At 46.2% G+C, this 553,323-nt stretch overlaps 8 protein-coding genes, 5 long non-coding RNA genes, 2 other non-coding genes and 3 pseudogenes across 71 annotated transcripts, besides 55 other annotated features; 6 read left to right on the plus strand and 12 right to left on the minus strand.

Annotated features, from left to right (window-relative positions):
• Positions 7,676 to 8,177: an enhancer, noted in NCBI's record as "H3K4me1 hESC enhancer chr14:65169421-65169922 (GRCh37/hg19 assembly coordinates)". NCBI's record gives its function as "activates a minimal SCP1, AML or CMV promoter by ChIP-STARR-seq in naive H9 embryonic stem cells {active_cell/tissue: H9 hESC(naive)}" and the evidence as "EXISTENCE:reporter gene assay evidence [ECO:0000049][PMID:30033119]".
• PLEKHG3 (pleckstrin homology and RhoGEF domain containing G3) lies at positions 9,397 to 55,222 on the plus strand. Its single transcript, NM_001308147.2, has 17 exons — positions 9,397 to 9,677; positions 32,566 to 32,955; positions 33,969 to 34,066; positions 35,216 to 35,285; positions 35,615 to 35,661; positions 35,772 to 35,922; positions 36,011 to 36,142; positions 36,334 to 36,516; positions 36,687 to 36,779; positions 37,068 to 37,154; positions 37,400 to 37,433; positions 37,776 to 37,874; positions 41,826 to 41,864; positions 42,329 to 42,348; positions 43,715 to 43,828; positions 46,009 to 47,428; positions 47,955 to 55,222. Exons 2-17 carry the CDS (start codon positions 32,605 to 32,607, stop codon positions 48,674 to 48,676), a joined length of 3,660 nt encoding a protein of 1,219 aa, NP_001295076.1. The 5' UTR covers positions 9,397 to 9,677; positions 32,566 to 32,604; the 3' UTR covers positions 48,677 to 55,222.
• Positions 13,411 to 13,912: an enhancer, noted in NCBI's record as "NANOG hESC enhancer chr14:65175156-65175657 (GRCh37/hg19 assembly coordinates)". NCBI's record gives its function as "activates a minimal SCP1, AML or CMV promoter by ChIP-STARR-seq in primed H9 embryonic stem cells {active_cell/tissue: H9 hESC(primed)}" and the evidence as "EXISTENCE:reporter gene assay evidence [ECO:0000049][PMID:30033119]".
• Positions 20,250 to 21,169: an enhancer, noted in NCBI's record as "OCT4-NANOG-H3K27ac-H3K4me1 hESC enhancer chr14:65181995-65182914 (GRCh37/hg19 assembly coordinates)". NCBI's record gives its function as "activates a minimal SCP1, AML or CMV promoter by ChIP-STARR-seq in naive and primed H9 embryonic stem cells {active_cell/tissue: H9 hESC(naive and primed)}" and the evidence as "EXISTENCE:reporter gene assay evidence [ECO:0000049][PMID:30033119]".
• Positions 21,170 to 22,087: an enhancer, noted in NCBI's record as "H3K27ac-H3K4me1 hESC enhancer chr14:65182915-65183832 (GRCh37/hg19 assembly coordinates)". NCBI's record gives its function as "activates a minimal SCP1, AML or CMV promoter by ChIP-STARR-seq in naive and primed H9 embryonic stem cells {active_cell/tissue: H9 hESC(naive and primed)}" and the evidence as "EXISTENCE:reporter gene assay evidence [ECO:0000049][PMID:30033119]".
• Positions 23,007 to 23,924: an enhancer, noted in NCBI's record as "H3K4me1 hESC enhancer chr14:65184752-65185669 (GRCh37/hg19 assembly coordinates)". NCBI's record gives its function as "activates a minimal SCP1, AML or CMV promoter by ChIP-STARR-seq in primed H9 embryonic stem cells {active_cell/tissue: H9 hESC(primed)}" and the evidence as "EXISTENCE:reporter gene assay evidence [ECO:0000049][PMID:30033119]".
• Positions 32,906 to 33,557: an enhancer, noted in NCBI's record as "H3K4me1 hESC enhancer chr14:65194651-65195302 (GRCh37/hg19 assembly coordinates)". NCBI's record gives its function as "activates a minimal SCP1, AML or CMV promoter by ChIP-STARR-seq in naive H9 embryonic stem cells {active_cell/tissue: H9 hESC(naive)}" and the evidence as "EXISTENCE:reporter gene assay evidence [ECO:0000049][PMID:30033119]".
• Positions 34,211 to 34,862: an enhancer, noted in NCBI's record as "H3K27ac-H3K4me1 hESC enhancer chr14:65195956-65196607 (GRCh37/hg19 assembly coordinates)". NCBI's record gives its function as "activates a minimal SCP1, AML or CMV promoter by ChIP-STARR-seq in naive H9 embryonic stem cells {active_cell/tissue: H9 hESC(naive)}" and the evidence as "EXISTENCE:reporter gene assay evidence [ECO:0000049][PMID:30033119]".
• Positions 41,068 to 41,990: an enhancer, noted in NCBI's record as "H3K27ac-H3K4me1 hESC enhancer chr14:65202813-65203735 (GRCh37/hg19 assembly coordinates)". NCBI's record gives its function as "activates a minimal SCP1, AML or CMV promoter by ChIP-STARR-seq in primed H9 embryonic stem cells {active_cell/tissue: H9 hESC(primed)}" and the evidence as "EXISTENCE:reporter gene assay evidence [ECO:0000049][PMID:30033119]".
• Positions 41,604 to 41,898: an enhancer, noted in NCBI's record as "tiled region #3043; HepG2 Activating DNase matched - State 8:EnhW". NCBI's record gives its function as "activates a minimal TATA promoter and a strong SV40 promoter by Sharpr-MPRA in HepG2 cells {active_cell/tissue: HepG2}" and the evidence as "EXISTENCE:reporter gene assay evidence [ECO:0000049][PMID:27701403]".
• Positions 41,991 to 42,912: an enhancer, noted in NCBI's record as "H3K27ac-H3K4me1 hESC enhancer chr14:65203736-65204657 (GRCh37/hg19 assembly coordinates)". NCBI's record gives its function as "activates a minimal SCP1, AML or CMV promoter by ChIP-STARR-seq in primed H9 embryonic stem cells {active_cell/tissue: H9 hESC(primed)}" and the evidence as "EXISTENCE:reporter gene assay evidence [ECO:0000049][PMID:30033119]".
• Positions 51,256 to 184,880, minus strand: SPTB (spectrin beta, erythrocytic). Of its 8 annotated transcripts, none has more exons than XM_017021612.3 (37): positions 184,765 to 184,880; positions 177,295 to 177,411; positions 127,920 to 128,118; positions 109,912 to 110,063; positions 108,580 to 108,753; positions 107,199 to 107,290; positions 106,727 to 106,807; positions 106,258 to 106,373; positions 105,729 to 105,841; positions 104,720 to 104,907; positions 102,702 to 102,819; positions 101,530 to 101,688; positions 100,310 to 100,612; positions 99,440 to 99,590; positions 97,970 to 98,840; positions 96,692 to 96,829; positions 91,377 to 92,133; positions 90,722 to 90,924; positions 90,510 to 90,600; positions 89,220 to 89,366; positions 87,263 to 87,526; positions 84,698 to 84,904; positions 84,130 to 84,219; positions 80,098 to 80,376; positions 79,370 to 79,500; positions 78,193 to 78,397; positions 77,553 to 77,927; positions 75,858 to 76,102; positions 74,563 to 74,701; positions 74,007 to 74,091; positions 72,636 to 72,832; positions 72,276 to 72,325; positions 71,699 to 71,774; positions 58,510 to 58,766; positions 54,954 to 55,127; positions 54,627 to 54,669; positions 51,256 to 54,446 (listed from the first exon to the last, which is right to left on the minus strand). In XM_017021612.3, exons 3-37 carry the CDS (start codon positions 128,065 to 128,067, stop codon positions 54,279 to 54,281), a joined length of 6,987 nt encoding a protein of 2,328 aa, XP_016877101.1. In that variant the 5' UTR covers positions 128,068 to 128,118; positions 177,295 to 177,411; positions 184,765 to 184,880; the 3' UTR covers positions 51,256 to 54,278. The 8 variants fall into 8 exon arrangements, with proteins under 8 accessions (XP_016877101.1, XP_047287680.1, NP_001342365.1 ...); XM_047431724.1 differs by lacking the exon at positions 177,295 to 177,411 and adding an exon at positions 184,252 to 184,420; NM_001355436.2 differs by lacking the exon at positions 177,295 to 177,411.
• Positions 65,246 to 65,345: a silencer, noted in NCBI's record as "silent region_5840". NCBI's record gives its function as "represses an Ori minimal core promoter by ATAC-STARR-seq in GM12878 lymphoblastoid cells {active_cell/tissue: GM12878}" and the evidence as "EXISTENCE:reporter gene assay evidence [ECO:0000049][PMID:35858748]".
• Positions 65,366 to 65,415: a silencer, noted in NCBI's record as "silent region_5841". NCBI's record gives its function as "represses an Ori minimal core promoter by ATAC-STARR-seq in GM12878 lymphoblastoid cells {active_cell/tissue: GM12878}" and the evidence as "EXISTENCE:reporter gene assay evidence [ECO:0000049][PMID:35858748]".
• Positions 71,340 to 72,258: an enhancer, noted in NCBI's record as "H3K27ac-H3K4me1 hESC enhancer chr14:65233085-65234003 (GRCh37/hg19 assembly coordinates)". NCBI's record gives its function as "activates a minimal SCP1, AML or CMV promoter by ChIP-STARR-seq in primed H9 embryonic stem cells {active_cell/tissue: H9 hESC(primed)}" and the evidence as "EXISTENCE:reporter gene assay evidence [ECO:0000049][PMID:30033119]".
• Positions 79,800 to 80,301: an enhancer, noted in NCBI's record as "H3K4me1 hESC enhancer chr14:65241545-65242046 (GRCh37/hg19 assembly coordinates)". NCBI's record gives its function as "activates a minimal SCP1, AML or CMV promoter by ChIP-STARR-seq in naive H9 embryonic stem cells {active_cell/tissue: H9 hESC(naive)}" and the evidence as "EXISTENCE:reporter gene assay evidence [ECO:0000049][PMID:30033119]".
• Positions 80,302 to 80,801: an enhancer, noted in NCBI's record as "H3K4me1 hESC enhancer chr14:65242047-65242546 (GRCh37/hg19 assembly coordinates)". NCBI's record gives its function as "activates a minimal SCP1, AML or CMV promoter by ChIP-STARR-seq in naive H9 embryonic stem cells {active_cell/tissue: H9 hESC(naive)}" and the evidence as "EXISTENCE:reporter gene assay evidence [ECO:0000049][PMID:30033119]".
• Positions 90,599 to 90,659, minus strand: MIR7855 (microRNA 7855). The gene has a single exon (NR_107009.1). It is a non-coding gene; the product is annotated as a microRNA 7855 (primary transcript).
• Positions 136,352 to 136,851: an enhancer, noted in NCBI's record as "H3K4me1 hESC enhancer chr14:65298097-65298596 (GRCh37/hg19 assembly coordinates)". NCBI's record gives its function as "activates a minimal SCP1, AML or CMV promoter by ChIP-STARR-seq in primed H9 embryonic stem cells {active_cell/tissue: H9 hESC(primed)}" and the evidence as "EXISTENCE:reporter gene assay evidence [ECO:0000049][PMID:30033119]".
• Positions 161,006 to 161,573: an enhancer, noted in NCBI's record as "H3K4me1 hESC enhancer chr14:65322751-65323318 (GRCh37/hg19 assembly coordinates)". NCBI's record gives its function as "activates a minimal SCP1, AML or CMV promoter by ChIP-STARR-seq in naive H9 embryonic stem cells {active_cell/tissue: H9 hESC(naive)}" and the evidence as "EXISTENCE:reporter gene assay evidence [ECO:0000049][PMID:30033119]".
• Positions 184,991 to 185,160: a silencer, noted in NCBI's record as "silent region_5842". NCBI's record gives its function as "represses an Ori minimal core promoter by ATAC-STARR-seq in GM12878 lymphoblastoid cells {active_cell/tissue: GM12878}" and the evidence as "EXISTENCE:reporter gene assay evidence [ECO:0000049][PMID:35858748]".
• Positions 185,211 to 185,350: a silencer, noted in NCBI's record as "silent region_5843". NCBI's record gives its function as "represses an Ori minimal core promoter by ATAC-STARR-seq in GM12878 lymphoblastoid cells {active_cell/tissue: GM12878}" and the evidence as "EXISTENCE:reporter gene assay evidence [ECO:0000049][PMID:35858748]".
• Positions 185,421 to 185,500: a silencer, noted in NCBI's record as "silent region_5844". NCBI's record gives its function as "represses an Ori minimal core promoter by ATAC-STARR-seq in GM12878 lymphoblastoid cells {active_cell/tissue: GM12878}" and the evidence as "EXISTENCE:reporter gene assay evidence [ECO:0000049][PMID:35858748]".
• Positions 185,854 to 207,101, minus strand: LOC105370534 (uncharacterized). Its single transcript, XR_943942.3, has 3 exons — positions 207,045 to 207,101; positions 190,896 to 190,963; positions 185,854 to 186,361 (listed from the first exon to the last, which is right to left on the minus strand). It is a non-coding gene; the product is annotated as an uncharacterized LOC105370534 (long non-coding RNA).
• On the minus strand, positions 214,461 to 214,753 carry RPPH1-2P (ribonuclease P RNA component H1, 2 pseudogene; annotated as a pseudogene).
• Positions 219,228 to 219,277: an enhancer, noted in NCBI's record as "active region_8537". NCBI's record gives its function as "activates an Ori minimal core promoter by ATAC-STARR-seq in GM12878 lymphoblastoid cells {active_cell/tissue: GM12878}" and the evidence as "EXISTENCE:reporter gene assay evidence [ECO:0000049][PMID:35858748]".
• Positions 219,334 to 367,628, plus strand: CHURC1-FNTB (CHURC1-FNTB readthrough). 2 transcript variants are annotated; one of them, NM_001202559.1, is made up of 14 exons: positions 219,334 to 219,507; positions 228,964 to 229,099; positions 230,983 to 231,053; positions 309,222 to 309,286; positions 317,290 to 317,362; positions 320,598 to 320,689; positions 332,426 to 332,572; positions 332,671 to 332,754; positions 337,583 to 337,669; positions 345,763 to 345,892; positions 349,284 to 349,416; positions 358,211 to 358,322; positions 359,548 to 359,662; positions 366,154 to 367,628. In NM_001202559.1, exons 1-14 carry the CDS (start codon positions 219,388 to 219,390, stop codon positions 366,283 to 366,285), a joined length of 1,497 nt encoding a protein of 498 aa, NP_001189488.1. In that variant the 5' UTR covers positions 219,334 to 219,387; the 3' UTR covers positions 366,286 to 367,628. The 2 variants fall into 2 exon arrangements, with proteins under 2 accessions (NP_001189488.1, NP_001189487.1); NM_001202558.2 differs by lacking the exon at positions 230,983 to 231,053 and having other exon boundaries at positions 219,428 to 219,507; positions 366,154 to 367,623.
• Positions 219,428 to 219,697: an enhancer, noted in NCBI's record as "active region_8538". NCBI's record gives its function as "activates an Ori minimal core promoter by ATAC-STARR-seq in GM12878 lymphoblastoid cells {active_cell/tissue: GM12878}" and the evidence as "EXISTENCE:reporter gene assay evidence [ECO:0000049][PMID:35858748]".
• CHURC1 (churchill domain containing 1) lies at positions 219,428 to 240,341 on the plus strand. Of its 3 annotated transcripts, none has more exons than NM_145165.4 (4): positions 219,428 to 219,507; positions 228,964 to 229,099; positions 230,980 to 231,053; positions 237,111 to 240,341. In NM_145165.4, the coding sequence occupies exons 1-4, from the start codon at positions 219,469 to 219,471 to the stop codon at positions 237,201 to 237,203; spliced, it is 342 nt and encodes a 113-aa protein (NP_660148.4). In that variant the 5' UTR covers positions 219,428 to 219,468; the 3' UTR covers positions 237,204 to 240,341. The 3 variants fall into 3 exon arrangements, with proteins under 3 accessions (NP_660148.4, NP_001373857.1, NP_001190993.2); NM_001386928.1 differs by having other exon boundaries at positions 230,983 to 231,053; NM_001204064.2 differs by lacking the exon at positions 230,980 to 231,053.
• Positions 231,451 to 231,651: a silencer, noted in NCBI's record as "peak2167 fragment used in MPRA reporter construct". NCBI's record gives its function as "represses an SCP1 promoter by STARR-seq MPRAs in K562 erythroleukemia cells {active_cell/tissue: K562}" and the evidence as "EXISTENCE:reporter gene assay evidence [ECO:0000049][PMID:32103011]".
• Positions 233,978 to 234,047: an enhancer, noted in NCBI's record as "active region_8539". NCBI's record gives its function as "activates an Ori minimal core promoter by ATAC-STARR-seq in GM12878 lymphoblastoid cells {active_cell/tissue: GM12878}" and the evidence as "EXISTENCE:reporter gene assay evidence [ECO:0000049][PMID:35858748]".
• GPX2 (glutathione peroxidase 2) lies at positions 244,131 to 247,718 on the minus strand. Of its 4 annotated transcripts, none has more exons than NR_046320.2 (3): positions 247,478 to 247,718; positions 244,966 to 245,171; positions 244,131 to 244,811 (listed from the first exon to the last, which is right to left on the minus strand). NR_046320.2 is itself a non-coding variant. In NM_002083.4 (2 exons), exons 1-2 carry the CDS (start codon positions 247,697 to 247,699, stop codon positions 244,461 to 244,463), a joined length of 573 nt encoding a protein of 190 aa, NP_002074.2. In that variant the 5' UTR covers positions 247,700 to 247,718; the 3' UTR covers positions 244,131 to 244,460. The 4 variants fall into 4 exon arrangements, 1 of the variants encoding a protein (NP_002074.2); NR_046321.2 differs by lacking the exon at positions 244,966 to 245,171 and adding an exon at positions 246,290 to 246,494; NR_138078.2 differs by lacking the exon at positions 244,966 to 245,171 and adding an exon at positions 246,290 to 246,499.
• Positions 250,789 to 277,309, minus strand: RAB15 (RAB15, member RAS oncogene family). Of its 4 annotated transcripts, NM_001330182.2 has the most exons (8): positions 276,926 to 277,309; positions 262,913 to 263,132; positions 257,484 to 257,544; positions 256,576 to 256,636; positions 256,047 to 256,124; positions 255,298 to 255,387; positions 253,641 to 253,706; positions 250,789 to 253,485 (listed from the first exon to the last, which is right to left on the minus strand). In NM_001330182.2, the coding sequence occupies exons 3-8, from the start codon at positions 257,528 to 257,530 to the stop codon at positions 253,327 to 253,329; spliced, it is 501 nt and encodes a 166-aa protein (NP_001317111.1). In that variant the 5' UTR covers positions 257,531 to 257,544; positions 262,913 to 263,132; positions 276,926 to 277,309; the 3' UTR covers positions 250,789 to 253,326. The 4 variants fall into 4 exon arrangements, with proteins under 4 accessions (NP_001317111.1, NP_001295083.1, NP_941959.1 ...); NM_001308154.2 differs by lacking the exon at positions 262,913 to 263,132; NM_198686.3 differs by lacking the exon at positions 262,913 to 263,132 and having other exon boundaries at positions 255,916 to 256,124.
• Positions 259,866 to 260,743: an enhancer, noted in NCBI's record as "H3K4me1 hESC enhancer chr14:65421611-65422488 (GRCh37/hg19 assembly coordinates)". NCBI's record gives its function as "activates a minimal SCP1, AML or CMV promoter by ChIP-STARR-seq in naive H9 embryonic stem cells {active_cell/tissue: H9 hESC(naive)}" and the evidence as "EXISTENCE:reporter gene assay evidence [ECO:0000049][PMID:30033119]".
• Positions 265,084 to 265,602: an enhancer, noted in NCBI's record as "H3K27ac-H3K4me1 hESC enhancer chr14:65426829-65427347 (GRCh37/hg19 assembly coordinates)". NCBI's record gives its function as "activates a minimal SCP1, AML or CMV promoter by ChIP-STARR-seq in naive H9 embryonic stem cells {active_cell/tissue: H9 hESC(naive)}" and the evidence as "EXISTENCE:reporter gene assay evidence [ECO:0000049][PMID:30033119]".
• Positions 277,102 to 277,471: a silencer, noted in NCBI's record as "silent region_5845". NCBI's record gives its function as "represses an Ori minimal core promoter by ATAC-STARR-seq in GM12878 lymphoblastoid cells {active_cell/tissue: GM12878}" and the evidence as "EXISTENCE:reporter gene assay evidence [ECO:0000049][PMID:35858748]".
• Positions 279,646 to 280,423: an enhancer, noted in NCBI's record as "OCT4-NANOG-H3K27ac-H3K4me1 hESC enhancer chr14:65441391-65442168 (GRCh37/hg19 assembly coordinates)". NCBI's record gives its function as "activates a minimal SCP1, AML or CMV promoter by ChIP-STARR-seq in naive H9 embryonic stem cells {active_cell/tissue: H9 hESC(naive)}" and the evidence as "EXISTENCE:reporter gene assay evidence [ECO:0000049][PMID:30033119]".
• Positions 286,496 to 286,997: an enhancer, noted in NCBI's record as "H3K4me1 hESC enhancer chr14:65448241-65448742 (GRCh37/hg19 assembly coordinates)". NCBI's record gives its function as "activates a minimal SCP1, AML or CMV promoter by ChIP-STARR-seq in primed H9 embryonic stem cells {active_cell/tissue: H9 hESC(primed)}" and the evidence as "EXISTENCE:reporter gene assay evidence [ECO:0000049][PMID:30033119]".
• On the minus strand, positions 290,512 to 292,086 carry LOC107984655 (uncharacterized). The gene is made up of 2 exons (XR_001750792.2): positions 291,653 to 292,086; positions 290,512 to 291,572 (listed from the first exon to the last, which is right to left on the minus strand). It is a non-coding gene; the product is annotated as an uncharacterized LOC107984655 (long non-coding RNA).
• Positions 291,868 to 367,623, plus strand: FNTB (farnesyltransferase, CAAX box, subunit beta). The gene is made up of 12 exons (NM_002028.4): positions 291,868 to 292,070; positions 309,222 to 309,286; positions 317,290 to 317,362; positions 320,598 to 320,689; positions 332,426 to 332,572; positions 332,671 to 332,754; positions 337,583 to 337,669; positions 345,763 to 345,892; positions 349,284 to 349,416; positions 358,211 to 358,322; positions 359,548 to 359,662; positions 366,154 to 367,623. The coding sequence occupies exons 1-12, from the start codon at positions 291,927 to 291,929 to the stop codon at positions 366,283 to 366,285; spliced, it is 1,314 nt and encodes a 437-aa protein (NP_002019.1). The 5' UTR covers positions 291,868 to 291,926; the 3' UTR covers positions 366,286 to 367,623.
• Positions 295,501 to 295,620: an enhancer, noted in NCBI's record as "active region_8540". NCBI's record gives its function as "activates an Ori minimal core promoter by ATAC-STARR-seq in GM12878 lymphoblastoid cells {active_cell/tissue: GM12878}" and the evidence as "EXISTENCE:reporter gene assay evidence [ECO:0000049][PMID:35858748]".
• Positions 310,066 to 311,265: an enhancer, noted in NCBI's record as "MED14-independent group 3 enhancer chr14:65471811-65473010 (GRCh37/hg19 assembly coordinates)". NCBI's record gives its function as "activates an origin of replication core promoter dependent on BRD2, BRD4, P300/CBP and CDK7 cofactors, and independent of MED14, by STARR-seq in HCT116 cells {active_cell/tissue: HCT116}" and the evidence as "EXISTENCE:reporter gene assay evidence [ECO:0000049][PMID:35650434]".
• On the minus strand, positions 311,074 to 407,668 carry MAX (MYC associated factor X). Of its 41 annotated transcripts, none has more exons than NR_176281.1 (7): positions 407,079 to 407,256; positions 406,519 to 406,545; positions 398,681 to 398,788; positions 382,886 to 383,009; positions 382,536 to 382,616; positions 382,301 to 382,401; positions 380,100 to 381,636 (listed from the first exon to the last, which is right to left on the minus strand). NR_176281.1 is itself a non-coding variant. In NM_001407102.1 (7 exons), the coding sequence occupies exons 2-6, from the start codon at positions 407,310 to 407,312 to the stop codon at positions 382,385 to 382,387; spliced, it is 366 nt and encodes a 121-aa protein (NP_001394031.1). In that variant the 5' UTR covers positions 407,313 to 407,336; positions 407,482 to 407,490; the 3' UTR covers positions 380,100 to 381,636; positions 382,317 to 382,384. The 41 variants fall into 41 exon arrangements, 30 of the variants coding, with proteins under 30 accessions (NP_932061.1, NP_001257998.1, NP_001394031.1 ...); NM_001407102.1 differs by lacking the exons at positions 406,519 to 406,545; positions 407,079 to 407,256 and adding exons at positions 407,277 to 407,336; positions 407,482 to 407,490 and having other exon boundaries at positions 382,317 to 382,401; NM_001407101.1 differs by lacking the exons at positions 406,519 to 406,545; positions 407,079 to 407,256 and adding exons at positions 407,277 to 407,336; positions 407,482 to 407,490.
• Positions 324,994 to 325,043: a silencer, noted in NCBI's record as "silent region_5846". NCBI's record gives its function as "represses an Ori minimal core promoter by ATAC-STARR-seq in GM12878 lymphoblastoid cells {active_cell/tissue: GM12878}" and the evidence as "EXISTENCE:reporter gene assay evidence [ECO:0000049][PMID:35858748]".
• MIR4706 (microRNA 4706) lies at positions 349,661 to 349,742 on the plus strand. The gene has a single exon (NR_039855.1). It is a non-coding gene; the product is annotated as a microRNA 4706 (primary transcript).
• Positions 382,376 to 383,351: an enhancer, noted in NCBI's record as "H3K27ac-H3K4me1 hESC enhancer chr14:65544121-65545096 (GRCh37/hg19 assembly coordinates)". NCBI's record gives its function as "activates a minimal SCP1, AML or CMV promoter by ChIP-STARR-seq in naive H9 embryonic stem cells {active_cell/tissue: H9 hESC(naive)}" and the evidence as "EXISTENCE:reporter gene assay evidence [ECO:0000049][PMID:30033119]".
• On the plus strand, positions 394,891 to 399,284 carry MAX-AS1 (MAX antisense RNA 1). Its single transcript, NR_045122.1, has 3 exons — positions 394,891 to 394,992; positions 395,508 to 395,620; positions 398,605 to 399,284. It is a non-coding gene; the product is annotated as an MAX antisense RNA 1 (long non-coding RNA).
• Positions 406,561 to 407,061: an enhancer, noted in NCBI's record as "H3K27ac hESC enhancer chr14:65568306-65568806 (GRCh37/hg19 assembly coordinates)". NCBI's record gives its function as "activates a minimal SCP1, AML or CMV promoter by ChIP-STARR-seq in primed H9 embryonic stem cells {active_cell/tissue: H9 hESC(primed)}" and the evidence as "EXISTENCE:reporter gene assay evidence [ECO:0000049][PMID:30033119]".
• Positions 407,075 to 407,424: a silencer, noted in NCBI's record as "silent region_5847". NCBI's record gives its function as "represses an Ori minimal core promoter by ATAC-STARR-seq in GM12878 lymphoblastoid cells {active_cell/tissue: GM12878}" and the evidence as "EXISTENCE:reporter gene assay evidence [ECO:0000049][PMID:35858748]".
• Positions 407,755 to 407,904: an enhancer, noted in NCBI's record as "active region_8541". NCBI's record gives its function as "activates an Ori minimal core promoter by ATAC-STARR-seq in GM12878 lymphoblastoid cells {active_cell/tissue: GM12878}" and the evidence as "EXISTENCE:reporter gene assay evidence [ECO:0000049][PMID:35858748]".
• Positions 429,328 to 429,515, minus strand: RNU2-14P (RNA, U2 small nuclear 14, pseudogene; annotated as a pseudogene).
• Positions 456,432 to 463,530, minus strand: LOC124903329 (uncharacterized). Its single transcript, XR_007064206.1, has 2 exons — positions 463,448 to 463,530; positions 456,432 to 458,453 (listed from the first exon to the last, which is right to left on the minus strand). It is a non-coding gene; the product is annotated as an uncharacterized LOC124903329 (long non-coding RNA).
• Positions 474,220 to 474,319: an enhancer, noted in NCBI's record as "active region_8542". NCBI's record gives its function as "activates an Ori minimal core promoter by ATAC-STARR-seq in GM12878 lymphoblastoid cells {active_cell/tissue: GM12878}" and the evidence as "EXISTENCE:reporter gene assay evidence [ECO:0000049][PMID:35858748]".
• Positions 475,883 to 475,942: an enhancer, noted in NCBI's record as "active region_8543". NCBI's record gives its function as "activates an Ori minimal core promoter by ATAC-STARR-seq in GM12878 lymphoblastoid cells {active_cell/tissue: GM12878}" and the evidence as "EXISTENCE:reporter gene assay evidence [ECO:0000049][PMID:35858748]".
• Positions 475,963 to 476,132: an enhancer, noted in NCBI's record as "active region_8544". NCBI's record gives its function as "activates an Ori minimal core promoter by ATAC-STARR-seq in GM12878 lymphoblastoid cells {active_cell/tissue: GM12878}" and the evidence as "EXISTENCE:reporter gene assay evidence [ECO:0000049][PMID:35858748]".
• Positions 479,344 to 479,638: a silencer, noted in NCBI's record as "tiled region #433; HepG2 Repressive DNase unmatched - State 4:PromP". NCBI's record gives its function as "represses a minimal TATA promoter and a strong SV40 promoter by Sharpr-MPRA in HepG2 cells {active_cell/tissue: HepG2}" and the evidence as "EXISTENCE:reporter gene assay evidence [ECO:0000049][PMID:27701403]".
• Positions 484,752 to 484,951: an enhancer, noted in NCBI's record as "active region_8545". NCBI's record gives its function as "activates an Ori minimal core promoter by ATAC-STARR-seq in GM12878 lymphoblastoid cells {active_cell/tissue: GM12878}" and the evidence as "EXISTENCE:reporter gene assay evidence [ECO:0000049][PMID:35858748]".
• Positions 485,022 to 485,111: an enhancer, noted in NCBI's record as "active region_8546". NCBI's record gives its function as "activates an Ori minimal core promoter by ATAC-STARR-seq in GM12878 lymphoblastoid cells {active_cell/tissue: GM12878}" and the evidence as "EXISTENCE:reporter gene assay evidence [ECO:0000049][PMID:35858748]".
• Positions 492,183 to 492,885: an enhancer, noted in NCBI's record as "OCT4-NANOG-H3K4me1 hESC enhancer chr14:65653928-65654630 (GRCh37/hg19 assembly coordinates)". NCBI's record gives its function as "activates a minimal SCP1, AML or CMV promoter by ChIP-STARR-seq in naive H9 embryonic stem cells {active_cell/tissue: H9 hESC(naive)}" and the evidence as "EXISTENCE:reporter gene assay evidence [ECO:0000049][PMID:30033119]".
• Positions 492,886 to 493,587: an enhancer, noted in NCBI's record as "H3K4me1 hESC enhancer chr14:65654631-65655332 (GRCh37/hg19 assembly coordinates)". NCBI's record gives its function as "activates a minimal SCP1, AML or CMV promoter by ChIP-STARR-seq in primed H9 embryonic stem cells {active_cell/tissue: H9 hESC(primed)}" and the evidence as "EXISTENCE:reporter gene assay evidence [ECO:0000049][PMID:30033119]".
• Positions 500,433 to 500,492: an enhancer, noted in NCBI's record as "active region_8547". NCBI's record gives its function as "activates an Ori minimal core promoter by ATAC-STARR-seq in GM12878 lymphoblastoid cells {active_cell/tissue: GM12878}" and the evidence as "EXISTENCE:reporter gene assay evidence [ECO:0000049][PMID:35858748]".
• Positions 510,005 to 510,114: an enhancer, noted in NCBI's record as "active region_8548". NCBI's record gives its function as "activates an Ori minimal core promoter by ATAC-STARR-seq in GM12878 lymphoblastoid cells {active_cell/tissue: GM12878}" and the evidence as "EXISTENCE:reporter gene assay evidence [ECO:0000049][PMID:35858748]".
• Positions 513,378 to 513,467: an enhancer, noted in NCBI's record as "active region_8549". NCBI's record gives its function as "activates an Ori minimal core promoter by ATAC-STARR-seq in GM12878 lymphoblastoid cells {active_cell/tissue: GM12878}" and the evidence as "EXISTENCE:reporter gene assay evidence [ECO:0000049][PMID:35858748]".
• LINC02324 (long intergenic non-protein coding RNA 2324) lies at positions 517,866 to 527,320 on the minus strand. The gene is made up of 4 exons (NR_103769.1): positions 527,192 to 527,320; positions 523,480 to 523,668; positions 522,674 to 522,763; positions 517,866 to 518,899 (listed from the first exon to the last, which is right to left on the minus strand). It is a non-coding gene; the product is annotated as a long intergenic non-protein coding RNA 2324 (long non-coding RNA).
• Positions 518,211 to 518,761: an enhancer, noted in NCBI's record as "OCT4-NANOG-H3K27ac hESC enhancer chr14:65679956-65680506 (GRCh37/hg19 assembly coordinates)". NCBI's record gives its function as "activates a minimal SCP1, AML or CMV promoter by ChIP-STARR-seq in naive H9 embryonic stem cells {active_cell/tissue: H9 hESC(naive)}" and the evidence as "EXISTENCE:reporter gene assay evidence [ECO:0000049][PMID:30033119]".
• Positions 527,653 to 527,792: an enhancer, noted in NCBI's record as "active region_8550". NCBI's record gives its function as "activates an Ori minimal core promoter by ATAC-STARR-seq in GM12878 lymphoblastoid cells {active_cell/tissue: GM12878}" and the evidence as "EXISTENCE:reporter gene assay evidence [ECO:0000049][PMID:35858748]".
• Positions 529,817 to 530,697: an enhancer, noted in NCBI's record as "OCT4-NANOG-H3K4me1 hESC enhancer chr14:65691562-65692442 (GRCh37/hg19 assembly coordinates)". NCBI's record gives its function as "activates a minimal SCP1, AML or CMV promoter by ChIP-STARR-seq in primed H9 embryonic stem cells {active_cell/tissue: H9 hESC(primed)}" and the evidence as "EXISTENCE:reporter gene assay evidence [ECO:0000049][PMID:30033119]".
• Positions 529,817 to 531,577: a biological region, named in NCBI's record as "OCT4-NANOG-H3K4me1 hESC enhancers GRCh37_chr14:65691562-65692442 and GRCh37_chr14:65692443-65693322".
• Positions 530,424 to 530,718: a silencer, noted in NCBI's record as "tiled region #1051; HepG2 Repressive non-DNase unmatched - State 6:EnhF". NCBI's record gives its function as "represses a minimal TATA promoter and a strong SV40 promoter by Sharpr-MPRA in HepG2 cells {active_cell/tissue: HepG2}" and the evidence as "EXISTENCE:reporter gene assay evidence [ECO:0000049][PMID:27701403]".
• Positions 530,698 to 531,577: an enhancer, noted in NCBI's record as "OCT4-NANOG-H3K4me1 hESC enhancer chr14:65692443-65693322 (GRCh37/hg19 assembly coordinates)". NCBI's record gives its function as "activates a minimal SCP1, AML or CMV promoter by ChIP-STARR-seq in primed H9 embryonic stem cells {active_cell/tissue: H9 hESC(primed)}" and the evidence as "EXISTENCE:reporter gene assay evidence [ECO:0000049][PMID:30033119]".
• Positions 533,936 to 533,985: a silencer, noted in NCBI's record as "silent region_5848". NCBI's record gives its function as "represses an Ori minimal core promoter by ATAC-STARR-seq in GM12878 lymphoblastoid cells {active_cell/tissue: GM12878}" and the evidence as "EXISTENCE:reporter gene assay evidence [ECO:0000049][PMID:35858748]".
• On the minus strand, positions 539,488 to 540,074 carry LOC100420096 (IGF like family receptor 1 pseudogene; annotated as a pseudogene).
• Positions 543,024 to 543,592: an enhancer, noted in NCBI's record as "H3K27ac-H3K4me1 hESC enhancer chr14:65704769-65705337 (GRCh37/hg19 assembly coordinates)". NCBI's record gives its function as "activates a minimal SCP1, AML or CMV promoter by ChIP-STARR-seq in primed H9 embryonic stem cells {active_cell/tissue: H9 hESC(primed)}" and the evidence as "EXISTENCE:reporter gene assay evidence [ECO:0000049][PMID:30033119]".

Consider the following 553,323-nt stretch of genomic DNA (forward strand, 5'->3'; position numbering starts at 1 on the left):
GGAGCCAGCATAATGTCTGGCATATAACAGACCTCATTGAATGTTTGGGGATTAGAAAATTAGTGGAAACATGATTTTAAGGTAGAAAACAGCTGGGATCTCATCATGTGAGAGCTATTGCAATGTGTATACAGCTCTTTTTAGTTGAGAGATAAGCACTCAACTTAAGCGCCCAGAATGACAGTGGGTTGCATTCCTCTATTAAGGCTATCTGGTCTCTTACCAGAGAACTCTTTCATATCAGGGAGTGGGGCTGGAGGAAGGGGAAGAGTAGGGACAGGGGGAGGGTAGGAGTGGCTCTGAATCAGCTCCTCTTTGGAGCTCCAGAATTGCCTCAGGAGCCACACTGGAGAAACTGGAATACTCATTCCACTGTCACTCTTCATTCTGGATCCAGTTTAAACAGCTGGAGATGACATTTCCACCAGACGTGGGTCTGAATGGCATTCTGCTATTTCCCATACATCCTGCCCCAACATTAAGCAGTCCAGGATTTGCCAGCATTGAAGCCATTAAAAATAATTTAAATAACTTTTGAGTGACAAGAAGATCCTTGAGATAAGCCTATATCCTCGTTCTTTGAAAACAATACTATTTGAGTATATGGATTCTGGGTCATCATTAAAAAGGGAGAGAATCTCTCTCCTCCTTTCAAGTGTGATAATAGTCACACCTGAAAATGCGGCACCGTTAGGCCCTAAACTATTCTCTAATTGTTTTCTGGCTCTTCTCTTTTTGATTTGGTTATAAATTTCCCTCCTGGGGAAATATCATGTCTTATACTAAGTGTACATCTCCCAGCAACCAGGATGCTCAATAAGTGACTATTGGATGAATGCATATTTACCTAGACAAACAAACAACAAAACCCCCTAACATTTATTAAGCACTTACTATATCCAAGGCACATACTAAGTACTTTACTGCTATTATTTCATTCTTAGAGATGTATATGTGTGAAAATCACAAAGGGAAAAAATAATTATATTAGGGTGACTTCTAGGGCTTCTTTCAGCTATAAGATGCCCTGACTTGATGTGGCATTAAGGAAACTAAGATATTGAGGTGGGGCTTGGGAACCTAACACTTATCAGCAGAACTATAAATAATATTATTAGCGACCTCTTTCTGTGAGCTAGGAACTATGCCAAGTATCTTAAAAATATTTTCTCATTTATTCCCAAACAGCAACACTATATGATAGGCACTACTGCTAACCCCATTTTTAGAAGGGGAGAGTGAGGCACGAGGAGATTAAGTGGCTAGTCTAAGAAGCAGTGCTAGCACCCAGGGCTATGGTGTCTTAACCACCATGCTCCTGAAGAGACACCAAAGCCCTCCATACCTGAGAAGGTGTATTTCCACTGGGCCACAGGGATGCAGGGGAGGGGGAGGAGGGAACGTTGCCATAGAAACAGCAGGATCCTCTCTCAGGAGGGTTGGCACATAGGGCAGCTGGGGCTGAGGAAGGCTCTGGAGATAATTCCGGGGCATCCAGCCTCTTTAGATCTGCAAGAGTCTGTGAGCCCAGTAGGAAGCCAACTCCCCACTCCACTCAGCAGCACTTGGTAAACCTCAGCTTTGCTCCCCAGAAGGGTAGGACAGGATGTTCTTTGAGTTATAGCAGCAGGACTATTAGGCAGCAGAGCTGTGATTAGGGCATAAAAGTCTGTGGTTGCCAGGCACAAACCGTGCTTCACCTTTTATAGCCAGCTAGCTTGAGATGTCAAAAGTATTTAGAGACTTTTGCTTTTTTTCTCTACTCATCAACTTTATGACCCTAAACGCATTCTTCCTTCTCTTTCTGTCACACATTTACCAGTCCCTGAACCGAGTTTGTAACTCACTTGTGAGTCTAGAAGGCTTTCTGAAGAGCTTTAAGTTATTTCAAATCAGATTGGTTGGGCAGAGTAGAGAGTGGGGGCATTTCTTTCTTTCCTTCTTTTTTTTTTTTTTTTTTTTTTTGAGACAGAGTCTTGCTCTGTCGCCCAGGCTGGAGTGCAGTGGCGCGATCTCGGCTCACTGCAAACTTCGCCTCCCTGGTTCAAGCAATTCTCTGCCTCAGCCTCCCGGGATTCCAGGCACCCGGCACCACACCCAGGTAATTTTTGTATTTTTAGTAGAGACAGGGTTTCACCTTCTTGGCCAGGCTGGTCTCGAACTCCTGACCTTGTGATCCACCCACCTCAGCCTCCAAAGTGCTGAGATTACAGGTGTGAGCCATTATGCCAGGTAGGGGCATTTCTTTTTTGGGTTTATTTTGCTTCAGTTACTCCCAGCTTCTCTGCTCTGGCCTAGTGGCTGGCTCCTTGGGAGCTGGGGTGGGGTATTTTGGTGGTAGAATGGTGGCTAAGAGCATAGGTTTAGGCTGCAGAGGGTCCTGGGTCATGTCCTGACTCTACCATTAAGGACCACATGACTTGGGACCTGTGACTTAACCTCTCTGAGTCTCAATGTTCTCATCTGTAAAATGAGAGAGAATGATCACCTGCCTCAAATGATTGTTTTGAAGATGGGGTGAGAATACTTATGAAGCCCTTAGCCCTGTTCCTGTCACCATTCTATCCCCTAATTTTCTCAGCAGACCTAAGACAGCCACAGGCCTGGGATGAGGGTATCTGAAGGAGGGTTTATGAAGCCAGGTTTTTCTCCCTAGATAAACTTGGAGGTCAAGGATAAAGACAGCTTGTTGTAGCAGAAAGATCCAGTTTGAGGTTTCTTAAGCTGGTAGAATCCAAGACTCGCAGGATTAGAAGAGATCCTGGAAATCCTGTAAGACTGAGAAGATGGCAGCTTTGTTGCAGGAAGGTGGAAAAGATAGTGAACCAGGATGACCTCCACAAAGTACCACTCATGAAGGCAATTGAGGTTTTGATGGGAGTGCCTGGAGGCCAAGAGTAGGATGGGGCCATGTGGGGTCTTTGAGCTCAGTCACTGTTCGAGTGAAAGCACAAAGTTACTTTATCCTCCCTTGGACCAATTCCTCATTTTTCCAGGAGGAGTTGCTGGTGACTTAGGAAACCTGATGGAATAGGTCCCAGTTGCCCTAATCGGGTTATAACCAACCCATGTTTCCCGTATGGCCTGGCACAGAAACCAAAAGAAGGTTGTGCAGATCTGGGGGTCACAGCTGTCCTGTCCTCTTTGAACAAACTAGAGAAGGCTAAGAGGAAAACATCAACAACCAAAATTACAGTCAGGAAGAAGTGCCTCCATCTGCAAGTAACTGGGCAATTACCTGCTAATTAAGCTCTCAGTTTGTTTTCTGAGGCTTAAAGTGTAGTACTTGGTAGATGTGCCCTGCCCTGCTTGTCACCAAGGTGTTGAAGATGAAGCATTTCACATGAATCAAGATGGAACTCTTCCATCTGATTAAATATAATAGCTTGATTTATTTCAACATCATGAGGTCTTAAAAGCAATGCCCTTTTATAGTTGGAGCACTGGGAGGGATTGCAGGGTTTTGAGTCCTCTGTATCTGCGGGTGGCGGTGGGGGAAGAGAACGCACCAAGAAGGGAATAGACACGCAGAATACACACCAGTGTTTGTCAAAGTATGGACTGTGGATTTATCTCTTTTGCATCTGAATCACCTGCCCATTATGAATACAGATTCCTGGGTCCACATCGGTCCCAAGTCAGACATTTTCCACATGATTCTTCAGAACATCCAGGTCTGAAAATCTCAGGTAGGGGTGGAAAGTCTTCTGGGGATATTAACATTGATCTATGAAGTCCACAGACCAATCAAAACACCATTTCAGCCAATAGTGTCTACACATACCCCAGGAAATCTTTTGCTTTAGCATTAAACAGATGATGGTTCCATGTTTATACCTCATCTCCCTATAGGTGGAGATGCAAATAGAAAAGCAGCCCAGCATCCCGAAGCCAGCGAAGAAACAGCACGCCTGTGTAAAAATTAACCCCCAGATCATCAAAGGCAGGCGTCTGCGTGCCAACTCCCTAGTCTCAGGTGTTGTAAATGCTGACTACTGCCAGTTTATCTACTGATAACGAAGGTGAACATAAGCAATCTCCAGAAATCGTTCACATGGGGCTCCCAGGTTCTTGAAAAACCACAAGAGATTGACAAATGCTTCTATTGTAGACACAAATGCAAACAAACAGCTCATTTCCTCAAGAGCTCCCCACTGCAGTGGCTGTAAACAGTATAGGGAAGGAGGGGAGAAGTCTTCTTTTCCCTTCCCCCACAGCTTCTTCCCCTTTCTGATGTCAGATTTTTCTGACACTAAGAAGTCCAGACTAGGGGAAAGAAGCTATTAATACAGAACTTCAGGAAGGGGATCCCCTTCCCCCAGAGGCCGCAGTTCTTTCAAAGTTTGTTACAAACCCTCCTTTTTTCTAGTTTCAGAGAGTCTGGGGCCCTAAAGCTTTGAATCCCTGAGTCTTCTGAGACATTGTGTTACAGTGCTTCTCAAACTTCATTCAGTGTGCTCTGGTGAAACACAGAGCTGGGTCCTGCCCACCAAAGATTCCAGCAGATTGTAATAGATTGTGATTATAGGCAGCCCCCAATACTCAGGAACAGGGGGTAGTAGCTCACATTAAATTAAAAAAATGCGGCCGGGTGCTGTGGCTCACGCCTGTAATCCCAGCACTTTGGGAGACCAAGGCGGGAGGATCACCTGAGGTCAGGAGTTCAAGACCTGCCTGGCCAACATGGTGAAACCCCACCTCTAGAAAAAATACAAAAATTAGCCGGGCATGATGGCGGTGCCTATAATCCCAGCTACTTGGGAGGATGAGGTGGAAGAATCGCTTGAACCCGGGAAGTGGAGGTTGCAGTGAGCCAAGATCGTGCCATTGCACTCCAGCCTGGGCGACAAGAGCGAAACTCCTTCTCAAAAAAAAAAAATGTTTTATTGAGATATATTTCACATACCATACGATCCTCCCATTTAAAGGTTTTTTTTTTTTTTTTTTTTTTTTTTTTTTTGGAGACGAGGGAGTCTCGCTCTGTCACCCAGGCTGGAGTGCAATGGCACGATCTTGGCTCACTGCAACCTCCACCTCCTGGGTTCAAGCAATTCTCCTGCCTCAGCCTCCTGAGTAGCTGGGAATAAAGGTGCATTCCACCACACCCGGCTACTTTTTGTATTTTTAGTAGAGACGGGGTTTCACTATATTGGTCATTTAAAGTTTTTTAGTATATTCAGAGTAGTGCAACCATCAGAATATTTTACAAGATTTGTATCACTCCTAAAAAGAACCCTGAACCCGTCAGCAGTCTCTCCCTATTTCTTCTAACTTTCCTCAATCCCAGCCCCAGCCCCAGGAAACCAGGAATCTACTTTCTCTCCGTATGGATTTGCCTATTCTGGAGAGTTCATATAAACGGAAGTATACAGCATTTGACCTTTTGTGACTGGCTTCTTTCACTTACTATAATGTTTTCAGTGTTCATCTATGCATCAATACTTCATTCCTTTTTATGGCTGAATAATATTCCACTGTACAGATACACCACATTTTGTTTATTCATTCATCAGCTGATGAACATTTAGGTTGTTTTTCTTTTTTTTGAGACAGAGTCTTGCCTTGTCATCCATGCTAGAGTGCAGTGGCATGATCATAGCTCACTGCAGCACTGACCTGGGCTCAAGCTATCCTGCTGCCTCAGCCTCCCAAGTAACTGAGACTGCAGGAAAGCACCACAACACCCAGCTAATTAAAAAAAATTTTTTTTTTGTAGAGGTGGGGTGGGGTCTTGTTATGTTGACTAGGCTGGTCCTGAACTCCTGGGCTCAAGTGATCCTCCCACCTTGGCTTCCCAAAGTGCTGGGAATGCAGATGTGAGCCACCACTCCTGGCCTGGTTGTTTCTACTTTTTGGTTTTTATGTATTAGCCATGAATTAATGCTGCCATGAACAGTTGTGTACAACTTTTTGTATGAACAGGTGTTTTCGTTTCTCCTAGGTATATAGCTAGCAGTGAAATTGTGGAGTCAAGTAGTAAATCTATGTTTAACCTGTTGAATTGCGCCACTGCACTCCAGTCTGAGTGACACAGTGAGGTCCTGTCTCAAAAAAACAAAACCAAGAAACACCTTTTGAGAAACTGCCAGACTGTTTTCCAAAGCAGCTGCACCACTTTACATTTCTGCCAGCAGTGCAAGAGGGTTTCAATTTCTCCACATCCTGGCCAACATTTATTATTACCTGCCTTTGATTATCGGCATCCCAGTGGGTATGAAATGGTATTTCACTATGTTTTTAATTTGCATTTTCCTGATGGCGAACACTATTGGGCATCTTTTCTCATGCTTATTGGCCATTTGTATGTTTTCTTTGGAGAAATGTATATTCGGATCCTTTGTCCATTTTTAAACTGGGTTATTTGCCTTTATTAAATTGTAGGAGTTCTTTATGTATTTCCGTAAGTTTCTTATCAGATATATGAATTGCAAAAATTTCCCCCCATTTTTTGGGTTGTCTTTTCACTTGATGTCCTTTGATGCATAAAAGTTTTAAATTTTGGTGAAGTCCAATTTATCTTTTTCTTTCCTTTGTTGCATGTGGCTCACATTTTTGAGAAATGTTGCTAAAATGCAACTTGGAACTCTGGAAGCTTTGAGATCTCAGAGCTTGGTGGGGCTTTTCAGGTCACTTTTGAGGGGGATTTTCTCCATGTTTGAGGTTTCATTCCTCCATCCCAGCCAGGCATGGCTCCTCTGAGCCAGGAGCACAGAGCCCCAGGGAACCTTTACTAGGCTTACGTTCCCTCCCTCTCCTGAGGTCTGCCACAATAGAGCAGCTGAAATGACAGTCTGGAAATGTCCTTTATTGTGAAAACTCAATGGCTTTTGTCTCTGGGATTTGAAATTTTCATGCAAGTATTGGCAGCCAAGAATTAGGAAGGAGGAGGGGAAGAGATGGGGGAGTAAACCCTGCCACTAATTTCCATAGTGAATCATCTCAATTCTCTGTTGTCTTGGTTTTCTCATCCAAACAGTTGGGAAAATACCTCCATCTCCTCATCTCAGCTGGGGTACTGTGAAAGTGAGTTCACCTGTATTTGTTAGAACACCTTGAGATCTTGGATTAAAGGCATTGCTGAGACACAAGGTATTATAATAATAATAAATGATTTAATAGCAGGGTGAGGCCATTGCAACAAGAACTGGTAGGAAGAGGCTCCGAGCTGTGGAGGGGCTGCAGCCTGGAGCCCCTGGCCCTTGACACAGGGTTTTATTATCGGAGGAGAGACTGTGCGATTTCTCACAAACTCTTTAGATTGTTTCAGTTGAATTCAGCATTGTTTTACTGAGTGCTTCCTATATGACTTCTACCACAGGGAGATTACAATCTTTTTAGGAAGTAGGTGATATAAATTAAAACAATTATTAATAGAAACAATATATTATAATCAAGTGAATTGGGCATAACAAGTGTCAGAAAGAAACTGGAAGCAGTGATGGTGAAGGGCAGAATTCCCTGTTATGACTTCCAGGTCTACCACCCACTAGCTGTGTGACTTTGCCTCAGTTTCCTTTTCTGTTACTGCAATTGTTTTTGTAAAGTACTTAGAAGAATGGCTAATACATAGTAAGCACACTCATAGTAAGCACACACCCATCTAGGCACTTGCCCGACACTGCTTTTGCTGGTTGTGTAATCTTTGCCAAGTTGCTCCTTGCCCCTAAGCCTCAGTGTTCTGTCTGCAAGATGGGGATTAGGATATCTCCTACCTCGCAAGGTGGCTGTGAGGATCCAGGGACACAGTTTGTTAAGAGTGTAGCACAGGCCCTCTGCATGGTAAGCATTCACTAAAGGACAGTTATGACTGCCACTAACACTGTAACGTGTCCTGGCTAAGGAGTGAAGGGTCGCTCACAAGTGGCTAAGTCAGGGGGCTTCTTTGGAAGCTGGAATTTGAAGCGGACCGGAAGGCATTCGTAAGATTCAGGTGATCAGATAAGAAAGCATAAACAAAAAAAGGTGAAAGCCTGAGGTTGGAAGGGGTGACCACAAGTCCTGGAAGGCCAGAAGGGGGACTTGTCACTTCTCCCCTGGCCGGCGGGGTCTAGCGGAGCCCCAACTAAGTTGATCTATTTCCGAGCCCCTCTTCTGCAATCTCTGCTCTCACCTTCACGGTCCGCGAGTCTGGGGCTCTGCAAGCCTCCAACACACCCTCCCTCCCTAAGGAATGTGGGCCCCGCTTTCTGGGCCTGCCAGACCGAGCGCCTACCGCTTCCTCCGCAGGCAGGAGCCGGGACGCTGCCTTCACCCCACCCTCCGCCAGGATCCAGTTTCAAAGTCACCTGAAAGCCATTTCCTTCCGCGCCTGCCCCGCCTCTCCCCTCCCAGTAGATCACCTGGAGCTTGCATTTGCCCAGAGCAGCATTTTGGGGCGGGCGCTTGTTTTGTTTTAAATGATACCTCTAGAAATCGTTTGCTGTACACCTGGATAACAAATATACCCCGTGGTTCTAATATCAGCGTCCTATTCCTCCTCCCAAGGAACTAGTGATAGCGCCTAACCAGTGGGCGTTGTTCCTCTTCCGGAGCCCCACTCTGGGCTTCCCTCCTCCGGGCTTGTTGTTCTTCAGGATCTTTACTGATGAATTATTATGGGTTTTTGGATTTATGCTCTTGCTCAAAATGTATTGAATGTCTCTGTCCCCCATCCTCACCCCTTGCCCCCCAGTTTCCAGGTGTGTACCTTTCCATGCATACACGGTCATATACAGAGACATAAAGACAAACGGTTCTCTTTGTTTTATAAAAACGGGTCCTCTATCATCCAGGTTTCTGTGTTTTATTTTTCCTATTTAACAGTTCCTTGTGGAGTTGCCTTCACGTTGTCTCCTTTATCTCTTTCCCGTCAGCTTCTCAGAGGTCTGCATTTACCACTGTAAAGCGTCACAGGGACCGAGTTATGGTGAGGAATTCAAGACATGCCTTTCTGACTTGGAAAAGCGGACACGGCCGGCTCTGGTAGGATTAGGATCCCCAGATCGATCCCGGCTGGTCACTCACTTGGGAAAGCCCTCAGCCCCCTTCGCAGGGCCCGGTGTTCCCTGTCCATACAAGGGGTACGTTCTGGCAGTCCATGCTGTCTCGGGAGGCGGTGATAGCAGGTCTGTGACACCAGGGTGACCCCACCACGTGCGTCTTGGTATCCTAGAGCATCTAGGCTGCCCGGGGGTGCGCGCTCATCACCCTGCGGGCGTTAATCGTTAACCGCGCCCAGGCCTCGCCGCCGCCGCAGCCTTACCCCGGCTCTGGCTCGCCGCGCCGCGAAGGTTGCCCCGGCCCCCGCAGAGCCGCCAATTGCTGGACTGCAGCCGCGAGCTGGAGTCTCCACCCACAGGAAAAATTCCTGGCCCGCCCCTCCCTCGCTCCCTCGCTCCCTCGCTCCCTCGCTCCCTCGCTCCCTCGCTCCCTCGCTCCCTCCTGCCCTCCCGCTGCAGCTCCGGCTCCGCTCGACTTCCTGCCGGGCGCTGGCAAGCCGCGCGCTGCCTGGGGTCTCCGGGGGCCGCGCTTGCAGCTGGCCGAGTCCGGGCCAGCTGAGGGGCTGGCGGTGGGCGGGAGCGGTCGGCGGCCTCAGCCCCTTCAGAGAGCGACTTTCAAACTCGCGCCCGCGTCGCGGCAGCACCTGGGCAGCCCCGCACGCCGTGCGCGTCCCGAGCCCGCGGGGCAGCTACCGCTCGGTGAGTGTCCCCTGATTCTCCTCTCTCCCCTCTTATCTCCCTGCATTAGGCTGAGCGGCGGTGCCGGCAGTCACGCTGGGGCCCCAGTCCCTTCGCGGCCCCCGTGCCAGCCCCCTGCGGGGTGAGGACCGGGGCGACCGAGGAGGGCCTGGAACTGTGTTGGCTGCTTCCCGGGCCACCCTGCCGCAGAGTGCGCGAGCGCAGGAGGGTCGTATGGGGAGACTTTTTCTGTCTTTTTTTCCCTCCACTCCGGAAACAAAAGGGGCAAATGCGCCGGGCGGCTCCAGAGAGGCTCAGTTTGAAATCCAGGAAGCCCGCGAGGCCGCGCGCGCCCGAGGGCTGGTGTTTGGCTGGAGCTGTGGGCCTGGCGGGTGGACCCTTCTGCGCGAGGACCCGAGCCTCGGCTCCTGCCAGCCCCGGAGGCGCCTGCAGCCTGTTCCGGGTTGGCGCCGCACGGTGCTCGCTGTTGGGAATCTCGGCTACCTGTCCGGCAGGGAGGAGAGTGGGGGCCAGAAGCGGGGAGCGGAAAGCCCGGCCACCAGCTGCCTCGACCTCGTCCACTCCTGAAGTCGGTTTGGTTCTTCGCACCCCTACACCCAGCCCTTTGGTTTGGAAAGCCAGTATAAGGCGTGCAAGCTTAAATTTTTAAGGCGTTAAATAGCTACTTTGACTCTTCGGGGCGCCTTTGGAACACAAAAGGAAGAACGGAGGGGAGAATGGAATGGTTGGAGGCTGGAGAGGTGTGGCTTTTGGGGAGGGTGTTGTTAGAGGCCGCGAAAGAGTTTGATCCTCGAGGTCACTCGCTAATCTGTTGGCATATGTAGGTGCCTGTCCCCTGCTCTGGGGGCCCCAGCAGGAGACCCACACTGCGTTCACCTTACGGGGAACCCTGGAGTGGGGGTTCCCAGAGTCTCCCCAGCCGTGCCTCTGCACGCAGCCCAGTCACATGGCCCTTGCTCAAGAAATAATAAGCAGGGAGGGCAATGACAGTCCGGAGCGGGGGAGGGCCTCCCCGTTGAGCACATCGGCCACCTCGCCTTCAGCAGTGTGGTTTTCCGGGCCATCCTTTGTTGGACAAGGATGGGATCCTGAGTGATTAAACCCCAGCTGTTCCCCAGGAGGAAACTAGGGAGTGAGAACCAAAAGTGTACATTTATCTCTCTGTTATACATCTCTCCCCTGTGGTTCCGGGCTGGCCCCCTGGATGCAATGGCCTCACTTCTCCTTTCGACACCTGCTGTCCTCCACTCCCTTCCTGGAAGATAGGACAACCCATTAGCTCCCTGGGTAACTTGCCCTGGGGATGGGGCAGGAAGTTGGGGGAAGAGGTACCCAGAGGCCAAGTCCTAGCTGCTGAGGGAGTGATTTGTTGAAGAGCTGCTTTGGGGGCTTTTCTACTGCCTTTTATTAGAAGTGGCATGGCAGGGGAAGTGGAAAGAGCACTGGCCTGATAGTCCAGCACGGGTTTATGCCTGAGTTTTAGACCTGGCTCTTCTGCATAGCATGGAAGATTGGTAGAGTTGAAGAGTGCGAGTCACTTGGGCTGGGGGGCCCCTTGGATTAGCCTACTTCATTTACTCGTGAAGGCAGCAGAGCCCAGAGGGGTGAGGTGATTTCAGCCTTAGACCCTATTGGCCAAGTAGAAACCAGAGGTCAGATGTCCTCATTGTCTGATCTGTGTTTTCTCCAACATGATCTGGCCAATTCACTTATCTTTTCTGACTCAGTTTCCACATAAATAAAGTGGGATTACTTGCCTGCTCTTCCTCATAGGAGCTGTGGTGAGGATCAAAGGAAGCCTCATTTGTGGAAAGTGCTCCATAAACTCCTGTTAAAACTAAAGGGCTCACAGTGGCTCGGGAGGGAGTCTCCCAAGGGTTTTACAATTTGCTGGCTATGTCCCACGTGTGTGCCACAAGGAGACGTTAGATACCAGGAGCCATTGTTGGATGTTTAAAACACCCTGGTCTTAATATCTCAGCCCCAGAGTAAACATTTGCCTTACCAAATCCGCAGCTATCCCACGGTCACTGTTTACGCTGGAAGAGGCCAAAGGCCACGGCCTGCGGGATGACCAGGGCTGGAGGGGGAAGGCTCCTCTGTTGCAGAGGTATGCCTTGCCCGTTCTCTTCTCCCAGCTCCCAGAACCTTGTGAAGGCTCCAGCTGTAAGCCAGGGGTGCTGCCACAAGCCCAGGCCGCCCTGGCCTTGGAGGGTTAAAAGTGAAGCCCTCTGGCTATTCTCTGTTGTGTTGGGGGTTGCAGGGACTCTGGGAGGGTGTTGCTTTTGCAGCTGCACTGAGGGCTGTCTTCAGCTCCTCATCTGTGCCCCCTCCCCCATCTCAGGCCGCCCCTCTGGCCCAGGCCACTGCTCTGTCCCGCCTCTCTGGCCAGCTGCAAGTCCACAGGCCTTTGTTCCGTGGCTGCAAACCCGCCCTACTCCATCCTCCCTCCTCAGCAGAAGCCCTCCAGCGGGGGCCCTGGCAGCTGGAAATCACAACTGCCAGGAGGAAGGGGCTACTGGAGCCCCCAGCGGACCTGGCAGATCCTCATTTCCTCTTGTCAAGCTCATCTGGGCCCCACAACTCACCTCTGGCCAGATTCCCACACCGTCTTTTCTCATCTCTCCTTTCTTCTGCTGAATGGACGGATCACCTTTTCCTCCCAGTACTCATGCCCCTTAGTTCTATTTTAAAGTACTCTATTCATTCATTTAATAGTTAAGGAGTTAGCACCTACTATGTATGAATGCCAGATGCAGAAGACACAGCAGTGAAGAAAATATACAATAATTATTGACCCAGTGGAGCTGACTTTAGCAGAAGTGACAATAAACAAGATTGAAATAGCAAGTGTGTTAGTGATAAACAGAAATAAAAAATATGATAGGGAAGGTAGGTGTGAATTGTCATGGAAGGGGTGAGGTGACAGTTTAGATAGGGTGGCCAGGGAGGCTTCCAGGAGGAAGGTACTTTTGAGGTGATGCCTGAAGGCGGTATTTTTCTTCATCGCTGCCTTTTCTAACTTGAAGCCCAGTTCATCCCACTGTGGCATCGAGGAACAGAGTTTGGAGTTGGACACACCTTGGTTTCAAATCCCTGGCTTGACAGCTCACTAGCCCTGTGGACTTTGATGTGGTGCTAAATTCCTTTGAGCTGTGTTTCTTACCCAACGTGGAGTTAGTCATCATACTTACCACATGCGGCATCATGGCAATGTACAGTGAGATAACGTATGTTGAATGCTTAGCAAAGACTATAGAGAGGTTCGATAAACTATTTCTCCAACCAAATTCTGCAGGGGTAGCATGAGATATTTAATGTCATTGCTAAGGACTGTAGGTGCAAAGCTTTTCATTTTAGATATTGGGCAGGAGTGGGGAATTAGAGGGAGGGGAAAATAGAAAACCTTGGCAAAAACTTTCTGGTTAGGGAGGCTTTCCTGCCCTACCCTAGATTGCAGATGGCTGAGGACGTGGGACTCCCAGGTATGTCCTATGCCCACCCCCATCCTACAGATAGGATGACAGGGGCAGCCCTGACCACCCCCCTCTTGCTCTGGAATTCCCCCTGCTTCCAGCCAGACTCAATGAATCACACCTTCTCCCTGACCTCCCGACTCTGCCTCACAGCTGGGAAGGCTGTCCACCCCTCCCCCAGCCTCCGGCAGGTAAATTATGCCTGGAGGTCGGAAGCGGAGTGGGGCGGGGACAAGGGGTAGGGAAAGTGAGGGAGGGGGCAGATGGTGGGTGGAGCTGTCCTAGGAAAGCCCAGAAGGGTGGCAGGAGGATTCTGGTGGAGGCTTCGAGATGGCTCGGAAGACTTTGAATAAGGGTTCGCCAGGGACCAGAATTTAAAGTAACAGAGTGACAGACACAATGAGAACTCAGGGTCGGCTGCCTAACTCCTAGCCGCTTCTACCCAGCTGATCTGCTGAGTCTCCGACCCTCTCTGCTGGAACCACGGGCCTACAAAGGGAGGGGTTTAATCTAAAGTACCGCTGTCAAAGTTTGTGGTGAGTGGCTTCCTGGAGACCCTGCCCTAGTTCAGGAAGTGAGAGATGGGCAGTGGAGGATGAGGCCTAGGGAAGTGGTCATGGCCAGTTCCACCCCCCCGCCCCACCCCCCAAGTATGTCGCTGCACACTCGGCAGCCAGGCAGGCCCTGTGATGAAGGAACTTCCTGGGACTGCCAGTTGGTGCCTGGAGACGGGTAAAAGCTAGATGATCTGATATTAGAGGAAGTTGCAAAGAGGGCCCTGAACAGCCCCAAGCATGTTAGTGTTGGGTGACCTGAAGTCAGGAGAAAGAAAACTGGACAACGTGGACTAAACTGATCAGCAGGGGGCCCATCTAGAGCTGCTGGTAGCCCCTCTGTCTGTCAGCTGCCTGGGGATAAAGGTTGGCCATGCTAACTGGGTTGCTATCTGGGGACAGGAATGGTGCTGGACTCATCTTTGTGCCCAGACAGCATTGAGAATGGTACAAAGTGTGATCAACAGGGAGTGATGGGCTTCAGCCGTGGTCCCACCCTTAGAGTAATCTGGGCTTGTGGTCTCATTTGCTACAGCTTTTGTTCCATGGGATTAGGGAGAAGAAGGTAGTGTTAGGGTCGAGTCCAGCCCTAGGTGGGCTGTTGCCATCTGGGAATGCAAGCACTAGGGAGAAGAGGGCTTTATACAGTTCTGGCGGCTGGCCTTTGGGGAGGGAGCCCTACGTAAGCTCAAGGAATGGATTTTTAAGGACTTGCACTCTCTTTCATGCTGAGCAGACTTGGGCTGAACACAACCCAAATAGGGTTCTCGTGGGCACAGTGGTAGCTGTGCATGCAGCCTTTTGTGAAACACAGTTTGAGGGTCCTAGAAGTTGATCTGATTATTGCCAGAATCGGAGCTGGGACTGGAAGGGAAAGATGCAGGAGGAATGAAGTCGATTTTACCTTGGGAACAGGGTCCCAAAAGGAGAGATGGTTTCTACAGGTGCCGGAAGCTCTTAAAAACTCACATCCTTTACTTCCTAGGCTGTGAGACTGTGTGTGTGTGTGTGTGTGTGTGTGTGTGTGTGTGTAGTATTAGAAAGGAACCAGTATTCTCATATAGCTTCTATTCCTTCAGTTCATTGCTACATCCCCAGTGCCTGTTGTACAGTAGGATTCCAATAAGTATTTGTTGAATAAGTAAGTAAAACCCTACTGTGTGACGAGACCTTAGGAATTAAGGAAATGCTCACACTATGAATGTTCTGTTCCTGACAGAGAATGTCCATAAGATTCTAAGAAGTTAACCTGTAGTCAGCTGTTCTGACAGTGGGACAGGAAGCCCTGTATTCCTGCAGCATGTAAGAAGGAGACCTACAGTCATTGGGACCTGTCTTCCAAAGCTTGCTACACATTTTGCTCCCATGCAAGTTGGCCCCAAAGTGGACAGCAGGGTGTATTTATAGCGTTGGATATAGTTCTTCCCATAATGTGTTCCATAATATCCAATAACACCTCTCCTACCCTAAACTCTTATTTGGAACTCAGCCACCCAGCACCCTTGCTTATTTGCATGTAGCCAAGAAGGTCGAGGACTCAAGGTCCTACATTTTTCTTCATGCCAGTCTTCTCAGACCCTGTTTAACTTCTACATATAAGCTATGTCATGCTATGTTCAAGCTGGGAAGAAGCAGCAAATGAAAGAGGATAAAGGCCGGGCGCAGTGGCTCATGCCTGTAATCTCAACACTTTGAGAGGCTGATGCCGGTGGATCACCTGAGGTCGGGAGTTTGAGACCAGCTTGGCCAACATGGTGAAACCCCGTCTCTATTAAAGATAACAAAAATTAGCTGGGCATGGTGGCGGGCACCCGTAATCCCAGCTACTCGGGAGGCTGAGGCAGGAGAATCACTTGAACTCAGGATGTGGAGGTTGCAGTGGGCCGAGATTGCGCCATTGCACTCCAGCCTGGGCGACAAGAGCAGAACTCTGTCTCAAAAGAAATTAAAAAAATAAAATGAAAGAGGATAAAGAAACAAGCATAGAGGGGGAAAAATGACTACAGTGCAGAGTTGGCAGTGAGAGCAGACTGAGATAAAAACTCCAGGAAAAGCAAGTGCTAGCAGAAGTGCCGGGGATCTTTTTTTTTTTGGAGGGAGGGGGTGTGGAGGGAATGACTTGGCACACCTTGGGTGTCTGGGGATCATCAGTTTGATAATTTATGCTTTGCTGGTAATTGTGACCCAGAGTCATCAAGAAAAGGTTAAATTATGTTCCCTTGACTCTGTTTAGGAAGGCAGGGAAGTGTGTAACGGATTTTTAAAAGATTCCCAGTCAGGTTGGCTAAAATTTTAAGTGTTGATACTTAGGTAATAATATCACTAATCCTTTAAATAAGACCAAGTAGGTGGTTTACCCACTTCACCCACCCCAGATGAGGAAACCAAGTCCCCACGAGTTGGGTAACTTGCTCAGGATCGCTCAGCTAATACTTGGCAGGGATGGGGTTTGAACTTTTGGAGCCCGCTCTTAGCCCTACCCCACACTGTTTTGAAACTCTGCATGCTCTTGCAAATGCTGCTTTTTGGATGCCCTCTCTCTACAGAGGTTCCAGCTGGCCAAAGTTTGACTGTGTTACAGTAGAGCCTGGATGAGTCCAATCTTAATTCGGCTCCACCCAAGCAGATTGCCAGTTATCCCAAAGGGTGTTTGCCTCAGTTGAAACAAGAATGCTTTTTTTTTGTTTTTTTTTTTTTGAGACGGAGTCTCACTCTGTTGCCCAGGCTGGAGTGCAGTGGCATGATCTCGGCTCACTGCAAGCTCCGTCTCCCGTGTTCATGCCATTCTCCTGCCTCAGCCTCCCGAGTAGCTGGGACTACAGGCACCCACCACCACGTCTGGCTAATTTTTGTATTTTTAGTACAGACAGGGTTTCACCTTGTTAGCCAGGATGGTCTCGATCTCCTGACCTTGTGATGCGCCTGCCTTGGCCTCCCAAAGTGCTGGAATTACAGGTGTGAGCCATTGCGCCCGGCCAAGAGTTCTTTATATATTCTGGATACAAGTTCATTGTCAAGTATACGATTTACAGATATTTTTTCCCATTCTGTGATTTGTCTTTTCACTTTCTTGGTAGTGTGCTGTGAAACACAAAAGTTTAAAATTTTGATGATGAAGTACAATTTATTTTTTCTTTAGTTGCTAGTGCTTTTGGTGTTACACCTAAGAAACCATTGCTCACTCAGGTTCATAAAGATTTACTCCTATCTTTTCTTCTAAGAGTTTGATAGTTTTAGCTCTTACATTTAGGTCTGTGACCCATTTTGACTTTTTTGTATATGGTTTGAAATAGGTGTCCAGATTCATTCTTTTGCATGTGAAGATCTAGCACCTTTTGTTGAAAAGACTATTCTTTCTCTATTGAATTGTCTTGGCACCCTTGTTGAAAATCAGTTGCCAATAAATATGTTGTTTTATTTCTGTAATCTCAATTCTCTTTCATTGATCTATATGTCTGCCCTTACACCGGTACCATATAGTCTTGATAACTATAGCTTTGTAGTAAGTTTTGAAATCAGGTTGTATCAGCCCCCCAACTTGGTTCTTTTTCAAGGTTGTTTTGGGTATTCTGGGTCCCTTGCTTTTCCATATGAATTTTAGGATCAGCTTGTCAATATCTGCAAAAAAAAAATCAGCTATATTTTGATAGAGATTGTATTGCATCTTTAGATTGGTTTGTTGAGTATTGCCATATTAACAATGTTAAATGTTCCATTCCATGAACAAGGAATGTCTTTTAGGTCTTCTTTAATTTCTTTCAACAGTGTTTTGTGGTTTTCAGCATACAAGTCTTACACTTCTTTCGTTAAATATATTCCTAAGTATTTTATTCTTTTTGCTGCTATTATAAATGGGAGTCTTAATTCCATTTTATGATTGCTCATTGCTAGTGTACAGGAATAAAATAGATTTTTGTGTGTTGATCTTGTATTCTGGTACATTGCTGAACACTTTTATTGGTTCTAATAGTTTTGTGGTAGATTACTTAGGATTTTCCATATACAAGTTCATGTTATCTATGAATAGAGATTGTTTTATTTCTTCCTTTTCAACCCAGATCTCTTCTATTTCTTTTTCTTGTCTAATTGCCCTGGCTGGAACTCCAGTATCGAATATAGTGGCAAGACTGGATATCCTTGTCTTCTTACTAATCTTAGTGAAAAAGCATTGTCTTTCTCCATTGATTATGATGTACCTGTGGGTTTTTCATGGATGTTCTGTGTAAGGTTGGGGATATTCTCTTCTCTTCCTAGATTGTTGAGCGTTTTTATCATAGAAGAGTGTTGGATTTTGTCAAAATTTTTTTCTGGGTGTATTGAAGTGATCAGGTGATTTTTACACTTTATCCTATTATCAACCTGAATTATTTTAATTAATTTTTAGATGTTAACCTAATCTTGCATCTCTGGGATAAATCCCACTTGGTCATAATGTATGGTTGTGGTTGCTAGATTCAATTTGTTAGTATTTTGTTGAGGATTTTTGTGTCTATATTCATAAGGAATGTGGGATTGTAGGTTTCTTTTTTCTGATATCTTGTCTGGTCCTGATGGCAGGGTAATACTGGCCTCATAGAATGAGTTGGGAAGTATTTCCTGCTGTTTTTTTGTGGGGTGAGAGTTTGTGAAGAGTTGATATGAATTATTCTTTAAATGTTTGGTAGACTTCACCAGGGAAGCCGTCTAGTCCTGGGCTTTTCTTCATTGGAAGTTTTAAAGTTACTAATTTAATCTCTTGTTTAGACTTTTTCTTTCTAAATCTGTCAGTGGTTTGTGCCCTTCTAGAAATTTGGCTGTTTCAACAAAGTTATCCAATTCATTGGCATATAGTTCATGACATTTCCTTATCATCCTTTAAGATATTTTTTGTCTTTGGTGTTCTGCATATATACTATATACAGTATGTCTGAATGTGGGCTTATTTGAAGTTTAGCTTGGTGTGTGCCTTCAATCTGAGGACTAAAGTCTATCCTTAGTTCTAGAAAGTTCATATACATTATCTCTTTGAAATTTGCACCTTCCCCCATTTCCTTTTTTTTTCTCTGTGGACCTCTAAGTCTATTAATGTTTATATTTCCTATCTTATTTGTTTGAATTAAATTCAGGATGATTTCTTCAGTTTATCTTTCACTTAACTAATTCTCTCTTTAGCTGTGTTTAATTTTCTATTTAACTATTGGGTTTTATATTTCAATATTGAATATTTTATTTTCATGTATTGCTTTTTCTAATTGGCCTGTTCCTTACCCCCTATACTACCATCTTCTTTTATTAAGATTTTTATCTCTTTTATATTTCCAATCATTTAAACTATTCATCTTTAAACATCTTTTGTAGACCTATTCTTTAATTTCTAGTTCTTTGAGTGCCAGTTTGTTCAATTTTCTGACTTCCTTATGATGGTTTGTTTCCTTGTGTGGTTTGAAATTTCTGTATCAGGTTCCTCTTCAGTGGTTACAGAGGATGGGATACTTCAAAGCAAGGTTTTGGAAGCGTGCACTTATTGGTGATGATGAGGTCTGGGGCATATGAGACATGTGAGTGGATGGCTATGGTGGGGTAGAGGAAAAGACTGTTGGAAGGCTCATCCCCCAAAGCTTCACATGTTTGGCTGCTTCTTACAATACAGGTCTCTCTGCTCTAGAGTCACCTCTTTAATGCCTTCCCAGGCCTCCTTAGCTAGTGGAAATTCCCATCTCTCAGAGTATTCTGTTTTCCCTCCTCTATCTTTTTCATAGCACTTACACTTTCCAAAAATGTGTTAGTTATTTGTCTACCTTTTTGTGGCCGTCTTGCTTACTGGAATGTAAGCTCCATGAGAATGAGGATGTGTCTTATTCACTGCTGTGTCCCTAGCACGTGGCACATGGTTTATACTGTCAATACATGTGAGTGAATTTGAGTAGTCTTCTTTTCACACAGGAAGTCATCCCAGCCATGATTCTGAAGCTTTCTTCTGGGCTGGGTATGACCAGGCAGCGGAGAGGAGGTGAACAGCTTGGCCTTCCCTTCCCAAACTTAATATCTGTGCTCCCACTGGGGATGCCTTTTTCTCCCAGCACAGCGGCCCCCAAAATACCATCCATGCTGTGTGCTTCCACCTTCTGGCATGTTTTTACACAGTGGCCAAAATGAGAAGTAGGGATTTGAGTGCCAGAGGACCTGGGGGGAAAAAAGCACAAAACACTGGAAGACCTGGTTCTTACCTCTAGGAGGTTGTTACTGAGTTGAGGCAATAGAACACTCAGAGAAAACAGCTTGGGATACTTGCTACTCACTGAGACCCCGTGCAGGTTGGTACCCCCACTGCAAGAGTGTGTGGGTGGAGAAGGAAGGCCTGTGTCTTGGGGTTGTCTACTGCTGGTTACGTACTGTTTTTGGAGGCATCTACAGGTGAGTTATGAATTCCCAGGTGACTCTATTTGGCTCCTTTCTGAGGTTGCCCCATACTCTAGGAACTTGTGAGCAAAAAGTGTTACTTGTAAAAAAAGCAAAAAGTGCATGAGAGCATTCCTATGAGGTAGGGTGAGAGATGGCCTTCTTGGCTTCGTCTCTCGGGCCATGTGGGAGGTTGTGGAGAGAATGGTGAAAGGCACAGGGAGTGTGGATTCCAGCAAACCCTGGCTCCTCTACTTCCCTGACTGTATGGCCCTGGGTACCAGAGTGTTGTGAGGAGATTATATAGAGAATGTGTTTTGCCTTATGTCTGGTATACTCGAATAAATGCTAGCTGAGGTTATTTCAGCCAGGCATTTGGAGAGCCACTTGTGCCTCAGTTTCCTGACCTGTAAAATAGGGATGGCCACCTGCCTTTCCTCTCTGCCCCCACTATTGTGAGGGCAGAAGGGTTAATTATCCTTCAGCCTCGAGGGCCTGGGGTGGGGGAGGTGCTGCATAAACAGAGCATTGTTGTGCTGGTGAATGATCTGGCTTTGTTCTGAAGTCTTCAGTATTTGATTCCTGCAGTTAGTATCCCCTGTGCTTAATTGCTGGAGGTTTGTGCAGGTCCTCAGCCCTGTGGCGCTCACCTCCCAGGGCTGTGGCCTGGGTCCCTACCCAGCGGGGACCTGCAGAATTGTGTCGGGAAGTTGCATTTCCTGGGCTAGGGCCCCCCAGCAATCAGGAATGAGAGAAATGCAGAAAGTATGACCCACACGCAGAACTGGTTCTGAATAGAACATTTATTGACGAAGTTTTGCAGGAGGCGGCGGGCGCTTTAATTCCCGAGGCTGTTGGTGGCAGCTCGCTGCTCACCCCAAGCCTGTTAACTGCTAGGTTGCCGGTGCTGGGGACAATGCGGCTGCCCGGCCCCTCGCCACCCTCGTGGTGCCCGGATGGGAGCTCTCCTGAGGAAAGCGGTAGGTACCCGGCTGGGGCCAGGCCAGGGGATGGGAATGGGGTGGGATGGGGACTCTTTCAACTCCGGGCCTCTAAGCCTTGCCGGACTTCCCCCAGGAAACCCAGCCAATCACAGGCTTTAGGGTAAAAGGCAGGTTTTTCCCTTGTGGGTTAGACACTGAGGACCATAAAGGGAGCAGGCATAGGTGAGCTGCTCTTCTTAGTGGACTGTCATGTGTCTGGGTGACACAGCAAGACAGCCCTTTTGGAGGCAACTGTAAATGGTTCTGCCGGGGACTTCAGGGGGACTTCATGTCGTGAACATTTGGAGTTGAGTGGTTAGAGAAGGTCATGTAGGGCCCTACACACACACACACACACACACACACACACAACACACACACACACAACACACACACACACAACACACACACACACACACACACACACACACACACACACACACACACACACACACAAAGCAGAGTTAATCTCCCACTTCTTCCTGATGTTTCCTTTTCCCAGAATCCACAGAGGGTGGTTGTTTTGGATCAAACCAAGCGTCAGCTGGTAGAGCAGTTGAAAGGAGGTTATTCCCCTGCCCTGTCTCCTCCCTGGTGGGCAGCGGACCCCGACCCTGGCACCCACCACTTCATAGTTCAGAGCAGCAGGAGTGTGGAGGTCGGGGCAGATCGACTGCAAATCAAGGCCTCACTTTTCAAGGAGTAGACGCTGCTTCCTCGGCCGTGTCTCTACACGTGTGCACCCCAGAATTGGGATTGGGTAATACTGCCCCACCGGTCTGAATTCTGGTCCATGTACGCTCCCAGCTGAGGCAGGAAGTGCCCCTCCTCTACCCAGGAACTGGTTGGATGAGTTTCTTAGGCGTCTCTGGTGAGGCCCCTTAGTAGGGGAAGCGGGGAACATGGGGGATGGGGGAAGGAGCTATGGGTAGAGAGGGGCCCCCTGGGCCCTGTAGGATAGGGGAAGTGTGTGTGGCCCTGCTGGCTGAAGGGCTGGCCGCCTTTGGGAATTTACACGTGTGTGTGTGTGTGTGTGTGTGTGTGTGTGTGTGTGAGTCCATAAGGTCTGCTTTGGAAAATCCACTTTCCTAACTTCTCTGGGTCAGGCACCAAGCCCAAGGTCAGAGCCCAGGGCAAAGAAAGGGGATGTGTTGGAGCTCTTCTCTTGCTGTATCACCTTCGAAGAAGAGGCGAGGCCTGAGGGAGGGGGAAGGCCAGGGTTGTCTACATAACTTTCTGGGTTTGGATGCTCATGCTTGGAATTGGGAAGGGAGTTGTGTTTTAGGGAATTGCCCTGGCAGCCTTGCCTCCAAGCCACCATTCTGATGGGCTTGGGAAGGGAAAGTGAGAACTGGGGGAAGGAAAAAACCCTTGGGTAGTAAGATGCACACAAACTCCTCCCCCAGCCCAGTTGAGAGCTGCTGGCCTGAAATTCCTCTGAGAGATTTCTTCCATTTAAGAACTGGCATCTCAGTTTTCTAGGGTAGGTGTTCTCTTCCTGCTCCTAGAGGCAGTTAATTTAAATGTAGTTTCATCTCTTGACGTTCATATTGGGTCTCATTTCTTCCCCCTTTGCAAGGGTTGGAATGGGTCTCATTCTTTCTAGCTAATGTTCCCTCGATCTCTCGCTCCTCCTCGAAGCTGTCTCTGAATAGCCAGCACCTTCCTGGGCTTCTGCATTCTTCTTGAACACTCCCTGGCTCTAGGGACACCTGCAGCCACAGCCCATATCATGGTTTGGACCTTTTTAGGGCACATTCTGACACCTCGTCTCATGGAGCCCCATTTCCACGTGTCTTGGTAGTTGTTCTTCCAGACCTGGCTTGGATCTGTCCTTTCCCACAAAGCCACGTGGATTCCTTCCATCTGTCCTTGGCCTGCCTTGCAGCCTGGCCTCTTGTTGCCAGTTGCCCGGGGCGTGGGGGTGGTCTGGGTCCTCTCGGGACTCAGCTGCTCTCTTGGCAGCAAATGCACTCAGATCTCTTCACCTGGCAAAGCTTACTCGTCATTTATGACTCAGCTAAGATGTCACCTTCTCCTAGAAAGCTTCCTGGTCCCCTAAGTAGCACTAGCTACTCCTTCTGTTAGCACAGTTTATTTATTCATGCTTTTGTACTAGGACTCAAGGCATTGTTTTGTGAATACTCTGTTTATATGGCCATTTTTCCTTCTGAAGTTCAAGTTCTTCAAAGACAGGGACAATGTCTTTTTCATGTCATATCCCCAGGCCCTGGCATTCATGTTCAGGAGTGTTGAATGAATTCCCAAACTGGAGGCAGTCTTGAACTCCCATACTGCTCATGCCTGGATTCTCTCCCTCCTTTTCTTACAGATGCCTTGTCTTGTTTTGCCTTATAGCATATAAGCTCTGAAGAGTGGAGTCTGTGTGTGACTTGTCCTAACTGCAGGGCTGCCATGATGTCTTTGTGCACAGTAGGTGCTTGGTAAACAGCTTAGGTTGGAAGATTACTAGGGTTATCTTCAAATCAGAGAGAGATTGAGGCACAAAGAGCCCGCTGACTTGCTCCTGATCATACAGTGGCTAGGCAGAGCCAGGGTAGTTTGGAGGAGTGCTGGCTGTAGTCCCTGGGCTCTTTCATACACATTCTTCTGCTTTTCCTTTTTTTGATATTCCTCGTGACTTAGGAATGGGTCCGCACTAGAGCCTTTCCCAGTACCTTGCTGTTTTGTCTTATGCCCTGGCCCTCCCAGATGTCTACCCTGCAGATGGGTTTAAAACCCACGGACCAGTGTCAAGGATGGTTTTTGTTAATCACTTGTGCTTTTGCTCTCTCAAGTTGCCTTAACTTCTGCTCTTGCTCAGGCCTGCGGTGCCCCCTGGCCCTGTTTCTCTCCAGCTCCCAGTAGTACATGCCGTCTCTCCGTGTGGATCCCAGAGGAATGCGCCTCTGGGATCTGCTATAGCTGCGGGATTCGGACTCACTTAATACTTCATTTCTTGGCTTGACCTCCTGTTGGGTATGGGTGTCAGACTACTTTTCCTTTCCAGCTGAACTGCTGTGTGTCTGCCCTTAGAAGATCATGGTCTATATGGATGTTGAGATCATAGAAGATGGATAAACACACGGGTGGTGGGGGAAGGTTAGGTCATGCTGGTTCACCAAGTTTAACTTGTATCATTATTATTAATTTGAGATGTGGGTCAAACATGGTAGGTACAAGGCAGAAAAATCTCATTGTCTTGATGCTTGCAGAACAAATAAGTGATTTATCCGTTATCATCATCACCACCACCACCATTCTCGGTGGGCTTACTGTGTGTCAGATGTACGGGTTACTTACTTGTGTCATCTCAACCTTGGAGACAACCCAGTCAGGTTGGCAGTATTACTGTGCCTATTTTCCTCATGAGGAACTTGATGCTTGGTGAGGTGAAGTGACTTGCCCAAGGCCACATACAGCCAGGAAAAGTGGAGGGCCTGGAAGTCAAATGGGGTCTGCCTGACTCCACAGCCTGTGGATGAGTTTACTGCATTTGACCTCTGTGGGCTCTACTGCATCTGTGCATATTCTCTTTTCTGCCGAGGAAGCAGAGGGACCCAGTGGGGGCCCCTCCACACCCACTTGGTTCCCACCGAGATTCTCCAGTGCCTTTGAACCTGAGGCAGTAGTAAAATGCAGCTTCCTCCTACCCACCCACCCCGCTCCAGCCTAGAGGCCTCAAAACAAGCAGCCCCTGAAATGGGGATGAGGCCGGAAAGATGGCGAATTTGCAGGGCTGGGTTCTTGAACTTTGCTGGTAAGTAGCAGCGGTCCTGTGAACCTTTTTGACCTCAAGATGAGAGAGGTGGGGCCTCTGGGAACTTTGGATCTGTCTGTGATTTCCAGGGGGTAATTTCTAGTAACACCTTTTAGGGCTTTCTTTGGCTCTTCCGGTTTTGGGGCACATTGCATAGTGACAAGTTGTGCTGGCAGCCAAGTTACCTCTACACTGGCTGTGAACAAGAGCAATTTATAATAAACAATACTTGCCCCCATTTGGCTTTAGCATATGTTTACATGAAACTTCCTGGCAGATTGCTTTTCCTGGGACATTTGCAGGGAGACCAGATCATCACAGCCCCTTTTCTAAACTTGGCTACTTTCCCCTTCCTCCCAGTCTCTTGTGGCTGGTCACCTAGTATGTAGCCCAGCGGGGCAGCTATGCCGTGCTCTAGCTCCCTGTCTGGGGCCAAGTAGGATGGGACTACCGGGGTGAATGAGCAGTCATCAATCCTGGCGCTTCTTGGTTGATCGGAAACTTGCTGGCAGTGACTAATGTGGAGACTCATTAGGCTAGGAGGAACTGGCTTTGGTCTTGACCTCACCCACTGTTTACCTTTCTCTTGACTGTGTGAGTGGTGAGCTCATCCCGGCGCCATCTCAGAGTCCTTCCAGCAGGCATTTATTGAACACCTAATGTGCCTTGCTCTCTGGGGCTGAAGGGAAGGTATGGGAAAGAAGGCCCAGCCCACTGGGTTTTACTGTATTGTCCAGAAGAGATGCATGTACATATCAAGCCCCAAGACCAATGCTTTAAGTGATAGGGTGTTTCGAGTTCAGAGGAGTATATTACTTCCCTATTGCCACTGTAACAAATTCTGCAATCTTAGTGGCTTAAATCAACACACATTTGTTGTCTTAAAGTTCTGGAGGTAAGAAGTCAGACTGGGTTTGCATGGCTGGGTTCCTTCTGCAGGATCCAGGGCAGAATTTGTTTCCTTGCTCTTCCTAGCTTCCCAGGCTGCCTGTATCCTTGGCTTGTGGCCCCTTCCTCCATCTTCAAAGCCAGCAGTGTAGCATCTTCCAGTTCCCTTCTCTCTGTCCCTCTGCTTTTATTGTCAAACTTCTGTCTGACTCTGACTCCTGCCGGATTCCTCTTACGAGGAGCCTTATGATCACATCAGGCCCACCGGGCTAATCCAGGATAATCTTCCATCTTAAAATCCTTGATTTGATCACATCTGCCTTCTATGTGTCCCTTTTGCCATATAAGGTGACATTCATAGGTTGAGGGTCAGGCTGTAGATATCCTTGGGTGGGGGCATTATTCAGCTTACACTAGTGTGTATGTTGGGAAATGGTTGAGGAGGCCTTTCTCTGAAGGAGATGATTGCTAAATGTGTATAGGCAGAGGGTCTGGGGACACATTCCAGGTTTGGGAGACAACATGGGCACATGTTGGGTAGGTGGGGACAGGGGGGTGTAGATGAACAGCCCTCCCTCTGAGCTAGGTGCCTGGCTTTCCTTTCCTTCCAAGGTCAGGCCGAGGGAACTTTCTGGACTTCAGTTGCAGGCCCAGGCTTTCTCCTGGAGTCCATGTGGGAGGGCTCCCCTGGCAACACAATCCTTTTCCTTCCTGGCAGCTGTGGTCCTGCTGCAAGGGACCCAGCCAGACTACATGGGCCCTGCTGCTCTTAGGTGGTGGGAAAATGCATTCCTGAGGGAAAATGAATTTGAACCAGCTGGGCTGGGTTTGGGTGGCCCAGAAACCTTGGTCACACTGTTGGCACAGCCTCTGCAGGCAGTCACGTTGCTCACATGCACACAAAGTCACTCCCCGGGGAGCCTTCTCTCGCGCTTTATTACGGTGCTCAGGGCTGCTGAATCTCCAGGAGGGATGGGAGGGGTCAGAGTGAGGAAACTGCTGGGAAAGGGGGCAAGGGTCCCCTAGGAGGGGGTCCTCCCCTCCCCCAGGAGAGCCCCTAGGGTGCAGGGAGCAGTGGGAACACACAGGCAAGAGCTGGGCCTCTGGGGACAGTTTGGGAGCCGGGTGGCCCAGAGTGGTGCCGAGCTGTGGGTAAGAGCACAGCCGAGGGATTTCACCATCTTAGTTGAGATCTTAGTTGAGAGAGATCTCTCTCTGGAAGTTCACATTGCTCCCACACTGTTTTTTCTGGAAAAGTTATAGCTTTTCTCTATTGCTTCCTTCTGGCACCCTTTTTGAAGGGATTCCGAAAGTGCCGTCTTGGGGATTGTTTGGGGGAAGGACAAAAGCCGCTGGGCCACCCTGGCTTTGAGAGCCCTTGGAATGTTTAGCAGATGATGTAGTTGAGGGATGAAGGCCACACAGGAGGGCTGCGCCATCGCCGTTCCTGAGTGAGGACTTTCTTTCTTCCTTTCTTTTTTTGTTTTTGAGATGGAGTTTCGCTCTCATTGCCTAGGCTGGAGTGCAGTGGTGCGATCTCAGCTCACTGCAACCTCCTGGGTTCAAGCAATTCTCCTGCCTCAGCCTCGCGAGTAGCTGGGATTACAGGTGCATGCCACCACACCCGGCTAATTTTTGTATTTTTAGTAGAGATGGGGTTTCCTCATATTGGTCAGGCTGGTCTCAAACTCCTCTCAAACTCCTGACCAAAGGTGATCCGCCCACCTCGGCCTCCCAAAGTGCTGGGATTACAGGCGTGAGCCACTGCGCCTGGCCACGAGGACTTTCCCTGTGTGCAGGTGCCGTGTGGATTCCTCCCCAGCTGGGGCCTTTGGAGCAGCTGCCCCATGGGGACCCTCCTTGCTCGTTTTCTGCCTGGCTCCAAAGCAGCTGTGGTGCGGTGTGGCTTCTCATTCTTGAGTGTGGGGTGAAGGGCAGTGGATGAAATGACGACATCAGCCTCTGAACCAGAATGTTTTCTGGGGAGTCTGGTGTGCCCACCAGAGGGTTCACCCCCAAGTGTCCTCTTCCCCTCTCCTGCCTTGTCCTCAACTCACTGGCCTGGGAGGGAGAGCCAGTGGGAGTGGGCTGACTCCTGGGCATTCCCCAAGACCAGAGACACAGAGTTCCAGAAGGCTCCCCGTAATCCTGTGGGATAGGGGAGGAGCAGGGTCCCATTGCCTCAGTGACAGGAGACCTGAGGACAGAACACTGAGGCTGTTGTGGGTTATGAGGGTGTGCCTTTTTTCTTTCCTGTTGGGTCAGAATGGGGCATGGTGCTGAGGCGTAGTGGGGAGGGGAAGGATGTGGCCCCAGTCTGCTGTGCTCGGAATCCAGGGGCCTGCTGTAGCCTGCCTGCCTCTGCACCTGCAATATTCAGGGAAGCTCCTCCAGAGGGTAGGTGTGGGTGGAGGAAGGGTGTGGTGTGGTTTAGGCTTAAATTTAAAGAAAAAGAAAAGAAACCTCCCTCTCTCCCCCTCTTCTGCCCCTGGATCCTTAAAGGTGTATGTCTGAGCTGCTGCTTAGGCCCATCAAAAAGAAAGCCTGGCTGGGTGTGGTGGCTCACACCTGTTAATCCCAGCACTTTAGGAGGCTGAGGCAGGAGGATCGCTTGAGGTCGAGGCTGCAATGAGCTGTGATTGCACCACTGCACTCCAGCCTGGGTGACAGAGGGAGACCCTGCCTCAAAAAAAGAGAAAAGTCTTTGGGGACCTGCTCAAAGAAGGTTTCACAAGTATAGGACTTGAGAAAGAGTTTTCTTTTTTCTTTTTTTTTGAGATGGAGTCTCATGCTGTCACCCAGGCTGGAGTACAGTGGCGCGATCTCAGCTCACTGAAACATCTGCCTTCCAGGTTCAAGCGATTCTTCTGCCTCAGCCCCCCGAGTAGCTGGGATTACAGGCACCTGCCACTATGCCCAGCTAATTTTTGTATTTTTAGTAGAGATGGGGTTTCACCATGTTGGCCTGGCCAGTCTCAAACTCCTGACCTCAAGTGATCTGCCCCCCTCTGCCTCCCACAGTGCTGGGATTACAGGCGTGAGCCATCATGCCTGGCCGAGAAAGCGAGTTTTCTAGAAGACTGATTCACTGATTGATGACTGACTGGATTGATTCATGTTGCAAGATGGAAGAGGTCATGGCTGGGGCATACTTAAGAGAACTGGAGACCCGTATGTGGTAGGATGGGGTAGGCGTGGGTACCTGGTTTGAGGGTTTGGTTGCTGCCTGCCTCATCACCTCCTTCTCTGGCCTCCTACTTCCCTAGCAGACAGGGTCTTCCGAGATGTGTTTGAAGACCTGAGTTCTCATCCTGGCTTGGGGGAATCTTATAGTATGGAGTGGTGCTCTTCAGGTAGGAAGGAAAGGCTGACCCCGCCCGGGGAGCACCAGGGGAGGCACTTTAACTGTCTCTGTGGGAGTCTGAGCTACACACACATAATGGTTCCAATCCGGTGTCTTAGGGCCAGAATGCACTCCAGCTGAGTGCAGTGCACTCAGAATGCACTCTGAGAGCGATGCCTCTTATCCGTCACCATCAAACGGTGCCTCCTGACAGTCTGCACTAGTGTCCTGCTTTGTACTCAGTGCCTCATTTGTTCTTCAGCCCTCCCTTTCTTGGGCTCTTGGCTCTTTTCCAGCAAGTCCTCCTGCCCAAGAGAGAGAGAGCCTTGTGATCGTGGGTCTCCTGGTCACTACAGGGCTTCTCTCGTCATCCAAGAAGTTTATAGTCCAATCCTGGTGACCTCATACTTTCTCCCTCTTCCTTTCTGCTTACCCATGACCTGTGATCCTTTGACCGGGAATCTGTATTTTACCATATTGTTCCAGCCAGAGAATGAATGGCCAAAGGTCACATAGTAGCAGGCCCAAAAACTGCCCTAAGGAATCTTGACTCAGTCCTTCCGAGTGTCATGTCATAAGCCCCAATCCTTCAGGTCTTCATATGTCCCCTGCAGCTTATGCTGAAGCAAAGCCATGGCAGCCAGGGCTGTGACCAATCCTTTGCTTGTGGCCCTGTCTGGTGTGTAGTCCATTAGGGAGGCAGTGGGCAGGAGAGCATGAACTCTGGAGCCTCAGTGCCTGAGTTCAAGTCCAGGCTCTACCACTTACTACTTCTGTGGCCTCAGTACCTGCATGTATAAAATGAGGGTAGTAATAGAACCTACCTTCTGGAGTTGTTGCAAGGGGTTAGGCACTTTAATATATACAGAGCGCTCAGAGCATTTCAGCAGTTGGCTGTTATGCTTTGTTTTAGCCTTAGGAGATAGGAGCTTAGTTTGCAGACAGGTAGCCTATGATCAATCAGAGAGAAAACTTCTGTAAGTAGAAAAGACATATTAGTTTCTGGGTTTGAAGTGTGCTTATGTTGCTATCCTCTTACAGTGGGATCCCCAGAGAGGGACCCTCAAAAGGTCCCTTTTAGAGACAAATCTCCCTAATGGTGTGTGTGTTGGGGTAGGGGTGGGGCTGTGAGTAATCTTTTGCTTTAAGACTGTGAACTGGCTGGCTGTGAAATCCATTTGGGAGTGGGGCCGTTTCCATTTAGCTTCCCCAGAGAAGCTGACTGACCCCAGATGTGATCTGGGAAAGGTCTTAGGCTGTAAATCCCTGCCCCTTTGTTCCCTGCTGGGATGGTGGTGGTGGGTGGGTGGGGTGCCTGACTGCAGTGCACTTTGAAGGACATCAGAGTGCCACAGGGCTGGGGGTTAAGGGCTGGGGTGGAGCTTGGGTTTTTATCTGTCAGTGCTGGAATGACATGGTGTTGCCCTGCCTGCTGGTTCTGTAAAAGGCATAGCTGATTAATTGTAAAGGCCCTTTTGAGGAGGGAGGAAAAAGCAACAGCCCTACAATTCCCAGGGGGCTCTCTTCTGAGCAGCTCAAAGAGCTTTACCAAAATGATCCTGCTAATTAGCCCTCTGGGCATTGCACTGGGCTGCGGAGGGGAGCACTGGGCTGCCACTGAGTCCCCATCTGCAAGTTGAGAGGCTCATACAGAGCTCCTTGGAGGTGACCCCCTCCAGTGAGACACAGTGACAAAGTGCTGTGCTCCAGAGCATCCCGGCCAGGTTAGCGGCAGGTGGTAAGTAGGTCTTGAGGCGCTTGATCTGTACCTCAGTAAAAGCATCAGTTTGTTCACCATTGTTGTTCATTTGTTAAATTGGCCCTTAAGACCCCTGCTTTTTAGTAACTAATGGTGTAGGGCAGAGGGTCTCAAACTAGTCACACTGTCTCAGGCCAGTGCTACAGTAGGAGAAACCTGGGAGGTAGTAAGAGAACACAGAAAGAGTTCCCCAGGTTTGGGGGATATTGGAAGGTTCCTGGAGGGGGCGATGTCTAATTGGAGACCTAAAGATTGGATGTAAATTACATAGGTTGGGGGATGGTACTGTATGGGGTGGATGGGGACGAGATAACGCCAAGGCAGAGAGAACATTTGCAAAAGCCGGAGACCCAGGGGTGTTGGTTTCCAGGTTGAGGCATAGGCACAGAAAACCAGGGGTCAGTGTCAAGGGTTCCCAGAGTAATGGCAGCTTCTAGATTCTTCTCCTTGTAGCTCAAGTCTCTGCCCTTTAGTCATGTCTGGGGTCTAGTCACTTCTGAGCCCTAGAGCTAGGGGTAGAAGACTCGGGTCAGTAGGGGTGAGAGGGATGCCCAGGAACTTACTGTTTTCCTGTGAAATAGCAATGAAATGTGTACTCTGCAAAGTGGCATTGGTGAGCTCTAAGGGGTGGGCATGGGTGTTGCATGGGTGTCCCTGTCCTTCCCAAAGGCTGCAGCCTGAAGTAGTCTGGCCACTCCACCCTTCCATCCCCCGGCTGCTCCAGGTGGGCCTGCCTGTGAGCCACACCATCTGCTTTGGGAATAAAGTCCACCTGAGGCTCTGTTTGCCTCACCTGGGTGCAGTTTACTGCTTTCTCTGCTGCCCCCGCCCAGCTGTGCCAAGGGGAGCTTACAGAGACTCACTGATGGCTTAGCCCTGGGGAATTTCCTGGGGCCTGGGATGAGTCAGAGGCAGCCTGTACCAGGTGCTGGGGTGGGGCTGCGGAGTCGGGGGATAATGCTGGCTCAGCCAGTCAGTATCCAGAAAGTTTCAGGTTTGTGGTGAAGCCGCCGGTGCCCCTGAGGTTTTGCAGTCTTAGGGAGAATATTACCCCTGTTATGTGTCTTGTCTTAACATTGTAAGAACCAGATCTTTGCCCATCCCTGTACAGTGACCCCAGCACAGGCCACAGACAGGGGGGCACTTGGGAAGTTCTTCTTCACAACTGCCATTATTATCACCATATTGATGGTGTATGGAGCACGTACCCTATGCCAGGCATCATGCTCAGAGCTTTACGAACAGCAGGTGGCTTCATCTGGGAGGACACAGCCATGGGGTAGGCTGTATCCATCCTCATTTTACAGGTGAGGAGCTGAGGCTCTGAGGGACTAAGTACTGTGCCCCAGCAGTGGGGCTGGGCTGTGAATTCCTTAGAGGGTACCTGGACCACTGTGCTGGCAGGTGGACTTGGGCACCCTCATCAGTGCTCATAGAGTCTGAGAACAGGGCCCTTCTTGGGATTCAGTTTTGTTTTGTTAATTGTGTTAAATGTAAATACACATAACATAAAATTTACCATCTTCACCATTTTAAGTGTACAGTTCAGTGACAGTAGGTACATTCATATCATTGTGCAATGTCATCACTGTCTATCCACAGAACCTTTTCATCTTCTAAAACTGAACTCTGGATGCACTAAATAATACCTTCCCACCCCACCTGCCCCCACCCCTGGCAACCGTCCCTCTGTTCTGTTTCTGTGGGCATTCAGAGGTTGACCCTTCATCTGTCTGTCTTGTTGCAGAATCTCCCTGGGGTGCCCTCCCCAGGCAGCAATGCCAGGATGCCTGTGTCCACCTCCCTCCACCAGGATGGCAGCCAGGAGCGGCCGGTGAGCCTGACCTCTACCACCTCCTCGTCGGGCTCCTCCTGTGACAGTCGCAGTGCCATGGAGGAGCCCAGCAGCTCCGAGGCTCCCGCCAAGAATGGGGCAGGCTCCCTGAGAAGCCGGCATCTGCCCAACAGCAACAACAACTCCAGCAGCTGGTTGAACGTGAAGGGGCCCCTCTCCCCGTTCAACAGCCGGGCAGCGGCAGGGCCTGCACACCACAAGCTCAGCTACCTGGGCCGAGTGGTGCGGGAGATCGTGGAGACAGAGCGCATGTACGTACAGGACCTGCGCAGCATCGTGGAGGTGCGTGTCGGAGGCCTTGCGGCACAGTATTCTAGCAGAAGCCTGTTTCACCCTGGGAGGGAAGCTCTCAAAAGACCTGCTTCCCATAAAGTAGTTGGAGAACTGGGGTCTCCCACCCTCGCTGACTGCACTGTGAAAGCTGTTGACCCCTGAGGCTTCCCTAGGACCTTGGGCCAGATCAGTAGCTTGGGCCGACAGGAGTGAGCATCGTTGATAGGGTGGATCCCCAGCCTGCCTGGGAAGATGGCTCTAGAGAGCCTGTGCCACAGAGACTGAATGGAGTGAAGACATGGGCTCTGGGCCTGGCCCCATGCATCCCCTGCCCTGTTGTTTCCTGGCTGTGCGGAGCCTCAGGTTCCTCCTCTGTAAGAGGAAGCGACACCTACCTTGTAGGTGAAGGGCACGGAAGGGCAGCTGTGTGGCTGCCACTGAGGAAGCCCTCTGCCCCACTGGCTCAGGGCGTGGATTAGTTTCCTAGGGCTGCCTTAACAAATGACCACACACTGGGTGGCTTAAAACAGCAAATGTGTTCTCACTCAGTTCAGGAGGCCAGAAGTCCAAAAATCAATGTGTTGGCTGGGTTGGCTCCCTTCAGAGCCTCTGAGGGAGTAGGCATTCTATGCCTGTCATCCAGCTTCTGGGGTCCTGGCAGTCTTTGACATTGTTGGCCTGGAGATGCGGCCCAGCACCTTCCCATCACCTTTTTCTTTGTGTCTCTCTGTGTCCTCCTTCTCCTCTTATAAGGACAGCAGCCACTGGATTTGGGGCCCACCCTAAATCCTATCTGAAGTCATCTTGAGATCCTTAACTAATGGCATCCACAAAGACCTTATTTCCAAATAAAGTCACATTCTGGGGTTCCAAGTGGACATGAATTTTGGGGTGGACACTGTCTCACAGTAGGCAATGTCCGTGAAGTGGTGTTACAGCAGGGCCGAAACGAGGTGTGGCTAGGGAAGGTAGTGGGCAGGGTTGTGCCGGGGGCTAGGTTCTGACCACCTCCCTCCACGCAGGACTACCTCTTGAAGATCATTGACACACCCGGGCTGCTGAAGCCAGAACAGGTCAGCGCCCTCTTTGGGAACATAGAAAATATCTACGCGCTGAACAGGTGTGTGAATGGGCCTGACACTCACCATGTTCTGCCTGCGAGGCCCACCTCAGGGCCTAGGGAGGAACCCTGGATGTCCCTGGTCTCATGGGCCTGTGACATGTGGGCCTGGGGCCTGATCTCTGAGGACAGGGAAGGGTTGTCCATCTCTGTGCCCTGGGCTGATCTGCTTTCTCTCAAGGGCAGACGGGGAGGTAATTTGAGGTTGTGTGCATGTTGGGTCCATCCTGAGCCGGTGCCCCCTCAAGGGGCTGCTGGGCCCTACCTTGCACACTGGTTCTCTTCCCTGTGGAAGAGAACCTTCCCTGTCCTTCTCATCTTCATTTTCCATTTGCACATCTGTTAATTTCTTATCCTCCTTTCCACTGACCCCAAGGGCTCCCTGGAGATGATCTGACCTATTAGTGGATTGCACAACCCAGGCAAGACACATGTGGGAAGCCAAACAAGGCCTGACCAGGGGCTGTGTCAGGGCAAAAGGCATGGGTCTCCTGCCTGGGACCACAGACTCCCCCGGGAAAGTGCACTGCTCTGGAGGGGCAGGGCTTGAGGGAACAGCGGTGCTAGGACAGGAAGAATCGTATCCCAGGCCCCTTAAGATGGGCAGAGGGAGCTCTGGCTGTGTAAGCTGGAGAAGTCTGGGAGGGCAGGGTGCAGGGAGGACTTAGGCCAATGGTGAGGGGTTGGGAAAAGAGGAGGAGCACAGAGGGAGGAGGCAGGGAGCAGTGTTTCTAGGGGTGCCAGGACTCACCTGTCTCTCCCCATGTCCCACATCCTGGGCGCCCTGGCTCCTTTGCTAGTCCCCATTCTCTCTCCTTCACCCTTTAATCCTCTGCTTTTGTGTGTTTGACTCCTTCTGCCTGCAGAGGAGCTGTGTCCCCTCCCGAGGTGGGTATGGGGGTCCCCTCTTCATCTCCCTCTTGTTGAGCCTGTAGGTCTCCCTGACTTCCTGCTTTGTGGCTGCTTTGTGTTGGATACTTTCTGTGGTTGCTGCCTGGGGCAGGACTCCCTCTGAGGCTAGAAGCCCCAGTTCTTTAGCAAAGCAATAGGGCTGGCTGTCAGTCAGGGTTTGGGAGGTTGGGGAGGGGGCAGTGAGGGGCATTGTCCTCTGACTGCAGAGGGTACAGTGGCTGCTCTCCCCTCACCCAGCCAGCTCCTCAGAGACCTGGACAGCTGCAATAGTGACCCCGTGGCTGTGGCCAGCTGCTTTGTGGAAAGGGTAAGAAGGGCTGGGTCCTTGCCTCTGTCCTACCTTGCTGAGAGCTCAGAGAGACAAGAACTGCCAGCATAAGAGGACATCTGAGTCCTGGGGATTCCTTTCCAGGGAAAGTCCTGGGTGCTCTATCTTGAATGAGAAGGGTGTTCTGAGGGGAGCCAGGGCTGCTGGGTGGATGGGATGTCCTTGACAAATAGGTATAAAGATGGCTCTGTAGGCATTTGGGAACAGGGGACAGAGGGTGCTCTGGGGGCCAGGGGCCTATCTGCTACCACCATCTTTACTGTCAAATGAGAATCTCCCTGAAATCACTATTTTTGATCTCTTCTTAGAGCCAAGAGTTTGATATCTACACTCAGTATTGCAACAATTACCCCAAGTGAGTAATTGGGGTGAGAGGGAAGGCAGAGCCATTTGGTGAGTCCAGAGCCCCCCACTTCCTCATCCAGGCCTTCCCCAGGTGGTGACTGGCCCTTCTCCCACTCCCAGCTCCGTGGCCGCCCTGACGGAATGCATGCGGGACAAGCAGCAGGCCAAGTTCTTTCGGGACCGGCAGGAGCTGCTACAGCACTCGCTGCCCTTGGGCTCCTACCTGCTGAAGCCAGTCCAGCGCATCCTCAAGTACCACCTGCTGCTCCAGGTAGCCCCTCGGTCCTCCCAAGCACCTAGGGCCTGGGGAGGGCAGGGCCTTCGGGTCAGGGGCACCTAAGCGTCTATCTTCTGCGCAGGAAATTGCCAAGCATTTTGATGAAGAAGAGGATGGCTTTGAGGTGGTGGAGGATGCCATTGACACCATGACCTGTGTGGCCTGGTACATCAACGACATGAAGAGGAGGCATGAGCACGCGGTCCGGCTCCAGGTGCTCTGGGGCTGGGACGCTGGGGGAGGGGCAGGGCTGGGTGGGCCAGGCTTCCGCTGGGAAGAGGGACTGTGGCCACCCTGCTGGGATGAGCTGGGCAGTGGCATTGGGGGAGCCTTTGTGGCAGGGTTTGCAGAGCCTCCTAAGGCCCCAGTGGCCTGACTCTAGGGATTGGGGCCCCTCTGCTGCAGGAGATTCAGTCACTCCTCATCAACTGGAAGGGGCCCGACCTGACCACCTACGGGGAGCTTGTCCTGGAGGGCACATTCCGCGTGCATCGCGTGCGCAATGAAAGGACCTTTTTCCTCTTTGACAAAACACTGCTTATCACCAAGAAGCGGGGCGATCACTTTGTCTACAAGGGCAACATCCCGGTAACCAGGCCCTGCCCCATCTCCTCTGCCATCTTCTCTCCTTCCCAAAGGATCTGGGCTCCCCTTCTTGTCTGCTTCTTGGGGCTCCAGCACCACCCTTCTGAGATCACCCTCCCTGCTTCCCCAGGCTGTCAACCTTGTGCTTGACTGTCCTTTCCCTCTGCCCCTAGTGCTCCTCCCTGATGCTGATCGAAAGCACCAGAGACTCCCTGTGCTTCACTGTCACCCACTACAAGCACAGCAAGCAGCAGTACAGCATCCAGGTGAGGGGAAGGTGGGGCTCAGGGGCTAGGGAACAAGATGCCCAGGGGACACCTGCGTGGGACTCCTGGCTCCTCTGCTCACCTAGCTGCCCCAAGCCCCAGTGTCTCCATCTGTGAGGCAAGGATCATTGCAGGCACCTCTCAGGGTCAAAGTGAGGAGTCAGGTTAACCTCACAGAGGCCCCAGCATGGCCCCACTTTTTCTCCCTGGGTGGAAGCACTGTCCATGCTAGACAGCTTCAGGCCTGTAATGATAACCACTGGGTCCCTTTCCCTTGGGTCCTCCCAGGCCAAGACAGTGGAGGAGAAACGGAACTGGACTCACCACATCAAGAGGCTCATCCTAGAGAACCACCATGCCACCATTCCCCAGAAGGTGAGTTCCCCCAGCTCCTGACTGTGTGCAAGGAGAATGTGCTCCTCTGAGCCAGCTCTGCAAGGTCCATTGGGGGCTCACCTTCTGGATTTGGGCTCCAGTGGACAGTGAGTGTCAGTACAGCAGATGCCCCGGGCCTTGGTGCAGCACTGTGGGGTGTCCTCGTACAGCAACAGTGGGTCCTATGGGCAGGGAAGGCCGGCACATGGTAAGGTAATAACCAGGTGTGTTTCCTTCCCCTTCAGGCCAAGGAAGCCATCTTGGAAATGGATTCCTATTGTAAGTGTACCCTTTTCTGCCTGTTTTGTCCCTAATCGTGCACATTGCTAGGTCAGGCTGCATCCTGGGGAAGCTTTACCTGATAATTTTATTCCAGGAGCAGGGAGGGCGGGGGTCTCCTGTTAAGGGCTGGGGGGTGAACTACATGATTAAGGATGCTCTCCTGCTGAGCGGTGGGACTCTCAGTGCCTGAAGCTCCCAGCTGGAAGATGGAGGGAGCTCTGGAGGCTCCTGGCCCTGGAGCTGGGTGGGTATAGAGGTCTGGCTGGTTATGGACAGGGTCTAGGGTAGGCCAAGGCCAATTGGGAATCAAAAGCTTGATCGTCTCTCTCCTGGGTGCAGATCCCAATCGGTACCGCTGCAGCCCAGAGCGGCTGAAGAAGGCTTGGTCCTCCCAGGATGAGGTGTCCACCAATGTGCGCCAGGGGCGCCGGCAATCTGGTAAGAGAAGGGCTGTGGAGGCAGGAGGCCTCTCCCTCACACCCTTGCCCAGACTGGGGACCGTCTGCGGCAGTGTCCAGGGCTGTGGCTCTCACCTCTGCGGAAACCCTGGGAAAGGCTAGAGCGGGGCTGGACACACACCTGGGGCTCATCCTCTCCCTGTGCTGGTGCTCCCCACACCAGGTACCCCTGGGCCCTCGTTGCCTACCAGGTCTGGAGCCCACCTTTTTCTTACTTTTTTCTTTTCTTTTCTTTTCTTTTTCTTTTTTTTTTTTTTTTGAGAGATGGAGTCTTGCTCTGTTGCCCAGGCTGGAGTGCAGTGGCTCGATCTCGGCTCACTGCAACCTCTGCCTCCTGGGTTCAAGCGATTCTCCTGCCTCAGCTTGCCAAGTAGCTGGGACTACAAGCGTGCACCACCACACCCAACTAATTTTTGTATTTTTTAGTAGAGATGGGATTTCACTATATGTTGGCCAGGCTAGTTTCGAACTCCTGGCCTCAGGTGATCCGCCCGTCTCGGACTCCCAAAGTACTGGGATTATAGGTGTGAGCCACTGTACCCGTCCAGCCCACCTTTTTCAAGGCCCTAGGAATACTTGCTCGCTCCGGCCTTGGCACCCCTTCTTAGCCCCCTCCCTCCTTTGCCTCTCTGGAATACCAACACCAAGTCATTCAGGAGTGACACTTGGACATGGCGGATGGGCCCAGCCCAGTCCTGGAACAACCGAGCAGAAGCAGGACCCGGGGAAAACGAGTTCAGTGGCACCAAACCCAGACAGGAAATATTTATTTTGGGTCTCAGGAAAAGGTTCCATTTTCCTCCCTTGAGTTTTCTTCCATTCCTGGACTTGCTAGGGTGTTCTTGGATTATTGGAATGAATCGTCTATTTGAAAAGAGAAAACCTTGCTTTTATTCTAAACTCCGTGGTGATGGGTGTGTGTGTTTTCAAAATTGGTTTTTTCGTTGCTATTTAGTGCAAGGCCCAAGGACAGGTCTGGCTTAAGCCAGGTGTCTGCCAAACATATACCCAAGGTGGGAGTTGGGGTGAGAATTGTCTTTAAGACCCTGGGAGAGAAGGATTCTAAAGTGACTGAGAGTGGTGTCCTGGCTTGGGTCCCACAGATGTGTTGGGTTTTGATTGGTGATGACCTGTGGGTCCCCTGAATGTGTGTGTGGATTGACATGTGGGTGTTAGCCTTCGAGAAGGTGGAGCAGTGGCTTATAGAAGGCTTTTGTGGTTTTATGTTGTTGGTATTGCTCTGGGTGGATCTTGAGCCCTAGGCCACCTTGCTATGGTTGCAAAAGTTTTATGGTTTTTATAGTTAAAAGCTCCAAATAGGGGTGTTGCTTTCTTCTCTCTAGCCCTCTTTCTTTTCTCTTCTCTTCTCTTTTCTTTTCTTCTCCTGTAATTCTCTTCTTGTCCTCCTCAACTTGCCATACCTTAAAATTTGAAGCTTCTAGCACACTGATGTGTTCAGCAAGTGATAACGTTGGTGGTAGTGATAGTAGCTCTATCCTAGTGTTAGCATCGAAACTTTAGCTATGGATGTACAACTCTTTGAATATACTTAAAGCCGTTGAATTGTACACTCTAAATAGGTGAATTGTATTTGAATTATATTTCAATAAAGCTGTTACAAAAAGCCCCCAAACTTTAGGTGTCCAAGGCACTCAGGAAATGAGCCATTTTAAAGAGCTGAAGTTTCCACATGGCTGAGATTTTTAGCCTGTAAATACTAAGAGTTGGATTTTTTCAAAAAATATTTAAAAAATGTTTTAACAGTTATGAAATTCCCTCCCTCCCTCCCTCCCTTCCTTCCTTCCTTCTTTCCTTCCTTCCTTCCTTCCTTGTCTGTCACCCAGGCTGGAGTGCAGTGGCACCATCTCTACTCACTGCAACCTCTGCCTCCCGGGTTCAAGTGATTCTCCTGCCTCAGCCGCCCGAGTAGCTGGGATTACAGGCACGCGTCACCACGCCCAGCTAGTTTTTTTTTTGTATTTTTAGTAGAAACAGGGTTTCACCATGTTGGTCAGGCTGGTCTCGAACTCCTGACCTCAGGTGATCCACCCGCCTCGGCCTCACAGAGTGCTGGGATTACAGGCATGAGCCATCCCGCCTAGCTGAAATAGACATCTTTCTAAAGCATGTTTTGTACTCTTGAGCCTTTTAAAACAGAAGGTGCTGGCCACCGTTGAACCTTTCCTTTTCTGGAGTTAATGCTACAGCATCACTTAGGGTGTGTGAACTGCCAGATGCTTGAGGGGCCCCAGAGGCTGTGGGTTGCCATAGAGACAGCCTGTGTTTGGTGTGTCGTGCCCCTCTTCACGGTTCTTCTGTAACACTGAAGTATTTGTTTTCATTGGTCTAAGTATGCTTGTCTGTAGTAGCCCTTCTTCCCCTCCTGTCTGTTAGAAAGCGATCGTTCAGGCCAGGTGTGGTGGCTCACTCCTGTAATCCTAGCACCTTGGGAGGCTGAGGTGGGAGGATCACTTGAGTCCAGGAGTTCAAGACCAGCCTGGACAACACAGTGAGGCCTCATCTCTACAAAATTAAAAAGTTAGCTAGGCATGGTGGTGTGCACCTATAGTCCTAGCTACTCTGGAGGCTGAGGTGGGAGGATCACTTGAGCCTGGAAGGCAGAGGTTGCAGTGAATGGATATCGTGCCCCTGCACCCACCCAGCCTGGCTGACAGATGAGACCTTGTTGCAAAAAAACAAAACAAAACAAAACAAAAAAAGAAATCAATCTGTTGAACTTGTGGGAACTGTAGACCACAAAAAGATCAGGAAAGTCACTAGGGAGGGACTTGGGCCACATGCAGGCACTTTACTGCCTGGGCTCAGCCATCTACTCTGACTTCCTTGAGGTTTTTTCTGCTTCTGCTTCCCACTCAGAGAGCTGAGATGAGCTGACAAGTGTATTCTATTGATAATTAAGTTCTATTGTTTAATTTAAATTATGTCTCACTTATTAAATATTCTTGATAAGTTTTAAAATGAAAGAATAGAACATTTTCTACTTTTCACTTTAAAAACAATTAGGCATTTACTTACATTGATACAGATAGTGTATGTATGTTGTGTGTGTCAGCAGAAAAGAGGTTCTTCAACAGGCCTGCCTGCTGAGGAACAGCAAGATACCTTGGTAGACTTTCCTTCTGACTCCAGGTGTGTAGCAAATCATGGCGATCCCTGGGCCTCCCACTTACCGCCAGCTGGGCAAGGATATGGATAGGCGAAGGCCGAGGCTCTGTAGAACTGGACCTTGAGACAAGGTCCTCTTATTCCTGCCCTCCAGTCTCAGGTGTATCCTCAAAAAGGCTGGGGTACACGGTGATGACACCATTGGCCTAATGGATGTGTTTTGTATCCTGTCCCCAGAGCCTGGTCACTCTCCGTACAGCCGGGCAACTCTCCCCAGCGGTCAGCGAGGCTTCGTGATGCCCAGCCTTAAGGGCCGTAGAAAGTCGGGTGCGACCTCTGCTTTCCAGCTGGGATGCTGTGAGGGGCTTGGCAGTGGGTGTAGCTGATGCGCTGATATGCTCATTGCCAGGGAGGCAAGGGGCTTGAGGTGGAGCCAGGGACCTCCGGAGATGTTGCTAGTTGGTCTGAAGGGGGTAGCATGGAACTGAGTCCCCTCCCTATGGCTCCTGCGCGAGGGCCCTGGGCCAGGTGCCCTAATGCATTGCATCATGGGTGGTACTGCTCCGGCAGGGCTGGTAGTCACAGCGGGGGTCCTGGAGATGGATGGGCCCGCCTCCCTGTCCGTAGGTGCAAGGGGGCTCGCCGACACTGTGGAAGGCAGCTTCCCTGGGGCCTATGACTGCAGGGGGCCAAGCCAGAGTGGACTTTGAGCTGGTGATGGGCTGGTGGCGCTGTGAGCTTGGGACCCAGCCAGGCACAGCAGTTTCCTGGCCCGCGCTGACTCTGCTCATGCTTTCCTCCTCAGAGCCAACCAAACACCTGCTCAGGCAACTCAACGAGAAAGGTGAGTGTGTGAGGTGGCCAGCCATTCCCAGTGAGCGGGGGAGGAGGAGGGAGGAGGGGAAGCAGCCGACAACCTGGGGTGTGACCTGAGGGTGGAGGATTGTCAGAATAGTGTAGAGGGAACTCTGCCTCCATTCCCCCCAGAAGAGGGCCTCGCCCCTGGCTGGCTGAGGAGAGGGGCTGGAGCTCTCCCCCATGCACAGGCCTCATGCCCTTTCCTCCGGAAACAATGAGAGCCGAGCAACAGGCACAGACCTGCGCTGCTCTGTGGCCCCTGGGCCCCTGCTCTGTCAGTCATTCTTTTGAAAGCCCAGGAGACTAGGTGAGGGTTCTGGGAGCAGGAGCCCCCAGTGAGGACTTCCCCAGGGAGCTGTCCAGAGGTCTTTTTCCTGCTTACTGATCTCTTCCCCTCCCCTCCCCTGCCCCTCGCCCGTGTGCTGGGGGACCCGGTGGTGATGTCTGCAGCCCGAGCAGCAGGAATGAAGGTAAAGGCCAGTGGGAGGAGGGGACTGGCTGACAGAGGAGGGTGGGACTGCCCAGGTCAGCCCCCGGCCCCTTCAGCCCTCATTGTCTTCATTCATTCAACAAATGCCTACTAAGCACCCACTGTGTACCAGGCTGTGTGGCTTAGGGCCACAGAGATGAATAAGACATGGGCCTTGCCCTGGGGGCCCTTCTGCACCCTCTGCCTAGAACAGCACCCTGCTGGGGGCCTGCCCAGTGTGGACCTACTCAGATTTCCCTCTCCCTAGGGTAGACAAGTAGGCAGGCCTGTTTGGGTTCTGAAGTTTTGACCAGGTCCCAGCCTTTCCACCATGAGAATGCCCACCCCTCCCTGGACCCCAGTGGCAACCTGAGTTGGGCATCTAGGTGTGGCTTTCTGTGTGAAGGCTCCCCCCCCGCAGCTGCCTGCAGGAGGACGGGAGGTTGCCCAAGAGGCTGGTCACGAGGGGGTCTTGTGCTCTGAACAGCATGCAGGCAGTGCTGGAACCCTCCTGGACTTTGGGCAGCCCTCCCGTACTCGGGGCCTGCAGCCAGAGGCTGAAGGGGCTACCCAGGAGGAGGAAGAGGAAGAGGAGGAGGTGGTGGAGGAGGAGGAGGAGGAGGAGGAGGAAGAGCAGGCCTTTCAGGTCTCTCTGGAGGACCTGACAGGGCATGAAGGCAACGAGAAGGGGGCTGGGCCGGAGCCCCCAGGCTCAGAGGAGGAGGAGGAGGAGCAGGAGGAGAGCCTGGCGGTGGCGGAGCAGGTAGCCGACTTTGCCAGCTCCCTGCTGGCCGCCCTCCACTGCTGGCACTATCGGGCCAACGCTTTACTTTTCTCCCGGGGCGCTATGGTGAGGTGTCTCTTCGATCTCCCCTCCTCCTTGCATGCTCCCTGGGATGTGCATGCCCACCCGAGGGCCCCCTCTGCTGCCCTCCTCACCCCACCCTGCCCTGGTTTTACTCCTCCCCTCAGCACTTAACACCATCGCTCGCTGTCACACCCTGGTGAGCCCCTGGCATGCTCTGTTCCAGTACTGGGCACTAATCAATATAACGCCCAACAAGCATGACAAGTGGGGTGGGGTGGTGGGGGCAGGGAGAAGCTAGCACACAGTGGGGCTGGAAAGGTCAAGTCCACTTTGGAGGGACAGAAAGGTGGGCTGAGGTTTTTTGAAGCTGCATGCCTGACAAGGCTTTCCGCAGCCCCAGGCCTGGCAGTTCAGGTTGGCTCTGGAATGGCTCAGGTCCAAGACTGGCTCTCAGCTCAGCCCAGCCCCTTGGGGCGTGGGAGGCACTGCCCGTGTTGGGATGCAGAAGGGATCAGCTTCCAGTTGTCTTGGAGTTGATGACTGACCTCTACCTCTGCAGGGAAAGGGGCGCAGGGAGTCTGAAAGCTCCAGGAGCAGCAGAAGGCCCAGTGGCCGGTCTCCAACCAGTACTGAGAAGCGCATGAGCTTCGAGTCCATTTCTTCCCTGCCAGAGGTGAGCGACCAGCAGGTGGGATGGGGATAGTAGGAAGAACTTGGAGTCCAGATTTTCAAGTCTGCAAATAGGGCTTTCAGGCACAGGCTCTCCCACTGGGCCCATGGGAACAGAGATTCCCCACCTCCCAGGACTCTCAGCCCTGCATGAAGCCTGTTTGGCCTAGAGTATATGGTTTGGTGAGCAGACCACCCCTTTCTATGAAGTAGAGAAAGGCTCCCCTTTGGGCAGATGCAGTCCCATGTCAAGGGCACGCAGCTAGTGGAAATGAACCAGGTATTAGGCTCCTTTCGTTAGGCCACCTTGTATGGGTTATAAGGCCCTGTCCCTGCCAGCATGCCAGACATTGAAATCACACCTGTGGTCACCTGGGCAAAGGGTAGAGAACTGATATCTGTTGGACACCTCCTCTGTAACTGATGTGTTATTTCTTCCTACTCTTCCCCACAATGGCTCTAGAAGGAAAAGGGCACTGAGTGGTTGATGGCGTGCCTAACACTGAGCAGCTTCTGAGGCGCGGGGCTGAGATCAGACCTGGGGCTGGGACTCAGAGGCCCACTCTCCTCCTCCTGCTGCCCTATGCTGTCTGTGGGTTGTAGGAAGCAGCATCCTTTACTTTCCCAAAGTTATAAGGGAAAGATCGTGAGCTACAGCCTGGACCCCATGTTGGACCCCACAGCCAGGACTGAGAAGCCTGGATGATACTGGACAGGAATGTAGCATGATGTCTTAGCTTGAGCTGCTGTAACAAAATCCCTTACTGCTACGTGGGTAGCTTAGTTATTGCTCACAGTTTTGGAGGCTGGAAATTCTAAGGTCAAGATGCCAGCAGACCCTGGGGAGGGCTTGCCCTCTGCTTCGTAGATGGTGGCTTCTTGCTGTGTCCTCACATGGCAAAGGGGCAAGGAAGCTCCCTTGATCCTCATTTGTAAGGGATCTGACCCCACTCATGAGGATGGAGCCCTTGTGACCTAATTTCCCAAAGGCCCCCCCTCTCATTCCCATCACACTGGGTGTTAGCCTCCACATGGCAATTTTAGAGATACACAGACATTCAGAGCAGAGCAAATTGGGGTGTCAAATAATAATACAATGAGAACCACCCATTACAAAGTTTAAAAGAAGCAGATGAAATTAATTTTAGTAGTATATTTTATTTAACCCAATGTATACAGAGTATTATTCTAACATGTAATCAACATAAAAAGTTACTGATATGTTTTATCCCTTTTTTTATACAGAGTCTTTGCAATCTGGTGTGTATTTTATCCCAAGAGCAGGTTTCCATCTGGCCTAACCCCATTTCGGGTGCTCAGAAAGCCACAGTGGCTGGTGGCTCCCATGTTGAACAGTGCAAGTCTAGATCATGGGTCTTGCTCTGCAGATTCTGAACTAGAACAGAAGGAATTATGTCCGATCTTATAATTAGTGTTTGCTCTTATCTCCTTAAAGACTGCTCTGGAAAGCCGCGTATGTCATCAGTTCTGTGGTTCAAATTACTTTCAAGGTGGTCAAGAGGGAATTCTCAAGTTTGCTTTCTTCCTTGCCCATTTCCTGGGCATATGCAGTTGTGCTGGGCCCACAGGTACTGGGAGGAGCCACATTCCTGGTCCTCATCCTCTGACGAGATTCCAGCATGTGGCTGTGTTGCTCTCTAGACCCTAATCCACATGGGAGGCCCTGTCCCCTGAGGAAAATGAAATGGCCTCTCATGTTGTGCAGGTCTGGGTTTGAACCCTAGAACCTCCAAGTGAGGAGCCTCTAGGGCTTTGGGGAGCTGCCTCACCATCAGCCATGCTGGTTCCATGACACTGTGAGAACCAGCCCCTGGGAACCTGGGGCCATGCCCAACCCACTGTTGTGTGTTCCCACCTTGTCCCTGTAGCTCCTAGGCTGGCTGCCATCAAGGTGTTGCCATCCTGACCCATCTGCATTCTTACTGTTTTCCTTGGTTTTGAGGACATGGGCCCAGCACCCCCACTGTACGGTGACTAAAGGACACAGTCATGTTCCTCTAAGGACCCATCACCTACTCCTAAGTCGTGCTCATTCTGATTGCCTTGAGTCCTAAACTACAGGTCCCTGTCATTGGGCCTTGAGCAGGCCATGCTGTCCCCTTGTTCCCCGGATCCCATGAAGGAGGCTTTTTACTCATGTGAGCCTTTTCTGCTATGTTTCAGGTTGAGCCGGACCCTGAGGCTGGGAGTGAGCAAGAGGTATTTTCTGCTGTGGAAGGGCCCAGTGCCGAGGAGACGCCTTCAGACACAGAATCTCCAGAAGTCCTGGAGACACAGCTTGATGCCCACCAGGGCCTTCTGGGGATGGACCCCCCAGGTGACATGGTGGACTTCGTGGCAGCTGAGAGCACTGAGGACCTTAAGGCCCTGAGCAGCGAGGAGGAAGAAGAAATGGGAGGTGCCGCCCAGGAGCCTGAGAGCCTTCTGCCACCCTCTGTGCTGGACCAGGCCAGCGTCATTGCGGAGCGATTTGTCAGCAGCTTCTCTCGGCGGAGCAGCGTGGCACAGGAGGACAGCAAGTCCAGTGGCTTTGGGAGCCCGCGGCTGGTCAGCCGGAGCAGCAGCGTGCTCAGCCTGGAGGGCAGCGAGAAGGGCCTGGCCCGGCATGGCAGTGCCACAGACTCCCTCAGCTGTCAGCTCTCCCCAGAAGTGGACATCAGTGTGGGGGTGGCCACAGAGGACAGCCCTTCTGTCAATGGGATGGAGCCCCCAAGCCCAGGCTGCCCAGTGGAGCCTGACCGGTCTTCCTGCAAGAAGAAGGAATCAGCACTCTCCACCCGAGACCGGCTGTTGCTAGACAAGATTAAGAGCTATTATGAAAATGCAGAACACCATGATGCAGGCTTCAGCGTCCGTCGCCGGGAGAGCCTCTCCTACATCCCCAAAGGACTGGTAAGAAACTCCATCTCCAGGTTCAACAGCCTTCCCCGGCCAGACCCAGAGCCAGTACCTCCAGTGGGGAGCAAGAGACAGGTGGGCTCCCGGCCGACTTCGTGGGCCCTGTTTGAGCTCCCAGGACCAAGCCAGGCAGTCAAAGGGGACCCACCTCCCATCTCAGATGCTGAGTTCCGCCCATCTTCAGAAATTGTGAAGATCTGGGAGGGAATGGAGTCTTCCGGAGGGAGCCCTGGGAAGGGGCCAGGCCAGGGCCAGGCCAATGGCTTTGACCTGCATGAGCCACTCTTCATCCTGGAGGAGCATGAGCTGGGAGCCATCACAGAGGAGTCGGCCACTGCCTCCCCGGAAAGCTCCTCTCCCACTGAGGGGCGCAGCCCGGCCCACCTGGCCCGGGAGCTGAAAGAGCTGGTGAAGGAGCTGAGCAGCAGTACCCAGGGGGAGCTGGTGGCCCCACTGCACCCCCGCATCGTGCAGCTCTCCCACGTAATGGACAGCCACGTGAGCGAGCGCGTCAAGAACAAGGTCTACCAGCTGGCCCGCCAGTACAGCCTCCGGATCAAGAGCAACAAGCCAGTGATGGCCAGGCCACCACTGCAGTGGGAAAAGGTGGCCCCTGAGAGGGATGGGAAGAGCCCCACTGTGCCCTGTCTACAGGAAGAGGCTGGAGAGCCATTAGGTGGCAAAGGTATGACAGAAGCGGCAAGTGGGCCCTTCCCCAAGTCTAGGGACTGAAGAGTCAATAAGGAGCCACTTGGCTCCTCGGGGAAAGTGACCTCTAAGGAGGCTCTACCAAAGGGAGAAGCTGGACCCTGGGCACTAAGGGCACAGGGTGAGCCCTGGCAGCCAGTCCAGTGCTCTGAGGCCAAGCTTGCTCTCTTGGTTAAGCCCTTTTGATGCCCTCTGCTCTGGCCCTTCCCATCCAGCAGAGGCTTCTGGAGGAAGCATGGCCCCAGGCCCCTCCTTTAGCAGGATGGGAGCAGAAGCTCTCCCCCTCTGCCTTTGACTCCTGACCCCTTTCCACTGCCTTTTCTTCATTCTTCCTATGGCCCTTCATGAAAGAGGCTGTGGATGGTAAGTGAGATTTCTCCCATCACACCCAAAACCCCAACAACCAGCCTTGCCTGGAAAGTGAGTTGGGGCCTGCTCAGAGCACCCCCTTGCAGCTCTGCCCTCCCGCCCCATGCTTCAGGCAGCTTGCTCTCTCCTCATAGGTAAGAGGAAGCCGGTGCTGTCTCTATTTGACTATGAGCAGCTGATGGCCCAGGAGCACAGCCCTCCCAAGCCCTCCTCGGCTGGGGAGATGTCACCACAGCGTTTCTTCTTCAACCCGTCTGCTGTCAGCCAGAGGACCACCTCGCCTGGGGGCCGGCCCTCCGCCCGGAGCCCCCTCAGCCCCACAGAGACCTTCAGCTGGCCCGACGTCCGTGAGCTCTGCTCCAAGTATGCCTCCCGCGATGAGGCACGCCGAGCAGGGGGCGGCCGGCCCCGCGGCCCACCCGTCAACAGGAGCCACTCGGTGCCGGAGAACATGGTAGAGCCACCTCTGTCGGGCAGGGTGGGCCGCTGCCGCAGCCTGAGCACCAAGAGGGGCCGGGGAGGCGGAGAGGCTGCCCAATCCCCTGGGCCTCTGCCCCAGAGCAAGCCGGATGGAGGCGAGACCCTGTATGTCACTGCAGACCTCACCCTGGAGGACAACCGGCGGGTGATTGTCATGGAGAAGGGACCCCTTCCCAGCCCCACTGCAGGGCTGGAGGAGAGCAGTGGCCAGGGACCAAGCTCACCGGTGGCCCTGCTGGGGCAGGTTCAGGACTTCCAGCAGTCTGCAGAGTGCCAGCCGAAGGAAGAGGGTTCCAGGGACCCGGCAGACCCGAGCCAGCAGGGCAGAGTGAGAAACCTTAGAGAGAAGTTCCAGGCCTTGAACTCTGTCGGTTGATGCTGACTCCTGGGGGAGGGAGGAGTCATGTTGGAGGTTGGGGAAGAACCTGGGCATCCTTCCCCTCAAGCCTGGGCTCATGGAGCCCCTGCCCAGGGCCCTCAGGTGGGCGGAAAGTCCATCCCCTCCGCCCTTCAGGAAGGATGCTCCCGTGTGCAGGGGTCTCCTGCCTGTGCCATCCACTGGGGCTCGAGACAATTTCCCACTCACCTGTGAGGCCGGTGTGGCTGCTTCCCTTGTAAATAGTTGTTCTCTGGTAAGAAGCCAAATATTTAAGCTCACTTCTTCCCAGAGAGAGGAAGCTCTGCTCAGGCCTCCAGCGTTGGCTGGCCATGGCCACAGCCAGATGGAGGAGCCCATCCCCAGGAGACTCAGGCAGTGGCCTGGAGAGGCTTTGTTCTGTAACGGTGCCTTTTCTTAGGGTCCAGGCAGGAATGAAGCCAATAATTTATTGCTTTCCATTCTGTGGTATGATGTGCGTGTGCGTGAGTGTGTGGCCCCTGTTTATTCCCCTCCTGTCAAGAATGAAGTGGATTCAGTTCAGGTACTTTTGAGGGTTGTTGTGCTGACCCTGTGGTTGTCGCTGATGTACACACATTTCATTATTTGCCAATGGTGCAATAACCACTGCTGACCAACCCACTATGTGTGAACTCCTTCCTAGGCTTGGCTGGGGTAGGGAAGGTTATTCATGGGCCAGGGATGTCTTAGGGAGATGGAGACATGGAGGTTGTTCCTTCCACACTCAATTGTCACTTGGGCTTATGAAACATAAGGCACCCGGGTACTGGTGGGGGAGGTGGGGCAGGAGGATGTGAGGGCGGGCTTTTTCTTTCTGCTGCCTAGACTCCCATGGGCTTCTCTGTCTAGCAGCAGCCTGCTGTCCTGTCTAGGGTAGGGGGTCCCGCATGCCAGCCTTTTGCTCTTTTCCCCAAGGGCCAGAGTTGGACCAAGAAAAAGGGAGGTGGTGAGGTGGATAGACTGTTTTTCTCATAAGCAGATGCTCCCAGTATCTGGTGCCTTTTGCGTTTCTCTCCGGTCCCCAGGAAACATCCTAGAAGACAAGGATTTTTTTTTTTTTTTTTTTTGAGACAGAGTCTTATTCTGTCACCCAGGCTGGAGTGCAATGGCGTGATCTTGGCTTACTGCAACCTCCGCCTCCCAGGTTCAAGCAATTCTCGTTGTCTCAGCCTCCCAGGTCGCTGGGACTACAGGCATGAGCCACCACACCCAGCTAATTTTTTGTATTTTTAGTAGAGACGGGGTTTCGCCGTGTTGACCAGGCTGGTCTCGAACTTCTGACCTCAGGTGATCCACCCACCTCGGCCTCCCAAAGTGCTGGGATTACAGGGGTGAGCCACTGCATGCGGCTGAAGGTAAGGATTCTAAACTCGGAGACTAGAAATGTCCTAAAGGTGTCTGCAACATTGGATGAGGAGTACAAGTGCATTTTTCTGGGATGATTCCTCCCTTTTTATCACATTCTCAGAAGTATCTTTGATTCAGAAGAGTTAGGAATGCCTCCCTATTTCAGTTGGGTTTTCTGCCCTTTCTCCACAGAGGTCCAGACTCATTTTGCTTAATTTTTTTTCTAGCTGGGGCCTGGGAGGTAGAGGCTTCAGGGCCTGGGTGGTAGAGCTGCCTGACAAGTGTTCAGCAGGGCTGCTGGGTCAGGGCCCTGTGGGCCTTCTGACCCAACCTGAAGATGGGTCTGCTAAGTCTAACAAGGTCAAGGGAAGATCAGAGGGACCCAGATTCTTTTTTATCCCCCACTTGAAACGGAGTCTTGCTCTGTCGCCCAGGCTGGAGCGCAGTGGTGCAATCTTGGCTCACTGCAACCTCCGCCTCCCTGACCCTCACACTGTCCAGTGCCCTTGTGGTTACTCAGCATCATATCTTGAGACTGGCCTGGCAGGAGCCAGTGACTGTGGAATGACCACAGAAGATTCAGGGCAGCTGCCAGACCAGGGGCTATCTCTGCCCTGCGCTGCTTCTGCTCAAGAGAGGTTGTCACTAGCCTCTGATCTTCCCTTGAAGAACCCGACTGGGGCTCTTCAGAGGGTGGGGCCCAGGAAGTTGTAGTTAACCCCTTCCCCAGGCAGTCCTTACACGGCCATCTAGGTATGCCTGGGAACCTTGCACCAGGTCGGTGGTTCTCACTGGCTGCCCATTGGAATTATCTGGGGAGCCTTCTGGAAACGCAGTGCTTACATTCCATCTCCCTAGACCAACAGAAACTGCCCTCTGGAGGTGAATCCCAGGCTTAGAGATTCTGATGATTCTGCGGTCCAGTGAGTGCTGAGATCTGTCCTGAGCTCTGTGGGGAGGGGCCTGGACTGATCACTGCTTGGAAATGATTTTGCCCTACAGTAGGCCTTCAAGTTGATCAAATGCATGAATGAGCAAGCTTTTCTTGGAGTTTGTGATGAAGCCCAGGAACCGGGTGCTTGCAGTCGTCCCATAAGGCTCCCAGGGACAAGCTAGAGAATCTGGCTGTCCCTCTGTCTCCATGGTGCCAGCCCTCTTAGGCTCAGTTCAAAGGGAGAGGAGGCTAGTTAAATAAGAAACTGAGAGAAACATGGAGCATTATTGATTTATTAGAAAAACTAGTAAATGGGTTTCCTCTGGTTGGTGGAAGCACGGTTGAGCAGGTGGAGGACAGGACCCAGCTGGCCCCAGGGCCAGCCCCAGATTGCATGGTCTGTGCCCAACAGGGTTGCATTCCTCTGCAGCCGCCGCCTCCTCATTTCCTCCCTGAGCTTGTTTGTCCAAGCCACCAAGCCATGTGGTCCCGCTGGCTTCATCCTCCTCTGGATTCCTGCCCCCCTCCCATGAAGGGAGGAAGAGGATTCAGGGTCAGCCTAGGGGACCCTGGCTCCCTCCGATAGGCAGGAAGGAGGAGGGATGCGGAGGAGAGGCTGAGCCTTCCACGGGCCTCCTGTTAGGGGTGTTGGTGGAGGCCAGGTTGGGGAGGGAAGCCTAAGGACCCTCCACACCTCCCACAGCCAGAGTCAGTTGAGGCTGGGACAAAGGGGAAGGAGAGAGGGAAGGAGGACCGCCTGACCTTGCCCAGAAGGAGCTTCCTCTAAACTGCCCTGGGAAGGAAGCCTGGTATGCTGGTGTGGACTGGAGCTGTGTCAACCTCGTTTGGGAATACTGTCAAAAGACTGTAGAGTAGAATAAGGAGAGAAAAAAAAAAAAAGACCTTGCTAGGGCACTGGGAGAGCTTAGCCCTGGTGTGGCACACACAGGGTCTCCCAAAGCTGGATGCCTGCATTTTCAGTCTAGTTGGTCGAATGTCTTGGAGCCTGGGTGACAGGAGGGATGTGTGGGGAGCTGGCAACAGAATGGTCACATGCAGCTGGCTGCCCTGGACCAGGCCAGGGGACCTGGGGTGGTGAGATGCTAGCTCTTCCACTAGAGCCCTTCCTTTCTCGGGTCTGTGGAGTTGCTTGCTGGAAATGCCTCACTTCAGGTGCTGATTTGGCACACGTGGAAGGGGGAGGGTGGGCCCTTGTCCCTAGGCTCCCTAAAGACTGGCCCAGGGAAACAGTTGAGGGAGATGTTTGCCACCATCTGCCCTTCAGCAAGGAACCTGCTCTCTGCCCCAGAGGAGGACATGCCTGCAAGTGCACCAAAGGCCTACTTTATTGCTAGGTGAGTGCAGTCACCTCACTGCCTTGGTTTCCCCAGATACAGAAAGAGGCTGGTGAGTGATACACACTAGGTTCCCTGTATAGGGTCATATGTACCAAAGCCAAATGAAGACCTTGCTCACCAGGGCGGGAACCTGGGGATGTCAGGCTCCATCGGATGACGTCTTCCTTCCTGTGGCTCCTGCCTGCTGCAGTTGGTGTCACCCTGACATATAGTGTCAGGGCCACAGGGTGGAACTGATTTCTGCCGGCACTGGTCAGCACTCAGGGTTCCTCAGGGGGCCTCATTCTGGATGCCTGCCCCTGTGGCTTCTACCTGAACCTCACCCACTTCATCTCCATGGAACTAAGGTCCTTCTCACGGGGAAGGTGATAGAAACTTGACTGCAGGCCCTGGGGACTTTCATGGTTTCCTTGGGGGAAAATGCCTGCTGCCCTCCGCCCTCCCCCCCACCCCCGACCCGCTTGACTGCTCTCTTGGACCTAACCCTAGTTTGATACTGGGCCAGAACTGTGTTGCTTTCGGAGTAGAGTGGTGGGGAAAATATGGAATGAGCTTTCTCTTCCTCCAGAAGTATGACCTGAGCAGCAAGGGGAAGGCCATTCCTGGGGACGTTGGTTGCAGAGCTTCTGGTGCTCAGGGCTGGAGGGTGGTAGATATTTGACCTCTGTACTCATGTGACCCCCTCCCCGCCAAGACCTGGGGCCAGGACGTGGAGAAGCTGATCAAGGGGTACCACACCTTCATGGCTCTGGCCCTGACATTTGTCCCAGTTGTGCAGGAGTAGCTGTCACATGGGTGGTGATACCAAGACATGGCTGCGTCTGCCACCCCGAGAAAACAGATGATCAACTTTACTGTCTGCCCAGCCATTACCCTCCAAAGTCCCAGCTGCAGACAGGATGCAATTGAGCATTTGGCTTTGGGATGCTTTACTGCAGGTGCGGGGGGTATCCATCTTATATCTGGGGGCCCACACTGTCCCGTAGGGGGCCTATGTCTGTTGGATATTGCTGGTTTGGCTGCCACTGGGAGTGGGGCGAGGGTCCCAGCATTGAGAGGGAGAGCCTTAGGCAGTGTTGTGACGCACCTGTCACTCCTTCAGATCAGAGCCCTGTGCCCTAGCCACGGTTTTCAATGAGGAATGGTCTGACCTTGCTGCCCTTCCTGGGACCGCCTGTGGTGGCACAAAGGGTGCTAGAGGCACTCAGCCAGGCCCTGCCAACCGTGGGAGGGTACCCTTTGATCTGGGGGGAGAAGCAGAGAGGAGGGATGTGGTGGCCCCTGAAGTGAGAGTCCCAGTTCTGCGGAAGCCCAGTGGGAAGGAGGCTGGCAGCTCCCAAGGCCCTGCACCCAGTCTGGTCCCCTCAGCCCCCCAGAGCCCCTGGCCCAGAGCTAGGGCTTTGTGGGCCACCTGAAGGCTCCTTCCTCATGCCCCTAGGGGGCTGGCCATGCATTTCCAGTGTCTTCTTCCTTTCCCCTTTCCCTGGCTGCCACCAGGTGGGAGGTGACCCGAAGCAAGACTTGCTTTAGGAACGGGCAGCGTTTGAAGAACCCCATCAGCCTTCTCCAGCTCTTTTTTTTTTTTTTTTTTGGTTGGGGGTAAGGGGCCTGTGCCCCCTCGGCTCAGGAGGAGGGTGGGAGAGGAGGGCGTGTGCCTCAGAGAACCGTTTCCTGCCCCCAGGCCTGGAGGCCCCAAAGGCGCCAGAGGAGCTGGGAGCCCCTGTCCCTGGAGCGGAGCCAGCGCGGGCGAGGGCATGGAGGGGGCGTCGGCCCAGGACACGCGGGCGAAGGCAGCTTTTGCAGTGCAGCGTGGGGCCCGGGGGCCCGGCCCGCGACTCGACTCATCTCGATTCGACCGGCGGGCGGCGGCGAGAGGAGGCCAAGGCCTGGGCTGCCCGGTCTCTGCGCGTCCCGACTCCGCCGCGCCCGCCAGCCCCACCTGCTACTTCTTTTTGGGGAAGAAGCTGAATCTCTTCTCCTTGTCTTTCTTGCCGAGGCTGGCGTCGGGGCCGGAGAGGGAAGGCAGGGGCAGGCTCTGCGCCTTGACGCGGATGCTCTGGGACTCGTTGATGGCGGTGCTCACGCCCTGCAGCCAGGACAGCATCTCCTCCTGCGGGGCGGAGGGTCACGGTGGAGTCTGGAGGCCCACAGCCCCCCACCTCCCGGGCCAGGCAACAATGGTGGGGGCTCTTGGGACTGCCCCTTCTGAGGGGGCCTCCAGGGCAAGCGGCCTGGGGTCCTCCACCTACCCCCTTCTTAGCCAGGTCTGGGCTAGGCTGCCCGCGCTTACCTCATCCTTGCCATGGAAGAGCCACTCGCTGCCATTACTCAGCCTAGGAGGACAAAGGGTTTCCTGTCATGGAGACACCTCTGGAGGGGGCGCTGGGCAGAGGGCTGGCTCTGATCCCACAATACCCTGAGCCGAACATCCAGACCCCTCTCAGGCAGCCCAGCACTTTCTGAGAGGTCAAAGTCTGGACCATCAGCCTCTTTGATTTGAAAAACCCCTGAGGAGCAGCTCAGGCCTGGCACTGGTCCCCTACAGAGGGCCTCTGCCCTGCCACTAATGCCAAATCAAGCCATCAACCCGAGCTTTCAAAGGCCAGGAAGGCCTCACCTCAGCTTAAAGACGTGCTTCTTCTTCTTGTAGTTGGCAGCAATCTCACAGATGGCATGTCTCAGGGCCAGGGGTTCCTCCCCATGGTAGGGCATCCCCAGGGCCAGGTTCTTGGCATCCTTGTAGAAGGTTAGCTCACTGTTCCTGAGCACACAGTACAGGTTGTTCCAGGACCTGCAAAGATGCAGACAGGCAGGTCACCCACATCCTGATATGGTATCTCTAGAGTCAATTCCTATAGCTTCACCATTAAAAAAAATTACACCATGTTTGTTCTGATACATAGTAACATGTTTTATTGTTAAAAAATCATCTGCATGTAATTTCATTACAAAAAATTAGCTATTATTAACATTTTATGTATTCCTTCTAGTCTTCACATTTTCGCATTTTTTTTTTTACTAGTCACAGATAGCTAAAACTGGGTTATGGATATATTCAATTTTATATCGTGTTTCTAAGCATAACACTAAATCATGAGTATTTCTCCATATCCTCAAATATTTCTTTTTTTGCCAGGCAAGATGGCTAACACTTGTAATCCCAGCACTTTGGGAGGCCGAGGCGGGCGGACCGCCTGAGGTCAGGAGTTCAAGACCAGCCTGGCAAACGTGGTAAAACCCCATCTCTACTAAAAATACAAAAATTAGCCGGGCTTGGTGGCGCATGCCTGCAGTCTCAGCTACTCAGGAGGCTGAGACAGGAGAATCGCTTGAACCCGGGAGGCGAAGCTTGTAGTGAGCCGAGATTGAGCCACTGCACTTCAGCCTGGGTGACAGAGACGAGACTTAGTCTCAAAAAAAAAGTATATATGTAATATATATTTATATATACTTTTATTATATAATTTATATAATATTTACATATTTATTATATAACATATATACCTATTATGTATAATATATATTTATATGAAATATATAAATATATAAAATATGTATATTACATTATATATCATATACTATATAATACATATTTTATACATCATATAATGTATATTTTATACATTATATATAATACATTATATATTATACATTATGTTATATATTATATATGTAGCAATTATATATTATATAATATATAACATTTATAGTATATAACATTTATATATTATACATAATATATATAATATATAATATTTATATATAATATACATATTTTTAGACAGAGCCTCTGTCACTCAGGCTAGAATGCAGTGGTGCAGTCTCAGCTCACTGCAACCTCCGCCTCCCAGGTTCAAGCGATTTTCTTGCCTCAGCCTCCCGAGTAGCTGGGACTACAGGCGCAAGCCACCACACCCAGCTAATTTTTGTATTTTTAGTAGGGACAGGGTTTCACCACGTTGGCCAGGCTGGTCTCAAACTCCTGACCTCAGGCGATCCACCCACCTCAGCCTCCCAAGGTGCTGGGATTACAGTCCTGAGCCACCACGCCCGGCCCCTATCCTCAAATATTTCTTAAAATAATTTTGAATAGCTATGTGGAAGACTTTCACAATCCCTTTATTGATGAACCTTATAATACTGGAAAATGTGCCCATAATTTAAATAGCAATGTGATGAACATTCTTACACATAAATCTGTGCCTATAATTCTGATCTTACCTTGAAGTACACTTATAGAACTATTACGTCTTAAGACCAACAGTAAAAAATTAACTTTTTACAATATTTCTACATCCATCAGTGTATTTGATTCTCACTAAAGAACTGTGAAGGAATGAACAGGGTTTTGTTTCAGTGATTGTTTTCTGTTTTGATGAGATGTGCCAAGTATACTAAACTTTTTAAAGGAACAAATTTTACAAATAGGGCTCATGTCGGCCGGGCGTGGTGGCTCACACCTGTAATCCCAGCACTTTGGGAGGCTGAGGCAGGCGGATCATGCGGTCAGGAGTTCGAGACCAGCCTGACCAACAAGGTGAAACCCCATTTCTACTAAAAATGCAAAAAAAAAAAAAAAAATTAGCCAGGCGTGGTGGCACGTGCCTGTAATCCCAGCTACTCAGGAGGCTGAGGCAGGAGAATCACTTGAATCTGGGAGGCGGAGGTTGCAGTGAGCCAAAATTGAGCCAGTTCACTCCAGCCGGGGTGACAGAGTGAGACTCTGTCTAAACAAAACAAAACAAAACAAAACACAAAAAAAGACAAATAGGGCTCATGTCAACTGGCATGTTTGGTGAGGGAATCAAACTGATAACAGGTGGGCTAGCCCGAGCCGCTTCACTCACACGTGGGAAGCATGTTGCTGCATTTCTACAGCAACAGACTCTGTTTCCTCCTCCTCTTCATCCTCCTCTTCTGTCTCCCTCCTCTCCTCTCCCTCTTCTCCCTTACTTTTGAGGGCAGGAAGGTGGAGAAACTAGTAGGGCACATAGGGAGGAAGTTCTGGAAGGTCAGAGAGAGAAACTGACCCATACAAAGCTGGCTGCAAAGCCATTTTACGAAGCCCCATTTCTGACTCCGCGCTCAGGGATCTTTCCTCTGGCAGAAAGGCAGTTACTAAGAAGGAGCTGGGTCTTTGGAGAAAGAGCTTGCCTTGAACAAATGACTTAACCTTTCCGAGACTCTGTTATCCCCTTGGAAAATAGAAACATCAATGTCACAGGATTGTTGGGAAGATTTTATCAGTCCTAATATAATGCCTGGCACATAGTAGATGCTCAGTAAATGTTAGTTTCCCCTTTCTGGGTAGACTCTCCATTTAAGCAATAAATAAACCTCTTCAGGGCAATTGGGCCCCCAAATGGTTCCTTTTTGGAATTTGGAATCCCTTTCGTGAGTCCCCCAGACACATCCTGCATGCTCATGCTGCCAGCTGTCCCTGGGAATATGGCTGGCTTCAACCTCCTGGTGCTGCCCTATTTTCTTGGGACCCTGGACTGCTGCTAGAAAGAGGAGGCCCCTGGGGGCCCCAGGCAGAGACAGCCCTAGATAGACCAAACCCAAGGACATGACTGTTTCAGGGTCAGGAAAGGACGCAGCCTTTGAGTCAGTTCTCGGGGTCATAGAGTCACCAGATGACAGCATTAGAAGGGACCTCTGGGGGGCAACTAGGCCATGCCCCATCCCCATCACTCCCATTTTACAGCTGAGGACACCGAGGCCTAGACTGGTAAAAAGCGGGGCTCGAACAAGGATGTTGTTAGTGCCAAGACCTACCTAACCTTTAGAGCTACCTATCCCTAGCCCTGGGATAATAGGATAATAACAGCTAGTGTTCACCAAGTGCCTACTGTGTGCCAGGAACAGTATCTGTAGTGAAAAGACATACTGTTCTCATCCTCTCCTTCCAAATGGGGAAACCGATTTAAAGAGGTTGAGTAACTTGCATGAAGACACAGGATTTGAATTCAGGACCAGAACTGGAGATAGGCTTTCCCATCATGCCAAGTAGCCCTCGGGGCTGGCCCAGAGGGGTGTCTAGGAGCTCTCACAGGCCAAGGCAGAAGGCACCCCTCCCCCAGCACATGCCCATGTCACCAAGGCTCTGCTAGCAGAGAGATCCCTGAGAGCTGCCCAACCTACCCTCAGCCAGCAGCCTCTCCCGCACTCACCTGTTGGAAGCCTTCTTGTTGGGCCCCTCCAGGTCATGCTTGCGGCCCAGGTAGCCTTCCATCTGCACACTCTGCCCATGGTCCCGCGGGGCCGGCAGCGTTGCGGGCTCATCACCCTCGCTCAGAGGCGTATCTAGGACCTTAAAGAGGGGCTCCGTGGTGGGCCTCTCATCCCCAGTGGATTTCTGCCCATCCTTGTGCTGACCCGGCGGTGGTGGCTGCTGCAGGTTCTGAGGCCACGTTCCCTCTTCTTCCCCCTGCTCAGGGCATAGGGAGGAGCACACCTTTCTGGGTACTCTGGCTTAGAGATGGCTGTTCTCAGCAAAATTGGGAGGTCAGCAGCCACCCTCTCCACACCCCCAAGCCTACTTCCTTTCTACTCCCACCTCCTGGCCCACCCTGGCTCTCCCACAACCTGCTATGGGTGCCCCCTTGCTTCTCTACTCTGCCTGTGCTTCTGGCTCCATTTCCACCCCATTCTCCCTTCAGAGAGCTGCAGGGTGGCCCCCTCTCTCCAATGTAACATAGCAACGGAAGGTTCTCAGAGTGAGCCAAAGGGGCCTGAGTGATTATTTCATTAAAGGGGTGTGAGGGGGGGCAGGTTCCAATGCTGCTGGCAAAGCTCTGGCCCCTCCCCTTGCTGCAGCCAGACACTCGTATGAGGAAAGTTCTGCTGCTAAGACAAGTTCGGCAACCACTTATAGTAGAATGTTGAATGGGAACTCTTCTGGTACTTTCAAATTGTGCCTAAAGCCCTAAAACTAAGGGTACCAGGTCCTAAGTCTGCCCGCCCCTGCCACCTTACAAAGGGAGAACCCAGACCCTCCCTGGCCATCAGCAGGTCTAACAGGTCCTTTCTCCATCATTTGATGGGAACTTTTTGGACAGGGCAGTGGTTCCTAACCCTGGCTGCCTTCCGCAATCACCTCAGGTGCTTTCAAAAGAAACATTCTCAGGCTCCATCTCAAGATGCTGAGTTAACTGGCCCCGGGGGTCGGCACATTGGTATCTCTTACTGAGCATTTCATGGGATCTAATGTTCAGCAGGAGTTGAGAATCCCCCTCGTAAGGAGGCACAGCCTTGGGGAACTGCTGTGGTCTTTACCTCCCTGCACCTCCCTGTGGAGACCTGGGGATGCCTGGCCCCTGCCCAAGTCAAGGGAGGGGCCTCCAATGGTGCCACTCACTGTATGACATACAGGTGCCCACGAGAAGGGGAAGCTGACCTGCCATTCCCTGGCTGGGCATCTCCTTATGCTAGACCTTGCTGATCTGCCCTTTTGCCTGTTGGGGCAGAAGAAAGAGAGGGCAGGACAGATTGGGGCAGCAGCGGGCGGCCTCCCATTGCCAGGTGGGGCAAGAATGGGTGGGTCTCCTCCGTGCCAAGTGAGCACCAAGGAAGGCAGCCTCACTGGAGCCATCTGGCCAGGACCCGGTCCCAAAGACCTGACTGCTAAACACCTTTCAGCAAGAGGTAGGAAGGCCCCCAAGCAGCTGGATGCCTGAAGCACCAAGGACATCTTCAGCCAGGAGGTCAGAAAAGGTTCTTTTTCTGCTCCCTCCTCCCTGCCCCAACAGCTGAAGACAGAGGTCCAGAAGAGTGCTGGGGAGGAGAGGGAAGGAGCCAGGAGAGAGCAGACCATGTTCTCCTCCCTGGTCTGAATCCTTTAGACTATGGGGCAAACCCGAAACAGAGGATGGAGGATGGGAGGATGTGGGCCCCATGTTGGACATCAGATCGAAGCTTTAAACTGAAACAACTGGGCAGACTTTTTATCCACTGAAAGTGACCAGGGTCTGCCTGAGGTGGCCTTAGGAATGGGAAGGGGGGCTCAATGGAGACGTTGGAAGGCAGTGGTTGCAAGAAAGATAAAACTGGTCATGTTTGTATCTCATCAAATTAGGACTGTTCAGTAAACAGGTTACATGGTAGGGATCCAGTAAGATTTCATTTAAAGAAAGGGTTATGTGGCTGGGAAAGTTTGGAAACCACTGACTTAGTCTAATGCTTTCGATCTATAATGAGAAAACCAGTGCTCAGAGAGGTCAAGTGACTTGCCCAAGGTTATACTGTCGGAGTAGGCAGATAAATATGAGCAGGTGGGAAAGCCTCTGAGAAAGGGAGGTCTGGAAAGTCTCACACCCCAGAGACCATCCAAAACATTCACCCTAGATATGAGCAGAGAGGAGGGGAAATATCTATGCAGGAAGGAACACCCCAAGACACCCCTTAAGATGCCCAGTCATCACTCTGCAGTTAACCTGTGGGAATGTAGCCAGCTGCATGCTAAGGAGGGAAAGAAAGCAAAGGAGAAATTCCTACGAGATATGCACGTGCAATAAATACCAATATACACCCTTCCTGGAGTGGCAGTAATTAGCAACATCACCATTCGATAGGATTCATATCCGACACCCGCCCCTGCAGGTTCATCAGCTGACAGTAAGGGAGAGTCCCACAAACCTGGGGCGGGAACTAGGTGGGGCGAAAAGATGGAGACATAAGATAGAGGCAGGAAATTAGACAAAGGTGGAGACTTGAGACAGAGGCAGGAACCTAAATAGAGTGTGACCTAATAAAAACCGCAAGGCAGAACTCTCTAGTTGCTGGCTCATCTTTCGAGCAGCCTGCTCTGCCTCATCTTTCAGAGTGTATTGTCTCTGCTGCTACCTCACTCTTGCTGTGAATACTGCTGCTTCCCAGGCGGACCTGCTGGCTCCTCTCTTGGAGTCTACTTCAATAAACTCCCAGGCCGGGCATGGTAGCTCACGCCTGTAATCCCAACACTTTGGGAGGCCGAGGCAGGTGGATCACGAGATCAGGAGATTGAGACCATCCTGGCTAACACAGTGAAACCCCGTCTCTACTAAAAATACAAAAAATTAGCTGGGCGTGGTGGCACGTGCCTGTAGTCCCAGCTACTTGGGAGGCTGAGGCAGGAGAATCGCTTGAACCCGGGAGGTGGAGGTTGCAGTGAGCCGAGATCACACCACTGCACTCCAGCCTAGGAGACAGAGTGAGACTCTGTCACAAAATAAATAAATAAATACAATCCCTGCTCTTTATTTTCCTTCAGTAAACCTTTTGCTTACATTACTACTTGGTCTCTTGGCCGAATTCTCCCAAGACAGACTAAGAATTGAGGACTCTGCATTTCCTGGTGACAACAAAGCTAATAGGTATAGGAGGCAGTTCGGAATATGCACTCCCAAAATGGACAGACCTGAGCTTTTATCCCATCTTTATGGTGTTCATCTTTTCCCACCTTAGCGCCCCTGAGGGTTGTGGCCAGGCCACTCCTCTCTATGCATCTGGCAGCCTTTGGACCCTAGAGTGTCTGCAATGAGCCAGCATTGGCCACAAGGATCTGGAGGCCCCAAAGCCCTGCCTGGATCACCGTAGCAGGGAGGAAGAGCAGGAGAGGCAGGGATGGGACTGGAAGCCTGGGCTTGGGGTCTTTCTGTGGATCCTGCGCTCTGACTTGGGTATACATCTGGGGAGGCCCTGCTTTTCCTCCAAGAGGGGCGGGAGTAGGTTCCAGAGGAGGGGACATGGGCTGCACTGCTGCTCCTGCTACCATCAGTGCTCTCCCTGCCCTTGGGTCTCAGAGAAGCAGCCATGGCAGATATAGGGAGGGAAGCTTGCCAGACCCTCTCAGCCATGTTTGCCCCTCTTACCCAGCCTCTGCTCTCCTGGGATTGGTTTTACTAGAGACCTCCATGTCTACATTTTCTTCCTATACTTCCATTCCATTTTCCTTCCTTTAGAAAACTGTCCTCTGAAAATAGAGATGGATTTTGCCAGGACTGACTCCCAACTTAATCCCACCTTTCTTCTGTTTCCTCTTAATGGGTGCCTGGCCCACATTCCTTGGCAGGGACATTCAGAGGCTATGCCAGTGCGATCAAAAATTATGTGGCCAGGTCACAGGTTGGCTTTGGAAAATGGGGGTTTTCCAATGTATGCAAAGATTTCTTTGGCGTTCCTGACTGCTCCTGTAGAGACAATTTAAAATGCATCTTGTACTCTCCACCCTGAAGGCCAAGGCCAAGAATGAGGGTGAGAGATGAAGGAACTGGGCTTTGGCAGGGCTTCCCTTCCTCTCTGGGAGGGGGGAGCGGACACAGGTGAGAAAGGTGAGGTGTAATGAAGGTGGGTACAGGAGAGGGGGAAGGGGCTTTGGGGACAATCCTTTCTTCCCCTCCTCAGCTCCCAGGAGGCTGGCCAACTCCCTGGAGGGGGACAAGGAGGAAGAACCAAGAGGCACTGGGGTGAGGGAGTAAGGAGGACAGGGATTTCTAGAAGGCCCTGTGAGCAGAGACACCGATGAGCTCTCAGACGGAGCTGGCCCCTTCCCTCAGCCCTCTTCCTGCTCTCCCATCCAGGACCAACAGCAGAGGGCCTCCTGAGAAGCCCACCCCTTCCCAGGTGTTGGGTCAGACAGGCCTGGAGTGAGAGTCCCTGGAATTCCATCTGGGGGAAGGGAGAGAACCTTCCTGACTCAGTTAGTGGGAGTGAGCCCATGACCTACTTCACAGGTGGTTTGCAGCCTTTTAAAGTGAGATCATGTCTGTAAATGTTGGCTTTCTTATGATCCTTCACCCCTCCCTATCCACCCCTGCCTCCCTGGGGCTTTGCCGAGCAATTATTGTGGCCAGTGTCCTGTGGGGCTGGTGTAAGGATCTCAAAAACCCTCTTGTTCCTGGAGTAGCAGATGCTCAGGACTGAGAAATGGGGAATGGGAATCTCAGCCACTGGCAGGCAAGGCCTCAGCCCCTCCTTTCTCGGCCAGTTTCAGTTGGAACATTCTGAGGCTTGAGACAGGAAGGGAGAAGCCATGTGAACAGGTAAGCAGTGCAGGAGGGCCTGAGGCCCCACCCCTTTAGGGTAGTGCAGAAGTGGCCTGAGGCCCTGCCTCAAGGCTTGGAGTGGGGCACTGAGGTGGAGGGGCCCCAGAAGCCAAAGGCAGAGGCCCCAGGTCCGGCCAAAGACAACGGCGTGCTGCTGAGTGGAGGGCTCTGGTAATTCACAAGTGGATTTTACAAACAGCTCACAACTTTGTCAAGAAAAGACTTCGAGGAAGATTGTGTCTAGATATATATCCAAGAGGTCAAATCCTTTTCTGAAGCAGAACCATTTTTTAAATAGTTACTCTTGGGGTTCCCATCTGCCCAGGGAAAGTGCACAAACAGCAGAGAGCAAGCTGGAGGGATGGCCAGATGCTGCTGGCAGGCTCCTTGCTCACGGGGGAGGAGGGGTGTGGGAGCCTGACACAGCCCTGCAAGTATGTGAGTGTGTATGTGTATGTAAAGATCTTTTGCAATTCATAAGAGATAAGGAATTTCTCTGGGGCCTTTTATTTCTAGCCATGCCTCTGGGAGGGGTATGTAGGTAGAATCAACAATGGGGGCCTTATCAGGGAAGGGGGTGGGGGAGGCTGGAGATGGGGTAGATGAAGCTGATGTGAGAAAAGAGATTCTCAGAATTCTAGAGCTGGAAAGAGGCCTTGGGGTCATGGGACTCAGCCTCTCCTATCTCAGATGAGAAAACTGGGTTCCGGAAAAGCTCAGTGACGGGCTGAGATTAGAGCACACAGCAAGTCAGTAGCAGAGCTGAGGCAAGAATCCATGGCCCTGCTTCCTATCCACACAATGCCTCTGAAATCGGAAAGGGCACCACAGGTGGTGTGGGAAGGCAGGGAGCCAAGTAGCTAGGCAGGGAGCCAAGTAGCTGGGCAGGGACCCACCCATGACCCCCTGGCTGCGAACCTGCAGTGGGAGGCCTGTGGCCCTGTTGGATCAGTCCTGCCTCTTTCTAGGCCAGATCCATCAAGGACCTCCCAGCTCACCAGCTGAACCATCCACCCATGCCAACCGTGGGCCCTGGGTCAGGCTAGCAGCATGGTTTGGCAGGAGGACCCACCTCCCCTGAGCCTCAAGGCTAATAAGAGGGGATGAGGGGAGGCTGCCCCCCTGTAAGCAGGCCATGGTCTGAGGTGGGGACTGCCTTACCCGACAGGAGGCGAGATCTATGGACAGAGAGCACCAGGAGGGGCGATGCTGGCTACTCATGTGGCTGAGATGTGACTAAGGGACCGGCAGGTTCTGCCCAAAGGCAGCATATGGAGGAGCTGATCTGAGGTTCCCTTCCACCTTTGTGCTGTAAGGCAGGGGCTGCTGCTGGAGTCCTCAGGTCATCAGGAAGATGCAGATTCCACCTGTACCACTGAGGGCTGCCACCCACCGGAGCAGGGGACACTCTGAAGGAAGAGAGTCCCGCTGCTTGGAAGAAATTCTGGGTGTCCAGTTGCGGGCAGCAAGGGAGTCTAGACCATAAATGGAGGTGAAGGAGAATTGCAGAGTGGGCTGAATAAGGGAAGGCACTGCCTTTAGTCCTCTGGTTTGGGGAAGAGGCAGGGGGAGGTGTCTGAGGAGCTGTGTGTACTGGCTGTGGGATCATGACATCAGAGGAGGGCAGGGGACAAGCAGCATTGGTTGCTGGTTGACAGGGATCAGTGGAGAAGAGGGCACAGCCCTTTTGGGGTCTCACAGGATTGTAGTCAAACCAACAGGGAGAGGCCACAGGCTCCCAATGGGTGCGGGATGGCCATCTCTGGGTCTTTGCAGTCTTGCAAAGTCAAGCAGGAGTCTGTGTAAGCTTGACTTTTTAGGGTCCTGCCTTGCTAGGAAACTGGCTTGGGTGGGGGAGGCAGGGGTTGGGGTCTTCACAGAGGATGTGCACAACAGGCCAGGGACATGGCCAGGTGGGTAAATGTCTTCTCCGGGCCAAAGGAGGTGAAGGTGTATGTCCAGGCTCAACCAGCAGGTGGCGCGGGGGACTGCACACAGACAACAAACTCCTCAGGCTCCCAGGAGAAACACAACCTGGCTCCGGACCACAGGGTGTTTCAGAGGTTCTGAAGATGCTCAGAGAACCCGGATGCATTTACAAGCAAAGAACACAGGCGACAAGGTCTTCTCTCTAAAGGTAACACCAGTGAGAACCAGGGCCTGAGGATGCACCCCAGAAACAGGCTGACTGCAGCAACGGGATGCATCGTGCCACAACTGAATTCATGTTAGAATTCACATGGAGGATGCTACTTTTAAGAGATGAAGGACTGAGGTGGGGGATGGAGAAAAATGAAGGGACTTAAATGATCACCTACTCAGTGCCAGCTGCTCTACCTACATTGTCTCTTCCAATCCTCCCAGCCTCTCTGTAAGGCAGGTACTGTTATTACACCTGTGTTACAAATGAGGGAAACTGGGGGTCGTACAGAATGAGTGACCTGTCCATAGTCACACATTAGTGAGGAATGTTGAGGTCGCAGGTCTGTCTGGCACCAAACTCTGTGTTCTTACTAATTCTCCTGCAAGAGAGGAGACCTGTATCCTCACTCCAGAGGAAAGCACCTGCCCGATGGGGTTCACAGTCTAAATGAGATGATCCTGGCTTATGCAAAACACATGGCTGATTGACAGAGGCAGCATAATCATGCCAGAGCTGGAAGACGGGCTTGGGGCCAAACAAGACCCCCTGCTAGATGCCTTAGGCAACCAAAGAGTGCTGGTGACTGTGGGATGTGGGGAGCCAGCAGCCAAGAAGTGACTCTGGCCGCCAAGAAGTGTTGCCCTCGCCCGGTGTCTGATATCTCAGCTCTTGTCCTTTGGGTGAGAAGGGCTGTCACTGGGTGGGTTGGAAAGGCTGTTCAGAAGACAGTTGTTTGCAAGAGAAGAAAAAGAAATGGTTTGTTGAGCTGAGGGCAGCCAAAGAGATGAAGAGATGGCAACTTAAGGTGGGCAGAGACAGACGCCTTAAAGGAGAAAGCAGAAGCTGTTGCTGAACAGGGGGAAAGAGCCAGGGCGGGGAGCTGAGGCTGGGATACATGGTGAGGAGTCCCCTGGATTGCAGGCCAAGGGATGGGGAAAGGCTCTTATGAGAAGTGGGTTAGGGGAGCAGTCCAGTGCAACACTGCACCCCAGAGTCCAGATGTCTGTCTGAGATGGCAACTGGGGGGCCTGGCCAAGATGACAGGTAGGGATGCAGGGCAGAAGGGCACCTGGTAAAGTGAATGGAGGGGAAGGGGAATGGCAGTGTGCAGGGGAGGAGAAACCTGGTCCACTGTCACCAGGGCGTGAGAAGAGAATGAGGCTTCCTCGGGAGCTGTCTTCACCATGCCCACCACCTGTGTGGCCTCTTCAGGTCCCTGCCCTGAAGGAGCTGCTGGCTGCTTAGTCGCTCAGTGGCCCTGAGCCAGCCACTCAGCATTTGAAAGATTAGAGAGAGTTAGAAGACACTGACTCCCCCATCCAGATCTGCCACCCAGTGGTCACATCGTCCACTTCAAACCCATTTCTGAGATGCCTCCAATGTTAACTGAGTCTCATCCTGAGGCCATCAGTATCTAGGATGTTCTGAAACACAGCTGGAAAGGAAGAACTTAGGAAGAGTCGTCAGAACAGAGGGGCCAGGAATATTAAATCTGACCACAGCAAGGAGAAAGGGACATGCCCAGCAGCGGGCAGGTGTCCAGAAAGAGCCTACGGCAGGTTTCTCCAGGGAGCCAGGCGCAGTGCCAGAGTATAGGCAGACACACCCCTGCCACACTGACTCAGGCATACTGGGTAGACAGGAACATGCCCAGGTTTTGGGGAAAACTGATGTTGTTTCCAGCTGGGTCTGCCTATTACCAACAAACATAGGATTTGCATTCACTGCAAAATGTCTGAAAGAGTAGCAGGAGGAGAAGGAAAGACTGGGAGAGCTTGTTCAGGCGAGAAGAAACACAGCTGCTGTCTCCACACCCACATCTCTTCCATCCAAGGACGTCAGAGCCCCACCACTGGCTGCTGATTAAAGCTCCTGGCTGCCTGCCAGGGAGGCTGCTGCTGGGGGAGGTGCTCAGGTTGCCAAGGGGCAGCAGCAGCTGGAGCCAGCCAGACACCGGCCAAGAGGTGGTCTTGGCTACAAGTCCAGTGCCTGCTCAGCGCCTCACGTTCGTAAGTGCTGGTTACTTCCCTGAAGCCACATAAACCTTTAATCCTATGGGAATGGAGACGCAAGGGACCTAGGAGTCTCAGCTCCTACGTTCAGCCCTAGCGAGATACTCAGTCCCTTTCTCCAGGGCTGCTGGCTGCACAGGCAGTGCTGGAAGGCCACGCGGAAGAATGGCATCTGTGAGCTGCCCTTGGGGAAGAGAGCTTTCCCTGACTTCCTGACGAGAAGGCTGATAACGAGGGGGCACCCAGCAGCTGCTTTCTGGAGTGACCTGGCATCCCAGGGTCCCGTCTGCACTACAGCCTGGATCTAGCCTTGGGGCTTGGAGGCAGGCAGGGTATGTTTATCCCACACAGTGAGCCCTAGCAAAGGTGATTAGGAGCACCAATCCCTTTCAGGGACGTCACACATGGCATCACCGCAGCCCTGCTGAGGGAGTTCTCAGAGCAGTTCACACTTCACTTCCCAAAACCAGAATCAGGCACAGTGGACAGGAAGATGCGCAGGGCTGTGCACTAGGGACCTTTAGCCTGGGGGGACTTGCAGCATCATCAACACCATTTCTTCTCCATGCAATCCACCTCCTTCTCTCCCAGGAGAAAACAGCCTCTCACCACACATTACACTGGGGCTTCTGAGGCACCCAGAGCCTGGGAGGTGGGGGATGCTCAGCAGGACCCCCAAGTGCTTCCCAGGGCCACAGCCCCAGGTGAAGGGGAGATGCTTAGTCTGGAGCAGGTCTGCCTGCCCACTGCCGAGGGCTCCCTCGCAGACCTGGGCCTCCTTCAGGGCACTGTCCTTACCGTAGCAGAGGTGCAGCCCCACCTCTAGTCCCCCACAGGGACGAAGGCAAACACCCCAGCCCTTTACTACTTCTTTCCCATCTCCCGTCTCACACCAGTGGGTACCTGAGACCAGCCAGGTACCACAGCACTAAGCACCAGGCAAGAGGAAAGTGGTGAAAACCACCTCTCCCAGCCCCTCCCTGTAATTTGCTAAATTGCTGACATACAGAAATGTTCCAGACTTTCCGTAATTCTCCAGAGAAGGCTTTATAAGAGCGCGGAGACTCAGGGGATTAGGTGGTTTTTATCTCAAATCACGCAGGAAGTTACCAACAGAATTAAGGACTAGAACCCAGATGTCCTGACTTCCCCTCCAGCAGTTTTGTCTTTCGTGAGTGAGGTCTTGTTTCTTCTGCCTGGCCTCCCATGCACTTACCTGTATGAACGGATTGGCCTTTACCAGAACGTGCTCTAATGTAAAAAGGCAAGAGGTGAGGGAAGGCGGTGGGACCGTGCAGTGATGTGCTTGAGAAAGAGGCTGATGTGTGGGATGGCAGCTTCAGTCACCACGTGCACACACACGTGGGGAAGGGGAGGACTGGGGTGGGGTGCCACCCTGTGGTGTGCAGCTGTCCAGACAGGAGCAGGGGTGCCTGGTCCACTCCCATCAGTTCCCCCCAGCAGGAAGCCGACATGCACAGTGAGGGATTGTACATGAAGCAACACCGCATGGATCTATTCTGTAGGGCACCGACACCAGACCACACACAGAGGACCAGCAGGAGAGCCACCATCCCCCAGGACTATCCCCAAGGGGAGGCGCAGCCATTGGCCATCCCTTCCTGGGAGAGGCCTGCGGTTCTGTGAAGGGGTAGTTCCAGGCAGGCTGGAAGGACCAGCCACTGGGCTTGCAAGGAGCCTTCTAGAGCCAGGTTGGGCTTTCCCGACAGGCTCTGTCCTCCTCTTTCTTGCATCGAAGGTGGATGGGGTATTAGGCCCTCCCTCTGAGGTTCGTGGATCCCCATGAGAACTTAACAAAAGGCTCAGAAGGGAGCAGCAGCAGGAAATCTGTGCGTGAGGCCTTGGGTCTGTGTTCGTTTGAGTCACCATCTGGTTTCTTTCCGGTACCGGGCACAAGCCAGTCTTCCCATCTGCTGGAGTGGCTGGCTCTCCGGAAAGGGTCTCAAATGTGGGCTCACTTCTTCCCCCAAAGAGATCATCAGGTCCAAACAGGTTTTATTCCCCCCAACCCAGTGACATTCAGGTGTTGGCTGGAGGCGGCTCTGATGCACAAGTAATTACATTTGCACAGACACAGATGACACAGACAGTGGATGGAGTCGCTCTGGTGCTCACAGAGGAGCCCGCACACCAGGACACCGCCACATGCAGACACACAGGGACGCATGGCAGAAGCAGGCGGGGGCAGGGTGCAGGGCCCTAGCCCGTGTCCGCAGTCTGTGCCGGCCCCCCAGAGTTCGCTCTCCTTCCGGCAGGGGCTGTTGCTGGGAAAAAGGGGCTGGGACACAGTCCACCACAGACAGGGAGGCGACCCCACATGCGATGACGGGAGCTTCGGAGGGAACTTCTGGGAGAGACCCTTCAGCAGGAGCCCAGCAGTGCCCTCTGCTGGGCATGGTGGGCTGGTGCAGCTAGGAAAGGGAGGCCTCTGGCCAGGCTGGAGGCCACAGAGGAGTGTGTGCGTGTGTGTGTGTGTGTGCGCGCGCGCGCGCGGGTGGTGGATGGGGGTGGGTGGGGAGGGCATCTGTCTCTCTCAGAGGGTGAGAAGGGCTGAAAAAGGGAGGCCTCACTATCTGTATATGTTTCTGGGTGTGACTGGTGTACCAGAAACTTCCATGTGGAATGCCAGTCTTCCTAACCTCACCCCCAGGTTCAGGCGGGCTCACGGGACACCTGGAGAGGTGGGCTGCAGGAAGGATCTGTGGCTCCCTTGGCCCCCAGTGCAGCCTGCCACAGCGGGGACATGCAGGGGGAAGCCGTGCAAGCCGTGTGCTGAATTCTTGCTTTCTTCTCGGTCAGCTGCTCCCCAGAGCAGCTCCCTAAGCCTGGGTGACAGCCTCCCAGGCTCCCTGCACAGACCCCATGGAGTCCTAAGGGGCCTGCTCCAGGTAAGGTCCTGAGGCGCATGCCCTAGGCCTCTGGCAGCTGCTGTCTTGGGCTCTCCCTGTCCCTTGAGCCAGGCCTCTGGCTCATCCTCCTTTCCGACAAGTTGGGGGGCTGACCTCTGTTACTCAAAGCCCTGGGATTCTCCTCAATTTTGCAGGCTTCCTTCAAGTCTGTTCTTGCCCCAGAACCAGCTCCATATCCAGACTCACTGACCCACAGGCCTCAGGCCAGATCGGTGGAAAGAGGAGAGGGCTCTGCATAGGGGGAAAGAATCGCCTACAAGGATGGGCACCCCCACTTCACCACTGAAGATGCCTGTGGTGGGGCAGGTGGGATGGGACAGCTGAGTGATTGGGGTGTGTGTGTGTGTGAGTGTGTGTGTGTGTGGGGGTGTGGTGTGTGCACATGTATGTGTGTGTGTGTGTGGAGGTTGCGGTGTGTGCATGTGTGTGTGTGTGGGGGTGTGGTGTGTATGAGTGTGTATGTGTGTGGGTGTGAGTGTGTGGATGTGTGTGTATGGGGTGTGGTGTGTGCATGTGGATGGGTGTGGTGTGTGCATATTTGTGTGTGCATATGTGTGTATGTGGGTGTGTGGGTGTGCGTGAGGTGTGTATGGGGGGTGTGGTCTGTATGAGTATGCGTGTGTGGGTGTGTGTGGATGTGTGTATGGGGATGTGGTGTGGGTGCATGTGGGTGGGTGTGGTGTGTTTGTGTGTATGTGTATGTGTGTGTGTATGTGTATGTGGGTGTGTGGTTGTGCGTGAGGTGTCTGTATATATGGGGGTGTGTGGTGTGTGTGCATGTGGGTGTGTATTTGTGTGTGCATGCATGTGTGTGTGGGCATGTGCCTGTGTGTAGGTGTGGGTGCAGGGGGTGAGTACTGCCTAGAGGAAGGAGTTGGAAAATGGGGAAAAGGACGGTGTACAGAAATGCACTAATCATCTCTGGCTAGTGTTTCCCCTCATGTAAATGGTGATATATTTATACAATAAAATTTATTACATTAGGTAAAACAAAACTAATAACGTCATGTCACTGGGCTGGCCTGTTTCCTCTGCGCTGTGGGGAGGAGTGGAGGAGGCTAGTACTCTCATGAAGAACACCTCAGTGAGGACGTAGCCTGCTCTGCTGGGAGGTGGCTGCAGGGATGTGGGGAGGATGGAGGGCGGGGCTGCGCCAGCTCATCTCGCCTCCACCTGGGCTGAGCCTAGTAGGGGTGAGAGGGCTCTGGCTGCAGTGACTCCCAGGAACTAGACAAACGAGACCAGAGACTGACCGGGGACGTTCTCTCGGTGGCCGCATGGTGGGAAACTGGAGCCTCCCCTGCTGTCTCGCCTTCCTCCTCTTGAGGCCTAAGGAAGACACAGTCTCTCTTTAGAAACAAGCACCCCTCTGAGGCCAGTGCCTCCTGCGAGGCCTGGCTTTTCACCTGCGCCCACAGGGAGGAGCACCAAATAGCTCCCCCTCCAGTCAGCCGGCAGCCTGGATGGTGCTTGGCAAGGAGCCGCCCAGCGACTTCTTCGGAAAAGCCAAGGCAGATTCTTCAGAAGGGAGCCAGGTTCCAGGCAGAACGGCCTGTGGGGCCCCGTGTTCAGGTGGCTCCGAGGTGGGGCCTCGCCTGGCAGCCACTGCTCCCAGCCCCCTCCTCCCGCACCAGGCCTTCAGCCCGCCTGTGACTGGGGAAGCAAAAGGTCCTCTGCGCTCATGCTCAGGCACTCTGGGCCTTCCTGACGAGGGTGCCCAGTGTGAGAAGTCAAATGCAACTGGTCCCAATGTCAGGTTTCTGATGAAAGGCACCCCCTACTCCCACTTGGCAGAGCATTCAGCTCCCTGGACACACGGCCACCACTCACCCAGTCTCCTCTGCGGGTCTCTCTGCAATCTGGCGTTCTTTCAGCTCAAGCTAGAGGAGGAGAAGGCCCAGGGGTCAGAGCAGCCACAGAGGCGAGTTGTGTTCTCAGACGATCTCCCTCTGGATGCGGCCCTGCACCCCCACATGCCCTGACACTTGTTCCTTCTAGAGTCAGCCCCTTCTGTCCTTTGCATTCGGAGGTCAGTACTTCCTGCCACTTGTCTTTCCTTCCCATTGTCGCTGCTGGCCAAGCCTGTCACACCATTCTAAGTACCTAACAACTGGCCTGGAGTCCTTACATGAGACCCCTGGGGGCACAGTTGCCACCCTCCTGAGCCTCCCAGCACTGTTCCCTGCTCACCGTGGTGGGCTTCTCCAGGGCAGCAAAGCGCTCTGCCCAGCTGGCCGTGGACTTCTCAAAAGCCTCATGCCTCTTGATGAGCTTCTCCACACTGTCCACTGTGTGTCCAAAGTCCCCGCTGGCCAGGTAGGGCTCCTGGGCAATCAGCCACGCCTCAGCCACAGAGGCATCCCTCGAGAACTGGCACACCTCCAGCACTGCCAGGGGGAACAGGACACAGACCCCCCACAAGGCCCAGGGCCTGTTAGCACCCAATCGTTCACTCCTGATTGGGGCCAGTGGTCAGGCAGGTGGCCTGAATAGGTGTCCCTAAACCACATGGATACGCTTGCTGCCTGCAGCCACCCCATTCCACACTGGGCCCCTAACCGATCTTCACAATAGTTATATTTTTTTAGAGGGAGGGCTTCAATCTGTCACCCAGGCTGGAGTGCAGTGATGTGATTATGGCTCATGGCAGCCTCAGCCTCCTGGGTTCAAGTGATCCTCCCATCTCAGCCTACCAAGTGGCTGGGACTATAGGTGTGCACCACCATGCCCAGCTAATTTTTTCTGTCGTTGTAGATAGGATCTCCCTATGTTGCCCAGGCTGGTCTCAAACTCTTGAGCTCAAGCAATCCTCCTGCCTTGGCCTCCCAAAGTGCTGGGATTATAGATGTTACCCACCATGCCTGGCCCAATAGTTATATTTTTTAAGCTATATTTTTCACTAATTAGAACTCTATTTTGAAAACAAAATGTATTTTAGATGTCTCTGAAAAGGAGTCTTCTGTGTTGAACATTCTTCCCAGCCCTTGGCTGTCTCACATGATGCTGGATGAGTGGCCAGGGGCACCAGTTGGCCCTTCTTGGCTCACAGCTCCTCCCTGAATGGTGGCTTTTCCCCACCTCTCATCAGCACCCAGCTGAAGGACGAAGAGCCGGTTCTGTGCTTGACATTCCTCATGAGGAATGTCTGGGATTCCTCAGAGCCTTACCCCAACCCCTCTCCCAGACCCCCAACTCCTCCCCCGGACCCTCAACCCCTCCCCCAGGCCCCCAGCCCCTCCCCCGGGCCCCCAACTCCTCCCCCAGGCCATAGCTCTGCAGGCATACCAGCCCGGGCATGAGGCTGGGGACAAGTGCGGCAGAGGATGGGCAGGGAGTGGGGGCACGCTGGCTAGTTAGAGTGAGGCTTCCAGCAGCGTGTCTACTCTGGCCTTCTGCCTGGACCGCTGAGGCCCCTGGCCCCAGAGCTTTGCTGAAGAGCAGTGCTGTGGGGGGCTCCTCTCTAGGCAGTAGTGAAAATCCACCCATTGTGGCACCTCCCCATTCCCCTACTCCTGCGGGGGTACTCCTGCCCCTGGGCCCTGGCTCCAGGGCTGTACTCACACATGCGGAGCCGCTCCCAGCGGGCTTCCCACTTCTCATTCATCTCTTTCCTCCTGGACATCACCTGCTGCAGTTTCTCGCGGATCTATGGGGAGGAAAGGGAGAAAAGCTCAGGCTTGGCTCACCCTTCACCATCTGAGGCAGTGCGCAGATGGGTCCTGCAAAGAATGCCAGGTTTGGTCCTACAGCCCTGGCTTCAAGTCTTGGCCCAGCTGCTTGCCAGCTGTGTGGCCTGGGGCAAGTTATTTAACCTCTCTGAGGCCCATGCGCCTCTCCTATTAAAGGAGGTCACCAGCTCCAAAGTGTGTGCACCTGTGGGTGTTAGGCCGGTTATGAGGCTGCTCTCCGTTACTGAGTGGCCAGCTCCTTAAGGCAGGGAGTGCGCTTGCTGGGGCTCCAATCCCCGGGCCTGTGTGTAGCCCCGATCTCCATGAGTGAGAGCAAGACAAGCTCCTCAGAAAAGCTGCAGCTCTCATCTCCCTCCCAGGAGGCTGCCTGGCTGGCACAGTGGGGACGGAGACGGAGGAGCTCGCCTCCATCCTTGCAGTCCCCTCACCTCCTCTGAGGCCTGGTGCTGCCGCTGCAGCAGGGACTCGCCAAGCTCCAGGCAGGCACTGAAGTTCTTGCTCCGGGTTTCAATCTCTGCATTGATGCCCTGGTGATACTTCATGAGCAGTTCCACAGAGGAGACATCCCTGGGGGACAGGAGGACAAGGGAAGAAGGGAACTCTGGGTCACTCTGGCCTGCCTCTGTGTCCCAACCAGAGGGGCCCACCTCCCCCTGCCTGTGGGAGTGTGACCGTGCTCCCTCCTCTCTCTCTGGCCAGCCAGGGGGTCCTCCGCCAGCCCAGCCCCAGCAGGAACACAGATGCCCTGGTATCTTCCATTGCTCAGTGGCCAGAGCATGGGCAGTGGGTACAGAAATCCCCAAAGAAGCCTGGGATTATTAGTGGGCAATAAAAAGGAATGGAGTACTGATTGATGCTACAACAGGGATGCATCTTGAAAACATTATACTAAGGGAAAGAAGCCAGTCACAAAAGACCACATATTGTATGATTCCATTTATATGAAATGTCCAGAACAGGCAAATCTAGAGAGACAGAAAGTTGAGTAGTGGTTTCCAGGGACTAGGAAGAGAGGGGAATGGGGAGTGACTGCTAATAGGGGCGGAGTGATGAAAATCTTCTAACCTTAGATTGTGGGGATAGTTGTGTAACAGCGAATATATTAAAAACCACTGAATGATACACACTAAATGGATGAAGTGTGGTATGTGAATTATATCTCCATAAGGATGTTAAAAGTAAGACCATCAGGACAGACACCTTAGGGGCAATAGGATGGAGATGGATCAGCAATAACTGATGAAGTGACACAGACTGGGCAGAGTGGTCTGATCTCTGCAGGGGCTCTCACTGCCCACATGCCTGACTCCTCCTCTCATGGACGATGAGCTTCTTCCTGAGTTTTGGGGGAAGGGCCCCCTCACATCCCAGGGCTGGGAGAAGAATGCGCAGTCTTAGACCTGCCCAGCTTTGGATATGTGAGTTGCTTATTTTCACTGACAACCATGGTCACTGTTCCCATTAGAGAACCTGAATGACAGATGTCTCTCTCTCTACACTCAGGACTCTCCTGACTCTGGAGCGATTGGTCCTCCCAGTGGAAGCTGACCCAGGCCATTTCTGCCTCGATCCAGCCTCAGGCCTCAAGTGTCCCCCAGGGATTTTCATGGAACGATAGTCCAGGACTGTCCCTTCACGGAGGAGCCACAGTGCAGCACCCTGGTTGGCCGGGCTCCTCTGGCCTGGAGAGGAGCTGCCTCTGCCTCAAGGACACTCCCCTCACCTGGGCCTCTCCTGGGTCTCGATCTGCCGGATGATGCTCTCCATCCAGGAGAGGAGGTCACGGGCCATGCTGAAGAAGCGGAATTTATCCGCCGTGTCCACTAGCTGGGTCCGGCGCCCGGCACAGGCATCGAGCAGCGCCTGCCACGCGGCAGACACCTCCTGCTCCTTGTTCTGGATGGCCTCTGCCTTCTCCCCAGCATATGCTGTCTGCAGACGGGTGGCCACGTCCTGGAACTGCTGCACCTGTGGTCAGGCAAAATCAGACATTGTTCCCTGGACATTGCTCCCTAGGTGCTGTGGGCCTAGGACTGGAAGGGCAGCTACCTCCTCCTGGCCTCCCTGCCCAGGGCACTGCTGGAAGGTAGGATCTTCAGCCTCCACCCAGTGGGTGCTGTAGGAGAAGACTCCTTGCTTTAACACCTCTGCCTACCCAAGATACCTCTTGAACTTTGTGAAGGTTTGGGAGTGAGAGGAAATCCTGCCCTTTGATCTCCTCAACAATACACTAATGAGAGGAACTACATATCAGGCACTGTTCTAAACACTTTCTACTGATGAACTCTCTTCGTCTTTCCAACAAACCCAGGAAGGAGGTACTATTACTATTGCTGTTTCTGAGATGGGGAAAACGAGGCACAAGGAAGCTAAGTAACTGGTCCAGGGTCCTTCACACTAGTAAAGGGGTACAGCTGGGATTTGCACCGTGCTCCTGAGTCCCCGTTCTTAACCATTCTGTGTGCTGCCTCTCCAAGGAAGTGGTTGCACCAGATCCCCTGATTGAGGCTGGCCCTGGGGACAGTGAAACCTCACTCCTAAGACCTCAGTGGGGCTACACCTATCTCAGGGGCCCTGGCATCCCCAAATGCAACAGCCACACACCAGGCCCTCCACTCCAGCTGGAGGACACTTCCCTAAGAGGTCCCCTTTTGGATGAACCAGGGGCCCAGCCAACCCTGGTGTTCTGTCCCCAAGCCCTGCAGGGCTGGCCTGGGATTGCGCAGCCAGCCTACCTCTCCCTGCTGCACTGGAAGCTGGGGGAGCCCTCAGCAACAGGGGCCCCCTTGCATTTGCCCTTTCTATCACACCAAGCTCTGGGGCACCCTACGGATCTGCGGAGGGCACTCCAGTGATGGGGCAGGGGTCTGAACAGTAGAACTTGGGGGCTCTCCAGCTCCCATGTGGAAAGGCTGAAGTGCCCGGTGGCTAAGTATGTGGGGTCTATAGCTAGACTGCCAGGGTCTGAGCCCTGGCTCCACTTCGTACCTACATGTTCCTGGGAAACTTATGGGTCTTCTACCTCTCCCTTTTCTCATCTACAAAGTGCAGGGAATATTAGTAGCTGCCTCAGAGGACTGCCATGAGGGTCCAGCGGCTACATACATTGCTCAGAAGAGCACCTGGTGCTAGAAAAGTGCTGTGCGTGTGTCCACTAATAGTACTGCACAACTGGAGAAACTGCAACCGTATAGTATTGTATGCATTGGCCTTTTGTGAGGATTCAGTTTAAAGAATGACTTCTGAAGCTAAGGAACATCTGAAAGCCACTGCTCCCAGCCCTGAGCTCCTGGCTGTCTAAGGAGGCAAAACCTCCTGGCACTTATCCTAGAGGTTTTCCTGCTGACAGCCAGGTGGGGACTGACACCCAGGGCTCCTGGAAATTGGTAGCAGGTGGGCGGCAGGGGGCTGAAGGTACCTGGACACCCAGCAGGTGGAGCTCCCGCTCGAAGGCTGTGTGCACCCGGTGGAAGGACTCGGCCGTGCTGGCGTCCAGCCCCACGTCCTCGGGCAGCTCGCGGTGCTTCTCGTCGATGAGGCCCAGGATCTCGGCACCCGTGTAGAAGTAGCGGTGCAGGTCATAGGAGGCGGCCAGCAGCTGCATGCGCGTGTCAATGAGCTCCAGGAGGTCTGCCCACATCTCGTTCAGCCCGTCCTTCCACTCGGCGATGGTGGCCGCCTCGCTGTGGCCCGCGTCGATGAGTCGCTCGATGAAGGCATTCACATTGTCCACCCGCTCCTGCCCAATCGCCCCGGTCTCCCGGGCAAAGTCCCGGAACTTGTCCCGCAGAAGCTAGGCATGGGGCAGACAGAAATGTGGTTATGGGGGGCACAGGGGTTACAGGTGTCACCAGCTTAGCCAAAGACTTTCCCAGGCAGCAACTGCAGCTCCGGGAGCTGCGCTGTCACACCTTCCCCAGGGCAGGCCTGCATCGGCTGGTCCCGCCTCACACTGGGGAGGTTACGTCCTATGCAGCACTCTGTGTGTCTTGAGTGACGGCTGGCTGCGTCTACCGCATTAGAGAAAGACAAAAACAGCAGGAGTTGTGGCTACTCACAGTCACGTGGTCAAAGTCTTGCCCCATTTCCGGGGAAGAGGCCACTAGCTCCTTTTCTGAAATCCACTGCTCCAGGTCGTCGGTCTCCCGCTTGAGCTGGAACAGGTGGTACATGTTCTCCAGCTTGCGCTTGCGCTCTTCCGCCACGTCCTTCAGCCCTGCGTAGTGCTTGTCCACTTGCCCCTGAAGTCTGATGATCTGTTCCCTGGAATTCAAAACCAAAAAGGCCCTCAGAGACGGCAGCCACGAACCCAGAGCCGTGGCTCCAGGGAGCCAACATATGCCAACCACAGCCCCCTGGCAGGGATAGGTAGGGAGTGAAGCTCTGGAGAAATGACAGGGGCTTTGCCGGGGAAGAGCTGGGGAGAGAAGGGGCCACACCCTAGCCTCAGGGGATGACACACTGTGTCCTGGAATTCTGTCCTGGAGGGGTGCTTCCCATGGTGCCCCTCACTCTGGCAAGCTTACAGGGACAAGTGCAAATGGGGAACGCCTCCATTGTTCTTCCAGAGAGGCTGGGGGAGCAGCACTACCTGAGTGGGGCTCCCGCAGCAACAGCTCTGCTCAGCCCTCCAGGGAGGGAAAAGACATACTAGGGGCCCAGACAATGTGGCTCCCAGGGAAACCTCTGGGGTGGCTGCTGAGGACCCACAGTGGTGGGCACCCTAATGGCAGCTGAGGACAGGGCCATGGCTGGGGGCAGTGTGTGGTCTGTGGCCCAGTGGGCTTCCATTTATGCAGGATCCACAAAACCTCGCAGCCCATGTGGGCACAGGTTTCCACCTGCACTCCTACATCATGGTTCTGTCTGGACTGTGAAGTCCTGGAGACCTTCTGGACCATAAAAATAAAAGCTAAAGTAGTCTTCAGTGTCCCTTAGCATATTGTAACCCTTCGGAAAATTGGTGCTCTCAGGTCACCAAGAGGGTAGTTTTGCTAACCCCTTCTCTGATCATTTCGAAAACCAGGGCCTCGATGGCCCAGCTGGAAGTGATTCACACAAAACCAAGGCATAAAATGAAATTGGATCCATCACCAGTCCCGCAGCAATTTTCTCCAGCCCTATTTGATGGGAAAACTCTTTCCATTTTCCTTTTAAATCTGAAGGGACGTTGGCTGGTGGGCCCCTGGCTCAATCCCCATCTCCTGACCGAGTCACCACAGGGGGCGCACGCACCCCTCAGGGTGGCCTGCAGACAGCAGGCCCTGGGCCCGGCTGGCCAGCTGCTTGATGTTCCGGCCGTAGTCCTCCACCGCACGCTGCTGCCGCAAATGTCGCTTCAGCATCACAATGGCGCCCTCTTCATCCTAGGAGGCAGCAGACGGTCAGCGCCAGAGCTCAGTCTGGCCATGATCCCTCCCTTGGCAAGTTGTGCCCCCACTCCTGGAGGTGCCCGAGGGAGGAGGGGAGTAGGCTTGTGGGACACCCGCAGGAGAGCCACACATGCTTCCTTCCTGCCCTTCTGATTTCCCAGCAATGCCCGTGCCCTACCTTCCTCTCTGGACTCCCCTGATTCGTATCCGACATATACCCTTCCTTTTGTGCTCTAACCCCTGTCCCCATGAAAACATCCTATATCATTCCAGCTTTGAGAGACCCCCACCTGTCACCTCTCACCCCATCTCTTTCATAGCGTACAGAATCCAGGGTAAAGAAAAGTAGAGAACCCTTGGGTTAGAGCAAACCTAAGTGGGTAAACAGGAGGCACCTGGCTTCAGTGTGTGCCCTGCAGGGGTGTGTTCAAGGAGGCACCAAGGGAGGGCAGGGAGTCTGTGGGTTCCTTGTGCCCCTCCCCTGGCCTCACTCCTCACACAGTTGGACTCACAAGGCTCCCTACCGACAGCCAACCTCAACTCTTCCTCTCTGCCTGGGCACCCTGGCTGGTATCCCCTGCCCGAACAGACCTTGGGGATCTCATCGGAGATGACGTAGAGCTCCTGCTCGCCAATCCAGGCCTCAGCCTCGTCTGCATCCAGGTAGTACTGCTGTGCCTCGTTGGCGTCCCTCAGTCGCTGCAGCCTCCCGGCCGCTGCCTCCCGCAGCCTGTCCCAGGAGCTCTGCAGGTGCCCCAGGCGCTCCTCAAGGTCCTGGCAGTCGATCTCCGCCGCCTCCACCAGCTGCTGCCCTCTCTGCAGCACATCCTCAACCCGCGGCGTATGGCCCAGAATCTCATTCTGCAGTGTCTGCGGCCAGAAGGAAGGGCTCGGGGCAGGGCCTTCCCACCATGCGGGGGAGGCTGCTTCAGCAGTGGCAGCACAGCTCTGACACCCTTGGTCCCTCTCACCCCCGTTGCTAGAGCAGAGCAGGTGATGGCGATAAGAACTACCAATGACCTCTTGCGGGCTGCTAAGCACCTCATGTGCACCATTCTTGCACCCTCAGGTGGCCTGCTGAGATAAGCATGTGGAGACCAGCATGCAGCAGTGAAGTCACTCAGTGGCAGAGCCGGAGTTGAACACAGCTCCACCTGACCTGGCAGCCTGTGCTCTTGACTGTCCCCTATCTTCCTGTGCTTCAGCAGAGCTTGATTCCTTAGGTGTATGTGTTGGAAGGAAAAGAAAAATGGCCTTTTTGATACCTTATTCTAACAGCTTTTGCAGGATTTATGCAGGATCATTTACGCAGGATACGCCCAACCCAGCAGCTCAGGTGGGCACAGTTTTTGCCTTCCATCTAAAAGAACAGGTGACAGCAGCCCCTTGCTTACAGTCTCAGCTTTTGTTTTTCCCTACTTCTATTTCTCATATTTTTGTGAGCTTTGCATTAGTCCCTGTTTGAGCCTTTGGTCATGAACACAGCCTCTTCCTCCCACCCTGGTGGCTGGTCACCTTTTTCTTCAGGAGGCCCTGACACGTGTTACTTGTTTTCTGGGTCCTAAAGACTGGGCTAGCTGCTGCTGGTGTGTGGGCTCCTGAGCTCCATATACCTCACTACCTGTTTCTTCCCTCTCTATATAATTTTCCTGTGGCCTTTAAAATTGGAAGGCAGGGGCAAGAGCAGCCCACATGAGCAGCACAGTGATGGCCAGCATTTAAAATATGCACAAAATAACCACATCTACAAGTCACATAACCTGCTGAAATGCATTTTTACACTTTATGCTCAGAACCTCAATTTTTACAATTTCCTATAGTCTCTGCAGTTGCATTCAAACAACCCATGTTTTCAGCTCCATTTGCTTGTTTACTCTGAGATCTTATGACCTCTGCATGGTGCCCTAAAAATTAATTTCTTTTTTTTAAGATAGGGTCTCACTCTAGTCACCCAGGCTGGAGTGCAGTGGCACAATCAGCTCACTGAGCCTCAACTTCCCAGGCTCAGATGATTCTCCCACCTCAGCCTCCCAAGTAGCTTGGACTACAGGTATGTACCACCACATCTGGCTAATTTTTTGTATTTTTTGTAGAGATGGGCTTTTGCCATGTTGCCCAGGCTGGTCTCAAACTCCTGGGCTCAGGCGATCCACCCGCTTCGGCCTCCCAAAGTGCTGGGATTACGGGTGTGAACCACTGCGCCCGGCCTAAAAGGGTATTTCTTCCTTTTTAACCAATTACTTTCTAGTATCTGTGCAGGGTACTTACATTTAAAGTCTTCTTCCCTGTCTTCATTCATTCAACAACTATGTATTAAGTTCTTTTCTATGTACCAGACCCTGGTCTAGGTAATAGGGACAATATAGAAACAAGAGAAATGAAAATCCCTGCACTTTAAAGCTTACAACCTGGTAGAGGAAATAGAAGGTAAACATGCAAATAAATGAATAAACAAAGGCTGGGCCTTCCTCCCTGGGGGCTACGAGGAAAAGACAACAGTGGGATGGAGAATGTCTGCTGCGATGTGGCAGGAGCCACTTTAGCTAAGGGAGTCAGGGAGGGCCTCTCTGAGGATACGAAACTTGACCATGACATGAATGACGGGAGGGAGGCAACCACACAGAGATCTGGGGTTGAGTGTTCCTGGCAAGAGGACTGAACAAGTGCAAAGGCTCTGGGGTGGACATGAGCTGGGACCGTCTGAGGCCACAGAGAGGGCCAGAAGAGCTGGAATACTGTGAAGGAGGGCAAAGTGAGAAGAGCTGAGTTTCAGAAGCAGGCAGGGGTCAGGTCAGGCAAGAGTGGTTCTTAATCCTGATTGCCCACTGAATAATCCAGGGAAACAGATGCAGCTAGGGGCCTACCCCCAGAGATCCTAATTGATCTGAGGTGAGACCTGGGCATTCATCTGTCTAAAAGTTCCCTAGGTGATGTGAGTGTACAGCCAGGGGTGAGAGCCCTTCATGTACTACCTTGTGGAATTTGTTCTAATTGCAATGAATAGCCCTGGGAACAGTGGTCCCCAAAGTGCAGTCCTGAACCAGCAGCATCGGCATCACCTAGGATCTTGTTGGAAATGCAAATTATTAGGCTCTACCCCCAGAGCTTGATGCAGTAGGGATCTGGGGGTGGCACCTGGTTAAGTCGTGTAAACTCACCCAGAAGGCTTGTTAAAGGAGTTGCATATTGGAGTTTGACAACCATTGCAACAGAGGGTTTTAGGTGAGGAAATGATAAAATTGGATTTATGGTTTAGCCAGGTGAGCCTAAAATAGTCTTCATTAGGGCAGTCACGCTGTCCCAAGAGGCTGCCTTTCCCTTCTTGGTTAGGGGAACCCCATCCGTATTTGTCTTGCCCTTTTCCCGAAATAGCAACTGCCAGCCAGGGGAGTTAAAAACCTTTGAACAATAACACTTACAGAGGCTGCATAGAATCAAAAATCCTAGTGTTGGAAAGACTAGAGTTGGCTCATTTTACAATTAAGGAAACTGAGGTCCCAAGGATACCATGTCCTACCAGCCTTCCACCTTTAGCTGAAGGTTGTGGCATTAACTGAGGCTAGATTTCTATCATCTTCTAGCCCAGGTCCCTGCGTGTGGCTGCTGGAGCCTCTGCGACTAGATCATGTCAACCAGAAGCAAAGGGCCTAAGGCAGCTTTGAAGAAACTTCTCTGAATATAATCTAGGCCTCTGCACTGCTGCTGGGCTCACATGGTCCTGTGAGCAGATGTCAGCTGCTGCCAAGCTGGGGGAAGGGAGTGCTGTCTGCCATGACCTTCCTTCCTCAAGGAGCTGCAATACTAACCGGGCACTCTGGGACATGTCACTTTTATCTGGGATCTAAGTTCCTGGGCTCTCCTTGCTGACCCAGAGAGCATGCAGAGGGAGGGTCTCTCTGTCCAAGAAGGGTCTGTGGCCATTCCCCTGGCCGCTGCGACCCCACACAGCCAGCTTCCTTACATGATTCAGGCTCCCACTGCAGCCCTGACCCAAGAGGGAGTGCTTGGCATCTGCTCACATCCAGGATCCTGACCAGGGCCACAGGAGTTCCCAATCAGGGCTAAGCGAGTGCCAAAAAGCAGAGGGATGTTTGCTCCAAGGGCTCAGAGTCCAAAGTTAGTGGCTTCCTAATGGAATTTGAGCCCCACAAGTATCCTCATATGTCGAGAGAAATGGGGCCTACTTACCCCAAGGACACCACACATGCCAAGCTCAGCCCTGGAAGAGGGGCAAGGCAGTGTTGTGGGAGAGAGATCAGGAGTTACTGCCCTCCTCTCAGGCAGACCACTGGATACACCGAATACACAGCTACTGAAGCACATCAACCTCCAGGCCAGGCCCCCGAGATCCTGCATTCACCTGTGCCTGATGGAGGCTGAATGGCCCTGAATCCCCAACTACCTCCCCTCCTCTGTGATCCTCCCAGAATTTGCTCTGTAATCACAAAAACCTGCTCTTTCTGCTATAAGATTACCAATACGGTTTGGAGACCCCAAAGCTACCAACAAGAACAATAATCTGCTGTTGCTAGCCTTCTGCAGGTCAGGGCTGGGCCTACCCCCGTGGGGCCAGGTGGGGGTGAGGAGGGGTGGGTGGGGCTGGTGAGGTGACGCAGGACTCACCTGGTTCTTCTTCATGAACAGTTGCACAGTTTGCAGATTAGTGCCATAGTCGGCTGACTGGGCCAGAGGCAGCCTCTCCTCCACCCAAAGCTGCAGAGACCAGGAGGCAGGAGAGAGCTGATGACAATCACGGCCAACCTTTCCTGAGTGCTCACCATGGGCGGCGCAGAGCTTTGCTGGCAGTGTCTCCCCAGTTCCTCCCAACACCCCATCAGGGTTTTGCCCCCATTTTATAGGTTAGAATATTTGGGGATTTTGAACTGAGGTTCCAAATAACTTGCTCCTAGTCAGACAGTGGGAAGGTAATGTAGCTGGATCTCGAACCCAAGTCTGTCTGACCCAAGTCCATGCTCTTCACCGAGCAATACTAGCAAGTGAACAGTGCATTCCCAACAAAAGCACTGGCTTGAGCTTTCCATTTAATGTAATCCTCACAAGAACCCTATGAGATAAGGGGTGAGGTGACCAGTCATCTACTGCCAAAAATTGCTCTGGGTGGCAGCCAGCTACTCTGATGGCAGCTGGTGGCTCAGCCTCAGGAGGTAGGGAGAAGCTGTGGCCCACGCACCGTCTCATCCTCTAAGTCCCGGCTGATCTGCAGCTTGGCTCTGGATGATTCCAGCTGCTTCTTCCTCCTTCCTAGGGGTTCCAGGAGGTCCAGGAACCGCTTCTCGATGCTCAAGTCTGCATCTCCTCCCTCCTCTCCCATTGAAGGCACCTGGGCAAACAGCTCCCCCAGCTCCTCTTTTCGCACATTCACTTGGTCCTCCACTCGCTGAGACACAAGGGGACGGTGTCAGCACCAGCCTTGGCACCTGCACAGCCCCTCCATCTTCTTCATTCATCTGCATCCCACCCATCCTTTAAGGCCCAATTTGAGCTCAACTTCCTCCAAGGAGTCTCCTTGGATGCTCCCAGTCATCTTTCCCTCTTCTGAGTGCCTGTTTTGTTTCTCATGCATCATTTTGGGTCTCTGTCCTACCCACTGCAAAAGGGGTTGGAGATGGATTAGAAACCAGGAGACATTTTTGCATGATAAAAGCAAGTCCAGTTAAGAGGAAGAGTAGGACTGCTTAAAGTTTCAGACTGTGCTCAAAGAAATCAGAGAAGACACAAACAAATGGAAAAACATCTCATGCTCATGTGATAGGAGGAATTAATATCATTAAAATGGCTATACTGCTCAAAGCAATTTACAGATTCAATGCTATTCCTATCAAACTACTAATGACATTCTTCAAAGAACTAGAAAAATTATTATTATTATTATTTTTGAGATGGAGTTTTGCTCTTGTTGCCCAGGCTGGAGTGCAATGGTGCAATCTTGGCTCACTGCAACCTCCGCCTGCTGGGTTCAAGTGATTCTCCTGCCTCAGCCTCCAGAGTAGCTGGGATCATAGGCGTGTGCCACCACACTCAGCTAGTTTTGTATTTTTAGTAGAGACAAGGTTTCTCCATGTTGGTCAGGCTGGTCTCGAACTCCTGACCTCAGGTGATCTGCCCACCTTGGCCTCCCAAAGTGCTGGGATTACAGGCATGAGCCACCATGCCTGGCCTAGAAAAATTATTTAAAAATTTACATGAAACCAAAAAAGAGCCTGAATGGCCAAGGCAATCCTAAGCAAAAAGAACAAAGCTGGAGGAATCACATTACCTGAATTCAGATTATACTACAAGGCTACAGTGACAAAAACAGCATGGTATTGGTACAAAAACCGGCATATCAACCAATGGAACAGAGTAGAGAGTCCAGAAATAAGGCCACACACCTACCACCATCTGATCTTTGACAAAGCTGACAAAAACAAACAATGAGGAAAAGACTCCTTATTCAATAAATGGTGCTGGGAGAACTGGCTAGCCATATGCAGAACATTGAAGCTGGGCCCTTTCATTAGACATATAAAAAAATAAACTCAAGATGGATTACAGACTTCAATGTAAAACCCAAAACTATAAAAGGCCTGGAAGACAACCTAGGCAATATCATCCTGGACATAGGAATGGGCAAAGATTTCATGACAAAGACACTAAAAGAAATTGAAACAAAAGCAAAAATTGGCAAATGAGATCTAATTAAACTTAAGAGCTTCTGCACAGCAAAAGAAACTATCAACAGAGTAAACAGACAGCCTGCAAAATGAGAAAATATTTGCAAACTATGAATCTGACAAGGGTCTAATATCCTGCATCTATAAGAAACTTAAATTTATAAGAGGAAAACAAACAATGCCATTAAAAAGTGGGCAAAGGACATGAACAGACACTTCGCAAAAGACACACATGCAGGCAACAATATATGAAAAAAAGCTTAATATCACTGATCATTAGAGAAATGCAAATCACAACCACAGTGAGATACCATCTCACATCAGTCAGAATGGCTATTATTAAAAAGTCAAAAAATAACAGACGCTGGCAAGGTTGCAGAGAAAAGGGAACCCTTATACACCGTTGGTGGGAGTGTAAATTAGTTCAACCATTGTTGAAAGTGGTATGGCAATTCCTCAAAGAGCTAAAAGCAGAACTACTATTTGACCCAGCAATCCCATTACTGGGTATACCCAGAGGAATATAAAACATTCTACCATAAATACACATGTACACTTATGTTCACTGCAGCACTGTTCACAATACCAAAGACATGGACTCAACCTAAATGCCCATCAATGACAGACTGGATAAAGAAAATATGATACATATACACCATGGAATATTTCACAGCCATAAAAAAAGAACGAGATCATGTCTTTTGTGGGAACATGGATGGAGCTGGAGGCCATTATCCTTAGCAAACTGATGCAGAAACAGAAAACCAAATACCACATGTTCTCACTTATAAGTGGGAGCTAAGTGAGAAGAACTTATGAACACAAGGAAACAACAGACACTGGGGTGTACTTGATGGGGGAGGGTAGGAGAAGGGAGAGGAGCAGAAAAGATAACTATTGGGTATTGAGCTTAAAACCTGGGTGATGTAATAATATGTGCAATAAACCCCCATGACATGTGTTTATCTATGTGACAAACCTTCACATGTACCCCCAAACCTAAAATTAAAAATAAAGGTGTCAGACTGGCTTCCACTATCCCTTCTATCCTAACACTCTGAGTCTACAACCCACTCACGTGCCTTCAGCTTAGCCAACATCCGATTGACACTGGTCAGGTCCTTGCCCGGGTCGTCTGACCGCAGCTGGTCCTCCATGGCGCTGATCCACTTGTTGAGGTCAGCATGGGTCTGCAAGCGCAGGTCGGAGCTCCTGGCAGCCGAGAGGTGCTGGGTCTTCTCCTTTGTGGTGGCCTGCAGCTCGTCCCAGAGCCGGTGCAGGGCTTCCAGCTTTTGGGACACCAGGGCTGTAAACTGGGGCTTCTCATCCATCAGCTGCTTTCCTTCCTAGGGGCAAGAAGGAGGAGAGCTCACATTCTGGGCTGACTGGGCCTTGGATCAGCCCTGCTCCTGATGGTTGCAAGAGGCTACCCAAGAGGAGGTCAGTAAGGCAAAGAATCTTCATAGAACATGGGTAAGACTCAACTGAAATGAACTCTGAATCCCCAGCATTAGCAGGGGTGTCCAAACTTTTGGCTTCCCTGGGACACTTTGGAAGAAGAATTGTCTTGAGACACACATAAAATACATTAACACAATAGTTGATGAGTTAAAAAAAAAAAAAAAAAGCCTGTGCATAATTTTCATGATATGCACCACCACAGATAAGGAAAAGGTCCTCATATTCAAAGGGTTAGACATGGCTGGTAGGGGAAGCTGGGCAGGGAGAGCAGTGCTGGGGGCAATGACTCAGGGAGACCGCAGCATGGGAGTTGCAGACAAGGGTCAGCTGCTGTGAGAAAAAGGATTCCAGACCCATCCAGGTACAGTCAGTGCAGAAACTGCCCCGTGAGTTCCTGAGGTTGTGCACTAACCTTCGCTGACCTCCTTCGGTTACTGAGGTTGCCTTACCTGGTTTTCATCTGCATAGATGTATCATTTTTGGGTGGGCACAGTGTGATATAAATTGGACTTAGGAATCTATATCACTAATAATAGTTAATTTTTTTTTTTTTGAGACAGCGTCTCTCTCTGTTGCCCAAGCTGGAATGTAGTGGCACAATCTTGGCTCACTGCAACCTCCGCCCCCCAGTTTAAGCCCTTTTGTGTCTCAGTCTCCTGAGTAGCTGGGATTACAGGCGTATGCCACCATGCCCAGATAATTTTTGTATTTTTAGTAGAGATGGGATTTCGCCATGTTGGCTAGGCTGGTCTCGAACTCCAGACCTCAGGTGATCCGCCCACCTCAGCCTCCCAAAGTGCTGGGATTACAGCTGTGAGCCACCGTGCCTGGCCTAATAGTTAATATTTATTGAGTGTCTCATAATTGCCAAGTACTATGCTAAATGTTTCATTTGTCTTTAAGCATTTAGTGCTCACAACTCCACTGGGAAGGTCCTATTATTACTCTCATTTCATAGAGGGAGAAACTGAGGCACAGGGAGGTTAAGAAGTCAGTCTGATCCTAGGGCTGCTTTTTCATGGACAGCCATGGTAGAGATGAGCAAAGGTAGTGATTTCCACATCTAATTCCAGCCACATTTGGACTTGTCCACTGGGCAAACTCACTACAGAGGGGTCCCTTGGTTCGCCATCTATAAGGAGTGGAAACGACCACTCCCCAGTGGTTCTGTCCATCCAAATGATGAGGATTAATGGCTCCCCTGGACCACTGTGATCATCTTGCCTATTCCTCCAGCCCTGTGCAGGACAGTGCTGGAGCCCTGGTGAAGGCAATGGAAAGCAAACATTAATAACTGCTGTCCTGGCACTGGACACTGAAGCTCTAACTAGATGTCCTCAGTGTCCTGGGCTGTCCCCAGATTCAGGTGACCCAGAAGAGGCACTGATTCTGACCAGGTGTACTAAGACTGACTACATCAGGAGCTCTGAAGGTTTAGCTACTATTTAGAAAAGTTGTTCGCTGCCACGTTCTGTACTGTCAGCAAGCTTTAGGACAGGGTCCACACCCTGGGTGAAGCCCATCCAGGCAAGCCTATCTGAGCAGAGCACCCACCCGCCGCCCAATCACTTTACTTACCGCATCGATGTTCTCTAGCCACCCTTCATGGGAAGCCAGCTCTGCCACAAACGCCTGGTGCTTTAGCCATTTATTGTGAAGGTTTCGTGCTTCATCATAGGAGACATCCTGAGATGTCAGCAGCTTGTCGTTGATCCAGAGAGTGAGCTGTGTGCATAAAGAGTGGGCTGACTATCCCTGAGTATATTTCTTTGGCAGAGCAGAACCTGCTGCCCATCCCTGGCTGCAGAAGGAGAAGGCCATGGGGAGGAAGTGCAAGCACAGAAGAGAACCCATCTGCAGTTCTGGATCCCTCTGTACCAGCACAGGCAACTTTACCCATGACAGGCCAGGGCTAAAATGTGGGCACAGGTGCATCTTCCCCACTGGAGTGTGTGTGGTGTAGACCAGGGATACTTTACGCTCCTCTCCATATTTTGAGGACCTAGGACAGGGCCTAGCATATTCTAGGAACCCAACGAGTGTTTACTGGATAGGTGGATAAATCCGTCCTTTGGCCGTAGGGTGAGAGATCCTTGATAAACACAGGAAAAAATGTTATTTGAGGAAGAAGCCAAGGACAGAGGTCAATGAAAACAAAGTTGTCTGGGCTGAGAGAAAAGGAGTATGACAAGAAAGAAGTCAGGGAAAACCCCATTCCATGTAGAAAGTACTGTCAATGGAGGGACCTGGGAAGGCGGATTAAAGACCTTCCTTGTACAGCTGGTCCCAGGTTGAGCAAGGACCTTCTGAGCTAGCAGTTTTCCAACTGGCAGGTTTGTTTAAAATGTTCTTTCTCTGTCTCACCCCGTAAAGTTCTGATTCATCTGGCCTGAGTGGGACCCAGGGGTCTGCTTTAACTAGGACCAGGACTGGCTCCATAATTTGCAGGGCCCAGTACAAAATGGAGTTGTTCAAAAGCATGAAGAATTTCAAGATGGCAAGAGTAGAGCATTAACCTGAGCCCAGGGCCCTTCTAAGCAAAGCACAGGGTGTGACACAGGTCACACATCCTCAAAGCTGGCCCAGACTGGGTCCTAGGTGATTCTAAAATAGACTGTCCCTAGACTACTCTTAAGAAACTCTGGCCTAGACTTGACAGGTTAAGGATGACTTTTCAGATTTGAAAAAAAAAAAACAGTGCAACTGAAGATTCCAGAGAATGACCCAATTAAGTACCCAGAGGTCCCCGCTCATGGAATCCCACAGCTCTTGAGCTAGAAAGGATCCCTGTGGACTTCCTGCCTTGAGGGAACTCTGCTTCTAGAAAGGAATCTCCAGGAAAGCAGCCACTCCTTGCTGGAGCCTCACCTCCTGGCAGTTCTGGAGGAAGTTCTGTAGCTCCAGGTTGTCTCTCAGTAGGACAGAGGCCTCCTGGGCCTTCTCGTTGTTCTTCCTGTGCCTGGAAAGGAAGCCAAAAGCACAGTCACAATAGTGCCGAGCTTGGGGTCCTCACCAAGCTTGGGGTCCTCACTACCCCCGTGTGGCTCTGGGGGCCTCGTGGCCCTGGGGCCCGGGAGTACCTGTCCTCAATCAGCTGCACCTTCTCCTTGATCTTGTCTGAGTATAGGTTTCCCTCAGCTACCAGCTTGTTTCCAGAGTCCACAGGACTCAAGACCTTATCCCGGTTGTTCTCCATAGACCCCAAGAAATCCTCAAACTTCCGGATCCCAGCCTCTGCAGCTTCCAGGGAGTCTGGGGGCTCCAAGTGAGCCAGAGTGTATTCCTGTTGGAACAAGTTTCCAGACAAGGCATGAAGACACACGGAGGAGGTGATGAGCACACCTCCCAAGTGGGAGCACCACGTGCAGCCACACAGGCCACGGTATGAATGAGCCCCCTAGAGTAGTACAGGGAGGAGGCACTACTCCCCAGGCCTTGCCCCCACCCCTACCCCAGGGGCACACAATAAACAGTGTGCCTAAAGCCACATGGAAGGCTAACCACCCAGGGCAAAATGCGCTTCTCTAGCCTCTGATAGACCCAAGAACAAGGCGTAGTTTGGGACACAAGGCTGGAAAAGGCCCCTAATGAGAAACAAAGATTTCCCCCATGAGTGAATACAGAGTACAAGACAAGAGTAATGTGGTCCCTGAGTCTTACAGCACATTTGTGGACTCACCACAAGAGCTACTGCCCTGAGAGACCCGCCTGTCCCAGCCCTGAATGCCTCTCTACCTGGTTGCTGAGGATGGCTTCAGCCTGCTTGGCATCTTTCTGGAACTCCTGGAAGCCAAGGCACTGAGCGAGGGTGTGGCTGCGGCTCTCCCACATCCTGCCCAGGGCATTCCAGCCAGTATCCAGGCCCTCCAGCCGCTGGCCCAGAAGCAGATACTCTGGGTCCGTCTGGCCTTGGATCACTTTCTCCCCAGACTCCTTAACACGCTGGTAGCTGTCTTGGTGCCCGTCAATCTCATCCTTGATACCTGCATGCTGCTGCAGGAGCTGCTCAGCCTCTGGGAGGGATTCGGGCATGTCCTCAGAGGCCACAGCCTTCTGGGTGATGGAGAGCCAGGCCTGGAAGTCATCCAGATCCTGCAGGAAGGCCTGCAGCTGGCTGACTTCCCCCAGCAAGTCCTCCTGGCCCTGCAGGGATTGCTGCAGGCCCTGCCACAGCTCCTCCAAGTGTTTTTGCCGCTGACCAATATCCTCCTTCTGCTCAGGGTGCGAGTCCATCAGCTGCTGGGACTCACGCTCCAGGGCATCCACACGGGCCTGGATGGCGGCCACGTCACGCTCCAGCCCTGACAACTTCCTCTGGATGGCGATGATACCTGCCAGGTCCCGCCCCAGGTCTTTTGTGGACTCCACTACCTTTGTCTTGTCCGTGATCCACTTGCTGGTCTCCTCGCAATCTACGCAGTAGTTGTGCACTCGGAGGGCTGAGTCCACAGCCTCCCGCCGCTCCGACACCAGGGTCTGAAATGCCTGCCACCTGCCGGATGGGGACACAGCCCGGAGGAGAGAGACACCTTCTCCCTTAGCTCTTCTTCCCATAGGAGACCCTGACCCCTTCCCACATTTCCCACAAGTCTCCCCCCACAGACTTTGTATGATAAAAAGAAAAAAAAAAATCTACCTAACGAAGTGTAGGTGAGCAAAATTCACTTCTCCAATTTTACTCAAGACATATATAACTGTCAATCAGATCTTTTGATCAGCAGGGGGCAATTAATTATGTGACTCCAACCATAAGTAAAGGAACATGAAAGCAAAGTCTATGCATGTAGTTGGAGTTCAGGCAAATATACAATTTCCCCAGAGTTTATGAAATATCAAAATAATTAAAAGGCTCACATTAACTTCAAGAATGCTTCAGGACATAGGGTCCCCAGCTGCCCTAGAGGAACCAAGTAAATGCCCAAGGCCACATGCAACGTCTCCTAGGGCCTGAAAGAGATCACCTTGGATCTAAGAGAAAAGATGCCCTGGTGAAAAAGAAGAGGAAGAAGAGGACAGGGAAGAAGAGAATGGGGAGGAATAAGTTGTGATGATAATTTAAGTGACTAGCATAATCTTAACCTTCGAGTGCAGTGTTGCTATGAAATACGGAAATGTGCTAAGGTCTGGCGGATGCCTGGGGGCCTGGGGTCAGTCTGCAGTACACGATAAGCCTCTTTCAAAGAGCTGCCCATCAGCCAGGCCAGACCACTAGGGACACTGCCCTTGGGCCTAGGTTCACTCATTCTGCATCACTGTAATATGCAGGCTGAATGCTCATTCTCTAATCGAACCCATCTTTCTCGAACACCCACAGGGGTATAAGCCATTTTATTGGCCTTTGGGAGAATATAGACATAACCAGACCATGCCCTGTGGGGTGTATGATTTAGAGAAATATTCAGACAAGCTCACAAATAACATAGCATAAAGTTTCATGTGCACAGCACCTAACAGGCAGAGAGGAGGATTAAGGCAGCTGGAAGGAGCAATGGGGTGACAGTTGCTCACGTGACCTCCACACAACCCATCACTGGACACAAAGCCCCAGTCAGTGAACACACCCCCAGTGCCTCCACTGGAGTGACCAATTAAAGGATGGGACCAAGTGTCTCATTCATCTTTGTACCCTGCCTCAGGGGATGGAGGCTGAGGGACTAGGAGATGGACTGGACAGAGAGCGCTGTTGTGCATTCCCAAGGTGTGACAACAGCAGCCAGTATGATTTGAAAGGTCTGCAGAGAGATATAAGAGACAGGCTGGGAGAGACCAGGGATACGAGAGAGGAGAGAGAGCCTGCAGATTTCTCGGCTCCCATCCTAGACCATGAAGACCCCGTGCTCTGGGAATTCCGTGCCTGTCTGGCACACAGATGGTGCTCTGAGGCTAGGAAATCAAGGGGTTTTCTCCAAGTTTGTTTGAAAGCCCTGGAATCGACAGGGAAGTGTTCCTGGGAGAGGGTCTGGCTGTGTCCCCAGGCAAGAGGCCCCATAGTGATTTTCCAGGCCTTTCCTGGAGTGGCCTCACTGTAGCCATTGGGTGGAGGCCACACCAAGATGCACTGGAGCTTGGGTCTAGTCTGCTTCCCAAACCTACACTTGCCCCCTCCACTGCACTGTCTTTGAGATGGAGGAGGTTGATAGAGCCACTCTAGTTATCACTGGTCAGGCAACATCAAGAGTCTAGGTTTGGTCCTGGGCCAGGTTTTTCTTCAACTGGAAAGCATACGGTGAAAGATGATCACACATTCATCAAGTGTTTGAATGACTCACACATAAGCTTGGCAGAAAAACCTTAGTTTTTTCCCAGTTCACTCATGTACTAAGCATTTATCAAGCAACTCTCAGTTGCCTTGTGGCAGACACTGACCTAGGCACTAGGGATATGACAAAGAACTATGCAGGCTGGGCTCAGTGGCTCACACCTGTAAATCACAGCAATTTGGGAGGCTGAGGCCGGAGGATCTCTTGAGCCCAGGAGTTCAAGACCAGCCTGAGAAACATAGTGAGACCTCATCTCTACAAAAAAAACAAAAAATTAGCTGGGTATAGTAGTGTGCATCTGTAGCATTAGCTACACAGGAGACTGAGATGGGAGAATCACTTGAGCCTGGGAGGCTGAGGCTGCAGTGAGCCAAAATTGTACCACTGCACTCCAGCCTGGGTAATGGAGTGAGATTCTGTCTCTATAAAAAATTAATTAATTAATTAATAAAGAGTAATGCAAAGTCCTTGCTTTCATTCAAGTGGATAGAGACATAAACAAGTCTATAATCCATCAAGTGGTGATAAGCGCAAAGAAAAAATAAAAGAAGGTAACAATATAGAGGCCAAGTGGGTCAGTGAGAGGAAGGATGTGCTGCTTTCCATGGGGCGGTCAGCGGGGGCCATGCCAGTAAGCTGACATTTGAGCTGAGACCTGAATAAAAAGAGTAAGCCAAGGGCATAGCTAGGAAAATAATACTCTAAACAGCAGGAACCCCAAAAATGTATTAGGTGTGCAAAGCCCTTGGGCAATATAAATAGATACAGGTCTTCATTTGTTTACATAGTCTAGCAGGAAAGTCCTTGGGGACAAAAATAATTAGAATGTAAGATAGGATATGAAGCTCAAAACCAGTACAAAGGAGGAAAAGATTGCTTTTCATCTGGAAAACTGGAAAGCAAGCGACTTGGACTGGCTCATGCAGAGACAGGATTTGGAATATGTAGAGGGAGGGAGAATGCACCCTGAGGGAAAGAACCGCAGAGGCATGAGGCGACACTGGGGGTGGAGGTATAGAATGAGCATTGTTCTGAAAAATAATTGAAGAGCTATACACGGAAGAGGAACCAGGGTAAGTGTGATATCTCTCAAGGGCAGAGCCAGAATCAATATGTACGCATTTCAAGGAGGCAGATTTCCACTCAATGGAAGAGCAAACTTTTTAACCAAAAAGAATTGCCCAAAAATGAGATAGGCTGCCGGGTGAGGGAGTGAGTTCCCCATCACTGGCTAGACTGGGTGACTTCTCAGGTTCCTTTCAACTCTCAAATTTAATTTCATGCCTCGGGTTTTTTTCTCACTTAAGGATGGCAGGTACCTTGATATTTTTCTCTTGGGGATGGGGCCTGTTTTAGGGGTCTGTAAAGATCAACATTCTCAGACTATAGTTTATTGTTGAGCTGATGAGTTCTTCCTCTCAGGAAGTTTCTCTGGTTTAGACCTGCTCTAGTTTCCTCAATTATGCAGCAATTGCAATAATCTCTACCACCTCCTGCCCACCAACACACACAAACTCATTACCTACAAGGCGAAAGAAGAGGGAAGAGGTATTCTCTTCCTTTGTAAAACATCAGATTGACAAAGGAATCTCCTAAACCGCACTCTGCAGCTTGGGCTGCTAAGACAATCATCCCATTCTAGTGGCTCTAAAGAATTCTGGTCATCGCTGCCTCCCCTTAGCCCCCCAGTGAACTCTCCACTGTGCCGATCCCTTTCTTTACAATGGAGTCTTCCCTAGGCCCACCTCCCAGATTGCCTCAGGCAGAGCAACGCTCAGGCACAGGTGTGGGGAAGGGGCTGGGGTAATGGGGAGGTGGTGAACATGTGGCATTGCATGTGCAGGGCCCACGGTAAAGACAGGGAATGCAGGCATTTGCGGTGTCCTCAAAGATCCTCCAGGAACTCATGGGCAATTTCACCCCACACTGAAAGCACCCCCTCTCTAAAGGCTCCTTGGGGCCTATTTTTTGTTCTGGCCACAAAGCTTGCTTAAGGCTCCCTGCTAATTCTCCTCTTCCTTCAAGCCAGCCTCATTATCGATACTGCATTTGGCAGAGGCAGGAGCATTATTTTATGGACAGTACTTAAGAGCTCTCAGAAAGCAATTTTCTCTGCCCAAGAATGTCCAGGGAAATATAGCATGAGAAGCATATGGCCTGATTCTAAGTTTGGGCACACTTGGGATGTGCCCTCCATCACACATACACACCCACCCTCCCCAGGCACAGCATTCGAGCCTCCCAGGACTCGTCTCTCTCCCTCCCTGGGCTGTTCACCACCTCAATCATTCCTCCTTGCTGCTATAGTTCCAGTACTACTGGGAAGGGGACTGTGGCTGAGACAGACAGGAATGTCGGTGGGGGCGCGGTGGCTTATGCCTGTAATCCCAGCACTTTGGGAGGCCGAGGTGGGCAGATCGCTTGAGGCCAGGAATGAGACCAGCCTGGCCAACGTGGTGAAACCACATCTCTACTAAAAATACAAAAACTAGCCAGGCATTGTATCGCACGCCTGTAATCCCAGCTACTTGGGAGGCTGAGGAACAAGAATAGCTTGAACCCAGGAGGTGGAAGTTGCAGTGAGCCGAGATCGCACCACTGCACTCCAGCCTGGGTAAAAGAGTGAGGTTCTGTGTCAAAAAAAAAAAAAAAAAAAAAAAAAAGACAGGAATGTTGAGGGTATAGAAGTGTTGGTGCATACTAGGTGGACTAAATTTTGGGCCCGGCCCCCAGCAGTGTGTCAGATGTTGAGAGACAATGCCCCCGCCCCATGCCCTACCCACACCCCACCTGGTGTTCAGATGGTCCTGGTACTGCTTCACCTCCCTGCTGCGTGGGTGGCCACTCTCTACCAAGCTGTTGGCAGCGAGGTTCACACCATCAATCTGAGTCATCAAGGTCTTCATCTCCTGGTCCAGGATGTCGAACCTGATATGGGCAAAGGAAAATATGAGGATGGGTGAGGCGGCAGCAGACATTTCCTTGCCAGTGGCACCCCCAGTCTCCAGAACATGTAGCTCTTGCTTTCTCCTTCCACTGCCTAAACCATTTGCCCAGGTGAGGCAGGAGGAAGAAAACAGATATGCTGGCCCTCCTTTCTGGTTCATGGGTTTGATTTCATGAGTTAGCATTGCCTGGAACAGGCCGGGAGAGAGCCAGTTACTTCCTACACGGGCTTCTGGCTCAAGAGAGACATATGAAGGGGAGGGAGGGCTGAAGAGAGGTTACTGTGTATTTGTGTGGGGGATGTCAATTGTCACAAGGGCCACCTTCCAGGCCTCTGCTTTTCCGGCTGTTGCTTTTGGACTCTGAGTCCAATGCCTTGACATCTTAACCCAAAAGATACCCTTTCCAGCCAGGTGCTCCATTCCTGGGTAAGATAAGGAAAAGCTGCTGGGGCGGTGGTCGGGGGGAATTTGTGGTTCTGAAGGCCGATCCTTCTAGGGTAAGAGCCCAGGACTCTCCAGCATCAGTGCAGCACCACCTTGGCACTGTTCCAGAGAGCGGCCTCTCCTTCTCCTGACTGCCTGAATTCTGTGCTTCAGCTGCTGAGATGCTGCACAGACTGGGGCATGCCTCATCATCTGGGGTGCTGACAAAATCAGAACACCAGGGGTGAGAGTGGCCTTGCAGACAGGGGGTTTGCAAATTCTCTCTGTGGCCCCTCAGAGTCTCCTGGCTTAAGGACTGCCACAGAAAGCTAGAGCTGGCAGGGTCCTGGCCTCTCAACCTCCTTCTCCAGAGTAGCTCCATTTTTCCTCTGTGTGACCTGGGGGTTCCATACACAATTCATCTGAGCAAAGACTGCTATTGCTGAAAAGTAATTGAATAACTGGACTAGATAAATTCCCTTTGTTTGAGGAACACAAGGCCCCAAAGGGTGAAGTACCCCAGGCCACAGAGCCAGAATAGAACTTATGACTCCTAATGCCAGGACTTTGCAACAAAGGACATCCCAGGGCCTCTCAAAGAGACCTTTGCTGATCCAGAGACTATTACCAAACTAGGTGGGAGATGGTGCCCAGGCCTGGGTACAGGGACGTGAGGAAAAGATGAGTTAACTCTGACCTGTGCTGCACGACCTCCAGGTCCTCCAGGGTGTCTGGCATTTCCATCTCGGCCAGCCACTTCTCCTTCTCTCCCATCCACAGCTCACAGGCGTCTGTCTCCCCGAACACCGTGTACAGGTCCAGGGCTTCCTGCAGCCTCTGCTGACGCAGGTCCGCCTGGGCCACCACCTGTTGGTAGAGCTCCCGCAGGGCCTGCAGCCGATGGGTCACATCTGGGGAATCCCGAAACTCTTCGGGGAATCCCTGGGCCTGCTGCTCCAGGTGCTCCATCACCCCACGGCTCTCCTCCAGCTCCTCCAGGAAGTCCTTGTGCTTTTTCCCCAGGGCCCGCGTGGCCCCTTCGTCCTGCCCCACATCTTCACCAGAGAGCAGCCGGTGGGCGTCTTGCAGCCAAGCCTTCAGGTCATCCGCATCGCCCTGGAACTGGAAAAAGTTCTCAGCATCCTGGAGGTTCTTCTTGCAGAAGGCAGCCAGGTCCTTCAGCTGGTCCCACTGTGCCGACACCTCCTTTATGCGGGCCTCGATCTGCGGGTGCCCAAACTGCTTGCGCGCAACCATGCCATGAGCCTCCTGGAAGATCTGCTCCAGGTGAGCATCCAGCCCACGGAGCTCATCCTCAAAGGCCTTGTGCTTGCGCTGTAAGATGAGCACACTGGTCAGGTCTTTGCCATAGTCCAGGGAAGAATAGATCTGCTCCTTCTCCTTGATCCAGCTCTCAGCCTCATCCATCTCCCAGAAGAACTTCCAGAGTCGTTTGGACTGCTCCAGTTGGGCCTTCCGCCCAGCTGCCATGTTGCTCAGCTCCTCAAAGCACTGCTCCAAGTGGCTGATGCGGTCCTGGATGACCTGGGGGTCACAAGGCTGGTACCCTGGAAGAAATAGGGGGAAGGAGGACAAAGTGGGGGATGGGCTTCATTTATGGGCACGCTTCAGATAAGCTGCTAGGTTGGAACTACACAACCCTGAAGCTGCCATGTCACTGGGGCTTTGGGGTTGGATGCAGGGGGGTCCCAGTTGCTCAGAGGGTGGACAGATTCTTTATAATTATTTCCCACTGAACTTCAGGGTTAAGGAAGATAAAAAGTGGGGTTAGTTCTTAATAGAAATGTACAACATAAAATTATTTTTAAATTAATTAAAAAAATTTCAAGGTCATTCTTGAAAGATGCAGTGAGGTCTCTTATTTAAAACAAGAATCTGGAAACCTAAATTGTCTCAGCCATAACTTGAACTAGCAAGGAGAATGAAGGACAGAGGGTGCCTCCTTGGTGATTATAGGTTACCGAAGCAGTTGCCTGCTCTCTAGAGAATTTGGCTGGTCCCTCAAGCTTCTTTCTTGGACCATTACTTGATGAAAGTAACAGAACTTTAAAGTTGGTTCCAGGAGATTTATCCAAGTTGGGTTGTTAGGCCAGAGGTGAGGCTCTGGCATTGGAAGCCTCAAAAGGGGAGACAGACTTGGTCTCACCTTTCCCCTCGGTGAACTTCAGGGTGGCTGCGGTGATGGCCTTCACTTTGTCCCCTTGGATGGCGATGTCAGCTTCCATCAACTTGTGCTTCTGTAGCAGGTCTTCAACCTCCAACAAGTGCTTCCCAAACTCGGCAGACAAGAGGTGAGCCTGGCAAAGAGAACAGCAGAAAGGAAATGAGGAGAAGTGAAGAGACCTACACATTAGGAGAAGAGACCCCTGCAAAGGGCATGTCTCTAGTAATCTGAGCAAGGGTGAGCCAAATGCAGCCAGAAAAGGGCTGCTGCTGAGGATGGAAGAAGCTCCAGAGGGAGAGTGCCTACTGGGGGTGCCCATCAGCATCATCCATAGAACATCTTACAGATGCTCAAGCCCCACACTCATCTACTGCATCGGTCTCAGGGTTGGGGCCTGGCCATGTGTATTTTCACAAAGCTCCAGGGGCAGTCTGATGTGTGTCCTCAGCTGAGACCCACTGCGGCAGAGAGAGAGGAGAGGTTGCCCTCATGCTGGGAGGTCTGGATTCTAACCAGAGTCAAATTGTAATTACTAAGAGCTTGATTCTCCAGGTTCCTGATTAATGTCTGTCTCTTCAAGGCCCTGAAGGTTGGCACCGGTGCTGCCACAAACCCAAGATTTCTCGGTCACCAGGGTACCATGGACCTGGGCTGGTATCACCTGCTGGAGCAGAGTGGACCAAGAGGCAGAGAGGCAGGTGCAGCTAGACACTTTGCTGCCTCAGTTTCTCTATTTTGACTCAGAGATATGACTGGCTGGGAGGTGTCTAAGGAAGCCTATGCTAACTGCAGGGCCACTGAGACCCAAGGTGAGCACTGCAGGGCATGGCGGGGGCGGCCCCCAGGGCCCACCTTGATCTCATCCATCCAGTCGATGCTGTGCAGCATGTCCTGGAAGAGCTTCTGCAGTGCCAGGGTGGTCTCGAGCCTCTGGCGCCGGGACTGCAGCAGCTCCTGCAGGTAGCTCCATAGGCGCAGTATATTGTCCTTGCGGGCCGTGATGCGCTTCTGGTCATGGTAGTTCTCTTTCTCCAGCTCCTGAGCCAGGTCCTCCAGGGCTCTCACCCGCTCCTCGTAGGCAGCCGTGTCGGTCTCGATGGCCTCATGCTTCTTCTTGGCGGCCTCCACAGCTGCCAGGTCATACCCAAAGTTATCCTGCCCCACCGGGAGAAAAACAGGCAGCTCAGTCAGACACCCAGGGGCTCATCCCCAAACTCAGGGACAGGGCAGCTCCCTTCAGAACCAGTGCTAGATGGGAAAGCACATTCCCAAGAAGCAGCTAGTTCTGCCTTACTTTTGCAGCCTGTCTTATCAGACCCAAGTTCCAAAAATTAATGTCTCACAAGAGACTCTAAGAGAAGTTCATGATTTTACTCCCCGTGCCACCCGCGTGGGAGATGCAGCCTGCGTGTTACTAATGGAGCCCCTTGGCAGCCTGCTGGCACTCCCCACATGCCTCGAGTGGACCTGTTGGATTTGGGGCAGGAAGGGGCTGCTTCTCACTCGGAAACCCATGCACCAGCAAACAGATGGTTTATTCACATGCTATCTGGGGTGCGCATACACTCTCCAGTGCTCTCAGAATACTTGTTGCCCCCTTTCTGGACAGAATCTAATTTGATTCCAAGCTTTAAGTGAGAGGGAACAGATGCTCTGATGAAGAATCAGCCCTGGGGTCAATTCTTAGCTAGAATTATGTCACAGCACCAGAGACCAGAGTCCAAAAGGCATGCCTGACACAGACAAGGTGCAGTCTGTGATTTTACCATATCCCCCAAGAACCACAATTTAACATCAACTGAAACCCCAGCTGTAGTTGACACTACAGGCCCACATAAGACAACTTCAGCGGCCAGTTCTAGACTCCAAGGCTCTTTCCTAAAAATGAGATTTAATAAATCCTGGAGAGCTCCTCCCCAGATGCAAATCTTGATCCACTGGATCACGGGGGAGCTGTGCTGCAAGGCACGAGGAGAGGCTGTGAGAAGCCAGCTTGGACTCCAGCCCAGCCAAGAGCTGGGGGCTCTGAAGAATGTCCCCTCTCCTGTCACCCAAAGCATGTCCCTCATTACCTGGGCCACGAGGCGCTGGTTTTCACTGAGCCAGGTCTCTCTCATTGCGGCCTTCCGGTCAAAGCGCCGGGCCAGTTGCTCTAGCTTCTCCTGCCGAATGAGCTCATTTCTCAGGGCCAGCTCCCGCCGATACTCAGCTTCCTCCAGGCTTTCCCAGGCCTGCACAAAGGATGGAATGAGAATTCTTGGGGCACAGGAGAAATGCCTCACTTTGGGGGCTCCACCCCTTTCACCCAACACTGAGTGATTTCTGGAATCAAGGTACAGCCTGATGCTCTTGGGTGACGTGGTAGCAGATTAAAGATCAATAAAAGCCTTTGGCTTTCATGTCTGGGCCCATCAAAGATTCAGAGGGCACTGCTCATGAGTCTCACTTCCCTCTTCCCCTAAACCTGCCTCAGACTCTTGGCCCAAAATAATGTTTTTCACCTCTCTGGATGCTCAGTAAGTTCTTATTGACTAATGGCTACCTCCGTTCAATATGAACTGCCAGGTGGTGGTAAGCCTCCAAGCCTCTGAAATGTCATAGGCATTTCCCTTTGGTTATAAGTAGTTAATATTCCATCTTCAAAGACAAACTCAAGGTTCTACAGAGGATAGGCTACAAAACTGGCTCCAAAAAAATGGACTCGGAGGCTGGGTGTGATGGCTCACACGTGTAATCTCAGCACTTTGGGAGGCCAAGGTGGGAGGATTGTTTGAGCCCAGTACAAAACCAGCCTAGGCAACATTGCCAGACTCTGTCTCTATAAAAAATGTAACATTTAGCCAGGTGTGGTGGTGCATGCCTGTAGTCCCAGCTACTGAGACTGAGGTGGGAGGATCACTTGAGCCCAGGAGGACGAGGCTGCAGTGAGCTGTGATTGTGCCAATGCACTACCACCTGGGTGACAGAGTGAGACCCTGTCTCCAAAAAAAAAAAAAAAAAAAAAAAAAAAAAAAAAAAGGACTCAGGGATGCAGGGCATCTGAACAGGGGGATTGAAGGAGGGTGGGGGAGTAGAGTCTGACCCCTCAGAACCAGGTTCGATAACTCCCCCAAATAGTCAACATGTGGATTAATAACATCAAAGAAAGTGGCTTGGTTTAATCTGGTCCAATGACCATTCACTGTGTCCTTATCGGGAATTCAATCAATCTACTGTCAATGCATAACGGAAAATGCTGTGGTACCCTGTTGATGTCAGACACTAGTTTCCCATCGTGGGGTGTGTACACTTTCTGATTGTTGGCTCTCATCCGGGACTGGATGGTAAAAAGTAGAACTTCCAGATTCCCCTTCTCTTGAAACCTGTCAAGAAAACAGAAGTAGGAAGACTGATGTTAAGATCTCATGGCCAAATTTTTTTGCTAAAGTCAACACGGAACTGTGGCATCTTGAAGCGTAGATAGCAAAGCATATTTCCCTTAAAAACACAGAAAAACTAAAGAGAATCTGTAGGTCTGCTTACCTGTTAAAACATCTATCCTTTTCACCAACTGAGATCTATTAGGGGTTTGGGTCTTTACAATATAAACCAGAGAAAACACAATGGCCACCACAGCATTTATCATTTGCCTCTACATGGGAAGCTGAGGTATTCTGGTAATTCCTGTAAATATCAAGTTGTACGGATCAATACAAAAAAAATTTTAAAAAACCTTCTCTGTGCTGCAAGTGATGAGGGCTTCTTACTAGCTCTCTGGTCAGTTCCTTATTAAGTGAGTCAATAAAACCCCAGAAGCAGCATATTCCGTGGGAGAGCATCCTGCACTGAAAACAGCTTTCACCCAGGTCCTAATGAGCCAGATCTCCTGACAAGTCCTACAGGCCAGATGCTTCCCAGAAGGCAGGAAAGGCTGGGCTCTGAGAGGCTTGTAGGTGTAGGAGACAAGAATTGTCAGCAGGATCGGTGTCTAGCATATGGGGTACAGGCTCCAGGTATCAGGTACTTCCACATTTCTGCATGTACCTAAGTGTCCACCCATTTCTGCATCCTTGACCTGGCAGTCAAGGATCAGCTATATGCAAGGTCCCCACCCTGAGCCCAGCCTAATGGATCTCAGTGCTCACAGGCACTTAAGAGAACTGTGACCGTGAAGCACTGTCTACACAGCCAAGAGATAACACCTCTGTGTGCAGTGACTGGTAGACTCATAGAGGATGCTAACTGTATTGGATTTAGGGCTTCAGAAATGGGTTACTGTCAGACTAGAAACCAGATACTTGTTTATAGTATATCCTAGACTCAGCATTTCACCTTTCCCCATTTGAAAGTCATGAATGCAGAGTGTGGGAGATGGGGGGAAGAGCAGAGCAGAAGGTACCATCAATGAGCTAGAAGCCTATTTCAGAGGATCTGGACAAGCTAATGGCAGATAAGCTGGAATGCCCCGTGTGTATGTGTGTATGTGTGCATGTTTGTGTGTGCATGTGCACATGCATGGTTGTATATATGTATGTGCATTTGTACATGTGGTTGTATGTGCATATATATGTGCATGGGTGCATAGTTATGTGTGCACACATAAATGCATGTATAGTTAGGTGTATGTGTATGAGTGCACGGTTGTGTGTGTATGTTTGTGTGTGCATGCATGTTCATGGGTGCACAGTTGTGTGTATGCATGGTTATGTGTATGCAGGTATGCATGTGTGTGCACGGTTGTTTGCATGCACATGTGTGTAAGCATATGCACACAGGCTCTGCACACACTAGGGTGGGGCAGAGGTCCTGAGAAGCAGGCTAAGTGGTCTGTTGCTGAGCAGTGACAGATGGGAGAGAAAAAGAAGGATGAACTTGACAATCCATAAGGCCCCATGCAGAGAGCTCAGGGGCTGAGAGCACAGAGGTCATCAGAAAACAAGCCCACAGCTCAGTGGCAGACCAGAGAGGAGCTTTCCAGCCTGGGTTCTTCAAAGAGACTCAGAAGCCTATGATTTCCCTCCTGTTCCTCCTCAGGGATATCTGGGAGAAGCCACTGTCTTTGGTCGTGAGTCGAGGTTTCTCATCAATGCTGGTTTCTCTAAGCTGATGGCTTGGGAGAAGAGTGGTGAAGAGGGGCACAAGGCAGGTGACACACATACAGCTCTCTAATCTTGAGGGTGTGCCTTGTGGACACACTTCATAAGGCCCAGAACCTGGCTCTACCTTTTGGTGGTCAGTTTCCCAGCCACTGAGGACCACCCTCCCATGTGCCAGGGCCCTTACTTGGGCGGCTTCTCCACGGTGCGGTAGGTGCTGAAGGCCTGCAGCTGCTGCTGGACGCCCGTCAGCGAGTTGGCAAACTTGCGGCTGTTCAGGACAGTGATGGTCTGCTCGATCCAGGTGAGCAGGTCCGAGGCTAGCCCGCTGTACTTTTCAATCATCTTCTCAGTCTCAATGGCATGGTCAATAACCTAAGGAATCATCTTCTTACTTATTCTCATCAGAAGGGCAATGCCACCACTGAGGATATCAATGAGGACCACAATCAAGGTGCCACGAAATGGGGCTCCCACCTCCTAAGCCCTGGAGTGCTCTAGGCTGGGTTTGTTCCCTGAGCCCAAGTGTGCTGGTAGGGCAGAAGGAGTAGACTGGAATTGGGTGAGGCCCTCCTCTTGCCAATCGGCAGCGAGCTGGCCTGTTAAGGGTTGGGTGCAGTTCCCCTCCCCAGTGCTAGAGAAGATTGGTAAGCTTGCTGTGCCAGGATGCCAGCCACTAGGGGGCCAGGGTTTTGTTTATTTTTAAATGTTCATGAGGAGTCAAAGGCTGCCAGCCATTGTCTTTACTAAACATGAGGCACAGAGATGAATGAGAAATGGTACCTATACTCTAAGAGCTAAGGATCTAGCAGAGGGAAGGAATCTGGCATGAGGGTCTATACCAATGGGTGAGTTTCTGGTACACTGTGGGTGCCTAAGAGGTCTGCAATCACAATAAACAAACCACATAAAAGCCTGGAGGGTTCCTGTGGGGATGTCCATGAGACATGGGTCTCAGGTGGACCAGGTGTTCGCCAGGTACAGAGCAGCCAGCTGTGGTACCTTTCAGGACAGACCATCAACCTGCTTTGGAATTCAGCTCAGGAGCCATCAATGTTGCCAAGGTCAGCTTTAGAGGAAGTTGGGGGGTGGGTGAGCTGTACTCTTCACCCTTTCTTTGGTTGGAAAGAGGGCCACTCTGTCTGGACCTGACAAACAGGGGAAGAGTGACACTTTGGTTCCAAAACAGCTTGTACCTTGCCGACACGCTTGCCCTCCACTGCCAGCACCTTCATCTTGGAGAAGTAGTGGTAAAAGGCCACCACATAGGTGATGATGGATTTCTCATCAGGGTTTTCCGTAAAGACATCTGTTAGGGAAAAGGGTGTACTCTCAGGACCAAACTGGAAGTCGGGAAAGTCAGGCTCAGAGGGTTTATTCCCCATTCCTCCAGCATCAAGTTCAACTACAGGCAGCAAGTGACAACCAACAGAGCAAGAATGGAAGAGTGTGATGAAATCCATTTTAGAACCACACATTACAAAAGAAGAAAAGAAGAAGGATCCAAAGTCCATCTCCAAACAGACCAGGCAGGCATGGGAACCAGCATGGAGCAGAGAAGCAGGCCCAGATCAGAGCCTGGCCTGGCCACTGCCCCTCACTGTGCCCACAGCTTGCCCAGCACCTGGGCCGGCCTCCAGAAGTCCTGGCGGCTGAGCTCCTCTAGCACAGCGAGTGCATCCCCCACTGCTGCAGCAAAGGCTGGCAGGGGTGGGTGTGGCTCACCTTCGGGGTCGAGGAGCGGGATGATGCCCAGCTGGCGCTCAGCCACATTGAATGCGTGCTCCAGGTTGTGCCGGGCATTGGAGTCCTTCAGCTTATCAAAGTCGATCAGGTCGGGCCTGGGGACAAAACTGGACTGTGAAAAGGGAGTAGCCACAGCATCCCCACCAGGAGGGCAGCCCTAGCATGAAGCAGACATTGTACAGAGGCAGGGAGGTGGTCAGGCAGGAGGAGTGAAAGGAGGAGATGGGAGCAGAGGAGAGGGGGCAGGTGTGAGCCTTGGCATATGAGGGAAGTGGGCGGCAGGCATGCTGGGATTTAAGGAAAGTGAAGGTGCTATGGGCTGCTGAAGGGGAGAGGAGAAGGAACAGCAGAGGTCACATTTCTGTGACTCCATGTTAAGTGCAATGTGTCCAAATATTCCCAGGGAGGCTGTCTCAGTCAGTCCCCACGGCTGTCCCCTCCCTCTTACCGGTGCTTGTGTATCAGGGCATTAAAGGCCAAGCCATCCTTCCAGCTGGAGGTAAAGTTGGTGACATTAACATGAGGGTAGCTGCATCCAAGAGAAACAGTAAGAGCTAAGAATTAGATTTTTTGTAGTCCCAAACAAGTGTACAAATTGAGGGCCAATATACCAGGAGAGAAATGGAACTGTCCTTTCTTGAGCCAGGTCACCAAGAGGGGGCAGCAGCTAACCACACACAGAGGCTCCCCCATCAGATGTGAACACCACACAGACCCCCCAGTCTGCCTGCAGGCAACTTTGGAAAAGAATCCTGTATTCCAGGCCTCAAAGAATCAGGTCAGGACAGACTTTGCATCAATTACAGGGAGGCAGCTGTAGTTCTGGGTGATGATGTCTAATGTCCCTCTGGAGATGGCAGTGCTTGTGCGGAGCAAGGGGCTGGTGGTGGATGTGCTAACAGCTGGTTCCCAGGGCATACCCTGCCGTCTTCATCTGACACCACAACAGCAACGCATCCTTGGCTGAGCGTGTTTCACGACCTTCCTGAGTTTGGACCACAATGTCCTGAATCTGAGGGTAGCAGAACAAGAGAGATTTGAAGAGGATGTGCATCTGGATCTGTGCTTTCCTGCCGTCCCTGGGAGGCTCCCTCCCTCATCCCCCCTTCACTTAACACTAATTCATCCTTTAAGAGCCAGTATAAATGGCGCTTGGGTTGGGTCTCCCTTCATGTGCCCTGCTCCCTGCATTTACATTTCCTTCTCTCTCCTAGATGCTCCCTGAGCCCAGGGAAATCTGTCTTGGTCACTTGTCTGTCTCCAGGGCCTGGAGCCTGGTGCACCATCAGTACTCCATAGCTGTATTGTGGCTGTCTGTACAAACATTGATTCTGTTCCTATTATGTGGCAGCGCTGTGCTAGGCCTGAGGACACACAGAGGTAAAACAAATTTCTTGCCCTCAAGGAGTAGCCGCCAGCCCCGCAGCAACACCACATCCTGAGGCCCTGTGCCCCAGCAGCCTGCTTCCCTGCCTCAGTCAGCCAAAATGGCACAGGGATGAGACAGCTGTAATTGGATAACTCTAATAGAATGCAGAGAATCAGTGACAAGATGCCCTGATTCCTCCTCTGGAGGTGCAATGCCCCTTGAGGCTGTGGAACAACATGAATGCTGATGAGTACTATACTTTCATTAGCAGCTCCTCTTGCCTTTCCATTCTCCCCAACTCTGCTGCTATTGTTGTTCAATGTTATGCACCCATGGAGAGTGAGATCGGACATGCGGGGCCACTTGGTTGAGGTCTTTAGTCCGCGAGTTGTATGCTCTCTTCTTTCTCCTGCCCTCACCTCCTTGGGCAAGGTTCTTTCTGTCCCCAAACCAGCAGGTGCAAGACCCTGTTTTCCTCCCCTTCCCCTTTCTAAATTTCCTTACAAATAATCTGGACTTTGAATTTCAGGGTGAGAAGAGAAAAGTTTCTGATTGGAAAATATACACACAGATCTTCTACACAATTTTTGCAATTTTCTGTATCTATTTCAAAAACCAAGAAGTTACATGTATAGGGGGAGGAGGCTAAAAAGCTAATCTTCCAGCCAGATATCAACCCAGCTACCAATTAATTTCTATCTTCTCCCTGAAAAGACCATACTACTGAGTGAGCAGCTCCCCCTGAGCTTCAGTGACTTGGGGTGATACAGAAGATGGTTACTCCTTCCTACAAGCACTGTCCCATGTGGCAGATTTACAGCCTTCCCAGAATGTGCACTAACACCCACACTCTGTTCAGCATTTTATAAGATTCTAAGGCCCTGGGCAGCCTTGAGGGCTCCCTCGACTTCCTCTACCCCCCAGGAACCCACCTGGAAGCGGAGGATGATGGTCCAGATGAGGCCCAGGACCAGGCGGTGGTTGCCATCTACAATGTCGTGGGAGCCCATGTTCTCCAGGTGTACACGCTGCTCCTTGAGGAACTGGAGAGCCTTGTCCACATTCTCCAGGCAGTGGATGCGCATCTTCCCCTTGGTGGGCTTTGGCTGGGGGACAGCAGTGGCCCCCGTGGGCATGGAGGGACTGCACAGTCATCCCAGAGGCTGCAGCGTGGACCAGCTCCTGTCATAAGCACCCACCCTCCACCCTCTTGGCCAAACACCAAGTCCCATGGTCATTCATTGACACTATTCAATGCTTTCCTTTTAGCAAAGCTCAGAGGTTCCCTCCAACAAGCACCCAGAGATCGGTAACCAGGCTGCATCGGTGCCCTTCTGGGGCTGAACAAAGCCCTCTGAGTGGGCAATAAACGGCATTTGCTTACGGTAACATAACATATGGTTAATTGATCCCTTACCATGTGCCAGGCACAGTTCTAAGAACTGTTTACTGCCAGCCAGTGTTAAGAGTAATTTTTAGCTTGGTGATTGATAATGGGTTCATCCCTGCCAATCAACCTTCTCCTCTCCCCCAGTGATAACTGCATCATCTGATGGGTTCCCCATGGGTAACTCTCTCTAGTGGAATTTCAATGCAGGGTGAGAGGCAGAACTTCAGCATGGAGTTGAAAAGGCAATATTTCATTCAAGCCTTTTCATTCAAACTCTGAGGATCTCAGAATAACTTCATCAGGTACAGGTATCATTGCCCTCATTTTACACATGGGGGAAATGGAGGAAAAGAGGGTCCTGCCTGATAGGCCCAAGGACACAAAGCTTACTCTGGGCTGAGCAAAACATAAACCTTCATCTACTTCTTCTTTGGGGTCAACAGTATTGCCGGTGGGTTACAACTGAGACAGCCTCTAATAAATTTCCACTTGCAAGGGTGGTAAAACACACAGTAAAATGGCTTCCACACTTTCCTCTTGGTTCCAAGAGGGATGCATCTTAGCCCGATGGGGAGATGAGGGCCAGGCCATCACAGGCCAGCTACAGATGCCCAGAGCCCAAAGTCAGGAGCTCTGCATGGCTTCTGGGAGAAGCATGAAGGGGTGGGAGTGGTCAGAGGAGGCAAGAAGTTCTGGGAGGAATTCAGAGAGACCAGTCAGCCACACGGATGCTTCCCATTCTAAGTATTAGAGCCTCCCAAAGGAGCAGAGAGAAAACTGGGAAGGCCAGGAGAACTTGAGATGCCCCCAAACCATGCCTTTGCTGAAGAGGGGCCGATGGCAGCAGCCCCGGGGCCCACAGAAGGGACTTTACCAGCATCTCTCCAGAGAGCACCTCCAGCAGCTTGATGAGCATGCGCCCATCCCGCAGGTCCTTGTAGAGATCGGTGATGCGGCAGGACACTCGAGCCAGGTGCGAGTTCACCCATTTCGTGAAGGTCTTTTTCTGAACAACTTCCCGCTCATCTAGGTGGAGAGAAGAACCTTGGTGAGGTGCCTGAGGTTGGCAGGGTCAGTGTGACATGGGGCCAAGGGGTTTTACCTTAAGCCCAGGGTACCCCCATGCTTGGCAGAGGAAGTCGATGTATTCATTCCACTCCCTTCCTTGGAGCATTTGCCATCAAGGTGTAGCAATACCGGTCCACATGCCACCAGAACAGAGGCAATAAGGAGATCACTCGCACTGCCACCATATTCTATGCACAGTATCAGGACACCTCTAATTCAGCATCTGTTTCCCTGTATCAGTCAGACTACTCTGTACTGTTGTGCCATTGAATTCAGATTTCAGTGCCAGGCTTACCCATCAACCCATCAAATATTCGCTCTGCCTAGAATGCTGTCTCTCAACCCCTCCACTCTACCCCACCTCCTTCACTTAACACTAATTCATCCTTTAAGAGCCAGTATAAATGGCGCTTGGGTTGGGTCTCCCTTCATGTGCCCTGCTCCCTGCATTTACGTTTCCTTCTCTCTCCTAGATGCTCCCTGAGCCCAGGGAAATCTGTCTTGGTCACTTCTCTGTCTCCAGGGCCTGGAGCCTGGTGCACCATCAGTACTCCATAGCTGTATTGTGGCTGTCTGTACAAACATTGATTCTGTTCCTATTATGTGGCAGCGCTGTGCTAGGCCTGAGGACACACAGAGGTAAAACAAATTTCCTGCCCTCAAGGAGTTCCTGATAGGGGGAGGAAAATGATGAGCAAGGGAACAGGATATGTAGAATGTATGACTCATGTGGGGGTAAGGATAATGAAGGTTTGGGCTGAGGGCTGTCTGCGGCTTTACGCTATCTTTCTCAGCCCTGGGAAGGTGACATGACACCCCTATCCTAAATCAGCATCAGCCCAGTCCAAGCCCCTGGCCCATGCTGTACCAGTTCAGGTGGGGTACTTCTTACTGCCTCTGTACAAATAATGCTGGTGGTCTGTCCAAGTTAGGCACCAGCATTACCTGGGGAAGCTCAGACAAGATGCTGGAGAGAGGACAGAAGACTGGGATGGCACAAAAAAAAGAGAGAGAAAAGGATAGAGGAGGGGAGAAGGAGAAAAAAAGAAAAGTAGCAGAAAAGAAGAAAAACAAATAAGATAGAATTGAAGGTGAGAAGAGAGGAGTGAGCCCTCTCTGGATTTATGAACAGTTTGGTGGCAATTAGCTTCTGGGCACTTAGGTTTGAAGATTCAGGGAAGGAGGTGACTTGGCAGTGAGGCTGGGCCTGAGGGTTGTGGAGGATCCCTGGGGAGGGTACATGGCAGTGGAGGGGGAGATCACAGCCAGGACATACCTGGAGTGGCCTAGCCAGGAGCGGGGTCTGCCCGGTCGGAGCAGGCTGTGTGCTCGACTGAGCCTCAACCGTGAAAGGGCTGGCTTTTTAAATTATTAAATATCTTGATTCAACAATAACAAAAAGAGGAGCTTAGCCAGTTCTGCCTCAAGGGTAGAATCCTGGCAGTTCCTGAGGCTTGCTGCATCAGATGCCTTCCGGCTTCATGGCTATTTTGGTATTAGGAACTCAGACCCTTGATTCTTCTGTGCACTCATTGAGCAAATATTTACCGTACAACCGTCAGGTGCCAGGCCCTGGGTGGTGGTGGGGAACTCAAGGACAAGACTGATGGTCCCTATCCTTGAGGCAGACAGACTCTATTATAAATATGACGAGGGCTTGAGTCATACATGAAGAATGAAGAATTCTACAGCAGCCATCTAAATAAGACTTCCAAGAAGAGGAAAAGTACTACTACTGACTGTGAATCCTAAATACATGTAAAATTTAAACGGCATTCATTTATTCTGGGCCTCTGTGCAAAGTTTCAGCGAGAAAACTCCCCTTACCCTTTTGTCAACAGCAAATTAAACCACTTTCCTGATTTCAAATGCTGCTTCAGCGAAATGTAACTAAAGGGAGTTTGATGCCATACTGGACGGAAAGCAATTGCACTTATTTTGGGGCATTTTTAGATTCAACAGAGCCAGCCACAGTCCCACAGTTTTTTCCCTAGAAACCAGATCTATTCTTTAAGTAGCTAACCCTTCAGGTCAGGTGTGGAGCCTCTGACTAAGGGGGGTGAAAGTTTTAGCCCCTTTAGAGGTAGGTGTCCCCCAAAGTGAAAGTATTTCTTCCTCCTTTTCCTGTCTTTAAGAATGCAAACATTTCATTACGTGGGTGCTGAGAACTATTTATCTGTGCTTGGCAAAGGGTAAGGGAGTGATTCTAGCTGGGAACATGGATTAATTCTAGGCCACTGGGCTGGTGCATTTATTGGTGCAGAAATATCAGAAAGCACCCTTAGATCTCCCCAGTTTTTACCACATGAATGATGCCCCCTGGACCCTCAAACGTGGGAGCCACAGGTTTTGAGCACAGGCAGGTGGCCTCCTAGCTGCCTTTTATTTGAAGGCTGGAGTGAAATCACCCAGAATCCCCAGAGCCCCAAAACGCTTTGCAATGTTGAGACACAGAAAGATTTCGAGAGGCTAATGATGATTGGAAGGGGAGAAAAGGCCCCAAGGTGAGAGGCATTTCCATGAGCTGGCTGGCTCCAGCCGCCTGGCATTGGCATGCTCAGCACATTCACTCCCGCACAGCCCAGATGCTCATCCCAAGCCTTCCAAGGGCAGGAGAGGCGGTGGCCTGGAGCCAGCTAGGCTGGGAACCCTGGTAGTGTGGACAGGAAGAGAGGTGGCTGTACACTGGGCCTGCTGTCCCCAGGGGACCCAGGCCATCCTACTGGGACCCACCATGGGAAGGAGGCCTCAGCACAGCCCTGCCAGGAGCCAGGCCTTATTTCCAGAGCCCTAACCCTGCCAGTGCAGGAAGGGGGTGAGTCCACCAGCATGGACTGGCTGACAGCCTCTGCTGCCATCAAACCCCGGCATCTCATTCCTCTCTGTTCCTCTTTTCTTTTCAACGGAGTCTCGCTCTGTTGCCAGGCTGGAGTGCAGCGGCGCAATCTTGGCTCACTGCAACCTCCGCCTTCTGGGTTCAAGCAATTCTCTTGCCTCAGCCTCCTGAGTAGCTGGGACTACAGGTGTGTGCCACCACGCCTGGATATTTTTTGTATTTTTTAGTACAGACGGGGTTTCACCATGTTGGTCAGGATGGTCTTGATCTCTTGACCTCATGATCCACCTGTCTTGACCTCTCAAAGTGCTGGGATTATAGGCATGAGCCACCGTGCATGGCCCTCTCTGTTCCTTTCTTTCCCTTTCCTTCCCGGGTTGTGGCCATCCTCATTCCCTGCTATGTGTTAGGTCTTTGCCTAGAAAACTCATCTTCCTCCCTGATCAGCTCTGACCCAGAATTATTGTCTGAATATTGGGACTGGGTGACCTGAAACCCTTCAAAGGTTTAGTTTCAGGTCAAATACACCCATGACACTAAAACCCTCAAATATATCCAGTAATAAGTGAGTTTGTACATGGAACGGGCTGGCACAGAGAAAGCTTGCCATCATGTGAACTCTCATTGTTATCGTCATTACTACTGCTGCTATTACTAGTGGGCCCTGTCCTAGGTGCTGCAGGGGCGTTGGGCAGCTCACTCTCCCCAAGGCCTTAAGATACAGTTAAGGAAACAATACTCAAACCCACCAATTAACTTTTGCAAGCACATAATAAATAAGTGGCAGTTCACTTTAATAACACAAAAGCCATCACAGGGTAATACTGAATTCCATATCAGGTACATGACACATATGGTCAATGCTCGAGGGTTCCAGGAAGAGAGAGGTCATTTCCAATTGGAGTGGTTGAGGGGGCACCTGGTGAAGAAAGCCGCTTTGGATTGTGAAGGGGAGGGGAGCCAGGGAGACAGAATGAGTCCAAGCAGACAGGCATAAAAGGCCAAAGCTAGGCCGGGCATGGTGGCTCACGCCTGTAATCCCAGCACTTTGGGAAGCTGAGGCAGGTGGATTACCTGAGCTCAGAAGTTTGAGACCAGCTTGGCCAACATGGTGAAACCTCATCTCTATTAAAAATACAAAAAATTAGCCAGGCATGGTGGCAAGAACCTGTAATCCCAGCTATTCAGGAGGCTGAGGCAGGAGAATTGTTTGAACTCAGGAGGCAGAGGTTGCAGTGAGCCGAGATCCCACCATTGTACTCCAGCCTGGGCAACAACAGCGAAACTTTGTATCAAAAAAAAAAAAAAAAAAAAAGGCCAAAGCTTATTCAGGGGCTAGGGAATAGCTACAGGTTAGAGAAAAGCAGGTTTTTGGTTTATTTATTTGTTTATTTTGAGATGGAGTCTCGCTCTGTTGCCTAGGCTGGAGTGCAGTGGTGTGATCTCGGCTCACTGCAACCTCCGCCTCCCGAGTTCAAGCGATTCTCTTGCCTCAGCCTCCCAAGTAGCTGGGACTACAGGCGTGCACCACCATACCCAGCTAATTTTTTATATTTTTATTAGAGATGGGGTTTCGCCATATTGGCCAGGCTGGTCTTGAACTCCTGACCTCGTGATCCACCCACCTTGGCCTCCCAAAGTGCTAGGATTACAGGGGAAAGCAGGTTTTAAACAGGATGTGGAAAGCTTTGAATGAGAGGCTAAGAAGTTTAGATTTAATCCTAGAGGCAAAAGGAAGCACTGAAGGTGTGGCAGGGTCATTTCCTGAAATATGAATTTGTAAGGCCCCCAATGTTAATAAAGACACAAAATGTTTCAGATTACATCTCAAAGGAAGTATGCAAAATGCATACGAAGAAAACCTTAAAAGGCTCCTGAGGCAGGCACAAGAAAATCTGGACAAATGGAAAGGCATGCTGAGGTCTTGAATAAAAAACTCAACATCATCAAGATATCAATTTACCCTAAATCAATATATATTTAATAGTGTTTTAAATATATTTAAATTATACAATTTGAATTTGTGGGAAAAAAGACAAATGATTAAAAACTTCATTGAAAAAACATGCAACCACAAATAGGAATATTCCAAAAAATAAGAGTAATAAAGGGCTACCAACCTTTCCAGATGTTTTGTCTATCAAAGAATAGTGTAAACTTATAGTAAAACTGTGTTGTACTAGCATATGAAAAGATGGATATACCAATGGGACAGAAATAGTCCCAGTACATACAGGCATTTAATGGCTGATACAGGTGGCATTTCTAATAGGAAGGGGAAAGATGAATTACTCAATAAGGAGTATTGGCAAAACTGGATGGCCAAGCAGGAAAAGTTAGTTACATTCATACCTCATACTCCAGGATAAATTTCATGTGGGTCAAAAATTGAAATGTAAAAAATGAAACTATAAAAATACCAAAATCAGGCTGGGCGTGGTGGCTCACGCCTGTAATTCCAGCACTTTTGGGATGCTAAAGCAGGTGGATCACTTTGGGTCAGGAGTTCGAGATCAGCCTGGCCAATATGATGAAACGCCGTCTCTACTAAAAATATAAAAATTAGCCGGGCATGGTGTTGCGCGCCTGTAATCCCAGCTACTCAAGAGACTGAGGCATGAGAATCGCTTGAACTTGGGAGTTGAAGGTTGCAGTGAGCCGAGATCCCACCACTGTGCTCCAGCCTGGGTGACAGAATGAGACCCTGTCTCAAAACAACAATAACAACAACAACAACAAATCAATCATGGTAAATGCTTTCTACAATGTTAGTGTAGGGAAGGGCTTTCAAAATATGACACAAAATCCAAAAGCTATAAAATAAAAAATTGAAAGTTCAACTACATTAAAATAATGTTTGTGTTGGACCAGGCATTGTGGCTCACACCTATAATCCCAGAGCTTTGGGAGGCCAAGGTAGGAGGATCACTTGAGGCCAGGAGTTTGAGACTAGCCTGGCAATATAACAAGGTTGCATCTCTACAAAAAAATTTAAAAATTAGAGGGGTGTGGTGGCATGCACCTGTAATCCTAGCTATTCAGGAGGCTGAGGTAGGAGGATCACTTGAGCTCAGTTTGAGGCTGTCGTGAGCTATGATTGTGCCACCGCACTCCAGCCTGGGTGAAAGATTGAGACCCACCTCGAAAAAAAAAAGTTTATATTGGATAAAACACCATAAGCAAAGTCAAACAAATGAGCAAAAATATATCTAACATACATTATAAAGGGCTAATTTACTTAATATACAAAAAGCACCTACATATTAACAAGGAAAAAGACCAGTAATGTGAACAAAGAGTTAACAGAAAAAATTATAAGCATCTCTTAAATGTATAAAAAATTGTACAAGTCACTCATAATAGAAGTCCAAATTAAAAGCCCACGTGCATGCACACACGCACATGCAAACACACAATCTAATAATGGTCCTTAATTTGTTTGAACAAACTAATCATAAAGACATTTTTAAGACAACTTGGAAAATCTGAATATCAAGTGTATATTAGGTTATATTTTTAGGGAATTACTGTTAATTTTATTAGGTGTAATAATGGTATCATGGTTAGGTGGAAAATGTTCATGTTTTTCAGAGATACATACTAGAGTAATTAGGGGGAAAGTATGATGATCTTTAATTTACTTTAACAATGCTTCAACCCCCAACATAGATCAGCAAATATAACAAAATATCAACAATTGTTAAATTTAGGTGATAATGTAATGACCCTATTATACTTTTGTCTCTACTTTTTTACCAGTTTGTAATTTTCCATAATAAAAGCCAAAAAGTAAAATGAAAGTACACAAACATACTATGTTTCACTTATCAGTTGGGCAAAGATCAAGAAGTCTGATAAAATGCTTGTGTTGGCAAGGATGTGGGGAAAAAACATTCATGTATTGCTGGAAAGGGTATAACTGGCTCAACCTCTACGAAAGGCAATTTGGCAAGACCCATCAGAATTACAAATGCACATGCTTTTGGACCCAGTAATTCCACTTCTAGGAATTTATCCTACAGATCTATTCATACACTGGTAAAAAAAAATCATTGCATTTTTAAATTTTAAAATCTTTTGATTATTTTTTAATTAAAAAAAATTTGAGTAGCTGGGATTACAGGCATGTGCCAACACACCCAGCTAATTTTTGTATTTTTAGTAGAGACAGTGTTTCACAATGTTGGCCAGGCTGGTCTCAAACTCCTCACCTCAGGTGATCTGCCTGCCTCGGCCTCCCAAGGTGCTGGGATTACAGGCGTGAGCCAACGCGCCCAGCCTAAAGAAAATATTAACATGTTTTTATTTTCTTCCTTTTTCCAAGATAGCCTAATTCCTTTCATGTGCTTTCCTGCCTTAGGGATTTTTCACCAGGCCAAAATCATAAGCATCTTTAACCACCTGAGCCCATAAGAGAAGTGAAAAGGAGAGAGCAAGGCTGATGGCAGGAGCATTGGCCCCTGGATGCAAAAGGGGAGTGAGGTCTGTAAGGAGCAAGGAACGCTCTACCTCCTCGACACCCACACAGCTACTTCTGAGGTTCTGCCCTCTGAATACTCCCTATGGGGGTTTAAAGCATAAATGCCTCCCCACAGGGTCACGGCGCAGTCTCTTTCTTGTGTTACTCCTTCTCCAGGCTTCTCCGTGGCTCCTCCCTCCTCCCTTCTCGGTGAGCAGCACACCAGCTGCCAGCCCCACCCACTGCAGCACCTGCTTCACCTCCTGACGTCACGGGCATCTGGGAAGTTCACCATCAAAAGTCCCTAGTGGGGCTGTTTTAAAAATAGGAGCTGTCCTTAAACCAAACTGTAAAGTTGAAGTATCTTATCTTTGGAAGCTTCATCTCCCATTTCTGGGTCCACCTATTTATTGCTTCCATGGCTTTCTATTACATTCCTTGAGGGCTTTGTGCCTCTCCCTCCTTTTCTGTTAAAAAAATTTGCTTTCAACAATAGAAAATAGCAACTTAAATAATCAAAAACAAGGGATGATTTAATATTTTGGTATATTAATGAGGATACTATTAAGGTTGTTGAATAAATTTCAATGACAGGAAAGGATATTGTAATGCATTTTGGGGGAAAATTCAGATTTTCAAACCTATATCCTAATGCTGGGTGTTGTTATAGCTGGATGGTAAGATTGTGGGTAATTTTTTCTTCTTTTTTGCTTTTCTCTGTTTTCTAAAATATTTGCAGTGGGCATATATTGGTTTTATAATATGAAACAACAGATGTCATAAAGAAAAATAGGATATGAAGTTCATAAACCCTGGGGACTAATAGATGAAAAGTCAAAAAAGTTTCTTTCTTGAGGAAGTCTGCATTTTCAGTCGCTCACAGCCTTAAGCTACAGGTAAAACTAGGAGGTCAGAAAGATAAGTAGGAGCCAAGGCACCATGGGAGGCCCATGGACCATGAGCCTTCTGAAAACAATCATTTCATGGTGAGCTCTTTGCAGGTTCACAATTTGGGATTTCTCTCCTTCTCATGCCAGGAAGCCAAGAGCTTGGGGAACCAGAGTGAGCCATGCTTTGTTTTGTTGTTGTTGTTTTCTGTTTGTTTGTTTTTCGAGATGGAGTCTCCCTCTGTCGCCCAGACCGGAGTGCAGTGGTGCGATCTTGGCTCACTGCAACCTCTGCCTCCTGGGTTCAAGCAATTCTCCTGCCTCAGCCTCCCCAGGTAGCTGGGACTACAGGCAAGCGCCACCACGCCCAGCTAAATTTTTTTGTATTTTTAGTAGAGATGAGGTTTCACCATGTTGGCCAGGCTGGCCTCAAACTCTTGACCTCAGGTGCTCCACCTGCCTTGGCCTCCAAAAGTGCCTGGATTATAGGCGTGAGCCACCATGCCTGGCCAAGTGAGCCATACTTTAACTGCCATGAACTTGTGATGAACCTCAATGACACAGATGCCAATCCATAATAAAGCCTAGCATGGGGCAGACTCTCAGGGACACATCATAAATGATGATGGCACAAATTCTACGGTTTCTGTTTAACCAGTTAGGGAAGGAATTTTCCTTTCAGCCAACTTTCATCACACTGGTTTTGTGAACAGCGATTTCCCCAACCCTTAAGGATTTGCGATATAGCTAGGGGTGATTCTAAGATGGAACTTTAGGATGCTTACTACATACCTTAAAATGCAAATGCAAGAATAAAACCCATAAGACTGATTTTAAAGTGGTCAGAAGCCGGGCATGGTAGTGCATGCCTATAGTCCCAGCTACTTGGGAGGCTGAGCTTGGGGTATAGTAATTCAAAGGGAGACAATATAGCCATTAAAATAATTTGCATGTTTGCTGACATGAAAAGATATTCATAGCATATTGTTACATGAAAGAGGGTCTAAGATTATATTATAGATAACACTTAATATATACACAGACCTATACAGTCATACATCTATAGACATTAAAGTGTCTATATGAGACTTTAACAAAATCTCTGGTTTCCTTTATCTGTTTTTCTCATATTTTCTATATTAAATATATATTCTTGTTAATAAAATGTTAAAAAGATATCAAAGTAATTATCTTATTGCTTATTTATTTATTTATTTTTGAGGCAGAGTCTCCCACTGTCGCTCAGGCTGGAGTGCAGTTGTGTGATCTCAGCTCACTGTAACCTTTGCCTCCTGGGTTCAAGCAAATCTTGTGCCTCAGCCTCCCGAGTAGCTGGGATCACAGGCATGTGCCACCACACCCAGCTAATTTTTTGTATTTTTAGTAGAGAAAGGGTTTCGCCATGTTGGCCAGGCTGGTCTCGAGCTCCTGGCCTCCCCGCTCAGCCTCCCAAAGTGCTGGGATTACAGGCATGAGCCACTGCGTCCAGCTCCTATTGCATTTTTAGATAAAATAGGATCTTTATATATTATTGCAAAAGAAAACAAGTTATTGTAGACCAGTTTAAATCAAAAAGTTTTTTTTTATTTTTGAAGAAGGCTAGTTTTCATCTGGAGTTTGAAGATGATAATGGTTTTAGAATGGCAGGGAAGAAAAAGGAGGTCATATTCACAGCCCCTCAGGTGGCAACTGGCAAGGTGTGTATGTGTGTGTGTGCATGTAAGCAGGTTTTGGGAGTGGGGGTGAGAAGCAGTGAATTTATCCAGAGCAAGGCAGCTGCAGGACAGTCTAGGGAATGTGAACATTATAGTCCAGGTACAGAACAGCCCGGAGGTTCTTAAGTAAAGCAGCACCTCCCAAAAGTGTGCTGGAAGACAAAGATCCTAAGGGGACAGGGGAGAGGCAGGAGCCAAGAGGCTCAAAGGCTGGTGTTGGAAGAAAAATGGGAAGGGGCATCTCCCATGAAGCGGGCATCTCCCATGAAGCGCGAAGGAGCATGTGAGGTAAGAATGAAGAACATTCAATAGGGGCCCGAGGGCTGCAGCCCAAGCAGCGCTGTGATGACTTTAAAACCCCGGGATCCTAGTCCTGTCTTGGCCACTTCCTGGTATTCTGACCTTCCTCATCTCTAGGGAGATGACAACAGCTATAAGCTGCCCACTTCACAGAGTGGGTGAAGGGTCATGGAGATGATCTGAACAAAAGCACCTAGAACACGAAGCAGCTGCACCAATATCAGGCATTGTTGTCTTGCATGCAGGTGGTGGCTGCATAGAGAGATTACACTCACTGAGAACATGGGGCTGCAAAAGTCAAGATGGTCCAGGACTTGGCCTCAGCCTAGGTGATGCCTTTAGTGAACAGAGAGAGTTTCTGGAGAAGCGCCGATTTGCTGAAAAGGATCAGTTCCCTTCCCCAAGCCAGGAACCAAAGCTACATGGTTCAGGGTAAAGAGGCACATTGTCAACACCACTCCATAGGTGGCTTCTGCTCAAACTGTCAGAGCTAGAAGGGCTTTGGGCGTCATCTAGTTCAAGCCCCTGGTGTTACAGGTGAGGATAAAGAGGCCCCAAGGAGCAGAAGAGTGACTTGATCGAGGTCCCCTAACGATAGCGGCAGGATGACGGAAGAGTGATATTGCCAGGTAGACCATTTTCTCCTCACCTATGGGTAACAAGCTAGCTCAAACAGCGTCTTCTCTTTACCGGACTTCTGCACAGCCTCTCCACAACCTGTTCTCCCTACAGAGGGTGATCCTTAGTAGTCAGAGCGAGCCCTAAAAACCCAAATCTAACCGTGTCATTTCCCTGCTGAAAGTACTTTGATGGGCTGGCAGCAGCTCCTGCCCTCCACCCTCTACTGAAGGCTCAGCTCCTGTCCTGCAGCCCACAGCTAATGCTCCCTCTCTCGGACCCTTCAACCCTGCCACTGTATGGAAAGGCACGCTGAGGTCTTGAATAAAAAACTCAACATCATCAAGATATCAATTTACCCTAAATCAATATATATTCCCTCCTTAAACTCCACAGCCACCCCTTTTGAGTTTTTCTCTGCTTCCTGCCCAGGACCTTGGCAACACCGGTGGCCTATCAGGCCTGTGAAGTGGCCCCTGCCTGCCCTCCTATCACCACCACCAACCCTGCACTCTGACTCAAACATGCTTATCCCCTGAACTGAGAGCTGCAGTTTATGTTACAAACTTTATAGTTCCCAGCAAATCTTCATAGCAAATTTGTCATAATTTGCTATGCACGTGTGTCTATGCACATAGACACGTGTGGGATTATTTGATCTACCTCTGTCTCACTAGACTGTAAGATTCTCTGGTTGATCTACTTTCCCAAGTCTGAAGGCCAAAGGGTTTGGAGGCAAAATGCTCCCAGAGACTCGGCTGCTACTAGCCTCCTTGTCACTCTGTCTCAGTGACATGTTATAAAGGGAAAATGGAAAATTGCTACAGATGCTCTGAAAACACCACCCTTGGCACCTCCTCAGCCAAGAAGCATGTGGGGGACACATGGGGCAGGGAGAATGGGTGCTGGCTTTTCCTGAGAGCCATAAACACAGACAAGGCCTGGGGTCAGAGCTTGCCCTTGGGAACAAATCCCACAGAAATGTCCCAAAGATGGAGGAGGCTATTAACGTGGTTCACTCAGACTGCACTGCCCGGGGAGAGAACAGAGTCTTATTATTAACCTCAGTGTATTAATATTTGATAAAGCATCTTCACAATGATAGATAGCAGTCACCCATAGAAGGGAAGCAGCCTTGGTTCTGTAAAGAGTTCTGAGAGAGGAAGAATAGCTTTTATCAAGAGTGGTAAGGGGACAATGGAAGGCATTATGTCCTGGGCAGGGGAAACCTGCCCCGGGCCACACAGTGCAGGGGCATGCTGACATCTCTTGCAGGTTTATCTGCACAGGTAGCTGGCAGGTTTATCTACACTGTGTCCTGCCTGGGGGCAGGGGGACAATCTCACCATGGCTGACCTCCCAGAGAAAGCTGCTGATCCAATTTTTTTCCCTCTGACATTAAAATGGTTGCTGACAATGATAGATATTTCTGTGGATAGTATATTTTCCCAATATGTAGTCTCTAAATAAAACCCCATTTTATGTTTTGAAATCTGAGAAGCAAAAACATTACAAACCTCCCATTAATGACACCACCATCTTTGTTGGTTACGGGTACCTGGAGACAGACATGGGGGGAACATGGACAACTGGTGCCTTGTTCTCCAGCAGCTGCACCTGAATCTGTCAACTTAACAAAGAAGCTACTGATGCCCGTCCACGGGGGTGAGGCCCTGCTCCCTGAGAAATCACTTGCCCTCTGGACACAAAGCCCTCCTAGGCAACTGGGGCACCTGAGATCAGCATCCTCCTGTACATAAGGGAAAAGGGGCCTGAGGGAGAGGCCAAACATGTCCTGAGGACACTCTCAGGGCCCTTCAGCAGCAGAGTCAGGAAGAGGTCTGTACCACCCTCCCTGGGGAGTTCCTGGCAGCCAAGGAGGTGGGCGGGGAGCAGCAGCATCCGAGGAATGTCTGCCAGCCACAGAACTTAACCTCGGGACCTGCATGCAGTGGGTCCTGAAGACAGTTAAGGCTCAGAGTGGCAGCAACTATGTGCTTCAGAGTGCAGGGACACAGGCTGTAGTGCACCTGCTGTCCCACAGCAGTCTTGGAATTGTCCTCAACCAACCTCACCCCTCAGCCTCATCTCACTTCCAGAAAGAAGGCTACAAAGAGACAATGCAGGAAGGAAGGTCATCTCTAGCTTGCAGCACCACTTGGATTTGAATGCAAAGGCAAAACCTGAGTGGGCAACACAATTCTGTGCACCTGGTTTTAAAATGAGAGGCCCTATTTAGTCTATCCTTTGGTGATTGCTCCACAGGCCAAAGAACAGGAGGAAGACTGAGAAAGAACGTGAAGGCCATCTCTTTCCCACAGGCCCTTCGCAGGAGGCTCCGGACTGCTCCCTGCACTGCGAGATGCCTCTGTGAGCCGAGGAGCTGTAAAACACGCAGCGGGCGGCACATGGGATGCCGGATGCCAAGCTGTGTGCATGGGTAAGGCAGGGGAGTGGAAGGAGGGAGGGGAGGGAAGAGAGAAAGGGGAATGAGGCTCATGCACAGGGCTTCTCTTTTTGGGGCATCTTTCTGTGGGGTTCCTCCACTCCCTGCTCTCCCTTCTGGGCCACATCTACCCTGAGGCAGCATCCTCACTGGAGTCACTGGAGTCTGTACCCAGGTGCAGGGAAGGGGAGGAGTGTGCAGGCAGGCAGATGCCTCCTCTGGGGTGAGGAGAGGGAGACAGAGGATGGGCATTCTGACTGGTAAGTTCCCTGCAGCCTGCAGTGTTTCATTCTTCATCCAGACGGCCACAAATGCTCATCTGGCAGCTCCCAGTATGAAAAGGGGAAGGAGAAGAAATGGGGCTGTGTGACAATTAGGGGGACTCTAGGAGATGGGGGGAGCCTTTCTATTGAAACATGAAGGCTGGAACCTTTTGGAAGGATAGGAACTTGGGCTTTTCAGCTGCTGCTCTTCCTGTAATCCCTGAAAACAGGTCCAGAAAGTAGGAAGGTGCCAGAGGCAGTCATCAAAAGAGAGAAGCATGGTCTCCAGTCCAGGAAGAAGCCTCAGGGCTACCTGCTACTTAACCTCATGACAGGCGGCCAGCTTAGAGACTGATGTTAAAACGCTAAAATCTGCTCAGGGATCTACAGGGCAAATATTCCTGCTGGGATCCCAGCCCTCCCCTTGGCATTGCCAAGGTCAAATCCACCCCCTTACAGGAGCCTTCTGCAACATTTTCCTACCCTTCTTCCTTTTCACTTTAGTTAGGCTGACTCCCAGTTTCATAAAGAAAGTCATTCATTCTGGAGAGAGGTCAGGTTTTTATGTACTAGGACAGATGAGCCAGATGGCTTGTTTCTTTAGGTCCAGGAAGGAAGACCTGGGAGTGGTATGAAAGGCAGAACAGGGAGTATTTCCTTTGGAGTTGAGAGGAATTTTACTTAAGAAGCAGAAAAGATCACATCCAGTCACCCCAATTCAGGTCTTCCAACCATAGGTCATTAAATGGAGATGGACCTAGAGAAACTGTCTCATCTGGAAAAGCATTTGACAAGACCCATCATCCTTACGTTTCTTGGGCCTCCCATGTCACCCAGCCAGATGGCGGAGACACAGCCAGGGTCGTGGACTGGATAGTCTTATGGAGAGAGAGAGACCTGCATGGCATGGGGCTTCATCTCATGGGCATCAGGTCTGGGGGAAGGGGAAAGAGCCCAGAGCTCCAAGCACAAACATTAGCCTGGTTTCCTTGGTCCCTGGCTTTTCCTTCCAACTCAGAACTTCCAAGGCAAAGGAGGGTGGGGGTTAAGAAGGAAGAAACAGGTCCTGGAACAGGCCAAGGTACAACAGGCAAGGAAAAAGACCAAGCTCATGATCTTGAATGTCTGAAGTTGGGAAAAGAGAAAGGACAGAAAACACCGATGGGAAATTTTCTTAGTACTAACATTATCTAACATTCACCTAGCATTTTATTATAAATAAAAACTTCCGTAAACTTTATCTTATTTGCTCTTCACAACAACCTTGAGAAAATACTATCATCCCCATTTTATAAAAATGGAAAAGGAGTCAGTGATCCTCCACTGCGGTGGCATTAGAGGCAGAATCAGGACTTGAATCTGGATCTTGTGACATGTTCCTCCTCACCCCAGGACCTTCAGTTTCAGAAGAAGACGCCAGGCCAGTCTCCCCAACCTTGCCACATATACCTATGAAGTAGATCACTGCTATCTTATAAGCAACTCAGGGCTGAATCCCCTCCTTGCCTTAATATTCCTGTGAGTGGGAGAGTGGCTGAGAGCTCCTTCTCCCTAATGTTTCTTTTGAAAGACACCCCTGCCTAGGCTGCTAAGGTGGCCCCAACAACAGTACTGAAGGGAAAAAAAGTCAAGACGTTGAGACTAGGAAGGCTGACATGCTCCCTTTCTCCATTCTGCCTACCCAGCAGAATGGGCACATCTGGCCACCCTATTTAGACCTTTCCAAAGCTTTAGCTCAAGCCCAGGTCACTTAGAGTGGACTCTCAGGAGAAGGAAGCCAGTAAACCACTTAGGTTGTTTGTTCTTGAAAATCTTGAAAGGACCTCAAACTTGCATATTTACTTGTTGGCCAGATGTTCTGAATAGTTAAGGCCCAGGCATACAATTCTATGCTCTGTGGCTTTTCCTCTCCCTGGGGGGCATTCAGATTCTCTGGTAAGTCAGATGCATGCTCCTGGTGAGGAGGAGGCTCAACTAGGCACAGCCAAGGTCAGCAAAGGCTCTTTCCTGATCAACCTAGGACTGACCACTAAACACAGAGTCTTGCTCTGTCACCCAGGTTGGAGTGCAGTGGCGTGATCTTGGGTCACTGCAACCTCCGCCTCCCGGGTTCAAGCAATTCTCGTGCCTCAGCTTCTTGAGTAGCTGGGATTACAGGCATGCACCACCACGCCCAGCTATTTCTTTTTTTTTTGGATTTTAGTAGAGATGGAGTTTCGCCCTCTTGGCCAGGCTGGTCTTGAACTCCTGGTCTCAAGCCATACACTTACCTCAGGATCCCAAAGTGCTGGGATTATAGGCATGAGCTACCACGCCCGGCTTTGTGCTCGGCTCATTAACCTGTCTCCACCAACTTCCCAAGCAGCTCATCAGACGTGGTGACAACACACACAGGCCAACTGGAGAAACCCGGGGCCCTTCTGCCTGCCAGAATCACACACACCCTTCAATTCCCAGCTCAAAGGCTGCCTCCTCCATGAACTGTTCCCCGATTTTCCTTGCATCTCTTCCTTGGCTCTCTCATTGCTGTTTAATTTATGTGCCCATCCTACAGTTCTTCTCTAATTCCACTCATGCTAATTAATTGTGAACATAGTTCATTTTTCCCTAATAGATTTTGAACTCCTGAGAGACAGACACTATACTGAATTCATCTCTGTGGTTCCCCTCTCCCCTTTCATGGTTGGCCAGGGGTTTAGCTTTAAACATAGTAGGAGTACAACAAGCAACTGTTAAAATAGAATTTACCTTGGTTTCTTAAAAAAGATAAAAGAATCTCTGCACAAAGGCCAGTCCCCACTCTTACCTTGCTTTGGCAAATCTTACGGAATATGGTACCCCTCTCCCTCCACCTGGATCGCCAGGGTCATTGCAGCTAGATCCAGCCAGCACAGAGATATAAGAAGGTAAAACCAGACTGACGACAAAGCCAATGGTTCCAAGTTTGGTTGGCTTAAATTAACATACACAAAAGCAATGGGTCACCGTTATGGTCCGTCCCCAAGGGAAACCAAGGGAGAATTTTGTGGGGTCAAGGAGGGTGAGAAGGAGATAAAGAAAGAAGAAAGAGAGTTTCCTGTAAAGAGCAAGGACACCAGGGGTAATGACTGAGACCCAAGTGGATTCCTTGTCATGACAAGGGAGATGAGACACCGCAGCATTCCTTTCCCGGCATGAGAAGCCCAGACACTCCCAAGATGTGAGGTCATTATGGTCCCAGAGGGGTCCAGGGCCCTGCTCAGGCTTCAAGGTCTGCCAGGGACTGTGGTATCTGGGAGCTGAGTACAGGGAGGGAGTGGGGAAGAGGATTACTACAACCTTCAATTTGGGCCATAAGGTATGGGGGCAGCGGGAGAATCACTCCAGAAAGTGTTTATGGGGAAGGTTGTACTCTTCTTAGGAGGTGGAAGACGGCAACAGTCAATGATAGGGAAACAGGTCCAGTGTGGGCTGCTGACTGGTGGATCAGGTGAAGGAACCCACCTTCCACACATACACACACAACCCCATGTAACTCAAACTTTCTTATTGGCCGAAGACTTAAGGTCGGAATATACTTACCCTGGGTCAAGTTCAGGGAGGCAATAGTCACAGGAGTTGGGGAAAAAAAAAAAATCCCAAGAATCAGATATCAGCCAACAGGGGGAGGAGAAGTCATTTCTACTAGAGATTTAAGATATTCTCCACCCCCACCTTCTCTCTCTCTCTCTCTCTCTCTCACACACACACACACACACACACACACAGAGAGATCTATTATGAACCTGCTAAGCAAAAATCTAATTCCAGTTTAAGGATGAAAGGTTTCATCAAGAAAATCCTTCCTGAGGCAGTGGGGAGGATGTTATCTGTTCTCGATTTCCTATCCAATCACTCCTTTTGGGACTACAGAGAGGACTATGGTAATTCCTCTCTCTAGGCCCAGGCAGGAAATCGGGGTTAACCAGGAGGCCCTGTGAACCTGCGCCCGGCTGTCCAGCCCTCAGACACTGCTTTGCCCAGACTCTCGTACTTCTCACTTGGCCGCAGGTCACTCAGGACAGAGGCAGAGGGCAGGCCCCACCTGGTCCCAGCTCCAGCACCTCCTTGCTTCTCAGAGGCCTTGGGGGCAGAGGCTGCCTGAGCTCCCTCCCAAGGGGACCCCCACCTCCCTGAGCCCGACAAACACGTCTCCATCACTGCCATGCCAGGGCTCACCCAACACACACAGAGGATTCACACTAGGTGGGGAGGGCTGTGAACCTTGTGACTGTGAGAATGCCCTCCAACCCTTGTGGCCCCAAACAGTACCTGCCAAGGCCTTTATCCGGGACCTCTCAAAGAGCCTGGCTGAGCTGTTGTCATTATCCAGCTCGTCGTCTGGGGCGTCCCAGCGGGCATTGATCCTGCTGTAAGGTGGCTGGTTGCCCACATTTTCAAACTCTGTGGCCGATGTCATGTCAGCAGGCTCTTAGCAGCTCCGCCTGCCTCAGTCTTCATGGAAGGATCCCTGGGGGACAGCAACACAGTCAGAGGGTTATCTCTCTACCCCCTCGGACTTTTTCTCCGGGGAAACTTATTCGGAGCATCCAACGTGAGTAGATCCTGACAGAAGCAGAACGCCATGTCATCTGCCTGGGCGTGCTTCCTACCAGGGTCTCTGGGTCGTTTGTTATAAAATATTGCAGCAGCAGCAGCAGCAACAGTACCGGCAGCAGTGGCAGGGATGGAGAGCTGCACGTAGCAAGGGTCAGGACGGCCAGCAGGTGGAGACGTCAGTCGCAGCCAGCTGCTTCCTCCAGACCAGCCGCCCCGCCGCGGGGAGCACCCCGGGAGAGAGGAAGCTCTCCTGGGAGCCAGAGGCAGCAGGGCACAAGCTGGGGAAAGCAACCCTCACCCTGAGGACTAGGCCAGGACCTAACCTGGTGGGGGAGATGGGGACAGGCCAGGGGAAGGGAGAGGCTGGAAACAGGCTGAGTCTGACCCATATGGGAACCATGGGGAGAGATGGATGAGAGAGTTAAGCCGCCACTGACGCCACCAGCCCGGGGCAGCTGCACTGGGGGGACTTCACTCCTCCCGGAGGCTTTCTGAGAGCCCTCTGAGTTCCTTCCCAGCAGTTGGTATTCAGAAAGCTGACCTCGCATTTTAGGGCTTCTTTGGAGCATGACCAGGTGCTCAGATGAGGTCTCCTGTTGAATTCCAGGACAGACTGAGCAACCCAAAGGAGCCTGCTGTCCCATCAAGCACGTGGCAGTCGGGGCATCCCATGGACAATGGAACCGTGCATTGTGAGTCCATGTGATGAACCAGCGCATCAGGAGCACTGGGTCCTCCCTCACCCGTCATCAGTCATTCCTACTCACTCATTCATTCATTTACAGTTAATTCAAATATGTACCAAGCTCCAACTAGGTGGCAGGCACTGTACTAGGCAGGGGCAAGTAAGACAGGAAAGTCATGTCCTCACAGAGCTTGGAATCTGGTGGCAGAGACACACAATTAAACAAGCAACTACAAGAAGGTGTGATGTGTGTCATGGCTGGCTTAGGTGGGGACTCGGCGGGGACTGGTATCAGGGAGGGGAAGTTGAAGCTTATTCCTAAAGGAAGCTTGGAGGTACCCATGAAGGGACAGGTGGGAAAGGACAAGAGTCCAAGCAAAGGGAATAAAGAGTAGGTGTAAAGTCCTGAAGGTAAGAAAGAACACAGAAAGCTTTGAGAACTTTAAGAAGTAACGGGAAGGCAGGGGTGGAGTCAGGGGAGAAAAGTGAGGAGGGGGCCAGGGGAGCCAGGCTTGGTCTTCAATGCCCTGGACCCTAGGAAAACTATTAGCTTTCTTCATCTGTACCTGACATTTGGTCCTCTTTCTAGGGATCTTAAGGGACTCCAAGATCAAGTCTGTAAGAGAATAGGGGACCCAGAGCCTTCACAACCAAGAGAGCAAAGCGGGAGGCAGGGAGGCTGTGAGGCAGACCTGTGATGGGGGTTGACAGCCAGTGAGCTGTGAGGGAGACCACTCCCTCTGTGGGTGTGTGCACCCACGGCACACACACAGGCTCATATCTGACACACTGACACACACCAGCACACACATGCACATCCACCAGGCACATGATCACGGAGGCACTGAAGCACATTCACCAGCCCAAGTGTGAGATGGCAGCAGGGCTACAGCCTTATTTTTCAGATACAGACTCACTTCAGACTGCATTTTCCCCAACCTGATGAATCCATCCCACCACATCCTTGTGAGGTAAGATAGGAGCCAGGATTACCCACCCTAATTGCCTTGGGAGAAAAACCAAGGCCTGCTGCAGGAGGAGGCCTCCCCAGGGTCATCCGGTGGAATGACTGCGGCTGGGACCAAAGGCCAAACTGGAGCGCAGTTTATCCCCCTTGACCAGACGGGTTTCAGGAGGGCAGGTGGGGAAAGGACTGGAGCACAGTTTATCCCCCTTGATCGGACAGGTTTCAGGAGGGCAGCTGGGGAAAGGACTGGAGCACAGTTTGTTCCCCTCAATCAGAAGGGTTTCAGGAGGGCAGGTGGGGAAAGGACATGGTGCATGGGGACAGAGGGCATTTCCCAGCCAGGGCTTAGCAAAAGTGTTTGCCACTCAAGAGAAGGGAAGGTGCAAGGTGGGAAAACCAGTCATCATCCCGAACACAGGATGCCCCATGATGCCAGACCTGTGCCCAAGACCACCCTTGTGCCTTTGAACAGCCTGTCCTCTTCTGCAGATGGACTTGCTGCTTCCAGGACTGAGATTTCGCACCCAACTGGCTGGGCAACGATAGCCGGGAAAGATACCCCCCACCCCCGGCCCCACACCTTTCTCTATTTCCCTTAAGGGAAACTACCACTGACTTGGTCTCTGAGCCAGAGAGGGACTGACAGGCTGACCACCTCCTGCAGGGCCACAAGCCTGTCCAGCAGCCCCTGAGAAGGGCTGAGCTGCCAGACGCAGGAGGTGAGGTGAGATCAGACCCTGAGTGCAGGAAGTAACCGGACCCTGGCTCTCCTGATTCGTCCTGGGCTATTTTTAAGAGTGGCTGAGAGAGGCCTGGGCCGTGGGGCTGGAGAGTGAGATTACCTTTGCCATGGCTCCGTAAATAAGTCTGCCCCAGAAAGATGAGCCTGAGCAGGCCGACCAGCAGGCCCAGCGTTCAAGACAAGATTGATGGCCCCGGGTGCAGAAGAGCAGCGGCTCGACAGCAATTCATCCTGCTTAAAAATGCCATCCCTCCTGTGGCCATGGCTCAGAGAAGGCAGCAGCCGGGCAGCAGCTCTGCCAGGAATGGGAAGAGATGTATATGTGTGTCTAAATATACAGCTGGAGGGTTTTTGTTTTTGTTTTTGTTTTGGAAAGAGTCAGGTCCCTGAAAACAAACACCAAGGAAAGATGATTCAGAAATGAAAGTGAGGCCCCTTTCCTTGTGCCCTCTTCCCCTGCCATGCCCACCCCAGGCCCTGCCCAGATGGCATTCCATCAGAGTCAAGGGGGTCATGGGATGGGCCAGTGCATGCAGGAAGGGAAGCTCTCGGAGAATCAGGTGTAAGAGGCAGGAAGGAAATAAATAAGAGAACAGGAAAGCTACAGATAGTTAACAAAAAGCAAACACGAAGATATGCCTGTCCAAAACCAGATTTAACCCATTCTCGGCGTCACCATGTCTCTTTCCATACTGTTACAACGGCCCTTCAAAGGCCTGGCTATAAAGAGATGACCATGACTGAAAAAAACAGCATATGTTGGGGCTCATGGTGGGGACACCTAATTGAATGGGGAGTCATGGAAATGACATTTAAGTTGCTACCTGGGAGGAACTTAGAGATGAGATGATCTGGTCTCATTTTCAAAGATATAAGTCATCTGCACATCTAGAGTGGCCTTCCATGAGTCACGGAGGACCGCAAATACATGGCTAAAATTAGATCTTAAATTGCACTTCAGGCCCATCAGTAAACCCAGGAAAAAAGGCATAAGTACTTCCTTGTCCATTCATTCCCTGGCTTACCCACAAGTCCCCCAAAATTCCTTCTCTGAACCCACCTGACCCTCGTCAAAGTGTAGGTGGGTCTTCTCTGGTCTCCGTGACTCTGTGCCCAGAGAGGTCCACCTGCCCCATCCATCCATCCACCTGCCCGTCTAGCAGCTCTAAATGCACAGTCCAGAGTCATCCTTACCTGCCTTCTGCCACCACCGACCCCAGGCTATATTTTGAGTAGGATGGGACCTGAGAAGGCTTGCCCACAGCTCAGCACTGAAAACCTCATGGGATCACACAGAGGACTCAGCTCACAGAAGGAACATGTACTTATTAATGCATTTCACAATACCACTGATGCAACCCACAGCTCCAACCTTCACATCCGCCTTTGAGGTCCGATGCTAGGCTCAGAGCCTCAACCTCATGTGCTATGTCCAGTTACTCCCTGGGTTGGTTAAGAACTGAGAAAGCAGTGGTAGCAGCTCCTCTCCCAGCCTGCAGGGTGCTGACGGAGCCCAAGCTAGGACCCATGTCAGCCCTCGCCGAAGCCCCGAGCAGAAGAGGCAGCTGTTCTCTTTTCTCCATCCTCTAGTCCCCCAACAAAGTAAACAGCATCCTCTCCTCTTCCCTGGGTCATACAAAAGTGAGAAGCAACAAAGCACAAAGATCTACTTCCGAAGTGGGAAACCGGGGGAATACAGGGCAACGCAGGGCTGAGGAGCAGGCTGTTGAAATAGCAAGGACACTGTCTTTCTTAAACAGTATTGCTCCTTCCACTGTATTGTTATCTTCTCTCTAGCTGTAAGGTTTGACCCCCTCACCTGTTTTCTAGTTTGTCCTGCCCCTTTATGCTACCTCAAACCTGCTTTTAACAATTTGGTATTGTGGCAACCCGGTCAGGAGATTAAATCCTGAAGTTTCTCTGGTAATTTTTCTGTCAATCCATCACCAAAAAAGGAACATCCTTCCTCTCCCTCTGATCATAATCGCATTGCACATTCACAGGTACCTTAAAGAATAGTCAAATACACAAAAACACATGTGCACACACTCACTAGAATGAGAAGCAATAAGACGTGCAGTGCAGAATACTTACTCTAAATCTATCTGCAGCCCTAACCTCCTCCCTACTCTCAAGCTCTAGTCTGGCACCTCCATCTGCCTACCAGACATTTCCACCTAGAAATTACAGCTCAGTCTCAATATGGCTAAGACTGAGCATGGGGCTACCAGGACAGCAGAACCAGGGAGTTTCAGTACCATGGGGTAACGATGTGGCCCAGATAAGCATGCCACCTATGGGTGACCTTTCCAGTCGATGGACACCACCAGCAGTTCCTGGACAAGCCACTTCCCCTCCCCAGAGCACATTCTGCTTTTTCACACTACAGCTCCCATCCCAACCAAGTCTGGCTATTAGTGCATCACTGATGGACTATGGTTTGGGGTGCTTAAAGTCCCAAGATTACTACCCATGGTTGCTACTTAGGGATCTCCATGCATCTGCAATATCCTGGTCATTCTGGTCGACTGCTGTTTGGTGAGGCCTTTACCAGACACTTCTACTCCAGTTTCTGTCACCCGGCAGGGGCTTTACATGCCGCAACTTGTCCACTCTCATCATGGAAAAATCTCCTACCAAGAACTGGCTCCAGTTATGCTGCAGCTGCTGGAATAGGGGTGGGGGTGGATGGGATCATAGCTCCAATAGTTCTTACAGGATTTGGTTGGGGAACAGGTGCTACTCAGCTCTGATGTAGGGACTGGCCCATCAGCCTTCTATCATAACAACAGTATCTATCAGCACTTCACATCCTGCACAGAGGCAAATGTCCACTGGGAACCATTAAAGGAGAGGGGAGAGATGATACTCATATACATATCAGGTTGGTACAAAAGTAATTGTGGGTTTTGCCATTACTTTTAATGGTAAAAACCACAATTACTTTTGTAGCAACCTAATAGTTTTCAAATATTATCCTCTATTGGGATTCTTGGGCTTAATATCTACATTTACAGAAACTTGTGACCCAGTCCTACCTCCTCTTATCTCTCTCAACTCACTTCTTTCAAGATAGCCACTGGCCTCTCTCAGAATAAGTAACATTTTATGGCAGTTGAGTTGAAAAGCTGGATGCCCAATTTCCCTTATTCCATGAGGACTTTTGTAGAATATCTATAGTAACTTCTCACTTCTTTGATGAAAACTGCAGGAGGTAGGTAGAGGTCTCAACATTGTAGTGAGGTCTCAACATTGAAAATAGTCAAGAATAGACTGGAATAATTTATTTGACATCATCACTGAAGTGATATTTATAATGTAATAACTGATTCAGAAAAGATTTTAAAAACCCATCAGATAATGGGTTGATGGGTGAACTTTACAATGGAGGGATCAAGTTTTCAACAACTGAACTCACTGATCAATCTTAGTATCACCAAGAACAGGACAATTAGACACATGTGTCTCCTGACATGGTGCAACATGAAGGACATCATGACCTATGACGTTCTTGCCAAAAAAGTTGAACCTGAATTTATTAATAATTAAGCTTTAGAGCTAATTTCCCATTTATAGGAATTACAGGAAATCAAGATAAATAACAACTTGAGGAAGCAAAGAAACAAACCCAGAATGTAGGGCATTCTGCAGACAACTGACTCAGCTTCTTCAACAAGTTAGAGGCTTTAAAACAGACAAAAAAGAGGCAGAGAGTGAGGACTGCTGTAAATCAAGAGAGACTCAGGAGATGTAATAATCAAATATAATGCACCTTGTTTGGATCTTGAATTTAAAAAACCACATTTTTGAGGCAATCAGGGGTATCTGAATTACAGACTCAATATTGATTGGTACCTAGGAATTAGTCAATTGTGTTAGATGTGATCATGGCATTATGGTTATGTAAGAAAATGAATTTTTGTTTTGCAATGCTCAAAAAGGTAGTGGGGGACAAGACATGATGTCTGGGATTTGCTTAAATGTGCTTCAGCAAAATAAGAAGCAGCTTATTGACTTGGAGTGATCTACTTATGGGGGTTCTTGATTCTATTCTACTTTTATACACGCTTGAAATTTTGTATAATAAAAACTTTGATAAAATTGGCAATTAATAATAAATTAAACTTGTAAAATACAGTCATATGCCTTAGGCACAACTGGAACCTAGAATAAAAGTCAACCCCTTCCCATGGTCCTAAGGCCCTTCCCATTTTCTCCAAGATCATCTCCCCACACCCCCTATAGGTAACCTGCCAGCCTTCTTTCAGTTCTTCAAACTTGAAATGTCCTCCCCAGCTCAGGGGTCTTGTGCATGCCATGCCCTCTGCCCCAGACACTTCCTGGAGCATCTCTGCATGTCTGGCTCCTTCTCATTCCTCAGATCTCTTCTCAGATGTCGCTTCCTTGTGGAAGTCCTCCCTGGTCACCCTCTCTAAGGTAGCTCCCCGCTCTGTTAGCCTCAGTCTTTTTGACACTCTGCTTAACTCTATAGAACTTATCATAATTGTAATTATTCATGTATCTGTCTGTTTCCTCTTTTTTTTTTCTTTTCCTCTCAGTGCCTAGACCACAGGCTCCTTATAGGCATCAGCCATGTCTGCCTTTTTCATTATTGTACTCCAGTGCCTAGTACTGGGCCTGGGACTTAGTAGGTACTCAATAAATATTATCCTGTTCCTACAGACCTGATCTCAAACTCTGGAGTCTTATTATTATTATTATTATTATTATTATTATTATTATTATTATTATTTTATTTTATTTTTTGAGATGGAATTTCACTCTTGTTGCTCATGCTGGAGTGCAGTGGCACGATCTTGGCTCACTGCAACCTCTGCCTTCTGGAGCCTTTTTAAAGCCCTCTATCCCACCATATTCCCTGACCCACGCACTCAGTTATCCCATGTACATGTATTGAGTGTTTATTCAATATTTATTCATCACCAAGGTCAGTCATTAAGCCTCTGAAAGGGTCTTTTGTTCGTCATTTCTTTATGTTTTAAAGCTCTACTTCACTCAGGCCCTCATCTCTTCCCACTTGGTCCATCTCTGTCCGTGCTCAGCCCCTTCACAGTCCCTCCTGCACGGCCCCTCATGCTGACACACCCCTACCCTGTAAGCTTTCAGCAGTACAGTCCAATTCTAAGCCCTGCACCATTTGGTGCTGAGCTCACACTCTCTTTTATGTGAACTCTGCTCTAGTCAGGAGGGTTCACATGGCCCCTGTCCCCACCATGGTGTCATGTGCCTTGACAACTTTATTTATGTCACATCCCATACCCTGATATTTTAGCTACCTCTCCCATCCCCTTAAAATTTAAAACAAATACAATTTTCAAATATTTAGAAACACATGTATAACATGTTCTCAGAATCTGAGTGAGGTTGCCTTTTCCCTCCTATCCAACCCCATAGATCCCCCACTGCTTCTTTTCCCCCTCAAGTGGAGGGGGCAGGCAAGATGGGCTCAGGGAAAGCTGGTGGTGACCCATGCACCAACTCCCCCTCCTCAGTCTCACTTCCTCTCCACCAACCTCACTGCCACTTCCTCCCCACCAACCTCACTGTCACTGCCAAGGGAGGTCAGATCTTTGCATTCCTTCCTGCTGCCCATTCCTCAAATCCTGGGAGAAACATGAATCTCTAGCTTTTTCTCTTTTCCGCCTTCACTTTAACATGCACAAGTCTTTCCTATCTTCAGCAAAACTCCTTCTTACCATCTTCTCTCTCCTTTCTTTCAGAGCCAAAATTATTGACAAAGTTGCCAAGGACATGAACGGGTAATTCATAGTAGTGAAAACCTAAAAAGCTAAAACCCTAAGAAGAGATACTCAAGCCCATGAGTAACCTGAGAAATGCAGATTAAAACAAGGAGACCCCACAGGCAAACATTAGCAAGCTGGGTCATGCTGAATATAGATGCTGATGTGGAAAGGGGCTGCCCTGTGCACTACTGGTGGGAGTGTGGACTGGCCCAGCCATTCTGGCGGGCTGTCTGCCAGGACTCAGGCAGGCTAAGTGTGGCTCTGCTCACACGGGCCTAGAAGGGGACATATGCAAGAATGTTTACTGAGGCATTGATTGTGGTGGCGGGGAGGTGGAAATAACCTGTGCGTCCACCACTGGGGCAGGGACAGGTAAAATGCAGTGAATGAACACGTGGAGGGCACATGGCAATGCTGGAGGATCATAGAAACAGTGCTGAACAAAATACACAGGAAACAGAATGAGATCTATAACATCATTTACATAATTAAAAAATATATGCATGTAAGCCAATACCCATACAAGGACATATGCAAATTAAAGGAAAACTCTTAAACACATAAAAATGGTTGTTTTTAGGTGGAGTGAAGGGAATAGAAAAGGAAAATGGAAATAAAAGGAAATCAATCCATCAACCAACCACAGAGAAGGGCCTTGGCTGGAAAATGATGATGAACTGAGAAGTATGATGACCTCAGCCCTCCTCTCCAGAGATAAACATAGATACAGTGTACTTATCTATATTCATGGTAGCTTCTAGCTTCTTCATCCCATCCTCAAGTCACTCAACTCACTGAAATCTGGCTTCCGCCCTCACTCCATGAAGCTATTCTTGCCAAAAGTCACTGATACCTCCCTTCCTTGTTACTTAAAGCAGGAGATGCTTTTCAGGTCTTATCTTACTTAGCATCATTAGGCTCTGTTGGCCATTCCAAAATTTTCTGAAATCATTTCCTTTGTCTTCCAAGACACGCTCCTTGTTCCCTTCTTAACTTTGTGGCCCTTCCTCCTTTGCCTGCTCTGTGGGCTACTCTTCCTTGGCCTGTCTCTTAAATAGTGATGCTCCCAAGTTATCTCCTGGGCCCCTCCACTTCTTCCTCTGTCTACACACTGTTCCTAGGCTATTTTCTTCACTCCCATGACTTGAATTACCATCTTATGCTAATGACTTTCAAATCTTCTGAACCCATCGTGTCCAACTGCCTTCAGAACATCCACCTAAGAAGGCCCACAAGCCCCTCATGTTCACCCTAACCCCCAGTGGAATCTATCCTCATCCTTTTCCCATTTTTCCTGCCATGCTTCCTATCTGTCAACATCCCAGCGGCCCAAACCAAAACCTCAGATCATGCTCCATGCCCTTCTTCCCTCTCATCACACCAGCCCCTTTGCTATCTCTCCAATCTCTGTTCTTCTCTATCTCCACCGCTCCCCACACTTCTGGCCACTGCCTTCTCAAGTCTAGTGGTTTCTGCTGGTCTTTGTATCTATATTTGCTCTTTGGCCTACTAAACTAGCCCATTTTCTACACTGAGGCCAGACAGGCCATCCTAGAATACAAAGACGACATCACTTACGTACTTTAACAGCTCTTCTCTATCTCAGAAGGAAGTTTAAAACCCATAATAAATCACAGACAAAGCCCTTTGTGATCTAGTCCCTCCCTGATTACTATTTCCATCCAATCCTTCCCCCCAGCTTCTCCAATACTACATCTAGCCATAGGAACTCCATTCAGGTCCCCGGCTCTCTCTGGACATGTTCTTTGCACATGCTGTTTCCTAAGCCCGAAAAATCCTCGCTCCTTTACAGAATAACTTCTTCTCTGTCAGAACTCAGCCCAGCCTCATTTCCTTCAAGAAACCTCCCACCTCTGCTGGGCGCGGTGGCTCACGCCCATAATCCGAGCACTTTGGGAGTCCGAAGCGGGTGGATCACCTGAGGTTGGCAGTTCGAGACCAGGCTGGCCAACATGGTGAAACAGAGGCTCTACTAAAAATACAAAAATTAGCTGGGCATGGTGGCGCACACCTGTAGTCCCAGCTACTCAGGAAGGCAGAGGTGGGAGAATTACTTGAACCTGGGAGGCAGAGGTTGCAGTGAGCCAAGATTGGGCCTTTGTACCCAGCCTGGGTGACAGAGCAAGAGTCCATCTCAAAAAAAAAAAAAAGAAAAGAAACCTCCCACGTCTACCACCATCCCCTGCAGTAGGTGGAGGTGGGGTGTTTCTTTTGTGTTCCCATCACTCTCATGCTCATCTTCATCAATGCACTTGCCATACTGTAGCATCATAATCTAGTTCTCTGTCTCTCCCAGACTGTAAGCTACCTGAGGTCAGGGACCATCCATATTCATTCTTCTTATCCCAACAGCCCAGCATAATGCCAGGTACATGAAATAAGCTAAAGATCGTTTGTTGAATAAATGGATGAGAACTGAGAAATGCAGAGTGCTGCTCCTTAAGAGGATAAAAGCAGTTCCCACCGAGGACACACCATGTGGAGGCCCATTTGGAGGTCAAGGTGGTGAGAAGGTTGGAAGCATAGCATGTTGCAGTAGCACCGTGAATTCATCATCAATGCCCTGACATTGTCCCTGTCACTCCTTCTGCCTCAACCACACATTGTTTTTTGTTTTTTGTTTCTTTTTTAAAACGGAGTCTCACTCTGTCACCCAGGCTGGAGTGCAGTGGCGCTATCTCGGCTCACTGCAACCTCCGCCTTCCAGGTTCAAGTGATTCTCTTGTCTCAGCCTCCCAAGTAGCTGGGACTACAGGTGGATGCCACCATTCCTGGCTAATTTTTCTATTTTTAGTAGAGATGGGGTTTCACCATATTGGTCAGGCTGGTCTCAAACTCCTGACCTCAGATGATCCACCTGCCTCAGCCTCCCAAAGTGCTGGGATTACAGTTGTGAGCCACCGTGCCACGCTCAACCACACATTGTTAACCACCTCTTCCTCTCCTGCTAGACTGTGTGGCAAAAGGGATGGGCAGTGGCAACAGGGCCCAAACTCCTACCAACTCTACAAATCTTTTTTTTTTTTTTTAGACATCGTTTCAATCCTGTTGTCCGGGCTGGAGTGCAGTGGCATGATCTCTACTCACTGCAATCCCTGCCTCCCAGGCTAAAACAGTTCTCCCACCTCAGCCTCCCAAGCGTCTGGGACTATAGGTACATGCCACTACACTTGGCTAATTTTTGTATGTTTTGTAGAGGCGGTGTTTCACCATGTTGGCCAGGCTGGTCTGGAATTCCTGACTTAAGCAATCCACCCACCTTGGTCTCCCAAAGTGCTGGGATTACAGGCATGAGCCACCGTGCCTGGCCCGAATCTCTACAAATCTTGAAATCCTTTAGAACAGCTTTGACTCAACCCATGCCTCAATTTCCTCACCCAAAAAAATTGATAAAAGCAGCAGCTTCACATGCAGAACTCTTCCAGACAGGGAAGCCCTACCTTACTTAGTTGAGAAGTCTTTTATAGTTTCTTTCTCGTGTCACAGAAATGTCAGTCTTAGAATGGTTTCCATCCATACATATTTGCCTCACAAACAAAAAGAGCTATTTTAAAAGTCTAACCTATAAATAATATATAAGTTATGGGTGCCAATTTATTTATTCATCCATGTTAGAGCTTTCAAAAGAATTAAGTGAAAATTCATCTTTTAAAAGTTGCTTGGGCCCACAAGGACTCCTGAGGGAACAGGTGCTGGCTAGAGGTTTTCTCATCCCTGGCCGGCATGCCTAGCCTGACTCAGTGGGGCTGTCCTCTGGGAACATTTGGGAACGTGCCTGCAAGAGGCAGCTTTGGTATTGAGCAAAATTAAGTCCAGCTTCTTCAGGCCCTGTAGAGTCCATTCTCTTTTTTTGAGACAGAGTCTTGCCCTGTCTTCCAGGCTGGAGTTCAGTGGTGCAATCTCTGCTCACTGAAACCTCCGCCTCTTGGGTTCAAACAATTCTGCCTCAGCCTCCTGAGTAGCTGGGATTACAGGCACTCGCCACCTTGTCCGGCTAGTTTTTGTATTTTTAATAGAGACGGGGTTTCACTATGTTGGTCAGGCTGGTCTCGAACTCCTGACCTCAGATGATCTGCCCACCTCGGCCTCCCAAAGTGCTGGGAATACAGGAGTGAGCCACCTCACCCAGCCCAGAGTCAGTTCTTGGTATGCACAATCTCCCAGGTCTGCAGGGAGAGCAGCACTCTACCACTAGAGTCGATTCAGCCCTGTGCTGGGCTCTGCTGACAGGCAGCCACTAGTTACCAGCTCCTGCTGTCGCTCTGCTGCTCAGGAGGGATATTTGGCTCTTTATAGGATTGTGTGGCAGAGCTCAGAGCTAGAAAGGGAATCTGGAACATACTAAGGCCTTTATGTATATTGTTCCATTGAATACCCACCCACACTCACAAACTGTTAGATATTATTGTTATTACTGCCATTATTATTCCCATTCTATCTAAGCAGAAGACCTAAGTTGAAATCCTGTCCTACTTAGCAGTGATGTGTTCTTCTATAGTTCACTTAATGACTCTGTATCTCAGTTTCCCTACCTGTAAAAGGAGGGGAACATCCCGTGCTACTGTGGGAGAGACTGGTGGGGTCTACCAGTATCAATATTCTGCTTTCTGCACACACAGCTTGGAGACATCTTCCAGTTGCCTTTGTGGTTAGGTGAGGCTGTGAGGTCGAATGAGCAGAAATGATGTGCACCACTTCAAGGCCTTAGCCATAAAATCTTCCCCATAATTCTTACTCTTTGCTCTAAATTCCTAGGACCTAGAGGATGGGGCCATAAGGTGGAAGGAACCAAATGTCCTGGATGACTGTTGGGAGCGTAGCCTCCCCCTCTATTTACACTGATTTACTAACCTATGATTTGGGCAAAAAATAAAATTTCATTTTGGAGTTCTTTACTGGAGCAGTTAGGGTGCCCTAATTAATACACTCGCCACCTAACACATAAAGCTGCTGCACAGATTAAATGAAGTTATATGAAAATAATGTATAAACTGTATAGTACCAGATTGCCCCAGGGTATTATTTACAAATAACATGCAGTGTCTCTCGGTACTGAGTTTGTGGGTCTGCTCAATACGCTGTCAAGGCAAAACAAAAAAAAGGGTACGGTCGGTGGGGTTTATTGTCATTTCCCCATTGCCCCTTCTGTGACCCTCTTTCTCCTTTGTCCCTGCCTCAAGCATCCCTGCACTCCTAACCTCCAAGTTGAATGACCCAAGCAGTGCTCCTTCAGACCTAGCGGCCATCCTACTTCGAAACAAACTTGACTTTGACAACCTAATTTCCTTTCGTTGTAAACTCCTTGAAGGGAAGGATGCCATTCTCACCCTGGAGGTCTTAAAAGTGCCTTGCACATGGTAGGTACTCAATTAGTACATGTTAATTGGATGGAACAGATGTAACTATCCACCTTCCTAAGGAGCCAGAGTATCCCTCTCAGGGAACACATCTGAATAAAGGCCTATGGAAATATAATACATTACTCAAAGGAGGTATGTCTTTTGAGAGAGGAAATTTAGGAGCCAAACCAGGCCAATGGGTGAGAAACGGCTGGTCAGACAGGCTATTCAGCACCTTCAAATCATGCAAGAAAGGCAACTGTCTATTGCAGCTACAGAGATAATGAGCTCTGCCCAGAGAATCCCTGAAAGATGCAAACTTCTCAATGTACAACTTGTGCTAAGAGGCAGACCCTTGGCAGGGAGAAGAAGCTGTCCAAGGTTAAAGAAAGTGGTGGGGAGGGTGTCAGAATGAAGCCCAGATTTCCTGTCTCTTGGAGGCTCAGACCTCTTAGTCTCATTGCTGGCCTCTTCATAACCAAGAGATTTGATAAATTTTCCAACCCTATTCTAGCATCTTGTATTTAATTATGGAATCAAGACAAGTACTCACAAGTAGGTTGACACTTTTATCTATTCATGAATTCAACTATTTACTCAACAACAGCACCCTACAGCCTATTACATCCTTACCTATAAATATAAGACAATATGGGCAAGATCTAAAAACATTAAAGAAAGAAACCAAAGATCTAAATAAATAGGGAAATATACCATGCCTAGGGATTGGAAGAATCAATATTGTTAAGATGTCACTTCTCTCTAAACTGATCTATAAATTCAAAGCAATGCCAGTCAAAATCCCAGGAGAACTTTTTTTGAGAAATCAACAAGCTGATTTATTTTATTTTATTTTTACTTTTTTAAGACAGAGTTTTGCTCTTGTTGCCCAGGCTGGAGTGCAGTGGTGCGATCTCAGCTCACTGCAACCTCTGCCTCCCAGGTTCAAGCGATTCTCCTGCCTCAGGCTCCCAAGTAGCAGAATTACAGGTGTCTGTCACCACGCCCGGCTAATTTTTGTATTTTTAGTAGAGACAGAGTTTCACCATGTTGGCCAGGCAGGTCTCAAACTCCTGACCTCTGGATCACCTCTGGTGATCCACCCACCTTGGCCTCCCAAAGTGCTGGGATTACAGGTGTGAGCCACCGCGCGTGGCCAACAAGCTGATTTTTAAAATTTCTATGGAAAGGCAAAGAAAATAGAATAGACAAAGCCATTTTGAAAGAAGAACAAAACTGGAGGACTTACATTACCTGATTTCAAGACTTACCACAAAGCTACAGTCATCAAGATAGAATAGTATGGCAAGAAGATAGACATATATATCAACGGAATAGAGTCCAGAGATAGATTGACATATATGGCCAATTATTTCCAACAGAGGTACAAAAACAACTTGATGGAGAAAGGATAGTCTTTTTAACAAATTCCGCTGGAACAACTGGACATCCATATGCAAAAAAAGTGAACCTTGACCCATACCACATACCATATACAGAAATTAATTCAAAATGGATTATTGATCTAAATATAAAACCTACAGCCATAAAATTTCCAGAAAAAAAATCAGAAGAAAATCTTTGTGGCATTCGGTTAAGCAAAATATTTTAAACACTAAAAGTATAATCCATAAAAGATCAGGTATCATAAAAGAAAGATTTGATCAATTTGACCATCAAAATTAAAAATGTATGAAAATACAAGCCACGGACTAGCTGGAATGTTTGCAAAACATGTATCTGATAAAGTAGTTGTATTCAGAATATATAAAAAACTCAAAACTCATCAATAAGAAAAATCTCAATTTAAAATGAGCAAAAGATTTGTACAGACGCTTTACCAAAAAAAGAAATATAATAGCAAATAAGCACATGAAAGTGTGCTCAAATTCATTCGTCATTAGGAAAATGTAAATTAAAACCACAATTAGACACCACTCTATACCTATCAGAACGGCTTTAAAAAAAAAACAATTCTGCAGTTTCTTATAAAATTAAACATACCATATTTACCATATGACTCAGCAATTGCATTGACAGGTATTACCTGAGAGAAATGAAAACATGTTCACATAAAAGCCTCTATGCAAACATTTAGGGCTGGGTGTGGTGACTCACATCTGTAATCTCAGCACCTGGGAGGCCGACGCAGGTGGATCACCTGAGGTAAGAAGTTTGAGACCAGCCTGACCAAAATGGTGGAACCCCATCTCTACCAAAAATACAAAAATTAGCCTGGGGTAGTGGCGGGTGCCTGTAATCCTAGCTACTGGGGAGGCTGAGGCGGAGAATTGCTTGAACCCGGGAGGCAGAGGTTGCAGTGAGCCGAGATCGCACCATTGCACTCCAGCCTGGGCGACACGAGTGAAACTCTGTCAAAAAATAAAAGCCTCTATGCAAATATTTATAGTGGCTTTATTTATTCTGACTAAAAATTGGAAACAATAGATAAACCGATTGTGGTACACTTACAAAACGGACTACTACTCAGTGGTAAAAAGGCAAGAATTGATATATGCACAACATGAATGTATCACAGATGCATTCTGCTAAGCAAAAGAAGCTGGACTCAACAGGCTGCTCACTGTCTGATTAAATGCATACGCTGTCCTAGAAAAGGCAAAACTATAGGGACAGGAAATAAATCAGTGGTTGCCAGGGGTTAGGATTGTAGGGTTGGGGAAACGAGTTGACAGAAAGGAGCATGAGGGAATTTTGGAGGCTGATTTTGATGATGGTGATACAAGTATATATATTTGTCAAAACCTATAGAAATTTACACTAAAAATAGTGAATTTTACTGTATGTAAATTATGCTTTGATAGACCTAAAAGCAACATATTAAAACTAAAATTATAAATAAACATAAATGAAAAGATTAAAAGCAAATAATTATGAAGCACCTGGCAGTCCCATTGCCATAAACTGCTCTGATGAGAAAAATGTAGAATTATTATAATTTATTTTTAAGTAATGCAAGAGTTTTCTTGAGCAAGGTTCTATAATGGAATTTTATGAATTCTTTCCTGAGGTAGCCTAACACGTGGTACAAATAATGATACAACAAGATAGAGCTATGCAAGTGTCAAGAGAGAGGCATAAATAAGTGCCATAGAATTTCAGAGGCAGAGAGAATACTTTAAGCTACAGAAATTAAAGAAGCCTTCATGGAAGAGATGGCATCTGAGTTGGGTGCTGATAAAAGGGAATGATGATCTTTATTGTCTATGTAAACAATGTCTATCAGAAAGTTATCTCCTGCAATTTCTCCCTGATCCTCTTATGACCCTGTGAGACAGGTGGGAAAGGTACTATTAATTTCAGTTTCAGTTAAACAAACTAAGACTTAGAGATCAAGTTCCTTTCTTGGCAGAACCAACGCTTGAACTCATGTCTTCTGAGAGTTTGTTATATACTCTGCTCCATGATGTACCCATTCAGAGGAAAAGCTGTGCCTTTTCAGAAGATGGGGAAAGACTGCCAATGGTCCATTTCCACCTTAGGATCCCTCCAAGTGAATCAGCTACTTCTCACCTTTCTCCTGGCCATTGAGAATACTCCACGAGGCTAACATCCTTATTTGAGCCTTTCCTGCTTATGAAAGCAAAAGCCAAGAGAGCAAAGACTTTTTGTGACATTCGTTTAGATTCACGCTTTAAAGGTCTCAAAGCATCTTTTATAAATACTAAAAAAGCAAAAGTCTTGAAAGTTACAAGGACTGCCGCAAATGCATGGTTAAATACGTAATCCAGAAATCATGTAAGATGCAACCTCAGAACTTGTGGAGTGAATTATTAAAGCTGCACTCATTCTTGCAGTGGACCAGTTCCCAGAAAGAACTATGAGGCTATTCTAAGAAGCCTCTTGCTACCTGAAGGAGCGAACCTATTCACACACCTCACCTGGCTGAGCTGTGACCCACAGAGCCCTTTCTTCACCATCCCTTCACCATCCCCACACACTTACTGAGCTCCTTACTTCTGGAGTCTGTCAATGTGATCAACACTGGGCTACACAGAAGGGAGATCAGCAATAGAGCAGAGTCCTCAAGGGAGGAGACCACAGGACAGAGAGGTGGATAGGGCCTGTACGACTTGCTGCTATTGCCATACAAGACAGTACCATTATAAACATCAATTTAATTAACCAAATATTTCCCAAAGGGATGTTATATATGTGTTCCTTAGCCTCAAGGAGCTTATAGTCAGGAAGGTAATTTAAACATTTCTTATCGGCACAGCTGGAAAAACTGCTTTTCTCTGTGCTCCAGTTTCCTCACCCAGTTAAAAGTAAATTTCTCCAGCTATGAAGCTATTGTCATTGTGTATTTATTGAGAGTTTACCTTGTGCCTGGCATTGGATTTTGTAAACCCCATTACATTGACTCCTCAGAACAACGCTGAGTACAAGCCACTCTCCTTATCCCCATTTTATGGGTCAGGAAACTGAGGCTTAGAGGGTTCAGTGACTTGCCCCAGTACATCAGCCTGTAAATGACAGAGCCAGGATTCAAACGCAGGCAGTCTGAGTCAGAGCCCCTGCCCTTACCTCCTGTGATCACTGCCCTGTCAACCCAGCCAGACCCAAGCCCTCTGCAGGAAGGAATGTGGAGATCAAAGGAGTGGGAAGGTTATAAACAGTTTTTAAATCATCTGAGACGAATTCTTCCACATCTAGCTCAACACCAGGCAACAAGAGCATCAAGAAAGGCAACAGGAAAGAAAGATGATCTGCACTGGAGGCCCAGGAGGCTCTTCAGGGTCACAGCTAATCCACGCCCTGAGATTTCAAAACACAGAATGCACTGGGTCTCTAGCCTGCGTCAGATCCACATTTCTTGTGAGGATTGCCAAGCACTTTTTCCCCCAAATCGACACAGACATGGAGAAGATAGGAAAGCATTGTGGGTAACGTTCCCAGGACAGACCAGTGGCAGAGTCAGAGGGAAATGTCTACGTCTAATCTCCCAGCTGCCCTCTGACATCCCATATATATATATATATTTTTTAAGGGTCTTTCTTTAACACAGCACACATTTACCTATTTGCAAAAGAAGGGAAACCCCCGCGTATGGAACCAGAAGAGGGTTTCTTGCAGAAGGTGCCCCAAGGTGTTGCAGTTTGATAACGCTCTCCTCATATCTGTTAAAGAGCGCGGCAAATGTTATCTGGAAGCAGCCGGGACAAGAGCACCCCCAGTTCTGAGCACAGTAACTGGGCTACTCAGAAGTTCCACTGAACGGCATGTCAGTGCCTTACCAATAGTCACACTGAGCTGCTTGCAAAGTAACTGCCACCACATTCCTTTCTTAAAGTGGCCTGATTCCAAAGAGCTTGCCTAGAGCAAGGGGCAGAAGAGCTGCCAAGTGCCTGCCATTTCCAGGAAGGCGCGTGTGCGGGGCCATGGTGGTGGACACATAAGCCAGCATAGGTCATTTGAAAGGTGCAGAGAAGTGAGTGGTCATTGCTAAAATAGTCTGCAAGCAACTCTAAAATGCTCGCCACATCTCGTTTCCTAGTACATGGTAGCAGTACTCCTTCGTTCAGCAAGGGCTGGAGCCAGTTTCCAGAAAGAGCCAGAGGGTAGCAGGCAGGGGATTTCATGGCAGAAATAGTAGACTAAGGTAACTTTGATCCGGGGACGTGAACCAGGCAGTAGGGGGTAGTGGTTAGGTATATCTGGAGTTAGAATGCCTGGGGATGTCTCTGGACTTAGCCACTTAGTAGCTGGGAGCCCTAGGCCATTTACTTATAGTCCGTAAGCCTCTATTTCTTCATCTGTAAGATGAAGTTAGTAATAGTCATCACCTCACAGCACTGCTGTTTGGATCAAATGAGATAATGTATTTAAAGTCCTTAATAGCGTGTCAGACACGGAGTATACAGGCTCTGAATCTGTGTGGTCTACAAACATTGCTCTAAGGTTGCTGCTGTTTCCACAGCTCAGAAGAACAAATTGTTAGCCCCTTTTGTGCCTCAGTTTCTCCAATTATAAAATAGCAACTACACCCCCCTCTACTTGTGGCACTTAAAAATGGGGACATATAGGCTGGATGCAGTGGCTCCCAACACTTTGGGAGGCTAAAGCAGGAGGACCACTTGAACCCAGGAGTTTGAGACCAGCCTGGGAAACAGAGAGACCCTGTCTCTATAAAAAATAAAAAATTAGCCAGGCATGGTGGCACACACCTATAGTCTCAGCTATTTGAGAGGCTGGGGTGGGAGGATCACTTGAGCCTGGGGCTGAGGCTGCAGTGAGCTGTGATCACACCACTGCACTCCAGCCTGGGTGACAGAATGAGACCCTGTCTCAAAAAAAAAGGGGGAGGGAAGACATATAGAAGTAGAAACTTTTTATCATCAGACATAGGCTATCCAGCGTTTACATGGGTACTGGCCATCTTGCCCTTTTTGGGCATCTGTGTAGATTCTGTAAATCCTGGATGACAGGTTTCTGATGAAAACAAATAGCCTATATTTTGTGCTTCTCAAGGCTTTTACAGGGCCAGGAGAAGACACGCAGAGGCAACCACATCTCTTCTGTGATGCCTGAGACACGTCTACAGAAGAGATGCTTGGGGCAGGATGCAGAGCAGTCACGCAGTTACTACTCAAGGTCTGTCATGTTGTTGCCCCCTCATTTCCCTCCATAAAAAGGGGAAAAGATGTTTTTATACTTCACTGGGGAAAAAAAAACCCAAACCAATGTTTGAATGTTTGCCACCATTCTTCACAACAAGCAAAGCAGTAAATTCCTTACTCTCTCATTTTCACTTGGTCACAGCCCCATCGCAGCTCCCTTGTTTCCATCACAACCCTTAGTCTCCGGTAGTAGGAAAAAAGGCATGAGTGTGACATTTTGTCAAGGGTTAGGACAGGCTTTAGTCTTGCTCTGGCGGCTGCTTTCTTTGAATAAAGGCCATCGCTGTCAAGCCAACCTGAGGACCACGACTGGGAGAGAAGAGTGGGTGTGAACAGACGGGAATGCTGCCTGCTCACCTTGGCAACACCCCTTGCCAGGCTTGGAGCATAGCAATAGTCACCGCCTGCTCTAAGCATTAGCCCATGTGCCTTGCCCTGAACCATTCTGTGCTCAATGCAGAATTTACCCATTCTCCTGACTGGACTCTCTAAGCACCATCACCACCACCAGCCTCCCATCCCAGCACAGAGCTGTGCATTAGCCTATGTTCACACAGGACCATTGTTAATTTGGGATATTTCCTTTCAGCCACCCTAATGTGTTTTATCAAATTGTTTTTAATTATAAAAGTGACATATGCCAGGTCTTTAGCAAATCCCAACAAAAAAAGGCTACAGTTGAGATCCAACAAGAGTGGACCTACCCATCCTCAAAATGGTACACCCAGGCTGGGTAGAGAATCTTCACGAAGAATGTGATGGCCATGATCTCCAAGAGTGCTTAGCAGGAGTCATGGAGAAAAAAAAAATGAGAGCTAGAAAGCCCAGCCTGTCTTTATTATTATAGTTACCCTTGACTGCCAGCAAATGCACGTCCTCAGTTGTGAATTATCCACCTATGTGTGAAGGGACCAGGTCCCAACACACAATAGGAATTTATATCCCCAACAACAGACATTTGTAGAATACCATCACCCCCAACAACGAAACAACCATGTTTAGTGAGTACTTAGAACATGTGAGGCACCATGCTAAGTGCCTGACATACATACCTCCTTTCATCATCAGTGCTCTCCTGTGAGTGATTTTCACTTCTCCATTTTATAAATGAAGAAACTGAAGCTCACAGAAGTTAAGCTACTTGCCCAAAGTCACACAACTGTGAGAAGCCTGATGCCGGTCTGACAGCAGAACTTTAGGATGAATTGTCTCTAATGATAAATTTCAGCTTTGTTAATAACAGTCCAGCAATTCACATTAACATTTAGCAGGGCTTTAATTGAAAAGTAACATGAAGAAGAGGCTATGACTTCCCAAAAACACCTACTCTTTGCAAGTCAGATTTACTATTCTCCCCAACTCCCTATCCCATTTCTACTAAAAATAGCCCAACATTTCCAAAATACATCCAAATCACATTCCAGAGATTCCACCTGATCTCAGTGTTTGGAAAGATGTCTGCCTCCCATTCCCTTTGTGATCGCAGCATGCAACTTTGGAGATGGAGAAGAAGATGATCTTCCTAAAACTTCTGAGCATTTCATATTGTTAACCTGACCAGAAATAAGACCCAGAATCTCAAGTCTTTGAGCTCTTGCTCTCACTGCATACAATACTTCCTTGTTAAAGAGAGAGATGGACATGGAAAATAAGCAAAGCACTGAGAAATGAAAGATCCAAAGTAATCCATAACCAAACCAGGCTAGACCGGCTATACAGAATCAGCTCCTCCTATCCTCACTATCTGGGCATGGCAGAACTAGCCTGCTCCCTGTCATTATCTCTTTTATGCCCTACACAGTTTGCTACACCCACTGCATGTGGACATCCTTATCAGAAAATAGCCACTTAGCAAGTTTTTTCCTTTGAACAGAAGTAGCCGCTTAGCCCGCCAAAAGATTGGTAGTTCTGTGTGTGCCCATTGGTACAAACATTATAAACACAGATGTAAAGCTCATGAATACAGAACAGATACTGGCTGTGTGGCACAAGTGGCTGTGTGCCTTTGGAAACTATAAGCCTATTTACAAGTTATAATCTTAGCCCTTTGATGAAAATACCTGCCAGTCTCCTCATCTCCATCAATTAGAAAAAGAGAACCAAACTGGAATATGAGTGATGAATTCATCCCACAAATATCTTCTGAGCACTGCGTTGAACTCTCAAACTTAAAGTTTTACCAGACTATAGGACTGTAGAGATGAAAAGCAAAAGGTTGTGACACCAGTATCAGGAGACAGCAGGATCACCCAACTTACAAAGCTGCCAAGCTATTCCAGCCTTTGACAATAGGAAATTATCATGTTTTAGGGATTAGAAGTTTCCCTGTGTGTTTCCCCAACTTTGTGAAATGAGTTCTGCCATGGGCTCGCCTAGTCTCTTCATTGTTGAGTCAAATTATTTTCGACTCTTTTAAAATGTTATCATTTTAATTTTTAATGTGTGTGTGTGTTATTTATGAAACACATTTCATGGTCAGGCATTTTGGGCCAATATTGACTTTCCAAAAAAAACCCGCTCTACATTTTATGCATAAAGTAGGTAGAGTATGGAGTTCAGATGAAATTTGTAATGACTTCATGGTCCTTAAAAAACTGAAAATCACCAGTGTGAAGCACTGTTGCAACCACAGCCTAATGCACCCAGTGAAACACTAGAAGCTACATTCCTGTATCACCCCTGTGATCAGGATGAAAGCAGAGAACTGCTACTCCCGACTTGCGGTGAGTAACTTGATTATAACGCATCAGGATGACTGGAATTCCCTTCTCCCTACACACAGAAGCCCGATCTCAACAACAGAACAAAGACTACACGGTAATTAAAAACTCTGCCCCAGAAGTAGAGTGGACTCATTCACCTTAAACCCTCTGAAAGGGTCAGAAAACATCAGGAGGGGTAGGAGGGGCAGGGGGGATTGTAAAGACCCCAAAGCTGGGTTATATATTATATAGGCTGCATATACAAGGCTAATAGGGCCTCATACTTTGCAGAATGTGCTCAGCTAAAGGGGCCAAGACAGCACACAGCTGCAGAAAGCCTGCACAGATATAGAGAGAGAGCACCTAGGTGCCTGAAAGGGCAGCAGAACGCATAGGTCGTCAGTATTTGTACCTGGATGACAGCATGAGGCAGATAAATGTACGCACCTGTGTTGTGGCAGCTGATTAATTCAATTAATATTTATTGAGCACCTGCAGGACTCATGGCAGCATACTGTGGGCAAGAAAGACAGTGTCTCCCGCCTTCAAGGAACTCATGATCTCATTACAGTAAGACAATGAGTTACTGTCACTGGGAGATGATATAACTGAGTATATTCAGGTACTGTCTGGATCATATACATTCATGTCTTGTTTAAATTGGGTCTAAATATATGTCAGAAAGGGCCTTTGTCCCACTGATCCTTCACATTCTTGGATGCTAACAGTAGAAGTCAACTGAACTATCAGATTCCAATCTGCTCTACAGTTTAGCTGTTAAGGTGAGAGAGAACATCAGGAGCTCCTTCCACGGCCTCAGAGCAGAGGAGTGGTTCATGTGGGAAGGGAAGGTACCAGCAACACGGCATCAAGCTTGACAGTGGTCCACAGCCAGCCCACTAAGCTATCAGAAGCCAGTCGCCCACCCATACTGCCTCCATCCTCATGTTTCTCAACAGTCATAAAAGCCCCTTGTCTATGTGTAGCTCCACCTCGGGGTGTGATTTCCTCAGTTGTTCACTGGCATAGAAGCCTCAAGCCCAGTCGGCTCTTGGTCCAGGACCTAATCTTCAAAGCTCCAGAAAATTAAAACAGAATTTCACTAGGAAACAGTGACCCCAAAGGCCAGCGAAGACAGCCCAACTTGGCTGTGGTCTTCTTTCCTAAAACACATCAAAGGCCAAAATCCTGGCCATGTGAGAACACGTGCTCCATCCACATGAAAAAGAATGGGCGGAACAAATCAGACAGCCCTCTTCCAAGTGTCGTATCATGTCTCAGGCTAAGAGGACCCCGATGTGGGCATCTAGGGGAGAATTTTCCAACCTGTGTCCAGTGGGAATTGGAGGAGGGGGTAGACGTGTAGGGAAAAGCCTATTTATCTATCCTTCAGGTACCTTCCCAGGTTGGTGCTAGCTCCTTTCAAGCTACATTGGCTTTGGATCAGAACGTCAACTCAGAAGAAGAAATCCAGGGCCTGGGAGCAACCACCACACTCCTAAGCCAGAACAGTGAGCAGGACTCCAGAAAGTCTGAGATGAGAGCACTGACTACCATGAGACACCAGCCAGCTGGTGGGAAGTGCTGACCTGTTATATTCCCTTCCTTTTCCAGCCAGATTCTAAATAAACCACTTGAAACTCATTGCAGAGTTCATGCCTAACACAGCATGCCACCCTTTGCTGTCGTGTCAGCCAGCACAGAGCAGCTCTTGGGAAGCATGCCTTATTTCCTCAATGCTCCATGTGCCCCCCACCGCAAACCCCATCCGGAGTGAGACAAAGGGAGGCACTCCACACCTCCGCTTCCTCCACTGTCCGTGGCCAGGTGATCGCATGCATCCTTCACCTGTGAATGCCTTCATCCCTCTCATCTGTATCCTCATATTTATGCTGATCAATCATACAAAGCTGCTTTTCACTGTCTCCTGAGAATAGGGGAGTCCATGGCCCTCTTTGATTATCTCTTCCAGCGACTCACCATCTTCACATTTAGAAGTTTTATGTTTCACTTTCATTCCTTCCCTGCCATTTAAATCTACTTTTTAAGAAACACCACCACATGATGGCTCCTCCCATTTTACCTTCCACAAAGGTAGAAATCTGTTTAGAGGCATACACTTAGGGAGGACACTCCTACTCTTTTTGCTTTCTGGTGTCATGATCCAAATCTCTTTTGCTTTTTATTGTGGAGACCATTTTAAAAAATCACATTAATTTTCTTTGTTCTCGTTAACACCCACTCCAAATTCTCCTCATTTGTCTCTAATAGGAGCTCCTAAATGAGACTCAAGCCTGTGTAGAGAGCTGGCCAGATGTTCTGAGAGGATGACCTCATCGTTTCTCTCTTGCTGATGGTACCATTTTCAATATTGCTATTACATCACTTAGTCATTTTCAGCTCATGGTTGAAATAAGTAGTTGGTACTGAGGCACAATAAACCTCTGATATTCAATTTTCATCAATATTGTTGATAAGTTAATTATTGTGCATATTACATCGCTGAATTACAAAACTGCAAGATAGCTCCACAAGTTAACTAATTTATCACTCATTCACCCACTAACACACAGAGAGTCCAATAGCTTTTACCTTATTTACTACTTTCCAATTTATGCTCCATCAAGGTAGCTTTTGGTTTAATTATAGCTTATAGGGGAATTCCAACATTTTCAAAAATACTTTATGAAATTAGAAAAATAGAAAGATAAATAAGGGCTAGTTGTTTAATAGCCACATAATACTCTTGACTTATGTAATCATATTTATATTAATAAAAATCAATTGACTTTTAATGAGCACCTATGTGCATGTCCTACACTAAGCATTAAGGAGGATACATCCCCTACACTCACAGAGCTTTGAGTCTAAGTTCAGAGACATCATATGGATCATAATCCCTTATTTGCAACTATTCTCCCCAAAAGCTCTGAAAGAAGATTTTTTTAAATAATTAATTTGGCAGTAAAATATGCCCTGAATAGGTTAAGTAGGTTAAGTTATAGCCTTTATTTATCCTCCTTTGTGTAAATATTCATTAGTTTTGCTGCAAAAATAATAACATGTTTGATTATGGGATGCTGTCCCAAACACCATATAATGTTTCCAAATTTAAAACGTTCTGAATTTGAAAACACATATCCTCAATTGGCTTCAAACAAGAAACCACGGACCTGAAAATGAGATGAAAAGGGAAATGGCACAAGCCAAAGTTTCCCCACTGCCTGAGTGGGGGACTAGACGAGAGGTGGGTTAGCCCTGTTACTCTATTAGTTCTCAACACTATGTCTAAAAAACTACTTTATAGGTAGCAAATGTGTCACAGCAATGTTTATATTAACCTAGTCCCTTCAAGAAAAGATAGGGACAATGGCAAAAATATAATTGGATATTCTGGCCCTGTTTTACTAAACCTTGGACACTTCATCCTAACTCAACTCAGACAAAACAATATTTGTGCATCTCCTCTTTTAGAGCAAAATTTTACATTTTCACCTGCTGAATAGAATCTTCCTCATTTCAGGTCATTTCTCCAACTCCAATGTCAGGGATTCCCATCTCACTCACTGAGATGAGGGCCATTCCTAGTATGAAGTCACCTTCAGAGTAAAGTAAGGACATTTTTTGTTTTAATCCACCAAAAGTCACCTTTGTTGTCACTATAATCAGGAGGCTGTAAGAGGGGCTATGTGGCTACTAACACTCTACTCAACTTAACTACAGCAAGGAGTACCTGAGTGCTCTCATCTGCAGACCCTTGGTCTAGAGTATTAACCCATCTTATGCCGCATGGGCTGTACTCTTCAAAGACAAAGTTCAACATATCCTGGGGCCTTTGGAGCACTCATTCCACCTGTGGCAGAGCTTAAAGCTGCAGGATTATTACTATAGACCAGGAGGGGTCAAAGGATAGCCCCCAGTATGTTTTGCACGGCTACGATCCACATTTTTAAGGACTGTAAAACAAACTAGAATATGTGACAGAGACTATCATATGCAGCCACAAAGCTGAAAATAGAAACTGCCTAGCCCTTTATAGAAAAAGCTTTCTGACTTCTGCTTTTTACCTGTGAAGAGGACAAGAAGGACTGACTGTTCATATGCCTACTAAGCATCGGATGCCTTACTCAGTGCATCACCATTGGGACACAGGACAGGGGACGTCAGGTGGGTGAATGAGTGGCCTCCAAAGGAGTGGTAGGATAAGGGCCTCCCCAGAGGCTGTCCACACACACCTGTGGATGGCTTCTTCAGAATCCCACCATGGGACTCTCCAGAAGGATTTCAGAACCACTGTAGTTGATTCAACCTCAGACTTGATTTTTCAAAAAGCCCACGTTTTCTGATAGTTCCTCCCATTACATCCAGACAGACATATTGGCCAACATCCTCAAGTTTCCAGCCCCTCACAAGGGCCCCCTCACAAACCCTGGCTTCTTTCAGAGCCCAGACCTGTGCTGTCATCATGGCCTGGGCTAAGGCACGAGTCCCCTGCCTCTTGTCCGCCCAACAATGAAGAGTTCAATTCTTGGGAGAAGTGAAATAAGTAGAATGCCAACAATTCCTATTTTCTTCCCATGATTTGGGTTACTTGTCATCGTGAAAATGGTGCAGTAAGTGATGTGATTTATGGTGACTCCAGCCTTCCTTTCTTCGTGATCTCCATTCCCAATGATTCCACAATTCTTCCTCTCTCTTCCCCTTCCTTTTCATTCTGTCAAACTCTGTTCTTCTGAAGTATAGTGACAGCCAGAGTTTGATGTACTCCCATTCTCATTCAACAGGGTGACAACTGAAGGACCAGCTCATTGCATGCAGTCTTTCAGACATTAGAGAAATAGAAGGACTAAGCTGGCCCCAATCCAGGTCTTCTTTCTGTCTATGTACATGTCACATTCTTTATGAACCTGACACAACTTCCCAGGTAACAGCCCAGATTATACAGAAATGTCCAGAGAGACCCACTGCTTGCCCTGTTAGCCACTTTTAGATTCTTTTTACTTTCCAAGGACAGAGAACACTACAGACCCAGTGAGCAACACAAAGAAAAAAACAGATTCATAGTTTTAAAATGTTCAATTATGTTATTTCCGCTAGTGGAAACGCAGTACAAGGATTAAGAGGCAGGGCTATGAGCAGATTTCCTGTGTCATGGGTTCAAATTCCAGCTCTGCCACTTACTGGCTGTGTAATCTTGGACAAAATAGCCTCTCTGTGCCTTTATTTCTTCACCTATAAAACAAGGATACTAACATTATCTACTTTATGGAGTTGTTGTGAATATTAAAGACTTCATATATGGAAAATACCCAGAACAATGCCTAGCACCCAGAAAGAGTTAATATCAGTAGCAGTAGCAGTAGCAGTAGTAGTAGTAGTAGTAGCAGTAGCAGCAGCAGCAGCAGTAGTAGTAGTAGCAGCAGTACGAGTTTGTCCTTCAATCCCATTATTTGGGCTCATTCACTCTTTCCCTTAAAAGGCATGTTGTGTGCCAGGCCCTTTGCTAGGCATGAGGGTTACGAAGATGATATAAACCTGCTGGATAAAGAAAATGTGGTACATATACACCATGGAATACTATGCAGCCATAAAAAGGAATGAGATCATGTCCTTTGCAGGGACATAGATGGAGCTGGAGCCACTATCCTCAGCAAACTAACGCAGGAATAGAAAACCAAACACCGCATGTTAGCACTTGTAAGTGGGAGCTGAACAATGAGAATATATGGACACAAGGAAGGGAACAACACGCACTAGGGCCTGTTGTGGGGGGTGGAGGGGGGAGGGAGAGCTAAAGGAAAAATAGCTAATGCGTGCTGGGTTTAATACCTAGGTGATGGGTTGATTGATATGTGCAGAAAACCACCAGGGCACACACTTACCTATGTAACAAACCTACACATCTGGCACATGTACCCCGGAACTTAAAATAAAAATATTTAAAAAGCCCCCAGTAGCTTGCAGTTGAGTATTTGAAAAGTTGTAAAAACAGGCTAGGTGACAACGAGGAAAGGGAAGTACCTGGGGTTTCATGGGAGCAGAGTAGACACACAGAAGGCCTTCTGCAAGGGTGGACGATGAGTGGGGATCAGAGCTGAGCCTTTGGGAGGAACAGGAGTTATCCAGGCACACTTGGGGGTGATGGAGAAGTGGAGCCAGGCACAACAGGGAAGTAAGAGGAAAGCATATGTGGAGGCATGGAAGGATGGAAGAAACAGCCTGGAGATCCTGGGAAACTGCTACCAGTTCAGAGAGGGGTGAGAGATAAGGCTGGGGGCCAGACAAGGGGAACCTGAGCAGTGGGGAGTCAGTGAAGGGTGCTAAATGGAACAGCATGGCTAGGCTTGCCTTCTAGAAAGATCCCTTTGGCAGGCATATGGAGTGATGGATTCAAAGGGGAAGGGACAAGATTACAGGCAGGGAACTGATTAGGATGTCACTGCAGTAACTGAGACAAGAGACGGTGTGGGCAAGACTCAGGACTTTGGTAGCCAAGATGGTGGGGAGCAATCAGCTTACAAAACTATGTAGGATACTGGTAGGTGAGTGGAAATAGCAAGTGAGAGAAAGGGAAGAGCCAAGAATGATTTCTCAAGTGGATGATGGTCCTATCAACCAAGGTAGTGATTACAAGACAAGGAGGAAGTTTAGCGGGGATAAAGGATGAGTTCAATGGGTCAGAATTTCATAGCAAGCCCTTACCCTGTGCTCACCATAATGTTAGGTGTTGGGATGCAATAATGAAGCAAAATAGACAGGCTTTCTGCTCTCGTGGTACTTTCAGTCCAGCAAGGAAGACAAATAGCCAGTGAATTATTACAAATAATTATAATTTACACATTGCAGAGTGCTGCCGAGGAGACGTATAGGTACTAGGCAAGCATTAACAGGGAGGTTTTCACTAGCTTGGGGGATGTGGGGAGGCTTCCCTGAGGAAGTAGCCTTTAAATGGATACCTATGGGACAAATAAGAGACAGGCAATGGGACAAATAAGAGACAGGCAAAGAATGGGGAAAGAGCATGTGCAAAGCCAACAGTAAAAGTCCTGGACATCCCATGGGATATCTGGGTGGAAATGCTTAACCTGAGGCTGGGTACCCAAGTCCTGAACCTGTGGAAATGAATGGCTGGAGACCAGAGAAATTTAGAGTCATTATCAGTAAATAGGTGGTAGCAGGAACACCAAAAGGGGCCAAGATTGTCCCCAAAGAGGGTTTAGGCTGCCCAGAATAGGAGCTGAGGGTGAACCCTGGAGAACCTCTTCCTCAGGATATGCCCAGGAAGCCATCAAAGAACAAAGCAATTTAGGAGATAACCATATCAGGAAGCCTCAGGGGAGGAAATTTCCAGAAGCAAGGAGCAAACAACACTGTCCCATATCCCAGAGAGCCTTAGTGATTCACAGCTGGTGACCACAGGGAGAACAGTTTCAGTAGGGCACGGGGACAAGAACCCATGGCAGCAGGGAGTGGAATAAATCAGAGTACAACGAAGAATGTAGCCCATTCCTTCAAAATGTTTGATGGGAGAGGGTATGGGGCTTTGAGGGGGAGCAGACAGGCATGCAGGGCCAAGGGACAGTTGTATTCAATGGGAAAGACCTGAACTTATCTATAGGCAAGAGTGAAACAGCAAGAGAGAGGGAAGGATTGAAGATGCAGATGTTCTGTGCAGCCCTGAAGTGTTTGGGAACATTTCTTGTGTCTACTGGCCTAGGATCTCACACATATCAGGAGCTTAGTAAAATTTAACACTTATCATTGGTATGACTCAAGAGACATTTATTAAAAATTTTTTTAGATACTTATCACTGGCCAGCCGCGGTGGCTCACGCCTGTAATCCCAGTACTTTGGGAGACCGAGGCAGGTAGATCACCTGAGGTCAGGAGTTCAAGAACAGCCTGGCCAAAATGGCAAAACCCCGGCTCTATTAAAAATACAAAAATTAGCTGGGCATGGTGGCAGGTGACTGTAATCCCAGCTACTTAGGAGGCTGAGGCAGAAGAATCACTTGAACCCAGGAGGCAGAAGTTGCAGTGAGCCAAGATCGTGCCACTGCACTCCAGCCTGGGCGACAGAGTGAGACTCCGCCTCAAAACAAAACAAAACAAAACAAACAAACAAACAAACAAAAAACCTTATCACCGGGCAAAAACAGTCAATAGTTTTCCAAACTCTTTTTTTTTTTTTTTTTTTTTTGAGATGGAGTCTCACTCTGTTGTCCAGGCTGGAGTGCAGTGGTGCGATCTTGGCTCACTGCAACCTCCGCCTCCCAGGTTCATGCCATTCTCCTGCCTCAGCCTCCCGAGTAGCTGAGACTACAGGCACCCGCCACCACGCCCCACTAATTTTTTGTATTTTTAGTAGAGATGGGGTTTCACCGTGTTAGCCAGGATGGTCTCGATCTCCTGACCTCATGATCCGCCCGCCTCCGCCTCCCAAAGTGCTGGGATTACAGGTGTGAGCCACCGCGCCCGGCCAGTTTTCCGGAATCTTGATTGGAGACAGCTCTGTCTCCACTAGATGGTCCAAATCTGGACTCTCTATATTAGTTCTGCCTCAGCTAGTCGTGTAGGATTTCCATTTGCTGGGCCAAGCTGGGCCCAGAAAACCACATGGGTGAGGGGAAGGCTCCTCGGATTACACCCCATCCCATCCTCCAGGATGCCGGCAGGCCAAGGCCTCCAAGGCCTTGCCCTTCATTGAGGGGAAAACTGAGAAACTTGGTATTATTTCCTGGTGAACAAAGTAGTAGTGCTACCTCACCCCAGAAACTCCCCTACAAATGAGTTCTCTGTGCACAGAGAGGCTGGCTGGGAAGGGCTGCTGATGCCCCTCCAATGGGCCAGGCTCCATGATCACCCCTTTCAGGAAGTGGCGCCTGAATGAGATCATCCTTGGGGCCCTTGCCCTTAATTTACGGCAACTCGCCGGAAAACAAGTGCCTTTCACAACCACTCTGTGGTCAAATGACAGCAGAGACACCTGGAACCACTTGGCTCTCTGGAAGAGAAGGGTGCCCAATGCGCCAGTTACCAGGCAAAGGGCCTCCCAACCAGTGAGGAGTGACAGACAAAATAAAAAAGCAGCAAAGCTAAGAAAAGCAAAAACAGAACGAAAGGGAAGGAAAGACAGTCAACAAGGTGTCCATGTGAAGACAAAATGTCTAGCAAGAACTATTCCTCTCGCAACAGGGTGGATCAACAGAGGACACCAGCCTAGAGATCTATTCCCAGAGTAGAATGCACTCAAAACACCATTCTTTATGAAATAGGAAAATGACACTCTAAGAAGTTATTCTTTATGGCTTGGGGAAATGAAAAAAGAGAAACCGTATTAGATAAAATATTTCCATCACAAGACACCAAATATTCATCATCCCTTGTGTTCTAACATGACTTAATTTTTTTATTATTATTATTATTTTTAAATCTTTTCATATACGTTGACCAGGCTGGTCTCGAACTCCTAGGCTCAAGCAAACCTCCCACCTTGGCCTCCTGAAAAACACAATGTAATTCCTGAGAGAAATGTGGATCTTCTTTTTAAGTGCTTCCGGATTTGGATTTTCCACTCAATTCCTCTTGTTGATATTGGAACCACAAAATTCATGAAAAATAAATATACAGCAGAGAAAGAAACTGGAGGGCTGGGGCCAGAGTGCCTGAGAGCACCAGCAGGGGAGGTGTTCCAGGCATGTGGTCTGCCTCTTCTCCACCAGATTGCCTTAGAGGAGCCTCTCTCGAGCCTCCACCCCTTCCTGTAGGGCTGGAGCAGGAGGCTGGCATCACAGCACCAGGCACTCTGGTAGGACACCTGCTCAGTGCCACTGAGAGGCTCACAGGGCTGGGCTGCAGTGCAGAGCTGCGGAAGCACTGGCTGAAGCCCAGGCTCCGGCCCGAGGAGTGAGGCCTGGCAGATGGCAAGGACACACACAGCCCAGCTGGCCCCAAGCCTCCTTGCCTGGTTCAGGGGAGGGAAGAAATGGGAGGAAAAGAGGTTAAGAAAAAGTGGAGGTTTCAGAAAAGAAAGCAATGTGCTAATGCTGGGTTCTGTAGCTCCTGCTGGCTTAAGCAGACAAAGCACAGTAAGGCCCAGAAGGCTGTCTCTCCAGGAATCTCGCTTCAGTTTTACAAGGCAGCTCACTTCCTGAGAAAGGAGCTTCCCAACGCTCATGTTAAAGGCCAAGAGTCCTTCCCAAACCTCCCTCACCAGGACTCTTCACAGCTGCCACCTGAGAGGGAGGATCCTTCTGTAGGGAGAGAGGAGCTCACTGCTAAGTTCCTCTTCTTCCATGAGACTATCCACATTCTCAGAACAGCTGAGCTGCCCCTGAGCCATCAGCATCATGCCCCTAAGATGCTTAGCCAAGTTCAGCAAGGAAGCAAGAGTTTCAAGGTTTGGAAGGGAAAATTCAGTCCTGCTAACTTTGGGATGCTCTGGGCAAGTCATCTTCCTCACCAAGCCTTCTTCCATTTGAAAAGGAAGAGATGATACTACCCAACTTGCCTGCAAATGGATTAGCCAGGGCAAACTTTGCAAATCAAATGCCTTTGCATTCATTAACGCCTCCCAGGCAGAACGTACCCTCCCTAGGGCAATGAAATGTTCCCAAGGTTTACGGAGCTCAGAAACTCTCAAGGGAGAAGGGCGGGAGTCCTCAAGAATTTGTTTCTTGTTTGGTCTCAGAGGAGGGCAACTAAGCCCCAAGTGTGGGAGAGCTGCTGTTACAGGCCACAAGGAAGGATGGCTCCAGAGAAAACACAAGTGACAGCTGCTGCTGACATGTTTGAGACCTTGGACAAGTTCACTGCCTCTGTGGGAAGGGAACAAAGTTCTTGATTTTCCTCTGAGACTCAAAGAAAATTTGAGTCCATGCTTTAATTTCCTTATCATTTGTTCATATGGTCCTGTGAAACCCTTTGAGGGATTAGCACCAGAAACCAGTAAAGACTGGACTCCAAACCAAGTAACCCCAGAATGCTGCGTATGAAACCCCAAAATGCAGCATGTGACCGCAATACACAAATTTGATAGTGAGGGTACCAGAGAACTATTGCCATATTAATCTATAGCAAACCCTCAAATGAACTGCTGAAGTCTTGGATTAGAAAGCCTTTGGTGCATATTTGTGGCAATAATGAAACCACAAAGAGCATCATCCAGCACAACTGCTGGATCTAGGAGAGAAAAAACAATCCCGGGCCGGACACAGTGGCCCACGCTTATAATCCTGACACTTTGGGAGGCCGAGGCGGGAATATCACTTGAGCCTAGGAGTTTGAGACCAGCCTGGGCAATATGGTGAGACCCCATCTTTATAAACATTTAAAAATTAGCCATGCATGGTGGTATGCATGTATAGTCCCAGCTACTTGGCTGAAGTGGGAGGATCACTTGAGCCCATGAAGTTGAGGCTGCAGTGAGCCATAATCACACCACTGCACTCCAGCCTGGGCGACAGAGCAAGACACTGCCTCAAAAAAAAAAAAAAAAAAAAAAAAAAAATCCTGATTCTGGAAATCATTTGGGGTGAATGGGAACAGCTATTCTCTGAAAAATATAAATTATTTCTAGCACAAGGGACTTCAAGAAAATATCTAAGTTCTTGTTCTAAATTGTTGTTTTATTAATTACTCTATTTACTATTGCTAGAAAGATGGGAACTGCTGGCAAAGATATTTATGTTCAAAATTGTAAATCATTATGGGATCCATTTCTAATAGGACCTTGGATACATCAATTCTTTGATCCCTTATAACACATAATGAGATCTGCTAAAAAGCAACAAATTTGCAAAAGAGAAACTGAGCTATAATGACAACAGTAGCTAGCATTTTTGTTCACCCGTCATGTGCCAGGCATCTGACACACATTTTTATCCACAGCATAGCACAATCCTATCTGCAAGGTGGGTATTATTTATTCTTCCCATTTTACTGAGGAGGAAAATGAAGATCAGAAAGATTAAATTACCTGCTGTGGCCACACAGCTAGCAAGTGTTAGAACCTGGATTTGAAGCCAGGTCAGACCGTAGCCAAAGCATGTAGTCTCTGCCACACCACACAGCAGGAGTTTCTACTACAAATGAAGTCACCTCACGAGGAACGGAAATTTACTACTCACGGTGCAGTAAACAGAGGGTGCAGGTAAGAGCTAGGTAACATGGAGTAAAGAGGCTGCTGCAGCAGCGGTGTTAAACTTGATTCTTATTTAGATCCTTTAAAGGGTAGGGCAAGTACTTGGGAAAGCAGTAGATTTAATACATTTTGCAGAGATGATAGGTGAAGGCAGCAGATACTAAGAAAGGCACCATCTAGAGAAACTAGAAATTCGAGCAGGTATGAAATGAGAACACAGTCAGGAGCAGTAGGAGGCCCTGCTGTGGGGAAGGGAAGCGAGCAGAGCCTGGACAACCACAGGTGACTGGAAGAAGAGAGGAGAGAGACAGCGGAAGCTGCAACTGGACACCAAGTGAGTAGGAGAAAGCAGGGAGAGAAGGAAGGAAAAGAAGACAGGAAAGGAGGGAAGAAGGGGGAAACGCCAAACAAATGACAGTGGCATTTGGTCTAAGTACGCATCCCAGTAAAAGGCTGGTGCCTGGACCCTGCCTGGGAGAAGGGGAAGGTGACGTCCTGGGCTACAGGAAAGGTCTGTCTGCCTGTTAGAAGAGGATGTCAGGAGAGCATCAGGGGAATCTTGGGGCTCAGCCTTCCCTTTCCTCAGTAAAAATGGCCTCATTTTACCAGCTGCCTTAGCTTAAACAGACTATGCACCTCTAGCAGTTTAGAAATAGCTCTGTATTACTGGTTAGAGCAAAAGCCAAATAAAAAAACAGAAACAACCTAATCAGGCATCATTTTAAAATTGGTTAAATAGGCCAGGTGCAATGGCTTACACCTGTAATCCCAGCACTTTGGGAGGTTGAGGCAGGTGGAGCACTTGAGGTCAGGAGTTCAAAACCAGCCTGGTCAACATGGCAAAACCCCATCTCTACACAAAAAAATTAGCCAGACGTGGTGGCACGTGCCTATAGTCCCAGCTACTCCAGAGGCTGAGGCACGAGAATCGCTTGAACCCAGGAGACGGAGGTTGCAGTGAGCCAAGATCGCACCACTACACTCTAGTCTGGGCGACAGAGCGAGACTCCGTCTCAGAAGAAAAAATAAATAAATAAAATAAAACTGGTTAAATAAAGTATGGTTCTTCCCTATCATGAAATATAGTGGAACAATTTTGAATGAGGTAAGTCTATAGGTATGCATATGCGGAAAGATGATCTTTATATATTGCTAAGTTAAACAACGTAAGCTGTTAAATAGTATTAAACTATAGAACATTTTCAGTAAAAATAAATAGCAATTGGCCAGCCGTGGTGGCTCATGCCTGTAATCCCAGCACTTTGGGAGACTGAGGCAGGCAGATTGCTTGAGCTGAGGAGTTTGAGACCAGTCTGGACAACATAAGAAAACCCATCTCTACTAAAAATTCAAAAATTAGCCAGCTGTGGTAGTGCATACCTGTGGTCCTAGTTATTTGGGAGGCTGAGGTGGGTGGATCACTTGAGCCCAGGGAGACTCTGTCTCTCTCTCTCTGTCTCTCTCTCTCTCTCTCTCTCTCTCTATATATATATATATATGCATATAATTAGTATATGTATAAAAGAATATGGAGGAATATGCATCAAATTATGGTCCATGATTATCTGAGGGCTAAGAAAGGTGGATGATGAAGAACTTTCATTTTCTATGGTCTGTATTTCTGTAATATTTTACATTAGTAAAACTTTGTATTACATTTGTGATCAGAAAAAAAAAAATTAAGTGTTTCTGAAAAGACTGTGAATAAAAAGTTAAATCTCCCACCACATCTCAATGAGAAAAGGTAAAATTGCCTAAAACTTGAAGTCAGGTGCTTCCAACTGAATAAAATACTTTTCCCCCCTAGAATCTAAGAGAATTGCAGCAAATATGGCCTGATCCTTGAGCTTCTGACCTTCCCAAAAATAGTTTGGGATGGCAGGAGCTGGACTTCTTAGCAAAGAGTCCTCCTATTCACTGGGCAAGAAGGCAATCCCCCAGTGACATGAACCAAGCAAAGAAAGTATATTCACACCCAGAGAACTTTCAGGAAACAAGATCCTCTTATCACCATCAACCGGGAGTCTCATCTTTCACCCACTCATTGAATGAGCCCTTTTGTTTCCCCTAAAGGATCGTCATATATTCTTTCCCTGCTTCTACAGAACATCCTGGTGCCCCAGAATGGGGCACTGAGAGGCACAGGAGGAGTCCCAGTAAAAACTCAGTTGTCCACATTTCCAAGAGAAACAGGACCTGAGAGGGCAGGGCTCTGAGAAAAGGGAAGGAACACCCAGGTAGGCGCACATGTGTGGAAGCCAGGTCTGTGTTTTTTTTTTTATAACTATGCTTCAAAACTTACATGTGTGTGACTTATATTCTCATCCATATATCATATATCCCACAGTAGGACACTAAAAAAGAAAAAAGGATCGAGCCTGCCTCAGAACATTGTAGGACAGGTGCAATAAGTTCATCAGTCTGTCAACAAACACATCCTCAGTGCCAGGCACTGCTCTATCCACAAATAATAAGCACTGAACAAAAAGTCCCTGCCCTAAAGAAATAGGAATGCTTTTACGATGTTGGTGGGAATGTAAATTAGTTCAACCATTGTGGAAGACAGTGTGGCGATTCCTAAAGGATCTAGAACCAGAAATACCATTTGATCCAGCAATCTCATTACTGGGTATATACCTATAGGAATATAAATCATTCCTCTATAAAGACACATGCACATGTATGTTTATTGCAGCACTATTTACAATACCAAAGACATGGAACCAACCCAAATGCCTGTGAAAATGTGGTACATATACACCATGGAATACTATGCTGCTATAAAAAGGAATGAGATCATGTCTTTTGCAGGGACTTGGATGAAGCTGGAAGCCATTATCCTCAGCAAACTAACACAGGAGCAAAAAACCAAACACCGCATGTTCTCACTCATAAGTAGGAATTGAACATTGAGAACGCATGGACACAGAGAGGGGAACAACACACACCAGGGCCTATCGGGGGTTGGGGGTGAGGGGAGGGAACTTAGAGGACAGGTCAATAGGTGCAGCAAACCACCATGGCACATGTATACCTATGTAACAAACCTGCACGTTCTGTGCATGTATCCCATTTTTTTTAGAAGAAGAAATAAAGGAGAAAATAAAAGTGTCCCTGCCCTTGACAGCATACACTCAAGCCTCATATAAGTGGGGAATGCCACAGGGCCACCTATCATGGTTCTTTGTATGTGACAGGGCTCGGCAAGTGTTCTCGAAATGATACTGTGCATCTACAGCAGGGCACACACGTGGCTGCACTGACCGGCTCCCCCACCCACTTGATGCTTTCCAGCCTCCCAGAGATTTCCAGCATCTACCAACCCTTTCTCCATCCCTAGCTACCTCAGCATCCCCACTTTCTTTCCAAGGAATCTCCATCCTCTTGGCCTAAAAATCATGTTATTCACTGCACAAAACTTCCCTTGACCTCTCTCTCAAACCATCAAGTTCTCAGAAAAGCAATCTGCATTCATTGTCTTCTGCTCCTCGCCACGGCTTTCCTCTGTAGTTCCTGATCATCGAGTTTCATGCCTCCACGAAAATTGCTTTCTTGAGGGTCACTTGAGCCTCTTCCAAGGCTAACAGCCTTCACGTACTCCTTTCCGACGTTAGACACGATTAACCATCCTTTTCTCAAAGCTGAATTTCCACGGCCTTGGATTCTCCTGGCTCTTCATCCTCATTGTGCTGTGATATCACAATCACATTTACTAGATTCTCTTCCTACACCCACCCCTTCAATGTTGGCATTACCCAAAGTTAAGGCCTCTCTTCTCTCATGTGATCCTTTCCCCTTTCTGTGCTGAGAGCTGTCAAATCGACACCCCCAGCCCAGCCCCTCCTGGGCTCAACTTGCTACAGCAGCTCCACAGAACACGCTGCAGCTGCTTCCCACTTAACACAGTTAACACTGAATTCTTTCTTTGTACCTCCTCCCTACTCCCAGGGTGCCTCTTTCTTTTAAGACTTTAATCTCAGTAAATTAGCAACAGCAACCTCCTAGATACCTGAGCTAGAAAACTCCAGCCACTCTCAGCGGCTCTCTCCCTCCCCTCAAGTGCCAGTGGGCACCACACACCTACAAGTTTTTTAAGAACCTGCAAAAATGCTTTAAGACTTGAAAAATACTATAAATACAAAATTAAGATCATATAATCAAAATTAAGAATAATTCTAAAATGCTTTCAAATATTTCCGAGAACAAAAATGTTTTATTAGCCTGGGTAACGCAGTGAGACCCCATCTCTGTAAAAACATTTTTGTTCTTGGAAATATTTGAAAGGATTTTAGAATTATTCTTAATTTTGATTATATGATCTTAATTTTGTGTCCACTGGCACTTAAGGTGGTGGCCTGGGCGCGGTGCCTCACAACTGTAATCCCAGCACTTTGGGAGGCCGAGGTGGGCAGATAACCTGAGGTCAGGAGTTCAAGACCAGCCTGGCCAACATGGTGAAACCCCGTCTCTACTAAAAATACGAAAAATTAGCTGGGCGTGGTGTTGGGCGCCTGTAATCCCAGCTACTAGAGAGGCTGAGGCAGGAGAATCACCTGAATGCAGGAGGCGGAGGTTGCAGTGAGACTCTGTCACAAAACAAACAAAAAGCTAAAACAAATAAACAACAATAACAACAAAAAAAAACCACACCCCATGATATTTAATATGGGATATTGGCAAATTTGAATATCTTTGGTCCTTTATGTGGTAGGGCCTGAAAATACTGACGCTGGATCCTACCTCACATAGAAAGTACAGATACCAGATACTCTGACTTCTCAGAAGCTCTTGAATTCACCACCTCCCTTCCATTCCTACTGCCCTGGTTTAGACCCTCTTGAGTCCTTTGTTATATTTCTGCAGGGTGTCCTAAAACATAGCTGGTTGTATGTCACTCCCCTGTTAGAAAGTTTTGATGGTGCCCCAAGATCTGGGTCCCTGGTCAAAACCAATCTTGGCTTCCTGTAGACCAGGGGTGTCCAATCTTTTGGCTTTCCTGGGCTGGACTGGAATAATTGTCTTGGGCTACACATAAAATACACTAACACTAATGATAGCTGATGAGCGAAAAAAAAAATTGCAAAAGATTCTCATAACGTTTTTTAAAAGTTTATGAATTTATGTTGGGCCACATTCAAAGTTGCCCTGGGCCACATGCAGCCCACAGGCCATGGGTTAAACAAGCTTGTGTAGACCCTGGAGCATTCTGCAGCCAGCCCCACAATGGCACCTACCTGGCTCCACTTTGTGTCATGCTACAAACCTCTCAAGAGCAGAGAACTGTGCCTTAGCCAATGACCTCTTTGTTTTCCACGCAGCCTAGCATATAACAGGCAATAACATGTCCTGAGGAGCAGCTGCTTCTTGTCCCCACCTCCCTGCATCATTTCTGTCTCTGCTCCACCGCTACTTGGTCCTCCATGTCATTGCTGTGCACATAGTAGATTCTAGGTCTTAACTAGCCAAACTTGAAAGCCATTAAAAAATGCTTGGTTTCAATTCACCATAACCATTCTCCCTAGTGTCCTAGATTTCAGACAGTGAGAATAGCATCGGCTTTTGGGTCAAGTAGATCTGGCTATAAATCTGAAGTCAGGCACTTAATTGACTGTGTGAATCAAAGCAAACTTCGCTTGACTAGCCTTAGCCTCCTCATCAGTAAAATGGCAATTACAATATCACACTGAATGGACTATTGTGAGAATTAAATGAGTGAAGGTATTTGAAGCCCTAGCATGGCAGCTGGCATATGACAGGGGCCCATAAGTACATAGCATCAGCAAATAGAAGCAGAGTCTCAGATTTCTCATATTATTACTTTGGCATCATGAATTCAGGACTCAAATTCCATGGTGCTGCTTATAATTCTGAAACTCATCATGAAGAGATAGAAGGAGCATAAGATATTACACAGCTGATAAGAATGAAATAGGTCAGGCCAGGCATGGTAGCTCATGCCTGTAATCCCAACACTTTGGGAGGCCAAGGTGGGAGGATCACTTGAGCCCAGGAGTTCAAGACAAGCCTGGGCAACATAATGAGACTTCATCTCTTAAAAAAAAAGGCCAGGTGTGGTGGTGCATGCCTGTAGTCCTAGCTACATAAGAGGCTGAGGCAGAAAAATCACTTGAGCCCAGGAGTTCAGGGATGCAGTGAGCTATGATTGCATCACTGTGCTTCAGCCTGGGCAACAGAGCAAGACCCCATCTCAAAAACAGAAAAATGAAAGAGGTAAACCTCTATGTCCTAATATGGAAAGACGTCCAAGGTGTTTCATCATTAAGCCAAAAGGACAAGTTACAATGTAGTATGAAAAAATAAATGACCACAGCATACACATAGATACATATATATACCTACACAAACACATATCTGTATCTATGTGTATATGTCTACATGTGCCTGGAAAATCTCTAGAGAATAGACAAGAAATTGTTAATAGTTGTTACCTGTGCCTCTTCGCAGTAATAAGTCTAGGAGTGCCATTTATACTCTTTGGTACTGTCTGAATTATTTTTACCCTGGGTAAAAATAACATGTTCGTGTTATAATTTCTAAAAACTGGTTTTTAAAAAGTTATAGAAGATGAAGAAGGAGAGGGAAGGAGAGATACAGGCAGGAAAGAAGGTCTGGACCATGGATCAGGAGACCAGGGTTTCACTCAAGAGTCCTGCACTGACTATGCAAGCTCATGCCAATAACTCCCCTCTGGATCTCCTTTATTGGTAAAATAAGGGAGCTGAACAAGATGCTCTTCAGGGACAATTTCCATTAGATAATGTTTGCAAGATGCTTGGAGTAGATTTTATCTATATAACATCTCTCTTTGATGAGTCTTGATGCTTTAAGCATCAGGTCTTAGAGAAAGGACAATGTATACACGATTTCATTTTGACCCCCTTCACATTTCAGTGAGAAAGCATTCCCACCGTCTTACAGACAGAGAAACCAAGTATAGACTGTAATGATCACTTGCCAACAAAATACACTGCTCACCAGACTCTGCTGCTCACAAAGAATTACGACTGCCAGGAGTTTTATAGCTCCCAATTCATTCTGTGCCTCTTCTGCAGAGGAGGCACACAGCTTATGCAAAACAAGCAGAAGGCACTCTACGCTGGTAGAAGCAGGGTGAGATGTAAAGTGACTTCCTCTGGGTCAGAGCATAAACAAAGCTCACTCCCAGCATATTTAGAAGTATTGAACCCTTGGGATCAACTCCGCATCCCTCCCCCACCTGGACTGAAAGCTTCACCTTGAAGATGCGTTTCACTGCAGTCATTTTCTGAGCGTTTTCTGGGTCAGATGCGGTGAGAGCAGCTAAACCAAGGCTGCCATTGGAGTTGCTACATTGAGGACACTGTACTGAGTACCAACTCTACCATGCACCCACTGGGCTCACCAGCGACCATGGTAAGAAGGGCCTGGCTAGCCTAGATCCATGGAGTGCTCTTTCAGTCTCCTGGGCAAAGTGACTTCGCACAGCTTTGAAACACAAATGACCCAGTTTGCCCTCACGGGTATAGGTCTCTGCCTTGCAGAGGATACTGGCTTCCTCTCCCAGAGCAGCTGCTTTGATTCTACCATCTTACTTCACTCCCCGTACCTGCAAACACCTTCATTCCTCCCATCACTTCACACCGTAAAGAACCCTCCTGCGTCAAGTTTAGGTTGAACATTTGGGCATCAAGATTTCCCAACAGTTCCAGAAAGCGGTTACAGAATGTAAACACCCACCTTGCAGAGAAAGGCAGAGCCTGCTCTACTGACTCTATAAGCAGCAACCTGGATTTTAAATGAGAAAAACAGAGACCATGGTGTGGCTAAAATACCACAAAGTAAAACATCTATGAAATGAATAAGACTGTTCACTCAAAGAGCATGCAGTGAGGCCACTAACTAGTAGTCAGCCTACTGGTGACCTTCACTATGGCACCTAGTAATCCTCGAGATGGGGTGATGATCACTAGCATTCATGACATTCCAGAGCTTCTAGAAGCTGCTAGTTGTTTATCCTACCCTCACTGTCAGCTCTCCATCGAGTTTGCTGACTGTTGTCTGCTTATCGCTGGCCTCAGGACACCCGTAAGAGCTCAATGGGGTCTTCAGTTGTCTTGGCCAAGCCCGTTCCTCTGTCTCGCTGCCCTCAGGTCCCTCTCACAAGGCCTAACTTTGTCCCCTGCCCTTCTTTATCCCAGGCACATCTTGCCAAGGCCTTTGAGGGCCTTCCGCTTATCAGTTCATCTCAGACCCCACCACATACTCAGAGGCCTCGTAGCTCCACTCACCGCCTCTGGAAGTTAAATACCAGCTCCTATCAGTCACTGGGTGCAGGACGAGGCAGGAGAAGAGAGCGGCTGGATTGCAGTGGGAGTGCATCCATGACAGAGAGTTTTGTTGAAAGGAACAAAACATGCTCAGAGGCCTGAGCAAGCAGAATTCGGGTGAGTCCAGCCGTTGGTGAGGCTCACTTTTTGTCCGGGTAAGGCAGAAATGAGGGCAGAACAAGCCAACCAAAAAATACTGTAATATATTACAAGGTAGTTCCTACTTTGACATGCCTTAAGGACAAACAATAAACAGATTAACTGTACCCAGAAAAATAAAACCTCTATACAGGAATTTTCAGTCTTTTTTTTCTGAAGTGCTTTTCTTAACTCTTTATTGTTATGAAACAAATCTTGTGTCCGTGGATCTGAAACGCCCACTCAAAGAGCCTTTCATAGCTGCATTCTGAGGGTCAGCTTCAAACATTCACTGAAAAATGAGGTGGGAGTGACTGTATTCTGGATGAATAAATTTTTCTAGCAATAGACATATCTGACGATGTAAGTTAAAATCAGCCGTTACTTGTTCCTCCGATAAATGGGAAACGGTGGAGAATATAGAGGTGGAAGACAGCCTCCACTCAAGTCTAAAGCAATCCTCTTCCCTCCTCACCTCCGTCCCATCCATAGTGTCTTCCATTAGCCCCTCTTCATAATCTTCTATAGGTCATTAATTTCTGGATTATTTACAGTGCCTAATATTCTTGAAACCTCCCTCTATCACCCAATTCAACTTGTTTCTTGAGCACTGCACATAAGCCAGGCCCTGAGTTGGGCACGAGTGTCCCCAAGGACATCAGACACTGTCTCTTCCTCAAGGAACTCATAATCTAGAGGTGAGTCAGGTCTGTCCATGACCAGCCAGGCTACAGCGTGGACAGCAAAAGAGGAAGGAATGTGTGTCTTCTGGGGTCACAGAAGAGGGAAAGAAGTTTCAGGAGAGCTTCAAATAGGGGTTATAGCTGATGGGGGTCTTAAGGCATATATGTGTAAGAGTTCATGGCTGTGCTGGGTGCGGAGGCTTATGCCTGTAATCCCAGCACTTTGGGAGACCGAGGCGGGCACATCACCTGAGGTCAGGAGTTCGAGACCAGCCTGGCCAACATGGCGAAACCCCGTCTCTACTAAAAATACAAAAATTACCCGGGCATGGTGGCGGGCACCTGTAATCCCAGCCACTCGGGAGGCTGAGGCAGGAGAATCACTTGAACCCGGAAGGTGGAGGCTGTAGTGAGCCGAGATCATGCCACTGTACTCCAGCCCTCTGGCCTGGGCAACAGGGTGACTCTGTCTCAAAAAAAAAAAAAAAAAAAAAAAAAAAGAGTTCATGGCTGAGGAAAGAGAAGAAAGATTCTAGGCATAGAAAAAGTGGCAGCAAAGTCATGGAGGCAGGAAAATGAGCCTGAAGTTGAGCAAGTCCCAAGCATCCAAGGCAAGATAATGGAGAAGGAATAAAGCTAGGAAGAGAGGTCGGAACAGATTGTGGAGGCCCGTGCCTGCCCCTTTACACTTCATTTTGGGGCAATGGGGAACCATTGAGGGTTTTAAAGCAGTAGAATGACTCAGTCAGACTTAGGTTTTTAAAAATAATTCTGAGGTCAGGGTGTGGGATGGGTTAGAAAGGTAGAGACTGAAGGCCTAAAGGCCAATTATTATTCAAACATAAGAATAGTGACAGTGGAAATTAAAAGAAAGAAACTAATTTGAAAATTTTAGAGGAAAAACAAGCAGCCAAGTAGATGTGGAAGTATGGGGGGGAAAAGAAAGACCAAAAATGGTGTGAGATTCTTACTTGGGGGGATGGTGACAACATGAACCTAGCTATAAAAAAAAACAAGGCAGAAAAGCAGATTTGGAGTGAAGAAGGGAGGCAAGAAGTCCCAGGATGACATGGTGAGCTTGAGACATCTCTACAGAAGCAAATAAGGACAGCAGCAGACTGCTGTGAAGCTGATCTGGGACTGAGGAGGAGGTCAGACTAGAGATAAAGATTCAGACCTATTGGCAATCCCAACAAGTAAAAGCTGGCAGAGAGGAAGGAACAGCAGCAAATGCAGCAGCAGTGGTAAACAAGCTAGGAGGGAAAAAAGGAGGGCCCAGGTCACAGAAGCCCAGAGAGGGCAGAGGTTCAATGGGAGACTGGTCAAATGTTGTGGAGAAGTTGGAAACCTCGGGTATGGAAGGAGGCTATTGCATTTGACAATAATTCCGACCTTTTCTAAAGCGGTTTTGGTACAGCTGCCTTATGAGAGTGGGTATATTGTGCAGTACTAATTAGCATCTCCATCCTTAGATGTCAAATAACTACATTGGAAGTAGGATTCAGAACATTAATTATTTATTAAAAGCTAATAAGGGGATTCAAGTCTATTAGGTTTAGTCATTGCAAATATAAAGCAATATATAAAGGTATGCAACTAATTACCTCTGTAATTTCAAATCATTAAAGATGCAGGATTAAAAAAAAAAAAAAGAAACGCTGAGAATTAAGAGTCATGTAGTGTTGGCTTCCACCCCAATATGAGCAGGCACAGTGGTTCAAAGCAAGCACTCTAGAATAAACACACATGGGTTCAAGTCCAGCTATTACCTTACTTGGTGGGTATTCATGGGTAAGTTAACTTTTCCAAGTCTGATTGTAAATAATAAATACACATGAAAACTCTCAGCATAGTGCTTACCACATAACTTTCTCAATAAATGTTGACTTACTGTTATAATAAACTTATTAGCATAACAATGCCTTGTATCCAAGTTAAAATTATATGAACTTAGTTACGTGTAATTTCAAACATTCATTCTTTAATTTTTTATGAGCTCCACACTCTAACCAACTGAGCTAACTGGCCACATGATTCTTTATTCTTTTTTAAATTTTTAATTAATATATTTATTTTGAGATGGGGTCTCACTTTGTAGTCCAGGCTGGAGTTCAGTGGCATGATCGTAGCTCACTGCAGCCTTGAACTCCTGGGCTCAAGCAATCCTCTGGCCTCAGCCTCCTAAACAGCTGGGACTACAGGTGTGAGCCACTGTGCTTGGTCAGATTTTTTAAATTTTTTTTTTTTTTTTTTGAGACAGGGTCTCAATCTGTCACCCAGGCTGGAATGTAGTGGCACAATCATGGCTCACTGCAGCCTCAACTTTCCTGGGCTCACGTGATTCTCCCACCTTAGCCTCCTGAGTAGCTGGAACTACAGGCACGTGCCACGATGCCCTGCTTTTTTTTTTTTCTTTTTAATTTTTGTAGAGACAGGTCTTGCTATGTTGTCCAGGCTGGTCTCAAACTCCTGGGCTCAAGCGATCTGCCCACCTCAGCCTCCTAAAGTGCTGGGATTATAGGCATGAGCTGATGTTTCCAGCCTAATTTTTTAATCAACAAATATTTCTGAGCCACTCCCCTCCATGTATAAAACATGGCTCTAGGTGCAGAGGTTTTGTTTTGTTTTGTTTTTAAGCATGAGACTCAGTTCCCCATTGCAAGAAGCTTGAACTAACAGTGTAGAAGGCAAGTTGACAATTACAAAACAAGATGATCCACCTGTAAGAAAGGAGTGAAAAGGGTACTGTAAAAATACAAAGGAGGAAGCAATCAGCGCTACCCCAGGACCTGGTAAGGAAGAGGGGCTGTCAGGCAAGGTTACAAAGAGAAGGCAACATGTAAGTTTTACAGAGGAATCCACAAGGAAAATTTTAAGGATAATAATAAATGTTAAGGCACCATCACAATCACACACACAAAAAGCCCTGAAAAAAAAAAAGTCAGAGAAAGAGGAAGTTCTTCACCCAAGGGCAAACAGCAAGAGGAAAGGAGCTGGAAGCAACCCAGACTCTTGTCATCCAGCTCAAGGAGATTTTTTAGCTGAAATAAAACATCGCATAATATTTACACCCTTCCCCACCTGAGCTTGGGCTACATGCTCTACAAAGCAAATTAAACATCACCTGCCTGTCCTCTAAAAGTCTACAATCTAAAAACAGGCACACTAATAAATGAACAAATTCAAGAACTTTGATGACGAACTATCACCCAAAGACAGTGTTCTGAAACAAACACTTCTCAAGTTCAGTTTGGCCCCCAAAATGAGGATAATAAATTTTTGCCCTTCCCTTTGGAGATGTTAAATACCAAGGGGAAATATTAAAATTGCATGGACGGGTTCCTTAAAAGATTATAAATAGAATTACTATGTGATCCAGCAATTTCACATCTAGGTATATGTCCAAAAGAAGTGAAAGCAAGGTCTCAAGGAGATATCTGCCCACCCATGTTCACAGCAGCATTATTCACAATAGGCAAGAGTAGAAGCAACCCAAGTGTCCATAGACAGATGGAGGGAGAGGGAATGGAGAGTTAGTGTTTAGTGGACACAGTGCTTGTGTTTTGGAAGATGAAAAACGTCCATCTTTTTCATGATGATGGGGAGGGATGATGGTGATGGCTGCACAGCAATGTGAATGTGCTTATGCCACTGAACTGTATGTACACTTAAAAATGGTTAAAATGGTAAAATTTATGTCACATATATTTGAGCAAATAATACACATATACAAAGAAAGTTAATAAAAGAATTTGTGATTATGTTCAAATAGGGTGCATGTATCTAGCCCTAATTTAGCAAGTTTGAAGAAGGGAGAGATTACTGTGGAGTGGAGTGTTCCAGGACGAAGACACAGCCTCGAACCCAAGTTCTGATGGAAAACACTCCAAATCTGGGAGAAATGGTCAGGACTCAGTAAGCAGAAGTGGACAAACTTAGTTTAAGTAGAGGGTTTGTGATGGAAAGTGGTAAAAGAGTAGAAAAAAAGAGACTGGTGCCAGAATAGAATGGCTCCTTAAAAGCCAACTTTATGAGTTTGGATTTCTACCTCTACCCAGAGAAGAACCACTGGTGGCTTTTGAGAAGGGGTGTTATATGATGAACACAGTGGTTCAGTGTGGGATGGTTTGGAGAGGGAGATCCTTAGTTGATAGAAAGTGGACTCCAGGTCGCTTAACTTGAGGGCTACCAAGGTGACTACAAAGTCTACTAAATCTGAAACCTAACACGTGGTGCTGCTAGCTTAAAGCTATGACTTTAAAATGTATCAGGCCAAATGCTTGCACATGAATGGAATTCTTCTCAAAGCATACACAGAAACTGTTGACAGTGGTACCTTCTTAGAAATAGGGCTGAAGTTAGGAGAAGACTTTTACTCTTCATTGTATACCCTTGTATAATATGGATATATGTTTTAACCACGTACATGAGTTTATTTTATAATTTAAAAAGTTTTTTAAATATGACAACCAGGAAGCATCAAAAAATATTTGGGCTTTAACCAGCCAATTCAAAACATTTCTAAAAATAAAGTGAAATATATTTCAATCTTGTTTCTCCCATATCTTAATCTCCATCACATAGTATAAACGTTGTGGGACTGATCTAAAAGTAACAGTACAAAGTACACAGCACATCTAAAGCTTCGCTTCAAACAGATGTCATGAATCATCCCAAAATAAAAACATCTCCTTTTTGGTGTATTTAAATGAAAAGTCTGCCAAGACTATTCCAAGTCAACACCTCGACAAAAACAGAAATTAAAAAAAAATAGCCCATGGTACATTTGATAAAATACATCACCATCTCAGTAAACGACCTTTTTGTTCATCCAGTTGTTCAGGCCAAAAACAATGGAATCATCTTATTCTTTTTCTCTCATCCTCTATATCCAAATCTCATAATCTCTATACTCAGAACCCAACTGCATCTCACCAGGACTATCATCCTGATCCATCCTCTCGTCCTGAACCACCGCAGTAGCTTTCATGGGACTCCTTGCCTCCACTCTTGTGCCCCACAATCAATCCTCCTTAGGGCCGCCAGAAAGATCTGCTTGAGACACAAATCCCAACAAGTCACTCCCCTGCCCACAACTTCCAGTGGCTTCCTATGACACTTGGACTAAAACTCAAAGGTCACAAAGCCTGCACCATCAAGACCCGCTTTTCTCTCCAGCACTGTGGTTAGCTCTCCCCATGACACCCTGCACTCAGGCCACACTGGCCTCTTTGCTATTGCTTGGACACAGCAGTGGCCCCACGTTGGGGGCTTCCCATTTGGTATGGTTTGTCTGTGTCCCCACCCAAATCTCATCTTGAATTGCGGCTCCCATAATCCCTGCATGTCGTGGGAGGGACCCGGTGGGAGGTAACTGAATCACGGGGGTGGGTTTTCCTGTGCTGTTCTCGTGATAGTGAAGAAGTCTCATGAGATTTGATGGTTTTATAAAGGGCAGTTCCCCTGAACATGCGCCTGCCACCATGTATGACATGCCTTTGCTCCTCCTTTGCCTTCTGCCATGATTGTGAGTCATCCCCAGCCATGCTGAACTGTGATTCAATTAAACCTCTTTCCTTTATAAATTACTCAGTCTCTGGTATGTCTTTATTAGGAGTGTGAGAACAGACTACCACTCAACCTGAATCTCTTCTCCCAAACATCCCATGCCTCTCTCCCCACTTCATTTGAGTCTCAGCCCAAATGAAGCCCCATCAGATAGTGTTTTCCCAACCACCCTACCTGAAATAGTAGAACCACCCTTCTTTCCCTTCATATTGCTTTATTTTTCTTTTTAGCACTTGAAATTACAATATATATTTTTGTCTGTTGCTTGTCATTTAGTTCCTCTCTCCCCCAACTACAATGTGCACTCTACGACTTCAGACATTTTTGCCACATTCACTGTTACATTCCCTGGGCCTACAGCATGTCTGGCAAATTAAATGAGAACTCAGTAAATATTTGTTGAAGACTGACATACAAATCAAGGCCCTCAAGATCACTGGACAAAAAGAGGCTGCTGAAGTCCAAAATGAAGCATAAGCACAATAATGCCCAGTAAATTTGGGGTAAAGGAATGAAAAACCCAAAACATCAATTAACGGGCAGATGAACCCTTCATTTATCTATGGCATGCTACTGAGAATCCATTAATTCATGCTTTGGAACAGCATCTGTGCATACTCTGGAGGGCCATTCTTGAGGTTCTGTGGCTATGGTAAAGGGTAATACCATTAACAAGTGTCTTCTCTCCAGAACCAATGAACTTATGTGGAATATTCTGCTGAAGAAAAAAAGCAACCGCGGTCTCAACCAGAAGGCCCAGAATATTCAATTACTCCACTGAGAAGACCTGGAAACAGCCCCAGCCTCAGAACTAGGCAACTGGGTCAAAGTCAGGTTTTGGAATAAACTACTAGAGGGACATTGAGTATATAAATGTACATTTCTAATCCTGTTTTGTAACTGGAAACCAGGAATAATCAGATCTTCCCTTCACATGCTCATCATAAGATAAAATAAGATGATGTGTAGACAAAGGCATGCTGAAAATTGAGTGGACTATAGTTATCTGTGATCATCATCTTGTACTGGCTGGGATCTAATTCACTTTCTCTTCACTGCCACTGGTGAGCTTTGTCAACAAAGATTTCATCACACCCCTTTATGACTTAAAAACTTCCAGTGGCTCAAACTTCTTCACAGGCTGAACCCCAACCACCTTTCTGGTCACACTTCTGCCATGTGGAACTACACTTCATCCCCTAACCTAATCATGCTTTATTGTCTGTGCTGGGCAATTTCCTAAAGCCCCACTCGCAGGCCCCCTCATCCTCCCTTCTTCCATTATAGAAATCCTAGGCACTTTCAAAGGTCTTCTCATTCCCCAACCTGAATGAGATGTTTCCTCCTGTACACCCTCTCTCTCAGGCATCCTGTTGAATCACTGCTTGTTTGCAAGGCCATTTTCGCACCAGATCAGTGATTCTCCATCTGATCTCTTTGTGTGTCTTCAGCACATAACAGTGTAAGACACGTGGTAGACACCCAATGTCTGCTCTTTTTGAATACACCTCAATTCTCTCTCGGGCCTTTCTACCTCTAACTCTCTATGACTTATGACTCGAAGTCAGTATTATGAAAGGCCTTTTCTTGCTTTTCCACCCTTCTGGAAATATACTGGAAGATGAAGCTAATTGACCACTCCTAGGGTTCTTCTAGAAACAGGCTGGGACTCAAAAGAGGGACAGAATAAGGTTACAGACTTCTTTCTGGTCCACATAATTTATGCCTTTAAAGTATGCTTTGTTTTATTTGAATTGCTATACATTCTCAAGTGAGACACGCCCATATTTAAGTCTGGTACAAATGGAAAATATTTTCAAAGTATTCATTTTCGGAATTATTCAAGTTTCTTCTCCTTTTCACAATGGTGGAAACTCCTAAATTGACTATAATTCGAAGCAATTATTGTTCTTTAGCTATCAAGGTGCCGTTAGTCTCTTCATAAATATCCTGGATGATCTGAGCCTGGTTCAATGCAAAGCCTATTTTTTTTTCAGCCCTGTGCCTTTTCACTTGCTAAATTTATAACATTCAAATGAAAGAAAGGAAGCCCACTTTTGCCCCCACTGCTCACATGATATATGCTGAGTTTTAATTGCCCTTGTAATTCTACCCTCAGCCAGGTCTGCACAGGTATGATGTGGAAATAAAACATTATGGCAAAGCCTGAGAAGGGCTTGCTGAGGTAGGAAGAAGAGGGCTTTGTAATATTTCCTGCAACCAGGAAAAGGAAAGAGAAAAATGAAAGGTGGTCTGGGAATTTGATAAGCTAGCCAGACAATTCATTAAGGAAGCATTTTCTGTCTATGACCACCTCTAAGACTACGTGAGCTATAAAGGCTAGGGATCCCCTGATGGTTTGATATTCAGCTGAGGCTGGCTGAAAATGGAAGAATGTGGATCACTTGGCTGTGAATTAAGAAATACACGCAGCAACAGAGGGAAACACACTATGGCATTTTCTAAATATTTACCAAGGGGAGTTGGCAATCCGTGAGCAGAGCCAGATCTGACAGTTAATTCTCCTGACTGCCTCCTACGCTCTTCCTCAATCACTATCTCCATCTCCAAAACAGGTGACCTTCCCCTAATGGGGTGAAGAAGGAAGCATCTCTGTGATAAACCCAGCAAATGCCACATGATGATTCTGGCACACAGACCACTGCATCTACTCTTCTTCCTCAGATTTCTTATCTAAAACAGAGGAGTAACCTACGATCTGTCTGTTAAAATCAACTGAGTCAATACAAGCTGCTTCAAAGATAAAATTCTTCTTTCCACAGTCATTTTTGGCTTGTGATATCCATATGGTTTCAGAACCCAGTATCCATGAACTTCCTTGCCAGTCCTCATTATATAATCAAATTTCTCATCAGCCCACATAGCACAGTTATTTTCACTCTTGATCTTCCCAAGTTCATTGATAAATGTTAATCTGTAGGTCTCAGGTTATTTTTTTAAATTCTATAATTTTAAAATTCCATAACAAAGAAACATATTTTAAATCACTTTTTAATTAATTCATGAATTAGAGATGGCACCTCATTCTGTTGTCCAGGCTGGAGTACAGTGGCACAATCATAGTTCAGCCTCTCTAACTCCCTGGCTCAAGCAATCCTCCTCCCTTAGCCTCCGAAGTAACTGGGATTATAGGCATAAGCCACTATACCTGGCTTTTTTATATCAATTTTTTGTTTGTTTGTTTGAGACACAATCTCACTTTATTGTCCAGGCTGGAGTGCAGTGGCGCGATGTCGGTTCACTGCAACCTCTACCGCCCAGGTTCGAGCAATTTTCCTGTCTCAGCCTCCCGAGTAGCTGGGATTACAGGTGCCCACCACCACACCTGGCTAATTTTTGTATTTTTAGTAGAGATAGGTTTGGCCAGGCTGGTCTCGAACTCCTGAGACCAGCCTGACCAGCATGGTGAAACCCCATCTCTACTTTAAATCTCCCACTGGTCATGTTTCCTACCTTTTCAGGTCTTGAGCAGACAGTAAAATTTTGTGTTTGATTTTGAAATTAAAGTGCTGCTCTTCAAGAACAATTTGGTGATTGGGTTTAGGTTAAAACACGTATCTGACGGTCTCAACAGTTCTCTAAAGTCCTTCCCCATGCCCCCCAAAAATGGACATAATTACTTAAGATTTCTTGTCTCTAGATCGTAATGTGTATAACTATTGTTTTAAAATGTATACATGTGTACACCTTACAAGCAATGGGGGAGATTATAGAACAGTTTAGAGTTTAAAGCCTGAGACTGCCTTCTCTCCTGCTTATCCTCAGTACCTTTTCTTTAAGATTGCACTAAAATGAAAGGACTAGATATTAAAAACACATCCTCTCATAATCTCCTCCAAAGGAAATAAAATCTCAGTAGTTTGGTTAGGCAGAACTTCAGGAAGTAAACCATATTGGCCTTGAGAGTGAGACAGGAAAGAAATGAACTCGAGTAATAAGAAGTGTGGGTGCCATAGCTACACATCAATGATCAGGTACATTCAGTTAGGTCTTGCCTTTAAGCCAGTAAGTATGCACATGGAAGGCTGGGTTCAGTGACCTCCAGAATCCCTTCCCTCTCCAATAGTGTTTGCCTCATGAATTTTTTATAGCCATCCTCTGTCCTATCACACTGTCCCTATGTATCATCAAGCCCTCCTGGCCACTTCCAGGACTGAAAGGAAAATCTGTTCTTTAAAAAAAAAAAAAAAAATCCATGCTTTGACTCCTGCCAAAATTATAGTTCTGTCCTTGAAACAATGACCTGAAAATAATGGGTAAGGCTAAGAACCTCTGAGCAAATAAATGCCCAATATTATCTTCAGATAATATTTTTTAAGCTCCTCTGATATAAGCAGAACTATTACCTGAGGTCCTGGGAATGAAGATTATGAAGCTAGAAGACAAACAGTCAAATCTTCCCAACTTGTACTTTATATTCCCTGCTGAGTGTCTAACCTTAAAAAGAAGGTAGAACCAAACAAACTGAGTTTGAATCCTGGACCCATCTCTCATTAGCTGGGTAATATGAGGCAAGTTATTTAATCTTCCTGAACCTGTTTCCTTACTTGTAAAATGTTGATATGAGCTACCTTATAGAGTTACCATGACAATTAAATTGGATAATATAGAGAAAACGCTGAGCATTCATTTGTTGGTTTCCTCATTCATTCAACAAAGGTTAACTGAGGTTCCACTACCATCCAGGTACTGGGTACAACAACATAAAAGACAGAATAAAAGCTATTATTATTTACCAAAAACAGTTTGTTTCCAGAGCTGCAGCAGACCTGTCAAATTTTGACTTTAGTTCAAAACTGTCATTCACACCTAGCTTGCCTAAAATACTCATTTTTATTTTGCCAAATGTGATCCCAGGTAGGAGTCTTGCTCCTGTCATACCTTCACCCCCAAAACTAGTCATCTAGCAGGCGTTCTGCTATAGGACACCTTCAGAACACTTGGAAGAAGCATTGATCAGAGCCAAAGGTGGTATCCCAACTCTCTTCTGGGCAAGCCGCTCAGGAGAACTTGATACGCCTGTGCTACAAGGCCCATCCTGGATGCCTGGGAGTCCTTGGGTGCTTACAATTCCATGAGTGGACTCTGAGTCTTCCCAGAACTCAAGATCAATAGGACTGGCTCATCCCCATCATTGCCACTGGGGCACTGATAAAGCTAAGAGCAACAGCTAAGGGGTCTGAAAGCCACATTTTCATGAGCGTTTATGTCTTTCAATGGTGCTTTACTCTAGAGTTTTTGATAAAATTCTTTATAAATGACCCACCTCTGGAGTTAGTGGGTTTCAAGGCTGGTGGGCTCTTCTTCAATGTAAGTTTAACATTCCCTTTCCTGGCTAGCCTGCAAGCCTCCAGGCAAGCACAGGCCTAGCTGTGTCAGGTGCTGGACATTCAGCATACATTAACAATCATTTTGCACTTAGAAAAAAAAAGGTGTTTTCAATTGCATTTTGGAACCTGGGACTCAGAGCAAAAGAATAAAAGCTGAATCCTAAAATAAGAAATGACCTGCCTTGGGTTATAGTGGGGGAAGGGGTGGGCGAAGAGGGAATTCTAGAATAAAATTCAGAGCCATCTGTGAAGCTAAGGATAGGACAGTGGACAGTTGAGCTGTGCCTAAAAATCTTTGATTTGCAGACTCCTCTCATTAGGGAGCCGCCTGAATCTCTTCCCTTAGAAACTAAAATACGGATCGTGACTACCTCCAGGCAGGGGTTTTGCATGACTGCCTCCTACCTGGAGGTGACAGCCTAGTCTCTCCCCACAGAAATTCTCAGTACAAAAAGGCTGTCACTATATCCCCCCACCCCACCCCCCAATCTGATGCATCTAAAATTTAGATGTACAAAAAACAGTGGCTTCTTTTCATTTTCCTTACTCCTGGCTGGCGCCTCTAATTGCTCACTGAAAACAGTGGTTTGGATATTAATAGGCTGTAACTCAAGGCCCTACCTGAAGCTCGTTGTCAGGGAAACAGCACTCCAGCCCCGCAGCTGCTTCCCCAGCCTGGGAAGTACGGATGAGTTGGTGGGAGTTGGGGATTGTTTTACAGCTTCTGTTATTTCTCCCACTTTCTGCTATTTCTCAAGACCAAGTTAGAGGAAGAGGGGAAACTGGAGAGGAGGGTGAGGGTAGAGTAGCCCGGAGAAGCTTAGAGGAAGAGAGGAACTCTTTGGGAGAGGAAGACTAGGGGTCCTTGAAGTATGGCTTGGGGCACTAGGATCTTTCCTCCCTCGGTCTACACGGGGTCACTCTCTGGGTGGCTCCCAGCACCCGGAGGCCCGGCCCCCTCTGCTGCCCTCACCTGTCCCTCCTGCCTGGGCGCTGGGTGGCCCGAGGAGAGCGCAGCCAAGTTCCCCAGAAGAGGGATATGAGCGGCCACAAGGCTGAGAAGCCGGACAAAAAAAGGCAGAGAGCAGCGCTGCGGTCGGACGGGCTAGAGGCGCAATCCCCTTCGCTCCCAGGCCGGGGTCCTGGAGAAGGCGGACGAGAACACGCACCCCCGTCACCCTCTCCCTGCGCCCCGGGGTGACGGACTCTCCGGGATCCCGCTCTCCAAAGCTAGCACCAAGTGCCTCGGACGCCCGCGCGCGTTCCCGCGTCCCGGGATGATCTTTGCCGCAGCTGCCGGGCTTCCCGGGCCCCGCACCCCTCCCACCCCACGCCCGACAACCGGGGCTGGACTCCCACCCGGTCCTCTGGGCCCTGCGCGTCAGGCGCCCCCTGGGCCCAGCGCTCCTTTGAGCTGGCGCCGCGCGTCCCAGCCTTGCGCACCCGCACCCAGCTCCCTTGGCCGCCGGGCCCTCCTGGGACTCACCTGCCCTGGGACTGAAGCGGGGGCCACCCCGAGCCCGGGGGTGGCGGCGGCGGCGGCGCAGGGGGAGGAGGGCAGCGCGGGGCTCCTGGCACAGCGGCCGCCGGGCGCCTGGTGCTGCCGAGCCGCGGACCCGCCCAGAGATATAAATAACATTATCTGAGGAGGGACATTCCTGCCGGGGGACATCGCTGCTGCCGGGACCAGATAGTCCCGCGGCGGGGGCGGGGAGGCGGGGCCGCAGCCTCCCGCAGCGCCAAGCCCAGCCCCCGCCTTCCCCACCCACTCACGCACCTGCCAATCAGCCTCCGCGCCTGGGGGCACCTGCCGGGCCTCAGCCCGGCTCCTGGAACCCGCCTCTGCCTCCCCGCCCGCCGCTGAGCCTGGGGCGCCTCCATCGTCGTTCATTGCCCCTAACCCCGCGCCACCCCGAGCCCCCTGAGGCGGGAAGGGGGTTGGACTCTAGCTCGGGCCTAATTCGTGCGCCCGGAGAGGCAAGCCTGGTGGCGAAAATGAGCCCTCCAGCCTTTCCCGCCCTGCATCCCCACTGCACACAGTTCAGTTTTTAAAATATATGAAAAGACATTTAGGCCATAGGGTGGGCGCGGCGGGTACCCGGGAGGTGAACCCCCGCCGTGGCGGGTTTGGGAGGGACAGATTGTTCCCGGGGGCTGGTGCATTAGAAAGCGCGCTCCCGGGCGGGCTTCTCTCGGCTGGCGGTGGGAGGGCAGGGGGCGGGCACTGGGCCCGAGGGCCCCACCCCCAGCCCGAGCTCAGTGTCGCTGTTTCTGCCCGAAAACCTAGTGTAATCAGGACGAACCAGGCAAAGCTGGCGGCGCGCAGCCTGCAGTCCCAAGGAGCTCGCACATTGTAGGGACTGTAATCAACAGGCAGGCTGCCACACCTGCCCACTGGCACCTCCTGGCCGGCCCGGGTCTCCGGGCGAGTGGGGGTGCCTCACTACAAGCCTGGATGAGGCGCGGCGCAGCAGGCCAGAGGAAATACTAGAACCGATGGTGCCAAAAAGGCATCTCCGAGTTGCCCCCGGAGAGAAACTCAATAGAACACCGGCAGCTTGCAAGGCAGTACATTTTCTTGACTTTCTAACGATCAAGGTCATTGTTCAGTAAGGTTTACGTGTACGCCTTGAGGTAGCTTTCATCTCTTTTCTCCACCTGCGGTGCCTGGGATGATTTCTCACCAGCTATCAACGCAGGTAATCTCAGGTATTATGGAAATGGCCGTGGAGATTAAAAGCGCATAGATGCAGAAGAAGTTTTAACTTTTACTGATGCTGCCTGGTGTTCTTAACAAGGGAACAGTCTTACTCCTGAGTTATTTGCTTGGGATTATAATTGTGCTGTTTTCCAGAATTCACCCAGGAAAGGGGTGTTTGCCAGATGTTCGAGTTTAGTTTATATATTGAACATATGCAAAGATACTTCACTTCCTGCTGCAGTCCCACTTCTTGAGGGTGGGTATTTAGACACTGAGATGTGCTGAGTGGGACAAACGCCCCAGGTATTACAGAGCCACAGAATTCTTCACTCCACCCTCCTCTTGGCTGGATCCTTATTACAGCTCAATTTTCCAAGAGACACTAGTAATATGGGAAAGAGGATACAAAAACATTCATGGTCATCGATAGATTCGCAGTGATCCCCTCCTCCCCTTTGTTGACAACATTTAAGAATGCATTTTTCTATTACTGAGTTAAAAAGAGAAAGTTCTGTTTTGTGAAAAAAAATGTTTAAAAGTCAAATTCTGGCAAGGAAAGCTCAAGAAAAACAGGCCAACTTCAAAAGCTGAGACTATTATATATCTCAAGAAGAAATCCTTCATCTATTTTTGTTAGAAAAAAATGGAGGGAAATTATGTATTTATGGTTTTTTAAAAGCTTGTATGAATAAACTTATTAGATAAATTCATGGTTCTCTAGAATGGTGGTTCTGCAGCTACGTAATTATATACTATGCAAGCCAGATAATTCCTTAGCTATAGGTCTGTGGCACTGAACTGAATAGTTGCATACATATTTTTCTTTGTAGCCTTAAAATTTATAATTTTCAACCATAAGAAAAAATTAATATGATAAAACTCCAAATCAGCAGACAGATTACCCCAACATTTTACAAACCAGCTCAGCTGCTTTAGTTATCTCCACTTTAGCTGAAAGCTAAATAATTCAATACAACCTCATTTGCTACAGAGCATGTTATCCTGACAGCATCCCCAAATGCTTTACAGCTAATAGAGTTACAGTGAAATGATAAATCAGAACTGAGGAAGAGAGGAAATTTAGGCTTGCAGTGAGGAAAGGGCATTGTCAAATAATAGGGAAAGGGGAACAGATCTCTGTGGCCAGGAATGAGAAATTGGGAGAATAAAAGAAGGGAGAAAGGTTGGGCATGGTGACTCACACCTGTAATCCCAGTACTTTGGGAGGCCGAGGCAGGCGGATCACTTGAGGTCAGGAGTTCAAGACAAGCCTGGCCAACATGGCAAAACCCTATCTCTACTAAAAACACAAAAATTAGCTGGGTGTGGTGGTGCGCACCTGTAATCCCAGCTACTTGGGAAGCTGAGGCAGGAGAATCACTTGAACCTGGGAGGCATAGGCTGCAGTGAGCCAAGATCACGCCACTGCACTCCCACCTGGGTGACAAAGCAAGACTCTGTTTCAAAAAAAAAAAAAAAAAAAGAAGGGAGAAGGAAACACATACATATGTTCGTTATCAAGGTCATCATTGTGGGCAATAGGGATCACGTCTGGAGGGACCTCCTCAGAAGAGTATAGAATACCTCTTGGAATTGTCTATGTGAAGGATAGGAGATTAACCCTCATCCTGGTTGGACAAAGGACTGCCCCCACTGGTCTCCCACCCATGTTGAAAACCTACACTTCCGAGCTACCCAGCAAGCTCCACATAGGCAGTCTGCAGATTTGGAAGAGTTCTGGGGCCAGAAGAGAAGGTGTGCATTTGAGAATAGATGTTGACAGCCAGAGAGTGGGGGGTAAACCTTCACAGAACTGTCTACTCAGGTCTAGCTGAAACCAACAGGTGAGGCCAAGAAGATATAAGTTGAGACTTATGTTAGAATCATCTAACATAAGAGGGAACTTTCACTTTCCATTTCTGTAGTCTTTGAGTTTTTCACAATAAGCTTGTATTGTTTAATAATAAGTAGAGATGATAAATAAATTAAAAAGTAAAGATTGGATGGAGATGGTGGATTGAATACACGCATTTAGCTTCTCTTCTACCCCAAATTTCATTAGAAGATATGTCTGAAACAGGCATCTAAAAGCACAGGAAAATAAGGAAAAGGGGATCAGTGTTCCAACAATGTTCAAGAAATCCAGAGATACAGAAAAGATGCAAGATCTGATTCACAGAGAAACAAAATCAGAGGAAACCAAAACAGATTCAGGAGGAGCAATAGTTTAGGGAAGTTGCAAGCAATAGTTAAAGGATACAAGAGGAGGAGGGGCCCTGAGACAGAATAATTCACTTAGGAGCCTCCTCTGTCCTGCTCACATTAAATATCAGGTGTTTGCCTGCAGGACTTAAAAAAAAAGTTAATGGGGATCCTGGGACCCAAGGGGCAGAGCTCAGGGATCTAGTGACCCCAAGAAATGACAGAAACCATTCACTCTCTTGGGATAGCATGTCCTGACCCTTCTTCACAGCCCCTGAAGATAGGCTATGATAAGCAGAAAGAGGAGACAAGCCCATTCCCACATTAAGGGATGATAGGACAACCACCAAATATCTTATGGGGAGAGGGGAACCAATACCATGAAAGAGAAGCACCAAACCCAACTAATAGAAGGAAATAATATCAGAGGAAACTAAGTTAATAAAAGGAACAAGATAAATGTTAAATAATTTAATTTTAATCAGCAAGTCTTGAAAGGATATTGCATCCACAACAAATAATCAGTGAGAAACCTTAGAAATTTAAAAAGTCATTTCTGATATTGAAAATTCATTAGTTGAGAAGCAGAACAGACCTACTTGAAGGGCAAATTAGTGGAAACAGAAGCCAAAGAAATTTTCCCCAAACACCGGGCAAAAGACAAAGGAGATGGAAAGTATGTGAAAATGGTTGAAAGCCATGTAGGCAAAATCCCCCAAGGTCCAGTATTTGCTTAATGGAAGTTACAAAAGGAAAGAAAAGAGAGTAGAAGAAGGTAATAATGGGAAAGTAGAATAGAAATTCTCAGAGTTGAAGAAAAGCATAAATTTTCAGATTATAAAAACCAACTGAGTTGCCAGCCAGATGATTTTTAAATATAGTTCACAGTTTTATGAACAGTTTTAAAGTTTATGATTTTATTTATAAAACCCAAGACATTGAATAAAAATAAGTCATAAACCAAAAACTATAATAAGCTACACCAACTTGCTTGGCCTTGAATTAAATTGATCCTAAAAATATTTTGAGCTGGATGCGATGGCTCATGCCTGTAATCCCAGCACTTTGGGAGGCTGAGGTGGGAGGATCACCTGAGCCTAGGAGTTCGAAGCAGCAGTGAGCTATGATCACGCCACTGTACTCCAGCTTGGGTGACAGAGCAAGACCCTATCTAAAACAAAAATAAAAACAAAAACAAAAAACTGAATCACATAACCAAAGTTATTTGTGTGAAATAAATGAACCACTTGAATTCAGAAATGAATATATATGTAGGAAAGCTACGGAAAAACGTAAATACCAAACCAAACAAACCTGAAGTTCCACTCAACTCAAACTCAAATCCCCGCCAACAACAATGGAGGTATCAAGAACTCATGATAATGTTCAGAAATCATCAGAATACTGCCCATAGCTCAAAAATCATTATTTCCCTTCTTTACCCTTTTGCAAAGACATGCATTTCATAAAATTAAGGTGAAATTTCCATTTCATTTTTGGAAACATCTAGAGGCATCACATTCTCCACAACTTTCAAAGACAAAGCAGCAGCAGGACCAATTGGAAAAGCCTGCCATTTACAATATGGAGGAATCAAGGATTAGGGACCAAACTTGCCCTTCAGATGCCTCAAACAGAATGGTTGTGGAAGGAACTTGAAAGCCTGCAGCAAGTTTGCAAATACCAGATGAACCATCTTCTGAAGGGGCAGATGACACCAATTTCAAATTTCCCTCCACCAATAACAGGAAAAAGCAAAACAAGATTTGTATCCTGTCATCTGCTAGTCCATGGAAGCATTAACCAGGCTTGGAAATTAATGAGCATCTTTTCTTTTCTTTTTTTTTTTTTTGAGGTGGAGTCTTGCTCTGTTGCCCAGGCTGGAATGCAGTGGCTCACTGCAACCTCCACCTCCTGGGTTCAAGTGATTTTCCCACCTCAGCCTCCTGAGTAGCTGGGATTACAGGCATGCGCCACCATGCCCAGCTAATTTTTGTATTTTTAGTAGAGACGGGGTTTCACCATGTTGGTCAGGCTAGTCTCGAACTCCTGACCTCGTGATCCACCTGCCTTGGCCTCTCAAAGTGCTAGGATTACAGGTGTGAGCCACCATGCCTGGCTGCATCTTTTCTTATATTGCAGTTCCTGATCTTTCCTTGCCACACAGGATTAGGTTTTTTGTCACCTCACATGAGCTTGAGTAGATGTAATGGCAGACTTACACTGGGGTATCTGATGAACTGGGACCTGTAGGTGCTAATTCACCTTGTTCCCAAGGCTGTATTAATTTGCTAGGGCTCCCATGACAAAGTACCATATGCTGGGTGACTCAAACACAAAAATTAATTTTCTTACAGTACTAGGGTCTAGAAGTCCAAGATCAAGGTTTCGGCAGGGTTGATTTCTTCTGAAGCCTCTCTCCTTGGCTTGTAGAGGGCTATCTTTTCCCTCTGTCTTCACATAGTCTCCACTTTGTGTGCACCTATGTCCTACTCTCTTTTTTTTTTTTATGGACATGAGTTATATTTGGTTAGGGCCCATCCATATGACCTCAGTTTTACTTTCACTACCTCTGTAAAGCCTTATCTCCAAATACAGTCACTTTCTGAGGCATTGAGATCTAAGACTTCAACATGTGAATTTAGGGGGATACAATTAAGTCCATCACACAGCCTCATCTTTTCTCACAATGAATTGCTTCTGGAGCCTCTTACCTGTTCATCCGTTCTCCAGTTTCCCTCTCCTTCAATTCTGCTTCCACATAGTAGCCAAAGTACACTTTCTAAAAAGGAAGGTTGGTCTTGTCACTCTGCTTCTTTAAATCAGCCAGTGGCTCCCCATTGCTTTCAGGATATAGTTTTAAGATTCCTGGCACTTAGCATAGTATCTGACACAAAAGATATACTTAATAAAGGCCTAATGAGCAAATGAGTAAATAAATGAATGAACACATTATGGAAATTAAAGGAGGTTGCAATCTTGGAGATCAACCAAAGAACAGGTAATTCAAAAAGTCATTTCTATTTGGCTTAAAAATGCATATTTGTGATTTTTTTCAGGAGATTAACTTTCCTATCTATGTTCGAATAAGGTTATTTAAATGAATTCACATTCCCTGAAACATAGCTGGCAATATTTGTGCCTGAATTTCACCAGGTCCTCAGCTACCCTGATGCATCCATACCTAACTTATTGTCAATGGGTGAGAAATGGAGTGAATCGAGTAGGTTTTATGCTCACAGTTACCACTGAGCTCATCTATGGAGGCAGGGGTCTGCCATCTTCCAACGTCTTTATAACAAGGGATAGCAAACACAATAATGATGATTCGGTTAGCTTTTGTCTCTGTCTGCTCCACCCTCTCAGTGTCATTTTCAGTCCTCATCCTTGGGCAATGGCCCTGCTCCAACTCCCATACTCCAATATGCCAAAGCCTTGAGTACACAGGATTAAGAACATAGGAAGATGAATCCAAACGCATTATAAGGAGTGAGTTAATGTTGTTTTGATATTAACACTCTACCTTGAGTACTCCAGACAGTGGGTAGTCTGCAAGTAGACAACTGAGAGTAACTAACCATGAAAACTTTGTTCTCTTCCTTTATTAATATTTATCAAGCCAGAAACTCAAATCAAGGGTAGAAAATATAATTTTAAAAAATCAAATTTGTTAATATGGAATGACAGCTGGAGTTCTAACAGTTTAACCAATAAAACAATTTTGTGTTTATATGATAATTACTGCCAGCATAAATGGTCTTGTTAATTGCTTTTATTTGTTAGTGAGCAGTTTCCAAATTCACAAATATTTGTTCTTAATATTAACCAAGACCTTTGGGAAATTTTCAATAAAGTTTGGAAAGACATTGCAATAAAAGACTCCATTACTTCTGCAAATTCATCTCATTTTCTTTTCTATTGGATATTTCTACAGCTGCTCAATTTCTGTTTGGATATTTCTTCAATGATTTAAGGTCTGGTCTACAAGAAACTATGATTCAATTCAAACATATGTTTTATAGAATTCATACAGAATATAACTGGGTCTTCTCAGAAATATCATTTTCCTCATTTTTTTGGTATGAAAAATTCTATTTTTAAAAGTGCATTTATCATTTTCTCTCTTCCAAATGCCTTATGTCATTTTTATTCAATTTCATGAAGTAAATTGCTATCATTATCCTTACTGCTATATTAAGAAATTAAGAAAGAGTTTAAGTAGTTTTACAAAGATCACATAGAAATCCAAATCTCTGCTTATTAAAGCATCATTTATTCAAGGAGCAGTATCTCATGATTTTTAAATTAACAAATCCCATGATATGTAATGTAGATGATTCATACTATAACCTAATATTTTAAGTCATTAATTAAGTCAAGAATTTAGCCCCACATTATGCTAAGCATGTAGAGTAACAACTCTGTGCTGCTTGTTCTATTCCATCTCCATCTTAGTAATCAAAATGCACTTACGCACCCAGCTCTTGACCTTCCATAGCAGAAACTGAACCAAAGGAAAGCTGTAGACCCTTCTTTTGGGAGGAGTTCCAAACTGTGAGTGGGCATTTGTTTTCCATCACTGACCCCAACTGCTGCCTAACTCTATTTCTCCACCCTTACCCTTCTCCTCAAATAAATACTGCCAGGCATAAACAGGTATATGTTTATGCCTGTTTATGGCATAAACAGCCCCATATAACACCAGCCCCATATATTTCAAATACTCAGCATATCCCTATCCTGCCTTCATTCCAAAGAATGTACTGGAATCTGCTAACTTATTTCATAACTAAAAACAAATCTTTTGTTTGTTTGTTTGTTTTTGAGACAGAGTTTTGCTCTTGTCATCCAGGCTGGAGTGCAATGGTGAGATCTTGGCTCACTGCAACCTCCGCCTCCCAGATTCAAGTGATTCTCCTGCTTCAGCCTCCCAAGTAGCTGGGATTACAGGTGCCTGCCACCACGCCAGGCTAATTTTGTTGTATTTTTAGTAGAGTCGGGGTTTCACCATGTTGGCCAAGCTGGTCTCGAACTCCTGACCTCAGGTAATCCACCTGCCTAGGCCTCCCAAAGTGCTGGGATTACAGGTGTGAGCCACCACGTCCAGCCTTAAAAGCAAATCTTAAAATGCAATGACCCCGGGAGGAGTTAGCTTTTAAGGTAGGATCTTTTGGCTATTGGCATAAGAAAAAAAAGTCAGTTCCACTTAGTGACATTTTAAGAGCCAAGAATTTTTTTTTTAAGATAGTAGCAGGGTAAACCAGAAAGATCACTAGATGTAAAGGCAAAATACCTGGATTCTACTTCCTCTTAACCTCTCTATATCTCAGCTTCTCTTCTGCGAAATGATGGCATTGAACTAGCTAGTCTCTAAGGATTCTTTTAGCTTTAGCTTTCTATGTTTTACACTTATGCTAAGAACATAGTAGATGTTCATTATAATAATGAAAAATTGGAAATCACTTCAATGTTCATCAAAATGGGATTGGTTAAACCAATTATGGTGTGAACGCATGCACACACACACACACACATAAATTCTATGTAGTCATTTAAGTGATGTGGTTTTATGCTTACTGATAGGGAAAGATGTCATGGCATACTGTTGATTTTTTTTAAGTAGGCTCTAAATAATTTCTATTTGATTAAGAAATAAGACATTTCATATCAGGAAAGATACTCCAAAAAATCTAAGTGATTTCTAGATGGTGAGATTTAGAGTAATTCTTACTTCCTTCTCTATTTTGCTATAAGGTTTGGGTATTTCATAAGCATAGAATATTTTATAATAAATAATAAAGTTGTTTTCAATGTGGGGGAAAATATAGTTAAATATAAATAGCAGATATGAGATCCTTACCTGCGAACAAGCTTTGATAGAGAGGATGGTGAGAACAAGAACAAAACAGCAGTGAACTAAAGGAAAACAAGGTCTGAATATTCTCATCAATAACTCAGATAATGAAATAACCGTGCCCCAAAGGTTAGAAAAAAAAAACTATTCTTTTTATACAAAACCGGCACAGCTGATCTGTTTTGCTCATTCAGGGATCTAATCAAAACCAGCACAGCTGATCTGTTTTGCTCATTCAGGGATCCCATCGCCAGTGTGGAAGATGGAGTTGCCTGACTCATGCTCAGCCCCTTACCAGTCCACCCCATGAGCAATGGGAAGACCTGTCGAGTCATCACACTGGCCATTAGACCAACCTGAGGCTATGGAAAGAAACAATCCTTACTTCGTTTTATGCTGCTATAACAGAATACTATGGATTGGGTAATTTATAATAAACAGAATTTATTTGGCTCATGGTTCTGGAGGCTGGGAAGTCCAAGATTATGGCACCAACATGTGGCGAAGGCCTTCTTGCTGCATCATCTCGTGGTGGAAAGGTGGAAGGGCAAGAGAGCGAACAAACGTGAGGGCAAAAGGTGCTGTTCTTATCAAACCCACTCTCCTGATAATGAATGCCCTCCTAAGATAATAACATGAATGCATTTATGGGGGCAGAGCCCTCATGACCTAATAACTCCCTCAAGATCCCACCTGTCTGGACGGATTGTTTGAGCTCAGGAATTCAAAACCAGCCTTGAGAACATGGCAAAACCCAGTCTCTACAAAAAAAAATTAAAAATTAGCTGGGCATGGTTGTACATGCCTGTAGTCCCAGCTACTCAGGAGGCTGGGGTGGGAGGATCACCTGAGCCTGGGAGGCCGAGGCTGCAGCAAGCCGAGATCACACCACTGCACTCCCACCTGGGCAACAGAGTAAGACTCTGTCTCGAAAAAAAAAAAAAAAAAAACCACCTGTCAACACTGCTGCATTGGGGATTAAGTCTCCAACACATGAACTTTGGGGAACACATTCAAACCATAGCAAACCCTAACCATTTTATGACAGGATTGATCTTATAACTTTGTTTTCTTTACTATTGTGCTTTAATTATTTGAGTTTCCTAAGGTTGCCTAATTAACCTTGATAACTATATTTATTACTCAAATAAACATCAAAAAATGCAGAACAAATTATAAGATAGGTTAACTATCAAGTGGGAATTCATACAAGATAAGTCAGCAAAAGAAGAAGAATAAGCTTTTTTTTTTCTTTTCTTTTCTTGAGAGACAGAGTCTTGTTATGTTACCCAGGCTGGTTTCAAACTCTTGAGCTCAAGGAATCCTGCCATCTCAACCTCCCAAGCAGCTAGGACTACAGGTGTGAGGCACTGCACACAGCTGAGAATAAGCTTCTTACATGCAAAATGGTGGCCTGGGTGCAGTGGCTCACACCTGTAATCCTAGCACTTCAGGAAGCCAAGGTGGTAGATCACTTGAGGTCAGGAGTTCAAGACCAGCCTGGCCAACATGGTGAAACCCTGTCTCTACATCTCTACTAAAAATACAAAATAAAATACGTGGTGGTGTGTGCCTATAATCCTGGCTGAGGTGGGAGAATCACTTGAACCCAGGATGCAGAGGTTGCAGTAAGCCGAGATCGTGCCACTGCACTCCAGCCTGGGCGAAGGAGTGAGACTCTAGCTCAAAAAAAAAAAAAAAAGCAAAATAGTGAATAAGTTTTGAAGTTGAAAATTGGTAGAAAAAAAAAATCTTGTGGGAAATCATAAAGACAGGTCACTACTGTGGTTGTTATCAGTCAAAAAGTGTGTGGCGTAGTTGCAACACCCAGTATGGGGATCTGGATCTCTATGTGGGATGGGCGATCTGAGTGTCCAAACGGGATCTAAACTTCTCTACTTGAGGAATCTTCCTGTTGCTGACTTAAATGATTGTTAGTAGTATATTATTTGCTTTTTGCCATTTGTATCATACCTTTCATACTCAAATTCCTTGACTCAATTTGGGAATCAATGGCTATAGAGGTTAACTAAGGAGTTAGCGAGTGCATAGAGAAGCTATGAAAATAGAGAATAGAGAAGCTATGAGAATAGAGAAGCTATGCTCACAAGGAAGAGAATTTCTGAGGTTTAGACTCAGAGCAGCTCAGGAAGTCAACTGGTCTCTGCCTACTGGAAGTGCTGGAGGCATGCAAGGACCATGACCAGAAACTCTAAGTGGAGCCACAACAAGTCAAGAACAGCATGCACATAATTTACAGTTTATCTCTCACTAACTCATTATTTATTTTACTTGTTATATTCTGCTTACTGAAGGGATTTTTGAAGGTGTTCTTGTGATTTATTTACCAGAACAAAGTTCTGTATCAGTCTTCTCTTCCCAACTAAATTGTATAATGCTTGATACTTTAAAAAGTTTCTCTTCTATTGCCCAAGATCCCTAGTATGATACTAAACAATGATAGGTGGATAGGGCATACGCAAAAATAATGCTGAAGATTTTAATACGCATAAGTACACAGCATAAGTACATAGTTTCTACTAGTTGCTTTAATGAATAAAGCTATGTTACAGATTCTAGCTCATCTCCTGGATCCCACATAAGACATGGTGACCATATGTTCCAGTTTGCGCAAAACAGGTTTGCACCTGTTATCCTGGCATAATCGTTAATAGTGCTCCCTTGGCACTCTCAAAAATGTACTGGTTTGGACAATAAATTATACAATGACCTTATTGATCAGCTGCCCCCCAGGGGCTTCCCAGTAATTTCCAATGTACAAAAAGTAATTTTGCCTTAACAGTGAAGGAAAGCTTTATGGCAAAAGACAACCACAAAGTACAAAGTTAAAATTACATTAACTACTTACTATTTCCTATGTAAGATGGTTTATCTCTATGTAAATGTGAGCCAACTCTGCCCTCTGCTGTCTTATGACAGTATTATGACACTGTTTCAGCTTCATTGATTGAAGCTGATTGTGTTAGTCGTGCTGACTACCTTAGATTGTGGATTCTCATCTTTGCCTACTGCTATATTAGCTTTTAAAAATCCCCACTGTCTATGCTGCATCCTACACCAGTAAATCAGAATCTCTCAGGATGGGACCCAATCATGAATTTTTGTAAGCTCCCCAGTTGATTTCAATGTGCAACTAAGGTTAAGAACGGTTGCTTAGAACATCAGATTGAATAGTCTGTTGTGGTTCACTTAGCTATTTGATTTCACAGTCCAGATTAGACTATACTCCTAATTATGTCTGGGAATCCTTGGAGATTGGAAGAAAAAGATGAGTATATCAGAACAAATCTCAGCCAGGCATGGTGGCTCGCCCCTGTAATCCAAGCACTTTGGGAGGCCAAGGTGGGCAGATCACCTAAGGTCAGGAGTTTGAGACCAGCCTAGCCAACATGGTGAAACCCCGTCTCTACTAAAACTACAAAAATTGGCTGGGCGTGGTGGTGCATGTCTGTCATCCCAGCTACTCAGGAGGCTGAGGCAGGATAATCACTTGAACCCAGGAGGTGGAGGTTGCAGTGAGCTGACATTGCACCACTGCACTCCAGCCTGGGCGACAGAGTGAAACTCCATCTCAAAACAAAAACAAAACAAAACAAAACAAAACAAACAAAACAGCATTTTAAAAAGCTGTTCTAGCTGGGCGCAGTGGCTCACATCTGTAATCCCAGCACTTTGGGAAGCCAAGGCAGGTGGATCATCTCAGGTCAGGAGTTCGAGACCAGCCTGGCCAACATGGTGAAACCCTGTCTCTACTAAAAGTACAAAAAAAATCAGCCAGGTGTGGTGGCACGTGCCTGTGGTCCCAGCTACTTGGGATGCTGAGGCAGGAGAATCGCCTGAACCCGGGAGGTGGAGGTTACAGTGAGCCAAGATCAAAAGCCACTGCACTCCAGCCTGAGCAAGAGAGCTACACTCCATCTCAAAAAAAAAAAAAAAAAAAAAAAAAGCCATTCTAAGGGATGGTGTTTTCCTTGTGTATAAAAATATTTTTTTACTTATAGTGATGATAGGGACAGTACGTACTGAAAAAGCTCAGCCCTATTTCTTTGATGATGGAATTATCTGCTGATGAAGCTCCAGAACAGCCAAGAAAGTTGGATGAGAAGACAGGGGCAAATGAGGTAGAGACTATTGCATTAAACAACTGCTTCCTTTTTCTTGAATGTTCAGAGACTTGTTAATGGAGTTTATCATATGGAAAAGCACTGATGTGAAAGCTCAAGGAATCTCCTGGGTGGAAGTTGCACTAATTAGAACATTAACTAAATTAAATCACTGGGGAAGAGTGAATCCCAAAGGGAATACGATAGAAAGGAGAAAGATACAGAAAAATTATTAATAATCCATGAGAGAGAGGAAGAAGGAGAGACAGCTTTTGCAGAAAACTGACCAAGAAGCAGGTTTTTAATAGTAAGCCAGAAGTTTACTTCCCATTCCCTTTTTCTAAAGTTTATCAGGAAAAGCTAATGGATCTAGCACTTCAAATTGGCACTGTTATAAGAGATTTTATTCCTCTTAAAATAAATTCTTATCTAAAACTGTAGGATTGGCCAGAAATGTTGGCATGAGAAAGAAGGGTTCATTAAAGAATTTTCTTTTTTTTTTTTTTTTTTTTTTTTTTGATGAGCAAACTGCATTTATTTACTCTCCGATTGTTATTACTTACATAAACTCATTCTCATTGTTCAATGGATACATTTTTCTATCTGTGAGGATTATTTGAGTGTCTTGAGTTGGAAGGGAGAGCATCATAATTTATTCCCTAAAAATGTTTAAAAAAGATATGTTTTCATTTAACAGCTTTTCACTTGGGCTCGTGAAAAGTCCACAGCTCAGCAAGCATATGGCAGGCTTTCATTTTCAGGAAGAATGAAAGTTGTTAAGTGAGGGAGAGGTGCACAGGATAAAGCCATGTGCCACCTCCTCCTCTGGTTCTGAGACTCCTCTGCTATCACCAGGCAGAGCAATCTCTCCTTGTCCAGAGTTGTTACTTCCTTTGATAATCCAAGTAGGGCAAGGCCAGCTTCTTCTCACTTCGTGCTCTTTTTTTTTTTTTTTTTTTTTTTATTTTTTATTTTTATTGATCATTCTTGGGTGTTTCTCGCAGAGGGGGATTTGGCAGGGTCATAGGACAATAGTGGAGGGAAGGTCAGCAGATAAACAAGTGAACAAAGGTCTCTGGTTTTCCTAGGCAGAGGACCCTGCGGCCTTCCGCAGTGTTTGTGTCCCTGGGTACTTAAGATTAGGGAGTGGTGATGACTCTTAACGAGCATGCTGCCTTCAAGCATCTGTTTAACAAAGCACATCTTGCACCGCCCTTAATCCATTTAACCCTGAGTGGACACAGCACATGTTTCAGAGAGCACAGGGTTGGGGATAAGGTCACAGATCAACAGGATCCCAAGGCAGAAGAATTTTTCTTAGTACAGAACAAAATGAAAAGTCTCCCATGTCTACTTCTATCCACACAGACCCGGCAACCATCCGATTTCTCAATTTTTTCCCCACCCTTCCCGCCTTTCTATTCCACAAAACCGCCATTGTCATCATGGCCCATCCCCAATGAGCCGCTGGGCACACCTCCCAGACGGGGTCGTGGCCGGGCAGAGGGGCTCCTCACTTCCCAGTAGGGGCGGCCCGGCAGAAGTGCCCCTCACCTCCCAGATGGGGCGGCTGGCCGGGAGGGGGGCTGACCCCCCCACCGCCCTCCCGGACGGGGCGGCTGGCCAGGCAGAGGGGCTCCTCACTTCCCAGTAGGGGCGGCCGGGCAGAGGCGCCCCTCACCTCCTGGATAGGGCGGCTGGCCGGGCGGGGGGCTGTTCCCCCCACCTCCCTCCCGGACGGGGCGGCTGGCCGGGCAGAGGGGTCCTCACTTCCCAGTAGGGGCGGCCGGGCAGAGGCGCCCCTCACCTCCCGGACGGGGCGGCTGGCCAGGCAGGGGGCTGATCCCCCCACCTCCCTCCCGGACGGGGCGGCTGGCCGGGCGGGGGGCTGACCCCCCCCACCTCCCTCCCGGACGGGGCGGCTGGCCGGGCAGAGGGGTCCTCACTTCCCAGTAGGGGCGGCCGGGCAGAGGCGCCCCTCACCTCCCGGACGGGGCGGCTGGCCAGGCAGGGGGCTGATCCCCCCACCTCCCTCCCGGACGGGGCGGCTGGCCGGGCGGGGGGCTGACCCCCCCCACCTCCCTCCCGGACGGGGCGGCTGGCCGGGCAGGGGGCTGACCCCCCCTCCCCCCTCCCGGACGGGGCGGCTGGCCGGGCGGGGGGCTGACCCCCCCACCTCCCTCCCGGATGGGGCGGCTGGCCAGGCGGGGGGCTGACCCCCCCACCTCCCTCCTGGGCGGGGCGGCTGGCCGGGCAGAGGGGCTCCTCACTTCCCAGTAGGGGCGGCCGGGCAGAGGCGCCCCTCACCTCCCGGACGGGGCGGCTGGCCAGGCGGGGGGCTGACCCCCCACCTCCCTCCCGGACTGGGCGGCTGGCCGGGCGGGGGGTTGACCCCCCCACCTCCCTCCTGGACGGGGCGACTGGCCGGGCAGAGGGGCTCCTCACTTCCCAGTAGGGGCGGCCGGGCAGAGGAGCCCCTCACCTCCCGGCCGGGGCGGCTGGCCGACCCCCCCCCCCCGCCTCCCTCCCGGACGGGGCGGCTGGCCGGGCAGAGGGGCTCCTCACTTCCCAGTAGGGGCCGCCGGGCAGAGGAGCCCCTCACCTCCCGGACGGGGCGGCTGGCCGGGCGGGGGGCTGACCCCCCCCACCTCCCTCCCGGACGGGGTGGCTGCCGGGCGGAGACGCTCCTCACTTCCCAGACGGGGTGGTTGCCAGACGGAGGGGCTCCTCACTTCTCAGACGGGGCGGTTGCCAGGCAGAGGGTTTCCTCACTTCTCAGACGGAGCGGCCGGGCAGAGACACTCCTCACCTCCCAGACAGGGTTGCGGCCCAGCAGAGGCGCTCCTCACATCCCAGACAGGGCGGTGGGGCAGAGGTGCTCCCCACATCTCAGACGATGGGCGGCCGGGCAGAGACGCTCCTCACTTCCTAGATGGGATGGCGGCGGGGAAGAGGCGCTTCTCGCTTCCTAGATGGGATGGCGGCCGGGCAGAGACGCTCCTCACTTTCCACACTGGGCAGCCAGGCAGAGGGGCTCCTCATATCCCAGACGATGGGTGGCCAAGCAGAGACGCTCCTCACTTCCCAGATGGGGTGGCGGCCGGGCAGAGGCTGCAATCTCGGCTCTTTGGGAGGCCAAGGCAGGCGGCTGGGAGGTGGTTGTAGCGAGCCGAGATCACGCCACTGCACTCCAGCCTGGGCACCATTGAGCACTGAGTGAACGAGACTCCATCTGCAATCCCAGCACCTCGGGAGGCCGAGGCTGGCGGATCACTCGCGGTTAGGAGCTGGAGACCAGCCCGGCCAACACAGCGAAACCCCATCTCCACCAAAAAAAAACGAAAACCAGTCAGGCGTGGCGGCGCGCGCCTGCAATCGCAGGCACTCGGCAGGCTGAGGCAGGAGAATCAGGCAGGGAGGTTGCAGTGAGCCGAGATGGCAGCAGTACCGTCCAGCTTTGGCTCGGCATGAGAGGGAGAGGGAGACGGGAGAGGGAGAGGGAGACGGGAGAGGGAGAGGGAGACGGGAGAGGGAGAGGGAGACGGGAGAGGGAGAGGGAGACGGGAGAGGGAGAGGGAGACGGGAGAGGGAGAGGGAGACGGGAGAGGGAGAGGGAGACGGGAGAGGGAGAGGGACAAGAATTTTCATAGTGGGAATCTGGATAAAAATCTCCTGTGAAAATAGCAGAGGCCTCCAAAAGAAGGCGTGAAAAGGAAGATGTATGTGGCAGATGGTGAGGTCTTTGTACATCATGTGTGTGATCTCATTATTTTGTTCTTCAATTAAGCTGAAGGCAAGACTGGTAGCAAAGTGGGGACAAGGTAGAGGTTTGGAAGTAGCATCAGGAACTATCCTAAATGATTCTTTGACTGGTTCTGTTGTCTATGAAACAACTACTGGTACTTTAAAAAATTCCTTTGCAAGTAATGAGTTAGGACAAAGTAAAAACATTGCTGTAGAAGTAGTGATTCATAAGAATGGTTCTTACTCTTTCTGGGTAACAAACTCCTGTATGTAATGAAAGCTATGCACCCTCTCTACAGAGAAAAATATACATTTATACACAAATACTTAATTTTATATATAGTTCCATCCTGGTTTAAGAACACTTGATTTATAAAATAATCTTCTGTAAGTAGAGTTATGATTAAAATTATTATTTTAAAAGATTTAGTAAGAGTTTATATTTGTAAATCTTTCAATTGAGCATTCCATAAACTAGATTAAACAGTAAAAACTGCCTGTCTTCTAGCTACCTAAAATGCAACAAATAATGTTTGTATAGCCATATAAGGACATACATGTGTTACATCAAAGAAAAAAAAAAGCATGTGTCTTGATAGGAAAGGATAAGAACATCTTGAGAAATGGTAAGCAATGGCAGAGTTATTTAAGGGCAACCCACAACCTCTTTTCAATATAGTCAGGAAATTTTAGAAAAATTATTGAATGCCCCATGTGCAAGGCGGAGATCGGAGATGAGGACCATATGGTCTTTGTCCTCAGGCTGCATTCACTCTAGTGGGGTGGAGATAGGAGAAGGAAACAAATGATTCTAATATAAGGCAGCATTTGTTAAATGCCATATAAAAATTACAAAGCAAATTCTGGGGAGAGGGTTCAGACAGCAAGATCACACTTAACAGGAAATGAAAAATGAAGGCCAGGCATGGCGGCTTATGCCTGTAATCCCACTACTTTGGGAGGCTGAGGCAGAAGGATTGCTTGAGTCCAGAAGTTTGAGGCAACATATTGAAACCCTGTCTCTAAGAAACAGCAACAACAAAAAATTAGCCAGGCATGGTGGTGCATGCCTGTAGTCCCGGCTACTCAGGGGGCTGAGGTGGGAGGATCACTTAAGGCTGGAAGGTTGAGGCTGCAGTGAGCCAGGTTCATGCTACTGCATTGCAGCCTGAGTGACTGTCTCAAAAAAAAGAGACCCTGTCTCAAAAAACAAGCAAAAATGACCCTCACACCTTCTTTTTCCCGCTTTTGTGTGTAAATTACTTGTTGTTTTTTAATAGGAAAATGTCATATGGCCACTCCAAATAGAAGGACTAGGTGACACATTTTTATGCCTGTAAATCAGTTTATATATATGGAAAGTATAGAAATTAAGACAGAAGAGGTGAACCACGGCCACATTGTGGCTGGCTTTAACAGTCAGGTAGAGGAACCTGTGCCTAATTCAGTTGACAATGGTAATTCGTTGAAGGCTTTTATCAAGGCACAGATAGGATCAGTACTGTGCTTTAGGAAAATTAAGCTAGCAGCAGTATGTAGGATGGCTAGAGTGAAGAGAGATAGGAGACAGACTATTATAGTCATCAAGGGGAGAAGTAACCGGGGCCTGAACGATGGTGGCTGGGAAAGTGGAAAGCATGAGGATGTCAGGCTGGGGAATCTGTAGGCCACTGAAGGTTTTTAAACTGGGGAGTGCACTGGGGGCTTTAGAAAACTCTCGAAAAAAAACAAACAGGCTGGGTGCAGTGGCTTATCATGTCTGTAATCCCAGCACTTTGGGAGGCTAAGCCAGGAGGATTGTTTAATCCCGGAGTTTGAGGCTGCAGTGAGCTATGATGACACCACTGCACTCCAGACTGGGTGATAGAGCAAGACCCTGTCTCTAAAAACAAGCAAACAAAAAACAAGCAAGCAAAAAATCTTCTTCAGTATTTTAGAGATATCCTCTTCTAACCTAAATTTCTGCCTGAATAGAAAAGGGCCCCAGCTACATGAAGGAGATTAAGTCCATTTTAATCTTTTGATAAGTAACTATTGAATCCTTTATCAGATCTTGTCCTATCTGTATTTTCTTCTTCCCTTGATGTAGTAAACTTCTTGCATAGAATTCAGAGGAAAAAGGTACTGCGAGCAATTTGAAAAATCAGAATTTATTCTAAGCAAATAAAGGGCTATCTATAGTCCAACATGTAACATAAACTCCTTATCATATATATTTTTAAAAATCCTTCCTTGGCCAAGAGTAGTGGCTCACACTTGTAATCCCAGCACTTTGGAAGGCTGAGGCAGGAGGATCACTTGAACCCAGGAGTTTAAGACCAGCCTGAGCAACATGGCAAGACTGTCTCTAAAAAAATTTTTTTTAATTAGCTGGGCATGGTGGCACACACCTGTAGTCCCAGCTACATGGGAGGCTGAGGTTAGAGGATCGCTGGGGCCCAGGAGGTTGAGGCTGCAGTGAGCCTTGGTGGTGCCACTGCACTCCAGCCTGGGTGACAGAGCAAGACCCAGTCTCAGGAAAAGGAAAAAAAATTCTTTCTTAGTAGTGGCTATTCCTTGAACTTTCATCCCATTTTTCTCTTCTTTTACTGCCAAATTTCTCACAAAATCAGCCTTCATTCATTATCTACCTTGACTTGCCACCTACTCATCCCTCACCCTTAAAACATGGAGCACATCTATAAAACCACAATAAAATCATACCCTCTAAAGTCCACAGCGTCATCCTCACCACCAAAAACTATTAATTTTCTCAATTTTCATCTTCTTTGACCTCCTTCCGGCATTTGGCCCTGTAGACCAACCTCTCCAGCTTGAAATGTTCTTTTCCTTTTGCCGTCTTGACGTACCACACTGTCTTTTTACTTCCACCTCTGGGATCTCTTCTGCTATGTTTCCAACCTATATTCCTATCTACTCTACCAATAAAATTGCAACCCAAGTGATAATCTTGGGCTGTCTGCCACTTATGATCTTGAAGGAAAACACTTTTTCATTCAATTATTCAATGCTCCACAGAATTCCTAAATCCACATCTCTAGTCATGATCTCCTGTCTCAGCTGCAACTTAATATTTCCTACTGGATATTTCCAAATGGATGTCTGAAACTCATCTTGTCTAGAACAGAGCTTATCTTTCCCCTCAAAGTTAAGTCCTCCCTCCTCTCAACTTCTCCACATTCATCAATGATACCATCATTTTCTCAGTGACTCAGGTTTGAAATCTTGAGTCCTTCTTGACTGTTCCCTCTTCTTGCATTGTTGGCCAGTTACCAAACTCTTATCAATCCTGCCTTTGCAAATTCTCTCAAGTCTCTTTTCCTTTCCCTTTCCCACTGCCACTACTGTAGCTCAGACTCATCATTTCTCTCCTATGCATTCCCAATAGTTTTGAAACTAGTTCTTCTCCTTCGTCTTCCTTTTCCTTTTAATACATTCAACAGTTTCATTGGGAATATTATTCTTTTAAAAATATATTGTTGTAGGTATCATTTCCTTATTCAAAACTCTTCAGTTAGATTCCTATCACCTATAGGATGAAAGTTACATATCTTAACCTGGCATTTAATATCCTCCACTATCTGCTTCTTACTTCTTTTTATTCTTTAAAAAAATTTTTTTAATTGAGATGGGGACTTGCTCTGTCACCCAGGCTGGAATGCAGTAGCGTGATCTTAGCTCACTGCAGCCTCAACCTCTTGGGGTCAAGTGATCCTTCTGCCTCAGCCTCCCAAGTAGCTGGGACTACAGGCATGCACCACCACAACCAGCTAATACTTATTTCTATTCTTACCTCACACAAATCCTTTACACAAATTCTCTTCTCCAGCTAATTTTCCAATTGCTCCCAAATATGACATACCCTTAGAGCTGACACTTGCACATTCCAGAGGACACTATTCACAGAGAATATAATGTGAACAGTGTCCCCTGGAGTAGTGCAGTGACTGTACTTTATTCCCATGTTCCTTTTGGTGCCTTTGTTCTTTTTTTTTTTTTTTTTTTTTTTGAGATGGTGTCTCACTCTGTTGCCCAGGCTGGAGTGCAGTGGCGCGATCTCAGCTCACCGCAACCTCTGCCTCCTGGGTTCAAGTGATTCTCCTGCCTCAGCCTCCTGAGTAGCTGGCTAATTTTTTTTTTTTTTTTTTTTTTTTTTGGTAGAGATGGGATTTCACTATGTTGGCTAGGCTGGTCTTAAACTCCTCACCTCAGGTGATCTGCCCGCCTCAGCCTCCCAAAGTGCTGAGATTACAAGCATAAGCCACCACGCCTGGCTGGTGCTTTTGTTCTTGGTCTTCTTCGTATAGACTACTTGCCCCTTGCCTCTGCCCTAACTCTTCCTTCAAGGCCCAGCTCAAGTTCTACGAGTTCCATGAACTCACCACCCACTGCCCCAGCCATTGATAATCACCCCCTCCTCTTGATTCCTAGATTAGTGGTCTGTACGTATGGTGACCATATAATTTATCATCCAGATTGTATATTTGCTTGTTAAAAGGGTCACAATTACTCTGAAACCACAGGTATGAACTGGGACTGTCCAGGACAAGCTGGGCCATATGGTCAACCTACTTATATATTACCCTTTGGCACTTGGTATGTGTTATCTGGTAGTTTTTATTTGTTTGTTAAAATGTATGTATGTATTTAAATGCATATATCTAATCTCCTCAAGATAGTAAATCATCCGAGTATAAATTATGTATTCTCTCTGTGTGTTCTCCTGGTGCCTGGCCAGCGTCTTACACATAATATACACTAAAAGTTGTTTGTTCATCATGATGATGTCTTTACTCTGTTGTTTAGGAATGAAACATGGGTTAGGAATAAACCTTCAAATCAGAAAATTCACTACCCAATTTTCCTTCTGGCAAAAAGACAAAAACCTCTATGTCCCCAGAAACAGATAGTGACATCAAAAAATGTCCTCAAGATTTTGCTGAGGACTGGATTGAGGCCTCTGGCACAAGGCTCTGCCCTGTTGCCTTGTTGCTGAATAATGTCATTCGTCTGTATCTTGACGCATCCTCTTTGCATTGCTTTGTCACACAGCAGAAAGATAACAGCCCCAACCAGAGGACTTACAGAAATCAAATCAAAATAAAATTATTTCTAAGGAAATGCTGTGGTGGTTAACTTACCTGAAACCAAATGCTTGGAAGTCTTGACTTGCTTGACTTATTTTGCTTAATTAACACCTGGCCCCAGTTCAGCATTATCCCTGCTCAACCACCAGGAACTAAAGAAAGAGAAGGAAGAAGATCTAAAAACCAAAAGAAAGACAGCAGTCATGAGAGCGAACGCTCTGAAAATGAACTAGAACACAAACTAAAAAACGAAAGACATGTGGGTAAGAGATAATTAGGACAGAATCATCTCTCAGGAGTAAACACTTAACAAAATAATGCAACAAAAGAGTAGCAGGTCAGAATCACATGGGCGTGTGAGTCGATGTTGAAAAGCCCCAGAAGGGAACACCATTTTGTTCAAACTACTGACAGCTTGGGCCTTTTTAAAATTCCTCCTACCAAATAGGTGATGATAGTAGCATTCATTGATTTGTACATGGATGATATAAGGATGTTTCCCTTTGACTACTCCTCTAAAATTTGGTTCTCAGAGAGAGATTTCACCTGTAAATGTCTGGTCTAGCATTTTTGCTTGTATCTGCGAGAGTCTCCGAGCCCCTCATAACATCAGTAGTCTTAATACGCACAATAATCTGTCTAGAGATTCTCTAAATATTCTCAAGTTTGATAAAGAGCTTCTTAGAGTCTGAGCAACGTAATGAGAACTTGTCTCTACTAAAAACAACAACAACAACAACAACAACAACAATTAGCCAGGCAAAGTGGTGTGCACCTGTAATCCTAGCTACTCAGGAGGCTAAGGCTGGAGGATGGCTTGAGCCCGGGAGGCAGAAGTTGCAGTGTGCCGAGATCACGCCACTGCACTCCAGTTTGGGCAACAGTGAGGGAACATCACACACACACACACACACACACACACACACACACACACATACGGCTCATTAGAAAAGATAAAAGATGGCCAGGTGCGGTGGCTCACATCTGTAATCCTAGCACTTTAGGAGACTGAGGCGGGCGAATCACCTGAGGTCAGGAGTTCGAGACCAGCCTGGCCAACATGGCAAAACCCTGTCTCTACTAAAAATACAAAAATTAGCTGGGCGTGGTGGCCCACATCTATAATCCCAGCTACTTGGGAGGCTGAGGCAGGAGAATTGCTTGAACCTGGGAGGCAGAGGTTGCAATAAGCCGAGATCATGCCACTGCACTCCAGCCTGAGCAAAAGAGTGAAACTCCATCTCAAAAAAAAAAAAAAAAAAAAAAAGATAAAAGATGACTCTTAACACTTCCTTCTACTTATGATCTTTTAATACCTGGACTTCTCTGGAATTATTGGATATATTGACCTCTTGGAGTTCCCAGTTCTTCCTTTGGTTCTTTTTAACTTGAATGAAGTCATCACTTGCCTTGGAAGATTGAAGTCAGGAATAGGCAACTTAAATAGTAGATGTGCCACGAAAGTGTATTTTCTATCTCATTTGTCCTATCATTCCGCTTCCTTTTCCCTTTATCTCTCATTCCCTTCTTTCTACTTGTGATTTTCTTTCACCCTTTCCCTCTACTCCCAATCTTTCCTTGAGTATAGTTAGAGCCCTTGGTGGCAGGTAGGGTCGAACAGTGTTGATTTAAGCATTGATCTTAGATGCAAAGGAGTATATTAAGTGACTTCTTAAGACTTTTCTTAACTCTGGGATTCGGTTGCAGTTAATTACCATCCCTTGATTACTAGCCACTTGTTCTTACATCTTTATTAGGTCCATTGGAATCATCTTCATCATAGCTAACATTTATGGAATACTTAATACATATGTCAGACCGTGTGTAATGTGGATTCTCTCCTTTAATTCTCACAGCAACTCCATGAAGAAGGTGCATTCCCATTTTGCAAATGAGGGAAAGGGAACAGAGAAGTTAGTACCTTTCCCACAGTGTTTCATCACGGCTAATAAGTCACAGAGCCGGGCTGCGAGTCCACATTTGTATGTCTCCATACCACCACTTTGGTAGAAAATGTGATCCTGGTATATGGTAGGAAGAAGCTTGAGCAATTTAAAATCCATTATACAACCTTCATAAGCGCTGGGCCGAGGCATAACTATGAAGCCAATATCCCCTGACTAAAGGGTCAAAACTTTATCCTCTTCATGAAAGGATGTGACATTACTTAGATCAATGCAACCTCCCCTATGTACCACCCCTTACAAACTTGTTTCTCAGCATTTCTGCACTTTTGCACATGTTGGTCCTTGTGTCGGGGGAACACCCTGCCCAACATTCCCTAATGTCTAAGCTTAAAGAGTCTGCGGAGGGATCAACACTTCTGGAAAATCATTGCTGAGACTGTGTCCTCTCCTCTCTCTGACCTCTCCCAGGCTGCCCTTTATCTGGGCCCCAGGAGCATCCCGAAGAGCAGTTATTACACTGTATTGTGATCACTGGTTTTTCTTGCCTTGCCCCCTGACTGTGAAAGGTGGGCATGAGGCAGATACCCCAAACATTATATGAGTGAAATTGAATTCCTGAGCTTTAATATCATCATATTACTTCTTCCAGGTATATTTACATTTTGAGCACCATTCTGAATTTTGAAATGAAATGCTCTCTGATGTAGACACCTTGCCTGTGAAGGGTCACTACCTTCCTTCAGCCCAAGTTGACAAAAACCAGTATGTATGTATGTATGTATGTATGTATGTATGTATGTATGTATGTATTTAGAGGCAAGGTCTCTGTTTTCCAGGCTGGAGTGCAATGGTGCAATCAAAGCTCGCTGCAGTATCGACCTCCAAGGCTCAAGTGATCCTCCCACCTCAGCCTCCCAAGTAGCTGGGATTACAGGCACACGCCCCCACACCCACCGCCCAGTTAATTTTTGTATTTTTTGTAAAGACGGAGTCTTGCCATGTTGCCCAGGCTAGTCCTGAACTTCTGAGCTCAAGTGATCCTCCTGCCTTGGCCTCCCAAAATGCTGGGATTACAGGCATGAGCCATCACACCCAGCTGGATCCAATTATTTATAAAAGAGATACATAAAATAGTGTATAGAACCAATTGAAGGCCGGGTGTGATGGCTCACACCTGTAATCCCAACACTTTGGGAGGCTGAGGCAGGTGGATCACCTGAGGTCAGGAGTTCAAGACCAGCCTGACCACCATGGTGAAACCCCATCTCTACTAAATGTAAAAAATTAGACCGGTGTGGTGGCACATGCCTGTAATCCTAGCTACTTGGGAGGCTGAGGCAGGAGAATCGCTTGAACCTGGGAAGCAGAGGTTGCAGTGAGCCGAGATTGCGCCATTGGACTCCAGCCTGAGCAACAAGAGTGAAACTCCGTCTCAAAAAAAAAAAAAAAAAAGAACCAATTGAAGTCAGGAGGCTGTTGCTAAACTTCCAGGAATGAAGTAACAAACTGCTAAGTTTATAGGTCATTTCCTAGAGAACAAGGAGGTGTTAAATTGGATGATATTAGGGCATGTCCTTCTTGTTGAGTCATCCATGTCTTAGGCAGAATCTTTCCTCTGGTGGGCACAGAATGAAGACATGATTTAGCAATTAATTTATTGGTAATTTATTAGAACAAAAGGTATTATTCTCTAACCAAAACTCTCCTAATTTTTGTTTGTTTGTTTTCTTTCTCAAATTTCAAAACCATTGAAAGCAAAGACCTGGAGTGAACAGAGCAAAATCCAGATGAGACAGGTGGAATGGTAACTGCCTTTGGCTATGGAATTTGGAGTAAGGTGGTGGGAAGGGTGAAACTGTGTGTTCAGCTTTTGTAATCAATCAAAAAACACTTACTGAGCACTTATGTGTCAGGTATAATGCTAAATCCTGGGAAACAAGCATGATTCTCAAGTTTGCAGTCAAGAGCTGACTGCGCATACTATAATAGGGGAATTAATAAACTGTTATTGTAGGTACTTGGAAAGGGATACTAATAGGCAATCTTTATGGAGGAGGTGATGTTTGAGCCATGTCTGAGAACCTGAATATGAATTCAATAAGGAGACAAAGGGCTATTCTGGGCAGAAGGAGCAGCACACAAAAAGCTAGAAAGAGGACTTTGGTGTGGTGAGGGCCATGAGGAATTGGTGAGGTTAGAAACAGGAAATGTGGGATGACAGCAGGAAGGGAGGTAGGGAGCAGCAGGACACGGGGCTACAGAAGTAGACTGGGCCAACTTTTAAAAAGTCGTGGGTGCTGTAGGAAGGAATTTGGTCTTTATCCTGAGGGCAATAGGGAATCATGGAGCTTTTAAAGCAGTGACATACTGAGATTTATGATAATTGTTACGTTCTTGGCGCTGTCTACTGTAGTTGCTTAATAATATACCTCAGTTCTCTCAAACCTTGCTATGCACTTTCTTATTAGTTCTTTTTTTTTTGAGACGGAGCCTCGCTGTCTCGCCCAGGCTGGAGCAATGGCACAATGTCGGCTCACTGCAACTTCCACCTACCAGGTTCAAGTGATTCTCCTGCCTCAGCCTCCTGAGTAGCTGGGATTACAGGCACACGCCACCATGCCCTGCTAATTTTTTGTATTTTTAGTAGAGATAGGGTTTCACCATATTGGCCAGGCTGGTCTCGATCTCCTGACCTCAAGTGATCTGTTAGCCTTGGCCTCTCAAAGCGCTGGGATTACAGGCATGAGCCACCACTCCCAGCCCTCTCATTAGTTCTCAAAGAGGATATTGTAAAGAGAAAAAAGTACAAAGAACTAGAAGGGTTGGGAATCTGTGATTAGGTAGAAACCAAAGTAGCACTTACAAGGAAGGCTCCCTTTCTCTTTGTGCCTTGAGGTAACTTTCCAAATCCACTTCCTGGAGGAGCCTGGCCTTTCTCCTTCTCCATCTCCCGTGGTTTCCCTCCCTAACACGACCCTTTTACCACGGCATCCTCTCCAACACAACATGCTCACTCAGTTTTTCCAGTTACACACAAATCACCTTGTACAAATTTGTTAAAGTACACAGTCTCATATTATCCACTTCAGCAGACACACATTCACACATCGGGCAGTTTGAGTTATTGCCAGTCCTCTTCCTTAATTTATTATCCTCCCTTCTACCACCTCAGGCTTAAGGCCAGAGTTACTTTTCTTAAAACCCTTAAGTCATATGTAGAAACACATATACCGAAAACATTTGTGTATCATTTTATAAAGCAAGCCAATGAGGTAGGTATATTTATTATTGTCATTATTTTACAGATGAGAAAATTGAAGACCAGCCAATAAGCAACTTGTTTAGGGTCCTTGAATTATTAAGTTACAATGAGGACTAAAATCTAATGTTTTAACTGTAAATCACCATGTTATTTTCCAAATATTCCTTGCAGCTTCTATATACCCCTTCTCTATTCCAAGTCAAAACTACTCTTTTCAACACTACCCAAGTTTTTTGATTTCTATGGATTTTGTGCCTGGGTTACCTTGAAGTAAACCCTCCATCTGCTAGCCATTCTCCAGGACAAAACAGAAGTCTCTTGACTTCCCTTTCCTCACTTCCCCGGTTTCTCTAAAAATTCCAAACTCCTTTACCTCTCAGAGTCCATATAGGTGAAAGAGAATAAAAGTCTGCTCTAAGTCTTACTATGTCCTTGAGGCACACATTGCGGGGGAAAAAACCCACAATAAAATATCTGAAACCCAATTGCATTTTGATTATTAAATTCCTTCTGGCTAGTTGTGGTGACTCATGCCTGTAATCCCAACACTGTGGGAGGCTGAGGCAGGAGGGTTGCTTGAGCCCAGGAGTTCGAGACCAGCCTGGACAACACAGTGAGACTCATCTCTATATACATACATACATACATAAAATATTAAAAAATCCACCCCAATCCATGCAAGATTTGAGAGAGAATATTTCCCCAGAAGCTACCATTTAAGAGATTTCGACATACCTGGTGAAAACTTTATATGGAAATGATAATCTGTATTTGAAAAAAAGTGAGGAGAGCAAAAAAAACAGAATCAGAGGGAAATAATGGCTATTCCCTTGCTTTTAAGTGTTATATGTTTGAAAAAATGGATATGTTATTTGTAAATTTATGTTTAGTAACTAGCGGTAAACTTGAAATACTAGAATACATTATAAGTCTTAATCCTAGGTAGTCTTAAGAAAATGAATCTCTTTTAACTATCATCTTTTGAACCTATATTCACATTGGTTTTTAAGATTTTTATTTATTTATTTATTTATTTATTTTGAGACCGAAGTCTCGCACTGTCGCCCAGGCTGGAGTGCAGTGGCGTGATCTCCGCTCACTCCAGGGTCGGCCTCCCGGGTTCACGCCATTCTCCTGCCTCAGCCTCTTGAGTAGCTGGGACTACAGGCGCTCGCCACCACGCCCGGCTAAGTTTTTTTTTTTTTTTTTTTTTTAGTAGAGATGGGGTTTCACCGTGTTAGCCAGGATGGTCTCAATCTCATGACCTCGTGATCCACCCACCTTGGCGCTTCCCAAAGTGCTGGGATTACAGGCGTGAGCCACTGCACCCTGCTGGTTTTTAAGATATTTTAAGTTACATTTTTTCCTCTTTGTTTTTCAGAGCTACTTCTTATTTGGGGGCTACTTTTTAATACTGAGGTGTAATTCACAAGGGGCTGCATTTTTTGATAAGGCTTCTTATAAATATTGCTGAATGTTTTGCTCTAATCTTCTAAGCAGGGCCATTTTATTTTTTGGAGTCACTTCTAAAGTCATGTGTTCATTAACTTTGGAGACTGCTTTGGATATGAGTGCTGATACAAATTAAAACCCAAGTAGACCTCATTGTTTGTCACTCTACGAATGTTGACAACGGAAGGAACACCTTGCCCATAGTATACTGACTTCTGGACTGAAAAGCAAACGAAACAATTCCATTTTCTTTTTTGCATACATCAGAAAAACAACTACTGTGTCCAGTTCCCTGATTGACCTCAGCAGATGAAGTGAACAGATAGTGTTAATTCAGATTGGAGAAATTATATGAATCTTGGTGTGTGTAGATTTATAATCTACAGGCAATATTACCTAAATCAGATATTTACAGTTTCACATGTGTATATAGGCTCCTTCACACCCATTTCCATATCCATTGGTAACTGAACTTTCTAAATTGGCATTGAAGCATTACAATTTTTTTTTGCACCAATTTTATAAACTTAAGCAGTGCAATGCCTGTTTTTTTTCTAAGACAAACCAAAGGTAATTTTCTCAAGTTTCTGCTGCCTTCTTTAGCAGAATTTGATGGAGGGTCTTTTATACATTTGTAATAGATAAAAAATAAACCAGACTGCAAATCATTTTTAAAATCCTAAACCACGTACCAAGTTTCTTATTCAAATTGTACAGGGTAAGTTTAAACTTAAATTGCATTCTATTAGCCAATATGACTGTACTTCTGTAAGCATAGTTATGTTGAAATAAAGTTTTAAAAAGCAAAAAATAAATAAATGTGCTTGAAAGGCTTGAGTTTATCATCTGAATAGGGGAAGTAGCCTGAAGTTGGGCAGGAGAACCCTAAAGGGAAGAAAGTCTAACTCTCCCATTGAGCTAAGAAAAAAACCTGCTGACCCTGAACTTCTAGGAGTGCTTTTGTACCTGTCCTCAGCCAGGCTCACCTGTATTCACTGGGTTAACCCAGAAATGCTGCTAATTCATTCATATCAGGCAGGTGACATCAGGTGATGACAACCACAGACTCTTATTTCACACTTTCCCTGAAACAATGGAAAGAATGACCTATACCTTCACCAAGCAGATGAGCTTCCTCTACTCCATCTGTGAAATGGGTCTGAGGATACTACCATAAAGGCTGGGGCACTTATTTGCTCCTTTCAACAAAAGATGAAAATAATAGATATGATCAGCATTGTGTCATCACTTCAGACTCTTGGCTTAAGACAGCATAAGACAAAAGAAAAAATAGAAAGAAGGTGTTAAAAGGAGAGTCAAACTGCACTCTTTAGGGAAAATTTTCATCTTACCACAGGGATGTAGTTTAGCACATGTAACTGAGCCAGCAATTAGGGCCATTTTAACATTTAGATTTTCTTTAATCAATTCCTTTTACAAGAGGTGATCTCATACGTAAACTGCAACATGGTTTGTTTGATATATCTCATGGACATCACATATTTATTAGAGACCCATAGGGGCAGGGTATTTCCCCAGAGAAAATTCTATTAGAAGATAAAATTGATTTTGCAAATTTTATTTTATATAGTTACCTATAAGAGAAAATATTTTTCTGTTTATTGTTTTTCTTATGTTACATCACTACTTGTTCATTTCATTCAGGTGCTAATCTTCTGCTTTGTAGCCTCTATTTTCCTTTCTCCCATCTGTCAACCTCAGATACTTTTATATTCCCATTACCACAGTCACACTTTAATTTCTGGTCCTGGCTACCTCTTCCCCCAAGTCTCATTTCCTGCCTCTCTTCTCTGAATGTGGCTAGATTTAAATGGAGGACTTCATTGGATAGATAGCCCTGAGCTCTTGAGCTTTTGTGACCATAAATATGACAACTTTTTTTTTTTTTTTTTGAGATGGAGTCTAGCTCTGTCGCCCAGGCTGGAGTGCAATGGCACGATCTCGGCTCACTGCAACCTCTGACTCCCAGGTTCAAGCGTTGCTCCTGCCTCAGCCTCCTGAGTAGCTGGGATTACAGGCATGCGCCACCATGCCCAGCTAATTTTTGTATTTTTAGTGGAGACAGGGTTTCACCATGTTAGCCAGGAGGGTCTCGATCTCCTGACATCATGATCCACCCGCCTCAGCCTCCCAAAGTGCTGGGATTACAAGCATGAGCCACCATACCCGGCCGACCTTTTTTTTTTTTTATCTTGCTCATTTTAATAACAAGTTATGATATAACTCTGGGAAGGTAAAAAAATTTCATAAATATGTAGATTGTCTTTCATGCCTTAGAATATGAAATCAATTCATGCTAATGGGTGTACTCTTTAAGATCTATGACTTTAGTGTAATTTTTAATTAATTTATTTTTGTTGTGTATATTCTCAGTGATGAGGCAGAAAGCTATACATCTCCCCCTTGTGGTTCCTGCTAACGTCTGCCTTTGGCATGTCCATTTTTTTCCCAGTTCCAGTAAGTCCCAATAAAATGCAGCTAAAATAATCTTTTTTATTTATTTATTTTTTAGGGACAGAGTCTCACTCTGTTGCCCAGGCGGGGGTGCAAGCAGCATGATCATAGCTCATTACAGCCTCAAACTCCTAGGCTCAAGAGATCTTCCCATCTCAGCCTCCTGAGTAGCTAGGACTGCAGGTGCACACCACCACACTAGGCTAATTTAAAAATTTTTTGAGGTCATCACTATGTTGCCCAAGCTGGTCTTGAACTCCTGGCTTCAAGCTACCCTCCTGCCTTGGCGTCCCAAAAGTGCTGGGATTACAGGTGTGAGCCACCACACCCAGCCTAAAATAATTTTAAACCACAACTCTGGCAACACTCTCCTGCTCAAACCTTCAGTTGCTCCCTACCACATGCAGAATAAAATCCAAACTCCTTGGCATGGTTCACCTGAAATTTCTATACAAAACAAAACAAAACTCTGCTTTTTGAAATTCTAAACATGCTTTAAGGCCCAAATTCCTCTTTCCTAATCCTCCCCCTGGGTGTAGTCTCATCATTTTGTGTTCTTATACCCCAATCTGCCAGTAATTATTAGTATTTGTGCTCATTTTATCTCTCAGACTAAATTGTAGCTGGGGAGTAGCAAAGGATTAAAAGTCAGTATTAGGCTTTAAAAACAGAGAAACCATTTAAAAATGGATGAAGAGAAAGAATTGGGCCAGGTGCAGTGGCTCACACCTGTAATCCCAGCACTTTGGAAGGCCGAGGCAGGTGGATCACTTGAGACCAGGAGTTCGAGACCACCCTGGCCAACATGGTGAAACCTCATCTCTACTAAAACTACAAAAAATTAGCCGGTTGTGGTGGTGTGCCCCGGTAGTCCCAGCTACTTGGGAGGCTGAGGCATGAGAATCGCTTGAACCTGGGAGGCAGAGGTTGCAGTGAGCCGAGACTATGCCAGTGCACTCCAGCCGAGGTGACACAGTGAGACTGCCTTAAAAGAGAGAGAGAGAAGAAAAAAAGACTAGCCCTGTCCAATAGGAATATGAGAGCTACATGTGTAATTTTTAATTTTCTAGTAGTCACATTAAAAAAGCAGGTGAAATTAATTTAATAATACATTTTTATTTAACCCAGTACGTCAAAAATTATTTCAACGTAATCATATAAATTTATTAATGAGATTCTTATATATTTTAATACTAAATCTTCCAAATCTGGTGTGCAGAATGTACTCACAGCACAATCTCAGTTCAACTTGCCATATTTAAAGTGCTTTATAGCCATAAGTGGCTAGTGCTACTGTATTAGAAAGAAATTGAGATAAGGATAGCAACAGAGTCCTAGCCCTGGCTGACTACTGAGTAGCTTTGTTACCATAGACAAGACCTTTAACCACTCACTTCTGTGGTTTCCTTATCTGAAAAGAGGAGACATATTTTTCTTACCAACCACATAGGATTGTAATAGCATAAAATTAGAAACTGAAATGAGGACACTTTTGAAAGGTTGAAAATGTCATACAAATGGGAGGTATTATAATTATTCTAAGAATAAGGTAAACTCTGATGGCTCTAGTTCTTGCAGTGTTTCTTAGCACACCTATGATTTTTAATAACAGTTGCAGATACTTACTAGAAGTTGAAATACTAAAGGTTACAACTTCAGTGCTTCCGTGGAAAAATAATTCCCATATTAGCAAACCCATTTAAACTGGTGTGCTTTGAAATGGTTATTAATCTCTTCTTTAAGGAATCTGGATCCCAGAGTCTCCCAGGCTCCCCAATCTTTCTTCCCTGACATGACAGCAATAAAGCAGGGCTGAGGGAGGATGTTGATGTTCCCATTGGGGTAGAGGAGTGTGATAAAGACGCATTGTTCAGAAACAGAGACAAACTTCGGAGATTCGTCTGCAAGTTAATTAGGTCGTTGCGAATAAATAAGATGCTTTCAATACAGAGAGAAAGGATGAGGCGGGGCAACAAGCACAAGCATTTTGAGACCCACAGGATTGGGAAATGATGCAGGAACAACTGACCTGGCCATTTTTCTTTCTTTCTTTCTTTTCTTGGAAGCACATATGTTTATTGGTTTTTTAATCTGTGAACCAATAGGTCATTTATAAATGGATGTGCAAATCTGAAATCAAAATATCTGCAGTCAATTCAATTAGATAATTTTTGAAATCTATTTATTTTTAATATACTTTAAGTTCTAGGGTACATGTGCACAACGTGCAGATTTGTTACCTATGTATAGATATGCCATGTTGGTGTGCTGCACACATTAACTCGTCATTTACATTAAGTATATCTCCTAATGCTATCCCTCCCCCCTCCCCCCACCCCACGACAGGCCCCGGTGTGTGGTGTTCCCCACCCTGTGTCCAAGTGTTCTCATTGTTCAATTCCCACCTATGAGTGAGAACATGCGGTGTTTGGTTTTCTGTCCTTGCGATAGTTTGCTCAGAATGACGGTTTCCAGCTTCATCCGTGTCCCTACAAAGGACATGAACTCATCCTTTTTTATGGCTGCATAGTATTCCATGGTATATATGTGCCACATTTTCTTAATCCAGTCTATCATTGATGGACATTTGCATTGGTTCCAAGTCTTTGGTATTCTGAATAGTGCCACAATAAACATACATGTGCATGTGTCTTTATAGCAGCATGATTTATAATCCTTTGGGTATATACCCAGTAATGGGATGGCTGATGACCTGGCCATTTTTCTATTTACATAGTGCTTGCCCGCCACTGAGGTGCTTCTGTGACACCTGAGAGAGATAGAAATACGTTCCTCGTTGCTATGTCCTCCAGAGGACTCTGGAATGACCAATTATTACTAATATTTTAAGTGTTTTTTTAGGAGATTTTCTGCAGCACTCTGAGTGTCTCTTCCCAAACACTTCGGTTACTGTTTATTCACCTGCTGAGATCTGGTCTCTTATTCACTCTCATTGCCTTAAGAAATGGTACAGAAATGTATTCATTAACATTTCAGATTTGTATATGCGGTAGCGAGAAATAATTCCCTTTCTTGTGTGTCGTGATTTGCCTTTCTTGTCAGCCTAAGCTCAGGAAGGTGTCTGTGAGAACTTCGCTCAGCCCAAGATCCCTTTCCCTTCCCGTCACATCTGTTAGCGCACAAGATTTCTTCGTCTGTCTCCAAAGGTTTCTGAAGCCCCACCCTTTGCCCACGCACGGTGCCAAGGAGACTGTGCCCTGCCTTGACAACAGTTGCTAAGGGGCGGAGACTTCGGCTCGGTTCCCGAGACGGAATACCCAGGAGTCGAGTACTTGGGCGCATGCGGCAACCGTATCTCAGTTCTCGCGAGGTTTCGTCTTCCCGGAAGCGTTGGAGGACATTCCCTGTTGACTGCGTCGCGATGTGTGGCGACTGTGTGGAGAAGGAATATCCCAACCGGGTGAGCGACTGGGCGCTCCCTTGGCCCGCGGGCGGCCCCCGAGGTGTCTCATATCCAAGGCTGGCCTTCCCAGAGAGGCCGTACGTGGGGCGGACTCGGCCGCACTGCCGGTCCCGGTGACCCAGTAGCGGTATTTAGGCACACCAGGGATGGCCTGTGGCGGTCTGCACCTCTGGTACCCGCCCTGGCGGCTGACCTCAGTTGTAGTGGCCGTTCTCTTGAGCTCCAAGGAGCAACAGAGGAACCCCACCACCACCACAACCCCCGTCGACAACCGAGGGACTCCCCCACCCCCACTTCCGGTCTCATCCTCAAGCTCGATTTGATGAAGTACAATTTTCTTACCGAATTCTAGCGCTGGAGGGGACCTCTGTGGTCATCTGTTCTAACACTTTTGCAGATGAAGAAACCGATGCCCAGAGAGGGGAAATCACTTGCCCAAGTTCACATTCTAGTTGCATGGATGAGAGCCAGGACTAGAATTTAGGTTTCCTGCCTGTTACCGCCTTCTGAATCTCAGTTACTTTCAGGTTCAGGAGTTTGCAAAGCTTGTCTATTCTCATTCATTCAAGGCATCCTTGTTGAACATTTATATATGTGTAGTTAGATTACTTTGCTAGGCCAGAAAGGGATTATTTCTCCTCTCTTTGAGACAGGGTGCTGCTGTTGCCCAGGCTGGTCTCAAATTCCTGGGATCAAGTGATCCTCCCGCCTTGGCCTCCGAAAGTGCTGGGATTACTGGCATGAGCCACCACGTCCAGCTGGATTATTTGTTTCAGAGAAGAAATTAAAAGGCACCTTTGGTGCTGCCTAACAGCTTACAGTTTTGGGGAGTATGTGACTAACAAAAAATGAGTAGCTCAGTTCAGAAATGCTATTCAAGTTTAGGGAAAGGGGAGGGCAATAGGGGATAGTGCTGTTCTCCCCTGAGAAAAGGTGGACATCATCTAAGACTTGAAGGACAGTTGTAATTAGGGTAGAAAAGAAGGTGAGGAGCTGGAGGATGGGGGAAAATTACAGAAATGGAATTTGTGCATTGGTTGGGAAGGAGGGAGAAAGTCTCTGTAGTTCCTTATGTCTTAGTATCTTATGGGTAATACTTAGGCTTTTGAGTAGCATGTATAACAGTATGAATTCTCCTGTAGTACAACTACTTTGAAAAAGCGGGTGAGCCTTATAAAATACAGACATGACCCAGTGATTCCCATTCTAGAAAAATGCATGTGTATATGCTTCTGAAGACTTTTATAAATAAGTGTTCATAACAGCATTATTTTTGTAGTAGATTGGAAAAGTAACTGATACATTCATTAGAATGGAACACCATTAATGAATGAGGAATGGAAGTGAATGAATTAGAGCAGTAGTTCTCTACCAGGAGTGATTTTTGGCTCTTAGGAGACATTTGGCAATATCCAGAGACATTTTTTGGGTGTCAAAAGGGGAAGTACTACTGACTGCTAATGGGTGATGCAAGGGATGCCGCTAAACATCCAGCAATACATGGGACAGCCACCACAACAAAGTATCACTCCCAATGTCAATAGTGTGGAGGTAGAGAAACCCTGAATTATAGCCGTGAAACCAAACTAGAATTACACAGCAGCCTGAAAAGTCTTACAAATAGTGTTGATGAAAGAACACATAAAGTATAATTCAAAAAGAGGCAAACCAAAATATATTATTCAAGGATGTACCTGGGTGGTAAAACTGTAAGGAACGTATACAATTACTGTTAAGTCGAGATAGTGGTTACTCCTAAGGGATTAGGGTGTGATCAAGAAGGGTCACATGAGAAAAAGTCTTCCCGGGTGCAAGCAGTGTTTTATTTCTTGATTTGGGTGGTGGTTCTACAGATGTACACTTTATAATCATTTCTTGTTCGCTACATTTATGTTTCATGTACTTTACTATGTACTATTTCATTTTTTTAAAGTTTAAAAAGATTTTTATGAAACCAGTAATAAACATGAGCTATTATGAGACCATGAGGGAGGAGTTTGCAGTAGAGAATATTAAAGAGATTAGGTTGGATTCTTTTTTGTTGTTGTTTTTGTTTTTGAGATGGAGTCTTGCTCTGTCGCCCAGGTTGGAGTGCAGTGGCATGATCTCGGCTCACTGCAAGCTCCGCCTCACTGGTTCATGCCATTCTCCTGCCTCAGCCTCCCGAGTAGCTCGGACTGCAGGTGCCCACCACCATGCCCAGCTAATTTTTTTGTATTTTTAGTAGAGACAGGGTTTCGCCTTGTTAGCCAGGATGGTCTCGATCTCCTGACCTCGTGATCCACCTGCCTCGGCCTCCCAAAGTGCTAGGATTACAGGCGTGAGCCACCGCGCCGGGCCTTAGGTTGGATTCTTAAGAGTGGAGTTATTGTAAAACTTAAAAGTCATATTGAGAAGTTTAGAGTTTACATTTTAGGCATTGGGCCACCATCAAAATTTTAATAGAGAAATGATTCTGAAATCTGTTATTTAGGAAAATGAATCTTATGGCTGAATGTTGAAATGGTGGGGTAGAGGGTGTGTAAAGACAGAACTCCACAGGGCATTTGAGGAGCCATGGCAACAGTGGTGTAGGCATGAGATAATGAAGACCTTATTTCAAAGAAAGAATTAGGTTGGGCACGGTTCTCACACCTGTAATCCCAGCACTTTGGGAGGCCAAGGCAGGTGGATCACTTGAGCCCAGGAGTTTGAGACCAGTCTCAAACATGGCAAAACCCTGTCTCTACAAAAAATACAAATAGTCTGGGCACGGTGGCTCACGCCTATAATCCCAGCACTTTGGGAGGCCAAGGCTGGCAGATCACCTGAGGTCAGGAGTTCGAGACCAGCTTGGCCAACATGGCGAAACCCCGTCTCTACTAAAAATACAAAAATTAGCTGGGTGTGGTGGGAGGCGCCTGTAATCCCAGCTACTTGGGAGGCTGAGGCGGTAGAATCGCTTGAACCTGGGAGGCAGAGGTTGCAGTGAGCCGAGATCACACCACTGCTCTCCACCATGGGTGACAAGAGCAAAACTCCGTCTCAAAACAAATAAACAAACAAAAAAAAACCACCACAAATATTAGCCAAGCGTGGTGGCATGCACCTGTAGTCCTAGCTACTTGGAGGTTGAGGTGGGAGGTTGCAGTGAGCCATGATCGTGCCATTGCACTCCAGCCTGGGCAACAGAGCGAGACCCTGTTGAAAAAAAAAAGAATTAACAAGATTCAACCTGTTTAATGTAGAAGTGAATAAGGGGAGACCTATACATGATCACATGATCTCAGGATTTTCAATCTAGGCAACTGGGATGTTGGAAGTATCATTACAGAAATTGGAGGCATATGGGAAGAAAAAACAAAATTGGGGACAAATGGTCAAATTGTTATTAATATCATGCTTCACCTGAGGTTGAGAATATCCGAAGGGTCAAGTGAAGATATAAGACTGCAGTTTGGGTACAACTATGTAGATAGATGAGTCAGTCAAATACAAGTGTCAAAATAGGATTTGTTCTCTGAGGAAAAAAATGTAGAGAATCAAGGACTGAGCTCCAAAGACTAAATTAACTTCAGAAATGAAAATAAAGTATAAGGAAGAATAGTAGAAAAAGGGATCGAGGTGATTGGAAAACCAGGAGAGTGCCTTTCAAAGGCACTTTTCTCTGATTTTATTCTGTTCTAAAATAATTAAAAGACTGTCATGAAGAAGAATTAAACTTTTCTTTGGAATTTTAGAAGGCAGATTTAGAAATAATTAGTGGGTGGATGTTACGGGTCTTAGACTTTGAATCAGAATAAAGAACATTCTGACATTTCAAAATGGAATGAGTAACTCTTAAAGGAATTAAGCTCTCTTCCTATTGTTCAGTAGAGACTAACTGACCATTTGGAATGTCAAGGATCCTTCCAACTCTGGGGTTCTTTGAAGTCATGACCTATTTTTAAGTGCAGTAAGAGCAGAAGCCCACTGCTTTGCTCAGCTTTGCAGAAGCTTAGCAAAGGGAAGGGTAATAAGAAGATGGTGGGCCGGGCCTAGTGGCTCACACGTGTAATCCTAACACTTTGGGAAGCCGAGGCACAAGGATGGCTTGAACCCAGGAGTTTGAGACCAGCCTGGGCTACATAGTGAGACCCCATCCTTATTAAAAATTAAAAAACATTAGCCAGGCGTGGTGGTGTGTGCCTATAGTTCCACCTACTTGGGAAGAGGCTAAGGCAGGAGGATTCCCTCAACCCAGGAGTTCGAGGCTCCAGTGAGCTAAGATCACACCACTGCACTCCAGCCTGAGCAACAGAGCAAAACCCTGTCTACTTAAAAAAACAAACAAACAAAAAATCATTTGTTGGGAAGCTCTAAGTGTAGAATGAGTAAGTAATAGTTAATTATTTATCTTCGATTACATAAAGTTGTTTGGAGTTTTGTCATTTATTTTTACAGACTAGAAATATATAGTACTGAATTCTTAATGGGGCTCTGGCCTACTTGCTTATACTGTTAACACTGAGAATTTGAATTCAAACATGAGTCAAGTTGGAATGAACCATACTAATTTTCTGAACCCAAATGTTTTTTAACTCAATGGTGAACCACATTTTTTTTTTCCTTCAGAAAAGCATTTAGCAAACCAGTCAGAACTAGAACTCTACTACATTTTCTAAAATTACTGAACAGGCACAAAATTGTAATCAAATATTTTTCATATCAAACTGGAAATGAAACATTTCATATATTTTAATTTCAGCTTGAAATTTTGTTAGTAATGCAACAGGAATACAGAAATACATTATGAATCAGTGGGAAAAAATCAATGTTAGTGATATGTTTAAAATTACTTGTTTTGTATTTGTCATTTAAAGCTAAGCTACCAAACTTCATATATTCAAGTTGTTGCTTAGTAGATAACATTGAACCAGATTTAATTAAATGCTGAGTAATATATAATTAGCAAAACAGTTGTATGTAAGAGTGCCTTAAAATGATACTCTGCATCTTAAAATTTATAGTTATAAGTGCCTATATTTAAAAAGTATACTTTTCAATCAATTACCTAACCTTCCACTTAAGACAATGGAAAAATGGGCCAGGTATGGTGGCTCACGCCTGTAATCCCAGGACCTTCGGAGGCCGAGGCTAGCAGATCACTGGAGGTCAGGAGTTTGAGACCAGCCTGGCCAACATGGTGAAACCCTGTTTCTACCAAACAATGCAAAAATTAGCCTGGCATGGTTTTGTGTGCCTGTAGTCCCACCTACTTGGGAGGCTGAAGTGAGACAATCACTTGAACCCAGGAGGCGGAGGTTGCAGTGAGCCAAGATTGCGCCACAGCATTCCAGCCTGGGTGACAGAGTGAGACCATGTCTCAAAAAGAAAAAAAAAGAAAAAGACAATGGAAAAAAAAGAGCAAACTAAACCCAGAGCAAGCAGAAGGAAGGAAATAATAAGGATCAGAGTAGAAAATACTGAGAGAATACAGTAGAGAAAATCAATGAAACAAAAAATTGGTTCTTTAAGAAAAACCGTATTTTCCATTTTTAAACATTCCCTGGCAAAATATATACATTAGCTATTAACTTGTATCATCTGAAATAATTTGCTGGAAAAAAAATTGATCCAGTCTTTATCAGAATAATTACAGCTTTCTCGTAAGATTTTATAACATACTCTCATATTAATTATTCTTACAGTTTTCAGCCATTTCTTCTTGCACACTTGTATACCTTTACAAATCCTTAACCAGGATTTATCTGAATCAGATTTTCTAAGGGTACTAAACATGTCGACTTTTTTCCTTCTTTAAGCTGTTATGGTCTACTGTTATTATTGTGGAATTGATTTGAATTGCATTCTTTTCCACCTATTATGGGAGCCTGAAAACCTTCCCTGAATAATGTGTGCTTTAGTTTACTTTCCCAAATTTGGATGTTAATAGTCTTGCCTCATCTAATAAAAGAACTGTGCCTCACTGATGAAGGTTACTCTTGCTGCTTTCAAATGACCAGGGCTCTTAAAGAAAGTCCCATCCGCTTCTTATATACTGTACTTGTATTTTGCCATTTGAAGCATTTACTTACCAGACAACAGATACATAGATACTTCTCTTCCTTCAGTGTTTTCTTAGACTCACATTCAGCCTACTTTCATGGTCAGATTACAGAGGCTAGGCCACGTTGTGCAAGGAACCTGTGTCTGTGGATGCAGTCCAGTTCAGAGTTATATTTATTTGAAATTGGCATTTAGATCTTTTTAAAAACTGTTTTGTTTTCCTTAATTTTTTGGAGTCCTTGGCAGTCAGATTTTATAGATTCCAGGCAGTCCCAATTCAAACTCCAGTAGACTTTTTTGTAAAGTGTGTAAGCTCATGTTAAAATTTACATGAAACTGAAAAGAACCAAGAATAGCCAGATTATAGGACATAAACTACCTGATTTAAAGACTAACTATAAAAACTATAGTAATCAAGAGAGTTTGATATTAGTGGGAAGGTAGATATATGTATCAAGGGAACAGAATAGTCAAAGCAGACCCACATATATATGGTCATTGACTTTTTTCTACAAAAGCACCATTGTAATTCAGTGGGGGGAAAGACAGTTCTTCAACAAATCTTGCCAAAACAACTGGAAATCCATACGCAACTAAATAAACCTTGATCCTTACCTCATATATAAAATTATTTCAAAATGGATTATAAACCTAAATCTACAAACTAAAAGCTATAAAACTTCTAGAAAAAAATGTAAGAAACTTTGTGCAACCCTGGGGTAGGCAGAGATGTCTTAGGAGAAAAAAAGTATAAATTATAAAAGAAAAAATGTTAAATTGGACTTTATGAAAATCAAAACTTGTTTGCTCATTAGAAGAAACCATCAAAAAAGGCAAATCAATGACGGAGAAAATATATTTGGGAAAAAACTTGTATCTAAGATATATAAAGAACTCTTACAACTCAAAATAAACAACCTAACTTTTTGAAAATGGGCAAAAGACTTGAATGGACATTTCATAAAAGAAGATACATGAATAAGCACCATGAAAAGATGCTCAACATCATTAGTCATCAAGGAAACAAAAGTTAAAACTACAATGAGATACCACTTTACGTCACTGAATGGCAAAAATAAAAAGCAGTACCTAGTATTGATGTAGCTATAGAGCAACTGGAACTCACACATTGCTGGCAGGAATGTAAATTGGAAAACCATTTGGCAGTTTCTTGTAAAGTTAAATATACCATATTTTTACCATATTAGCAATTCCACTTCTACATATTTACCCAAGGGAAAGGAAGACATGTATCCATCCAAGACTTGCACATGAATCTCTATAGCTGCTTTATTCATAATAGCCCCAAATGGAAACAACCCAAATATCTACCAACAGCTGAATCCTACAGGGAATACTATTTGGCAATGAAAAGCAACAAACTACCAGTACCTAGAACAACAGTGATGATGAACATAGGCATTATATCGAGCAAGGAAAATTGGATGCGGGAGTATACTGATTCTGTTTATATAAAATTCTAGAACGTGCAAGACTGGAGATGGAAATCAGATCAGTGGGTGTCTGGGGTGGGATGGAGGTTAGAGATAGACTGAAAAGCATGAAGGAACTTTTTGGGGTGGATAGAAATGTTTTATACCTTCACTAGGGTAGTGGTTACATGGGTATATACATTGGTTAAAAGTCATTCACCTATGTATACCCTTACAGTGTGTGAATTTTATTGTATGTAAATTGTACCTCAGTAGATTTTATTAAAAAAAAAATCAAAGGCTGGGCACAGTGGCTCATTCCTGTAATCCCAGCACTTTGGGAGGCCGAGACGGGCAGATCACGAGGTCAGGAGATCGAGACCATCCTGGCTAGCATAGTGAAACCCCATCTCTACTAAAAATACGAAAAATTAGCAGGGCGTGGTGGCGGGCACCTGTAGTCCCAGCTACTTGGGAAGCTGAAGCAGGAGAATGGCATGAACCTGGGAGGTGGAGCTTGCAGTGAGCCGAGAGTGTGCCACTGCACTTCAGCCTGGGTGACAGAGCGAGACTCCGTCTCAAAAAAAAAAAAAAAAAAAAAAAATCAAAGCAAAGCATTTGTTCTTAATAACTGGAAATGTATACTTTAATCCTAAGGCCCTTTTCCCTTTTAGTAGTTAAGGCAGTACACCTATGATTTAATAACTATGTAGTAATGTCTTGATTTCTCCCACTAGAATTAATGTCTTCCTCAATACATAGAAGGGAGAGATTCCTCAATATATAGAAGGGAGAGATTAATTCTCCCACCAGAATTAATCTCTTCCTCAATACATAGAAGGGAGAGATTAATTCTGGTGCTTGGAATCCAGAAAGACTTCCTAGTGGCATTATTTATGGTGGATCTTAATTTCGCTGATGCTTCTTAAAACTCCTTGAAGGTAGCAACATGTTTGGCTCATCTTTGAATCCTCTGTTGTGCTTTGCACAATATCAGACACAGATGCACTGGAGAAACGTTGATTTGAGTGATTTTTAATCACATTATTTAAAAATACTCTTTAAGTGTGTTGCTGAGAAATGGGATTGGACTAGATTATTTATAAAGTGACTTTTAATTATTAATTATTAGCCTTTAGCAAAGACTTCCTTTGGGTCGGGGACGGTGGCTCACAACTGTAATCCCAATACTTGGGAGGCTGAGGTGGGAAGATCATTTGAGCCCAGGAGTTTGAGACCAGCCTGGGCAACATAGCAAGACCCCATCTCAATTACCAAAAAAAAAAAAAAGGCTTCCTTTGAGCCAGGAGCATAAGTTATTTAGAATTTCTTTTTTAAAAACTTTTTTTGAAAATTTGTATAGTTTCTTAGTAAAGATGTAAAACCCATTCTCTCTTAAATGCCATTGTGTCAGTCTTACGAAATGAAGAACTTAAGCTTCTCTGCCTCAATCATGTGTATCCTTAAGGACTGACATCTATAGAGCTGAGAGTTTACTTTTGTTTATTTTGTATTATGATCAAGGATCAAAACTATTTGAACAAACAACTAAACATCTATGTAAGATCATCTTTATCATTGACTCAGTTTCTATTTTGATTGAATTTAATTTTAGTTGGTAAGCCTCGTTTAATATTGTTGGTTATTAAATTTTTCTAATTTTCTATTTTCATATTTTATATTAAGGTTTCCTTAAGTTGTTTCTAAATATCTATTTTCAGTTTATCCTCCCTTTTCAACATAGTGGCAGTCCTTACAGACTTAAGGATCTAACACTGCACTTTAGTTGCTTTTTTTTTTTTTTTTTTTTTAACATGAGTAACACTTCTTTAGGAAAGCTAGTAATTTCAAAAATTATTTGGTATATGACCTAGAAGTAAATGCTGGCCATTTTTTAGTTTTGTTTTGCCTTTAGACATTTTAAGTCTGTTAATCATCTTCACTAAAGATTTTGAAATGTAAAGAAATTAAATTCCTGTTTCTGATATTTTAGGGTAATACCTGCCTGGAGAATGGATCTTTCTTACTGAACTTTACAGGCTGTGCAGTGTGCAGTAAGCGGGATTTTATGCTGATCACAAACAAATCCTTGAAAGAAGAAGATGGAGAAGAAATAGTTACCTATGATCGTAAGTAGACTTTATTTTTTAACCTGAGTGTGTTAGCAGGTGTCAGCTTTTGGAAGTCGATATGTTACACAAAATATTCTGAGGCCTATTTCAATATTGTATTGCGCACATAATTACTAGTTAGGTCTTTAAGAGGAAAATGTCATTAACACCTCATTTATCTGGGATATCAAATAGTCTATGTAAATGACTTTTGCAGATAACTAAAGCTTACGATTCAGGAACTGAATTTTTTTTGTTTATCAAATTATTTTTCACGGACATATTTTTAAAAGCTTTATGCTGCCTTAACAAGATATACTTTTTATTATTGTTATTATTGTGACCTTAGGGTCATCCATGTGAGTTTTCACTTTTCTGCTACAGTATAATACCATGATATCCTCCAACAGCTATTAAAGTGTTTAGGGCTGCTTGTCCCTATACTAAATGACTTCAGGAATGCAGTGTTTTTTTCAGTCTTGTTTCTGCTCAGAATGTCTAGCTTTTTTTTTCTTCTCCAATCTCACTGTCAGTCTGTTGTTCCTTACTTTTGCTGCTAAATAATAAGCTGCCTTCCTATCCTTCTTCTCGTCCTCAATACTGGGAAACCAAATAAACTATGTATAAAAAAATCAATTCTGAGGTTAGCACTAAGGATTTCTGTAAGTTAAGTATATGTATACTTCAGTGCCCAATATTGTGAGAAGTATTTAACTGTTCACATTCCCTTTTTGCTTGTCTCCTGGTTCTTGGGTACCTTCTAAACACATGAGGAATAAATGTACAGGTAATGGTATTTTGTCAGAGGAGTTTGAAAGACAGCAGGCCTTTAGAATGGAGTCAGATAATAATAAATGTTCTAAGCTAGAAGAATCTTTTTCTTTCTTTTTAGCATATGTTTTCTTTAAGCTGTATTTCATTCCAGGCAGTAGGGCATAGTGGTTTAAGAGCAAGGGCCCTGGAGCTAGGCTGTTTGGGTTTGAATTCTGGTTCCAATACATCCTGGCTCAGTCGTCTTGCTAGTTACTTAACTGAAGTATGCCATTGTTTCCTTATCTCTAAAAAGGTGGTGATGATACTATCTACCTCATTGGGTTTTTTAGAAGATTAAATATTTAAAATAGTAAGCACTCAATAAATCATCGTTTTTACTAGATTATTTTGTTACCATTAAATTCACTTTAATGCCCAGCTTTGGTTTTTATTTATGATTGGATATAGTAGCACAGTTTATATTATTCATGATAATGAAAGCTTTTACATAGTTAAATAGGTCCAGCTGGGATGGGTGCGGTGGCTCACGCCTATAATCCTAGGACTTTAGGAGGCCCAGGAGGGTGGATCACTTGAGCCCAGGGGTTCAAGACCAGCCTGCTCAACATAGTGAGACCTCACCTCTACAAAAATTCAAAAAAATTAGCTGAGTGTGTTGGCACATGTCTTGAGCCTCTCCTGGGCTCAAGTTATCCTCCCAGCTACTCAGGAGGCTGATTTGGGAGGATAACTTGAGACTGGGAGGTTGAAGCTGCAGTGAGGCATGTTTGTGTCACTGCACTCCAGCCTGGGCAACAGAGTAAGACCCGGCCTCAAAAAAAAAAAAAAAAAAAAAGAAATTGATCTAGCTAGTTTAAAAATACACTTAAATATGTTTTAACTGCTTCTCTTAAAGAACTTTTGGTGGCAATTAATAAAAGCTCAGACTCAGAATTATGTAACGTTGTTATGTGGCAGATTCTGAATCTTTTAAAAATCAAGGTAGATACTATAATGGGTTTCCTCCTATGTTAAATATGACAGACTTAAGATTCTCTTTAAATAATATGCTGAGAATAGAAATTTTAATAGAAGTTTTAAGAAACTCTCTAAGACTTAATTACGTAAGTCTCTCTTTGTTTTAGCAGATTTGTGTAAGAATTGTCATCATGTAATAGCCAGACATGAGTATACATTCAGTATCATGGATGAATTTCAGGTAAATATAAATATGGGTATAAATATAAATATGGGGAGGTTAGGGGAATAATAAAAGTGCTCTTGAGAATCTAAATACGGTTTTCATAAGTGAAGTGCAAAGCGTTAGCATATATTAAAGGAGACTATGCCTTTTTTTTTTTTTTTTTTTGAGATGGTGTCTTGCTATGTTGCCCAGGCTGGTATTGAACTCCTGGGCTCAAGCAGTCCTCCCACCTCGGCCTCCAAAGTGTTGGAATTACAGGCATGAGCCACTGTGCCCAGCCCCATGCCTTTCTTATATCTGTGCAAGTTGAGAGACAGACTTTAGATGTGGGTGGATTTGTGTAAACCTGTCTTCACGAGAATCACAAATCAAAATGTGTAGTTTACAAATGATATCTCAGCCCTGTCATTTTTGTTTATAAAGAATAGTAGCACATTCTAGCTTCTTATGAGATTACCATTGTGCTGCTTTTTTTCTGCCCAGTTACGTGATTGCACAGTTGTGGGCTTTTAAGTGGTGTCCTGTCAACTGCCACCATACTTGCCCAGCATGGAAACTGTGATAAGGAGGTTTTCTTTGTTTTCCCAAGTTGACATGTAGAGTTGAACAACTCTGCAGTCTCATTTGTGGTAAGACATTATAGTATTGTTAAGTAAAATTACAAGCTGTGTGTACCATGGTTGGAGGAGAAACACAGAACCACTGTGAAGCTGGAGATTAAGAGATTTATCATAAGGATTAATCCTTACACAATTGTGAGAGTATGTGAAGAATTCTCTGGAAGGTTGATATAGGCCTGTAGTTGCTGAAGATACACAGGTCTGACGGTCAGAAAGAAAAGCTGGGCAGTCGGGGAGAGCCAGGGACAAACTGAAACCTATCTCTGTCCCTCACTGCCTGTTTTCAAGCCTTCAGGTTGAGTTACTTATTTTGTGTGAACTACATATTTGTCCATAGGATATAAATATCAGGCTAGAGCTTTTAACAGCCGAGAGAATTTTTTCAATTCCCTTCACATTTGGATAGTACTTAATTAGGAAAATAATAATAATCTTCCATAGCAGAATCATAAGATAGTAAAACCCCTCTTATTCCTTATTTTAGCATGGAAGAAAGTGCTTAGTCACCTGTCAGAGTCTGGTCTGATATGTTGTGGTTAATCTAAAATAACATCTTGACTATATTTTATATTTCTTCAGCATCCAAAAATTATGCCTCAAGAAATATTTATATGATATGCGTAACTTAGGGCAAAATTGACATCTTAGTGAATGAGTAGTGGCCGCATAGGGAGATGAGCATCTCCTGGGCTTAAAGAAACAGTCCTATTCTTTTATGGGAGGAAAGGAGTGCTTATAGCTATTTTCAAGACACTCCTGAATTTCACGTGAGTTATGTACAGCTCCTGAACGGATATTGAGGTTGCCTGTTTATGTCCTAACCAAGCCATTGTAAATTAGCTAGACCAAAGTCTAGCTGATTTTTCCTTTTTGACTGAATGCAGCCGTTTTCAAAGCTGCCCTGGAAATTACTCTGGGACAGGAAGAAGGTAAAGGAAGGTGGCTTGTAGTCACGATGCAAGAAACTATGAAATGGTGGTGAAAATGATTCTTAAACTAGACTCTCTACTCCCAGTCTACTTCTCCCCCCACCCCCCCCCCCGCCGTCAATTCATACTCCATACTCTACCATCATATTAATTTTCTTAAAATAATGTTTTCAAAGCTGGGCACAGTGGTGTGTGCCTATAGTTCGAGCTACTCAGGAGACTGAGGCAGGAGAATCTCTTGAGTCCAAGTGTTTGAGTACAGTCTGGGCAACATAGTGAGACCCTGTCTCTACTAAAAAGTAAAAATAAATACTTTTGGGTGACCTCATTGGCCTTCCCATAGTGCACCTTTAGCTACAGTACAATATCCAAGCTCCTCATTTCAAGGTTCTCACTGGACTGGCCCAGCTTCCCTTCTTTTATTTCCTGCTACTCTTTCATATGTACACCATACTTAGCATTGTCCCAACTTTACTCTTCCTTCTCTCCTGTTAGAGAGAAAGATTTTTATTTACCCCTCTCTAATGCTACCCCTACTGCATTTCCTCAGGAATCTCATGTTATCGTCTTTCTTTCCAGTGTACTTTGATTCATCCTGTAATCATTTCTTCTTCCTCTTGCTTCTTTAGTTGAACAGGTTGTTTGTTTGTTGCAACAAGGTCTTACTCTGCCGCCCAAGATGGAGTGCAGTGGCCTGATCACAGCTCCCTGCAGCCTTGACCTCCCGTGCTCAGGCGATCCTTCTGCCTCAACCCCTCGAGTAGCTGAGACTACAGGCACTAGCCTCTGTGCATGGCTATTTAAAAAATTTTTTTTGTAGAGATGAGATCTCACTTGGTTGCCCAGGCTGGTCTTGAACCCCTGGGCTCAAACAGTCCTCCTGCCTCAGCCTCCCAAAGTGCTGGGATTACAGGTGTGAGCCATTACCTGGCCACTTGAATGGGTCTTTACCCTATTTTCCTTATTTTCCTATACTCCTCTTAAGTACCTACAAAGTGATTTTCATTTTCTCTGTGCTAAAACTATTCTCTCATACGTTTCCTATAATCTAACCACATCCTGTGACTGCCTTAGTTCTTTTCTCTCTTACATGGCTTCTGCATCTAGTTTTATTAACTATTGTTGTCTTTTTGAAGCATTTCTGCCCTTGAGGTCCAAAGTGCTTGACTTCTTTCCTTTTTAAATCATTTTAACTGCTCCTTTGTGTTTTCTCTTAGTTTTCTTTCCTGTTTTCTCGAAGTGATACTCCTCAGCTTTTGTTCTGTGGTCTGGAACCTTCTTTATGCTCTCTCTTGTAGTGAACACACATGTACTCAGTCTCAGTAGAGACCTATTAGATACCTTTCTCATTTCCTTCTCTAGCCTTCGTGCCTACACCCCTCATCCCCTCTTTTTTTTCTTTGTTTTGCTTGCCTTTTCTCTGACTCTGGCACCACACCTCATGTCAAGGACCATAACCATTGAAGGCTGAATTACTGCAGCATTCCCCAGACTGCAGTTCTGCACACTGCCATCAAGTTAATCTTCTTAAACATGTCATCCTCCACTCCCCTGCTGACAAACCAAATGTAGCTTCCTTTCCCTTTTACTCCGTAAGCGATGCGCATGCTCTTTTCCATATTGCTGTCCATATTCATGCCTTTTCCTTGATTTGAATATTCCCTCTCTCTACCTTCAAGCCAACTAAATCTTACCTCTTTCTGCCTGAACTCAAATTCCATCTCCTCTTTGCTCTTCAAGCCTATGCATCTTCTCCCTTTTCTGAACTTTTCTTGTACCTATGTCAGGCCCTGACTCTAGTGAATAGCCACCTGGGAACTTCTACCTCAGCCTAATGGCCACAAGAACCCTCCATTCTCAGCTGCCATTACTTACTGTCCTTGTCCCCACCCTACCCCAGCCCCTCATCCTATCCTGGCAGTAGTTCAAGTTCAAGGTGGGATTCCCAGCCACCATTGTTGTTTTATATTAAACATCTTATAGGAGATTTAAACATAGTCCAAAGTAGGCAGAATAGTGTACTAATGTACACTACCCATCTTCAAGTTGCTTTATTTATATTTCACCATTCTCATATCCCCCCATAGGATTATTTCAAAGCAAATTCCAAACGTATCACTACCTCTTTAAATACTTCATTAGTCTCTCTGAAAGATAAGTATTCTGTTTTTAAAACAACCATAATGCCATTATTAAACAAAGTAGGATTTTCTGATGGCAAGACTAGGGAGAAAGTGGAGACAGAGGGACAGAGTTTACATGGAAAATACATGATAAATTATTATAGGTATCCTTTATTTAAAAAAAAAACCCTCCTAGCAAAAGCCCCCCCCCACACACACACCAAAATTGTGTGTTTACTTCAAGAAACAAGACAGAAACTATGAGACTGCTTTCTATTCCTCTGTGGGCCAGGGAAGGAGAAGACTTGGAGTCAGAATTAACAGGGACTAATAGAGGAAGAGAGTAAAGCTAATAGAGAAAAAAGTAAAGCCCTCAGAATAAAAAAAAAAAAAAGATCTGGTCTTACTCAGAGGTAATTCCGCCCACTCTGCTCTTCCCTCCAAATATTTTCCCCTAGGCCCTGCCCAGTTGGAGCCTTTGAGAGTCCCTGTGAATGACTGGGGGAATTATTTTCTGTACTTGGCTGGTTTTGATAAAAGGTGTCCTAATCTCATCATATTCCTGGCAGCACGAGGAGATCTGTTCCTGGCATCCCAAGTTAGAATTCTAGACATATTTTCCCACAGAAGCACTTCTATATATGGTTAGATTCTATGGTGCTTGAACAATATAAATTTAAAAGACTTGTGGATTTTCCTGGGAACCTAACCGCCATGTATGACATTACTTCTGTGGGAAATTGCTTTTGAATTCCAAATAATTGACTTGCAATGAAATTTGGGTTCCAGACTGCCTATAAAGATTACAGGTGTAATCAGTCTCACTGATTTAATAGTCTTGCCAGATTATATGTTAGGTTTTTTCCCCCTCCCAAGTTAGATTGCAGATTGTATAAAGTCAGACTTTGTTCTTTCATGTCTGCCAGCACATTGCAGAGCATGTAGGCACTCAGTATAAATTTGTCAATGGCTAGATTGGTTGAAAACTCAAGTATTTGTTTAGCCTCACACATTTTCTCTTTTTGACTCTTTACTTTTTTCCTTCTTCTTTTCCTGTAAAAGGTTGCCATCCAAATAGCAATGCCTGGTGGGTTGAAGCAGTGGAAGTATTTGAGAACAGTAAAAGACCTTGAAGAGGATGTATTTTTATTTTATTTTTAATTCATAAAGCCATCTTTCCACTGCCACAACTAAGCTCCCCTCCTGAACTCACCAGTAGAAGATGGAAAAGGCAGTTGCCTGCTTCTATTTCTTTGTACCACAGTCATTGTTTACCTCTGTGGCCCTCTCTAGTGACTGTCTAAACCTAAGAAACACAAACTGCCTTGACTGATCAATTTCCAGACAGCTAGCAAACTTAGCATCAGGTGTGGAAATTCTAGAAGACTTAACATAGATGTTTGTTTTTGTACAGAGAAAAAGGCTTTTAAATGAAAGGTTTCAAAGAAATATGTCTCTGTAGTTTATGACTGTTAAATATTCTAGAAAGGGAAAGCTATAAGAATAGGACTTTGGGCTGGATGCAGTGGCTCACACCTGTAATCCTGTCACTTTGGGAGGCCAAGGTGGGAGGATCACTTGAGCATAGGAGTTTGAGGCCACCCTGGGCAACATAGTGAGACCCCATCTCTACAAAAAATTTAAAAATTAGCCAGGCGTGATGCCGAGTGCTTGTAATCTCAATTACTTGGGGGTCTGAGGTGGGATGATCACTTGAGCACAGGAGGTCAAGGCTGCAGTGAACCATCATTGCACCACTGCACTCCAATCTGGGCAACACAGTGATACCGTGTCTAAAAAAAAAAAGAAAAAGGACCTTGCCCTAAGGGTTTTTGCCTAAAACAAAATCTCCTCTATTACCAATCTGGGCATTTATTAAGCCTGGGAAACAAACTTCTTAAATGGATCAAATTCCCAGACAACTAGCCATCTGAAAATGAGGCAGGACATACTAGTGAATTTAACATAATTGTTTATTTTCCTAGGGTAGATAAAAATAGCTTTTTCAGTTTGGGAATTTTCTCCTTTCAAAAAATTGTTTCTGTTGTGTATTAGTGTTAAATATGCTAGAAAGGAACAGCTGTAAGAATAGGAATTTGTCCATAGGGACCCACACTCAAATTGCTTCATTACTTTAAATAGCACTAAGCTAAATATATGTGCTTTCTGAGAAATAGCCATGTATTTCCAAGATGACATTTATGTATCAATTTATATAAACAACAGGCTCTGGAATATACAGAATAAGCCTAAGACATTGCTGATACATGTTGAAGAAATTGATCCAATGTACAGAAAGAATATTCATGACAATTTGTAGAGAACATCTTAACTAGAGTAAGTTATAAAGCATCTTTTTCCCTGTTCCTCTAGGTAATTATGCACTTTATCTTGTTCTAGGAGTATACCATGCTGTGTCTGTTATGCGGCAAAGCCGAAGATACTATCAGTATTCTCCCTGATGACCCCCGACAAATGACTCTCTTATTCTAAGGATCCTTCTACAGATCTGTTATAACTATATTGTGTTGGTTTACAATACAGCAAGCCTGATGGTTTGTCTTATTTCATTCATACTGAAAATTCTTTGCATATTTTTTTTCTGCTTAGACTTACTTATTCTTTGAGGAAAAAAGGTAATGTAGGAGCTCATTGTTCTCTAGAGCTGAGCTCTTCTGCTAAAGTTCAAAGTTCACATCAGTGTAGCCAGAGTGAAGCATCTTTGTTAGCAGTTATGTGGTCAGAAAACAACTAGAATGGGAGCACACCTGGTGCCCAGATTTTGGTTTCCAATAAAAGGAACCAGGACTCCTTAGAAAATGAACTGATTCTAGAACTGGGATATGAACTGTACAAGATGAGCCTAGAGTATCTTGTGCCACAGAAAAATGAAGTACTGAAATTAAAAAAAAAAAATCATAGTGATTGGGAGTATGTCAGCATGATCGAACTGAAGGATCTCTGAAAGGCCACAGCTGGAGCAATTTGAGTAACAAAATAAAGTAGTATTGGGTTATAACCCAAACTATATAATAAATATTTACAAGCCCAAACTAATATAAATGATTGAATGGGAACAAATCTCTTGTGCAGAAGAATTTCAAATAATTTATGTAGATACTCCCCACTTAGTGGGCTCTGCATAGTGACTTCCTTGCAGAGTATAATATGGAAAGGGGGGAAAAGAGTAACTTTACAGTGGAGAAATCTGACAGACACCAGCTCAGCCAGGTGATTGAGGTTAACATCATCCATGATAAGCCCTTTTGATAGCATGTATCCTTGATAGCATCACATCATACAGAATGTGATAAGAATGGCACTTTACCTCTGTGGTCCTCCTCCCCAGAACTCAGAACCCAAGTCTGATCAGGAGAAAAACATCACACAAATTCCAATTGAGAAGCATTCTTTAAAATACCTAACCAGTACTTCTCAAAACTATCAAGGCCATAAAAAACAAGGAAAATCTGAGACATGGTCACAGCCAAGAGGAGCCTGAGAAGACATGACTGCTAGATGTAATGTGGTATCCTACATGGAATTATATACCACGAAAAGAAAAAAAGGTCATTTGGTAGAAACTAGGGAAATCTGAATACAGTGTGGACTTCAGTTAATATAAATGAGAAAATGGTTTCATTGGCTTTAAAGGGATTTTAGAATATCTTACTTTGCATAGTTTCATGAGCACTGGCCAGGAGGTTATAAACTGGCATTTAGGCCTCTCTGCCATTTAGTAGCAGTATAGTCATTAAGCAAAGCATTACTCTGGACTTTATTGTCCTGTTTCTATCAAATTGGACTAACAAAAATTGATATAATACATTCATCACAGTATTGTTAGGAGATTTAAATGAATTAGTGAATGTAAGATACTTTAGAAAGCATGTAAAGTACTAGAAACAATGAGGTGGCTTCAATTAGTGCTCATTCTGAGACCTAAATTTAAAGGGTCAGGCATTAGAAACAAAAGTGTTTCTTCATATCTAGGAGATTTGGAAATTCTGAACTAAGGTCTTATAAGAACAAGAAATGAGCAAAGTGTTCATTGTAGATACTAGGGAAAAGCTTTGTTGAATAACAGTAATGATGATAATATCTGAGCTTTATTAAGTACTTACTACATGCTAAGAGCTTTTTAAGCACTTATTTAATCCTCATTAACAAATTCATAAGGTAGGTGCTATTGATAGTTTAGCCATAACCAGATATGGCTTGTTATTTGTAAGTTATCATGAAAAGGTTTATATTCACTATTCTTTATTTCAGTGTAGCACTTTTAGAGCCAAAAAAACTCAGGCACAAAGAAGTTAAATAACTTGCCGGGTGCGGTGGCTCACCCCTGTAATCCCAGCACTTTGGGAGGCCAAAGCAGGCGGATCACCTGAGGTCAGGAGTTTGAGACCAGCCGGGCCAACATGGTGCAACCTCGTCTTTACTAAAAATACAAAAACAAAAATTAGCCAGGGGTGGTGGTATGCACCTGCAGTCCCAGCAACATGGGAGGCTGAACAGGAGAATCGCTTGAACCCGCGACAGGGAGGTTGTGATGAGCCAAGGTCATGCCACTGCACTCCAGCCTGGGAGACAGAGCAAGACTCCATCTCAAAAACAAAAACAAAACAAAACAACAACAAAAAAAGAAGTTAAATAACTTGTTTAAGATCACACAGCTAGTGCAGTTACCCCCTCTCAGTAATTATGTTTGGCAAATATGAAATACAAGGATCTGGCAAGGTTAGGAAGAGGTTAAGAATATCAGTGACAGTACTCTGAGGCATCTGGGCATGTCAGATGAAGATTTATTATTCAGAAAAGTTAAGTCAGCTGTTGCAGGGATCAGTTGTTTTATTCCTGGAAAATGTTTTTCATTTTGCTGCAAATCTATATCTGACCTGCTGAGGAAATCGTTTGGTGAAATGAATCCAGAAAGCAGAGAAAATGCTTCATTACTTTAAATAGCAGCATTAAGCCCATTATAGCCTCTGAATTGTCCCTTCCTTGAGTTTGCTAATGCTTCCAACTTAGTCATTTGAAGCCCAAGAGTCTAATTTTATATGCCCTGCCAATGTCCTCATCTATTGCAGAATGTATAATTATCTATTTGTTTTGGACTATATGTTACAAAAATTTAAAACATAAGATCCTCTCTCTATATTTCATTATTGGTGAACCCACATTGTGCTGTGTTTTGTGATATTTTATCATTTTCTAGATTCTTATGTGGATCTAATAACGACCACTTGAACCCAGTTTCACAGAATCCTTATTTTTCTGTTCAAATTAGGAATTAGGGACATGGATGAAATTGGAAATCTTCATTCTCAGTAAACTATCGCAAGGACAAAAAACCAAACACCACATGTTCTCACTCATAGATAGGAATTGAACAATGAGAACACATGGAGACAGGAAGGGGAACATCACACTCTAGGGACTGTTGTGGGGTGAGGGGAGGGGTGAGGGATAGCATTAGGAGATATACCTGATGCTAAATGACGAGTTAGTGGGTGCAGCACACCAGCATGGCACATGTATACGTATGTAACTAACCTGCACATCGTGCACATGTACCCTAAAACTTAAAGTATAATAATAATAAAATAAAAAAAAAGGAATTAGGCAAAACATGGCTCTTCTTTTTACTTTCCTTCCTGAGATATAAGAAGGAAGAGAAATCACCTGTGGGGATAATTGGAAACATGGGGATAATTGGAAACGTGGGCTTATCTTGGCACCTCCTTTTTCTCTAATCATTCTGTGATGTACAGGTCTGGCTAGTTAGGCTCCTGAAGTTAAAAGCTCAGCCACTATTTGTTGTTTTGTTTGATCTAGCTCTTTCTCACATGGTTTTAGGTTCTCCCAGTACTAATTTAATTGACATCAGATAGCTTGGGCACAACCAGATATGGCTTGTTATTTGTAAGTTACCATGAAGAGGTTTATGTTCACTGTCCTTTATTTCAGTGTATCAAAAGTCCTTTCGGTTTCATTCTTTCATGTTGTGAGCAGGGCTAGTTATTTGAGGCGCTCAATTTAAAAATGTATGTTTTTTTTTTACTGTAGTACAAGACTGTTGTAAGATACAGTATAGTTGGATAGAAAAGGAATTAAAAGATCTGGGTCTAGAATTAGCTTTGTCACCTGCTAATGATGGGACACTGAGCAAGTCACTTATCCTGTCTGTACCTCAGTGTCTTCAGTGGAAAACTAGAAACCATCATGCCTCCACAGAATTTTTAAATCTAATGATTTTTAAATCTAATGCTGTGTGCAGGCAGCTGTCAGTGGTCTTTATGAAGAAAAATCTGAGCTAGAAGAAAGCACTGTTGTGTTATGGTTAAGAGTAGAGGCTTTGGAGTCAGACTGACCTGGCTTTAACTTTCAGCTTTGCTGCTTCCTAAGCTGTGTGTCCTTGGCAAGTGTCTTGCCCAATTACCTTTTCTTTTAATAGAAATAACAATTTTTCATGGGATCTCTATGAGGGTTAAATAACCTAGTGTATATAAAGTACCTAGCCCAGTCTGTGCCCATAGTAAATATTAAATGAATGGTAGTTTGGATGATGGTTGTGATGGTGATTATAATAAAGTTCTAGAGTTTGACTCAGTGTTTTTGAGACAAGGTCTCATCCAGGCTGGAGTGCAGTGGTGCAATCATAGCTCACTGCAGCCTCGAACTCCCAGGCGCAAGCAATTCTCCCACCCTAGCTGCCTGAGTAGCTGAAACCATTACAGGTGTACATCACCATGCTCAGCCGATTTTTTTTTTTTTTTTTTAATTTTTTGTAGAGACGAGGTCTCACTGTGTAGCCCAGGCTACATAGTGAGCTCCTGGGCTCAGGCCATCTTCCCGCCTCAACTTCCCAAAGTGTTGGGATTATAGGCTTGAGCCACCATACTGGGCCTCAGTGTCTCATAAACTAAGGAGAGATAGCTATGGGAACATAGTCATGAAGATAATTATCGATTTCAGTGTCTTTACCCTGGCCTCCTAAAATCACTTGTTCCAAGCTCTGGTTTTTTTGTTTTGTTTTTTGTTTTTGTAAGAGCCCTCAGGTTAGTGATTCTCTCTGTCCCTCCTCTGAGTTGAATAGCATTATCTCAGCACTTCTGGGAGAGTTGTTAAGGAGACTTCCCCCTCCTTCTGGGTGCCCCTAGGGAAATCTGATTAAAAGATTTTTGTTTATCTAGAAAAGTGGGTGATATTTTAAAGCTTTGCCTTGTCTGTTTATGATCACAAGCTAATACTTCTGAGGATGATAAGGGGGACAAACAAGATGAAGAATAAAGGAAAGGAAACACTTTCTAATTTCTCTTCATTTTAACAACAGCACAACTAAATATTTGGTAAACCTAAACATCCTTTTAAAATAGAATCTTCCAGTCTTGCCTTCCCTGTTTCCTCCTGAGCTGAATAGATCAGGTTCTGTCTGAAGCAAATAGTGTTTCCCCTCCCAAGTGAAGAGCCTTCATTCTAGCTTTATGGCCTTCTCTTGACTTTCTGCAGAATAACTTATACTGTAATTCCCATTCCTTTGGGAATCCCTAAATAATTCTTTGAACTTGGGCCTCAAGGGAAAGACTGAACACATTGTACTGGTGTCTCAGGCTCTAAGTTGCCTGTGGCATGTTTCCAACACCCGAGATAGCTGGCTCTGTTACTGGATGTAACAACAGGCTATGGTACTGTCAAGGTGATGACTAGCATCCAAGAAGAATTCTCTATTTTGTCAGGAAAGCAATTTGTCTGCAGTTACTGCTCTAAAATCAGTACATGGTCCTGCCCCATAATAATTCATACCCCAGCTGTTGACTTTAAGAGCAGGAATCTGAAAGGCTTGAGGTTTCAAGAGTGAAGGTAAGGGTAGCCTTAAGTTAGCAGAAGGCCCTGCAGAAAGGTGTCAGGGGATTCCCACTGTAATACTCAGGTTACCCTTTTGAAATAAAGCACTGTTGTTGACAGGTTTAGTTGAAGGTCAGAAAGTGGGGATCCTAAACATCTATTCCACATTCACTCTCATATGATGCAAGTGCTTAGAAAATGGTTAGGGTAAGCAGAACAATTAAAGGAAAAACATTTTCCCTTCAGCATTGGGCTTCTCAAGCAGTGTGTCCAGTTTGGAAAACTGTCCCTTCAGGGTTTCAGTGAATAGAAGTGAAAATATTCCATCTAGTGGTCAAAGAAGGGAAGATGAAATGAGAAGTTTCCAGGATGAGGTCTGTGGGGCAAGGTGACAGGCAGTGGCCTCTCAGCAGGTATCTTTTCCAGAACATGATAGAACCTGACCTTGGCGGTGGTGATATGTTTTGATTATGTCTGCACTGGATGAGGAATTGGGGACACCATCCTTGCAAGGCCTCTGAGCAAAACTGTCCTCACAGTGAGGAATAATGATGTTGCAAATGGCAGATTATAAACAGCCTGACTCTGAAGGGAGGCTCTCTCCCATCCCCAACCCCTTCCTTCTTACAGAGGAAGAAATGAGTCCAGTCATTCCTGCCTCTATTTGTCTGGAGCCTGAATTTGTGAATATGTGATTTTGAGAAGAATGAGGGTGTAATGTGAACTTTATTTATTTATTTTGAGACGGAGTCTCACTCTGTCGCCCAGGCTGGAGTGTAGTGGCGCCGCCATCTTGGCTCACTGCAGCCTCCACCTCCCGGGTTCAAATGAGTCTCTCACCTCAGCCTCCTGAGTAGCTGGGATTACAGGCGTGCGCCACCACACCTGGCTAATTTTTTGTATTTTTAGTACAGACAGAGTTTCATCATGTTGGCCAGGCTGGTCTCGAACTCCTGACCTCAAGTGATCCGCCTGTCTCGGCCTCTCAAAGTGCTGGGATTATAGGTGTGAGCCACCACACCCGGGCCATGAACTTTAAAAAGGAGGGAGAATCAGTCTAGCAAAGGATCAAACACCCGAGATGTTTGATGATCAGGAAAAAGATAAAGTGCTGTTTGTGTTCTCAGTAACTACACCCTCTATGCCCTTGCTATTGGTAAACATTAACTAAGCTGACTGCCCAGGAATTTCCCAAGGCACAAGTCAGATCTAGTTGGCCCAGTACCCACAGTGCTATTGATGCTTCCTGACTGTAATCCTCCTAACAGCCTCCCAATATCCCCAACCAAAGGGCTCATTGTCTTTTCCTCCTCTACCTCCCATTATCACTTTCTCTTTTTCCCCAGTTCTGAAGAAGAGCTGTAAAGGAATAATATAATTCACATTTCCCGTAACTGCACCTGCCACTGCAGACCTTGGCCAGCGCTTGCTTTCCTGTCAGTAATTAGGGCATCCCTTGATCCGTCAGATCCTCCCCTCCCAAAGCTTTGTGTGCTAGCAGCTCCTCTATCCCACCTGCAGTTTGTAGCTTCCCTCCGCCCTCTGTCAAAGAACACACACACAGGCTGGCCGTTTCCACACCTGCCCTTTATTGGTCTCTTCTAGCAGAGTGGCTCCAGGCCCTTCACGCCTCTCAGACACCACCCATGAGGGTTTAGGAAGGTGCCATCATTCTGTGAAGGCCCAGAGCTTACCCAAGTCTTGGAGCCCAAGTTGAATCACCAACCAGAGGGTTGGGAGAGGAAAAGGAAACAGGCAGAGGGGAAAGGCAAGGCTCTGCAGTGAAGGGGACTGATATCAAGGGAATGCTGAGGTCCAGCAGTGTCTCCTGAAGGCATGCTGCATCCTAAGGCTCCTCAGGACTGGATGGAGTAGGAGATCTGTGTGTTGAGCAGTTCACATCTATATGGCAACTTTAAGGAGGCGCTTGATGTCAGGCTCAATGTTGATGGTTGGGAAGGTGCGGCTGTAGCGTCGGAAGGGCTCTCCCTCCGGCCCTATGAGGAACTTCTCAAAGTTCCAGGCCACATCTGAGCGGCGCACAGGGCTCCAAATGATGAGCTTGGGATCGGTCATGAGGGAAAATGGGTCATCATAAGGGTAGGGGAGCTTGTCCTTCAGGTAGGCGAAGACAGGATGCTCGTTCTGCCCATTCACCTCACATTTTTGGACAAGGGTGAAGGTGGGCTGGTATCCACCCCCAGGACGGACATACTTGAGACTGTTCAGGATCTCCTCATTCTGACAGTTCTCCTAGGGGAGGAAAAAGACAAAGTGCGTGGACAGTGGGTGGGGGAAGAGAAAGATCCACAACATGAAACTCTTTCACCCTCCTACACTCCCTCCCCAGGGTCATTCTTTTTCACTGTGAAAGAGAGAGAGACAAGACAGACGAGGTGTTGCTCACTGCAGCCTTGAACTTCTGGGCTCAAGCATTCCTCCTGCTTCAGCCTCTTTAGTAGCTGAGACTACAGACACAGGCCACCATGCCCGGCTAATTTTTTTTTTTTTTTGTAGAGATGGGGTCTCACTTTGTTGCCCATGCTTTGGCTGCTCTTCAAGATTTAGCACTTCTGAGCTGTTGCTTTTGTCTCCAGTCTACCCTGAGCAGTTCTTAAGGTGTTTGAAGCAGAAGAAAGAGAAAAGAGGCTTAGGTTATACTGCTTAGAACCTCCTCTTCAACTAACCTACCGACCCACCTACCCATAAATCCATACCTACACACACACCCCTTTCCTTTCCTCTGCCCTGGTTTTGCCTCGCCTGCTTTCAATTGCACGTGTGTTGAGTATAGCCTTTGCCTCTGCCTACTCAGCTCCTTGAACTGAGGGTGAAATTGAGACCCAGAGGAATGGGATTTACAGCTTCTTGCTTTCTTCTTGCCTTGTCCTAGAACTGAAGTACAAATGGGAAGAAGCTTTGATGAAGGAAGACCCCCATCCAAGAACATCTAGTTTTCAGGTGCCATAACAGCAGAGCAAGTTCAAGGCAACAATGAATGTGTACTCTAAATGGAACTACTTAGTAACCAACAGGCATGAAGTAAATAGGATACAGGATTTAGGGTTTGGCAATAGGCCAGGGGGAGGGGGAGTTGAGGAAATAAGTGCTTGATGGCTAAAGATTGTGAGTATGTAATTATCATTCTTTTCTTGAGTAGGCTGCTACCCAAAGACTGCTGCACCTCCTATCCACTCACTGCTCTCAGCTACGCATGCTTTGGCTCAAAACCTGGTCCCTGCCTTTCCCTCCCCACTGCCATCCCTGTCCTATTCCCTCTCAGCATCACCATTCATGACAATCCAAAAGGCCTATGGGAACCCTTCTTTTCCACCTCTACCTTTCCAATTTAACAGACAGATACCTTCCTCTGGGAGAAAGTTCCTGCTTCTGACCTGTGAGAACTAACTAGTTCAGTCAGTTCCAGGCCATCATGACATCATGAGCCCAGAGCTGATCTCTAGTGGACTTCTCTGTTTTTGTTTCTGTTTTTTTTCCTGAGACAGGGCCTCACTCTGTCACCTAGGCTGGGGTGCGGTGGCACAATCATAGCTCACTGCAGCCTCGACTTCCCAGGCTCAGGCGATCCTGCTACTTCAGCGTCCCAAGTAGCTGTGACTACAGGCACATGCCACCATGCCTGGCTAATTTTTGCAATTTTTTGTAGAAACAAGGTTTCACCATGTTGCTCAGGCTAATCTTGAACTCCTGAGCTCAAGCAATCTGCCTACCTTAGCCTCCCAAAGCGCTGGGATTATAGGTGTGAGCCACTGTACCCTGGCAGATTTCTATTTCTTGATACAAATGGCTGGCTGGCTCCTGGTAGGTTATAGACTCCCTCCAGCAACTTGCTAGGCTGAAGAGATGGTGTGAGGCTGGAGGTACTTCTGGGGCTGGAGGGACATCTCGAAAGAGGGTTTGCTACTTCTGTCTCTCCTGCTCTAGAAAAGGCCAGACAGAAAACTTAGGGAAGAACAGTGAGAGCAGTGAACAGTTTGGGCTCAGGTTTGTCACAGCCAGTGATGCTTCAGCCTTCCTGCTTTCCTGTCTTCCTCACCTTCATACCACTGTGAATTGAACTAAGGGGATTATAACGAGAGGGTTCGCTTGGGTTCATTCTCCCTGCTTGTACGTTAAAATCATAGGTGGAAATAGAAGAATCCCTAAAAGAGAACTCGAGGTGTGTGGGCTGAAGATCTATAACAGCTTGACCCATTAATCAGAAATAGGTGCATGTAATGCCCAGAGGCACGTGCCTTTTGAAAACCTTTCTCTTTCCTGCTTATTTTCTTTCCACTTGGCTAATTTAAACCAACAAAAATCATCCTCAATCTAAATAACAGTTTGCTTGCATTTGCATAGTACTTTATATTTTTCAAGTTACTTTTGTATATCCTGTCCCCTAAACATCATAATAATCCTATGAGCTAAGTGGTATTATCCCCAATTTACAGATGAGGAAACTAAACCGAAAAATGAAGCGCCCTTTCCGAGGGCACAGAGCCATTAAATAGCAAAACCAAGTCCAGCTAGAGCTAAGGTCTCTTGAGTCTGTCCAATTCTTGTTTGATTCCTGGCCTCTACTTTCTCCACTCATTTATTCAACAAATATTTAATGAGTGCTTTCTGTGCCCTAGGCACTGAGGACACAGTGGAGAGAAACACAGACCTGGAACCAGCCCTCATGGAGTAATATAGTAGAAAGACAGTAAACTATAAAAATCACACAGCCTCAGTGTTTAATCTTAAAAAATATATACCTTCTCTTGGTATGTCACATGCACCTAAAGACCTAGCTTAACAAAACATACCCCATTATTCCAGACACTCCAAAACATGGTCATTCAGCCTCTCCTTTTATCCCACCTGAGCTACACCAACCCAACACTTTTGGTGCATTACAAGGAGGGACCCCTCACCTGATGTCCAAATTGGTTGCAAGGGAAGCCAAGGACCACCAGGCGCCTGGGAAAGCGGCATTGCAGCTCGTTGAGCTGGGTGAAGTCCCGGGTGGTTGTGCCTCAGAGCGAAGCCACATTCTCAATCAGCACGGCCCTGCCCCGGAACGTATTGAAATCTACCTTCTCCCCATCCAGGCTGATGGCACTGAGGTCATAGAAGGACTTGGCAATGAAAGCCATGGTGAAGCGCAGAGTGAGCCCCGCAGAGAGGCCTGAGCCCACTTATGAGCCTATTAGAGGGGTGGGGAGGAAGGAGGAGCCAGGAAGGAGGACAGAAAGGATCTAACAATGGAGCTTTGAGCATCCCCAGGATGACTTAGCAAAAACAGGTCCCCACCTGTAAGTGCTGTTTGAACAAGGAGGTTGCTCCTCCTATTAACAGACTGAACAAGGCCGCCTCCCCGCCCCACCCTGCTGCAACCTGGGAAGGGCCAATTTGATATCTATGAGCAGAGGTAAATAATTCACTGCTTACAGGAAACCAGAGCCCTAAAGGTCGAATGGAGAGGAAAAAAAGGGAGGGAGGGATGCAGGATTGACTCCTACTTGCCCCATCAAGTTGTTCTCATTTGACACAGACGTTTATTGAATGCCTGCTGAGTGTCAATCTCTGAATTGTACAGTGAGAGGGCAGGGTCTGCGGAGATCTGAAAGATGAAGAAGAGAATTGAGCCTCCTATCCATGGGACTCAGATGACAACTGAAATATACATATTCCTGTTCACGTTCTTCTCTTTGTTGCTTTCCACCAGGACAAAATCAAAGGGACCCTTAGGAGGAGAGTGTGTCATTTTCTAGGGGAAAAAAGAAGTTTTCAGTGCCTCAGCTCTTGCCAGGCTGAAGAGACAAAGTTGTGTTTATCTTGAAAAGTCTTTCAGTGCGTGGTGCCACTTGTCCTGGAGAACACACCAGCCTCTGCCCCTGCACTGTACCATCTCCTATATTATATCCCCCACCTCCACCTCATCCCCCAGCCCCCAAGTCATGAGGCTCAGTCGTTGCTGGGAGAATGGTGAAGAGGAGTCACAGAACAGGTGGATAAACTTAGTGGATGAACTGCACCTACCTTCCTCTCAGACAGAGATTTGGTCCCCAAGACTTTTCAGAGCGGGTTTGTGCTGGTCACCTTCCCACAGAAGGAAGTGTGTGGAGGAAGTTGAAGCTGCTGTGGTTCCAGACGCAGGCAGGTCACCCCTGATGCTTTCAACAAGAGGCGTGCAGTGCATCGCAGGACATCTGCTAAGGGCCATCTCAGAGGCCCACCCCTGGAAGCCACAGAAACCGAAAAGACCCAAGCACCCGCCAACTCAACAAGTTACTCTTTTAAAAATGCCTTGATTTCTTCATCAGTAAAACTAGCAATGGGGCTTGACCTAGCTTTGGGATTTTAGAGTGAAATTTCAATAACAAAGCAAATGTTTACTAGGGTGTTTTCACAGGGGCACATCCATTGGGAACTGTCTCCTTGGAACAAAGAATAAGCAAGTCCGGGGAGCAGCTGGTCTTGAGAATCTGATTTGTTGAGATGAGATGAAGTAATTATCACCAGGGAGCGCCAAGCTGCCTTGCAGCTTTTCCATGGCTGTTCAAGTATACAGGGACCATGTGTCTCAGCTGGCTGCTCCCTAAAAACAAGTTTCCATTACCTAAGTGGACAGAAGGAGTGACAGGAAGTGTAGAGGGAAGTGTGTCCCCTGCTGAAGCTGGGTGGAGTTCCTAGAAGCAACCAATAAGAAAGAGTCCCCACCAAGCCACTGAGTCACAAGGACTTGGCACTGATAGTGGGCAGAACTGTAACTTGCCGGATTTATGTGCATACCTAGAGCTTCCCCCTAGTACTCTCTGGGCCTCCAGAGACACCTCTTATTCTCTGCTCTTTTGCAAGCCTTCTTCAAGAAGGCCATGGGAGTTCCCAAGATGAGGAGTGTGGGGGTTCCCTCTTCCTTAGGTACATGCCATCCCTTTTCTCCTGGTGTGACCTTGGACCCTTCAGACTCCCAGGGTTCTCACCTTTCCTAATGGAATATACTTGGTGAGGCTCTCCTAAAATATCTCTGTCTCCAAATTTACCTCAAACTGGCCTCGCTTTCCAAAAGCTTACAACTTTAAGCATACACTAAGCAGCGTATGATTCTTATGGCTTTCTGTGGGACAGTGCTTGCTCTGGACACAGCACTGGCTTAGGCAGAAAGCCTGGGTTGGTGGTTCTTAATTCTGACTGCAAATGAGAATTGTTTGTAGGAATTTTTCTAGAGATGCCAAAGCTTTGCCCTCCAGTGATTCCAATTCAGTGGTTTACAACCACAATTCTGCCACTGTTACTTCGGACCCTTAGGCAAATCTTTAAGCTCTTTTTATTGAGACAGGGTCTTTCTCTGTCACCCAGGCAGGAGTGCAATGGTGCAACTGCAGCCTTGACCTTCTGGGCTCAAGTGATCCACTGGCCTCAGCCTCACAAGCCACCACACTCAGCTAATTTTTTCTAGAGACAGTGTCTCACTATGTTGCCCAGGCTGGTCCCAAACTCTTGGGCTCAAGCAGTCCTCCTGCCTCGGCCTCCCAGAGTTGGGATTACAGGCATGAGCCACTGCACCCGGCCAAATCTTTAAGTTCTCTGATCATCTGTTTCCTTGCCTGTGGGACCTGGGTAGATAACCACCCTCCCCATCTCACACGGTGATGGTTAGGGTCAGAAGAGTTTATCTATCACTAGTGCCGGGTAAAGTGTAGTGAAAATCTTAAGACTACTGTTGTCCTGCGTTGTCCTACTCCTTTCTTCATTCAGTCCTTATCCCCAATATTCTCCACCTCCATCAATTCCATATCCCAAAGTATGAAATACCTGCAGTCCTGAGATCCCAGTCTGCCTCTGCTCCCCCGAGGTATCCAATCACAAATCTGAAAGATTATCCAGTCCCACCTCATGCCTTCAGGAAGACCCGTTCCTGACCCACACAAACAGATGAGACTCATCTTGGCTTTAAAACCTGCTCATAGATGTTCAGCATCCTCTCGATAACTGTGTTTCATCTTATTTCTGCAGTGCCAGCCCAATGCAGGGCAACGGGGCTTTGCTTTGGGCCTCCCTGCAGGTGGCACTAGGGAAGGTAGAGAAGGGAAGACAATGTTTGCCGCTTCCGTGGTCACTCTACTGCTGTTGCCTTTGCTTCTGGAGCTGCTTCTACCAGCACTGCCTCTCTCCCTCCCACATCACTGCCAGGGTCTGAGTGAGACCTACCCCCAAGGACTCATCCAGGCAGCCACACCGGTGGTTTGAAATAATCTTTATTTTGTAAACATCTGTGTTTAAAATAGATGAACCCTGCTCACAATTCATATATGGACCCGAGACACAGTACACGAAGTTCACCCGTCACAGGGAGATAGTGGAGGCTCAGGAGCAGGTGGCGTGCCTGGGGCTGGATGGAGTCTCAAGACAGCAGGTGCAGAGGTGGTGACGAGTAAACAGGCCAGCAGAGCCTGGTTAACAGTCTGGGCCTCAAGACATGCCCCAGGCCACCAAAAGTTTAGGGTGAGCGTAGCTGCACCCTAAAATCCCAATTCTCCTTCTGCTCCCATACCTTTTCCCAGTCATGGCCCTTGTGGATAGGGCCTATCAGTCTATAGAATCCTGATTCCATGTTTTCCCTTCCAGAACCCCTAGGGTACAGTACAAATATAGTCCTTCTTTCCTGAGGGGGCTAGGAGAGAAAGACAATGAATGGCACCCTGCCTGATCTTCAGGGAAAGCTGAAATACTGGTCCACAGATTGGAGCCACTGCCCAATATAACTTCTCAAGTCCCTGGCTGAAGACAGACTTGAGGGCTGGCATCACCTACTTCCCTAGCCCCAGTGTGATGTGGCATAGGTCTTGATACCCAAGGAGTCCCATCTTCAAGGAAGCAACTCCAGCCTAGTCACAGCTTCATCCTAGAGTTAGCTGTCTCCTTTTCTCATTAGCCAGTGATTTACAACTTCCTGCTCTCCTTTGCTTTCCACCATCTAAGCTATACCCTGTCCCTAAGTCCTGAGCCACCCTCTCCTGCTGTTTTCCTGGTTTGGTAAGTCAGGAGGAAAGGTTTGATGGTTCTTTCCCCACTTCTTTTTGGAGGAGTAAGGAAGTGAGGTTCTTATCCTTCACATATGAGTGCCCTGGATTTTGGTTCTTAGTTGATGAATACTCAACACCCAGTTCTTTGTTTTGGCTGCAGCCACGCAGTGCAGCTAATGTGTGGCTTAAGAATGACCCTCTTCCTAGGCCTCGCCCACCTTGGGACGGTGGGCAGGAACCCCAGTAGAACTGGTAAATTACTTGTTCCGTCTTTAAAGGGCCTCCTACGAGCTACTCTTGGGCCATATGGGGTTAAAGAAACTTCCTGAACATAGCACTCTGGAGGAAGGAGTCCTCTTCCCTCCACCTGTAGCCACAGTGTGGTTGGCAAACCCTCAAGCCTATCAGGAGGTAGAGGGCAAGATGAGCGCTTTGTCTTAAAGGCCAAAGAGAACAGCACCAAGCGTTTCTACCCAGGGCCTTCCTTCTCTCTTCCCATGAAGTCTTTGCCCTTCTCCCATAAACTTTGGGTCCCAGGAGAACCTTGGTTGCTGAAGGCTAGGCTCAGTCCTCCGCCTGGGAGTCTGAGGAAATGCTCTTCTTACCTAAGAAATGGAAGATGGGGCCTAGGAGGCCCTGCTGTTGCTACATTCCCCTCTGCTGTGCAAACTGCTGTCCCTGGCCAGCTCTCCCTTGCTCTTAACCTGATACATAGGAGCTAGTCCTTCATTTCCAAATGCTCCCCTTTGTGGAGTGCATGGTTGGCCTGACAGTGTCACTGACCCCAGGGCTCTCCTTGCCCCTGGAGTACCCACAGGCCTTGGTCCACATCTTTAAATTTGGGAGCCAGGTGGAGAGAAATTGTGTTCATGCTGCATGGGAGGTAGAGAATGGAGGTGACTTTTTATCCCTGCCACCCCTCATTTTGTTTCCTTCTCTGAAGCACCTGCCTCTGAGCTCAGTTCCCCAAAGAGGCAGGCGGGCAGCCAAGCAAGGGCAAAGCTCTGGTCGGGGAATGGGTAGAGGTAGGGCAGCCCCAGGCTCGAGGACTCCCTGGTTGCCGTTTCCCTCCTACCTCGATGCTCCACTTTCGCAGGTCACTGGGGAGGCAGGCCCATGGCACATGAGGGACAGTGGGGGTGGGGGAAGAGGAAGAAGCACCCTGTAGCCTTTGGCCCACCCACGAGGCAGGGTGGAGGGTTCTTCCTGGATCCAAGGGTGGAACCTCCCCACGAGCCTGGGTCCATCCCCTTGGATAGCTTAGGAAGGAAGGAAAGAGCGAGCTGCACACAGCAGGACACACGGGGGACGGGGTTTGAGGAGCTTTGATACGAAACGCACCGGAGGGGAGGGGTCAGAGAAAGAGAAGTGGGGGAAGAGAGAAAAAGCAGAGAAGAGACACGATGCACGGAGAAAGGAGCAGCTGAAAGTGGCCTGGACTCCAGCCCTGGCTGTTGTCTGGTGGGTGCGGGATGGTGAGACAGTGCTTGCGGCACATCGTGGGGGTCGTAGCAGGCCTGTGGCTGGGGAAACAGGCTGAAGAAGACCACTCCAGGGTGGACGGGCTGGGGACAGGGGCTGCTTGAGATGACAGCAGAGCCGCTCTCAGGGCCAGGCAGGGGGAGTAGTGGCTACTGATACTCAATAGGGTCATCACACGAGAGGACAGCAGCAGGGCAAAGCCCCGGCTCCCCTGTCTGCCCACGGGCCTCCTGAGGGAAGAGGGGTGTCGTGTGGGGTGCCCCACACAGGACTCAGCACCAGCAGGTTTTCGAAGAGTTCGCTGGGCCCTCGGGTTTGCCCTCCTCCTCCTCCAGCTCTGCCAGTGCCAACTCATTGCTGGCACGCATCCGGAGGCCTTCCAGCTCCTTCCTATGGGCCTGCAGCACCAGCTCTGTCAGACGCGTGAATGACTGGAAACCAAAGGGCACAGGTTAGTCCAGTGTCTCCTCCTCTCCCCTGGCAACCCTGCAGCGGCCTGAGGGATAAGGTCCATCTTATGGCTCCTCCTCCCACCTCTGCTGGACTCAGCCCGAGAGAGCGGGCGCCTGGTCACCAGGGCTCTCACCTCTTTAATGTTGAGGTTGGTGCAGGCACTTGTTTCATAGAAGTCCATGCCATACTCCTTCGCCAGCTGCAAGAGAAGGACATTTCTGAAAGAGAGTCAGTAAGGCAGGGGAGGGGCCCATACAACCAGGCACAGGCTTCTGCCACTGCACTCACAACCATGCTGTGTTGTGACGATTTCTCAGAGTAGATAATTTCTCAGATGGGACTGGGAGCTCCAAGAGAGGGTAGCAGAGAATGGGGGAAGATCCTCCACAAATATGCCTCTCCATTCTTCCAGCTGCCACCCCACGCCTCCCAACACACAATCATATATCAGGAGATAAAGACACCATCCATTGTGGCAGTATGGCATCCTCGTAAAAAACATGGGCTCTGGAGTCCCACAGTCCCAGACCTGAATAGCAGCACTGCCACTGATGGCTAGCTGTGTGACCTTGGACAAGTTGTACATTCTCTGTAAGCCCCAGCTTTATCTTCTGTTAAAGGAGACTGAGTGTGTCTCCCATCCATGGTTGTGGGATGATTCAGTGGGGTCGTGCACTTAAAAGCGCTTGCCTTAGCACAGTGCCACACATAGAGTGCTCAATAAATACTATCCTAGTAGGCTTTGCCTCTACTTTCAAATTGGTCAATGACCATGTCTTATATTTTATACCAAACAATCAATTTCATTTTAAGTACTAATGGAACGCTATTGACTGAAAAGGGAGAGGAAAACTCTTGAGGTCCACGGACTGAGTGGATAACTTATCTCAGAAATACCAATCTTGGCTGGGCACAGTGGCTCACGCCTGTAATCCCAGCACTTTGGGAGACTGAGGCAGGTGGATCACCTGAGGTTAGGAGTTCGAGACCGGCCTGGCCAATATGGCAAAACCCCATCTCTACTAAAAATACAAAAAAATTAGCCAGGCGTGGTGGCATGCACCTGTAATCTCAGCTACTTGGGAGGCTGAGGCAGAAGAATTGCTTGAACTCAGGAGGCAGAGGTTGCAGTGAGCCGAGATGGCGCCACTGCACTCTAGCCTGGGTGACAGAGCGAGACTCCATCTCAAAAAAAAAAAAAAAAAGAAAGAAAGAAAAAAAAAATAACCAATATTTCTTTCTGCTCTCTGGGAGGATGGTCTCCCTGCATGCTTGGACATTCCCTCAGCGTCATCCTCCTACCCTTTCTGCCCCCATGGCTTCTCCAGCTGTGGCTCTTTGTCTCCTCATTTGCCTCCCTGGCTCTTTCCTGGGTAAGAAGGACAGGAGTGGGGGAGTGTTGGGTGGGATGGGAGATCATTTCTCGACCGTAACATGGCAGCTAGGCCTGGATGCTGTCAGAGAAGAGGTTGACAACTTGAAGTCCTTCATTACTAACACGGGGATGATCTCTTAAGCAGAGGGCAATCCTGCATTTGGGGACCTGGACTTGGGAGAGTTGCTGCCTATGACGTCTTTGTTTCTGGATGGACCCCGAATCTCTGGGCTTCTGTCCTGAAACCCAGACAACAAGCCTTCCGAGGATGGCCACTCCCCCAGGGCCTTGGGGTGCTGGGGACGTGTGGGAGGACCTGCCACTGGGGAACACACCCCTAGGTCCCCACGCTCAGGACTGGCCCTGGAGGCCCAGCAGAGGACCTGGGGTGGACTTGCCTTTTCCCTCCACTTACCTGCTGCCCTTGCTCTCTTCCCACCTGCCGTTTCTGCTCCTCATCAGCCTTATTCCCAATAAGGATCTTCTGGACGCCTTCTGGTGCGTACTAGGGACAAAGGATGGGCAGAACAGCCAGTGAGTGCTGCCTGCCCCCCCAATTTTCCCTACAGAGTCTGCACTGCCTCCAGCCCACCACCAATTCCAGAGCCCTAGGGACAGGGTGGGCCGACTGGATGCAGGTGCCAGGCTCCCCCAAGTGCCATGGCTGACCTCAAGGGTATCACGGGGAGAGCTTAGGGTAGAAGACACTCTGGCTAAGACTGGTGCTTCCTTGGGTTAGACCACTGGTATCAGAGCTGGAAAGGACATTGGATGTAAGTCCAGCCCTCATTCTACAGGAACTGGGGACCCAGAGGATTCAAATGGCTTCCCAAGGCTCCACAGCTATTGTGCAGAGCCAGGACTAGATCCCAATCTTGCAACTCCACCTGGTCCCAAGATTTCAGGAAAGAAGCTGCTCACAGGGAAGACTTGGAACTAATTCATTTCCGGGAAAGACACAGCCGTGGAGGCCTGGCAGGGTATAGAGAGTGAGGGCATGGCAGCTTCGGTTTCTTCCCCATGTCTTACTCACCCAGAGGTCTTCATCCAGGGCTGTGGAAGGCAAAGCTTCCTGGAAGCATTTGCCTTCCCATCTGGCCCTCGCCTTGCCTTCCCCGGTGAGGCACCCTCTCCACACCCCGGCAGTGAGGTGGCATCTCCTACCTCATCCACGTCACTGACCCACTTCATGATGTGCTGGTAAGAGCGCTCGCTGCTAATGTCATAGACCAAAAATATCCCCTGAGAGAGAGAGAAATAGAGAGATGTGATATGCACAGAGAGAGTGCAGTCATGGGGCCAGAAGGGGCCGTGGAAACTTAAAGGTTGGGTCCCACTCTCCCATTCTCCCTGCTCAGCATCCAGAAATATCTCTTCTCTCAGACCCCACCACTGCCGCCTCCCAGGCCCATCACAGAACTCTCTACAGCAGGAAGACACCACATGCTTTGACCTGGATCTTTGACCCAGGATGGAGGGTGGAAGTCAGGGGTGAGGGCAGGGGCCTGCCTGCAGTGAGTGGGCCATGAACAATGGACGGACAAATGATCAGTGAACAGCTGAAAGACGCCCTGCGCTCCTCCAAGCAGGCGAACTGTATTTAGGGGATCCGTGGCACAGACATCTCAAATACCCAGAGCTGGGAGTGTGGGTGGCAGCTTCCCACTTTGAAACCCCCAATGTGGTGGCTTACCTGGGCCCGCCGATAGTACTGCTTTGTGATGGTCTGGTATCTCTCCTGCCCTGCAGTGTCCCTGCAGGAGAAAGCCAGTCCCTCAGAGGAGCAGGGACCATGGGAACAGACGGGGAGGGGAAGAGCAGAGCTGTCCCCTTGTAGGAAAAACTGGGGAGCTAAAGGGTGAAAAACCAGGGATGCTTGGATCCCCACAGGGATCTGCAGTCAGAGGCCTGGTCATCTGTGCTGGTGCTGACCAGGCCTGCAGGGCCTTGGCCCCTCCTGCCAACTGCCCTCCTGGCAGAAACCAGAAGCCACAGCCAGAACAGGCCTTGGACAGCTCTCTGGAATCTGGCCACTGTGGCCAGATTTGGTTGGATGGGAGTTGGCAGGGGATGCTGCTACACCCCTAGTCCCTATGGGACCTCTGAAGGCAGTGCCCATACTGCTGTGGAATTGAGAGGGAGCTCTAAACCCTGGCAAAGGCAGTGCTTCCAAGACCTCAGGCAGAGAGCCACAGCAGCACCCTCTGCTACTGTGGAAACTTCATCATGCTATCCTGAGGAACTCTCTCAGGGTCTCGCCCTAAATGATGGGGGGTGTAGCCTCCTTCCTTCCAATCTTAACATAGTGTGGCACAGCCCAAGGGCAAAGCCTAATCCTGAGATAAATTCACAATGGTTAGTGTGCCAGTTCCTTCTAATTCCTGCCCTTTGGTGCTTGTAGTCAATCCCCTAAAGTTTCTTAGAGGTTGGAGATTAAGGCTTATAGGAAGAGATGGGCTTCTGAGACTTCGCTTCCATCCATCAGAGAGGTGGCCAGTTATCCCAGGTGAAGCCTAGGAATTTTACACATGGCAGGGGCAGCTAAGGAGCAGCCAGAAGTCCTCTTCTCCTACATCTGCCTCCTCCTCCTCCCCAGCTCACCAGATCTGTATCCGCACTTTGATGCCGTCTACCTCTATGGTCTTCATCTTAAAGTCAACACCTGAAGAAAGGAAGAAAGAAAGAAAGTTAGAAAGCGTACCCACGAGAAATGAACAGGAAAGGGCCAGGCAATCACACTTGAAAGGTTTCCTTTCAGTTTAATTTGGCAAAGGGATGAAGTAATGTAAAGGCCTTCTTTAAGCAGAAACTGACCTTAAGGAAGTATCTGAAGCTTTGAAAGGGGCTTTCCTCCCTCCCTGAGCTGAAAGTTGCCACAAGTAAAGGCCCTGGGGGACCCAGAGGAGGGAGAGTGAATCTGGGGAAATCTACTTCATCACTGCCTTACTCGACAGACTTAAAACATGTCTCGTTCTAGTCATGTGTGAAGTCTTCCTATTTATACTTCTGGAGAGAACGCTGTGTTTATCCTTCCTGAAATTCTAATCTCTAGGAATAGCAACCCACATTATTTGCCTGCTTTCTTCCCTCTCTCTCTTTGCCTTGTTAATAACCAGAAGGGGTCATAGTGCCAGACTGTGGAGAGAGAGGAGGGCTCTTCCAACCCATGATTGTACCTGAAGCCTCAGCACCCAGCCAAGGCTCACCAAAAAGAAGGCCTCATGCGTCTTGGTTGCTGACTCACTCATTCACCATAGGAGGCACTGTGGTTGACTAGAAGGAGCATGGGCTTTGGTGTCAGGCCTGAGCTTATCTCCTCCCTCTGGCCACTCATAGCTCATTGCTATAACATCAGGCACCTTGCTTCACTGAGCGTCCATTTCTGCCTCAGTAAATATCTTCATCAGGGACATTACCAGTATCTCAGAGGGTTGCTGAGGAGGCCGGATGAGATACAGCACCTGGCCCAATTGACTGCAGCTGTCATGAGCTAGTGCAGGGCCGGGTACATGCGGGTGCTTATGAGTGACTGTCATAGGACCAGATGAAGAGGCAGTGGCATGGCATGGCATGTCACTGCGGGAGGGAAAGGAAGCAAAGAGTTCCCACGCTTCTTCATCCAAGGGCTGGAGGAGCTAAGCTGCCACGAGACACAAGAAACCGAAGGGATTTGGCAAATGCGTGCAGGGCAGAAACATATTGGAGAAATCTGCAGCAAGAGAAGTCAGCACCACCAGCAGCAGCCAGCTTGACTCTGAGTGACAACAGAGAGATGAGGGAGGTTGTTTTGCTGACCATGCCTCTCCCCAACTCTAACTATACCCAGGCACTATGCCCAGGGATTCAAGAGCTACGTCTGGTGGGTTAATTAAGCTTACGTCTTTGTGTACTCCCTGGAGCAAGGTCAGGAGTGGGCATGATCAGCCACAGTTTTCAGATGGGAACATGGTAGAGTTCCGAACCGTCTGCCACCAGCTGCACTGCCCGGCCCAGAAGGCCTGAAGGCACCAGCATCCCCATCACCACTGCCACTCCACCTCCGCATCAGTTATTTGCCAAATGGGAGACATCTTCCCTTATCTGTGCTGTCCCCAGCTTTCTACAAAGGCAAACAAATTAAATTCTGTCTCTTCCTTCCCACCATCAAGACCAATCATCATTTAATTACAAGGGAAAAAAGATGCAGAACGGGCAACCTGAACTAAATCGATTTGGTCAGACGTGAATCATTTCTCGCCTGCCCAAGCTGATTCATATCCATTGAGCTGTACTTTTCCAAATGGGCAATGCCTGGCAGCCATTCTTCCATGTGTGCAGAGAAAGAGTGAAGAGAAGGAGGGAGGAAGGGAGGAAGGAGAGAAGCATCAGGCCTTGGGAAGCAGGAGTATGCTTATTTCTGCCTGGATCAACGGTTATCAGGCACCTGTTTCTCCCCAGTACCTGGCATAGAAGGGAATCAAGACATTCTTGTTTCATGATACAGCACCTTCTTCCAAGAAGAACGAGAAATTTTCTCCAATTTGTAATATACCTGGTTTATCCTCACACTAGCCTAGCAAACCTGGCCAAGGACAGTGCCTTGTGCAAAGCCATCACAAGGGGGACAGGAAGAGAGAAGGTTTTATTTCCTTTATCCCACAAACATTTATGGGAACTTCCTATGTGCCCTGCACAGTGCTCAGTGCAGACAGAGCAGTGAAAAAGACATGGCCCCTGCCCTCAGAGAGCCTAGTGGAAAGGAAACAAGGGCTCAGAGAGGTCAATGGCTAGCCAGGGTCAGCACAGCACGTGCAGAGATTCCAACACAGGTCCATCTATGCTGGAACCCACGCTGCCCCTTGCGCTGGTTCTTAGGGAAGCAAGAGGAGAGTCGTGTAGTTGGCTAGGCCTGGAAGCCCTAACTCTGCTTAGTTTCCTTTTTGCCTGTGGGTGCCTGAGAAGGACTTTGCTAGGAGAGGAACTTCCAATATTAAGGTGAATTTTTCCCTGTGAGAGAAGAGGGGATGGAGGGAGAGGTGAAAGCAGGCAACTGTCCCCAGAGACAGAACTGACAAGGAGACAGGGTACTCCACCGGAAGTGAGGCTGGGCAGTGACTCCTTCTCACCTCCTCCCTCACTTCTTAGCTATGTGGCGGGGGACTAAGGCTGAGGAATTCCGGGGCTCGCAGCACTCCCCGGCCTCACACACACCCCACCATCTTGCAACCTAGGTCTCACTGGCCACCTGGGAACATGTGTTTTATTCACCTTTTGGCTATTCATATGCATTCACATATGATGGAAGAAACAGAGTAAGTCTATGTCTTCTGAAGGATTTTCCTTCCTCCCTCCCCGCCCACACAACCTCTCTTAAATTTAAAAAAGGTTAACAGCCCAAGGATCTTCAAGAGGAATCTATTGCTTCTGCGCTCTGTTCCCACACAACCTGGGCCTTCAGCTGTGTCCACCTACCAGTCAAGCCCTGGCCCCAGTAACCCGTGCCCATCGTGGCTCCTTCCCTCTCCCTGCGTGGCTGTTGGTTTTTTCCACTGCTGAGCACTGCAGGACAAAGTCAACACACTGGCCTTATTGAGGCCTCTGCAGACGGATGCTTTCTCACCTTGGCCAGCCCTCGCAGCTGCTTAGCAAACTGTTTATTCACATGTGTGTTCACCTATCACTGTCCCCCCACTGAAGACTTCAGCTCCAGGGCACCCCCTCCCCACCCCTGTGCTCTCAGCAGGATACCTTCTCCACTGTTTTATGGCCCAGATGAATGCCTTTCCTCTGAAGCCACCTCCTTTCTTCAGATTTTCCTAAGTTCTCTCTGCCTTCCCTCAGGGAAGAGTCCTCTGTCCACATCTGGCCTCTTTTCGGTCATCAGCCCCACCTGGGTGCACACCCAGAGAGTCAGCCCTTTTTGTTGCATCTTTAGTATCCGTGAGAAGAAGAGATATTCTCCATCTATCTCTGCCTCCAGTGGTTTCACATTCCGGCTCCTCTAAGGTCATATTTCTCAAACTTCCAGGTGCATGAGAATCACGCGGGGATTGAGTTAAAATGCAGATTCTGATCTGGTAGGTGTAGGGCAAGGCCTGAGATGCTGCAGGAAGCTCCCAGGTGAAGATGACGCTACTGTCCACATATCGCCTGAGTAACAAGCTGTTCTCAAAGTGTGTCCCTGGACCCACAGCATCAGCATCACCTGGGACTTGTTAGAAATGCAAATTCTGGCCGCACGCGGTGGCTCACACCAGTAATCCCAAGACCTTGGGAGGCTGAGGTGAGTGGATCACCTGAGGTCAGGAGTTTGAGACCAGCCTGGCCAACATGGTGAAACCCCCGTCTCTACTAAAAATACAAACGTTAGCTAGTCATGGTGGCGGGCACCTGTAATCCCAGCTACTCAGGAGCGGGTCTGGGGTGTGGGGAGAATCGCTTTAACCCAGGAGGCAGAGGCTGCAGTGAGCTGAGATCATGCCACTGCACTCCAGTCTGGGCGACAGGGTGAGACTTCATCTCAAAAAAAAAAAAAAAGAAAAGAAAGGAAAAGAAAACGAAATGCAAATATGCAAATTCTTGGGCCTTACCTCAGACCTATAGAATCAGGCCCTCTAGGTATGGGGTCCCGCAATCAGTTTCAATAAGCTCTCACAGTGATTCTCACACATGCGTAAGTTTGAGAACGACATTAGGACAAAAGTTTTGCACCTGAAGTGTCAAGAGAGCGAGAGCACAAGAGTTCTCTGTTTCTCAAGGTGTGCTTTGCAGAGCTTCGGCTTTAGAATCACCTGGGGTGACTTAAAACAAAGACAAAAACAATGACCTTGACGTGCCTAGACCTACTGAATCATAATTTGAGGGTGAGGCCCAGAAATCTGTATTTTTAACAGCACTGTGGGTGATATTAGATAGAAGTAGTTTCAAGAGCTATATATGTCATGGAAGAAACATCCATTGGCCTGGAGTCAGAAAGACCTGGTCCAAGTCCTGGTTCTGGCACTTACTGTGTAACTTCAGGCAAGTCTCAACTTCTCCTAGCTTCAATTTTTTTTTTTTTTTGGGATGGAGTCTCACTCTGTTGCCAGGGATGGAGTGTAGTGGAGCAATCATAGCTCACTGCAGCCTCGATCCTCCAGGACTCAAGCAATCCTCCCAGCTCAGCCTCTGGGTAGGTAGCTGGGACTGCAAGTGTGCACCACCATGCCCAGCTAATTTTTTTTTTTTTTGTAGAGATGAGGTCTCCCTGTATTGCCTAGACTAGTCTTGAACTCCTGGGCTCCAGCGATCCTCCCGCCTCAGCTTCCCACAGTGCTGGGATTATAGGCATGAGCCTCCGCACCAGGCCGATTTTCTTAAGTGTAGAAGGAGAATACTGCTTCCCTCCTAAGGGCTGTGCTGGGATAAATTAAACGATGTATGTGAAGCACTGACAGCGTAGTCCTCTCACTCCTACCTTCCCTCTGCTGAATAAAGGCTTCCTGGGGAGTCAGGAAAACCAGCCCAGAGAACCCTGAAGTGGAAGGCATTACAGAGTCCTGGCCCCTACTAACCAGGTACCCTTGCCAGCCAAGGGACTAGAGCATCAGCAGCATCAGAGGTGTGTGAGAAATGCACATTCTCAGGACTCGCCCAGCCCTACTCACTCTTCTGCACAAGAAAGTTTCAGAACCACACCCAGGTGCATAGTGCTTGTCTTTACAGCATACCCCTGAGCTATGGAATCCCTCAGCTCTTATGCGGGTCCCATGAAGTAGGCAGGAGTAGGTATTATTGTGAGCCACAGGGAAGCCAATTCTCATGTTCCCACTGACTCATGTTCCCACATCCCACAGCTGAGCTGGACTGGAAAGCTGGTGTCTTAAAACCCACCCAGGGTATGCTTCACTCGGCCAGAGGCTTCCCAACCCTGGGAGGCTGAGGAATCTTACCACCTTTTCCCACATGCCCTGGCATACCCGATGCCTTTTCCCACACACCCTGGCATACCCGATGCCTTTTCCCACACGCCCTGGCATACCCGATGCCTTTTCCCGCACACCCTGGCATACCTGATGCCTTTTCTCTTTTTTCTTGACGGAGTCTTCCTCTGTCGCCCAGGCTGGAGTGCAGTGGCACGATCTCAGGTCACTGCAACCTCTGCCTCCTGGGTTCAAGCGATTCTCCTGCCTCAGCCTCCCAAGTAGCTGGGATTACAGGCACGTGCCACCACACCCAGCTAATTTTTTGTATTTTTAGTAGAGACGGGGTTTCACTGACATTATGCGGCATCTAGAAGTGAGGCAGGGGGCACATGAGGAGAAGCCCGCTGCTGTGGTCTGAAGGTCTGTGTTCCTCCAAAATTCCCATATTGAAACTTAATCCCCAGTGCAGTGCTGGTGGGAGGTGAGGGCTTTGGGAGGTGACTCAGTCGTGATGTTAGAGCCCTCATGCATGGGACTAACGCCCTTAGAAAAGAGGTCTGAGGGAGCTTGTTCCCTCTTCTGCCATGTGAGGATGGAGCTAGAAGGTGCCACCTTTGTCACAGAGCATCAGCCTTCACCAGACACTGAATCTGCTGGCACCCTGATCTTGGACTTCCCAGCCTCCCAAACTCTGAGCAATACATTTCTCTTGCTTTAAATTACTCAGCTAAAGGCATTTTGTTACAGCAGCCAGCCCTAACTAAGACACCCACCATAGCCTATTTTCTCCTTCCTCCTTGGCATGGTTCATGATTCCAGTAAGTCCAGATTCATCACCCCGACAGTGTCCCTACAAAACAGTCTACTTCCTTTCTTGGGTACAGAAAGAAATAGGGCACAGAAGTGTTAAGAAACAAGCAAACCACTTCTACACAGCTCTGGCAGAGGTTCTCGGAGACGCTGAGAGCCCCAGGAGGAGAAAGTCAGACAGATGGGCCCTCTCCCAACCAGGTGCCCAAAGCACGGAGAGCAGCTCATTGTTTTTCCCGGCACATTAGATATGCCCATCATGGTGCCTGCCACACCCTGTGTCCCTTTCTGGCTAGAACAGCTCAGCCCCAAACCTCTGCTCAGAGAAGCAGGGCTGGGTGCAACATGTTCTTTGTGGAGAAGCAGGTTCAGACTGGACCATCAACAGGTTTGCTGGTGACCCACAGGGTGACCTGGCCAGCAGAGGCAAGGGAGCTTAGCTAAGCCAATCAAACCAGCTCACTCCAGGCAGGGCAGTGGGGACTGACCAGTTGGTAATGAGCAGGGCATGAGGCAGACAAACATGCAGAAAGAAGCGGAGAGGCCTAAGGATGATGAACATGCTGACTGCAGTTGGGGCTGGGGACGGTGGATCCTAGCACAGCCATGGGTCCAGACCAGACTCCAAGTTCAGCCCATGGGTATCCATAGAGCACATGCCCCTTTTCTTAGTGACACCTGAGAGTGCCTCAGGATTGGCCACTGCTGCCTAATGGCTCCCCCAAGCTAGTGAGCCAGATGCTTCAACAAGGGGGCTGGAAGGAAGACCTCCTAAACCATCGCTCCCTGCTCCTTACTGCCCCCTATTTTTGTCTTCTAGCCTCAACTACACAAAAAGAACCTAAGGGGCAGAGAATACATTTTGTGGTTGACAAAGCATTTGTTTTGTTTGCTCGTTTTTAAAATCTCTGCCACATAGTGCCAGCATAGTGCCAGGCATAAAGAAGCAATTCCAAAACAAATTCTAAATAAATAAAAAGGCCAAGCACAGTGGCTCACACCTGTAATCCAAACACTTTGGGAAGACGAGGTGGGAGGACTGCTTGCGCCCAGGAGTTCGAGACCAGACTGAGCAAGAAAGTGAGACCCCATCTCTAGAAAACAAAAAACAAAAAACAAAAAAACCCAGGTGTGATGGTGTCCACCTGTGGTCCCAGCTACTCGGGAGGCTGAGGCAGGAGGATCACTTGAGTCTGGGAGGTTGAGGCTGCACTCCAGCCTGAGTGACAGAGCAGGACCCTGTCTCAAAAAAAAAAAAAAAAAAAAAAAAGCAATTCCATGAGGGGGATCTCCCCCTCACCCCAGAGAGCATAAGAAGGGCTGCATGCCTGAGGCTTAAGAGCAGGGAGACGTGTCCTGCCACCTGATGCCTCAGACATTGGCAAGAAAAGCTCCTCAATCAACTGATGGTGCCATGCAGCCATGGCCTGAGGCAGCAGCCCTGGGCCCCATCCTCTTCCTGCTGTGACTCTGTCTGTATGGTGTCTGCCCCAGCAGCTGCCAGGCCACAACTGGAGCCCGAGGGTGCTGGGACAGCGCTGCTGTTGGAGAACTGGGAAGACAGGCAGGGCCCTCCTCTGGGCACCGGGGGCAGGGGCAGGATAGAGGGATGCAGCAGGCGAGACACCCAGCACTCACGTGACTCCTAAGCTAGCTCGCCTTGGGTGGGCAAACAGGGAAAAACTTGGTGCCTCCCCAGTACAGCAGTGGAGGTGCTGTGACGCTTACAGAAAGGAGCAGGCAGGGCACATCCACACTAAAGAACACCCCTTCCCATCACTGTCTGCCTCCCTAGAAAGCCCTAGAAAACATGGAGGAAGTGTGGCTCAAGACACAGAGTGTCCTGGCCATTAAGAGCACAATTGGGAGGTCAAGTTTGGTTCCAACCCTGCCTTTATCACTAATTACCTGCATGGTGTTGGGGAAGCCAGTTAGCCTATCTTTGCCTCAGTTTCCTCACCTGTAAAGTGGGGGTGACAGAGGATTCTCAGAGAATTTTTTTTTTAAGATTGTGAGATAAGGTGTAAAACCCATAACACAGGGTCTGGCACGCAGAACTTTATTAAATGTTAGCAGAAGCAGCCGTCAAGCTCCCTTAGGGAAGCATGAGATTAGCGAGCCCAGAGCTGCAGGAGGGGGAATGGAAAGAGCTCTAGGATGTAGAAGGAGGCTTATGTTGGGGAGAGGAAGGAGAGTGGGACAGAGAGATGAAGCCCAAGCCAGCACTTGGCTGGAATGTTTCAACAAAAAGAGGAAATGCCGCCCCCTGTGGGGCCCAGATGGCTCCTGGAGTCTGGCTACAACCTCAATTCTGGCACAGGTAGGGTGTGCCTACTAGCGGGCCAGCACCTCATGGGTTAAGGGCAGCTGCCAGCTTGCCTGCCTGCCAGCCAAGCTCCGCATGCTTCAGTGGAAACAGGGCTGCCTCTGGGTGCCAAATGTTATCACCAGGATCAACCACAGCCCAAAGGACCAGCAGTGCGACCTGAACTTTTCATTAGTAATGAGACTCCACAACGAGGAACAACCTAATACACCTGAAACCCAAGGCAGACACCCAATCCCCAGGGCCAGGCCAGCTCCAGTTACCAAGCACAGGTCCCAGGAGTGCCCCAGCCCCTCCCACTGCAGGAAACCAGCATGTGTGGGCCATGTGCACCTCCTGTGGGTTGTGGCAGGAGGTCACCTCTAAAGAGGTCACCCTGTGCAGCCCTCAAACACCAAAAAAGACCCCATTCACACAGGGATCCCGGGAGCTGATATGGTTTGGCTGTGTCCTCACCCAAATCTCATCTTCTTTGGTATATGCAGAGATGAGGGGTCAGTGCTTTAGACTAAGGTCCATGTTGCCTATTATTCAGGGTCAGAGCTGGTATCAGATGATGCCCATCAGCTCAGCCAGGTTGCTGGAGTGACCCTCCAGGGCCACCTCTGCAGCCAGGGCACTCTGGAGTAAGGAATCTCTAGGGCTCAAGCAGTGAGGCCATCCACTCCCTCCAGCCTCATCATCTTAACAGTCTCAAGCCCAGGCATGGTGGCTCACACCTGTAAACCCAGCACTTTGGGAAGCCAAGGTGTGAGGATCACTTGAACCCAAGGAGTTCAAGATCAGTCAGGGCAACATAGTGAGACCATGTCTCTGCAAAAAATTTAAAAATTAGCCAGGTGTGGTGGTATATACCAGTGGGCCCAGTTACTCAGAAGACTGAGGTAAGAGGATCACCTGGACCTGAGGCCAGGAGGTTGAGGCTGCAATGAGCTGAGATCACACCACTGCACTCCAGTCTGGGAGACAGTGCAAGACTCTGTCTTAAAAAAAAAAAAAAAACAGGCCGGGCGTGGTGGCTCATGCCTGTAATCCCAGCACTTTGGGAGGCAGAGGCAGGCAGGTCACCTGAGGTCAGGAGTTCAAGACCAGCCTGGCCAACATGGTGAAACCTTGTCTCTACTAAAAATACAAAAATTAGCTGGTCGTGGTGGCAGGCTCCTGGAATCCCAGCTACTCGGGAGGCTGAGGCATGAGAATCGCTTGAACCTGGGAGGCGGAAGTTGCAGTGAGCCAAGATTGTGCCACTGCACTCCAGCCTGGGGGATACAGTGAGACTCTGTCTCAAAAAACAAAACAAAACAAACAAACAAAAAACAGTCCCAAGAAACCAATACGACCTATAACTTCCCTCAGGGAAGAACAGAAGTCCTCTAGGAAAATGCATTCATTCATTCCTTCATTTGTTAATTCATTCATTCAAACTGTTATTGAATGCTTACAATGTGCCAGGAACTAAGCCAGGTACTAGAAGATAAGCTATGAACAGCACAGAAAGATCCTTGTCATCAGAGCTTAATTCTAGTGGGGAAGACAGATGTAAGTAATGAATACCTAATTTCAGAGAGCCATATGTGATAAGAAGCAACTGCGGGATAAAGTAGAGAGTGAGGAGACCCCAAGCACAAGCAACCTTAGACTGGCTGGCCAGAGAAGACATTTTAAAGGAGGTAACATTTGAGCTGAGACCTAAATGACAAGAAGGTGCCAGCAGGGAGATCCAAAGAATCAGGTAGAGGAAGCAGCAAAGATCCTGTGGCAGGACACATTTCAGTCAAACTCACAGTTCCTAGGAAGAGGGTCAACAGTACTCTCTCCTTTGTTACAAAAGGGGAACTGCAGCAAGACCCCTCCCTTCTCTCAGGTCTTGTGTGGACCCTCACATGTGCACCTGCATCTGTACTGTTTACTGCGTGTCTTCTAGCATCTGGTTTAGTTCCTGGAACATAGTCAGCATTCAATAGCACTTACACTTGTCTGGAGGCGTGAACCTGAAGAATACACCAAGAAACTTCTCAAATGCCAGCAAGGCCAACTTCAGAACTCCCTGCTCCTATGTGATGCTGAGATCTCTATACACTGAATAAATGGCATGCGTAAAGCCCACCGTCCCTGTGTAGGTAGTAGGTACATAGTAAGTATATGGAGTAGATAATCAGGATCAGTGTTCCCCTTCCCCACTTTTTTTTTTTTTTTTTTTTTTTTTTTGAGACAGGGTCTCACTCTGTCACCCAGGCTGGAGTACAGTGGTACGATCTCGGCTCACTGCAACCTCCACCTCCTGTGTTAAAGTGATTCTCCTGCCTCAGGCTCCCAAGTTAGCTGGGACTACAGGCGTGCTCTACCACACCCAGCTAATTTTTGTATTTTTAGTAGAGACGGGGTTTCACCATGTTGACCAGGCTGGGTCTTCCCCTTGCTTTTCCCACTGCCTTGTGCACAGACCTCCCTAGAGCCTTGGTGACATGTGCAGTGTGCTCCAGCCACCCCATCTCGCTCCCCATTGGCAGCCCCTGGAACTGGGTCTCGCCTCCCTAAGCCTGCTACTTAGGCCAGCGGGCACCACAGAGGCAGCCAAGACCCACCAGGCTACTGACCACTCACTCCTCCAGCCTCCTTCTCAGGCAGGGCTGTGCTGACTGGTAGCAAAAGGTTCAGGGAAGAAAAGACTAGGACATAGAAACTCAGGAGCAAACATCTTAGAAAGAAGGGGGCTTCCAGATGCACCTGCCCTCACCCAGAGCCAGCAAAGCAATCTCCTGGCAAGGGGCTTCTTGAACTTCAGCTGGTGTGACCATGGTGTGGCCACTCCAGCTGGCCCCAGCAAGGCTGAAGAGTAGCAGCCCCACTGGAGGTGTTCTCCACAGCACCTCCTACAGGGAAGAGGATGTGTGCTTCCCCCACACCCAGGGCCCCTGGAGAATCCTGCCTAGTCTTCAAGACTCCACTCAAATGTCACTTCCTCTTCAAAGCCTTCACCAGCCTCCCCGGGAGGGATTTCTCACTCCTCTGTGATTCCAAAGCATCCTGACATTTCTTTTGCATAATATTCTGCTTGTTTGGATGTCTGGTTCCCAGCTACACTGTAAGCTCCCAGAGGGCAAAGCAGCATCCTGTTCACTTCAGACTCTCACTGCCTGGCAGCAGGTAGATCACTAAATATTATTCAACAAAGTAGAGTAAATGAAAGCAAAAATGAATGAGCAAGTGAGACGAATAAATGGATGAATGAAGTCAGTACATATCTAGAGAAAAGATGGGCAAAGAGAAAATTTTAATCAGGGAAGAGCAATTAGAAAATAACCCACTTTTAGGCCGGGCGTGGTGGCTCATGCCCGTAATCCCAGCACTTTGGGAGGCCGAGGTGGGCGGATCACGAGGTCAGGAGATGGAGACCATCCTGGCCAACATGGTGAAACCCCTTCTGTACTAAAATACAAAAACTTAGCCCAGCGTGGTGGTGCGTGCCTGTAGTCCCAGCTACTCTGGAGGCTGAGGCAGGGAAATCACTTGAACCTGGGAGGCAGAGGTGGCAGTGTGCTGAGATCTCCACTGCAATCCAGCCTGGTGACAGAGCAAGACTCTGTTTCAAAAAAAAAAAAGAAAAAAAGAAAAAAGAAAGAAAAGAAAACAAACCACTTTTTTTTGTTTTTATTTTTGTTTTTGAGATGGAGTCTTGCTCTGTCGCCCAGGCTGGAGTGCAGTGGTGCGATCTCAGCTTGTGGCAACCTCCACCTCCTGGGTTCAAGCAATTCTCCTGCCTCAGCCTCCCGAGTAGCTAGGATTACAGGCACCTGCCACAACACCCGGCTAATTTTTTGTATTTTTAGTAGAGATGAGGTTTCACTATGTTGGCCGGGCTGGTCTCAAACTCCTGACCTTGTGATCTGCCCACCTTGGCCTCCCAAAGTGCTGGGATTACAGGCGTGAGCCACCGCACCCAGCCATAACCCACATTTCAAAGCCAACTGTTAGCCCTTTCTATAGTTCATGGTGCCATGGTCACAGAGTTCTCAGTAATTTTTTTTTTTTCCTGAGACAGGGTCTCACTCTGTCACCCAGGCTGGAGTACAGTGGTGTGATCACAGCTCACTGTGGCCTCCAACTCTTGGGCTCAAGCAATCCTTCCACTTCAGCCTCCTGAGTAGTTAGGACTACAGGCACATGCCACCATAATCAGTTAATTTAAAAAGTGTTTTTGTTTTGTTTTCTTTTCTTTTCTTTTTGTTTTTTTAAGAGATGGGGTCGGCCAGCCATGGTGGCTCACTCCTGTAATCCCAGCACTTTGGGAGGCCGAGGTGGGTGGATCAGCTGAGGTCAGAAGTTCGAGACCAGCCTGGCCAACATGGTGAAACCCCATCTCTACTAAAAACACAAAAAATTAGCCAGGTGTGGTGGTGCATGCTTGTAATCCCAGCTACTCAGGAGGCTGAGGCAGAAGAATCGCTTGAACCCGGGAGACAGAAGTTGCAGTGAGCCGAGATCGAGCCATTTGCACTCCAGCCTGGGCGACAGAGCTAGACTTCATCTCAAAAAAATAAAATAAAATAAAACAGGGCTGGTGATTAGCCCCTTCCTCCTCAGTGGGAGGAATTACGTGTCCAGGAAGCCCTGTGTTCCCCTTGACAAAGCTCACTGACCAGAGAGAAGAGCCAAGGAGAGGGCAGAGGCCTATACAGAAAACTGGCAGTTTCACAGGGAAACTGGTGCAAAGATTGGATTACAGAAGAAGGCACTCTGAGAAGAGCTGGCAATCAGGGTAGAAGGATAATGGCCAAATATCAGCTTTCATGTTATAAAGCTCATCACCAGCCTGTCTGGGGAGCGGGGAGAAGGAAGGAGGAGGAGGAAGGAACAGAAACCAGGGAGTGCAGGTAGGCGGGAGGAACCGGTGCTCCCAGCTGTGGGTGCATCTGCGGATCTGTGGCACAGATGCACAGCAGCGGAAACCCTCCGCGGGCTTCAGATATGTTCCTTCCCAAGGTCATGTCCTTGGGGAAGGGGTGGGAGGCCGAGTCTGTGCCTGTGTCAGGAGGAGAAACAGAGGCCTGAGGCAGAGCGACACCTAGCAGGGGCCCAAGCCTTGAGGCAAAGCCACCCCATCCTCTCCTCTCAGGTCACCCCACTGCTTCACACCTCCTCACCACCTCACTCTTCCTTCTCAGACCCTGGCACTGCCAGGGAAAGGGGGGTACTAGAGCAGAAACTGAAATGAAACACAGCTTCCTATGCACTCCCTTGGAATGTAAGCCAGCTCCTTGGTTTCTGTCTGTTTTGGTCACCACTGTGTCCCCAAATCTTAGCATGGCACCTGGCATGTAGTTGGTGTTCAGCAAATAGCGCCTGAACGACTGAGTGCACAAGTGATGGATACACAGGATGACCTCCTAGCTCACTGACAGTGTATTCATCTCTACAGCATTCTTATAGCTAGGAATAATAATAATAGCCGGGTGTGGTGGTGGGTGCCTGTAATCCCAGCTACTTAGGAGGCTGAGGCAGGAGAATCACTTAAACCCGGGAGATGGAGGTTGCAGTGAGCCGAGATTGTGCCACTGCACTCCAGCCTGGGCGACAGAGAGATACTCGGTCTCAAAAAAAAATAAATAAATAAATAAATAAAATAATAATAATGATAATATGATAGCAGCTATTATTTTATCGAGGGCTCTGCCAAGTGCTTTATATGCGCTAGGCTCTATAATCTTCACAACAACCTTTAAGAAAGACTCTGTTACCATCTTCAATTTACAGATGCAGAAACGAAGCACAAAGATGTCATCAAAGTGTCTGAAGGTCACAGGGCCAGTAAGGCCATGGGAAATGTGCATGTTAATCTGGGCTCTTTCCATTCTGCTCATTGCTTCTCACCTTCCCTTCCTTTCTAGGTACCAGGGGAACAGAGTAGGTAGAGACTGGTCTCAGGCTGCCTGAAGGCTGACACAGACCCAGCCCTGACCCTCTCACAACGTCACACTGCATTTGCCCCCAGCTCCTCTCAGTCTAGAAACCTGCAAACCCCAGGATCCTAGTGTCTAAGCACAGGCCCCAGTGTCTGTTAGGTCACCCCATTCCAGGCTTGGATCTAGCCCCACCCCCTCCCTCACCATCTCCCACCTCCTCAGTCAAAAGCAAAGTCAAGACAGGCAGCCAAGCCAGTCCCAGCAGAACTCCTTGAGAAAGGTGACATAGCAGCAGCAACCCAGCCTGAGAAAGTGCCCTGAAGCCACAGCAGCCCAACCTGTCCAACCAGATCACCCTCCTCCTCACCCAGAAGGAGTGTAGCCTGGAGGGTGGCTTTCAAAACAAAAGGTCCAGGGACTAGGTGACAGGTCTACTCAGGGAAGACTAAGGATGGGAGGGAGAAAACCAACTCCTGAGGGAGTGAGGTAGCTCACGCCTATAATCCCAGCATTTTGGAAGGCTGAGGCTGGTGGATCACGAGTCCAGGAGTTCGAGACCAGCCTGGTCAACATAGTGAAACCCCATCTCTACAAAACGTACAAACATTAGCTGAATGTGGTGGCATGCACCTGTAGTCCCAGCTACTTGAGAGGCTGAGGTGGGAGGATTGCGTTTAGGAGATCGAGGCTGCAGTGAGCCGTGATTGTGCCACCACCACACTCCAGACTGGGTGACAGAGTGAAACCTAGTCTCAAAAAAAAAAAAATAGAAAAGAAAAGAAAACCAACAACTCCTGAGCAGTCTCTTCAGTTTCCATTTGTGGTTTACATCATCTCACTCCTGGCCACCATGCAGAAAGGTCCTCAAAGGTCCCCTGAACATAGATGTCCATGTATGACATCTTCTCCCTACCTGGTCATGGCACAGGTCCCATAAGATTCTTTCAGAAGTTGCCAGGTTGATTGGCTTGAACCACTCCCCATTCTGGAGGGAAAGTAGAACAACTGACTGTGTGGAAGTTGGTGTTGGTACCACTGGGGGTGAGGGGCCATTCAGAGGTTCCTTCATGCCCAGATACTACTGCAGCCCCTGACTAGTCTCCCTGCTTCAAGTCTTAACCCCTTCTTCCAGCCAACCTCATTAGTACCCTACTCAAAACCCCTCCTACCATTGCTAAGGCTCATGTTCCACCTCCTTGGCCAGGCTCTCAATGCCCTCTGCCAACTGGTCCCTGCATTCATTCATTAATTTAACAACAGGCATTGAATCTGCCTGGCCCTGTACTAGGGACTATAAAAACAATGAGGAATAAGATTTGGTCGCACCATCAAGGCACTTATAATTTGGGAGACAGAGAGAGAAACAGAAGAATCTTCTCACTTTCCTGAAGAATCCCTTCTGTTGCATCTAAACTGCCTAGAGCCCCACGGACACCTACTCAATCCCACCTCTGTTATCTCTGCTCATGTTACTCCATCTGCTCCCTTCTGCTGCAGGAACTGACGAGCAGCCCACACTGAGGCCTAGCTTCAGCCTTCCCTGCCGGTTCTAGTCCACAGGGGCCTCTCTCTTCCCCAGCCTCCGACAGCATGGAGTCGTGGGAATAGCACTCACCCATCCCATCCATCGCCATTCTCCGGCTGCCTCATGGTACATCTTGCATCATAATTTAGCTTCTGATACCCACTGTGAGACCTTCATTAAGAGTAACTGCAATGATCATAATCCATCCTTTACATTTGAAGAGTGATTCACCAAGTTCTTTCAGATATCTCATTTTGGCACTAGCTCTTTGTTTTTTGTTTTTCCCTTTGTCTTGCCTCCCCATCTAGGTTATGGGCTTCTGTGGGCAGAAAACGTAGACTGCAATATGTCTCTAAAATGCCTGGCACAGAGCTTGGTAGTGAATGCTCAATTAATTTGTTTAAGGTAGTATTTTGGGGACCCCTTCGCACCAACCCCCAGCCAGGCCAGCACAGCTGCACAGAAAGGAAATGCCTGTGGCAGAGCCAGTGGCAGGGCCACCTGCTGGTCTGCTGGCCAGAAAGACGAAAAGGATAGGGGGAGGGACAGTCAGTGTCTCAGTCTACCAGGGAGGCCTCTCACTGCTCCCTGGCGGGTTCTTCTCTAGAAGATCGCAGGCCGTTAAAGTGGAGTACACAGTAAATCACAAAAGTACTGGCCTAGGTGATATCCACATGAGCCAAGAAGCCAAACTATCTTGGCAATAACTGGTGAATTACCTTGTTTTCTTAATTCACAAAAAAAGCCCCTGGGAAAGGTGCCTCGATCAGTGGCCAGCATGGTCATGTAATGTGTTTTAGGTAATGCACAATTTGAGAACAGTGACTGTAGGTATTATTCATCTTGGAATCTCTCGGTCTCAGTGCAGAGCCTGGCATACAGGACACGCATTTTTTAAAAATAAGCGAATGACTATGACTTGGTAGCACTCATTTCGTTGGCTCCTTGATTTGTCTCCTGGCTGCCCCTTCTACCTCCTTGAGAAACTGTCCATATCACTTAAGGAAAAAGCTTTTCTTGACCATCCAACTCTTTCCTTTAAGTTTTAGTTAATGCTGAAAAACACGCCCAAGATAAGGGAGAATCCCAAGTCCCTTAATAAGCTTTAAATAAGAAAGCATTTAAGATACCCAGTGGGGCAGATTTTAAAAGGCTGGTGTGAAGAAAGACAGGTTTCTTTCTATTCCATGGAATCCAAACTCCTAGAGTCCTCTGTGTCCTGTGGAAAGGGGGACCCTAGAGAATCCTCTGTGTCCTGTAGAAAGGGGAACCCGGGTGTCAGAAGCGGAGGAAGAAATCTGGGAGCCATCTTTAGGTTTTAGGCCAATATACCAAGGGCCTTGAGGGGAGACAGTGCTGCAGAGACACCCCTACTCAGTTCACTGATTCACCTATGTGCCCAAAGTGGTCTGCCCTGGAGGGTTTCAGGAAGTCCCTGTGACCTATTTAGTGTTCACCTATTAGCAGAAGGTGTCTAAGAAGGGAGATTACAAGGGGAAGGGACAAGGAGAAGGGTGGATGATTAGAGGTGTGAGGCAATGGACTCTCTTTAAGGAGAGCACGAGCCTCAGAGGGCCATCCTGGTATTTTAGAAAGAGGGGTGCCCTCAAAAAGGAGGGTATGTGTCTCCCAGGGGAGGCTGCCTCCCACAGCACTAAGCAGGAGTCCCAGAGCTTCTGAAATGAGGTGGTTGAATGAAGCCCTCAAAGGGAAAAGTCCATGTCACCTATAGGACTTGGAATGGGACTAGGAGAGCAGGTGCAAACAACAGCTCTTCAGGCCAAAGCCAGGGCCTCCCAGGCAGCCCACAGCTCTCTGGAGATAGCTCAGTAGTTCCAAGCACCAGGCCTCTCCCAAAAATAGCCACTCCTAGTTTCCTTAAGGGATAACCCACCGCCCTTTGTCCCTGAGCCCACAACCTGTCCTCATACACCATCTGGTTCCTCTGCCACTTCCTCCATCACGCCCATGCCTTTCTCCTGCACCTGCCTCTTCCCCAAGTCCTCCCGGCAGGCACAAAGCCTTAGTGTCTATAGGCTCCCCTTCTTTCTGCAATGTCTCTCATCCAAACCATGGCTCAGCCCAAGCTCCTGGGTTTCCTAAGAGTTGGCCTTACAGCTCCTCTGAGAAAGACGGACAAGTTCTGTTCCCTGACCCTAAGTCCTGTTGTTTCACCCTTCAAGTTGGTGAAACAAAGAGAGGAGACCCTAAAAGCTCAATGATAATGGCAATAGCAGTAAGAACAATCAGCATTTATCGAGCTTCACCATGTGTCTGGCTGTGCTAAGCACTTAACAATCGTTATCTCATTTAATCTTGACAACAACTTGGCAGGTAGGTGCAATTATTATACCCGTTCTACAGATGAGAAACTAAATAAAGCTCAGAAGTTTAGGCAATATTCAAGGTTGCTTTGCCCCACAGTGAGGTCTCAGGTCTCTTGGACAATAAAGCTGGCTTCTTAACCAGAAGGTTCTGTTCCTCCTGGCTGTATCTATCTGCTCCTACTTCTCTCTCAGCAAGGAATGTGTGTTGGGGGGAGGGGGGATGGTGTGGACATGAATCCTCAAGAGGAAGCTGAGAGCTGGTGCCCATCCCTGATGGCAGCAGGGACTTCTAGGAGAGCATTCCAAATGGATGACCAGCCAGCCAGCAGGTGTTTCCAGGGGCCTGGGCAATGCAGAGGCTACTCCAGGGCTGACCCGGGTAGCAGCTGAGGATGAAATTCCCTCTACTCAGACTTCTCAGGGAGGGGGCCCCTCACAGCCTAGAAGCGGGAGACTGACTGTCTCAGAGGGGAGGCCATGGACCCATTCCTAGAATAAGTGACCCCATCATAGTGCTGTCTGGGATGCCACCGGGTCTTGTCCCTCTAACCACAGGCTCCAGCACTGCCAGATGAGAGATGCCCTCAGGCGGGTCCTGCCTGCCTTCTGACCCCTTGGTCTGGGCAGGTATTCCTGACACTCCTCCATCCTCTTTAGCCTCCCTCAGAACAGATGTCTCCTCTTCCCAGGCGCAGGGGCTCCTCACCCTATCTGTGTCCTCCCCCAGGTGTCCCACCTTGCGGCTTACCTTCCCAACTCTGCCCTGGAAACTCGATCCCTGTGGCCCCTCCGTACGTCCTCTCTTCCCCCCCTCGCCCCCCGCCGGCTCCACCTTGGGTCACCACAGAACCAAGGGCGCCTCAGTGACTCCGGTCTCCACCCTGACCCCCTTTTCCGTAGCAGAAGCTTTACTTCCCCTCCCCCTGGGGGTGTGGGGATGTTATTCCAGCGGCTACGATTCTTGCTACCCCAGCTCGGGGTACCCAGGCCTACACCAGCTCCCCTCACCCCCGGTTTCTCGGTTTGATGGGACGGAAGGCTTCCCGGCAAGAGGCGGGAGACCCCACCCCTGGTCCGGACGGCAGGCAGCAGGGACACCCTCACCTGCCAAAACCTATGCTCACCCCGAGATTTATCCCGGACTCCGGCCTCCGGCGCCACCGCCTCCAGCCGGAGGGGCTGGCAATTCCTCCCCAGCTGGGGACGGGGGCGGCGGGGAAAGGGGCCGCGGGCGGGGAGGGAGGGGCGCCCCGGGCCACCGCCCCTTACCGATGGTGGAGATGTGCGAGGAGTGGAACTCGTTGTCGGTGAAGCGGCACAGCAGGCAGGTCTTGCCCACCCCGGAGTCCCCGATCAGCAGCAGCCGGAACAGCACATCGTACTGCTTCGCCATGACTGGGGCCAGCGGGGCCGGGAACTGCGGGCGGGCAGCGGGCTCAGCCCTGCTCCGCCGCTGCCATCGCGGCCCGCGCCCGCCCGGGGACGCTGCGGGCGGCGAGGAGGACGCCGGGCCCGGCCCCCGCGGCTGCCTCGCCCGCCCGCCTGCCCACTCGCTCGCTGGGTGCCGGGAAGCGCGGCTGCGGCGGGAGCCCGGCGCGGCGCCCGCTCGGCTCGGCTCGGCTCGGCTGGGCTGGCGCGAGGCGGTGGGAGGAGAAACCGGCGGCGGCCCCTGCCCGCCCCTTCCCCTGCGCCGCCGCCGCCGCCCCGGAGAGAGGGGGCGGGGAGCGCGCGCAGGAGAGCGGGACCCCATCGAGCAGGCGACGCTGGGGCGGGGCGCCAGCCCCCCCTCCCAACCCCTTCCTGCCCGGGGCGGGGGAACGTTTTCGTTTTTCCGCGGACGCTCCGAATGGGGGAGTTGAGGTGAGCCCCCACCCAGCCCACTTCTACCGTGCTCCGCTTTCCGGGCTCACCACTTCTCCCCATATCCCACCCCAAGTCTGGCGCCGGTAATTCCGCCCGCCGTGGCACCCTGCATCTGCAGGATCTGGCCGGGCTCCCCAGTGGCTGGTACCTCAGCTGGGCTCACCCGAGGTAGGAAGGCCTTGAGCAGGATCTGGATTCGAACACCCGTCTCCATGAGTCCCCGAGAGTGTGGGTGGAATTCCCCCTCCCTGCCATCTGGCTGCCCCTTACCTGTGTGACTGTGTCACGGCCCTCCCCCGTCCCCATTTTTTCTTTAAATGGGGAAAATGCCTATTCACGGCCTCCACCAGGGTGAAAAGATAGATGGCCATAAGAACATCTCCAAGTGCAAAATCCTTTAGAGGTGTGCGGGCAAGTCTCCGTTTTCCCTCTAAGGTGCTTAGGATAGGTGCCCAGGTGACCAATGTATTGTTTCAGACCCCTAAATTTCTCTGTGGTATAGCCAGTGGCACCAAAGAATGAATGGCCCTTGTTCAAGATCCAGTTTCCTACCACTGAATGTGTTAGCACCGGAGAGAGGCAAATGAATGCTCTCCGGAGTTGAGAAAATTGCCTATCCCTACCAACGAGTATTGAGGGAGAGCAAAGTCTAGCCTATTAGGTCTTTAAAAAGCAATGAAAGGCTAGGCGCGTTGGCTCATGCCTGTAATCCCAGTACTTTGGGAGGCTGAGGCGGGCAGATCACTTTGAGGTCAGGAGCTGGAGACCAGCCTGGCCAATGTAGTGAAACCCAGTCTCTACTAAAAATAAAAAAAAATTAGCTGGGCACGGTGGCTCGCCTGTAATCCCAGGCTTGAGAGGCTGAGGTGGGAGGATTGCTTGAACCCATTAGGGGAAGGCTGCAGTGAGCCGAGATCATGACACTGCACTCCAGCCTGCGCAACAGAGGGAGACCTTGTCTCAAAAAAAAAAAAAAAAAAGCAATGAAAAGTATATATGTACATACCTGTTTTCAGGCTGAATATTGGATGGAGAATGTATTTTTCAATAGTAGGTCAAGGAAAGTGGTAAGCCCATTTACTTCATTTGAAAAGGTATATTTCAGGTTAAGTGTCTGAATTATAATAAGAGGGGAAAAGTTCAAGACCAGCCTGGCCAACATGGTGAAACCCCATCTCTACTAAAAATATAAAAAAATTAGCTGGGCGTGGTGGCCGGTGCCTGTAATCCCAGCTACTCGGGAGGCTGAGGCAGGAGAATTGCTTGAACCTGAGAGGCGAAGGTTGCGGTGAGCCGAGATTGCGCCATTGCACTCCAGCCTGGGCAACAAGAGCAAAACTCTGTCTCAAAAAAAAAAAAAAAAAAAAGCCGGGGGGCGAAATCCCGAGCCTGCTAGCTACTCTGATTACACAGAAAGCTAAAGGAACTGATGTAGTGGATTCCATTATTTCGAGGTGCGCGTCTCCACAGTGGGCTTACATGGGGTTTCAGGTGCATGCCAAGGGCTCTGGAGTAAGGCACACTTGGGTTCCAGTCCCAGTGTCACCACTCACCAGCTGTGCAATCTTGAGCACATTACTGAACCCCCCTGTGACTCAGTTTCCTCATCTCAAAATAGGATATTTAGAGTGACTACCTTACAGGATTGCTGGAAAGATGAAATAAGATAATGCATGGAAAGGACAGGCCGTCGCGGTAGCTCACGCCTGTAATCCCAGCACTTTGGGAGGCCGAGGCGGGCGGATCACGAGGTCAGGAGACCATCCTGGCTAACATGGTGAAACCCCGTCTCTACTAAAAATACAAAAAATTAGCCCGGCGTGGTGGCGGGCGCCTGTAGTCCCAGCTACTTGGGAGGCTGAGGCAGGAGAATGGCGTGAACCCGGGAGGCGGAGCTTGCAGTAAGCCGAGATCACGCCACTGCACTCCAGCATGGGTGACAGAGCGAGACTCCGTCAGAAAAAAGAAAAAAAAAGAAAGGACAGCATAACACTTGACCCAGCACTCAATAAAGCAGAGGTGCAGAAAACACCCTGTAATGTTTCCCCTGTGCATCCCGGGTGGTAAGAATATCCCACAGATGAATATGGCCAGGGATGTTTTCTAGGAACCGAGGCCCAACCTGCTGTGATTTTCCTCCCACGACCACCAGAGTACCGAGCGCAGATCCAACCCAGCCTGACCCCCTTTGGGCACCGCAGCTGCCTTCCCATTGATCGGCACTGTAATGGTAAATAGCTCTCTGCAGGCCTCCTCACTGGGACCTTTAGTGGCTCTCTGCTTGCTTCTGTCTGAGAAAACAGGAAAGAAAATGCAAGCTGACGTGGATTCCTCACTTCATTTTGAAAGAAATGGCTTTCCCTAGGCAAGACAGGAAAGGGAATGAGGTTTGCTGAAGGAATCCAGAGAAATAAATGTTCATACTCATAAAAAATTGAGCATATGTAGTCATACTGGACTGACCTCAAATTCAGTAGCTTACATTGCTTTAGAAAAAAAAAAAAATGGCTGGGCGCGGTGGCTAACCCCTGTAATCCCAGCACTTTGGGAGGCCGAGGTGGTCAGATCACCTGAGGTCAGGAGTTCGAGACCAGCCTGGCCAACAGGGTAAAACCCCATCTCCACTAATAATGCAAAAATTAGCTGGGCATGGTGGCGCACGCCTGTAATCCCAGCTACTCCGGAGGCTGAGGCAGGAGAATCGCTTGAACCCGGGAAGCAAAGGTTGCAGTGAGCCAAGATCCTGCCATTGCACTCCAACCTGGGCGACAAGAGTGAAACTCTGTCTCAAAAAAAAAAAAAAAAAAAAAAAAAAAAAGGAGTGTATGTAGTCATACTGGACTGACCTCAAATTCAGTAGCTTACATTGCTTTAGAAAAAAAAAAAGACCAGGCGAGGTGGTTCATGCCTGTAATCCCAGCACTTTGGGAGGCCAAGGTAGATGGATCACCTGAGGTCAGGAGTTTGAGACCAGCCTGGCCAACATGGTGAAACCCCATCTCTACTGGAAATACAAAAATTAGCCAGGCCTAGTGGTGGGCGCCTGTTATCCCAGCTACTCGGGAGGCTGAGCCAGGAGAATCGCTTGAACCCAGGAAGTGGAGGTTGCAGTGAGCCGAGATCGTGCCACTGCACTCCAGCCTGGGCGACGGAGCAAGACTCTGTCTCAAAAAAAAAAGAAAAGAAAAGGCCGGGCGCGGTGGCTCACGCCTATAATCCCAGCACTTTGAAAGGCCAAGGTGGGCAGATCACAAGGTCAGGAGTTCGAGACCAGCCTGACCAACATGGAACCCTGTCTGTACTAAAAATACAAAAATTAGCTGGGCGTGGTGGCACGTGCCTGTAATCCCAGCTACTCAGGAGGCTGAGGCAGGAGACTCACTTGAACCTGGGAGGTGGAGATTGCAGTGAGCTGAGATCACACCACTGCACTCCAGCCTGGGCAACAGAGCAAGCAAGACTGTCTCAAAAAAAAAAAAAAAAAAAAAAAAAGAGATGGGGAATAGTTTAGAAACCAAAACCCAAGCTTCAAATATTCATCCTCATCCTCATCTGTGTTCAGCCACTTTCAGAGCCATCATACAGATCTCTCTGTGTGTCTATGTGTGTGTGTGTCTATATGTCTGTGTGTGTGTTTTGTGAGATGGAGGACCTAAGATTTTGGGACAATGTTAGCAAAAGAATCATATAGATGGCCAGGCGCGGTAGCTCATGCCAGCACTTTGGGAAGCCAAGGTGGGTGGCTTACCTGAGGTCAGGAGTCCAAGAACAGCCTGGCCAACATGGCAAAACTCCATCTCTACTAAAGATACAAAAATTCGCCAGCATGGTGGCGCACGCCTGTAATCCCAGCTACTCCGGAGGCTGAGGCAGGAGAATCCCTTGAACCCAGGAAGCAGAGGTTGTAGTGAGCTGAGATTGCACCACTGCACTCCAGCCTGGGCGACAGAATGAGATTCTGTCTCAAAAAAAAATAAAAAAAAAAAACATATAGACTAGTGGAGACAACAAAGTTCACTTTAACCCGGTCTTTGTAAATGAAATACCTAAATTCCATCCCCTTACCTCAGTCACTCAGTGGAACATTTTGGCATCCTCCCCATTTGTGGTCAACTTGGACTGGGGCACATTTCAGTAGAACTGGGAGACATCTGAGGAATGGTTGCTGAACATCTTTTCCACTAGAATCCTCCTAGAATCAGTCTCTCAATTATGTGATACTGATTCTTCAACCAGGGAGACAAGTGCCTGCCCCCATCCACCCCATCCCCACCCCAGCCACACTGAGCATGCACCCAAAGGCACCACTGTGGGACCTGCCATAGCAACAGCTGAACAGCTGGAGAGTTGCACCAATAGGCAGTCCATCACCAAGACTCAACGCGGCTGGACCATGGGGCTCCCCGTTAGTGAAACACCCGCCTCTTCTAGACTTACCCTGTGTTTCCTACTCTGGGGGACTGTTAGTGATGTGCCCGCGGTGCAGAAGGATTTCCTCCTTACCTCGTGATTGAAAGAAACAGGACACATCCCCTCTACCACGGTCTCAGTACTGTCCTCCATTCACATGCTTTTTCTTTGTTTTCCCCTGACTAAATAGAGAATGGAGGAAAGATACTCAAATGACAAGGAAAGAGGGGAGGAGGCAAATTATCAGAGACACGTGCATTTGAGGGCTGGGAACCACAGGAAACAATTCTGATGGTAATTGATGTTGACACAAAATGACCCACAGTACCATTTCAGGTTGTCCTTAGTGTCCTGGCCACCACCTTCATGACTGCATCAGTTTTCTAGGGATGCCATAACAAAGTACCAGAGACTGGGTGGCTTAAACAACAGGAATTTGGCTGGGCGTGGTGGCTCACGCCTGTAATCCCAGCACTTAGGGAGCCCAAGGCGGGCAGGTCATGAGGTCAAGAGTTCGAGACCAGCCTGGCCAACATGGTGAAACCCCGTCTCTACTAAAAATACAAAAATTAGCCAGGCATGGTGGCCCATGCCTGTAATCCCAGCTACTTGGAAGGATGAGACAGGAGAATCGCTTGAGCCCAGGAGGCGGAGGTTGCAGTGAGCCAAGATCACGCCATTGCACTCCAGCCTGGGCAACAGAACAAGACTCCGTCTTAAAACAAACAAACAAACAAAAACACACACAAAAACACCAGGAATTTATTTCCCACAATTGTGGCAGTCAGAAGTATGAGATGAAGGTGTCAGCAGGGTTGGTTTCTCATGAGGGATCTCCTTGGCTGTAGATGGCTGTCTTCACGTTCACATGGTGTTCCACCTGTGCCTATCAATGTCCTAATCTCTTTTTTTTTTTTTTTGAGACGGAGTCTCACTCTGTCACCCAGGCTGGAGTGCAGTGGTGCGATCTCAGCTCACTGCAAGTTCCGCCTCTCGGGTTCACACCATTCTCCTGCCTCAGCCTCCTGAGTAGCTGGAACTACAGGCGTCCGCCACCATGTCCGGCTAATTTTTTTGTATTTTTAGTAGAGACGGGGTTTCACCCTGTTAGCCAGGATGGTCTCGATCTCCTGACCTTGTGATCCGCCCGCCTCAGCCTCCCAAAGTGCTGGGATTACAGGCGTGAGCCACCGCGCCCGGCCGACATTGTTCTTTATAAGATCTGCCTTGCAGGAAGGATCAGAGAGAGTGCCTGCCAACCAAAGACAAAGAGACGCCATACCCCAGGTCTCTCACATATCAGGACTTATAGGGTCTCCTTTTTTACCTAACTATACACTTAAGACCCCTCTAAGACTGCCTTGTAGACAGCAGGGGAAGAAGGGCTCTGTCAACAGGACAGGGGAGAGTTGACCCTGTAGTTCTAAATTAGCAGACTTGAAAAAGATTGTTTGAAAGGAGTAGTAATAATATACATTGGAAAGATGTCACTAAATCTGTCCAGAAAATTATTTTGAATCTACAAAGGGATACCGTTTGTCCAGTGGAGTGAAACACTGAAAGAGACCTCTTTGTTAATTGAGGTTTTTAACTTCTAGAACATGTGGCATGACGTTCTTTTGATTATGGAGTGTAGGGGTGGGTTGCCCCTACACACCTGTGGGTGTTTCTCGTAAGGTGGGACGAGAGATTTGGAAAAGAAAAAGACACAGAGACAAAGTATAGAGAAAGAAATAAGGGGACCCGGGGAACCAGCGTTCAGCATATGGAGGATCCCGCCAGCCTCTGAGTTCCCTTAGTATTTATTGATCATCTGTGGGTGTTTCTCGAAGAGGGGGATGTGTCAGGGTCACAAGACAATTGTGGGGAGAGGGTCAGCAGACAAACACGTGAACAAAGGTCTTTGCATCATAGACAATGTAAAGGATTAAGTGCTGTGCTTTTAGATATGCATACACATAAATATCTCAATGCTTTACAAAGCAGTATTGCTGCCCGCAGGTCCCACCTCCAGCCCTAAGGCGGTTTTTCCCTATCTCAGTAGATGGAGCATACAATCGGGTTTTATACCGAGACATTCCATTGCCCAGGGACAGGCAGGAGACAGATGCCTTCCTCTTGTCTCAACTGCAAGAGGCATTCCTTCCTCTTTTACTAATCCTCCTCAGCACAGACCCTTTACGGGTGTCGGGCTGGGGGACGGTCAGGTCTTTCCCTTCCCACGAGGCCATATTTCAGACTATCACATGGGGAGAAACCTTGGACAATACCTGGCTTTCCTATGCAGAGGTCCCTGCGGCCTTCCGCAGTGTTTGTGTCCCTGGGTACTTGAGATTAGGGAGTGGTGATGACTCTTAAGGAGCATGCTGCCTTCAAGCATCTGTTTAACAAAGCACATCTTGCACCACCCTTAATCCATTTAACTCTGAGTTGACACAGCACATGTTTCAGAGAGCACGGGGTTGGGGGTAAGGTTATAGATTAACAGAATCTCAAGGCAGAAGAATTTTTCTTAGTACATAACAAAATGGAGTCTCCTATGTCTACTTATTTCTACACAGACACAGTAACAATCTGATCTCTCTTGCTTTTCCGCACAATGGAGGGCTACCCCAGGCATTGACTTTCACCTGGCAGAGAGGGGAAGCGAGCAAATAGAGGATCGCATGAAAGGTTTTAAAGGGTCAGGTCTAGGTGTAGTGGATATCACATCTTCCACTTTTTATTGGCCAGCACCCACTCACAAGCCTCTGCCTAAATGCAAAGGAGACTGCTGAGCAGCCACTTCCCAGCTGCAACTCTCCCTGTGGAAGGGGAGCCAGTCTCTGGTGGACAGCTCATGTTTCTACCACATACAAAGAAGCTTCAAAGTGGCTCCAACCCTAGCTGTGAGTCAGCATCACTTGTGGAGCTTTGACAAAATGCATGTGCCTGGGCCCCAGCCCCACAGATTCTGATTTAGTTGGTTGGGCTGGTGCCTGGGAGAATCTGGATTTTCGAAGGCTCCACCAATGATCCCAGTGCACAGCCAGGCTTGAGAGTCACTGGTATGCCTTACAGTGTACACCTCTGGCATTGCCTCTCAACAGTTTAAAAAAAACTTTTTTTTTTTTTTAGACAGACTCTTGCTCTGTCACCAGGCTGGAGTGCAGTGGTGTGATTTTGGCTCACTGCAACCTCCACCTCCCAGGTGCAAGTGATTCTCCTGCCTCAGCCTCCGGAGTAGCTGGGACTACAGGAGCACACCAACATGCCCAGCTAATTTTTGTATTTTTAGTAGAGACAGGGTTTCACCATGTTAGCCAGGATAGTCTCGATCTCTTGACCTCGTGATCCACCCGCCTCGGCCTCCCAAAGTGCTGGGATTACAGGCATGCGCCACCACACCCAGCCAAATAAAAAATCATTTCTTAGAGTTTTCAAGGTGAACAATGTTGTTTAGTTGGCTTCCATTTTGTATCTGCTGGTAAAATATTCACCATGATAAACCCAAAACAGGACTGTGAGTCAATACTTTTGCACAGGTTTTCAGTAATAGAGTATATGTAATGATTAATAATATATAATGTAATTTATTTCATATCAACATACAACACAATAAAATAATGCAGCCATGTAGTATTGATGATTTATTGATTTCTGAGAAGCTCACAGCTGTTCTTTGTGCCATGAAATCATTGTACTGCATTTAGAAAGCTATTCTTTTGTTTTTTATGATTGGAAACATTTTATATTCCATTTTGTGTAATACAGAACATTTTAAAATACATTTCACAATTTCTAAATTTCGATATAATTATTAAAAAATGATTACTTCAGACTAGTCTCTTACAAATGTTACTAAACACAAATATTATACATAAAAGGCCATCTTCATTAAATAGATTAGAATGAATTACTCCTTCAGCTACATTCCCACTGTAAGAGAATACATTCTTGGGGAATATATTCTGTGTATATGTATTATGTCTTATTTTATGTTTTTATCATTTATATATATTTTTCATTTTTAATCTTTTCTACTTAATAGATTTATTTATATTTATACTTTTATTTTATACTCATTTTTATTTACATGGTCTCTGTAGTTATTAGATAGTGAGCTCTTGAAAGATAAGGCTAGTATTATGTTCATTGTCATTATCATCTACAATTATGTTACACAAACAAGCACTCAAATGTTCATTACAATGACTGGAAATCATTTGAACCATTTAACTTATTCAGTGTCTATTATGTCAGGGAGTACAGCAATGAATAAAACAGACCAAAAAAAAAAAAAAAATCCCTGCCCCATAAAGCTTACATTTTGGTGGAGAAAGACAGATAGTAAACAAATCAATACACAAAATATAAAGTCTCTGATCTAGTGATGAGAAAAATAAAGCAGGGGAGTGAGATTAAGCTATTACCAAAGGGGGTGGCACTCCCATTTTACATGGGGAGGAAGGAAAGATCTCAAGAAAAGGGAAATTGGGGTTAGATTAAAGAATTTGGGCCAGGCATGGTGGCTCATGCCTGTAATCCCAGCACTTTGGGAGGCTGATGTGGGAGGACTGCTTGATTCTAGCAGTTCGAGACCAGCGCGGGGAACACAGGAAGACCTCATCACTATAAAAATTTTTAGAAAAAATAAATTATAAAAAAAAGAAAAAGAAAAAAAGAATTTGAGTAAAAACTATAAGAAGGGAGGGCAATCCGTGTCTATGTCTGGGGCGGAGCTCTGCAGGGAGAGGCAACACAAGCATCAGTGCTCTGAGGCTGCAGCAGGAGAGGTGTACACAGAACAGCAGGGAGGCCAGTGTCAAGGCAGTGAGCAAGCTGGAGAGTGCAAGGGAAGGGGCCAGAGAGGTGAATGGGGTTCTCTAGGCCACCTTGACTTTGAGATGAGAAGAGAGCTTTGAGTGAAGGGGTGGCTTTGCTTACATTTTTAAAAGTTCAGTCTGGCTTTTTCATTTTGTCTTGGATCTTTGAGGCTGCTAGAACAGAATCCCATACACTGGGTACCTTGTCAACAACAGAAATAAAGTCCAACATCAAGGCACCTGCAGATTCGGTGTCTGGTGAGGGCCTGCTTCCTGGCTCATAGGTGATGCCTTCTCTATGTGTCCTTATATGGCAGAAGGAGTGAGGGAGCTCTGTGGGGTCTCTTTTATAAGGACATGAATCCCATTTATGGCAGCTCGGCCCTCATGACCCAAACACCTACCAAAGGCTCCACCTTCAAACACCTTCATATTGGGGATTAGGTTTCAACATATGACTACTGGGGGCACCTAAACATTCAGTCTATAGCAAGTTTGTATTAGGGTACAGGGGGACAAGAGTGAAAAGAGGGAGAACAGTTAAGAGATTAGTGTAAGAATCCAAGTAACAGATGATGGTGGCTTGGACCAGGACACTGGCAGTGGGATTGGTAAGCAGTGATCAGATGCTAGATATATTTAGAACAGAACTTACAAGGAGTGAGAAAAAGAGAGGCAGCAAGAATGATTCCAAGGTATTTGGAGTAACTGGAAGGATGGAGTTATCATAATAGAGATCGGGGAGACTGAGTGCACAAGTTTGGAAGGGAAGACCAGCAGCTCTGTTGTGGATATGTTAAGTTTGAGATGCCTATTGGAGATCTAAGTGGAAATGCAAATAGACATTAGACATGAACTCTGGAGTTCAGGAGAGATCCAGGTTGGAGATACAAATTAGGGAGTTTTCAACCTATAAGTGTTATTTAAAACATTGAGACTGCCTGAGCTGACAGGGAAGTTAGTGCAGACAGATAAGAAGTCTGAGGACTGAATCCTGGGGTACCCCAAGCTAAGGTATCCAAGATATTAGAAAGGCAAGGAAGGAGGAAAACCAGTGTGAGGCACCACAAGGACAATGTGTTTCAAGAAGGGAAATGATCAACTGTGCAAATATTGCTGGGAAGTCAAGAAGGAAGACTTGAGATCAGGACTGAGACCTGGCCCTTGGATTTGGCGATATGGAATTTAATGGAGAGTTGATAAGAAACGATTGGAAAACCTGATTAGAATGGGCTTGAGAGAGTTGGAAGAGAGGACCTGGAGACGTTAGTAGTAGCAAATCTTTCAAGGGTCTCCGCCAATGAGTCATCGGGAGGTAGCTGGAGAAGGAGTGGAATCAAGAGGGTTAGAGATGCACCCCCCCCCACCCCCTCATAGCCAGGCGCGGTGGCTCATGCCTGTAATCCCAGGACTTTGGGAGGCCGAGGCGGGCGGATCACGAGGTCAGGAGATCGAGACCATCCTGGCTAACACGGTGAAACACCGTCTCTACTAAAAAAAAAAAAAAAAAAAAAAAAATTAGCCGGGCGTGGTGGCGGGCGCCTGTAGTCCCAGCTACTTGGGAGGCTGAGGCAGGAGAATGGCGTGAAACCGGGAGGTGGAGGTTGCAGTGAGCCGAGATCGCGCCACTGCACTCCAGCCTGGGCGACAGAGCGAGACTCTGTCTCAAAAAAAAAAAAAAAAAAAAAGCCCCTCACCCTCCACGCTGCCAAGAATGAGAAAATGGCATGCTTGAGGGAGATCTGGATGATCAAGTAGAGGAAAAATTTGGTGTTTTAGGAAAGGAAAGGGAGAATTGCGACAGTCTTTGGGGGGTGGCGCGTGAGGGGAGGGAGATGACCTGGTCCTAGGTAGGAGATGGGGCAGTCATTCCATCTAGGGGAATAGGAGGGACAGGACCGCCGAGTAGGAGGGCACAGATGATGGTGGGCAGTAAACTTGGGGAGGAAGTTAATTACCTAGCGGGATAATAGATGAGTTCTTTCCATTTTCCAAATGTTCCAATATGTATTACTACACAGTTTCACAAGATATTAAAGGAAACAATTCATTCCGACATACGGCTTGTATGAGTGAAAACAGGGAGAACGGTGAGAGCAGTTTTAAAACTTACTCCCTAAACGCACTCCAGGGTCGGAAGCGACCTCTAGGGGTTCATTTAGACCATTACTTTTTTCTTTTTCTTGCTCTTAAAAGTATAAAACAGCACGGTCCACATTTAATATTATTTTTAAAGAAACACGATCAGTTTAATTTAGAAAAGAGTATCAGGCATGTGAGTAAAATAAACATAAACCATCTGCAGTCCAAGCTGGAGTTGCTATTATCATGACTAAGAGTTTTCTCTCTAAATATATCATTCTCTATAGCACCATTAATATTTATGTTCATTCTGCTTCTTGAATGAGTGGTTTTATTAAACCAAGAGGAGGGACAACTAGTGGGCTATTTGATCCAGGTCTTCTTGATGCTTACATGGAGTACAAACCCCACATATTTTTCATTGCTGGTTTCACTTGATTTGGTGTTGTCACTGGGTTTCCTCTGCCTGGGATGTTCTCATCCCCTGGATTAATTAACTCACTTCCTCATGGGAGTCTTTCCAGACCTTCCAGGCTACCTTAGGGTCCCCCCATCATGCAAGCTCACACACTCCATGCTTCTTTCTGCCTCATCCCATTTCTCCCAACTGTCATGAAAGAGTCAATTCTGTCATTACTGTTTAATGTTTTTTCTGGTAAGTCATGAGACCCATAATGGCAGAGACTGTGTCTGGCTTGTTCACTGCTGTCTCCTTAGCACTTAGCTCAGTGCCCAGCACTTACCCTGTACTCAATAAACATTAATTGAATGAGAACACACTATCCTGCCGGAGACTCTTGCCCATGTTCCTATTCACATCTTTTGGATCCCACTGCAGAGGAGACTGAATTTCAGAGATGAATTTTTATTTCTAAAATACAGTTTGCAATTGCTTTAGGTGCATCTGTGACAGATGCAACAATTTGTCACAAAACTGTCCCAGCTATTCTTTCAATAGCACAGTCTTCAGGATTGAAGCGTTAAGTTTCCAGCTCTCCTGCAAAGAAACTCTTTGTGACAAAGGCTGAATCCTTAGATATAACCCTGACCTTATCAGACCATTTATTTCCCAAAATATAACTAAGGGAAAGACAGTAAGATGCCAATACAGGGGGCAGTATAATGAGACCATTTCACATTGTGCAGCCTTATCCATGGGTCCTAACCCATACTGTCCCCTTATTTCCAGATTTGGTAATATTCTGGTGCCTCTAGGTCTTAGTTCAGCAACAGTACCACTAAAATGGACATGGTGGTAGTATTTATCCACCTGAGGTCTTTAGGCCAGCCCAGCCTCATCTTTGAAATTTTTGTGAGTGCTTCTATTTACTACCAGAGACTGAGAACAGGGGAATGGCTGGTTGTCAAATGTCACTCTGGTCTATAATCCCTGGATCCTAGACATGTGACATGGAATGGAGTGGGAACAGAGTGAAGTGCTCTGAGCAGGAAGTAAAGCTTGTCTCCAAGTGTACCCGGAATGTCTGTTATCATACCTTCTATAATCTCCTACATACAACTCCCCCAGTTTAATCTCTTGGTATTATAATTTTTGGTGTAGTACTTTTGATGCATGCCCTAAAATAAATTCTCTTCTATTGCTTGTCCAAAGGTAGCAGCGTTTTCCTAAAAATCACAACTTTAAACTTGGTTGTTCTGGAGGCAAGTGTGATGAGTAAGTCCACTCCATAAGAATCAATAAGAATTTCTTTTATTCTAGCTGGGCGTGGTGGTGAGCATCTGTAGTTCCAGATACTCAGGAGGCTGAGGCAGGAGGGTCACTTGAGCCTATGGTTTTTGTTTGTTTTTTTGTTTTGCTTTTTTTTTTTTTTTGAAACAGGGTCTCGCTCTGCCACCCAGGCTGGAGTGCAGTGGCACAATCATAGCTCACTGCAGCCTCGACTTCTTGGGCTCAAGAGATCCTCCCACCTTAGCCTGTCGAGCAGCTGGGACTACAGGCATGCGCCACCACGCCCGGCTAATTTTTTTGATATTTAATAGAGATGAGGTCTTGCTATGTTGCCCAGGATGTTCTAACTCCTCAAGTGATCCTCCTGCCTCAGCCTCCCAAAGTGCTGGGGTTACAGGCGTGAGCCACCGTGCCCAGCACATGTCTTCTAAAAGCTGCTGTTTCTTCCTTTTTCAGGAGTTCTTTCCCATACTGTTCTTCTGGATGACTCCTCGTCATCCTTCGGATCTCAAATGAAAGGTCATTTAGAGAGGCTTGGCCTGACCATACAATTCAATTAGTTTCTTACCCCTTTAGTCTCTCTCATAGACCCTGTTATTTTCCTTCATCTCATTTATCACAAGTCTTCATATATTTATTGCGTTGGATACATTCAATTCTGTCGATTTTCTTAGAATGTAAGGTTTCCAAGGGAAGGGACTTCGTTTTGTTCACTTTTGTATTCCTAGAACCTAGCACAATGCCTGACACATAGCAGGTGTTCCATAAATATCTGCGGACTGACTGTCTATTTCACTTATCCTTGTTCCTTGTACTGCATTTCAGTTCTCGCTACTGCAGTGTAACCTCCAAGAGACAGGAGAAAATCATAATACCCCCCTCCCTCCATCACTGAGTGATACTGAGACGGCGTCCTTGCACGTTTGAGCAGCTGCTGCCTTCTCCTGGGAGGCTGTCAAGTACCCCAAGGTGCACAATAATTCTTTTAGTAATTGCCTGACTGAGGCAAATCAGTAGAGCTGTCAGAAATGCTTTCAAACTTAACATTCATTGGGTTCTTGGGCACCTGAAATTGCAAACAATTGCATTACAATTAAGTGAGAATTAGCAGAATGTTACAGTTCTTTAACAATTTGCGTAACAAACCGAGGCGTCCTACGCCATCTCGCTGAAATGAAATTCGGATGTAGACACCCTTGCGCTTCAGGACTCTACGCTCTTGCAGCAGCTCCTCTGCCCAATGGGGGGCGGCAGCATCTCAGTAACTCACTCGAAAGACGGGTAGGCGGGAGGAGACATTCGCGTTCAAAATCTTTTTGCCTCTATCCGCTCGCCGTAGCGCTTTAGCCCGCTCGAGTTTCAATGCGCGTTGTTGCTTAACGAAGCAGAGTCCTACACACTGTCTGCTGCTCTCCTGATCATGGCTTCTCCGAGTTCTTTCACCTACTATTGCCCTCCATCTTCCTCCCCCGTCTGGTCAGAGCCGCTGTACAGTCTGAGGCCCGAGCACGCGCGAGAGCGGTTGCAGGACGACTCGGTGGAAACAGTCACGTCCATAGAACAGGTGAGGTGGCAGGACTGGGCGAGGCGCCCGCGCGATGTGTTCTGGGAGCGCGAGTCCCGTTCGTAGGGCCGCCCGGGTGCGGAACTCACCGGGGAACTACGACTCCCACAGCGCACCGCGGTGCCTTTCCTCTGGGAAGCTCCGGGCGCCCAGGCTTGGGCTTCGTCGTGGAGCGTTTGCGCGGCCAGCTTGGGGAAGGGTCGTTTCAAGGTTGGGCTTGGAGGAGAGGGCAGTAGCCGAGTCCCCTCTGCCCTAAAGAACGAGAAGAATCGTGTTCTATGCCTGGAGGACAGAGGCAGCCCGTGCGGGTCGGACAGCCCACTCTGTTCTGCCAGTACTTCGGGAGGTTCTGGGGTGCATAGTGCACTTTTCCCAACCTGCCCTCAGCTTCTGGAGGCAGAGAGCAGGGCCAGGCTGCTGTCATGCCGTTTCACGATCTGTTTAATTTTTGACCTACAGTGCCAGGTTTGGGGGCCCGCCTCGTGGGTGGGCATTTTGGTAGTCATTCAGCCATTTGAGCACCAGCTACGTGTCGGACACAATATTAAACGATGGAAGTACAAGGAAATAAAACAGCTCCTGACCAGGAGCCTGGTTGGGGGACAGGCAGGAAAACAGTTTGGAAAGTGATCTAATAGAAAGAATGGATTTTGGACTACTAATCATTCCCTAAGGCCTAGAAGTAGGATCGAACCTATCATTTTGAAAAGTGTTTGGCGAATGAGTATATATTCATATGCCCAAAACCATAGTTTTGTTTTTCTTCTTATTCCCTAATTGGAATTGTTCCCAAGGTTGCTATGTGGAACTGTTTATCCATCTGTCCCTAGGAGAAGTGGTTAGGATAATTCTTAACACTAATAAATGAACATTCTGCTGCTTACTGAAATAAGATCTCTTAGTGAGATCAGTCTCCAGGCTTTACCTTGGAGAGACCTGTTTTGTATTTCCTACTTTAAGTTGGAAGCCTGTACTTTGGCAAAATTAGTAACAATAATTGTTTTATTGTACAGTTATGACTAAATAGAATTATAAATTTATAACAGAAACAAGGGCTTGATACGTGGTTATTCACAAAGTAGCAGAGAAAATATTTTAACTGGAGATTTAAACTTCATGGAATTTAGGGTAGCAAAGGAAATCCTCACCTCTCGAATCTAGCTAATTCTCCAGGTTGGTTTGCCTACCAGTGTGTCCCAGGGAAGGCTGACTGCAAAAGATTGTAAAGAAATTTCCCATTGATGAAAAACCTACAGGATCTTTGCAGAATTCCTAAATGATGGATTGCTGAGTTGATTCAGGTCAAGTGTTTTACTTATTATCTGACCTTAGACTATGGGATTGCCTTTTTTTTTTTTTTTTTTTTTGAGATGGGGTCTCGCCCTGTTGCCAGGCTGGGATGCACTGGCTTACTGCACCCTCCGCCTCCCGGGTTCACGCCATTCGCCTGCCTCAGCCTCCAGAGTAGCTGAGACTACAGGCGCCCACCACCACGCCTGGCTAATTTTTGTATTTTAGTAGAGACAGGTTTCACCATGTGGCCAGGCTGGTTTTGAACTCCTGACCTCCAGTGATCTGCCCTCCTCGGCCTCCTAGAGTGCTGGGATTACAGTCGTGAGCCACTGCTCCTGGTGCGAGTATCTTTCAAATCTAGACCCAACGGTATGGCAGACAGTAAAGAATCTTATATTTCTTTTTCATGTTGTTATTCCAGCACACATTATTAGAGTCTAGGATGAACAGTTTCAGGTAGTAGGATGATAATGTTGTATCTCATTTTTGTGGCCTTCCTCACTGTTTTAATAATCATGTTAGTGACCATTTATTGAGTCTCAGCACAGTGCTAAATGCTCTCCATATGTGGTATCATTCAATCCTTTCACTTTTTATGGATGAGAAGACTGAGGTTTAGAGACCTACCACATTGGTAGGTTAATGATACATTCATCAAAAGTAACAACCTTGTTAGGAGGAGTTGTTTACAGAGGATATACTAGTACTCTTTCAGTTTTAACTAAAGCTTCCATTTACTGATAGCTCAATTTTGTGCCATTGCCAGTAAAAACAAATTGATGGCTGACACCTGTAATCCCAGCACTTTGGGAGTTCGAGGCGGGAAGATCACCTGAGCCCAAGAGACCAACTTGGGCAACATAGCAAGACCCTGTCTCTACCAAAAAAAAAAAAAAAAAAAAAAGTAGCTGAGCGTGGTGGCATGCACCTGTAGTCCCAGCTACTTGGGAAGCTGAGGTGGGTGAATTGTTTTTGAGCTCAGAAGTTCACAGATGAGCCATGATCGAGCCACGGTACTCTAGCCTGGGCAACAGAGTAAAACCCTGTCTCTTAAAACAAAAAACGACTATACTGATTTTGGTACTGGCCTGGGCAACATAGCAAGACCCTGTGTCTATTTAAGATGAAAGCTTTTCAAATTAAAAAAAAAAACAAACAAAAAATAAATGCTTGTTACCTGCTTCCTATCTGATTATCAGAAGACTCGGTTTATTTGTTAAGCAATAATTTGGTAATAGGAGTTAAACCTATAAATAGTGGAAGGAGTCCTTAGCTGTGAGTCGTCTGTTCCATTCGTTGATTCTCATTCATTCAGCAAATACTTGAGCGCCTTCTACGTGCCAGGCACTGTTCTAGACACTCGGCATAAGTTGTTAAACAAAAGAGGCCAAGTTGATGCCTTTATGAAACTGTTTCTAGGCCAATGAGGCAGTCAATTAAAAGAGTTAATATCTATAGCTATCTCAATATAAAATGTTAATTAGAAACGCTGTGGAGAGTAACACCTTGGGATAGAGGGGATAGGGTGTGTCAGGAATGGGTGGGGTGGGAGCAGGGGAGGTCTTCATATAAGGTGTTAAGGGGAACCCTCTGGTGACAACACATGTGATCTGAGACCTGAAGTCTCAGATGAGGGAGGAAGCCATCATGGATCTGGTGCAAGAGTATTCTGGGCAGAGAAAGCAGCAAGCACAAAGGACCAAGGCAGCAGAATGCCAGGTGAGCAGGGGGCTTAGCAAACCAGAGAGTAGGAGATGGGTCGGATCATGTAGGGTCTCATTGGCCTTTGGAAGTACTTTAAAATACCCTGACTGAGATGGAGAGCCACTTGGCTGTATACCTGCCATTTACTGCCCCAGATTCACTTGGCCCTTTTCTAGCCTGCTCTGTAGATGTGCCCCAGGAGGGGGCCCTGCACTGACAGGTTGCCTTGCTTTATGGCTGCGGGCCATGGGAAGTATTGCTGGGGGTGACCGAGAAGGAGAAGAATGAGACCACTGTATTTCTTCCCTCCTGCAGGCTTGTGTGGGGTGGGGTTTCCTTAGACTTAAGGTCACATTTCCTGTCATGTGCCTTCTCTGCGGAGCTCTTTGTCTCCCTCCCTCTCCATCCTTCACACCTTCAGGTCTATGAGGAGTTCAGGTACCCCTGATTTACCAGCTCCAGATACTGCATTTTCTCTTGTGGTTTCCCTACACCTGCCCACATCTTTGTAAATAGTTCCTTTATAAACTCTCCTCAAATCACCCACTTTGTGCCATCTGTTTCCTGCCAGGACTTAGACTGATCCATGATCAGAGAGTTTTGAGCAGGGGAGTGACACAGTCTGACTAGCATTTTAACAGGCTCATTTAGGTTACTGTCAAGAGTAGATGGTGGGGAGTGAGGGTGGATACAGGGAAACCAGTTAGGAGGCTATTGCAGTATCCTGGGAGAGAGGTGACGGTGGCTTAGCTCACAGTGACGGTAGTGGAGGTAATGAGAAATGGTCAGCTCTGGATATTTTTATGAAGGTCTCTACCTTGCTAAGCTGTTTTGTTAATGCAGATGCAGGGAGGGCCTTTCATGACACTAGAGAACAAGACATGGTTGTATTGTTAGTGCCTGCCTTCCTTATTGTGCCATCTGGAATCATCCCATTGCAGACACTCTGATTCAGGCCAGTAGGTTAATACTGATAGTCTCAGAGGTAGCAGCCTTGCCAAAAACAGGTGTTTACAAAAGATACTACTGTTTTTCTTTGAGTTTGTCTTTGAACAGAGGCAAACGCGTCCTCCACTTTAAATGGCATGGTGTCATTGAACCATTGGCATGGTTCATTGTCAATGAAGTGACTTGAACTCTGAGGGGAATATAAGAGAATTATTAGTCTTGATCCCTGCCCTCAAAATTCTTTTATCTTAGAGAGATAAAAAAGAATATGCTGTAAGGCCGAGTGCGGTGGCTCACTCCTGTAATCCCAGCACTTTGGGAGGCTGAGGCTGGCGGATCACTGGAGGTCAGGAGTTTGAGACCAGCCTAGCCAACATGGTGAAACCTCATCTCTACTAAAAAAATACAAAAATTAGCTAGGCGTGGTGGTGTGCACCTGTAATACCAGCTACTCAGGACACTGAGGCAGGTGAATCTCTTTAACCTGGGAGGCGGAGGTTGCAGTGAGCCGAGATTGCACCATTGCACTCAAGCCTGGGTGACAGAGCAAGACTCCATCTCAAAAAAGAAAAAAATAAGAAGAATATGCTATAGGCAGTCACAGAGTGCTAAATTATAACTGCTTTGCACGAGGATTTTGGGGAGTTGAAAAGCCATCTGTGTGGGCTGAGGTGGTCAGGATGACTTCATGGAGAACGTGGAACTGGGTGGGCTGTAAAAAATAGAGTTTGGGGCAGCCATTCAAGGAGGGAGAGCTGTTTTGAGGGAAGACTCAGGCTTGACTGGGGGCGTTAAGATGGCTTACCAGGAACGGAGGGTGCAGGTTGGATGTGGTAGGAAATGAGGTGAGCTGGGCGGGTGGGCCCCTATCAGGGTATTAAGAGGCAGGTGATGTGCTGGCTTCAGGTTCGGGCAGTGGGCCACCACATATCCTAAGGAGGGACCAGCGGAACAGAATCCTGACCTGCTGTTGACTTATTTCAGCTTATAGGATCCAAAATATTAGTAAATGGAGGTGGAACAAATCACTAAATATGATAAAACTTCCCAACTTTTTATGCCTCTGATAGAAGGGACTGGAGCTCTGCTTGGTTAGGTGGTCAGTAGGCTAGCTTTCTGAATCCATTTTATTTTATTGAAATTCAGCATATACCATATTGCCCAAGTGTAAAGTAATCCTGCATATCAAAATTTCCCCATTAAAAAGTCCAAAAGGTTGTTTTTGGTCAAGTTGAAAATACATGTACTTTTAGGTATATAAGTGAAAAATACCTGCTTACAAAATTTACATTTAAATTTGGGTCCATATACCTACTTAAAATCACCTACTTTATAAAGTAACACTAATTTAGAAATGCTGGTTTTCCTCCTCTTCTTATTTATAAAATGTTTCTTTTCAGACTCTTCACATGCATCTTTGACTTCACTATTTTTATCATCACTGGAGCCACTTTTTGAGTCAGCCAATGTGGATTTCCGGACCACATGTTCAGTTCTTGAGATACATCGTTTTTGAATATGAATAAGGTGTTACCACTGAACAGTTTATTCCAAGTTACAAGTATCCACTTGCATAACATTAGACTTTTTTTTTAAGAAAGGGTCTCACTTTGTCGCCCAGGCTGGAGTGCGGTGATGCAATCACCACTCACTGTAGCCTTGACCTCACAGGCCTGCCTTGGCCTACCAAAGTGTTGGGATTACAGACGTGAGCCTAGAATTTTTTTTTTGCAGTGTTTCCAGTTGGTATATATTTGTGGTCACTGCAACTTAACCACTTTATTACTTTTTCAAATGATTTCTATTTTTTTTTAAAGACAGGGTCTCACTCTGTTTCCCAGGCTGGAGTGCAGTGGCATGATCATGGCTCACTGTAGCAACTTTCCAGGCTCAAGTGATCCTTCCACCTCAGCCTCTTGACTAGCTGGAACTACTGGCGTGCGCTACCATGTTCGGCTACTTTTTATATTTTTTTGTAGAGACAGGGTTTCCCTGTGTTGCCCAGGCTGGTCCCGAACTCGAGCTATCCGCCCACCTTGGACTCCCAAAGTACAGGCATGAGCCACCGCGCCCAGCTAAAATGATCTTTAAAACGTTGGTCTACTGGCCAGGCATGGTGACTGATGCCTGTAATCCTGGCACTTTGGAAGGCCAAGTGGGTGGATAGCTTGAGCCCACAAATTCGAGACAGCCTGGGCAACAGGGTGAGACTCCATCTCTAAAAAAAGTAAAAAATGAATAAACAAAATAAAAAGCTGGCCTTACAATGGCAGTTTACACATGGAAGTGTGAGTTTATATCTCCAGGGATAATTACTAAATTTGTGTTTAATTTATCTTGTTTCACTGATTACCATTAGCCAAAGCAGCCTTAACTGAGGTTGTTTTAGGGTATTGTGTCATCCCCAGCTGGTACTTTGTATTCAAAATAAGGAAATTGCAAAACTTCCTACAGCAAGAGGTACTTTGTAAGTATTTGAATATAAAGTGACTTGTATTTTCTGAGAGAGAATTTTTTTTGAAAAGTCTTGCCTTATATTTCATATATTAAATGACTCTTCTACTGCAGCTTCAATGACATGAATCTTAGGCAGCAAATCTACTTTCTGAAACATTCTGTCTCTGGGAGAGGAGGGAGATATAGGAAGCAGAGAAGTGATAGTGCCTGGTATGAAAGTTGGTGCCTCATGAGATTGGCTTTAGATAGAAGCTGTGAAAGAGAAAGTGCCAAATGCATTAGTTGTTGTTTACCACTTACTGAATGGAAACTATTCTCTGCTTTTATTGATTGGATTTCTTTTTTTTTTTCTTTTTTTATTTTTATTTTTTTTGAGACAGAGTTTCGCTCTTGTCGCCCAGGCTGGAGTGCAGTGGTGCGATCTCCACTCACCGTAACCTCCGCCTCCTGGGTTCAAGCGATTCTCCTGCCTCAGGCTCCCAAGTACCTGGGATTACAGGCATGTGCTACCACACCCGGCTAATTTTTGTATTTTAGTAGAGGTGGGGTTTTACCATGTTGACCAGGCTGGTCTCAAACTCCTGACCTCAAATGATCCACCCGCTTCCACCTCCCAAAGTGCTGGGATTACAGGCGTGAGGTACCATGCCTGGCCTAGTGATTGGATTTCTATTGATTAAATGAAAAACTCCATGAAATACCTTTTAAACAGAGCTGTCCAGAATGCAGGCATTTGGTTAGCTCTTCATTTATTTATTGCCATGGCACCTAAGTGTTGGGGACCCTAGTACAGTTACTTGATCCCTGGCCCCTAGAGTCTAACACAATCTCTCCATTACTGAACAATACAAACTAATATACATATAGTTATGTATCACTTAACAGTAGAAATACATTGTCAGTAGGAAATTTCCTTGTCATGTGAACATCATAGAGTGTACTTAACACAAATGTAGATGGCATAGCCTACTACACACCTAGGCTATATGGTATAGCTTGTTGCTCCTAGGCTACAGGCTACAAACCTACACAGTATGTTACTGTACTAAATACTGCAGGCAATTGGAACACAATGGTAAATATTTTTGTATCTAAACATATGTAAATATAGAAAAGGTAAAGTAAAAATATGTTATAAAAGATAAAAAATGATAGACCTATCTAGGGAACTTAGCATGAATGGAGCTTGTGGGCCTGGAAGTTGCTCTGGGTGAGTGAGTGAATGAGTGGTGAATGAATGTGAAGCCCTAGGATATGAGTGTACACTACTGTAGACTTTATAAACACTGTACACTTGTTACTGAGCAGACATTATGAAAAATAAAAATAAACACGGTATGCTTAAGCTACACTAAATTTATTCATACGCTTTTTTCTTTCAATAATAAATTAAACCTAGCTTACTGTAAATTATTTACTTCATGAACTTAAAAAATTTTTTTACAGCTTTTTGACCCTTTTGTAATAACAGTTTAAAACACAAGCACATTGTACTGCTGTACAAAAATATTTTCTGTATATTTTTATTCTGTAAGCTGTTTTCTACTTTAAATTTTTTAACTTTCTTTTTACCTTTTAAACTTCTTTGTTAAAAACCAAGACACAAACGCACACATTAGCCTGGACCTAGACAGGGTCAGGATCATCAGTGTCACTGCCTTCCATCTCCACATTTCATCCCACTGGAAGGCCTTCGGGGACAGTGATAGGCATGGAGCTGTCATCTCCTAGGATAACAGTGCGTTCTTCAGGAATTCCTCCTGAAGGACCTGCCTCAAGCTGTTTTATAGTTAATTTTTTAAATAAGTAGAGTTACACTCTAAAATAATAATATATAGTATAGTAAACATGTGAATTAGTAATGTAGTTGTTTATTATCATTATCAAGTGTTATGTACTGTACATAATTGTATGTGTTATACTTTTATAACACTGACAGTGCAGTAGGTTTATTTACACCAGCATCACCACAGGCATGTGAGTAATGCTTTGTGCTACAACATCATGAAAGCTGTGTTACTAGGCTGTAGGGATTTTTCAGCTCCATCATAGTCTTAACGGGACTGCCGTGGAATATGGGGTACGTTCTTGACCAAAACATCCTTATGTGGCACATTACTATATTAGTTTATATCATATATGTGTGTATAGTTTATAAGTTGATACATACTTAGTTTATATTATATATTTTAAAGATATATGTGTATATTATATATGTATATATTTTATATATATACATGTGTGCATATAAGTGTATGTATGTATATGTACGTATGTATGTATGTATGTATGTATAAAGCCTGACCAGCAAACTTGAAAACATTCTGTACACAGAAACACCTAGCCTGGGGCTGGGTGCAATGGCTCATATCTGTAATCTCTGCACTTTGGGAGGCTGAGGCACGCGAATCTCCTGAGGTTGAGACCAGCCTGGCCAACTTGGTCAAACCCTATCTCTACTAAAAATACAAAAATTAGCCAGGCCTGGTGGCAGGCACCTGTAGTCCCAGCTACTCAGGAGGCTGAGGCAGGAGAATCGCTTGAACCTGAGAGGTGGAGGTTGCAGTGAGCTGAGATCATGCTATTGCACTCCAGCCTGCATGACAAGAGCAAAACTCTGTCTCAAAAAAAAAAAAAAAAAGAAAAAAGAAAAGAAACAACCAAGCCTGGGCTGGGCACCGTGGCTCATGCCCGTGATCCCAGCACTTTGGGAGGCTGAGGCAGGAGGACTGCTTGAAGCCAGGAATTTGAGACCAGCCTGTGCAACATGGTGAGGCCCATCTCTATTATAAGAAAGAAAGAAAGACAGAGAGGGGAGAGAAAGTAAGAAAGAAAAGAAAAGAAACATCTAGCCTGTGCCCTGTCAGGAGCAGGGGTAAACTCAACTCTTGGGTTCCCTTTTTGCCATATCGTGAGTGATCAGTTGCCTCATGATTAGAGAAGGTGAGAGAGGTACTGTTAGGCTTAACATTTGTTAGGTTATACATTAAATAATGGGAGAGCTGGCCTTGGAACCTAACAGTTAGGTATAACATTGTGTTGATGGGAAAACAAATAAGGTCTAAAAACCAATGAACTTTGAGAACACAGCTTCTGCGTATGTTGTGGCCTGCCTATCTAAGTAGGTGTAGGGGATGAGGTATCACAAAACTAAGCACTTTGAAATCCTTTTCCTTTATTTTTCTAAGAAATTTATGGTTAACAAAAGTATAATAATGTAATTAAGAGCCATTTTTCTATAACTGAGAATTAACATTTGCTAACATCTTTTTTTTTTTTTTTTTTTTTGCTTCTGGTTATTTGTTTAAAGGAAAAGCAATTAGAAATATAGCCAAAGCCTCCTTTAACCCTATCCCCAGTTCAGTGTGCCTGCCACCCTTCCCAGAAGCAGCCCTTATCATAAGTTGTGTGTGCATCCTTCCACTTCACTTTTAATCCTTTTATGCATTCATAAACAACTGGATTTGTGTTTTTAAAAATTCACATAAATTGTCACACTGTCATTTTGCCTTTTTTCATTTCACAGTAAAAAAAAAAATAGAAACAGAGTCTTGCTTGATCAGTTGGAGTCTTGTCAGATTTCTCTGATGGTCGTAATTTTGGAAAGACAATCTCCCTTTAGAATTGTGAGAGGGTCCTGAATTCTGCTAAGATGTAGGTGTAAAGGATAACCAGCGATTATTCCGGAGGTCACAAGATTTAGAGCTTTCTCAATTACTCCTGTAGATAACATCCCAATTGCAGAACCTAAGATTGGCTGTTTGAGATGTCTTTTCAGATTTTTGCATTTCTGACTGGCTGACTCCACACAGACAGGTCCTGTGGCCCCACCCACAGGCTGACTCAGTGCCGGAGGACCATCTTCCTTCCACATCCCTATGATTTCATCCCCAACCAGTCAACATTCCCATTCCCTAACCCCCTGCCCACCAAACTATCCTTGAAAAACCTCCAAACCTTTGGGAAAATTGATTTGAGTAATAACTCTGTCTCCAGTGTGGTGTTGCCAGCTGCATGTCAGTTAAAGTCATTCTTTATTGCAAGGCTGTGGTCTTAGTGAATTGATTGTGTCTGTGCAGCAAGCTGGAAGAACCCGTTGGGCGGTTACAAAATGAGTAAATCTCAAAGAGGTGGCATAGACTTCAGGTTTAACTACAGTGTTCAACTGAAACAAAGAAGGATGTTGGGGAGGCCCGGAATGGGGAGGTGACCGGGAAAAGCACAGTAAACAAGGATAAGGTTTGTTATGCAGGTTTAGGCAGGTGCCTTCTCCATTGGTAAGAGTTCCTAGTGGCTTAGAGTCATCCTTGTCTCCCTGGTACAGAAAGAGAGGCAAATGGAGATTTCCTTTTATAGATGTAATTTTCCCTTACAAATGAGGTAACTTCTACTCTGTTTTCAGAGCTTTTCCTTTGTCTGCTGTTTCTCAAAATAATCAGCTCAAAGTAATCCTTATGCCAAAGAAGCCTATCGTGGGAAGACATATTCTGGTCTCCTACAGTCATGTTTTGAGGTGGCATATTCTGGTCTCCTGCACATTCAAAATGTTAGGTTATTTAGAGAATTTTTGTTTGTTAAACATTTAAAAGGTTTGTTATCTTTGTTTATCCTTTACTAGTTGAGAAGAAAAGTACGTTACTGTTTTTAAATTATGAATGAAGAAAGTACTATTTGAGGTAAAACTTTGCGCATCAACCTCTGAGCTGAAATTTAGTGACTATTGCCACTACTAAAAATCTTGTTTTATCAAACCTTCAACCTAAATTAACAGACAGAGGCTCTCTAAAAGAACATGACACTTATTTGGGAATAGTGTATTGCAGTGGGAATCTTTGTGCCACAGTAAACTATGTGCATATTCAAGGAGGTAAAGGAAGACAAAGGTTTTTCAAGGAATAATGAGGATTATATAATTCTTTTAAGATAATTATTATTGGCTACAAGGATCAGTAACAAGTGTGACCAGTCTGAGATTGGACAGGCAATTGCTGGACAGATGTCCTTGTGGAGATATTTTTTGTGTAAGGTTGTGATGACCTTTGTGCAGGATTGTGGTTTTTGCAGAGTCATTTGGGATAGTTTTTGTTAATCAGGCATTGATGCATGAGAACCCTCTCTTCATAGCTGTCCCTGGCTTTATTTGTCAGGATTTTTAAACACAAGTGACTCCATTTTGATTTTGACAGTGTTCACAAATGTTAGCATTGCATCAGAATCCACTGGAGGACTTGTTAAAAGAAGTTGGGTGGACCCCACCAGCTAAGTGAATCTATAGGTCTATACTGAGAATACCTGAGAATTTACATTTCAAACAAGTTTAGCTTAGTTTCTGGAGAACCTGTTTCTTGAGTAAGAGGAATGGTTTCTATGACTCATAGCAGCATTATTCATAATAGCCAAAAAATGGAAACAGCCAAATTGTCCACCAGCTGATAAACTGCTAAACGAAATGTGATAGATCTACACAGTGGAATATTATTTGGTGAAATAATATGAATAAAAAGAAAAGGAGTACTGGTACATGCTACAGCATAGATGAGCTTTGAAAACATTATGTTTGTGAAAGAAGCCAGCCACAAAAGACCACAGCTTTTATGATTCCATTTATATACAATTCCAAACAGGTAAATTTATAGAGATAGAAAGTAAATTAGTGGACCAGGCATGGTGGCTCATGCCTGTAATCCCAGCACTTTGGGAGGCCAAGGCTTATGGATCACTTGAGGTCAGGAGTTTGAGACTAACCTGGCCAGCATGGCGAAACCCATCTCTACTAAAAATACAAAAAATTAGCCAGGCATGGTGGTGGGTGCCTGTAATCCCAGCTACTTAGCAGGCTGAGGCAGGAGAATCGTTTGAACCTGGGAGGCAGAGGTTGCAATGAGCCAAGATCGCAGCACTGCACTCAAGCCTGGGCAACAGAGTGAGACTCCATCTCAAAAACAAAGAAAGTAAATTAGTGGTTAGCAGTGGGGAGAATGATAAACTGGATTTGATGCTTAAGAGGTGGGGGGTTACTTTTCAGGGGAGTGAAATGTTCTAAAATTGATTGTGATGGATGCACAAATCTATGAATATGCTAGAAGTCATTGATTTGTGCAGTTTAAATGAGTGAGTTGAATGGTATATGAATTATATCTCAATAAAGCTGTTAAAAAAATACACCAGTTCTTAGTTCTCCATGGGACCTGTTAAGAAAAAAAAGAGAAATATACCAGAATATACTAGTTCTTAAAAGAAAATTATTCATTGTTATGAACAGCTGACCTGTAATACACAGATAGTCATCAGAATTCATAACTTGACTTTTCAGATATGAGTTAGTTACTAACTGCATTGGAAAATCACTTGTTCATTCTGAAGAAATGATTAGGAACTCCAAAGAGAAGGACACTATGTTGGGAAAATTTTAAGCATTTTCCACCTTGTGGTATGACATATTTCCATGTTTTTGTCAGGTGTCTTAGCTTAGAAATAAACCTCCATTTTTCTTGCGTTGTACTTGGCTGCTTTCCCGCAAGAAAGCTGAAGATGGGACTTCTGATTAAGGAGTTCCTGGCTGGGAGCTTTCCTTCCTAGACATCTAAGTGCCAGAATGCCAAGGGGAAGATGGGTTCATGCATTAGCCTTTGAATATTATTAAGTCGTATGGATTTGAATAGGCTTGTACTGGGGTAAAGGAAGTGAATTTTCTTCCCACTTGATTTTGTGTCATTCAGAATTCATTAACTCACTTAGATAAAACAGTACAGTTGGTCTTCCATATCCGTGGGTTCTGCATCTGTGGATTCAGCCAACCACAGATCAAAAATATTTGGAAAAAAGATTGTGTCTGTACTGAATAAGTACAGACTTATTTTCTTGTTATTATGTCAATCTAAAAGGAAGAAGCTCAGGCAAAGTTAATGTAAGTAGAGAGTTTATTTGGGCCAAGCTTGAAGATTGCAACCCAAGAGCATAGATTCAAGTTGCCCTGAATATACACTCTAATTAGCAGCAGTTACAAGTAGGTTTTTAAAGGACAAGAATAGTTACCCAGGGCCAGGTGAGGTGGCTCACGCCCGTAATCCCAGCACTTTGGGAGGCTGAGACCGGCAGATCACGAGGTCAGGAGATCGAGACCATCCTGGCTAACATGGTGAAACCCCTTCTCTACTAAAAATAGAAAAAATTAGCTGGGAGTGGTGGCACACTCCTGTAGTCCCAGCTACTCGGGAGGCTGAGGCAGAAGAATCACTTGAACCCAGGAGGTGGAGGTTGCAGTGAGCTGAGATCGCACCACTGCCCTCCAGCCTGGCAGAGCCAGACTCCGTCTCAAAAAAAAAAAAAAAAAAAAAAAAAAGAATAGTTACCCAAAAAGCTGGCTGAAAGAAAAGCAAAAGAAAAGAAGAGGCGATTCCTAAATTGTTTACCAAGACTCTACACTAAAATTACATAAGGTATACATTATTCTTTGTATCACAAATTCCAGGAACATGAAGATAATGGATGAGGCAGCTAGGGAGGAATGAAATGCCTTTAAACAACTGCCCCCGGACATGGGTGTTGGGAGCATAAATGAAGTCCTATACTTGGTCTCTCTGGGCCTGATAAATTTTGCATACCTCACATAACTCAGACTGCTCTGAGCTATTTTTCTTTTCTCGATTGCAGTTACATTGTACTAGGAGGTATTATAAGTAATCTAGAGATGATTTAAAATACAGGCGTGCACTATATAACAATCAACAGACTACATATACCACAGTGGTCTGGAAAGATTATAGTACTGTATTTTCACTCTACCTTTTCTGTGTTTAGATACTTTTAGATATACAAAGGCTTACTATTGTGTTACATTTGCCTACAGTATTCAGTACAGTAATATGCTGTACAGGTCTGTGGCCCAGGAGCAGTAGGCCACACTATACAGCCTATGCGTGTGGTAGGCTATACCACCCAGGTTGGTGTGAGTATACTCTGATGTTCCCACCATGATGAAATCACCTAAGAAGGCGTCTCTCAGAATGTATCCCTGTAGTTAAGCTACTCGTGATTATATGGGAGGGTTGTATAGGTTTTGTGTAAATACTCCAGCATTTTATATCAAGGACTTGAGCATCCACAGATTTTGATATCCTGGGAGATCCTGGAACCAATCCCGCATGGATACTGAGGGATGATGGTATATCATAGGCAAATCTTTATTTAATGATCTTACCAATTTCTTATATATTTTTCTATCCCATTCAGCTTATACGCATGACTGAGAAATGCAGTCTGTGTTTCATTTAGGCTGGTGCTTTATTTTAGCTGCATGAGTGTCAGGAATGGAAAAAGAATTATGATTCTGGGACAACTTTCTTATTCCTCCCAAGTCGGATTCTCATGGTGACGTCAGTCTGTTTTTTGAAGTATTATAACCTTTTAAACAGATCATCCTTCAAATTCATGTTCAAAAGCAAATATCAAAGCGTATTCTAAAACCAGATGTAAATTAATTTTAGATTGGCTGCCATCGTAGATGATTCATATCACTGCTCCCCTCATCATCACAGATAATTCTTTCATGCTTCTCAAAGGGACTAGGAGCTCTACCTCAATGGGTATTTCGGAAATAAATGACTCAATTTTGAAGTTTCCCAGGGAGATTTTTATGTATCTTGAAATCTCAAAAAAAAACATGTCTCACTACAAAGATTAGGAATGCCAAGGAAGGTGAACGCCAATCCTGTTAACCAGACGCTCCCTCATTACTATACCTTGTATACAGGAGCTCTCCCATGAGACCACATTGTGTCCACAACCATTGCCTGATGCACTCAGCAAGTCAATACACCAAGGGGTTGGCTGGGCGTGGTGGCTCACGCCTGTAATCCCAGCACTTTGGGAGGCCGAGGCAGGTAGATCACCTGAGGTCAGGAGTTCGAGACCAGCCTGGCCAACATGGTGAAACCTCATCTCTACTAAAACTACAAAAATTAGCTGGGCGGGGTGGTGGGCACCTGTAATCCTAGCTACTTGGGAGGCTGAGGCAGGAGAATCACTTGAACCCAGGAGGTGGAGGTTGCGGTGAGCCGAGATCATGCCACTACACTCCAGCCTGGATGACAGAGACTCCGTCTCAAAAAAATAATAATAATAAAATAAAAAAAAAGAAAGACCGGGGTTGCAGCAGAGAAGGAGGTTTAGTCATAGGGTCACCTGATGAGGAGATGGGAAGAATCCTCAAATCCCTCCTTGAGGAATTTGGGGTTAGGGCTTTTAAGGGTTTTGGAGTGGGCTGAAGTGCGGAGTGAGGAGTTTGTTGATTGATTGAAAAGTGTAGGGTGAAGTCATTGACAGGGAGATAAGGAAGCTGTATTCTCAGGCAGATCCTGTTCCTTTGTGGGGGTTTTCAAACTGATTGCTGGACTTCAAAGTCTGAAAAACATCTTAGATGATCCTTAAACAAAAGTCTTATGATTCTAATGTCAGAGATCCTGGCTCTGTAGGAATGATGGGATACAAATGGTCAGACGTTTAGCAACCAGGAAGTGGGCTGAAGTGCAGCCTGATTCATGCTTAATTATAACTGTATTTCTGTCCAGAACCCAGCACGCAATTTTTGTCAACCATGTGGGGCGGTTTTAGCATTATGGTGTGGTCTTCAGAAGAGAAAGATCTGATTTCTTTTGTGACCTGACTTTCTGAGATCCTTCATTTTATGGGACTGTGGAGTCCTGTGTGTGACGTAGGACCAGAATTTGCTATTTGTTTTGGTGTTTCAACAATTGATGTTGTTATAAATCTCCCAGATGATTTTAATATTTTAACTGTTCAGTTTTACAATAAGAAGCATGACTGTAGGCAGAAACTAATTATGTATTTGAGAGTGGTGAGTTAATGAACATCCAAACAACTTCATAGAGCAGGAAGAATACATATTTCAAGTGGAGGGGAGAAAAAAAATCATTTTCCCTCTACCCTTCTAATTTCTGGGTTGGAACCACTATAACAAACCAACAGGGTAACAAAAGAAAAACAAGCAGAAGTTTGTTAACATGTATGCTTCATGTATACATAGGAGATACCCAGGGGAAAATGAGTAATTCTGAAAGAGGTGATCTAGAACTCCAGCTTCTAAAGCATTTTCAACTAAAAACAGAGAAGATTGTGGGCGAAGCCAGTTATGGGGAGGTGAACAGGACAAGTATGGTAAATAAGAGTAATGTTTGTTATGCAGATTTCAGTAGGTGCCTTCTCCATTGATAATAGTTTCCTCTGATTTAGTCATCCTTCTCTTTTGGTACGGAGAGGGAAACACTCTCACAAGTGGAGATTTCCTTTATAGATGTCAATTTCCCTCAAAAACTGGTATACTCTGTTTTCAGAGTTTCTCCTGTAGCTGCAGTTTCTCAAAATAATCCTTATGCTGTTGAGGCATATTTTGGGGTGGCATATGCTCTCCCACACAAGCAAGAGACATCTGTCTTCATCTGCTCCCAGAGTAACTGGTGCCAGGGAACCAAACACCAAAACTGCCATTAGTTTGGATATTATGGATTTGGTTTCTGGAAAAGTCCATTGTGATGCCAGCATGGTACAGGGGATTCCCTCTCGCCTTGTCCTAAGCCTGTCATCCTGCAGAACCCATCTTACAGTACTGTGAAGTTCCAGACCATACCAACCAACCCTCGCCAATAGGCATTTGTGGCAATAGGAAGAAAAAGCTGATGGAGGTCTCATCTGTATTTGTTTTCTCTCTCCTATCTCCTGCATCCTTACCAGGCAAAAGTAGAAGAAAAGATCCAAGAGGTCTTCAGTTCTTACAAGTTCAACCACCTTGTACCAAGGTAAGCTGTGGTTAGGAGTTTGAGGGGATCTGGGAGAACACCACCATGCAGCAGCCTTTCTTCTTTCCTCCTTGAGCGAATCTAACCACGGGGAGCATCTGCTGCAAGAATGGTGTTTCTTGTCCTTGTGGTTACCTGGATATGCTAAGACCCCCACTCCTCCCTCTGGTAGAATACTGTTTAGAGCGATTCTCCACTCGAGCTGAGCTGCCAGGTGTTACATGGGGATTCCCCTCAATGCCTCAATTCTGAGGTCTGAAGATGGAGAGAGGAATTCCAGGTTTTTGTTTAGTGGTGGCCTGCTGCTCTGGTCTTCAGATGAGAACTCTCAGGTTTTTCTTTTTCTTTCTTTTTCTTTTTTTTTTTGAGACAGCGTTTCGCTCTTGTTGCCCAGGCTGGGGTGCAGTGGCACAATCTCGGCTCTCTGGAACCTTCGCCTCATAGGTTCAAGTGATTCTCCTGCCTCAGCCTCTCAAGAAGCTGGGATTACAGGCACCCACCACCACACTCGGCTAATTTTTGTATTTTTAGTAGAGACAGGGTTTCACCGTGTTGGCCAGTCTTGTCTTAAACTCCTGACTTCAGGTGATCCACCCGCCTCAGCCTCCCAAAGTGCTGGGATTACAGGCGTGAGCCACTGTGCCCGGCCCAGATTTTTCTTTTTCATATTGTACTTTGAAACATTTAGAGTCCAGGGAGATGGCAAGGGATGGATTATTATTTGACTGGAAAAACATGGGAAGTTTGAGTTTCTCCATGCCTACTCCCTGTTGGTAATTGTGTTCCATATCCCAAGGATGAAATTTCAAACAAGAAATAGAATGCCTTTTGTTTTCCTTGGAGCTTAGCAAGTTGAAGTCTTCTAAGTCCTGTGAGGTCAGGTATTTTGAAAAGGGAATTATAGGAAAAAATTTATTATTTAATTTGAACCTTTATTTTCTCTTCCAGTGTTTTGTAATATGTCACACTAGAATTTCATAAGGTTATTTCATTCTTGTATTAGTACTTCTCATGCAGTCAGAGTCTTTTTTTGAAACCATTATTTGTTATATTTCCAGCCATCAGAATTGATCAGTAGCCTAAAACTGTGTGGTCACCATTTTATCTTAATGATGGAACACTTTCTCTTCCTTTCTTTTCTTTCTTTCTTTCTTTCTTTCTTTCTTTCTTTCTTTCTTTCTTTCTTTCTTTCTTTCTTTCTCTCTCTCTTTCTCTTTCTCTTTCTTTCTCTCCTCTCTCTTTCTCTCTCCCTCTCTCTTTCTGTCTCTGTCTTTCTCACTTTCTTTCCTTTCTGTCTGTCTTGTCTTGTCCTGTCCTGTCCGGTCCTGCCCTGCCCTGCCCTGTCTTGCCCTGTCTTGCTCTGTTGCCCAGGCTGGAGTGCAGTGCCCTGATCATAGCCCACAGCAGCCTTGAATTCCTGCGAATCCTTTCAGTGCAGCCTCCGCAGTAGCTGGGACTATGGGAACACATCACTATGCCTAGCTTATTTTATTTTTGTTTTTATTTTTTGTAGAGATGGGGGTCTCACTGTGTTGCTCAGGCTTGTCTTGAGCTCCTGGCCTCAAGCAGTCCTCCCAAAGTGCTGAGATTACAGCTGTGAGCCATGGCACCTGGCCGAGAGAACACTTTTCCTTGACATCTCTGAACAAAGTGTGGTTAGGTCACTGGCTGATTCACTCTGGCTGGGAAGTTGCAGGTCTGAAGTTCAGCCTTTCCTCCTTCATCATGTCTCTTGACTTCTTGAGATCTTCTAACAGACTAAATCCTAGCAAGTCAGTCTCTAGGTACTTCTGCTTACTGGAACATTATAAATAGGTCCAGCTTTGTTTGTTACCTTTGTGTCTTTTTTTTTTTTTTTTTGCCACCATTTCCTTAAGAAACTTTTTCTGATTAGCCATGGCAGAAAACAGTTGGAAAAGGCAAGTGTTCATAAGGAAAGACAGGTGGGAGGGTTAACTTCATCTTTGTTCCCTGGGGAAGGAAAGGAGGAAAAATATCAGCTTACTAGTATAGTCTTTCCCTTAACTGCTAAACCAAATCTCTGCATTAACCCAATGCTCTGACCTCAATAAAATGAATTATTCCTCTTGTCATGAGATACAGCTAGAGATTAGCAAATGACGCCATTTATTTAAATAGCTTGGGAGAACGAGCTCTCTTAAATGTAATGGTATCCTTGGCAGTTCGCTGCCCCTAGGCACAAGCTGGTTCAAGCTTAGCCTCCCCAGAGGGGACAAGACTTCATAATGGTGAGGGTGTGGGTGATTGCTTTTGGAGGGGCTTTGTTGTTGTGGTTGTACCCCCGATGACTCACCCGATCGGGCTGAGTCACTGTCCACTGCCTGGGCTCTGGGGACACACAGCCTCTGTTTCTCACATGAACCTTTGATTATTTGACATTCCCTTTTCACTTACCATCAGGATAGAGCCCTTGGTCTCTTTCATTCCTTTTTTAAAATTTGTTTTTCCTTAGCTCATGAGCTGAAGAAAGACTTTTATTCACACTGAGATATGAGGGAAAATGGGAGGTTATAGTCTGGGAGGAAGCAGTTGTTTTTTGAGAGTGGTGGTAGATGATATTAAAGGAGTGAAATCCCCTGATTCATAGCTGGTAGGTCAAGTATGGGTGGGAAAAAAAAAGTGTTCCTCCTGGGCTCGGATCCTTGTGGAAATAGAATATATCAGGGCTCTGGGTTAGTTTCAGGAATTTCACAATTACCCGTTTTTATCATTGTTGCCTATGAAATTGAGTGTTTTAAAGGATGCTAATTAATATTGGAGATACTATACATTTTGGCTGAATGGCTGAGTATATAATTCAACATATCAATATAAGGCTGAAGGCAAACATCACCATCATAGAATAAGCGAGGATATAAGAATAAATTAGAAAATTTATCAGAATTTTAAATCATTATCACAGTCTCAATATTTAACATATTAATAGTCAAAATTTAAAAGTCTGACACTTTAATACAGGAAGTAACCTTCACTGTTAGCTGAAGTGCATGGTTAGCTGTTAGCAGTAAATCTAGATGGCAGGGCTTGTTTGTGTGTCTGAGGTCATGATGCTGATCAAATGGGACAGACTCACACACATGCCCAGGACCACAGACCACGCACAGGTCCAGGGATGCCTGTGATGATGCTGAAGTAGGCATTTGCCTATTCAGTGTTCCAGGGCCAAAGCTGAATAGCAGACTGGGCTGAAAGTCAAGCCTGGAGCTGAATGTCAGTACATTCTATACTTAATCCCCTTCCCAGAAATGATTTTCTTCTCTAAGGTTGGGACTGTCTACCTGGAGTGAGGTAGTCAGTCCCAAGGAGCTTTTTGACCATGCTTTTCATGGTTTTGTTTATTCATGTCTGCTTTCCCATGAAAATTCATTTTTTCTTCCCTGTGGGTATTGTCACGGTTTCACACCCTTTTGAATGTACCCTTTTGCATTTATCACCTTGGCTTTAATAAGAAACCTGAAATGCATAAACTACACAGATACCTCGCTCACATGTAGTTTTTAAATTTGTTTTCTCCTGGGCAAGGAGACGGGTGCTCCTCAGAAGTGAGAAATATTGATAATGTCCCTGTGCTAATAGAGCCCTGGAGGTTAAGTGCTGACAATGGCTCTGAAGCCAGAATACTCTGAGTTAAAGTCCTCAAAGCAGGTCTCTCACAGGCACCAGCTTAGCTCCCGTGTTTTCTACTATTCCTGTATGTGATACAATTTTAGAATTTCCCAGATCCTGAGCAGGTAGAGGATGTATTCCCTTCTTACTGTTGTTCTTTCCAAGGTCTCACAAATAAGTTCACCTTTCCTCGATTGCTTTATTGCTTACATGCCAGGTGCTTATTTTTTGACTAGAGAGGCCCCTGGCTTTAGTGAGTTTAGAAAGTCCCCAGGAACCAGCAATGGACTGAATCCCCTGTCCTCTCATCTGTCACAATCAAATGCATGTTTTCCAGGATGGCCCAGGTTTGGGGGGAGGAAGTGGCTTTGCTCTCATTCCATTCTGCTGCCTTTGTGTGATCCTCTCTTTCAGCAGCAGTATCTAGAGAGTCTCCAAAGGACAGGACACTCTGCTGGGCTCAGGGAAGCCAGAGTGAGCAAGGCTAGCCCTGGGCCTGCCCCTGCTGGGCTCTTGGTCTAGTGGGGGAGGTGGACATTAAACAAATGAACACAAATATACAGTTACCGATGGGATAATTTGAGAGAGAGAATCACTGGGAGAATCTAATTTGGATTGGGAAGTTAGGGAAGGCTTCTTACAGAAAGTGACATTTAAGCTGAATCTGTAGGTGGAATAGGGGTGGCTAACTTAAAGGATGGGGAGAGTGTTCCAGGCAGAGGGAACAGCATGTGCTAAAGCCAGGAGACTGAAAGGAGCGGAGCTCAAAGAAGGCAGCATGACCAGAGCTCAGGGGCGGAGATGAGGTTGGAGAGTAGTGTGGGTGGAGGCACATTGTGAAGAGTCTGGAAGCCCAGTGGGCTCACCCCTCATAAGAAATTCTATTTAAATCATTACCCAGTACACATAGATGTGTAAGTTCCTTCTCAGACAGTGGAAACCTGACTTCCCATAGCCTTAATAGATTTACCCACTTGCTCTCCTGTCACCCTCTGCACAGTGAGACGGGGGCCCTCCTCATCCACTTGAGCTGACAGCCTGCATCCCACCCTGCACCCCCTCAAGTCCTGCACGAAACCTGTCTTATTCTGCTCCATGTAATTGAATGGTTTTGGGGCTGAATTGTTCAGGTAAAAATAGGAAGAGCTCTACCTTTTCTTTCTTAACTTCCTACACAGAAAAGATTTTTGGATAGAGGTGAGTTGAGAATGAAGGACCGGTGAGGGTATTAGTCAGCTTGGGCTGCCATAAGACGGTATCACAGATGGGGTGCATTAAACCACAGAGATTTATTTTTTCACATTTCTGGAGGCCAGAAGTCTAAGACCAAGGTGTCAGCAGGCTTGGTTTCTCCTGAGGCTGCTGACTGGCTTCACCAACATGTTATATTTCTTAATTTCACTGGCGCTTCACTAACTGCCTTATAATCCTTTTATTCGTCTCATGTAGATTCCCTAACACACCCACCACCGTGGCCACTCCACAGCTCTCCCACCATCTTGACTCCTAGTTCCTGAGAAAATCGAGGCTGACCCACCTGACTTTCCTGTTTCCTTCTTCCCACATCAGAGACCTATATTTCGCTAGCTTCGTACCCATCATTTCTCGCTCAAAGAATGCAGCATCCTTCCTTATTCCAGGCTCACCTCTCCTACTATACCCTCATCCCAGCCCTCCTCCATCCTCTTTACAGACCTTCCCTATGGATTTCCTCTGAGCTTTTGCATTTCTAATGTGGAATTTCTCTGCTTACTGCCTTGTACTTTTGATCCAGCTGAACTAAACTAACTCAAATGTGTCATGGTGTTTTCTTCATTTTGCCTGCTTAACTCATGTCTTTCCAGCCTTAAACTCAATGCTCTTCCCTTTGGGAAGAGTTTTCTGACCCTCCATCTCTTCCCGTGGCTGATCACAGCGTTTATTGGACAGGGCTCTGCTTGTCATTTTCACATGTGTGTCCACCTCTGGACTGTCGCTCTAGGGTACAGAGCAGCCTCTACCCCAGTGCTGGACAACACTCTGCCCACACAGATGGGTGCTCCCTGCGTCCTGAGTGGACTTTCCTGAAAGAGAAACTGAGTCTGGCCTTCTCTTGTTTACAATTTGCCTTCACCTCTGCTCTGAATGCTCTTGGAGGTCTCTAGCCCTTCTGTGGTTTGTTGTCTTTTCCCCTCAGTCTTGCTGCAGCATCTGCCACTGTTAAACACCTTCCTGAAATTCTCTCCTCCCTGATGGCCTGTGACATGACACTTCCTTTGCTCTTCCCTAGCATATGTAAACTCTCCTGTTTCTCTCCTTCACTGGCTCCTCCAAACCCTTAGAGATGGGTCTTCCCACAGTTTTGTTTCCAAACTTCTCTCTCTGCCCTCTCACCTTCTGTGGCTTCACCTGTCACTTGTGTGCAGACAAATGCTTCGTAGTCTGTGTGTGTAACCTGAATCCCTCTCCTGAGCCTCACGTGTGTGTCCAGCAGCCTGATTGACATCATCACCTGAATGCAGTCCCAGCATCCTAAGACCCACACATCCAAAAGTCAGCTGATCACGGGTCACACACTAGTTCGGGCCCTAAGTAGCCCCAACTGGGTCAGCTCCTCAGAGCTTCTAACCCTGTCTCCCCACCCCATCTGTCTGCCCACTGCGATATTTTCAGATACTTCAGTTTGTAAACACATACTGACTACCTACTGTTTCTCCAAAGCACAGTTCTGATCATTTCTTTCCTCATCTCAAAAACCTTCAGGACTTCCCTTTGCCTAGTAAATTGAGTAGAAATGCCTTAGTCAGCATCCCAGATCCTTGTTTTTTTGTTTGTTTGTTTGTTTTTAAACTGGGGCAGTACTCCTGCTTTCCTCCCATTCCTCTTTCATCCCTGTATTGAGGTCAGATTCTCCCACCTGTCACTCCTCTTGTACACTTGATACCTGTGCAGCATAGTAGAGTAGCCATTAGCCACCTGCAGCTATTTAAACTTGAATTAAAATTGAATTAAAATTTTCTCCTTCTGCCAGGGCCACTCATCGCACATTCCTCCTTTTTCACACAAACTTTCCTGATCATTCCTTTCTTCATGAGATATCCCCTCCCTTTTGAGCCTCAGTAGTATGTTTTTCCCTTGCAAAACCTACCCATTCTTTCCTTGTAGCCATTGATATACTTACCTCATTTCTGAATTGGAAGAGTTTTTGAGGTAAAGACTACATGAAGGGCTGGGTGCGGTGGCTCACGCCTGTAATCCCAGCATTTTGGGAGGCCAAGGCAGGGGATTACCTGAGGTCAGGAGTTCAAGACCAGCCTGGGCAACATGGTGAAACCCCCGTCTCCACTAAAAATACAAAAATTAGCTGGGTGTGGTGGCACGTGCCTGTAATCCCAGCTACTCAGGTGGCTGAGGCAGGAGAATAGCTTGAACCCAAGAGGTGGAGGTTGCAGTAAGCTGAAATCACACCACTGCACTCCAGCCTGGGTGACAGAGCGAGACTCCGTCTCAGGAAAAAAAAAAAAAAAAAAAAAGACTGCATGAAGGCTCTTACTCTGAGCCAAGTACAGTGGGAATTTGATAAACAATTGTGGAATTGACTACCTAGCAAAGGGAATGGTTCTCTTTCCTTTGTTTCTGTAATCTGCAAGCACGGGGAACATCTTGACAATCTGTGCTTTTTGTTTCCTTCCCTAGTCACACAGGCTCTTCTGCCAGACCAAGAAAGAAGTGCAGCCTCTGTGCTTTGCCCGGCCTGTGCAGGTGGCCATGGGCGGCACATTCCATCTTAAAGCCAGTATTGCTGACTTGAAAGCCAAGGACAGCGACTGGCTGCAGAACACGGTCCTCTGGCCAGGGCTGTGGGTCACACGTGGGAGGTGGAATTTCAGGGAGAGAATAATAGTTGGATAACCGAGAGGCAGGCAGGGAGTAAATTATGGGCCTTGGAGAAGTCATCCCAGACGGGGTGACTGAAATGACAGCGGCTGAGGCAGGGAAGTGGCGAGGCTCAGATTTAAATTGCTTATAGGATGGGGAGGCACAAAGATATCTGTTCTTAGATGCTGGAGGAAGTTTCTGGGTGGACTGTCATTGCCTGGCTGCGTGTGCTCATTGCGGCTTTTCCGTTAGCCCAAAGTCACTGCCTTTAGGAGACAATCGCACTCTAAATGTCAGCTGGCATGGTTTTCAGATGCTTTAGAGACATTCAGACAAGAGCTTCTTTTCTCTGGTTTAGTTGCTCTTTGGAACCAGAGAAGTTGCTGGTTATCCAGTCAGTGATTGCAGGGGGACGTCCTGAAGCTGAGTGTTTACCCGTGTGTGTGTACGTGCACATACGTGTGTATGGTGGAAGCATAAGCTATTAGAATGGGCTTATAAACTGTTTGTCTTTCCAGGCTTGTTTTGCAGAGGGAGAAGCACTTCCATTATCTGAAAAGAGGCCTTCGACAACTGACAGATGCCTATGAGGTAAACACATTACCCAGGAACTCTTGCTGTCAAATTATCCACCAAATCCTCCTCCTTTTTCTATTTAAACGTAAAAGACTGTTGGGGCTGACCTGTTGCAGAGTCACTCTTTGTTCTCTGTGGCTCTGGCAGGAGGTAGGGTGCTGTCACAGAGCTGGGACTCAGCCCTGAAAGGGCAGAACCTAGTCTCTTCCAGAGTGAGTGGAGCACCCTAGATAGGATGGGGCTTTCTTCTGTTACTAGATGATGACTAAGGGGTTCACGTGCTTTATCTAGACCTCCTTGACAGCTGGCTAAATGCCAGTTACCTGTTCACCCTTAACCCTTTGCCCTATAAGCTGATCTAATTTCTCGCTCATTTATTGAGGACTATTGTCCAAACCTGTTAAGTCTGTATCGTGATGGTTACAAATTTTCCAACTTCACCACTCCTTCTAGTAAGTACATTACTTTTCATATCTTCATTAAAGAGACAAAAAACCCTTTCTTGTAATAAGATCTAATTTCTATACTGACTAGAGGACCAGTATAGAGAGTGGTCCTTGCAATTTAACATTACTGTTTAAGAGTAGATCTTTAATATTTCCCAGAGCAACGTCAGGACTGGGTGACGGTGGAGGGGACAGATGTTGGATGGGACTGAGCGGCAGGCAAAGGGTGAATGTGAACAGGAAGTCTCCAGTCTTTCTGCCCTGCTTAACACAGAGCAGCATCTCTATTTTTAATCTGCTTTTTATTTGGGTTCCACATTTGATTATTTGTGGCAATGATTTGCCAACTCAAATGCCTGTAGGGCCCAGGCAGGCAGCATAAATCAGTGAAGTGGGCTGCATGGAGACTGAGGCTAACTGGAGACCCTGTGCCCTTAACTTCTTTCCTGCCCATTACTGCCATCTGGGAATGCAGACCCAGGGTTGCCAAATCATCTTTGTTTCCTTTTTTTTTTTTCTTCCTCCAAATGAAGCCGGAAATCACGTTTTCATGTGACTCTCCTGACAAATGTTGCAGCTACTACCAGTTAAACAATACACATCCATGGGCTAGATTTGGCCTGTGGGCTATGAATTTTCAATCCTTGACTCAAGTCCTCAATAGTTATGTTACAGTTGGTACCATATCAGCTAACAATTTATTGAACAGTGTGCTGAAAGCTTACCATGCATTCTCTCATAATTTATGAGATGGAGTCTCGCTGTATTTCCCAGGCTGGAGTGCAGTGGCATGATCGTGAGTCACTGCAACCTCCGCCTCAGGTTCAAGCGATTCTCTTGCCTCAGCCTTCTGAGTGGCCAGGATTACAGGTGTGCACCATCACGCCTGGCTAATTTTTGTATTTTTAGTAGAGACAGGGTTTCACCATATTGGCCAGGCTGGTCTCGAGCTCCTGACCTCAAGTGATCCACCTGCCTCAGCCTCCTGAGGCTCTGGGGTTACAGGCGTGAGCTACTGCGCCCAGTTGCATTCTCTTATTTAAATCTTGTAACTACATGAGGTAGATCAATCTCTTGTTTTTTGCAGATAATGAAATGGGCATAGTAAAATTAAGTCATTTGCTCAAAGGCACATAGCGAGTAAGATGAGGAGCTGGGATTCAAACTTAAGCTGCATCCCTGGCAGTGTCTTCAGTAGCTCACCAGCCTACCTTCCAGGTGGTGGGTTAGCCACAGCTTGGGATATCAGCATAGTTTTGAAGAGAGCAGCTTGGGCCAACGGAAAGAACACTGGATTGACTCTAAAAACCTAGGTTCTTGTCTCACCTCTGACATTTGCTATTTTTATAATCTGAAAAAGGTTAATCTTTGGACCTCATTTATATATTTTAATTTATAAAACTGGGGCAGTACTCCTACCTACCCTGCCTAGCCTTGAATGCTCAATAATCATTTATGGTTTAATTAGGATCAAGAGCCGTCTGCATTTTGCCTTTGGAAGCCTTTCCTAGCTCCCCAGGCAGAATTAGTCAGTCTCTTCCACGTGCTCCCTCAAAACTCTGTTTTCGTCCATTACAGCATTTCTCCAGGTATATGTACACGTGTTGGTTCCAGAAAGACATGAGGTAACTTATATGTCTGTCCAGTGCTCTCTTCCCCTACAGGTAACCACACACATTCTATATCCCAAGCATCTCAAGAACAGAAACCAGTTCAGGCATGGTGGCTAATGCCTGTAATCTCAGCACTTTGGGAGGCTCAGGCAGGTGAATTGCTTCAGCCCAGGAGTTCAAGACCAGCCTGGGCAACATAGTGGGATGCTGTCTCTATAAAAACTTAAAAAATTAGCCAGGCATAGTGGTGTGTGCCCGTAGTCCCAGCTACTTAGGAGGCTGAGGTGGGAGGATTGCTTGAGCCCGGGAGGTTGAGGCTGCAGTGAGCTGAGATCATACCACTGCACTCTAGCCTGGGTGACAGAGCGAGACCCTGTCTCAAAAAAATAAACGGTAGAAACCAAATTTTATTATCATCCCCCCAGTGTCTAATACAGTGCTTGGCACAAGTAGATACTATCAAATATTTGTTGAATCAGTGATTGAGTTAAGCTAGGAAATCTCTTCAGAGAATGTATATCTCCTTGGTTCTATACCGAGAAAATAGCAGCCCCTAACCTCCTGGCCTGTAGGAAGTCCTCTGCTCAGCCTTCCTTAGATGCCTGCCAGGGAGGGATCCACTGGGTTCAGGGTCATCTTTTTTTTAATCCTGTTGTCTTTTTTTTCTTTTCTTTCTTTTTTTTTTTTGAGACGGAGTCTTGCTCTGTCGCCTAGGCTGGAGTGCAGTGGTGCCATCTCGGCTCACTGCAACCTCTGCCTCCCGGGTTCAAGTGATTCTCCTGCTTCGGCCTCCCAAGTCGCTGGGATTACAGGCGCACATCACTATGCCCAGCTAATTTTTGTAATTTTAATAGAGACAGGGTTTCGCCATGTTGGCCAGGCTGGTCTTGAACTCCTGACCTTAAATGATCCACCCACCTTGGCCTCCCAAAGTGCTGGGATTACAGGCATGAACCACCGCGCCCAGCCTTGTTATCTTTTTTTTTTTTTTTTTTTTTTTTAACAGATGGTCATTTCAGCTCCTGGCTAAGGCCACAAAGCAAAGTGTCCTTTATTCACTGATTGTTGTTTGAGCAAGGGTGCCCTCCTCCCCCTTGCCAGGCTGCTGGGAGTGAGACAGATACAGCCTTGGCAGCAGTGTCTTGGAGTGATTGTGAATAAGGGATGTTTTCTCTCCTGTCTCTCTCCCAGTGTCTGGATGCCAGCCGCCCATGGCTCTGCTATTGGATCCTGCACAGCTTGGAACTGCTAGATGAACCCATCCCCCAGATAGTGGCTACAGAGTGAGTCTGTCTTTGGGAAATCTGGGGTGTTCTCTGAAATTGTATTTTGAGTTTGGGATTTTGTTTTGTTTCTGTTTTGTTTGTTTGGAATGGAAAAAAACAGTGCCACAAAGAAATCTTTGCTCTTCTCATGACCTCCGGCAACTTCCTGAAACTCCTCCACTTTAGAAAACTAATGTAAGCTGGTGGGTAGAACAAGACTTTGAACTTCCAAGAGAAGGATTCTGGTTTCTTCTGTGGCCTTTTCTTTTGGCTCTTGACTCTGGTCTTTGAGAAAAGTCTTAATCATCAACTCTGAGAGACAAGATTTTGCCAGAAAGTACAGTATGCATTTGAACAGCTTCTGTGGGGAAGCACGTGCCAGTCCAGTGAACAAAAATGCCTTTGCCTTTCCTACGCACCTCTATAGAAGTACCTCCCCGCTCCCGGTGCTTGGAGCGACCATGTAGCTCTTGATGGGACTGGATGTGTTACTGGTGTGGCATACAAATGCCATGACTCTCAGTTTTCCTAAACCTGATCGATGATTAGAGATCTAAGCAACTGAGCTTCTTCCCAAGATCCTTGTACAGATGGCATTCGTGATCTGGCATCTCATTCCCAGACACTCATCACCATTTATATATTAAAGAAGAAAAGACTGATCATGACTCCAGTCCTAGGGATACCTGGAATAAGAAAGGGCAGCCAGGAATTGGATCCAAGAGATCCACTGAGAGGCAGCATGGGCTCTAGGCAGCATCTCGAATTTCTCAGCTTCCTCTGGTGCTCTTGAGGTCGAAGCATCTGGGATGAGAGACTTCTGAGCCAGGTTTGTTTCTCCACAGCACAAGGAGGCAGCTGTGCTGGGACACACAGAGGCCTAGCCGGGGCCCCTCTCTGGTCACAGAGCCCCTGCCTCAGTCACATTGTCAGGTCAGAGGAACAGAACTGCACATTGTCTCATTCATTCTGTCTTAACAATAACCTCTCATTCTTGCCTTCCTGGGCAGGGTGTCTTGTGATGAATGTGGATGGGGAAGATAATAAAGAATTAGGCCATTAACCCTTGTGGTACGTAGGATGCTTTCTGAGGGAGAGGCAAGTGCATTGTTTTGATCATCGGGATGCCACTGCAAGCCTGGCTGCTTCCAGCACTGGAAGGAGAGTTGGACACAGTTTCTGCAGTAACAGGAATTTAATTGTCAAAGAAAGGCCCACGTGGTTTTTTTTTTTTTTTTTTTTGAGACAGAGTTTCACTCTGTCACCCAGGCTGGGGTGCAGTGGCACAGTCTCAGCTCACTGCTGCCTCTGCTTCCCGGGTTCAAGCGATTCTCCTGCCTCAGCCTCCTGAGTAGCTGGGATTACAGGCACCCACCACCGTGCCTGGCTAATTTTTGTATTTTTAGTAGAGGTAGGCTTTCACCATATTGACCAGGCTGGTCTTGAACTCCTGACCTCAGCTGATCTACCTGCCTCGGCCTCCCAAAGTGCTGGGATAACAGGTGTGAGCCACCACATCCAGCCTCGTGTGTTTTTGAAATACCAGCTCGGGGGCCTGGGGATTGTTTGGGAAGTTTTCCCTTCACTCCTACACAATCAGGATATTTGGAAAGTTTTCCCTTCACTCTTGCACAATGGGAAAGTTGGGTGTGAGAGAAGAAAGAAAAAATGGGGATTTCTGTGAGCCTGGATCTGAACGCTGGATGGAGGAGGCCGCAGACCCATGAAAAACTGGAAGAGAGAATCACAGGGGGTGCCTGAGGTGGAAGAACTCGAGCCAAAATCGACTGAGTTTTTTTCTAGGCTGTGTACTTGGTGTTTTATAGTGAAGGCTTTTCTGAGGAAGTGTCAGCGCCGCTTCTGGGGCAATGTCACATAGGAAGAGAGGAGCCTTTAAAGGGCCTTTCATTGGAAGCAATCTAAATTAAATATCAACAGTAGAGAATGTTTAAAAAAAATTTTTTTTAAATGTAAAGCTGGGTGTGGTGGCTCACGCCTGTAATCCCAAGCACTTTGGGAGGTTGAGGTGGGTGGATCACTTGAGGTCAGGAGTTTGAGACCAGCCTGGCCAACATGGTGAAACCCCATCTCTACTAAAATACAAAAATTAGCTGGGCATGGTGGTGCATGCCTGTCATCCCAGCTACTCGGGAGGCTGAGGCAGGAGAATCGCTTGAACCTAGGAGGCGGAGGTTGCAGTGAGTCGAGATTGCGCCTTTGCACTCCAGTCCGGGCAACAGAGTGACACTCCATCTCAAAAAAATAAATAAATAAAATACATAAATTTAAAAAATAAAACATAAGTCATTTATGGTGCAGTACATTCTGTGAAATACTATATAACCATTAAAAAATGTATAAATGTGGCCACGCATGATCACACCTGTAACCCCAGCACTTTGGGAGGCCACGGTCAGAGGACCACTGGGGCCCAGGAATTCAAGACCAGTCTGGGCGACATAGTGAGACTCCATTTCAAAAATAAAAATAAAAATAGCTGGGCGTGGTGGTGCACACTTCTAGTTCTAGCTGCTCAGGAGGCCGAGACAGGAGTTCAGGGGTTTGAGGCTGCAGTGAGCCATGATGGCACCACTGCATTCCAGCCTGGGCAACAGAGCAAGACCCTGTCTCAATAAATATATGAATGTGTATATTTGTATGTTAAAATATATGTATTTATATAGAGAGATGTGAAATGAAAATAGTTTAAAAGATTTAATTTACATACATTAAAAATATAGATGATGATATGCATAGATAGAACCAGAAAGATACATGTAGTAGTTATTTCTGGACGATGGGGTTAAAAGTGATTTTATAAACTTTCTGGGCTGGGCACGGTGTCTCACACCTGTAATCCCAGGGCTTGGGGAGGCCAAGGTCGGCAGATCACCTGAGATCAAGAGTTCGAGACCAGCCTGGCCAACATGGGGAAATCTTGTCTCTACTAAAAATATAAAAATTAGCCTGGCTTGGTGGTGTATGCCTGTAATCCCAGCTACTCGGGAGACTAAGGCAGGAGAATTGCTTGAATCTGGGAGGTGGACGTTGCGACGAGCCAAGATCATGCCACTCTACTCCAGCCTGGAGGACAGAGTGAGACTCTGTCTTAAAAAAAAAAAAAAAAAAAGGCCAGGCGCGGTGGCTCACACCTGTAATCCCAGCACTTTGGGAGAACGAAGTGGGTGGATCACCTGAGGTCGGGAGTTTGAGACCAGCCTGGCCAACATGGAGAAACCCCGTCTCTACTAAAAATACAAAATTAGCCAAGCGTGGTGGCGCATGCCTGTAATCCTACTCAGGAGGCTGTTTGTTTGTTTTTTGAGACAAGAGTCTCCTTCTGTTACTGCACTCCCGGCTCCTACTCAGGAGGCTGAGGCAGGAGACTCGCTTGAACCCGGGAGGCGGAGGTTGCGGTGAGCCAAGATTGCACCACTGCACTCCAGCCTGGGCAACAAGAGTGAAACTCCATCTCAAAAAAAGAAAAAGAAAAAGAAGAACTTTCTGGCTGGATGTAGTGGCTCATGGCTGTAATCCCAGGACTTTGAGAGGCTGAGACAGGCGGATTACTTGAGGTCAGGAGTTCGAGACCAGTCTGGCCAACATGGTGAAACCCTGTCTCTACTAAAAATACAAAAAATAGCCAGATGTGGTGGCTGGCACCTGTAATCCCAGCTACTCGGGAGACTGAAGCAGGAGAATTGCTTGAATCCGGGAGGCAGAGGTTGCAGTGAGCCGAGATCACACCACTGCACTCCAGCCTGGGTAACAGAAGGAGACTGTTGTCTCAAAAAACAAACAAACAAAACATTTTTTTTAAGCTTACTTGCATTTTCTGAAGTTTCTACAATGATCTTTTATTATTTTGTAATTAAAAAAGGAATGGTTTAAAAATAAGCTGATTTGTCCTTATTTCAAAAACCACTTGACAGTTAATGAGAGTTTCTGCTTCACAGATGCCTTAAAAGCTTTACCTGTGGTTCTTCTACGCATTGATTTAGTGAACTTTTAAACATTTCTTAGACTTCCCAATAATGTATTTTGCTTTGTGCCTAGGAGGTGGTTACTTCTAGGTGCAGAAAACACTTGTTATGAACAAAGCCTACTGGCTCTGACCCATAAGGAAATAGATTATTTTTAGTAAGATACAGATAAATCTTAAGGACTTCTATATAAATAGAAGATTTTTTTTAGACTAGCTGAAATAGAATATTGCCTTTTTATTTATCTTGCACAGGGAAATGAAATGCTTTGAAATGCGTTCAGTTTTCTTTCTTCATACAAATATATTAAGGTGACCTAGAGTCAAAAAGTCTAGCTCTGCAGTTTTATTATTTTCCTGCCTTCTTTTCCCCTGCATGTAACACACACGCCCCCTACACTTACACAAAGGTTTCTCTTTCCTATTTTGTTCACTGCTGTGCTTCTATTTGTTTAGGGAACAATATGATAAGCTGGGTTCCCTCTAGTGGACAAAATACTTTTGTCAGCTGCTATGACCGCTGACCAAAGCCAGCAAGGCGAGGTTGTTACTGCTGGTATCAGAGGTTTCAAGAATAATGTATTCATAGCCTGGAATGTTTTCTTTATTTTTGGTAGAGACAGTGCCTTGCTGTGTTGCCTGGGCTGGTCTCAATCTCCTGGGCTCAATTGATCCTCCTGCCTTAGCCTCCCAAAACACTGGGATTATAGGCGTGAGCCACCATGCCCAGTCCATAGGTAGGACTTCAGCTTGCCTCTTTTTTTTTTGAGAGTCTCGCTCTGTTGCCCAGACTGGAGTGCAGTGGCACGATCTTGGCTCACTGCAACCTCCACCTCCTGGGTTCAAGCAATTCTCCTGCCTCGGCCTCCCGAGTAGCTGGGACTACAGGCATACAGGCGGGAGCCACCACACCCGGCTAATTTTTGTATTTTTAGTAGAGATTGGGTTTTACCATGTTGGCCAAGTTGGTCTCGAACTCCTGACCTCAGGTGATCCACCTGCCTCAGCCTCCCAAAGTGCTGGGATTACAGGCATGAGCCACCGCGCCCGGCCTTTTTTTTTTTTTTTTGAGACGGAGTTTTGCTCTTGTTGCCAGGCTGTAGTGCAGTGGCATGATCTCAGCTCACTGCAACCTCCACCTCCCGGGTTCAAGTGATTCTCCTGCCTCAGCTTCCCAAGTAGCTAGGATTACAGGGGTGTGCCACCACGCCCAGCTAATTTTTGTATTTTGTAAAGACAGGCTTTCAACATGTTGGCCAGGCTGGTCTTGAACTCCTGACCTCAGGTGATACACCTGTCTTGGCTTCCCAAAGTGTTGGGATTACAGATGTGAGCCACCGCACCCGGCCTAGCTTCCCTCTTTTAAGAGGTTATATGCACACATTTATATGTGTTTATCTAAAATGAATTAATATTTTGGAACTAGACTAAGTACATTTGCTTTGCTTAATGGTTTTGGCACTGAAGGAAGCATCCTCTAATGAGAATCCCATTCTTTGTTACTGAAAGCAGCTTCAGTGAAACAGAGCAAAATAAAATTCACAGGGAGACCATCGCACTGTTAAAGTTATGTTTTTAGCTTCTGTAAGATTTAAAAATTGCCTTTAACTTAAAAACCATTTTAGGACATTTCAGCTTGTAAGATTTTTCCAAAGATAAATTCAAATTTTGCTATTTCAGTGTTTTATCCTTTCCCTTTCAAAAGGTTGTTAGTAGCTTATCCCCGGAATAGCCCCTTAAATATTTTTCCTTTTAATTTTTAAGTCTAGTTTGTATGTTTCCTTACCTTTCAGTGAGGACACCATATCTAGGCCTTTGTCTCCTGGGCATTTTTCCTGGCCAGGTGCTGTTGGCACCTGGTGGGTGCAGGTCAGAGGTGCTGCTAAATATCCTCTACAGGACGGTCCCTGCACCAAAGAATTACTGAGCCCCAGTGTCAACAGTTGAGAAACTCTGCTCTAAAGTAGCCAACTTTTTTTTCCTTTGAGGCAGTCTTGCTGTGTCCCCCAGGCTGGAGGGCACTGGTGCAATCTCAGCTCACTGCAACTTCCACCTTCCGGGTTCAAGCGATTCTCGTGCTTCAGCCTCCCAAGCAGCTGGGACTACGGGCGCATGCCACTATGCCTGGCTAATTTTTGTATTTTTAGTAGAGATGGGGTTTCACCATGTTGGCCAGGCTGGTCTCAAACTCCTGGCCTTAAGTGATCCGCCCACGTCGGCCTCCCAAAGTGCTAGGATTATAGGCGTGAGCCACTGCGCCCGGCCTATAGTAGCCAACTTTCGACCTGACCATTCTTCCAGAACAGCAGCCATCCAGAGACTTGCCGGTGCTTGATGAAGAGTCAAATAACACGTCTGACTCTGTGAGCAGCAGAGGCCACCCGGAATCAACAAGAGATGCTGCCCGTCTTCACCTGTCCATTGTCATATTCTACCTAGGGAAGGAGATTTCCTCTTCACTATATCAAGCTGAAGCTGTTTTAGTTAGTACGAGAACAAGCTTGATGTGATGCCAGCTCATGCATCTTGCATTTACATCCCCTCCTAAGCCGTTCTGCCCATGGATGACTGTTCCTATTTCCAAAGCTGTAATCTTTTTTTCTGTTTTTTTTTTTTTAAACCTGCCCAATTGTGCAGAACATAGCTATAATTTTTATAACTTATCCTAGGCCTTAAGTCTGTCTATGATAGCCTAGTCTAGTGCTGAAGTTTTTTATGTAACCTAAATACTTCTTGCTACAAATTAGTCTCAGTTTTTACCTACTAGAATGTTTATGTAATTATCCTTTGTATATTTGAGGTATTTTGCTGGGTAGCTTTCTCACTGTGATTGTCTGTAATATTAAGCTTTTTATATTATTTTAAAAATAGAGATAAGGTCTCGCTGTATTGCCTAAGCTGGTCTCAAACTCTTGGCCTTAAGTGATCCTCCTGCCTTGGCCTCCCAAAGTCTAGGGATTACAGGCACGAGCCACCACACCCAGCCAAATACTTAAAAAAAAAAAAAGTAGTCATTTTTACAACTCTCATGTGAATTCCCTTTGAGGTGGAAAATGGAGGCTAGAGCCAGATACAGTTCTGACTAATACTGCATTTATGATGCTTTTAACAAGCATTTTTATTGTTGTTCTTCACAACTCGTGGACCCTTATTACTGGTCTTTTCCTGCTATGTTCCTAGTCATTTCCCATATTCATGTGCCTTACCCATCCCCCACCCCTGCCATCTCTAAGCGTAATTCTTGCTATTTGTACCTGTTGCATTTGTTTTATTCTTATTGGTTTCTGATTTGTTTTGCTGCTCATTTTGTATTATATGCTTATTTACTGTACATGCCTTTGAATCCTTCATCCAAACTGATGACGGTGTTTAGAATCAACATTGATTAATTGATTGAGACAGGGTCTCACTCTATTGTCTGGGCTGGAATGCAGTGGCACAATCACAGCTCACTGCAACCTGGACTTCCCCAAGCTCAAGTGATCCTCCCACCTCAGCCTCCTGAGTAGCTGGGGCTAGAGGTGGGTGCCAACGTGCCTGGTTAATTTTTATAATTCTTGTAGAGATGGGGTTTTGCCATGTTGCCCAGGCTGGCCTTGAACTCCTGAGCTCAAGTGATCCCCCTCACCTCAGCCAAAGTGCTGGGATTACAGGCATGAGCCACCACGCCTGGCCAGAATCAATCACTTTAGATCAGTCCTCAGCCATCACCTAAGAGTCCCAAGTAAACTCCTTATAAGGCTGAGAGGCAATCGCTGATATCCCTGCTTTGAACTTGACCCTCTTACAAGATTTACATACTCTTTAATGATGGAATGATAAAAGTGGTGGTGTCCAGCAGAACTTTCTGTGATAATGAAAATGTTCTATATTCTGTAAATGTCTATAGGTGTCTATAAACATCTATACGTGTTCTATATTGGCCACTAGCCACAGTTAGTTGTGGAGTACTTGAAATGTGTCTTGTGTGACTGAAGAGCTGAATTTTCTATTTTAATTAATTGAGAATTTAAATTGCCTCATGTGGCTAGTGGCTGCCTATTGGACAGCACAGATGTATCTCATTGCTACTCAAAATGTGGTCCCCAGACCAGGAGCATTGCTATCACCTGGGAACTTATTAGAAATGAGGACTCTCAGCCGGGCATGGTGGCTCACGCCTGTAATCCTAGCACTTTGGGAGGCCAAGGCGGGCGGATTGTCTGAGCTCGGGAGTTCGAGACCAGCCTGGGCAACACAGTGAAACCCTGACTCTACTAAAAAATACAAAAATTAGCTGGGCGTGGCGGCATGCACCTGTAGTCCCAGCTACTCGGGAGGCTGAGGGAGGAGAATCACTTGAACCCAGGAGGCAGAGCTTGCAGTGAGCTGAGATCGCTCAACTGCACTCCAGCCTGGGCGACAGAGGGACACTCCATCTCCTAAAAAAAAAAAAAAAGAGGACTCTCAGACCCATCTAGTTCTACTGAATTAGAGCTGCAGTTTAGCAAGATCCACAGGTAATTTCTATGCAACTCAAGTTTGAGAAGCACTGATACCTGGCTGAACATTGGAATCACGTGGGGAGTTTAAAAAAAATACTGCCACCTGGGTCCCACCCATAGTGATTCCGGTTTAATTGGAATTAGGTGTGGCTTGGGTGTTGGGATTTTTTTAAAACACCCCCCAAGTAATTTTAGTTGTGCAGCAAGGACTAGTGATGGCTCAAGCTTTGCATGTATCTGAATCACCTGAGAATTTGGTAAAAATACAAAGGCCCAGGATCTTTTCCACCTCAGCAGGACTGGGTCTCTGTATTCTTTTATTAGCTTTCTACAGATTCTGATGCACACATTTTGGGTTTGAAGATCCATGATATAGAAGATAGTTTCCCACTTTGCTGGTAATTGGCACGTAAGCTAGAATGAAATGCCTTGCTGACGTTAAAGAAAATTGATGTATTGCAGCTTTCAGTCATATTCTAAAGGAATGATTTTGTGAATACTTGTTTTTCACAAAATGTGCCACTTGGTGTTTGTACAATGTTTTTTGCTTGTAATTTTTTATTTATTGGTGAACTTCTTGTCTCTATGATAAGTTTTTCTCCCCCTACATTTGTGGGAAAAAAAAATATTTTTTTGTAGAGCTGGGGTCTCACTGTGTTGCCCAGGCTGGTCTTGAACTACTGGCTTCAAGCAATCCTCCTGCCTTGGCCTCCCAAAGTACTGGAATTACAGGCACAAGCCACTATGCCTGGCTCCTTTTTTTTGTTTGTTTGTTTTTTTTAAATATGTAGAAGTATCATTAACATTTTGGTCTTCAGAATTGCTAAGAAGTCTGTGAATGACAGCTGGTAGTTCATAGTCAACTTGCCAATTCCTTAAGGTGCAAGTTGGAAAGCCTTGGGATCAGAATGTTCTGTAATACGGAAGTGTCTGAGATCAAGAGAAGCCCAACCTCCAGTTCTCTAGCACAGCCCCAGACAGTCAGATGCAGCATGTCAGCTGAGGGAGGTTGGCATGGAGGGATGGTATCAAGGTGTGTCTGGTACATTCAGATCCTAACTAATTCGAGGCTTTAGGGTCAGTAGTGTTGCGTTCGGCACGATTCTATCTTAGGAGCTGGGAAAGGGAGTGGATAACCAGGTGACTCTTTTTCTTTCTTTTAAAAAATGTGCTGTTAAGTTTTGTATCAGCTAAAACTTTTTGTGGTACAGAAACCTTTTGGTATGCTAGTGCAGCCAGCCTTTGTTAGGGCATGAGCTTATTAACTATTTGTTTCTGGGAAATGTCATAAGAATTGATGACGATTTGGAAAGAAGGAACAAATTCAAGTTCTCTACAGAAATTAATTGCTGTTAAAAATGTGTCACATGCTGGGCATGATGGCTCACACCTGTGACCTCAGCACTTTGGGAGTCCGAGGTGGGAGGATTGCTTGAGCCCAGGAGTTCAAGACTAGCCTGGGCAACATGGCGAAACCCCATCTTTATAAAAAATACAAAAACTAGCCAGGCGTGGTGGCTCATGCCTGTAATTCTAGCTACTTGGGAGGCTGAGGTGGGAGGATAGCTTGAGTCTGGGGAGGTTGAGGCTGCAGTGAGCCGTGATTATGCCGCTGTCCTGCAGCCTGGCCGACAGAGTAAGACCCTCTCTCAAAATCAAAAACAAAAACCATAGTGCCACATAATTGTTTTCAACTTCAGTTTCAATCCTTGTGTTTTCTACAGTAAAATTGTAGGTGCAAAAAGAAGTATGTGTTGTTTTAACCTGTGACGTTTCAGAACTCACAGAGCAAGGCAGCAGCGTTTGCTTTTGCTTTCTCTGCCCGGATAATGGGAACTCTGAAATCGAAAGCAATTAAATGTGATGTTGGCAAACAGTTATAAACTTGTGTCTTCTTGGAGAGTAGGCTATGTAGTCTTTCTGGCAGCAGTAGCAAGGAAATAATGAGGTGAAAGCGCCCAGGAAAGAAGGCCCCATGAACACTGCAAAGACAGTTTGCTTGTTGTAAATGGAGGTTTCTCCTGGCGGGAAGGCTGTGACCCTGCTGAGCTGTGGAGAAACAGCTTGATAACCAGGGCTTTCCTGGGGCACCCTTTCTGGTGCACTTCGGAAGACCCCGGACTGATGATAGGGCTCTCTTGATTTCACCTAAAGCAAGACTGTAACCTCTGGGCAGCCTGATGCCAGGCTTGGAGGCAAACCCTCAGAAAACAGCTCCCCTCAGTGAGGGAATGGGAGCCTGTTTGAATTAACGTGGAGAATTCTCCAAGAACCCGCAGACTGGGAGGCATTCTCACGGCGAGTCAGTGCAGCTCCTCTTATGTTTACCGCAATTAAGGTGAGCATGAGAGCAGCCTGCCTCTCTTCTGTTCTCCCAGCCATGGAAGCAGGCTCCATTAAAAATGTGTTTTTCAGCCGGATGCAGTGGCTCACACCTGTAATCCCAGCACTTGCAGAGGCTGCGGCGGGTGGATCACTTGAGGTCAGGTAGTTCAAGACCAGCCTGGCCAGCATGGTGAAACCTTGTCTGTACTGAAAATACAAAAAATTGGCTGGGCGTGATGGTGCACGCCTGTAATCCCAGCTACTTGGAAGGGTGAGGCAAAAGAATCTCTTGAACCTGGGAGACGGATGCTGCAATGAGCTGAGATCACACCACTGCACTGCAGCCTGGGCGACCGAGGGCAACCCCGCCTCAAAAAAAAAAACAAAAAAACAAAACTTGCTTCTTACTGGTGGAGTAGAAATCAGTGGCCCACAGAGGCTTAGGTGGCAATGGGAGTGAGAAGACCTCTATTTACATGTTCATGATAGGCCTAGGTGATGGATCCTGACTAGGATGGTTAGTGTGGAAAGAAGCAGTTGAGCACCATGTTTTGGCAAAATTCAAAGGCTGGGAGGTTCCCAAAGGCAAGGAGGAGGAGGCTGGTACCACAGGTCCAGGGCAGCAAGTTGAGTGGAAAGTCTGGGAAAGGTTTGTGTGGGAAGCACGGGAGACTCTTACCCCATAGCTACGAAAGTCGGTTTCTTCCCAGCCTTGTGTTCCCTGCTTCATGACCAACAAGCGCTTAAGTACGAAACTCAGAGGAGGGCAGACAGAAATGATGATAGCTGGAGAGAGAATTAAGCCCTTTGGGGAGAGGTTATATTCAACAAGTGGGAGGAGAGGTTCCCCTCAACTTTTGAGGGAGTGGGGGATCATTGGAAAGGCCTGGAATCTAGTGGGAATTTGGTGTTTTGACATGAATGCTCTCTGACTTTGTTTTTGCCCTTTGGCTGTGTACCTAGTGTGTGTCAGTTCCTGGAGCTGTGTCAGAGCCCAGAAGGTGGCTTTGGAGGAGGACCCGGTCAGTATCCACACCTTGCACCCACATATGCAGCAGTCAATGCATTGTGCATCATTGGCACCGAGGAGGCCTATGACATCATTAACAGGTACAGTGAAAGCCAGCAGTGACAGAAACCTAGAGGAGTTCCCCGCCTGCTGACACGCACTGACTGTTGCCTCTCCTACCTCTTTCCCTGTTTCTCAGAGAGAAGCTTCTTCAGTATTTGTACTCCCTGAAGCAACCTGACGGCTCCTTTCTCATGCATGTCGGAGGTGAGGTGGATGTGAGGTGAGTGGGGTTTTGCACAGGCTGCCACATCAGTTGACTCTAGAGCTCATCTGCCATTAGAGATGCCAAGCCTAAGGAACATCATGGGGAAGCTGCTGCTTTGTCCCAGAATGACACATGGGATGACATGTCAGTGACACGTCAGAATCATTCAGATGTGATGCAGATGTCCTCAGGTGTCATGATCACTTGACTTATTTTATGTAAATGTGAAAATATAAGAAACAAATGCTTTTGTTTTAGAAATTAAAAATACATTTGTTTGGTACAAAATGATATACCACAATATAAATAACTGTATGGTGTAATGTATTCCTTCACCTCTCTGAGATAGGAAGGGAGGGGAAAGTCCAGCAGGGCCTCAGTAAATACCTTCTGAGTGAATTTGATGAAATCATGAGAATGTCTAATCCCTGAGGTCCTCCTGAGGCACATGAGAGTTTTTCTGGGAGGTGCAGAGAGCCTTGTGGGCCGGGAGAGTGCAGTGCAATAAAATCGCATTAACTGATTGGTGCCAGTTAGCTCGAAATTATTATTTTCTTCCATAAGTGTCTGATGTACCAAGCAAGTTGCTTCCTCACCTGGCAGATTACTTATGAGGCATACAGGGAATTCATTGAATAAGCCATTTCTCTAAGACAGTGGCTTATTGAGATTTTATGCCATTTTCTTATTATTTAGTTGAGAAATACATTTTGTGAGGTTTCTATAGCAAAGCTGTCTTACTGCCTATGTGTAAATGGGTTTGCTTCTACACAAGTTGATTAATAGTCTGGCTTAAGCATCTGGTTTAACCATTGGTTTGAAAGTATAGGGGAGGAAAAAACCACGAACATTGTGGAGCATAAAATACATTACAGATAATAGGTAATCAGGCTGCAAAGGCCTTTAGTTCAAGATGTTCTTCTATCTCTAACTTGTCTAATCCAACCAAAAAAATTAGATTAGGATCTGTGTATACCAGTGAAACCAGTAGAACGACTGAGGTAAATCAGTATGTGTTGATTCTTCTTAAGGAAAATGTTAAAAGAGTTTTTTTCCCTCGTGTTCACTACATTTTCGTTCCTGTTCTGTTGCTATTCCCCCAAAATATGCACAGTCTTGAAACGCAGCTTTTAAAAACCTACTAAGATTATTAGGCAAAAGCAAACAAATCATAGCAAGATCCTTTTGGTATTTTATCATATACCTTTTGCAGCTGTGATTATTTGCTATCTTATTCATTCCAGCACTTTTTTTTTCCCTATGCTCTTTATTTATATGTTCTAGATAAATGCTAGGAAACTTCTCCAGTAAGGCAGCTTGGTTCCCCTGCCAAGCACTGTAGCCATATTCTTCCCTGACCTTTGCTCTTTGGGTGATGCTCTGCCATTCGTGCCCGTGCTTTCTATTTACATAAAGGATTAAAGATATGAATGATAGAGAAAAGCTAGCAGATTGCATCCATTTTCCTTGCTTTGCCTGGTTTCTAGTACCCCGATTCCATCATTTTTCACTTGGCATTTCTTTCATTGTCCTTTGCCTGGAAGCATCAGCCAGTCCTCAGGAGTGCTTGTTTGGGTGGATTTGACTTGGAGAAAAGCAGCAGTGATGGGAGAGTTTGACATCTGGAGACTAGCTCGCTGCCCTTCTGGGATAGACAGCAGTCTCTGGATGATCTTTCTGCTCTGTTACACTGCTGATAGTTTCAGAGATGAGCCTACTCAAGGGTCTGTAGTTCCAGTGTATTGTAAAAAATCAAATCACAGTGAACTCATAGCAAGCACTATTTTTTCTCAGTTCTTAAGAAAGGAGACCTCCTTTCTAGGTTATATAATCTAGATCATTCTGTGAGGATAAGGTGGAGGCAGGGATCTAGCATTTGCAGAAGTTTGGTGAGAAAGCATGTGTTGCTCAAGAAAGGACAAGTTCAGTGTTGAAGTGTAGATGGCCTGGTGGGCAGGGGAGCAGTGGAGCTGGAGGGACAGGCTGGGAACAGGCTACAGAGGCCCTGAAATCTCCTATGGAGTCTGGAGTTTAGTGATGTGATCTGATTTGTATTTTCTTAGAAGTTTCCCAATTGCAGTGATGGACTGTAGTGTTCCAATAAAAGCCCTCTGGTTTCAGGGCTGGAGGGAGAGAGAGCAGGAAGACTGATCCAGGTTGAAGAAGGCTTGGATTTGGGTGATGGCAGCAAGGATGGAAAGTTAGTGGACAAATTCAAATTTGAGAGCTGCGATGACTGGGTGGAGGGAAAGGGGGAGAAATACATGAAAAGGTTGTATTACGTTTCCTCCCCATCTCAGCGTGAGACCTGGGACTCCTGTCTTCTGTCATCACTTCTTAGTCCTCACACTTGTGAGAGGCAAACTGTATTATAGGTCGCCTCCTACCTCACAAGTCACAATAGGATTCAAGAGCAAATGCATCTGAGCCTCTTTAAGAGGCCTACAATTGCAAGGAAATTAGACAGATCTTCAAAATTAGCTGCTGGTAGATGATCACATTTGGCATTGGCACTTGTGACTCTTGTGTGCTCCCAATGCCTGCTGGTGGAACTAAACTTCCACTGTGCCTTTGGCTGCTAAAAATGCTGGTAGGATCATAATGCATGCAGCTTCTGCAGAGACTTCTTTGGAATACCTCAGTAAGTCTGACTTCATGTTATATCTATACTGAGTAAGATGGAAACCAGGGCCGAGCGGCAGTGGCTCATGTCTGTAATCTCAACACTTTGAGAGACTGAGATGAGAGAATCACTTGAGGCCAGGAGTTCAAGACCAACCTGGGTAACACAGCAAGACCCTGTCTCTACAAAAAATTTTTAAAAAATTAGCCAGGTGTGGTGGCATGCATCTGTAGCCTCAGCTGCTTAGGAGGCTGAGGCAAGATCAGTTTGAGCCCAGGAGTTTGAGGTTGCAGTGAGCCATGATAGCGCCACTGCACTGCAGCCTGGGCAACAAAGTGAGATCCTATCTTAAAAAAAAAAAAGAAGATGGAAACTAGGCCCTTCTTTTATGTTTCTTAGGAGCCCTTAGGAATATACTTTTTGTTTGTTTTGTTTTGAGATGGAGTTTCTTTCTGTTGCCCAGGCAGGAGCGCAGTGGTGGGATCTTGGCTCACTGCAACCTCTGTCTCTGGGGTTCAAACGATTCTCCTGCCTCGGTCTCCCAAGTAGCTGGGATTACAGGCGTGTGCCACCATGCCCAGCTAATTTTTGTATTTTTAGTAGAGACGAGGTCTCACCATGTTGGCCAGGCTAGTCTCGAACTCCTGACCTCAAATAATCCACCTGCCTTAGCCTCCCAAAGTGCTGGGATTACAGGCATGAGCTACCATGCCTGGCCAGGAGAAGGATTTTTGAGCAGAATTCAAACCAATGATTTTTGTCTTCCCTGTGCCGGGTATTTGAAAAAACCATAGAGGGGAAGGAAAGGCAGTCTGTGTGTGTATACCATGACAGAGGGAGAAGCTGAAATAAAATGTGCCCCGAGAAGAATTAGGGCTGGGAGGATGGAACAGCAAGAATGATCCTAAATCAAGTATAATAATTTTTTGTGTTTGTTTTTTTTTTTGAGACAGAGTCTCACTCTGTTGCCCAAGCTGGAATGCAGTGGCATGATCTTGGCTCACTGCAACCCCCGCCTCCCGGGTTCAAGTGGTTCTCCTGCCTCAGCCTCCCAAGTAGTTGGGACTACGGGCACACGCCACCATGCCCAGCTAATTTTTGTGTTTTTAGTGGAGACGGGGTTTCGCAATATTGGTCAGGTTGGTCTTGAACTCCTGGCCTCGTGATCCACCTGCCTCAGCCTCCCAAAGTGCTGGGATTACAGGCATGAGCAACTGTGCCCAGCCTAATAATGCTTTTTTAAAAAATAGCCCGGGCGCGGTGGCTTATGCCTGTAATCCCAGCACTTTGGGAGGCCAAGGCAGGTGGATTGCTTGAGGTCAGGAGTTTGAAACCAGCCTAGCCAACATGGCGAAACCCCATCTCCACTAAAAATAGAAAAATAAGCCAGGCATGGTGGCATGCGCCTGTAATCCCAGCTACTTGGGAGGCTGATACAGGAGAATTGCTTGAACCCAGGAGGCGGAGGTTGCAGTGAGCTGAGATCATACCACTGCACTCTAGCCTGGGCGACAGAGTGAGACCCTGTCTCAATAAAAACCAAAACAAAAGCAAAACAAAAAATATAGACGTGCGCCTTTTTCATTTAACGTGTGTGTGTGTGTGTGTGTGTGTGTGTGTGTGTGTGTGTACTGGTGAGAGGTTTGAAATCAAGGCTCTTTTCTCCCTCTAGAGGTTTAAGGACTGTATTGGAGTGGACTCACCTGTTCCTATCCTTGTTTGATCTATTACAATTTGGTGGCCTGTTTTGCAGTTTATCTGTTGCAGAAAAAGTATAGTTAATCTTTAATGTGTCAAGGCTGTAAACAGAAATCCTGGCTCTGAAACAGTACTAACATCCAAATGAATGAGCATATCAGAAGTACCTGAATGATACCATAGATTTATGGCAACCATTATAGGTCTTTGAAAGAAGAGCTGAATCCACTTTTGACATGAATTGATATGGCTGTTATTTCCTCTGATGTAGATTGGACCATGTGGAGGTAGGGAGAATAGAATGTCATGTTCTTTCACTGAAGCCATGCCGTGAGCAACTCTATCCAAATAGAATGTCACACCTCTCAGTTGGAGACCCAGGAGGACTGACCGTGTGCCAAGAGTGAGGACAGGAGGTGATTACAGCTTACTAGGCAAGGCGAGCAGTCCGCCCGCGGAGTTCACTGAGCCTCATTAGCTCTTCCGTAGAGCTTAATGTGTTTCCCGTTTCTGTCTTTCCAGAAGCGCATACTGTGCTGCCTCCGTAGCCTCGCTGACCAACATCATCACTCCAGACCTCTTTGAGGGCACTGCTGAATGGATAGCAAGGTGAGAGAAGCCAGGGTTTCTCCTGGCCTCTTGGAGAGCAGGCGGTCACGACACTACTTCAGAAAAATAAAGAAAATGCAGAGGGACTTGGAAGGAAATACAAAAATCACAGGAGATCCATTAGGGTTATCTAATGATTTTTTTAAATACTTAAAATGTCTTCTTTTTTCCAAACTTTCTTTAATGTTATATTATATTTTAGATTGGCAAAGATAAAAAACTTTGGTAAACAATATTAGTGAGAGCCTGAATTGATTTAACCAGTTTTTAGAGCAATTTGACAGTATGTCAAAGGTGCCCTTGCGTAGGACCCAGTAATTCCACTCCCACAGAAACCCTTGCACACACGAATGGGAGAGAGGAGCACAGGACTTGTTTATAAGAGCCAAAAGCTGAAAGCAGATTCAGTGCTCATAAGCACGAGATGGGTAAGTGTGGTATAGTTGCATCGGAATATAATGTAGCAGTGAAAATGAATGAACTAGAGTTACATGTATCAATATGGAAAAATCTCTATGTTGAGTTGAAAGAATGAAAAGAAAAAAATACAAAAAAACCATACAGATTAGCACATTTACTTAAAATTTGAAACATGCAAGAGAATTCTGTATTGTTTCTGAGAAGAATCATGTGGTAATAATATAAAAACATGTATACGAAAGATAAACACCAAATTTAGCATAGTGATTCCCGCTGAGGGGAGAGCAAAGGAAATGAGATAAGTCTGCATAGGAGACTTCAGCTGTAATAGTTAACAACAACAAAGACCTGAAGTGTATATGGCTAATTCTAAGCTAGGTCTTAGATACGTGTATGTTCTATATTTTGTTTGCTGTACTTTCCTGGATGCTCCAAATATTTCATAGTTTAAAAAAAGCAGGCCAGGTGCGGTGGCTCACGCCTGTAATTCCAGCACTTTGGGAGGCCAGGGCAAGCGGATCATGAGGTCAGGAAATCGAGACCATCCTGGCTAACATGGTGACACCCCGTCTCTACTAAAAATACAAAAAATTAGCTGGGCATGGTGGCGGGCGCCTGTAGTCCCAGCTACTCGGGAAGCTGAGGCAGGAGAATGGAGTGAACCCAGGAGGCGGAGCTTGCAGTGAGCCGAGATCACGCCACTGCACTCCAGCCTGGGCGACAGGGCGAGACTCCATCTCAAAAAAAGAAGCAAAAGGTATAGTAGACACATATATACTATGATGGAATGATAGCCAAGCTGAGATACTGTTTTAGTTAAAAAAATTTTATTTTTATCAAAGTAGTATGTATTACCATATAAATATAATTTACAGTGATACCAGATGATATGCTGAGATCATGTTTACTTTTTTGTATGAGTTTCATTTTCCTGGAGTTAATGGATATATCATGAATGTACTTATGAATTCCTTCCCAAATTGTCTGTCAGAGCTATAAAAAATTACTCTAAACATAGTCAAACCCTTCAGGTAACCTGTCTCTGTGCACACGTGCGTTTTGAGTTGCCCCTTCTGGAGCCCTCTGCCCTCCTGCTTCAGTCTGGACAGATTGCTCTCAGCTTGCTACACAGCAGGCATCCCGAAGCTTCCTTTCAGCATGAAATTCACTTCATTTCTCTCCTTCGTTGAAGTCCCTGTCCTCCTTTTTCTTGGTTTTCTTATTTTCATGAAGTATTGTACTCCAACAGATCCCAAAAAAGGGTACCTGGGAGATACATTTTTAATATCTTGCATGTATCTGTGTTCTAATCTCACACTTAATTATTTGGTTAGAGATTTCTAACTTGGCAATGGTATAAACTGTAGTCTTTCTGAATTTTGTAAGCATTGCTTCATTATCTTCTGGCTTCCAATGTCATTGTTAATAAGGCTGATAATAGTAACCAGAGTTCATTGAGGACTGTCATGCTCAATGGTAAGGCAGCTATAGTTGAGAGCTGGAGAGTAGGCACTGCCTGTGTTTGGTTCTCTTTTATATTTTGTGTTTCTCAGCTGAGATTTTCCATCTTTTTATTCTTTATGAGTGCATTTTTCTTCATTTTGCTGTGGTAAGTATGGAATTATAATGTCTGCTTTAAATTGCTTGTCTGGGAATTTCCACATCTGTGTGTCCTGGAGTTGGCATGTCAGCTCCATGAGTCTTCCTGTGCTGAGTGATGTTGTGTTGTGTCCTAGACATTGTGATATGATGGTGGAGGTGTCATACAACAGAACGGTATGGATTCTGTTGGTTTGCCCCAAAAGGGGTTGATGTTTTCAGTTTAGCAGGCAGTCAACTTGGTCAGACTCAAGCTACAAACTGTCACTCATGCAGCAGCTCAGAGCTCAGTTCTTGCTTAGAAGTTGCTTTGTTTCCCCAGCACGTATGTGGAAACTTGAACTGAGTTTAAATGCAGAATTTGGGATTTTTCTTCTTTGACTTTCCTGTTTCTGGATTCGTCCTCAGTTTCTGGCAGCCTGCATCTTCCTGCCAGAAGGATGGTTGGCTTCCCATTAGAGTGTTGGCTGCCCGCCCTGACCCCTGACCCCTGGCCTGCTGCTGCCGCCCTGGGCTATGGCTGCCATCCTGAGGGCAAACCAGAGAGAAAAAGTTGTGGGGGAAGGGAGGGACTAACTGCATGCTGTTCTCTGTTCCAAGTTTCAAACTCCACCAAAATCTGCCTGCCCTTTTTCAGTCAGCTGAACCCTCAGGAAGCTGTTTTTTTGTATTTTGTTCAGTGTACAGCTGTCATTTGCAGGGGGGTTGACTGGTTAGGCACAGACTAGATACGGAACTCAGACAGCCTGGGTTTGAATCCCAGTTTTGCCCTTTCTTTCCTCTTCTCTTCCTTCTTTCTTCCTCTGTCTTTCAATTCTCTCTTTCTTTTTTTGAGACCGAGTCTTGCTCTGTTGCACGAGCTGGAGTGTAGTGGTGTGATCACAGCTCGCTGCAGCCACCACCTCCTGGGCTCAAGCAATCCTCCCATCTCAACCTCCTAAGTAGCTGGGACAACAAGCGCGTGCCACCATAACCAGCTAATGTTTAAAAAAAAAATTTGTAGAGATGGGATCTGTCTGTGTTGTCCAGGTGGGGCTTGAACTCCTGGGCTCAGGCTATCCACCCACCTTGACCTACCAAAGTTCAAGGATTACAGGCATGAGCCACTGCGCCCAGCTTTTTTTTTTTTTCTTTGAAGACACGGTCTTGCTTGTTGCCCTGGCTGGATTGCAGTGATATGATCACGGCTCACTGCAGCCTTGACCTCCTGGGCTCAAGCAGTCTTCCCACCTCAGCCTCCTGAGTAGCAGAGACCACAGGTGTGCACCACAACACCTAGCTAATTTTTAAAATGTCTTGTAAAGACAGAGTCTCACTGTGTTGCCCAGGCTGGTCTTGAACTCCTGGTTTCAAGCAATCTTCCTGCCTCAGCCCCACAAAGTGTTGGAATTACAGGTGTGAGCCACGATGGCCAGCCTGCCATTTCTAATTAGCTTTGTGCTTGGACAAGTTATTCCACTGCTCTGTGTCATAGTTTCCTTATATGTCAAGTGGTGGGATACTGAATTTAATTAATTTAATTTAATTTATTTATTTTTTGAAAGAGGGTCTCACTTCGTCACCCAGGCTGGAGTGCAGTGGCGTGATCTTGGCTCACTGCAGCCTTGACCTCCTGGGTTCAAGTGATCCTCCTGCTTCAGCTTTCCAAGTAGCCAGGACTGCAGGTGTATGCCACCACACCTGGCTAATTTTTGTGTTTTTAGTAGAGACGGGGTTTTCCCATGTTGCCCAGGCTGGTCTTAAACCCCTGAGCTTAAGCAATCCGCCTGCCTCAGCCTCCCAAAGTGCTGGGATTATAGGCGTGAGCCACCACACCCAGCCTTTAAATTTTATATTAAGCAGAAATACAGAGAAATCAAATGGATTCCACTGTGCTGTACTACCTGGCAGTGCCATTGTGATTCTTAATTCTCTGTATGTTTTTTTCTTCTGTCTCTCTTTTTCTATCCCCATCCTGTCCTTCTTTAGCGGCTTGGAATCTTTATTCTTTTTGTGTGTGATGGAGTCTTGCTCTGTCACCCAGGTTGGAGTGCAGTGGCGTAATCTCAGCTCACTGCAACCTCAGGTGCCTGCCACCATGCCTGACTAATTTTTGTATTTTTAGTAGAGACAGGGTCTCGTCATACTGGCCAGGCTGGTCTCAAACTCCTGACCTCAAGTGATCTGCCCTCCTGAGCCTCCCAAAGTACTGGGATTACAGACATGAGCCACCTCGCCTGGCCTGGAATGTTTATTCTTGTTTGGAAACTTGATGATGAATCTTGATGTGGATTATTTTTATTCATTTTGCTGGGCACTCGATTTGGAAGTGCATATACTTTAGTACCAAGATTCTTTATTACAGTATTTCTTTGATAATTTCTTCTCTTGTGTTTTCTGTGTTTGCTCTTTTTTTTTTTTCCTTTGAGACGGAGTCTTGCTGTTGTTACCCGGGCTGGAGTGCAATGGCGTGATCTCGGCTCACTGCAACCTCTGCCTCTCAGGTTCCAGCAATTCTCCTGCCTCAGCCTCCTGAGTAGCTGGGACTACAGAAGCCCACGACCACGCCCAGCTAATTTTTGTATTTTTAGTAGAGATGGGGTTTTACCATGTTGGCCAGGCTGGTCTCGAACTCCTGACCTCAAGTGATCGCCTGCCTCGGCCTCCCAAAGTGCTGAGATTATAGGCGTGAGCCACCACGCCGGGCCCTTTTTTTTTTTTTTTTTTTTTTTTTTTTTTTTTTTTTTTTTTTGAGACGTCTCTTTTTGTTTTATGTGTCTCCCAGATTGGAGTGCAGTGACACGATCATGGTTCACTGTTGCCTCGACTTTCCAGGCTCAAGTGATCATCCTCAGCCTCCTGAGTAGCTGTGACTACAGGCATCCACCATCCGCTAATTTTTTAAATTTTTGTAGAGACAAAGCCTCACCACATTGCCCAGGTTGGTCTCAAACTCCTGGGCTGACGTAATCCTCCTGCTGCGGCTTCCCCAAGTGCTGGGATTACAGGTGTGAGCCACCATGCCCAGCCTCTTATTTATTTATTTATTATTTATTTATTTATTTATTTATTTATTTATTTATTTATTTATTTATTTATTTATTGAGATGGTGCCTTGCTCTGTTGCCCAGGCTGGAGTGCGGTGGTGCAGACCAGCTCACTGCAACCTCTTTCTCCCAGGTTCAAGCGATTCTCCTGCCTCAGCCTCCCAAGTAGCTGGGATTATAGGCGTGCGCCACGACACCCAGCTAATTTTTACGGGGTTTCGCCATGTTGATCAGGTTAGTCTCAAACTCCTGACCTCAAATGATCCTCCTGCCTTGGTCTCCCAAAGTGCTGGGATTACAGGCATGAGCCCCCGCACCTGGCCAGCCTTTTAAAAATATGACATCCCATTAGTACATTTGATTGTCTGACTTTTAAGAATACTTTGAGGCTGGGCGTGGTGGCTCACGCCTGTAATCCTAACACTTTGGGAGGCTGAGGCGGGCGGATCACGAGGTCAGGAGTTCGAGACCAGCTTGGCCAACATAGTGAAACCCAGCCTCTACAAAATATACAAAACATTAGCCGGGTGTGGTGGTGGGTACCTGTAATCCCAGCTACTCGGGAGGCTGAGGCAGGAGAATTGCTTGAACCCAGGAGGCAGAGGTTGCAGTGAGCCGAGATCGCACCATTGCACTCCAGCCCAGGTGACAGTGTGAGACTCCATCTCAAAATAAATAAATAAATAAAAATAATACTGCCGGGTGCAGTGGCTCATACCTGTAATCCCAGCACTTTGGGAGGCCAAGGCAGGCAGATCACGAGGTCAGGAGTTCGAAACCAGCCTGACCAACATGGTGAAACCCTGTCTTTACTAAAAATACAAAAATTAGCCGGGCGTGGTGGCATGCACCTGTAATCCCACGTACTCAGGAGGCTGAGGCAGGAGAATCACTTGAACCCAGGAGGCGGAGGTTGCAGTGAGCCAAGATTGTGCCACTGTACTCCAGCCTCGGCATCAGAGCGAGACTCTGTCTCAAAAATAAATAAATAAAAATAAAAATATTTCATTGCATGGTTCGTTTCCATCTCTTAATCCTTCTTCTTATACTTTGAGAGATTCTCTTAGTATTTATCTTCTAATCCTCTTGTTTTTATTTTTGTAATCCTATTTTTAGTTTTCCTCCCTGACTACTTTTACTTCCTGACTACTTTTTTATCTACTCTCTTGTTCTTTTCTGGGGATATTTTGTCCTCTCAATAGTCTTACTTCATATAATATTTTATCTAAAGATACAACTTTAAAAAGTTTTCTTTTGCTCCCTGTCTTATTTCCTCCAATTTATTTTTGTTTGTTTTGGTCTCCTCTTTCATAGTAGAGACTGTGGTCAAATGTCTGGTACTCTACAGCTGTCTGTTCATATTTAAGGATCCAGCACTGAAAAGCTGCTGGGGAGCTCTGCGAGAGTGGGCAGGATCAAGCCATTCATTGGGGAATTCTCAAAGCAGTGTCTGTAGGGTTTTTCCCTTGGGCTTATCAGTTCCCTCAGAGAGGAATCTTCTAAATTCCTGCTTGGGGTATGAAACTGGCAGCCTTGTGTGAAATACACAGAGGAATGGGGCTGGGGGTATTGTGTTGAGATTACTGACTCTCACGTAATCACATTTGGTACAGTGCTCCCTCCTCCTCTTAGCTTGTTGGATATTCTGGAACTCAGATCCTTTTGATTAAACCTCTGAAACTTCCCATCTTCTGCTGGATTTGAGTAGGGGACTTAAAGGTCTGATTCTTATATAAGTTTGCAACCAACAAACTTGGTTCAGACGCATTCCACTTTGTGGAGGTTCCCTGTATCTCTAATCCTGGAGCCTTTTATTGGAGCAGATCACCTTGCTTTTTGTTGCCCCTCTCCCATCCCTATCCTTTGGGTAGGAAAGGTTTCTCTATTCTACTAAGTCAGTTATTTCTTGTCCTTCTTGTGTTAGTCCATTTTGTGTCAGTATAAAGGAATACCTGAGGCTGGGTAACTTAGAAAGAAAAGAGGTTTATTTGGCTCATGGTTCTGCAGGCTGTTTAAGAAGCCATCACCACCTGGCCTAATTATAATTTTTAAAAATAACGTTTATTTTTTAATAGTATACAGGTTCATTATAAAAACTTTTTGAACAAATAGAAAAACAAAAAGGAAAAATATTACTAGTAGACCTGTACTCAAAGATCACCAGAGGCCAAGTGCGGTGGCCCATGCCTGTCATCCCAACGCTTTGGGATGCTGGGGTGGGAGGATTCCTTGAGGCCAGAAATTTAAGACCAGCCTGGGTAACATGGCAATGCCCCATCTCTACAAAAAATACAAAAAATGGTCCGGGTATGGTGGGGCACGCCCATAGTCCCAGCTACTCAGGAGGCTGAGGTGGGAGGATTGCCTGAGTCCAGGAGGTTGAGGCTGCAGTGAGCCATGATCTGCAGTCAACCTAGGTAACAGAGTTAAGACCCTGTTTCAAAAATAAAAGATCACTAGAATCAACAATCACTCTTTAATTTTATTTTAACTTGATGGTTATCACTATATATATATGTATATATATGTATATATATGTGTGTATATATATATATGTATATATATGTGTATATATGTACATATATGTATATGTATGATTTTATAACTTTTTCCCAAAGAGTAATAATTTGAATTATTATGTTTCTTACACAAGTAGGCTGTTTCTAAGTGTCTGGGTTTTTAACATTTTACAGTTTTTATTATACTTACATTTTTTGGAGACCTAGTCTCACTCTTTCACCCGGGCTGGAGCACAATGGTGTGATCATAGCTCACTGCAGCCTCGAACTCCTCGCCTCAAGTGATCTTCTTGCCTTAGTCTCCTGAGCAGCTGGGATTACACATGGGTGCCACCAGGCCCAGCTTTTTTTTTTTTTTTTTTTTGAAAAGACATTTCCAAAAGTTAATTAGTTGGCATCTTTTCATTCATAGTTGTGATGGTTCACACCTTAATCTGAGTGAACTTTTTCTCTGCCACCTAGGATGGTCCTGGTCTTGTGTACGTCCACTCACTGGCCACTCATTCTGCTTTTCTCAATCTCTTCTTAGGTGTCAGAACTGGGAAGGTGGCATTGGCGGGGTACCAGGGATGGAAGCCCATGGTGGCTATACCTTCTGTGGCCTGGCCGCGCTGGTAATCCTCAAGAGGGAACGTTCCTTGAACTTGAAGAGCTTATTAGTAAGTATCTTTTGAGCCATCCCCCTCTCAGGCCCCAGGTCATGGTGATGTGATTGTACTCAGACATGCAGGCTTCAGGAGAGTTTGGCTATGGGAAGGGCTAAGAGAGTTAGCTCTGTTCCAACACAGAGGAAGGAGTGAGCAGCTGCTCTGTCTTGGCTCCCCCTTCTGCCTTTCTGTCTTCCTGCTTAGAGCTTTTTACATAGTGTGTAGACTACATAGACTGTGTGCTGCAGACATCTGGTGTGAGCAGAGTACCTTCCTTATACTTCAGTTTCGTAGAATTAGAGGTTATCGTGTGTTATAGAAAGAACCTCCTAAGAGGAAAAGTTACAAGAAGAGCTTTGCAGCATTTCGAAACCAAACTTTTATTACCTGCTGCACTGTGTAAACATTTAGTACCTACATTTAAATGAGTTGTTTAGGCAGAGCTGGCTAATTGCATTGAGAAGGCAGCCCAACATTTATGTCTGGACCCCACGCTCCTGGCCAGTATTCAGAAGAAACTCAGAAAGCAGTCAGCTTCAGGGAGTCACTAGATTGTAGTTAAATGATCAGTGGGTGCACAAACACACACACCTCCACGGCCACCAGGGAGAAGGCATTCCCCGTCATGTCATTTGGGGAGCATGTACCCCCTGACCATGACGTCAAAGCAAACCAGCTGCAACTGACATGCACCTCCTCTCCCTGAGTTCAGATGCCAGCCTCCCGTTATGCGGCCCATCGTGAGCTTCCTGGAGAGTTTCTGTTGTACCCTGTAGACATGTAACCAGCAGTGTCTTGCCTCCACCTTCAGAAAGCCTCCCCCGGTGTAGTCTTTTTAAAGATTCATGAAGGCTTGAAGGCTCATGCTGAAACAGCCAACTTTGTATGCTGAACTTAAGAGTTTCTCAGATGTTTTAAAATCTGAACACCAATAAGGCATGAAACAAAAAAGTCCCATCTCCCAGGCAGAGATAAGGAATGTGATTAGGGAGTGCCTCAGTTATAAAGACAGTGTTCTAGATTTGAACCCTGTCCCTACTACATTTGAGACATGAGTCCTTGGGCAAATTGTCTAATCTCTTTTAGCTTGATATTTTTTTCTTTTATAAGGTAGGGATAACAATCCTTATTTTTTTAAGGTTAAAGGAGAGAACATTTATAAACAGCCTGGCACATAGTAGGTACTTAATAAATGTTAGTGTCCCTCTAACCCACAGTAATAATCTTTTTGGCACAAGGGACCAGTTTTGTGGGAGATAATTTTTCCGTGGACCTGGGGTTGGGGGTGGGACGGGGGGTGATGGCTTCAGGATGATTCAAGTACATTACATTTATTGTGTACTTTATTTCTATTATTACACTGTAATATATAATGAAATAATTATACAACTCACCATAATGTAGAATCAGTGAGAGCCCTGAGCTTGTTTTCTTTCAACTAGACAGTCCCATTTGGGGGTGATGGGAGACAGTGACAGATCATCAGGCATTAGACTCTCATGTAGAGCGTGCAACCTAGAAGCCTGGCATACACGGTTCACAGTAGGGTTTGCGCTCCTATGAGAATCTAATGCTGCTGCTGATCTGTCAGGAAGTGGAGCTCAGGCAGTAATGGGAGCAGTGAGGAGCAGCTGTAAATACAGATTAAGCTTCACTGGCTCACCCACCACTCATGTCCTGCTGTGCAGCCTGGCATGGTCTGGGGGTTAGGGACCCCTGCTCTAATCCAGACTACTCCCTTCCATTTGCTTTGGGAGAAGTAGGACCCATATCTGAAGTATGAATTCCTATAGCCCAAGGAAACAGAACAAATCCATGGGCTTAGGCACTGGAAAAAGTAAATTAGTCTGCTTAAAAACACTTAAGCCCTGCGGTAAGTAGAAATGAGGAACCGACTCCCACTGCAGCGCCTGCTTTCTCTCTGCCTGAGTAATGCTTAGCCCACTTCCATTACATGCTGGAAGCCCTGGTTCATTTAAGATCAACCGAGGATATATTAGTACCTGAACCTGCAGTACAGTGTTTTCTGTCTCTTTTAAGCATTTGTGACTGTGACTCTCTATGGGCAGGTGTTGCCTTGAAGAGGGAATAATCTAAACAACAGCTTTTAGGGGAGGGCTGGCCCCCACTTCCATCAAGGGTCCCAGTGGCTCCTTTCAGGACCTTTACCTAGTAAGACTCTAGAAACAGGAAGTACCCTCCCCTGTACCCTTTCAGTTGAGTGAGGCAGCTCTGTAAGTCCGTGGCTGGAACGGCCTAGGTGGTCTAGGGAGGGAAATGGAAATGTCATATCTGCTCAGCCAGTTGGTTCTGCTCATTCTGAGGGACCAAACCCATGACTATCTTGATCTTTGTAGTAGAGTGTGTTTAGAAAACTTGTAGATAAGCAAGGAATGGTGGTATCGTGTGTGACCGCTGAGTGACATCAAGACCAAGACCTATTTTACAGCTTCAAAGTAAAAGATTTTCTTATATCAGCCACAGACTGGGCAGAGTTGTCATTTGGTAATTAGAATGAATGGCTTCTGCTTTCAGGCCTGCTAGTGACTTGCTAAGAGACCTTGGGTAAATTTCCCCAGGTGCCAAGTAAAAGTCAGGAGCAGTTTGAGATCATCTGATGAAATGTAGTACCAGGCCGGGCACGGTGGCTCACGCCTGTAATCCCAGCACTTTGGGAGGCCGAGGCGGGTGGATCATGAGGTCAGGAGATCGAGACCATCCTGGCTAACAAGGTGAAACCCCGTCTCTACTAAAAATACAAAAAATTAGCCGGGCGCGGTGGCGGGCGCCTGTGGTCCCAGCTACTCGGGAGGCTGAGGCAGGAGAATGGCGTGAACCCGGGAAGCGGAGCTTGCAGTGAGCCGAGATTGCGCCACTGCAGTCCGCAGTCCGGCCTGGGCGACAGAGCGAGACTCCGTCTCAAAAAAAAAAAAAAAAAAAAAAAAAAAAAAAAGAAATGTAGTACCAAATTCCATTTATCTGCTTTTAATAAACTCCCCGGAGCAGGGAAGTAATGAGAAATGAGCTACTGGTAGTCTTGCCTTCAATTTCCAACTTAAGCCATGTTTATTAAGAGACTTTGAAGGTCTCCTTACAAACCAGCTTGGCCTCTTTATCTTCTCAGCACTGGCACTGCTTTGGAACCCAGGAAAAGGTAGTTGTCTGCCAGGCATTGAGCAGAGATCAGTGCTGGATGCCTCTACAGCGTTGGCTTAAATGCTTCACTCTGTGTCTATGGCAGTGTGGGGAGGGAAGGAAAGAAAACCAGAGCACCAAAACTAGAGTGCCAAGAAGCCACAAGATGGGAAACCCTCCATCCCACAGATTGACTCCTGGAGATTCTGTCGGGCTGGATTTTGTCTCTTTTAGCCTACAACTGCCTTTCCCATCTGTGTCTCCTCAGCAATGGGTGACAAGCCGGCAGATGCGATTTGAAGGAGGATTTCAGGGCCGCTGCAACAAGCTGGTGGATGGCTGCTACTCCTTCTGGCAGGCGGGGCTCCTGCCCCTGCTCCACCGCGCACTGCACGCCCAAGGTGAGCCTGGGGAGCTGTTCACTTGGGGCTGGATGATTTCCCTCCACTACTCACAAAGTCTGGAAGCCCAGCGTGCTTTTTTAGAGGGGTTGAAATGAGCTCTGTCTATCCTGGATTTTGAGTGCCCAGTGTGGAACCTCATGCCGTGGGGCATGCGAATGCAGAGTAAGATTTAGTTTCATTGGTTTAGTGTCATTCTTTGCTTCTTCAAATTGGCTGCGACAGAATGAGCTTCCTTGAAATTGCTACGGGGAGCGGGGAGGAAGTGGGCGCTGCTTCTGCGTTATCTGGAAGGAGCAGCCCACTCCTGTCCTGGGCTCTGTGGTGATTGCCACCTCCTCTGGGTGCAGGGCAGAGCTGAAAACCCTCAGTGTTGCAACAGTCACTGTTGCAACAGCAACAGGAAAGGCAACTGCGTAAAGGGGTAGAGAACCAGAACCCATGTGTAGGGGTGGGTTGTAGGGGTGGGTTGCCCCTACACCATGGAGAAGAGACTCGCCGTGTCTGACTGGCTGCAGAGTTGTCACTATTAGAAATGTTTTATTTTACATTCATTGAATAAGCCTAAATGGGAGTTTGTTCCACCTGCACCATTGGAGTAGAGAAATCCACGTTCGTTTCTGTGGGGTCTCAAATGGGAACGCAAAACCGAAGTAGTTAGTGAGCAAAAAGTCTGGGAACATTCTCTCTCTATCTCTTGAAACCTCAGTCTGCCTGCTAACTCCTGCACCATCTTTCTGGTGTACTTGATGTGAGAGCAGGTGTCTCTGAGTAGACCTGTGGGAGAGAGGAAGTCATGGGGCCCTGCTGGTTGCTGATCTGTTTTTGGAATGAGATCCCTGGGTCCAAAGAGAAGCTGTTCTTCGGACTTAGTTGGATAATGTAACTGCTCAAATGTAAAAGATGAGATTCTTTTCTGCCCCTCCCCATACTTTTTTTTCCTGTTTCTGAGCCCCCCACCCCCCGTCTTCCCCCCTCCCCGCCGCCCCCGAGATGGAGTCGTGCTCTGTCTCCCAGGCTGGAGTGCAGTGGCACGATCTTGGCTCACTGCAGCCTCCACCTCCCAGGTTCAAGCAATTCTCCTGCCTCAGCCTCCTGAGTAGCTGGGACTACAGGCGCGTGCCACCACACCTGGCTAATTTTTGTATTTTTAGTAGAGACAGGGTTTCACCATGTTGGACAGGCTGTTCTTGAACTCCTTACCTCAGGTGATCCGCCCACTTCGGCCTCCCAAAGTGCTGGGATTATAGGCGTGAGCCACCGCACCCGGCCCTGAGCCTCATTATTTAGTTTCTTAATTTCCTTTGAGTTGTTGAGTTGTGACCATTTCTGACACTGAATTAAAGTAAGCAGAGCCTCTGTCCCATTTTCCCGGCCTGGGCCCACTGGGCTTTAGGTGTCAGTATTAAGGCATATAAGGCACTTACCCTTGGAACACAGCAAGTGCACTGTCAGCAAGTGCACTGACTTTGGAGCCTGCACAGTCTCTGCCTTGACCACCAGTAGGGAAGTCAGGAATTCCCCAAGTCAAACATTTTTTATTTTAGTATTATTTTTTTTTGAGACGGAGTTTCACTCTTGTTGCCCAGGCCGGAGTGCAATGGATCACTGCAACCTCTGCCCCCTGGGTTCAAGTAATTCTCCTGCCTTAGCCTCCTAAATAGCTGGGATTATAGGCATGCACCACCACGCCCAGCCAATTTTGTATTTTTAGTAGAGACAGGGTTTCTCCATGTTGGTCAGGCTGGTCTCGAACTCCTGACCTCAGGTGATCTGTCCGCCTTGGCCTCCCAAAGTGCTGGGATTACAGGCGTGAGCCACCGTGCCTGGCCCAACATTTCTAAGATAGAAAAAAACTTGGGGTCATGGTGATCTCTTTATTTGGAACTGGTGAGGTCAAGCCCCTGGTAAAATGGTCAGTCTTTTACAAACCTGTCCCTGGCATGGATAAGACTCAGTAATTCTGCAATCCCAGGGAAATGTGGAATGAGCTATAACAGGAGCACCACCTGTCAAAGTCTTCCAGGGGGGCTGCTGGTTAATTGTTTCTTGTAGCACATGTTCTAGGGGGCTTAGTGGCATTCAAAGCTTTGTCTATGGAAAAGGGTGCCTATGAATCTTGGTGCTTCCAGCTTTTTTCATTGGCTGGGAGAAGGCCTGTGTTGTCTTCTCAGACACAGGGCATCTCTTGAACTTGGAACAGACAGGAGTCTGTAAAGAAGGGAAGTGTGTTGAAAGGAGGGCAAAATACTGACTTTGGGAGTCAAAAGGGGATGCAGTGTAGAAAGATAGTCACAATATATTGTGATCATATCAAAGCAATATGTGTGGAATCCCATTTTTAGTGAAGAGTTGACTACAAAAAATTCATAGAAAGTATCTAGGATGTGAAGTTACAGGTGATGTTTGCTTCTGTTTGTATTTTCTAATCTTTCTATAGTTAATAGGTATTTCTTGCATAAAAAAAGACAACAAAAGTTATTTTACAGAAACAGGGAAATTCTACAAACAAAACAAGCAAAAAGGTGCGAAAAATATTTATAACAAGTGATGAATGGCTAATTTCTTTAATTTGAAAAAAAATCATACAAACCAGTAAGAAATGGATGGACAACCCAACTGAAAAACAGGCAAAGGATCTGAAGAAAGAGGTCCCAGTGAAAGAACTGTCCTTCTTACTTTTTCTACTACAACTGCCACTACTACTGGTAGCGGAGTCTTCCCAAGCCCTCACTGTATGCCAGGGGCTGTACTGAGCATTTCACATATGTTTTCTCATTTAATTCTCAAAACAACCCTATGAAATAGGTACCATTGTTTACAGATGAGGAAACAAACTACAGTGAGGTTAAGTGATTGCTTTATAATACCTGATTGGCACTCACAAGGGTTAGTATGTGGTTGTGTGAATCCAGACTAGCTGGCATCTGAACCCTGCCCTGCTCATAACCACAGTAGGTGGCCATTAATCCAACGAAAAATTGTTTAGCTCACTTGTAGTAAAAGAAATGCTAATCAAAAGAGTGGCACTATTTGTTTTTATTATTGGATTGGCAGAGATTAAAAAACTTGATACCCTATGTTGGGGAGAGTGTGAGAAAACAGGTAATTTGATAGTGGGGATGTAAATAGGTTAAGTCATTTTTTGGAGGGCAGTTTGGAGACATCCATTTAAATTATAAGGGCACTTACCCTTTGAACACAGCAAGTGCACTGTCAGGAATTTACCTGCAGGGATATTAGCAAAGGATGTATATTGAAGTGGAGTTTCAATAGCAGCCTAAGTGCCTATCAAAAGGTTAAGGGTTAAATAATAAAAATCTCTCCAAACAGTAGCTGCATACCATGGGCTGATATAGAAAGCTCTGCAAGATACAACATGAAGTGTAAGGGGGCGGGGCCTGGAGCAGTGCCTGGGCACACAGCCCGAGATGTACACAGCTTTTCCTGGAACCCTACACAAAACCCCTTGAACAATGGGTACCTTTGGGAGAAGAGAAGCAGACAGAAGACAGAAGGAGGGAGACTTTTTAGATTTTTTTTTTTTTTTTTTTTTTTTTTTGAGACAGAGTCTCACTCTGTTGCTGAGGCTGGAGTGCAGTGGTGCAATCTCGGCTCACTGTAGCCTCCTCGGTTCAATTGATTTTCTTGCCTCAGCCTCCTGTGTAGCTGGGATTACAGGCGTGTACCACCACACCCAGCCAATGTTTTCTATTTTTAGTAGAGACAGGATATGACTATGTTGGCCTGGCTGGTCTCAAACTCCTGGCCTCAAGTGATCCACCTTCCTTGGCCACACAAAGTGCTGAGATTACAGGCGTGAGCCACCATACCTGGCCAACTTTTTAGATTTTCTATCCTTCTGTATTATACTGTGCCTTTAAAAAAAAAAAAACCATGTGCATTACTAATTTTATTTTGGTAAATGTACAAATACATTTTTTAAAAGGCATTGATCATATTGCTAACTAAAAAGCAAAAAGAATGCTCTACATAGTGCAGCACGTGGGTCTAGGCCATGCCCTGACCCAGCAAGTGACCATCAGTGGCTCCATGCCATTGACTACCTTCTATGTGTAAATGACAGTATTTGAGTAGAAGAAGGAATTACTATTAGTACCTTAAAATGCTGGACATGGTGGTTCATGACCATAATCCCAGCACTTTGGGAGGCCAAAGCAGGAGGACCTCTTGAGCTCAGGAGTTCAAGACCAGCCTGGGCAATATAGTGAGAGCTTGTCTCTACAAAAAATTAAAAACAGTTAACCAGACATGGTGGCACATGCCTGTAGTCCTAGCTACTCAGGAGGCTGAGGTAGAAGGATCACTTGAGTCTGGGAGGCAGAGGTTGCAGGCAGAGAGTGCCACTGCAACTCCAGCCTGAGCGACAGAGCAAGACTTTGTCTCAAAAAAACACAAAAGCCTGTAATCCCAGCATTTTGGGAGGCCGAGGTGGGTGGATCATGAGCTCAGGAGTTCAAGACCAGCCTGGCCAACATGGTGAAACCCCATCTCTACTAAAGATACAAAAAATTAGCCAGGCATGGTGCCACGTTGCCTGTAATCCCAGCTACTCAGGAGGCTGAGGCAGGAGAATCCCTTGAACCCCGGAGGCGGAGGTTGCAGTGAGCTGAGATCGCGCCGTTGCACTCCAGCCTGGGTAACAGGGCAGGACTCCGTCTAAAAAAAAAAAAAAAAGGCTTAAGAAATCTCAAGTGCTGACTAAATCAGTGAGTTACTTTGTTTTTTTGTTTTGTGGAGCAATAAGAAAGCAGCAGGCCTGTGAGTTTCCACTTGGCTTGGTAGTTACTGGTTTCTTATATGTTCTTTTGGACATACCCTGGAATTTTCTTGCCTACCTGTGAAATTGAGCTACAGATGGCTGCACCTATCAGTTATGGTGTGGAAAGACTTTTGATTTTTTTAGATAAAAGGAACCTTTGAAATGCAAAATGAGATTAGAATGGCGACCTATAATTTCAGGAAGAGGTAGAAAGGATTTAAAAGGTGGATTCCAGTGTGCAGTTATCACCCTATAATCGTATCTGCTTTCATCTTGTTGTGATTATGTGTGCTGGTGTCCAAATTCAGGATATCTGGAAGCTCCTTGTAGAGCTTTTGAACTTTGAGCTTCTATGCTTTAATAATATAGGAAGTCACTGAAACAGTCTATAGTTTTTTATATAATAAACATAGCGTTTTCTTTTCAGACTCTAATTTTAGCCACAGGTTATCATTTACCTTATAATAATAGTCTTTTATTTGTTATAGGATATGAAATATATGTACATTTTGTACAGATGTGTAATGCAGTTTCCTAAAGTTTAATAAATATGCTTTTTTAAATAATAGCTTTGTTGAGATATAATTCCCATACCACACAACTTACCTATTCAGTTGCGAACCATCATGACAATTTTAGAACATTTTCATCACTCATCCCCCCAAAAATCCCCATACACATTAAATATTTTCTTAAAAAGGAAATCGTGAAGGAAAAATCAATAGTATGATTACAATATTAAGTATAAAACATATATATGTTTTACATTAATTAAATTTTAAAAATTTTAAAAAGTTTTAAACTCACATAACCAAAACAGAGGAGCAAAAAGGAGAAAATAGATGCAGCATATGATGTAGACAAGGGGCAAGTATAAGAAAAAGCTAGATTAATAAAATTGGCTATTGGATCTCAGAAGATTAGGCCAAACAGACACCATCATAAGGAAATGCAAATATTAAACACAAGTTATGGAAAAATTTCACCCTAATTAGTAATCAGAGGCATGCAAATCAAAATAAACTATCAGGTACTATTTCTTTTTACCATTTTAATTGCTGATAACTTTTAAAAAGTAACTAAAGCTGGCCGGGCGTGGTGGCTCACGCCTGTAATCCTAGCACTTTGGGAAGCCGAGTTGGGCAGATCATTTTAGGAGTTCGAGACTGGCTTGATCAACATAGTGAAACCCTGTCTCTACTAAAAATGCAAAAATTAGCCAGGCGTGGGGGCTTGTACCTGTAATCCAAGGTACTCAGGAGGCTGAGACAGGAGAATGACTTGAACCTGGGAGGCAGAGGTTGCAGTGAGCTGAGATCACACCACTGCACTCCAGCCTGGGCGACAGAGCAAGATAGCATCTCAACAACAACAACAAAAAGGTGCTAATGCTGGAGGTGGTATAGCAAAATTTTAAATTTTGCTGGTAGCTATATAAAGTCTTTGTTTTTATTTTTAGTTTATTTATATATTTATTTTTGACAGCTCCTGCAGAGCAGGGCTACTCCACAGGGATTGTGCTGAGAGTAGTCTATAAATTCTTAAAGCAGTTTATCAGTATCTATTAAAAGCCTTAACAATGTTTATTCCCTTTAACCGAATAATTCCACCGTGGTCAGTCTATTTGAAGAAAATAATCTTAAGCATACATAATATTGACAAAGATTTAGTCCAGCATTCCTCATAATGGCAAGGAACTGGAAACAACCTTGGAAATAAGTAAAAGAAGATAGAGTGAAGTCCCATCATATATGTATGTATCTTCTACAACAAAGTTCACTGTGCTTACAGGTGAGGAAAAGAAAGGAAGGGAATTAAAATAGTGCAAGTGTATCAAAGCATGTGGCCTGCAGCCAGCCTGAGATGGGAGATTGGATGCTTCTCCTTAGGTCGGACTTAGTTTCCTGTGTCTCTTAATGGGTGTTTCAGGGCTGAGTGCGACTCAGGGTTGAAGACGAGAAGCTTTTGTCCCTGGCCTCTAAATGTCACCTGGCCACTGTCCCTCACCTAGTGCTCAACCTTGGAAACCCTTTTCCTCTGTGTCTCTTTTTAAAGAAATTTAATAAATTCTTATTGTCTGTTTGAAATATTCAACAATTTAGGCTGGGTGCGGTGGCCCATGCCTGTAATCCCAGTACTTTGGGAGGCCAAAAGAGGGTGGGTCACCTGAGGTCAGGAGTTAGAGAGCAGCCTGACCAACATAGTGAAACCATGTCTCTACTAAAAATACAAGAATTAGCCAGGCATGGTGGTGCATGCCTGTAATCCCAGCTACTCGGGAGGCTGAGGCAGGACAATCGCTTGAACCCGGGAGGCGGAGGTTGCAGTGAGCCGAGATCGTGCCATTGCCCTCCAACCTGGGCAACAGAGTGAGACTCTGTCTCAAAAAAGAAAAAAAAAAAGGAAATATTCAACAGTTTAATATTTTGCTTCAATCTCTTTATAGACTGTATCATAAACTTTTCATTTTTATTTTTAGAAATCTTTTCCCCCGTTTTTCTTTTTTGCTATTTTCTCCAAAATGGGAAAGGTTATTGATACCATAAACTTTTATAATTTTCACCATAGGAATTTTTTTTTTTTTTTGAGATGGAGTCTCGCTGTGTCGCCCAGGCTGGAGTGCAGTGGTGTGATCTCAGCTCACTGCAAACTCCGCCTCCTGGGTTCACGCCATTCTCCTGCCTCAGCCTCCTGAGTAGCTGGGACTACAGGCGCCCACCACCATGTCCGGCTAATTTTTTTGTATTTTTAGTAGAGACAGGGTTTCACCGTGTTAGCCGGGATGGTCTCGATCTCCTGACCTCGTGATCAACCCCCCTCAGCCTCCCAAAGTGCTGGGATTACAGGCATAAGCCATCGTGCCTGGCCCACCATAGGAATTTATATACTGACATATATATAAGATTTTTAGCTCAGTTCTTTTTATGATACAGTTACCTTATATGTCCACTTAATGAAATACTATATGGCTATTCACAGTGATGGCTATGCAGATTATGTAATAGAATAGAAAATTTATGCCTATAGTGGTATAAGTGAAAAACATAAGCTACACAGTTATAATAACTAGGTAGAAAAACGCATAGAACCAAAAAGACTGGAAGAAAGAACAATTAGCTTTCAGGTGCCATTTACCAATTGTTGGGCATCTTTTTTTTAAAAATGATTTATTGTCAGGCATCTTTTAGCCCAGGTATCAAAATATAAAATTGACCAAGGACTTAGTGTACATCCTATATGTATATATATTTTTAATCGATTTCTATGCAGATGTTTCTGCACACCTGTCCGTGATTTGTCCCTCCTTCCCACTTGATAACTGTGTGGCCCACAGAATTCTTTGACCATAGTGATTGGACTTCAGAGTGAAGAAGTCCAGTTGCTTGTCAGTACCTTAGTAGTATTACCAGAATACCCAGTTTTTGCTAGGGTATCATATGATGCAGGAGGGCAGTTACTAGTAATGTTTCTTAGGTAAATTCTTTGAGCTGAGAGACAAGTTAGAGAATTCCCTTTGGAGATCAATTAAATTTAGGCTTAGAAAAGTAGAAGAAACAGACTTTATTACCCATTAAGAGTTCTCTGAGCTAATCAGTCTGGTTAACAAGTTATAGAGATATGCTAGAGGGAATGTCTCTTGAAGTCCAGGGTAGAGTTATGGACCAAGTTGGGAGCAGCTACCGAGGTCAGTCTGGGAAGGTAAGCTAAACAGCTAGGCTGGTTCACTGCCTGCCAGAGATGTGGTTGAGGATCACCATCCACGTTAACAGGGTGCATTTCAAGAAAGTGAAAGTGCCACTTTGAATTGCTGCTCTTTGACACATGTCAAAGTTCAGGAGAAGGGACATGCTGTGCGTAGGACATGGGGAAGATAGCAGTTGTACCAAGAATGAATGGAAGAGGAAGGGGAGCAGGAAACCTTGACTATTCCCCCAGGTGAGAAAGTGGAATTAGGTCATTGATACTTGGCTGGATCTGCCGGGCCCTTACTGACCCTTTGCCCTTCAACAGGTGACCCTGCCCTTAGCATGAGCCACTGGATGTTCCATCAGCAGGCCCTGCAGGAGTACATCCTGATGTGCTGCCAGTGCCCTGCGGGGGGGCTTCTGGATAAACCTGGCAAGTGAGTGTTTTCTCTCTGGGGAGGGAAGGGAGAGGGGAGGAGAGAGCAGAGGGGCGTGCACCTCAGGCCTACTCAGAGCCAGATCTCAAGAGCAGAGGTGTCACCTTCAGCACCTGCATAGCGCTAGGTTGTATGGGAAAAAGCACCCAGTTGGGAGCACCCCTTGAGGCCATTGATCTTGGCACCTCCAGCTGCCCGTCTTGTCCCCCAGCCTGCATGCAACCCCCTCCCCCAGACAGGGAAACAGATTGCTGGGTAGATAACTCTTCTTTTTTTTAAAAAAAACAAAAAAAAACTGATCTAAATAGAATAGGATACAGGATTTTAAAACCCCTCAGTGTTGTAAACAGAGACTGTAATCATGACAACTATTATAGAGTGGATTAAATGATTAAGCTCAAATCTGAGATGGCTTATGTGTTAGAAAAAGGGAAATAAAATAAGTCCTCTCACCTTTGTTACCCACCCTCTGTCTTCCCCCATCCCAGCACACGTCCTGCTGCTCTTGGCATCCAGGGGAAGGCCTGGTCCCACAATGTATCAGGAAGGATGTGGCCCATTTCTAGATATTTAGGTATTTTTCTAGAGAAGTGTATCAATTTATCATTAGTACTGCCCCTGGAGAGCCCTTTCCAGAAGACAGCTGGAGAGACTGACTTTAAAATTACAGTTTCCTTTAATAGTTTAAGGTAAAAAAAGAAAGAAAAGAAAAAAAATACAGTTCCCACTGCTGGGCAGGGCTGGAGGATGGGGCTTTTATTTTATTGTATTTTACTTTTTTGAGACAGGGTCTCACTCTGTCACCCAGGCTGGAGTGCAGTGTCACAATCATGACTCACTGCAGCCTTCACCTCTTGGGCTCGAGTGATCCTCCTGCTTCAGCCTCCCAAGTAACTGGAATTACAGGCATCGGCCACCACACCTAGCTAATTTTTAATTTTTTGTAGAGACGGGGTCTCCCATGTTGCCCAAGTTGGTTTTGAACTCCTGGCCTCAAACCGTTCTCTTGCCTCAGCCTCCTGCTTGCTGGGATTATGGGTGTGAGCCACTGTGCTCAGCCAGTGGGGCTTTAAATAACACTGCTGGGAAAACCATGCCTCCTCTAGCCACATGGAGGATGGGGGGGGACGTGTGATTGCACCAGTGGTCTCTGAATTGGTGTGGCTACATTTGTAGATGTGTGCGGAGCAGAGGAGCGCCTGCTCAGAGCTGCCTGTCCTTACAGGTCGCGTGATTTCTACCACACCTGCTACTGCCTGAGCGGCCTGTCCATAGCCCAGCACTTCGGCAGCGGAGCCATGTTGCATGATGTGGTCCTGGGTGTGCCCGAAAACGCTCTGGTAAGACGGGTGCAGGGCTTCACACCCCTTCTCCACAGGGACCTCGCGGACAGAAGGCTTTCCAAGTAAGCAGAACTGGCTCTGCATTTCCTGTGTGGACAGGCGGAAGCTTGTGGTCCCTCTGCCCTTCGAGCTGTGCAGCCGTTAGTGAGGATGTGACCACAGAGGAGACGCACCTCTGGGCAAGCTCAGGGTTCCAGATGGGCGGTCTGATCTGTCAAAGAGCTGTTGTGCCTTTATCCCAGGGCTGAGGACCTAGCCCACTGCTGGTATTAGCTTCCCCTAGAGGAGGCCACAGTTACGTGTCACTCTGAGGCTGTGAGTCCCAGCAGGCTCGTGATAGCACTGCAGCCATGCGGCACTGGCTGTACAGCCTGCCGCGTCTCTCCCAGAGGCTCAGCTTAGATGCCATCTCTTCAGAGAATGAGATCCCCAGAATGCTCTGCCTCAGTGCCTTGTTCATATTCTTTGTAGTACTTTACTCAGTTGGTGGTGTGTTGTTTAATGTGTGTTTGTCTGCTTTCCTGAAAAAACAATAGCCCTATGAGGGCAGGATGCTCACTGCTGCAGCCAGCTGAGGACAACCTGGAGGTGCTCTGAGCCTAGACGTGAGCCTGGACATGAATCCAATGGAGACTGTCCCCAGTGATCAAATCACAGGGCCCATGCAGACTGTCATGAATTTTTGTGTGCAGTTCCCTACTCTTACTAAGCCCTACTTCCACCAGTGTAAACATGGCCTGCTGCTACCATCTAGGTCACTGCCTTATTTTCTCATCTGTGTCATTGTAACCTTCCTTTTTTGTTTAAAAAAATTTTTTTTTTAATTTTTAATTTTTTTTTGTGAGACAAAGTCTCACTCTGTCACCCAGGCTGGAGTACAGTGGCATGATATTGGCTCACTGCAACCTCCACCTCCCAGGTTCAAGCAATTCTCGTGCCTCAGCCTCCTGAGTAGCTGGGATTACAGGCATGCACCACCACACCCAGCTAATTTTTGTATTTTTAGTAGAGACAGGGTTTCCCCATGTTGGCCAGGCTGGTCTCAAACTCCTGGCCTCAAGTGATATGCCTGCCTCAGCCTCCCAAGGTGCCAGGATTACATGTGTGAGCCACCACGCCTGGCCCCATCTTTGTTTCTTTTAATTGGGAAACATTTCAAATGGAAGAAACACAAATGGCCAATAGATAGTTGAAAAGATGCTCAACCTCATTCTTAATCAGAAAAACCACCACCCAGCTTTTCCAGGCCCTAATTATTTCCCCCTATTTGCCTCTTATGTAGCCCTCTTCCAGTTTTTTTTCCTCCCTCCTTCTCCAGAGGTAACCCTGTCCCAAATTTGACATGTATCATGCCTGTGGATGTTTTTGTGCTATTGCTACATACATATGTATCTATAAGCAATATATAGTTTTTTATAAGCAATATAACAGTTGCTTGCATGTTTTCAAACTTTTTGTAATGGTACCTACTGTACCAGTCATTCTGCATTGCTTTTTCCACTTGCCATTGTATTTTTGAGGTTTATCTGTGTTCACATGTGTTGCTCCAGTTTATTCATTTTAACTATTATATGATACTCCCTTATATAAATGTACCCCAGTGTGTTTCTCTGTTCTCCTGCTAGTTATCAATTTTTTGCTATTACAGTGTTGCAGTGAACGTTGTGGTATCTGTCTCATTGGGTTCACATGTTAGAATGTCTCCAGGAGGGGACCTGCTGGGTTGAAGGGGACACATATTGTCATCTTTGATAGATACCTCTGTAACTGCTCCCCAGTGTGGTTGTGTAAGATGAATCGATCCATAGTCAGACCTTTTCCTTTTTGCCAATTTGATGGGTGTGAAGTGGTATTTGTTTGATTTTGTGTTTTCCTGATTACTGGTGAGGTTGAGAATATTTTCAAATGTTTGTTGGCCATTTGTGTTGTCTTCTGCGAATTGTCTGCCAGTTCATATTCTGTGCTCATTTTCTTACTGATGGGTAACTTCAGTTGTTTTCCCTTAAGTATTTGTAGTTCTCTGTATATTTTTAATACTAATCTTCTATCAGTTACATGTGTGTAGTGAATATCTTCCAGCTTGTGACTTGTCTTTTCATTTTGTGACTCTGATTTGCATTGCTATAAGAGAATACCTGAGACTAGGTAATGTATAAAGACAAGAGGTTTATTTAGCTCATGGTTCTATAGACTGAGAAATTCAAGGGCATGGCTCTGGCTTCTGGCAAGGGTTGTGCTGCATTATAACATGTGGAAATCAAAGGGGAAGCCAACCCATGCAAACAGAGGAGAGCCTGAGAGCATCCTGGCTTTATAACAGCCTACCCTTGCAGGAACTAATCCATTCCCTCAAGGACTAATCCAGACTCCCCAGAGCAAGAGTGAGAGCTCACGCACTACTGCAAGAACAGCACCAAGGCACTCCTGAGGGATCCACCCCTCAAACCCAAACACATTCCACAAACCCCACCTCTCAACATAGCCATCTTGGGGATCAGATTTCAACATTAATTTTTGTGGGGACAAATAAACCACATCCAAACCATAGCATTTTGTTTTTGGTGTTTTTTTGTTAAATAGAAGATTTTAGGCCAGATATGGTGGTTCGCACCTGTAAACCTAGCACTTTGGGAGGCTGAGGTGGGAGAATCGCTTGAGCCCAGGTAGTCAAGGCTGCAGTGAGCTCTGTTTGCTCCAGTCTGGGAGATAGAGTGAGACCCTGCCCCCAGCACCCCTTCCCCACAAAAATATTTTAATATTTTAATTTTGAAGTGGTCAAATCTATTTGTCTTTTCTGTCATTCAGGGGTTTGTTTTTGGGGGAGGGTAGGTGAGGATTAACTTAAGGAATCTCTACCATTTTTTGAGGGAAGCAGACAAAAGGAGGCACACATTAAACAAATACATCACAAATTGTGATGCGTGCTATGAAGGGAATGAACAAGGCAATGCAGCAAGTCATTAAGTGTAACTTCTTCTAAATAGTCTAAAGCTTGCTTTTTTAATCTAGATTTTTAATTCTCTTGGATTTGGTTTCTGTGTATGGTGAGGCTTGGATATAATGTTATCTTTTTTCCATATGGATAACCAATTGACCAGCACCATTTACTGAAGTCTACAACCTTTCCTGCTGATGTGTATCTCATGTGTACCACACCCTCAAGTTTCCATACATGAAGGGGCCCTGTTTCTGGACTCTCTTATTTTGTTCCTTTGGTCTGTTTGCCTATCTGCACTCTTTTAAGCAAGTCTGAAAACAGGTAGGCAAGTCCTGTCTGCCTTGTTGTTTTTCTTCAAAATTGCCTTGGCTATTCTTTGCCTTTTGCTTTTTCCTGTGAATTGTAGGATCAGCCTGTCAAGTTCTAATGGGATTTTTATTGGAATTGCACTACATTTTAGATTAATAGGAGAGAACCAACTTTTTTTTTTTTCTTCCTGTCTTCCCAGGAGTACAAAGAGAACTGACTTCTTTTCAATATTTAGGCTTCCATTTATGAACATAATTTTTCTTTTCTTTAATGTCTTTCAGTGTTTTTTTTATAATTTTTTCCATAAAGGACTAGCATTTTTTTTTTTTCGGTTAGAGTTATGTCTAATTTACAGTTTTCATGTCTCTTGTGACTGGAATCTTTTCTTATTTTCAGTTTTGTAACTGTTTGTTACTAGTGTATAGAAATGCTAATAATATTTATAAATCTTGTGTCCAGCCACCTTGTTGAACTCTTTAATAGTTTTAAGTTTGTCTAAGTTAGTTTCCATTTTATTTTTCTTGCCTTGTATTGTTGGGTAAGATCCCCACATAGTGCTGACTAAAGGTAGTAGAGGGCATTCGTCTCTTGCTCCTGATTATAATGGGAAGGCTTTTTATAACCTGATCATTAAGCATGATGTTTACTGTAAGGTTGTGATAGTTACATTATATCAAGTTAGTGATATTCACTTTTATTCCTGATTTGCTAGGTTGTTTTTGTTAGTTTCAGTCATAAGGTAGTGTTAAATTTTATTGAATGCTTTCTCCGCATCTGATTTTTCTTCTTTAATATGATATGTTTCATTAATATTCTGATGTTAAGCCTTATATTCCCAGGATAAGCCCTTCTTGGTCATAGTAGAGGCAGTGTGTCTGTGTCTGTGTGTTTTGTTCAGTATACTGCTGGATTCAGTTTGCCAGTATGTTTGCCTAGTACTTTTATTTAGGATTTTTTTGCATGTACATTCATAAGAAAGATTGATCTAAAATTTTATTGTATTGTCCTTTTCCAGTGTTTCAGGATAATATCATAGCCTCATAAAATTAAATGGGTAGCTTCCTGCACCTCTTACCTTTTTTCTTTTTCTTTTCTTTTTCAGAGACATGATCTCACTCTGTCACTCATGCTGGAGTACAGTGCTGTGATCATAGCTCACTGCAGCCTGGAACTCCTGGGCTCAAGCTATCCTCCTGCCTTAGCCTCCCAAGTAGCAGGGACTACAGGTGCACACCACCAGAACCTGCTAATTTTTAAATTTTTTGTAGAGACAGGGTTTTGCTATGTTGCCTAGTCTGGTCTTGAACTCTTGGCCTCAAGCTATCCTACCTCAGCCACCCAAAGTGCTGGGATTATAGGTGTGAGCCATTGTACCTGGCCCCCGCACTAGCCCCTTTTTTTTTTTCAGTCCTTAAAAGGTTTGTATAGATCAGAGATTATCTGTTTCTTTGTAGGTTTGATACTACTTGCCTGAGAAACCATCTAGGTCTAGTATCTTTTAAGGTATGTGGGGGTGGCAGAATAAGCAATTGTTGTTACTAATTTCTTCATGTAGGCCTTTAAAAATTCCTTAAGTCAATTTTGGCAGTTTTCCTGGTTTTTAAAAATTATTGTTTTATCTGAATTTTTGTATGTTTCAGCATGAGGTTGCTCCTAGTATTCTCTCAAAATTTTTAAAATCTCTCCTGCAGTTGTGTCCCCTTCTTCATTATCCCACAGTGGGAGAATCCTGAATATTGGCCTAGGATTATGCCGTGTCAAATCTAAAGTTTCTTTTGGGTTTCTGTGATGTACTAGAATAACATCTATTTAATTTAAATTTCATATTTAAATTTTGTTTATATATTTAAATATGATCTGACAGCCTTACTACATATTAGGGTTGTGGTCCTTTTTTCTTTTTTTTTTTTTTTTGAGACAGAGTCTCGCTGTTGCCCAGGTTAGAGTGCAGTGGCACAATCTTGGCTCACTGCAACCTCCGCCTCCCGGGTTCAAGCAATTCTCCTGCTTCAGCCTCCCAACTAGCTGGGATTACAGACACTCACCATCATGCTCGGCTAATTTTTGTATTTTTGTAGAGACGGGGTTTCACCATCTTGGCCAGGCTGGTCTTGAACTCCTGACCTCGGGTGATCCATCCACCTCGGCCTCCCAAAATGCTGGGATTACAGGCATGAGCCACCGCGTCCGGCCCCCTTTTTCTTGATTATAAATGTAAATACATGTTTATTGTTTTAATAATTGGGATACATAAAATATAAAAAAGAAAATGAAAAACAATCATATCACTATTAATATTTTGGTATGGGTACAATTTTTGCTATTTATATACATCACAGGTACAAATACACTTTTTAAAAAGTTTGAGACCAGGTGTGGTGGCTCACACCTGTAACCCCAGCACTTTGGGAGGCCGAGGCGGGTGGATCACCTGAGGTCAGGAGTTCGAGACCAGCCGGACCAACATGGTGAAACCCTGTCTCTACTAAAAATACAAAAATAATCCCAGCACTTTGGGAGGCCGAGGCGGGCGGATCACGAGGTCAGGAGATCGAGACCATCCCGGCTAAAACGGTGAAACCCCGTCTCTACTAAAAATACAAAAAATTAGCCGGGCGTAGTGGCGGGCGCCTGTAGTCCCAGCTACTTGGGAGGCTGAGGCAGGAGAATGGCGTGAACCCGGGAGGCGGAGCTTGCAGTGAGCCGAGATCCCGCCACTGCACTCCAGCCTGGGCGACAGAGCGAGAGACTCCGTCTCAAAAAAAAAAAAAAAAAATACAAAAATTACCCAGGCGTGGTGGCTCACACCTGTAATCCCAGCTACTCAGGAGGCTGAGGCAGGAGAATTGCTTGAACACAGGAGGCAGAGGTTGCAGTGAGCTAAGATCGTGTCAATGCACTCCAGCCTGGGCAACAGAGCAAGACTCTCTCAAAAAAAAAAAAAAAAAAAAAAAAACAGTTTGAGATAGTATTGTACATACTGTTTTCTCACATAATATGTTGTAAGTATTTGCCTGTATCGTTAAATATTTAAATGCGTGTTTATAATGGCTGTATATTAACCTGTGTCCCATGTACTAGATAGTTTTAGCAAATACACCATTTTTGAACCTTTGGGCTTTGTGTGTATCTCTGATTCCTTATACTAAATTCTTAGAAGTGCCTTTCATGGAGCAAAGGATGTGTTATGTTTTCAAGGACCACCGGGGTGATTAACTGGCACCTTTTCTTCTCTTTGCAGCAGCCCACTCACCCAGTGTACAACATTGGACCAGACAAGGTGATCCAGGCCACTACATACTTTCTACAGAAGCCAGTCCCAGGTTTTGAGGAGCTTAAGGATGAGACATCGGCAGAGCCTGCAACCGACTAGAGGACCTGGGTCCCGGCAGCTCTTTGCTCACCCATCTCCCCAGTCAGACAAGGTTTATACGTTTCAATACATACTGCATTCTGTGCTACACAAGCCTTAGCCTCAGTGGAGCTGTGGTTCTCTTGGTACTTTCTTGTCAAACAAAACCAATGGCTCTGGGTTTGGAGAACACAGTGGCTGGTTTTAAAAATTCTTTCCACACCTGTCAAACCAAAAATCTATCAGCCCACGTGGTGTGGTTGGTGAACAGTGCATGCCAGGAGGAAGCAGTCCCTCCTCACCAGCTCTCCAGCCAGGACGATCACACAGAGATGAATGGCATCTGAGTATTACGGCATCCAGAGCCACTGCTGACTCCCACTTGCACGCCACCATTCAGTCACCAGACTGGGTGCCCTCCGATGGGTGGAATAAGTCTGCTTCATGCCAAGGCTGGGCTTTGGGTCCCACCAAGATGAGTTCTCTGTAAGACTGTGGTGGAGTTGCACCAGGAGGTGCCTCTGCCTCTCGACTTGCACCCTGGTCATTTGTAAGGGAAAAGAGCTGGAGGTGGGGAGAGAAAGATCTCCTTCAGTTGGGAGTCCTTCCACTTCAACACTGGAGAACTGAGCCTTGCATCTCTCCAGGGTCCAAGGCCACGCTTGGTGCACAGGCAAGACTTGCTTCAGCCCCAGGTGTGGTGACTTAGACCTAGGAAACCAATTATGAGTGGAAAGTGACCCTCTAGTTCAACTGTGCCAGAGGAAACAGCCCTCCAGTGCCCACCTGCCTCACTCCTCCCTATCATGTACCGTGAAAACCCCCTCTGATGGCCTCAAGGCAGTGCCTGCAGGCCGAGGCCCTTCTGGGGGTTTCTATCTTTCTTCCACCAGACTCCAAGCCCACTCTCCTCCAAGACTGTGTTGTCTTTTCTCACCAAGAGTATTAACACTACTAAGTCTTTCACCTTAACTTATGACTCAGGATTTATTCACGTCCTGCCCACTCTAGGCTCACAGGAATAAAATCAAGTGCTAGACACACTGGCTGCTACTAAGGCACTAGCCTCTGTAGCTGGTGGTGGCAGCGTGGGGTGCCGCCCAGCGTGCTGGGTCCTGGCAGTGCCTCTGCTGTGCTGCACATTGAGCCCTTTCTCAGTCAGTGGAGTATCAAGTTGGGCCATCTGTCTACTGACCTGGCCTTCATGTAAGCAGCTGTGGGCTGCGGGCAGACAGGAGCTCAGAGATGCAGCATGAGGCGCTTAGAAAAACCTGGCCATTTGCTGCCTCTAATTCCCTTTTGCTTTGCCATATTGGGCTATGTATTACCTCCTTGAAATAATAAAAGAATAACATTTTCTATGATGTCTCTTATTTGTGATCTGTACCAAGAAAATGCCCAATGGTAGGAGCTACTAAAGGTTGCTCAGGGATCGTCAGTCTCCTGTGTGCAGGATTCCAGACTGTTCACATCGGTGGTGACAGAGGAATGACCGAGTTCCATCCTCACATGCCGTCTCCTCCAGTAGAGGAAGCCGTGGGCCTAACAGAGAGTGGGAAGAGATGTTTTCCAAGCTCCCTGGGGTAATTCGGTATGCTATGTCCCAGCCCTCCACACACTGCACTTCATGGTCTGTCTCCGACAGACAGCAAGGACTGGGCCTAGTAGCCCCAGAGCAGGCTGACTTAGCAAGGGTGGGTGGATGTCTGGCCAGAGGCAGGGGCTGTCACAGGGACAGGCTGGAACTCTGTGGCCACTTGGCTTTCCCTTCCTCTGGCGAGAGACCCTCTCCCATGGGAGGCCAAGAACATGGATGTCCTGTGGCCTGACCCTCTTGGAGGGGAGAGAAGATGGTGTCCTTAGAGGGCACCCAAATCCATGTAAATAAGCCAAATGCACATCCAGGAATGTAATTCCTGCCCCCTGTGCTATTTTTGCCCTGTTAACAAAGGTTTGCACTGCAAGGCAACATATTGAAATGCATCCTTTCCATCACTATAACAAAAGGCAAAATCCTCTCAGCACTCGGAGCCTCAAGGTATTGTGAGATTAATTGCAGTAATAATTAATGTGGTTAATAGAAGGGATTGCTTCAGTCTGAACTGGCTTTTTACCAAGAAGGAGGGATCTGAGTTGGGCCCCAAAGGGTAGGTAAAGTTAGTCTGGGTAGAGAAGAGAAAGGGTTATTTCAGGAGAGTTTACACTGGCATATCCATGAGACATCCTTTTCCAGAGGGTTTCCTGACAGCCCTCAAGGTGAGTCCTAGAGATTTGTCTATTCACTCATTTGAGATAGGATCTTGCTCAAATGCACCCAGGCTGGAGTGCAGTGGCACAATCATGGCTCACTGCAGCCTCGACCTCCTGGGCTCAGAAGATCTTCCTGCCTTAGCCTCCCAAGTAGCTAGGACCACAGGTGCACACCACCACAGCTAGCTAATTTTTGTATTTTTTATAGAAATGGGGTTTCACCACGTTGCCCAAGCTGGTCTCGAGCTCCTGGGCTCAAGCAATCTTCCTGCCTCAGCCTCCCAAAGTGCTGAGATTACGGGTGTGAGCCACCGCACCTTTGGAGAGATTTATTATGTGACTCCTTGAGTAGAAGACATTTATGTAGCATTCAAGGTGGATGACCCCAAATACTTTCTCCCATCAATAAACACAAAACTAATACAGATCTCTGTATCCAGGTGGGCTCCAGTTTCACCCTTAGGCCCACCTTGAACACCAGATAAGTTGGGAAGCCTGCCAGACCCTACAGGGAGCGGAGCATAAAGAGAACCTCATGGATAATCAGGGGAAACACCCCTGAGATAATAATACCAGTAAACAATAGTTCCACACTGCTCTCCCTTCTTGGTATTATTGAGCATTCTTCCATACCTTTCATGACTGGGATGCTTTTCATGTAATATTAGTGTCAAGTGACAAATAGTAAGGATTGGACCAAGCATTCTAGTTGCCCACATGCACTGCTTGGTGGCATTTACTGCCTTTGAATAGGAAGGAAAGTATAATATGATTTAAGACACCATTGCAACTGGTAGAAAACTTGACCCAAACTGGCTTTTGAAGCAAAAGAGGCAATCTGTTGACTCAAACTGCAGAGTCCAGGAATTAGGCTGGTCCTATTAGGTTCCTCACCCTCCCTCCATCTTTCTACATTAGCCTCAATCTCAGGCTCTCCATGGGGTTGTAAAATGGCAGCACCAATAGCTCCAGACCCTACATCCTGTTGGGGTCAGGTTCAGCAGACAGGCACACTTGGTTCCACCCCAGCCTTCCTTCCAGCGAGTATCATTGTGTTTCACTGGCTTTAATCAAACCAAGTGCCTTTCCAAGAAGCAGTCCAATGGCTTGGAGAATACAGTGCACCAATTGGCCAAAGTCTTGGTCACATGCCTCTCCCTTGAGAGGGAAATGAGGCTTCATTAGAAGCACGTAGTTTTTGGGAACGGGGAAGGAACAAAGCTCCAAATGCAAATTAGGATTGTTGCCAAAGGGGTAAATGGATGCTAGAGAGGCAAATGGCCATTGCTCTCAAACAGTGATTACTGGGATAGAAGCCTGTAGGGACACTGTTGGCATCCATGCCACTCCTCCCCACCTGTGGCAGCCAAAAGGTTTGCCAGGGCTTGATGCCCTCCTACCTCCAGGCCCAGGCCCTGACTGGCTAAGCCAATAATTTTCATTTATCTCTCTTTGCCCCAGTAATTTGTTCAGGTTGGGAGTAACTCAGGCTTAAGTCAGTCAGCATGATTTGTCCTTGCCCCAGTGATCAATTCAGAGCACAAGCATGTGACCTAAAATAGTCTAAAGAGAGAGACGTCGTGGACACTGTATGACGGGGAAAAGCAGCTCTTTCCTATTAGGGGATGGTAGAATGTGTGGCCTGGGCCTCCTATAACCATTTTTCTACCTAGAAGGAAACCAGCGTGAGAAGCCAGCACACACATATGCTCTGAGACTGAGAAACATGGCCCTGATCACATGGCTCCCGAGGCCCACGTGGCCTCTGGATTTTCAGTTATATGAGACAATGTGAGTTGGACTTACTATTACCTGCAACTGAAAGCAACCTAATACAGTCATGTCACTTAATGACGAGGATACACCCTGAGAAAAGCAGTCAGGTGATCTCGTCGTTGTGTGAACATCATGGAGTGCACTTACACAGACCTAGATGGCCTACCCTACCGCACACCTAGGCTAGATGGGGTAGCCTGTTGCTCCTAGGCTACAAACCTGTGCAGCTTGTCACCGTACTGGATACTGTAGGCAACTGGAACACAGTGGTAAGTATTTGTGAATCTAAACATGGAAAAGGTACAGTAAAAATACAGTATTATGATCTCACGGGACCACTGTCGTACATGCATTCTGTTGTTAACCAAAACATGATGTGGCGTGACTATATACAAAACTCTACCACCAATTAGCCCCAAGACCAAGGCTTTACCTGCTGCTTAAAAAGTGCTGACCACTCTTGCCTCATCTGCCCAAACAATAACCCCTAAGACAGTCCCTCCTGTTCTACCGCCTCTCATTTGATCCTTGACTCACCTTGTAAGGTGGGTGAAGCAGGCGTATTACCTGCCTTTTACAACTGGAGAAACAGGTTGGAGAGCTTACGTAAATCACCCAAGGTTTCCCAGCTGTCAAGTGGTGGTGCCTGAGCCCGAGCCCGTATCTGCTGCCTCCAAAGCCCATGCCCTTCCACCACCGCAGGCCTCTGAAGGAAGGTGAGAGGTCTCGGGGAATAGGGGGCACTGGTGAAACATGCTTGGTTTACCTCTAGGCTGGATGGCTGAGGCCCTGAATACCAGCTGCCATCTGTCACTAGGTCAGGGATGGTGACAGCAAATAGGGCAGGCCCCTCACCCTTCTAATGAGGTCTCCACTTGCCACCAAGTGTGTGGCCACACCAGTGCAGTGTGATGCCGTGTGGCTCAGTGAGGCCGTGATGAGTCCGTCTTCCCAGGAGCTGACCTGACAGCAGCCAGCTTTCTCCAACCTGGCCCAGGCACATCTAACAGGTTCCTGCACATCCTCACACTTTCCTGCAGTAACCCTCCTTGCCTCTGTTTTCCACCAGCTGGGGAACTGGGGCCAGGTGGCCTCACGTTCCTCCCTCCCGCTTCTCTGGCACATCCAAGAACAAAACCAGGCAGGGCAGGGACAGGGCGCTCATCATTAGCCCAGCTTAATGGAAACTTTCCCTTGCCCTCTGCTCCCCCTGAGGAAATACAGCGCTTACAAAATAACAATAAGAAAAATGCATGGCCGGGTGTGGTGGCTCACGCCTGTAATCCCAACACTTTGGGAGGCCAAGACAGGCAGATCACCTAAGGTTGGGAGTTCATGACCAGCCTGACCAACATGGAGAAACCCCGTCTCTACTAAAAATACAAAATTAGCCGCGCATGGTGGTGCATACCTGTAATCCTAGCTACTCGGGAGGCTTAGAGGCTTAGGTAGGAGAATCGCTTGAACCCAGGAGGCAGAGGTTGTGGTGAGCTGAGATTGCACCCTTGCACTCCAGCCTTGGCAACAAGAGTGAAATTCCATCTCAAAAAAAAAAAAAAAAACAATGTATTTTTTAGTTCGGGTGTGATGGCTCATGACTGTAATCCCAACACTTTGGGAGGCCAAGGCTGGAAGATCACTTGAACTCAGGAGTTTGAGACCAGCCTGAGCGACATAGCCACACTCTGTCTCTACAAAAATTAAAAAAAAAAAAAAAAATTAGTCGGATGCGGTGGCACACACCTGTGCTCACAGCTACTTGGGAGGCTAAGATGGGGGGTCACTTGAGCCTGAGAAGTAAAGGCTGCAGTAAGCCATGATTATGCCACTGTACTCCAGCCTGGATGACACAGCAAGACCCTGTCTTAAAAAAAAAAAAAAAGCATTTTAAAAAATAAACATTTTGGAATAGTTTGAGATTGACAGAAAAATTGCAAAGATAGTACACAGAGTTCCCACAGACCCATTAGTCAGTTTTCCCTATTAACATCTTCCACTAATAGGTGGCATTTGCCATAATGAATGAACCAATTTTGATACATTACTAAAGAAAGTCCATACCTTATTTGAATTCCCCTAGTTTTTACCTAATGGCCTTTTTCTGTCCCAAGATCCCACCCAGGACACTACATTACACTGAGCTGTCATGTCTCATGTCTCCTTAGACTCCTCTTGGTTTTGACGGTTTCTCATTCTTTCCTTGTTTTTGATGACTTTGACAGTTTTGAAAAGTATGGCCAGGTATTTTGTAGAACATCCCTCAGGTGGGATTTGTTTGATGTTATCCTTATGACTAGATGGGTTTATGTTTTTTTTTTTTTTTCCAAGAGACAGTGTCTTGCTCTGTCGCCCAGGCTAGAGTACAGTGGATCATGGCTCACTGCAGCCTCAACCTCCTGGGCTCAAGCAATCCTCCTGGTCAGCTTCCTGAGTAGGTGGGACCACAGGCACACACCACCATGTGCAGCTAATTACATTTTTTTTTTTTTTTTTTTGGTAGAGGCAGGCTCTTGCTATGTTGCCCAGGCTGGTCTTGAACTGCTAGACTTAAGCAATCATCCTCCCTTGGCCTCCCAAAGTGCTATGATTACAGGCATGAGCCACCGTGCCCAGACCATGCGTAACAGTTTTTTGGAGGAAGGCCACAGAGGTAAAGTACCATTCTCATCACACATCAAGGATACATACTATCAACCTGCTTCATCATGTTTATGCTGATGTTACCCTTCATCGCCTGGCTGAGGTAGTTTGTCAGGTTCCTCCATAAGGTTACTTTTTGTCCCTTTCTTGAATGTGTCCTTTAGAAGGTAGCTACTATATGCAGTCCACGCTTAAGAAGTGGGGAGGTGGCTCACGCCTGTAATCCCAGCACTTTGGCAGGCTGAGGCAGGTGGATCACTTGAGGTCAGGAGTTCGAGACCAGCCTGGCCAACATGATGAAACCCCATAGCAACTAAAAACACAAAAATTAGCCTGGTGTGGTGGCATACACCTGTAATCTCAGCTACTCGAGAAGCTGAGGCAGGAGAATCGCTTGAACCTGGGAGGCAGAGGTTGCAGTGAGCTGAGATTGTGCCACTGCACTCCAACCTGGGCGACAGCGTGAGACTCTGTCTCAAAACAACAAACAGAAGTGGGGAGTTATGCTCCATATGTTTGAAGGCAGAGCACCTGCATAAACTACCCGGAATTCTACATGGGAGATGTTTATTCTCAATTTATTCAACCATTTCTTTCACTATGGACTCGTTTATTTTATACTTCATATTATGTTCCAATGCTACATTATTTATTTTGTTGCTCAAATTGTTGCAGTTTTGGCCTTTGGGAGCTTTCTCAGTGGGCTCCTTTGTCTGTTTAACAGACCCCACACTTTCTTACTTTCAATAATAGTGCATTTTTATCATCCCTTTTCTTTCAACGAGTACTGCATGTTGATAATTGTTCACACTATGTAATGGGTACATTTGGGTTCAGTATACTATTCTCTCAACCCTTGATCACACAGTCTTTCCATAAGTATTGCATGTTGGTTACCCCGAGTGTGAGACTTCATTGCTACCTTCTGTACCCATGATGGCCTGGGCTGATGGGACAAAGGAGGCAAGGGGAGGCTGGGCCCTCAGCTACCAGACCAGGGCAGGGTTCAATGTCACAGCTCTGTCAAGGGAGAAGGGCTGCAAGGGTGCTGCTCCCAGGTGTGCTGAACAGAGAGGTAGCCAGGTAAGGCAGATGCCGATGGTGATGACGTAAGTGCTAGGTGTCCATGCTCCTTGCGAGGCTCCATCCCCCCAGCCCCTCTCCTCACTCTCTGGAGCAGTGGCTGCCATGTGCCTGGATACCAAGGGACCAGTGAAAGTGGTGGAATAGAATCGTGACCCAACCTGTGCAGAGCAGATGGCTCTGGCCCACCCTCCCTTCACCAACAGCCCCCCACCCCCAGCCTGTCTGGACAGCTAGATGGGGAGCCCAAGGCTGGGCTCTTGTGGGCAGGACAGAAGGAGAGCCCATCAAGAGCTTGAGAAGCGATGACCTGGTGGCCCTGCCCCTCCCATAGTGCCAAACCGCTCTCACTGAGGGCCCATCTCCTGAACTCCTCTGGCATTCAGAGCCCAGACGTGCATTTGTGCTAAATGCCTAACCTCATCTCTAAGCTTCTTCAAGGCAAGGCCCAGCCTTTATAAGCTGCCTAGATTGCCCCAGTAGCCAGCACAATGCTGGGCTGAGGCTACGTGCTGCTCAAATACCCGAGGGTTGAACTCACGCAGAGGCAACCCTGGAACCGCCCTATCAAGGGCACAGAGATGAAGGTACATCACAAGGCTGGAGTCCACTGGCACACGCACATATGCATGCAGCATTTGTAGAGTACCCACCACAAGCCAAGCACAGTGCTAGGAGTCCAGTAACAAGTGCACAGACCAGCCACTGACTCTGTGGGGGCTCCCAGTTGGAAATACTTGCTCACCACCACTCTCTGCACAGAGGTCCCTGGATGGGAAACATGGTCAAGTTGTTGGAAACAGGGTCCTTCCTCTCCAAAGTCTCCTACAGCCTTGCTGCAGTAGGTATTCGCTGTGGACATGACATTCCTCCTCTTAGCTGGCTGGTCTTGTTGTGGCCTTTTGGCCCAAAGCTGTTGGCCACTGTCCTTTAGCCCAAGATCTGCCCCTGCCACCCCAGAGCTGTTGATGGCACCAGCAGACAGGAAACAATGAAGCTCTCAAGCACTGTGCATGGGAGCCATGGGCTGCCGGGCTGCCAGGCTGCCAGCCGGATTCCGGATGAGTGACTGGGGGTGCATGCCCATTGGGTTATTTTTTGAATCAGACTTTGCATGGCTCATTCCATACTCCTGGGTTCCTGCAGAAGTAGGCTTTCTGGAGAGAAGGCACACCTCCCTCTATCAGTCTACAGGCTGTCAGGCTTGTTTTTCTTGATAGGAGGCTTAATCCTTCACCATGTTCAGCACTGGAGTAGAAGGTTTGGGCTCAGATTTCTTAATATTGGATCCTTGATTTTTCTTCTTCTTCTTCTCTAGCCTTTAATTTACTGGAAAAAATTAATAGCAGAGACCGTGCTACATAATTTTGCCCAGAGCAGGCTGTGGGTATACAAGAGCCCCACCCTGCAAAGGACAGCAAAGGAAAACAATCCTAAATGGGGCCTGGCAGTCACAACAGGCCTGCTGGGGCAGCTGGCATCTAGCACAGGGCGCAGGAGGGGACCTGCTCGGCTGGTTGTGAATTGTCCAAGGCCACCTGCTCGGCATTCTTCTAGACACGCCCATCCTGCTGGGTGTGTTGTGTGTGCGAGCGTGCACATGGGATCCAGAGTGAGCTAGAGCATGCGGGCCCCTCGGCCCAGTCATGAGGCTCATCTGCTCCACCTCACCCACCAGGCAGATTCTGCTCAAGGGGTCCCTGAAGGGGAAGGCTGAAAAACGATGGCTGACCACTGTCATAACCAGCCCTGGGCAAGAAACACGGGGCAGACACCAGATGCACTTGCAGTATCTGCACCTGGCACAGTGCCTGCCACCCGGCACTGCAGAAATGCAAACTGAAACTGGAATGAAGAACAGGGCAAAGTCGCCAGTATGTTAATGGTTAATGGCTCTGAGCCAGCCTGCAAGGGTATATTTCATTCCTCAACTCCTTTTTTTTCTCCAAAAGGTAACAGATTTGTGGTCTTGCTCAAGTTCTTTCAGAAAACATGCAAATTTTTACTGCCTTTTAGCATTCAACATACATTTACCTCCCCTTTCAAGGATTTTAATATACTAAACTCTTATTACATCAGCGAAAAGGAGAGTTTATTCACTCCACATTTTTTTTTTTCTGAGAAGGAGTCTTGCTGTGTCACCCAGGCTGGAGTGCAGTGGCGTGATCTTGGCTCACTGCAACCTCTGCCTCCTGGGTTCAAGCGATTCTCCTGCCTCAGTCTCCCGAGTAGCTGGGACCACAGGCATGCAACACTATGCTCGGCTAATTTTTTTGTATTTTTAGTAGAGACGGGGTTTCACCACATTGACCAGGCTGGTCTCAAACTCCTGACCTCAAGTGATCCGCCCACCTTGGCTTCCCAAAGTGCTGATATTACAGGTGTGAGCCTCTGCGCCCAGCTTCATTCCACATTTTAACAAAACTAAAAAATGGCTGCACTACCCAGGACATCTGATGGCAGACACATCTAAGATTTGACAGTATTTATTGAGTATTAAATGCCAGGAACAATTCATGGGCTTCTCACACTCCTTTAAGCCTCACAATGGCACTTGGTGCTATTATTGTCCTCACATAATGGCACAGGAAGCCAGAGCAATGTCACCCCAAAGGTAAGGGTTGTAGCTGGCATGGCAGTCCAGACAGGCGGGCTCAGAGCCCCTAGCCCTACCCGCTCTGGCAGTCATTCTGAAGCTCCCTGGGCTCCTTCCCAACACCGACCCCAATGAAACACCAAGCAAGGACAACACTTACCAGCAGGGTGATAAGGGTTTGCCAGGAGAGCCTCCAAAACCCATGCACAGGCCTGCCTGGTGCAGTCACCCAGTCCTACCTATAGTTAAGCCTGGCTTAGCCAAATTGGTTTTCTCCCTGAGGAAGTTAACTAGAAACTATTTTTTATTCCCTTCCCAAGGGAACTTTGGGGATGTATGAGTTAGCCGCTGCCCTAGTAAACCCTAGACACTGAAGGAAATTCTCTATTCGCTATCTAGCAGTGTAGACATTGACAAACTCTTTTTTCCTACCTGGGTTTCCTCTTCAGGCTAGAGAAACAGTTTTGAAGAAAGGAATGCTCTAGTTTCATGTTCCCAGAGGCTTTTGAGAATGCATCCTGGTGACCAGGCCTGAGAGAGACCCTTGCTCTGGCTGGATTATAAAACCTGCCTGGGGACCAGAGGCCAGCCTAGGCATGCTACAGAAATGAGTGCTGCCCCATGTCATTACCCCTGCTTGGGGCTTCTAAAGGGGCTAGTGTAGGCAGCCCTCAGCTTTCTTCCTTCTCAAGTTTAAAAACTGGGTAGCTCAGCCAGCCCCCTAGAGCATTGGAGGCATGCTGGGAGCACGTAGACTCATCAAGGCAGCTCTAAGGGTTGAACTATTTAACAAGCCCGCCTCCCCCACCTTCATCCTGACCTCAGAACCACTTCGCTAATTCAGCTCAGCTGTGCCTAACTTCCCCAACAGCGTCCTTTTGGTTCCCCGGGTTATATTACTGTTGGGAGTCAAACCTGAGTGACTTGAGGACCACCTGAAAGAGCTTGTTAAACTGACTGGTGAGCCACGGCACACTTTAGATTAGAGGGGTTAGAGCCCAGGAATCCTTTTAACAAGCAGCCCTGGGCATGATCCAAGGATCCCACTTTGAGTAACACCACATGGGGCTTCTGAGCAGTTCTGCCTGGGCCTCCAAAAGTGTCCAAACCTGAGAGATGCCACTGAATCGTGGTGGGAGGGAATGGGCAGAGCCTCACTCGAGTTGACACCAGATCTAATTAATGTACCCACAGGGGCTGCTTTAGTCTCGAAGAGTTTGTCAGTCCAGTCCTGGTGTCACCTTGCTCTCTTTAGTCACTGTGCCTGGTAAGGATGGGGCACATCTCTGAGGAGTGGGAAGCATTTGTGATATACCAAGAAGTCAACCCTTACTCACTTTAGGAAAGGTGTCTGGGAGCTGGCTTTTTCCACCTTGCTGAGTCAGCCCTGGTTACATGCTTTGTGTAGATAATGACAGCAGAGGCACCTCAGTGCTTGCTTGGTCCTGAGGTCAAGCACATTATAAGCATTATCTCATTTAAGCCTCATAACCATCTCATGAGGCTAGTGCTATTATTATCCTCATTTTATAGATAAAGATGCTGAGGCTGGGAGAAGTAACACAGCCACCGAGTGGCAGAGACAGGACTGTGAACCCAGCCAGTCTGCTTTCAGAGGCCAAGCATAAAACACACATGATACTATCAGAAACAGAATTCTGCTTACTTCAGTCCCAGTTCAGGGCTCTGGCTCCTATTGTCTACTCAGTCTTGTTTTTTAAACCTGTCTCAGCTAAGATGACAGCTCTGTGAGCTTAGATTCTTTACCTAAGAAGTTGTTGATGTTTTACAATGGGGTTAGCGTATCAAGAACTTTAAAAACTGGGCCATTTTAAATACCCTTGCACTTGGGGCAACTGTAAAGGTAGGGAAATAGCACGCTTAACAGACTCCTCAGTGAAGCCACCTGCCACAGTGACCAAGCAAATCTACAGCTTATCTGGTTTTGTGTAAGTGAGTGTCCAGAGTAATATAAAAAATAAACCAGAGATTACCATTACTGTGAGAGAGTAAGCTATGGTCCGACTTTGGTATCCTGAGGGAATACTCACACTCGCTTCCTAGACACACATACCAGAAGGGGCTTGCTTGGCTGTGACTTTGACTTGGCCTTTTCAGCTGAGCAGTTTCCAGGCGGAGCTCCCCTGCCCTGTGTTCCTGCCCAGGAAGCTGCTTCCAGTGGTACCTCCACCCTGTGCCAAAGTCCGCTCACCATGTCAATCAGGTGGTTTGGATTTTCCTAGGTGAACCAGCCACCTAGCCACTGTGCCCCTTGTCTGAACTGGTTTACTGAAATCTAGAGAAGCCTAAACTCAATCCTTTGTCCAGCCAATACACTGGAGCCAGGGACTGGCTCTCAGGGACACCACCTGTCCTCATGCTGGCTTGACTGCCCCTTCCTGTTTGCTATCTCCCTACTGGGTGCCAGCTTCACATGCCTTCCATCTCTGCATCAACATGGCTTCACCCACAGCTCACTTCTAACACCAATACTAAGCAAACCAACTGTATACTTAAGCCCAGATATACAAAGAGATATAGTTAAGGGCAATGAAAAAGAGGAAAGCATGTTAACCTTGAGGGCTTTAGGCAATAAGCTGATTCTCATTTCCATTTCTTCCTTACTGCAGTTTCTTTCCTCTATCTTGAAAAGAAGTGCCTTTATAAATGGGATCTTGCTTTCCCAGCATTTTTCTTTTCCTTAATGTAATCATGGCCTTTGGAGGCTTGATCATGTTTCAAATTGACAAGACCCATCTGCCCCAGCTCCCATTAAACAAAAAAAGATATTACGGATTTGACATACAATTGATAGGAGCCACAGTGCTCTCCACCACTCTAAAGATGGTGACAAATCCAAGAACTGATTTGACTTGACTTCCTCTCTGGGTCTAGGAACAGCAGTATTTCCTGTCAGCCAGACAGGAAAACCAACACTGAGCTGCGTTCTGGCCATAATTCCTTTTTCTTCCAAGGTCAAACAAGTTCAGGCTGGTGTTGGGTCCCAGTCTGAGTAGAGCTAACTCGGTGCAGTTGGAGCCTTCTTGACTTCCAGTCCTTGGCAGCTCTGCTGCCTCCTCTTAATAAACTGGAACTATCTAGAAACTGAAAGGTCCTGGAGAACAGCCACCTCTGAACTGGGCACTCATTACCAGGAGAACCTGAACCACAGCTCTGGGCTACCAATTCCCCCAAAGGTCACTTGCTTAGCAGAAACTAGATCTAGAAATGTTGCCACAGCTAAGGCTACATCCCTGTTGAACCTCAAAAGCCTCATCCAATGAACAAAGCCATCACCACCCATTTACTCTCTCAGGCTGAGCTGAGAAAGGGGAAGCAACTCTGGCTTATGGCTGCTCCTGGTTCTGCAAGACCGGGTAAGCCACCTCCACTTCTCACTCAGACTTACATTGAGGCCCTAACAGCTTCCAGAGGGGTCTCTCATCAACCACCTTGGCCTTAACAAGGGTAAGAAGACACCACCACCAAGAAGGATAAAATAAGTTTTTATTTATAGTCTTATAGTAAAGGGGGAAGCCTTAACTTGCAAGACAATTCTTCGGCAGTATGTACAACATACTTTTTATTTCCATGGAATGGAATCAAACACGAACTGAGACTACAGAGTATACACTAGAAATCAGCAAATGCCAGGAACGGAGTAGGAAAAAGACAAAGAAATGAGGCCTAAACACACAAAACCCTTCACTGGCATCTGCTGACCACAGCCAGAACCAGGGCTGGATCACACAATGGAGACAGGTTCCAGGACAGTAGGAAAGGAAGTGGGATGAGGGCTGGGAAGGGTCCGCACTGGGGTGCGGGTTTAGTACCAGGTAAATTGCTCTTGGTATTTACATACAAAATCAGTTGGCTCTATTTCTTAGAAATACACACGGGAAGAAAGAAAGATTTCATCATTACTTTATGAATCTGTCGCTTTGCAAGACCGACATCATCAGAAATAGGTACAATTCACTCAGATTCAAATTTAAGTAGCAGGAAATAAATATCAAAACATCATCACTGGCCCTCAATACAAAACCTCTATGCCACCCAAAACACCCTCCCTGTCCCAACCCCAAATGGCCACTCCCTGGTGGCTGCTGCTTCACTGCTGCCATCTCCCATACATACCACGAGAGTGTCACACGGCCCTCCGTGAGGCTGGCGCCGCAGGCTTAAACAGCTGGCTGAGAGAAGCAGGAGTGAAACATGCCAGCGACTCTGTGCTGCGAATCTGTCCCCACTTCCTTTTTATACCACAAACTTCTCTAAGGATCTGGTCTTTCAATAGGAGCGATACATAGCTTTTTAGAAAAAGGAAAAAAAAAAAACCCTTAAAAAGGAGGAGGGTTCATTCTGATTACTCCAAACCGGTCATCTTCTCAAAGTAGAGCAGTTCAGATTCACAAAGTCTATCAGAGGTGAGGGCGGGCCAGGAGGCCACCTGGGCAGGGCAGGCGTCCCCCGGGCATGTGCCCGGCAGGGCTGGAGGAGCTGGTAGGGTGGGCAGGACACTATGTGCTCAGAGGTCCGGCCGGCCGTCTGTCCTCCACAGAAAAAGCTGCCAAGTTGGGGTGTTTTGGTTTAAAAATTCCTGTTGGGGACAGGGAATCCCTGAAGGGAATACATTAAAAAATATACAGTGGAAATGGGGAAGGAGAACGAGAGCTGTTGTCCAAGAGCTTCTACGTAAAAATAAAAATTTAAAAAAAAAAGGGAGAAAGAGAAAAATAAAGAGTCTCTTAAATGGTTCTGAGGGCTCTACCAACGAACTGAAAGGAGGATGAGACGATGGAGACAGACAGTTTTTATTGCTGGCCTGCCCCGAGTGGCTTAGCTGGCCTCCATCCGGAGCTTCTTCCTGCTTTGGGGCTCTTCAGGCTCAGACTCCGAGCTGGAGTCCGAGCCCCCATCGAAGGCAGAGATGGTGCTGCCCTTGGCGTTGGTGTAGAGGCTGTTGTCTGAGGAGGGGTAGTTGGTCTGCAGTTGGGCACTTGACCTCGCCTTCTCCAGTGCACGGACTAAAAGGCAACCAAGGGAGTGTGTTACTGCCTTCTGGAGACTTGGGGAGTAACCGAGTCTCAGACTCAGGGTCCAGCCTGTTCTTCCTAAGGGCTTGCTTGTTGGCCCCCGAGGCTCAAGATGCTCAGAAGTAGCTCCCTTCGGGTGGCTGTTCACTCACACACTTCATTTCCCTCCCGCCTTTCCCAGCTGGACCTGGGAGCCAGCAGACACTCTGCAATCCCACCCAACTCTGAAGAGAAGGCTTGTGATGTCACCGTCCTGCCGTGGAAGCCCCGTGGAGAGACTGGAGCGTGAGCTCCCTGTGGGATTCAGCAGTGCAATAACAGAGGAGAAGCTGGCCCAGGAGCATGAGGCTCCACAAGGTGTGAGGCCACACAACAGCAGGAAAGGATGACATAAGACGTATCAGCCAAAGAACAGTTTTGGCTTAGCTCTCGTGTACAAGATCCACTTGGAATGACAAGCTGGACACTTGGAAGCAAGTCACCAATACACATAAAATACCTGGGCTTTTCAAATAGCCCCTACATGCAGGCTGCCTGGCCCAGTAACCAACCCACTGACACCACCCACTGCCCATCCCTTGGTTCAGCTCAGCTTGAGCCTGGAAGGTCAACCCATTTAATTTATTTTATTTTATTTTATTTGAGGTTTTCTAACCCAGGTGGTTACTTGCATTTCCTTTTACTTGCATCTTCCATGAGGGAGGAAGAGAAGTGAATTCCCCAGGAACAAAGAACTTGATCAGCTCTCGCTTTCCCCTGTGGTTGTAGGAAAAGGCGGGTGTGAGCATTGAGAACAGCATGGGCCTAGCCCATAGGCTGCCCTGATTGGACTACCATTGACAATGGGGAGGGCTCACTGTCCCTGAACACCTGGAGTCTCTGGTACTTACACAGCACATTCCACTCCAAGGACCTCAAAGCTCTTTTCAGACACCTGATGCCAGGTGTGATCCCTACTGCAGGCAGAGCACCTGAGCCCCAAGAAGGGGAGAGGTCAGGCCAGAAAAGATACAAGTCTCCAGATGTCCAACTTCCTAGCTTCCACTGTCTCCTCACTGGCGCCTCAGGTCCTTCCTCAGGACGGCTCTAACACTCAGTTACTCAGGCCCCAAGAAGCAGGACCAAGCCTGCTACTGAGCACATACTCCATGACTGGCTCTGACTCTGCAGGCCCAGGTGCCAAAGCCTGACCTGGCTGGAGCACAGCAGGGCCAGCTGCCCCACGAGCTCGGGTGCTCACCTTGCTGCTCCAGAAGAGCATTCTGCCGCTTGAGGTCGTCAATATCTTGCTGGTGTGTGTGGTTTTTCCTTCGCATATACTGGATATATTCTGTGGCTTTGTCTAGGATTTGGGCCCGGGATGCCTGTGGCAATATGAGAAAAAGCACAGGGGACAAAATAAAAACCCAATCCAGGCAGTGAGGGAACCTGGCCTGCAGCAACTGCTTGGGTGGCTGGAAACGAGAGGGTAAGGTGGGAAAAGGCTGAAGAAATACAATAATGGCTACTGTAGGCTTTATTTATTTATTTATTTTTTTATTTTTTTGAGACAGAGTTTCGCTCTTGTTGCCCAAGCTGGAGTGCAACAGCGTGATCTTGGCTGACAGCAACCTCCGCCTCCTGGGTTCAAGTGATTCTCCTGCCTCAGCCTCCTGAGTAGCTAGGATTATAGGTGTGCGCCACCACGCCCATCTAATTTTTTTGTATTTTTAGTAGAAATGCGGTTTCACCATGTTAGCCAGGCTGGTCTCAAACTCCTGGCCTCAGGTGATCTGCCCACCTTGGCCTCCCAAAATGCTGGGATTATAGGTCACAGGTGTGAGCCACTGCGCCCAGCCTGTTGTTGTTGTTGTTGTTGTTGTTTTTTTTTTTTTGGAGACGTAGTCTCGCTCTGTTGCCCAGGCTGGAGTAGAGTGGTGTGATCTCAGCTCACTGCAACCTCCACCTCCCAGGTTCAAGTGATTCTTCTGCCTCAGCCTCCAGAGTAGCTGGGATTACAAGTACATGCCACGTTGCCTGGCTAATTTTTACATTTTTAATAAAGATGGGGTTTCACCATGTTGGCCAGACTGGTCTCAAACTCCTCACCTCAGGTGATCCACCTACCTCGGCCTCCCAAACTGCTGGGATTACAGGCGTGAGCCACTGCATCCGTGAAGGCCTTCTTTGTGACATACAAGGTGCCAAGTGCTTTACAGAGCTTAACTCACAAGATTAGTCTCAGAGGTAGCTCTACTAAGAACCCAAGGATCAGAGAAGTACACCGCTTTATTCAAAATCACCAGCTGCACAGTAGCATGGCCTGGCTTTAAACTCAGAGCCATCCGACTCCTGAACTGTACTCCTCCCATCTCCTCTGGTTCTTTAGGTTGCTTTAAAGTCTTTAGCTTGGCTATGTCTGGAAACATTAAAATACTACTTAAATGAAAGCTTTAGGTCACTAATTCTGCTAGGGCCTGGCTTGAGACAGGAATGGGTACAATGTGTTTCATCAAGACCCAAGATTCCAGCCAAACTCTGAAACCACTGTTAACTATTCCGAACTGAACAATGCTGCTGTGTCACTACTTCAGCCTTCCTGGCTAAAGAGACTTTCATAAAAAGCTGTCGGTGCTTGATGTCAACACAGGAAGAGCATGAGATTGGGCCATTTCAGGAAACAACCACACCTCTACAATGGCTGTGGGTTGCCTGGGTACTGCCTTGCTAGAGTAAGTTCGTAAGTCAATAACATGGATGTCATGTTACTGTGCCCCTAGACATCAAACTTGTCTGGGAGATTCTCTCCAGGCTACAAACATAGTCAGAGTTACTTATGGCCAGGCAGCCAGCCAAACTGGTAGAATAGTACAAAGCCAAGCGAAGCTCAAGGCGGGGTAGCCTAGTAGCTTAAGTATGGCCTTCCAGCCAGAGACTCCTGAGCAGCCGGAAAGCTTCTTACTCAGGGTAGGGAGTGCTTGACAATTCTGTATTACAAGCCCAATGGGTCCTAAACAACCAGAACACAACAGCGGGAGAAAGACAAAGAAAACATGTACACCGTGGCTAGCAAAACCAGATCTACTCATATTAAATCCTAACAATCTCAATTTATAGGCCTCAGTTTGGGCTGAGTTTCAGAAAGGTTTGTAAGGCCCGTGCTTATTCATAAGTCCTCACAAGTACTAGAATTTCCAGGCTTTCCTCTTTAGCACCCTTAAGGTAATTTCCTCAAGGAAATTGTTCATAATCAACCATTTTTATCAGGTGCAAATTACGTACAAGATACTAGGCAGATACTGTGGGGAAACAAAATGTATTAGTCATGGCTTCTTTGCCCCAAAGCTTACTTACTATCTAGTTGAGGAGATAAATATGTCTATACATGGAAATATCACAGGGCAGTGCTGACAAGCGTAACCTGACTAGCAGAGACTAGAGACACCACGGGAAAGATGGCTTCTGGCTGGGGTGATTACCTACTGTGTGCTACGCATTGGCCTTGGTGCTGCATGTGTGCATGCAACACGCTCCTATCTGAAATGGTGAGCCCTGTGTTAGACCAAGGTGGCGTTTGGAATAGCACAGTCAAGATGGGATGGGGAAAAAGTGAGATGCGTTTCTTTAGTTGAGTCAGTCAGCTTATGCAGAAGGAATGAGAGTTCCTAGCCTAGCAATGGATACTTCAGACACTGTTTCCCATTTCTACAAAGGGACCTTATTAGGGTTTATTAGGTGACAAAATGGGGTGGAAAAAAGGAGCACATAATTAGAAGGGACTAATTAAAATACCTTCCTCTCTGGATACTGGAGATGGAATGAAAAATGATTAGTATTGATAAGAGGTGGTAGAGTGGCAAGGAAGAATTTGGGAATTAGAGGACAGAGGAGTGCTCTGCATGCTTGTCATTAATGGGTTCTGTAGCTGCAGACACATTTCTCACCTTGCCTATTCCTCATCTGACTAGAAATTCTCTAAGACCCCATCTAGCCCTCCAAAGTCTACCCTTTCCATCACTGATGTAATTTACATCCCTCTATTTAAATTTGCCTATGTAAAAGCTATTTTTTCAACTAATAGTTCCCAGAAGGCAACATTAGCTCTTAACTACCCATGTGCATCCGGGACAAGGGAAAAAATGCACAATCTCTGAAACCAGAGAGCACTTGCAAATGTTCAGTGATAACTTTTAATGAATGACCAGACTGAGTAACAGCCTTTTTGCTACCAGTTTCTCCTTCAAATATTTATACATGAAACCAGGGAATTAGGATCAAGAAGTGAAAAGTGAGCAGTAAGCACAGCAAAACAAGCCAGAAGAGAGAAAAAGATCTGTGAGGGATGGCAGTTTCCATTTCAGGGTAATTTTTGGATGAAGATAAAATTCATAGATGTTCAGAACATAGTGTCTTGGGAACAACAGGAGTCCAAAGAAGGCTGGATTGGTTTAAACTCAGAACGAGGCCTTCAGAATGCTAAGCACAGCCCTTCCTCCATCCTCTGCTGAAAGCAGAAGTGCCCCTGGTCACTTAGGGTGCCCTGATCCCTCAGCAAGTCCAAAAGAATGGTTCAGAGTTAACTTTATTTTACTCTTCCCAGGGTACCCAACAAGAATTAAGGCCCAACAAGAAAAAAATTTAAAGCACAAAATACAGAAATACCCCAAATTTGCATGTGCATGTAGTCCAGGAAAGAAAAAGCAAAAGGCTGAAGCTAAAAATGCTAGACTCACCTGCAATCCTCCCCTCCCATCTTTCCACTCCATACAAGATCATGTGGCCAAACACAGGATGAAGGTGGGGGCAGGGCCTTCCTTGTCTTTATGAGTTTATAATATGTGACCAGCAAACACGAAACCAGCAAGAAACCCTGGGATTTATGGCATGGACTATGGAATAACCCTGGACTTTCAGTTTCTGTTTTCTGAAAATTGCTCTAAGTCAGCTGAGTCAACTGCCTATCTTCATGTGAGTGTGACTGATCAGATAGAACTTGGTAAGTCAACATGTCCACAGAGCAAGTGCTGCCTTGGGTACTCAGTAAAAGCCTGAAAATTTTTTTCCTGATAGTTTTTATAATTAGCAGAATCATAATTTTGAGTCTGTCTTTGTGAACAGAAATGGCTCTTTAAATGGCTTGGATGGAGCCCTGAGACAGGGTGGATGGTGGCTGAAGGGACTGAAGAGGTAGCCAGGCCTCCCATGTAGCCATGTAAGCAAACGCAAAGGGCTCAGCAGGCCTCTCTCTCACCTCTGGGAGCCACACAAAGGGATACTGGGCAGCCTTGCGAGATCTTGCTCCAAAGCCATGGCTGCACATAGCAACACAAGTGACAATGATGATGGGGGTGGTAACAATGGCAGCACTAACACTTACTGAGTACTTACTAAGTGTCAGGCATCCTCACACAACCTTCTGATGTTTTCCCTATTTTATAAATGAGGAAACCGAGACACAGAGCTGTAATTTACCCAATGTTATGTAAACTAATAGGAAGTTGAGTCAGGATTTGAATCCAAGCCTCCAGGACACTCATACTTTGGGAACACAGGGGAAGCTATGGAACTAATTTAAAAAGATCAATAGAATTGCAGGGACACTGTTGTCATGGAGGGGAAAGTTGGAGGAGGAAAAGGACTACGAAAGTCACCTGATTTGCCTACAAGGACGTCAAATGGAAGACCCTAGTGAAGGTGGTTTTCTTGGAGGAGTGACAGCCGAAGCCCAATGGTAAATTGTCTCTGCACCGGTAACAGGCATAAGAATTGAGTTGCAAGTGAGGCAATGATGAAGACTAGTCTTCAGAATTTGGTTGAAAAGTAAGAAGTAGGCCAGGTGCAGTGGCTCATGCCTGTAATCCCAGCACCCTGGGAGGCTGAGGTGGGAGGATCACTAGGGCTCAGGTGTTGGGGACCAGCCTAGAAAACACAGCAAGACACTTGGGCTCTATAAAAAAATCAAAAGATTAGCTGGGCATGGTGGTACACGAATGTGGTCCCAGCTACTTGGGAGGCAAAGGTGGGAGGATCTCTTGAGCCCATGGGGCTGAAGCTGCAGTGAGACAGGCTTGTGCCAACACACTCCAGCCTGAAAAAAAAGAGTGAGACCCTGTATAAAAAAAAAAAAGTGAAAAATGGTAGTTTGTAATAGCAGGATAGCAGCATTGAAGGAAGGTTATTTTTCTTTCTATTTTAAAGACAGGTGAGAACTAAACAGGCTTCTAGCAGAAACACATTGAAAGGAAAAGCCTCAAGATGCAAGCGAGCTTGAGAGAACTGACCTAACCATCTGGTCTGGAGGGCAGAAGTGGAAGGTTAGGTGGGGGATGTCAGCTTCCCACAGTACACTGCTGGCTTCATTACCTCTTGGCAGCCCAGAAGGATAAAAGCAAAATGAATAATGTAGAAGGGACCCAGGGTGTGGCAGAGGGTCTGCCAGGTTCCTGTCCCTCCTACTGTTTATGCTGCAGCTACGTGTCCATTTGCATTCCCTCCCAAGGCAGTAAGCAGACAGAGGGAAGGCCAACCCTCTCAAGCAGAGGCACCCACTGTCAGACCTCTGCTTTTGAACAGCATCCACCCACCCCACACATCACAGCAAGAACTGACTACATATGTCACAAAAGGCCTCAGACCCAAAAGACTTGGATTCTAAATAGAACCGTTTAAGGCCCCAAATGACTCCTGAAGTTGTTAGCACTGATGCTTCAGACGAAGTCCAAGGTTATTAAATCTCATTTAAAGCAATGGTTCTCAAAAATTTTCAATGTAAGGCAAGAGTTCCAAATATTTCTGGAGTTATAAATTTTATCACAGTAACTTGGATTTCTGTAAAACTTCAAGTTGTTTTAGAAAGTGGGTGGGGAGAGGTGAGGAAAAGAATAGTAGTGCTAGATTGTTAACATTAGGAACACCACTGCCCTTCCCTAGGGTCCCAATGCTGACGTGAGAAACAATAATCTTAACTCTACTGAACACTTTTCCTCTTCAGTGCCCAAAACAGATGCCAGTGGGCTGATGTTACAGCTGTCTTGTTCCCCTAAGAACCAAAATGCCATATCTGGAGGGATGAAAAAAGAGGTACTGCTGGACTCAACAACTGACATCTGTTTTATTTTGTACTAGTTATTTTAGAGAAAATGAAACCATTTATTTTCTGAAACCTGTGTAAGCTTTTACACATATGAAGGTAAAGGGAGGGCCCAGGGCTAAACTGGTGTACATTTCCATGTGAATAAGCCATCTTTTGAAAACCAAAACGAAAGAATATGCACAATAAATTTGGATCCACATTAAACTAGTTCATTCAAAAATGGAACCCCATCAATGCCAGCAAAGGAGGCTGGAAGGTTGTAAGGCCAGAGTCAGCACAGACCCATGGCTCCTTGAAGGCTTCCTGCTGCCAGGGCCTCCCCAGCCACAGGACCATTTTGCTGATTACCAGGGTAAGGCAGAGCTATCAGCCCTCAAGCAGCTTAATTAAAGCCAGGAGTAAGACATTTGTGTAAGGGGTCAAAACAATCATTTTTTAAATCTTGCATTCTTTTTTCTTGTGCACTTGGTAGCTTGAAATGAAGGTGTGGCATTTCTGCATCAAACTTTGACGATGAAGGACAGGAGTACACAATTTCCAAAAGAGGAAATAGAGCTAGTAAATAAACATGTGGAAAAGCAATTAATTTCACAAGTAATAAATAGAATACAAAATTACTAACTTTTGTTTACTGAATTAGTTACCCTCTTCCAAAAAAAAAAATTCCAGTGATAATGAAACTGGTACTCTCAAAACACTACCAAAAGACTACTCTTTAGAATTTGCTTGAAAAAAAGAAAGAAATGGAAGAAAGAGGATATAAAAACAATCCTCTTGGAAAGCATTTTGGCAACACACGGAAAAAGGTCAGATGCTCGCACCCCTCAACCCAGAAATCCAACTTCTTGGAGTCTATGGAAATGGCTACATATACAGAGATGTCCATATTATAATTATAAATTTTAAATTTTAAAAATTGAATGCAACCCCAATTGCCCAAAAGAAACATGCCTAATGACTAAACATGAGCACACTGTATGACCTAGCGAAAAAATATATTATGTAAAAGCAGCAAGCTATAAATAGTACTTTCCCTGTGGGGAGCATGTAGATGAAGAGACCAGGAAGGAATACACAAATTGATAACACTATATTTCCTTGCTTGTTAGACTCCATCAATAAATCCATGGATTGAACAATAGCAGCTTTTGGGGAGAAAAAAAGGAGGCAGGTTTCTTTTCACATCCACTTTAAGATGATGTCTAATTTTAGTCACATTAAATGGGGCAGGGGGGGTACGGAGAGTCTATTTTTGGATTATACTATCTGATCTGATAGTCACTAGCCACATGTGGCTAATAAACACTTGAAATGTGAGTACTCTGAATTGAGATGTGCTGTTAAGTTGAATTTAAAGACTTGGTGAATAAATAATTTTAAATATATTGATTACATGTTGAGATCATACTTACTTTTGAATATTAGGCTAAATAAATTATATTATTCAAATTTTCACCTGTTTAACTTTTTAATTGGTTCTACTCGAAAATTTAATTGTATTTAAGTTATATTTAAAATGCAATTGTGACTCATGCTAAATTTCTGTTGGGCAGCATTTGTCATAGCCAAAGGGAAGGCTGTAGTTGTGTTAGAGGAAGGAGGGATTCATGTTTTTTCTTCTTCCCATTTTTCTAAAGTTTTTGCAATTTTGTTGGAGAAAACAAAAATGCTAAAGGCAAGGCCTAGTAATCAATCTCTATCCTTCCGAATCTCAAGATGCGAAAAATGTTAGGTGAAGAGCTCTCTAGTACTCTTGGGGGAGTGAGACCTCTCTCATTCTGTATGACAGTCTCCCAGAAGGAATAATTAGATTTCTGCCCTACAGGAGCATACCATTTAATTAGGTGATAAGTTAATCACAGAAATTAGGGAGACTGAGGAGAGGTCCCACAAAAGGCCACAGAGGTTCAAGGGAGAGTTCTAAGGGAGGGGCAGTATTTGATATTGGCCTCTAAGGCAAGGAGCTGGAGACTGAGGGAAGGGGGGAACTCAGGAAATAGAGGACAGGCTGCAGGTAGGCCTTGTGAGCAGGGCTCATCAATATGGAACCCCCAAGTCACCTGGGCAGTGTGGCTGGGGTTGGACCTTGAGAAAAGCAAAGCACTCAGATAAGCTGAGAATGAAATTCCTGGGCAAACAGAAGAGGGGTTGATATGGTTTGGCTGTGTCCCTACCCAAATCTCATCTTGAATTTAACTCCCACAATTCCCATGTGTCGGGGGAGGAACCTAGTGAGCAGTAATTGAATCATGGGGGTTGGTCTTTCCCATGTTGTTCTTGTGATAGGGAATAAATTTCGTGAGAGCTGATGGTTTTAAAAACAGCAGTTTCCCTGCACAAGTTCTCTTCGCCTGCTGCCATCCATGTAAAACGTGACTTGCTTCTCCTTGCCTTCCACCATGATTGTGAGGCCTCCCCAGCCATATGTAACTGTAAGTCATTAAACCTCTTTCTTTTGTAAATTGCCCAGTCTCAGGTATGTCTTTATCAGCAGCATGAAAATGGACTAAATGCAGTAAATTGGTACCAGTAGAGTAGGGCACTGCTGAAAAGATACCTGAAAATGTGGAAGCAACTTTGGAACTAGGTAACAGGCAGAGGTTGGAACAATTTGAAGGGCTCAGAAGAAGACAGAAAAATGTGGGAAAGTTTCAAACTTCCTAAGGACTTGTTGAATGGCTTTGCCCAAAATGCTGATAATGATATGGACAATAAAGTCCAGGCTGAGGTGGTCTCAGATGGAGATGAGGAACTTGTTGAGAACTAGAGCAAAGGTGACTCCTGTTACGTTTCAGCAAAGAGATTGGCAGCATTTTGCCCCTACGCTAGAGATAAGTGGAACTTTGAACTTCACAGAGATGATTTAGGGTATCTGGAGGAAGAAATTTCTAAGCAGCAAAGCATTCAAGAGGTGACTTGGGTGCTGTAAAAGGCATTCAGTTTTATAAGAGAAGCAGAGCATAAAAGTTCAGAAAATTTGTAGCCTGACAATGTGATAGAAAAGAAAATCCCATTTTCTGAGAAGAAATTCAAGCCAGCTGCAGAGATTTGCATAAGTAATGAGAAGCCGAATGTTAATCCCCAAGACAATGGGGAAAATGTCTCCAGGGCATGTCAGAGATCTTCACAGCAGCTGTTCCCATCACAGACCCAGAGGCCTAGGAGGAAAAACTGGTCTTGTGGGCTGGGCCCAGGGTCCACAGGTTGTATGCAGCCTAGGGACTTGGTGCCCTGCATCCCGGCCACTCCAGTCGTGGCTGAAAGGGCCCAATGCAGAGCTCAGGTTGCGGCTTCAGAGGGTGCCAGCCCCAAGCCTTGGCAGCTTCCTCATGGTATTGAGCCTGGGAGTGAACAGAAGTCAAGAATTGGGGTTTGGGAACCTCTGCCTAGATTTCAGAGGATGGAGTATGGAAACACCTGTATGTCCAGGGAGAAGTTTGCTGAAGGGACAGGGCCCTCATGGAGGACCTCTGCTACGGCAGTGCAGACAGGAAATGTGGGGTCAGAGCCCCCACACAGTCTCTACTGGGGCCCTCTCTAGTGGAGCTGTGAGAAGAGTGCCACCATCCTGCAGACCCCAGAATGGTAGATCCACTGACTGACATCTTGCACTGTGCACCTGGAAAAGCTGCAGACACTCAATGCCAGCCTGTGAAAGCAGCCAGGAAGGAGGCTGTACCTTGCAAAGCCACAAGGGTAGAGCTATGCAAGACCAAAGGAACCCACCTTTTGTATCAGCATGACCTCTATGTGAGACATGGAGTCAAAGGAGATCATTACAGGGCTTTTAGATTTGACTGCCCTGCTGGATTTTGGACTTGCATGAGGCCTGTAGCCCCTTTTTTTGACCGATTTCTCCCATTTGGAATGGCTGTGTTTATCCAATGCCTGTACCCCCACTCTATCTAGGAAGTAACTAACTTGCTTTTGATTTTACAGGCTCATAGGCAGAAAGGACTTGTCTTGTCCCAGATGAGACTTTGCACTGTGGACTTCTGAGTTAATGCTGAAATGAGTTAAGACAAGGCACGATTGGTTTTGAAATGTGAGGACATGAGATTTGGGAGGGGCCAGGAGCAGAATAATATAGTTTGGCTGTGTCTCCACCCAAATCTCATCTTGAATTGTAATTCCCATGTGTTGTGGCAGGAACTCGGTGGGAGGTAATTGAATCACGGGGACAGGTCTTTCCCATGCTGTTCTCGTGATAGTGAATAAGTCTTGCAAGATCTGATGGTTTTAAAAACAGGAGTTTCCCTGCACAAGCTCTCTCTCTTTGCCTGCTGCCATCCATGTAAGACATGACTTGCTCCTCCTTGCCTTCGCCATGATTGTGAGGCTTCCTTCCAGCCACGTGGAACTGTAAGTCCACTAAACCTCCTTCTTTTGTAAATTGCCCAGTCTCAGGTATGTCTTTATCAGCAGCACGAAAACGGACTAATACAAGGGTGTATAGTAACTGGAAGGTTAATGTCAGGAAGGAGGCGAAAAAGCAGGTAGGTAAGCTGGGTATCTTATTTACAGAACATGGAATACCAGTCCTTACCTAAATGGGCAATGAAAAGCCCTTGGAGGTTTTCAGCAGCATGCAAATAATTTATAAGAAATTAAATGCATTTACAATTGCTGAGCCTGGAGCCTAAGGGAGACTTGGGCAACTATGGGCAACAATTTAAGATGTAGAAACTTTAAAAAGATAATTGCCCAAGTTGGAGTCTGACTAGCTAATATAACCTTAATGAGTAATGAGGAGAAGTGGATAGGGCTATAGTTTACATTTCATTTAAACGACAATCCCTCTAGCAGCTCAGATATGCTATAGACATAGGTTACCGAATGAACTGTCAGCCTTAAACGCATCAACAGGAATGAGCCATCTCCCAAAATAATGTGGCCAGGTTGATGGGGGATTCCTCCCCTCAGTTAATAAATATTCACTATGCTCCCTACTATGTGCAGGCACTGAGGGAAGAAATATAACCAAAAGGAGACATTCTCCCTGCCTTCACGGTACTTATTGTAGTGTAGTGCCAGCAGACAGTCATTTAATAATCACACAAATATATATAAAACCTCATATATTAAGTATAATATATAAATGTGTGTACATAAAAGTATAAATGCTATGAGAGCCTTTATCCTTAAGAATCATGTTCCCTGCCATAAGGGAACTATTATATTTGGTTTCAACATCTACCTGTTAAGAAAACCAGATTTTAATGGAAATGAAACTGAGATTAACTCAATGTAAAGCTCTTATCTGATGCTCAGCATGTTATCTCATTATTGTTAATTGTTAGATGTAATCCTCTTTCCCAACAACAGAGCAAGACCCTCAAGGGTAGACACCATCTATTATGTCTTTTAACCTCTACAGCACTCACAAGGTCTTACTTATATAGTTGAGCACATAATATTGACTGTTGCTGTTTTCTTTAATGGCTGAGCAAGCCTGCTGTTTCCTCTGGCTCTCTCTCTCCACCACAATTTACTAACTGAGAACCTACTATGTGCCAGAATCTGTGATAGGAACTGACAGAGGCAGTGCCCTCAAATTCTCACCTCAAAATCAAGAAATTCTGTTTTTCTTTATTTTCATTTGAAGTTATATTCTCTCTCTCCAACACAGCTCTCCCCATAAGGGAGAAATGCAGAGCTCAACTGCCTGAGAGAGCAATGAGTTTGATAACAACAGGCACTGAGGGAGAGACTTAAAAGATGAGAAATTACTATAAACCACTGTAGAGCTACAAATGGCAATGATGAAAATAACCTACTGCTAAAGCCATCCATGATAAAGAGACAGTGTGGTTGGTTATAATCATTCTGGCTCAGGTACTGGGGCTTATGAGATGGAGGACAGAATTATACTCCCATGTAAAGGCTGGCTATCAGGTCTTGCTCCCCAACATAAGTATGGTGAGCTTAGTGCCAGTGAACCATTGTGTAACACTCCCTAGTACCCAAGCAAGGACACTTAAATAATACTTTCTATAAAAGTAGCATCTCTGTAAAAAAAAAAAAAAAAAAAAAAAAAAAAAAAAAAAAAAAAAAAAAAAGCGGGGAGGGGGCCACAGTTGATCTTGCCCTTACTCCATTACTCTGGTTGGCTGGCTGATGATTCTAATTCCATCCTATTGTTCCCAGTGGAACAACAGTGGAACTCCACATACAGTTGAGAAACTGCAAGGAACACAAAAGACTCAAACAACAGAGTTCGAGGGTCTACTTGCTAACTCTGGGACCTATGGCAAAACCCAAATGAACCACCAACTGTAATGGTCTATTTTCTTGAGCTCAGAGCAACTATGTGAACTCAGAAAGAAATTATAGGCTTTAAATGATCCTTAATACCCTGCATTTCAGTGTTACCTACATACGCCACCTCAGAGGATAGCATTTCTGTAGTAGCCGTGGTATGACACACTGCCAAGATTAATAGGCCTATCCAGGGGAAGCTCCCAGGACAATGACAAGATACAAGTATTTAAGCAAGATTTCTTTAAAATATCCTTAAACTGCTTACACATATGGTATAGGAAAAAGATGGAACTTGCAACTGGCAATCCTGAGTTCTAGCCCCTGTCCTGTTACAGATGGGATAGTGATCTTGAGCCTGTTAACAACACTGACAGGAGCAACAGCAGTAATAACTAACTGTCAAATAACAGTACCATACCTTATACAACTGCTGTGTGGATTTAATTTTACATTGCAATACAATGTCAATTATTACTGATTTTTTTCCTCAAGAAAAAGGTAATTCTTATTTTTTATTTTTTTGAGACAGGGTCTCACTCTGTCATCCAGGCTGGAGCGGTGCCATCACAGCTCACTGCAGCCTGGACCTCCCAGACTCAAGTGATCCTCCCACCACAGCCTCCCAAGTAGCCAGGACTACAGGTAAGCATCACCACGCCCAACTAATTTTTGTATTTTTTGTAGAGATGCAGTTTTGCCTTGTTGCTTAGGTTGGTCTCAAACGCCTGGGTTCAAGCGATCCACCTGCCTGTCTCCCAAAGTGCTGGTATTACAGGCATCAGCCACCATGCCCAGCCAACCATTTTTTAAAATGTTTAATTTATAGTAGAAATACAGAAAACAAAGGGTAAATAGAGTTTGGGTCCCACATTTAAAGCTTTCTTTCTTTTTTACACAAGTATCCCCTATTATTGGTTAGGATCCAATTCAATTAACATATTGCTTTCTCTTTAAAAAACAAAAGGCTTAGGACGCATATGACAGATAATCCAAATGCTAAGGGAGAAGTCAGCTGAAACATAAAGATGCTTAAGTCAAAGGAGACTGGAACACAGAGAGACCCAAATCAAAGGCTTTCCCTTTAAGAATCTAAGTTTCCCAAAACTCACATGGTAAAATAATCATTTCATGATTATTTACATAATGTCATAACCTTAATTACCACAATCTAAGAATGAGCCTATTTCCTTTAGTTCAAATACCACACTTAAAAAAACGCCAGGTTTAGTGAGAACTGATAAGTCTAAGGGACCAAAATATTCTGTTCGACTCACGGCACCTATGAAACAGCGCTGGCAGCTCGCTTTTTAAAGAGGAAGAGGTTGAGAGCTTATAGACATTTCCTTCATTCACTGTCAGTAGGACATATTTGGATTATAACACAGGATAGGAGGATTCTGAAATTAGAATGGTATCTAGTAAATTCTCAAATTGGGGTTTTGTTGACTGGCTCTAGAATCTGGTTCCCCTGGACCACTCCTCTCTCCTAGTCCTGCTACTTTTCTGCCAGCATCTCCTGCCACCATCCCTTCACTCATTCCACTCTACCCACTCTGGCCTCTGTTTTCCCTGCCTGGCCCAGGAATGCTTACAGGTTCCTGTCTCAGTGCTACCACACTTGCATTCCCTCTGCCTGGAATGCTCATTACCAGACAGATGCACTACTCTTTGCTTCACTTTGTTCAAAGCTTTGCTAAAATGTCACCTTGCCAGCAACACTCTTCTTCTCTGCCATAATTAAAATTGCAACTCTTCTTCTCTGTTTTTCTCCATGGTACTTACCTGACATAATACATATATTTTAAATTCTTACTTCATTTTTTAATCATTTCCTCATCAGAGCAAGAGCTCCTGTTATTGTCTGTTTTGTTTACTGCTGTACTCCCAGTATCTAGGATAGTGCCTGGCATGTAGCAGACCCTCAGTAAGTATGTGTTGAATGGCATGAATGAGTAAATAAATGAGCCACAACAAATGACAGACTATTCCATTTGTAAGACTACCAAATTCAAACCTTTAACTTCCTTGAAGAAAGAAAGGAGAAAATAGGATTTAGAATAATGTAATTATAAGGACTTAAGGAAGAATGTTATGGCATTGTAAAATAGGCTGGATAAGGAAAAGGTATAGTTGTGATCCTATGACCCACCTCTCCCAATGTATTCAAACTTAAGAATGCCTAAGAATCATCTGACTGCTTGTTATAAATACAGATTCCCAGGTTTCCATCCAGAAAGGCTGATTCAGTAGTGAATCGTATGTGGGTGGTCCGCAACTCACCCCTTGAGAAACACTGCCCCAGTGCCACTCCTGGTTAGGTGAGACTTAGGAGAAGGCAGCTCTTTTCCATATAGTTTACCAAAGCAATTTTAATTGATACTATGGTACAGGAATAAGCACCAACTGTCAACAGGTCAAAGAAGCCTAAGAGATAATCTTTGGCATGTGTTTACTTTGACTAAAGGGGTGAGTCTGTCTCTAGTCATAAAGATTTCCGTGGTACTTAGTGTTGTACCCAGGAAGGTTGTTATTCCAGGTAAGTACCTTGGTTTAAGGTCATTAAATCAAGTCCACACTAAGTAGGCTTAACCCATGGCAAATTCTGGTTTTGCAATACCAGGTATGTACATGGCCTGTTTTGTTCTTTATAAAGGTCAGAACTTCTCCATGTTTACGCCACATGGAAAGCCACACCTTAGATAAAGTATAGAGGCCATAACTTACCAGAGTGACAATATAAAAAATGAAAGCATAAGGGTTCCAAATTTGATCTTGGATAACCAAACAAATCCAGGACCCCCACCACAGAACTAAATCAAAGTGCACCCAAAAGCAAAGATTGTTCTTAACAGAATAGTTCCTTCTTTATAAAACACTGGATCACTAAAGCAAAAACACAGGTCCTCTTCCCAGCTTGCCAGTTATTCCAATGAATTGCTACAGACAACTACACTCTCTGTCAAGGATGGAACTAGCCATGCAGATGTTTTCTCCAAATTCCAGGGAGTGACCCTAACCCATAGGCTTTTACTCAAAGCTTCTAATTTTGTTTTTCAAATGTAGAAACAGCTGGTGCCTAGCCCTCCAGGGAAAACACTAGGTTCCAGAAGGGAGTGGGGAAGAATGGTTATTTTTTTTCTGTTTCACATGAACATGTCTCTTCACTCAAGTCTTTTGTCCCACAGCTTAAAATGCTCTTTATACGCCTTGGAAATAACAATTATTGGGGCTGGAAAATCAATGGTGCCCAGGTTGTTTTTCACATACATTACACACATTTCTGCAAGTGCTCATTTACAATAAAGTATTAACTTTGAACCATAGGAAAGGAATTCTCATGGAGGTCTAGGGTATTAATGACCTCTGGAATCTTTACTGTTATCCCAAACGAACTCTTGGCCACTCTTTATACTATAGTGTATAGTTATAATTTCTTGAATTTATTACAAATAATACAAATTTTAAAAGATAACTCCTACCATTATCTCACAAATAGCTCCATTATATCTGACATATTTTGTTAAGGATAAACTGGAGTACGTAAGGTGTGCAGTGATCCTCCAAACAGTCAAAAATAAGGCAACCATGCTACCTGAATATCTCTGACTACATTTCCTTCCCAATAGGTGAGTGCTCTGCTAAGCTCTGCAACAAGTTCCAAGCTAGTAGTGGCCAGCTACTCAGCTTTCTCAGGAAACTCACCTTCTCTCCTTGGAGTGATGGGACTGAGTCCCGCAAACTGTGAAAGCTGTCTTTGATGTGGTCCCTACGTTTTCGTTCCAGTGCATTATGATGAGCCCGTTTGTCAGCCTAGAAGAATGGGAGAAAGAACACATTAGGAATGTCACTCCTTTTGCTTGGTACAAGGTGGGTGGGGTACAGCCTGGAAGTACACGCTGTCAGCACTGTCCCTGGCGAGTGGACTGGGAAGGATTTCTCGAGGTGGGCAGTTAGGAGTCTCCAGAATTAGGCTCTGCTAAAGGGGGAGAAAGGGGTGAGCAACGCTTGCGACAGGAACATCCAAAGTAGCTCGATGCATCCAGCTCATGCATAAGTAAAATAAAAGTTATTCAGGGGGACAAAGTGTGACTCTCCTGTAACATCAGTGGTCCCCCCCAACTTGCTTATGTGACAGAAGAGCCACCAGTCTGTGGTTAGGAAGTGACTAGAGAAAGCTCCAGTGGCCCCTTCTTAAGATGTGATCACCTCCACTGTAAGAGATTCCCCAGATGGGTGTCCAGGGGAAGAAAGAGTTAAGTCACTGGTGCTTCTTTAATGTGAAACCATCACCATGAGTCCCAAGCCCACTAAAAGGCACTAGTTTAAGACCTTCTCACCAAATCATACAACAGAAGCTAAAACCTCTATAAAACCTAGATGCATGAATCTGAGATCATTATGACAGAGCTGATAAGATGACAACTGAATTCTGAGTTCCTATTTTTTAAAAGTAGATCCAAGGTGCTATCCTGCCAAGGGCTTCCTTGCACACAGGCAGTGCCTGACAGGCAGTTCTTAGAGGGCACAACTTCTGACACCACATACTCAGAATAAATTCTCTCAGGTACCTGTGGCAGGTCAGGCTAACTGGCAGTATCTAAATATCCAAGTCAAAGCCTTAGCCTGCTTGGAATCACAAAGAACGGTCAGCTGGAGATGGACCAAAACTGCCAACACCAAATCAGGAATGGCAAAATGCTCTGGCTTCAGGCAGAAGAGATAGCGCTGGAGAGCATGATAAGAGCACTTCAGCAGGTCCCCATCAGAGGGGTCTCCCCTCCAAATGGAACACAAACAACCCAAAGCAAGAAGAACTTCATCACACCTACACTCTAGGAATTACGGAAATTATGCTCTGAACATTCACCTTGAATGCACAACGTTGCACTGAGCTAATCTAGAGAGCCAGTCTGTACATGGGAAGTTCAGGTAGCTTAAATCTATACAAACAGAGGGCCAGAAATTCAAAAAATGGAACAAGAGTAAATAACTTGGCTTAGCACAAGAATAATGCTGCCTCACATTAATCCTTGTACTAGAGAAGATGTACAGACAAAAATCTATCAAGAGTTGTGAAAACGAAAGGACTTGAAATTCTCCTGTTATTTAATCCTAAAAGTCCCAGTCATTACAGAGGAAGAGGAGACTGGGAGCACCTGTAGTCATCTGAGTTACTTCCTGGTCTCTTAAACATAATACCTCACCTACAGCTCTGTTGAACTGGACATGTGGTTCCCATGACAACCATGGTTCTCCATAGCATATCTCTCTTTTTGGGGCAGATGCCTGGAGCACTTCTAAAGTTGTCCTAATCTTGTTAAGTCTGGATTCACTGTAAAATGAATGTTTACTGAACTATAGTGACATGAAATATGAAGCTGAGAGGACAGTCAAGTTTGGAACACCACATAACCTGAGGGTAGAGGTAGGTACTCTGTATCATACAACTTTAGCGCAAAATTATAGATGCCTTCTAACAGTAGCATGAAATAGTGCGACAGAATTGAACCTATTTAAGTATCTAGTCCTTTTGAACTTACTGTTGTTCCCTCTGATCATCTACATAAAGATAAGTTGGGCTGCGACTATACCTAAGGAGCTTAAAGGCCAAGAGACAATATTTGGCATGTGTCTGCGGCTCCTGTTTGCTATATACTACCTAAGGTGGTTTATTTACATGCAAATTAATTGCCCATCTTTGGTCTCCAGAGCAGCCCAAGATACTCCTGTCTACTAAATCACCCTGATTCTTGGCCCTCCTCCCAGCTAAGAGCTGTGCACCAGAATTACCCACAATCCCTCTTGTTGATACAAATAAAATTCTAATTGTCTGTTTTCTTTCTGGGAGAGCCCTGCAAATCTCAAACAGCTAGAATGAAGTTGCACTTGGTTTCACGTGGACCTGCACTAAAGGGGTGGAGCTAAGTATAATCTAACACCAAAATCATCCCCACAATGCACTACCCCCTCCCATTCACTGAGCTCTGAAAGGACTCAAATGGACAAGTCTCTCGGTTGGAGGATTGTAAGTGAACTTGGCTGTAGATCATGAGCAGAAATCTTGGCTTCTCATCTGGGGAGCCAGCCAAGTTTGAGAAGTTGGCTCAACAAGGAAAGGCAGCAGTCCACTGCCTGGTAGAAAGCCTGGGCTGGGGACTGTTGTTCTCAAAGTAGTGGATGGAATTTCTGTAGTGGTTCCAGGCCCAATTTAACTAGCAGAAGAGTGGAATCTTACACCAATCCCTGCTGCCATGTCCATCCCTGAGCTACTAGTGGAGTCAATTTTAAATCTCTCAGAGACAATGGCAAGGATGTATTTTTCTCTTCCCCAAGCTTGATTTGAAAGAACAAGTTAAAAACATGCAGAACTAACAAGCCTAATTCCAGGCAACTGTGAATTAAATGTTATCACTAATGTTTTGAAAGAGCACATGAAAAACAGAAAAACCTTTACACAAGGCTGAGAATTCTCTGTGGGAAACATTTCCAAACCACAGATCCACCCAGACCAATAACACTGCCCGCGCCTCATCCCCACCCCCATTGGAGGACTAGTTTGCAGGCTTTATCACTGCCTTGTTAACTGTCTTTGCTTGCTGGCAACCCTTTTTGAGAGGGCCAAGATTTCAGAGTTGAAGAAGAAAAACTGGGTGAAGACTCCCAGTGTAAGGCATCTAATATCCTCCCCCAAATGCAAAACTGGTTTTAAAAAACAAGCCCAAACAATTGTCTTGAACAAATAAAACTCTACTCAGATGAGCCTGTACTGAGAATGATGTTCAGTAATGAAAACAAATGGTACGGAAAACCCCCTTGTGGAATTAATTAGGCCCTATTCTAGGAGACCACAGAGGTATTCTTGGACTGTACAGCAGGCTCCCAAACATCTCCCCTACACATCCTATGGTTACAGTGGCTGGATGCTGCCCACTCTTCTAGTACGCTGGATTTGTACGTCTGGATGTCTGCCAGAAAACCCTTCCTCCAGGGCATCCCTAACAGAAATACTAAGGGGCTATGCAGTGGTCCACAGATGCTCAACAGAAACTCCCGCACCAAATCACTTCCAGCTTTGACATCTCTGCCAAAGTTTTTATTCAGCCTCTCAGTTATATTTCTACCCAACTTTCCACACTGGTAGACAGAATAAAAATCTTCACCTACAATTTGTCCATCTTTGACACTACCAAGCACGTGTATCTTAAGTGTTGTTAGATGTTGAAGACAAACATTATTTTGTTAGCCAAGAAGTTGCTATGTTGGCAAGAAGTCATCTAGGCTAAGGAGGTCTGTTCAAAATTGAGGGAAATCTCTTAAAATTATTTCCTTCCAACTTACTGCAGAGAGACTGCATCTTTGTTCAAGGCATCACATCAGTCAGTAATCTTATTTCCTCCAAGTTCTAGGCAAATAGCACGGGGAAATAAATGCTTCATTATTCCAGGATGCACAAGGTTCTCCAGAACAATGCCATGTCTTACAGGCTACCTGACAGCTAACCCCACCTATAAGGGGAACCATCTCAATTCTAATACAGAAAATTCTCAGCATATAGGGAATTAGTTGCCCACTCAATATTTACTACCTTTACAAAATGTGAAGGTTGTATTTTAGAGGGAAGCTTGTGTTGCTTATGATTCTTATCAAGCTATTCTTATTAGAGACTAAGGACACGAGAATACACAGACCCAAAAATCTCATCCGAAAAGATCTATTTCTTACTTCTGATAGATAAGAACAAGATAGGATAAAGCTCAATTTCTAAGCAACTTAAAATATTCATTTTAATCAACCCAAAAATTATAACATAAAATAATAGGCAGGTAGGATGGGATAAACTCACCAAGCTCCCTAAGAGAAAGACATGGATTTCAATTTTCCAATACCTGTCCTGCTTGTAGCTGATTGCCTGGTATACATTTCCAACATTATCTAATGTATGTATTTGTTTTCAAACTTTTTTCTTTTGGTGCCTAAAATAACTGGCAAATGCTATAATCCAAACAGGGCCTCATACTATAGCCATTTCAGAGAAGGATGCCTTGGTCAGGAAATTTTAATTAAAAACCAAGCTGAATTCTTTGACCAACTATTTCACCGTTACTGGCATCTTGGAAAAATTCTTTTAGACATAAGAACAACTTTTACCCTAACACAGGCACATTTAGGAACTAACTCTGGCATTTGTTATCACTGTAAGCATCACTGTCAACACTCTAAGCAGAGAAAAAGTACATGCATTGTGCAGCACTTTTGCCATGCAACTGACTGCAGGTAAAACAGACAGTAGTTTCCTGAGTGAATTCCAATCTCGGAGGCTACCAAGCTCGTTCTCTTCTGAATATTCCTAAAGAAGCAAAGAGCTCTGAGAAGTTAAAAATATTTCATGCCAGAAAGGTCCAGAAGTGGAATTGCACAAATCTGTTTTCAAACCCCTCACAAGTATACTGCAACTGCAACTCAGTCAGGTGCCATCAAGGATGGTCACTGGAAAAAAAATTGCATTTCCTGACCAACACACTAACCCATACATTTCCTGTATACTTACACTCTTTCCTAAAGAAATTTCCCAAACAGAAATAAAGCAAAAGGAAGCCCTTGCAATATAATATACCTGTCCCACAAATTTATCTTTAAAATGCAACCTCTTCCCTCCAAAATATAATAAAAATAACATCAGTGGGATTTTGCGATGTACTGAATTTAGTAGTAAGAATACTCTTTGGGGTTACTTCCTTTAACAAAGCTTACTGGCCATTGGAGAAGCTGTTTTCCGTTTGTACTGAAGCAATAGAAAAAAATATTTGCCAAATCAGTTTCACTTTCTGTTAGAGTTAGCCTAACTTCCTAACTCTCTTCTCAGTATCTTACATTTCTCATGTAGTAAGGCCTATATATTGTAGTGACATTATAAAACATACATGAATGTTTTTATATTAGGATCCACAGAACCCTTTTCAAATAACTTTTTCAACATCTTCTGTAGTCCTGAATACCTAAGTATTTGGTTGTTCACAGTCCACATCTTTTTTTAAACCTTTTTTCTAAGGCAAAACTTAAGAATAGCTCCCTCTTAAATTTTAAAAAATATATTTATTATCCATATTAAATATTGAGAAGTAAGCAGATGCATTCACAGAGGGGAAAAAATGGAATCCTTTTTACCCTACACAGTCACAATAGTTGTTTGATATACTATAAAATTTGTTTATAACATATCTGCTTTTTCTCTCCATGCTGTTGTAATTACATTGTGCAGAGTAATATTTAGAAATATCAACAAATAGATGTGTTAAATTAAAAACAAAGTGTCAAACCAACTTCCTTTGCCTACCCCCAAAATCAAAAGGAAAAATCCTAGGCACCTTAACAGCAAACTAAAAACATCTAGACAAAACAATGAGATTAGCATTCCAGGAAAGCAGAAACATTATAATAATTTAATAACAAATTTATATCAACGATCATATGGATGAAAATTTTGAAAAGCAGAAAGCTTTCAAGAACTGCGAGCCAAAATTTCACCAAAAAAACAAACAAACAAACAAACAAACAAAAAAAACACAACTTTCTCTTACTGGGAAGTCAGTATAATTTCAATTCAAAGGATAATTCTGCAAAGGAAGGCTAAACGATCCTTACCCTCCAGCTCTGATCAAGCCCTAGCACAGATTTTACAACTGGAGACTTGCAGGGAAAAAAAAAGTTTTCAACAGACTAGGCCCCAAACATGAAGGATAAAAGTAAATGTGAAAAAGGAATTCAATTTTCAAATATATGCATAAGTATATGAGAATACTTCAAGGATAAATAAAATAAAACAAATTATCTTTAATGACTATTACCCAGGGATAATTTTTAAGACTTTTGGAACAACTACATCCCCGGATTTTATGGAAATATCAGCTCTCAATAAATAAGTTTTCTTAATGCCTATCTGCTTAGACAACCTGCACAATCTTTGCTTGCTCTAATGAAGAGCAGGTATAACTGAGATGGCTTGCCTTTACCCTGTGGTTATCAAGTTCTTATACCAGAGGTATCAAAGTGACATCCTGCAAATTCTAACAAGCCCCCAAACAGTTGTTCCACACATCATTTTAAAAATCAGAAAAATAACATAAAGTTTTAGATTTCTAATCTTTCTTAAAAAATAGGAAGATCGGCTGGGCGTGGTGGCTCATGCCTGTAATCCCAGCACTTTGGGAGGCCGAGGCTGGCAGATCACGAGGTTAAGAGATCGAGACCAGCCTGGCCAACATGGTGAAACCCCGTCTCTACTAAAAATACAAAAATTAGCTGGGTGTGGTGGCACGCGCCTGTAGTCCCAGCTATTCGGGAGGCTGAGGCAAGAGAATCGCTTGAACCCAGGAGGCGGAGGTTGCAGTAAGCCGAGATAGCGCCATTGCACTCCAGCCTGGTGACAGAGTGAGACTCTGTCTCAAAAATAAATAAATAAAATAAAATTAAAAATAGGAAGATCTGGCAATACTGACCCTTCACTCCTACTAACAAACCACTGGAGTTCAGTAGTGCTGACTTTTTAGAAGAGGCACTGCTCTCCAGTACCCAAGCCCTCACCTCTTCCTTCTTTATTCTTTATGGCCCTCATGGGCATTTGAACTTTTTACCCCCATTCTATACATTTCTTACTGCTCCCAACTATCAAATATTAGACACTCTGATATACTTATTTCTCTTCCCCTCGCTGATTCTGATTTATTCTGTGTGTATTCTTTTTTCCCTCAAATCTATTCATGAAACATCCATATTACTGTCTCAGACTCCAAAGACATGGAATTAGTGCTTATCTAAATCCACAGAACCATCTACTGAGAACATTAATATCAAAACCCTAAGAAATTATTGATAACACTCTATGGTCTCATCCATCACCTTTCAGCAAAGCTGTCTCTGCAATGCCACTTTTCTTCAGCTATTTTTTAATTTTCTTTATACCTTTTCTTCAAATACAGAGAATCAGACCATAATAACTTTATGTGACACTTTGATGATGTAACGTTTGGCTCCTCTACATTTCCAATTTTTGCATTAGAATACCATGTTGTGCTAGATTCTACGGGTCTATAGCAGTCACATGACTTGGTTAAAGGCGATTACCGCATGTGGCTTCAGCTTCACACAATTATACAGATATGGTTTAAAACCTACTTGTTCCTAAATAAATCTTCTGACCACTTTGCCCTGAAATAATACTACCAGACCAGAATGCTGCATTTCTCATTTCCACTTACATAGTGGCATCTGGATCCCCTATCTGAAAACTACAGAACAATTCAATTCTTTGCATACAGCTCCTCTTACTCACCTAGAATCACTGAACTTATCACCTGAGAATCTAGAATAATGGGATTTGCAACCCCCCCACCCTCCAGAACCAGGCCCCACCTCACCTTAGTGGTTAACATTAGAGTTTACTACAATATTAAAAGTAATAGTACGATCTCTTTTTCTCTCTGACCCCAAAAAGGAATAGAACTGAACGGAAATAAAAATGAAATGGAGAGTAGGAGACGTACCGCAGATTGAAACCTCGGTTGCTCTTCCTGGAATAAGAGAGAAAAAAAAAAATAGAAAATATAGAAGTTATTTTTACACTTAACATTCAATAATAAGAAAGAAAATGCCGGCGGCAGAGGAAGCGGAGGGTGGGGAGTCAGCCCGACACCCCTTCCTCCCTCCCCACCCCTTGCCCCCACCCTTCCACCCTCGGCGGGATCCGGTAGCAGGGTAGAGGGGTCCCGAGCGCCGCCCCTCCTTCCGGGATCCGACCTGGGCCAGAGGGGTCCCGAGCACTGTCTCCTCCCTGCAGACCCAGCTCGGGCATCTAGGCACCCCCAACCCCTCTCCGCCCTTCCCCGGCCCCCAGGATCCGCGGGTCACGGGAGGAGAGGATCGCAGTCCGAAGGGGCAGGTCCTGAACGCCGTCCCCTTCCCCTGGATCCGGACAATGGGATCCCGGGCGCCCCCCATCCTTGTCCCCCGGATCCTGAGCCGGGGAAGGTGGGAGCGGGAGGCCGCAGCACCCTCCCGCAAGGGAGGAGGTGGGGGTCCCAGAAGCCGCGTGTCTTCCCCCAACCTCCAGTCCCAGGAGGCCGCTCCGGCCAGGAGCCGGAGGGGAGCGAACCGGGAACGCGACGGAGGCACTCCTGGCCCCGAGGGGAAGGGGAAGGAGGCGGCGGCAGCCCGGCCCCCTCCCGCCGTCGCCCCGCTAAGAGCCCCGGCCGCTGTCCCCGCCTGACAACCCGCACGGGAAGGAAGAAGCCCCAGGACTCACGTCGCTCTCCACCTCGATGTCATCGTTATCGCTCATTTCCTACGGCCCAGGGAGCGGCCACTGCAGCGGCGGCGGGGAGGGGAAGGGGTGAAGGGGAGGGGGAAGTCACCGACAACAACAAGCCGAGTCCCCCCCACACACACACTCACTCACTCACTCACTCGCTCTCTCACTCACACACACACACAACACGGGCAAGAACCACCTCCTCACTGCAGCACCGGATCAACGGCGGCACGCACGCCCGGTCGGCCCCCGCCACGTGACCAGGCTCGCAGCGCTGGGGCAGCCGAGACTTGTAGTTCTTGTCCCTCTAACAGACGGCCCGGGTAGCTCCAGAAAAACTACAAATCCCGGAAGAAACCGCATCCAGGCGACGCCAGCCCGGCTTGTTGACGGAGCCCAAGGCGCCTGCGCGTCCCGGGGAGGGGGGGGGGGGCGGGGGGGGGCGGGGAGAGCCGCGGCGCGGCGCCTCCTGGGAGTCGTAGTCCGCAGACCGCGAGTTGTCAGGAGATTTTCCTCCCGAGGCGGCAGAGGAGGCTGCTGGGAAGACAGGACACGTGGAGGGAGCTGGAACTCCTGGAGCCGGGCACCGTCTGCGCGCTGGACGCCGGGCCCAGGGGACTGGGTGGAGTCTCTGGGGGAGTAGCCGGCTGTCTAAATAATGCTGCCTCTCTTTGGTGTGACTGGTTATACTTTGTCTTCTTCATACGGAGTGGTTCCGTTTTGCGCCTAGGGGCGTAACCCGCCCGGGAGGGAATCTGGCTGCGGCGGACCAGGGGGCGCGGCTCGGGATGCCTGCGCGAACCCTCGGGGGCTGGTGGGGAGGTGTCAGTGGCAGGTGTTTCGTGGTGCTACCGGACAGGCAGAATGACCGACCTCGCCGGGCGACCGCTCCCAGCCGCGAGAATCCTGTATTCGTTTATCTGGGAGTGACCATCCTCGCTACTCAGCTACTCACGTGAGGCTCCAGCGTTCACACAACGCGAACCCTCAACCACTATGGACGTGGAAGTAAAAGCCCCTTCAGAGTTTGTTGTAGCCCAGACAGTTTAGGCAATATCCCAGCTCAGAGTACCATAATTAAGATTGCAAAAAGGATCAATATGGGAAACTTTTGCAGTTCCCTGTCCAGTTAAAATCATATTTATATACTGTGGCATGAAGTGTAATCACATGCATTCCACCGATATTTATTGAACACCTAACTTGCCACAAGGGGATGCCATAACGGATAAGACCAAAACCATCCCTGCCTTCATGCAGCTCACAGCTGTGCAAGCAAGCGTGCCGGTCCTGCCGCCATTGTAAGAGTGTGCAACAAGTCCCATGGGAAGGAAGAAAACCATAACAGACACTTTCCACCCTGAGACAAAGTACCCATACTACTCCTTTACATCTGGTCTCCAAAGTGAATGACATCTTGAGCTTTTCCCATGAGTTACTGATTCCCGGATGAATACCATATTATCCCTGACTTTTGAATGTGGAAATTTGGGGATATGTCACACACAATTCTTGTGACACACATTCCTCAACGTGAGCATGTCATCTATGCTGAAAAGACAAATGTAAATGTGGTAATTTTTCCTTTACATTTTTTCCTTTAATATCTATTGTATTTCTTTCTCTCTCTCTTTTTTTTTTTTTTTTTTTTTGAGACGGAGTCTTACTTTGTCGCCCAGGCTAGAGTGCAGTGGCGCAATCTTGGCTCACTGCAACCTCCCTCTCCCGGATTCAAGCGATTCTCCTGCCTCAGCCTCCCGAGTAGCTGGGGCAGGCGCCCGCCACCGCGCCCAGCTAATCTTTGTATTTTTAGTAGAGACAGGGTTTCACCAACTTGGCCAGGCTGGTCTCGAAACTCCTGACCTCGTGATACACCCGCCTCGGCCTCCCAAAGTGCTCACGTGCTCACGCCTATAGCGTGAGCCACCGCTCGCGGTCTAATATCTGTTGTATTTCTTATTCAGTGATCCAGTCCTACTAAGTCTGCACATCTTTGCAAGTGAACTTACCTTTTCTACATGCTTTTGTCTCATAGTGTTCCTTTCCTGCTGAGTTGGGGAGACAGATATAAGCAGACCATTATGTGATAAGAGCTGATGGGCTATTGGGGAGACAGACGGCCACTTTTGAGTGAGTTAATTAACTGGATACTAGAAGTTAAAGCTAATTGATGATTACAACAGACAGTTCTTGGGTGCCTGCTATGAACAGAGCACTCTAGGGCAACCCCGGCTACAAGTTAAAATCATCCTAGGAGCTTAAAAAAGTTCCCATCCCCAGGCCACACCCCAAACCAATTAAGCCAGAACCTCTGAAGGGGAGATCCAGACTGAAGGATTTTTTTTTCCAGACTGAAGGATTTTTTAAAGCTCTTCCAGTAATTCCAGTGTGCACCCAAGACTGAGAACCACAGCTATAGACGATGCCAGAATAAATAAGATAGTTTCCCATTGAACTGTATGCTTTTAAAGAGTGAATTTTATGGTATGTCAATAACTATATTCCAATAAAACTGTTATAAAAGAAAAATAAGATAATCTTTACCCATGTGGAATTTAAAACCTGACAGGAGTAAATTATCAACTCAAATAATTGTGATGAAGACAAATTATGTAAGTGTCAAATTGTTTGTATAGACAGTGAATGCTGTAAGAGCTCAGAGGAGGAAGAAGGAGTGCCAGGTATGAGGTGGGGTTGGGGAGGTGTTGGTGACCAGGGAAGTCTTCTGAGGTTGTCAGTTGCATTAGGGTAAGGGCTGGGTCTGCAAAGGCCACGTAACATTTTGCTTATCGTGAATAACGTGGACTGAGGTGAGGAGGAAAGGCTTTCCTGGTAGGGAGACTGGAGATTTTAACACATCTCCTTTTAGGAATCAATAGAATATGAAGACCTGTCAACCTGATTAAGAAATTTGACCTAATAGACATAACACTGCACCCAACAGTTGTAGAATATGTTGTCTTCAAGCACTCATGGAACATTTACAAAAATTGACCATGTACTTAGCTATAAGGCAAATCTCAACAAGTGGTTTTTTTTGTTTTGTTTTGTTTTTTTGAGATGGAGTTTCGCTCTTGTTGCTCAGGCTGGAGTGCAATGGCGTGATCTCGGTTCACTACAACCTCCGTCTCCCGGGTTCAAGCAATTCTCCTGCCTCAGCCTCCCGAGTAGCTGGGATTACAGGCATGAGCCACCACGCCCGGCTAACGTTGTATTTTCTGTAGAGATGGAGTGTCTCCATGTTGGTCAGGCTGGTCTCGAACTCCTGACCTCAGGTGATCTGCCTGTCTCGGCCTCCCAAAGTGCTGGAATTACAGGTGTGAGCCACCCTGCCCAGCCAAATCTCAACAAGTTTTAAAGGACTATAATATTAGTGTATTCTTGGACCTAGTGCAATTAAAGTAGAAAAATAACAAAAAGTTAACTAGAAAAGTCTCATACATTTGGGATTTAAGAAACTTTTAGGCCGGGCACAGTGGCTCACTCCTATAATCCTAGCACTTTGGGAGGCCAAGGCGGGAGGATCATTTGAGATCAGGAATTCGAGACCAGCCTGACCAACATGGGGAAATCCCTTCTCTACCAAAAATACAAAAATTAGCCAGGTGTGGTGGCACACGCCTTTAATCCCAGCTACTCGGGAGGCTGAGGCAGGAGAATCACTTGAACCTGGGAGGTGGAGGTTGCAGTGAGCCTGGGCAATAGAGTGAGACTCAGTCTCAAAAAAAAAAAAAGCAAACTTTCAAATGACCCAAATGTAGGGATTTTCATGAGTGAGGCACATACACACAGGAAAGAACGAGGCAGATGAGAAGTTTCCTTAGTGTTCCTTTTCAGTGTTTCTCTGAGGTGCATCTAGGACCGCAAGAATTCATTTTCATCCACACTTGAGTGTCTTTGGTAAAACCCCAGGTGAGCTTATCGGGGCTGCACTGCAAACACATCACAAGGAAGCTGGTAAGAAATACAGAACCTCAGTCCCCACCCAGACCTACTAAATCAGATCTACATGATAACATTAGGCCCAGGTAATTCATATGCACATTGGAGTCTGAGAGCTGTGATGAAGAGGGAGTGGAGTAGCGGTGGTGTGAGCAGGTGGATTCCTTCCATTATCTCTTTAGCTCTTTTACAGTTTGGCTCCCACACTACCACTTGACTAAAATCACTCTTCCAGGCCACTAGCTACCACTTTGTTGCCAAATCCAAAGCCTTTATCTTATTTGACCTGATGTTGGCCATCTACGCTGTTGGCCGCCCCTCTCTTGAAGGCCAAGAATTCCTGTGCTTTTCTCCTTCCCACCATCACTGTTTGCGTTCCAGGGACCTTTTGGTTGGCACTTGCCTCTCTGTCTTCCACCCTCTGCCTGCTAGGACCCTCTACCTCCTGAGGCTTTGGTGACCAGCTCTCTGATGGTGACCCCAAGACCACACCTCTCTTTTTAATTCTAGATTGTTATATGCAATTTACTTCTGGACACATTTACTTGAATTATTCCACAGGAAACTCAAAACACAAGGCTTATGGATGAGTGAGAGAAAGCAAGGTTTTCTTTTTTTTCTTTCTTTTTTTATTTCCTGTGACACAGCCCTCAAGAGATCCTGAGAACATGTGTGCCAAAAGCAGGTTTTGATACAGCATTTAGAGTGTGACTCATTCATGTAAAATCGAGTATATCTGTAGGAGCATATATGTGTAGAGAAATATGTAGAATAGTATTAATCAAAAACTTTAATAGCTGGTTGAGCTTAGTAGCTCATGCCTATAATCCCAGCACTTTGGAGGCTGAGGTAGGAGGATTGCTTGAGGCCAGGACTTAGAAATCAGCCTGGGCAACATAAGGAGATCTTCATCTTCACACACACACACACACACACACACACACACACACACACACACAAAGAGAAAACATTTTAATAGTGTTTGTTTCCGAGAGGTGGGATTTTCAATGATTTTTTTTTAACTGAGTAGCATCATTCTCACCAAAATAGTAGAGCTATTAAAAGACAACTGCTATCTCAATAAGCCCACTATCTTTCCTGAGCAGCAAACTTCTCAAGCCATAACCCACAGGAAGACAGTCCTAATCATTTCCCATGTCAGTTGTGCTTGCTTTCTCTTTATCTGGGGGAAGGAGTGTGACTATCAAGGTTTCCCACAGGAACCAGCTGACACACTCAAATTAGGATTGTTTGAGTTTTTAATAAAGAGGTTGTTTGCAAATATGTGGGCAGGCTCTAAAGAAACTTCAAGGGATTGCACAGTACCATTGGGAATCTGTTCTCACCCTGAGGCCTACAGGGGAGAGGGGACAGAGTGGTGACCAGAACTGGGGGGTTGGGGGACTGTGTGTGTGGAGAGATCCCAAGAACAAGAACTTAGACCCATGGCCCAGAGTGGTTGGATCTAGAAGGCCAAATGGAAGATCTCTAAGCACAGTGAGGGACCCTTTCCTCCTCTTCTCGCATTTTTAGAGAAGGCTGAGAACTTCCAATCTACTCTACAGGAAAGGGAAAATATGGGAGGAATACTTCTGGCCTCTCTGCCCTCTCCTTCATTTCCCATTGGTGGGTGAGTGACTGAATCATCAACTTGGTGAGTTGCAAGGAGAAACTGGTCCCATGTGGCTCAGCCCTCTCTCCCTGAGCTGTAGGGAGCTGTCCTTGGGGAAGAGGCTCCCCTCTTCTGTGGGGGGCTGTCCTTGGGGAGGGGGCTCATGTTTGCCCAGTTTTGCTATGACTGTGTGGGTAGAGTTAATTCAAGAAATATTAAGGAGGCTGGGCACAGTGGTATACACCTGTAGTCCCAGCTACTTGGCTGAGGCAGGAGGATAGTTTGAGCCTAGGAGTTGAAGGCCAGCCTGGGCAACATAGTGAGACCCTGCCTCAAAACAAAAACAAAGACAAAACTAAAACAAAAAAAAGGTTAGAAAAAAAAAAAAGAGGCCGGGTGCAGTGGCTCACACCTATAATCCCAGCACTTTGGGAGGCCGAGCCGGGCAGATCACCTGAGGTTAGGAGTTCGAGACCAGCCTGGCCAATATGGCGAAACCCCGTCTCTACTAAAAGTACAAAAATCAGCTGGGTGTGGTGGTGGGCGCCTGAAATCCCAGCTACATGGGAGGCTAAGGCAGGAGAATTGCTTGAACCCAGGAGGCAGAGGTTGTGCAGTGAGCCAAGATCACACCGCTGCACTCCAGCCTGGGTGACAAGACCAAGACTGTCTCAAAAAAAAAAACAAGAAAGAAGAAAAAACAAAAAGAAGGCCGGGCGCAGTGGCTCACACCTGTAGTCCCAGCACTTTGGGAGGCCAAGTTGGGTGGATCACCTGAGGTCAGGAGTTGGAGACCAGACTGACCAACATGGAGAAACCCTGTCTCTACTAAAAATACAAAAATTAGCCAGGCGTAGTGGCACATGCCTGTAGTCCCAGCTACTTGGAAGGCTGGGGCAGGAGAATGACGTGAATCCGGGAGGCCGAGTTTGCAGTGAGCTGACATTGTGCTACTGCACTCCAGCTTGGGCAACACAGCGAGACTCCATCTCAAAAAATAAAATAAAATAAAATAATAAAAATAAATAATAAAAAAAGAAATGTCAGGGAAGCCACACAGGCTGAACCTTGTTCTCCAATTAAGCCTTATCAATAATGAAGCTACTACTTTTGTTTCCATCTGTCTGACTGTGTCTCTGTCTGAACTGGTTCCAAATTCGGGGTAGGAGACCTGGATGCTATTTATTGGCCCTCTTCAACCTCAAAATCCCTCCCTCACCTACCAATCCCTCATCTAGTCACTCAGCAAGCCTGCTATGTCCCAGGCCTTTCACACCCCTTGTTTCCACTGCAGATCCTGTCTCATTCAGGCCTCCGCCATCTCTCGTGGGCCACAGCCCCCTGGTGAGTCTCCATGCCACCTGCCATTCTCCACCAGTAGCCACAGTGATCTGTGCAGAATGAAGTATCTTCACTGAGTCGATAAAATGTTTCACTCCCTCCCAGTGACCTGGGGATAAGCCTAGCCTCCTTAGTCTGGCACTTAAGGACCTCCATGATTTGACTCCTGTGCCAACCTCATCTTTCAGCTCCTGCTCTCTCATCCTCCACACTCCAGCCATGTAGAATTTCTTGCCTTTCCCCCAAAGGACCATGTTTTCTTTTGCTTGCAGGAATTTCCACGTGCTGCGCTCTCTGCCTTGAGTGTTATCTCCCCCAAACTCCTCCTACTTATCTCCATTTTATTCTCATCCTTGGGGCTTATCCATCACCTCTTCCTGGCAGTCCTCCGGGATTCTCCAAGGCTGGATTAGGTGCCCATGTATTGTTCCCATTGCACCTGGTGCGTTCCTTCTCATAGGACTATTTTTGTTTTGTGACTTCCTGTTTGCATGTCTCTCTCCTGCACTAGATTGACTGTAAGCTCCTCAAAGTTAGTCCCTCTGCATCCTGGGGTGTCTTTATTCAGGTATACAAGGCTTTGCACTCAGTGGTTTTACTCTTATCTCACTGCCACGTTTGCTGACTCTTCTACCTGATTGGTTGCTGGAGATATTTGGGGTTCAGTTCTTTCCTCTAGATGTTCATGTCCACTGTCATGTATATGTTGATGGTCATCTAGCTCAGACCTTCCTTGAAGCCCTCCATTCATCCATAGCACTTGATATCTCCTGTTAGGAGATATCATCTCAGACTACCTCTGAGGCAGTAACTATCTCCTGTTAGGAGATAGCACCTCAGACTTACCTCTTCAAAACAACTTTTTTTTTTTTAAGATATGGGGTCTTGCCCATGTGGCCCAGGCTGGTCTCTACTCAGGCAATCCTCCCACCTCGGCCTCCCAAAGTGCTGGAATTACAGGCGTGGGCCACCACGTCTGACCCTGAAACAATTCTTGCATCCTCCCACCCCTCCCTGACCTGGTTTTCCACCTCTTTCCCAAGATGGTGCCACCATCCTCTCAGTTACCAAAACCAGAAACCTGGGAGTGAAATTCTGCTTTTTCTCTCTGCAGTGTCCCTGAATTCTCACTATGAGCGGGTCCTGTTGGCTTTCCCTCCAGAACAGAGCTCACTCTCTTTATTCATTTTCTTCCTTTTCTACCATCCCACATTAGTCAAGGAGCCTAGCATGTAGTAGGAATTTAATAAAAAGTTTTTGAATTAATAAAAAGTTGGTTTCCTACTTCTGTACTTTCTCCCATTTTAATCTGTTCTCCACTCAAACAGCCAGCATGATTATTTACAAAGGGAAATCAGATCATGTCGCTCCGTGCTTAACCTTCAATGACCTTGACATCACCTTTTTACCAGCCTGTGAGGTCCTGTGTGATCTGGCCCCTGCCTACCTCTCTGACCTCAGCTGTCACCGCCCCCACCTCGTCACTACCCCCAGGTCTGCCCTGGCCTCCCTTCAACTCCTTCCAGTCAGGGTCTTTGTGCTTGCAGCTCCCCCTGGCTGGATGCTTGTCACCCTGGCTTTGGAGTGGTCTGCTCACTTTTAGCTGCTCCAAGAGGGCTTCTTACCTTGTCAGGTAGGCTGCATTTATTGCCATAGTTTTATTTGTTTGTCTGTTTGTTTGTTTTGAGATGGAGTCTCGCTCTGTTGCCAGGCCAGGCTGGAGTGCAGTGGTGCGATCTCGGCTCACTGCAACCTCCAACTCCCCAGGTTCAACCAATTCCCCTGCCTCAGCTTCCTGAGTAACTGATACTATAGGCACGTGCCACCACACCCGGCTAATTTTTTGTATTTTTAGTCGAGATGGGGTTTCACCATGTTGGCCAGGATGGTCTCGATCTCCTGACTTCGTGATCCGCTGGCCTCAGCCTCCCAAAGCACCGGGATTATAGGCGTGAGCCACCGCGCCCGGACGACATCGATTATTATTTGGTGTTTGTTTATTTATTGGCTGCTGCCTTATTAGACCACGAAGAATAGATGGGATAAGTGCCCTTATAAAAGAGGCACAAGGAGCCAGGCGCGGTGGCTCATGTCTGTAATCCCAGCACTTTGGGAGGCCAATATGGGAAGATTGCTTGAGCCCAGGAGTTTGAGACCAGCCTGGGTGACAGAGCAAGACCCTGTCTGTATAAAAAAAGTAAAATAAAAAAGAATAATAAAAGAGGCACAAGGAAGCTCATCTGCCCTTTCCACTATGTGAGGATGCAGTGAGAAGGTGGTGTTCATGAGGAATGCATTGTCACCAGATACTGAATCTGTTGGTGACTTGATCTTAGACTTCTCAGCCTCCAGAGCTGAAAGAAATAAATGTTTGTTGTTTATATGCCACCTGGTTTATGGTATTTTGTCATATAGCAGCCTGAATGTTCTAAGACAATACTTGGGGACTGAACCTCACAAATGTTTATTTTAATTTCATCATATTTTACAGACTGCATAAATGTTAATTCACACCTAGAAGTACCTGGAAACAAATCATGAAGATTGTTTCACCTTTGCCAGGGAGCTAAGAAGAGCTTCCCTACCTGGAGGTAAGAGCAACCCATCCTGGGGTTGATGGATAACAAAGAAGCTGTTGGTTCAGGTCCTGTTCCACACAGTGTGCTTGGCAGGGCAGTCCCTGCTAATGATGGCTAGCTTTGAATTATTCTCCAAATGTGTTTACACAATCCTGAGGACTTAGGGGTCATGGTGGAGAGAAGGAGATTAATGTCAAGGGCTGATCTGTGCTTAGTCTATACCTTACTTGAAGTCCTTGAATTAATTTGACTCCTTTGTCAGAAAACCAAAGGCATTTGTTCACAGCCTTTGTAAGAAAAAGCCAGCAGAGGATGTTTTGTTAACACCAGGGTTAGTTCCCTAATATGCATTGTAAGTTTGTTGATGGAAGTTGATCGATCACTTTGGCTACTGTTAATAATATACAATAGATTTTATATGATACAGGATAAATTTTAATATAATGGAATAATATTGCACCCATTATAATATGTCCCATGCTATAGTCAAAGCCCAACTTACAAAGAACAAACAAACAAAAAATCACAGATCTTTAATGGAGATGTTTGAGGTTGAACAATAACTTCTTTTTTTTTTTTTGAGACGGAGTTTCACTCTTCTTGCCCAGGCTGGAGTAAAATGGCACGATCTCTCGGCTCACTGCGACCTCTGCCTCCCGGGTTCAAGCAATTCTCCTGCCTCAGCCTCCCTAGTAGCTGGGACTACAGGTGCGCGCCACCGCACCCAGCTAACTTTTTGTATTTTTAGTAGAGACAGGGTTTCACCATGTTGGCTAGGCTGGTCTTGAAACTCCTCACCTCAGGTGATCCACTTGCCTTGGCCTCCCAGAGTGCTGGGATTAAAAGCGTGAGCCACCGTGCCCAGCCCAGAACAATAACTTCTGTTTAAAATATAATTATGTCAGGGTCTCCATTCTGATGCTCTCCAAATTGCAAAATGTAGTTCAACAGACAGTTTAGAAGTGTTAACAGAAAAAATTATTCAATAACACTTGTTAAAGCACAGTAAGGAAGACTTTATTCAGGACCACCAAGTATGGGGACCACTGCAACCGGGTCTTGCAGAGGGGTAGAGAGATTGGGCTCAATGGGAGTTTGTAGCCAAGGAGCACTATAGGGATCAGTGGGTAGAAAATTACCAAGAAGAAACATCAGAGGTAAGGGAGATTCTGGCCAAACATACCTAATAGGATTCTTGCTGAAGACAGGCCAGGGTGATTAAACATTGCCTGGGGAATAATGGAGGATGAGGAACCTGATCAGATATTGAAGATGATATTGAGGATAGGACCTTCTTGATAAACGGACTTAGGGTTCTTTGCTAAAACCGGATTTTACAAGGAAGTGCACAGATGGGCCTAGCAGAAAATTCAGAAGCCTGAAAAAGGTATGGCCAAGCAAAGAATCTTTGTCAGAAGTCACTGCTGAGAAGTGTGACAGATTGCCCAGCTTTGACCCTGCTTTTTTCTTATCAAACCAAGAATATTTTGCCTACAAACTCCAAGTTCCTTTTATTTCAGAGTAACATGCCTGGGGCAGTTGGTTCCTCCAAACAGGTATTCCTTGTCTCCTCCCTGTGACAAAACTTGGGACTTTGAAAGGAGGTGGCTCTCTGGAGCTTTGCAGAATTCAGACACCCATTGCCAAACCTTTTTTTTTTTTTTTTTTGACAGGATCTCACTCTCCCACCTCCTGGGCTCAAGCGATCCTTTCACCTCAGCCTCTTGTGGCTGGGACCACCGGCATGCGCCACCACACTGAGCTAATTTTAAAATTGTTTATAGAAATGGGGTTCCACTATGTTGCCCACACTGGTCTCTTGAACTTCTGGGTTCAAGGGATCTACCCACTTCAGCCTCCCAGAGTGCTGGGATTACAAGTGTGAGCCACACCACACCTGGCCCAAATTTTTAGTTAACAAATTAATTTATCAATTATTGGTGTTATTTAGACTGATGACTTAAAACATTGGATATTCATGGGAAAGAGAGGGTGGGAGAGAGAAGTAACTCCAGGGGCTAAAGTCTTGGAGGCCTCACCAAATCAGAATGTAAATAGCTCCAGGCAAGGGGCCAGGGTCCCAAAGCCACTTGAGTTCCACTCCCCTCCACCAGCCTTACCTTCCCCCAGCACAAAGCAGAGAATCTGCCCTAGATGATAGAGATATGGGGATAAAATGAGATCAGATATGTGGCAGGATTTTGTTTTACTTTTCTTTTAATTGGGGCATAATTTACATAAAGTAAAATTTAGGGTGCAGCTCTGCCAGTTTTGACAAACAAATACAGTTATGCAAACTAGCACAATGAGGATACAGAACAGTTCCATCAACCCCTAAAATCCAGGTATGTTGGAATCCAGACAATGGACCCTTATAACATGTCCCCTCTGCCAGCCTACTGGCCTTTAGCTACTGATAGTTACTAGTTACTAACACTCTTCAGATTGCACCTTCTGCTTTTCCTTGCACACAAGAACTGGACCAAGAACATTGGGCAGAACTAAGGCTTTTTGCTAGGCAGCCCTGAGCCCTTGTGCTGCTGCTCTCTCATGGGGCTTCTCTTCTAGGCGCAGTCCTGGGCTCTCGACCTTACTGGCTTCCTCAGAACCATGCCATAAATTACATATCATTATCTTTAGAGATATTCTGGGAAGAAAGCCTCTTGTCAATCTAACTGTATGTGAGAAAGGGGTGTGGAATGACCATCCTTTCCTAGTTTGAGAAGGACTGAAAATGTTGTGCCAAGATACAGACTCCCTCTCCACTTTTTGCATTGATGTGGGTCCATTCTCACATTCACATGGAGGCACAATTTTAGGGAGATAATGTTGAGTGCTTCAGAAAACCTTAGAACCCTAACATCCACAGAGACATTGCTTGTCACTGACAGGGACCCTGGAGATCACATAGTCTCATCCCTTGTATCCACTAAAATAGATCACTGCTGTGCTGCAGTCCTGACTCCACCACTTATGGGTTGTGTGACCTTGGACAAGATGATTAACTCTCTGTGCCTATGTTTCTCTGTGCATAAGTGATACTTACTGTGGGGGCTAAAGTAACTCCATCATGGATGCTAATCTGCCATATTGACTTCTGATTAACCCTAGTTCTGGGAATGCCTCTAAGATTTCTCCTTTCATGTACTAACTATAAATCCTGTCCTCAGATGGGTGTGGTGGCTCATGTCTGTAAACCCAGCACTTTGGGAGTCCGAGACGGGCAGATCATCTGAGGTTGGGAGTTCGAGACCAGGCTGGCCAACATGGTGAAACCCCATCTCTACTGAAAATACAAAAATTAGCTGTGCATGGTGGCACACGTCTGTAATCCCGCTACTCGGGAGGCTGAGGCAGGGATAATTGCTCAAACCCAGGAGGTGGAGGTTGCAGTGAGCCGAGATTGTGCCATTGCACTCTAGCCTGGGTGATAGAGCGAGACTCTATCTCCAAAAAACGAAACAAAACAAAAAAACAAAAATCCTGGCCTTAGGCATAAACACATACATCCTGCCCCGGCCGGGTGTGGTGGCTCACACCTGTAATCCCAGCACTTTGGGAGGCAGAGGGGCGCAGATCACAAGGTCAGGAGTTCGAGACCAGCGTGGCCAATATGGTGAAACCCCATCTCTACTAAAAATGCAAAAATTAGCTGGGCGTGGTGGCGGGCACCTGTAGTCCCAGCTACTCGGGAAACTGAGGCAGAAGAATCGCTCGAAACCGGAAGGTGGAGGTTGCAGTGAGCCGAGATCGTGCCATTGCACTCTAGCCTGGGAGACAGAGAGAGACTCTGTCTCAAAAACAAAAAACAAACAAACAAAAATCCTGCCCTGTATTAGTCCATTCTCGCATTGCTATAAAGAACTACCTGAGACAGGGTAATTTACAAAGAAAAGAGGTTTGATTGACTCATGGTTCTGCAGGCTGTACGGGAAGCATGGCTGGGGAGGCCTCAGGAAACTTAAAATCACCGAGGTAGGCAAAGGGGAAGCAAGCATGTGTTACACGGCGGGAGAACGAGGAACAGAGAGAAGGGGGAGGTGCTACACATTTTTAAACAACCAGATCTCGTGAGAACTCACTATCACCAGAACAGCAAGGGAAAAGTCTGTCTTCATGATCCAATCACCTCCCACCAGCCCCCTCCTCCAGCATTGGGGATTACAATTTGACGTCAGAGTTAGGCCACGACACAAATCCAAACCATATCATGCCCTTAAGCAAATTCTCTATGGTATATAAGCCCTGGATCTGGGGGATAACCTTGAGGGGATCCACCATCCCGAGACTTGGTTTCTGTTAATAAGTTTCTACTAAATGTTTCTTTCTGAGAAACTGGATTTGTCAGGCTCTTTCTATGGCCTTTCAGCTTCCTCAGTCTTTGGGGGTAGGTTTGCAGAGACCTGCTGACTGCAGAACATTTACACATGGGGTGTTTTAAGGATTGGATGAATGATGATGAGAGCACAGTGCCAGGCAAATAGTAAGTGCTCAATAAACAATAGCTTAACATTAATACAACACAGAGATTTCTTTTATCTATTTTTGTTTTTGTTTTTGAGACAGAGTCTTGCTCTGCTGCCTAGGCTTGAATGCAGCAGCGTGATCTCAGCTCACTGCAACCTCTGCCTACCAGGCTCAAGAGATCCTCCCATCTCAGCCTCCCATGTAGCTGGGACTAGAGGCATGTACCAGCACACCAAGCTAATTTTTGTATTTCTTGAGATGGTGTTTTGCCATGTTGCCCAGGCTGGTCTCAAACTCCTGGATTCAAGCCATCCGCCTGCCTCAGCCTCCCAAAGTGTTGGCATTACAGGCATGAGCCACTGCACCTTGCTTAACCCAGAGATGTTAAGTGACTTACTTCTTTTTTTTTTTTTTTTTTTTTTGTGACTGAGTCTTGCTCTGTTGCCCGGGCTGGAGTGCAGTGGCACAATCTCAGCTCACTGCAACCTCCAGCTCCCAGGTTCAAGCAATTCTCCTGCCTCAGCCTCCCGGATAGCTGGGATTACAGGCATGTGCCACCATGCGTGGCCAATTTTTTGTATGTTTAGTAGAGACAGGGTTTCACCATGTTGGTCAGGCTGGTCTCCAACTTCTGACCTCAAGTGATCCAGCTGCCTCAGCCTCCCAAAGTGCTGGGATTACAGGCGTGACCCACTGCGCCCACATTTTATTTTACTTTTATTTTTAGAGATGAGGATTCTCACTATGTTGCCCAGGCTGGTATCAAATTAGGCTGGGCTCTAGTGATCCTCCCAAAGTGCTGGGATTACAGATGTAAGCTATCACGCCCAGCCTCAATAAATTTCTTAATAACAGTAACAATGATAGCCATGGTACTAAGCACCTTCCAGGTCCCAAGTGCTGTGCTGTGTCCTGCATCATACCACAGAAACCTCCCAGCAGCCCAGCAAAGATGAAACAGGCTGGGCAAAGTCAAGTAACTTGTCCAACAACACTTGGCAAGTAGGTGGCAGAACCAGGACCTGAGCCCAAGTTTCTGACACTGAAATGCATGTGCTCTCAACCATGGCACCGCTGCCTTGGATTAGAAACATAGTAAAGAATTTTAGAATGTGAAGGGCCCTACCAAAGTAGTTCTAGATGACAAGGATTATTTCTTTTCTTTCTTTTTTTTTTTTTTTTTGAGACAGAGTTTCACTCTTGCTGCCCAAGCTGGAGTACAATGGCACAATCTCAGCTCACTGCAACCTCCACCTCCCGGGTTTAAGTGATTCTCCTGCCTCAGCCTCCCAAGTAGCTGGGATTACAGGCATGAGCCACTGTGCCCGGCCTACAAGGATTATTTCCTATTTAGAGATGGTGACATTCTTGCAAAGTATGTAGACTGAAATAAATCACCATTGAAATAGCATCAACATGAACCTGCCCATCCCACTGAAGTTCCAAAATGTTTCATCATGTATAATTTCCATGTCTCTCTTTGATAACAATCTAATGATATCTAAACTAATGACAAAAAAAAAAAAAAAGAAAAATAATGTGAAAGGCCCTGAGAAACCCCAAACCACAGCTTTCGATCAACCACAGCATAGTGGCTGCGACCTCTCCAGTTCTGTCAGCTCCTCGCCGACTCCAGTTTGTAGAACAGTGATATGGAGAACTCCAGCATGTTAATTCCTTATGTGGATTGAGAGCGTTTTGTGGTCAGCACAGTCTGAAGCTGCCATGTACTTCACCAAGACAGGTGTTCCGGGGTGTCAGGGGAGAGAAGAGCAGCGGTCTGTGAACGAGAACCTGGGGGTCTAGAGCACTCAGGTGCTCTTTCTAGGGGTGAGTGGGCAAACACCACCCACACTGTCATGTAAGTTTCCACAATCCAGTTGTCACTTCCAGCTGCCAATGCTGAACTTCATGCTCCTGTCATTCCACTTTGGGCTTGGTAGAGATAGCAGCCCCTGGAGCAGGCTGTCTTGGCTGAATACATCTTACCCTCTCCTTCTGATCACTGCCAGTCGCTTGTGTGACCTTGAAAAGGTCTCTCAAGCATTAGTAGAACTGTTTAAGCTCGAAGTATATTGATTAAAATAATAGGAATTATAATGTGTGAACGAACAGTTGCTCGGTATTTATAGAAATATTTTCTTCTAGGGCACAGTCCTCCCTTTCTCCCCAGATCCTGTAGTGAAACTACAGGTCAAATGCTGTGGCAATTCAAGAGGATGAGAGGAAATATGCTTTGAAATAGGAGGATAAACTGACCTGGCTGGTTTGGTAAGAGGTCCAAGGAACACAGTGTCCTTTGGACGCTGACAGCTGCTGGAAGATGTCTGTTCTTCTAGTCGGTCAGGCCGACCCTCTCTGGCTAGCTGACCTATGGCAAGCAGAAGTGGTCAACATAATGGAAAGCCCATTCCATCCTTGACAGTGAGATGTGCTGATGTGGGAGAGGAGAGAGATTTTAATCTTCTGATAAAAGAGGAAAAGATGTCCAGAATGAAAAGTAATATGAATGAGGCAGGTTACAAAACAATATGTACTGTGGTATCATATTTACATATTTTTACAAATATAAATGAGTATATAAAAATAATCTGGAATAATAGTTACAAACTGTTAATAGAGCTAGGATTGAAAATGGCAAAGAGGAAATTTTTTTTAATTTTGTATATTTTTATATTCTTTGAGTTCTTTCTAAAGATAATGCATTACTTCCCCCCACCCCTAAAATATTTTTTGGTACTTATTATATTATTTTTTAAAAAGTTAGCTTCATTGAAGTAACACTTACATATAGTAAAATCACCCTATTAAAACTCTAGGGTGGGCTGGGTGCGGCGGCTCACGCCTATAATCTCAGCACTTTAGGAGCCGAGGCAGGTGGATCATGAGGTCAGGAGTTCAAGACCAGTCTGACCAACATGTTGAAACCCCATCTCTACTAAAAATACAAAAATTAGCCAGACGTGGTGGCACGCACCTGTAATCTCAGCTACTCAGGAGGCTGAGGCAGGAGAATTGCTTGAACCCAGGAGGCGGAGGTTGCAGTGAGCCGAGATCACGCCATTGCACTCCAGCCTGGGTGACAGAGCGAGACTCCATCTCAAAAAAAAAAAAAAAAAAAAAAGTCTGTGGTGCTGGGCACAGTGGCTCATGCCTGTAATCTCAGCACTTTAGGAGGCCAAGGCAAGAGAATCCCTTGAGCCCAGGAGTTTAAGTCCAGCTTGGACAACATAGTGAGACCCTGTCTCTACAAAAAATTTTAAAAAGTTAACCACATGTGGTGGCATGCGCCTGTAGTCTCAACTACTTGGGAGGTTGAGGTGGGAGGATCACTTGAGCCCAGGAGATTGAGGCTGCAGTGAGCTATGATTGTGCTACCGCACTCCAGCCTGTACAACAGAGTGAGACCCTATCTCAAAAAAAAAAAAAAAGTCTATGGTTAGATGAGTTTTGAGAAATGTACACAGTCATGTAACCACCACCTGAATCAAGATATAGAACACTTCCAGGCCAAGTGTGGTGGCTCCTGCCTGTAATCCCAGCACTTTGGGAGGCTGAGGCTGGTGGATCACCTGAGGTCAGGAGTTCAAGACCAGCCTAGCCAATATGGTGAAACCCCATCTCTACTAAAAGTACAAAAAATGAGCTGGGCATGGTGGCAGACCTCTGTAATCCCAGCTACTCGGGAGGCTGAGGCAGGACAATCACTTGAACCTGGGAAGCAGAGGTTGCAGTGAGCTGAGATCATGCCATTGCACTCCAGCCTGGGCAACAAGAGTGAAACTCCGTCTCAAAAAAAAAAAAAAAAACAAACACTTCCACCACATTCAAATTTCTCTCCTGCCCTTTTGCAGTCCATCTCCTGTCTCCACTCCCCACTCCAGGTGACCACTGATCTGATTTCTGTCCCTATTGTTTAATCTCTTTTAGAATGTCATGTAAATGGAATCATACTGTAAGCATGTACATTTTTGTGCCTGGCTTCTTTCACTTAGCAAAATGCTATATAGATTCACGCATCATGATGCTTGTAGAGATTTGTTTCTTTTTTCTTTTTTTTCTTTTTTTTTTGTTGCCCCAGCCTGGGCAACAGGGTGAGACTCCGTCTCAAAAAAAAAAAAAAAAAAAATCTGGGTTATCTATTATTGAATTATAAGTTCTTAATATATTCTGGATATAAATTCTTTATCACAGATGTGTTTTTGCAAATATTTTCTCCCAGTTTGTGACTTTTTACTTTTTTTCTTTTTTGAAAGCAGCTAAGACCTGAATTTTTATTCTCTGAACAGTGTCTTTTTTTTCTTTTTTTTTTGAGACAGAGTCTTGCTCTGTCACCCAAGCTGGAGTACAGTGGTGTGATCTCAGCTCACTGCAACCTCTGCCTCCCAGGTTCAAGTGATTCTCAGCCTCAGCCTCCAGAGTAGCTGGAATTACAAGCGTGTGCCACCACATCCAGCAAATTTTTGTATTTTTAGTAGAGACAGGATTTCACCATGTTAGCCAGGCTCGTCTCAAACTCCTGACCTCAAGTGATCCGCCCTCCTCGGCCTCCCAAAGTTCTGGGATTACAGGAGTGAGCCACCATGCCTGGCCCGTGAACAGTGTCTTTTGAACAGCAAAAGTTTTAAGTTTTGATAAAATTATTTTTTTTCTTGAGTGGTTTGTCCTTTTTTTGTTCTATTTAAGAAATCTTTGCCTAACTGAAGGTGACACAGATTTTTCTTATGTTTTCTTTTAGTACTTTACAGTCACAGCTCTTATATTTAGGTTTATGGTTCATTTAGAGTTAAATTTTTAAGTTTTATTGAAATATAATTCATATATCACACACTGAATCTATTCTAGTGTAGAATTCAATGGTTTTTAGTATATTTACAGGGTTGTGTAGTCACCATCATGATCTAATTTTGAACATTTGTGTCAACCCGAAAAGAAACCCTATGCCCATTAGTAGTGACTTTTCATTTCTTCTCCCATCTCCTCAGCTATAAGCAATCATTAATTTACTTTCTGTCTCTATAGATTTGCCTGTTGAGTTAATTTTTTATATGATACAAGGTCAGAGTCAAATTTCATTTCTTTGCACATTTATGTCCAATTGTTCCAGCATCACCATTTGTTGAAAAGGCTATCCTTTCTCCATTGGAACTATTTACCTTGGCATCTTTGTCTATACCAATTGACTTATATGTGTGGATCTATTTTTGAACTTTTTTTTTTTTTGAGACGGAGTTTTGCTCTTGTCACCCAGGCTGGAGTGCAGTGGCATGATCTTGGCTCACTGCAACCTCCGCCTCCCGGGTTCAAGCAATTCTCCTGCCTCAGCCTCCCGAGTAGCTGGGATTACAGGCACCTGCCACCATGCCTAGCTCATTTTTGTGTGTGTTTTTAGTAGAGACAGGGTTTCGCCAGGTTGGCTAGGCTGGTCTTGAACTCCTGACCTCAGGTGATCCACCTGCCTCAGCCTCCCAAAGTGCTGGGATTACAGGCGTGAGCCACCCTTCCTGGCCTATTTTTGAACTTTCTGTTCTATTCCATCAGTCTGTCTACCAGGTGCTAAAACGACACTGTTTTGATTATTATAAATTTGTAAGTGATATGAAATGTGGTAATGTGAGTCCTCCAGCTTTGTTCTTTTTCAAAATAGCTTTGACTAGCCCAAGTTCTTTTCATTTCCATACAAAGTTTGGGATCAGCTTGTCAATTTCTAACATAAAAATACTAGGCTGTGGGATTTTTATTGTGATTACTTTGAATCTTTAGGTTAATTTAGGGAAAGCTGACGTTTTAAGAATATTGAGTCTTCTGATTCATGAACATGGTATACCTCTCCATTTATTTAGGTTTTAATTTTTTCAGCAATATTTTTTAGTTTCCAGTATAAGATCTTGCATGTTTTGTCAGATTTATCCCCAAGAATTTTATGTTATTTATTCTAAAGTAAATGTAATTTAAAAATTTTTAATTTCTAAATGTTTATTACTAGTATCTTGAAATATAATTTTTGTATTCTGTGACTACTAAATTCACTTATTAGTTCATGGTTTTGTATATCCTTTAGGATTTTCTATATTGATGATAACATTTTTATTTCTTTATTTCCAAATAGTATGTATTTTATTTCTTTCTCTTGACTTATTGTACTGGCAAGGACACCAGTTCAGTGTCGTATAGAATGTGTGAGGACAGATATCTTGCTGTGTTCTCAATTTCAGGGAAAATATTTGCTTTTTCATTAAGTATGTTGTTCTTTTTGTTTTGTTTTGTTTTGTTTTTGAGATGGAGTCTCACTCTGTCACCCAAGCTGGAGTGCAGTGGTGCAATCTTGGCTCACTGCAACCTCCGCCTTCCAGGTTCAAGCAATTCTCTGCCTCAGCCTCCCAAGGAGCTGGGATTACAGGCACCTGCCATCATACCCGGCTAAGTTTTCTATTTTTAGTAGAGACAGGGTTTCACCATATTGGCCAGGCTGGTCTTGAACTCCTGACCTCATGATCTACCCACCTCGGCCTCCCAAAGTGCTGGGATTACAGGTGTGAGCCACTGCGCCCAGCCAGTATGTTGTTCTTTATCGTTTGAGAAAGTTCTCTTCCATTCCCAGTTACATGAGTGGTTTTTATCATGAAAAAATGCTAGATTTTGGCAAATGCTTTTATGGCCATACCTTTATTAGCTTGTTAATGTGCTAAATTACATTGATTGAGTTTTTTATATGTTGAACCAACATTCAAAACCAGGAAGCCAGCTTTGCATTCCTGGGATAAACCCTACTTGGTCATGATGTATTATGCTTTTTATGTATTACTAGATTTGATTTTCTTTTTTTCTTTTTTTTTTTTTTTTTTGAGACTTGCTCTGTCTTGCTCTGTTGCCCAGGCTGGAGTGCAATGGTGCGATCTCAGCTCACTGCAACCTCCACCTCCCTGGTTCAAGTGATTCTCCTGCCTCAGCCTCCTGAGTAACTAGGATTACAGGCACATGCCATCATGCCCTGCTAATTTTTGTATTTTTGTAGAGACAGGGTTTCACCATGTTTGCCAGGCTGGTCTCAAACTCCTGACCTCAGGTGATCCACCCACCTCAGCTTCCCAAAGTGCTGGGATTACAGGAGTGAGCCACCACACCCGGCCCTTACTTGCTAATATTTTGTTAAGAATTATCCTATTTAGATTCATAAGAATATTGGCCCATGGTTTTTGTATTTTTCCTTTTGTAACATCTTTTCTGATTTTGGTATCAGAATAACAACGGGAGAAATGTTCTCTCTCCTCTTCTGTTTTCTGGGAGAGTTTGTATAAAATCAGTACAATTTCTTATTTGTTCTTCATTTTTTAGTTTGAATATGTCTATCTTATTTGAATTTTTTCTAAATAAAGTGCAATACTTTAAAAATATTTTTTTACATGACACAGCCCTAAGGAGATCCTGGGAACATGTGCCCAAAATGCAATACTTAAAAAAAAAAATTCTACTTTGAAATAATGTTGTACTTACAGAAAGGTTACAGAAATCCTGTCAAGTCTTCCTATATACCTTTCACCTAGATTGCCTTAATAGTAACATCTTACATAATCATAGTAGAATGATCAACATCATAAAATTAACATTGACATAACATTATTAACTAATAATAACATTAGTAGTAGTAGTAGTAGTAGTATGCCTTATTCCAGTTTCATCATTGTCTCACTAATGTTCTTTTCAGGCCCAAGATTCCACATTGCATTTAGTTGTCCTGTCTCCTTAGTCTCCTTCTTCTTTTTTTGTTTTTTCATTAAAATTTGTATTTTTTCGGCCAGGTGCAGTGGCTCACGCCTGTAATCCCAGCACTTTGGGAGGCTGAGGCAGATGGATCACGAGGTCAGGAGATCAAGACCATCCTGGCTAACACAGTGAAACCCCGTCTCTACTAAAAATACAAAAAAATTAGCCAGGTGTGGTGGCAGGTGCCTGTAGTCCCAGCTACTCAAGAGGCTGAGGCAGGAGAATGACGTGAACCTGGGAGGTGGAGCTTGCAGTGAGCAGAGATGGCACCACTGCACTCCAGCCTGGGCGACAGAGTGAGACTCTGTCTCAAAAAAAAAAAAATTTTTTTTCAAGGTTTGGGTGCACTGTTCCTGGAAGTACTGCAATATCAGGTCAATGTGTGGAGTGGATGTAGCAAGCTCCTATTCCATCTCCTGTTTCCAAAAATCCATTTAATATATTGTCCTTGGATAGAGGACATATCAGATATGAAACTGATAAAAACAGATACTATACTTGATCTTAGCCAAAAGACCAAGAAGTGATCCTTAGTTTCCTTCTAAGAGAGTTTCTTAGTCTTTCTTTATTGTTCATGATATTTGCATTAATTTTTTAATTAAAAAATAATCAGGGAGGCTGGGTGCAGTGGCTCACACCTGTAATCCCAGCACTTTGGGAGGCCGAGGCAGGTGGATCACCTGAGGTCACGAGTTCAAGACCAGCTTGGCCAACATGGCAAAACCCCATCTCTACTAAAAATACAAAAAATTAGCTGGGCTGTAATCCTAGCTACTCAGGAGGCTGAGGCAGGATAATCGCCTGAACCTGGGAGGTGGAGGTTGCAGTGAGCCGAGATTGTACCATTGCACTCCAGCCTGGGCAACAAGAACAAAACTCCATCTCAAAAAAAAAAAAAAAAAAAAATCAGGGAAATGTTTCCCTCTCTTCTTTATTTGTTTCCTTTGAATATTTTAGTCTAAAGCCATTAGGTTGGGTTGAACAAAATCTGCATCAGTGGGGCATGTTGTAGTGGCATTTTGGGGGCCTGTCATGGGGTGCATTAGTCTGTTCTCACATTGCAATAAAAAATACCTGAGGTAGCAGGGCACAGTAGCTCATGCCTGTAATCCCAGCACTTTGGGAGGCTGAGGCAGGAGGATTGCTTGAGGTCAGGAGTTCAAGACCAGCCTTGCCAATATGGTGAAACTCCATCTCTACTAAAAATGCAAAAATTAGCTGGGCGTTTTGGGTGCCTGTAATCCCAGCTACTTGGGAGGCTGAGGCACGAGAATCACTTGAACCTCGGAGGCGGAGGTTGCAGTCAGCCAAGATTGAGATAGCGCCACTGCACTCCAGCCTGGGCAACAGAGCAAGACTGCCTCAAAAAACAAAAACAAACAAACAAAAAAAACCTGAGGCTTAATTGGCTCACGGTTCTGCAAGCTGTACAGGACACGTGATGCTGGCATCTGCTGGGCTTCTGGAGAGGCCTCAGGAAACACAATCATAGTGGAAGGCAAAGGAGGAGGAGGCACATCGCATAGCCAGAGCTGGAGCAAGGGAGAGAGGGGGAAGGTGCCACACACTTTTAAACAACCAGAACTCACTATCATGAGGGTAGCACCAAGGGAATGGTATTAAACATTCATGAGAAGTCCACCCTCATGATCCAATCACCTTCCACCAAGCTCTGCCTCCAATACTGAGGATTACAATTCAGCATGAGATTTGGGTGAAGACAAATATCTAAACTATATCATAGGGTATAAGAGCCCAAGTGGAGTGAGGCGGCCTCTGTGAATGGGGGGTGGTGATAGCCTGATAACATTGTCAGGGTCTGAGTGGAGGGAAGAGGACACCTGTGCCAGTGCAGGGGTGAGGATGGGCCATCTGCACAGATGAGGGAAGCTGTGCAGGGGCATGATGGCAGAAACAGAAGATTGTTAATGTACAGGGGCTCTGATCACATGAATAAACATACTGAGACTAATGAAAGACAGGTGTCTGCCTAGCAGAGAGAGAAGTTACACGTGGAGAGGAAAATAACTAGAATTAATGAATCTTGTGGTGTTGGATAAGAATGGAAGGTAACCATATAAACTTAAGGCTTTCCTATATAAAAATAAATAGGGAAAAATAAATAAGTAAATATAGGTCTATCCTCTGAGAGGGTCTGGGAGGAGCAACACCTCACAGCAATGAACACATTTTGTACTCAGGTCTTGGCTTCTAAATACTATTCTTGCCAGGTGCGGTGGCTCACGCCTGTAACCCCAGCACTTTGGGAGGCTGAGGTGGATGGATCACCTGAGGTCAGGAATTCGAGACCAGCCTAACCAATGTGGTGAAACTCTGTCTCTACTAAAAATACAAAAATTAGCTGGGCGTGGTGGCATGCACCTGTAGTCCCAGCTACTTGGGAGGCTGAGACAGAGGAATCGCTTGAACCCGGGAGGTGGAGGTTGCAGTGAGCCGAGATCACACCACTGCACTCCAGACTGGGTAACAGAGCGAGATTCCATCTCAAAAAAATATATAAATAAATATAAAAATAAATAAATACCATTCTTTGCTAAAAGAAATCAAGGCTCTTTGGAGAAATGTCTACTTTTAAGGCTGGGCCAGAGAGAGTACCAAATGAGCCTGCAATATCTTTTGTGTCAGAAATTAAGGAGGTGCTCCTATATCATTTAGTGGTTAGGAAAAAGAAAAAAATAAGAAAGTGCTAAAACAATAATGGATACTTGTCAAAAGAACATAGAAACTAGCTTGAAGGGGCTCCCACTTGCTAATTCTGGGATAATTTGAGCATCAATATAAATAATAACAATGATAGATTATAACTCATTTAATATAAGGGGAATGAGCTTATACTGAAATAAATAAATAATACGTGGGAAGAGGAGAAAGCTTTTCCTTACCACGGAATGTCAACTAATGAACTTAGAATAATAACGGAATTAGAACATCACTTTGGCAAGCAAAATAATGGTAAAAATTCAGCCTAGAATCATCAAGGGATGCTAAAAATATTGGCTGAAAGTTGGATGAGAAATGGATATTTATATCACTTCAAAGTACCTCCCAGTAAACAGTCAAAGACTACAAAAGAAAAAAAGAGTAATTTTACAGTGGAGAAATCTGGCAGATGTTATCTACTCAAGGTTAACATCACAAGTAATGGGACAAGTCAATATCAAGCACCCCTTGATAGTGTGGCCACAACATCACTTCTGTGACATCCTTGACAAAAATGTATAACCTAGATGTAATCATGAGGAAACATCAGACAAACACAAAATGAGGAACTTTCCATTTAGGAAAAAAAACTGGCCAGTAATCTTCAAAAGTTTCAAGGCCAGCCGGGAAGGGTGGCTCAGGTCTGCAATCCCAGCACTTTGGGAGGACAAGGTGGGAGGATCGATTGAGGCCAGGAGTTTGAGATCAGCCTGGGCAACATAACAGGACACTATTTCTACCAATTTTTTTTTTTAATTTCAAAGCCATGAAAGTCCATGAGCAAGTGGGGAGTTCTTCCAGATTAAAGCAAATTAAAAAAACATGACAACTAAATGCTATGCATGATCCTGGATTGAACACTTTTCTATAAAGGATGTTACTGGAACAATTAGTGAAACTCAAGTGGCTCATGAGGATTAGATAGCAGTAAGTTATTGATGTTAGTTTCTGATTTTGATGGTTGTATTATTGTAAAGAGAAAATAATCAGGGAAAATAAACTACTACTTATACACCCAAGACCTGCTATTTCTCTGGTATTCTGCTCCTTCCTTTTTCCCTCTCTCCCTCCTTCCTCGCTTCCTCGCTTCCTCTCTTTCTTTCTTAGACAGAGTCTAGCTCTGTCACCCAGGGTGGAGTGCAGTGGTGCGATCTCGGCTCACCGCAACCTCTACCTCCTGTGTTCAAGCAATTCTTCTGCCTCAGCCTCCTGAGTAGCTGGGACTACAGGCGCCTGCCACCAGGCTTGGCTAATTTTTGTATTTTTAGTAGAGACAGGGTTTCACCATATTGGCCAGGCTGGTCTCGAACTCCTGGCCTCAAGTGATCTGCCTGCCTCAGTCTCCCAAAGTGCTGGGATTACAGGTGTGAGCCACCACGCCAAGCATATTCCACATCTTAATTGGCATTACCACCATCTATCTATCGAGGAACCCAAGCTTGAAACACAGAAGTTATCCTTGACTGCTTTCTTACAACCTGAAAGTCCATCTGGAACAGCCTCTGTATCTATTAAATAGACCAATAATATTACGAAACGTCTGTGTCTTGGAATATCATATTGCGATTTAGAGGAATGAAGTCAGTCTGTGTAGCAACATCATGGTAAAAGGAGAAAGTTGTGAAAGAGAATATGGAGATCCCATTTTTGTCAATCTTTGTACATGCAGCAGACCAAGGTGTGGTGAAGATGTATTCCAAACTGTTAAGGGATGTTATCTCTTTGGGATGGGATTTTTGAATTTTCTTTTCTGTACTGTTTGGAGTTTTGTTGTTGTTGTTATTTTTACAGTGATACATTTTAAAAAAACAATAAAGAGATTTTACTTTTGAAAAACTGCTTAACATAAATGAAATGGCAGAGACTTACAAAGGAGATAGAAGCTATTCACCTTCAAAGAACTTCAACTCTAATCAGACAAGGTAAAAATTATTTATATATATTATAGAATACTTGTAAAAACAACATGGAGGAAATACAAAAATCAAGGCAAGCTGCAGCTATAAGGAAGACTTCGCATTTGAGGAAATGAGAAGAAAGATGGATACTGGAGGATGTGGGGAGACTGAGAGCAAAGGGGGCACAACTGGAGAGGTCTTGGCTGTGAGATGACTTTTGAAGAAGGGAGGGTCCCGGGAGGCAGGAAGAAGGCTGTCTTCACAGAATGGGGGAGTGGGCTCTTGGTTCTGAGTTTTGAGCTATGTGGGAGGCTACAGCAAGATGCTCTGCTGGCAGGACAGGCTGTTTCTCCCTGGGTTTTTGTCTGTCCCTTAACTTCTTCTTTTTCTTTTTTTTTTTTTTTTGAGACAGAGTCTCACTCTGTCATCCAGGCTGGAGTGCAGTTGCGCATCTCAGCTCACTGCAACCTCTGCCTCATGGGTTCAAGAGATTCTCCCTCCTTGGCCTCCCAGGTAGCTTGGATTACAGGCACCCGCCATCATGCCCGGCTAATTTTTGTATTTTTGTAGAGATGAGGTTTCACTATGTTGGCCTGGCTGGTCTTAAACTCCTAATCTCAGGTGATCCACCCGCCTCGGCCTCCCAGGGTGCTGGGATTTACAGGTGTGAGCCACTGCGCCCGGCCTGTCCTTTAGCTTCTCTCATTTTTCACTCCTCCTTTCTCTACTGCTCAGGGACCTAGGGATAAAATGTGGCCCTGTTCACTCCAAAGAAAGCATAGGCCGGCCGGGCCTAATAAAAATACAAAAATCAGCCAGGCATGGTGGTGGACTCCTGTAATCTCAAATACTTGGGAGGCTGAGACAGGAGAATTGCTTGAACCTGGGAGGCAGAGGTTGTGGTGAGCCCAGATCACACCATTGCACTCCAACCTGGGTGACGAGCAAAATTGTGTCTCAAAATATAAAAAAAGGCATAGGCTAAACTCCCTTAATAGAGCCAAAAAAGTTGATATAAACAAAAGACATTTTATAAAAAATGAAGGAAATATCTAAAGAAAATAACACCTCCGAATGTAGCAACATAAACACAATTAGGTTTCTTATCCTAAGAAATTCTGTGAAAATATCTGAGATCAGTACATGGCTCTCAGATTCCCTGCTCTTGAAATGCATTCATTTTGCCCGGCGCGGTGGCTCATGCCTGTAATCCCAGCACTTTGGAAGGCTGAGGCAGGTGGATCACGAGGTCAGGAGTTTGAGACCAGCCTGGCCAACAGAGTGAAACCCCGTCTCTACTAAAAATACAAAAATTAGCCCAGCGTGGTGGCACGTGCCTGTAGTCCCAGCTACTCGGGAGGTTGAGGCAGGAGAATTGCTTGAACCCGGGAGGCGGAGGTTGTGGTGAGGCGAGATTGCGCCACTGCACTCCAGCCTGGGCAACAGAGTGAGACTCTGTCTCAAAAAAAAGAAATGCATTCATGTCAACTCTTCAAAGCCCAGCTTTGCAGGCATCTGGGCTTCTTATGCTCCCGGCTCCTGTGCCTGCCTCTCAGCGATGTGGCCTCTGGGTGTAATATTGCTTCCTAGTCCAGGGAACCTGGTCCAACAGACACATCTCATTCCACGTAAGGCCAAACTCCAGCTCCACTAAAACTCAACCTTCTGGAACTTCTAGAAGCCTGTCTTTCTCATCTAGTACAGTTAGTATAAGAGTATACCTAGTCCACAGCTGAGCTGTGAGCTGTATGTGTCCATACAGATGGATATCTTTAAGCCAGTGGTCCCCAACCTTTTTGGCACTGGGGACCAGTTTTTTGGAAGACAATTTTTCCATGGACAGTGGGGGTAGGGGTGAGGGTGCAGGGGTGTATTAGTCCATTTTCACACTGCTATAAAGAACTACCTGAAACTGGGTAATTTATGAAGAAAAGATGTGTAATTGACTCAGAGTTTCATACACTTAACATGAAGCACGATTGGAAGGCCTTGAGAAACTTACAATAATGGCCAATGGTAAAGGGTAGGCAAAGCATGTCTTAGAGGGCAGCAGGAGGGAGCGAGACAGCAAGAGGGGAAGTGCCCCACACTTTAAAACCATCAGATTTCTGCCAGGCATGGTGGCTCACACCTGTAATCCCAGCACTTTGGGAGGCCGAGGAGGGCAGATCACAAGGTCAGGAGTTTGAGACCAGCCTGGCCAACATGGTGAAACCCCTTCTCTATTAAAAATACAAAAATTATTCGGGTGTGGTGGCACGCGCCTGTAGTCCCAGCTACTCGGGAGGCTGAGGCAGGGGAATCGCTTTCACCTGGGAGGCAGAGGTTGTGGTGAGCCGAGATCACACCACTGCACTCCAGCCTGGGCAACAGAGTGAGATTCCATCTCAAAAACAAACAAACAAAAATCAGATTTCATCAGAATTCACTCACTCACTGTCAAGAGAAGAGCATGGGGGAAACCACCCCCATTATCCAATCACCTCCCACTAGGTCCCTCCCTCGACATGTGGGGATTACAATTGGAGGTGATATTTGGGAGGGGACACAGAACCAAACCGTATGGGTGTGGGGTAGGGGATGGTTTTAGGATGTAACTGTTCCACCTCATATCATCAGGCAGGTCACAATAGGGTTCGCGCTCCTATGAGAATCTAATGCCGCAGCTGATCTGACAGGAGGCAGAGCTCAGGCAGTAATGCTCGCCTGCTGCTCTATGGCCCGGTTCCTAACAGGCCACAGACCCTCACCAGTCCACGGCTTGGGGATTGGAGACCCCTGCTTTAAGCCCTTGCCACTCAGGTCTTTGGCTCCACCCACTTCAGAATCATTCTGTGATGATTCACTCACATGAGGTCCCTACACACAAGGAAGGCAGGGTCTTGTAAAAATCTGCCTGTTATAGTTTCATGACACGATAATAACCACATCATAAACATACCATTCACAGAGTATGAGTTAATACATTTATGGTATGAGGAAGTTCATTCTTATTTACCACGCGAGGTGGTAAAATCTCGCCTGGAGGACACATGTTGGCTAGGCCTGGGAGTAACTTTGCAAGCAGGTGAAAGCTTGAGATACTTTCAGGCTATTCTATCAATTAGGTGGTTTAAGATTTAAAAAATAATTGTATGAATTTGACCTCAATAAATTATTTTTAGAAAACAATTGCCTCCATCTCCAACTCAGCATGAAACTGTTTTACTCATCCGTAAAGCCCACTTGATGAATAAGTAAACTCCTTTGGTTAAAATAATTAGTGTTTGCAATATTCCAGGGGGTAGTTCAAATTGGACTAGACTGATTTGAAGGTGGTTTGTGTGTAGTCTTTTCTAAGGTAAGAGTCTAGGTCAGGTGTGGTCTCAGTTTCGTGATTTTGTTCTAAAGGCTAACATTACAAGTCTTTGAGCTTCCGTTACAGAAGACCCTCAGAAATTTCCCACTGGGGCCTGAGACCTCCTAACACCCCCAAGAAATGACTTTTTCCTTCTTGTGGTAGGCATGTAAGATGAATAGACATGTAATTATATATTTATTTTACAAATGCTTCTATAGTTGCTTACTATGTGCTTAATATTATACAGATAGTAATTCATATAAGCTTTTCTTTATTTTCTTTTTTTTTTTTTTTTATTTGAGACGAGGTCTCACTTTGTTGCTCAAGCTGGAGTGCAGTGGTGCAAACACAGCTCACTGTAGTCTCGACCTCCCAGGCTCAAGCAATTCTCCTGCCTCAGCCTTTCAAGTAGTTGGAACTACAGGCATGTGCCACCATGCCTGGCTAAGTTTTGTATTTTTTGTAGAGATGGCGTTTCGTCATATTGCCTTGGCTGGTCTTGAACTCCTGGGCTCAAACAATCCTCCCACCTCAGCTTCCCAAAGTGCTGAGATTATAGGAGTGAGCCACCGCACCCAGCCCATGTAAGCCTTCTAATAGCCCTCTGGTGAGGGGACCATCCTCATTCCCATATAGCTGAGGCACAGATAGGAGAGTTGAAGCACAGAGGGGTTGAGTGTCATGCCTAAAGCCTCCCAGCTAGTAAGTGTCAGAGCCAGGATTTGAACCCAGACAGTTGGGCTTCAGAGTCAATGATTTTTTGTTTGTTTGTTTGTTTTGTTTTGTTTTGTTTTTTAGACAGAGTTTCACTCTTGTTGCCCAGGCTGGAGTGCAATGGTACGATCTCAGCTCACTGCAACCTCCACCTCCCAGGTTCAAGTGATTCTCCTGCCTCAGCCTCCCTAGTAGCTGGGATTACAGGCATGTGCCACCATGCCCGGCTAATTTCGTATTTTTAGTAGAGATGGGGTTTCTCCATACTGGTCAGGCTAGTCTCGAACTCCCGAACTCAGGTAATCTGCCCGCCTCGGCCTCCCAAACTGCTTGGATTACAGGCATGAGCCACCACGCCCAGCCCAGAGTCTGTGTTTTTTAAACATCATGCTATGCTGCTTATCTATTGTGATTAAGCCGGAAACTCCAAGGTCCAAATGCTCTCCCCAGAAGATGGGCTGATAGTTGCAATATAGGAAGAGAACACTGTCTACACATTCCTGTTAAAGTAGCTCTTTGTTTACAAATCATACATGCTTTCCATTTTAGAATAGAAATATACATGTACTCATGTCCCAGTGTGGTATGAAAGTTGCAATGGGATGTCACTGTGGGCCCACAATTTCTGCTCTGAGGAAAATAATAAATGGAAGCAAATCATCTCCCTTCCTTATTGACAGAGGCCCCACCACAGGTGTGAGGGGCCCCCTTTGTCCTTCACCCCCAATTCTGACTGAGCTGCCCAGTTTTGGGACCATGGACCATTCAGATAATGGAATAATCCCACTCAGACAGAGGATAGGAATGGTGTGGATATTGCTTGAGGCTGAATTTAATAGGAAATCAAGGGACAGTAAAATTCTTTTGGTCAGTCTTTGTCCTAAAGTTCTAAAATGTCTACCTTGTTGTCACAAATGGGAATGAAAGTAACATCTGGGCCACAGCGAGAAGTGCCCTGAATTTTGCCAATCATTAAGCCTCCCTCAGTTATAGTCAGCACATATTTTGAAACTTAGAAGGAAAATCTTTTATGGTGATGTACACCCATGTTGCAGGGTCTCTACGGAATACATACAAGACACTATTTTAAGCATATAGAAACCTCGCATAGTTTTTGTTCTCACATCACATCTTGCTATAGAAATAACATGCATGTGTTGAGTATGATTCTCGATAATGCCTTTGTTATTAAGTTTTTTCTGTGGCTACACAATTATCTTCGTTTGCTCTCCTTGCCATTGTTTGGAAGAGAGAGCTTAGGGCAGAGGAATTGGGTTATCCTAGAGAGTTTGAAGTAGGGTTTTAAATGGCATTTGATGAAAGTAGAAGGAATTGAGTTGAGAAAAGTTTTTGCTTGGCTACTACATTAAAACAGGATAAGGCTCATGGCAAGGGATGTCCTGTTCATTTTATTTCTACTATGTTGCCAACCACCCAAATCATCCCACAAGCAATAAGAAGACTTGTGCTCCCATGGCCTCAGCAAAGATGGTTTGAGAAGCACTCCTGGGTGCCTATGACCCACACTCCAAGTTTCTTGGTAGGAGGTATGCTCAGAAGGGGCTTCCTATTAGGGGAAGAGGGTAACGCTCGCCCCTTTTGAGGGCAGCCAGAAAAAAGGAAAGATTTTTCTGAATACACATGGCTGAGAAATGGAGCTGGGGGTGAAATTCTCCACGTTGTAGAATGACATTTGGCCTTCTTCTAAAGTCCTGAGTCTGTCTTTTAAGAAGATGTTGGCCGGGCGCGGTGGCTCACGCCTGTAATCCCAGCACTTTGGGAGGCCGAGGCGGGCAGATCATGAGGTCAGGAGATCAAGACCATCTTGGCTAACACGGTGAAACTCCATTTCTACTTAAAATACAAAAAATTAGCCAGGCGTGGTGGCGGGTGCCTGTAGTCCCAGCTACTCGGGAGGCTGAGGCAAGAGAATGGCATGAACCTGGGAGGCGGAGCTTGCACTGAGCCGAGATTGTGCCACTGCACTCCAGCCTGGGTGACGGGGCGAGACTCTGTCTCAAAAAAAAAAAAAAAAAAAAGATGTCAGTGCCTGGGTAGGTGAGAGCCTGGTATTGACTTTGGCAGAGAGCCCAATAACTGAGGTGCCTTCCTTGGGTTTTAGTTTAAACCACTCTTTTCTACTCACGCATTCTTTGATCATGCTGAGCCTCCATCAGCCACCAAAAGCCACCTGCACGTCTCAGTCGTGTCTGCCTGATGAGAATCCCACAGTCCCCAGCACACTGAAGTAGGAGAACCTCTGTGGGTTGGAAGGCACAGACATCTTCATGCCTGTGTTCATTACACTCAGATTACATTCTGCTTCTTGGAGGTAAGCACTGGTAGTTTCTGGGTCCAGGACCACATGGTCTGGGGAGAGAAGAGAGAGAGCATTCAAGGGCAGCTAAGGGCAGGGATGAGATCAGCTTAATAAAGTGGCTTTGAGTCAGTGGAAGGTTGTGGCTGGATGGATGCCCCTCTCCAAATCTCCCAGGGAGTCAGGCCTTCGTCCAGGTCGGGGCAGTCCACTCGTTGTCAGAGGACTGCTTCTCTGTGAAGGCTTGACTTTTTTTCTCTCAAGACAGGAAAAACCAACCCACGTGTGGCTCAGCTGCCTAGTAATCCTAGAACCACCCCCTGGACCTGGCAGCCTCAGGGTTGGGCCTGGGGTGGGGCAAGCCAGGTGTTTAGGTTATAACATTTAAGGCAGTGCTCTCTCTTGGGGTCGCACAATTGCCCCCTTCTCAGAGGTCTGGCCCTCTGCGGGAGCAGGGCCTCTTCCCCAGTGCTAGGCTGAGAGTAGTCAGGAGTCCACCTTCTTTAGACTCAAGCTTTACTGCCATCCTGAGGGTGCCAGCCAACCTCAGGACAGCTGAGCCAGTCTCATCACTGGCTTCTCCCCCTCCCTCTCCATCACAAATGTCAATAACCTCACCGAATGCTTTCCTGTGTTTTGTGAAACTTCAGGACTATGAGGAGTATGAGAAGGAGCCTCACCTGGCACCCTCTCTGCATATTCAGGGCAGTAGTTTGCTATCGAACCTGCCTCCAAATCTTCAGGGTGTGCCAGACATTTTATCCTAACTCCCTACCATAAGTTACCCGGGCTGGCGCTCATTTAGACAGCCTCGCTGGGCTTGTTACTCTGAACAGTTTACCTCCCATTTCCTCCAGGACACTCAGCAGGTTCTCTAGGGAGAGAAAAAGGAAAATGCTTTGAGCTCCCAACCAACAGGTGCTTTCCACAAGCATCTCCCACTAGAGCTAAAAGCAAAAGCCAGGGCTGCTTCCCAGCTATAGGTAGAAGCCTGGCCTCCCTCCCCCTGTTGCTAGATCAACTGCCACAACCCCAAAGGAAAACAGGAATTTTCATTACCTTTTATCTGGTGTATGATTTGACTCAGTGTTTTACTCCTTGGAGAAAGTATGGATTCTCTTGCCTTGTTCAGTTAACTTGGAGACTAATGGTTTAACTTTCATGGTTTCACCCCTAAGAATAAACAGCAGGTTTTTGCAAATCAGGGATGAGTGGTTTACTTCTTAGGCCTAAGAGGGAGAAAGACAAACAAACTGACCACCCTACTATCGGGAAGTGGCATCTGGAAGAAAGGGATGCAACCTAGAAATAAGGCCTTCCCACATCTGCAGGGCCTAGGACAAGAGAACGAAGGAAGGCCCACATACCATTTGGCCACATCTTTGAAAGTTATACACCAAACCAGCAAGCTGCTTAATGAAGTTATATCCTCCCACCTTGATGCATATATCTTCATAACAACCTAGAAAGTTAGTTACAAATTTAGAGTTATTGGACTCCTCAGGGTTCTGCACAGGGACACAGCAGACCAGGGAGTACCTTCCCAGCTCCCCAGCCCACTCCCTTCTCTTTACACCCTGGTCTCATCTGCATCATGAAGGACTTTGTGTGCATGTGGGTAGACACCTCAGCCCACATGACCATGCTTCATCCGTATGTTGCACCTCCTCCCCCACAGTTGCCACTTGGCTACCCCTTGGGTTTTAGGAGCATCTACTCATGCAGATGTCTGTCCTCCTAAGGACAGACCCAAAAGACAGACACAGAGAAGAGGACATCACAGGCCCTGGAAGTGGGCTCAGAGCTGCTTGTACAAGAAATTCTGGGAGTGTTATGTTAGAAGAGTGGCTTGGACGTGCAGTAGGCACATCACTCTGAGGGAGGATGGCTGCCAGTGGAGAGCCAGAGAGGGCACTTTTAATGCATAGGGCCTAGGAAAAGGGTACCTCTTGCCCAGGTAAAAGGGCAGTACTGCCAGGAATAAACATTTCCCTTTCCGAGACTTTCATCATCTGAGGAGACACGGTTTTCTCCAAGTCCTTACCCTCACATAGGCTCTGGACCACCAGAAAGAAGCCAATAGGGAGGCAGTGGGCTAGAGTTTAATGCCACATGGACACATGTCTACAAAATGTCCAGTGAACCGTCTTTTTTTCTTTTTTTTTGAGATGGAGTGTTGTTCTGTCACCCAGGCTGGAATGTAATGGCAGGATCTCGGCTCACTGCAACTTCTGCTTTCCAGGTTCAAGTGATTCTCCTGCCTCAGCCTCCCGAGTAGCTAGGATTACAGGCACGCGCCACCACACCTGGCTAATTTTTTGTATTTTACACTTTTTTTTGGTCTTTTTTTTTTTCTTTCTTTCTGTGGAGAACGAGGTCTTGCTATATTGCCCAGGCAGGTCTTGAACTCCTGGGCTCAAGCTATCCTCCTGCCTCTGCCTCCCTGAGAGCTGGGATTACAGGTGTGAGCCACTGCGCCCGGCCAATTTTTTTGTATTTTTAAGAGAGACAGGATTTCCCCATGTTGGTCAGGCTGGTCTCGAACTCCTGACCTCATGATCCGCCTGCCTCAGCCTCCCAAAGTGCTGGGATTACAGGCATGAGCCTGGCCTAGTGAACCATCTTCTTATCAGCCAGTCGGATTCATTATCAGCTCCCAGGCTTCTAGCAACTACGAATGATCAATGCATTGGACTGGAGCCACTACCCCAGGGGAAAAATGGCCACTTCCAGCTTATGTGGGATCCAGCCAAATGCCTTGTGGAATGGAGATGTAGGAGTATTGTTAGTCATGTCTGGGCCTGCCAGACTAATTTTCATCTTCATCCAGTTTTCACTCTCTGGAGAGGGGAGCCCAAGCAAAACATCTGCGATACCACCGCCCTTCCCCGTGGCCCATCCCCACTCACTGAGCTGTTTAAGATTCTCCTGCTGTTCTGTGAAGAAAACAAGAAGCTCAGGTGCTGTTCCACCAGGCAATCCCCATCCGCCCTGCACGGAGTTTCGGACTTTTCCTAGATTATTCCACAAGCCTCCTTAACAAAGTGGACCAGTGTTTATCCTGCACCTTTGTTTTACAGACTGTTTTATGACTGGAAATAACCTGCTTATCATGAATCTCTCCCAAGGGATTTATCGAGGCATCGTCTATTCCATTTTCCTGGCTCTTTCACACATTTATTTCACTTTCTTCATTATTTGGTGAGCACATTTTGTATTCCAAGTCTTAATTATACAAGAAAGAAATATTGTCCAACAAACACAGCCCTTACTGGATTGATTCAGTTTTTTTTTTTTTTATTTAAAAGGTAGGCTTGTCCCCCTTGGTAGTTCTCTGGCTTTTAAAATACGTTTTCTCTATGAAATCCTAGGAAAGGCCCATGATAGTGGTGTCTTTGTGCCTGTGGGCTTCCAAGGGTGCAAAATGCTTTCTTCAAGGAATAAGCTCAAGTTTATTATTGACCATGTTTTACAAACTATCTTTTTTGCAAGGAATGGACAAAAGTCCATTCTAGCTTTTGTTTTTCTCAATCACTAATGCCTAGTTTGGTCCTTGACTTCCAAAGCTCTCTTTAACCTCTTGGGATTGAGGGGAACTTTCAGCCTGTCTTCTGGCATTTTGTATGTGTGGAAGGGATAAAATATACTTAATATATAATTTACCATTTTAACCATTATTTTTATTCTTATTTTATTTTTTTGAGACAGAGTCTTACTCTGTTGCCCAGGCTGGAGTGCAGTGGCATGATCTTAGCTCACTGTAACCTCTGCCTTCTGGGTTCAAGCCATCCTTCTGCCTCAGCCTCCCAAAGTAGCTGGGATTACAGGTGCCCACCACCACACCTGGCTAATTTTTTTTTTTTTGAGACGGAGTCTTGCTTTGTCACCCAGGCTGGAGTGCAGTGGCGCGATCTTGGCTCACTGCAACCTCCCTCTTCCAGGTTCAAGTGATTCTCCTGCCTCAGCCTCCTGAGTAGCTGGGACTATAGGCACGTACTACCACGCCCGGCTAATTTTTCTATTTTAGTAGAGACAGGATTTTACCGTGTTGCCCAGGCTGGTCTCCAACTCCTGAGCTCCAGCAATCCACCCGCCTCAGCCTCCCGTAGTGCCAGGATTACAGGTGTGAGCTGCCACTCCTGGCCTAATTTTTTTTTTTTTTTTTTAATTTTTAGTAGAGACAAGGTTTTGCCATGTTGGCCAGGCTGGTCTCCAACTCCTGACATCAAGTGATCCGCCCACCTTGGCCTCCCAAAGTGCTGGGATTACAGGCATGTGCCACCATGCCTGGCCAATTTTTTATTTTTTTGAGACAGTCTTGCTCTGTTGCCCAGGCTGAAGTGCAGTGGTGCAATCACAGCTCACTACAGCCTTGAGCTCCTGGGCTCAAGTGATCCTCCCACCTCAGCCTCCCAAGTAGCTGGAACTATAGGTGTGCACCACCATGCCTGGTAATTCATTTTAACCATTTTAAAGTGGACAATTCAGTGGCATTAAGTACATTCACAATGTCGTGTAAGGAACACAACTACTTAAAGAATTTCTTTCTCTTTTTTTTGAGACTGAGTTTCGCTCTTGTTGCCCAAGCTGGAATGCAATGGTGCGCTCTTGGCTCACTGCAACCTCCGCCTCCTGGGTTCAAGCAATTCTCCTGCCTCAGCCTCCCAAGTAGCTGAGTTTACAGACATGCACCACCACACCTGGCTGATTTTGTATTTTTAGTAGAGACAGGGTTTCATCATGTTGACCAGGCTGGTCTCGAACTCCTGACCTCAGGTGATCTACCAGCCTTGGCCTCCCAAAGTGCTGGGATTACAGGTGTGAGCCACTTTCCAGGCCCAGAATTTCTTCATCACCGCAAAGGGAAACTCTGTACCCATTAAGCAATAACTCCCCATCTCCTGGTCTTTTGATACTTAGCTTGTGCAGTGTTTAAGTGAATGTACTTTAGAGCCAAGGAAACTGAGTTGAATTATTGGTTCTGCCCTTGCTAGCTCTGGGACCTTAAACAATTTACCTGACCTCTTTAAGCCTCGGTTTACTCATGTACAGAATGGAGCAAATAAGAATAACAACACTCATTGGGTTGTTCTGTGCATATAATATCACACCACAAAAGTAGTGGCTGTAGAAAGACAAATATTACATGTTGTCACTCATATGTGGGAGCAAAAAAAGTTGATCTCATGGAGGTAGTGAGTAGAATGGTGGTTACCAGACACTTTGAAGGGTAGTGGGGGTAGAGGAGCATAAAGAGGGGTTGATTAATGAGTACAAAAATACAATTGGATAGAAGAAATAAACTGTAGTATTCAATAGCACAATAGGATGACTATAGTTAAGAATTATTTATTGTATATTTAAAAATAGTTAGAAGAGAAGATTTGGAATGTTCCCAACACAAAGAAATAATGAACGTTTGAGGTGATAGATATTCCAGTTACCCTGATTTGATCATTACACACTGTATGCTTGCATCAAAATATCACATGTACCCCATAAATATGCACAACTATTCTGTATCAATTTTTTTAAAAAAAAGGAGTGTGTGGAACATCATAAACTCTCAATAAGCACTGACTTCTAATTATTGCCTGCTTTGCTTTGCCTCCTCCTTGTTGTCAGTGTTGCTTCAGATGAGGGTTCTCTGCTATGATCCTCAAGTCCCTAGACCTTCCATCCCACCTGGGCTAGGCCTAGCTCCCTTCCCACTCTTTGGGATGGGATTGGGGGATTTAGGCATTTCTTCTTTTTTTTTTTTCTTTTTTTTAAGAGATGAGGTCCTCGCTATGTTGCCCAGGCTGGTCTTGAACTCCTGGCATCAAGTGATCCTCCCACCTTGGCTTCCCAAAGTGTTGGGACTACAAGTGTGAGCCACCATGCACAGTTGGATTTAGGCATTAACCTTCACATTAATCATTAGCACTTTTTTTTTGTTTTGAGACAGAGTCCCAGTCTGTTACTCAGGCTAGAGTGCAGTGGTGTGATCATGGCTCACTGTAATCTCAAATTCCTGGGCTCAAAGCAATCTTCCCATCTCAGCCTCCCAAAGTGCTGGGTTACAGGTGTGAGCCCCTGCACCCAATAGTCACTAACGTTTGTCAAGTACTTATAGATGAGGTAAACCAACACAGATATTAATATGTACTAAGTAACATGAAGAAGATTTCCCAGCTTGTAGGTAAAAGAGATAAGATTTGAATGCAATCTGACTTTATAGCCCATGTTCTTTTTTTATTATTTATTTTTGAGATGGAGTCTCACTCTGTCACCCAGGCTGGAGTGCAGTGGCGCAATCTCGGCTCACTACAACCTCCACCTCCTAGGTTCAAGCGATTCTCCTGCCTCAGCCTCCCGAGTAGCTGGGACTACAGGCATGCGCCACCACGCCCAGCTAATTTTTGTATTTTCAGTAGAGACAGGGGTTTCACCATATTGGCCAGGCCGGCCTCGAACTCCTGACATTGTGATCTGCCTGCCCCGGCCTCCCAAAGTGCTGGGATTACAGGCATGAGCCACTATGCCCAGCCAGCCCATGTTCTTAATCACTGGACTACAAGGCCTTGGTGTGTTAATAAGCATCTGGTAAGGATGATGGCAGAAGATGAACTTAAAGGGGGAAATTCAAGCTCACCCAGTAGGTCAATGGCATGGCTAAGGCGACAGTCTATGTCTTCTGACTAGCCACCAGATGCTCTCCCTCACCCGCCAGCCACTGGCTCTAGCTGTGCTGCAGATGTTATTATTCTAAGAGTGTGATGTCAAACGTAATCAGGGAATCGGGTGATTAAGTATTTAGGGAGATTTTAGACATGGACAATACCAATGGCTTACCTCCTGGAGTATTGCTTTGATGTGTTCCCTCATATAGCTTTCCACAGATCAGCAAAAACACATGCTTGGAGTTGCCTAAAAACGACTGAGTGTCACCAGCCACCCACCCACCCACCCACTGCCACCTTCCTGGTTCTCAGTCCCCTAACAAGCCCACCTTTGAGACTTTATTAACTGAGTGTGGGTGGCCCGCCTTCGTTTCCTCCACAAGGTGGTTGAGGAGACATCTCTCATTTAAGATTTTGTTCATGTTTTTATGCTGGTTTCTTAAAATGGCTTTGTTGCTCTCTCAGTTGGGACAGAAGGCTTTTTTTTTCTTGTTCTCCTGGAATTGACGGCATTAGTCACACTCACAGGTGACTCTCTGCCACTTAATTTCTGCTTCTAGGATAAAGTGGTCACATGAACACTAAAGCAAGCAATGCATCTTTCCTTTTCACTATTGTCCAAAGTTGCTGCCCTGTAATTTCCTCTTCATTTGATTCTATTCCTGTCACATACCCACTGTATAAGAATTTAAAAAGAGACAAAACAGAAACATACTTCAGGGCCTTAAAGTGTATGTCATTCAATGTGATTATAAACTGAGTTTTTACAACTCCCAACGTTATCTCCAGCTATCTTAGGGGATTATCTTAACAATAAACCTTTCAGAAAATCAATTTTAATCAATTTTGGCTTAAAACCCCATGTATTTATAAGAGGAAAATGGGATGTGCCATGAAGTCAAGAACATGTGTATGTGGGTGTAATTATGAAAAGACTGGGAATTAGTTATTCTCTAAAGCACGTGGGTGTCTGCTTTGTGGTTTAGTTCTTTGGGTCTGGTGTTGGGCTCTAGGGGAGTGTATCTATCTCAAAACAAGCAACTGGGAAGAGCTTAAAGAACATGGCTAGTTCTGCATCCAGATTCTTCCCAACAAGTAATGCTTGCAGCGACTCACATACGGAGAGCTAACCTGCTTGGAACAGGAGGGTGTGTGCTGAAATAGTTGCAGACATGAGATAATTAAGTATTTACCACCAAGAGCTTAAGTATCAGCTAATCATAGGAGTTGAAACCATCTGAGCCTCAAGGGGCAACAATGCTTTTTTTTCTTTTAATAGCCCAGAGGTAGTAAGATATAATCAATTGAAAAAAATCATAATCAATAATATTTAAGGTAGAGAAATGGTATTCAACTTGTGCTTATGAGTAACTTTTTTTCCTCCGTCTTCCTCTAAGTCGGAGATTGTCAAAATATTGCCTCCCAGCCAAGTCTAGCCCACCACCTGTTTTCGTTTGTCTCTTGAGCTAAGAATGTTTTTTTACATTTTTAAATAGTTGGACAAAAAAAAAATTCAAAGAAGACTATTTCGTGACAAGTGAAAATGATATGAAATTCAAATTCCAGTGTTCATAAATAAAATTTTATAGGAACACAGCCGCACTCGTTCATTTATGTATCGTCTATGGTTGCTTTTGAGCTACAAGAACAGAGGGCAGCAGTGGCACAGAAAGCCTAAAATATTTACCATCTGGCCCTTATCAGAAAAAGTTTGCCGATCTTGGCTCTAAGGCAATGCTTTCAAAGTGGACAGTTAGTAGCTGTTACTTGACAAAAAGGGGTCCATTGACAAATAAATTGCAAAATGCTATTTAAAATAAAATCAAACCAATTTCCTTAATAAGCTAATGTGACATAGAAATCTACAAAAAAGAGTGGGAGGGGAGGGAAGCAGAGTATTTGATGTTTCCCAAACTTACTGGCTGTAAAACCCTTTTCTTTTCTGGGCTGTTTTATGGCACTAATCTTCCAGGGAACACAACTTGGTAAATGCTGTTGACAAGTAATTGGCGATTTATGTATACACAATGGAGAGAAAAAAAGCCTGCTACTGGAAACAACAACAAAAGCCACCAAAACTGCTGGTAGTAGAATTTCTCTCGGGGAATAACCTGTTTTTTGTTTCACAAAAACACTTTTAGTAGGTCATTTGGTCATGAAAAGTTAGGTTTTAGGAACTCGATCTGGAAGATGGAAAATGGAAACAGAGTGTTAGAGAATTCTGCACAGTAGCATGAGGTAATTTGGAGTTTGGGGCTAGGAAGAAGGATTGAAGGGGTGAACAGGACAGGAAAAGAGGGAGATGAGAAGGGTCTATGGCGACTTGAGAAGAATCAAAGAAACCTGGTGGGGGAAGCTGGCCAGTGAGAAATTCCCTACGGCAGAGAGAGCTACAGAATATCAGCAAAATGCCGACCATGACGACCAGTAATCCGTGGAGCCCAGTGAGGAACCAAAATGAACATGTTCCAAATGCAGGAAAAAGTGCCGTCAGTGGTGCTCAAATAGGAAGTGCTTCCCTTTCAACTGCAGCCTGTCATGCTGTTTTTAATTTGCTACTTACTGCTGTGCTCCCTCAGGCATAGGGAATCCCACCAGTGCAGATCCTCGAGGCACCCAGCCCGTGGGGGCACTGCTCGGGGACCCACCGGCTGCAGGTTCTCCTTTCCCCTCCCATCAGCCACCGCCTCAGGTGCTTTGCCCAAGTCAGGGCTGGGGAAGTGAGGTCAGGCATCTCACTTTCGCATGTGCCGGCCACCCCAACCCACAGTGGAGAGGCATCGGGTGGAGGGGAGGCCATTGGGTGAGGGTGGAGAGGGGGCCTGGGGCACCCAGCAGAGGTGGGCAGTGGGTGGGTGAGGGAGTCCATTGGGGACAGCTGAGAACCTGGCCCAGTAAGGCAGGGAGTTGGCCTGGGGCAGTACTGAGCATGAATCCAGGCTCCAAGTCCCTGGTGCACACACCATTGACCCAACAGACTTCACTTACAAAGTGCAAATTCAAAGATAAAATTATTAAGAATTTTAAGACAGTGACCAAAGAATATGAAAGCCCAAGTACAGGATTCTTCTGGGCACAGGGTCCCATAGGACTGCAATGCTTGCACACCCATGAAGCCAGCCCTCATGATAACTAGTCACTTTTACTTTTTTTTTGAGATAGAGTCTTGCTGTGTCACCCAGGCTGGAGTGCTGTGATGCAATTTCTCCGCTCACTGCAACCTCCACCTCCCAGGTTCAAGCGATTCTCCTGTCTCAGCCTCCCAACTAGCTGGGACTACAGGTGCCCGCCAACACGCCCAGCTAACTTTTTTGTATTTTTAGTAGAGATGGGGTTTCACCATCTTGGTCAGGCTGGTTTTGAGCTCCTGACCTCAGTTGATCCACCTGCCCCGGCCTCCCAAAGTACTGGGATTACAGGAGTGAGCCACCGCACCCACATCACTTGTACATTTTTTTTTTTTTAAGGAATAAATTACCCCCACACCTTTATTTCCCAGCTTTGTGTTGGGCCAGTCATTGCCTTGGGATATTCAAAGCAAAAGATACTGATTTCCTTGTTTGGGTCAAACCAGCTGATGGAACGAAACAGCAGTAAGAAGTCAATGCTAGAAGGAGATTCAGAGTTCAGTGTAAATGAGAAATTGGATGAGAGATGGAAAATCGGATGAGAACACAATCCTAGTGGGAACATGTGGACATTTTGGGTTTCCAACCCTGCTAGTGACACCAGCCAGCTGAAGGACGTGAAGACAGCCACGTGGCCAACGCTTGGGTTTCCTATAATATAACTTATGCTCTCTGGGGAACGCTTTACAAATATGTGAAAATCATCTGTGGATTTTGTCTGTTTTTACTGTGTACATTTCTCTGTGCCAGAAGTAAACCAAACTGTGGTCTTAACGCTCCTTAATTTGTCACTGTTAATCACTGGTGGCAAGAATCAGCAGAGAGGGATGGTAAGAGATCTTAGCTTGAGTTCAGGCTGCTATTCATGTCCCAGCTCCCATTATGATGGGGGGAGAAACTGGCCAGATACCAAGTGCACTCTCGCCAAATAGAGAGGAATGTATAATGCACCTTTTACAGAAAAAATTCCAAGACAAGTGGGAGTAGAACCACTTATGCCCAACCAACCTGGCTTGGATCAGAATAGAATGACGGAGGACATGAGGAAAGAGAGACAGAGGCCATGTTTAGTTTTCCTGCCCAGGTCGAAAACATTGAATAAATGAGAAATAAATGAGGGATATACGTCCCTGTTATTGAATGCTTTCCAAGTGCCAAGCATTCTGCCAAGTGATTCTCTTGCATTAATCTCACTTACTTGCCACATGGATTCTATGAGGTAAACTGTCACCTATTTTACGATGAGTAAACTGATGCTCAGAGATGTTATGCTTACAAAAGACTGTATAGCCAATAAGTGGCAGAGGCAGGATTCAAACCTGGGTTCATCTGATTGCAAAACCAACCGCTTCAGTCACACCTGGGTAAATGAGCTTATGCTGGCTTTTGCTGAAAGCAGAAACTCCTTACTCTCAAATATTCATATCCAGAACACCCTGAAGCTGCTTTGAAATTTTATTAATAGTAGTAACTGAGGATAAATTACTTTTCTGAACACCAGACGTAAAACAGAATCAATGGAGGGGATTGATGGCATTGGTATCTATCGGGAGAACCTGCCCCCGATAGTCACGTAGGTTCTTTTCTATTTTCCCTAAGTGTCGGCCAGTCTGAGAAATAAAGGGACAGAGTACAAAAGAGAGAAATTTTAAAGCTGGGTGTCCAGGGGAGACATCACATGTTGGCAGGTTCCGTGATGCCCCACAAGCTGCAAAACCAGCAAGTTTTTATTAGTGATTTTCAAAAGGGGAGGGAGTGTACGAATAGGGTGTGGGCCACAGAGATCACATGCTTCACAAGGTGATAAGATATCACAAGGCAAATGGAGGCAGGGCGAGACCACAGGACCACAGGACCAGGGTGAAATTAAAATTGCTAATGAAGTTTTGGGCACGCATTGTCATTGATAACATCTTATCAGGAGACAGGGTTTGAGAGCAGACAACTGGTCTGACCAAAATTTGTTAGGCGGGAATTTCCTCGTCCTAATAAGCCTGGGAGCGCTACAGGAGACTGGGGCTTATTTCATCCCTACAGCTGTGACCGTAAAAGACAGCCGCCCCCAAAGTGACCATTTCAGAGGCCTACCCTCAGGGACGCATTCTCTTTCTCAGGGATGTTCCTTGCTGAGAAAAAGAATTCAGCGATATTTCTCCCATTTGCTTTTGAAAGAAGAGAAACATGGCTCTGTTCCGCCCAGCTCACCGGCAGTCAGAGTTTAAGGTTATCTCTCTTGTTCCCTGAACATTGCTGTTATCCTCTTCTTTTTTCAAGGTGCCCAGATTTCATATTGTTCAAACACACATGCTCTACAAACAATTTGTGCAGTTAACACAATCATCACAGAGTCCTGAGGTGACATACATCCTCCTCAGCTTACGAAGATGATGGGATTAAGAGATTAAAGTAAAGACAGGCATAGGAAATCACAAGGGTATTGATTCGGGAAGTGATAAGGGTCCATGAAATCTTCACAATTTATGCTCAGAGATTGCAGTAAAGACAGGCATAAGAAATTATAAAAGTATTAACTTGGGGAGCTAATAAATGTCCATGAAATCTTCACAATTTATGTTCTTCTGCCATGGCTTCAGCCGGTCCCTCCGTTCCAGGGTCCTGACTTCCGGCAACAGGTATCTAAGTATTATTCTTTTTAAGATAGATTAGGGGCTGGGCACGGTGGCTTATGCCTGTAATCCCAGCACTTTGGGAGGCCGAGGTGGGCAGATCACCTGAAATCAGGAGTTTGAGACCAGCCTGGCCAACATGGTGAAACCCCGTCTCCACTAAAAATACAAAAATTAACCAGGCATGGTGGCAGGTGCCTGTAATCCCAGTACTCAGAAGGCCAAGGCAGGAGGAGAATCGCTTGAATCTGGGAGGTGGAGGTTGCAGTGAGCCAAAATTGCATCACTGCACTCCAACCTGGGCGACACAGTGACACTCCGTCTCAAAAACAAAACAAAACAAAACAACAACAACAAAAAAACCAGTAGATTAGAGGCTGGAAAGGGTGAGTGGAAGAGGGAGGATGAAGAGAAGTGGGTTAATGGGTACAAACATACAGTAAGGCAGAAGGAATAAATTAAATGTTTGAAAGAGTAGAGTGATTATAATTAATAAAGATGTATTGTTCTTGGGTAATGGACACCATAAATACCCTGAATTTTTTTTTTTTTGTCTCTGTGAAGATTCCAGAAGTACACCCTGAATATTTGATAGAGTAGGGTGAATATGCTTAACAAAATGTATTGTGCTTGAGTGATGACACCCTAAATTCCCTGACTTGATCACTACCCATTATATGCATATAACAAAATTTCTCATGTACTCCATACATTTGTACAATACAAAATTAAAAAATTAAAAATATATTATTCCTTTGATTTGAAGTCTTTTTTAAATCAAAGATTGATGGCTGAGATTGTGTCTCTCATGTCTCATTTTACCCTCAATGTCTTACAAATAGCAGTCACTCAATAAATGCTAAAGAATGTAATGCTTAGAGAACCAAAAGATTAAAGATTTTTATTCATCTTCTTGAAACTTTTGGTAGCTAACATGATAAAGAGCTGTTCTAGCCATATAATAAGTGAAGAATTTTGGCTACACTTTGTTACTAGGAGTTGATGTGTGTGGCCGGGCATGGTGGCTCATGCCTCTAATCCCAACACTTTGGGAGGCCAAGACAGGAGGATCTCTCGATCAGGAGTTTGGGGCCAGCCTGGGCAACATAGTGAGACCCCATCTCTAAAAAATAAACAAATACATACATATATACATACATAAATAAATAGAAAGTGATTTGAAATATTAATAGAAAAGTAAATATTTTTAAAAGGTTATTCCCTTCACTCTCTTCTCTTTGTTGTATAGCAAGGTTACAGCTCCAGAGAGGACAAATGGCCTAACCAAGTCTCCTACCCGAGTCTCAGCGGCTGACCATGCCTTCTTCTTCACTGAGAGTAGATGCCATTTCAGGGTCAGTCTAGAAACTGGGATTTGTCCTCTCTGTCAGGCTCCACACATACCTATCACTAGGTTCCATCATCTAAGTCGTTCTTGAATCTGTCCCTCTGTTCCCTTTCTCACAGACACTGCCTGTTTTTAGGGACTCCAGATTTCCCATTTGGACTATCGTAGTAGTCTCCTCGGCTCCAGTGCACCCTCCACCCTTTCATTTCATCTAAATGAAAACATGGTACTGCCTCTCCTCTGCTGAAAGATCCTCAGAGGCTCCTCAGAGTCACAACAGTGTGCCCAATGAAACTGTGATGATGGAAGTGTCCAATATGGCAGCCACTAGCCATATGGCCACTGGGCATTTGAACATGGCTACAGAAATGTGACTGTGGAACTCAGTTGTGGCTAATGGCTACTGGATTGGACGGTGCAGGTCTGGGATAGCATGCCAATTACTCAGTGTGGCCCACAAGACCCTTCCTTGTATTGCCGTGACTTCCCTTTCTACCCTCATTTTCCACAGCTCACTCTCCACACCCTGAGTGCCTTGTGAACTTCATGCTTTTCCCTTTACACATGCAGCGTTCTTTCACACTGTTGCTCCTCCTGGAATGCCCTATCCTGCTTTACTTGCCTGACAAAGTTCCTACTCACCTTGCAAGACTCAGCTTAACTCCCTTTTCCTCTGTGAGGCCTTCCGGTCCAGCCTCAGGATGCACCCAGAGTCCTCCACTGGGCTACCACCAGGGCCACCACACAACTCCAGGGGGTACCATTTACACTGAAGTGCATGCACATGGCAACTTCTGGATTTGTGCAGTACACAGTATATGCAGCCCTCATGGTGGTCAAAGTCCAAACTTGTTTGATATAGGTAGCTGTTTTGATATAATACTTTTATTTAGTTCATTCATTCATCCATTCGTGAGGCACGGGGCTTGGCTTATATTACCATAGTCATTTATTTCTATGTCTTATTCCTAAACCCCTCTGTGGATTCCTGCATGCAAGGACCTTGTATTCCTAAAACCTGGCTTACTGCCTGGCACATAGTAGAAACTCAATAAATATCTGTCAAAGCAGGGATTGGCAAACTGTGGCCCATGGGCAAAATCCCAGCCACCACCTGCTTTGTATGATCCATGAGCTAAGAAAGGTTTTTACATTTTTAAAGGGTTAGAGAAAAATCAAAAGAATAATATATTGTGATGTAAAAATTAAGTAAAATTCAAATCTCAGTGTTCATATGCAAAGTTTCACTGGAATACAGACATATCACTCAGTTAAGTGTTGCCTGTAGCTGCTTTTGCCCTATAGCTGCAGAGTTGAGATGCTGTAACAGAGACTATGTGGCCCACATAGACAAAAATCTTTACTCTCTGGCCCTTTCAAAAAAAAGTTTGCAGACCCCTGTGTTAAAGGAAGACATAAACAGACTTCCTCCCCTCAGAACACAGCTGCTCCTCTTCCCATCTTTCCCTCCTAGCTGCCTGCTTCAGTGGAAGACTTGGCCCTGGTCCTTGCCATACCCCACATTCTAGATCCTCACTTCCTGCCTCCTCTGGTACTTTGACCCATCAATTACACTGCTGTCTCATTTACCTCAATTATTCTTGCCTTGCATTCTTTTTTTTTTCTTTTTTTGAGTTGTAATCTCTTTCTGTCACCCAGGCTGGAATGCAGTGGCGCAATCTCAGCTCACTGCAACGTTTGCCTCCAGGGTTCAAGTGATTCTCCTGCCTCAGCCTCCCAAGTAGCTGGGATTACTGGCGCGTGCCACCACGCCTGGCTAATTTTTTGTATTTTTAGTAGAGACGGGGTTTCACCGTGCTAGCCAGGGTGGTCTCGATCTCCTGACTTCATCATCCACTTGCTTCGGCCTCCCAAACTGCTGGGATTACAGGTGTGAGCCACCGCGCCCGGCTACTTGCCTTGGATTCTATGCTCCAGAAATAACAATTGGCTTGAGATTCCCCCCAAACCATATATTTTCTGCCTATCCTTGAAAATCCCAATACAGAAGACTCCTTTTTCCTCTTCCCAGTTTGCGATGCTCCTCCTACCCCCTGGCCCTCAACATTTATACCTCTGCCTGGGATTCTTTTAGGACCCAGAGCAGATAAACCAAATCCTGGAAGTCTTTCTCAGCCTCTTCCTCTCTCAGATTTAATCATTTGCTCTTCTCTGCAAGAGAGTTCAGATTCTAGTAAATACTACATTATATCCTAGTGAATGGAGTGTGTCTAGGTCATTCCCCGCATTTCATTAATTAACTAACTCGTGCATTTTACAAATATTTGCCGAGTGCTAATATGTGCCAGGCATCATGCTAGGTGCTGGAATGTGTTGATGACTGAGTCAGATGTGGTCCTTGCTCTGTCTAGCGGGGGAGACAGTTACTAAACATGACAATGAATGCATCATTATAAATTGTGATAAGTGTTACGAAGAAAAGAACAGGCTGCTACGAGAAGACTTAGCATATAAGAGACTGTCAGAATTTTTTGCTTGATTGGTGCTGAATAGAAAAACATGCGCTTGAAGAGATGGCCTGGTCAGTTCTCTCTCCTTTCAAAAAAGAAAATGAGGCTTAGAGATCTTACATGATTCACCTAAAGTCACACAGCTTCTAGCCATCAACAGTAGCATAATTCAATTGAATTCAGTTAATGGAATTCAGTGGGGTGACTCCAAAGTCGGATTGCCCTTGTTACAACATTCACCTTTATTTTCCAATAAATAATCTCATCTACAGTCATCAAGTGTCTGTGTGTGACAACTTTATATGCATGTTTTAATGACTCACTCACCTAAATGTGATATCCATAAATCAGGCATATTGAGTAATGAAAAGGTGGCTCAAACAACAGTGACAGAAATAATTTTCAAAGACTTCAAATTATTTACCAAGCTATTATGTATTCCTGCAGCCTTTCTTCCATCTATAGCCCCTTAGCCCTTCTGGAGGCTGATGGGCGATATGCTTTGCTATAGTCTTTTCCAGATCAGTGCTGGAGCATTTGTCCTCCTCCTGAACCCCATGTGGCCGGAAGACGCCTGTCCCTGTCAGAAGGCTCTCTGCAGGAAGGCAGAAGGCTGACTCCAGCATGTGCCAAGAGTTTAATCGGAGTTTGGCGGAAATTGGCCACTCAATATCGACAGCTGATATTGAGAAGTGGATGGATCAACACAACTGAAAGTGGTTTAGGGGCAATACCAGGTGAGCAGTCGATGGAGTTTCAGGTCACAAAGAAGCAAGGACTTGCACTGCTTTAAAATATCTCTATCACTTTTTGTTCACTTATGTTTATAGTGAGCAAGGTGGTCATAAGTTCTGGGACCTGGGATTGAATTCTGGCTCTTCCACCTCCAAGGAGGGTGACTTAGGTGAGTCACTTAGCCTCTGCGGGTCTAAGGTTCCTCAAATGCCCAGGAGGAATACTGAGGGGACCTGTCTGGGGGTGGGGGGGCCTGTGGTGAAGGTTAAATGAGTTCGTTTGTGTAAATAGATTACCACCCCGCCCAGGGTGAGGGCCAATGACAAGAGCAAATCCGAATAAAGTGCTTCCTTTGCCCCGGGCTCAGCTCTAAATTCCTGTTGTAATATACTTAAGCTTCAAGGGCCGGGCGCGGTGGCTCACGCCTGTAATCCCAGCACTTTGGGAGGCCGAGGTGGGTGGATCACGAGGTCAGGAGATCGAGACCATCCTGGATAACACGGTGTAACCCCATCTCTACTAAAAATACAAAAAATTAGCCGGGCGTGGTGGCGGGCGCCTGTAGCCCCAGCTACTCGGGAGGCTGAGGCAGGAGAATGGCGTGAACCCGGGAGGCGGAGCTTGCAGTGAGCCGAGATCGTGCCACTGCACTCCAGCCCGGGCAACAGAGCGAGACTCTGTCTCAAAAAAAAAAAAAAAAAAAAAAAGCCTCACGAAACCCTCATAACCCTGTACCATTCTCCACATTTTAGTGGATGAGGAAACTGAGGCACAGAGAGGTTAACTGGCTTGTCCAGGTCACACAGCTAGTAAGTATCAAAGCTGGGATATGAACCCAGAGAGACTGGCTTCAGTATCCACAACCATAAGCACGGCACTAAATCTCTCAATAAGAACGAGCTATTATTTCATTTTTATTTGTTTATAGTTTTACATTTACTGCTCTTCCCTCTAACTTTAAATTGCCTTCCTTGAAATTCCTTCTGTTCAGTATTCTATGATGACTGTATTATCCCAGCCAAAAATCTGAGATGTGTGTTCAGAGAAAGGATTTTGTGCTGCAGAAGGTAAGAGGTTTACAGGCAATTCTGAAAATTCCATTTAGACACTACGAAGTTGGGATTTCTAAAACATTTGTGATAGCTTAAGGCGACAGGAGGATAAAATATTTGAAATCAGTATTGTCCTGGAAAAGCCCGAATAGTAGATGAAGATATTATTTTCTTTGCCCTTTAAATCCTTTTCCAAATAGACCGAGTACAAGATTGAGGGCCCTGAGAGCAGATGGCCCTCAATAAACACGAGCAACTGGCAGGCTCTGGTTAAGTCCAGGCTGCCCGCCTCTCCTCCCCACCCGGAGGCAGGGCCCTTCCTGAGCGCCTTTCGGGAAATAGCAGCGCACTCGTCCTGTCCCGCTGGGAGATGTTGACTTTTTATTGCTCTTCCCTCCACAAATTTCACAGCAAACTCTTTTTCTTCATGGTGTTTAAATCCTTCTCAAATTCCTGGAAACAAAACAAATAACCCAAAGATAACTTTTAAAAGATTTTGATTCTTCAGTAACTTTTTCTTAGTGACTTTTTCTTACATTTAAAATTGTTGGCCGGGCACAGTGGCTCAGGCCTGTAATCCCAGCACTTTGGGAGGCCAAGGCGGGCGGAGCACAAGGTCAGGAGTTTGAGACCATCCTGGCTAACACGGTGAAACCCCGTCTCTACTAAAAATACAAAAAATTAGCCGGGCGTGGTGGCGGGCACCTGTAGGTAGGGAGGCTGAGGCAGGAGAATGGCGTGAACCCGGGAGGAGGAGCTTGCAGTGAGCTGAGATGGCGCCACTGCACTCCAGCCTGGGCGACAGAGAGAGACTCCGTCTATAAATAAATAAATAAATTTGCTATAACCCAGGATTCTGGGCATAAGTTTTTCTTTTTCTTTTTCTTTTTCTATTTTTTTTTTTTAAGACAGTCTCACTCTGTCGCCCAGGCTGGAGTACAGTGGCGTGATCTCAGCTCACGGCAACCTCTGCCTCTCTGGTTCACGTGATTCTCCTGCCTCAGCCTCCTGAGTAGCTGGGATCACAGGCGCCCACCACCATGCCTGGCTAATTTTTGTATTTTTAGTAGAGACCGGGTTTCTACATGTTGGCCAGGCTGGTCTCAAACTCCTGATCTCAAGTGATCCTCCCACCTTGGGCTCCCAAAGTGCTGGGATTACAGGCGTGAGCCACCGCACCCCTGATCAAACTTTTAATAGATATCTGAGAGGGGTGGGTGACATGGGATGTTCCAGAGTGGAGGGAGAAGAAACTGGTATCACTGGGTGCCTCTGGGGAGGAAAATGAGGCTGGAAGGTGGGATATCCTGAGACAGAGATGGTGTAGTCTTTGTTCTTTTTGAATTTTGGCCCATGTATTACATATGCAAAAATGAACAGATAAAGGCCAGGCATGGTGGCTCATGCAGTGAGCTGGGTGATCCCAGAACTTTGGGAGGCTGAGGTGGGAGGATCACTTGAGCCCAGGAGTTTGAGGTCAGTCTGGGCAACATAGTGAGACTCTGCCTCTATTCTTACAAAAAAAAAAAAATTAAAAAAATTAACAAATAAAATTGGGAAACATAGGTGGTGTTTGAGGCTGCATCTTTCTTTTTCTGTGAGCTGGGGAAGTGCTGAAAGCCACTTTATGTTGAAATGATGATCCTCCCAGGTAGGCTGGGGTAGAGGCAGCTGTGATAGATAGCACCCACACACTACCACTTATGAGCCACATGATCCTGATACAGCATCCTCATCTCTATAATGGAAGTATGGCATGGTAATTAAAAACACAGGCCACTTGCCAGCCACATGCCTTTGGGCATGTTATCTCTTTGTGACTAAGTCTCCTCCTCTGTAATATGGGGATCAGTAATGCTACCTTCCTCAAAGGGTAGGAAGGATTATATGAGTAAAACACCTAGAGCAAGGCCTGGCATATGGCAAGCCATCCAACACCCATCATCATTACACACAGAGCTGGCCTTATACAGTTCCAATATGCACAAATTTTAGTTACTACGGTTTAGTTGAGAACACCAGTCCTTCAATAACATGGTACAATTACAGTTACCACAGTATATGAACTATGAGTAATTGAATAAAGTACAAACTTTGCTGCTAGCTCTTCAGTCCACAAATTACTAGGTAAATTACATGCCCACATCACAATCAGTGACCAACCATGTCACTTACTTAAAAAGTCTGTTGGTGACTGGTTATTGCACCTCTGTTGTTCAGTTCAGGCACCGACAGTAAAGTACTTGGTTGTGTTTCCTCCTTGTCCTCCAGTGATAAACTCACAAGACATTTTACAAAAATGGTACAGAGATGGTACCATTTTACAGAGATGAAAGTACAGCAGGGCCAGGCGCGGTGGCTCATACCTGTAATCCCAGCACTTTGGGAGGCCAAGGTGGGCAGATCACGAGGTCAAGAGATGGAGACCATCATGGCCAACATGGTGAAACCCCGTCTCTACTAAAAATACAAAAAAAATTAGCTGGGCATGGTGGTGCGTGCCTGTAGTCCCAGCTACTCGGGAGGCTGAGGCAGGAGAATTTCTCGAACCCAGGAGGCGAAGGTTGCAGTGAGCCAAGATCGTGCCACTGCACTCCAGCCTGGGTAATGGAGTGAGACTCCATCTCAAAAAAAAAAGAAGTACAGCAAAGGAATGAAATGTGGTGACACTGGAAGTGAGATGGGAATGGGATGTGATTAGAAGATTTGAAAATGGTGACAGCAAAGCAAAGAGAGGCTGAGATCTCAAACTGCATGAAGCTACTGTATAAATCATACTGAAAAATTCTGGTGAATATAAAAAACAAGCAAAAGTCACTTCAACATCTTTCCATTTGAGTTGTGCTAGGAACGGAAAGCTGCTTATAGTTGAAATGGAGCATTTACTTTTGCTTTGGATTACATGCAGTATGGCAGTAACTTTTACTTCGCTGTGCAAATAACTTTGCATGATTCAAATCTAACATAAATGGAGTTACAGAAGAAGTAGCTGACCATGGGAATGTTGACAATGCTGCCATTTGAGAGAGTACATATGCAATCAGAGGAACTTAGCATTTACTGTGTGCCAGGCACCGTGCTAAGAGCTTTAGAAACATTACCTTACTTAATCCTTACAACTACCCTAAGAGGTAGGAACTACTGTCATCTTTTTATAGATGAGGAAAGGGAGGTTTAGGGAAGTGAAGACATTTATTCAAGGTGACTCCGAGGGGAAGAGGCAGAGCACAAAATTGAGTCCAGGTGTGACTAACTGTATAATAGTTCCCTGACTCTTAACCACTAGGCCACTTGAGAAAAAGATTTTCTAGCTTCTCAGAGTTCAGAGTATGGTTGGTTAAAAAAGAAAAAAGAAAAAATGATTTTTTTCCCTTAAAGCATTTAATGATAACTCTGTTAGCATGGTGGTAACTGTCTGGTGGCCTATGCTAGGCACTGCCTGTTTCCCTTTCCTTCCCTCTGCTTATCTCCTGCTTAAATCCCATTCTTCATCCCCTCTCCCCCAAACCCGTGCAGGCCCACGTGAATCGGAATCCTTGCTCTGTTCAGCTGGCTAAGGCGAGTCCCGCAAAGCGCTGGCCTCCAGGTGCTTCTGCCAGGCCTTGTGGTGCAAGGGCCCTGCCTCCTCCCGCTCCAGCAGCAGCCCTGGCGATGCCCACTGCGTTTCTCAGCTCTGTTGGCAGTGGGGGCAGAAGAGGCTGCCTGAGGCCCCCTCCCAGCAAAAGCCGTGGCCACACCTGCAATGACTGGGTTGCAGCTCTGAGCTGCAAGCATTGGCTGTGGCCTGGAGACCAGCCACTGTAAGTAGGCAGAACTTTTTGGCTTTAGATTCGTTTCAGTTTTGTAATCAGAAAGTTGCTTCTCTCAGTTCCGCAACTTTCCCTTTCGGCAGGCCTGCATCAAGTGCCCTCTGTAACCCAGGAAGGAGACGGTTCAGGGTGGGAAACCAGTAGGGGCTGTGCCATGGTCCAAGGGGGCTCCTCACCTGACAGATCTTTGAAAAAGTGTTTGCAATAACTGCTGTGCTGGCCCTGGCAAGACGTGAACCCGTGAGGAATGTGACAGCTGCTTCCCACAGGGGCCCTACTGACCCCAGAGGGCTCTGGCACTCCCAGGGTTTGGGAGAGGAGCTGGAAGTCTGGTGCATTAAGAGTGAGGAAGGACTCTAAAAAGCTGGCAGGGAAACATTGTCTGAGTCACATCTCAAGGGAACTTGAGAGGAGAAACGCTTTTCTAAAACCTTTTTTTTTTTTTTTAGCTGGAGTTTCTGGTCACCCAGGCTAGAATGCAATTGCACAATCTCAGCTCACTGCAACCTCTGGTGCCCGGGTTCAAGCAATTCTCCTGTCTCAGCCTCCCGAACAGCTGGGATTACAGAAGCCCGCCACCATACCCGGCTAATTTTTGTATTTTTAGTAGAGACGGAGTTTCACCATGTTGGCCAGGCTGGTCTCGAACTCCTGACCTCAAGTGATCCGCCCACCTCGGCCTCCCAAAGTGCTGGGATTACAGGCGTGAGCCACCGCGCCCGGCCTCTAAAACTTTTCTTCATGGAAAGTTAAGCCTCTTTCTCCCTCTCTCTGTCACACTGTGTTCCAGGGTCTGGGAACACAGCAAGGAACAAAACAAAGATATCTGTTTTTGTGGAACTTATATTTTAGTGGGAGAGGCTGGAAAATAAGCAAAATAAATAAGAAAGCTATAAGCGAGAAACCTGCTATAGAGAAAAATAAAGCAGGGAACAGGATAGGAAATACAGATGGGTGTGCTTTTCTGGGGATGCCTCATTAATAGGTGACATCTAAGCCTTATGGAGAATGGAACCAGTGGCGAGGGATGAGCTGGGCATCCTAGGTTTCTGTTGGTGACAGATGAAGGACTTTTTTTTTTTTTTTTTTTTTGACACAGGATCTCACTCTGTCACCCAGCTGGAGTGCAGTGGCATGATCTCGGCTCACTGTAACCTCTTCCTCCTGGGTTCAAGTGATTCTCGTGCCTCAGCCTCCTGAGTACGTGGGACTACAGGCGTGTACCACCACACCTGGGTAATTTTTGTATTTTTAGTAGAGACAGGGTTTCATTGTGTTGGCCAGGCTGGCCTCAAACTCCTGACCTCAGGTGACCTGCTTGCCTCAGCCTCCCAAAGTGCTGGGATTACAGGTGTGAGCCATCGCGCCCGGCTGAAGGACATAATGAAATTATCCTGATGGTCTCAGGGCTTGGAGCTCCTGCCTCTACACTGACTTCTGCCCATGGAAGGAGAGGCTGTGTGTGTGTGTGTGTGTGTGTGAGATGGTAGGGCTGGGAGAGTGGAAGGGGTCTTGTGTTGCTTTGAAGTAGGTTCTGGAGTCCTGGTGTCGACTCCTTGGGTGCTGGGAGGTGAGCCCACAGAGAAAGAGGCCATGCTTTCGAAAGGGGTTGAGCTGGAAATGGTCCAACACCCTTACCTGGATGGAAGCCCTGATGAGGGGGTCCTGGTCAAGAGGTGGATGAAGGCCTCAGGGTCAGCTGTTCAGAAGCACGCATCAGCCTGAGAGAAAGAACACATCTGGGCTGTTAAGTGTGAAAGAACACATCTGGGCTGTGGCAAGAGTGAAAAGTGAAAAGAAGCACATGAGGCTGGGCATGGTGGCTAACACCTGTAATCCCAGTACTTTGGGAGTCTGAGGCAGGAGGACTGACTGAGCTCAGGGGGTTGAGGCCAGCCTGGGTATCAGAGTGAGACCCCATTTCTACAAAAATTTTAAAAATGAGCTAGTTATAGTGGCACATGCCTGTGATTCCAGCTACTCCAGAGGCTGCTGATGTGGGAGAATTGCTTGGACCTGGGAGGTTGAGGCTGCACTGAGCCAAGATCATGCCACTGCACTCCAGCCTGGGTGACAGAGTAAGACACTGTCAAAACAAACAAACTAGCAAACAAAAAACACAAGGGTTAATTTTATGTGTCAATTTGACTGGGCCTATAGATGCCCAGACAGCTGGTCAAACATTCTTTCTGGGTGTGTCTGCAAGGGTGTTTCCAGAAGAGATTAGCATTAGCACCAGTAGACTGAGTAAAGATCTGCCCTCACCAATGTTCCCTGGTACCATCTAATCTGTTGAGGGGCAAAACTGAACAAAAAGGCTGAAGAAGGGCAAATACTCTCTGTCCTTGAGCTGGGACGTCCATCTTCTCCTGCCCTCAGACATCTGAGCTCCTGGTTCTCAGGCCTTTGGCGTGGGGCTGAATGATACCACCAGCTTTCCTGATTCTCCAGCTTGCAGATGGCAGATTATGGGACTTCTCTGCCTCCATGATTGAATGAGTCAATTCCCATCATAAATCTCCTCTTATATATGTCTATATATCTTCTATTGGTGTTCTTTCTCTGGAGATCCCTGACTGATCCAAGGCAGTTGCCACAGGGATGGGAGAGCAGGTAGAACCACCCTTGCTGAGCCCAGCTGGGCCATCCTGCCACTGCAGCTTCGCTTGAGAACTAAGTGTTGAGTGCCACTCAAGTGACATCACTGTTAGGACACATTCTCCTAACAATGCACTCTAAGCCATGTGAGCATTGGGTGCCCCCTCCCAAGGGTCCAGAGCCCTGGAGTTTTACCCCTAATCTGGGTTAAGCTGGGTTATTGGAGAAATCAAGGTTGAGGCAGAATCTGGCAGGAGGGGCCAGATGTTATAGAGGAGAAGAGACCCAGACAATTTCTGACAGCCAGAAAACACCTGTTTCAGGGCAGAAGCAAAGGATAACTTGGTAACATTGATGAAAAGATGACATTTTGTCAGATACTGAAAGAACCCAGAGGAACATATTTGCATTTACGTTCTACATGGGTACCTTTGGTGATTCATGGACCTGCCACAGAAAAATGTGAGGTTTTCAAAAGTATTTCCTACAGCAAATTCAGTTTCACATTTAAAAGGGCCTACAAATATGCATTTTAACAATAATGGTTGTAGCAATATATGTTTTACTAAGTGGAAATCTTCTCAATTTTAATTTTAAAAAATCGTTTTACATAGACAAGGTGATCCGTAAGGGAAAATTGTCTTTCCAAAATGGCTTGCAGAGCAGAAAGTTTGAAGGCCTCTATCAGGTAGAACAGGTTCTATTTCCAAGGTCTCCTTATTTGGAAACCCAGGAGGCTACTCTTAGGCTTATTTTCAACTGTTTTTGAATGTGAGACTCTCTTTCCATTGCAGGGATGAGAGAAACGCTGTAGGATCTGCAGGTTGTCTGGAGGGACTCGGGGTCCCTTGGTGAAAAGAGAAACCACTGCCCTTGAGTCATAAGTATGATCATCCTTTCTTTTAACAAAGGTATGTTTATATACACAGAAAAATACCCCAGGCAAACACACCAAATGTGGATTGTTAACTCTGGGTGATGTTTATTTATTTATTTACTTAATTTTATTTTTTATTTTCATTTTTTCTTTCCAATTTTTATTTTAAGTCCAGTGGATACCTGTGCAGGTTTGTTACATGGGTAAATTGTTTGTTGTGGGGTTAGGTATACAGATTATTTTGTTACCCAGGTAATAAGCATAGTACCCATTAAGTAGCTTTTGGATCCTCACCCTCTCCCTCCTTCCACCTTTAAGCAGGCTCTGGTGTCAGTTGTTCCCTTCTTTGTGTCCATGTGTGCTCAGTGATTAGCTCCCACTAATAAGTGAGAACATACTATATTTGCTTTTCTGTTCCTGCATTAATTTGCTTATGGTAATGGCCTCCAGTTCTATCCATGTTGCTGCAGAGGACATGATTTTTTTTTTTTTACTTCAGGGGTACCTGTGCGAGTTTGTTATACAGGTAAACTTGTGTTATGGGGGTTTGTTGTACAGATTATGTCATCACCCAGGTATTAAGCCTAGTACCCATTAGTTATCTTTCTTTATCCTCCTCCATTGTCTACCCTCCTCCCTGTACCCTCCAATAGGCCCCAGTGTCTGCTGTTCCCCTCTATGTGTCCATGTGTTCTCATCATTTAGCTCCCACTTATAAGTGAGAACATGCAGCATTTGGTTTTCTGTTCCTGCGTTAGTTTTCTAAGGATAATAATTTTCAGTTCCATCCATGTCCCTGCAAAGGATATGATCTCATTCTTTTTTATGGCTGCATACTTACTTATTTATTTTTTGTAGAGACAGGGTCTTGCTATGTTGTCCAGGCTGGTCTCAAACTCCTGGGCTACAGATCCTCTTGCCTCAACCTCCCAAAATGCTGGAATTACAGGTGTGAGCCACTGTGCCTGGACTGATTTTAATTTTTTTTTTTTTTTGAGACGGACTCTTGCTCTGTCGCCCAGGCTGGAGTGCAGTGGCACGATCTTGGCTCACTGCAAGCTCCACCTCCCGGGTTCACGCCATTCTCCTGCCTCAGCCTCCCGAGTAGCTGAGACTACAGGTGCCCGCCACCATGCCCGGCTAATTTTTTGTATTTTTAGTAGAGACAGGGTTTCACCGTGTTAGCCAGGATGGTCTCGATCTTCTGACCTTGTGATCTGCCCGCCTCAGCCTCCCAAAGTGCTGGGATTACAGGGGATTTTAATTTTTTTTAATACTGAAATTTACTTTCCAAAATTTCTGTAAAGAACACATATTCCTTTTATAAGGAGGGGGAAACATTGTAAAGATGTCTCTTAGGTAGAAAAACAACAAACATTTATGTAACACTATGATTTATAAAGCTCTTTTCTCAGCATTCTAATTTAGTCCTCTCAACTGTGCTCTCTGATGATTATTTCCATTTAGACTTCAGAAGACAAACCCCAGAGGTTTAGAAATGTTCTTAAGGACATACAACTCCAACTAGCTGAACCAAAAGCAGAAGGAACTTAGTCTTCTTGCTATAGTTTTTTTGTTTTTGTTTGTTTGTTTGTTTTTCAGACACAGTTTCACTCTGTTGCCCAGGCTGGAGTGCAGTGGCATGAACACAGCTCCTCCCTCCTGGGCTCAGGCGATCCTCCCACCTCAGCCTCCCAAGTAGCTGGACTACAGGTGCATGCCACCATGTCCAGCTAATTAAAAAAAAAATTTTTTTTTTTTTTTGAGAGACAGGGGCTCACTATGTTGCCCAGGCTGTTCTTGAACTCCTGGGCTCAAGCAATCCACCCACCTCAGCCTCCCACAGTACTGGGATCACAAGGATGCACCCCCAAGCCTGCCCATCACTGTAGATTTCATCTTGTGTTAAAGTCACTGAAATCTTAGGATAAGTGGGAGCTGCAGAAGGAAGTCAGAGGTTAGTTTGTGGGAGAATAAGCAAGTGGAACTGCTGACCTCATGGGGGCAGAGGTTTGGCAGCTGCTGTTTAGATAGTGGGGTCATCGGGCCTCTAGTTTTTTTGTCTTGTTTTTTTGAGACAGAGTCTTGCTCTGTTGCCCAGGCTGAAGTGCAGTGGTGCGATCTCACTTCACTGTAACCTCTGTCTCCCAGGTTCAAGCAAATTTTGTGCCTCAGCCTCCTGAGTAGCTGGGACTACAGGCGTGCGCCACTATGCCCAGCTTATTTTTGTGTTTTTAGTGGAGATAGGGTTTCACCATGTTGGCCAGGTTGGTGTTGAACTCCTGGCCTCAAGAGATCCTCTCACCTCAGCCTCCGAAAGTGCTGGGATCGCAGGCATGAGCCACCATGCCCAGCTGTGCCTCTAGTTTTATCTGGAGGGCCTTGGAATGATTTCTGGGCTGAGTAGGAAGCACACCCTCAGGAGATTGGACCTCCTGGGCCCCTAGCAGCTGGGTTTTGCTCAGCCTGAGTCCTGTCTCTAGTTGGAGACAATTGGGAACTGCTCCCTTAGGCCCTGCATGGCCCTACACATTCCTCCTCCTTTTCTGGGGCTAAAGCAGGGCCTTCTTCCTTGTGAGTTACACAAAGTGAGAGACACATGGTCCAAGATGGCCAGCGTCTTCATATCAGAAGATCTTGGAGTTCCTCCAGGAGCCCGGAGGTGTCTCCTTCTTGCATGTGAGGGGGGGCTTCTAGATGAGGCAGGCTTGTGAACCAAATCCATTAAGGAAGGGAACTGGGACATGAAGACGAGGAGGTGGTGTCAGAACGAGATTCTCTTTCAGGGATGTGTCATGATGTCCTAGACAGTCCCTCTTTCTTCAGTTGGTTCGATAGGAGAAGGACTGGAAGAAGGGAGAGAAGGAAAGGTGAAGTAGACCTTTGACCAGAGCCACCTGACGATGTGTAGGGGAAGACCCAGCCAGCATTCCCCATTTCCTGTTTGGGGTTGATCTTTCTGGGGTGAAGCTGATCTGTCCCTGCCCGTAGATGTGCACCAACTTGGAGAATTCCAGAATCCAGTTGATTGGGAAGGAAGATGAGAAGGTATATTTTTTCTAGAGTTAAAAGAAGTGGTGTGAGGCCAGGTGTGGTGGCTCATGCCTGTAATCCCACCACTTTGGGAGGCCAAGGCGGGTGGATCACCTGAGGTCAGGAGTTCGAGACCAGCCTGGCAATATAGTGAAACCCCATCTCTATTAAAAATACAAAAATTAGCTGGGTGTGGTGGTGGGCACCTGTAATCTCAGCTACTTGGGAGGCTGAGGCAGGAGAATTGCTTGAACCCGGGAGGTGGAGGTTTCAGCAAGCCAAGACCGCGCCACTGCACTCCAGCCTGAGCAGCAAGAGCAAAACTCCATCTAAAAAAAAAAAAAAAAAAAAAAAAGGAAATGGTGTGTTAGAGCCAGCTCCTACAGCTTGTGAGAGGCCGATTGTTAAATTTTCAAAAATGTTGTGAATCATTATGTTGATAGCTTGAAATTGGTCATAATGGGAGTATTTACACCATGACAATTGGGAAACACTACCAATCAGGGCTTCTCCAGGCCAGAAAGCTGGTTGCTAGTCACTTACCTGCATATGCCTGGGCAAAGAGTACCATTTACCTCACTGTTTGGGGGTTCCTTGTGGCCTTTTGAGGGGGATAATGACAACTCTGTCTGGCTTTGGCCTTCTCTCCGTGATGTCCTGATGGTAATCATCTAGGAAGTACTGAATAAATATTTTTACTTTGGAATATATTATGAGATGAAATACAGGTCACCCTTGTCTGTAGGTTTCTCTACTTTCCTTCTCCTATATCTAAATCACACAGGACAGGCTTATCTAGGATAATATCTCCTGTATACTCCATTCCTAGTCTCTCTAGACCGTATAGCAGCTAGTACAATGCCCAGGACAAAGTAGGTGCTCCAGAAATTGTTCAAGGAGGCTTAGAGAATCAATATCACCTGTTAAAATTTTATAGTTTTCCTGACTGTTGTCAGCAGAGGGCGATACAGGACTACTGATGTGCCAGTTCCAGCTCTTTACTCTCTCTTTAAGAGAGAAAAATATGAATTAATTAAGGTGAATGAAGTAGGAAGGGGCCAAACTGAATTGATGACTTTTAGATAAAGCATCAGTTTTGAAAAAGAAAATTGCAGCATTCAAATGATAATAGTAAACATCATCCTGTAGCACTTTACATATTACAAAAAGCACTTGGCCTACACAGTCTTCTTCAGTGCCTCGGACCACCCTATGCAGGTGTAAGCATCACAGTCTTCTAGGTGCATGTGTGGAGTCTGCAGTCACAGAGGAGTCGCCACTGGACAGGACTGGCCTGGCTGTAGTACATCTGTTGTACCCAGGGACGGGGAAGCCTCAGTGTGAAGGTTGCAGGGAGCCCAAAGCATCTGAGCTCCAACTGACTCTCTGACTTTGGACAGGTCACAAAACCTTCCTGTGCTTTAGGGATAATACTGGTACATGGCGTCAGGACATGGTGTGGAATGAAAAGAGAGGATGCATACAAAACACTTAATAGACTGCTTTTCAGGTAGTAAAACACTTAGGCACTGTTAGCTCTTACAACACCAGGCACCTGACCTGAGGGTGAAGGCAATGCTCAAGGTTGTGTAACTAGTAAGGACAAAGCCAGGACAGAAGTCCCACCTCCTCCAACCCAGGGTCTCTGCCTCTGACGAGGGACACCTGTCCCCAGCTGTCAGTGCTGACAAACCTTCCAGCCGTGCTAATCATGGCTGTCATTCTTACTTAAGTGCTTGAAGACTAGTTTTTAAGAAATTCCAGCCAGGTGCGGTGGCTCATGCCTGTAATCCCAGCACTTTGGGAGGCCGAGGCGGGCGGATCATGAGGTCAGGAGATCGAGACCAGCCTGGCTAACATGGTGAAACCGGGTCTCTACTAAAAATACAGAAAAATTAGCTGGGCGTGGTGGCAGATGCCTGTAGTCCCAGCTACTCGGGAGGCTGAGGCAGGAGCCTCAGGCGTGAACCCAGGAGGCGGAGCTTGCAGTGAGCTGAGATTGCACCACTGTACTCCAGCCTGGGCGACAGAGCGAGACTCTGTCTCAAAAAAAAAAAAAAAGAAATTCCTTCTTGAAATCCTGTTTATGCTATTAATTTATTTAGTGGCCAGGTGCAGTGGCGGCGGCTCATGCCTGTAATCCCAGCACTTTGGGAGGCCGAGGTGGGTGGATCACCTGAGGTCAGGAGTTCAAGGCCAGCCTGGCCAACATGGTGAAACCCCATCTCTACAAAAATACAAAAATTAGCTGGGCATGATGGCAGGTGCCTGTAATCTCAGCTACTTGGGAGGCTGAGGCAGGAGAATCACTTGAAGCCGGGAGGTGGAGGTTGCAGTGAGCTGAGATCGCACCATTGCATTCCAGCCTAGGTGGCAGAGCAAGACTCCATCTCAAAAAAAAAAAAAAAATTGTTACTAACTCATTTTTCTTAAAGAGCTGACAGTTAACTTCAGCCAAGTGCTACCCAGGGCTCATGATCTGAATCTGAGTGCTCAAAATCAAGTAGGTTTATGGTCCTGAGCATGTTAAAGCCAGCATGTTTAATAGGAGTTTAATAGGAGAGGAGTAGTAGAGATTCTGGTTCTGTTTGAGGCAGGAAGTTCACATGTAGGGCTGATATTGTCAGATTTTCTGATTTTCCAAAAGAAGCATGAAGTCCAGATTTTTTATGTGAAATATCTCACTTGATAAATCTTAACTAATTTATATTGTGTAAAAAAAGACCACAGGGACCAGATAAAACATGTTTGTAGGACACATTGCTCTGTGGCTACTAGTTAGTAACCCCTGAAAAAGCCTTAAGGTAGGATGAGGCAGGGCAGGGCAGCGTAGTTGTGGCACATGGTTTGTGTTCCCAGGGGCAACAAGAGTAATTCCATTTCAGTTTGGAGATCCTTGTCTAAAGCCAGTACATTTTGCTCAATTGATCATTATTTTTCTTTGGCTGAGTTAAGTAGCATTCTTCGCTCTTTCGCTAAAGGATCAATTCCTTGTCTCAGGAGCATTTGAAGCTTCTGGATGAGGATTAGAATGATTGAAATCTATCTGTGACCCTGTGGAGTGACTCCAGGCAAGTCTCAGATGCCTCTAACCCTCTCCATCCAAAATGCCCAATGCAGCTAGGTTTCTTTTAAGATCAGCAATGATTATTGTTTTTCTCTCTATGCAGAAACTTGCTTCAAGAAGGAGTCTCTACCTTTTAAGTGCCAGGCTAGGAGCCTCTTTATTGGACCACATTAGATCTTCCCTACAGCCCAATTTTGAATTATTATTTTTATTGCTTTCTTATTCTTTAACACTCAAAAATCTTTGGAAACATAAAAGCCTGTGATGTAGTTCATGTTGTGAGTTAAGGGAGGTACAAGAAGTGTGTCATTTCAGGTCCTCTGAGAAACACATGCCAAGATGGAATTAGGCAGAGCATAAATGCACGGGGGAGAATGTATGTGAAGGATATAGGGTGTGGGAGCAGGAGTGGTGAGGACAGCCCTCAGGCAGCAGTGCAGGCCTGGCACTTGCTGAAGGAGAGTGGAAAGGAAAGAGAGTTGGGTAGGAAGAATCTAGACTACAGCATAGCTCCAAGAAAGCCACAGCCAGGCTTATGGGAAGCCCAAGAACAGAGGAGTTGCCACTGGACAGGACTGGCCTGGCTGTAGTACATCTGTTGTGCCCAGGGAGGGGGAGGCCTCAGTGTGAAGGCTGCAGGGAGCCCAAAGGATCCATAGTGTAAGGCTGTCATCCTGCTACTCCTGGTAGCAGGTTCTCTCAAAGGGAGATCAAAGTGAGGTAGGAGGTGAGACTTTACTTTGAAGGCAGGGTTCAGATACTGGACCAAATTGGGGACTAACTAAAACAAGTCCAGGGCAGAAGCACCACCCCATAAGACACGCCCATCACTGTGCCCTGTCAGTTTACCATTACCATGGCAACACCCAGAAGTTCCCACCCCTTTCTGTGGCAATGACTTGACAACCTAGAAGTTACCACCTCTTTTCTAGAAATTTCTGCATAAACCACCCCTTAATTTGCATACAATTCAGAGCAGGCATAAAAATGAGTGCAGAACTTCCTCTGAGCTGTTACTCTGGGCCCACTGCCTATAGGGTAGCCCTGTTCTGCAAGGAGCAGTACCTCTGCTGCTCCTGTGCACTGGGCGCTTTCATCAAAGGCTGTTCAACACCATTGGCTTGCCCTTGAATTTTCTCCTCGGCAAAGCCAAGAACCTTCCTGGGCTAAGCCCCAATTTGGAGGTTCATCTGTCCTGCATCAAAAGGTGCTTTCTTGTGACCACCACAATCAGCAGGAAGGTTTTCGTGATTTCATAAATATGTGGTTATTTTTACTTATTTTTATACAATAAGAGGGAGGAGATTGTGGGGGTTCAAAGTTAGTCCTGGCTTTGTGGCTCCATCACTGTGCTGGCTGTGACCTTAGGCAAGGAGCTAAATTTCCTTATCCCTTTTGTTTATTTACTCGTTTATTTTTGTTTGTTTATTCGTTTGTTTTTTTAAGAGTCTTGCTTTGTCACCCAGGCTGGAGTGCGGTGGTGTGATCTCGACTCACTGGAACTTCTGCCTCCCAGGTTCAAGTGATTCTTGTGCCTCAGCCTCCCGAGTAGCTGGGATTACAGGCACCCATCACCACTCTTGTCTGTTAATTGAAAACAGTGAAAGTATCTCTCCCATGGAATTACTTTGAGAGTTTTGATAGAAGGTATGCAAAGTGCTTAGCACAGTGCCAGGTACCTAGCAAGTATTTTTACTTTGGAATATATTATAAGATGAGATCTAGGCTAACTATCCACTGATGATTACTTTGATTTTAGAGGGTCTTGTTTTTTGAAATGATATTGTTAAGGTGAGTCTGGTCAGTAGGCAAACTGAAATGCATGTATGGACAATGACCCCCAGCTCAGCCTGAGTCCCCCAGCAGCACTCTCCCACCAACCCTGTGAGGTAGGTTTTATTATGTTTAGTTTACAGATGAGCAAACTGAGGCCCAGAAAGATCTTGGTGATTTTGTGGAGCAAGTCATTCAGGAATGACCAGAGTATTGCATTGCATCCCCTTAGTTAATGATGGGCAGGTGACCCAGTAAGAACCAAGGAGATGTGGTGAGACTGCCCAGGGTAGCTGCGAAGATGTTGAGCTCTTTTACTAATGGTCTTGGACCAGGGAGAATGTGAGGCTGGTGATGCTGAAGCTGTCTTACCTGCACAAAGGTAAGCCTCTCTGAGAATGTGGCAGAGGCAGAAATATTTGGCCTTGAATGAGTGAATCTAATAGCCATCCAAACCCTTTCTCCTATAACTGCTCTTTTTTATTTTTTAATTTATTTTTGTTTTATTTTATTTTTAAAAAATGTTTGTGGGTATATAGTAGGTGTATATATTTATGGGGTAGATAAGATGTTTTGATACAGGCATGCAATGTGAAGTGAGCACATCATGGAGCTCTAACTACACCTGAGGAGATTGCTAGTTGTTTCAAAATACCCCTCTTCTTCATCATGTGACTAACAGAACTCCTCAAGTTTTAGCTGGGCACATGGCTACCCAAGTACTACATTTCCCAGCCACCCTTACAGCTGGTTGTGATCATGTGGTTATGTTCTGACCAATAGCATATGGGCAGAAGAGAAGTGATGAATGCAACTTATGCATTGCATCCTTAAAAGAAAGCTTCTTGCCCTTCTCTTATACCTTCTCCCTTCTTGGCTAGGATATGACAACGGAGTGACTGGTCAGACTGCAAGGAAGAGGCAGAACCCTTTCACAATCTTGGGTACGGTTTGTTCTTTGACTGTTATATGAGGCAAAACCAAACCAAACAAAAAACACTGCTTCTACTGCAGGGACCAAAAAAGCTTAAAAACGTACTTTCCCAGCCTCCTCTGTGGCTAAAGTGGCCTCATGGCACTGATGTATTCAATCAACTGGAAGCAGAGGTCAGCTGGGAACTTTGGGGATTGATTTACTTTTCTGGATAAAAAAAAAAAAAATCGGAAGTTAGCTAGCCTCTTCTTTCTGCCTTGAATGTCTAGAGCTGGACCTGTCCTCCTGTGACCCTGAAGACAGTAGAGCTGAAATGAAGAAGGAGGCTGGGTTCTTGATGACATTACTGAGCTGCTGCATAGTAACGTCATCTATGCCTATTCTGGGCTGCTTGTTGAATGAGAAAAATAAACCTCTCTCTGGACTTCTTATGTGAGAAAAACAAACCACACTTTGTTGAAGCCTCTGTTAGCTGAGTTTCATGTTATTGCAGCCCAAATGCCCAAATATCAGTGAAACTTAGTGGTGTGTCAGACAGCCCAGATGTTGATGATGTCATCTGGCCTTCTGAATACAACTGTGCCTGAGACTAAACCCAAGCCCCTGGACTTTTCAGCTATTAGAGAAAGAGTAAGTTCTCTTTCTGCTTAAGCAGTTTAGGCTGGATTTTCTGTGGCCTGGATGGAAAGACCCCTGATACAACTATGAACCAATAGCAACTAGATACATTCTGTTTTCACCTCCTCTTAGTCTCTCCCCTGATTTTACGGTTAAAAAAAAAAAAAAAAAAAGTAAAATTAGAGCAAGGAAAGAAAGAAGAAAGGAATAAAGAAGGAAGGATAAGATAAGAAACAATAGAAGACTTGAACTAAATTAAAAGAGGTTAGAGGCCAGGCACGGTGGCTCATGTCTGTAATCCCAGCACTTTGGGAGGTCGAGGCAGGTGAATCACGAGGTCGGGAGATCGAGACCATCCTGGCTAACACGGTGAAACCCCGTCTCTACTAAAAAAAAAAAAACAACACACAAAGAAATTAGCCGGGCATGGTGGTGGGCGCCTGTAGTCCCAGCTGCTCGGGAGGCTGAGGCAGGAGAATGGCATGAACCTGGGAGGTGGAGCTTGCAATGGGCCGAGATCACACCACTGCACTCCAGCCTGGGCAACAGAGCGAGACTCTGTCTCAAAAAAAAAACAACAACAACAACAACAAAAAAAAAAACAAAAGGTTAGAAGCTTTTACAGTTCCTTTGTTTGGAAACCTGGGTCCTAGTGTCCCTTGCGCAGGATGCTCGTTTCTGACTTTTGTGGCCTGCCCTTGACACCATTCGAGCATATGGATTTCAGTGGGTAGTGTGACTCAGCTTCCCATTCCCAAAACTCCAGAGCCACATTGCTGGGTCCCTTCACTCTGCTTTACTCTCCTCCCAAGACAGACGTAGCATGGGCCACGTGAATTCATCCATGTCCTGAACTAATCTGGTTGTTCTACCAGGTTACTCTTAAGTTCATGGGCCATCACCCCCTTGTACTTACTGAGCTCCAGGGTTTTCATCTCTTCTGAGAATCGACCGTTTAGTCCAATCTTAGTACAGACCAGCATTAATAGGCAATTACCACAGGGAGATAATACAGAGGGAAAAATGGCTAAAAATATACAGTGAATCACAGAAAATTACATCTCTTAAAACCTACAGTGTATTCCTATTGCCATAGCAACCCTTGGCTAGTAAAGACAGAGATGATTTATCACAGGCTTTCCCCGGAGCTCGGTTCTGCCGGAAGCACCTCCAGCCTGTGGTGAGTTCCAGCGAGGAGGGCAATGCAGACATCATACAACCGGGTTTTCTCTCCTCCATCCCTTCCAGTGGCATTTCTGCGGCAAGAAGACTTGAGTTCCTTCTATATAACCCAGGTCATCTCCCGGCCCCTTTTCTGAGATGAAAGTGGCTGTCTCTAACCTCTGACAACGCGGCGTCCTGCCGACACGATGTGAATGCCAGCGGCAGCAGTGCGCTGACTTCCAGGAGGGGGCAGTGGGGCTGGGGGACATGAGGAGGCTGTAGGTGCCAGACCGTCTGAACAAATGAGGAGAGGAGAGGAGTTCTTTCTCCTCCTGTTCCTTTTCCTCCCTACTTCTCTCTCACCTTCCCACTTCCCTGACTCTCCTCTCTACCCTGCTACTTCCTCAGTAGGTCTACTGTGAAATGGACTGGACATACATCAGGACCGGGAGAAGAGAGAGGAAGTCATGTCCTCACTTAGGAAATGAGTCTGGTCTTTAGGAAGATTATAAAATGTATGTAAATAAACATCTTGTTATTTCGTTGGAACTCTAAAATTCACTGGCATAGATGCTGTGCTTTCTCATAATGTTAAAAATTAGATTCTTGAATGCTGTTTAAACATTCATAATTTGGAGAAATAGCCTGGACCAGAGTTTTGGAGAATCCACCTTCAAAAATAACCCTAGCTGGGGGGCAGTAACATGCACCTGTAGTCCCAGCTAGTCAGGAGGCTGAGGTGGGAGGATTGCTTGAACCCAAGAGTTTGAGGCTGCAGTGAGCCATGATCACCTCTGTAAATAGCCACTCTGCACTCCAGCCTGTGCTATGTAGTAAAAGATACCCTGTTTCAATAAAAAAAAAAAAAAAAAGAAGAAGAAGAAGAAGAAGCTGGAAGGAGCTCCCATTCAAATCTTGGACAATCTGAACTTTTAAAAAATAATAATAATAATCAACTGGGCACGGTGGCTCATGCCTGTAATCCCAGCATTTTGGGAGGCCAAGGCGGGTGGATCACCTGAGGTCAGGAGTTCGAGACCAGCCTGGCCAACACGGTGAAACTCCATCTCTACTAAAAATACAAAAATTAGCTGGGCATGGTGGTGAGCACCTGTTTTCCCAGCTACTCGGGAGGCTGAGGCGGGAGAATTGCTTGAACCCAGGAAGCGGAGGCTGCAGTGAGCCGAGATCACACCACTGCACTCCAGTCTGGATGACAAAAGGGAGACTTCATCTAAAATAATAATAATAATAAATTGGATAAAATGTGAAAATCTAAGTCCATATTAATATAAGCAAATAAATAAATGGAGAAAAAGAAAAAGGCTTTCCTTAGAGTAAAATTACAACTAATATAGGTATAAGAAATGATAAAATTAGAAAATGACCATTTGGTAAACCTTAGAGTCATTAATGATTCAGGCAAGAATTATCAAGGGATGTTAAAACTAGTGGGTAAAAATTTGATGAGAAACAGTGTATTTACACAATCTCAAAGTAGATCCTCATAAAACACCTATTGATTTCAAAGAGAAAAATAATAACTTTACAGTAGAGAGGACTGATAATCCCCACCTGAATCAAATGATCAAAGTTAACATCGCAAGGGACAAATGGGACAGATTGATAGCATATATCTCCTGATGTATGTGTGCTGAAGGACATGATATCACCTCTGTGGTTTTCCTGCCAAAAAGGTACAACCGGAATCTAATTGTGAGGAAACATCAGACTAATTCAAAAGGAGGGACAGTCGATTAAATAAATGGCTTACATTCTTCAAAAATGTCAGTGTCATGAAAGACAAAGCTGAAGAACTATTCTAATTGAAGAAACCTAAAAAGACATGATATTGCTGGCCGGGCGCGGTGGCTCACGCCTGTAATCCCAGCACTTTGGGAGGCCGAGGTGGGCAGATTAAGAGGTCAGGAGATCGAGACATCCTGGCTAACACAGTGAAACCCCGTCTCTACTAAAAATACAAAAAAAAAAAAAAAAATTAGCGGGGCGTGGTGGCGGGCGCCTGTAGTCCCAGATACTCGGGAGACTGAGGCAGGAGAATGGCATGAACCCGGGAGGCAGAGCTTGAAGTGAGCCGAGATCGCGCCACTGCACTCCAGCCTGGGCGACAGAGTGAGACTCCGTCTCAAAAAAATAAAAAAAGGCCGGGCGCGGTGGCTCACACCTGTAATCCCAGCACTTTGGGAGGCCGAGGCGGGTGGCTTACGAGGTCAGGAGATCGAGACCATCCTGGCTAACACGGTGAAACCCCGTCTCTACTAAAAAAATACAAAAAATTAGCCGGGCTTAGTGGCGGGCGCCTGTAGTCCTAGCTACTTGGGAGGCTGAGGAAGGAGAATGGCGTGAACCCGGGAGGCGGAACTTGCAGCGAGCCAAGATCGCACCACTGCACTCCAGCCTGGGCGACAGAGCGAGACTCCGTCTCAAAAAAAAAAAGTCGTGACATTGTTAAGAGGTTGGATTGGATGTTGGATCAAAACATTTTTTTCTCTTTATAAAGAACATTATTTTGCTCTTATAAAGAACATTATTAGAATAACTGGTGAAATTTTACATCAGAAAGATGTATAGTTTAGATAATAGTGTTGTGTCAATATTAATTTCCCGAGTTAGATAATGTATTTGAGTTATGAAAGAGAATATTCATGTTTTTTAGGAAACATACACTCAAGTATTTAGGGATAAAGGGGGATCTTATCTGCACCTTACTCTCAAATGGTTCAGAAAACAGTCTACATAGGGAAGGAAAATCAGAAGCAGACAGGGTGAAAAGGACACAGGAATTGTCTGTACTCTTGTATTTTTCTGTGAAAAGTACTTTGTGCTTTTCTGTAAGTCTGAAATGGTTTCAAAAGAAAAAGTTCCCCATCTGCAGACTCAGAAATCCTTTTCAGTGAATTTTCTTCCCAGTCTTTTCTTTCCCTCCCTCTGATGGTATGCCTTAGTATTTCCGTCCTCACAGCTCCCTTTACAAAGCAGAATTCTGTCGAATGGGGGAGTGTGAGGAAGGGGTGTGTGTGAGTGTGTGTGGGGGGTGAGTGTGTGTGAATGTGTGAGGGTGTGTGGGGGGTGTGTGGATGTGAGAGTGTGTGTGTTATGTAAGAGTGAATTGTGAGTGTGATATGTGAGTGTAGGTTGTGTGTGTGTAAATGTGTGAGTGTGTGTGCTGAGTGTGTGGGGGTGTGATGGTATGTGAATGTGTGTGGGGTGTGTGTGTGAATTTGTGTGTGATGTGAGTTGTGAGAGTGTGTGTGAATTTGTGTGATGTCCGTGAGTTGTGTGTGATGTGTGAGTTGTATGTGATGTGTGCGTGTTGTGTGTGTGAATTGTGTGTGATTGTGTGTGAATTGTGTGAGTGTGTGATATGTGTGTGTGAAAGTCGTGAGTGTGTGTGTATGTATAGTGCAACTACTCCCTCAGGATGTCACAGAGGCAAACCATAAAGCCGGGATAAAGTCAGTTGTTACGATGCCGAATAAGGCCAGTGAATGAAGTCAGAAGCCCCTTGGTGGTTCTTTTCAGGTTTCTGTGGACAGGAGGGCGTGGTCTCGGCGGGATGCACTGACCCAGCTCAGAGAGCTGAGAGCATGTGAGAAACAAGACCGAGTTCCTAGTCTGCATGCTCGCCCGCTCTCACTGTCTCCCCCTCCCCTGCTCTCTTTCTCACACACTCCTCTCTCTTTCCTCTTCTGTCCGAGAGTGCCTTTGAATACTCTGGAACCAGGTGAAGGGGCCATTTTCTCTCTGGGACAGACATCTCTCCACAGCAGGGGGACGTTCTTCCCTGGGGCCAGAGAGCAAGGTTCAGTATGCAGAGCCCGCTAACTTTGGGTTCAGACCTTGGCAGGGTGGGGTGAGGGCAGCCTTGTGAGGTCTAATGCCTCCTCCCCCTACATTTGGTCTGGCTTGTTTAGAACCTCGTATCCAGGTCCAAGAACCTGGATACAAGTCCCAAAGCACTTACCCTAATGCCTGCACAATGGTCATGGCATGAAAAGACTCCAAAGGCAGGTTTGCCAGATGCTGCATTAAAATTCATTCCCCTACTTTCTCTAACAGCCATTCGCTTTAATTCACTCATCTCACTATCATGAGCTGCAGCGAAGCAGAAAGTGGTTCTGCTATTTTTAAATGATCCCAATGGAATGAAATAATGTCTTGATTCCTTCCCAGTGGTCTAGGGACAATCAAAGTGAAGACTAGGGGATGGGCAAGGTAGAACTCACCCTCTCTTGGAAGTGGGCATCTATCTGTCTGACTCTTAGCTTTTTAGAGCACTGGCTTTTGCTTGGAGGGAAACATAGAGAAGAAAAAAGATAGAGTCATTTTCAGTTCTGAAAAGATATTTGTCTCAATCCACCAACATCAACCAGATATGAGTTATATAAATCAAATAGGCACAGAGCTTCAGGCTAGCCTGTGACAAAGAAAATTTAAATATTTAAGAGCCAGTCATGAAGGTACCAGGAAAGGGAGATAAAAAATAAATAATTAAAATTAAAGAAAGAGCTGGTCAACCCTTATCTGATCAGCTTGGAGTTCATTTTCACTCCAAGACACTAAGTCTAAGCCCTTTTATTTTTTACATTTTATTTATTTATTTAGCGACCAAGTCTTGCTCTGTTGTCCAGGCTGGAGTGCAGTGGCGTGATCACGGCTTATTGCAGCTTTGACCTCCTGGGCTCAAGTGATCCTCCCCGCTCAGCCTCCCAAGTAGTTAAGACTATAGGTGCACACCACCACACCTGGCTAATATTTATTTATTTATTTATTTTGTAGAGATGGAGTCTCACTATGTTGCCCAGGCCAGTCTCGAACTCCTGGCCTCAAGTGATCCTCCCATCTTGGCCTCCCAAAGTGCTGGGATTACAGATGAGCCACGGAGATTGGCTAAGCCCTTCTAAAAGCCATACGCTGTTCATTCCTGTGGAGAAGGTGGACCCCATGGCTGGGGCCAAGGTTGTGTATTGATTACAGAGGATCCAACTTTCTGCTCCTCATGTGGCCCATTTGCCCACATATTAACCTCCAAATGGCTTTCCTCCAGGGATGCTATGTACAAAATAGCAGCATCTTTTGGCAATCAAGTGGGAATCAGTCAACTAATAACTAGATATTAAATGTAGACCATACTCAGTGCTTGGATAACCCTGTAAAAAATAAAAGTAGCTCTGGCCAGGTGGGGTGGCTCACGCCTGTAATCCCAGCACTTTGGGAGGCTGAGGCAGGCGGATCATGAGGTCAGGAGATCGAGAGCATCCTGGCTAACATGGTGAAACACCGTCTCTACTAAAAATACAAAAAATTAGCTGGGCATGGTGGCGGGCGCCTGTAGTCTCAGCTACTCGGGAGGCTGAGGCAGGAGAATGGCGTGAACCTGGGGGCAGAGCTTGCAGTGAGCCGAGAGCATGCCACTGCACTCCAGCCTGGGCGAGAGAGCCAGACTCCGTCTCAAAAAAAAAAAAAGAAAAAAAAAAAGTAGCTCTAAGATGGAAGTGTGTATGATGAAGAAACTCCCTGCATCATCACAGTAACTGAAACGGGGATAGCCAAGAAGGGCTCCTTCATCTGGGCTGATTCACTCAGACTTCTAGGGCCTAATGCTGTTGGAGGGATTTTAGTGTTTTTTTTCAAGGTTTCCATGTGGCAAGATAGCATTAACTCTTAGATGGAAAATGCACCGTTTTCATAGGGCAACATATACCTTATTTTCTTTTGCCATCTGAGGAAGCACATTAACAGTTTCAGAGCCAATATTTATAATTTTAGCAGAAATGTTCTCACAAAGATCTCAAAACTCCTATAACAGACTTGTGAAAGAATTACTATATTTAAGGAGTGGGAAGTCTATAAGAAGCTCCATGGCAGAGGGAGGAGTTGAGCTGAGATGTCCAAGACCCAGAGCCTTTCTCCAGTATTGTGGGTGGTGGCTGTGAGTTGGGATGGGTATCACTGTTGTCTTGTAGGGGTGAGTTTTGCCAGGGATTCTATTTTCCACATACCATCTCGGCAATGGTTTATTTTGGTGTATGCTCAGAACTTGGGCAAAATTATTGACTATAAATGGGCTTAAATCTCTCTTCTAGTCGATTGAGTGCATACTTAGGACATAGTATTTTATGACACCATTATATTCTATGTATCTTGATTATAGGAGAACGCTATAATCCTATTGTATTCATCATATTCACTGTAGTGAGTTAAAGAAGGTTTAAAATTCTTTGCCTCTCTTACTATCAAGAAGTGTGGTCTATTTTCTATTTCTTTGAAACAGACCAACTCTGACACTGGTTTTGACAAATAGAATACACTGGAGGCCAAACACAGTGGCTCACATCTGTAATCCCAGCACTTTGGGAGGCCAAGGCAGGTGGATCACTTGAGCCTAGGAGTTTGAGACCAGCCTGGCCAAAGTGGCAAAACCTTGTCTCTACAAAGAAATTTAAAAAATTAACTGGGTATGGTGGCACATGCCTATAATCCCAGCTACTTGGGAAGCTGAGGCAGGAGGATTGCTTGAGCTCAGGAGGTTGAGGCTGCAGTAACACTGTATAACTTCTAAGGCTGGGCCCTAAGATATCCGTAGCTTCCAATTTTGTCCCATTTGGGAGCAGTTGCCATATAAGAAATCTGGTTACCTTGAAACTTCTATATCATGAGAAAGCTCAACCTTACCACGTGGAGAGAGGGACCAAGTGGAGAAGTGCTGAGGTGCCAGACACGTAAGTGAAATTTTCTTAGACCTTTCTGTCTAGCCACTAGGTAAATGAAGCCTAGTAAATGACCTCAGCCAGTGGCATGAGGAACAGAATAACCACCCAACAAAGCTCTGTCCAAATTGCTGACTCAGAGAAACATAAGCAAATATGATGATTGGTTTAAGCCAGTACGTTTTGGGGCAATTTGTTAACTAGTATAACAGAAACATATCGAATCAAAGTTGATGGAATTAGTGACCCACACACCCACCCCCATTACACAGCAACAACAGGATCCAGATGGATAAAGCTTCTTTATAGTCATTCAAATAGCAAAAACCTTACTGAGCTGAGAGCAGAGCCCAGAAAAATCCCCAAATTCCAGGTGTGGTCTACATGATATTAAATGGAGATATTTTTCTGAAAGCAACTATTTTCCCTCATACCGCTTTTCTGTAGTATGTTGCATTTTTCTTTTTTATTTATTTAATTTTTTGTTTTGTTTTGAGATAGGGTCCCACTCTGTGCCACAGGCTGGAATGCAGTGGCGTAATCTGGGCTCACTGCAGCCTCAACCTCCTGGGCTCGAGCCATCCTCTGTGTCAGCCTCCCTAGTAGCTGGAACCACAGATGTGTGCCACCATGCCTGGTGAATTTTTCTATTTTTTGTAGAGACAAGGTTTTGCCATGTTGCCCAGGATGGTCTCAAACTCCTGGGCTCGAGTGATCTACCCACCTCTGCCTCCCAAAGTGCTAGGATTACAGGCGTGAGCCACCTCACCTGGTAGCTGTGTCTTTCCCACACTGGCCATTATACCTCCCTACTGTAACCCCATTCATTTATTTTATTTTTAAAACAGTCCACAGAATATCATAATAGTAACATGTGTAAACAATGTAGCTACCCGATAGTAGAAAAAAGGATAAATAATTTATAGTACATCCACTAAAAAAATCACCAACTTGAATCTCTTAAATTTAATGCTACAGAAGGGTATCTATGGGCATTGAGAGATATTCTTCTCAGGGAACCTGCCCCGATAGTCACTTAGGTTCTTTTCTATTTTCCCTAAGCGTCGGCCGGCTTGAGAAATAAAGGGACAGAGTACAAAAGAGAGAAATTTTAAAGCTGGGCATCCGGGGGAGACATCACATGTCGGTAGTTTCCGTGATGCCCCACAAGCCACAAAAACCAGCAAGTTTTTATTAGGGATTTTCAAAAGGAGAGGGAGTGTGCGAATAGGTGTGGGTCACAGACATCAAGTACTTCACAAGGTAATAGAATATCACAAGGCAAATGGAGGCAGGGCAAGATCACAGGACCACAGGACGGGGCAAAATTAAAATTGCTAATGAAGCTTCGGGCACCACTGTCATTGATAACATCTTATCAGGGGACAGGGTTTTGAGAGCAACCGGTCTGACTAAAATTTATTAGGTGGGAATTTCTTCTTCCTAATAAGCCTGGGAGCGCTGTGGGAGACTGGGGTCTATTTCACCCCTACAGCCTTGACCATAGAAGACGGGCACACCTAGGGGGGCTGTCTATAGGCCTATACCCCCAGGTGCGTATTCTCTTTCCCAGGGATGTTCCTTGCTGAGAAAAAGAATTCAGTGATATTTCTCCCATTTGCTTTTGAAAGAAGAGAAATATGGCTCTGTTCCGCCCGGCTCACCAGCGGTCAGAGTTTAAGTTTATCTCTCTTATTCCCTGAACAGTTGCTGTTATCCTGCTCTTTTTTCAAGGTGCCCAGATTTCATATTGTTTAAACACACATGCTCTACAATTTGTGCAGTTAATGCGATTATCACATGGTCCTGAGGCAATATACATCTTCCTCAGCTGACAGGATTCAGAGATTAAAGTAAAGACAGGCATAGGAAATCACAAGGGTATTGATTGGGGAAGTGATAAGTGTCCATGAAATCTTCACAATTTATGTTTAGAGACTGCAGTAAAAACAGGCATAAGAAATTATAAAAGTATTAACTTGGGGAACTAATAAATGTCCATGAAATCTTCACAATCCATGTTCTTCTGCCATGGTGTCAGCCGGTCCCTCTGTTTGGGGTCCCTGACTTCCCACAACATATTTCCAATATATGTCATGGAACAGTGTTATCCCACTTTTAAAAGTCTTATATACAGTATTCGTATATGCCTAGAAGAGGATATGATTTGTAATAAGGTAGAGAAGAATATGGGGACTCTGCATGCTCTTATTTGAGTTTCCTGAAATAAGCATGTCATAACATGCTTTTGTAATATGAAATGGTGAGAAAAGTGCTATTTAGGAGGTAGAAGTAGTGATGGAATGGAGGAAGTCTTCTCCAGGGAAGGGGAATGAGGCTGAAGCGCTGTGACTCAGAGAGAAACACCTGTGGTGTCCGGAGTTCCCCATTTGCTATTTGCCCTCCTGTGCACGGAATCTGTGACAGGCAGCCTGCCAACGACATGACCTCTGTTAATGACAGCTGAAGTCTGGGCTCGTGTAGATTCTTAAGCAGAATAGGAATCAGAGTCAGAACTGTGGTTATTAGATGAGTGGCCTTGTCAGAACTTTATCACCAAGTAGTATTTATTAAGCACTCTCTTGCTTTAATGAGTCAGGAAATAGGGTTCTCGTTCCCTTTATCATTCACAGTTGTGTTTCTCAGCAAGTGCAGGGCTCCCTTCCTAAAATGGCCCAGGACCCTTTCTCCTGAAGCCATATTACTAGGCAGAATGTTCCAGGGATGCAAAGTGTTGAGTCAACTACAGAGTATTAACTGAATGTCTCATTGCTCTCTGGGACTTTTTATTCTGGCTCTCACTTCTTCTCCCTACCTCCTACCAGAAAATACAATAGTCAAATCTGTGTACAGTGAAAATCTGTTGTCCAGTATCTCCTTTTCCCTTCCGTTGGAAACATCACTTTGCTTTCCTTTTGGGGAACCACCTCTCCTCGTTCTGTTCATGTGGTTACAGCTGGAATGAGCTGGAATGATTCATCACCTGGCTCCAGACAGTGGGCATGTGACTCAGGCTTGGCCAACTGGCATATTCCAATCTCCTGGCCTTGGGAGAAAGGGCCACAGACAGGCACATGACCCAAGTCAGGCCATGGAGACTCATTTCTGGGACTCTTGCTGGAGCTGTCGAGAGAATGGTGGACTGTTTCTATCTGGATTGCTAAACTGGTAGTTTGCAAGCCCAGAGCTGCTTGTGGCCATCTTTGCCACTTCATAGGTTAAGCCTGCTTCATAGGTTAAAGTCTGAGCAGGCTTAACCTATGACATGGCAAAGATGGGGGCAGGGAAGCACAAAGAGATGCCTTCTAAGGATTTGGTGTCTTCAGAAGGACACAAAGGAAATACAAAGGAAAGCAGAGCTGAGAGAAAGAGAGAATCAGATTTTTAAATGTCTTTTTTTTTTTTTTGAGCCGGAGTCTCCCTCTGTCGCCCAGGCTGGAGTGCAGTGGTGTGATCTTGGCTCACTGCAAGCTCTGCCTCCTGGGTTCACGCCATTCTCCTGCCTCAGCCTCCCGAGTAGCTGGGACTACAGGCGCGTGCCACCATGCCTGGCTAATTTTATTATTTTTAGTAGAGACGGGGTTTCACCATGTTAGCCAGGATGGTCTCAACCTCCTGACCTCGTGATCCGCCTGCCTCAGCCTCCCAGAGTGCTGGGATTACAGGTGTGAGCCACCGTGCCTGGCCTAAATGTCATCTTTTGAGAACCTGGCTCCAGCCACTCCAGAATTTACTCCTGGATCGTTTAGTTGCATGAGCTAAGAAAATCCATTTTCCCCCCTCTTAAGACAGTTTGAGTTGGATTTCTCTCACAGAAAGGTAGGAGAAGGTGGGACTTGAGTGAAGCCTGTAAGGTTGGGTTTTACTTTTGCTTTATAATGACTTTACAGCTTTTGGAGAAAATTCACCCATAGTCACATTTGAGCCTCACCACAACCTTACAAAGTCAGCAGAGTCTCTATTATCATCTCCATCTTGCAGAAGAGGAAACTGAAGCTCAGAGAAGTTAGATGATGTGTGCAGAGCTGGGGATCAATGGAGCTGGGGCACAAATCCAAGCTCTTTCCACTACACAGAGAAGCTGCTGGAGCTAAATCAGATTTGAGTCAGCACAGAGAAGGCAGAGTGGGATTTTGGGAACATATGCCTCAGTGACAGAGACTATTTCTGCTCTTTTCGCAAGATCACCTAATATAGCGCACTAAATGCACAATAACACAACAATAACTAATATCTACTGTTTGTCTGTGCCCAGCATTGGGTTAAGTAAACACTTTAATGGATTACCCATCTCCTTTCGCTTTTCCCAATATTCATACAAGGAAGGCATTATTATTGTCGCTACCATTTAACGAAGTAAGATGAAATAACTAAAATGCAGAAAAATGAAGCCACTTGCCCTAAGTGACACAATGAGTAAGTGGCTCAGGGGGGATTGGAATCCAGATCTGACCCCAGAGAATTCCCCTCGGCTGTCTTTATCACCAGGCTGTAGCCATGGTAAATGGGATTGTTCTCTTCTTTTTCAGTTTATTGTTAGTGCAGGTCTAACAATAAAATGAATAATAAACAGAAACACTATTGACTTTTGTGTGTCGATTTTGTATCATGTGACTTTACTGTATTCGTGTATTGTAACAGTTTTGGGGTAGAATCGTTAGGGTTTTCTATATATAAGATCATGTCATCAGCAAACAGTAACAATTTAGCTTCTTCCTTTCTAAATGATTTAGTGTCTTTTATTTATTTTTTTCTTGCCTAATTGCTTTGGCAAGGACTTCTAATACTAAGCAGTGAAGGTGTTCAGGAAATGCCACCCCAAAATATGCCTCTGTGGTGCACTGGTGGCTTTGCACTGAGGGCACTTAGGAAACAGCAGATGCTTTCTCTGAGCCCCCTTATCTGCCTAAAGATGAATCCTCTAAAAGGAACTCAATTTGTTATGAATCCCCTCCCTAGAAATCTTATCAATCAGGGAAGATTAACTTGGTTCACAGGAGGTGAGACTGGAGGTTAACACCAACCCAGAGATTGTTACCTCTTCTTCTGAGGGCTGCTCCAGACAATTTTTATTAGCTGAGACTGTTTATCTGGATAAGGCAGCCTTTCTTCACCACAAATTTCCTCCCTTTGCTCTATCGTAATTTGTGTCCCCCGCCTCCCCTGAGAAGCTGGAGCTCCTATTCCTTTCTGTAGCTTAGGATGCTATATAGACTTCAATCGTCTGACCCTTCTTCAAGTCTCTTATTCTGTGGGACACCTTTGCATATGCCCATCATTAAATATGGTTTTTCTCCTGTCAATCTGTCTTATGTCCCTTTAATTTGTAGCCTAGCCAAGGAACTTAGAAGGGTGGAGGTTTTTCACTCCCCTACAGTTGAATAGAAGTGACAAGAGTGCACATCTTTGTCTTGTTCCAGATCTTACAGGAAAGGCTTTCAATTTTTCACTGTTGAGTATAATGATAGCTATGGGTTTAATGTATATTGTGTTGAGGTTCATTCCTTCTATACCTAATTTGTTGAGAGTTTTCATCATGAAAGGATGTTGAATTTTGTCAAATATGTTTTCCACACCTATTGAGATGATCAAATGGTTTTTATCCTTCATTCTGTTAATGCGATATATCACATTTATTGATTTGCATATGTTGAACTATCTTGCATCCCAGGGATAAATCCCACTGATCATGGTGAGTGATTCTTTTAATGTGTGGTTGAATTTGGTTTGCTAGTGTTTGTGTGTGTGTGTGTGTGTGTGTGTTTTGTTTTTGTTTTGTTTTTTGAGACGGAGTCTCGCTTTTTGGCCTAGGCTGGAGTGCAGTGGCATGATCTCAGCTCACTGCAACCTCTGCCTCCCGGGTTTGTGCGATTCTCCTGCCTCAGCATCTCGAGTAGCTGGGATTACAGGTGCCCGCCACCACACCCAGCTAATTTTTTTATTTTTGGTAGAGACGGGATTTTGCCATGTTGGCCTGGCTGGTCTCAAACTCCTGACCTCAAGTGATCCACCTGCCTCAACCTCCCAAAGTGCTGAGATTACAGGTATGAGGCACCATGCCTAGCTGCTAGTGTTCTGTTAAGGGTTTTTGCATCTATATTCATTAAGGATATTGGCCTGTAATTTTCTTGTTATGTCCTTGTCTGGCTTTGATATCAGGGTAATGCTGGCCTCATAAAAAGAGCTTGGAAGTATTTCCTCCTCTTCTAGTTTTTTTGGAAGAGTTTGTGAACTGCACCTTAGCAATAAATATATTGACACTGTCAACAACTCTTGGTTGGCCTTTTGGTCTTTCAGTTGGGGCTGGGAAGATGTGGTTCTAGATTTTTCTTTTTTAATGATACTTCTCCCCTCCTGATTAAGGGTCATGTGTCTCTAAAACTCCACAACGGACACAGTCCCTTCAGGTGCTCCGCCTTCTCAAGCTGGCTCTCCCTAACTGGCCTAGACAGCAGCAAAGTCCCCAGATATTTCCACGTGACTCATGCAACCCCCTTGCTTCCAATGTTTTGCCTCCTGCTGGTGCTCAGAAGCTCAGAGTGGTATTAAAGGGGCAACAGGAAAGTAAAGTCCCAGCAAGAGTGAGAGCCCAAATCCTCAGGAGGTGTCCCTCTGTGGTTCCCTGCCCCCACCCCACTTGCTCCATCTACCCACTGTAGGGAAGCAACTCCAGCTCCTAATGTATTTATTTTATGAAGTGCTGCCCTTGGTGTTAAAATCACCTCAGGGCACAGAGCACACAATTTTAAAACAATTAAAAGATACAAGGCAGAGGCTTGGCAATGACGGGCACTTTTTAAAAATCAGCAATAAAATGCCAGTTTGAGGCTCACCCCAGGGCTCTGAAGATTCTCCAAGAGGGCTCTGTCGATGGGAGGGGCAGGGAGTGAGTTTCCTACAGCCTCTGCCTGAGCTGTTTGCTCACGAAGCTGCCTCTCTACTCACTTTCCTTCACACTCTCCTGTCTGAGTTTTTATGACTCAGCTTGAGGCCAGAATCAACTCATTTATTTTCTTCCTGTACCTGGCTCTTGGGGCTGGTGGGGGTCCGTGGTGTCTGGCAAGGGCAGAGTGGCAGGCCTGCTTTAAGAGCCTGGCGTGGGGGACCAGCATGGCAGCTAGTGCGTCACTGCCTGGGCCTTGCCAGTAGTTAAAAACCAAATAATAATATTGATAATCACAATAATAATAATAATATGGTGAGAGCTAATCTTGACTGAGGCTTCTGTTCTGTGAGGTGGGTATCTTGGCTCATCATTAAGGGTTCTTCAGCTTTTAAAGATGTGTGGTTAGAATCAGAGGGGAAGATACAAGTCCAAAGCAACCATGTTAACCAGATTGGAAGAGAATTTGGGAAAAGAAAAGTACCATGTTGAAGTCATTTTAGCTTGAAGGAAGGTCAAGGCACAGCTGGGGCTCCAGCCACTGGTAACAGAGATACTGCTCATGGCAGATAGGTTTACCTAAAGCACGAGCAATGAACTAAAGCTGGAATGATCCCAGCTATAATTCCCAGCTTCAGTGCCTGCATGACACTTTACTTCCCTGGACTTTATTTATTTATTTTTGAGACAGGGTCTTACTCTGTCACCCAGGTTACAGGGCAGTGGCATGATAATAGCTCACTGCAGCCTCGACCTATCAGGTTCAGGCGGTCCTCTCACCTCAGCCTCCTGAGTAGCTGGCACTATAGGCAGGTGCCACCATGCCAGGCTAAGTTTTAAGTTATTTGTAGAGATGGGAGTCTCACTGTGTTGCCCAGGCTGTTCTCAAACTCCTGAGCTCTAGCAATGCTCCTGCCTCAACCTCCCAAAGCACTGGGATTGCAGGTGTGAACCACCATGCCAGCTAGTTCCCTGGAGTTTAGTTTTCCCTACTGGTAAACAAAGGGACTGGTCTAGATAATCCCTTTATAAATGAATTTCTAATTCTCAGAACTCAAACAGTCATTGCCAAATATTTATTGACCATCTTCTTTCTGCCAGGCACCTGGAGGGATCTCTCAGGAGAAGAAACATTCTCTAATCACTCAGTATCACACAGGTTTCTCTCCAGAGACCTCAGCCCAGCACCTCTGCAAGGGGAGAGAGGAGAGGCGTCCTTCAGCTCATTTATGCCTGTATTGATCGCTGCTGCCTCACCCTCGATGTCGGTGGTTACCATCCAGTACCTGTTCGATCTGATTCCCATGCAACCATGTTCTGGAATTCCCTGAGCACTACTCCACCTGAAGAGCAGCCCCTGTCTCTCTCTGGACAGTAATGAGGTTTCCTTTGCAGTCTCACACTGGCTTACTATCCTTCATCCCGCCAAGCATCCCCCTGACTACATTCATTTCTCTCTATGCCCGGGTTTATTCAGCTGTGTTCTCCTCTGCTCTGTGGGCGACAGGAGACTGTCACAGCCCAGTTGGAATTCACTTTATCTTTCCCTCTGCCCTATACGCTGAGCAAACATGTGCAGTTGGCATTTCAGCAGTGGAAATTCTCTGACCCCCTTTGCTGTTGCCTAAAACAGAAACCTCAGTGGCTTTGCAGGAAATATTCCACAGTCTCCTGCAACCTAAATTTGATAGCTATTTGTTGAATATACATGATATGCCTCTTGCTGTTGTGCCCTCAAGAGGCTTATGAAGCTGTTGGTGAAATAAAACAGACACATGTGAAACAATTTGAAAACAGCAAAGCACGGTATACCATCAGTATTATCATTAGGTGCCAAAATGCGTGATACTAAAATACCATCATTAACACTAGTCATAGAGCTGACACACACTGAGTACCCAGGCACATCTCATTTCAACCTCATGACAAGCCCATGAGGTGGGCATTATTGTCCCCATTTTATGCATCAACAAACTGAGTCACAGAGAATTTAATTAGCCTAAGGTCTCTTGGCTGGTAAGACAACCCAGCTCTGTTCAACTCCAAAGTGTGTGCATTCTCAGTTCTACTCTATGCTCAACCACTGCCCTGCTTAGCTCCATAAAGGTGGAGTCTAGGTGTTTTGCTTGTGGCTGTGTTCCAGAGCCATTTTCCCAGTGCTTAGCAAAGGAAGGGCTCAATTTATATATATGTGTGTATGTACATATATACATATTTGCATGCTGCACCTCTTATATACAGAAAGATCTATAGGAAAAGCCAGACCAGCTAGATCAAGTGGTCTGCTTTCTCGAGTCAGATGTGGGACAAATGTTGAGGGGTTTGGAGGATTATGAAGTCCAAGTTTGGCCATCCCAGTAGTTGGTGGTGATGGTGTAGGGTTTGCGTTTGATCATGAAGAGTGGAGAAAGAGAAAAGGAAACTAACACATACAGAAACACACATACACATACGCATGAAACAACAACAACAAAGCAAACCCCACATACCCCAACACTGCTCCTCTTTTTGAGGTTCTAAATCCAGTTCTTCCCCCTGGCCTCTTCCTGCCCTGCACATAGCTCACCTGCCTTGGTGGGACCTGCCTGCTTTTATGCTGCTTAAGTCTGAATCACAAAACTGTGAGCCCCTGGAGAGCGGGGCAGGCTTAATCCTATTTTTTTTAATCCCCTGAGATGGGTTAGTCCTTTGCAGGCTATATTTGTTAAAATGAATTGAAATCAGGAGTGTAAGACTTTTTTTTTGAAGGCTTTGTTTCTTTTTCTTGTCTGATGCTTTTTGGGAAGTAGCAATGCTGTAGAAAGGAAGAACAGTAGAGACACTCCTCGATAGTTACAAGGGGAGATGAAGCCTTGGGTCTGATCTGTCCCACATTAGATTCCCATTTGTAGAAGAAAAAAAGAGAAAGGAATGAAGCTACATCTCCCTCATCAAGTTAGCCTGGGGGGTCTGCCGCAAAGAGGATTGAAGGGGAAATGTTCAATTTTACCGCTTTGTTCTGCTGGGTTCTTCTCCCCAGGACACTGTTTAGTGCACTGAGTGAAGTAGAAAATGAAGAGCAGGTGAGCAATCAGCTGTGAAAAGCTTTAATGGGCCCGGCACCCCTTTGGGAATGAGGCTCGGCTCTTGCTAGTGCTGGGGAACAACATCTCTTTCAGTTCAGTAGGCTTTGTTTTTGTAATGGGAATTTAACTCCCTCAGGTGGTCCCGGGATGGAGGAATATTACTGTGCTCAGCAGCAGTGGCGCTGCAGCATCTTCTAAAGGGAACCAAGGCCACTGTCCCCAAAGGGGCCTCCTGGCTCACTGGGAGGCCTTTGGAAATCTCAGACTTCCTGGGTGGGGAGGAGAGGAGGAGATCATGTGACCCCGTGAACAGCATGATGCTGTGATTACCTGGGGCTTCCTAGCAAGGGCACTGGGACAGGTCCTGGAGCGAAGGGGACTGAGAGCTGCAATGGATTCAGACCCAAAGGGGTTGGAACCACCACAGTTCTTGTGGGAGTGAGGAAGTGGCCCAGCCTCTTTTAAGCTCCCTGGGGTGTCCTATAAAGCATAAGGCCTCGGCCAGGCGTGGTGGCTCACGCCTGTAATCCCAGCACTTTGGGAGGCCGAGGCGGGCGGATCACGAGGTCAGGAGATCGAGACCATCCTGGCTAACAAGGTGAAACCCTGTCTTTACTAAAAATACAGAAAGTTAGCTGGGTGTGGTAGCGGGCGCCTGTAGTCCCAGCTACTCGGGAGGCTGAGGCAGGAGAATGGCGTGAACCCGGGAGGCGGAGCTTACAGTGAGCCGAGATCATGCCACTGTACTCCAGCCTGGGCGACAGACCGAGATTCTGTCTTAAAAAAAAAAAAAAAAAAAAAGAATAAGGCCTCAGATTTGGCTGAGGGGGTGGGAAGGGATGTCTATCTGATAACACCGATGAGAAGAAGTAAGAAGCAGGTATCTGTGCTTATGCTATACCAGACCCTGTGCCGAATACTTTATTATGGTATGAGAGCTAACTTTCACTCCCTAACACAAAAATTTAGTCTCTGTCCAATTAGTTTCTTCCTCTCTCTTGCCCTCTAAGGGTTTTCCTGGCTACTGTGCTTTTTAAAAAGGCGTAGCATCAGGGGAATGGATAGCAGAAGGCGGGGGAAGCAGAAGCCTTCTTACTGGGGCAGCTCCGAAGGTCTCCTCTATTATGGAGAACGCTGATAGTGAGCAAAGTGTAGCTAAAAATTTAAAAATGAAGTGAGAGAAACTTAGTGAGCTAAGTTGATGTACATAACAAATATGGGATGGGGAGGAGTGAAAAGCAGAACAAAAATTTGTGGATCCGGCATTGGGTAGGGTTGCCAGATAAAATGTGGGACACCAGTGAAATTTGAAGTTCAGATAAACAACAAAGGATGGTTTAGTATAATCATGTAGTTTTTAGTGTAAGTATGTCCCAAATATTGCATGGGACATATTTATACTAAAAAATAATATTCATTATGTAACTGAAATTTAAATGTATTTATTTTTATTATTATTTTTTCTGAGCTGGAGTCTTGCTCTGTCACCCAGACTGGAGTGCAATGGCACGATCTCGGCTCACTGCAACCTCCACCTCCCGGGTTCAAACAATTCTCCTGCCTCAGCCTCCCAAGTAGCTGGGATTTCAGGTGCCTGCCACAGCGCCCAGCTAATTTTTGTATTTTTAGTAGAGACGGGGTTTCACCATGTTGGCCAGGCTGGCCTCGAACTCCTGACCTCGTAATCTGCCCGCCTCGGCTTCCCAAAGTGCTGGGATTACAGGTGTGAGCCACTGTGCCCAGCTGAAATTTAAATTTAATGGGGGCATACTTTTTTGTTGTTTGGTTTATTTTATTTTGGTTTTGCTAAATCTGTCAAGTCTAGTGGTGAGGAGAGTTTTCTAGAGTTGAGATTCTGGAGCAGATGGTAGGTAGAAGTAGGGGAATTGGGCAGAAGAAGAGAGATTTTAAGAAATGTTGCTGTGGATTGTACATTGGATCCCCTTTTTATGTTATTTGAGTGACACTAGTACTCTTAGAAAACTTTATAAATTATGTTTGGTTTTAGAACTGTCCTCTAATGTAACTCTGTGCAGAGAGTGGGTGATGTGAGATCCTGGCTTATGTCTGGTTTACGTTATCTCACATAATCCTTACAATTATACACGGTAGGTGGCATTATTCTTGCCTTACAAATGAGGAAATTGAGGTTCAGAGAGGTTACATAACTTGCTCAGGGTCACACAGTGGAGCTGGATTCCAAATGTAAGTTCATTTGACCTCGTGTTCTGCAGCCAAAAGAGCCCACTTCAAACCGAATTTCTACTTCCCAACTAAATGCCACTGGGATATACATTTTTAAAAGTACTTGAGGCCGGGCTTGGTGGCTCACGCCTGTAATCCCAGCACTTTGGGAGGCCAAGGCAAGCAGATCACCTAAGGTCAGGAGTTGGAGAACAGCCTGGCCAACATGGTGAAACCCCATCTCGGCTAAAAATACAAAAATTAGCCGGGTGTGGTGGTGGACGCCTGTAATTCCAGCTACTAGGGAGGCTGAGGTAGGAGAATGACTTGAATCTGAGAGGCAGAGGTTGCAGTAAGCCGAGATCACACCATTGCACACCAGCCTGGGCAACAGAGTGAGACTCCGTCTCAAAAAAAAAAAAAAAAGTACTTGAATATAACATGATTAATGCACCTAGAATAGACTCCTTGATTTTTAGTATTCCCTTTTCAGTTGAAGAAACAGATTTCTCGAGAAGATAAGGGTCACACAGGTAGGAAGGTAGTGGAGAGCCAAGACTAGAACCCAGACCCATGCGAGGAAAAATAGGGATGGAAAGCTCCAGGGGAAAGCTGCAAAAACTGGTCAAGCTGACTGCCCCTTTATTGTCAGTCTCTTCCTTCCTCAAATTCACCTCCCTACCCTCTTCCACGTCCCTCTCTTTCCAAGCATTGGGCCATGTTCCATTTCCACGTGTTCCTCCCCTGAGCCAGCTGTCATAATCCCTGCAAGGTGTTAGCTGATAACAGCCTGTGGAAGGATTGTAAAATGTTAGCCCAGCGGAGGATAGGATATGAAAGGCTGTAGAAGTCTAAAAGCAAATGTGTGCTAAGACACATATTGCAGGTGACAGAGGGCCTGGCCACCAGGCAGCCTTGCAAGATGGCATGCACCTTGGAGTATTCACTGTGGCCCAGCGTCTGGTCTGTCCCCAGCCTTGCTAGTGCAGACACTCCATCTTCTCTTGCCTCAAATTTGACTGGATGCAGGGATGGTGATTTGTAGTAATGAAGCTCAAAGAGAGAAATGCAAACAAAAAAACCCAATTTACTAAAGTATAATAAGACATGGGCCGGGTGTGGTGGCTCACGCCTGTAATCCGAAGTGGGTGGATCCTCTGAGGTCAGGAGTTCAAGACCAGCCTGGCCAACAAGGTGAAACCCTGTCTCCATTAAAAATACAAAAATTAGCCGGGCATAGTGCTGGGCGCCTGTAATCCCAGCTACTTGGGAGGCTGAGGCAGGAGAATCGCTTGAACACAGGAGGCAGAGGTTGCAGTGAGCCAAGATGGCGCCACTGCACTCCAGCCTGGGTGACAGAGCCAGACTCCATCTCAAAAAAAAAAAAAAAAAAAAAAAAGTCATAAAACAGCTAAGCTGACTTTAGCTTGACCAGATCTTTCCTCTCACAGGACAAGAAGATACCTGGGGAATCAAGGTATTGGCTGGTCTTTCAGGGCTCCTGGAATCAGTGCAGGTGGAGTTAGATAGGAAGACCAGAGTTTATTCTCATTGAGCTCTAAGATCTGGGGCTGTCACCTCCATGATGAAGGACTACCTGCCACAATCACTAGACACATGCCCCCATTAATCTAAGCATGCTGTCTTCTGGGTAGTGCTAGGATATGGCAGATATCAGACTAGGAAATAAAATGTCACACTCAAAAGGGGGTAGTCATTGCAGAATTTAAAGAAAGGATTCTTTTCCAACATATCTCAAAACCAATAAGGGATGGTTATGCACCCCTAATCTGGCAACCATGGGAGTCATCCCTACCTCAAGGGCAAAAGGAGGAAGGAGTTGCCAGGACCTGGAGGGAACTGTAGTTGCAGCTCCAAGGGAGGGCATTTCTCCAGGATCACGGCCCTTGGTAGAGGAATACAGCCACTGCAAAACATAGGCTAGCAGGGAGGGAACCTGGGGAAGATATCCCCTTGTTTCTCTCGCCTCCTGTCCCCTGATCCTTCTTGTGCCTCCCGTTGGCTGGACGCAGCTGGAACCCAGGGAGCCAGCTGACAGTCTGTAGAGGCCAGCCTCTTAGATCACAGAGCAGGGTAGAGAAGGTGAGAGCGGAAGCAGAGGGGCAGGCAGAGATATGTGGTACATGGGACTGCAGGCATCATGCCTCCTCATTCCTAGGCCTCCTTGCCAGACGACTTTGCTTCTGTTTAAGACATTCCAGAATAATTCCTTCAATCTGGCTAAATGGGGATCTTCCTGGCCTGGGGGCTATTCTCTTTCTTTAAGGTGACTCTAAGTATCTCTCTTCTGATCAGTTAAATGATGTATTCATTAATGTAATCTTATGATCTTATTTTCTTTTTTTTCTTTTTGTTGTTGTTGTTGAGACAGAGTCTCACTCTGTCACCAGGCTGGAGTGCAGTGGTGCGATCTCGGATCACTGCAACCTCTGCCTCCCGGGTTCAAGCGATTCTCTCGCCTCAGCCTCCCGAGTAGCTGGGATTACAGGCACGTGCCAACACACTCAGCTAATTTTTGTATTTTTAGTAGAGACAGGGTTTCACCATATTGGCCAGGATGGTCTCCATCTCCTGACCTTGTGATCCACCCACCTCGGCCTCCCAGAGTGCTGGGATTACAGGTGTGAGCCACCATGCCTGGCCATTTTCCTTCTTTTCTCATGGTTTGTAGGGCCAGGATGGGAACACCTCACAGAGGCCTCCTCAGGCCAGCCTAATTCAGCCTCATTGAATGGAAGAATTAAGGGAAGAGGGGAACTCCAGGGCATGCCAGGGCTCTCTGTCTAATACTGCCTTAGCACCAGCTTTACCAAGCACGTTTGTGTTTTAAAAAGGACTCTTAAAAATACAAAATTTAATACCAAAAGAAATGTCTCTCAAATGGCAAAATTTCAGTTTAGTAGTTGGGAGGTATGAGGTGCTAATGACCCCCCAACCCCAAGATGTCCACATCTTAATCCCCAGAACCTGTGAATGTGTTACCTTGTAGGAAAAAGGGACTTTGCAGATGTGCTTACATTAAGGCTCTTGAGCAGTGGAGATTAAGGATCTTGAGCCTATCCAGGTAGGCTCAATGTAATCATAAGGATCCTTATCAGAGAGAGGCAGGAGGTCAGAAGGACAGAGACAATGTGTGATGACAGAAGCAGATGCTGGGCTGGCGCAATTTGAAGATGTGAAGAGGCCATGAGTCAAGTAATTCAGGAGGCCTCTAAAAGCTGGAAAAGGCAAGGAAATGATTATCTCCTGGAGCCTCCAAGAGGAAGGCAGCTTTTGATTTTAGTTCAGTAAGACCCATCTTGGATGATATGGTTTGGCTCTGGGTCCCCACCCAAATCTCACCTTGAATTGTGATGAACCCCATGTGACAAGGGCGGGGCCAGGTGGACATAATTGAATCATGGGGGGCAGTTTCCTCCATACTGTTCTCCTGATAGTGAGTTCTCATGAGATCTGATGGTTTTATAAGGGGCTTTCCCCCTTCACTCGGCTCTCATTCTTCTCCTTCCGGCCGCCACGTGAAGAAGTGTTGTAGAACTTTCTCCTTAGGGTTCTTGTCACATGACCGGAAAAGATTAGGCTTGTACTAATCTTCACGCTTTGAAAGGTGAGAAAAATGGAATTTATTGGGCAAAAAGAAAAAAAAAAAGGAAAAACAACGTAGCAAAGAGACAGAGAGAGGGGTTCCTGTTAACAGGCCCTCATCTCACAGATTGAATTCCAGGTTACCACCCTGGAACAGGAGAGGCCAGGCTCCTCTCCCCTGCAAAGGGTGCAGACTTCCCACAGCTCCACCCCGTTCTCCCAGTGCACAGGCTGGTTGGAGGTTCTCCGGGGACCCCTCTATACTTGGCTGTCTCAGAAGGATGTGTTTGCTTCTAGTTGTGCCATGATTGTAAGTTTCCTGAGGCCTCCCCAGCCATGCTTAACCGTGAGTCAATTCAACCTCTTTCCTTTATAAATTACCCAGTCTTGGGTATGTCTTTATTAGCAGCATAACGGACTAATACTTTGGATTTCCAACCTCTAGAACTGTAAAGAGAATAAATTTGTGTTGTTGAAGACGCTAAATTTCAGGCAATTTGTAATGGCAGCTAAACAGAGGATATTCTTGGAGTAGAGCCTTCTTTCCAGCATCTTTTGGTCACAGAAGATAGAGGCTACATTAAGACCTCCTTAGGATGCCTTTTTTTGCCAGCCAATTTTGGGTATCTACACAGGTATCAGTGGACTGGAATTCTAAGCACAAAAGCTACCCTGGTAATCTGCCTAATGACATGCAGAATGTATGCCAAAGTGGGTTTCTGCATGGCTAAGCATGTTCCCAGACTTTGTCCTTCACTGCTTATCAGGCCAGGGATGGCTGACGCCCTCCCATCCCCAAGGATTCTGCATTCTCAGAAAGGCAAGTGAGAAAGTCCGGCAGAGCACTGAGGAGGCCACTCTAGGCAGGGACAGGTGGTGAAAAAATTGAGGAGACAAAGGACCCATTTCCTCCTGGTACTCCATTGCAAAAATAACCCAAGGAAAGGGCTTTGAAACTTCTTGAACTGGAACACTGGGGAAAAAAATCTACCACATGAACTTCATGTCATTTAGCAAGTCTCTTTAGTGCTGTTCTCCACCCCTGCAGTGACCCCAACACACTCGCAGGGAGAGGTCCTTCTCTGTAAAGCTGTCTTCTCCAATTAAGTCACACACACTAAATGGAAATGAAGAGGACATTGCTTAAAATGTGCCTTTAGAATGAAATGGATATGAAAAGGCTCAGATCCATTTTAGAGACAAGTTCCTCTGTCAGAAATCAATATAGCCCTCGCATTCTACAATGTGCCAGTTCATAAAGTGAAAACTGCTCGAACTCTCAATTTAACATTGTCAAAGCTGATATTAAATTCTAAGATTTTATATCTGCTGTTGCCTATTTAGGACCAAGTTATAAATCTGAAGTCTCTTCCCAGCTCATAAGTCTGACAGTGCTTGATAAAAACTTTTATAATCAAGTTCGATAAAGAATCACAAATCTCCATCTTGCGATTTTTAGCTCACAACACTCTTCGTAAATAACATCTTCCTGTCTTGGTGCTTGTCAATATTTGTCATTTTTTAAAAGGGATAAAATAGAAATACTATGTAAGCTCTTCCCTTTTGGACAGAAATTATTGTTAGTAAGGGATTCAATGAGTAAGATGTCTTCATAATGGCATTGATAAAGGATGACCACGAAGAACCTGAAGATGGAATCTCCAGTGACACCCATGGTCTGCCGCTGATGGCATTCACAGGAATACAAGACAGGCCGTCATCTGGAAGTCTTAGAAAAAGACTTCTCTGTGCTGGAAATGGGCAAACAGACACTATCTTGTCTAAACTCTCCATAGGCTAGAAATAAAGGGGCCAGTTTTACCTCCAAGCCTGTTTTGAGTAACCTTTCAGAATCAGAACCTTTGAAAAAACATCAAAAAGAGATATGCAAACAAGCTGGACTCTGAGTTTTCTGCGGTTTCCTATCTGTAAAAAGAAACTGGAAACAGTACTATGTATACATATACAGTGAATCCTCACTTAACATTGTCCATAGGCTTTTGGAAACTTTGATTTTTGACTATGAGCATAATGTTGTATGACAAAACCAACTTTTTTTGGCCGAACATGGTAGCTGACGCCTGTAATCCCAGCACTTTTAGAGGCCACGATGGGAGGACTGCCTGAGCTCCGGAGTTTGAGACTAACCTAAGCCACATAGCAAGACCTCGTCTCTACTAAAAATCAAAAAAATTAGCCAGGCATAGTTGCACATGCCTGTAGTCCCAGCTACTCAAGAGGCTGAGGTGGGAGGATGGCTTGATCCCAGGAGATTGAGGCTGCAGTGAGCTTGATCACGCCACTGCACTCCAGCCTGGGTGACAGAGCAAGACCCTGTCTCAAAACAACAAAAAAGCCATTTTTTTCCTCATCAATGTTATAACAAAATGACATTGAGTGAAAGGACGTTATTCAAGGACATTAAGTCATTTTGCTTAAAGTTGAAGTTTCTGAGAACCTATTGTGACCTTAAGTGAAGATTTACTGTATATACATGAATATATACATACATATATACATATGTACTAGGCAGTGTGTAATATATGTAATATGTACTAAAATTATACAGATATGCGTGGGAATGGTAAATATCAAAATCAGGACAGTGGTAACCTCTGAGGAAGAGGGAGAAGGATGTGAGTAGGAGGATACACAGGAAGCTTCAAGTGAATTTGCAATGTTTTATCTTGTCAAACTGGGTAGTTTTCAAATGCTCATTATATCATTGTCTATATCTTTTAAGATGGGCACAGCTATCACATTTCATAATGAAAACAATTTTAAAGATGGGTCCAGGGTTGGCTCATGAGAGAAATGGAGAAATGAGGGAACAGTCTGAACATGATTGCTTTTACTTTCCTTAAGATGCTCTGATGACTCTACAGTGAAGTGGGGACCGAGGCATGTCAGTGACGGGGAGGGCGAAAGGCAGAGTGGAGTGCTCACTAGTACTGGCTCGTGGAAGCTGAATGGCAAATTTTCAGGAATTTTGCAAGCTGGGAGTTATACACCCATTATTAAGAATGAACATATATAAACTTACAGTTAAATAAATTACAGTAAAAACAAAGGTAGTTTGCTATAGGTAAAACTCCTCCCGGCTGGATGTGCTGGCTCACGTCTGTAATCCCAGCACTTTGGGAGGCCGAGGCGGGCGGATCACCTGAGGTCAGGCGTTTGAGACCAGCCTGGCCAACATGGCAAAACCCCGTCTTTACTAAAAATACAAAAATTAGCCAGGCATGGTGGCTCGTACCTGTAGTCCCAGCTACTCAGGAGGCTGAGGCAGGAGAATCACTTAAACCCTGAGGCGGAGGTTGCAGTAAGTGGAGACAGCGCCACTGCACTCCAGCCTGGGCAAGAGAGTGAGACTCCATCACAAACACCCCAAAAACAAACAAACTCATCCTGATTATTTTACTATACTTTACCATTATCTGTGCTCTTGAAGTTATGTGTATCTATCATGTCTGCATGGTGGAAATACTAGATAATGGCCCACTACTGCACATCGCTTTACAACTTTGCATTCAGTGACATGATGTTAAGTTCCTTAAGAGCTCCTTGGCTGTAACTTCATTCTGAACATCCTGAATCCTCAATCACCAAGAAAAGCTCATCCCTCCATGAGGCTTGGATCACTTTCACAAAACCAACTAGAGAGGTACCTTTTTTAAAAAATGTATTTTTAATGTTAGTGAGTTACATAATAGGTATATATATTTATGGGGTACATGAGATGTTTGATACAGGCACGCAATGTGAAGTTATGACATCATGGAGAATGGGGTATCCATCCCTCAAGCATTTATCCTTTGTGTTACAAACAATCCAATTACATTCTTTTAGTTATTTTAAAATGTGCAATTAAGTTGTTATTGACTATAGTCACCCTGTGGTGCTATCAGATAGTAGGCCTTGTTCATTCTTTCTATTTAATACCCATTAACTTTCCCCATCTTCCCCTCAACGCCCATTACCCTTCCTAGCCTCTGGTAATCATCCTTCTACTCTCTATTTCCATGAGCAATCGTTTTTAATTTTACATCCCACAAATAAGTGAGAAAATGTGATGTTTGTCTTTCTGTACCTTGCTTATTTCATTTAACATTAATGACCTCCAGTTCCATCCATGTTGTTGCAAATGACAGGATCTCATTCTTTTTTACGACTGAATAGTACTCTGTTGTGTATATTTACCACATTTTCTTTATTCATCTGTTGATGGACACTTAGGTTGCTTCCAAATCTTGGCTATTGTGAACAGTGCTGCAACAAACATGGGAGTGCAGACATCTCTTTGATACACTGATTTCCTTTCTTTTGGGTACATACCCAGCAGTGGGATTGCTGGACCATATGGTAGCTCTATTTTCAGTTGTTTGAGGAACCTCCAAACTCTTCTCCAGAGTGCTTGTACTAATTTACATTCCCACCAACAGTGCATGAGGGTTCCACATCCTCATCAGCATTTATTGTTGCCTGTCTTTTTGATATAAGCCATTTGGACTGGGGTAAGATGGTATCTCATTGTAGTTTTCATTTGCATTTCTCTGATGATCAATCATGTGCCTGTCTGCCATTTGCATGTCTTCTTTTGAGAAATGGCTATTCAAATCTTTTGCCCATTATTTGATCAGATTATTAGATTTTTTTCCTATAGAGTTGTTTGAGCTCCTGATATATTTTGGTTATTAATCCCTTGTCAGATGGGTAGTTTGCAAATATTTTCTCCCACTCTGCGGGTTGTCTCTTCACTTTGTTGATGGTTTCTTTTGCTGTGCAGAAGCCTTTTAACTTGATGGGATCCCATTTGTCCATTTTTGCTTTGATTGCCTGTCTGGATAGATATTTGAGGTATTAAGCAATTGGGCAGAATTTTCAGGAGAGAGATGGTCTGTTTCGTTCTGTATTCCCCTCAGGCCTCAAAGTCTTCCTTTCCAGTGTCCCTCACAGTCCCTGGGCCAGACTGCATTTGTCTGTTGGGCTTTTCTAATCCTGGATGTCACAGTATTATCCTTGGCTATCCCTATTCTAGTTCACTTTCTTTTTTCAATTTTGATTTATCTTCAGTGGTGACTTCCTGGAGGCCTTAAACCTACCTTGACTTATATAATAACAGGACCAGGCAAAGGAGGGGGATGCTGGTCTGTCTGTGCATATGGCTGGTTGCCAAATTCCCTGCCCTTTGAAACTGTGTCCTTTGGGTTGTGTTTCTGCTGCTGGCTGCTCCCAGGGCATCTGGAACTTAGTGAGGGGCAAGCAAGGGCTGGTTTAAGAATAGCCCCCGATCCCCACAGCAGTTCCCCCAGGGCCTGGGCCCCCTGAGCAGCAGCATCAGTTTTGGGGCTAGAGGAAACTTGGTAACCATTCTAGGAGGTCAGAGAGATACTGCTAAGAACTGCCAAAGATAGCATTTATCTTCGAAGTGGATCTCAATTTTCTTTTTCTCTGTTAGTCCTTCTTCAAGTTATTTAAAAAATAAACCCCACAAAAAATGGAAGACAACCTAAATATCCAATAGCAGGGGGCAGATTATACTATCTTGAGAAGGAAAATTTTGGATCAATGAAAAATCATCTTCCCATTTGAATATTATGCCATATCTATGTAATACTTATTTAAAATACCATCTTTTTAAAAAACAAAACTGTAAATGGGTATGTTTTAGAGATCACATGGCACACACACAAAAATCTACCTGCTGTCGTTTACCACTGTATTTCAAAGAAGAACCAAATGGTTTTAGGTAATTAGGTTTTAGGTAGACCTAACTGTTCTACTTGTGTTTTAAGATAAAATTTCCAGTAGCAGCAAATATATTTTGTAAAAGTGCTGTAACTCTGGCCGGGCACAGTGGCTCATGCTTATAATCCCAGCACTTTGGGAGGCTGAGGAGGGCGGATCACCAAGTCAGGAGTTCAAGACCAGCCTGGCCAATATGGTGAAACCTGGTCTCAACTAAAAAAATACAAAAATTAGCCAGATGTGGTGGCGCACACCTGTAATCCCAGCTACTCGGAGGGCTGAGGCAGGAGAATCGCTTGAACCCAGGACGTGGAGGTTGCAGTGAGCCGAGATCGCACCACTGCGCTCCAGCCTGGGTGACAGAGTGAAACTCTGACAAAAAAAAAAAAAAAGTGCTGTAACTCCAAAAATTTAAGCAGAAGGGAAGGTAATGTACTCTAGAAAACTGTGTGAGACGACCCAAAAAGTAGCTGTGGGGTAGACAAAGACACTAATGTGATAAAGACGTGGGAAGAGTTTGAATAAATAATGTCATGAAATACGAGAGTGGCAAAAGTAGTGTTTCTACCTTAGTATGTTATTTTATATCATACTTGATTTTAGAGAGGTATGTGCAACTAAAATAATGTATAATTTAGGCTAAAAATCATGCTGTAGAAGACCAATGCCATGGAGAAAAGGTCATGACAGTGATACATCAGCATAAAAATTCTTGATATATAAAAGCTATTCAACTGTAAACACAAAAATATATGAAAGAAATTAAATGTGTATTGATCTGGAAGGAAAGTCATCAAAAATCATCAAAGTGGTTATATTTGGATGTAAGATTACGGGTGACTTTTATATTGTTCTTTATACATTTCTATAGTTGCCAAGCCTCTCACAATAGATAGTCATTCATTTTATGGCAAAAAAGAATCTGATTGAAAACAATATTATAAAACATCTGGGCCAGGCGCAGTGGCTCATGCCTGTAATCCCAGCACTTTGGGAGGCCGAGGCGGGTGGATCACAAGGTCAGGAGATCGAGACCATCCTGGCTAACACGGTGAAACCCTGTCTCTACTAAAAATACAAAAAATTAGCCAGGCGTGGTGGCAGGCACCTGTAGTCCCAGCTACTTGGGAGGCTAAGGCAGGAGAATGGCGTGAATCCAGGAGGTAGAGCTTGCAGTGAGCCAAGATCGCACCACTGCTCTCCAGCCTGGGCGACAGAGCAAGACTCCATCTCAAAAAAAATCTGCCTGTAGATACTGCCTGTCTGGTGCCCCTGTGGATCCTCCCAAGTATACCAGAGTGGAGTAGAAATACAATAACAGCTGACTTCGACTGAGAGCAAATCATGTACCTGGCACTGTACCAAGCATTTTGCATGGATTATTTTATATAATTACTGCCCCAGCCGTATGAAGTTGGCATGAATACCCCAATTTTATAGTGAGAAAACTGAAAAACAGAGAAGTTTAGTATTTTGCCCAAGTCAAGCTAGTGAGTCAGGGAACTGGCATTTAAACCCAAGCAGACTGACTTTAGTGACAATGCTCTTGGGCAGGGTGCTACCCTGTGCTGTGTTTCAGCACTCTGATACCTACCTGGGAGGATTTTAGAAGCTGTAACAGGCCACCTCATGGGGAGATTCCTAGCCAAATATCTTGAGCATTTTTCTCCACCTCACACTTTAAGAAACTGGAAATCTTAATTGAATTAAGCAAGTGCTATGGTCTGAATGTCTGTGTCCCCCCAAAATTCATATGTTGAAGGCTGATTACCAATGTGATGGTATTAGGAGGTAGTCCTGTTGGGAGGTGATTAGGTCATGAGGGTAGAACACTCATGAATGGGATTAGTGCCCTCATAAAAGAGGCCAACGAGCTACCCTGTCCTTTTCTACTATGTGAGAGTAGGGTGAGAAGGTGCCATCTATGAACCAGAGAGTGGGCTTTCATCAGACACTAATCATCAGTGCCTTAATTTTGGACTTCAAGTTTCCAGAACTGTGAGAAATAAATTTCTGTTGCTTATAAGCCACCCAGTCTATGGCATTTTGTTATGGTGGCCTGAGCTGAGCAAGACAGCAAGTTTCTTACCGGGGAATGTAATGTTGGCCAGCAAGCCCCAGACCTTGTGGGTTGAGTAGGTTTCTTGGACTGCGACCTAGCAGTCAGATAGGGCCCCATGCTTGGTTTCATGCTCTGCTGTTGCTATCTTGAAATTCTTAATACTTTTCAAACAAAGGGCCTCGCATTTTTATTTTGCATTGGGACCTGCAAATTGTGTAGCTGGTGCCACCTGTAGGACATCAGAATGGAGAAATTCCCCTGGAAATCTTTGGGTCAAAGGGCCAGGTGGGAAGGACGGGGGTCATCCAAGTTGCAGGTTCAGTGTCCTGGAGCCCAGAGAGAAGGGGGGCCCAGAGATGTGGGATCCCAGCCTCTCCATTAACCCATTTTATGAAAAAGCTCTGAAAGAAACCCCCCAAACTTGGGGTGGGAGAAGTAAGTGGGGTCACGAGTGTGGCTTCAGTGTCTACCTCTGAAATAACGAGTAAAAGAGAAAACAAAGGAGAAATTCTACTTTTCTTTGTTCTATAGTAGATCTCCTTTTAGTCCCAGCCTAGAACTATGCCCTTCATTCACTATTAGAGCTTGCATGTGTGTGTTTTCGGGTTTTTTTTTTGTTGGTTTTTTTTTTTTTTTCTTTGAGTAGCTGGGACTACAGGCGCCCGCTACCACGCCTGGCTAATTTTTTGTATTTTTAGTAGAGATGGCGTTTCACCGTGTTAGCCAGGATGGTCTTGATCTCCTGACCTCGTGATCCACCCACCTCAGCCTCCCAAAGTTCTGGGATTACAGGCATGAGCCACCACGCCCAGCCGTGTGTGTGTTTTTAATTTGCAAGACAAGATATACTTTATTGTGACAGCAAATACACATAATGCTGTAGGTAAGGCATGCTACTATAATATGTATCTGCATCGAATCAAAGGCTGGTGTGGAAATGAGTGGGAATGAATGCTGTTTCTTAATGCTTGAAGATTTAGTCCATGGTACCTGGAGGATAGAAAAGAGTTTGTGTTCACTTATTTGAAGTACAATATTATACCTAATTAGAGACCTTTGTCCTTGACCAAAAGCCCAAAGGCAAATAAGAGTAACCTAATCTTTTTTAAAACCTCTTTATTGAGTTATTATTGACGTACAAAAAGACATAGATATTTAATGCATGCAATTTGATGTGTTTGGGGAGTAGCATATGCCATGAAACCATCAAACCATCATCACTATCAATGTCATCAGCTTATCCATTAACCCCAAAAGTTTCCTGCTGCCCCTTTTGGTTTTTGTTTTTTTGAGACAGGGTCTGGTTCTGTCGCCCAGGCTAGAGGTAGTGGTGCAATCTTGGCTCACTGCAGCCTCAACCACCCAAGCTCAAGTCATCTTCCCACCTCAGCCTTCCAGGTAGCTGGAACTATAGGTGCTCACCACCAGTCCTGGCTAATTTTTGTATTTTTTGTAGAGACAGGGTTTTGCCATGTTGCCCAAGCTGGTCTCAAACCCCTGGGCCCAAGCAATCCTGCCGCCTCAGCCTCCCAAATTGCTGGGATTATAGACTTGAGCTACACACTGACTGTTTTTACTTTTCTTGTGCCTAATATTGAGAGGTGAAGCTAGCTGGACTTCCTGGGTCAAGTGGGAACTTGGAGAACTTTTCTGTATGGCTAAAGGATTGTAAATGCACCAATGAGCACTCTGTGTCTAGCTAAAGGATTGTAAATGCACCAATCAGCGCTCTGTAAAAATGGACCAATCAGCACTCTGTAAAATGGACCAATCAGCACTTGGTAAAACAATCAGCAGGATGTGGGCGGGGCCAAATAAGGGAATAAAAGCTGGCCACCCCAGCCAGCAGCGGCAACCAGCTCAGGTGTCCTTCCATGCTGTAGAAGCTTTGTTCTTTCGCTCTTCACAATAAATCTTTTTGCTTCTCATTCTTTGGGTCCGCACTACTTTTATGAGCTGTAACACTCACTGCGGAGGTCTGCGGCTTCACTCCTGAAGTCAACAAGACCATGAACCCACTGGGAGGGAGGAACAAACAACTCCTGACACGCTGCCTTTAAGAGCTGTAACACTCACTGCGAAGGTCTGCAGCTTCACTCCTGAAGTCAGCGAGACCATAAACCCACCGGAAGGAAGAAATTCTGGACACATCTGAACATCTGAAGGAAAAAACTCCGGACACACCATCTTTAAGAACTATAATAATCACCGCGAGGGTCTGTGGCTTCATTCTTGAAGTCAGTGAGACCAAGAACCCACCGGAAGTAATAAATTCTGGACACAATATTTCTACTTACTCTGTTTTGTCTTAGCGCCTTAATTATACGTATGGGGCTTGTCTTACATTCTTGGTCTGTCTGTTCAGTCCTGCTTTGGATACACTTATGGCTCATGGGGTTTGCTATTTGTCTTCTGAGGGAGTGACAATGCCCCACTTAGAGCATCTCATCCCTAAGCCACTGGCTGCTCACTCTGGTATCATGTGCATATATGAAAGTGTCCAAGGCCAGATCCTGGTCTGAGACATCTCCCCAGGGGGTTCACACGTTTTGTTGCTACTGCTGTGGTTGTTGGTTCCTGGAATCCCTGTTTCCCTCTATGGTCTCTCCAGCATGGATTTGGGAGAGGGAGCCGGCCACCCTGCTTACTGCCAACTTGGCAAGGACTGGGAGTGTTTTTCTGGCTCATTTCTGTTTCTTGTGTAACCTATCCGTGCTGCATTTTCTTTTTCTTTTCTGTTTTTTCAAGACGGAGTCTTGTTCTGTTGCCCAGGCTGGAGTGCAGTAACACGACCTCGGCTAACTGCAATCTCTGTCTCCCCGGTTCAGGTGATTCTCCTGCCTCAGCCTCCCAAGTAACTGGGACTACAGGCATGCGCCACCACGCCTGGCCAATTTTTTGTATTTTTAAGAGATAGGGTTTCACCATGTTAGCCAGGCTGGTCTCGAACTCCTGACCTCATGTGATCCACCTGCGTCGACCTCCCAAAGTGCTGGGATTACAGGTGTGAGCCACTGTGCCCAGCCATTTTCTCTTACTTGTAGATGGATGAAGCCTATGTTACTATAATTTGCTGAGTATGTGTATTTCTCCATTTTTATTGGTCCATTTCAATTCATTTGCAAAGGGCCAATCAACTGCTACTGTGTTTAATTCCAGAATCCTGCTAGTGGAGGTTTATAAACAAGGTATCTGTGAGGAGATGGGGATCTGAAGGGTGCCCTGCAGGGAAGCTTACTCGAGCCCTGGTTGGTACCTTGGTGACCCCAAGCCCCATGCAAATCATAATGTTGGCTTTTCTGGTGTGGCTACTCCCCACCCTAAGTCACACTGTTACTATCTGGCCAGCCTAAGACCCCCAGGCAAACAAAGATGACCTCCCGGGGGCCAAGGGTAAAGACTAGACCTCTTTGAGGGGCAAGGTTCAATTCTTTACTGCACAGGTAGGGAGACTTAGGCTGCAGCCCGGCTCTGAGAAAGGTTCAGCTGGGTGGAGGAGGAGTCTCTGGGCCAAAGCTGCCCTTTGGAGGAGTCCTGGATCTTGCAGAAATGGCCTGCTTAGTGCCCACCCCCTGCACCCCTGCTCAGCACTGGCTGGGAGTAAGCCTGGGGACTGTGGCTTCAGTGTGAATGTGGGGGTGGGGTGGATGCAGAGCAGTAGCATGTGGGGTATCCAGCCAGGCCTGCTCCACAGAGCAGGAGAGCAGAGCTGGGAAGGGACAGTGGGGATGTGATCTGTTAGCCTTCTGGCTGCAGCGCAGTGCAGACCTCCCTTGCCTGATATGACTGGGTCTCCACCTCTTCCACCCCAGTCTCCTGACTCCTGCAAAAAAAGAAAAGGGGGTGTGCAGGGCTGCCAAACACAGCCATGTCAGGGTGGGCCGGTCCCTGCATTGTGCGCCCACCTGCTGCTGCTGTGTTGTAGGGGAAACCGACCAAAGCACGTAGAGTTAGAACAAAACAAGAACATGGGCTGTGGAGACAGGCTGGCTTCCATGTGCCAGTCTCTCCTGCAGCTTCTGCTCTGGCTGCTGCTCTCTCAGGATCCCGTGCAGCTTTGCCTCGGCCTCACACAGGAGAGTTCTCACACGTAAGGTGGGCCTAGGGGCTGCGGCTCAGAGTCTCCTGTATTGGGATCATTACACATGTCCAGAGTGACAGCTGAGAGGAAAGGGTCCTTGCTTGTGTGCTCAGGAGATGGCTAGGGAGGAGCCACCCCAGGGGAGTTGCCACAGCCAGAATTGCTCTGCTAGGCCCTTCCCTGAAGAGACTTCAATTCTTTTATAGATTTCTCCTTCTTAAACCCAACAAGCTGTTTGGGCAAGAAACCAGGTGAAAGAAACTGAGATTATAGGGGAAGTGTGAAGTGTAGACCAATCATGTGGAACAAGGAAGGGGCGTGACTCAAAAACATAACGTGTGTGTGTGTGTGTGTGTGTGTGTGTGTGTGTGTGCGCGTGCTGACTGGCAGAGCTGGGCCTGCTCTTTATTTGGGAGCCTGCTTGCTACTTTCACCTGTGTTTTCAGCTTGTCTTAGTGCTTTTCTCTCTCATAGTCCAATCCCAGCCCAGCAGATGGTTCACTATGCTTTTAATTGAAGAATGAGGAGGAATCTTTGCACACTTAAAAAACATCCATGGCTGGGTACAGGGGCTAATGCCTGTAGTCCCAGAACTGGGAGGCCATGGCAGGAGGGCACTTGAGCCCAGGAATTCGAGGCTGTAGTGGGCTGCGATCACTGCACTCCAGCCCGGGCGAGAGAGTGAAACTCTATCTCAAAAAAACAAAACAAGATACCATCCAATCCTGGGCCAAGCCCCCACCAACACTGATCCTAAAGGAAAGAAAGCATGGCTGCAGCAGGCACAACAGGACACAGCCCCACCCTTGGAACATCGTGCTCCTGGGGACAAGACACTGGATGCGGAAGCTGGCATCCTAGAACTGACTTTTTCGTTGAGTATTATTACTGTGTTTCCTGGATTCTAAAACACTATTGATTGCAAGATGCACCATTATTCTTTTCTTTCAAATCTAGATCTGCAAACGCCATCATTTTAATAACTGCTTTTAGGCGGAGGAAAAGAAACACAACCACATCAAACGCATGCATCAACTGAAACACCCATCCTGATTTCGGGACCCTGAAAATAAGAAAAATACAGCGCATCTTAAAACTGAAATGGGAAAAAAAAAAAGGAGAACTTATAAAAACTAAATACAGAGGAGACTTTTTCTAATTCTGGAAATGAGATGCAAAACCAATACCCACATTTTGGAATCATAGTATGAGTAGGCTTTTTACCATGTATCACTGCTATTCCTTTTTTTTTTTTTTTGAGAGGAAGAAGGCGTGAGTTGACCTGGTATTACTCACCCAAAAGTGAGGCATTGGGGATATTTATATTCAGCAAGCAGTGCAGGGTTTAAACTGGTGAGTAGATATTTGCATCTTCTAACCACAAAAGTAAAATAAGAGAACTAACTGAAATTTCAGTTTTAGAATGATGATAGCTAATACTTGTGGAGCTCCTTTTTCTCCAGGCACTGCTCTAGGTCCTTTGAATGTATTAACTCATTTAACCCCATGAAAATCCTATGAGAAGGTGCAATGAACAGCTCTAGTCATAGGGATGGGAACAAGGAATCATAGAGATATTAAGCAGTGTGCTCAGGGTCCCATTGCTAGTGTATAGACTTGCACAAGGATAGTATGGCCCTATAGCCCCTCCTCTTAACTGCACTATACGGCCTCTACTAAAGCGTAAGTGAGGGAAATAGACCAAACAAAACTGAGAGTTTGTGGGTGGAGGAAATGCTGAGTTGGGCTAAAGGCAGGAGTATGCTGGTAAAGTGGCTCTTTTCTCCCACCCCAAATGCCCTAGTTCATAACATTTGCCAATTTCCTTGGTGTAAATACTTCCAACAGTGGCCGATTTCAAGACACCAACCTGCTGTTAAAATTCTGAGTGTTTAACAATTGCCTCTCTGGAGCCAGTATAAGCTGGCCCTAGCACGCCACTGGCTGAAAGTAATTGTCCAAATTAATATGCAGCGGTTTAGCCAGGAACGTTTTTTGTGTCATGTTAAATTAAGCCAACTGTGGGTGCGACTCTGCATGTGTGTTCAGGGCTTGGAAATTGTTTCTCCCCTTCTGCTTCTGTAACCACCCAAGGGGTTCACCTTGCCCGCTGCCTAGACAGAGCCGATTTATCAAGACAGGGGAATTGCAATGGAGAAAGAGTAATTCGCTCAGAGCTGGCTGTGTGGGAGACCTGAGTTTTATTACTCAAATCAGTCTCCCCAAGCATTCGGGGAGCAGAGTTGATGTTTGTTTTTTGTTTTGTTTTTTTTTTTAGACGGAGTCTTGCTCTGTCGCCAGGCTGGAATGCAGTGGAGCGTCCTCGGCTCACTGCAATCTCTGCCTCCCAGGTTTAAGCAATTCCCCTGCCTCAGCCTCCTGAGTAGCTAAGACTACAGGTGCGCACCACCACACCCAGCTATTTTTTTTTTTTTTTGTATTTTAGTAGAGACGGGGTTTCACCATGTTGGCCAGCATGGTCTCCATCTCCTGACCTCGTGATCCGCCCACCTCGGCCTCCCAAAGTGCTGGGATTACAGGCATGAGCCACCACACCCAAGAAGCAGAATTTTTAAGAACAACTTGGTGGGTTGGGGCTGGGCACAGTGGCTCATGGCTGTAATCCCAGCACTTTGGGAGGCTGAGGCAGGCAGATCATGAGCTCAGGAGTCGGAGACCAGCCTGACCAACATAGTGAAACTCCATCTCTACTAAAAATACAAAAATTAGCTGGGCATGGTGGCGTGCGCCTGTAATCCCAGCTACTCAGGAGGCTGAGGCAGGAGAATCACTTGAACCTGCGGGGGCAGAGTTTGCAGTTAGCCGAGATCGCCCCACTGCACTCCAGCCTGGGTGACAGAGGGAGACTCCGTCTCAAAAAAAAAAAAAAAAAAAAAAAAAGAACAACTTGGTGGGTTGGGGGTGGGGAGCCGGTGAGCTGGGAGTGCAGGTTGGTCAGGGATGAAATCATAGGGGGTTGAAGCTGTCTGCACCGAGTTAGTTCCTGGGTAGGAGCCACAAGATCACATGATTCAGTTTATCAGTCTGGGTGGTGCCAACTGATCCATCAAGTGCAGAGTCTACAAAATAGCTCAAACACTAATCTTAGGAGCAGTTTAGTGAGGGTCAGAATCTTGTAGCCTCCAGCAGCATGACTCCTACAACCATAATTTCTAGTCTTGTGGCTGTTAGTCCTACAAAGGCAATCTAGTCCCTAGGCAAAAAGGAGGTCTGCTTTGGGAAAGGGCTGTTACCGTCATCTTTGTTTTAAACTATAAACTACATTTCTCCCAGTTAGTTCAGCCTACGCCCAGGAATGAACAAGGACAGTTTGGAGGTTAGAAGCAAGATGGAGACAGATAAGTTAGATCTTTCTCACTGTCTCAGTCATAATTTTGGAAAGGCAGTTTCACTTCCCTACCACCAACCACGGGAGTGAGCCCCTTGCTGGACTCTGGGAAGGGTGGCTTCCTTGCTGGCCTCCCTGAGCGTCACAGAAGAAGCTGAGGACCAGAGTTCCCATTGGAAGGGGGGCAGTTGCCCAACTCAGGTTCAAGAAGGATCCGTTAGGCCGGGCGTGGTGGCTCACGCCTGTAATCCCAGCACTGTGGGGGGCCGAGGCAGGCAGATCACTTGAGGTCAGGGGTTTGAGACCAGCTTGGCCAACATGGTGAAACCGCGTCTCTACTAAAAATACAAAAATTATCTGGACGTGGTGATATGCACCTGTAATCCCAGCTACTCAGGAGGCTGAGGCACGAGAATCACTTGAACCCGGGAGGTGGAGGTTGCAGTGAGCCAAGATTGTGCCACTGCACTCCAGCCTGGGTGACAGAGGGAGACTCCATCTCAAAAACAAACAAACAAAACAAACAAACAAAAAAACAGAAGGATCGCTTAGTGGCTGCCTGAGTGCCTCCTTCCTGAAGCAGAGTGGCAGTAATGGAATTAGATATAAAGTAAGAGCAACTACCAGGTTAAACAAGGGGGAAAGGGTCTCTGAAGTGGTGAAGCTGAGGGGCCAGGAGGAGACTGGTGAGCTGCGGCCAATGAGGGGAAGAGGGCAAACCCTAAAAAGCTAAAGAACTGGAAAAAGGACAACTGTAGAAACAGTCACAAAGTAGGGTCACAAACCCAGATACCTACATAAGCCAGTCAGATAATTTAAGTGGGCAAATTGGACAAGGTATGATAAATAAGGAGTGATGGGGACTGTGAAAAACTGTAAATACACACCCTGCCAGAAGACCTCAAAGGTTTGTTTTAAGTTTTTAATTTAAAATTTTTTTAACATTGTAGACCAAACAAAACAGATCCGCAACCTGGATGCAGGCCTTGACTTTGTGAGTTGTCACAAAGGCCCTCTTCCAAAGGTTTTGGATGACAGTTGCCCCTGCTCCTCATTTGAGGCACTGGGGTACCAGGGATGGGGCAGCCAGCGGGATCCATCCATCCCAGGTGCAGGCTATAAGGGATGCATTGTCTGTAGCGAATTTTAAAACAAACTAAAATCCAGTCTGCTTTTTATTTTCACCACATGCTGGCAATTCTAAACAGTTACAGTAATAAAAATATTCCTCCTTGAAAAAAATCTTGTTCCCTAAGTTCTAAATAATTGTTATGGCTGCTGTTGAGTTTTAACAATGGAGGCTTTAAATTAATGCATTTAAATAACATCTATTAATGATCATTATATTCTATATAAGACATTAATTTGAAAAATTAATCCTTGACTCAAGTGGATTCACCCACAATTTGTTTCCAGAGTAAGTACCTAATAATTTGGAATCTCTGGGTTCTAAACCCTGTGGAACTGAAACTGCCCCAGTAGTCCCATTGATAGTTTTTTGGATACATGTAGAAATTGACCCTTCTGGATTGAAACTTACATTTGTTCTTCCTGGGTTCTTTCCTCAGGAAATGACCTTCAGGCCTCTCAAAAAAAAAAAAACCTCAAAAACCTCAAAGAACTGAAACTCCCCAGATCACCACATCCAGACAGTGAGATGCCAGGACCCCTCATTCATCATCACTGCTTCCCTTGCCCCTCCCTAGTTCCTGTTTTCTTACACATTGTTTCATTTCTTCCCTGCTATATAAACCCCTGGGTTTTGGTCAGTCAAGGAAATGGATCTGAGACTGAGCTCCCATCTCCCCAGCTGCAGCACCCAATTAAAGTCTTCCTTGGCAATGCTCACCTATCATCGTCTCAGTGATTGCCTATCTGTGCGTCAAGCAGCAAGACCTAGACCGAACCCCTGGTGTTTTGGTAACAGAACCATATATTCCTATGCTTAAACAATAGATTGAAAATAAACCATGCTAGGCATAATTGTAACATGAAGAAACAGGATCTTAGTTTCTATTCTGTTCTTCCGCATGACCATGGCCAGAGGAACTCAAAAGGCAAGTTTAAATGCTTTGATTGTTTTCAAGAACTGGATGCTTGTTCTAAAGCAACAGATCAAATAATACCAATATTTACTGCCACATAGCCATTTTCTGATTCTTCCAGAAGAAAAATTTCAGAAGTTTATCAATGACAATAGAAATGTGTGGTGAATTTTCTGGTGAAGATATTCTAGTAGAAGTTTTTTGACTGTGGAGATATTTGAAAGTAGTCATAATTGACCCCAAAGAAACATTTACATGGACAGTCTTACAACTTCTGAAATTAATTGCAAAATGGAATTTTTGAGTCTCTGACAGACCTACTCTTGTTTAAAACTTCCTATTTGTATATCTGCTGACTCATGTAAAAGAGATTTTTTTTCTGAATTAAAATTAACAATTAACTATGATGGAAGAGACATCAACAAACTGCCAATTGAACATGAGTATGTGAAGATCAATTTTGACAAAATCTTCAATAAATTTGTAGAGGTTAAGTCTCAGAAACTGCAATATTGTTCATTGCTGTCACAGACAAATATGTATGTATATTCCAGTTTTTAAAAGTACTGGTGTAATGAAAATGTATCAATCCATTACTTTTTTCTTTTTTTTACATTTTAACATTTATTTACTTATTTTTGCTATCATGGTTATATCTAAAGCTCAATAAAAGGAAAGTTTTTTTTGCCTGTGTTCCTTTTCTGGCCATTACTCCAGCAGTCTTCCCTTCTCTGTGGTTTTGCTTTCTGCAGTTTAGGTTACCTGTAGTCAACTGTGGTCTGAAAATATTAAGTGGAAAATTCCAGAAGTAAACAATTTATAGGTTTTAAATTGTGCACTGTTCTGAGAAGCATGATGAAATCTTGCACTGTTTCACTTTGTCCCTCCCAGCTGGGATATGAATCATCCCCTCTTCCAGCGTATCCAAACTATACAGTGTGTATGCAAAGGAAAAAACAGTGTATATAGGGTTCAGTACTATCTTCGGTTTCAGGTATCCACTGGGGGGGGGGGGTCTTAGAACATATCCCCTATGGATAAGGAGGGCCTATTGTATTATTTGTTTAATCGCATCATTACTGCTGAATGTTGTCACATAGAGGAGGGGATGTTAAAAATGATCTACCCACACTGTCCCTGGTATGTCACTGCTCTAGGGTCTGCCCCAGCCTTTTGTGGTGGACAGACAGCCTCTGGGCTGGACTAAGCCAAGCAGCAGGAACTCCTGAGTCTCTCTAGTGCAGGGATCATATGTGGAAAGGGTTATCCCACAACATTCTTTTTTTTTTTCCTTTCCTTTCCTTTTTTTTTTTTTTTAAATGGAGTCTTGCCTGTCGCCTGGGCTGGAGAGCAGTGGCATGATCTCAGCTCATACAACCTCTGCCTCCCAGGTTCAAGCGATTCTCCTGCCTCAGCCTCCCAAGTAGCTGGGATTACAGGCACCTGCCACCACACCCAGCTAATTTTTTGTATTTTTAGTAGAGACGGAGTTTCACCATGTTAGCCAGGCTGGTCTCAAACTCCTGACCTTGTGATTTGCCTGCCTCAGCCTCCCAAAGTGCTGGGATTACAGGCGTGAGCCACCACACCCGGCCCACAACATTCTATTTAAAACTTTATCCAACATAGAAATAGTTTTGAGACAATCTAATCCTGACCACTCAGTCGCTTGATTTGAGAGTCCATCTTGGCAGCACAGAATGGGCTCTGGAGCAACCATGGAACTTCTGGTATTTAAACGTTTGATTCCATGGCCAAAGAGTGGTGGGTCTTATTCCCATTCTAGAGAATAAAAATATTGTGGGGGCCTTTAGCCACCACCCCAGATGGGTGACTTGGGAGCTTATACTGGCACAGTGCTCTAACATTGGGCAGAGTGTTGGAGATGACTTTGTTCTCCTGATGGCTCCTGGCCCCTAGACAGACCATTTTACTGCTGGCTCCATCAAAGATAACCCTTGAAGAATGGGAGAGTGCAGGGCAGAGCTCAGGCAGTGAGGATGACCACTAAACTAGCCCTGGCAGACATGGTAAGGCTGGCCTCTCTTATGGCCAGCCCTAGGTGGGCAGGGATGGTGACTTTCTCTGAGAAATAACTTAAAAGTGGCCCAGGATAGACACACCCCACCCCAGCAAGGCCTGAAATTCTCATCATTGCAGTCACTCCATTGAGGTATTATCAATACTACTATTGCTGTGTAAACCAAAATGTGTCTGAGTCTCAATCAATTTAGAAGTTTATTTTGCCGAGAATAAGGACATGCCTCAGGAGGTCCTGACGACATGTGCCCAAGGTGGTCAGGCTACAGCTTGGTTTTATATATGTTAGGGAGAAATAAGACATCAATTAATATCTAAGATGTACATTGGTCAGGTCTGGAAAGGCAGGACAGCTCGAAGAGGTGTGGGGAGGAGAACTTTCAGGTCACAGGTGCATTCAAAGATTTTCCCAGGGCAATTGATTAAAAGAGTTTATCTAAAAGTATGGAATCCATAGAAGGGACTATCTGAGTTAAGATAAGGGGTTATGGAGACCAAGGTTCTTATTATGCAGATGAAGCCTCCAGGTAGCAGGCTTCAGAAAGAGTAGATAGTAAATGTTTCTTATCAGACTTAAAAGGTGCCAGACTCTTAGTTAATTCTCTCCTGGATCAGGGAAAAGATGTGGAAAGGGAAAGGGATTCTCTACTGAATGTAGATTTCCCCCACAAGAGACAGTTTTGCAGGGCCATTTCAAAATATGTGAGTAAAAGAATAGAGTATTTTGATTTCTTCAGGGCCTGTTGTCATGTGATGCTATATTAGAGTCAGGCTGGAATTTGGTGTCTTATTGCCACAGTCTTAAGATCTCTTTTTTGATGTTAATGCTGGTCAGTTGTGCCTGAATTCCACAGGGAGGAGGGTATAATGGGGCATGTACAACTCCTGTTCCCACTGTGGCCTGAACTAATTTTCCAGGTTAACTTTGGAATGCCCTTGGCTGAGAGGAGGGGTCCATTCAGATGGTTGGGGGCCTTAGAATTTTATTTTTAAGGAGGCTGATGTGGGCAGATCACCTGAGGTCAGGAGTTCAAGACCAGCCTGGCCAACATGGTGAAACCCTATCTCTACTAAAAACACAAAAATTAGCCGAGCATGGTGGTGGGCGCCTGTAATCCCAGCTACTCAGGAGGCTGAGGCAGGAGAATCACTCGAACCCAGGAGGTGGAGGTTGCAGTGAGCCAAGGTCACGCCATTGTACTCCAGCCTGGGAGACAAGAGCGAGATTCCATCTAAAAAAAAAAAGAATCTTATTTTTAGTTTACAGCTACTACCACAGGTTATTCTGCTTCCTAGATACTCATGTAAATGGACAAAAGTGCCACCTGGAGGAACTGCTACATTCACCCTCAAAATGACAAGGAAGACCAGCTCCTCGTTAGCCAGCCTGGTCATTCAGGGGCCATGGAGGCCAGGGGTGCACAGCAGGGGTGGGCTAGTGGGGAGTCTCAGATAAGGGGAGATTTGGGACATTTGGGCAAGATGAAGAGAATACTTGCAGGAGAGGAAAGGTCTGGACTGCCTAGGCTGGGGGCCATGCCTGGGGCCTAGGGACAGGATAGCACTGTCCTGACTGCCTTGACTGGTTCACTCCAGGCATCTAAAATTGTCATGTGCCAGGGAGATCGGGAAGTGGCATGAAGATATTCCAAAGGCAACTGATTTCTTCTTGGAAGTGGTTAAAGTTATTGATTTAAGTCATGACAGGCTCAAGGGCACTAAGAGAGTCTCTCAAAAGGAAATCAAACTGTTTCTCCAGGCGACTATTGGTTTTTATTTAGGCAGGGGTCTAATCTATTGTGAAAGCCACTGGGTCTCGCCTCTGGAGCAATCTGGGGAGACCTATAAAGTTTATTGATTTGACTTACTTAACTTACACTGGCTTATAATAAAACAACTAGACCCATCAATCAGTCCCCCAGACCCCCGCCAAGAGCATGATTACAGAGTGGATTGATTCTTCCTCTGAGATGGCAGCTTATGGGAAAGCACTGAGAGGGTTGGGGCAGTAGATGCTGCCCCATGCTGGGGCTTGGTCCATCCCGGGGCTCGGTCCATCCCTTTACATTGCACAGTGACATTCTAAGGCAGCACACCAGGGGAGGCCACTCCTCCACCCAGGCGAGGGACCTAGGACAGGGCCAGGAGTTCTCTGGGAATAGCCTCCAGTGACCTCTCTGGACAGCAAAGAGCTAGACAGCCCCATCAGGCAGGTGGTGGAGAGCTGCAAGATTTATCTTTGTCAGGTGAGAAAAAGCAGAATGAGGATATTGACAGAGAGCAAGGAGGAAGGGGTGTATGCAAAGGGCAGACAGCCAAGACAACTGAGCAGGGCCTTCCAGAGGACATACTGCAGGCCTGCCTCTGTGCCAAGTGGAAGGACCTGCAGGGGGAGAGGAGGAGGACTCATTCAAGCCAATTCACTGGTATTTCTCTTGCTTCCAGAAATAAGGCATGTCCTTCCCTGGGGTTATCTGCAGTCTTGTTGGAGAGGCAAGATGTTCCCATTTGAATGAGATTATGACGTGAGACCTGAACTAGGCTTCCCTAATTCAAGAAGAGTAGAGGGGAGTTGGATGAGTAAATCCATCTCCTAAAAGTGTAGCATCCAGTGTCTGATTGGGCACAGAAACACTTAAGTACTAAGAGGTAATATGTGTGTGGTTAAATTTCAGAGCTCTGGACTCAATGTGTGGGTTTAAGCCTGGGCTCCACCGATATTATCCACATGGGCAAGTAACTTAACATCCGTGAGTCCCTCTCTTGTTGTTGTTGTTGTTGTTTGTTTGTTTGTTTTTTTGAGATGGAGTCTTGTTCTGTTGCTTAGGCTGGAGTGCAGTGGTGTGATCTCAGCTCACTGCAGCCTCTGCCTCCTGGATTCAAGACATTCTCCTGCCTCAGCCTCCCGCGTAGCTGGGACTACAGGCATGTGCCACCACACCCGGCTAATTTTTTTGTATTTTTAGTAGAGATGGGGTTTCACCATGTTGGCCAGGCTGGTCTCAAACTCCTGACCTCAGGTGATCCGCCCACCTTGGCCTCCCAAAATGCTCGGATTACAGGTGTGAGCCACTGCGCCTGGCCTCTCGTTTTTTTTGTTTTTGTTTTTTTTTTAAAGACAGGGTCTCACTCTGTCGCCCAGGCTGGAGTGCAGTGGCAAGATCTCAGCTCACTGCTGCCGCCTCCAACTCCTGGGCTCAAGGGATCCTCCTGCCTCAGCCTCCTAAGTAGCTGGGACTACAGGTGCACACCACCATGCTCAGCTAATTTTTATTTTTTTTGTAGAGGTAGTGTCTCTCTATGTTGCCTAGGCTGGTTTCAAACTCCTGGGTTCAAGTGATCCTCCTGCCTGCCTCTGTGAGTCTTAATCTCCTCATGTATAAAGTAGGGATATCAGTAGTACCTAATAATGATAGTAATAATAATGGTATTTAATAATATCAGTGCTATAATAGTATTAGTTAATAATATAGTATTACTAATAGTAGTAGTACTTAATAATAGAACCTATTTGGAAAAGTAATTGTAAAGATTAAATAAAGTTAATGTTTGTAAAGCACTTAAGCACAGTGTCTCATGCATAGAAAACGTTCCATCAGTGACTGTCACTGCCATCATTATTATTATGAGTGCTGGTAGTAATGGCATTCAGATTACCACCAGGTTCTCGCGAGCTCTTATTCCTCAGACTATCTGGGGGGAAAAGGGGCAAAAAGAGATTCTCTCTCCATCCTAAGGGAGATCACATAGGGAACAATATTCAAGGTATGAGCTTGCTTTCCCCTAAAGGAAATAACTTCCATGAAGTTCTCTCTTTACCTTCTCAGCCCCAGCATGTTCTCCCTGTCCTCCTCCCTCTTGGAGCCCACGTGAGCCCCCTCCTCAGGAAGACTTCCCCTACAGCTCCGGTCACCACCCTCCTTCCCCCACTGAACCTATCGGCTCTCCTCGGGTGGGAAGTCAGAGGACCGACTCCTGTCCTGTTGAGTCTCTTTCAGGGCAGGGCTGTGTCTTCCCAATGTGTTTGTCTCTCAAAAGCAAGAACTGGGCAGAGCACATGCTCCATAGACCTTAGATGAATCGAACCTTATTGAGACTGCAAACTGGTTCTCTGCCAAGACTGAAGCGTTTGTGCTCTCTCTCCCAATCCACCCTCCAAGTGTTTTCCCATCAAGATCATTGTCTGCACTGCAGTCAGAGTCATTTTATAATGAACCTATGGAACTGATCCCACAACCTCCTGGAACCCAGGCACCCTGTGGGGTCCTGCCCCGACTCTGTGAACCTCCCAGGACGGTGCCAGTGGGTAGGCTGGGCATCAGTGGATGACAAAAGGGAAGCAGCTTCCACTGCTTCAGGTCCAGACTTTGATCAATTTCCAGCCTCTTCAGGCTGTTCCCAAAGAGGTGGCCACCCTAATGCCAATAAGTCTTAATAAGTTTCCACTTAAGTGATCAGAGTACCAGTGAAACATGACAGCTGAGACTAATTGGAGTCTGTGTGGGAGGAGGGAGGATGACACCCCTTCTTGATCTTCTTGTGGCTTTCCTTCAGGGGTGGGGGCCCCCCCAAATCCCTTTTTGTTTCCTTGGTTTTCAACAATTGCCTATCTGGGAAGCAGATTATTGGAATCATTTCTGTACCTCCCACTGCCCCTGTTTTGATCTGTAACCCACAGGGTTAGGCTTAGGAAGGGAAATTAGCAAGAGATATATCTCAGGATGATTAGAGAGAGGCTCGGCCCATCAGGAGAGATGACAACAGAATGAGGAATGCCTACATCCAGAATATACCATCTTAAACATCATGCACGGACAGGCATACACAGGCCAAGGACAGCCAGTCATATTAGGAATGATAAGAGTGAGGCACGGCCCTAAGTCCCCATTTAGGGGACTTCATGGAAAGGCATTTTGGCCCAGATGTCATGGAAATTGCTCTAAACACAGGGTGATTATCTCCTCAAGCCCATGAGATCCTCTTTGAATTACATGTGTAGCCCTTACCTAGAACCTGAAGGGCAGGAGTTGGAGGCCCAGGAGCCCAGTGAGGAGGTGAACAAGGGTGTTCCACTGCGCAGCCAGTTAGTTTAGAACCTGCAGGGCAGAGGTAAATTATTTCTGACCTTTATGGGGCCTCCACTTATAATGGGGCCTCCCCTAAAGTCACCATTGGAGAACCAGCAGGGATTTAATGAGGAGAGAAAACAGCTTTGAGCCTTGGACTTGAAGTACCCTACAGAATAAATAGGTTGGCTGGGCACAGTGCCTCAGGCCTGTAATCCCAGCACTTTGGGAGGCTGAGGCGGGTAGATCACCTGAAGTCAGGAGTTCAAGACCAACCTGGCCAGCATGGTGAAACCCCGTCTCTACTAAAAATACAAAAATTAGCCAGATGTGATGGCGGGCACCTGTAATCCCAGCTACTCAGGAGGCTGAGGCAGGAGAATCACTTGAACCCAGGAGGCAGAGGTTGCAGTGAGCTGAGATTGCACCACTGCACTCCAGCCTAGGTAACAGAGCAAGACTCTATCTCAAAAAAAAAAAAAAAAAAAAAAAGAGAGAGAGAATAAATAGGTTGAAGAAACTCAGACCAAAGACAATTCTTTGGGGATTCAACAAAGGCATATCTAATAGTGCTGGCTCCACACAGCAACAGTTTCACAAAGGGACACCTAACCTTTTGTGATACTGTGAGATGAAAAATAAGCCACTCTCCAGTGCAATACCGGGGCACCTTGAGTGATATTTACAAGCACCTTCAGAGCTGGGAAAAGGAGCAAACGTTCCTCACTTACCCTCCAGCTAGTTACCTTTTGCTTTTTCCTGAGCTGACAAAAGTTTCAGGGTTAATAAGCACTCAGAATGGAGGCAAATGGAACTTCCAGAAGCAGTATTTCTGCAGGTTGGTTGGGATTAGCCATGGTATCTCAGAGGTCAAGAAATACACGGATCATGTCCATTTCTCAAGGCTCCTTGTATTTTTTTTTTTTAAAGGAGAACTATCAAAAGAGAATTGTAAAAATTGTGATTTTTGGAAACTTTACATTTCATAAATTGATACATTTGAACAGCAAAGGCACTGAGTTATTTTGCAAGACAATTATAGAACTTTTGAAAATATTTATTTATAAGGGACCACACGCAGTTTGATCTGAGGATGAGGACACAAGTTTGAGCTGTTTGAAGAACATCTTTCAATGTTGTTGTTATTGTGGCTCTGAGACTTCTACGTATAACTTCATTTGGAGATGAGTCAAAATCTTAAATTTGAGGCCTTTACCTGGCCTGGGATAAATGGGATGAATTGCTTCCCTAACCCTTCATTTCTCTCCCACCACGATAGCCCCCAGTTTAGCAGAAGTAAACAGTTTATACAAATGCAGCATTTGATAAAGATTCAGAAGTCTTAGATAATATTTAAAAAAGATTCCTTTGTTGAATTAGATAAATTGTATTTATTTATTTTTATTTTTGTCTCCCAACCCCAGCTCCCACCACCCCTTCCTCCTTCTGGCTCTATTTTTTTTTTTTATTTTTCATTTTTGAGACAGGGTCTTGCTCTGTCGCCCAGGCTGGAGGGCAGTGGTGCGATCTCAGTTCACTGCAACCTCTGCCTCCCAGGCTCAAACAGTCCTCCCACCTCAGCCTCCCAAGTAGCTAGGACCACAGGCATGTGCCACCACACCTGGCTAGTTTTTGTATCTTTTGTGGAGACAGGGTTTCACCATGTTGCCCAGGCTGGTTTCAAATTCCTGAGCTCAAGTGATCCACCTCCCTTGGCCTCCCAAAGTGCTGGGATTACAGGCTGAGTGACTATGCCTGGCCTTATTTTTATTTATTTATTTATTTATTTATTTATTTATTTATTTATTTAGAGACAGGGTCTAGCTCTGTTGCCCAGGCTGAAGTGCAATGGAATGATCTTGGCTCACTGCAACCTTTACCTTTCGGGCTCAAGCAATCCGACCACCTCAGACTCCTGAGTAGCTGAAACTACCGGAGTGTGCCACCACGTTCAGCTAACTTCAATTTTTTGTAGAAATGAGGTCTCACTATCTTACCCAGGCTGCTCTCCAACTCCTGGGCTCAAGTGATCCTCCTGCCTCAGCCTCCCGAAGTGCTAGGATTATACTGTGAGCCACTGGGTGAACCACTGGGCGAGCCACTGGGCCTGGCCTGAGAAATTTTAAAGAAGGAATTATTATGGCTTCTGGGATAGTATTTTGGGGGTCCTTTTTACCTCTAAGGCCCAAATATCAAGCATTGAGAATGAGATTCAGTTACACACCCGTGTTTCCGCAGAAAGCCTAAAAAGACTTCGAGATGAAATGCCAAGCAGAGGGAAATTGTCATTCCTAAGCTTATATGTAGGCGACACCACCGTGAATCACTTCAGAGCTTGGGTCTCCGTGTCTCTTATTCCAGCTGCGCCCAGTTCTGTGGGGCACCTACCAGTTCCCACAAGTGCAGTTGACCACGAACCATCTCAGGCCCACTCTTCCCTTGCTTTCTACCTTTGAGTCTCTGAGTGACAATGCAAGTGGGACCATCACGGTAGCCTGCTTCGTACTCACACTTGGGGGAGAGAGACACCCATGGAGAGAGCCTTTGGTGTGCGGTGTGTGAAGCAAGGGAGAAATGCTAGTCCCTCTCTTTGCTCTCTGGTTGGCACTGAGGCACCTTTTGAGCTCCTCCACGGGCCCCTGAGATTGGACCAGCAGGAGCCTGCGGACGAGGCTGCCTCAACACCACAGCTCTGTATTGGTTCTTTTTTCTTCTCTTTGCCTCTCCACTCTCTCACTTCTGCTCCTTCAGTCACATTGCTCAGGAAAGAGTTTGCAATTTAGGCCTGTTTTAGGCTTTGCTTTCTGGAAAACCCAGAACACTTTTCATACCAACTGGTGGTGTATTTGATCTTCCTTTTACTGTTTTCTTGCAACTGAGTTTTTTGAGCCCAAATGCAAGATTTGACATTGAGATTTGTTACATGCCATCAATGCAATTTTTTTTTTAAATTCTGATTTTGCCATTTAACAGTGCGAGCTGTCCTTCCTAGCCTTGAGTTATCTACAAATTTGCTCATAAAATTTATTGACTGTTAAAATCTATTACTGGTCAACCTCTGTAACCCCATCTCATGCTTCACCCTCCTTGCTAACTACCCTCCAGCAGCCCCACCTCCAATCAGGTGCGCAAATGGGCCAAGCTCTTCCTGCCCAGGGTCTTGTACTTGTTATTCTTTCTGCTTGAAATCCTCTTTCCTCGGGCTCTGCACATGGACATCTCCTTGTTATACTTTAAAACTCAGTCTAAATGACACTTCTCGAAGAGGATTTCCATGTCTATTGTGTTTCTGTCATAGCACATACCCCAAGCCATGAGTACTATGCCTCATTTATTAGTTTGTTTTTTTGTTTGTTTGTTTGAGATGGAGTCTTGCTCTGTCACCCAGGCTGGAGGGCAGTGGCGCATTCTCAGCTCACTGCAACCTCCGCCTCCCAGGTTGAAGTGATTCTCAGGCCTCAGCCTCCCAAGTAGCTGGAATTACAGGCACACACCACCATGCCCAGCTAATTTTTGTATTTTTAGTAGGGATGGGGTTTCGCCATGTTGGCCAGGCTGGTCTTGAACTCCTGGCCTCAAGCGATCTGCCCACTTTGGCCTCCCAAAGTGCCGAGATTATAGGCATGAGTCACTGCACCCAGCCTAGTTTGCTTTTTATTGTCCATCTTCCTAATTAGGGTGAAATCTACAAGAAGGCAGGGCTACTGTCCATTTTCTTCACTGCTGGATCTCCGGCACATAGCCCTGGTTCTGACACCTGCCAGGGGCTTGATAAATATTTGCATCACCCACTCCACTTGTGCACTAGATGCCACCTCCCCTCACCTCCTCGAGGCATCTCTCCACCGGTCCCTCCTCTCTTGTGCATCATCATTTCTCCCACTTTCCTGGATCATTCCCCTCTGCAGACAAATGTGCTGTAATTTCTCCTATCTTAAAAAACAAAACAGATAGACAAAAAATCTTCTCTTGGCCCACATCCTCTTTCAGCCAACACGCTGCACATTTTATTTATTGCCTATCTCCTCCACTAGGGAAGAAGCTCCATGAGGGAATGGCTTGTGTCTGTTTTGCTTATTGCTGTATCCCTAGTACTTCAAAAGTGCCTGGTGCATAACAATTTTTGAGTTGATTGAATAAATCCTTTTGTGGAATAAATGAATAAAACAGTAAAGCCTTTTTCAATCAATAGAGAGAAAAATCAGTCTTATATCTTGAGCAATGTCTAAATAACTTAAAAGATCAAGATGGAGGCTGGGCACAGTGGCTCACGCCTGTAATCCCAGCACTTTGGGAGGCCGAGACGGGAAGATTGCTTGAGCTCAGGAGTTTGAGACCAGCCTGGACAACATAGTGACCCTGTATCTACAAAAAATAATTAATAAGAAAAGATCAACATGGAACCAAAAAACAAATATACATAGGACAGCTCTATAAAGATATGTAGCAGGTACTTACTGTGTATGTGTATTTTCCATTCTCTGCCTTCTAATATGAAAAGGTTGACAGGATAGTTTGAGGGAGAAAGGAAAATTTGCCATAGATTCCTCAGCATCAGGATAACCTCATTGCCTTAGGGCAAAAAATGAAGCCCAGAGGTAGTGACTTTTCCCAAACTCAGTGTCCTCCCTTCTAAGGGCTTAGGGCATAATCTTCCACAAAACACATCCGGATTGCTAACTCACAGTAAAGGAAAAGTTCTTACGTTTACATAGAACCCAGATGCCAGGAATTTTCTAGAAAATGGACGTGCAGTAATAGTGCCGGCCAGGAGATGGCGACGCGCCTTTCTGTCCAGGAGGACTACACTCTACGTGGCACTGAAGGACTGGGAGAGAAGGTTGGGGCCTCCTGGGGCCAGCCAGGGGCCTCTGGGGGAGGATGGCCTAGAAAACAGGGCTCTGCTTCAGAAGGCTCATTCTTGTTGGCGGGGCCCCCATGAGTAAAATAGTTGTTGTTGAATATGACACATTGTTAAGGCCTCAGATGCAAGAGCAATTACAAGTCCAGGGTGGTTGGCAGGTCTACAGTCAGGATATTTAACTCAAATTCAGGGAGTCTGAAAATCTAGGACAGCTCCTTGGCAACCCCGGACTGACAGATCTTTTGTTCGACTTTTCCTAGGTTTAGGCAACAGCCTCTGAGAGCCCACTAGATTTCCTCCAACATGGAGACTCAACCTAGCCAACATTCTACCACAAGAATCAGTACCTGGGCTTTGGGGTCCACCAACGCTTAAAATTGAGTAACTGAGTGCAAGGGTTGCAGGTAGGCAATGTGCCGATAGACATTTACATTTCCTAGAGAGAAAGTCCTTTGTTCCATCTCTTTCTCCAAGGGCTCTGTGATTCAAAAACCGGGACAGGCACAGTGGCTCACGCCTGTAATCCTAGCACTTTGGGTGGCTGAGGTAGGAGGGTCACTTAAGCTCAGGAGATTGAGACCAGCCTGGGCAACACGGCAAAAACTTGTCCCTGCAAAAAATACAAAAATTAGCTGAGCTTGGTGGCACATGCCTGTAGTCTCAGCTACTTGGGAGGCTGAGGTGAAAGGACTGCTTGAGTCTGCAGTGAGCAGGGTTGACAACACTGCACTACAGCCTGGGCAACAAAGTGAGACCCTATCCCGAAATAAATGAATACATAAGTAAATAAATAAATAAATAATTTAAAAAAAACGTTAAGCAACTACTCCAGTCTTTCCTCGCTAGAGGCCTCACTAATTCTTTACCCCAGCAAGTCCTCTGGGATACTGTAATTCTCCATTTTTTTTTTCATTGAGATGTGTCTCACTCAGGGGACAGAAAACACCATCTGTTATTTGAACAGAGAAGGTAATGTAAGAATTACTGGGGCCGAGCACAGTGGTTCACACCTCTAATTCCAGCACTTTGGGTGACCGATGAGAGAGGATCACTAGAGTCCTGGAGTTTGAGACCAGCCTGGAAAACATAGTGAGATTTCATCTCTACAAATAATAAAAAATTAGTAGGGTGTGGTGGTGTGTGTCTGTAGTCCCAGCTACTCCGGAAGCTGAGGCAGGAGAATTGCTTGAGCCCCGGAAGTTGATGCTGCAGTGAGCCATGATTGTTCCACAGCACTCAGTGTGAGTAACAGAGTGAGATCCTGTCTCAAAAAAAAAAAAAAAAAAAAAAGGTTGTTAACTAGATAACTAAAAGAGGACACTAAGGTGTCACAGTAAAAGCAACTGCAGGTTGGCCGGGCGCAGTGGTTCACACCTGTAATCCCAGCACTTTGGGAGGCCAATGCAGGCAGATCACCTGAGGTCAGGAGTTCAAGACCAGCCTGGTCAACATGGTGAAACCTCATCACTACTAAAAATACAAAAGGTAGCTAGGCATGGTGGCACACGCGTGTAGTCCCAGCTACCCGGGAGGCTGAGGCAGGAGAATCGCTTGAACCTGGGAGGTGGAGGTTGCAGTAAGCCAAGAATACGCCACTGCACTCCAGCCTGGGCAACAGAGCGAGACTCTGTCTCAAAAAAAAAAAGACCAGGTATGGTGGCTCACGCCTATAATCCCAGAATTTTGGGAGACCGAGGCAGGCAGATCATGAGGTCAGGAGTTTGAAACCAACCTGGCCAACATGGTGAAACCCCATCTCTACTAAAAGTACAAAAATTAGCCTAGCGCAGTGGGGGGCTCCTGTAATCACAGCTACTCAGGAGGCTGAGGCAGAATTGCTTGAACCCAGGAGGTGGAGGTTGCAGTGAGCCAAGATCGCGCCACTGCACTCCAGCCTGGGTGACAGAGCAAGACTCTGTCTTGGAAAAAAGAAAAAAATAAATAAATAAATAATTTTTATTTATTTATAAAATAAATACTAAACTGCAGGAAGCAGCCCCTGCCCCTGGGACTGAGAATAGGAAGGGGTGGGAATTATTAAAACTTGAAAACTTGGGACTCAGACTCCACGGAGGGGGCACCGCTTGGCTGGGCTGGCATTTCTGAGCTGGAGAGGGGCCCTGAGGACCCGACATCTCCTGGGAGAACAAGAGCATGATGAGGCTGGTTCTGTCAGTGCTGGAAAAACTGCAAACTACATTCAACTGCTGCTCCAAGAAGGAGCTGCTACTGCCAGGGTGAAGAGGTGAGACTAGAGTGACACTGACAGGTACAGAAAACCCACAGGAAGCAGACAGGAAGGAAGGAGGCCTTTCTTTCTCTCTCACCATGCTGTTCCCTCTGGGGCCTCCCGTGGGAAGGGCCTAATGTGGAGCCAGCTGGCAAAGCAAAACTGTGGTTGGCAGAGTCCTAGCCCAGCATCACAAAGCAAGCACAGAAGGGCAGGTTTGGAGCTGAGAGACAATAAGTGAAGAAGGTCTCCCAAAACATTTTGTTTACTGTAATATGTACAGCCATTATCCAAACCATTCATCCAGAGGGATTCAATCTCTTAATAGATTCATCATCAGGCAGTGTCTAGGGGCATAGCTAGTGGATTTGTTTGGGATTCCCAATGGGCAAACAATAGCAGCCATAGCCATCTGCTGCCACGGTCTTACAGCAATGAGCACAGAGGTGGCTGTCACCATTGTCAATCTCAGGTCAGGACGGGTTTCTAAATCGGGTGGGGAGCAATGGAGACCTCTTGGTTGTAGCCCCACTGTGGCTGTGGAAATTGGCCTATCTATATGGTTGGTTTCACTTCTCCAGTGAAGTCTGGGATTCTGACCCAGAGACCACTCAAAACCACAAACCAGTCTTCCCTGAGCACTTGTCAATCTCCCAGGATTGGAAACGTGGCTAGCCATTGTGCTGAACAAACAAGACTCACGGAGTGTATTCACAAGCAAATTTATTTGATTTCCCACTGTTCTTTTTCATCTGCCCGGGGAAGCCAGATCTTCCTCTGCCCCAGATGAAATTTAGAGCAAGTCTATGACTTTCTGGTCACACTTAGTAATATCAGCAATCTTCCGGTCACTTTAAACCACATAGTACGCATTTAGTAACTAAATTATTCAGTCCCATAACTTCTTGCTTTAAAGTTGAAACTTCTCCCCCATCCCAGCTCAGGATCCTTGAAAGGTGAAGACAAAGGAGACTGGGGAAAGGGTATGTGGTCAGCTGCTAACATTTCTCCTCCTCCTTCCCCAGATTACTAGCCATGAGTCCTGCCTCTTTCAGAGCTGGAGTCCTGCAAATGAGAAGAGGCCAGGGAAGCAGGAAAGTTCTTGCTTGACTGGCCCTGGCTTGGGAATTTAGCATCTGCTCGCTCTGGACTTGGCAAATAATTGACAGCTGACTCTCACCAGGTCTTTGCAGTGACCTTCCGGCCACTGAGGAGCTCTTCCCTGCAGTTTGCTTCACAGGACAAATGCTTTCCATGCTTGCTACTCACTCACTCCTTCCTCAACCCTCTGAACCTGGTGATACCTTGAGCTTCTCTCTGAGAGGCCAGTTTGCCCCTCCATGCAGCACTCTTGAACAATCTAAGATAACCCCTCACTGCCAGGCCTTTCCTGGATGTGGCCCACATTGGCCACACACATACACACACCCTCTATCATGACAAATTTGGAGAGCACAGGGTGTCCTAGCCTCCTCCTTTGGCCTCCACCTTACTCCACAGTCAAAGCTAGGGTCAGCCTATTGCTGTCCTTTGGCTTTTTCAGATGGGAACTGGACGCCTGTGCACTGAGTTCCCTAAGCTACAAGAAATGTGTATTAAGCCCTCTCAGTGGACAATTGAAACCCCATTCCCTGAGCTTGTGATGAGGTCCCTATACTTCCTCTCTTCTCCTATGGGACTCACAACCCACCAAAAACTATGTCCGGAAATCCTCCTTTCTCATCTGCCAGACTGGCCATTCTATCACCATGAATGCAGAGTGCAAGAGTCAAAACTAGTTAGTTTTTTCTTGCCTGCTTTCTCCCCACTCTGCACGTGGTCTTGTGCCTAGCTTAAAATGCCATTGCTATTGTCTTCAGGCCTTAGCAGAACTTCTTTGTTAATATCTTGTTACATGTTTACGTTGAGAAAAAAATGAATAAAGTAACCGGATTGCTTTATTATTCTACAAGCAACAATATGCTCAAAGCTTCATATTCTCAAAGCTTCCAAACACGAGTAAAATGGCTAGAACATGACTTTTTAGGTCCTGCAGGAACTGTTCAGATAGAGGAGAGGAGAAATGTTGCGAAACTTCCTCCAGGGCTTTGGAATCATCTCTCAGCTGAAATTACTAAACTCTTTCTAATCCTTTGGAGAAGGATCTAAAACTCTGGGACGGTTTCAAGGGTTACCATCTACCTCACTGGTTTACCATGAGGATTAAATCAGATAATGGTATATGCAAACATAATTTGTAATTGTGTAAACTAGAAGGTAAACACACAGACGTGTATGGGACAATCATAGCTATGGATACTTTAAAGGAATTTTAATTACCTAGAATTTCTAAAGAGCTCTCAGCAGGTATTTACAGTTCAAAGAGGAAATTTTGCTCTTTCAGACTAGATCTGGAGCAAACAATGGGGCTGTTTGGCAAGTGTTTCTGAGAAAACAGTCCACCTAGAGTGTACATTAGCAACAGTGAGAGATTACAGGGTAGGTGGCAGACAGGGCCCACCCCAGGTGTGGCCTACCCCAGGGTCACCTGCATGCTGTTCTCAGTGTACCTGCTCTGGCCTTCGGAGAGGGCTTGTCCCTCAGGCGGAGAGGCAGTGAATCCCCCAGGAGCGGTCTTACTGATGCAGGATGGGGCAAAGTTCCCCAGGGACCATTCTGAGGTGTGTTCCAATTTCTCAGGGCCTGCCCTTCCATGGTAACCTGTTCCCCAGCACCTTTATTGACTTGCCTCCCTTCCCTACCTCTTTCCTCATTCTCTCAGAGCTTTCTAGGATCACAAACCAACTGCTTGCACTCAAACCTTTGCCCCAGCTTCCTTCGCACCAAGCGTGATCTTAATCATTTTTCCCAATACTTCATTCATAGTAATTTTTTTTTATTTTTATTTTTTTGAGATGGAATCTTGCTCTGTTGCCCAGGCTGGAGTGCAGTGGCGCGATCTCGGCTCACTACAAGCTCCACCTCCCGGGTTCACACCTTTCTTCTGCCTCAGCCTCCCGAGTAGCTGGGACTACAGGCACCTGCCACCACGCCTAGCTAATTTTTTGTATTTTTAGTAGAGACAGGGTTTCACTGTATTAGCCAGGATGGTCTCCATCTCCTGACCTCGTGATCCGCCCGCCTTGGCCTCCCAAAGTGCTGGGATTACAGGCGTGAGCCACCGTGCCCAGCCCATTCATAGTAATCTTAAAAGTATGTGCTGTTGGCTGAGCATGGTGACTCACGCCTGTAATCCCAGCACTTTGGGAGGACAAGACAGGCAGATCACCTGAGGCTGGGAGTTCGAGACCAGCCTGACCAACATGGAGAAACCCCGTCTCTACTAAAAATACAAAATTAGTCGGGCGTGGTGGCACATGCCTGTAATCCCAGCTACTCGGACGGCTGAGGCAGGAGAATCGCTTGAACCTAGGAGGAGGAGGTTGTGGTGAGCTGAGATCACGCCATTGCACTCCAGCCTGGGCAACAAGAGTGAAACTCTGTCTCAAAAAAACAAAAAGTAGGTGCTGTTATGATTCCTTACTTTATAGATGAGGAAACTGAGGCACCGAGACTTGCTGAAGGTCACATAACTTGCAAATGATAGAGCAATTTGCTTCTAGAATCCACACTCTCAATTACTCACTGTACTTTTCCAACTATTGACTACCAAATAAGCCGACCCAGGGAGCCTGGTATCATTCATCGAATTGTTTTGAGAAGCCTAACTCAGGGATTGCTGAAAGGCAGAAGAGTGTAGTAAGATCAGTGAAGATTTGAGAACTGAAAGCCTGAGTGCAAAACCACATTCTACCTCCACTTATCAGCTGAATGACCTCAGGCAAATCACTTCTGTGACTCTCAGTTTAAACCTTACTTGTAACACCAAGTGATGGTGGGGTAGTGAAAAATCATGCCTGACTTATGGGGTTTTGGTGAGGTTGAAATGAGGTGAAGCTTTGGAGCATTTGGCAAACTGTGATGGAAGATTCTGGATGCCATGACACCTGGCTTCTGATTCCTTCCTCTGTAGAGCCAGCCCTTTAGCCCATCTTCCAGGACATAGGACTGTCACCTGCTCCTTCCTTAAAAGAGTCAGTGTGATGTAAGTTAGGATGATGTAGGTGTGTAGTGTGCTTGTTAGCATGGTGTAGGTTTGGTATGGTGTAAGTATTGTATAATGGTGGAAGTTTGGAATCTGATAGTAATCCGAATCCCAGCTCTGCTATTTCTACCTTTAAAAAAAACCCCCCACAAAACAGACCAAAAAACGGCCAGGTCATTGCATCTGTGCAAGGGCTCAGTTTTTTCATCTGTAAAATGGGAATAGTAAGACAGGCCTGTGGAAAGGGCTAAGGCATTGCACAGAAAATGCTTAGCACAGCCCAGCACGTGTTCGTGCTCAAAACATGGGAGTTAATTATTACTATTGAGTTTATGTGGGAAAAATAGAGCTATCCAAAGACGGGAAAAATAGAGCTATCCAAAGACAGGAAAAAAGAAGGTTGATTTGACTGATTTCACAGGATATTTATTATGAGAATTATTAGGTTTCTCCATCCACTCGAGAGAAAGTGAGAAAGCCTCAATCTGTCATTGTGTTCCTGTCTACATTCAAATTCCACACATCTTAGTGGGGGTTAAGGATAGGGAGGGTTGGAAGAGAAAATAGTTTTGGAAGCCATTATGGAAAGCAACAATGACACAACACAAAAGAGAGCTATAGCAGTGAACACCCATTGAATTCCTTAAATATAAACAAAAGCTTTATTTCTGAATCTTGCCTCCCTCCACCCCAATCAAACAAGAAGAATGTGGGGAGGCAGCGGAGGGGGGCTGTGAAGAGGGCTGGGTAGGAGTGCAGGGAGACAGCAGGGCTAAAAAGACCTCCCTCTGCAGCCGGGGGTGGAATATGCAAGGGGCTGGGCCGGGGCAGAAATGTGGGCGCGGAGGGAAAGAAGGTCGGAGCCACAGGGGAGGTGAAAGAGAAAGCCGGCTATGGCCTCCTGACTGAGCAGCGCGCCTGATCCGTGGCTCCCTTCCTCCGTGGGCCCGCCCAGCCCTAGGGGTTCACGGGAGAGGACCTGTTGGTCTCCCTGGCTCTGTGAGAACCACTTTACTTTGCTCAGGGGGCTTAAGTGCCTATTTGAAACTCAGCACTTGTTAACTTGTCACGGCATAAAAGAAGGGAGAGAGGCCTGACATTTTCCCAACCCCTGAAAGTGAAAGAAGAAAGGGCTCTTTACTTTCAGGGCCACATCCTGAATGACGGGGTCAGTGTCTGCAACTGATCCGTGTGGGCGCAGACTTCTAATTATTTCCTGGATAACCTGTTATCTATTATCCATCGGGCTGCTTGCCAGAGTATGCTAATGTCTCCATCGTTTCTGGTCTGGATTCTGAGGAGCGGGTTTTTGTTTTTTGTTTTAAAGGGGAAGTAGAGTTGGGGGGCAGGCAGCTGTAAGATTCCCGGTAGCAGGAAGGCTGTCCTCTCCTCTGCCGTTAGACTGCATGATGGGGAGCAATGCCCAGGAACCCACGCTGATGCCCCGCGGAAACCGGCAGTCACTCCTCTTTCTCTTGGCTACTTGACTTACGCTCTTCTGGGAGTCTTAGCTTTATCGGAAACTTCTGGAAAAGCTTCTGAGAGAGAAATGTTTTTCTGGACTGCTCTCATTTGCTTGGAGAACAAGGAAACTCTTCAAATAACGTTTTGTTTGGGGACAGGAGGGAAGGGAGGGAGTCAGAATTCAATAGGCCTGTTCTTCTGTTGAGTGGGGGCAGAACTTGGCTGTCATCCAGGTGAGCTCCGTATCAACCATCAGTTACACCCCTGGCCTCTATTATTTGTACTAAGGCACAATGAAATGTCATTGAGTGGGAGGAGTACACAACTATAGGGCATAATTCTTTTTCTTATTATAAAAATAGCATACTTCTGATTCAAGCAACAGAGTCAGAAAAATAAGTACATTTAAAACATTAAAAAATTTTTAAGGTATTGCATGTTTATTTTAAAAATTGAAACTCATACACTGTATACATGTATCAAAATATCACAGTTTCCCATAAATATGTACAATTATTATGTGTCAATTAGAAATAATGATAAAAGCCTGTAATCCTAGCACTTTGGAAGGTGGAGGTGGGCGGATCACTTGAGGTCAGGAGTTCAAGACCAGCCTGGCAAACATGTATAAACCCTGTCTCTACCAAAAATACAAAAATTAGCCGGGCGTGGTGGCAGGCGCCTGTAATTCCAGCTACTGGAGAGGCTGAGGCAGGAGAATTGCTTGAACCTGGGAGGTGGGGGTTGCAGTGAGCTGAGATTGCGCCACTGCACTCCAGCCTGGGTGACACAGCGAGACTCCTTCTCAAAAAATAAAAAATAAAAAAATTATAATAATGATAAAAGCCAAAAAAAAAATTGAAAACTCCAAGAAGAGCAAAAAGAAACCCAAAAGTTCATTCCACAGAGATAATCACTGTTAATATTTTGGTGTATCTTCTTCAACCTTTTAAAATAATGCTAATTTATATCTGCAAGAAACAGGGTGTTTGATTTAAAAGAATACAATGGTGCCCTGTGATTGTTTGGCTGCATCTAGGAGATAATGTGTCCTTTAGCATTGGGGATTAGGATTAACTTTCTCAAATCCTCAGAGGGTCAGTTTTATGAGGCTAAGATAAAGCAAGGCTCCTAGTCCAGCGGGCTCCAGTAGTGTCTAAAATCCAGGACCTTTGGTTTTAAGCACTTATTTCACTTATGTGCATGAAAAGAAGGAGGAAGTTCAGGTGAAGCTGCCCAGGAGTAGAGAAAGACTGCATGTGAATTCATGTGATCAGAAAGCAAACAGGCAGATACTGAACCAGCCGTCCCATGGTAAACATCTAGAAAACTAGACAAAGTACATGAAACGACTGTGTTCACACATCTCAGATATTTCCTGAGAGAAGTGAAACAAATGAGGCGATCCCTACATTGCCGCAGCTTTTTGCCTAGAAGCACATTCCAGACTACTACCTGGAGACGGGAAGCCAAGCAGAACACAGAAGTCTTGCTGAGTTGAGGAGACAGAGACCCAAGGTGGTTGGAATTTGCCAGGCAGATTACCAGGGAGGAGAGAACTGCACAAAGACCTCTAGACACTTGACAAAAGTACTTGTCTAAAGTATTTGGTTGAATACTAGGCTACACATGCCCATGGTAAGGCTCCATGAGTCTGGATAAATAGCAACAATGGGAAATAACAAATACTGGTGAGCTATAAACTGAGCGCTTCCAGAAGCCTATACGTAGTTGGAAGTTTTTTGAGCTCTAGCCAGCTAGCCAGCTAGAATAAATTATTTATTTATAATAATAAACTATTTATTATTAAATATAATAAACTATTGTAGCCAGCTAAAATAAATAGTTCAGTGGGGTCTCACTGAACACCTGGGACATTTAGTAGAGACCCCAGAAAACCTAGGCCTTAGGAGTAAGACTTAACTAGCTCTAGAGAGAAGGTTTCTCTAGGCCTGCTCTCACAAAGCTTGAAAACAAGCCCCAAAAGGATCATGATGATCATTAAGAAACTTAAACTACCTCACTAAAATAAAAAGGACAGTCTCTCAACACCATAACCCTTATAATGTTCAGCATCCACTAAAAAGTTTTTTTTTTTTAGGCGGAGTCTTGCTCTGTCACCCAGGCTGGAGTGCAGTGGCGTGATCTCTGCTCACTGCAAGCTCCGCCTCCCGGGTTCATGCCATTCTCCTGTCTCAGCCTCCCTAGCAGCTGGGACTACGGGCGCCCACCACCATGCCCGGCTAATTTTTTGTATTTTTAGTAGAGACGGGGTTTCACCGTGTTAGCCAGGATAGTCTCAATCTCCTGACCTCGTGATCCTCCTGCCTCAGCCTCCTAAAGTGCTGGAGTTACAGGCATGAGCCACCACACCGGGCCTAAAAAGTTTCTTTAAAATTTTTTTTTGGGCCGGGCATGGTGGCTCATGCCTGTAATCCCAGCACTTTGGGAGGCCGAGGCGGGTGGGTCACCTGAGGTCAGGAGTTCGAGACTAGCCTTGGCCAACATGGTGAAACCCCATCTCTACTAAAAATACAAAAATTAGTCCGGCATGGTGGCACATGCCTGTAATCTCAGCTACTCAGGAGGCTGAGGCAGGAGAATCGCTTGAACCTAGGAGGTGGAGGTTGCCGTGAGCCAAGATGGTGCCATTGCACTCCAGCCTGGGTGACAAGAGTGAAACTTCGTTTTAAAAAAATTTTTAATTTTTCATTTTTGGGGTTACATAGTTGTGTATATATTTATGCGGTACATGAGATACTTTGATACAAGCATGGAATGCATAATAATCCCATCATGGAAAATGGCATATCCTTCTCCTCAAGCATTTATCCTTTGTGTTACAAGCAATCTAATTACATTCTTTTAGTTATTTTAGAATGTATAATTAAATTATTTTTTATTATAGTCTCCCTATTCTATCAAATACTAGGTCTTATTCATTCTTTCCAACTTTTTTTTGGTACCCATTACCCTACTCTACCTCTCCCCCATCTCCTCCCTGCCCCCCGCCACAAGCCTTCCCAGCCTCTGGTAACCGTCCTTCTAACTGACTTATCTCCATGAGTTCAATTGTTTTGATTTTTACATCCCACAAATAAGTCAGAACATGTAATGTTTGTCTTTCTGTGCCTGGCTTATTTCATTTAACATAATGACCTCCAGTTCCAGCCATGTTGCAAATGATAGGATCTCATTCTTTCTCAAAGCTGAATAGTACTCCATTGTGTATATCTACCACGTTTTCCTTATGCATTCATCTGTGGATGGATATTTAGGTTGGTTTCAAATCTTGGCTATTGTGACAGTGCTGCAACAAACATGGGAGTGCAGACATCTCTTCAATACACTGATTTCCTTTCTTTTAGGTTCATACCCAGCAGTGGGATTGCTGGACCATATGGTAGCTATATTTTTAGTTTTTTGAAGAACCTCCAAACTGTCCTTCAGAGTGCTTGTACTAATTTACATTCCCACCAACACTGTACATGGATTCTCTTTTCTCCACATCCTCACCAGCATTTATTATTGCCTGTCTTTTGTATATAACCCATTTTGACTGGGGTGAGATGATATCTCACTGTGGTTTTGATCTGCATTTCTTTGATTATCTGTGATGTTGAGCACCTTTTCATATACCTGTTTGCCATTTATGACTTCTTTTGAGAAATGCCCATTCAAGTCTTTTGGGCATTTTTTATTGGAGTATTAGATTTATTTTCCTGTAGAGTTGTTTGAGCTCCTTCTATATTCTGATTGTTAATCCTTTGTCAGATGGGTAATTTGCAAATATTTTCTCCCGTTCCGTAGGTTGTCTCTTCACTTTGTTGGTTGTTTCCTTTGCTGTGCAGAAGCTTGTTAACTTGACGTGATCCCATTTGTCCATTTTTGCTTTGGTTGTCTGTGCTTGTGGGGTATTACTCAAGAAATATCTTCCCCAACCAATGTCCTGGAGAGTTTCCCCAATGTTTTCTTTTAGTAGTTTTATAGTTTGAGGTCTTAGATTTAAGTCATTAATCCATTTTGATTTGATTTTTGTAGAGACAGAAGGGAGGGTTAAAGGGGAGGAAAAGCAGTCTTTCAGTCCACCTTTCCCCTCCTGGGTACCTTCTGGACTAATCCCTGCTCAGTAGTGGAAGCAGAGGGGGCTCCTTCCCTGCATCCTGTCTCCAATGCCTCCAAGGCGCCTGGGGAGGACAAGCGTGAGGAGGAGAGGGAGTGGATGTTGGGTCCTCTGCCAACCAAGCCAGGACAGGGAAGGGGGTTGGCTTTTCCCTTGGGCCAGCAGAGGTCCCTCAGCAGAGAGAGAAGGAGGACCACTTCACTGGCAAGGTCAGGAGCAGTATCAGCACCAAGGGTAAGACTAAACTTAGCAAGGCATACTGAGAGATGCACACTGAGGTCAACGAGACATTAGAACTCACTGGTGAGTTGGACTCCTAGGAGCAAGGGGTGCTCAGCTTTCCAAGTGTTAGAGGGCAGTACCCCTTGGGTTCGGACTGACCTCTCTGCAGCACCACGGGGTCCTGTCCCAGCTCTCAGCAGGCATTGGGGCCCTGGCTCTGCTACAGCAGGGGCTACATAGCTCTCTGCTGTTGGGGTTGCACTGCCCAGGAGAACACTCTTGGAATGAGTGTATTAAGAGATTGCAGTGGTCATTGAAACTGCAGTTTTCCACAACCTCATAGTATAGTGGGAGAGCTGGGCTCCAGTGTCTAAAAAGTTTCCTGACATCCGAAAAAGCAGGAAAAATGTACTGAGAGAGATGATGCAATTAGTAGGCAAGAAACTTAAAGCAGCTATTGTACGTATGCTCAAAGATTTAAAGGAAAACATAAATATAATGAAGAGAGAAATAGAAACTATAAAAAGGAAACAAATGGAACTTTTAGAACTGAAAAAATACATCTGAGATGAAAAATTAGGTACTGCAAAGGAACTTGAAGACATAGCCATAGAAACTATCCAAAAGGCAGCACACAAAGAAAAAGAAGGAGCAAAGTCTCAGTGATCTGTGGGACATCTCAAGGTCTGATATACATGTAATGGGAGTACATGTATATGGCAAGAGGCAAGAGGCAGAAAAAAATATTTGACGAAGTAATAGTTGAAAAACCTTCCAATTTCAACCCATAGAGTCAAGAAATTTAACCATTCCCCTAGCAGAATAAATACAAAGAAAACTACATGAAGGCAGTCAAATTGCTGAAAACCAATGATACAAAGAAAGTCTTTAAAACAACCAGAGAGGCCGGGCACAGTGGCTCATGCCTGTCATCCCAGCACTATGGGAGGCCAAAGTGGGTGGATCATGAGGTCAGGAGTTTGAGACCAGCTTGGCCAACACGGTGAAACCCCATCTGTACTAAAAATACAAAAAATTAGCTGGGTGTGGTGGCGGGTAACTGTAATCCCAGCTACTCGGGAGGCTGAGGCAGGAGAATGGCGTGAACCTGGGAGGCAGAGCTTGCAGTGAGCCAATATGGTGCCACTGCACTCCAGCCCAGGCGACAGTGCAAGACTCCGTCTCCAAAAAAAAACCAAAAACAAAACAAAACAACAACCAGAGAAAAAAGACACAGAAAGCAAATCAGAGGTTGCCCGGGGTGGAGAGATTATGACGCAGGTGTTCCATGTCTTCACAGCAGTGGTAATGGTGGTGGTTGTGGTGTATGTGTGTTTGGATTTTAGAAATCATTAGTTCATACTAACACATCCAGTTCCAATCTAACCCACCCATAATTATATCTTCCCTCTTCCATAGTTAAGAACTCTGGCTCCGGCCGGGCATGGTGGCTCACGCCTGTAATTCCAGCACTTTGGGAGGCTGAGGCAGGCAGATCACGAGGTCTGGAGGTCGAGACCATCCTGGCTAACACGGTGAAGCCCCGTCTCTACTAAAAATACAAAAAATTAGCCGGGCATGGTGGCGGGCGCCTGTAGTCCCAGCTACATCAGCTCCCAGGAATGCTAAGGAAGCAGGGTGATGTGGGGGAACGGAAAACACGCCCAGGCCCAGCACAGCCACCAGCTGTGGGCATGTGACCTGTGCTCAAACCCTTCTCCTTTCTAGGCCTGTTTCCGTCTCCAGTCGAGGAATCTCTGTGGACTTACTCCATTCAGAACATTTATGACTCCGAGAGGAAGCCGATGTACTACTTCTCTTGGAGGGTGACGTGGGAAGGTCCATCTCCAGATGTGGCCTTATTTGGCTAGCCAATGCAATGACCAGGTGTGTTCCAGAAAAGTTCAGCAGTGAGAAGCCAGACTGTGAATGACCCAAGAGCAGGGATGAGGACTTCTCTAGCTTTCAGTTCTTGCCTCAGGCATAAAACCTGGCACCTAAAACTTTGTTTAGCTGAACAAAGGGATTCTGGGAATGACTTTTTTTTTTTTTTTGCTTTGATCTCCCAGATTCCACCACCTTTGCTCATGGAAAGGAACTGATTGTGAATATTTTAGCCAGCAGGCCTATAAATGCTACCTTCTGAGGAGCTGAAAAAGAATTTGAATTGTTTCTCATCAGAGATAGCTGGGCCATAGAATAGTGCTGAAACTGGGTGACAGGAAACTTTGGTGCAAGTTCCTTGGGTCTGTCTGAGACCTCAGGCCTCTGCAGGGTGTCATAGCCCCTCATCTTCTTTTAGAATCACTGCCATCTCCTGCCTGGGGTTGGGAGGTCACACAGGAACACAGGAGGGGAGGGAGGGAACTTCTGGGGTGATTGTGAAAGAGATGCAGGAATTGGAAGAGAGAAAGAAGTGGGAGGGGAGAGAGAGAGATAGGAGAGAAAGAAGTGGGGAGAGACAGAGAGAGACAGGAGCAAAGGAGAAAGATTGATTTTAACAGTAGATTATTTCCCTCCAGGGAATTTTCAAAGGCAAAACAAAAACAAAACCCACAAATACCATTTTTTCCCTCTTTATCTCTGCTGTGGTCTGAAGGTTTGTGTCTCCTCAACATTCTTGTGTTGAAACTTAATCCCCAGTGGGATCCTATTGAGAGGTGTGGTGTTTGGAAGCATATAGGGAAGGACGGCTTCATCCTCACAAATGGGATGAGTGTCCTTAAGAGGCCTGAGGGAGCTTGTTCTCCCCTTCAGCCATATGGGGACACATAAAAGGAACCATCTATGTTCATCTTGAACAGCAGGCTCTCACCAGACATTTAATCTGCTGATGCTTTGAACGTGGACTTCTCAGCCTCCAGAAGTGTGAGCAATACATTTCTAGTGTTTATACATTACCCAGTCTAAGGTATTTCGTTATAGCATCCCAAACTGACTAAGACAATCTCTTTCCTTCCTGCCCACCTCTCCCAACTCCACTGTCCCCCTCCCGCCCACGAACAGAAATTTTTGAACTAGTGCAGAGATTGCTGAACAGGGGCTCCCAACAATCCACTCTTGGATCAATAAGAAGTTTAAGAGATAAACCATCCATGCAGAGGGCCCCCAGCTAGGAGACAGGAGGCACTCTCAGCCCCATCACTCCCTAGCTGTGTGAGCCTAAACAAGGTGCTTTTGCAAGTGTGGATCATTGGGAAGGACTGCTTCTTTCCCCTTCCTGATATGTCCTTCCCTGGGCAGGGAACTCTCCTAAGGGAGCCCTCCTGGCTTCTGTCTGCCCTATAGTCACGCCTTCCCAGGGAGGAGGACACAACAGTTAACTTCCCTTTGCCTTTGTTCAGCCAGCTCTATGCCCACACGGTGACCTATATGGATTACATGAGCGGGATCTCTTATCTTCTGGCCTCCCTTGTAGGGAGGAGGATATGAACCCCACACTCCCTTCCCGCAGGTGGCAGCAGGCTGGCCACAGAACACCCCTTGACTGAAGGCGGTCCCTCCTATCAGATGCTTCTCTTTCTTCGGATTCTGGTAACTGCTCCCTCTGCCTCCATTTCAGCTCTGGGATATTGCACTGTCCTTTGTGGATTCTCCATGCTCTGCCCACACTTTTGTGAAGAATCCTCTTATTAGATTTTTATTCAAATTACACAGTTAGAATATGTCAGCTATCCCTGAATGACAGGAGGGGTGACTGAATTCCACTGGTGAGTTTAGGAGAAATTTGGCCTATTTCAATGCCTTCCTCTTTCTTTCTTCTTAGGGGCCGGTCTTTCTACATTGTTGTGCGATGAAGTGGCGCTACCTCCCCCTGTAGAGAGGCCTGCCCTCCCCAGCACTACCTGAGCGCCTATTCTTTCTTTTTCTTTTTCTTTCTTTTCTTTTCTTTTTTTTTTTTTTTTTTTTGACACAGGGTCTTGCTCCATCACCCAGACTGGAATGCAGTGGTAAACATGACTCACTGCAGCCTTGACCTCCCAGGCTGAGGTGATCTTCCCACTTCAGCCTCCTTAGTAGCTGGGACTACGGGCATGCACCATCACACCCGGCTAATTTATTTTTTGTAGAGATGTGGTCTCACCATGTTGCCCAGGCTGATCTCTAACTCCTGAGCTGAAGTGATCCACCCACCTAGGCCTCCCAAAGTGCTGGGATTACAGGAGTGAGCCACTGTGCCCAGCCTGGGTGCCAGTTCTAACTCATTCTGGGCTTTGGTATTAGGCAGCCCTAAGACAGAAATATATTATTACTCAATATCAGCATTTATATCAGTAATAAATAGGGTCTCCATTTGTTAACTAATTTGTCCTATTTCTCAGCTGGTGGAGGACTTGGGTTGGTAGGGGGTGTTACTGGGCCCCCTCAAATACCTCACATGGGTAGATAGCCTCCCTGGCCGCTCAGGACCACTGGGTGGAAGAGGCTGTCACATGAGCCCTTATGTAATGGCTATTAGGAAACTCTCTTTAAGATAGCTGTGGCTTCTCTTTTCCCAGTGGTATCCTGCCCTTTCCAGAGGAGGCTGCCGTGAGGTGATTGGAAGGAATGTGTCCTGGTCTCCATCAGAGCTGTTGAGTCAGTCACTTGGCCGCTCAGCAGAATTGCTCAAGTAGACTGGGAAGGAGACCCCAGGATAGTTCATGAGTGGCTATGTTACTGTCCCATGGCAGTGCCGAGAGGAGACGCTCATGCACAAAGGGGATCAGAAGCAGGCTTAGGAAGCCCAGCCCTGCAAGCCAAGGGCAAAGGCCAGCCTGCTGTCACCTGCAGGAAGGGAGTGCGGGTTCATATCCTCCTCCTCAGGAGGGAGGCCAGAAGATAAGAGATCATGCTCATGTAATCCACACAGGTCACCCCGTGGGTATAGAGCTGGCTGAACAAGGGCAAAGGGGAGATAGCTGCTGCGTCCTCCTCCCTGGGAAGGCATGACTACAGGGCAGACAGAGGCCAGGAGGGCTCCCTTAGGAGAGTGCCCTGCCCAGGGATTACTAAGGAGGGGCCGTATTCTAGTCTCTCAGTGAAGAGGAGTGGGCAGTTGTACAGGGGAAGAGCCCCGACAACCCTCTGAGCTTCCAGGTCCTGTTGTCCAGCCAGTGGGTTACCCAGGGGAACTCTTTGCTCTTTTGCCTTCTTCTAGGTCCTGCCTCTGCTACTAGTGTTTGGAAATGCTCATTAATTTTAATACTAACATGGGGAAAGCTAATTAGGAAGGTGAATCCACTGCAAAATAAATTATCTGATGCATTTACAAAGGAATGAATTATCTATTGTTCAGGATTGCTCTGCTCCACTCCCCTTCCATTAGCACAGCTCAGAGCCAGCCGGGTGTGAGCTGCACTTGTTCTTCCACTGTGGGGGCCAGAGGATGCTGTAGACAATAAGCATGAATAAGCTTCAAGGAGGAAGAGGTCCTGTTAGGCCAGGGCAGACAGAAAGCCTTCATAGAGCTGGGAATTGAACTAATTTTTAGCTGGGGGAGATATTCTACAACATAATTTGTCATGACTATTCATGATTCCATTGTATAGTTTTTACAATTTGGTCAATCACCTATTGTTGAGTCAATCCCCTATTGTTGAACATCGAAGTTATTTCTATTTTTTGTTGCTATAAATAATACTGTAATGAACATCCTTATATACATATTTTTACATATTTATCCAATATTTAAAGGATATTTTTCTTGAAAGGGAGTTGATGAGTCAAAGGGTAGGCACATATTTTATTTTATTTTATTTTATTTTATTTTTATTTTTATTTTTTTTGAGATGGAGTCTCACTGTGTTGCCCAGGCTGGAGTGCAGTGGTGCAATCTTGGCTCACTGCAAGCTCCGCCTCCCAGGTTCACGCCATTCTCCTGCCTCAGCCTCCCGAGTAGCTGGGACTACAGGCGCCCGCCACCACGCCCAGCTAATTTTTTGTATTTTTAGTAGAGACGGGGTTTCACCGTGTTAGCCAGAATGGTCTCGATCTCCTGACCTCGTGATCGGCCTGCCTTGGCCTCCCAAAGTGCTGGGATTACAGGCGTGAGCCACCGCGCCCGGCCATTATTTTTATTATTGTTTTTGAGGCAGGGTCTTGCTCTGTTGCCCAGGCTGGGGTGCAGTGGTGTGATCATGGCTCACTGCAGCCTGGACTATCCTGGGCTCAAGCTATCCTCCTCCCTTAGCTTCCTGAGTAGCTAGGACTACAGGTGTGTGCCACCACACCCAGCTAATTTTTGTATTTTTAGTAGAGACAGGGTTTTGCCATGTTGCCCAGACTGGTCTCGAACTCCTGGGCTCAAGTGATCTGCCCACCTCAGCCTCCCAAAGTGCTGGGATTACAAGCATGAGCCACTGTGTCCAGCCCACACATTTAAAAAATCATTTTTTTTTCTGATTGCCAAAGTAATACTCACCGTAAAACATTCAAACACAAGATTGTGCTTGAATGTGTTTGAATGTTTTACGGTGAGTATTACTTTGGCAAAAAAAAAAAAAAAAAATAATCAGAGCATCATTGGTTTTGAAAATGAAAGTCTCCTATAGTTTCACATCTCAGAATTATTTTATGCTGACTTTTAAAAATGAGACACTAACATGTAACAGAAACACCTCTGAAGACTTACTTTTCATCACACTTAGAATGGACACCAGAGCCCAGAGCCCACACCACGGCCACATCTCCCTCCACTCTTTCCTCCCCCTACTTTGCTCCAGCTGCTGTGGCTGCCTTGCAGTTTTAGAACCAGTTAAACACGGCAATACTGTAGGCCTCTGTGATGGCTGGTTCTTCCGGTCAGAATATCCTTGCCCCAAATATTCAGGTAATTCCCGCCCTCACTTTTATTCAGGTCTCTGCTCAACTGTCACTATTTTGGAAAGCCCCTCTCTAAGCATCCTAAGCAGAATAGCACACCTCATAATTCAGTTTCTTCATACCACGTATCATTACGTGACATTTAATTCTGTCTATTTATTTGCTTACTGTCTATTTAGAAAACTGTGAGAGCAGCCGGGTGCAGTGGCTCACGCCTGTAATCCCAGCACTTTGGGAGCCTGAGGCGGGTGGACCACTTGGGGCCAGGAGTTCGTGACCAGCTTGGCCAACATGGTGAAACCCCGTCTCTACTAAAAATACAAAAAATTAGCTGGGCATGGTGGTGCACGCCTGTAGTCCCAGCTACTCGGGAGGCTGAGGCAGGAGAATTGCTTAAAACCGGGAGGCAGAAGTTGCAGTGAGCCGAGATCGTGTCACTGCACTCCAGCCTGGGCGACAAGAGCGAAACTCTGTCTCAAAAAAAAAAAAAAAGAAAACTGTGAGAGCAAGGACTTTGCCTTGCTCTCTGCATATCCCCAGTACCTGGAACAGAAACTGGCACATAATAGGTGCTTAATAAATGCATGTTGAATGATTGAATAAAATTAAACTCTATAGTTCTGAAACCTGTTTTTGTGTGTGTGGTTAACAGGAGTCTCTTAATAGATAATACCTAGTACTTTTTTCAATTCCCTTATACATTCATTTGAAGTGTGCATTATAAAATTCATTGTTCAACATACAAATGAGTATCATTGACTTTGGGATCAAAGGAAGGGAAAATTATTCAAAAGAGCACTGTATGTATTTACACAGATGAAGCTGCTTTTTTACTGAACGGTATATCATGGACATCTTTTCACATCAATATATAAATCTTTCTAGTCTGCACAGTGGTACACAGTTTATTTACCCAATTCTCTTTTGATGGGCATTTGGATTGTTTCCAATTTTTCTATATTATAGACAATGTTGCATTGCACATCCTTACACATATATCCTTTGCATGCTTTTAATGTTTTATATCTTTTATCTGAGATGATGGAAAAACCTACAAGCATGAATGTCTAGCATGAGATTGGAAATGCAGTCTGGGAGCTGAGAGCTATCTAGCTTGGGGGTAGATTGGAGATTTCTTCACACATATCCAATCACTGAAGTAATAGGAATCCATGAAATATAAAGAAGGAAATCGAGCAAAGCTGGAAAACATGAATCTTAAGCAATGTCTGCACTTAGAGGGCAGGAGGAGGGAGGCAAGAAACTATTCATTTTTGACAGTTATTTCTTGATTGGTATTTTCTGAAGACTGGAAACACAATGACACAGTATGAGTGATGTGGACTTTGTTCCTGCCTTCCTGTGGCATACAGTCTCATGGAAGAGGAACGCAGAAAATAAACAGTGAAATCAGATGATCATAATAGAGTGGATAATACAAGATGACATGGAAGTACATAGGAGGGCAATTGCCACAGACGACAGCCTTAATGGAAAGTGCTCTAGAGGTTACCTCTGAGCTGAGCCTGATGTAAATAGGAGTTAGCCAGGTGAGGTGGTGCGGGTCAGGAGTGAGGAAGACTTCCAAGCTGAAGGAACAGCACTTTCAAGGTTCGGAGTTGTGAGGGAATGTGGCACATCCAGGGCACTGAAAAAAAAAGTTTACTGTGTGTGTCAGGAGACACACACAGTAAAGTGTGTGAGAGTGAGGTGGGTGGTGGGGGAGAGGACTGAGAAGTAGGCAGGGGCCATGATAAGAGGTTTGGCTTTAATTTTAAAGGCAATGAAGAATTTTAAGCAGGGAGGTCGTGAGATCAGTTCTGTAGGTACATTAGACAATGACTCCGACTGCAGTGCGGACAATGTATTGAAGGGTGTGGCATGGGAGAGAATAAGACCAGAGGGTCACCTGGTGGGAACCAGGGAAGAGGGGATATGGCTCTAAGTCAGAGTAATAGTGTTGGGCGTAAAGAGCAGTGGATGGATTCTAGAGGCATTTAGGAGGATTGGGAGGTAGAATTGACAGGACTTCGTTACAGGCTGGATTGAAGGGGAGAATGAAAGTGAAGAATCAAAGATGACAAATGAATGCAAAGAGCAGCTCCTGGTTTGGGTAATCGAGATAGGAAGATAAGCTGGTCCGGAAGGCAGTAAGGATGAAAACTTTACCTCTGGACAAGTCCCGTTTTTTGTGGGATGTCCAAGTAGAGGTGTTAAGCAGACAGGAGAGAAAGATCTGGGCTGGAGACAGCTCGGTGTCACGGGCATCCAGACAGAATTGACACCTTGGTAAATGTGAACTCTATAACATCCGGGACTTTGTCTTCTTCATTGTGATACCTCAGGGCTTAGAACCTTGCCTGATTCGTGGTGTGTGCTCAGTAAATATTTGTGGAGTGAAGGAGTGGATGAGATCACTCGGGGAAAGTGAGGGAAGAAGAAGGCCCAAGCCAGAAAGCCAAGGAGCACAGGGAGTGTCACTGCTGCACAGGAGAAAGAGAGACAGAAGGAGGGAGAGAGAGAGACAGGGAGGAGAGAGAGGGAGAGAAAAGAGAGAGGGAGAGAGAGGGGCATGTCAGGGACACAGAGAGGAAGCAGTCAGGGCAGGAGGAGGAGCTGGGCGAGGAGAGGCAGGAAGTGGTGAATAATGTCAAAGCTGTTGAGAGTAACTCAAAGGGGCAACAAAAGTCCAAGAGATTTGGACAACACGGAGGTCATTAGTAATCTTGAGGAGACTGTTTTCAGAGGACAGAGGAGTGACAAGGAAGGGTGTAAGGGGAGATAAGAAGTATACATGACCCTTTCAGGAAGTTTGACTGTGAATTAGGTATAAAAGGCAGTGAAAACAAGAGTATTTTTTTTAAGAGATGGAGACTTATGGATTTTTTCATGATTTTGAGAAAGAACAGCAGAGAGGAGATTAAAGACTCAACAAGATGACAGGATAATTGTTAGAGAGAGGTGAGGAGATGGGAGGAGATGAGATTTCCTTCAAGATGGAGGAATGGGCTCAAGTCAGTAAAGAGACAAGTTCCATTTTAACCAGAAAAATGAAATGCCGGTTACGATGAATTTCCAGGTTTGCAGGTGAGAAGTTGGGGTGTTTCTATCTGGTGTCCTCCAGACTTTCCTTGAGGCCACCAAGCAATGATGGGGAATGGCTATGGAGTAAGGAAAAGCAGTAGCAGAGCAGTGAAACGGGAGTCAATGGGAAAGAGGGGTCCATCCAGAGACAGGGAAGGCAACACAGGCCCAGTATCATGGAGCGAAGAACATGAGGACTGATGAGGCATAGGGCTGGTCAGTTGGGGATTATTCATAATATCTGAAGTTTCTGGAAAGTGATAGAGGTTGGACCCTCTACTGTCAGGATCTGAGAAATGAGCAGATATGTGAGGAGTGAAGTCAGCAGTTATATATAACTGGAGAGAATTCTGGAAGGGGAAAGCAGGAGTAGAGGGAGTGCTAAGGGTCATCTGAGCTTAATTCAGGATTTTTAAAAGAAGTGCAGCTAGGCTTGGACATGGGGCAGGAGAGGGAGGGTTTGAAATGTTGGAGGAAGAGGCCGGGCACAGTGGCTCACGCCTGTAATCCCACCACTTTGGGAGGCTGAGGCGGGTGGATCACCCGAGGTCAGGAGTTCCAGACCAGCCTGGCCAACATGGTGAAGCCCTATCTCTACTAAAAATACAAAAATTAGCTGGGCGTGGTGGCCGGTGCCTGTAATCCCTGCTACTTGGGAGGCTGAAGCAGGAGAATCACTTGAATTCGGGAGGTGGAGGTTTCAATGAGCCGAGATCACATCATTGCACTCCAGCCTGGGCAACAAGAGTGAAACTCCATCTCGAAAAAAAAAGAAAAAATGGTTGGAGGAAGAAGAAACAGAGAAGCCAGAGGGAGATGAGATCAAATGTGTGGTGGATGAGTTAGCCCTAAAATGTGGAGGGACCCTTCTCTTTTGTGACAGGAAAGAAGCTGGACAGGCTTGGCACACCAGCAGAGAGGTGGAGGTATGGACTCGAAATTCCGGGGAAATTGTTATTTCTCTATGGGTTATGCATGGGAGAGCAGGAGGTACTTGTTCTCTACTTTCCCCAAACCTCTACTTCACAGGCAATAAGACATTTGATGCCCACCCCATCCCTAGCAATCTGACCCACTGGTTAGGTCAAAACCGAGGACTAAGCATTTGGCAGTCTCTGCCCTGGCCCTAACAGTTTGAAAGACTATTGTAGCTCCTGCCTCAGTGCCCCCTTTTGGGAAGGAAGAATCACAGAAAATCAGGGCAGGAAGTGAGCTCAAAAACATGCGGTTCACATCTCAAAGTACACAGATGGGAGAAGTTAAGTCACCATCACCGAGTCTCCCAAGCATTCACCTTTTCTCCCCAGCTGTTAATTTATGACTCTCTTGTGAAACTCTTCATCATCTCTCCATTGTCCATGGAAAGAAGTCCTCAGTCTTCAGCTTGGGATTCAAGGCCCTCCACCATTTGGCCTCACTTGACTGCAAGCCTCAGGTTCTACTTCCCTCTTACACATATAAAACCTTTTCATCTGGGCTAATGTTCTTTCAAATTGGAGCACCTTACCTTCATCTCAAATTAATGTTTGTGTATAGTGTGAAATGACAAAGTTAGTTATTAAGTGATAAAGCTTCTAGAAGAAAACAGGAGAATATCTTCACAACCTTGGAGTAGGCAAATTTTTTCTTAGGTTACAGACAACAATAACTACAAAAGACAAAAAAATCAGACATTTTCAAAATTAGAAATGTCTGTACCCTTAAGAAAATGAATAATAGGCAATTCTCAGACTGGGAGGGAGTATCTACAAAACAAATAATGTTATTAATAAAATAGCATTCCTACAACTTAATAATAAGAAAAGCAACCCATTTTTAAAAAGTGGGCAGACACTTTACAAAGGAAGATATAACAATAACTGATAAGCACATGAACAAATGCTCAACATCACTAGCTAGCAGGAAAATACAAATTGAACAAATGCTCAACATCACTAGCTAGCAGGAAAATACACATCCATAGAACAGCTAAAAATTAAGCTACCTGTGACACCAAATGTTGATGAGGATGTAGAGCAACTGGAATGGTCATAGACCACTTTGAAAAGCAGTTTGGGGCGGGGCACGGTGGCTCACACCTGTAATCCCAGCACTTTGGGAGGCTGAGGGGGGCGGATCACGAGGTCAAGAGATTGAGACCATCCTGGCCAACATGGTGAAAACCCATCTCTACTAAAAATACAAAAAAAGTAGCCGGGCATGGTGGCGCTTACCTGTGGTCCCAGCTACTTGGGAGGCTGAGGCAGGAGAATTGCTTGAACCTGGCAGGCAGAGGTTGCAGTGAGCCAAGATTGTGCCACTGCACTCCAGCCTGGCAATAGAGCGAGACTTCGTTTAAAAAAAAAAAAAAAGCAGTTTAGTAATTTCTTACAGTTAGACAAACACATACTCTGCAACCCAGCAATTAAATGTCTAGGTATTAACCCAGATAAAGAAAAACAGGCCAGGTGTGGTGGCTCTTGCTTGCAATCCCAGCACTTTGGGAGGCCAAGGCAGATGGATCGCTTGATCTCAGGAGTTTGAGACCAGCCTGGGCAATATGGCGAAATCCTGTTTCTACCAAAAAAAAAAAAAAAAAAACAGCAAAAAGTAGCTGGGTGTGGTGGCATGTACCTGTAGTCCCAGCTACTCAGGAGGCTGAGGTGGGAGGATTGCCAGAGCCCAGGAAGTCGAGGCTGCAGTAAGCCGTGATCATGCCACTGAGCTCCAGCCTGGGTGACAAAGCGAGACCCTGTCTCAAAAAATAATAATGAAAAAGGAAAAACATGTGTCCACAAAAAGACTTTTACAAGAATGTTCCTAGCTATGCCACTTAACTAGCTAAGTGTCATATTAGTCAGGGCTCTGCAGAGAAACGGTACCAATAAGATATATAGCCTATCTATCTATCTATCTATCTATCTATCTATCTATCTATCATTTATCTATCATCTTCCCACCTTTCTATATGTGTAGATAGGTAGATAGATAGATATGAAGTTTATTATAAGGAATTGACTTACATGATTATGGAGGTAGAGAAGTCCCAAGATCTGAGGTTGGCAAACTCGAGGCCCAGGACAGCTAATGGTATATTTCCAATCTGAGCCTGAGTTCAAAAACAGAAGACTGATGTGATTTCCTCACTTGAAGATAGTCAGCTTAAGAGAGCAAATTCTCTCTTACTCAGCCTTCTGTTCTCTTCCGGCCTTTAATAGATGGAATGAGGCCCACCCATATTGGGGAGGGCAATCTGCTTTGCTTATCTATCAATTCTCATGTTAATTTCATCCCAAATCTCTCCCTTGCACACACACGCACACGCGCACACACACACACACACACACACACACAATAATGTTTAACCAAATATCTGGGCACCTTGTAGCCCAGTGAAGTTGACATAAAATACTAGCCATCACAAGTCCATCAACTAATCTCATCAACTTGGCACCTATATGTATCTCCTTAAGCCATACTTAATCTCCAAATAAAGACACTAACAAGGCTGTAATTCCACCTAACCTGATACAGCTATTCTGTGTATAACCAAAACACACTAACCCCCTCCCCAGAAGAGGAGCTAAAGTCCTTCAGTGATGTATACTTTCTCTATGAAATCCTGTAACTTAAATACTATGGTATAAAAGTAACTATATGTAAATACTATGACATAAAGTCAATACTTTGTTTTTTTGTTTTTTTGTTTTTAGACGGAGTCTCGCTCTGTTGCCCA

The sequence above is a fragment of the Homo sapiens genome, chromosome 14 (genome assembly GCF_000001405.40).
Source record: "Homo sapiens chromosome 14, GRCh38.p14 Primary Assembly".
NCBI classification, from domain to species: Eukaryota; Metazoa; Chordata; class Mammalia; order Primates; family Hominidae; genus Homo; species Homo sapiens.

What these genes read in the sequence shown, in the direction of transcription:
- PLEKHG3 (NM_001308147.2), top strand. Translation starts at nt 32,605, where the DNA reads ATGCCTGTGTCCACCTCCCTCCACCAGGATGGCAGCCAGGAGCGGCCG. An exon ending in TATTGCAACAATTACCCCAA is followed by an intron (nt 35,662 to 35,771) that starts GTGAGTAATTGG and finishes TCCCACTCCCAG; the next exon opens with CTCCGTGGCCGCCCTGACGG. An exon ending in TCTACAAGGGCAACATCCCG is followed by an intron (nt 36,517 to 36,686) that starts GTAACCAGGCCC and finishes CTCTGCCCCTAG; the next exon opens with TGCTCCTCCCTGATGCTGAT.
- SPTB (NM_001355436.2), bottom strand. Translation starts at nt 128,067, where the DNA reads ATGACATCGGCCACAGAGTTTGAAAATGTGGGCAACCAGCCACCTTAC. An exon ending in TAGTGTCTGACATCAACAGG is followed by an intron (nt 101,689 to 102,701) that starts GTACCACAGCAT and finishes TCCTTTGTGCAG; the next exon opens with GCCTGGGAAAGCCTGGAGGA. An exon ending in GGATGTTGGCTAAGCTGAAG is followed by an intron (nt 84,905 to 87,262) that starts GCACGTGAGTGG and finishes CTTGTGTCTCAG; the next exon opens with CGAGTGGAGGACCAAGTGAA.
- CHURC1-FNTB (NM_001202559.1), top strand. Translation starts at nt 219,388, where the DNA reads ATGCGGCAACCGTATCTCAGTTCTCGCGAGGTTTCGTCTTCCCGGAAG. An exon ending in CCCCAGATAGTGGCTACAGA is followed by an intron (nt 320,690 to 332,425) that starts GTGAGTCTGTCT and finishes CTGTGTACCTAG; the next exon opens with TGTGTGTCAGTTCCTGGAGC. An exon ending in GTGTGCCCGAAAACGCTCTG is followed by an intron (nt 359,663 to 366,153) that starts GTAAGACGGGTG and finishes TTCTCTTTGCAG; the next exon opens with CAGCCCACTCACCCAGTGTA.
- CHURC1 (NM_145165.4), top strand. Translation starts at nt 219,469, where the DNA reads ATGTGTGGCGACTGTGTGGAGAAGGAATATCCCAACCGG. An exon ending in AGAAATAGTTACCTATGATC is followed by an intron (nt 229,100 to 230,979) that starts GTAAGTAGACTT and finishes TCTTTGTTTTAG; the next exon opens with CAGATTTGTGTAAGAATTGT. An exon ending in GTATCATGGATGAATTTCAG is followed by an intron (nt 231,054 to 237,110) that starts GTAAATATAAAT and finishes ATCTTGTTCTAG; the next exon opens with GAGTATACCATGCTGTGTCT.
- RAB15 (NM_001308154.2), bottom strand. Translation starts at nt 277,049, where the DNA reads ATGGCGAAGCAGTACGATGTGCTGTTCCGGCTGCTGCTGATCGGGGAC. An exon ending in CTCGCACATCTCCACCATCG is followed by an intron (nt 257,545 to 276,925) that starts GTAAGGGGCGGT and finishes TCCTTTCTTCAG; the next exon opens with GTGTTGACTTTAAGATGAAG. An exon ending in GAAGAGAGCAAGGGCAGCAG is followed by an intron (nt 253,707 to 255,297) that starts GTAAGTGGAGGG and finishes CTTCTCTTGCAG; the next exon opens with CTGGCGAAGGAGTATGGCAT.
- FNTB (NM_002028.4), top strand. Translation starts at nt 291,927, where the DNA reads ATGGCTTCTCCGAGTTCTTTCACCTACTATTGCCCTCCATCTTCCTCC. An exon ending in AACTGACAGATGCCTATGAG is followed by an intron (nt 317,363 to 320,597) that starts GTAAACACATTA and finishes TCTCTCTCCCAG; the next exon opens with TGTCTGGATGCCAGCCGCCC. An exon ending in CTTCTGGATAAACCTGGCAA is followed by an intron (nt 358,323 to 359,547) that starts GTGAGTGTTTTC and finishes CTGTCCTTACAG; the next exon opens with GTCGCGTGATTTCTACCACA.
- MAX (NM_001407094.1), bottom strand. Translation starts at nt 407,312, where the DNA reads ATGAGCGATAACGATGACATCGAGGTGGAGAGCGAC. An exon ending in ACATCGAGGTGGAGAGCGAC is followed by an intron (nt 406,546 to 407,276) that starts GTGAGTCCTGGG and finishes CTCTTATTCCAG; the next exon opens with GAAGAGCAACCGAGGTTTCA. An exon ending in CATCACTCCAAGGAGAGAAG is followed by an intron (nt 383,010 to 398,680) that starts GTGAGTTTCCTG and finishes ATATTGCCACAG; the next exon opens with GCATCCCGGGCCCAAATCCT.